The sequence below is a fragment of the Nipponia nippon genome, unplaced genomic scaffold (genome assembly GCF_047370975.1).
Source record: "Nipponia nippon isolate SJK-2023a ecotype South Korea unplaced genomic scaffold, ASM4737097v1 scaffold_34, whole genome shotgun sequence".
Taxonomy (NCBI): domain Eukaryota; kingdom Metazoa; phylum Chordata; class Aves; order Pelecaniformes; family Threskiornithidae; genus Nipponia; species Nipponia nippon.
The window spans coordinates 4,226,792-4,803,507 of NW_028262352.1; the positions used below are offsets into that span (position 1 = coordinate 4,226,792).

Below are 576,716 nucleotides of genomic sequence, written 5' to 3' on the forward strand. Positions count from 1 at the left end.
CGTACTGGAAGGCTTCCATAAGGTCTTCCCAGAGCCTTCTCTTCTCCAGGCTGTACAACCCCAGCTCTCTCAGCCTTTCCTCACAGGAGAGGTGTTCCAGCCCTCTGATCATCTTTGTGGCCCTCCTCTGGACCCGCTCCAACAGGTCCATGTCTTTCTTGTGCTGGGGGCCCCAGAGCTGAACACAGTACTCCAGGCGGGGTCTCACAAGAGCTGAGCAGAGGGGAAGAATCACCTCCCTCGACCTGCTGGCCATGCTTCTTTTGATGCAGCCCAGGATACGGTTGGCTTTCTGGGCTGCGAGCGCACACTGCTAGCTCATATTGTGTTTTTCATCCACCAGTACCCCCAGGTCCTTCTCCACAGGGCTGCTCTCAATCCACTCATTGCCCAGCCTTTAACCATGTTTGGGATTGCCCCGACCCATGTGCAGGACCTTGCACTTGGCCTTGTTGAACTCCATGAGGTTCATAGAGGCCCAACTCTCTAGCCTGTCAAGGTCCCTCTGGATGGCATCCCTTCCCTCTAGAGTATCAACCACACCACACAGCTTGGTGTCATCTGCAAACTTGCTGAGGATGCACTCGATCCCACTGGAACGAGTCCTCCTAGAAACTATCAGAAGCCAAATGAAGCAGGTGACTGGGAAAAGCCAGCACGGATTTACCAAGGGCAAATCATGCCTGACTAACCTGACCACCTTCTACAACAAAATAACATCTTCTGTCGACATGGGGAGAGCAGTGGATGTTGTTTGCCTGGACTTCAGCAAAGCATTCAACACTGTTTCCCACAGCCTTTTTTCTCCTGGACAAACTGGCAAGATACAGACTGGATCAGTGGTCTGCAAGATGGGTAGGAAACTGGCTAACAGGCTACACTCAGAGGGTGGTGGTCAATGGTTTTTACTCAGGCTGTCAGCCTGTCACAAGTGGGGTCCCCCAGGAAGCAATACTGGGCCCCATGCTGATCAACGTCTTCATAAATGACCTGAGTGATAGGATTGAAAGCACCCTCACCAAGTTTGCTGATGACACTAAACTACGTGGTGAGAACACTCCAGAAGGGTGAGCCATCTTACAGAGAGACCTGGACAGGTTGGAAGAGTGGGCTATCAAGAACAGCATGAAATTTCACAAAGGCAAGTGCAAAGTTGTCGTGGTTTAACTCCAGCCGGCAACTAAGCAGCACACAGCTGCTCGCTCACTCCCCCCTGGTGGGATGGGGGAGAGAATCAGAAGAGTAAAAGTGAGAAAACTCATGGGTTGAGATAAAGACAGTTTAATAGGGAAAGCAAAAGCTGCGCGCACAAGCAAAGCAAAGCAAGGAATTCATTCACTACTTCCCATCGGCAGGCAGGTGTTCAGCCACCCCCAGGAAAGCAGGGCTCCATCACGCATAACGGTTACTTGGGAAGACAAACACCATCACGTCAAACGTCCCCCCCTTCCTTCTTCTTCCCCCAGCTTATATACTGAGCATGACGTCATATGGTATGGAATAACCCCTTTGGCCAGTCTGGGTCAGCTGTCCTGGCTCTGCTCCCTCCCAGCTTCTTATGCACCTGGCAGAGCACGAGAAGCTGAAAAGTCCTTCACTAGTGTAAACTCTACTCAGCAAGAACCAAAACATCAGTGTGTTCTCAACATTATTCTCATCCTGACTCCAAAACACAGCACTCTACCAGCTACTAAGAAGAAAATTAACTCTATCCCAGCTGAAACTAGGACAAAAGTCCTGCACCTGGGTCAGAATAACCAAAATGCTCAGTACAGGCTAGGATCTGTGTGGCTGGGGAGCAGCCTTGCTGAAAGGGACATGGGGGTCCTGGTGGACAACAAGCTGAACATGAGTCAGCAGTGCGCCACTGCAGCAACAAAAGCAAATCATATCCTGGGCTGCATCCGCAGGGGCATTACTATCAGAGATAGATGTGATCATCCCACTCTACTCAGCCCTTGTCGGGTTGCACCTGGAGTACTGCGTCCAGCTCTGGTCCCCACAATTCAAGAAAATTCCACGCTTGGAGCGGCAGGCAAACTCCTTCCTTGCCCATCTCACTTTCCCCGGTGCCTCTGTACAACAGGTATGAGGCTCTGGATGTGGAAGGCCAGTCAATGGATGATGTGGATGACGGTCCATCTACACCAGAGGTGTCGTCAAGGTAAGAAAGGCCTACCCCCTGTATCATGACCACCTTCACAAGGAAGAAAAGACAGGTTATAGTTGTAGGCAACTCCCTTCTGAGGGGAACAGAGGGTCCGATATGCCAGACAGACCCTCCTCTTAGGGAAGTCTGCTGCCTCCCTGGGGCCCAGGGATAAGGACATCACCAGGAAACTTCCTAGCCTGGTACGGCCCTCGGATTATTACCCATTACTGCTCTTCCATGTGGGTGGTGATGAAGCCGCAATGCATAGTCCAAGGGCTAGAGACTTCAGGGCCTTGGGATGGTTGGTAAGGGAATCTGGAGCACAGGTTTTTTTTTCCTCTGTCCTTCCAGTTGCGGGCAGAGACATTGGAAGAAATAGAAGGACCCAGTCTGTTAATACATGGCTCCGTGGCTGGTGTCACCACCACAATTTTGGGTTTTTCGATAATGGGGTGGCCTACACGTCACCAGGCTTGCTGGCATTGGATGGGATTCACCTTTCTCAAAGGGGGAAGAGGGTCTTTGCTCACGAGCTAGTGGGGCTCATTGACAGAGCTTTAAATTAGACTTGAAGGGGGAGTGGGATGACGGGCTGTGGGATGACACGCCAAGGTTAGAGGGACGAGGTGCTAGCAAGGGCCCTCAGCCTATTGCTCTGAGATGTGCTGACTATACTGAAGCACACTTGAAGTCTTACGGAAATGAGCCAGGGACTCCTCAGGTAATAGGAGCCAACGGGGAAACACCAGTGAAATACCTCAAAGGAATTAAGGGGTGTTCCTCTAGGAAGGTGACATGGCCAACAGCCCAGCTGAAGTGCCTCTACACCAATGCACGCAGCGTGGGCAACAAACAGGAGGTGTTGGAAGCCACTGTGCTGCTAGAAAGCTACGACCTAGTTGCCATTACTGAAACTTGGTGGGATGAATCCCATGACTGGAGTGCGGCTATCGATGGCTACAGGCTGTTCAGAAGGGACAGGCGAGGAAGGAGGGGTTGGCCTCTAAACACTAAACTAAGGGGCAAGAAAGGGCAAGAAAGGGCAAGAAAGGGCAAGAAAGAAATGCACAGGCAGTGGAAGAAGGGACAGGAATCCTGGGAAGAGTATAGGGCCGCTGCCCAGTTGTGTAGGGATGGGATCAGGAAGGCCAAGACGCAGCTGGAGCTGAACTTGGCAAGGGATGCAAAGAATACTAAGAAGGGCTTCTATAGGTATGTCAGCCAGAAAAGGAAGGTCAAAGAAAGAGTACCCACCCCATGAACAAGACTGGCAAACTGGTAACAATGGATGAGAAGTCTGAGGTACTCAACCACTTCTTTGCCTCAGTCTTCACTGGCAACCTCTCTTCCCACACCTCTGAAGTGGACGGACATCAGGATGGGGACTGGGGGAGCAAAGTCCCTCCCACTGTAAGAGAAGATTAGGTTCAAGAACACCCGAGGAACCTGAACATACATAAGTCTATGGGACTTGATGAGATGCATCCCAGAGTCCTGAGGGAACTGGCTGATGTAGTTGCCAAGCCACTCACCATGATATTTGAAAAGTCATGGCAGTCAGGTGAGGTCCCCAGTGACTGGAAAAAGGGAAACATCACACCCATTTTTAGAAAGGGTAAAAAGGAGGACCCTGGGAACTACCGACCAGTCAGCCTCACCTCTGTGCCCGGTAAGATCATGGAAAAGATCCTCCTAGAAGCTATGCTAAGGCACATGGAGGACAGGGAGGTGATTCGAGACAACCAGCATGGCTTCACCAAGGGCAAATTGTGCCTGACTAATCTGGTGGTCTTCTACGATGGAGTAACTACATCAGTGGATGAGGGAAGAGCTATGGATGTCATCTACCTGGACTTCTGTAAGGCCTTTGATACAGTCCCCCACAACATTCTTGCCTCTAAACTGGAGAGATATGGGTTTGATAGATGGACTGTTAGACAGATAAGGAACTGGCTGGAGAGTTCCAGTCAATGGCTCAATGTCCAAGTGGAAACCAGTAATGAGTGGTGTCCCTCAAGGGTCCAAACTGGGACCAATACTGTTTAACATCTTCATCAATGACATCATAGACAGTGGGATTGAGTGATTTAGCATGATTTAGTGCACCCTCAGCAAGTTTGCAGATGACACCAAGCTGAGTGGTGTAGTTGATTCCCTAGAGGGAAGGGATGCCATCCAGAGGGACCTGGACAGGCTTGAGGAGTGGGCCCATGTGAACCTCATGAAGTTCAACAAGGCCAAGTGCAGGGTCCTGCACCTGGGTCAGGGCAATCCCCAATATCAGTACAGACTGGGGGATGAAGGCATTGAGAGCAGCCCTGCAGAGAAGGACTTGGGGATATACTGGTGGATGAAAAATTGGACATGAGCCGGCATTGTGCGCTTGCAGCCCAGAAGGCCAACCGTATCCTGGGCTGCATCAAAAGAAGCGCGGCCAGCAGGTCGAGGGAGGTGATTCTTCCCCTTTGCTCTGGTGAGACCCCACCTGGAGTATTGCGTCCAGCTCTGGGGTCCTCAGCACAGGAAAGACATGGACCTGTTATAGTGGGTCCAGAGGAGGGCCACAAAAATGATCAGAGGCATGGAACACCTCTCCTCTGAAGAAAGGCTGAGAGAGTTGGGGGTTGTTGAGCCTGGAGAAGAGAAGGCTCCGGGGAGACCTTATAGTGGCCTTTCAATACTTAAAGGGGGCTTATAAGAAAGATGGGGATAGTCTTTTTAGCAAGGCCTGTTTTAATAGGACAAGGGTTAATGGTTTTAAACTAAAAGAGGGTAAATTTAGGCTAGATATAAGGAAGAAATATTTTACAATGAGGGTGGTGAAACACTGGAACGGATTGCCCAGAGAGATGGCAGATGCCCCATCCCTGGAAAAATTCAGGGTCAGGTTGGACAGTGCTCTGAGCAACCTGATCTAGTTGTAGATGTCCCTGCTCATTGCAAGGGGGGTTGAACTAGATGACCTTTAAAGGTCCCTTCCAACCCAAACTATTCTATGATTCTATGAAAGACACAGACAGACTGGAGAGGGTCCAAAGGAGGGCCACGAAGACAATCAAGGGGCTGGAGAACCTGCCCTATGAGGAAAGACTGAAGGAGTTAGGTCTCTTCTCCCTGGAGAAGAGAAGACTCGAGGGGGCCTCATCACAATATTCCAGTACTTAAAGGGTGGCTACAAAGAAGATGGAGGTTCTCTCTTCACAAGGAGCCACATGGAGTAGACAAGGGACAACGCATCCAAGTTCTACTGGGAGAGGTTTCATCTTGATATAAGAAAGAAATTTTTTACAGTGAGATCAATCGATCACTGGAACAACCTCCCCAGGGATGTGGTAGAGTCCCCATCACTGGAGGTTTTCAAGATACGATAGGACTGGGTGCTAGATAATCTCATCTAGGCTCCCTTTCCCACAAAAGGATGGACCAGATGATCTTCTGAGGTCACTTCCAACCTGGGCTGTTCTATGATTCTATGATCGAACACTGTTGGCTTTTTCTCAGGTTTGTGGAACCTAGTTTCATCTTGGCATAAGAGGAGACAACTTGTTGCTGAGGTGACAAAGAAACATGCCTTAAGGCGGTCAGTCCCTGGGTAGCAGGGTGTATGGAAGGATTTGGGCAGGTGCCTAGGGCAGTTATCATCTCCAATAGCCTGGGATTTTGCGCCTGAACAGGCAATTAATCCTGGTAAATTGAAGGGTGCCTTGCCTACCCCCATGAAACCCAGCAGCTCCTAGCACCGTATTGGGGCTTTTTCTGTGCCTATTGAGCCTTCATTCAGCACCATCAGAGGAGCGTGGCTGAGACAGGGACCCAAACCATATATGAGGACATCATGGTTGAGATAGGGACCTAAATTCCAGCTACAGAAAATAAAAGGAATGCGAGAAGACTCATGGATCAAGATAATGACAGTTTAATAGGGAAAACAAAAGCTGCATGCGTGCAAGCAAAGCAAAAAGAGGAATTCATTCACTGCTCCCCATCGGCAGGCAGATGTCCAGCCACTTCTTGGAAAGCAGGGCTTCAGCACATGTAACTGTTGTTTGGGAAGACAAATGCCATAACCATAAATGTCCCCCCCTTCCTCCTCCTTTCCCTGAGCTTTTATTGTTGAGTGCAACATCATATGGTATGGAATATCTCTTTGGTCAGTTTGGGTCAGCTTTCCTCACAACGTCTGCTCCCAACCTTTTGCCTACCCCCACCCTACTGGCCTTTGGGTGAGGGGGTTGGAGAGAAAAGCCTTGATGCTGTGCAAGCACTGCTCAGCAATAGCCAAACCATTGGTGTGTTATCAACATTATTTTAGCCACAAATGCAAAGCACAGCACCATGTGTGCTCCACAAATGCAAAGCACAGGCTGATATGAAGAAAGTTAACTCCATCCCAACCATACCCAGAACAAACTGGTAGAGAACTAATGCATCGTGAGCCTAAAATCTGTTCAATATGCATGCTTCTTTCCATTACAGTGTGGTCAAATGTTAGTCTGTTCTTCTGAAGATTCAAAGCTAGTTAGTGGCTTGATTTTGCTCTTGCCTCACTTATGTTTGCAGATTATTAGAACATTGCAAGCTGTAGGAGCTAGGTTATTAGAAAACTACAGCACAATGTTTCTAATTATTCTGTACTCTCAACCGAGTTATTCTTTAGTCTGGATGCATTTCTGAAGGCTCTTTAGCAGCAGTGCTTTTAGTGTGTCAGACTTGTAAGGAATTGAGGGAGGTGGAGGAAGACTTGACTAATGATGAAACTGCATTAAAGGAGAGTTCTGTGGGTTGCAGGTTTAATGGTGTCTGCACATGACATAATTGATTTGCATTTTCTCTGTGGTTATCTGTATTTTATCCTTTGAGGTAAAAAGGGTACAGCTCTAATTTGGATCATATCAGTGATGTTGTGTTTTAACATTTCTTAGAACTAGAACATGACTTGAAGGAGGACTGCAATCTGGCTGCAGAGTAGCCTCGGTGAGTGTGTGTGATGGGGACCACACATCCCTTCCAAACTTTTTTACTATTAGTATCTTGTAATCCTTACACTTCTGAAACTTCACACCCACTGTCCTGCGATCATCCTGTCTCCTTTCTGCTTAAGTGTGACTTATTGCAGGTTTCCTTGGACCTACACTGTTTTGCAGGTAGATCTACCAAAGATCTTAAATATGAGAACATTTGGCTTTTGAGTACCCCATGGTCCTTGGCCTGAGTTAAGCCTCTGAGCTCCCTGAGCATAGAGGTGGTAGAAAGTTAGGGACGCAGGAGCAAGGTTCACAAGAAGTCAGCAAACTGAGTGGGCCACTAACTCAGCCAGTAAGTTGAATATGCTGGAGGGGAGAAATCCACACTTTAAAACAACCCACCCCCAATCTCTAATGTCAGACTGAATGCAGGCACATCTTTCTGCTTGGAGTCCTCAGCCATGAGCCCTTTCTGGGTGTCTGAGCAAGATTAACACCTCTCCCTCATTAACAAAAACAATATTTCTGCCAAACTTTGAGGAAGGTTTTGTACCCGAATCTCAAAACATCTTTTCAGGTGTACTATTAGGATCTAAAAGGGAAGGAGGTATGTCTGTCACTTGCAGAGAAAAAGAACTAACCTAGCTTTGACATGCAAAGTGTGGGTTTTGGATTGGATTGGAATAAAATTGGATGGATGCAAGCACTGCTATCCATTGCTAACACTTTTGTACCCAAATGTCTTCTATGTGGAGTTTCACCAGTTTTACAGTATCTGCTGGGTTAGGATACACAATTCAGATAGGTAGGAAAAGTCCCAAGCGGAAAATCTTGCTTAAACTGCAATACGAAATGAAGCTTTATGGCTGTGTTGGATTTAGGGCCTAGGTGCTCCAGTACAGGACCATTTTGACACTGCAGGCTGTCAGGTTTGTTAGGGGAAGACATGCCAGAGTGGTTAAATTGGACATCTCAAGAATATTGAAATGTTGGGATCTGCCATTTAAAGCAAAACTTTGCCTAATGTTCTTTGGGATCTTCTGAGAAGTCTTATGAACTTTATCTTTTAAACTGCAAGTCCTTTAAATCTACTTCTAAGCTGTACAAAAATTAGGACTGCACAAAGGCCCTGATCATTTGGAGGCTCCTTTCCTTTCTTTAGGTTAATTCCCAATTAACTACTGTGATGCTTCAAATCAGAAGATTTGATGACTCTGTGAGGCTCAGTGTTTGGCTGTAGCAGATTTTCAAGAATGTTTTTATTATTTGGAGACCAGGCATCAATGAGCAGAACAGATTTAGTTGCAGGAATGTTCTCTAAAATTATCTTGCTAATAATTTAGTGTCTCAGCAGAATTCTACATGCAACCCCATGCTGCATTGTCTTCTGTTTCAACATATATCAGTAAATTTGGATTTACATCTCCCTCATTTGTGATTCTTGGGAGACTGTGGGGAAAACTACCCAAGTTTATAAGAGTGAGCAGCAGTATTTTTTTCAGGGGAGGGGGGCATAATAGGCACCTTAGTCCCACTTGAAAGCCAGTGCGAGAACTTAGCTTCTTTGCTAACCCTTTCTTCAGTAGGGCACTGTATCTTGCAAATTCCAGTGTTGTGCCAGCACACAGTGCTTACCTAATGACGTGTAATGGCGAAAGTGCGCAAAAGCCTGTTTTTTCCACCTGTTGTTATGTGTTTAAACAAGGTGCATCTGCAGAAAAAGTTCTTTTAGTGGGGTGGGTATTCATACCTTACATTAACCATGAGATCTTGGAAGATTTCATTAAAACATTTTTAAATCACAATAGTTGTTCGGATTTTTTTTCTACCCAAGTCATAATTTTGGTATCTCAATCTTTATATTAATACTAAGAAGGGATTACGGAAATCAAAGAACTTGCATCAAAGCATGATGAAAATGGTAGTAATTACAGAGCTTGGTTTTGTTCTAAGTAAAGCATAAAGTGGCTTTAAAGAAACTGGTTTAAAACCAAACTAGCATTTAAAATATAAGTAATATGAATAAGATTATTTTTTTAATATAAAGTAAACAGAGCACTAGGTCATGGGTAAAAGAAACGATATAAAGCTCGTATACATCTTCAGATTTCTGCATTCCTCTTAACTGGAAATGCTTGTAGAAATGGGGAGGTTAGCTTCCTAACACAATTGTGGTTTGAGGAAAAAAACATACATGGTCTCACACCCTCAAAGCTGCAAGGTTCTAGCCCTAAAGTTCTGAACCTGTTTCGACATGTCCTTTCCCTTGTGCCAATTGGGTTACCCTTTCTTTCAATCCCTTATGAACTACAAAAGGTAGCCACAAGTGACAGCCAAACTGTGAGCAGGGATCACACAGGTATCAATTCCAGAAATTGCCAACAGAATTCACATAATTATTTTTTTCTTTGTGAAATGCAGAATGTTTTGGATTGTAGCATACCCAAGAGCAGTGTTACTAAAGTTGATCTTCCATTTGTCTACAGAAACAAATAAATAAATATATCCTGTAAATATCAAATTAAATTTGAGACAGCTTGATGCAAATATTATACATTTATTGGAAGGGAGCAGTAAAAAGGGGACTGCAGAAAAGACAAAGGACTATTCAAAAACAGTCTGCAGTTTACAAGAATACCGAAATTCTGTTTTGTAACAGCCTATGAAAATAAAAAGCTAGCTTAAGTTCAAAAGTGTAACTTGTATATAAAAAAATTGGCAAATAAATAAAGTTTAAATGCATATCTATTTAAAATTATAAAGGACAGACAACTAACAATTGTATTACATATAGTTATCATTTTCAGACTTGTTTAAAAGCCAGATGAATTCACAAATGTCATTTTAGTTTTTTACATGTGTACTTTTGGGAAGAAGCACTCATTTCCAGTGTTATGCATTATCGATCTGTTTCACAAATATATTATTTTTTAAACATCAAAGAGTATAAAAGGTGCTTTACCTGATATTAAACTTGATGATGCATACTTTGGCACAAACTTGAAAAAAAATTTAAACATATTTGAAAACTGTATCTGTACCCCACTCAAGGTTACAAGTGTCAAAACTCTTGTGTGTGCTAGTGGGTCAGTGAATCAACCTTCCCACCTTCCGCAACATCCCTCCTCCTTCTCCAGGTGCCTAAAACTATACAAAGGAAAATTAACACATGCAGTTGAAAAAAGCAGCAGTCCTACAACTATTAGTTCAAATTTTTATATCTGGAAGGCTTTTGAATATGCATATAACTACACAATTCTTTAACAGAAGGGATGGATAGGTGCTTGGTTTTGGCTTTCAGTCCTCAAGATGTCTTTGTCCGCCTGTCTTTTGTGTCCCATGTGATGAGCTTAAATTCTGAGTTTTTCCTGTTACATGTTAGTTTTAGTTAAAATTAGGTGGTAAGCTCAGTGGAAAAAATAAGTTGTCAGTTACAGGTAATGATAAAATTAACAATGGAAACAGATATTTTTCTTCTAGTTGGTAGGTCTACTGAAGAGTCTGAATCTGTGGCATGACCAAGCAGAAGGTGGAGGGAAAGAAAATAATGTTGTCACTCTCTCTCCTTAAGCACTACAACTTCAGGTGTTGTAAAGAATTGGCTACATTCAGAGATACAAGAAACTTCCAGTCTCCAGTGGATTTATTAGTGATTTGTAGTAAGCATAAGCATGCTATAAAAAGGTGCTATACAGAGTGCAAGACCTTCTCTATGACATCCTGGCTGCATCTATGCTACATACCAGAATGGCTGAAAGCACCTGAATTGGTTACTTTATTTCAGCAGTTCCTTTCATTGAAAAACTGGAGAAGAACAAAGGTACACGTTTACCTTTGTGTAGAATTCAAGTGAAATGTAAATGCTTCTATTGAAGAGATATTTTGTGGAAGCAATACTGCTGTTCAAAATATCAGTAATTGTTTCAATTAAAAATTTTATATATTTAAAATGCATTAAGCCATATCAACTTAGTCACCTAATGACTTAGTCACCTTATTGACTTAGTAATGCTTGTTGTTTGAAGTTGCAAGTCTCAGAATTTGGGAGGGATATATAATTACCTGCATAATTAAAGGTTATATGATGTAAAGAGGTCAGATTTCTAAAAGCAAAATGGATGACAATAGTGAAAATTAATACTGTTTGGAAATTTCTGATAAGTAGAAGGCATGTTTAAAGTGAAGCTCAAATGGAATTGAGGCACTGGTATTAATTTTAAAGATAGTGTTTTAGATCTGGTCTGACAGCAAGATCATTCCTTTGGAAAGGGGCATAACTGGCTTAATATTGTTCCATAAGAATAGGCAAAGGATGTTCTGTATTGTAAACTAGGCAGTGGGGAATGTTGTTGTTCTGATGTCTTTTATGATGTGGACAATTCATTATGTATTTAGGGTTTGTAACTTGATTAAACCATGATTTGAACTATGTGTTTCACCTTGGATTCACGGTTGCTTAAATTTTCATACAAACATTGCCACAGGTATAAAGGTATAACATCACTATGAAACTTTTGAGTCAAACAAAACCAGGGATATATCGGTACTTTTGCCTCACAAGAGTAACTTTCTTACTTACTTTCATGGAAGTAAATGAAAGGGGAGTATCTGTGGTAGATAGAGCTGTCAGAGTTAAGAAATGTTTGGGAGGTGCAAAGGGCCAGATTCTTCTGGTTTAGCAGTACAGTGCAGCTAGAGCTGTTAGCCTACTGCAGCCCTGTTTAAAGAGCAGAAAGATTCTTTAATAATTGAAGCACAAGTTCAGAGAGAACTAACTTACATATTAGCAATCCAAGGAGTTTGTGTTGCTATTGCATTTAATATTTGTGGAATTTTTTTATATGTTGAGAAAGACTGAAATGACTGAGCTGACTGTATAAAGACAGTACTGTAAATCTTTTAATTTTTTTTAGTGGTGGAAATGTCTTGCTCAATAGCCTCAACATGTGCAATCTAGAAGCAACCTCTATCAACCTGATTTTTCTTTTAAAAGCATAATTGCCTTAAATTAATGAAGGGTTTTAATGGAGAAGCATGTGCTGTCTCTCTTAACCCATTCACAAAATTTCAACTATGTAGGTGATCTATAAACTTTTGTAGTTCTAAAACTAGATGAGAGTTCCAAATAGTGGCACTTGGAAGACTTTTTTTTTTTCCCAAGCCTTCTTTGCTACTAGCAGTATGCATTCTATGTTGTCCTATTGGATAACAGTTCATATTTATCTATAAAACACCAAGCCAGTTGTTGCAAGTTTTACTTACAAAGCATTCAATTCTGGGAAGGCAGGGGAAGAAAGTATCAAGTTCACCTATTCTATGCTTTCACTCTGTGATCTTGGTCAACTGCATTTGAGAATTTTATTAATTCTTTTTTTTTTTTTAAGTACAGTTAACAGTTTTTGTTTTAGAGAAGGCCTTTATAAAGATGATCTGAGATCTATAAATGAGCTACGCTCTTATAGCTATAATCTGAGAGCTGCAAAATAATAATGCAACTAGCTAGTGATCTAATTAGTCCTTCACCTCTAAAAAAAAAACCCCAACACTCTGAAAATTCTAATTTAAGTCCTGCCTAAATGATATCTAAAAGCACGGTGTTCTGAAATGGCTAGTAATATACAACTTGATGAAAATGAAAGAACTCAGAATTAACACACAAATTCTACACCTGGACATATATTCCAGTTAGATTTTTTTTATGTAGAAGAGACAAGGGGACATTATAGTCCAAGTTGCAAAGAAAACCAAGAGTCATAGTAACAAACTTTGTGTCTTTCCTCCTCTGACTGTTGAGTGTTTATTCTTTCTGGAGGAATGTTATTTTTTATACAAACTTTTTCCTTCTTGGTGGCATTTACAGTCTTTTGAAATACCATTGTAATGATTTTAAAAAGTTAAAAGGTTAATGTTTCTACTCTGCCTTGTTCAGCCTGCTAGAGGCTTAACACATATTTCCTTATGGCATAGAGAAGCAGTGTTTTTATTTGGACATTATGCATGGAATGTACTTTTGTTTAGCTTTTGCAGGCTCCAGCTGCATACTGAGAATTACTGCAAACTGAAGGAAAAAGTCAGGATCAAAAGCAAATCTAGTAATTCACATTCTTTTACTCCTCTAAAACCAATCCTATGTTATCTATAACATGCTGCTATCCTTAGCAAATCTAATTCTTGTTGACCTTTTCTACATATGCACCTACTGCTTTTACTTATTTTTTGTAAGGCAGATGACTTACAGTATTTGTTAACAGCATACATGTAGTCAAGACTTGATATTGGCTTTTTTTGTTAAATGTAGTTCATTGCAAAGGAGACATATTACTGAATTTTGATGGCTTCATAGGAAAAAAGCAGTAGCTTAAGTAAATCACATCCAAAGTCAGAAGTATTTACTATAATGTGGTAAGAAATGCACATGTAGTTCAATTTTCTAGAAAAGAAAATTCTGGATTTCACTTTACATCCAGAATCTAACCTTCATCCTTAAACAAGGTATCATTTAAAAATATCAGTTGCATAAAGAATTTAAAAAATATAAAAGTGTCTCATTGATATACTTATCAAAAACTGTCTTCACTTTTAAGGCCATCATGTGTGACAGTCACCACATTACAGTGCCATAGTGTTGATGTCTGGAACAGGGATGGGAGAGTGAGAACACAGCATAACGTAGAAAACCTCTGAAAAATTTCACTAGCATTTACTTGCTGTAAAATAGATAGAAGCCACAGTCACTTAAATCTATAGTATGTGCTTTTCTATTTATGTGTATCCTAAATGACAATATTACTGTGACTGGATATATAGCATTTGGCAGAATATGTCTTTAATGCAGGTGTAGACATCATTGGTACACTCATATATAAAAAAATCCAGTTAATTTTAAAGTAATTAGAAGGATATTGCAAATAATGTTGTATAAAAGCAGTGTTTAAGGGGAAAATATTACTTCACTGGAAAATAAAGTCCTGCAGACTGAGTTTGGCACTAGGTTATCACTATGTCACTTTCTTTTTGATTGAAGACAGCTCTCTCTGAATCTCGCTGAATTTTGGCCGGTTTTCAGGTTTGTAGGCCCAGCATCTCTGCATTATTTTATATATTTCTTCTGGACATTTTTGCGGTGCTGACATTCGGTATCCTGGTACACAAAAAAGGGAAAAATATATAGCATTGACAAATGATACATATTGACAAATTTAAAAAGAAATGAGCAAAGTTCAATACCATTGCATTAAAAAAAATATTGAGGGTAAATTTTATATAACTTGTAATATCTTTCTCAGTGGGTTCATACAGAATTGTAGTACTTAAGTAGTAAGACTTGTTTTTTATAAACACTTCTCTGCTCTGAAAAACATCCGATTTTTTTCTTAGCTTTTTAAGGAAAAACTTCCGTGGACATCTACAGTGATTATAATTAACAACAGCATTCTATATCACTCAGCAAACTAGCTTTTTTATCATTTTGTAGTTTTACTAGCTAAGAACCCATTTATGGCAGACAGGACCCATGACACAGAAGATTCCCTAGCCTCTCTCCACCTGGCTGAACACAGTAACTTAAGGGATAGGGGGCAACAGTGACAAGTTCCTGCCTAGCGCAGCAGGCGTGTCTCATTTGTGACTGCCCCACCTTCCCAGGTGCTCTTGCATAATAGGTATGAGGCTCTGCAAGTGGAACCAAACAATGATGGGGACAGTGGTACATCCAGCTCAGAGGTGTCACCGAGGTTAAGTCGGCCTACACCCTGCGTCAAAACCGCTTCCACAAAGAAAAATAGATGGGTCGTTGTCATAGGAGACTCTCTCCTGAGGGGAACAGAAGGCCCGATATGCAGATCGGACCCACTTCTTAGGGAAGTCTACTGCCTCCCTAGGGCCCGGGTTAAGGATGTGAAGAGAAAGCTTCCTACCCTGGTACAGCCCTCTGATTACTATCCATTATTGGTTTTTCAGTTAGGCAGTGAGGAAGTTGCAACTAGAAGTCTGAGGGCAATCAAGAAAGACTTCAGGGCCTTGGAGCAACTGGTTAAGGGCTCAGGAGCACAAGTAGTGTTCTCTTCTACCCTTCCAGTTGCAGGGAATGATGAGGAAAGACACAGGAAGAGCCAGCAGATCAATACCTGGCTCTGAGCCTGGTGTCACTGGCAAGATTTTGGGTTTTTTGATCACTGGTCAGTTTACATGACACCAGGCCTGCTGGCAATAGAAAAGGTACACCTGTCTCAAAGGGGGAAAAGGATCCTAGCACAGGAGTTAGCAGGGCTCATTGAAAGAACTTTAAACTAGATTGGAAGGGGGAAAGGGGTAAAACCAGGCTTGCTAGAGATAAACCTGGGGGCAGCACACCAACATTTGAGGGACAGTGTGCTAGCGAGGTCCTTTGGTCTGCTGTCTCAGTGGAGGTAGGACATGGAGAGCCACGCGGCAGCAAAGACACAAGGGCTATGGATGTGTTAGAAATCACGGAAGCCCCTGAGACTGATCACGTAGGAACTAGGGCTTCTCCCCCCAAAAAGGTGGTGGGATCAATAGCCCAACTGAAGTGCATCTACGCCAATGCACACAGCATGGGCAACAAACAGGAGGAGCTGGAAGCCATTGTGCAGCAGGAAAACTATGACATAGTTGCCATCACAGAAACATGGTGGGATGACTCGCACAACTGGAGTGCTGCAATGGAAGGCTATGAACTCTTCAGAAGGGATAGGCAAGGAAGGAGAGGCGGTGGGGTAGCCCTGTACGTTAAGGAATCTTTTGACTGTCTAGAGCTTGATGATGGTGATTGTCCTGGTTTCAGCTGGGGTAGAGTTAGTTTTCTTCTTAGTAGCTGGTAGAGCGCTGTGTTTTGGATTTAGGATGAGAATAATGTTGATAACGCACTGATGTTTTGGTTCTTGCTGAGCAGAGTTTACACTAGTCAAGGACTTTTCAGCTTCTTGTGCTCTGCCAGGTGCACAAGAAGCTGGGAGGGAGCATAGCTAGGACAGCTGACCCAGACTGGCCAAAGGGCTATTCCATACCATATGACGTCATGCTCAGTATATAAGCTGGGGGAAGAAGAAGGAAGGGGGGGACATTGGGCGTGATGGCGTTTGTCTTCCCAAGTAACCGTTACGCGTGATGGAGCCCTGCTTTCCTGAGGATGGCTGAACACCTGCCTGCCGACGGGAAGTAGTGAATGAATTCCTTGCTTTGCTTTGCTTGTGCGCGTGGCTTTTGCTTTACCCATTAAACTGTCTTTATCTCAGCCCATGAGTTTTCTCACTTTTACTCTTCCGATTCTCTCCCCCATCCCACCGCGGGGGAGTGAGCGAGCGGCTGTGTGGTGCTTAGTTGCTGGCTGGGGTTAAACCACAACAGTCCATTTTGGCGCCCAACGTGGGGCTCGAAGGGTTCGAGATAACGACAGATTTAATTGGAATGTGCTAGATGGAAGTTATAGCAGGTATTGCTGTTTAGGTATTAATCGGCAGGCTTCTGTACTTGCCATGGGGCTTGCTTGCCTTACTGTATATTAGAGTCTAGTGCTCGTTAGTGGCTGCTTTTTGCTTTTGCTGCTTGCTGAACTGCTTATCATCTTACTCTGCTGTGCCTGGGAACATTTTGATAACAACAACAGCCATGCGCCTGGGCTGGCAGATGGCCAGGGCATCGCTGCTGTTTCTGTGCTGCTGTACTGGACAGGCTGGAACTCCAGTGTGAACTCGAGTCGAAGGGACTGTGACCTGTGGATGAGTCCATGCGGGAGCAGGACACCCCGAAGCGTCTGTGGACGTGGATATGCCCATGCCAGAGCAGGTATGTCTCGAAGCATCTGTGGCCATGGTTATGTCTGTGCCGCAGCAGATATACCTCTTGAAGGGATTGTGGCCCAAGGATAAGTCCACGCTGGAGAAGGTACACCTCGAAGCATCTGTGGCTGTGGATAAGTCCATGCTGCAGCAGGTACACCTTGAGGCATCAGTGGCTGTGCATGAGGTCATGCTGGAGCACCTCAAAGCGTGTGGCCATGGGTAAGGCCATGGTGGAACAAGCTTACTTCTGAAGAGACTGTGGCTGCGGGTAAGGCCACGGTGGAGCAAGTTTACTTCTGAAGAGACTGTGGCTGTGGGCAAGGCCACGCTGGAGCAGGTATATCTCTGAAAGCATTGTGGCCCATGGAGAAGGCCATGTGGGAACAGGTGCACCTCTAAGTGACTGTGGCTGTGGATAAATCCATGCCGCAGCAGGTATACCCCTGGAGAGACTGTGGCTCATAGACAAGGCTCCGCTTGGAGCAGGTAAACCCCTAAGGGACTGCAGTCTGTGGATAAGTCCAAGCCGGAGCAGGGGCAAGGGGAGGAGTCCATTGCAGTGTTAAGCCCAATGGTCTGGTCCAAAGGGGCCAGGGGTGGAGATTGTAATGGAAATACCTTTAAATTGTTGTAACCTGGGATTTGAGTTGCATGTTATGGGAATTACTATAGCAAGAACCCCTTATTGCTAGCCAGGCTAGGAGCAAGGGGAGGAGTTCCTTGCAATATTAATCCTGGCCCAAAGGGGCCAGGGGTGGAGATTGTAATGGAAATACCTTTAAATTGTTGTAACCCATGATCTGAGTTGCATGTTATAGGAATTACCATACCAGGAACCACCTGAACCAATGGAGAAGAAGCCTTACAAGAAGCAGTGCAAGTGCAGCAGTGACCCAACCTGAGCTGGCTTTGGTGCCCAATAACTCCACGTAACACACCACCTCTCCTGTCCTGAGTGACCACCATCACAGATGGAGCCCAAAGTCTCGGACTAAATGAATTCAATGGACATTATGTGGACATTTGTGGATGTTTATGGACATTTTACAGACATTTTACAGGGGTGGTCCATAAAATAAGTGGGGTGGTGGTTAATGAGGATGTATTGGATAATGTGGGACCTGAGCATGATGTAAATGGTATGGAATAAGGGGTGGATACTGTCCTGGTTTCAGCTGGGGTAGAGTTAGTTTTCTTCTTAGTAGCTGGTAGAGCGCTGTGTTTTGGATTTAGGATGAGAATAATGTTGATAACGCACTGATGTTTTGGTTCTTGCTGAGCAGAGTTTACACTAGTCAAGGACTTTTCAGCTTCTTGTGCTCTGCCAGGTGCACAAGAAGCTGGGAGGGAGCATAGCTAGGACAGCTGACCCAGACTGGCCAAAGGGCTATTCCATACCATATGACGTCATGCTCAGTATATAAGCTGGGGGAAGAAGAAGGAAGGGGGGGACATTGGGCGTGATGGCGTTTGTCTTCCCAAGTAACCGTTACGCGTGATGGAGCCCTGCTTTCCTGAGGATGGCTGAACACCTGCCTGCCGACGGGAAGTAGTGAATGAATTCCTTGCTTTGCTTTGCTTGTGCGCGTGGCTTTTGCTTTACCCATTAAACTGTCTTTATCTCAACCCATGAGTTTTCTCACTTTTACTCTTCCGATTCTCTCCCCCATCCCACCGCGGGGGAGTGAGCGAGCGGCTGTGTGGTGCTTAGTTGCTGGCTGGGGTTAAACCACAACAGTGATGAAAGGGTTGAGTGTTTCTGGGTAAGAATCAGGGGAAAGGCCAACAAGGCGGATATCATGGTGGGAGTCTGTTATAGACCACCCAACCAGGATGAAGAGGCAGACGAAGTATTCTATAAACAGCTGGGAGAAGTCTCACGATCTCTAGCCCTTGTTCTCGTGGGGGACTTCAACTTACCAGATGCCTGCTGGAAATAGAATACAGCAGAGAGGAGACAGTCTCGGAGGTTCCTGGAGCGTGTGGAAGATAACTTCCTGACGCAGCTGGTGAGGGAGCCAACTAGGGAAGGCTCCCCGCTGGACCTCTTGTTTGTGAACAGAGAAGGCCTGGTGGGTGATGTGACAGTTGGAGGCCGTCTTGGGCATAGCGATCATGAAATGACAGAGTTTTTGATTCTTGGAGAAGTAAGGAGGGGGGTCAGCAGAACCACTACCCTGGACTTTAGAAAGGCAGACTTTGGCCTGTTCAGGAGCCTGGTTGAGGGAGTCCCTTGGGAGGCAGTCCTGAAGGGCAAAGGAGTCCAGGAAGGCTGGACGTTCTTCACGAAGGAAATCTTACAGGCACAGGAGCAGGCCGTCCCCATGTGCCGAAAGATGAGCCGGCGGGGAAGAAGACCATCCTGGCTGAAGAGGGAGCTTTGGCTGTAACTCAGGAATAAAAAGAGATTTTATGACCTTTGGAAGAAGGGGCAGGCAACTCAGGAGGACTACAAGGATGTCGTGAGATCATTCAGGGAGAGGATTAGAAGGGCCAAAGCCCAGCTGGAGTTTAATCTGGCTACTGCTGTAAAAGGCAACAAAAAATGTTTCTACAAATACATTAGCAACAAAAGGAGGGCTAAGGAGAAATCTCCATCCTTTACTGGATGCGGGGGGAAACATAGTGACAGAGGATGAGGAAAAGGCTGAGGTACTTAATGCCTTCTTTGCCTCAGTCTTTAATAGTCAGACCAGTTGTTCTCAGGGTACCCAGCCCCGTGAGCTTGAAGACAGGGAGCAGAATGAAGCCCCCATAACCCAAGGGGAAACGGTTAGCGAGCTGTTACACCACTTAGACATGCACAATCTACAGGGCCAGATGGGATCCACCCAAGGGTACTGAGGGAGCTGGCGGAAGTGCTCACCAAGCCACTTTCCATCATCTATAAGCAGTCCTGGCTAACCAGAGAGGTCCCAGTTGACTGGAAGTTAGCTAATGTGCCACCCATCTACAAGAAGGGTCGGAAGGAGGATCCAGGGAACTAGAGGCCTGTCAGTCTGATCTCAGTGCCGGGGAAGGTTATGGAGGAGGTCATCCTGAGTGCAATCACACGGCACATCCAGGACAACCAGGTGATCAGGCCCAGTCAGCATGGGTTTATGAAAGGCAGGTCTTGCTTCACTAACCTGGTCTCCTTCTATGACAAGGTGACCCGCTTGGTGGATGAGGGGAAGGCTGTGGATGTTGTCTACCTGGACTTTAGTAAGGCCTTTGACACTGTCTCCCACAGCATTCTCCTGGAGAAGCTGGCTGCTCATGGCTTGGATTGGTGCACTCTATGCTGGGTAAAAAACTGGCTGGATGGCCAGGCCCAAAGAGTTGTGGTGAATGGAGTTAAGTTGGCGGCCGGTGACAAGTGGTGTTCCCCAGGGCTCAGTACTGGGGCCGGTCCTGTTCAATATCTTCATTGATGATCTGGATGAGGGGATTGAGCGCACCCTCAGTAAGTTTGCGGATGACACCAAGTTGGGTGGAAGTGTCGATCTGCTGGAGGGTAGGAAGGCCCTACAGAGGGATCTGGACAGGCTGGATTGTTGGGCCGAGGCCAACTGTATGAGTTTCAACAAGGCTAAGTGCCGGGTCCTGCACTTGGGTCACAACAACCCCAGGCAACGCTACAGGCTTGGGGAAGAGTGGCTGGAGAGCTGCCTGGCAGAAAACAACCTAGGGGTGTTGGTCGACAGCCACCTGAACATGAGCCAGCAGTGTGCCCAGGTGGCCAAGAAGGCCTATAGCATCCTGGCTTGTGTCAGAAATAGTGCGGCCAGCAGGACCAGGGCAGTGATTATCCCCCTGTACTCGGCACTGGTGAGGTCGCACCTTGAATATTGTGTTTAGTTTTGGGCCCCTCACTCCAAGAAGGACATGGAGGTGATGGAGTGTGTCCAAAGAAGGGCAACGAAGCTGGTGAAGGGTCTAGAGAACAAGTCTTATGAGGAGCGGCTGAGGGAGCTGGGGTTGTTTAGTCTGGAGAAGAGGAGGCTGAGGGGAGACCTTATTGCTCTCTACAACTACCTGAAAGGAGGCTCTAGCGAGGTGGGGGTCGGTCTCTTCTCCCTAGTAACAAGGGATAGGACGAGAGGAAATGGCCTCAAGCTGCGCCAGGGGAAGTTTAGGTTGGATATTAGGAAAAACTTCTTCACTGAAAGGGTAGTCAGGCACTGGAACAGGCTGCCCAGGGAAGTGGTTGAGTCCCATTCCCAGGAGGCATTTAAAAGATGTGTAGATGGGATATTTCCACTTACATTAGGATTATCTTAACTAATTCATTCTGGTCAAGCCTCTATTTTCACAGCAATCAATCCCTCCTCTCCATTTCACCTTTTAGTTCTGTAGCTACAAAAGTTAACATGATGTAAGTCTGTCCTCCTTTAAGTCACTAGTCATTATCTTCCTTTTTGCAAGAAGCCTATAAATCACACTACTTCTCCCAGAAAGCTAAACAGCAATTAAACAGTCTTATATTTTTGCTAAAGTTGCTAGATAACCCATATGTTATTTCTTTGCTATTTTTTATACTGTATGTACCTACATCCCTATGGATCTACACAGCATCTCTTTTGCTCCCTGCTACCTTTCTCCACTTGTTCTCGTGCTTGTTGGTTCGTCATTCCAGGGTACGGGCATACTCCTAAACTGAAGGTCTCCCACAAAAGGATTCCAAAGCTCCATACATCACTCTCAGATGTGTATCTCCCTAAGGAAAGGAAAGAAAAACAGTGGCTTAACTTACAGAATAATTCATGTTTTACATAATTATGGCCACATATTTTCTGCAGAGATAAGTTATTTTGGCAATCTTTAAGCCTAATAAAGCTGTAGCTCTTAATGGACATTCTTCGGATATCATGCTCTCCTGTATTTCAAATTATAAACATAAATTATCTTAAAGTTAATACCTAGAAATAATATAAGCTAACCTAAAGTTCTGTAATTTGATAGAGACTTGTTACACAAAGCACATGGCTGAGAAGATCTTACCATGTTGGTCATTTTAAGTTAAGAATTTATTTCCATTTACTGCCCAAATTTTTTTTTTATTTTCTTTTAATATAAAAGGACAGGAAAATGTCAGTTTCTTTTTTCCTTGTTTGTAATCACTTTCAACTCTGAAGATACTTTTTAAAACCTTACCTTTTCCAGTTCCCTAATATGGCATGGCAATGAGTCCTCCAATAGGAGCTAAAATCAATGTAGTTCTTAATTGCAAAGAGGACCTGGGTTTCTTACTCTGAGAAACTACTCTTGGAAATGAATCTACAGTTGCTTCAATTATTGTTTAATTTGGACCTTGAAGAAATGATGCATCCAATGAGGTTAAAAAAAAATAATCTGGCCTACTACTATCTTCAGCTATGCTTCAGACAGATGGCAAAATTAAGATAATTTAAATCCAAACCTCTTTGTGGAATGAAAGCTTTATATTATGGGAGAAGGACAGCTCTTGTGGGAGATATTTCTATTGTCCCTGATGAATTCACATCAAGATGCATGCAGAAAGTGTATCTCCTAGTGCATCAGAAAGTGTAGGCTCCTAGCCCTTTGTAGCAGGGCCTATGAAAATGTTACCTTAAAAATCCATTTATCATATTTCTGTCATCATTTTTCATGACTGTATTTCTTTGTTACATTCTGTGAGTGTCTTTATTCTTAAAAACATACACATGCTTGCAAATGTGTTTGTTCATCTCTGAGCATTAAACAAACCAAACTAACTCACTTCTCTTATTTCCCCCTCCTTCTGCTGCATTTCCAGAAAGGCCCTATAATCCCATCGTTTGTGTCAAATTTTCAGCTAAACATTTTAAATCCACTTACACTAGAAAAAAGGAAAATACATGTAAATTATAGTGACAGTTGGTGATATGATAACTGTTCTTATGTCAGAAAGTTCAGTTTACTCTTAAACTAAATATCACTTCCAGTTGACAAATCTATCTAAGTTTGTGTGCTTAGTAGACAGTAATTATGGACATTCACTTTACTCTTTGTAGTAAGATTAGTTTTCTTGTCTATATATCAACTCTCTTCAGAGTTTGGCATCCAGTAATTTGACATTTTTCATTAAAGTCATTCAGTAGATACAAGTGATAAATTTTTTTTTAAAGAAAGTACAGCTTCTACACAGTTAATTGTCTTTCCCACTATGATATTATCGGGGGAAAAAAAGGGCATGCTCTTTCATAAACAAATACAACAATTTATTAATATTACAAAGAACTGGAAAAGTTGTACTGGAAAAACATATGCATTAAAAGTGCATTTTAATTTTGAGAGAACTGGAAGCAAAAATACCCTACACCTTGGCCTAAATATGTAATTTTATTAGGTGTGTTTAAAGCAATTTTTCACTTGCTGGAAGCGATGGAAATCATATAGTCCCAAGTAAAAATAATGGTATGGAATGGCACTGAACAATACCCACTGAACTAAAGGTTAAATCTTCCATATGCTCCAGTAGGATCAAGATTTCATTCATGACTTCATATACAACACCCTAACAGTTCCATTTACCTTAATCCAGTTTCTAGACTTCCCAACCTGAATTTTGTAATATAAAATCTTTTTGTGACTGCTATTAATGTCATATAAAGTCAATCCAGAACTGTTTAAAAAAAGGCACTTTTATTTATTTTCTTAAGCACTGTATCATTCATGTAATGACCAAATGACCCTATTTCTCATTTTCTTCCAACCATTAAATTTTGCCATTAAGAACTGACATGCTCAATGGTTGTCATCTAGTTTTGAAATATTGCACATTTAATTCTGTTTCACTCTGGTATCCTTAACTACTTTCAGTGTTACCTACGCAAATTAATACAATACTTATGACCATATTATTAGAATGGCAAAACACAAAACAATTATTTTAAATTGCACTTTTCAAGGGAGTGGAAAAAATGATCCATCAAAAAAAAAAAACCAACACAGAAAGCTTCAACCATATTTTGAAAGATGAATATTAGACTGCTGAATACTTTAACAAATGTTTGAGACAGATTATTTTCCAAACACTGCAGAAAATCACTTAAAACTGGCTGGGTATTGATTCATTTTAGGAAACAGCAAATAAGTAAAGATGTTAATCAGCTATACGTTCTTCTCCTGTAAGGTGTGGAAAAAAGACTCAGAAGTACAATATGAAGGTGGTGTCATAAAAGCCAGTTTCCTGCTTAATGTAGTAGACTGGACTGGTATGGCTGTGGAGAAGGGGTTTCCATTATATATCAAATAAACGACAAGTACTTTTAAAACAATGAAAATAAAAATTCAAAACACCTTTTATAGTGGAATAAACACCCAAAATAGAAATAGTATTCCACAGTGAACATTAGCAACACTAGCACCTCTTAGAAAAATAGATAATAGAGGGTCAGTCACTCTAACTACATTTATTATTAGCTTTCCAAGGGGAAGATTTGCATTATTCTGTTATGGTATTAACTTCTGCAAAAGTGCTAATGAAAGGGATTCTTCTTCTAACGATCATAAGTCAGAAAATTATGATTTCCAGTGCATGATTTTAAACAAAAGCTCTAAAAGGTGGGAAAAGTATTTAGAGAAACTTAACAGGAAGATATAAAATGTTTAATTTCTTTTTCTAAGAACTCAAGTAAAGAATTGGTTGAGAGAAGTGAGTTCAAAATATGACCTCATTCATTTAATATGCTGCTGCTTTGTCACAGCTCACTTCACTTAGAAGAACTAATTTTTCTAGTTTTACCTACAAGCTAAAAAGCTAAATCCAGCAGTTTCTATTTTTGTTTTGAAACTATTACCCACATAGTATGGACCACTTCACTCAGAAATAATGGATTTTTCCCCCCCATAATTGCATAGCAATATATAAAAGTGCATATAAACAAAAGCTGCAGTTTAAAAAAAAAATAAAGCATTTTTTCTCCAGTGCAATGATTTATCTAATAATTTATCTGATAGAATGCTCTAGAATGGTAAAATCTTCTCCTTTTTATTTAAAAATGCCATAAATATGCAGAACTTCCCACTCACTGGAACGAGTTAGCAGCATAATCTCAGCACTATTTTACTGTTGAATAAGTAGCAATTTTGATGTTGCTGCCTTGTTCTTTTTGAAGGGAAAATAGTATCTTTACATAACTTAAATGAGGCTGAAATATTAAAAGTAAAATATTTTAAACATCTGTTGTCTGAACTGGGAAAAAGGAAAAATTATATATATATGTGCTCAAATACTGTCCATGATGTAGTCCCCTTGCACTTATACTGTATATTTTTTTATACGCAGAAGATAAAGATATATCCTTACCATAGTTGAGAGCTTCTGGTGCAGTCCACTTGATAGGAATCTGCTTTAAGCCTGATGATGAATAAATTCCATCATCCTCTTGACGAGACATTCCAAAATCACTTATTTTCAAAATGTTGTTTTCATCTACCAAGCAGTTCCTTGCAGCCAGGTCTCTAAGTTAGAACAAGAAATAACCCCCCCCCCATATTTTCACACATTTGAAACTACTAAAAGTCATTTAAAATGTGAAGAAAAATCTTAAGTAGTGTACTGGGTCTGGCTGGGACAGAGTCAACTTTCTTCATAGCAGCCCATATGGTACTGTGTTTTGGATTTGACTAAAACAATATTGATAACACACCAATGTTTTAGCTATTGCTGAACAGTGCTTGCATAGTGTCAAGGCCTTCTCTCTCTCTCATTCTGCCCCCATCAATAAGTAAGCTAGAGGTGGGCAAGAGGTTGGGAGGGGACACAGCTGGGACAGTTGACCTGAATTGACCAACTCCATGGCATATAATGTCATGCTCTGCAATAAGAGAGACTGGCTGGGCATTAGTCTGCTTGTGGGAGGTGGTGACTGACTGCCTTTGTAAAATTTTTTTTCTTTTTTCCTTCACTTATTAATCTCGACCCATGAGTTTTTCTCGCTTTTGCTCTTTTGATTCTTTCCCCCATCTCATTGCGGGGGAAGTGAGAAAGTGGCTGGTGGGTGTTTAGTTGCTGGTGGGGGTCAACCCACCACAAGTAGGTTCCTATATCTTTTCTATCATAGCTGAATTTATCAGTAAGAGTGAGTATGTCACAATGTAGACTAGGTTTCTAGAGACCAAATAGATACTCATTTCAGTGATGAAATAAGCAGATGTAAGGCAAAGAGCTGCCCGTTGAGGTCACAGAAATAAACCTGCAGATTAACAATTTTTACTTGATGCAAAATGAGACAGAACTCAAAGCAGCAGCCTGAAACATGTTCTCATAATTGTGAAAGACACTGAGAAGCCAGAGAATTGGCTCTGTCTTACCTCTATCATCATTACAGTTTCCATCAAAAATCAAAAGCTACTGAGCATTACAGGAAAAGGTATTTTGGTTCACTGTTGGATGAGAAGCTCAGAAAAATCAACATCATTCTTTTCCCTCCCTCCATCTCAAACATGCTTTTCAACAACAAGAAACCATAAATATATAGGGCAACAACAAGAAATATATAGGGCTTTTGATAGAAAACCACTGTGAAGAGTCAATATTACAGATAACTTTGCTGTTAAATATTTGTAGTAACTCATCACACTATCTAGATAGCCTTTTAAAAAAACCCACAAATATGTTCTGTTTGTTTTCTCTTCCTTCTCCATCTTTCCCCAAAGCAAACATCCCAAAGAAGTACAGATATAATTGCATGGATTTAGGTGCCCCTCTCTCTCTGGGGAACTGTTTTTCTTTTCATACAGCATTACTACTTGCTGCAGTAATTCCATAAAAATCAGCATTTAACTTAGAAAAGCAGCAAATATTCCTTATTTTCCATTGTGAAAGCTGTACAAATTGAGCACAAATTACACTGAGTTGCTACAGAACAAGTTAATTAGTAAAAGAATAACCATAACTTTCACTTTCTCATACCAAGATTATGGAAGTTCCTGGTGATTATTAAGAACAAAGGAAAAAGCCCCTTCCTCCAACTATCAAAGAGTAAAAATTAATATTTCATTTTCAAATTTCATTTTTAAACACTAATCTGAGGTTTCTATAAACATACACAGCACAGTGACCACATGTTGCTAATACAAGTTGAATATGCTGAAACTACAGCAGATACCTCCCAACATTTTTGCTAAAAATCCAACAGCAAGTTAAAGAGGAAGTGGAGGCAATTTCTTCATGCCGAGAATTGTCTGTTAGTGAAGACTTAAATCTCATAAACGTTTCTTTAAGAACACCCCTGGAAAGAACCAGGTAATACCTAGTATTTCAACTGAATTCCATTAGTCACAACCACAACCACAACCACAACCACAACCACGTTATTAAACCAGCAGGACAGACTGCCTCACTGAAGCAATTAGCCATTTTATACCTTCTCCCTGGGTCAGGTACTTAAAACACCCTCAGCTAATAAAAACAAGCAATTAATTAGTGAACAGAATCAGTATACCTCCACTGCACATTTAATTCAACCAAACTAGTCTATTATCTGCTCAAAAAAGAAGGGGTGGCAGGTCTACAAGTGAAACTTGTTTTTTTGTGGACTACAGACACTTCCTCTCTTCCAGCCACTTCAGGTAACTTCCAATGCTGGCTGGCTAACTAAATCAAAACATACCTGTTTGAAGTTTTTTGCTACTCATGTGCTGCTACTTTTGCTATATGTGGAGATCATATCAATAGTATGTGCCATATCAATTTGTCTGTGTCTAATAACAGATAGGAAAAATAAATATTAGAGGGTCAGAAGCAGATCCTTCCAAGTGCTCTGTGTTAGCCTCCTCCTTTATACTTTTTTTTTTTATTTGCTTATTTGTTCATATTGTTATAGTTATCACATAATGAACAATAATGGAGAATAATAACTGTAATACTGACTGTGATTACTCCTCTCTCAGTTCCTAATGTCATCCTCATTATCATAGATGAATAGTGCTAGGAAACTAGAGAAGATCCAAGTTAGATGCTGTAACGATTTCTCAATAATCTCAACTCCTACTTGCTATCCATATGGTTGGATATTGTTCAGTTTTCCCCAACTATAAAATGAGTAGATTTCCCCACTTCAGAGCAGAAGTGACATTCAGTTACTCCCTGTAAAGCATTTTGAGATTTTTCAGAAAAGGGATTTAAAGATTTTGCAAAAACAACTCAAAAGTATCACAGAATGGTTGAGGTTGGAAGGGACCTCCGGAGATCATAGAGTCACAGAGCCATAGAATCATAGAATCACTAAGGTTGGAAAAGACCCTTAAGATCATCGAGTCCAACTGTCAACCTATCACTGCCAAGTCCACCACTATACCATGTCCTCAAGCACCACATCTATCCGTTCTTTAAATACCTCCAGGGATGGAGACTCAACCACTTCCCTGGGCAGCCTGTTCCAATGCTTGACCACCCTTTCGGTGAAGAAGTTTTTCCTAATATCTAACCTAAACCTCCCGTGGCGCAGCTTGAGGCCGTTTCCTCTCATCCTATCACTTGTTACTAGGGAGAAGAGACTGACCCCCTCCTCGCTACAACCTCCTTTCAGGTAGTTGTAGAGAGCAATAAGGTCTCCCCTCAGCCTCCTCTTCTCCAGGCTAAACAACCCCAGCTCCCTCAGACGCTCCTCATAAGACTTGTTCTCCAGACCCTTCACCAGCTTCGTTGCCCTTCTCTGGACACACTCCAGCACCTCGATGTCCTTCTTGGAGTGAGGGGCCCAAAACTGAACACAGTATTCAAGGTGCGGCCTCACCAATGCCGAGTACAGGGGCGCTATCACCTCCCTGGTCCTGCTCATAGATCATATGGTCCAACCCCCCTGCTGGGAGACAGTGTCAAAGGCCTTACTCAAGTCCAGAAAACAATAGCCACTGCTCTCCCCTCTTCTACCAGGCCAGTCACTTCATCATAGAAGTTTATCAGATTGGTCAAGCATGACTTCCCCTTGGTGAAGCCATGATGACTACTCTTGATGACTTTCTTTCCTTCATGTGTGTCCTGGTTTCAGCTGGGATAGAGTTAATTTTCTTCTTAGTAGCTGGTAGAGTGCTGTGTTATGGATTTAGGATGAGAATAATGTTGATAACACACTGATGTTTTAGCTGTTGCTAAGTAGTGCTTACACTGGTCAGGGACTTTTCAGCTTCCCATGCTCTGCCCGGCGCACAGGAAGCTGGGAGGGGACACAGCCGGGACAGCTGACCCAGACTGGCCAAAGGGCTATTCCATACCATATGACGTCATGCTCAGCATATAAAGCTGGAGGAAGAAGAAGGAAGGGGGGGACGTTTGGAGTGATGGCATTTGTCTTCCCAAGTAACCGTTACGCGTGATGGAGCCCTGCTTTCCTGGAGATGGCTGAACACCTGCCTGCCAATGGGAAGTAGTGAATGAATTCCTTGCTTTGCTTTGCTTGTGCGCGCAGCTTTTGCTTTCCCTATTAAACTGTCTTTATCTCAACCCATGAGTTTTCTCACTTTTACTCTTCCGATTCTCTCCCCCATCCCATTGTGGGGGGAGTGAGCGAGCGACTGTGTGGTGCTTAGTTGCCGGCTGCGGTTAAACCACCACAGTCCTTTTTGGCGCCCAACGTGGGGCATGAAGGGTTCGAGATAATGACAGATTTAACTGGGAAGTGCTAGATTGAATTTATAGCTCTTATTGCTGTTTAGCTATTAATCGGCAGGCTTCTGTGCTTGCCACGGGGCTTGCTTGCCTTACTGTATATTAGAGTCTAGTGCTCGTTAGTGGCTGCTTTTTGCTTTTGCTGCTTGCTATGCTGCTGAACTGCTTATCATGTTACTCTGCTGTGCCTGGGAACATTTTGATAACAGCAACGGCCATGTGCCTGGGCTGGCAGATGGCCAGGGCATCGCTGCTGTTTCTGTACCGCTGTACTGGACAGGCTGGAACTCCAGTGTGAACTCGAGTCAAAGGGACTGTGACCTGTGGATGAGTCCACGCGGGAGCAGGACACCCCAAAGCGTCTGTGGATGTGGATAAGCCCATGCCAGAGCAGGTATGTCTCAAAGCGTCTGTGGCCACGGTTATGTCTGTGCCGCAGCAGGTATACCTCTTGAAGGGATTGTGGCCCAAGGATAAGTCCACGCTGGAGAAGGTACACCTCGAAGCATCTGTGGCTGTGGATAAGTCCGTGCTGCAGCAGGTACACCCTGAAGCATCAGTGGCTGTGCATGAGGTCATGCTGGAGCACCTCAAAGCGTGTGGCCATGGGTAAGGCCATGGTGGAGCAAGTTTACTTCTGAAGAGACTGTGGCTGCGGGCAAGGCCACGCTGGAGCAGGTATACCTCTGAAGGCATTGTGGCCCATGGAGAAGGCCACGCTGGAACAGGTGCACCTCTGACTGTGGCTGTGGATAAGTCCATGCCGCAGCAGGTATACCCCTGGAGAGACTGTGGCTCATCGATAAGGCTCCACTTGGAGCAGGTACTCCCCTAAGGGACTGCAGCCTGTGGATAAGTCCAAGCCGGAGCAGGGGCAAGGGGAGGCGTCCATTGCAGTGTTAAACCCAATGGTCTGGTCCAAAGGGGCCAGGGGTGGAGACTGTAATGGAAATACCTTTAAATTGTTGTAACCCATGATGTGAGTTGCATGTTATAGGAATTACCATAGCAGGAACCACCTGAACGAATGGAGGACAAGCCTTACAAGAAGCAGTGCAAGTGCAGCAGTGACCCGACCTGAGCTGGCTTTGGTGCCCAATAACTCCACACAACACACCACCTCTCCTGTCCTGAGCGACCACCATCACAGATGGAGCCCAAAGTCACGGACTAAATGAACTCAGTGGACATTATGTGGACATTTGTGGATGTTTATGGACATTTTACAGACATTTCACAGGTGTGGTCCATAGAATAAGGGAATGATACCTGTGTATTGTATCAAAGGATGGGAAAGGGGGTGGTGGTTAATGAGGATGTATTGGATAGTGTGGGACCTCAGCATGACGTAAATGGTATGGAATAAGAGGTGGATACTGTCCTGGTTTCAGCTGGGATAGAGTTAATTTTCTTCTTAGTAGCTGGTAGAGTGCCGTGTTTTGGATTTAGGATGAGAATAATGTTGATAACACACTGATGTTTTAGCTGTTGCTAAGTAGTGCTTACACTGGTCAGGGACTTTTCAGCTTCCCATGCTCGGCCTGGTGCATAAGAAGCTGGGAGGGGGCACAGCCAGGACAGCTGACCCAAACTGGCCAAAGGGCTATTCCATACCATATGACGTCATGCTCAGTATATAAGCTGGGGGAAGAAGAAGGAAGGGGGGGACGTTTGGTGTGATGGCATTTGTCTTCCCAAGTAACCGTTACGCGTGATGGAGCCCTGCTTTCCTGGGGATGGCTGAACACCTGCCTGCCAATGGGAAGTAGTGAATGAATTCCTTGTTTTGCTTTGCTTGCGCATGCAGCTTTTGCTTTCCCTATTAAACTGTCTTTATCTCAACCCATGAGTTTTCTCACTTTTACTCTTCTGATTCTCTCCCCCATCCCACCAGGGGGGAGTGAGCAAGCGGCTGTGTGGTGCTTAGTTGCTGGTTGGGGTTAAACCACAACAATGTGCATGGAAATGGTTCCCAGGATTAGCTGCTCCATCACCTTCCCAGGGATGGAGGTGAGGCTAACAGGCCTGTAGTTCCCTGGGTTCTATTTCTTGCCCTTCTTGAAAAAAGGAGTGACATTTGCCTTCCTCCAGTCTTCGGGCACTTCTTCTGGTCGCCATGATTGATCAAAGGTTATTGAGAGTGGCCTCGCAATGACATCTTCCAGCTCCCTCAGAACTCATGAAAAACAAAAGAAAAAAGCCTCGAACAACTGTCTTCAGTAACTGAACAGAACCATAAAACCCAGACATATCTAAAAACACATTCTTCCACAGAACCTTTATTTTCTCCACCTGTAAGACTAAAATGTATCCTATCTTACAGGAATAGTCTGCATTGCACTGCTCACTCTCACTGTAATCATAGTGAGAGCTATCATATAAAACAATTTATAGCATCTTGGTGAACACATCCCTGTGAACTAAGGTTACAAAGATAGTATTAATCAAAAGGCAAACGTTGGAAGTAATATAGGTCAAAGAAAACAGGAGAAAATAAAAACTACCAATAAAATGTAAGTATTTAAATTACTTTAGTGCACTATAATATGGTCTAACTAGAAATTGAAGTTGGTGAACAAATAGTCTATTAATAAATGTCAGATTTCTAGAAAATAACAACTATATTGGAATATAAAATGCATTCACTAGATATTGGAAGGAGGTGTTAAGTTTTTTTAAAAATGCTCTAAGTAAGGATAAATACTAAGATATATATATGTATACACACACACACTATTGAGTATAATAGTGTTCCTAATTCAGAATTGCAAATTTATGTACATTATTGTCATCATCCCCACCCTCTAAGAACATACTAGACAACCATTATGTACCTGATATTTTCTAAGTAAGTGCTTTGCTAAATATGTGATAGATTGTGGCATGGGTCATGGTAGTAGATGAGTTACAGCATGCCATGCAGAATTGCATAATGATGGGATGCATTTGGTTCACTAGGACAGAGCAAATTGCTGCTTCTACTGAGGACTGTGCAGCTCAATAAGGAAACCACTGCATGCAGTGAACTTCACCCTCAATCCCACCCTACACACCTTCATGCTATTTCCTTTTCTACTGCTAGTTTTTTCAAAGTGAAAGTTGTCCTGAACTCTGTAAACACAGTAACAAAAAACAATCTTAAGGAATTGTTGTACAGAAAACTATTCATATTTTCTCTACAGTGGTTATTGCAAATGCCTTCATATACACATATCTGAAACAAAATTAAGATATAAAGTTTACTTATTGTACAGTCATTTCTGATGAACAAGTGTAGTATGAGAATCAGATGATTATATTCATTTTTATAGTCTTCAAAATGGTCAGCTACTAATGAAAAAATATACAATTACAATAAGGTATACTTTGAGGTAAATACAAAAATATTGGGCATACTAAATTATATATATAATTCAATTATTTTTGTAGAAGGGGTGGCAGTAGGACTTTCAGAAGAATACCTTCCCCAATATGTTTATGTTTCAGAGACAAACTTTCTATTTTACTTCTTGATCATGATAAGAGATTACTCATATCTCAAAGGGCATAAACTGTCCCTTTAGAAGTACAAAAGTAAAGCACGAGCTCTATATAATGTTATCACCTCTTTTTTTTTTGTTCTAATCTCCTAATACTTGGTGTCTGATATGAAGACTCTAGTTCTACGAGTTGAATACTGTGTTAATTATAAATCTCAATTTTCATTAAAAGAGAAAAACTTTAGGCTAGATGACTGTGAAAAAGAGACTGAAAATTAATTCAGAGTTAAGAAGAGAGAAATAAAACAAAACCCAGGCTTCCTATTTTCTGAATGTTTTCCATTTTTAAGTGATGCAGTTTTTTTTTTTTTTTAAATAACAAGATTGGTAATTCTACATGGAAGAGAGTGGAGCTGATCCAGCCTCCTGCTGTGATGAGTGACAGGGTCACTCCTGCTTCTTGGAGTTTTCTTACCTTCCTGTTCCAGGTGCGTTTTTATTAGGAAGAAACCCAAGTTGCTACCACACATTATGTGGCACCTGTCACCTACAGAAGTAATAATGGAGGAAAATTAAACAACTGTAAACTCACTGCATGCAGCCCGGAGAAGGCTCCAGTGAGTATACAGATCTATTGATACACTGTAAAATTTTTACCTTCTTTGAGTTTTACTTAGGTAAGTTACCATGTATTCTCCATTTTCCTAGTAAAACAATATTTCTGTACCAGCTACTTTAAAAGAGGCAAAGATAGGCATGGTAGACAATGAGCAGTTCCTGAAGAGAAGCAAATATCATCATGGCAGACTGAGAACCTGGAAATGGAGCAATAAAACAATATATGATCAATTCCTCCCACCATTTCCCTATTTCTGTGGTTACCTTCATAATCACTGCATGTAGGACATCCACCACTTTTCCAGTCTTTTGAGATATATACACAGATATCATTCCCTTAGCCTATGGGCTATCCCTCTAAAATGCCTATTGAGCTCATCCAGTCCATGACTTTGGGCTTCATCCATCATAACAGTATTTCAGGGCAGGAGAGATGGTGTGCGGTGTTGGATTGTTGCATGCTGAAGCCAGTCCTGGTTCCATCACCGCTGCAATTTGCTTGGTTTCCTCAGAGTTCATTCTTCATTAATCTGGGTGATTCTTACTGCATACTGTTGATATGGCATATAGTAATCATAGAAGTGATGATATACAGTATCATATAGCAATTAGCATCATACAATTCAGTTCATTGGCTATTCTCACCCAAAATCAAATCCCCTTGAGGTACACATCAGACTTCCCCATCCTCCCTCATCATGTGCACCCAGGTCCTTGAGCAAAAGCAATCCCACAAATGGGTTTGCCTTTGCCTGAGGCAAGAATAACCCAGACTGTCTTCCCCAGCATATTTTTTACATGCACTACAGGGACTTTATCCCCCTCTGCAGTACATAAAAGTCTTGATGGGGGAGAGCCAGCTCGATTGGCAGATCCCCTAGTGTTGGCTAACCAGGTGGCCTTTGCTAAATGTGTATCCCAGTGTTTGAATGTCCCACCACCCATTGCTCTCAGTGTAGTCTTTAACAATCCATCGTATCGTGTGATTTTCCCGGAGGCTGGTGCATGATAGGGGATGTGATATACCCACTCAATGCCATGCTCTTTGGCCCAGGTGTCTATGAGGTTGTTTTGGAAATGAGTCCCGTTATCCGACTCGATTCTTTCTGGGGTGCCATGTCACCATAGGCCTTGCTTTTCAAGGCCCAGGATAATGTTCTGGGTGGTGGCATGGGGCACAGAATATGTTTCCAGCCATCCGGTGGTTGCTTCCACCATGGTGAGCACATGGCGCTTGCCTTGGCAGGTTTCTGGGAGTGTGATATAATCAATCTGCCAGGCCTCCCCATACTGATATTTCAGCCATCGTCCTCCATACCAGAAAGGCTTGAACCGCTTGGCTTGCTTGATTGCAGCGCATGATAGTCTACTGTTAGTCTCCACTCTCCATTAGACTTTCACACTGGCCATATGGGACTGTTAAAGGGTGAGCGAGTTTTGCTGATCACTCCTTGGCTCTCCAGTCGACAAATCAGCTTATGGATGGGAATCAGGGAGTCTCGGTTGGTGCAATATTGCTGCTGGTTCACTGTTATGGTAGCGATTGGCACCTGTTGTTCTTCAACCCTCAGCAACCCCACAACAGAAGGGTCCTTCGAGAGACCGGGCAGGGTAGACAGCTGTTTAATTTCCTCTGTCTCCAAGGCAGCTATACCAAAGACCCACCAGTACCCTTTTGGGTCCTTGAAATACCCTCTCCTGAGGTAGTCTATGCCAAAGATGTACGGAGCCTCTGGGCCAGTCACAATGGGGTGCTTCTGCCACTTGTTCCCAGTTAAGCTCACTTCAGCCTCCAATACAGTCAGCTGTTGGGATCCCCCTCTCACTCCAGAAATACAGATGGGTTCTGCCCCTTTGTAGCTTGATGGCATGAGGGTACACTGTGCACTGGTGTCCACTAGAGCCTTATACTCCTGTGGGTCTGATGTGCCAGGCCATCAAATCCGCACAGTCCAGTCAACCCGGTTGTCCCTTTCCTCCACCTGGCTGGAGGCAGGGCCCCCCTAGTCCTGGTCATCATATCCGTTACATGCCCGTCCCTGAGCAGTGATCGCTGCCCCCAGCCAACTCCCCCCAGTTTATATACTGAGCATGATGTCATATGGTATAGAATAGCCCTTTGGCCAGCCTGGGTCAGCTGTCCTGGCTGTGCCCCCTCCCAGATTCTTGCTGGCAGGGAATGGGAAGCTGAGAAGTCCTTGACTAGTGTAAGCACTGCTTAGCAACAACCAAAACATCAGTGTGTTCTCAACATTATTCTCATCCTAAATCCAAAACACAGCACTATAACAGCTACTAGGGAGAAAATTAACTCTATCCCAGCTGAAACCAGGACATCTATCGATAAACTTTATTAAAATGAAATGCAGCCATTCCTATGCTCTTGAAGTGCCTGAAACACTGCAGAACATAACAGGCACAAATATATATAAATTTGATAACCATAACATTTTTAATATTCATTAAAAATGTATTTGATATTCAACTAAATTTTAAGGAAAATTAAGTGTCCAGAAAGTGATTATCCAAGATGGACTCTGACCAGAATATAATAATCACAGAGGTCCCTGGCTTTTTTAAAATTTTACCCTTCTAGCCTTGTTTGCAATTTATAATCACATTACTGGTGAATAGATTGGCCTGCTCTCCTGGACCTCTGTTTCTCTGAAAAACATTAAGCTAGAGTGTATGGAATATTTAGGGAAAAGAAGGGTGAACAGCAGCTCTGATGGCTGTAATGTAAAATTCATGGAATAGTCATTGCAGTACAGACACACAGGACTGAAGTTCTGTAAGTCTCATTAGGAAATGCAAGTCAAATATAAGTCTGCTTAGCCTTAGTAGTTGGATTTAAAGATGAAAACAAATCCCAGGGTAGTAACTGGTCTCTAACTCACTACAAAGAGGAAAGTGTGAAAGAGATGAGGCTGGAACATTATGAAACTGCTAATGAAGTTGGAGTTGTGAGATAAATCTTCCTATATAAAAATAAGAAAGGAAAAAAAGTATTTTCCATACAGTTAAAAACAGTCAATGCCTGCTTCTTAACTATTTACTGTATCCACAGTGTGAAATCCTGGCTCTACTAAAGTTAAATAACTTAATGGAATCAGGAATTCAACCACTGTTTTTAAACTCAATTTGTTCAAGTATTTGACTATACTTTTCCCAGCTTTGTTTAGTTTTTCTAAAGAACACATAACTTCTTGAGAGGAAAGCATTCTGCAAACGAATTGATATAACACAGGAGAGTCACGCATAGAAAAGTGGGGCCTAAGAATTTACAAAACCAAAGCAATTACCTGGTGACAGGACAAACTAAATTCCCTTTTTAAAGTAAAGAATAAAAATACCAATTTCCTTTGGTAGCACATAGTATTTTTGGGAAGCAACTATGGCAACTAGTATAATAAAAAGAGAAAGACATTCTCCAAATCTAAATGCTAATTTTATATAACTTGGCTGAAGTTTACTTTAGACACACACACACAAAATTCACAATCTTGAGGGATATGGGCCAGGTGAAGGGTAGAGTCAGGACCCTGAATTTTAGGAGAGTAAACTTTCAGTTGTTTAAGGAACTAGTGGATGGGACCTTGTGGGAAACTGCCTTCAGGGACAAAGGAGCAGAAGAGAGCTGGCGGCTCTTTAAGGACATCTTTCTTAGAGTGCAAGAGCTCTTGATTCCCATGTGTAAGAAATCAGGCAAGGAAGGCAGGAGACCAGCATGGCTAAGGACCTCCTGGTCAAACTAAAGTGTAAGAAGGGAATGCACAGGCAGTGGAACCAGGGACATGTATCCTGGGAAGAATATAGGGACGCTGCCCGGATGCGTAGGTATGGGATCAGGAAAGCTAAGGCACAGTTAGAGCTGAATTTGTCAAGGGATGTGAAGAATAATAATAAGAGCTTCTACAGGTACGTTGAAGAAAGGCTATATGAATAAAGGCCTATGAAGAAAGGCTGAGAGATTTGGAGTTGTTCAGCCTGGAGAAGAGAAGGCTTCGTGGAGACCGTATTGCAGCCTTTCAATATATAAAGGGGGCTTATAAGAAAGCCAGAGAGAGACTTTTTACCAGGGCCTGTAGTGACAGGACAAGGGGCAAGGGTTTTAAACTGAAAGACAATAGATTTATATTGGACATAAGGAAGAAATTCTTTACAATGAGGGTGGTGAGACACTAGAACAGGTTGCTCAGAGAAGTTGTGGATGCCCCATCATTGGAAGTGTTCAAGGTCAGGTTGGATGGGGCTTTGAGCAACCTGATCTAGTGAAAGATGTCCCTGCCCATGGCAAGTGCTTGGACTAGATGATCTTTAAAGTTCATTTCCAACCCAAACCATTCTATGATTCTATGATATACATATACACTACAAGTGATAGAATTTCAGGTTCCATTTTTAAACTTTTTAAATTAGATTGCCCAATAATCAGACTTTTTCCTTTCTTACTTTTAATCACAATGCAGTTTGCTACATATATTGGATTATTTAAATCAAGTACTTTTTCTCCTTTGCAGTTTTATCACTGAGCTTTTTCTGTATGTGAATTTTGCCTATATTTTTGCTTTTTTCTGAATTACTAGCTTATTTACCACTTTTTAATATCAATGTCCAGAGCTGCATGTAGTATTCTGTTTAATGTGACTCACTGCTGCCTTACAGACTATTTCTAGTGTGTGGATACCTATTGTAATTCTTTATGATAACTCTGAAAAAGGGGATATGGATGATACGCTATGCTAGCTATGAAATGAATTTGTCATGAATATGCATATCAGAATATAAAAGAAGTTAAATGAAAGTGGTGTATATAGCCCAGAATTGTAGGGGAAATAAGTGAACAATATTGTCAAGGTTTTGTTTGCTTGTTTGTTTGTTTTTTAATATTAAATCAGTAGCTGCAACTAGTAAATTAGCTGAAGTGGATCTGAATTGTGTCCAATGGGTATGTTTACATTATCAAATAATTCAGTGCAAGAGAAGCAGATAAACAGACTGAAGTAGCTGGTGCTGAGGCTCCTCAGATTTCCATTATATGAAGTTAGAGGGGTTTACTTAGGATTAAATGTAGTCTGGTCTCCTGTGCCAAACATGGTCCCAAACCGTGTGCAGCAAAGCTATCATACAAATTTTGGCTTTCTAAACTGCAGGCTTCTCTAGGGAGCACCATTTTGTCCAGCATATCAGTGCCACATCAGAGCCCTTGCCATCATTGCTCACAAAAGACTCCATATTATTTCTGTTCCTCCTCATGGCATTTTGAGTTACATCATTGTGCCTGATGACTGCCCTTCCTTCCAGCTCAAAGTTTGGACAACATCTACTGCAAGGCATCAAAACACCAGTAGGAGTGAACTGTGTGAGTTTAAAGAATAGATTAAAACTATCAAAGAAAAATGCTGGCTCACTGTCAAATATAAAAGATTATCAGGCACTATAGCAGTTACTTATAGCAAGACTCCAAAAGGAAGCTGAAGCACTTCAATATAGTGGCTATTTCCTGGTTAAAAAAAAGCTGGAATTGTATGTTTAAGGATGAAAATATGTCTTTATATTTTACATTGGAAAATCTTCCATAACTTTTAAATTTTTCTGAGGGGTCTCTCTGCTTGACTCTTTCTGAAGCTTACAATGCTCTCTTGTGGTAGGAGAGAGATTTATTTGCTTACAAACATATAAACAGCTAATTTCAATTACAGTTGAAGTCCAGCTGTTTTATAGAAGAAAAACAATATACACTGAGAAGTTAAACAAACACTTGTAAATTAAAACAAATTAGTAAATAACCAAGATAAGTATATCTGTAACCACAGTAATATTATTCCACACTTTAATTCAACTAAGACAATAGCAGGCATGGGAGGTCCTGTCATCTCAATTTTGTCATTTGTTTTCATGAGACTCAATTTATGTTCAGGCACATGATACTTCCTCATCATTTCAAGCCAGAAAGATATTAAACCCTTATCTATTGCTAGTTTTTCATGTAAGCAGTTACTTCAGCTCCCATAAGGATTATTGGAAGTACAAAAGGGAGCAGAGGTACTTCCAGTAAAAGAAAATGAGGAGGGAGTGAGGGTTCATGATTCCATCCATGCCCTTACAAGCAGGATAAGCAAACTAGTCCAGATAATCATGTGCAGGAGAAGACAGTCTTCATAAGCAATAATAGGAAGGAAGGGCAGCTTCCTGGCAGTGAATGAGGAGTCAGGAAGGTCTATGATACCAAATAGGCAGAACAGTCAATTCAATCATTAGTAAAAGGGAATGCAGATTTTTAACCAACTAACTATGAAGAAGTGATATTCATATCAAGTAAGTTTAAAAACTCCTCTTTTGAACATTTATAAGCTTACTCATCATACTGATCTCCAAAATCCTGCCCAGAAATTACTCCAAAAGCAGGAAGCCTTTCTAATCAAGTAATGTTACTTATTCTGCCATCTTAATGCCGATGTAAAGTTTTTCAAAACTGGGACTTGGCCCTTGTTTCACTGATTTATTTTTATTTCCCAGAACCCATGAGATTTGATGAAGTATCTGATATCCAACTTTGCCAGGTTTCTGATCTTTTTCTGGCAGACTTGAGTGACTCAGCTTGAATCTGTGAACAACAAAATACCGTAACATTGATTCAACAATTCTTACAGCTCCATGTACCTTGATGATCTCTCTCAATCTTCCAAATCAGTTAACATGCCGATAAGACTTTCTTCACTGACTGCAGCCTTGCATAAGGGATTTTGAAATATCCTTTGACAAACAGTAAGTCCCTCTTTCAGTCAGTACTCACAGTGGAATAAAAATGTTTCATAAAAGTATGTCCTCACACTATAATTCTGCCAAAAAAGATAGAAAGAGGCTGAAAACTACAGAGCAATGACAAAAAGTGAAAGAAAATAACATGCACTTAGCTTACTGTATGTTTTATTTTATTAATTCTAAGTAACTGTGGTTCCTTTAAGATGTATGATCCAACTGGATTAAATTTCTGATGGATGCATTTTTTTTTTATCAATATCTATTGGAATTGAATCTAACTTTCAATAGAGCTGAAGATAAATAACCTCACCTAAGCTTCTCTCAGCTTTATGAGAAAAATATCTTGATGCTCTAAGAAAGATCAACAATAGGTTGGAAAACAATAATTACTTAGTTATTTGATATGTAGAACTATATGCCATCTATCGTCATGCAGAAGTAATATGCCCTCTAAAACATAACGCCTTTCAGTTGGATAAACTTAAAAATCAAATTTTTCATGGAGGCAAACTAAAACTCATTTTATGTTCTTCCTCCATCTTGCTATTTTTCACTGTGTACACAGCCACATACCTACACTGAATATATTTCATTGATAAAACTACAGCAATGTAAGGCCCTGAAGCACTTCTGAAAAACCTCTCAAGACACAGGGAACAACTACACTAGAGTAAGGTATATAATCATTGGTATTATCGGGGGGTGGTGGTGTGTCACACCAAACAAGCAAAAACACAACAGTGGACAAATTTATCAAATTCACAAAACAGCTATAACCTTGTATGCATATATGTGTGTGTACAAGCAAGTAGAAAAGGGAAATATGTCCATTTTCCTCATAAAAGCAATATAGGAATTTATTATTCATCATCACTGACATACAGCCTCAGAATTTTCAATTAAAATTAGTTTCCTGTCTGAGACACCTGCAAGATACACTCCTCTTCAGACTGTCAAGAATCAGTATCAGGAAGCCAATAAAATATCGAACCAATACGTTATATCTCAGTGCAGCATATATTTCCTTTTCTAGAAACAATAACTAGGATTCTCCATTATAAGGTAAAAATAGGAAACTACATTGGAAAAAAACCAGGAAACTACATTGGAAAAAAAAAGTACCATTGTACATTAAAGAGTGTTTTGGCTTTGCTTAGCAAATATTGATGCATATAATTACTTTTTGGTCAATGATCTATGCTCAGAGAAGAACTTACTTATAATTACTTTTTGGTCAATGATCTATGCTCAGAGAAGAATTCCATATCGCATTTCTGAGGTGACCTTCTTGACTGCCCTTCTTCCCCCCCCAACCCATCTACTTCTGTTTTTTTTTCTTATCTTATGATCTAATTGGTTGTTCATCATCTGTACTAATGCCTCCTTTACCCAGTGTAAAAATGAAAACCTGCAATCCATCTTTCTTTTTGCTACAAACTATTAAAAAAAAAGCTTAAAAAATCTGTGAAACTACCACCACTACCAATCAACCAGAACCATGCATTCTTACATTTCCTGGCTATGAAATGTTGGTATTTGATGGTATATACAAGAGGGCCTCTCAACTTTCTGAACAGATTTAATATGAAACTTTGAACTCCAAAATACAGTAAATAGGTAAAAATAAGTAATACTAGTGTAACTTCATGGCAACTTGTTAAATAATGCATCTGAAGTATAGCAAAAGCAATTATTACCATCTACGGATCTACTTCTTTTCCAGTTGAATTCAATGACAATTTTTTCTGTTGATTTCAGCATGGCAAGTTATATTTAATGCACTTATGTACACACAAAACACTGGTTTTGCAATGTCTCCTGCAATTAGACTTTGCTCTGTGGAATCAGTTCATTTTTCACTACAATTTAATAGCAAAATTCTTACTACAAAGATGGCAAGCAAACTACTATTTTTTTTAAATACAACCAGATAGCCGGTGTTAAAAGCAAATGAATTCACTTCTAATTCATGGAATGAAAGTTCATCTGGCTGTAAAAAGTCTGAGCTTTTTATTTTAGCTTTTCATTTTAGTTTTTTGGGTTTTTTTTAAGTTTCATTTAGCTTTTCATTTCCTACTCAAAGAATCCAGTTTGCACAAAATAACAAAATCTGGAAGAACACGTCTAATGGCATACTGGAACTTCATGTTCTCTCTCTTAAAAATTCAATGGCAAGCACAGGGAAATTAAAATTCCTGTTGAGAACAATGAAAGCTAAGAGTACATAGAACAGCTAAAATTTATTCTGTGTAATTAAAATGAAGATATGATGTAAAAATGTCTAAATGTTCTAGATGATAGTGGCATACTTAGTGTGTTACATACATGTCAAAAGTATAACATTTTCTTTTCTGTAGTTGCTCTTGGATAAAGTATATAGGTATGTCCTATGACAATAATTCCAGAACACATGCTTTTATTGATCTTGTATAACACAAGACAAATTCACATTCTATGAACTTAAGGCTTGTTATTTAAACAGTAGATGTCACTAAACTTTTGACATTCACCATACAAAGTAATTATATTTCCTCAACTGTTCTCCATTGTAGTAGGACCATGACAGTACAGAGAATATTATTTATACCATGTAGGAAAGCTATAAGATTTTATTGATCACCACAATAGCTTTCACAAACATTAGTTTTATATTATTTAAATCTTAGTTTCAATATCCTATACTCTCATTTCTTATTTTTCATTTCTTAACTAAGGACAGCCTCTTGTTCTCATGCAGTAATTTATTATTCTAAAAAGATGTTATTCAATTGAAATTACCTGAATAGTCCTTGTAAATTCCTAATATTTATAAACAAGGAAGTGGTATTGCAGTTAACAAAAACAACTCTAACATAATTCCATTACAAGCACTCACAATGCTACAGCTTGTTAAACAGAATGAGGGAGACTAAGAAAACTCATTTACATTTCTTTCAATCTTATTTAACTTATTTCTAGAAAAGCTTACTCTTTTTTTAGAGGGAATCTTCTGTATCAGGGATATCTCATGAGAAAAAGATATACTGACTCAACTCCACAAAGGCAAAAAAAAGTTTTTTCATAATATGCATATTTTATAACAAGAAAAAATCTAAATCTCATTTGAAATTTCTTATGAATTGTGTTGGCAACCTAAGAATTTCTTCTTATCTCTTATGATGACTCTTATCCTTTCTTTAACAGCTTTTGACATTTAACTTTACTTCCCATTGTATTAAGTCTATAAAACACAAAGTTTTTCAATGCAAGGATTTTATTGTATTTGTTCTTAAATGCAACAAGAACAGCCATTTCACTATAACAAAAAATAAATAAATACTGTTCTAGAAGAACAGATCACATAAATATATGTATTGTATACAATATTCTACTACAGTATCATACAGTATTCTAAACACATATTTTAAGTCGCCCTTTTGGACCTTCTCCTGAACCTTGGGATTCTAACATGAGTTCCACATAGCAGAAAGACCTGACCATTATCTGAGATTACCAGGAACATATTCATTGTTACTCACTCAAATATATAAAACCAGAAATACCATCTTACTAGTAAAACAGTTGTGTTTTACCTATGCTGTAACAAGAACAACTATTATAGTTCCTGATAAAGAGTTTTGTAAATTTCATTTTCTCATTCATTTCTTATCCAATTATGCAGTGAAACCTGGAAGGGTAGTGACAATGGAAAGGAAAGGTAAGAAATGTCAGAAGGAGAAACTCTGAACCATCAGAAAGTAACGGAACTTAAAAAGGAAGCTTTACGTTTATTTTTTGTAAAATTTTCTCCTAAAAATGGTGGATTTTCTTCTAAAATTTCATTTTATTTCTAACATTATACCTGGCATTCTGTTGCCAACCAGGAAGTATAACAAGTTGTATCTTCAAATAATTTATTTTTTATAGCTTATGACTTGCAAATTGTGAAAATGAATTATTTTAGTTCTGATACCCCACTTATCAACACTGTTGAAATCCACTATAAGTCTGCCAAAGCCTTGCCATAGGCCTACTTAGGCTAACACAGGCCTTAGCATGGGCCAACACAGACTTCCTCATCACTCACTACTATCCAGCATAAACACCTCATAGTTTGTCCATAGTTGCACCTATGGGGAATCTTTTGCTATTATGAAGGATTTTAAAGTAGGTATTATCAGCTTACTGAAACGAAACCTCTGCTGCAAAAAGTTTTGATATGAAATCAAGATGGGGTAACCTGAAACTACAATGACTTTACTGTCTTGCCAAATCTCTGTATTTTGACTGGGCCTATCATGCATTGATCATGTGCACATAGAAGCAAATGGCAATTATTGTATAGGTAACATAGTATTACAAGTATAAAAGACAGCAGCACCACTTCGAGAGAGATAGGAATCATAGACTCATAGACTCATAGAATTGTTAAGGTTGGAAAGGACCTCTGAGATCATCGAGTCCAACCTGTTAACCTAACTGCATGGTCCACCTCTAAACCACGTCCCTAAGCACCACATCCACACGGTTTTTGAATACTTCCAGGGACTGTGATTGTACCACTTCCCTGAGCAGCCTGTTCCAATGCCTAACCACTCTCTCAGTGAAGAAATTTCTCCTAATATCCAACCTAAATATCCCCTGGCACAGCTTGAGGCCATTTCCTCTCGTCCTATCACTTGTTACTTGGGAGAAGAGACCGACCCCCACCTCGCTACAACCTCCTTTCAGGTAGTTGTAGAGAGCAATAAGGTCTCCCCTCAGCCTCCTCTTCTCCAAACTAAACAACCTCAGCTCCCTCAGCCGCTCCTCATAAGACTTGTGCTCTAGACCCTTCACCAGCTTCTTTGCCCTTCTTTGGACACGCTCCAGCACCTCAGTGTCCTTCTTGGAGTGAGGGGCCCAAAAGTGAACACAGTACTCGAGGTGCGGCCTCGCCAGTGCCCAGTACAGGGGCACTATCACCTCCCTGGTCCTGCTGGCCACACTATTCCTGATACAAGCCAGGATGCTATAGGCCTTCTTGGCCACCTGGGCACATTGCTGGCTCATATTCAGCCAGCTGTCGACCAACACCCCCAGGTCCTTTTCTTGCAGGCAGCTCTCTAGCCACTCCTCCCCAAGCCTGTAGCGCTGCATGGGGTTGTTGTGATCCAAGTGCAGGACCTGGCACTGAGCCTTGTTGAACCTCATACAGTTGGCCTTGGCCTATTGATCCAGCCTGTCCAGATCCCTCTGTAGGGCCTTCCTACCCTCCAGCAGATCAACACTTCCACCCAACTTGGTGTCATCTGCAAACTGACTGAGGGTGCACTCAATCCCCTCATCCAGATCATCGGTGAAGATATTGAACAGGACCGGCCCCAATACTGAGCCCTGGGGAACACCACTCATGACCGGTCACCAACTGGATTTGACTCCATTCACCACCATTCTCTGCGCTCGGCCGTCCAGCCAGTTTTTTAACCCAGCGCAGAGTGCACCCATCCAAGCCATGAGCAGTCAGTTTCTCCAGGAGAATGCTGTGGGAGACAGTGTCAAAGGCCTTACTAAAGTCCAGGTAGACAACATCCACAGCCTTCCCCTCATCCACCAAGCAGGTCACCTTGTCATAGGAGATCAGGTTCGTCAAACAGGACTTTCCCTTCATGAACCCATGCTGGCTGGGCCTGATCCCCTGGTTGTCCGGGATGTGCTGCGTGATGGAACTCAGGATGATCTGCTCCATGACCTTCCCTGGCACCGAGGTCAGGCTGACAGGCCTGTAGTTCCCCCAGATCCTCCTTCTGACCTTTCTTGTAGATGGGTGGCACATTTGCTAACCTCCAGTCATCTGGGTCCCCCCTGGTTGACCAGGACTGCTGATAAATGATGGAAAGTGGCTTGGCAAGCTCCTCTGCCAGCTCCCTCAGTATCCTCGGGTGGATACCATCTGGCCCCATAGACTTGTGAGCATCTAGGTGGAGGAGCCGGTCGCTAACTGTTACCTCTTCGATAATTGGGGCTTCATTCTGCTTCCCATCTCCATCTCCCAGCTCAGGGGCCTGAATACCCTGAGGATAACCACTCTGACTATTAAAGACTGAGGCAAAGAAGGCATTAAGTACCTCAGCCTTCTCCTCATCCTTTGTGGCGATGTTTCCCTCCGCATCCAATAAAGGATGGAGATTCTCCTTGGCCCTCCTTTTGTTGCTGATATATTTGTAAAAACATTTTTTGTTATCCTTCACTGCAGTGGCCAGTTTAAGGTCTAGCTGGGCCTTTGCCTCGCTAATTTTCTCCCTGCATAACCTAACAATATCCTTGCCAGCTCGTCTTTCGGCACATGGGGACAGCCTGCTCCTGCGCCTTTAAGACTTCCTCCTTGAATAACATCCAGCCTTCCTGGACTCCTTTGCCCTTCAGGACTGCTTCCCAAGGGACTCTGCTAACCAGACTCCTAAACAATCCGAAGTCTGCCTTTCTAAAGTCCAGGGTAGTGGTTCTGCTGACCCCCCTTCCCTACTTCTCCAAGTATCAAAAACTTTATCATTTCATGGTCGCTGTGCCCAAGACAGCCTCCGACCACCACATCACCCACCAGGCCTTCTCTGTTTGTAAACAGCAGGTCCAGCAGGGCACCTCCCCTGGTTGGCTGGCTTACCAGCTGTGTCAGGAACTTATCTTCCACACACTCCAAGAACCTCCGAGACTGCTTCCTCTCTGCTGTGTTGTATTTCCAGCAGAGATCTGGTAAGTTGAAGTCTCCCACGAGAGCAAGGGCTAGCAATCGTGAGACTTCAGCCAGCCACTTGTAGAATGCTTTTTCATCTATCAGGACCCTCTGTCTCCCACTGAACAGAATAGCACTTGGCCAGTGATTTCATTTGGGTGAATCAGCAAGCTGAATGTGAGGTATCAAACTGCTTATAGGTTAGTATGGTTTGCTATATCTGTATACAACACATGCAGAATAGCAAGGATTTCTCATGTCCTTCCTTCTTGATCCCATCAAAGGCAGCAATGAATCATCTTTCCACTCAGTCTGCCCAGGAACCCAGCTTGATGCTCAGCCTAGCTTCTTCCCACACAAAAAATGGGCAAATACCTGGAGAGTTATCATCATCTGCCATCTGAAAAAAATACTCCTATAACTCCTTCTCCCCTGAATATTCTGATTATAGAGCTTATGTCAGTGATTCTCAGTCATGTTATCATTCAGGTATTGAGATCCTTGAATGATGAAGGCTGTCTATTCAATTAGTACAAGTACTTTAAAATGAGTTCATATTTACTGCAAAATATTTAATTTACAAATGAACTTGGATACTATGCTAATACTAGTGCTATTAATTCAATTTTATTATTTTTCATTTTGATTAATGAGAGTTATCTTTAAGAAAAAAAATGAAACATTAATCATAATGAGTTACACTGGGTAAACTTTGATCTGGTAGTTTGCCCATGAACAAACAGAATGGAAAAACCAAGCTGTGAAAGGACCCCCAAAAGATCAGAACCTGAGTTAGTACCATGATCTTTCAAGAAAATAAGAGTTTTTCTTGGTAGTGTAAAAATTTACTTATTTTCAGCTACAGATACTACCTCTAGAAGGTAATTTATTTCAATTCAGACCAGTTCAAAAAAGAGGCAAAATGATGTTCCCAGATAAGGGGTAATATAATAACTTCCATTCAGTATAATTTTTGTGAGTGTCATTTCCACTTCCCACATTGCAAACAATGTATTATGTTTTCAGAGGAAAAGTGACACACAGAAATCTCAGAGGTCAGAAATAATTTGAATGTTTTACCCATTTTTATGGGGAACATATACAGGATGACATTCAAACACAATCAACAATAGGGAAACATTATTGTAAAATGAAAATATGAACCTTGTTAAAACCTTTAATTTAACAGACACTTTAAAACATTAATATAAGGGACTATCTTTGGCTGATCAATCTGTATTACCCCAATGCCATTCAGCTAATATATAGACAGTGTATTCACTAGATATAGGATGAAAAATAAATGAAATTTCAATTAAATAAGATGAAACATTATAATTGTATTTATAATCACAAAAAGAAAAACTTTATTTCTTATTGTTTATTTTATATGTAGAAACTTCAGTTTGCTATTCTAAACTGAGAGACAGCAGAAACTAATGTCCTATACTAAACTGGCCTCTGGGAACTCGTCATTACTAATGTTAGCCACAGAATGATCATAGTTAAACCACAACTTTGCTTTGCAGTTTTATTAATAAATGTCTCGATAACTTAATATTTACTGAGAAGAGTAGCAAATGGCAAAGATTGTTATTACTGAAATTCCCAATAGCAAATAAAATCTGTCCTATTTGTTACAAACTCAGGTTGAAGAAAGGTTTGTTTACAAACAGCAGGTGAAGAAAGAAATGTGGCATTCTAAAAAAGACAACAGAACTTCAAGTTCAACCACTAATGTGACAAACATTATTTTAATATAATCATATATAATATATTGTTTATTTACATAACGCCAAAAAGCCGCAACTAAAATATATTGTTTTGGGTTTGCACGGCAAGGTTTTGGTAGCAGGGGGGCTGCAGGGGTGGTTTCTGCGAGAAGCTGCTAGAAGCTTCCCCTATGTCCAATAGAGCCAATGCCAGACGGCTCCAAGACAGGCCTGCTGCTGGCCAAGGCCGAGCCAATCAGTGATGGTGGTAATGCCTCTATGATAACATATTTAAGAAGGGGGAAAAAAGTTCTGTGCAACAGCAGCCGGAGAGAGGAGTGAGAATATGTGAGAGGAACAACCCTGCAGACACCAAGGTCAGTGAAGAAGGAGGGGGAGGAGGTGCTCCAGGCACCAGAGCAGAGATTCCCCTGCAGCCCATGGTGAAGATCATGGTGAAGCAGGCTGTCCCCCTGCAGCCCATGGAGGACCCACACTGGAGCAGGTGGATGCCTAAAGGAGGCTGTGATCCTGTGGAGAGCCCGCGGTGGAGCAGGCTTCTGGCAGGACCTGTGGACCCGTGGAGAGAGGAGCCCGCGCTGGAGCAGGTTTACTGGCAGGACTTGTGACCCCATGGGGGACCCACGCTGGAGCAGTCTGTTCCTGAAGGACTGCACCCTGTGGAAAGGACCCATACTGGAGCAGTTCGTGAAGAACTGCAGCCCATGGGAAGGACCCACATTGGAGAAGTTTGTGGAGGACTGTCTCCTGTGGAAGGGACCCCACACTGGAGCAGGGGAAGAATGTGAGGAGTCCTCCCCCTGAGGAGGAAGGAGTGGAAGAAACAATGTGTGATGAACTGACTGCAACCCCCATTCCTCATCCCCCCTGTGCTGCTCGGTGGGAGGAGTTAGAGAATTCAGGAGTAAAGTTAAGCCCAGGAAGAAGGGAGGGGTGGGGGGGAAAGGTGTTTTAAGATTTAGTTTTTATTTTCTCATTACCTTACTCCGATTTGATCAATAATAAATTAAGCTAATTTCCTCAAGTTGAGTCTGTTTTGCCTGTGATGGTAATTGGTGAATGATCTCTCCCTGTCTTTATCTCGACCCACGAGCTTTTTGTTATATTTTTCTCTCCCCTGTCCAGCTGAGGAGGGAGAGTGATAGAGCAGCTTTGGTGGGCACCTGTCATCCAGCCAGGGCCAACCCACCACATATATATTTCCTACACTCTGCAATCACTGACATCTCTGGTAACAGGACTGCAGCACTGAACATAATTCAAACATAAATATATTCAGATATTCCTTACATCATACTCTGATCATCCAAACCCATGCATCTGCTACTCAAATCAGAAGCCTTCCGAACTATTTCTGCAGCTGTGGCAAAGCTAAATCTGATATGTGGGACATAACTAATTTGCTTTTAAGCAAATGGGATGAATTTCAAACAAAGCACACAAGGGGAAGCAGTACCAACCCAAGCAACGAATACACATAGTCTTCATTGGAAAACTGTATTCTTCTCTCTCCCTTTTTAAATCTTTTCTTATTCAGCCATGTCAAAATTTGGAGGTTATTAATAACTATAGGGAAACTTGCAATACATTTGAAGGAAGTTCACTTTGTGTTCAGAAGCAGCTCTTCATCACAGGTCACATCTGCTTACATTATAATATATTTAGAATTCAATAATCTCTCTGATTTATTTTACTGAGTTTAGAGTATACAACATTTGCAATATTGAATTTAATGGGTTTGGATACTTACATTTCCTATTTTTTTCTCCTTAATACTTTCAGATCAGAATTTCACAAGCACATTAAAGAAAAAAAACAATTGTGTTGCTAAAATAACATTTCAGACAACCAGAACTACCAATTCAGAACTGATTCAACTTTAACTGTAAATGGATTACTCTAGGATCAAACCACATTTACTAATGTGGTAGTGGAGATGATTGTAAGTTGCAGAAAAAAACCCTTGAAAATATTTATCTCCAGCTGTCCATTCTTAGTCTGATCTCTGTAATTACCTCACTTTGTTTTTTAAGTTAAGATAAAACAGTAAAAGAATTAGTCAACTTTATACCTCTAATATATGTGAGCTCCGTAAAAAATCCCAAATCTAATTGTCAACAACCTATTTATATGAATTTCATTTTTGAAAAGCATTAGAAGATATTGTGTTTCATTGTTAACAAAAGATTTAGAAAATAAAAAGATATTACAATTAAGATAAGAAGCACTGCAACTATACTCTCCTCCTACCTGCTTCTTATTGCAACATAAGGCAGAGCAAACCCAGACTCCAAATTTTTAGTGTGCCTCCAATGTAATACTGTTTCTGTGCCATGCTCTGTAATTCTCAGTACTACTTCTGATTTGTTTACCAGGGTGCTAATTAAAGGCTCATGTAATGGTGTTTTTTTGTGAGGTAAACATCTACAGAGAAACTGAGAATGCAAGCTAAACTAGCTTTTTCATTGTATTATATGCCCCATACGAGCTATCAGATGGTAATGTTTTTCAGATTTCAAACTTTGGACAAACTTCAGGACTGTAGCCAATATTGCAATATAATACTTCAGTGAACGGCCACATTTCAAACTTGGGAATATTATTCATACAGACAAGTTGCAAAGTTGAACACTTAAAAGTTAGGAAATCATGAATTAGCACTATTAGTGCAAAAATACAGCTGTACCTTCACGCTCTGTACGGAATTGTTTTTTAAACTTAGCAATATCCGTATCAGTGGTGAGCCTCATTGCACTCTAATGTGCAATTCATGCAGTAATAGAAGGAACAAAGTATTCTTCTTCATCTAAATTTCTCTCAACCAAAGACTCCCAAGATTAGGGAGGACTGAAGAAGAAGAGTGGAATTAGAGTTGTGACTGCACATACAACCCAACAGAGCAGTCAGAAGTAAAGAAATAATTTCTCTCCTTTGAGTCCTTGTCTGTAAGTACAGTCAGACTGCAAGTGTTTCCCAGTTATACTCTACAACACAGTACCTAAAGGAAAATTCACATATTCCCTACCTGATAAAGACTGAAGGAAGATCTTTCCAAGACAAAATGACTCCTACAAGCCTTAGGAAAAATATAATTCTCAATGGAAGCATGACTGGAGCTTCAAGTGGCAATTCCACAGATATCAAGTAGCTAGGTGATGAGTATTCATAGTATGATGAGTATTCATAGTATGATGAGTATTCAACTGTTAGGAATAAGCTGAAATTAGACACTCTGAAGGTCCCAAAAAGAAAACCAAGTGGGGCAAACTAGATTGCCTTGATCCTTGGTCCTGCCTTATCAATGAAGGGATGGGGGAGGGAAGTGTGCATCAGTGCTTCTGACCATGGCATCAAGAATGCATTTGATATTGATCAAAGAGATATAGCCTCTGTTACAGCAGAATTTCAGGCACTTCTGTTCATCTTTGAGGAAAAAAGATTTGTGTCTGGGAAGACACAATTTTGAAAGATTTAGATTAAAACTTCATCTTGAACTTCCCTGCCTTTTGATGAAAAAAATATGGATAATGCCTTCTGTGATTATCTGAATATGCTGTCTCAAGATGAACAGAAGGAAGACGTGACAAGCTTGCCCAGCACCTCTGAGCTGTCAGAACTCTGAGCTCTGTGACACTGTTAACTTGAACGTGTTACTAGGTGACTCAGATCTTTGAGCCACAAGAGCAGTATCGGAGATTGCCATTCTGGACAGGGTTATGAAAATGAAAGGACATTCTTATGCAAATACAATACAGAATTAGCCACCAGTGCAGGGATATGGGGCAGAAACCTACATAAGCATTGTGTAGCAGACTTTCAGTCATTAGACCAAGAAAAAAGTCTGAATCCCTCTCATGTAGATACATGCAGCCAGATGCTGCAAAAGGGACAGATTCTTTTTTTTGTTTTTTAAACTTAAGACCAAAACTATTTTGTATGCATAATGAGCTTTGTTAGTGCAATGGGTTTACCTGGCAAGGTTTTAGTAGCGGGGGTGTGTGTGTGTGTGTGCGCGCTGCAAGGGTGGCTTCTGTGAGAAGAGACCAGGGACTGGCCCCATGTCAGACACAGCCAGTTCCAGCTGGTTCCAAAATGGACCTGCTGATGACCAAAGCTGAGCCAATCAGCGACACTAGTGGCACCTCTGTGATAATATATTTTTAAAAGTGTTAAAACCCCCTGCACAGCAGCTGTGAGAGAGAGGAGTGAGAAAAAAATGAGAGGAACAATCCTGCAGACACCAAGGTCAGTGAAGAAGGAGGGGGAGGAGGAGCTCCAGTCACCAGAGCAGAGATTCCCCTGCAGCCCATAGGGAAGACCATGGTGAGGCAGATTGCCCCTCTGCAGCCCGTGGAGGACCATGTCAGAGCAGATATCCACACTGCAGCCTGTGGAGGAGCCCACGCAGGAGCAGGTTTTCTGGCAGGAAATGTGGCCTATGGGGGACCCACGCAGGAGCAGTCTTATCCTGAGGGACTGCACTCCATGGAAAGAACCCATGCTGGAGCAGTTCATGAAGAACTGCAGCTCGTGGGAGGGACCCATGTTGGAGTAGGGGAAAAGAGGAAGGAGTGGCAGAGACAATGTGTGATGAACTGACCACAACCCCCATTCCCCATCCCCCTCAGGATGGGAGGAGGTAGAAGAGTCAGGAGTGAAGTTGAGCTTAGGAAGAAGGGAGGGGTGGGGGGAAGGTGTTTTAGTTTTGCTTTTGTTTCTCACTATCCTACTCTATTTTTAACTGGCAATAAATTAAATTAATCTTCTCCAGCTCAAGTCTGTTTTGCCTGTGCCAATAATGGCTAAACAATCTCCCTGTCCTTATCTTGACCCACAAGCTTTTTCATCTTATTTTCCCCCCCCGTCCTGCTGAGGAGGGGGAGTGAGAGAGCAACTTGGTGGGCACTTAGCAGCCAGCCAAGGTTAACCCACCACAGTTAGTCATGAGGACTATACTGAGAAAGGATTACCGGGATCCAACCTATTAACTTCATATGCAGCAGTAGGCATCGGGTGAAGTTTCTGAATATTCACTTTCAGATTTAAAGAATCCAGATAAATTACAATATCTTTATAAAGGCCCTCAATGACATTAAGAGACTAAAGGGCAACCCTGATAAAGGTAGTATTGAGCTGTGAAATAGACACTTTTGTTGTGAAGACCAGATAAATTTGTAGAAGAGGTGTTTTGCAGGTTGCAGAGCATGAACCACTGCAACTGAATAATCTCTAACAGAGATACCAACTTAAACTTTTAATAAAGGCATTCAAATTTCTTAAATTAAAAATAGGTCTTCAGCCTCTCTCTACCTAGAAAGCACTTGTTGAAAATTTTTTTCCTCTAAAGCATGGAGAGACCAACTTTATGGTCCTACAAGCAATGATGGAATTTTCTGTAGAAACAGGCTCCCATGAGAGGAGCCCCTGAAAAAGGATGGAAGGTTGTGTGAGCAGTACAGACTGACTTATACAGAAAGTAGGCAGACTGCAAAAAAATAGTTTCAGCCAATGATTATCTTCCTACATTTAAGCTAGTTAGACTATATATAAAAAATTATAAAAGTAAACTTTAATGCTAAAATGTGAAAATATTTAGAATGTTTTCCTGAATTTTAGATGCATATCAGACATAAACTGTTTTAGAAATTCACGTCACTACATAGTACATGAACTTTAAAATAAGATACTAACTTAGCATGCATGCTTTTGTTTAGACACAGATTACAATGCAGCATTGTGCTGCCAAAAGTTTAAATACTTCAGATAGTGCATGTTTAATTGTCTCTTCATGTTATTTGTAAAGGAAATAGGTTGAGCAAGAAAAATTTAGAAGATTAAAATGATTAATGAATGACGAGGAATTATACAACTCAGTAGTTTAAATGTTGAGGAAGTAAGCCAACTGGAACCGTATTAACAGAAGAACAACTTTTTCAATGTTATTTACATAAATGAAAGACACAGTAAATATAAGGAGAGCTCATAAAGGGAAGAGAAACCAAATGAAAGGTTAGCTTGCTGAGCTGATCCCTGAGCAGTACAGCAAAAGTTTATCAACAGCATCATTTCAAATCACCTGTTTAAAAGCAATAATTTCCAGTAAGATATTCTAAGTGCATCTATTTTTAAAACCTGAAACTTCGTCTATGATACTCCAGTCTACTGCTATATGGCAAACAGAATGAAATGGAACAGTGTTCATCTGCCTCTCTCTCTTCCTAGATGACAATAGTCAAAGAGCACCATGTTAATTATTACAGGGTTGGAATTAACATACTTCAAAGTGCACATAATAGTGTGAATACTACTAAAAATAATTTTCTGGAGCATTGCAAAGCACTGACATATTCACATTGTCCAACTCTGCTTAAAATAAATGTTAAGGTCCATAATGTAGTTTTAATAGCCACTGATGAATTAAGGTTCTTGTTCAGAAAGACTACCTCAATAGCATTGCTCCCTTGGAGCACAGAAACAGGTTGAAGACTCCAAATGCCTTGGTACAGCATTAGCAGAGCATCAGCACACACTGCACCTTTAGACAGGTGCAGTGTTCCTTGGTTGCACTAGAAGCAGAGTGCTAAGTGGTGTGGAGAGGGGAGCAGAACCATTGTTTTGGCAACAGTCAACACTTCCTTGTTTTGCTTAGCAACAACAAATTGTTGTGCCGAAAGGTGAGCAGGCGGGGGAGAAGACCGGCCTGGCTGAACAGAGAGCTTTGGCTGGAACTCAGGAAAAAAAGGAGAGTTTACCACCTTTGGAAGAAGGGGCAGGCGACTCAGGAGGACTACAAGGATGTTGTGAGGTTATGCAGGGAGAAGATTCGAAAGGCAAAGGCCCAGCTGGAACTTAAACTGGCCACCACAGTTAAAGATAACAAAAAAAGTTTTTACAAATATATCAGCAACAAAAGGAGGGCCAAGGAGAATCTCCATCCTTTATTGGATGCGGAGGGAAACATTGCCACCAAGGATGAGAAGGCTGAGGTACTTAATGCCTTCTTTGCCTCAGTCTTTAATAGTCAGAGTGGTTATCCTCAGGGTATTCAGGCCCCTGAGCTGGGAGATGGAGATGGGAAGCAGAATGAAGCCCCAATTATCGAAGAGGTAACAGTTAGCGACCGGCTCCTCCACCTAGATGCTCACAAGTCTATGGGGCCAGATGGTATCCACCTGAAGATACTGAGGGAGCTGGCAGAGGAGCTGGCCAAGCCACTTTCCATCATTTATCAGCAGTCCTGGTCAACAAGGGGGGACCCAGATGACTGGAGGTTAGCAAATGTGACACCCATCTACAAGAAGGGTCAGAAGGAGGATCCCGGGAACTACAGGCCTGTTGCCTGACCTCGGTCATGGAGCAGATCGTCTTGAGTGCCATCACGCAGCACGTGCGGGACAACCGGGGGATCGGGCTCAGCCAGCATGGGTGTATGAAAGGGAGGTCCTGCTTCACTAACCGAGTATCCCTCTATCACAAGGTGACCTGCTTGGTGGATGAGGGGAAGGCTGTGGATGTTGTCTACCTGGACTTTAGTAAGGCCTTTGACACTGTCTCCCACAGCATTCTCCTGGAGAAGCTGGCTGCTCATGGCTTGGATGGGTGCACTCTGCGCTGGGTTAAAAACTGGCTGGACGGCCGAGCCCAGAGAGTGGTGGTGAATGGAGTCAAATCCAGTTGGTGGCTGGTCACGAGTGGTGTTCCCCAGGGCTCAGTGTTGGGGCCGGTCCTGTTCAATATCTTCATTGATGATCTGGATGAGGGGATTGAGTGCACCCTCAGTCAGTTTGCAGATGACACCAAGTTGGGTGGAAGTGTCGATCTGCTGGAGGGTAGGAAGGCCCTACAGAGGGACCTGGACAGGCTGGATCGTTGGGCCGGGGCCAACTGTATGAGATTCAACAAGGCTCAGTGCCAGGTCCTGCACTTGGGGCACAACCACCCCATGCAACGCTACAGGCTGGGGGAGGAGTGGCTGGAGAGCTGCCTGGCGGAAAAGGACCTGGGGGTGTTGGTTGACAGCCGCCTGAACATGAGCCAGCAGTGGGCTCAGGTGGCCAAGAGGGCCAATGGCATCCTGGCTTGTATCAGGAATAGTGTGGCCAGCAGGACCAGGAAGGTGATAGCGCCCCTGTACTGGGCACTGGCGAGGCCGCACCTCGAGTACTGTGTTCACTTTTGGGCCCCTCACTCCAAGAAGGACATTGAGGTGCTGGAGTGTGTCCAAAGAAGGGGAATGAAGCTGGTGAAGGGTCTGGAGAACAAGTCTTATGAGGAGCAGCTGAGGGAGCTGGGGTTGTTTAGCCTGGAGAAGAGGAGGCTGAGGGGAGACCTTATTGCTCTCTACAACTACCTGAAAGGAGGTTGTAGTGAGGTGGGGGTTGGTCTCTTCTCCCAAGTAACAAGGGAAAGGATGAGAGGAAATGACCTCAAGCTGTGCCAGGGGAAGTTTAGTTTGTATATTAGGAAACACTTCTTCACCGAAAGGGTAGTCAGGCACTGGAACAGGCTGCTCAGGGAAGTGGTTGAGTCTCCATCCCTGGAGGTATTGAAAAGAATGATTGACGTGGTGCTTGAGGACATGGACTTTAGTGGTGGATAGGTTAACGGTTGGACTTGATGATCTTAAGGATTCCTTTCCAACCTTAATGATTCTATGATTCTATGAACTAGGAGTCCCAAGAGCTGCTTTCCAAATTTTTTTTTTAAAGAGTTATCACAGAGATCCTCAGCCACCCATAATAGGGCTAGGAGAAGGAGGGCTTCTCTGGCCTTCCTGTATACTTGCTGCAAGTCTGTATCATTTCTCCACATAAATGTAATGTCTTTGTAATAGTTCTTCCATTAATAGTTGTTATGATTAATAGACCAAATTGAAAATAATCAACAACCTATGTAAAAACTGCAATGTTATAACTGCATGGTATCTTTGGAATCTAATAAAGTCAGAGGAAATCCTGTTTTAGTGAAAAAAAAGTTATTAGGTAAAGATGATATAGAAGTTTTCATAAAGGATATGCATAGTAAGAAATGAAAGCTCAGTACATGGTACTGAAATGTGGCAATCAAATTAAAAATTTGACTAAAATTATTTTGTAGATATGAGAGTGAATAAATTTGGGTTTGTTTTTTTTTTAAACAACATACCTATATTAAGTGGCCAACAGAAAGTAACAGTTCTTTCATCAAAGTTCACATTTGCAGTTTTGACTTTAAACAGAAAGGAATTTTTTTTTAATGTTCAGATTGTAAAAAACATTATGCTTTGAAACATTGTTTTATAGAAAACAGAGACATCATCTTATGAATAATTAAAATTTAATCCTTATTTATTACATTTATGTGGTGTTTCAACCATACCACTGACAATAATTCTCTGAAAGAATTATTGGCTGAAGCATGATCAACTATTATTGTTAACCACCAACAGTATAGAATGTTTTGATTCAGTAATAAATGATTAAATGTTTTCTAGGTATGAAAAAAGTTATAGAAAAGGAACTTTGCATGATCATTTAATTTTTTTACATGCATTGCTGAAAGAATTGTAAAAAGCTAATTAATAATGACAATAACTGTACACAGAAGTATACAGACAGAAAAGACTAATAAATTTTCTGAGAATCTACAACTTAAGTTTGTATAATAGTTCTCCAAAGAAAAAAAATACATAAAATTAATCATAAATTTAATATTTCTTCCACTACTGCTTTCTTTTATAAAGTCCTTAATATTCCCTCAGGAAATTTTATGCATTATGGGAGTCGATATCATCTTTTAAGAAATTACAGCTTGCACAATAAACTTTAATGAGTTTATGTAGTTAATAGAAAGGCAAACTCATTCCATGGAAATGTAGTCTTTCTTCATAGTCATCACCAGCACAGAAAATCACAGAAACTACAATGAAGATCTTGGGTATTGCAATATCAACTTTTAAGCACTTTCTGCCCCAGGAGGAAATGTAGTATTCAAAGAAACATGTTGTGCTAGAGGACAATAAGGTACTTCAGAACAGAACTAAACCAGCCATTCTACTGAGAACTGAATTGCTTGGAGCCAGCCAAAATGAGGCACTAGGCACAGACATGTATTTAGCTCCTATCCTCTACAAGATTTAGGTACAGAAATCAAGCAGCGAAGGTCCTCCATTTCCTTAGGAAGGAGACCTGCTCAACTTTGGAGTTCAAACCATCGCCGCCTATTTCCCAAGAGTTAGATCCCTACCAATAAACTGAACAGGAACACATTCTTCATGTAGTAACTGAACCACTAACCCAGGGAAAAATAAAATATTCAGAGTAAGTAAAAAAGAAGAAGTAGTGATATGGATAATTGTGGGAATAAATGAGATTGTGTTTGACTTTGGCGAGATGCAGCTGTGCCCTTGAGGCTTGTTACAAACAGGTTTGAAGGGATGCAAGCTGTGCCCTTGAGGCTTGTTACAAACAAGTTTGTGAAACTTAGAGGCAGCAAAATAAGGATGTGATTAGATAAGTTTCTGAAAGAGAAAAGTCGCATGCACCAGCTTGAAGAACCAATAAGTAACGCGGAAGAGACGCGTGGACACAAGACAGTAACCAATGAAATAAGTTTTGCTTGCTCGTGAACACTAGATCATATTATAAAAGGGATAGATTGTAAAAATAAAGGGTCTTCGCTTGTCTTCGCCTGAACTCATATGCGGAGTCCGTGTCTCATTCCCTTCAAATGGTGACCCCGACATGATCCGGAGGAGGCAGCGCTGCAAGTAGCGTCCGGAGGGAACCCAGCTGAATGACTCAAGCTGACGGCTTTAATCCCAGGACATCACCTTAAGAAACAGGTGAGCAGCTGGGCAGTAATCATGGGAGCTCACATATCAGCTGAAGAAGAAGCTATAGTTAAACTTTTAATGCAGCTATTAGCAAAACGAGGAGTGAAGTATGACGCATATAAAATAAAATTATTACTGAAGTTCTTGCAAAAGCAAGGGGCTCCCTCTACAGTCTCTGCAGTATTTGATGTGAAAACTTGGGAACAGGCAGGGGAGACGATTTGGGAGGCGGTGTCCAGAGGGGACACCACTGCCACCGAAGTCATGACCACCTGGCGATTAGTGACAGAGACCTTGCGCTCATGGCAAGCTGAAAAAAAAAAGAAAAAGAAAAAGAGAAAAAAAAAGAAAAAAAGAAAAAAAAGAAAAAAGGTACAAAACGCAGTCGCTCAAGCGGCGCAGATAGGGAATGATGAACTGAGTGAAAGCAAGCCCCAAGACAAGGAAGCTCTTATAGACGGGGGAAAAAGAAAAGAATGAGAACTTGGGTGAAACAAACAAGGGAACAGGACTCAGACCGCCTCCCCCAAGTTCCATTCCAATGAAACCCACTCCGTCCTGTCCCCCGTGTGCCAATGCAGCTGCCCGCGCTGCAGGCTGTACCACAGCCTGAGCGAGCCTTCGACCCCCGGGATCGGTGGGAGCAGCTCCGTAGGGAAGCGTTGAAAGATGGAGAAACCGCGGGGTTCGCGTTTCCAGTGCGGGTACAAGATAATAGACCAAACGAATGGATCCCCTTTCAATGGGATCTGATTAAGGAATTAAGGAAAACCGTCACTGTGTACAGTTTAAATGCGCCGTTTTCTCCCTCACCTGCTCCTATGCTTTCAACACCTCTGCTAGACCTTCCGATCCCTGCAATCAGTACCCCTCCACTTCCCCGCCCGCCCGCCCGCCCCCGGCCCCTGCTACGTCGGCACTCTTACCGCCTTTCTCTACTGCTTCTAACGCCGATACTCCACAAACCCATAATCAATTGCCGCCCGAGGAATGGGGGGCGTCAGCCGCTGCTATGAGGTGGCAAAAGATTAGACACCAAGCATTGCAAGCGGGAGATACAGCTTTTTGTTCGGCGGTAGCGTGTCCCATCATATGCAGCAATGGAAATGTCCCCGATGAGCATGAACCTTTTGGCTATAATGTTTTAAAAGATCTACGACAAACAGTTGCCACGCATGGACTGGGTTCTCCTTTTACACAATCCCTGCTACGGGGAATATTTACAAATGAAATAGTACCATTTGATATATGCACACTTACTAATCTTATATTGACCCCAACGCAAAAGGTGATCTTTGAAAGCACCTGGCGTACCGCCTGCCAAAACGCCACAATTATCAGTATGCAGCGACAACAAGGCGACCCTTTACAAGGGGCAGGACTCCCACAACTTATGGGGGATCCGCTGCTAAATCACCCAATGTTACAGGCACGGTTACGACCAGAGAGATTAGCACAAGGCAGAGACCTTGCTTTACAGGCATTACTAAGAGTGCCGGATGCCAGAAGAGCGACAAAATCATTTACATTAATAAAGCAAGGGACAGGAGAGGGATATATCTCATTCTTAGATCGTCTTAAAGAGGCTTTGGAAAAACAAGTCGAAAATGCAGAAGCAAGAGAGGTCTTACTCTTAAAATTAGCCTTTGAAAACGCGAATACGGACTGTAAAAAAGTGCTTTTGCCTCTAAAAAATCCCTCCTTAATGGACATGATAGAAGCTACCCAAAAGGTGGGGTCAATGTCCCATCATATGGAAACATTAGCTACAGCTTTTGCCACCACAATGAAAGTACAGCAATCATGTTTCTCCTGTGGAAAAACTGGACATTTTAAAAGAGATTGCCCACAACTAAGAAAAAGAGATACGACGAGCTCTAAACAGATATGGATTTGAAATAGCCCCTGAAAAGGAGCAAAAAACTGAGCCTTGTAAATATCTGGGCTGGAAAAATCTTGCAACAAACAAACGAACCTGCAAAAACAAAAAGGGGGAATGCCAGGAGCCACTCCAGCAGACAGACTAAGTAAAGCCGTGTATGTGTTAAACTACCTGAATATGTCTGAAAATAACATTCCTGTTATTATCTCTCATTTTCTGTCTCTTCAATCAAAAGATTTAACAGCCACACCACAGAAGGCCCGAGTTTTTACAAAATCGCTACAAACAGGTAATTGGGAAGGTCCTTTTGATCTACTAACCTGGGGCAGAGGGTATGCTTGTGTCTCAACAGATGTAGGACCTAAGTGGGTACCTGCAAGGTGTGTAAGACCGGCTCTTGCATCGGATAACAAGAACGAACAGCAGAAGACACTGAACTCCGAGAAGACTGATGGGGAATGACTTATCAGATAACCCCGAATTAATCCATAAAGCAATCAAAGATTTGAAGTTAGCAAATTACAAGTCAGTGATGGATTTGATTGGCTGAATCACTTACTAACAAGTTGGGGAATTGGCGGGTGGATAATGTCTCTAATCAAAATGGGTCTTTTCTTCTTACTAATATTTTGCGCTATAATAATGATAGTTTCTTGACTAGTGTCTTGGGTACAGAAAATGCTATAGAATATGATTAAACAAGCTTTTGTGGTAGAAAAACAAAAAGGGGAAATTGTGGGAATAAATGAGGCTGTGTTTGACTTTGACGAGATGCAGCTGTGCCCTTGAGGCTTGTTACAAACAGGTTTGAAGGGATGCAGCTGTGCCCTTGAGGCTTGTTACAAACAGGTTTGTGAAACTTAGAGGCAGCAAAATAAGGATGTGATTAGATAAGTTTCTGAAAGAGAAAAGTCGCGTGCACCAACTTGAAGAACCAATAAGCAGCGCGGAAGAGACGTGTGGATGCAAGACAGTAGCCAATGAAATGGGTTTTGCTTGCTCGTGAACGCTAGATCATATTATAAAAGGGATAGATTGTAAAAATAAAGGGTCTTCGCTTGTCTTTCACCTGAACTCATATGTGGAGTCCGTGTCTCATTCCCTTCAGATAATAACATGGAAGAACTGGACCAAAGAGCCTGATCATCTCACCACAGAATACAAAAAAAGAAGCAGTAGTAATTTGAATAAATATATGGAAGTACTGGACCACAGAACTCAATCATCTCACTATTGAATGTCTTTTTTAATTCAAGATATGACAGACTTCCAGAACATTAACTCTAGTGACTGAAAGGAAAGCTTGAGTAAGGAATATACCTTGATTGCTGTTTGTACCCATCTTCTTACATGCATGGTGTGTATAAGGAAAATAAGTGATTTGAATATGATACCAACTTTATGCTTGGCACTGGGAATGTTTATTAATTTTTTACTTTTAAGATTTAAACTTCTATTATAGCATACTCCTATTAATTCATGTTGAATTTTTTTTACATTATTTTAAAAAATAAGCTGATTCTTAATTTGTTTGTAAACTACTTCAACAAGGGAAAAATCAATTTATTTCTCAAGTAAAGCAGTGAAACTGTGTACAAAACACTATCAGTGCTCAAAGTAATTAACAGATGTCCTGGTTTCAGCTGGAATAGAGTTAATTTTCTTCCTAGTAGCTGGTATAGTGCTGTGTTTTGGATTTAGGATGAGAATAATGTTGATAACACGCTGATGTTTTAGTTGTTGCTCAGTAGCGCTTACACTAGTCAAGGACTTTTCAGCTTCCCATGCTCGGCCTGGTTCACAAGAACCTGGGAGAGGGCACAGCCAGGACAGCCGACCCAGACTGGCCAAAGGGCTATTCCATACCGTATTCCATAAGTATTCCATACTTGAACATGAGCCAACAGTGTGCCCTGGAGGCCAAGAGGGCCAACCGTGTCCGGGGGTGCATCAAGCACTGTATTGCTAGCCGGTCAAGGAAGGTGATTGTCCCGCTCTACTCTGCACTGGTGCAGCCTCATCTTGAGTACTGTGTGCAGTTTTGGGCGCTACAGTACAAAAAGGATACGAAGCTACTAGAGAGTGTCCAGAGAGCCACAAAGATGGTGAAGGGTTTAGAGGGGAAGCCGTATGCGGAGTGGCTGAAGTCACTTGGTCTGTTCTCATCGCGGTCTACAGCTTCCTCACAAGGGGAAGAGGAGGGGCAGGCGCTGATCTCTTCTCCCTGGCGACCAATGATAGGACCCGAGGGAACGGCAGGAAGATATGCCAGGGGAGGTTTAGGCTGGACATTAGGAAAAGGTTCTTCACCCAGAGGGTGGTGGAGCACTGGAACAGGCTCCACCGGGAGGTAGTCACGGCGCCAAGCCTGACAACATTCAAGAAGCATTTGGACAACGCCCTCAGACATATGGTGTGAATTTTGGGGTTGTCCTATGCAGGGACAGGAGTTGGCCTAGATGATTCTTGTGGGTCCCTTCTAACTCAGGACATTCTATGATTCTATGATACTGTATGACATCATGCTCAGTATATAAACTGGGGGAGTTGGCTGGGGGGCAGTGATCGCTGCTTGGGGACGTGCTGGGCATTGTTCGGCAGCTGGTGAGCAATTGTATAGTGTATCACTTGCTTTGTATATTATTATTGTATATCATTATTATTATTATTATTATTATTATTATTATTATTATTATTATTATTATTATTATTATTTATACTGCTATTACTACTATTCTATTTTATTTTACTTCAGTTAATTAACTGTTCTTATCTCAACCCACGAGTTTTCTCACTTTCACCCTTCCATCTCCTCCCCATCCCACCGGGAGGGGGGAGTGAGTGAGCAGCTGTGTGGTGCTTAGTTGCTGGCTGGGGTTAAACTACGACAACAGAAAAAAGGAAAATATTTCTGCTAGTTTCAATTAGAATCATATATGTTTTAATTGTAGATACAGCTGAAACAAAATTTTCATACAGAAATAATATTTTCAAAACCTGTCCCTTTGATTTTAAGAGGTTTTACTGACTATCAAATGATAAAAACAGAGAAAAAACAAAAGGTAACTGCTTCTATCAATATTAAAATATTTTATCCAATAATAATTTGAATTATTTTCATTAAGAGAGGGGAAAATAAAACAAACAACAAATATATTCAAATTCTCTGAACCACATACCTGCATCTTTTTTCCTGTATTGCCACAGCGTTGGTTTGGAAACTAAAAATAAATTATGGACAAATGCATTCAACATATGCAATCACATACTGGAAAAGAAGATCAGTCATAAACGCTTATTGAACCATCACATCTATGCTAATCTTGTTGTACTAGGTCTGGTTGGGATAGAGCTAAGTTTCTTCATAATAGCCTGTAAGTTGCTGTGTTTTAGATTTGTGGCTAAAACAGTGTTGATAACAGACCAGAGTTTGGCTATTTCTGAACAGTGCTTGCACAGTGTCAAGGCCTTCTCTCTTTCTCACTCTGCCCCCTCAGGGAGTAGGCTGGGGTGAGCAAGAGATTGGGAGGGGACACAACTGGGACAGCTGACCCAAACTGACCAAAGAGATATTCCATAATATATAACGTCATGTTCAGCAATAAAAGCTGGGGGGGGGAAGTTTTTCAAGGTAGCTGTTGCTTGGAGATTGGGCATCGGTCTGCTGGTGGGAGGTGATGAATGACTGCCTTTGCATCACTTGCTTTTTTCTTTTTTTCCTTCACTTATTAAGCTGTCTTTATCTCAACCCATAAGTTTTTCTTGCTTTTGCCCTTCTGATTCTCTCCCCCATCCTGCTGTGAGGGAGTGACTGAGTGACTGGGCGGGGACTTAGCTGCTGGCAGGGCTTTAGAGGTTAAAGACAAATTTGATCAGAGTGCACTAGACTGAATTTATAGTTTTTAGACCTGTTTATCTGTTACTTGCTGTTGCTGTTTGCAGTGTTGACTTGTTTGTTCATGACGTTGGTTTATTTGTTCCCTCACCTGCTCTGTGGTGTGCTCCCACTCTTGCTGTGCATCAAAATCCAGGGCTTGTTAATGGCTGCTTTTGGCTTTTGCTGTTTGCTATGCAGTTTATCACTTTATTTTGCTTTGCCTGGGAGAGCTATGATAAAAGCACCTCCCCCTTCTTCTCAGGGGTAGATGTTTCCTGCCTTGTTACAATGGTCTTCAATTTCTTGAACATCCCAGAATGCTTGTATTGGTGTGTGTCGTGAATCTGATTTCGGCTTTTCCTAAGGTTAACCAACTAGTTGGGAATGCCACATGGGGATGTGCCCTGAGGTAGTCTGATCATGGGTGGCAAGGTGCGTGGGAGAATTTGAGCAGGTGCCTAGACCAGTTTTCACCTCCAATGGTGTGGGACTTCATGCCCCAACAGGCATGGAATCCTGTTGAAGTGGCAGAACACTTGAAGAAAGGATGCCTTGCCTATACCATAGAGATACAACTTCTTGCACTGTGCTGGGGCCAGGCCTACGCCTATCGAGCCTGTGTCTGTTTGGGCGAGAGGGTCTCTGGATCTGAGGCCTTACAAACAGAATCTGTGGCTAAGCCAGAGACCCAACCATCAACTATAACAGTTGCTCCTATATTCAAAAAGAAACAATGGAAGTGCAAGTCAACTTGGTTAATAAAGGAGGAAGAAGCTCCTCCTGAGAGGGAGCAGGAGGAAGAATCAGAAAAGGCAGCCTGTTCTGCAGCAAAACAGCCGCAAGAACAAGAGAGGGAAGAGACAGAAATCATAATTGAGTCAGAAACCACCCGGTCTCTATCCCTGAGTGATCTGCGAGATATATGGAAAGATTACAGCCATCATCCAGGCCAGAAAATTATCACCCGGTTGCTCCCATGCTGGGTTATTGGGGTCAGGAATTAGAGAGTAATGAAGCCTGGAAGCTGGGATCCCTCACTAGGCACTCGGGAATCGACAAAGGAATCGGAAGAGGGGCAACAATCCACAGCCTCTGGAGGCGGCTCCTGTCAAGCATGAAGGCAAGGTATTCCCTCAAGGAAGATCTTGTAAACTACAAAAGCAAGTACTCTATCGCAGAGGAAGGTGTCCAGTATCTGAGGGAATTAGCAGTGGTGGAGGCGATCTACAGCAACCTGGACAACAACCAGGCCTCCAAAGATCTGGATGATGTCCAGTGCATGCGGTCCATGTGGCAGAAGGTGTATGGAATGTACCACTGTCATATGCCAGCACCCTAGCAATAATAGATTGGACAGATTGAGGCACCAAATGTGGATAGACTGGCCTGCCAGCTCCAGCAATTCAAAGAGAATCTCTCTTCCTCACCAGCCCTATGGGCCTACGTCTCAGCTATCATCTCGACTGTCCCAACATGCAGTGTGAGGAAAAATAGTGGGCAAAAAGGATCCATTCGTGAAAATAACCCATGACTTGAGTTGTACAATGCCATAGTTGTATGATGCCATAGTTGTATGTCAGAAGTACTACAGCAGGAGCCTTCCGAACCAATGGAGGATGAACCTTGAAAGGAACCGAGCAAGTGCAGCAGTGATGCAACCTGAGCTGGTTTCAGCTCCCAACAATCCAACACAACACACCATCTTTCCTCTCCTGAATGACCATCACAACAGATGGAGCCCAAGTCATGGACTAAATGAACTGATGGCCCTATAGACTAGGGGTATGATATCTGTGCATATGTCAAAGGACAGGGAAGGGCGTGGTGGTGGTTGATGAGAATGTATTGAATACTGTAGGACCTGAACATGATGCAAATGGTATGGAATAAGGGGTGGAGATTGTACTGGGTGTGGCTGGGATGGAGTTAATTTTCTTCATAACAGCTTGTATGTTGCTGTGTTTTAGATTTGTGGCTAAAAACAATATTGATAACACACCAATGTTTTAGCTATTTCTGAACAGTGCTTGCACAGTGTCAAGGCCTTCTCTCTTTCTTACTCTGCCCCCTCAGGGAGTAGGCTGGGGTGGTCAAGAAGTTGGGAGGGGACACAGCAGGGACAGCTGACCTGAACTGACCAAAGAGATATTGCTCTTTAATCAGTACAAAGAGAGAGCAAAAAACTAGTGATTTCTGGAATCTAGATGAGATGAAAATGCAGATCAAAGAATCATTCATGTGCAAGCATTCCAACCTGAGAAATTTAAAATTTATATCTGCACCTACTAAAACACCATAGCACATATAAAAATAGAAAACAGAGGTAAATTAGTTGTTGCACTGCCTCAGATGCTGAAAGACTAAGCAAAAGCATGACTGAATTGGCAATTTAAAAAAGCCAGTTCAAATTTAAATATAACTTCAAAATATAAAAACTAAGTATAGCCAGTGCACTATAACTAAAAAGTGGCATTAAGTAATTTTAATAAGCTGCTGAGCAGTCTTTAGTTTCACATTAACAGCAAATCAAATGCACATGCTACTACAAATAAGTCACCTAATGTCTAAAAAAAACCCAGAAAACCCCAACAAAAAAAAAACCTACACAAGGGTTCCAAATAAATCTTTAAAACAACAAATAGGAGTACTGCATAGCATACTAGCAAAACAATTTCTTTTTCATTGCAACCTACACAACAGAAACCATTTCTAATTAAGTATTATTTAAGATCCTTTTTTCTTGGTCAAAATAGTAATCAAAGCCTTTTGACTTCTAATTAAAAAAAAAACCCGAAAAACTGCTGCTTAGTCTATTTTGTCTCTATTTAATTTTCTTACCTTTTTTGTTTTCTCTAAAAAAAATACTTTTAGTTGATGAATTTTCTGACAAACAAGTGTTTCTTGTTCTTTTAAACTGGTTTTGTTTTTTTTTTCATAATGCTAAATCTTCTTCCTACTATAAATCAAGTTGTTCTATTCTAATCTACACGGTCTCAGCATTAAATTTATCCATGACTAGATTGCATCCTTGTTTTACCTGATCCATAAAGGAGGGAACAAGGGTTCCCATATTCCTTGTACAGACCATACAGTCACACAGTTGCACCTTCATTGCTCAAGTAAGGAGGGGCTGAAACTCTAACGGGGTTGAGTCCTGTACACCTGAGAGCTTTCTTACAAAGCACTAGAGAGTTTGACTTTTCCCTGGTAGCCTGTCACTCTCTTCTTTAACATATTTGCAGCATAGCACCGGAGTGCTGCACCTGGTAGTGTGCAGTAGGTTCAAAGTACCCAGCAAGTAATAAACATTCTGTGCTTCTGTGGCAGACATATCCAAGTTTTCTAGACAACAGGATCTCCAACCATTCCCCAGGGTGCCCAGAAATCCTGGGCAAATGTTCAAGCTCCTCAACATTTCAAACAGAAAACATACCTAGAAATTTTTTATGTATGCTAATCCTAATAAAATGCAATTTAGTCTTTGGTAAAACATGTTTTAAAATTTCATGAGCTACTTTCCTAGAGTGAGCATTTGCCAATTAACCGGTGTTAGTAACTCAAAAAAGCCCCAATAATTATGTAGTGCCTGTAGTATTACTACTAAAAAATCATTAAACTTGGTTGGTTGTCATCCTGATTCAAATTTTTTCATTATATTTTCCTATCAAATTTAGAACCATTAGCTCATAAATATAAGCATACACTATGCCCAACCATAGAAGTCTGAAAAATCTTAAAGAACCCCAAAATAAGAAAGTTAATAAAAATAAAAAGTTAAAATAATACTGGAAATGCATATTTTGATTTATTATCCTGTGTGTTTCATAAAAGTAAGCAGTGTTCCTGAAGATATTATTTGACTACTTGAAACAGTTTTGAAACTGCAACTTTCTTCAGGGCATGTTTATTAAAAATTTTGATTCTGCCTTTATGGAAAGTGGCAGATATGATAAACTTCTGTGATAATCTGTGATAATAATAAACAATTTTTGTGATTCTGAAAGTTAAAAGGTAAACAGAACTGAAAGACCTTTTTCCCCCATGTGTACCACAGTATGTGTAACCCAGGCTCTGTGCACTGGCAAAATCTATGGTACTAAGAAAACAGAAAATTAGATTGCAGTTCTATTTCCTGGCTTTAGACCCACATGACATATTTGCATTCAGATTTCTAAACTTATCATAATGAAACCCGCATACGGTAAGACATTGCTACATACATGTCCTCTCTGAAATGTATTCTTTGAATCACAAATTATTATCTTTTCAAATATACCTTAAAAACAAACAAACAACAACAAAAAAAATTATGAAGACAGAAGTTAGGGGAAACTAGCAATTAAAAAGGGATATTAACCATTATCATAAGTTTTAGCTCAATCACTATACAGTTCATCCACAAGCCATCATGGATATAATAAAGTTATTTGAAAGACAGCACTTGATGTAATGAGTAGTAATGTAAATGAGTCTTTAAAGTTTACTCTAAATAGCAGAAAAATATCTGTTCCTATTCAATGCTAACTGTCAGTGTCTCTCTCACAGGTATGTTGAGGCCATATAGTAACTAGAACAGTACTAATTAAGGCAGACGAGCAACAAAATGCTTTTTACAGAGTTTAAAGGGGAGGGGAAACAGCACTTCTCAAAAAATAATTCTTTCTAAAATTGTTTATATTTTGCAGGTGTCACATTACCATTTAATGAATAGATACAGTAATCTTTTTCAGTAATCATAATTAAGACATTACACAATACACTTCCAATATAGTGTAGTTGTTTAGTTGTTTAGTTATTTAGTTATTTCTTTTCCCCTTGATTTTATTTTCTAAGAACACGAGATCTAAATAGGCCCTTCTCATCAAACGTTGATACAACAGTTAAAGAAATGAGTAAATACTACAACATTTATGAGGATAGTGAAAATCACTAATGCTATTAATTGCTTTGATTTGTATGCCATTATTTTCTTAACAAATAGAGTCAGGCTAAAATGCATTCTACCATGACAGAATGCTGGGACTTTAATTATACCTTTCCCCATGTTGTTTAAAATACTTTTCTGGGATTTCCCATAAGGAATATTCTACAGTTTTACATAGGAAGTATGGGTTTTTTGCTTCAGTCTTACTTATATATTATGATCTGACAGAAGTGTTTCAATTAATTTCTTCTTCAGAATAATTTATAAACAGCATAAGATAACTATTTTATTTAGGTATCCTTAAATCAAGTCAAACACAAAAAACCTAGTAAAAACATATAAATGATACTTACAATAATACTATAATATTTTATAAATAGGTTTTAAACTTATTCTTGTTGGAAGAATATGTTTAAAGATAAATCTACTTCTTGTCTGGCAGCATGTAGAACAATTAATTTTTGATAAAAACCTAAGAGAAATGCTGTTCAGTTCTCATTAGAACTGTGCTAAGTATGAAATGGGCTGATTTTGTAAGCTAAGTGGCCCAGAGTTTAGCTACAAATATTCAGAAAAGCAAACCAGAAATCATCAGTATCATAAATGAAAATGTTATTTTATAATTTCCTCTGGAAAGGGAATTATCATCATGTTTCTGTCTCATATTTCAGATTGATAGTAGCAGGTTTATAAACTGTGATATTTTGAGAGAATTTTTAATTTTTTTTTTTTTGAAAGAACAATTTACATTCCCTTTGATACACACTCAGTTAAGCAGTTCCATAACAGAGTCAAGCTGGAGAAGAAACAAAAAGGAAATAAGGTACCCCAAAAGCATAAGGCCTGATCATCTTCAGTATTGCAGAGAAAACAGTCAAGACAATTAATAATGTTTTAATATACAGAACTCCAGCTTCTCTCCCTTGATCATCTGCAATATCAGTGTATTTCCCTGAAACACACTGCAAACATACCTGAACTTCTGTTTTGGCTATACAAGTATCTTAAAATTTCAGGGAGGACTTAAGATGCATAGATTGCCATGATTCATTGACACTAAAATTAATTGCCATTATTAAACACCACTATACATTTAACCTGCTAACAGTTCAAGTGATCAAAATTACAATACTGAAAATAAATATCATCTTCCTTACCTGTGTATACAGTTTTTAGATTCAAGATATGCCATACCAGAAGCAGCATCTAATGAACATTTCACTAACTGTTTGGTTTTGAGCTCATCCTTCTTTTTTCTTAAAAAGGACAGGAAATCTCCTCCTAGAGAAACAGACAGACAGACAATGAGACAAGAGAGAGAAATGTCAGTATTGTATCTATTATTAGGGACGCAAGACTGAACAAAATGCAGCTATCGGCTATTCTCCTCAACCCATCAGTCTGAAGTTACTTTAAGAAAAAAGGAATGCACTATCACCAGATGTGGTTCCCCTAAGCTCCCTTAAATATTAAGTGCTTAAAAGTGATAACTGCACAAAGCGTGACAGAAGTTAAGCAAAACCTGTGTTTGTATATCAAAAATCTTCACTAGTATACACATTTATATGCAAAGTATTGACAAAAACAACTGATATTTTGTGATAAATTTGTGTCTCTAATTACAGAATGGTTGCTGGAAAGGTTACAAAGTGTTTTACTTCTTGGGCAATATTAACTGCCTATTTCACGCTGGCAATTAAAGGCAAACAGTTATTACTGGGACTTCAGAGCCTTCAAAGGATTTCCAAAAGAGAATCTGAATTTGCAAAAGAGTTTCAGAAACAGTGATTTAGGACAAAGATAAACACGGGAGACATTATATAAACACTGCAATGACAAAAAATCACAGTATAGCTTTCCATGTCACAATAATTACTTGCTAATTTATAGCCAGCCATTGCTCCAGTCTTTGTTTCTTTTCACTTTGCACTGAACTGACTACAGCAATTCTCTATCACAAGTAATACTCTATGACACAATCTGAGAAATTATTGACCCAGTCTGGTAACTGACAAAAAGCAGATATAGCTAGAGAGAAGGAAGATGACCACTCCATTGAAATAGGTGTAATTTCTTCCACATATAAACAGAATTATTCTGATTACAGCAGACAGTTAAAAATAATTTTTAAGCATCCCTCCTCCACACACACACAAGCAATATTGCATTCAGAGCTGACTAAAATTATTTTTTATATACTGAGCACTCACTGCTCAGTACATAGGAATCATCTTTTAATAAGTATTATTATACGTCTATATGAATGTGAAATTCTTCCAGTGTTGAAAAATTGTGGCATTGCTTGTATGGGAACAGTAAATCAAGGCAGCTTAAAAAAAACACCCTGTAAGTTTTTTTTCCTAAAAAAACAACTAACCAGAATCAACCAGTTTTAAATATTGAAAATCACAACACATAAGTGCATTAATCATATGCTGGAGGATGCCTGAATTTTGGTCCTATGAGACAGGGACACATCAGGGTCCTGTCAGAACCAGGCTCCAGGCCATCAGAGCAATAACTGCCTTGCAAGACTTGCCTTGCAAGGACTTTTAATTGAAAAATTGTATATAATCTTATAAGTTCCTTTCTAATATGCTTAAGCAAGCAGATGAAGATCCTAATTTTCATCAGCTCATTTTTGAACAGATGGAAAGGTTCTCATCTTCTTATATTACAATGTCAAATCGGCAGAGTATGAGCCTGTAACTTTCCAATACAAACATACCATCAGAAGGTGATTTAGACTTGCTAATTTATCTTCAGTGCTTGACATGCACTGCATGAATTTCTAGATTTTTGAGCAAAAATAGCACAGTATACTTCAGTTGTACACAGTATAATTTATGCTTATCATCAAAACATAGTTTAGTAATTCTAATATCTCAGAATCACAATAGGGAAAAAAGTCACCAAGGACATGTTTTTATTAGTAGTATTTTACTGGTATTTGTTACTGAATAAAGGTCATGAAAATGTCTTTTAGATACTCTGTTCAACCTTGATTTGAAAGCACTGTTAGTTACAGTCCCACACAGTCCCATATGGCCAGTGCAAAAGTCTAATGGAGAGTGGAGACTAACAGTACACTATCAGGGCCTGAATAAAGTCACACTGCCGCTGAGTGCTGCCATGCCAGACATGCTAGAACTTCAATATGAACTGGAGTCAAAGGCAGCCAAGTGGTATGCCACAAATGATATCGCTAATGCGTTTTTCTCAATCCCTTTGGCACCGGAGTACAGGCCACAGTTTGCTTTCACTTGGAGGGGCCTCCAGTACACCTGGAATCGACTGCCCCAGGGGTGGAAACACAGCCCCACCATTTGCCATGGACTGATCCAGACTGCACTGGAACAGGGTGGGGCTCCGGAACACCTGCAATACATTGATGACATCATCATATGCGGCAATACAGCAGAAGAGGTTTTTGAGAAAGGGAAGAACATAGTCCAAAATCCTTCTGGAGGCCGGCTTTGCCATAAAACAAAGTAAGGCCAAGGGACCTGCACAGGAGATCCAGTTCTTAGAAATAAAATGGCAAGATGGACGTCATCAGATCCCAATGGATGTGATCAACAAAATAACAGCCGTGTCTCCACCAACCAGCAAAAAGGAAACACAGGCTTTCTTGGGCGCTGTGGGTTTTTGGAGAATGCATATTCCAAATTACAGTCTGATCGTAAGCCCTCTCTGTGAAGTGACCCGGAAGAAGAACGATTGCAAATGGGGCCCTGAGCAAGGACAAGCCTTTGAACAAATTAAACAGGAGATAGATCATGCAGTAGCCCTTGGGCCAGTTGGGGCAGGGCAAGATGTAAAAAATGTGCTCTACACTGCAGCCGGGGAGAACGGCCCTACCTGGAGCCTCTGGCAGAAAGCACCAGGGGAGACTCGAGGTCGACCCTTAGGGTTTTGGAGTCGGGGATACAGAGGATCCGAGGCCCACTATACTCCAACTGAAAAAGAGATATCGGCAGCATATGAAGGGGTTCGAGCTGCTTCGGAAGTGGTTGGTACTGAAGCACAGCTCCTCCTGGCACCCCGACTGCCGGTGCTGGCCTGGATGTTCAAAGGGAGAGTCCCCTGTACACATCATGCAACTGATGCTACATGGAGTAAGTGGGTCGCACTGATCACACAACGGGCTCAAATAGGAAACCCCAGTCGCCCAGGAATCTTGGAAGTGATCATGGAGTGGCCAGAAGGCAAAGATTTCGGAATATCGCCAGAGGAGGAGGTGACGCCTGCTGAGGAGGCCCCACCGTATAATAAACTGCCAGAAAATGAGAAGCAATATGCCCTGTTCACTGATGGGTCCTGTCGCCTTGTGGGGAAGCATCGGAGGTGGAAGGCTGCTGTAATTGAGTCCTGTATGACAAGTCGCAGAAACTGCTGAAGGAGAAGGTGAATCGAGTCAGTTTGCAGAGGTGAAAGCCATCCAGCTGGCTTTGGATATTGCTGAAAGAGAAAAGTGGCCAATGCTCTATCTCTATACTGACTCATGGATGGTGGCAAATGCCCTGTGGGGGTGGTTACAGCAATGGAAGCAGAGCAACTGGCAGCGCAGAGGCAAACCCATCTGGGCCGCTGCATTGTGGCAAGATATTGCTGCCCGGATAGAGAACCTGGCTGTAAAAGTACATCACGTAGGTGCTCACGTACCCAAGAGTGGAGCAACTGAAGAACATCAAAACAATCAGCAGGTGGATCAGGCTGCTAAGACTGAAGTGGCTCAGGTGGATCTGGACTGGGCCCATGACACCTCAGGCCATCAAGGAAGAGATGCAACATATACATGGGCTCATCATCAAGGACTAGACTTGACCACGGACACTATTGCACAGGTTATCCATGAATGCGAAACATGCGCTGCAATCAAGCAAGCCAAGCGGTTCAAGCCTCTCTGGTATGGAGGACGGTGGCTGAAATATCAGTATGGGGAGGCCTGGCAGATTGATTATATCACACTCCCAGAAACCTGCCAAGGCAAGCGCCATGCGCTCACCATGGTTGAAGCAACCACCAGATGGCTGGAAACATACCCCGTGCCCCATGCCAACGCCCGGAACACTATCCTGGGCCTTGAAAAGCAAGGCCTATGGCGACATGGCACCCCAGAAAGAATCGAGTCAGACAACAGGACTCATTTCCAAAATAGCCTCATAGACACCTGGTCCAAAGAACATGGCATTGAGTGGGTATATCACATGCCCTATCACACACCAGCCTCCGGGAAAATCGAACGATACAATGGACTGTTAAAGACTACACTGAGAGCAATGGGTGGTGGGACATTCAAACACTGGGATACACATTTAGCAAAGGCCACCTGGTTAGCCAACACTAGGGGATCTGCCAATCGAGCTGGCTCTCCCCCATCAAGACTTTTATGTACTGCAGAGGGGGATAAAGTCCCTGTAGTGCATGTAAAAAATATGCTGGGGAAGACAGTCTGGGTTATTCTTGCCTCAGGCAAAGGCAAACCCATTTGTGGGATTGCTTTTGCTCAAGGACCTGGGTGCACATGATGAGGGAGGATGGGGAAGTCTGATGTGTACCTCAAGGGGATTTGATTTTGGGTGAAAATAGCCAATGAACTGAATTGTATGATGCTAATTGCTATATAATATTGTATATCATCACTTCTATGATTACTATATGCCATATCAACAGTATGCAGTAAGAATCACCCAGATTAATGAAGAATGAACTTTGAGGAAACCGAGCAAAGTGCAGCGGTGATGGAACCAGGACTGGCTTCAGCATGCAACAATCCAACACCGCACACCATCTCTCCTGCCCTGAAAGACTGTTATGATGGATGAAGCCCAAAGTCATGGACTGGATGAACTCAATAGGCATTTTAGAGGGATGGCCCATAGGCTAAGGGAATGATATCTGTGTATATATCTCAAAAGACTGGAAAAGTGGTGGTGATTAATTGGAATGTATTGGAAAGGGTAGGACCTGGGCATGACGTAGATGGTATAGAATAAGGGGTGGATATTGTTCTGGTTTCAGCTGGGATAGAGTTAATTTTCTTCTTAGTAGCTGGTACAGTGCTGTGTTCTGGATTTAGGATGAGAATAATGTTGATAACACACTGATGTGTTAGTTGTTGCTGAGCAGTGCTTACACTAGTCAAGGACTTCTCAGCTTCCCAAGCTCTGCCAGGTGCACAAGAAGCTGGGAGGGGGCACAGCCAGGACAGCTGATCCAGACTGGCCAAAGGGCTATGCCATACTGTATGACGGCATGCCCAGTATATAAACTGGGGGAGTTGGCTGGGAGGCAGTGATCGCTGCTCGTGGACTGGCTTGGCCTGTCAGTTGGCGGGTGGTGAGCAGGTGCATCACTTGTTTTTCCTGGGTTTTGTTTCTCTTTCTCTCTCTCTTGTTTTTTTCCTTTTCACTACATTATCATTATTATTATTATTATTATTATTATTATTATTATTATTATTATTATTATTATTATTATTATTATATTTTATTATTCATAAAATCATAGAATACCGGGGTGGAAGGGACCTCAAGGATCATCTGGTCCAACCTTTCTAGGCAAGAACACAGTCTAGACGAGATGGCCCAGCACCCTGTCCAGCTGTGTCTTAAACATGTTGTTGTTGTTGTTGTTGCTATTATTGTTGTTGCTGTTGTTGTTATTATTATTATTGTTATTATTATTATTATTATTATTAATAATAATAATTTCATTCATTAAACTGTTCTGATCTCGACCCATGAGTTTTCTCCCTTTTACCCTTCTGATTCTCTCCTCCATCCCACTGGGGTGGGAGGGTGCGCAAGCAGTTGTGTGGTGCTTAGTTGCCAGCTGGGGTTAAACCACGACATACATGTACTGAGGCTCTGCTTCCCAGGAAGTAGCTGGACATAGCCTGCTGATGGGAAATAGAGAATACATCTCCTTTGTTTTTGCTTTACTTCCCCACCCCCCCTTCTTCCCAGGCTCAACTTCACTCCTGACTCTTCTACCTCCTCCCCCACTGAGGAACTGGGGGGGAATGGGGATTTTGGTCACTTTGTCTCTGATGCTCTTTCCGCCTCACAGTATTCCCCTTCTCCAGCCTAGGGTCCCTCCCATGGGCTGCAGTTCTTCACGAACTTTTCCAGCATGGGTCCTTTCCTTGGGATACAGTCCTTCGGGAACAGACTGCTCCAGCATGGGTCCCACACAGGCTGCAGCTCCTGTCAGGAGCCTGCTCTAGCGTAGGCTCTCTGCTGGATGCAGCTTCCTTCAGAGCATATCCACCTGCTCCTGTGTGGGCTCCTCCATGTGCTTCAGTGAAGATATCTGCTCCATCATGGTCCTCCATGGGCTTCACTATGGTTTTCTCCACAGGCTGCAGGGGAAATCCCAGCTCCAGCACCTGGAGCATCTCTTCTCCCTCCTTCTTCACTGACCTTGGTGTCTGCAGGATTGTTTCTCTCACAGTTTTCCTCGCTCCTCTCTCTCACTGGTGCTGCACAGCATTTTTACCCTTTCTGAAATATGTTATTACAGAAGCGCCACCAGCATCGCTGATTGGCTCAGCTTTGGGCAGTGGCAGGTCCATTTTGGAGCCAGTTGAAACTGGCTCTGTCCATCATGGGGGCAGCTCCTGATGGGAAGCCACCCCTGCATCCTCCTGCTACCAAAACCTTGCCACATAAACACAATATATTTTTGTATATAACAATGGATGCACAGATGCTTAAGCATGCATTTTCCACTGTCTCTATTGTTTTCACTGATGACTTTATCCAAATGCATATTCTTTAATTCCATTTACATTTCGGACAATGGAAAAAAAACAAACAAAAAAGATTTCCTTTGCAGAGAGAGTTAATGACAGAGTAGCACTTGTCTACATAAAGTGCTAAGTTTCCAGAAAATTTTTAACACCTGAACAAAGTAAGAATCTGAATTGAAACCTGAAATGAAAAGCAGAGTAAGCCACTACTGAAACCCATGTCAAAGCAGGCTCAAAAAGACACAATAAGCACACAGTATACATGTATTTGGGAAATAAGAACTGTAGAAAAAGTGCAATTAAACAGAACAGTAAAAAAACTTAACACAGGGAATTCCACACTTTATGGAGCCGTTTCTAATGTTTTCTCAGAGAAGAAACTGTCATTTATTAATCACAAACTTTCACTGCTGTACACTTACAAAATACAATTCTAACTTAAACCATGCCATTTTTTGTCATGAAAAAGAATGTCAGAGTTAATCTGCTTAAACAGATTCAACTGTAAAGACATATAAGACAAAGCACAGATAAAGAAGATACTAAGAAAGCTGAGTGGTGAGTGAAAGTCAAAAAGGCCACCAACATTTTATTCTTCAAAGGGCAGCATTAAATATCATGCCAAAGCACTAATAATAATAATTTTAGATAATCTCATCCAAACTTGTCATTAGAGAACAGAAAGCTAGTATCAGAGTCACTGCTTTTCTGAACTGATCTGAGTGTTTTGTCTGTCTTTCCTCTGCCAACTTCTTCAGAGTTAACATCCTTATCTTTTCTAGCTGATTTGACCAGTCTCATGGTGTGCTAGCCAAGTTTTAACTGTCCAAAGAAGACAGAAAAGTGTGATGGTTTGAGCACAGTGTAATGTTACAGAGGGCAGGCAAGCATGGAAGTTATCTAGAGGACTTATAGCCCAGAAAAACATGATAGAATTAAGAAGTTACTTGCAAACCCAAAATCAGGAGACAGAAAATTTTTTGGATGGATTTGGACTGCAAACTGGGCATGAGAATCAGTGAAAGACTTCTGCTGATTCCTTCTCTAATTGTATTAGTATGTTTCAACAAGTTGCCCTAGACTATGAAAACCCTGAACCAGAATGATAAAGGTGTTAAAAGATGAGGTTTTATATTTATTAGCAGAGATGTCTAGAGAAGCTGATTACCAGTGTATGTCTTAAAACCTGTCTCAGGACAATGCTGTTAGTTTCCATTTTAATAGTCAATCACATGTACTAATATAGTAATCTAATATAATCTAATGGAATAAAGGCAGAAAATTCCAATAAGTCACAGATTTCATCAATGCACTTCTACTAAAGCTAGTTAGTACTCAGGAATTATAAACAGTCTAAATATTTACTAAGTGTTCATGAATTAAATGGTTCTTAAAACAGCTTGCAGTATAATTTTGAAGACAAATCTAGCAATATATAAAAGTGTTGCATATTATCCAATACCAGACGCTACCAAACCCACACATTTTCCAGCTTCTGAGAGAATCAGAGCAATAGTTGCCTGAATCCCATCAATTTGAAACTCTCTCCAATCGTTGATGAATAATATGAACTGAAGATTAAAAAATAAATCAGGAGCATCTGATTAACTGAATAATTTTGCTGAACAATGTCTTTTCATAAAGAGAAAACCCATATGAAAGATAATCCAAATTTGAGTTACTAAAATTGAAACACTACCCAGTCATTAAGTTTCTTTAAATACAAGTATAGCATTAACAATATCACCCTATTGTTAAAGGAAGTATTATTTAATATCTATTCAGGAGAAAAATGAAGATATGGCAGAGAGACATTGTAGCAAATTCTGCTCTTGAATGGTTACAGAAAAACTCACAACAGATTTGAATAGCTCACTCCACTCCTAAGCTGGTAGAAGCTAAGATCTCCAAAGATTTGCAACATGGGTGACTTTTTGAAATCAGTCATAAGAATGCAAATAAAGGCAAATAGAAAAAAAAATTTACACTATGGAAACAATACATAGGAACATATACTATGAGAAAAGAAAAAAAAATACCTGAAACAAGTTCCATAACAATATAAATAGGTTGTCGCTGTGTGCAAACTCCTATGAGTTTTACAATATTAGGATGATCATACTGTTTGAGTATTCTGCAAAACATACAGTAAATTTATTATATTAATAAACTTTATTGTATAAACTGATAAAGTACCATAGGAAAATATCTTAAACCCTTAATATTATTTTAATGGAACATATCATTACTGTTATCATTTAAAAAAATCAATATAACAGATCAATAGTCATTGTGTTTGAATGAGGGCACATCAACTCACTTATAAATCAAGACTGAATGCTATATTATTTTTATTATAATTCTACTATTTGTCTACATGACAAAAGAACTGAAAAATGGCCTGACAGATCTGTAGTTCCTCAAGAACCCTTGCAATTAAAGAACATTTCAGTGGTGGACCAATAACAGTTAGGTCAAAAAAGCCCGCACAGCACTTCCCTATACTTTCCTTCTGCACTATTCAAATGTATGCTCATTCCAATTTTACTTTAAGAGATTAATTTGTACAATAAATTTTAAAAGAATATAAAGACAACAATTTCAACTTTGGGAATTAAGCAAAAACATTTATGGCTTCTTACACAATGCTTTAATAAGAACATTTGCAATCTAAACCAGCATGCTATAATTTACAAGTATAATGAAAACCTAGGAAGAATTCTGGAGTGACATTACAATTTTTAAATGTTTCTTCTACTATTTGCTAACTTAAACCATGTCTTCTTTTTCTCTTTTTCATAAGAGAAAGAGTAAAATACTAACCTACTTGGTACATATATACTTAGACACAGCGCATTTATTTTTCTTTCATTATAAGACTGTTCTTCCAGTGGAAGGCTGCTTAGCAAATGAAGCATCTCTGCAGTAGCTGAGTTATGAGCCATTTAAAGATATTCAATAGCTATAATGGCTGATATTATTGATTTATATAATGTCTTATAGTTTTCCATATTGATTATACAAGTTTTTGAGTAAAAATGAAAATATATCAAGTTCCATAGCAAGAAGGGAGAAAGATAAACAATTTTAAAATTATCATCTCGATATACCTCTCTACCCTGAATGAAATTTATATACCCTGAAGATATTTATATACCCACATAATCAGCCTATATTCAGAATAATTAGCATATTGTGGTATGATTGTAATCTGAAAAATAGGTATGCAATCACATGCTGCCTGACACAGCACAGAATCTCTCTTCTGAAGTGACTTCTTCCCAAGAAAAAATTAGTAACTGAGGGTATATACTATAACCTGGCCAAATTTGATCAGGTCTATTAATCAAGCAGGTGAGAAGGCAGGATTTATGACTGGTATAATTCAACAGTTACAGTGCAACAGTGTAGTGCAACAAGGGGAAGTGCAAAGTCCTGCACCTGGGGAGGAACAACCTGTCCTGGTTTCAGCTGGGATAGAGATAATTTTCTTCCTAGTAGCTGGTATAGTGCTGTGTTTTGGATTTAGGATGAGAATAATGTTGATAACACACTGATGTGTTAGTTGCTGCTAAGTAGTGCTTACACTGGTCAAGGACTTTTCAGCTTCCCAGGCTCTGCCAGGTGCACAAGAAGCTGGGAGGGGGCACAGCCAGGACAGCTGACCCAGACTGGCCAAAGGGCTATTCCATATATTCTATATATATATTCCATATATTCCATATTCTATATAAACTGGGGGGAGTTGGCCGAGGGGCAGCGATCACTGCTCGGGAACTGGCTGGGCATTGGTCAGTGGGTGGTGAGCAACTGCATTGTGCATCACTTGTTTTGTAGATTCTTTTATCATTCTTATTCTTATTCTTATTATTTTCTCTTCCTCTGCTGTCCTATTAAACTGTCTTTATCTCAACCCATGGGTTTTACTTTTTTTTCCGATTCTCTCCGCCATCCCACTGGGGGAGGAGGGGGAGTGAGCGAGTGGCTGTGTGGTGCTTAGTTGCCAACTGGGGTTAAACCATGACACAACCCCATGCACTGATATATGCTGGGGGGTCACCCAGCTGGAAAGCAGCTCTGCAGAAAAGGAGGTGCCAGTTGGTGGACAAGTTCAACATGAGCCAGCAATCTGCCCTTGCAGCAATGAAGGCTAATGGTGTCCTGGGCTGAATTAGGCAAAGTACTGTCAGCAGGTTGAGGGAGGTGATCCTACCCCTCTACCCAGCACTGTTGAGGCCACACCTGGAGTCCTGTGTCCAGTTCTGGGCTCCCCAGTACAAGTGAGACATGGACATACTGGAGAGAGTCCAATAAAGGGCCACAAAGATGATTAAGGGACTGGAGCATCTCTCCTATGAGGAAAGACTGAGAGAGCTGGGACTGTTTAGCCTAGAGCAGAGAAGGCTCAGGGGGGAATCTCATCAGTGTATATAAATACATGAAGGGAGGATGCAAAGAGGACAGAGCCAAGCGCTTTTCAGTGGTGTCCAGTGACAGGACAAGTGGCAGTGGGCACTAACTGAAACACATGAGGTTCATCTGAACATCAGGAAACACTTTTTCACTGTGAGGGTGACTGAGCACTTTCCAGGGTTGTCCAGGGACATTGTGGAGTCTTCATCCTTGGAGATATTCAAAAGCCATCTGGACACAGTCCTGGGCAACCAGCTCTATGTGGCCCTGCTTGGACAAGATGAACCCCAGAGGACCCTTCCAACTGCAGCCATTCTGTTATTCTTTGATATAATCACATTTAAAGTAACAGTGTCTTTCAGTCTTTTTATCTGAATCCTTATGGCAAAACCCAGAAAAAGTTTTAAATTGAGGCATTTAAAATAAGAAAAATGTGTTTTATAGGCATAACTTGCTTTCTTGAAGAGTTGGTTTTGCCAAGTGCAGATGCTGCTGCATTCACACATTAAAAAAAAAAATGCTTATTTTTAGTTACTGGGACAACAGTTGTGGAACATATTGAGGGAGGAAAAAAAGTTTGAGAATGGCTTCTTCAAATTTTTTTGAAGGTCAGATTTTATAAATTCATCTAGTAATAAAACTTGAAAAAACACCACAGTGTAAATATATTTTTAAATTAAATTTAGAAAACCTACCTGGCTTCTGATAGAAATTTTATTTTCAGTTCCTGAGGAAGATCTTCTTTACAAGTTTTTACAGCCACAGGAGTCTTATCCTTTAATGTTCCTTTATATACCTCACCAAAATTACCCTGAAATCAGGAAAAAAAAATCATTCTAAGTAAACAAAGTCTTTGCCTTTTCATAAAAGAAAGCCAAAGTAAGGAGAATAGAATAATCTCCATCAGATGCATTTCTTACTTAAATTTCTTACTTAAATAAAAACAAAATGAAACTTATTTAGGACAGAAATTGAAGGAAGAAGGTGTCAGCCAAACCCTCCCCCCCAGAAAACAAAAACAAAACCTGAAGATCTCATTCTTTTAGATAAGCTTTGTATTTCCCAAAGAATAAATCAACTCCATTTTAAATTTGTCGGGTATATTTTCAGATGAAACCTCCTCCTGTTTGCTAGTATCTGGAGCTGCACGTGAGTTTAATAAACAGCAAAAATCTGCTGGAAATGTTTTCTTTTCTTTCCTCAGTAATGGAGATTTCTTTATACCATGCATTTGAATAATGTAGTGCCAAAGGAAGAAGATAGAGAAAAGGAGAAAAAAAAAATCATAGATGGAAAATAGCAATGCTATTTAGTTACAAGAATAGATATTCAGGTGCTTAAACACAAGCCTCTAGTAGTATCTGATAAACCTACATAGCTGGAAAGCACGGCAGAGGATCTTTAACAGCCATCTATCATTCTAGAATAGCACTTCTAGAGGCCAGGACACTACCTATGATATCTAAAATGGCACTAGATGCCCAAAGTTAAGTAGCTGAATCATTCCCCACATGCTTTTCCTCTAGCCTTCTGTTTAGAAGGACTTAATAGTGAAAACTGAAACTACCTTAAAGACCTTAAATACCTTAAAGTATTAAATACCTTAAAGTATTAAAAATTGGGTTTTCCCCCTTAATTTAAAATATTTAATTATCATTTTATATCTGCTCCTTTTATATAACTTTAATTTTGCAGGGCATTATAGAATTAAAGCAGAGTAAATAAATGGACCTGAGGTCTTTAGTAAAGCTTGCATCATCTTCTACATCAAACTTCCATGATTTTTATATTAATCTTTTCCAGGCTGCTCAAGATTTTATAATTCTTCAGATTTCTCATTTCTGGGGTAAATTATGACAGTTTATTTAACATTTTCTCATATAGAAGCTGATCATCCTGTCATACTTTGGTTTTGCTATTTTGTTTTCAAGATGGTTGCATAACAAGTTTATATAGAAGCCCAAGAAAGCTTTTTATTCTGTTTATTATTTTTTAAATACTTCTTAACCAGATTTCCTTTTATAATTACTTGTAAGCACTGAGTTTTCTTTATTGTTAAACATGCTTTGTGCCAAAAACATGCAATAAATACATAAATTCATTTTACTAAAGTAATCAATTTTCAGATAGATTACTTTAACTGTCTTTACTAATCAAGACATACATAGCTGTTTTTCGGAAGACAAACTTTTTTATTCCTGAATCATCTTTATTTTTGATACTTTTCTTGATAATTTTCTATTTAAGAATGTGAAACTGGCATAGTACCTGTATAGCATTTTACGTGGATACTCTCTAAAGGTAACTAATGCTTTTTGTCATCTTAAGCTGTTAAAGCGATTTTATCCTGGTAAACAGAATTTTATGACAGTATTTAATTGCCCATTTCTTGAACAGTTTATCGATTCTTATAGTGTGTCTCCTAATACTAAGCAACGAAGCTGGTGAAGGGTCTAGAGAACAAGTCTTATGAGGAGCGGCTGAGGGAGCTGGGATTGTTTAGTCTGGAGAAGAGGAGGCTCAGGAGAGACCTTATTGCTCTCTACAACTACCTGAAAGGAGGTTGTAGCAAGGTGGGGGTCGGTCTCTTCTCCCAGGTAACAAGTGATAGGACTAGAGGAAACGGCCTCAAGTTGTGCCAGGGCAGGTTTAGGTTAGATATTAGGAAAAACTTCTTCACTGAAAGGGTTGTCAGGCATTGGAACAGGCTGCCCAGGGAAGTGGTTGAGTCTCCATCCCTGGAGGTATTGAAAAGACGTGCAGATGTGGTGCTGAGGGACATGATTTAGTGGTGGACTGGCAGTGCTGGGTTAATGGTTGGACTTGATGATCTTAAAGGTCTTTTCCAGACTAAACGATTTTATGATTCCATGAACAAGTGTTGATTAAATCATCTTATTGCATCAGATTTTTTATTTATATAAAACTTTCCTATTTTGCAACAATATTATTCTTTTGTAAAATTGCACAAACAGCCACATAATGTTTTATAGAAACCCACTTTTCTTAAAAGCCTTCCAAATAAGAAAAATAAGTATGCTAGAGTTAAACATTTTCAGTACTCAGACACATTCCATCATTTCCCAGTAAATGTGATTTACATTTATTTAAAGCACAATGTTGTGTTTTGTATTAAATTAAAAGAATTGGTATAAAATTGCATGCCACAGTAATTTAATAGATAAGGCAAATAAATAGGAAATGTACAGACTTCATGATTACTATAGACCTATTTAAATGTTATTTAGCTCACTTGATAACTTACTTTGCCCAGTAATTCTCCCAGTGTGACATCTTCATGACTGAGAGCCCATTTCTTGTCCTAGGGAAAGGAAAGGAAAGAAAAATTTTCAGTATGGTACTTTCAATAAAATAAATTTCAGCCAGTAGAAACATACCTAAAGAAGGATTTTATTCAGATTACTCAATCAATAGCATGCTAGGAAGTTATAAATTCAAGAGTTTGCAAAACATGTTTTAGAAATCTCGCTATACAATAAGATATTGAAATATACTATACAATAAATTTCTATCAGAAGATTATGCCTACAACAGTATATGCTTTTTACACACAAGCTCTGGAAAGGGTATCTAGCACTCTGTTTAAAAAAAAGACAAGTAAAAATCAGCAAGGACAACTTCATTTTAGAATGCAAAATAACATATTGCTAGATTAAAAAAAAATTTTTGTCCTCAGTGTACTGAAAAAGCCCCCAATTTTCCTATTATGAATAAGACACATATTTGCATCTCTTAAACCTTCTGTGGTAGTCTGATATATTACAGGAAACTACTTGAAAAAGATAACATAACAAGAGATGATTACAGTATCTTTTTTGAGTGCTGATGACCAATACCACAAATATTCTACAACAACCCAAAGACACATTGAAAACAATTATAAGCTTTTTGCTACACAGACCTATTTAATAAATATTTAATAAAAAAGTTAGAGTAGGATATTTTAAATCTAACCCATATAATGAAACAACTGTTTAATATTGTACATTTTTAATAGTCTGTTATCACCTCATCTACTACCTACCTCGCAAGCATGATTATCACCTGTCATGTTATTGGTAAGGTCCTAATTATATTTCAAGCAATCTCTATTACTAATTGTGGTGCTATTAAACAGTTTTGTACCAGCATGAATTAAAAATATGAGAGACTTTTAGCAAATGGTAAGAGGAGATGGAAACATTTTATTTCAAGGAATAACCATTTTCCGAAGTGTTTATAGTTTTTTGGACTTTATTTTCCCATTTGCTTTCAGGGTGAAAAACAATAGTGAGCGAAATATTGCCACCATTTTACTTACTAGATACAAAGATATAAATATAAAAAAACAAATTTTGCAACTGAAAGACTGGAATAGGAGAATCTGTGTTAAGGCATTATATTGGTAAAAGTTTTTAGAATGATACAATATTTTTCAAGTGCTTTTTTTTTTTTTGCCTTACATTATTAAATACATTTAAGTTTATCCTGAACAAAGTCTGTTTCATTTTGATTTAGATATTTTCATTTCTACTAATATATTTATCAAACTTTTCCACTTAGGTATTAAAGCTAACAGCTGTTTGCGGTATTGCTAAGGTCACTGCCTTTGGAATCCTGTAATTGGTACTTGCTTTCCAAGTGAACCACAGTATGTGATAATCATTACATTAGACAACAACACATATATGGTTTTTATCATAGGTCAAATTTTAACTCACTATTGTTAATAAATTTACAGTGTGAAATGATCTCAAAAACAAAATAAAAAGCATGTGCTGCCCCATTACACTCTCCCTCAAGCATAATTTACCAGGTTGAATGAAACTGAAAAAATCATTGTGGATGAATACAAATACCTGTAACAAATACAGAATGTAAGTATATTTTCAGATACAGCAGGTAGGAAATATTCTACTCTATATACTTACAATATTTCTGAATAAGTGTAATGTATGAACTCTTCTGTTGAAATAAGAGACTCACTAGACATTACAGTAGAAGAAGAATGCAGACAGAATATCTATAATTTTAAAAAGTGCTAGAGAAAAATCACATTTAAAGTAACTTACTGTGGGCTACTAGAACATTTAAACTGTACTTGTGGGGAAAAACTAGAACTCAGTGATTTTTCCAGATTGTTTTTGTAAGGAGTGTGTCCTGACTTGAATCTGGCTGACCTGCAATCCTTTTCCCTGACAACTAAAACACACAAAGACTGAGTTGCTTCAGCAGTTTTAGGAGCCATTTTTAGTAGGCTGTCCCATTTACATTGCATATAAAGCCTACCAGCTGTGCATTGCTGTCCACTGGACCTGTTAGGTGCAAGTGTGCTTCAAACTCTCGATTTCTGTTTCTGGTCCCTGGTCTCCTATTCTGCTCTGATTTCCCTGCCTGACACCCTGATGTGAACAGCCATAAAGATGGCCTAGTTAGAAGGGGAAAATTACTGAGCAGAAGAAAATTGCTGAAAAATACTGATAGAGAAAATGCCTGCTAGCCTGGGAACTAGGCCTGTGAACCAGAAGCTTCCTTGAAAAGTGCAGCTGGCGTCTTTGAAGTGCAGCTGGGTACTTAGAAACTGGAGACATCCTGAGATACCATCGATAAGTACAAAACCAAGGAACTATAACAGTAACTTATCATCTGAAAAGGTGAAAAATAGTCTGGGAAAAGGGGAAAACATCCTAAGAAAGTAAGAATCAGTAACTGCCATAGGCTGTTCTAACTGCGAGAACAGGAAATGAGTCTGGAGAAATAAAAGTGGTTTGAAAGAGCAGAAAACATCTATTTGCTGTCCCAGGTGAAAAATAGAAATTAACAGCATCTATTGGCTGCTCGAAGTGGTGGTGTCCTATGCCCTCTTATGTCTCTATGTTATAAAAAGGACTTAATTTTTATCCAAAACAGAGCCTCTCCCTCTGAGAACTTTCCATGCTGCCCATACTTTTCCTAAACAGGTTGAATTTTGCACAAACTTTCTATGAGATCTTGGATCCTTACCAAGGATGCCTGGCTGATTCCAAGATCCATGATGCAGATCATCTTTGAAGTGAGACTGTCTTTTATCTTACTGGTCCCCCTCTGGGATCAGTTTGTCCTTCCCTCTGGAATGGCTTGGCCCCTTCTGAAATGTGTCTAATTCGCTTAATATATCCATGTAAGTAATCTGTCATAAGTATATCTGCTGTTATACTGTTGATAAGTTTGCTTCACTAATGATAAGTTTGTAGTAACCTGTAATAGTATATACCTACTTGGTTGCTGCTGTTATTGGTTGTTGCTATAATGGTGATTGTTGCTATACTATTGATTCTATTATTGATTGCTGCCATACTATTGATTGATACTATATTATTCATTGCTGACAGTAATTTATAATAGCTTGATATATATAGAGAGAGCACAAGTTTTATGAGGCTAGAGCATAAGTCTTATGAGGAGCGGCTGAGGGAGCTGGGGTTGTTTAGTCTGGAGAAAAGGAGGCTGAGGGGAGACCTTATCGCTCCCTACAACTACCTGAAAGGAGGTTGTGGCGAGGTGGGGGTCAGTCTCTTCTCCCAAGTAACAAGTGATAGGGCAAAAGGAAACGGCCTCAAGTTGCGCCAGGGCAGATTTAGGTTGGATATTAGGAAAAACTTCTTAACTGAAAGGGTAGTCAGGCACTGGAACAGGCTGCCCAGGGAAGTGGTTTAGTCCCCATCCCTGGAGGTATTTAAAAGACGTGTAGATGTGGTGCTTAGGGACATGGTTTAGTGGTGGACTGGCAGTGTTAGGTTAACAGTTGGACTTGATGACCTTAAGGGTCTTTTCCAACCTGAATGATTCTATGATTCTATGATTCTATATTAGCTTTATTAATCATAGGTATACTTGTAGTGGTGATTTTTGTGGTAGTATACTTGCTAGTGGGGAATTGTATGGTATTTGTGGTAATCTAATAAATTAGAGAAATTTAGAGGATAAAAGCCTCTGTGTCCTTGTGTATTATGGAATCTCACGAACCCACGGTCACGATCTCTACGCACACGCAGGCCAGGTAACCCTTTAGGTTGTGACACACCCTAGGTCTGATCGGTACCAATATAATCTGTCTTGTGATAGTCTCCTCTGTTTCCTCAAATCAGACTTGCCACTGATAACTACCACCTCTCTCACCCCATGGATGGAGCTTTTCCTGAACAACTATTTTTTTTCCCTGAATGCCAAAGAGGGGGGAGAAGTTTTAGAAGGAGAAACCTAGTTGCAATCCCTATAAGAAAGTATGATACATTTCATTATTAGTGATACTGCAGCCATTTTAGAAAAAGTTGCATCAATTCTATTTGTAACAGGTCTTTGAAAGAAAGCATGAATGAACATCCAATGATTTAAAATGATTTAAAATCAACATCAATCAATATCAAATGATTTAAAAAAAAGTAAGAATTGCGTTTATCCCACAATAAACTGTTCAGATAACTGTGATTATTTCAGATAAATTAAATACTGAAAATAAGAAATTCAACTTTGTCATTAGCATGCCACAGAAAGATTTTAGTAACATACAAAATTACACACGGACATAGTGCTCCCCATATACATAAACCAAATAAAGCTTCAGTAGCTCAAGCCCAGCCTGCAATTCTATGGAATTACTGAGGAAGTTCCCCTGATTCCTATGATGGGGACGAGAAGCTAGCCACTATTTTCACATCTACACCTTTGGCTCAGTGATTCACAACCTACTCCACTAAGAAAGCAATCTTTTTACTGCCAGTTACTGCAGTTAGTCCTTTAGCTCAAATAGGGGCAGCCTGGACTGCAAAGGAAAATTTCATGGAATCTCAAAGGGAACTGAACATTTAATATCTTGTACATCCTGTGCCAAGCAGCTCTGAGAGCTGAGCCCAAAATTCAGAAGTTGTTTTTTTTTTAATTTCCAAATGAAGCAACTCAAAAAACAGAACAGAGCATTCAGTATATGAGTTGATCTAGTACATGAATCAATTTATTTATTCTTCCACAAATAATAAATTTCACTGCTTTGTGGTATAGAGAAAGACATAGTTATTATACTGCTTGCAGATATCTAGGTAGTTGATGGAAAAATACTTGGTAGTCTTGAAAGTGGAATGTTAGCATGAGTTGTTACTTGTCTGACAGCCTGTATTCATTACACTGAAGGAACTGTGCTCTATTCCAAGAACCGTACACATGTATACAGCTGTATTGTGCTCACGCTGTGAGCTGTTGTAACTAATGGTTTTTCATTTCTGAGATGATTGGCAACAAAATCTTTTGCAAATGCCTGTTCAGTTACTTATATTTCAGAGAAATATATGTTCTCAAAACATCCAGTTTTCATTTAGGATTGTGCACTGATACACTAAACCCACTTTTTATTTTAGCATATGTTCAAACCATACTCATAATCATCTTGCTACAAATAAAGACGTGCTGGAGAAGGTCTTCAGTTTAGGCAAAATGCTACGTAATTTTAACATACAACACAGGGTTTTGGCAAAGTGCCTACAGAAACATGACCTTTACAAGACAGTAGAAATTTCACTTTTCAGTTTAACTACATAGACTTATTCACACATATTTTGTGCTGACCAGTTGTACATCTGACTAATCTGCATCAGAACTATTTATTACTACATTATTGCACTTACATTTTAAAGATGATCATTCTCTGTATAATTATCAAACTAATATATGAAAAAATCCCTTCATCTCTACTTCTCAAAGACAGAGAAAACCCTTTTGTATGTAATTAGACATTAATGCAGGAAATCACCTCTCTTGTTATGGGTGCAACCTGTCTGTAACTAATATGCTAGGTCAAGCCATATTATCTGCCAAGAACCAGATATTATGTAAATTATTTTTGCCAAAAGACTGAATCCTAACAGAAGACATTACAGCCATCATCACTGCTTTTAACACATCAATTTTCAAATTTAAAAGTAAATGCTGTAGAATAATTTTTTTTTTTTTTTTAGTTATTAGTGAGACACATGACCAAAAAGGGAAATGTTGAATCCCTAGGAAAGAAACTAATTTAAGAAAATACCCAAATACTTGTCTTGGCTGAATCCTAGGTAATCTAGGTAATTAGCACAGAGTACTGAATACAACCTGAGTATAGAGCCTAACCAATAACCTTTTTGCAATATAAAGCCTGAGACCATCTTAAAAGAAGCTGAAAGATGGCTGGTTTTTGTTTGTTGTTTTATTTTTTAACTCTAAAATTTCTCCTCTCCCTTCAGAAGAGAGGGGCTAAAATCTTTGACAGAATGTCCCCCACAATACCCTCCTTCATAGTGCTGCATATTTTCTTTGGGCTACGTGGCCAGTGAATTCTGTTGTCTAGTCATAAGGAAGGTGGAGGCTTGTATTGACTTATTTCTCTCTCTTTTTGAAAGGAGGAAACCATTCAGCAGGTAATCCAGAAGTGTTCCGGGTAACTAAAAGAACGGAAAGAGTGCAGAAGAAATATGCTGTGCAGTGCAATTTGATGGGAAGGTAGCTATTCATTACCTTCTTCCACATTTTTACATTTACATGAATTCAGCAGGAAAAAAACAGGAAAGGGCAGGGGGAGATAAGTTCTACTGCAATTTCTAAGACTTTTTTCTTACATACATGGCCACAAAAAATCACATAGATCATTTCTTTTTTAAGCCATGCTCAGTGCACATTCTAGAGACTCTTCGAATGCTTCTATTCATCCAAACTCCTGGCATGCCACTCTGTCAGGCCCCATCACATGAATTTTTGTACCACACCATCATGTCTGTGTGATGGGATCCGTGCATAGCCATTCCCCCTTCCTTGGGGCATTGGGAGATTTCCAAGGTAAGTCTCAATAACCATCAATTGATTTTTCACCTATAGACAAGATTCTTAATTGAAACTGCTGCCTCACTGACCAGATACCAGAAACAATGTTTCCTTCTTCTCCTCTTTTTGATTTTGCTAAAAATAAAAAAAATGTTCTGTTCACTAAACATGTAAGATATTTTCTGTTGATTGCATGCCTTATTCAGAATCCGTTACACTATAAACACATAGAAATGGACAAACTGAGTGCACACTTTCCTCTAGTGTAAGTTTAAAAAACTAGAAATAAAGCTTTTAAGAAAAAAAACCCAAAATGACTACTTGGAAGTATTAACACAATGGTTTTTAACATTAAAAGCAAAAGAATTCTAAAATGTTACTGGATTTTTTTTAACCTCTTAATTCCCAGGACTCAATACTTCAGTGAATGACTTTTTGAAAATACTGACAACATGACATTTCAAGTCTTGTTTATGAAGAAAAAATCTGATGCATAGTCCTTCAGAGGAACAGTTAAACAAAATGGCACTATAAACTACAGTCAAATGATCTATTGAAGGATTTGTTATCACTATATTAGTACATTAATCACTACCTGTAACCCACTCATTACATTCAGTATCTTGGTCCTGCCAGGTTTGTTCACAGTCAAAGGATTATTCAAAGTTTGATCAGCTTTGTTATTGAAGTTCTTTCTGTTGGTTTAGGAAAAAAAGTCTTTATTGATAAGGATACACAAATTGTGCTGCCTTGTTAGTATCAGTTTCACAAGGTATCAGTAAGTGAATATTAATTTAAATGGTACATAAATTAATGAGTTGCCTACTTTGAAGAGGTTTCTATGAATAGAAATCTTTAATTACTTTTGTCGGTATACAAACTATGTCCTAAACTTAAGAGCCTCATCACGTGTCACTCCTGTGGCTAGTTGTCTGAGCCAGCAGAATGAAAATAAGGCAGGTGCAGCTCCAAGAGACACTCAAATGATCCTTTTTGCTTCTGCTTAGAATTTCTTCAAAACTGTTCTTTTCTACTCATCAGGCACCATTTGCAGATCTCAAAATCAGACAGCTAAATAAAATGATGCAACCCTTAGCCTCTTGTGCTCCCTTTGATAGCACTTTTCATCGCTCAGTCTCTAACTTTTGTGTATTCATAATGGATTCTGACACAAGGATTATTTGACAGACCATTCATGAGAGATTAACATACATATTGTAACACAATCAACAGAACAGAAATTGTAACCCAGAACTACTCTCTCCAATCTAATTTCCCTCCCCTTACCTGTAAGATTTTCTGTTATGCTCCTCCCTTCCTGCCTTCTCTCTCTGGTTCAGTGAAAATCTTAAAGACTATGAAAAGAGCATTTTTTCCAAGCGGAAAATATCAAAATACAACTCTTTCCTCCTGACCCTTTATATAGTCTTCACTTTGTGTATTATCACTGAGCTTCTTGATAAAAAGATGGAAGTCTCACTACTTTGTCCTATTCCTCTATTCAAAAAACAAACTCACTCACTTGAGATTAGTTTTTGAAAGAGTAAAATAACATTTTAGGTGCTCCAGGACAGGTTTAGCACTGTAAGCCCTATGCAGAGAAGTGTCTAAGGTTTACCACTGGCTAAGCCTGTGAGTTTCTCTTAAGGTACATGATTTTTCATGCACTGAGAAGAGAAGCTAGAAACCTAATTCAGGGCTTTGTATTTTACGATGGTAGTGAAACACCTCAGTCGGTGGTCCCTAAGTCCACCTGTAAATTTAACTCTCAAACTGTAGATGGTCCCTCTGTCTTACAGCACTAGTCAACTTGAAGAAAATATTTTAAATAGAAATATTAAGTTGAAAAAGGCTGGAGCATCACATATATTCAAATTTTATTTAATATCATAGGTACTTGTAGAGGGATTTAACCCCTGTGCACTCTTCTGACCCCCAACAAGGCAGATTCTTCAGCAGACAGTGAGAAAATATCTAAGAGAAGAAGGGATGCTGTCAGCTACATCATATCAGTCTACAACTCTGGCATTAGAAAAAGAAACAAACCCAATTTTCTAATTTGCAATATGTTAAATATCCATTTAAATACTCTTTTGAAACAAAGTGTCACTGGTGCAAATTATTATCTTTAATTAATAAACTATAATATGAACAGTACTGCAAGGTGGAAAGTAACAAGGGCAAGACTATCCATTTTTACTGAAAGACACTATTGTCTCAGTAATTCTGTTCAAATTGCACTGAGCTGAATTTGTCGTCATTCAATATTTTTGCACAGCTGCCAACAATACATTCATTAAGCACACAACAGAATGGATGCATATTAGTATAACATAAACAAAAGTTAGAAATAGTCATGTCTTTTCTCTCTGATCATAAACTTCATAATTTTTTTACACGTGCTTGTTTCTGATTATAAACAGATGATAAGAATTTCTCCAGTTGTTAAACACCATTACTCTATAAATGAATCATGCAAAAGATAGCGAAAGATACAAAGGGAAAAAAGTGACAGAAAAATGGGACTTAAAAAAAATCTTTAATGTAAATATAGGTAGACAGAGAGTATAATGCTCATCAGTCTGAGTCATAAAAGTCTCCTTGAACCAACAATCCTTCCAAAATCACCTCTAAATTGTAGTGGTTAATGGGCAATACCTACCAAAGAGCTGCAGTTTCATATTACAACTTGTGCCATATTAATAATTTGTTGAAATCAAAAGTTTAAGATCCTCCATCCTATACCTTCCTAGGCACATGTGCTCATCTTGCACTGGCTTTTATAATCTTCAGATAATATGTTAAGATCACTAAAATGGAAAAAAAATAACCTGTCAAAACAGTTGAATTAGCTTAATATGTGATTGGAAAAGAACAGGAGAAAGGTAAAGTCATACAGAAAGGAAAAGGGAGCAAGGACACCACCCCACACCCCGCCTTTTTGGCAGCGGCAAACTGTTCATTTGAATCAGCGGTAATGTGAAACTGCAGCCTTAACTCATGCTTTTTTCAGTGTGCGTGTCAGTAAACTGCCTGCATTCCAAGCCAGACAGACGATGGTTTTGAACCTGAAGTCATACAACATTATAGAAATGCCAATAGTTTAAATGAAGCTTGTTGCATTAATTTCTTACATCAGATATGCCCTTCCACATTGTTCTTTAACAAGATATTGCTAGCTTCTCGCATACTGTTAACTTATTATTCAGGATAACAAAAGGATTGGGAAATCTCTTAACAGCAAAAAAAAAAATCCAGTTCATAAAGGACACACCAAGGGAAGTGGTACAGACACATCAATTGGCTCTGCTAAATATTAGTAGCTTCTATTATCATGCACTCACTCATTCTTCTGAATGCTGTATTAGGCAAACATTTTTTTCCTCCTGTATGACTGAATTTAGCTTGACAAAATTTTCCCATATGGTCTATAGCAATCCAGTCTTTGTTGTACCTTACTTTACCTTTAGTAGGATTTGAGCAGGTGCCTAGGACAGTTATCACCTCCCATAACCCGGGATTTTACACCTGAACAGGCAAGTAATCCTAGTCAATTGACGTACCACCTGATTGAAGGGTGCCTTGCCTACCCCAATGAAACCCAGCAGCTTCTAGCACTGGTTAGCATGGCCAATAGAGCCATGGTTCAGTATTATCAGAGGAGCATGGTTAAGACAGGGACCCAAACCACCTCTGAGGGTTCCATGATTGAGACAGAGATCCAAACCCCAACTACAGTAATTGCCCCAGTAGTGAAAAAGAAATAATTGATGCAGAGGTCCATGGGTCCATATCATCGATTAGTAAGGGAGGAGGAGGAGGAGGAAGGGTCTGATCAGGAAGCTGGTCCTTTGGCAAAGAAACAGGAGGAAGAAGTGAGAGAAATCACCCATCAGGCGGAAACTACTCAGTCCCTGACCTTGAGAGAACTTCAAGACATGCAGGAAGATTACAGCTGCCAGTGAGGTGAGCAGATCGCTCTGGGGGCTGAGGAACTGACAAAGAAAACAGAAAAAAGGCAACAATCTGCAGCCTCTGGAGGTGGATCCTGTCAAGCATGAAAGCAAGATATCCATTCAAGGAAGATCTTGCGAATTATCAAGGAAGGTATCCAGTACCTCAGAGAATTAGCGGTGCTGGAAGTCAGCTACAGTGACCTGGACGACAAACAGGTCTCCAAAGATCTGGATGATGTCCAGTGTACGTGGACCATGTGGAAGAAGGTGGTCCAAAATGCCCCAGCATCATATTCCTAACAGCTTGGCAAGAATGTATTGCCCAGATACAGATACACAAACTGTGGGGAGAGCATCTTCCTGGCTCTGAAATTCTGAAGAAAATCTCTCTCCCTTCACGTACCCACGGGCCAGCGCCTCGGCTATCAGGGGTTCCCCATGGAGTCAGTCCCCTCCTGCACCGGTCAGAGGGAAAGCCCTAGGCGCATGCCACGTGGCACTCTCGTTCTTTTTGTGTGACCAGGGGAAAGACATGAAGAAGACAGATGGTGAGCTCACCTTTAAGCTGGAAACCCATGTACGCAAACTGATGGGGAAGACGGCTGCTAAGAAGGGGTCGTCCAAGAAGGCTGTCAGTTCAATTGCTGTTGAGACCAAAGGCGGCAGTCAGCGATCCCCCAGATGTAGAAGAAGGACTGAGATCACCTCCCTTGATTATGGTGAAGGGACCTCTGGTCTGGCAGTGCAAGGGTCAGACAGTGAATACTCCATCTGGAAATAGAGGGTCCCTGCCTTCGGCCAGGAGGAGGAAAGGGGCAACAAGGTTTACTGGACTGTGTGTATTTGATTGCCTGGAACATCGGATCCACAGAAGTATAAAGCTCTGGTGGACACTGGTGCACAGTGTACCCTAATGCCATCAGGATATAAGGGTGTGGAACCCATTTGGATTTCTGGAGTGACAGGGTTATCCTAACAGTTGCCTATGTTGAAGGCTGAGGTGAGCCTAACGGAACAAGTGGCAAAAGCATCCTATTGTGACCGGCCCGGAGGCCTTGTGTATTCTTGGCATAGACTACCTCAGGAGAGGGTAATTCAAGGACCCAAAAGGGCATCGATGGGCTTTTGGTGTAGCTGCCATGGATACAGAGATCAAACAGCTGTCTACCCTGTCTGGTCTCTCGGAGGACCCCTCTGTTGTGGGGTTGCTGAGGGTCATAAACAGCAGGTGTTGATTGCTACCATGACGGTGCACCGGCAGCAATATCGCACCAACCCAGACTCCCTGGTTCCCATCCATGAGCTGATTCATCAATTGGAGAGCCAAGGAGTGATCACCAAGACTCACTCACCCCTTAATAGTCCCATATGGCCAGTCTGACACAGGGTTGAAGTTAACCATGGACTATTGCGGCCTGAATGAAGTCACGCCACCGCTGAGTGCTGCCGTGCCGGACATGCTAGAGCTGCAATATGATCTGGAGTCAAAGGCAGCCAAGCGGTATGCTGTCATTGACATTGCCAATGTGTTTTTCTCAATCCCTTTGGCAGCAGAATGCAGGCCACAGTTTACTTTCACGTGGAGGGGTGTCCAATACACCTGGAATCGATTGTCCCAGGGGTGGAAACACAGCCCTACTATTTGTCATGGACTGATCCAGACTGGAACAGGGTGAAACCCCTGAACACCTGCAATATATTGTTGACATCATTGTGTGGGGCAACAAAGTGGAAGAAGTGTTTGAGAAAGGAAAAAGAGTAATTCAGATCCTTCTGAAAGTCGGTTTTGCCATAAAAAAGAGCAAGGTCAAAGGACCCGCACAGGAGATCCGTTTCTTGGGCATAAAATTGCAGGATGGACATCGTCACATCCCTATGAATGTGATCAATAAGATAACTGTGTCCCCACCAGCTAACAGAAAAGAAACACAAGCTGTTCTAGGTGTTGTAGGTTTCTGGAGAATGCATATTCCTAATTACAGTCAGCTTGTGAGCCCTCTCTATTGAGTGACCTGAAAGAAGAAGTATTTTGAGTTGGGCCCTGAGCAACAGCAGACCTTTGAAGAGATCAACTAGGAGATAGCTCGTGCAGTAGCACTTGGGCCTGTCCGTACAGGACCAGTTGTGTAAAATGTGCTCTACACTGCAGCCAGGGAGCATGGCCTCACCTGGAGCCTCTGGCAGAAAACACCAGGAGAAACCTGAGGTTGACCTCTAGGGTTTTGGAGCTGGGACCTGAGCATGATGCAAATGGTATGGAATAAGGGGTGGAGATTGTATTGGGTCTGGCATGGGATGGAGTTAACTTTCCTCATAGCAACCTGTATGGTGTTCTGTTTTGGATTTGTGGCTAGAACAGTGTTGATAACACACCAATGTTTTGGCTACTGCTGAGCAGTGCTCCCACAGCATCAAGGCTGTCTCTCCAACTCCCCCTGACCCCAAAGGCCAGTAGGCCAGGGTGGGAGGGGACATAGCCAGGACAGCTGACTCAAACTGACCAAAGCAATATTCCATACAATATGATGTCATGCTCAGCAATAAAAGCTAAGAGAAAGGGGGTGTGTGGGATTTGTTATTAAGGCCTTCGTCTTCCGAAGCAACTGCTACACGTACTGAGGCCCTACTTCCCAGGAAGTGGCTGGACATTGCCTGCTCATGGGAAGTAGAGAATAAATCTTATTTTTGCTTTGCTTTGCTTCCATGAGCTGCCTTTGCTTGCTTTCATTAAACTGTCTTCATCTTGACCCACAAGTTTTTCATCTTATTTTCTCCCCCTGTCCTGCTGAGGAGGGTGAGTGAGTGGCTTGCTGGGCACCTGGTAGCCAGACAAGGTCAACCCACCACATGTGGTCACTGAATTACTTCTTAATCAACATTTCAATACTTCTCTCAGATTCAGCTTCTTGAGAATTCAGGCACTGCTAAATACATTTGATATTTGAAGCAAGAAAATAGCCCTGTCCTTGTAAGTTTGCAGCTTCTTCTGAGCTTATCTTTTGCTACTCCACAGCTGAAGTGTCAGAAGAGAGTAGACTTCACCAAAGAAGTTTAATTATTTTGTGGATTGATTTTGTAGAATAATATATCTCAGTGATGAACTGCCAAGAAAGTTAACTGCATTAGAGTGGAAGAAATCCTTAAAGAGGAATCGTAGTTTTGGCAACTGCAAGATAGCTCCTGGAGATCTGCACACATCTGTAACAAATGCTATGCTACTGTAAATACTTATGAAAGAACTTGTTTTGTTTGATCAGTAGTGGCTATTTATTTAGGAATCCAAGAGCTCTTTCTGACTGAACTGCTCCCTTTGAAATTATTCACAGTGCAATGGGTATACAAATAAGCACTATACAAATAAATACTTTTACTGGTAGATTTTTTGGGACTCTCCCATCTTTATACATACATTACTTCCAGCTTCCTTTCTCCTCTATTGGAGACTCTAGTAGATAAAGGATGGGAAAGAACATTAAAGAACAGAAAGTATACAAGCCCACTACACCCTGAGCAAAGAACATGGGGAGGGTCAGATGCACACACACTATATATAGAAGGCTAGGACAAAAAAAGCAAAAACAGTTCAGCCATTTGATGAACTTTTGCAGATACGATCGAACAAAAATATGGATAGCACACTGAGAAGAACCCCAGTTACTAATAAATAATTTCTCTTATGATCAGATACAATAACTTTTACCTTGCAAAACTCATTAAGGCTGAAAATTAAAAAGGAAAGCTCACAACACACTTTTTTCTTAATTTGGAAGTACATTTTTCCAACAATTCATATTGATCAGATGGGAGAACAAAAAAACATCATAAAAACATAAGTCAGAAAAAAAGTTGTTGCAAAGATCTAAGGCAGTTAAAACAATTTTTAAAAAACTGCTCTAAAACAATTAAAAACAGCAGCTCGCATGTCATCCATCAAGTTCCTGGAATGCGTAGAGGACTCTTTCCTCTTACAAATGTTAGATGTGTGAACCAGGAAGGAGGCACTGCTGGACCTGATATTCACAAACCAAGAAAACCTGCTTTGTAATATCTCGGTCAGTAACAACCTTGGCTGCAGTGATCACAATATTGTGGAGTTTGGGCTCCGGCTGAGCATGCTGAAGGTTAGCACCAAGACAAGAGTTCTAGATTTTAGAAGAGCAAACTTCAGCTTGCTCAGAGCTCAGCTGGGAGGGATTCCGTGGGAAGCTTCCACGGAGGATAAAGGAGCCAGCGAGTGCTGGGAGTTCTTCAAGAATGCTCTCTTGGAAGCACAAAACCAGTTTATCCCCTATAAAAGAAAGGGAAGTAAGCGGAGCAAGAGGCCCCCTTGGCTCAACCACGAGCTCCTGGGTCTGCTTAAAACAAAAGAGATGCGTACCAGAGATGGAGAACTGGAAGATTGTCCACTGAGAACTACAAGGGCATTGCCAGAGTGTGCAGAGATGCAGTTAGAAAAGCAAAAGCTCAGCTTGAACTGGAACTGGCCAGAGACGTCAAAAATAACAAGAAAGGGTTCTTCAGGTATGATGTAATTTGCAAGCAGAAACAGAAGGAAAACATAGGCCCACTGTTAAACAGTAGAGGTGAATCAGTCACTAACAATGCTGAAAAGGCAGAGGGTCTCAACACTTTCTTCACCTCTGTCTTTACCAACACTGTTGGGTCCCAGGCGTTGGGAACAAAAATCCAGGATGATCCAAACATAGACCCACCATCAGTGAAGAAGGAGTTAGTATGTGAATTATTACAGGAGCTTGACCCCTACAAATCGATGGGCCCTGATGCCATCCACCCGAGGGTGTTGAGAGAGCTGGCTGATGTCATTGCGGGGCCACTCTCTATAATCTTCGAGAAGTCATGGAGATCGGGGGATGTCCCAGAGGACTGGAGGAAGGCAAATGTTACCCCTATCTACAAGAAGGGCTCAAGGGAGGATCCGGGTAATTATAGCCCCATCAGTCTTTCTTCAATCCCTGGGAAAGTCATGGAACATATCCTCCTGGGGGCCATCATGAGTCAAATGAAGCACGTGATTGGGAAAAGCCAACACGGCTTCACAAAAGGCAGATCGTGCCTGACAAATCTGGTGGCCTTCTATGATAAAGTGACCTGCTCAGTTGACATGGGGCGAGCGGTTGACGTTGTCTACTTGGACTTCTCCAAGGCCTTCGATACGGTTCCCCACGGCCTCCTCCTGGAGAAACTGATGCGTTATGGCCTGGACAAATGGTCTGTGCAGTGGGTGAGGAATTGGCTGACGGGCCGCACTCAAAGGATGGTGGTAAATAGCTCTTTTTCAAACTGGCAACCCGTCACAAGTGGGGTCCCCCAGGGATCGATATTGGGCCCAACACTATTCAGTATCTTCATAAGTGATCTGGATAACGGGATCAAGTGTAGACCGATGAAGTTTGCAGATGACACCAAACTGAGTGGGGAAGTAGACACTCTGGAAGGGAGAGCCACCCTGCAGGAAGATCTGGATAGGCTGGAGAGTGGAACCTTATGAAGTTTAACAAAGACAAGTGTAAGGTCTTGCACCTGGGAAAACAGAATCCAGGAGTGCAGCACAGGCTGGGATCCACCTGGCTGGAGAACAGCTCTGTGGACAGGGACCTGGGGGTTTGGGTGGACAGGAAGCTCAATATGAGTGAACAGTGTGCTGCTGCAGCCAAGAAGGCAAACAGGAGGTTGGGTTGCATCAGAAAGGGCATCGCCAGCAGAGATAAAGAAGTCATTATTCCACTCTACTCGGCGCTTGTCAGGCCACACCTGGAATACTGTGTACAGTTCTGGTCCCCGTTATACAAAAAAGATGTGGACAGGCTGGAGGGGGTCCAGAGAAGGGCCACCAAGATGATCAAGGGTCTGGGAAGCCTGCTGTATGAGGATAGGCTGAGAGAGCTGGGCTTGTTCAGCCTTGAGAAAAGGAGGCTTAGAGGTGATCTCATCACCATGTACCAGTGCTTAAAGGGGAGCTACAAAGAAGATGGAGATTCCCTTTTTACAAGGAGTCACATGGTGAGGACTAGGGGTAATGGGTACAAGTTACTCCCAGGGAGATTCCGATTGGACACGAGAGGTAAATTTTTCACAATGAGAACAGTCAATCATTGGAATAATCTCCCCAGGGAAGTGGTTGACTCCGCTACGCTGAACACGTTTAAGACTCAGCTGGACATGGTGCCGGGCCATCTCGTCTAGATTGTGCTAGAAAGGTTGGACCAGATGATCCTCGAGGTCCCTTCCAACCTGGTATTCTATGATTCTGTTATTTAGCTAACACACTTTTCAATTACTTATTTGGTTCAAACTGCTGGTCATGAAGCATTTAAAGTGCATTATACATTGTTTTTAGTTTACACGTGGTATAAGTAGCTACTAGACACTCAAGATCATACTTCTTAATTTTTTAAAAGCAAACATACAATTTATATGATACACATACACTAAACCCAAAAAGTTTCCTAGCACCCAGTATTCTTTTTAGCACTAACCATCAATATTATCATAGACATATTTTCTGTTACTTCATGTAATCCGATGAAAGTTGAAAAATGCATGAACCCTAAAGCAAGGAAGGAGAGGTGGGGGGGTAGCCTAGTACGTTAGAGTGTTTTGACTGTCTAGAACTCAATGACAGTAATGATAAGGTTGAGTGCTTATGGGTTAAGATCAGGGGGAAGGCTAACAAGGCAGACATCCTGGTGGGAGTCTGTTATAGATCACCCAACCAAGATGAAGAAACAGACGAAGCATTCTACAAGCGGCTGGGAGAAGTCTCACAATCTCTAGCCCTTGTTCTCGTGGGAGACTTCAACTTACCAGATATCTGCTGGAAATACAACACAGCAGAGAGGAAGCAGTCTCAGAGGTTCCTGGAGTGTGTGGAAGATAAGTTCCTGACACAGCTGGTAAGCGAGCCAACCGGGGAGGTGCCCCGCTGGACCTGCTGTTCACGAACAGAGAGGGCCTGGTGGGCGACGTGGTGGTCGGAGGCTGTCTTGGGCTCAGCAACCATGACATGATAAAGTTTTCGATTCTTGGAGAGGTAAGGAAGGGGCTCAGCAAGACCGCTACCCTGAACTTTAGAAGGGCGGACTTTGGATTGTTTAGGAGTCTGGTTAGCAGAGTCCCTTGGGAGGCAGTCCTGAAGGGCAAAGGAGTCCAGGAAGGCTGGACGTTATTCAAGGAGGAAATCTCAAAGGCACAGGAGCAGGCCGTCCCCATGTGCCGCAAGTCGAGCAGGCGGGGGAGAAGACCGGCCTGGCTGGATGGAGAGCTTTGGCTAGAACTCAAGAAAAAAAGGAGAGCTTACCACCTTTGGAAGAAGGGGCAGGTGACTCAGGAGGACTACAAGGATGTTGTGAGGTTATGCAGGGAGAAGATTCGAAAGGCAAAGGCCCAGCTGGAACTTAAACTGGCCACACCCGTTAAAGATAACAAAAAATGTTTTTACAAGTATATCAGTGACAAAAGGAGGGCCAGGGAGAATCTCCCTCCTTTGTTGGATGCAGAAGGTAACCTGGCCACGAAGGATGAGGAGAAGGCTGAGGTACTTAATGCCTTCTTTGCCTCAGTCTTTAATAGTCAGACTGGTCATCCTCGGAGTTTTCAGGCCCCTGAGCTGGGAGATGGAGATAGGATGCAGAATGAAGTCCCAGTTATCAAAGAGGTGGCAGTCACCGACCTGCTCCTCCACCTGGATGCGCACAAGTCCATGGGGCCAGACGGAATCCACCCGAGGATACTGAGGGAACTGGCAGAGAAGCTTGCCAGTCCACTCTCCATCATTTATCAACAGTCCTGGTCAACCGGGGAGGTCCCAGATGACTGGAGGTTAGCAAATGTGACACCCATCTACAAGAAGGGTCGGAAGGAGGATCCAGGGAACTACAGGCCTGTCAGCCTGACCTCGGTGCCAGGAAAAGTCATGGAGCAGATCATCTTGAGTGCCATTACGCGGCACGTGTGGGACAATCTGGGGATCGGGCTCAGCCAGCATGGGTTTATGAAAGGGAGGTCCTGCTTCACTAACCCGGTCTCCTTCTATGACAAGGTGACCCACTTAGTGGAAGAGGGGAAGGCTGTGGATGTTGTCTACCTGGACTTTAGTAAGGCCTTTGACACTGTCTCCCACAGCATTCTCCTGGAGAAGCTGGCTGCTCACGGCTTGGATAAGTGCACTCTGCGCTGGGTTAAAAACTGGCTGGATGGCCAAGCCCAGAGAGTGGTGGTGAATGGAGTCAAATCCAGTTGGCGGCCGGTCACAAGTGGTGTTCCCCAGGGCTCAGTACTAGGGCCAGTCCTGTTCAATATCTTCATTGATGAGCTGGATGAGGGGATCGAGTGCACCCTCAGTCAGTTTGCAGACAACGCTAAGTTGGGTGGAAGTGTCGATCTGCTGGAGGGCAGGAAGGCCCTACAGAGGGACCTGGACAGGCTGGATCGTTGGGCCAGGGCCAACTGTATGAGATTCAACAAGGCTAAGTGCCGGGTCCTGCACTTGGGTCACAACAACCCCAGGCAACACTACAGGCTGGGGGAGGAGTGGCTGGAGAGCTGTCTGGCAGAAAAGGACCTGGGGGTGTTGGTTGACAGCCGCCTGAACATGAGCCAGCAGTGGGCTCAGGTGGCCAAGAGGGCCAATGGCATCCTGGCTTGTATCAGGAATAGTGTGGTGAGCAGGACCAGGGAGGTGATAGTGCCCCGTGTATTCGGCACTGGTGAGGCTGCACCTTGAATACTGTGTTCACTTTTGGGCCCTTCACTACAAGAAGGACATCGAGGTGCTGGAGCGTGTCCAGAGAAGGGCAATGAAGCTGGTGAAGGGTCTAGAGCACAAGTCTTATGAGGAGCAGCTGAGGGAGCTGGGGTTGTTTAGTCTGGAAAAGAGAAGGCTGAGGGGAGACCTTATTGCTCTCTACAACTACCTGAAAGGAGGTTGTAGCGAGGTGGGGGTTGGTCTCTTCTCCCTAGTAACAAGTGATAGGACGAGAGGAAACGGCCTCAAGCTGCGCCAGGGGAAGTTTAGGTTGGATATTAGGAAAAACTTCTTCACCGAAAGGGTAGTCAGGCATTGGAACAGGCTGCCCAGGGAAGTGGTTGAGTCTCCATCCCTGGAGGTATTGAAAAGACGGGTAGACATGGTGCTTGAGGACATCGTTTAGTGGTGGACTTGGCAGTGATAGGTTAATGGTTGGACTCGATGATCTTAAGGGTCTTTTCCAACCTTAATGATTCTATGATTCTATGACTCTTGACTTAACACTAAAGCACATCACCACAAAGGAAGTCATATCACCAAATATAGAACCTGTGTGATGGGATTTTATGGATGGATGATGATTATTTGCAGCACTTGGGAGAACCTGAGTAATGAAAGTACTTCATCACTAGAACTGCAAGCAATTACCACCTGGTTATAAGACAGAAGACTAGCATAATCCTCAGTACTAAAATTTGCTCTAGTTTAAGTTAATACTGAAACTAACTCAAATGAACGAGTCCAGAAGGGGAGTGGGCCTATAGAAAAATAAATAGAATTTTTCTGAAATAGAAAAACATAAAACTGATTTTGTACCCAGTGACAGTAGAAGAGAGAAAAAAAAAAAATCTGTTTTTGCAATGGCCCTCAATCCGTTTTTTAAGGAGGTTATGATATGACAGATGCATTTGTAGTGGTGTGGATTCAAGACATGAAAAGACCCACCACACAAAATCATACATGTCTGTACAGTTTCTATGTCATATAAGAATTTGTTATCACCAAGGGATTTTAAACTATTCATATGTGCATTTACACCTCAAAAGACACGATCTCAAGTAAAGTAATACAGAAATGATCAAGAAACTGATCTGGGACCATATTTAACCAACAGTGTACGTACTATAAAAATTCTTTGTGCATAGTTACATAGAACTATGTATAAATACAACCTAACTTTATAAAAAATGTTACCAAAATGAAACAAAATGTTAAGAATATGAAAGTTCCTTGCATTCCAAGTAAACAACAGAGAACAAAGAAATTATGTTTTCCAGGCCCGTTTAACAAACAGAGAATAACTAAGAATAAATTCTGTTATCATTTAGCATGTAGTAACATACTACATATTATCATTTTACATTAGTTAAAATAGGGCTGTTCTCACAGGCTTTTATACATTGAAAACTGCTTAAACTCTGCAGTAATATGTATATTATGCAAAGCCAGAAAAAAAGCCAGGAAACAAAGCATTAAATTTTTAAAATAATTATGGTATTACAAATATATATTGGGTCTGGCTGAGATGGAGTTAATTTTCCCCATAGCAGCCCTCATAGTGCTGTGCTGTGCTTTGTATTTTTAGCTAGAAAGGTGTTGATAACACACCAGTGTTTTGGCTACTGCTGAACAGTGCTCCCTCAGCATCAAGGCTGTCTCTCCAACACTCCCCCCTCACCAGTAGGCTGGGGGTGGGCAAGATCTTGGGAGGGGAAATAGCCAGGACAGCTGACTCAAACTGACCAAAAGGATATTCCATACCATATGACATCTGCTCAGCAATAAAAGCTAAGAGAAAGGAGGAGGGGGGGCATTCCCAGGCTGCCCAGGGAAGTGGTTGAGTCCCCATCCCTAGAGGTATTTAAAAGACGGGTAGATGTAATGCTTAGGGACATGGTTTACTGGTGGACTTGGCAGTGCTGGGTTAACGGTTGGACCTGATGATCTTAAAGGTCTTTTCCAACCTAAACGATTCTATGATTCTATGATTCCATGATTCGTTATTTACATCTGTCTTCCGGTGCAACCGCTACATGTACTGAAGCCCTACTTCCCAGGAAGTGGCTGGACATCACCTGCTGATGGGAAGCAAAGAATAAATCTTTTGTTTTCCTTTGCTTCTGTGCACAGCCTTTGCTTTTGCTTTATTAAACTGCCTTTATCTTGACCCACGAGTTTTTTTCCATCTTATTTTCTCCCCCCTGTCCTGCTGAGAAGGGGAGTGATAGAGCGGCTTAGTGAGCACCTGGCATCCAGCCAAGGTCAACCCACCACAACAACTCATGTAAGATGCAATAAATTTTCAATATCTTTATAATCAAAGCAGATAAAAAGCAAAGGTCATTCAAGTTTTAAGAGTTACCTAGAAGAAATAACTTTCATTTTTGATCTGATCAGAATTGTCCATATACATTTACCAAAGCTAGCAAGTGTCCATAAAAACATATGTTGAACATATATGCAATATAGAGAATAGGTATATAGATGTTAAAAGCTATAAAGAAAAAAAGGCTTTTACTTTAAAAGCTAACTATCGCTCTTTTTTTTTTTTTAAATTATTATTAAAGCAAGCACAGGTAATATGCTTTAATTTCTTAGGATTATTAGAAGAAAAGAACTAGGATTTTGGAGAAGGAAACTAACTCTGAATTATAATTTGTTATGCTTTCTAAAATTTTGTAGAATGTAGGTGTCTTAAGTGTACTTGAAACTAGTCAATTTTTTTATTAAGAACAAATGGCTAACTCATAGTTAAAATGGAAAGATTAAATTGAAAAGAGTTGGTTTATGAATGAAATATCAACTGAGTAAATACTAACCACAAAACTACTGGAAGAACGCAAGGAGACTGTTAAGCTTTCTAAATGGTGATATATTTTAATATCCCTTTTTGTTTCTATTCTGAAAGACATTCTGAAATGGCTTACAGATTAAAAAGTTTTATTTCAAATTTGCAATGATGCTGGCAGGTCAGTACCTGTTTCCATGTCTATATCAGTACCTTATATCTGAGATATAAAATAGGGATGAAGCTCTGATTTGTGAATTTCACCACTTAAAGAAAACCATTTTTATTCAGACAACTTCTTCATTACAATGTTATGGACAATGAACTCATAGTTTCAGTTTTCAGGAAAAAAAGAAGTCCATGGATGTTTTGGGAGACTCTGAATGTCATTCTTTCAGGATGGCAATTATTTATTATATAAATAATGGAGGAAAATAAAATAATTGGAGGAATGCATTGGGCAGAGTAGAGAAGGCTGAAAACATTCAGAAAAAGAATGGAAATTCACAGAACAGTGAGCAAGAACGAAAAAAATCTTCCAAGAATTTGCATGCTGAAATAAACACTAAAGAAAACTGCAGTGTCTTCTGTCTAGAAGCCAGCAACTAAGATAGTTCCAGTACTCAAATTATTGACTTAATAGCATATACAAATATTCTACAACCTACTTAATATTACCACTTGTCATCACAAGGAACATATGTTAAATGATAATACAAACCCCAAAATACTTTCAGTTTAATAGAATTCTTGGAATGCGTGCATTACCTTAACAACAGGATTCAGCAGAACAACACCTGATTTCTTTGTAATAATTTGCTTTGTTGTGTAATGATGGTCTATGAGCTGAGGAATAGTTGGAAACCCAGTTCCTTCAAAACGATACTGATTCTGTATGAAGGTAAAAGGAAATAATTGTTTCTGTACAAGCAAAATTTCAAAGAAACTGCAGAAGAACATTACCAAGCTTTCATCAATAGTAACAAAATAAAGATAAGTTTGCTTTTACAGAATTAAATCTCTATCCTAATCAATTTAATAACACTTCTACTGAAGTAAATGGAATGATGATCAGGAAGATAATAAATTAATAAATGCAAAATTACTGCATCACTCATTTAAAGCAACATAATAAAATAACTAGTTATTTAAACTATTATTTATTTATTTATTTAAAGGAAGCTCTTCTAATGTAAGAGGTGGGACAGTTTGGGATACTTAAGCTGTGACAGAATGAAATAAAAAGATTATAAACTGGAAGAAACAATACTAACTTCCAGAGTACCAAAGACTCTAAAAATAATAATAATAAAAACTACTAAAAAATAAACATCTGACAATCTAATAAACGAGATAAGTAACACTATCTCACCCAGATCTTACTGCGCTTAGAACATTTTATAAAATTAACAAATCCCTAGCACAGAATATGGACCCATGATTGGTCTTCAATAAGAAGTGTATATCAGAAGAGTCTACAAACAAAGGCAGGCCATGCGTGTAATTTATAGAGAAGCTGAGCAAGACAAAATTCCTTTCTTTTCCCCTTGTACACTTTTTATCAGTTTATATCATTTTAGATACATAATTCAACATAATGGCAACAAAACTGTGGGATCTCTTAATATTTTCTTAGAAGCACATAAAATTTTCTTAGCAAAGAATGCTATAAGGTACTTTCAGGTACTAAGGAAAATAAGAATATCTTCATTGCTTATGCCTGCCCTTACACTTGAGGGGGGGGAAAATGGTAAATTAGTATTTATTTCATCGTCTTAATTTCTACGTTACGGCTAAGTGATTGGGAAGCAGAATAAACTACCGTGTCTATATAAGGTCTCAATATCTACAGTTAGAGGACTCTTTCCACAAGAGAGGAACTACTGTAAGCCAGCCAGCAGAATTGGCAACAATAAACAAAGACTACAATAAAAAAAAGCATAGATGGTGATTCAGGTTCATTTACAAAACTGGGCAATGAAAACCTCTACCACTGCCATGCAGATTTTTTTTCTTTCTAACACCTACAATTAAATTCTTTGCAGAATGCATTATACCAAGTTTTTCTTCATTAGGAATAAAAACATCCATTTCCTGTAATGTTTTATCACTATTAGTAAATAGAGCTTGGTCATGTCACTTATTTTTATCTTATTACTGGTTCTCTATTGTAAACATGCTTTCATAGTTTAAAATACTTGTTATGGTTTATTCCCCTAACGTCATTCACTAATTAATACCGACTCAGCTTTGCTTGTCCAGTAACACTAGTCTCCATTCCTTTCAAATAACCTCCTTCAAATTTCTGTTCTGATGATCCAAAAAACCTTAGCATGGTTAGGGTACTGATGTCCTGAGAGTCTGCCTAGCACAATAACCAGTACTGCATAACATTTCCTCATACCAGACCCAGCCTTGCACTCATCTGCTGCCATTTAAGCTTACTTACCTTCAGAACAGACAATGTTCTTTTATTCTGTGTATTTATTTACATGGGATCCTGATTAAAATCACTAAGAAACAACAGTTTGAAAATAGCATAGCCTCAAAGAGGAACAGTGAAAAACAGAGTAGCCCTTAGTGACAGCAATGAATTTTGATGCTTAAAACTGAAGGATGAACTGATTTATCATGCAAATACTTTTATTTGGATTAGCACTTAAAAATATTTGCAAAACTAGAAAGAATACTTATGCAATTAAAGGACCACTGTTAAAACAGGTATATGTTGTACTTCTGCTCTGCAGTCTTTGATTCAGAAGAAAATTTAAGGCCAATGGAGACCAAATCTGTCAGTGATGCAAGAGTGTGATTTGACCAGTCATAGAGAGCTGATTCAACACTATACCAATGTGAAAAAAATTCTTACACTTTACTCTCAGCAAACTTCCCTACCAAGATGTTCATGAATCCAGTCACTCTTGTCATATGGCCATAACGCTCCCACCACTTATTAAATGCCTTTTAGGGTTAATAAGCTTTTTTAAAAAAAAATAAAGATTTTTTCACAATAAATGCAGATAATTCGACCTATAAGAGTGTATAAGGAGTCTTGCATTTCTTTAAGAAAAAAAAGATTTTATCTTCCATGATTGTCAAGAAAATCTCCCACAAATTAATCCCAAGAGCGGATGAACATAAGATGCTACTACTAAATGTACAAGCAGAGAGCTCTAGTGACCTGATAATGTTTGGATTATGCAATATTAAACAGTATGAATCTTACATTTCTAATATAATACCTAAGAGAAAGTAGTGAAATTATGGGAATTTATTTACAGTTCTGTAAATTTTTCTTGGAAAAGTGGATATTAAAAAGCATCAGATTACAGATAAGGGTAGCCTCAAAGTAATACTTATATAAAAAAATAAATCTCTATTTTATCTGACTTCAAAGCCTAGTCCCAGTCTACATTTTTGAAGCCCCACTGAAGTATGACACATACAATGATTTACACAAAATTATTTCAGCCACACTAAGCACATACCGTGCATTTAATTCTGCTGAGTAAGGATCAGAGCTCCAAGGTTCTTACAAGACTTTGTGTATCTACGTATAGGTAGTTTTATTGCTCTTATTTTCTCATTCAGCACTCTGATATACCAAAATACTTTAAGGTCATCAAAATAAAATAAACACTGACTTTTTGTCAATTGTTAAATCCTAAAAGGAAAGCTATGGGTGAAAATTAACAAAAACCCCGGACAGACCAGTGTCCATATTGATCCTATAAAAACCTTCCAACTTCTATGAAGTTTGAACAATACCACTACCCTTCATTAAAAAAAAAAAACAACCAGCAACACAATACTGACTTCCCTAGGTATGCTGCATCAGCTGGGGATTTAGACCGGGAAACATAGTGTAAATATAGTTATGCTACCAAATTTGTGCATTTGTCTGTATAGTTTGACTGAAGTTTGGGAGATTTTTATTGCATCAGACTGAAGTATGTTTTGTCAGTATTGCTGAATCAAAACTGAGATTGATTTGCTAGTATAGTGTACCTATATTCACAGAGTAAAGAGCTAGAAGCATTTTAGTGATGTTATGAGCACTGTCTTATTTTGAATGAGTTTGAAATTCTGAAAGATAAAAAGAAAAATACATATATAAATAAAAACAAGAAATGCATTAAAAATAAAAAGTAATACATTGGGTAAAAGCAAATAAATACTAATGTAGTTTAAAATGACCAGCTTTTCCTAAGTTAGAGAAACAAAGGGATCAATTTTGGTCTTTACTCAGCAGCATACATGCTATGTAATAATCACAAGCATTTGTGTTCTGCTGAACAAAATAAATAACATCCACAAGGCTAAAAAGAACACATGTATCCCCAAAGCAGCATGGACTTCAATTCCCAGCTATATACAAAACAGCACAGAATGTTTTCTCCTAAGTGAATGTTTCCATTTTTCAGGAAGATTCAATGGAATCATTACAATCTGAATTAAAAGTAGCCTAATAAGCACCAACTGTGAAAATAAGTTTAAAAAAAAAAATGTATATGCATAAATTAGTAGTAATAAGTTCTGGATTTCAAAACATTTACAGAAATATCTTGGTTTTTTCAACATAGGATAAAAGATGTAGAATAGCCTCATGTTTCATATGATGGAAATATTTCCAACAGCTTTCATATTTTCATATAAAGGCTAAAGCTATGTGTCATAGTAAATTATGTAGATACTAAATTGTTTAGCTGAAATAATTAACTTCTTGACATTAAATATTTAGTACTATATTAGAGACGTACATCAGCATATTGTATGATAAAGTGTCTCCGTTGTCCATCTGAAAACACAGAAAGGACATATTCACCAGGTTTCCCGTGGCTCTCTCGCACCAAGAAGTCTCCTTGCTGTTTTAACAGTTCCTGGGCTTCTATTCTTGGAATTGCACCATGATACCAGTCTTGCTCTGCCAATGGTTTCTCAGTGGTTGATATTACATCAAAGAACTTGGAAAAAATATCAAAGAAAAATGTTACTATAACAGTACATTTTTAGAGTTTAGTTTTCCATGAAAAGCATAATAAACAACAATAATTTCTATTTCTGTATCTAAATTGTGTATTTCTATTAACAATCAAAATTAAGGCTATTTATTTACACTAAAGGCATATTGATCAACTTTTTTTTATTACTTAAAAAAATACTGACCAAGCTATCACCCTTTCTCACACATTCTGACATGCTATTAACAACAGTTCAAAATTAAGCATGTCTTTATCCAGAGACAAATTTCTGCGACATAAGAACATAAGAAAGTAGGACATTAAGTTTTCAAAAGTATTTCTATTGGCTAAATTATTTTCATAGAACTTAAAAATCCCATTCCAAATCAATTAATAATTCTAAGAGCCATTTTCTTCCTAGCATTTACACTGTAACAGAGAATAGGAACTTGGGCATATTATGCTTATGATCTGACATACAGTTTCTGAAGGCACAAAGATTCTAAGATACTATTTTCATTGGTTATAAATGGAAGGTAATGAGTTTTAACCTATAACTTCACATATTAATTTTAAACAAGCTTACATTGTTTAAGAAAACATTTAGAAAAGCATTTTTTCAATGACTACTTCAGATTTATTTGTTATAGCTAGACTGAGAAGCCCTTACTTAGGCTGTACGTTATTCAAAATCATTAATGCCAGAGCTCATACAAATTCTCACTGCCAGAGTGATAAATCTCTGAATAAAATAATGGACTCTATTTGCATCATGAGTTGAACACATATCTGACCATGTCCCAGAAAAGCCTGTTGAATTGCATTTTAGATAACAGAATGAAAACTGAATCCTCAATAAAGCCCTATCAAACAGATACAAATTAAACCTACAATTCTGAATGAACCTCAGCTACTGATCTACCCAGATGAAACAAGGTTTTTCTTCTTCATATCATCAAGGATGATATGATATTTCTGCCATATAGGATTGGGAAAGAGAACAGAAACATCCCACTGATGCACACAAGAGAAAAATTTGACACAATGTAACTCTGGGCAGACTAGAGGCCACCTGCACATTTAAGGTCTCCCTGAGGAATCGTTCAGGTTAAGATGACTTATGTAACAAAAAATAACACTAAGAAGAACTTCAAACTCTCAGAGAAGAATCAAGTAGACCCCAGAAAGAAAGCCTATACAGGACTTCAGGGGGTTGTGATCAGTGGCACAAAGTGCAGTTGGAGGCAAGTCACTAGTGGTGTACCTCAGGGATCGATACTGAGTCCAACTGTTTAACTTCTTCATTAGTGACCTGTATGCAGGGACAGAGTGCACCCTCAGCAAGTTTCTAAACAATGCAAAGCTGGGAGGAGTGGCTGATACACCAAATGGTTGTGATGCCATCCAGAGGGACCTCAACAGGCTGGAGAAATGGACAGAGAAGAACCTCATGCAGTTCAACAAGGGGAAGTGCAAAGTCCTGCACCTGGGGAGGAATAACCCCAGGCACCAGTACAGGCTGGGGACTGACTGGCTGGAAAGCAGCTCTGCAGAGAAGGACCTTAATCCCAAGGAGAGGGTCCTGGTGGACACCAAGCTGACCACTAGCCAGTAATGCACCCTTGCAGCAAAGAAGGCCAACAGCCCCCTGGCCTGGATTAGGAAGAGCGTTACCAGCAGGTCGAGGGAGGTGATCCTTCCTGTCTACCCAGCACTGTTGAGGCCACACCTGGAGTCCTGTGTCCAGTTCTGGGCTCCCAAGTATAAGAGAGACATGGACATACTGGAGAGAGTCTGGCAAAGGGCCACAAAGATGATTAAGGATTGGAGCATCTTTCATATGGGAAGTGGCTGAGAGCTGCAACAGTTTAACTTAGAAAAGAAAAGGCTCAGGGGGGGACCTTATCACTGTGTATAAATACCTGATGGGAGGGAACGAAGAAGAGCTCTTCTCAGTAGTGCCCACTGACAGGACAAGAGGCAATGAGCACAAATTAAAACACATGAAATTCCATCTGAACACAAGAAAACACTTTACTGTGAGGGTGGTCAAATACTGGAAAAGGTTGCCAGAGAGGTTGTAGAAGCTCCATCTATGGAGGTATTCAAAGCCCGACTGAATGTGGTCCTAAGCAACCTGCTCTGGATGACCCTTACTGAGCAGGGGGGGTTGGACTAGATGATCCCAAGAGGTCCCTTCCAACCTCAACAATTCTGCAATTCTGTATAAAAAAATGCCTTTAAGTCTGTGGGTTCTTAGCTTGCTTTCTAAGTTATATCTCAAATGGGCTAATTTTGACCATGATCCTGATGGAAAACTGGAAAATATATTTAAGAGTCTGACAGAGACTCATAGTCTCAGACATCAACATTGGGATCTAGAGCCCTGGGTGTCTATTGTATCAGGGATATTTTTAGACATGAGATCTGAGACCAACACTATAACCAATAGACCCATCACTAGAAAGAGTGAGTATGCTCTATTACAGATTCAGAGAGAAGTGGGACTGTGTAAGAAATAATAACAGCTTGAACAAAAAGTACCCAGTCAGAGTTTTTTAGGATAGAAAAGGGATGTACTCCAGTGTAATGCATTTATTAGCATAATGAAGTACTAAAAGATCAGAATATTGTTCAGCCAAGAAGGCAGTCCTATTTTTCAATTTCATCAACAGTTAAATACTTCTCAGACTGGAGCTGTCTACCATTGTTAAAGTTAAATGACACAAAGCTATTCTCTTTCAGATATTCCTAAAACAAAAATAATCTTTCAAAATGGTATAAAAGATGTGACCGGTACCTCCTGCTCTTGACCCCTGGTAATAGTGTCGTCATCATTCTGCCAAGGATCCCAAACAGAACCTGTCCATCCCCTTAGTGTCAGGTGACAAGAGATTATTTATTTTGTTAAGCGATATTAGGAGTAGTCACCTCCTCCAGCATCCCCATCCCAGGACTTCCTCGTGCCTGGCCACTGGAGCCCAGTCCAGTGAGCCCAGGGACATGGGATCTCTGCCCAGGCTGAGGGACACAGCTACTACTTTCCCATTTGCAGATTCAACCAATAGCAAAGCTGACCATGTATACCAGAAACAGACAGACAGACAGGACACGACACTGACATGGCCAGTTACACAGACTGCCACAGACAAGGTGCTGTGTGGGAATAAATGAGATGATTGTGTTTGATGAGACGCAGCTGTGCCCTTGAGGCTTGTTACAAACAAGTTTGTGAAACTTAGAGGCAGAAAAATAAGGATGAGATTGGATACATGCCTGAAAGAGGAATTTGCGTGCACCAGCTTGAAGAACCAATAAGTAACGCGGAAGAGACGCGTGGACACAAGACAGTAACCAATGAAATAAGTTTTGCTTGCTCGTGAACACTAGATCATATTATAAAAGGGATAGATTGTAAAAATAAAGGGTCTTCGCTTGTCTTCGCCTGAACTCATATGCGGAGTCCGTGTCTCATTCCCTTCAAATGGTGACCCCGACATGATCCGGAGGAGGCAGCGCTGCAAGTAGCGTCCGGAGGGAACCCAGCTGAATGACTCAAGCTGACGGCTTTAATCCCAGGACATCACCTTAAGAAACAGGTGAGCAGCTGGGCAGTAATCATGGGAGCTCACATATCAGCTGAAGAAGAAGCTATAGTTAAACTTTTAATGCAGCTATTAGCAAAACGAGGAGTGAAGTATGACGCATATAAAATAAAATTATTACTGAAGTTCTTGCAAAAGCAAGGGGCTCCCTCTACAGTCTCTGCAGTATTTGATGTGAAAACTTGGGAACAGGCAGGGGAGACGATTTGGGAGGCGGTGTCCAGAGGGGACACCACTGCCACCGAAGTCATGACCACCTGGCGATTAGTGACAGAGACCTTGCGCTCATGGCAAGCTGAAAAAAAAAAAGAAAAAGAAAAAGAGAAAAAAAAAGAAAAAAAGAAAAAAAAAGAAAAAAGGTACAAAACGCAGTCGCTCAAGCGGCGCAGATAGGGAATGATGAACTGAGTGAAAGCAAGCCCCAAGACAAGGAAGCTCTTATAGACGGGGGAAAAAGAAAAGAATGAGAACTTGGGTGAAACAAACAAGGGAACAGGACTCAGACCGCCTCCCCCAAGTTCCATTCCAATGAAACCCACTCCGTCCTGTCCCCCGTGTGCCAATGCAGCTGCCCGCGCTGCAGGCTGTACCACAGCCTGAGCGAGCCTTCGACCCCCGGGATCGGTGGGAGCAGCTCCGTAGGGAAGCGTTGAAAGATGGAGAAACCGCGGGGTTCGCGTTTCCAGTGCGGGTACAAGATAATAGACCAAACGAATGGATCCCCTTTCAATGGGATCTGATTAAGGAATTAAGGAAAACCGTCACTGTGTACAGTTTAAATGCGCCGTTTTCTCCCTCACCTGCTCCTATGCTTTCAACACCTCTGCTAGACCTTCCGATCCCTGCAATCAGTACCCCTCCACTTCCCCGCCCGCCCGCCCGCCCCCGGCCCCTGCTACGTCGGCACTCTTACCGCCTTTCTCTACTGCTTCTCACGCCGATACACCCCAAACCCATAATCAATTGCCGCCCGAGGAATGGGGGCGTCAGCCGCTGCTATGAGGTGGCAAAAGATTAGACACCAAGCATTGCAAGCGGGAGATACAGCTTTTTGTTCGGCGGTAGCGTGTCCCATCATATGCAGCAATGGAAATGTCCCCGATGAGCATGAACCTTTTGGCTATAATGTTTTAAAAGATCTACGACAAACAGTTGCCACGCATGGACTGGGTTCTCCTTTTACACAATCCCTGCTACGGGGAATATTTACAAATGAAATAGTACCATTTGATATATGCACACTTACTAATCTTATATTGACCCCAACGCAAAAGGTGATCTTTGAAAGCACCTGGCGTACCGCCTGCCAAAACGCCACAATTATCAGTATGCAGCGACAACAAGGCGACCCTTTACAAGGGGCAGGACTCCCACAACTTATGGGGGATCCGCTGCTAAATCACCCAATGTTACAGGCACGGTTACGACCAGAGAGATTAGCACAAGGCAGAGACCTTGCTTTACAGGCATTACTAAGAGTGCCGGATGCCAGAAGAGCGACAAAATCATTTACATTAATAAAGCAAGGGACAGGAGAGGGATATATCTCATTCTTAGATCGTCTTAAAGAGGCTTTGGAAAAACAAGTCGAAAATGCAGAAGCAAGAGAGGTCTTACTCTTAAAATTAGCCTTTGAAAACGCGAATACGGACTGTAAAAAAGTGCTTTTGCCTCTAAAAAATCCCTCCTTAATGGACATGATAGAAGCTACCCAAAAGGTGGGGTCAATGTCCCATCATATGGAAACATTAGCTACAGCTTTTGCCACCACAATGAAAGTACAGCAATCATGTTTCTCCTGTGGAAAAACTGGACATTTTAAAAGAGATTGCCCACAACTAAGAAAAAGAGATACGACGAGCTCTAAACAGATATGGATTTGAAATAGCCCCTGAAAAGGAGCAAAAAACTGAGCCTTGTAAATATCTGGGCTGGAAAAATCTTGCAACAAACAAACGAACCTGCAAAAACAAAAAGGGGGAATGCCAGGAGCCACTCCAGCAGACAGACTAAGTAAAGCCGTGTATGTGTTAAACTACCTGAATATGTCTGAAAATAACATTCCTGTTATTATCTCTCATTTTCTGTCTCTTCAATCAAAAGATTTAACAGCCACACCACAGAAGGCCCGAGTTTTTACAAAATCGCTACAAACAGGTAATTGGGAAGGTCCTTTTGATCTACTAACCTGGGGCAGAGGGTATGCTTGTGTCTCAACAGATGTAGGACCTAAGTGGGTACCTGCAAGGTGTGTAAGACCGGCTCTTGCATCGGATAACAAGAACGAACAGCAGAAGACACTGAACTCCGAGAAGACTGATGGGGAATGACTTATCAGATAACCCCGAATTAATCCATAAAGCAATCAAAGATTTGAAGTTAGCAAATTACAAGTCAGTGATGGATTTGATTGGCTGAATCACTTACTAACAAGTTGGGGAATTGGCGGGTGGATAATGTCTCTAATCAAAATGGGTCTTTTCTTCTTACTAATATTTTGCGCTATAATAATGATAGTTTCTTGACTAGTGTCTTGGGTACAGAAAATGCTATAGAATATGATTAAACAAGCTTTTGTGGTAGAAAAACAAAAAGGGGAAATTGTGGGAATAAATGAGGCTGTGTTTGACTTTGACGAGATGCAGCTGTGCCCTTGAGGCTTGTTACAAACAGGTTTGAAGGGATGCAGCTGTGCCCTTGAGGCTTGTTACAAACAGGTTTGTGAAACTTAGAGGCAGCAAAATAAGGATGTGATTAGATAAGTTTCTGAAAGAGAAAAGTCGCGTGCACCAACTTGAAGAACCAATAAGCAGCGCGGAAGAGACGTGTGGATGCAAGACAGTAGCCAATGAAATGGGTTTTGCTTGCTCGTGAACGCTAGATCATATTATAAAAGGGATAGATTGTAAAAATAAAGGGTCTTCGCTTGTCTTTCACCTGAACTCATATGTGGAGTCCGTGTCTCATTCCCTTCAGATAATAACATGGAAGAACTGGACCAAAGAGCCTGATCATCTCACCACAGAATACAAAAAAAGAAGCAGTAGTAATTTGAATAAATATATGGAAGTACTGGACCACAGAACTCAATCATCTCACTATTGAATGTCTTTTTTAATTCAAGATATGACAGACTTCCAGAACATTAACTCTAGTGACTGAAAGGAAAGCTTGAGTAAGGAATATACCTTGATTGCTGTTTGTACCCATCTTCTTACATGCATGGTGTGTATAAGGAAAATAAGTGATTTGAATATGATACCAACTTTATGCTTGGCACTGGGAATGTTTATTAATTTTTTACTTTTAAGATTTAAACTTCTATTATAGCATACTCCTATTAATTCATGTTGAATTTTTTTTACATTATTTTAAAAAATAAGCTGATTCTTAATTTGTTTGTAAACTACTTCAACAAGGGAAAAATCAATTTATTTCTCAAGTAAAGCAGTGAAACTGTGTACAAAACACTATCAGTGCTCAAAGTAATTAACAGATGTCCTGGTTTCAGCTGGAATAGAGTTAATTTTCTTCCTAGTAGCTGGTATAGTGCTGTGTTTTGGATTTAGGATGAGAATAATGTTGATAACACGCTGATGTTTTAGTTGTTGCTCAGTAGCGCTTACACTAGTCAAGGACTTTTCAGCTTCCCATGCTCGGCCTGGTTCACAAGAACCTGGGAGAGGGCACAGCCAGGACAGCCGACCCAGACTGGCCAAAGGGCTATTCCATACCGTATTCCATAAGTATTCCATACTTGAACATGAGCCAACAGTGTGCCCTGGAGGCCAAGAGGGCCAACCGTGTCCGGGGGTGCATCAAGCACTGTATTGCTAGCCGGTCAAGGAAGGTGATTGTCCCGCTCTACTCTGCACTGGTGCAGCCTCATCTTGAGTACTGTGTGCAGTTTTGGGCGCTACAGTACAAAAAGGATACGAAGCTACTAGAGAGTGTCCAGAGAGCCACAAAGATGGTGAAGGGTTTAGAGGGGAAGCCGTATGCGGAGTGGCTGAAGTCACTTGGTCTGTTCTCATCGCGGTCTACAGCTTCCTCACAAGGGGAAGAGGAGGGGCAGGCGCTGATCTCTTCTCCCTGGCGACCAATGATAGGACCCGAGGGAACGGCAGGAAGATATGCCAGGGGAGGTTTAGGCTGGACATTAGGAAAAGGTTCTTCACCCAGAGGGTGGTGGAGCACTGGAACAGGCTCCACCGGGAGGTAGTCACGGCGCCAAGCCTGACAACATTCAAGAAGCATTTGGACAACGCCCTCAGACATATGGTGTGAATTTTGGGGTTGTCCTATGCAGGGACAGGAGTTGGCCTAGATGATTCTTGTGGGTCCCTTCTAACTCAGGACATTCTATGATTCTATGATACTGTATGACATCATGCTCAGTATATAAACTGGGGGAGTTGGCTGGGGGGCAGTGATCGCTGCTTGGGGACGTGCTGGGCATTGTTCGGCAGCTGGTGAGCAATTGTATAGTGTATCACTTGCTTTGTATATTATTATTGTATATCATTATTATTATTATTATTATTATTATTATTATTATTATTATTATTATTATTTATACTGCTATTACTACTATTCTATTTTATTTTACTTCAGTTAATTAACTGTTCTTATCTCAACCCACGAGTTTTCTCACTTTCACCCTTCCATCTCCTCCCCATCCCACCGGGAGGGGGGAGTGAGTGAGCAGCTGTGTGGTGCTTAGTTGCTGGCTGGGGTTAAACTACGACAACAGAAAAAAGGAAAATATTTCTGCTAGTTTCAATTAGAATCATATATGTTTTAATTGTAGATACAGCTGAAACAAAATTTTCATACAGAAATAATATTTTCAAAACCTGTCCCTTTGATTTTAAGAGGTTTTACTGACTATCAAATGATAAAAACAGAGAAAAAACAAAAGGTAACTGCTTCTATCAATATTAAAATATTTTATCCAATAATAATTTGAATTATTTTCATTAAGAGAGGGGAAAATAAAACAAACAACAAATATATTCAAATTCTCTGAACCACATACCTGCATCTTTTTTCCTGTATTGCCACAGCGTTGGTTTGGAAACTAAAAATAAATTATGGACAAATGCATTCAACATATGCAATCACATACTGGAAAAGAAGATCAGTCATAAACGCTTATTGAACCATCACATCTATGCTAATCTTGTTGTACTAGGTCTGGTTGGGATAGAGCTAAGTTTCTTCATAATAGCCTGTAAGTTGCTGTGTTTTAGATTTGTGGCTAAAACAGTGTTGATAACAGACCAGAGTTTGGCTATTTCTGAACAGTGCTTGCACAGTGTCAAGGCCTTCTCTCTTTCTCACTCTGCCCCCTCAGGGAGTAGGCTGGGGTGAGCAAGAGATTGGGAGGGGACACAACTGGGACAGCTGACCCAAACTGACCAAAGAGATATTCCATAATATATAACGTCATGTTCAGCAATAAAAGCTGCGGGGGGGAAGTTTTTCAAGGTAGCTGTTGCTTGGAGATTGGGCATCGGTCTGCTGGTGGGAGGTGATGAATGACTGCCTTTGCATCACTTGCTTTTTTCTTTTTTTCCTTCACTTATTAAGCTGTCTTTATCTCAACCCATAAGTTTTTCTTGCTTTTGCCCTTCTGATTCTCTCCCCCATCCTGCTGTGAGGGAGTGACTGAGTGACTGGGCGGGGACTTAGCTGCTGGCAGGGCTTTAGAGGTTAAAGACAAATTTGATCAGAGTGCACTAGACTGAATTTATAGTTTTTAGACCTGTTTATCTGTTACTTGCTGTTGCTGTTTGCAGTGTTGACTTGTTTGTTCATGACGTTGGTTTATTTGTTCCCTCACCTGCTCTGTGGTGTGCTCCCACTCTTGCTGTGCATCAAAATCCAGGGCTTGTTAATGGCTGCTTTTGGCTTTTGCTGTTTGCTATGCAGTTTATCACTTTATTTTGCTTTGCCTGGGAGAGCTATGATAAAAGCACCTCCCCCTTCTTCTCAGGGGTAGATGTTTCCTGCCTTGTTACAATGGTCTTCAATTTCTTGAACATCCCAGAATGCTTGTATTGGTGTGTGTCGTGAATCTGATTTCGGCTTTTCCTAAGGTTAACCAACTAGTTGGGAATGCCACATGGGGATGTGCCCTGAGGTAGTCTGATCATGGGTGGCAAGGTGCGTGGGAGAATTTGAGCAGGTGCCTAGACCAGTTTTCACCTCCAATGGTGTGGGACTTCATGCCCCAACAGGCATGGAATCCTGTTGAAGTGGCAGAACACTTGAAGAAAGGATGCCTTGCCTATACCATAGAGATACAACTTCTTGCACTGTGCTGGGGCCAGGCCTACGCCTATCGAGCCTGTGTCTGTTTGGGCGAGAGGGTCTCTGGATCTGAGGCCTTACAAACAGAATCTGTGGCTAAGCCAGAGACCCAACCATCAACTATAACAGTTGCTCCTATATTCAAAAAGAAACAATGGAAGTGCAAGTCAACTTGGTTAATAAAGGAGGAAGAAGCTCCTCCTGAGAGGGAGCAGGAGGAAGAATCAGAAAAGGCAGCCTGTTCTGCAGCAAAACAGCCGCAAGAACAAGAGAGGGAAGAGACAGAAATCATAATTGAGTCAGAAACCACCCGGTCTCTATCCCTGAGTGATCTGCGAGATATATGGAAAGATTACAGCCATCATCCAGGCCAGAAAATTATCACCCGGTTGCTCCCATGCTGGGTTATTGGGGTCAGGAATTAGAGAGTAATGAAGCCTGGAAGCTGGGATCCCTCACTAGGCACTCGGGAATCGACAAAGGAATCGGAAGAGGGGCAACAATCCACAGCCTCTGGAGGCGGCTCCTGTCAAGCATGAAGGCAAGGTATTCCCTCAAGGAAGATCTTGTAAACTACAAAAGCAAGTACTCTATCGCAGAGGAAGGTGTCCAGTATCTGAGGGAATTAGCAGTGGTGGAGGCGATCTACAGCAACCTGGACAACAACCAGGCCTCCAAAGATCTGGATGATGTCCAGTGCATGCGGTCCATGTGGCAGAAGGTGTATGGAATGTACCACTGTCATATGCCAGCACCCTAGCAATAATAGATTGGACAGATTGAGGCACCAAATGTGGATAGACTGGCCTGCCAGCTCCAGCAATTCAAAGAGAATCTCTCTTCCTCACCAGCCCTATGGGCCTACGTCTCAGCTATCATCTCGACTGTCCCAACATGCAGTGTGAGGAAAAATAGTGGGCAAAAAGGATCCATTCGTGAAAATAACCCATGACTTGAGTTGTACAATGCCATAGTTGTATGATGCCATGTAGTAAAGATAAGGGCTGGCGACCAGAAGATCACGTGCTGTACGGAAAGAGTTAAGGGTCGACCCTCCCTTGTCTCCGCCCCTTATAACATGACACACCTACTGCTGGGGGTATAAAGCCCGTGTTGGCTGGAGATCTGGCGGGATAACCTTGATGTGTAGTGTTTGCTACACAGTGGTGACCCCGACGTGATCAGGCAACAGCGATGGAGCTCGCGGAACTCATAAAGGTACTAAAGTCGGTAACGACAAGGGTGCTCAAGAGGGGGTTTGCGGCAAGGCGGCGCCGGCCTGCTGCACATGGTGTGCTGATGGGGCAGGAATCTCCTGGGAACGAAAAGCCAACAAGTTTAGTTTCGGAGGGGACACAGGCTGGCTGGGAAGGAGTGGCCTGTGGGACACAGACGGAACCGTTGTTACTGGGGGCTGAGCCAACGGAGGAAGGGGAGGTGCAGGGAGACTATGGTGCAGCGGGAACAAAGGAGTCGGGAAAGGTGTTCCCGATACAAGTGGGGAGTTTAGAGCGGCCGCCCACGGAACCTTCGGCACCTCCTGCACCGGCGGATCTGCCACTTCCTCAATACCCCTGGGGCGAGTTGCAACAATGTGTGGAAAGGGAGCTGACTGATAGGTTGCTGGATTGGGTCCCGGGGGCCGATGTGGGATCCCAGCAGTATCGTGAACTACGTGAAGGAAGATGGCGGGAAGGAGAAAAAGAAGGCAAAACACCTGAGGACGCCCCGTTGTATCCCAGTGATCGACGAGTGCTGGACACACAGAGAGCGGAGCGCAGGACATCGAAGGGGGGTGGTAGGGCTCCCCCGGCACTGTCAGTGATACCTGAGCCACCAGAGGGAACCCCTATCCCTAGGGCAATGGGAAATCAAACTGGTATTCCCTCACAGTGGAGGGAGCCTGTACACGATTACCCCATGAGCTCTGATAGCAGTGAGGGCGAAGGGGGTGACGAGGGATCCTCGATTGTTGCTCATCCGCCCCCGCTTCCAAGACGGACTAACGAGGTTTCAAGGGAACTCGAGGCATTGATCAGCCGATTGAGAGGGGTGGTGGCAAATGCGGAAAGTCTTATGCCAGGGGGAATGCCGAAAGAGAGGGCAAACGGGACGGATTGGCAGATGATTGCAAAAAATTGTGTCTTGGAAGGAGTGCGATTCCAGGCCCCTCCGATTCAAGCATTTCCTATCCGAGCAGCCCCAGGTGGAGGATATGAGTGGCAACCGTTAGATGCAAAGTTGGTGAAAGAATTGGTCACAACGGTGAAAAGTCATGGATTAAATTCCCCAGAAACCCAAGTCCTACTAGACTGTGTTTTTGCAACGCCGCTTGCACCTTTTGATATCATTCAGTTGATGCGGGCCGTATTGACCCCCTCGATGATGGTATTGTTTAGGGAGGAGTGGAGGAATCGGTGCACCCAAGTTGTTATCGAGGCGCAACAGGCCAACCATCCCATGGCAGGAGTGACTTTAGAGCAGCTGATGGGTGAAGGGCAGTTCGCAACTCCTCAGGCACAGGCTCAGCGAATGCGGGGGCGTGATTTTGCTGCATCTTCGAAAGCTGCCCAGGAAGCGATAAGCATCATCGCGGCTCTTGATAAAAGGGAGCCTCCATGGGTCCAAATACGGCAATCGTTAAGTGAGCCCTTCACAAAGTCTTTAGACTGGCTGCAAGCGGCGCTCCAGGTTGCTCGACTTCCTGAGCAGGCTAAGGAGGCGATATTGTTTGACTGTGCACGTACGCAAGCAAACCCACAAACTGCAGTGTTGCTAAGACAGTTACCCATAGGGACCACGCTTTCACAGATGATTCGTTACGTGCTGGAACAGGAACAGGCGCAAAGTATGCAACCGGTAGTGGCCGCAGTCCATGCGGCCTGCCGCGGCGCACGACTTACGTGCCCTAAGTGTGGGGGGCAAGGACACATGGCGCGACAATGCCCTTCAAAAATAAACACCCCCGGAACAGGGGAAGGAGAGAGAGACCTACGATGCTGGCGCTGCGGGCGACTAGGCCACAGAGCTCGACAGTGCAAATCGGGGAGTCAGCAAAGGAGACCGGGCTGGGGAAACGAGAAGAGGGGATGGCTGAGGGCCGTGCCATCCCCACCTGCCCCAGTGATCAGCTCAACAGGCCCGACGACAGCAGCGCAATGTATGGCACAGGGAGTCTCTCCTTCCCCGGGACCAGCACAGTCGCCTGCGGTCCCAATGATGCAATATCCAACTCAGCTGCCTTGGGGAGATGGGAGCGCGCAATAGAGGAGGTTGGGGATAGAGCCTCGCCGTATGTGGCACTCACCCTAAACATGACCACACGACCAGAAGTAGATATTATAGTTACCCCATGGCTCCCAGAGTTGGGGGGAACACCACGCCTCGTGTTAAGAGCCCTTTTAGATACAGGAGCGGATGTTACAGTAATCCCATCACATCTATGGCCAGATGATTGGCCACTCGAACCGAGAGGTTCGCTGCAAGGCGTGGGAGGCATGCAGACCTCGCATCAAAGCAGGAACCCAATGCAAATTATGTTGAAGGATCCGGAATCCGGACAAGCTAGGGTAGCATGGTGTAACCCCGTCATTGCTGAGTTACCCATTGTCATCTTGGGACGATGTTGCTTGCAGAAGATGAATATAGTGCTGCGTACAAATTTATCATAATGGCCACTGCCTGTGTCCGCCCATTAAAACTCACCTGGTTGACAGATAAACCAGTGTGGGTAGAGCAGTGGCCATTGACAGAGGAAAAGAGGGCAGCTGTTCGACAATTGGTACAACGAGAACTTGACACAGGACACATCGAACCCTCTACAAGTCCCTGGAACACCCCCATTTTCGTGATAAAGAAAAAATCGGGAGCGTGGCGACTGCTACATGATCTACGCGCAGTTAATGCATGCATACAAGACATGGGTCCGCTACAAGCGGGCCTCCCTTCTCCGGCCATGATTCCACCTGACTATCAAATAGTGGTTATAGATATTAGAGATTGCTTTTTTAGTGTTCCCTTGCATGAAGAAGATAGAGTACGCTTTGCCTTTACTGTTCCTGAGCCTAACAATCAACACCCGTGCGCCAGATATCAATGGAAGGTGTTACCCCAGGGCATGAAAAACTCACCAGTCTTGTGTCAAATTGCTGTAGCTGCTGCGATACGCCCTATTCGAGAAAATTTCCCTACGGTCATCATTTTCCATTACATGGATGACGTGTTATTGGCGTCCAACCAAGAGGAGTTACTGGAAAAGGCACGCGTGCAGCTGATAGTCAGTTTGGAGCGACATGGGTTACACATTGAGCCTCGGAAAACACAGGTAGGGCGTGCAGTAAAGTATTTAGGTACTCAACTGAGGCCACGAAGCGTGACAGCACAATCATTTGAAATTCGGACTACAGTGACAACACTTCATGAGGCACAAAAATTAATTGGACAACTATTGTGGCTTAGAAACTTTATTCCAATATCTGAGGCAGAAATGACTACCTTATATCAACTCCTGAAAGGAGGAGATTCCCCCTAGCTCCAAGGACTCTTTCAAGAAACCATCAGGAGATTCTTAGGACAATTATGGAGCGGGCCCAGCATTGGGGTCTCGCTCGATTTACACCTGAACAACCGGTCACTGCCCTGATTTACATGACCGATACCGCTGGCCATGGTTTACTAATTCAAAATAATGGTGAAAAAGGCTGGCCTTTTGCTTGGTTGTATCAAGGCAAACCAAAGACGGCTTTAATTTCTTGGCCAACATTATTATCCCAGCTTATTCTCCGCTGTCGGAGGCAAACTCAACACTTAACAGGGAAGGACCCGGAGGTCATCGCATTGCCCTGTTCTTTGGCACAGTGGGAGTTGGTACTTCCACAAGTGGGGCTCCTGCAAGCGGCGATAGCTGAATTTACGGGTCGTATTGAAGGTCTAAGACCACACCCCTGTGGGGAGATAATCCAGGTACTCCATTTTTTGCCAGCTAGTGCCATAGTTGAACAACCCACCGGAGGCCGCACGGTTTTTACCGACGCGTCATCGATTACTGGGAAAGCTGTCGTTACATGGCAGGAGGATGGTCAGTGGACCCACATTAGTTATCAAGATCAAGGGCAATCCGTGCAGTATCTTGAGGCCAAAGCGGTATGGATGGCTCTCACTCAATGGCCCGAAGAGGCCTTGGATCTAATCACAGACTCTTGCTATGTATATAAGTTACTGAAGAAGTGCCGATGGGCACTTGGGGCAACGTCAGAGATTGCCGGAATGTTGCTCACCGCACTGCAAATGAGAACCGCTCCTGTCTGTCCTATCCATGTTAATAGTCATAGTTCCATACCGAGTTTTCTTTCTGCTGGGAATGAAATAGCGGACAGCTTAGCAAAGAGCGTACTGGCGGTTGAAGAAACTTCTAACCTAAGGCGAGCTTTCCGCCTGCATGAGCTCCTCCACTGTGGAGCTCGCGGTTTAGCTAGGCTCGCTGGCATTACGTTGCAAGATGCTCGCTCTGTGATTGCTGCTTGTCCTGTGTGTTCCAAAGGTCCCCTCTGGGAGGCAGGGGTAAACCCTCGAGGGTTGCAGCCCAACCAAATATGGCAGTCTGATGTTACGATTTATGAACCCTTTAATCCACGTAAGTATCTGCATGTCACAGTTGATACCTGCAGTGGAGTTATTTTAGCCACTATGCATGCTAAACAAAATGCTCTCGCAGTTATTTTACATTGGCAGGACTGTATGGCGCAACTTGGCATCCCACAAAAAATTAAAACAGATAATGGAGCGGCATACGTCAGCAAGAAGACAAAGGACTTTTGCGCGCGCTGGGATATTCAGTTGAGTCATGGCATTCCCTATAACAGTACGGGCCAAAGCATTGTGGAACGCGCGCATCGCACATTAAAAGGGTTACTCGACCGACTTAGGGAGGGGGAAAAGATAAGCCCAGGAACAGGGGTTCCCCCTCCCCTTGACCCTCCCTTATTTCGGGCACAGCGTCTGTTGACGACGGCACTAATTACCTTAAATCATACCATTCGAGGGAACACCTATAAAACCCAGACTGCAACCCAGGCACATTTCCGGCTCGATGAGAACGAAGGGCCTTACCCTTTGGTTCAAGTACGGGACCTGCAAACCCGTGACTGGGGGGGGCCTTATTCCCTCCGTTGCTTGGGACGTGGGTATGCGTGTGTGCAAACCGAGAAAGGGATGCTAGAATGGGTACCCAGTCGAAATATTCGACCGTATAGACATTAATCAATCTATTGAGTCTTATCTTGACAGGTTACCATTTCCCTATGCATCCTGATGGTGTGGGGGAGTAATGAGGGAGCCGCAACGAACTACTGGCTGGACTGAGCAAAATCTATGAACGTAACGGATGCGTGTCTGTATAAGTCTTACCATATATCGATTATTTTACACGCAGCTTCCCCAGCAAGATCCAGAACTACTGGAGCTAAGGGAGGGGGAAATGTAGTAAAGATAAGGGCTGGCGACCGGAAGATCACGTGCTGTACGGAAAGAGTTAAGGGTCGACCCTCCCTTGTCTCCGCCCCTTATAACATGACACACCTACTGCTGGGGGTATAAAGCCCGTGTTGGCTGGAGATCTGGGGGGATAACCTTGATGTGTAGTGTTTGCTACAATGCCATAGTTGTGTGTCAGAAGTACTACAGCAGGAGCCTTCCGAACCAATGGAGGATGAACCTTGAAAGGAACCGAGCAAGTGCAGCAGTGATGCAACCTGAGCTGGTTTCAGCTCCCAACAATCCAACACAACACACCATCTTTCCTCTCCTGAATGACCATCACAACAGATGGAGCCCAAGTCATGGACTAAATGAACTGATGGCCCTATAGACTAGGGGTATGATATCTGTGCATATGTCAAAGGACAGGGAAGGGCGTGGTGGTGGTTGATGAGAATGTATTGAATACTGTAGGACCTGAACATGATGCAAATGGTATGGAATAAGGGGTGGAGATTGTACTGGGTGTGGCTGGGATGGAGTTAATTTTCTTCATAACAGCTTGTATGTTGCTGTGTTTTAGATTTGTGGCTAAAAACAATATTGATAACACACCAATGTTTTAGCTATTTCTGAACAGTGCTTGCACAGTGTCAAGGCCTTCTCTCTTTCTTACTCTGCCCCCTCAGGGAGTAGGCTGGGGTGGTCAAGAAGTTGGGAGGGGACACAGCAGGGACAGCTGACCTGAACTGACCAAAGAGATATTCGGTACCATATAACCAATGAAATAAGTTTTGCTTGCTCATGAACACTAGATCATATTATAGAAGGGATAGATTGTAAAAATAACGTGTCTTCGCTTGTCTTTCGCCTGAACTCATATGTGGAGTCCGTGTCTCATTCCCTTCAGTGCTGCCTTCAACAGCACCTACATATAGGACTCATAAAACATAACTATAGGCAGCCAAGTTCCCTTCCTCCTCTTTGGCTGGTAGAGATAGGTCACTAGTGAAGGCACACACATGGCATTCTCTAGATTCACAAGCCCACACATATTCATGGATCCCCTGAGTATCAGCACGGCCCCTAAGTCTGTCCAATACCACTGCCTGGATCTCAGGCCCTCTTAACCACTCCACAGGTCTCCTACTTACCAGCTAGTCCAGCTCGATGCTTGTTAGCAGACACATGTGCTCACACACTCGTCCCACAGGCACTCTACACTCACAAGTCCCCCTGGGTATACCAGCAGGGACCCTTGCCCGCCTGATATCCTTGCCCAGACCCAGGGCCTCCTACTTGCCAGCTAGTCCAGCTTGAAGTTTGCTAGCAAATTCCACACACACACTTCCCTAGACACCAGGTTTGGAGAAGATACAGACAATTGGACATCCCCTCCTCCCAGCAGCCAGCACCAAGCATGTGGGTTGTGACACGCTGTCCTGCTCCGGTTGCTGACACGGAGCCCCTCACTTGCCTCACTCATGACAGTCCCTTCCAGTAGCTGGTTTTTGGGACACACACTATTCCCACCGCAGTGGCTGGAGGCAAGAGACCCCCACTCAGTCCAGTAGCTGACACTACAGGCCAGAGGCACCTACACCCCTGGTCTGACACTAGTAGCTGACACCAAATCCACTCACACTGGTCCCATCAGTAGCTGGCATTCCAGGCACAAAGTCGGTAGGACCCTACCTAGATTGAGAGCTATGGCCCCTACAACTACTGATGCTAGCACCCTCACTTGCTCCAGTAGCTGACACCACAGGCCCCCTCCCCGCCCCTGACTCCAGCAACTGGAACCAAATCCACTGATATAGCACACAGGTCTCACCAGTAGCTGGTGCTTAGTCCTTGCAGCGCACACACACGAGACAGAGTGAGATTCCACAGAGAGACAGTTAAGAAAATATTTAATAAGAAGATATAAGAAGATAGGATAGACTGTGGTCAGGCGCAGGGCTCAGCCAGACAAGCATACTGACTGGCCCCCGTTCTACCTGCGACCAGCCCCTTTGATAGTCTTTTCTGTCTACCCTCTTTGTTCATCCCTGCTCCCCCTTCTCCTGCACACTGTCTCATCAATTGGCATAGCTCCACCTACCCCTCTCAAACATCCTGGACCCTCAGGTTTGCATCCTTATCAGTTGCAAAGTCCCTGTTTGCCTGCAGTTTCTTGATAGCCCCTCAATTAGTGTGACTGACCAGGTTTGTTTCTGATTATTGTCTTTGTTAAGGCTAATTGGTAAGGTTTTCTGTCTCTGTGTATTTGTCTCCCTCCCTTTCCTTGCCCTATCAGCTGAAGAAATAAATACTCTCACACTCCACATATCCTAACCAGTGTGACTGGCCAGGTTTGTTCTCATCACAACCTCCCTTATCATTCATCCCTCAGGTTTGTCTCTGTCTGTTTTTGTTTATGACTCCTTTGACCAGATACCCTGTCCTGATTTCAGCTGGAATAGAGTTAATTTTCTTCCTAGTAGCTGGTATAGTGCTGTGTTTTGGATTTAGGATGAGAATAATGTTGATAACACACTGAAGTTTTAGTTGTTGCTAAATAGAGTTTATACTAGTCAAGGACTTTTCAGCTTCCCATGCTCTGCCAGGTGCACAAGAAGCTGGGAGGGGGCACAGCCAGGACAGCTGACCCAGACTGGCCAAAGGGCTATTCCATACTGTATGGCGTCATGCTCAGTATATAAACTGGGGGGGGGGTGATCGCTGGATCGCTGCTTGGGGACAGGCTGGGCATCGTTCAGCAGGTGGTGAGCAATTGCATTATGCATCACTTTTTTTGTTGTTGTTGATGATGATGATGATTATTATTTCCTCTTCCTCTGCTGTCCTATTAAACTGTCTTTATCTCAACCCACGGGTTTTACTTTATTTTCCTGATTCTCTCCCCCATCCCACTGGGGGGGAGGTGAGCGAGCAGCTGTGTGGTGCTTAGTTGCCAACTGGGGTTAAACCACAACATTCCATTAAAGAAGCAGACAGTCTCCTTCCAAATACCCTTACATATTTGACCATTTATTGTTCAAAGATGCTGCATTTCACTGACCTTTGCTACATGATCAAGAAATGTTATGGGGTTCAAAGTAATAAAATCTTTCCCACAGAAACACTTCTAAGGATAAAAAAGAGTTCAATGTCAACAAGCTTGTTCATCAACTTCACAAAAGAAGTTTAAAAAAACTCACGTCTGACAATTGTGACAGCTCCTATAAAATGGATATTATGCAGTATGATCACGGAACTCATTTTATAGCTTACAAAAGAGGCAACCACCAGATAAGAACACCTGCTTATGTTCAAACTGGGTCAAGTCTGAGTCACTTATGAGATTATCATGTTCACATCCCAGAAAAAAAATAAAAATCATTATTACACAGAAAAAAAGGGAACATTTTTGACATTGCTAATTATGGTATTATTTATAACACTAACACTGACATGCCTGAGGGATGGGATGCCATCCAGAGGGATCTGGACAAGCTGGAGAGGTGGGCCTGTGTGAACCTCATGAGGTTCAACAAGGACAAGTGCAAGGTCCTGTACCTGGGTCAGGGCAGTCCCCGGTATCAGTACAGGCTGGGGGATGAAGGGATTGAAAGCAGCCCTGAGGAGAAGGACTTGGGGGTACTGATAGACAAAAAGCTGGACATGAGCCGGCAATGTGCTCTTGCAGCCCAGAAAGCCAACCGTATCCTGGGCTGCATCAAAAGAAGAATGGCCAGCAGGGCGAGGGAGGTGATTCTGACTCTCTACTCTGATCTGGTGAGACCCCACCTGGAGTACTGCATCCAGCTCTGAGGTCCTCAGTACAGGAAGGACATGGACCTGTTGGAGCGGGTCCAGAGGAGGGCCACAAAAATGGTCAGAGGCATGGAACACCTCTGCTATGAGGAAAGGCTGAAAGAGCTGGGGTTGTTCAGCCTGGAGAAGAGAAGGCTGCGGGGAGACCTTATTGCGGCCTTTCAGTACTTAAAGGGGGCTTATAAGAAAGATGGGGACAGACTTTTTAGCAGGGCCGGTAGCGATAGGACAAGGGGTAATGGTTTTAAACTAAAAGAGGGTAGATTTAGACTAGATATAAGGAAAAAATTTTTCACGATGAGGTTGGTGAGACACTGGAACGGGTTGCCCAGAGAGGTGGTAGATGCCCCATCCTTGGAAACATTCAAGGCCAGGCTGGATGGGGCTCTGAGCAACCTGATCTGGTTGTAGATGTCCCTTCCCATTGCAGGGGGGATGGACTAGATGACCTTTAAAGGTCCCTTCCATCCCAAAGCATTCTATGATTCTAACATCAACCTTCCCCCTTCTTTTATATTTGTTTAAACATATATTTATTTCTTTAGAAGAAAGCAATGAATATTCCACAAGGTATCCTATGCTTGTTGTCTCCTACCTAACATTACCTTTAATTTTGGTCATATACTATTGGTTAATCATAACTGAGGTAAAAATCGCTTTATTTTTTTTCTGATGAAACAATCAGTAATTGGTCATGTTTTGTACGTTATTGAAATTGTATTATTTTTTATGAAAAAGTCTTCCTACTCCAACATATTTTCTGTATGATACAATATTCACCCTGACTGCTTATTAAAGAAAACAAGGCTGAAAGCCCAGAAAGATCAGTACAAATGCAAGATGTATAATCATTTTAATACTGATTTCAATTCAATTTATCACTTAGCACTAACATTTCTACTGCATTTTATAGTTAGAATAAAATGGTGTAAATACAAGAAAGGTTAGTCTCTAAAGAAGATATATAGAAGAAAGAATGTTATGGGCACAAAAGTAGTTTACAATTCCCACCTATTTTCTTAGCAAGTTTAAAGAATAGTAAGCTGCTTGAAATTACTAACTAGATATCTGAAAGAAAAAGTTTACATTCTAGGCCTCAGTGTTTTACAGTTTCACTGATGAAAAGATCTTTTGCCCATTTTTATGTACACACTCACAGGAGCATTTTCAAATAAGTAACTGAACAGCTTACATGGAGAAAATTTTTTTCTAAGATTTTTGCTGTTATTTTTATCTTCCAGTCAAATAACAATTAACATAAAATCATATAAAAGGAGAACTCACACTGAAGAACTGCTACTTCTACCTCCAGTCCTTTTTTCCCTTTTCTTTTTTCTTTAAAATTTCCATTTGTTCCCACACTTTGCTCATGAGATAGTTCTCTTTCTGTGGGGAGGGAAATGCCCTCATATACTTCTTCATGCTCTTCATGTACCCATTAGTGTCTTTTTTGCTTATTATTAATCTCCTTTCCTTCCCCTACTGAACAATCCATTGAAACAGTAGTTACTCTCCAACAACAGTAAACGAAGCAGTCTCAAGCTGCTTTTTCAAAGCCTTTTTCAAAGCTGCTTTTTTGAGTGAAAAACTGAGCACAGTATTGTATTACTTCTAACTTTAAAAAGAGAGAATATTCTTGCACTTGCACTGTCAATGAAAAGACAAAAAAAAATGGAAATTATATGTTAATAACTAAAAGGTTACTTAATACTTCATTTTCAAATATATTCTGAACTCAGACTTTATGTACTACTTTGTTTTCCACCTTTAAACGAAGAAAACATTTTTTCAAGACATTTTTTCCATCCCCATGTAAAAGAGAGGCAGAGACATGGATTAGAAAGTAAAGCAACACATTTTAGTCGATATTTTGAGAGTATGGAGTATCTCTCAGCCCTGCCACTAGGCTCAGTGAAAACTGATTTATTCCTACATTTTATTGGTTTTGCATGGCAAGGTTTTGGTAGCAGGGGGTGCTACAGGGGTGGCTTCTATGAGAAGCTGCTAGAAGCTTCCCCAGTGTCCAATAGAGCCAATGCCAGACGGCTCCAAGACGGACCTGCCGCTGGCCAAGGCTGAGCCAATCAGCGATGGTTGTAGCACCTCTGTGATAACATATTTAAGAAGGGGGAAAAAAGTTCTGTGCAACGGCAATTGCAGCCGGAGAGAAGAGTGAGAACATGTGAGAGGAACAACTATGCAGACACCAAGGTCAGTGAAGGAGGGGGAGGAGGTGCTCCAGGCGCCAGAGCAGAGATTCCCCTGCAGCCTGTGGTGAAGACCGTGCTGAAGACCATGGTGAAGCAGGCTGTCCCCGTACAGCCTATGGAGGTTAATGGTGGAGCAGATATCCACTTGCAGCCTGTGGAGCAGGTGGATACATCCTGAAGGAGGCTGTGACACTGTGTAGAGCCTGCGGTGGAGCAGGCTCCTAGCAGGACCTGTGGACCCATGGAGAGAGGAGCACACGCTGGAGCAGGTTTGCTGGCAGGACTTGTTATCCCACAGGGAACCCACGCTGGAGCAGTCTGTTCCTGAAGGACTGCATATTGTGGAAAGGACCCATGCTGGAGAAGTTCGTGAAGAACTGCAGCCCGTGGGAAGGACTCACGCTGGAGCAGTTTGTGGAGAACTTTCTCATGTGGGAGGGACCCCATGCTGCAGCAGGGGAAGACAGTGAGGAGGAAGGAGTGGAAAAGATAATGTCTGATGAACTGACTGCAACCCCCATTCCCTGTCCCCCTGTGCTGCTTGGGGAGAGGAGGCAGAGAATTCGGGAGTGAACTAGAGCCTTGGAAGAAGGGAGGAGTGGGGGGAAGGTGCTTTAAGTTTTGGTTTTATTTCTCATTACCCTACTCTAATTTGATTGGTAATAAATTGCCAAGCCACACTCCATCATTTATCAGCAGTCCTGGTCAACCGGGGAGGTCCCTGATGACTGGAAGTTAGCAAATGTGATGCCCCTCTACAAGAAGGGTCGGAAGGAGGATCCGGGGAACTACAGGCCTGTCAGCCTGACCTCGGTGCCGGGAAAAGTCATGGAGCAGATCATCTTGAGTGCCATTATGCGGCATGTGTGGGACAATCAGGGGATCAGGCCCAGCCAGCATGGGTTTAAGAAAGGGAGGTCCTGCTTCACTAACCCGGTCTCCTTCTATGACAAGGTGACCCACTTAGTGGATGAGGGGAAGGCTGTGGATGTTGTCTACCTGGACTTTAGTAAGGCCTTTGACACTGTCTCCCACAGCATTCTCCTGGAGAAGCTGGCTGCTCACAGCTTGGATAAGTGCACTCTGCGCTGGGTTAAAAACTGGCTGGACGGCCGAGCCCAGAGAGTGGTGGTGAATGGAGTCCAATCCAGTTGGCGGCTGGTCACGAGTGGTGTTCCCTAGGGCTCAGTGTTGGGGCCAGTTCTGTTCAATATCTTCATTGATGATCTGGATGAGGGGATCGAGTGCACCCTCAGTAAGTTTGCAGACGACACCAAGTTGGGTGGAAGTGTCGATCTGCTGGAGGGTAAGAAGGCCCTACAGAGGGACCTGGACAGGCTGGATCATTGGGCCGGGGCCAACTGTATGAAATTCAACAAGGCTAAGTGCCGAGTCCTGCACTTGGGTCACAACCACCCCATGCAATGCTACAGACTAGGGGAGGAGTGGCTGGTGAGCTGCCTGGCGGAAAAGGACCTGGGGGTGTTGGTTGACAGCCACCTGAACATGAGCCAGCAGTGTGCCCAGGTGGCCAAGAGGGCCAATGGCATCCTGGCTTGTATCAGGAATAGTGTGGCCAGCAGGACCAGGGAGGTGATAGTGCCCCTGTACTCGGCACTGGCGAGGCCACACCTTGAGTACTGTGTTCACTTTTGGGCCCCTCACTCCAAGAAGGACATTGAGGTGCTGGAGTGTGTCCAAAGAAGGGCAACGAAGTTGGTGAAGGGTCTAGAGCGTAAGTCTTATGAGGAGCAGCTGAGGGAGCTGGGGTTGTTTAGTCTGGAAAAGATGAGGCTGAGAGGAGCCCTTATTGCTCTCTACAACTACCTGAAAGGAGGTTGTAGCGAGGCGGGGGTCAGTCTCTTCTCCCTAGTAACAAGTGATAGGACGAGAGAAACGGCCTCAAGCTGCACCAGGGGAGGTTTAGGTTGGATATTAGGAAAAACTTCTTCACTGAAAGGGTAGTCAGGCATTAGAACAGGCTGCCCAGGGAAGTGGTTGAGTCTCATCCCTGGAGGTATTTAAAAGAAGGGTAGACGTGGTGGTGAGGGACATGGTTTAGTGGTGGACTTGGCAGTGATAGGTTAACGGTTGGACTCAATGATCTTAAGGGTCTTTTCCAACCTTAACGATTCTATGATTCTATGAAATTAAACTAATTTCCCCAAGTCGAGTCGGCTTTGCCCGTGATGGTAATTGGTGAGTGATCTCTCCCTGTCCTTATCTCGACCCACGAGCCTTTTGTTATATTTTCTCTCCCCTGTCCTGCTGAGGAGGTGGAGTGATAGAGCGGCTTGGTGGGCACCTGGTATCCAGCCAAGGTCAACGCACTACACACATATACCATATGAAACCAAAATCAGCTTCACTTATAGAAATGAAAAGTCTTGAGTATTCCATCCAAAACCAGCCCTATAAAAGTAAAAATGCACAGACCCTAAAATTATAAGATAAAAGCAATCATATTGTGAAAAAAACCCCTCTTTTAGAAACAACATCCCTCTGTACTAAAGGTCATCATTATTAAACATAAAAAAAAAAAAAATTTAAAATAAAGGAAATTATGCATGCAGTTATCCCATAAACAGTAACAGATGTCTGTGACAGGCTGAAATTCCCCCATTGGCAAAAAAAAGACTAATTGTATCTGAAGGGAAAAAGCTGGTATTCAAGATGCAATTCATTCAGTCTCTTCATTCAATTCATGCATAGCACAGTATCAGAAGTACATGAAAGTTGTCCCTTTTTTTTGTTTTCTCTCCTCAGCTGATTAAACTTATATCTTTCGCTGGTACAGACAACTGACGTATTTTGTCTGATAAAAGCCACCTGAATCCCTAACCTCACTGTATTTTCTCCTGTATTACCTTTTACCTTCTTATTCTGAGAACCTGTAAATAGTTTAAGTACTAACACATAATTAACAATTAACCTCATCTTTGCTAAACTCCTGGTTGCTTGAGAAAGTACAGGGTTTCTCTGCTACTTTCTTTAGGTGACGCTAAAAAAAAAATTAGTTTTCTCTAAACATGAAATTAATTAAACTTCTCTCACCAATTAATTATGGGACAAAATTTTTGGAATAATACTACATTTAAACCAAGATAAGGTTTCCCACTAAAATTTTCAATATGTTTAAAATATATAATATGAAACCAGGTAGTTAACATTATGATTTTATTTAGACTACATTCTATAAAAGAATCAGTACTGGTCCTTTTTCTACTCTTCTTCTAGATTCTATTTTGCATTGCTGTATTTAAAACAAACAAACAAACAAATTGTTTTATGTATATTTTTTTAATAATACACCTTCCAGAATCAAGTTGTATACTTTGTTGATGGATATTAAGTTTGAAGTACCAGTTTATACATTTAGCAATCAGCAGTTATGTAATTGTCAACAGGAAAAAGCTGAGCAGCTAACCACATTAAGAGCTAAGTACTAATTTATGAAGCAAATTTTATCTGTATATGCATGGTTAGCTTTTATAATACACAAGAAATCACTAAATCGCAACACACAAAAACAAAACAAAAAACTGATTGGTTTATATACTCTGATGTTGAAGCTCATTTAAATAAAAGCTAATCTAGAGTACATTCGTTAATTAGATTTGACTTTCTGCCTCAATTGACCCAATTCTGATCCCATTTCTCCCAAACATATTCCAAAGCTTCAGTAATCCCACCTACCATATATTTATACCCAGATTTACACCAACTACAAATAGTGATATGAATTGGCATGAAAATCAGAACGAAGCACAGAAATTATTTATTTAAAGTGATACTTTAATGAAAACTGATGACAATTTTGACAGACTTCCTCTGTTTTCATCCTAATTTTTTTATCTTTATCCTCTTGTTTAAAATTTGTTCTCTCTCCCATTTTTTGTCTGAAGTGGTTTTAGACAGATTTTTTTACATTTAAAAAAAAATCCTAACAAGTTGTTTAATGCATCAAAACAGAAAGTTGAAGGCTATGTCTCACCAACACAAAGAAGAGGTCATAGCAACCTGCTCTAGGTGAACCTGCTTTAGCAGAGGGGTTGGACTAGATGATCTCCAGAGTTCCCTTCCAACCCCAACCATTCTGTGATTCAGTGATTTTCAGTGAGGATTGAAACAAGATGTATAATATCTAATTCCATAAATAGCACCAGTTCTTGATGCTTGTATTGGGTTTACATTACAAGGCTTTGGTAGCAGGGGGCTGCAGGGGTGACCTCTTTGAGAAGAGACCAGGGGCTACCCCTGTGATAGACAGAGCCAGTTTCAGCTGGCTCCAAAACAGACCCACCACTAGCCAAAGATGAGCCAGAGACGCTGGTGGCGCCTCTGTGATAACATATTTAATAAAGGGTAAAAAACGCTGTGCAGTATCTATGAGAGAGAGGAGTGAGGAAAGATGTGAGATAAACAACCCTGCAGACACCGAGGTCAGTGAATAAGGAGGGGAAAGAGATGCTTCAGGTGCTGAAGCAGAGATTCCCCTGCAGCCCATGGTGAATACCATGGTGAAGCAGATTGTCGCCCTGCAGCCCATGGAGGACCATGATGGAGCAGATATCCACACTGCAACCCGTGGAGGACCCCATGCCACAGCAGGTCGATATGCCCTGAAGGAAACTGCAGCCTGTGGAGAGGAACAGGTTTTCTGGCAGGAGCTGTGGCCTGTGGGGGACCTACACTGGAGCAGTCTGATGTTCCTGAAGGACTGCATCCCATGGAAAGGACCCATACTGGGGAAGTTCTTGAAGAACTGCAGCCCATGGGAAGGACCCCACACTGGAGCAGGGGAAAAGTGTGAGGAGGAAGGTGTGGCAGAAATGAAGTGTTATGAACTGACTACAACCACCATTTCCCATCCCCTCTGTGCCGCTCGGGGTGGGAGAAGGTAGAAGAGTCAGGAATGAAGGAATGAAGTTGAGCCTGGGAAGAAGAGGGGAGTGGGGGAAGGTGTTTTTAGTTTTGTCTTTGTTTTTCACCATCCAACTCTATTTTTAATTGGTATTAAATTAAATTTATCTTCTCCAATTCGAGTCTGTTTTGTCCAACTGGTAAGCAATCTCCCTGTCTCTATCTCAATCCACGAGGTTTTTAATCTTATTTTCTCCCCCTGTTCTGTTGAGGAGGTGGGGGTGAGAGAATGCCTTAGTGGGCATCTGGCAGCCAGCCAACGTTAACCCACCACAAGTAGTAGTAGTAGTAATAATAATAATAATAATTCATATGATGGTGCCTCTATAATAAATATAGGAAATATAATTATTGCAGTGATGGGTAAAACATGCCTGATCATCTAACCTACTGCAGAATATCATAATATACACCATTACTAGTAAATCTACCACACAGGAAATGGTAATCTTTCAAGTACAGCACCAATCTGGGAGCGGCAAAGAATACAAATTCTTTTTTCTGAAGTACAATAAAGTTGTTCTGACATACTATTATGTCACAATATTATATCCACTGATCAGTCAGAACTGTGCTGTTTAAGTCATTTTAATATAATTTTTTCCTGTGTAAATAGAAATGTGTTATAATTCAGAAAAAAATCCTACTTAAGCTGTAAAAATAAGAGAATTCTACATTGTTGATACTACTTACTGATGATGAGCCCAACATGGATTTTGGAGATCTTATAATTCCGGCTATGGAGTGACGTATAGTGTCCAACTTTGAGACTTTGTCCTTCTTGTCCTAGGAGAAAAAGTAATATCTCCAGTAAAACCAAGCAAATCAATATGGATTTACCTCTGTGCATTAATAATTGAATTACTGGAGAACATGGAATGTAGTCTCATGGATTTGGTTTGAATAAAAGATAGGGACTGATCTGCTACTGATACAAACCAACAAGCTTGTGTCATCATCAGTGGGATTATGCTAATGCATACCAATTGAAGAGCTGAAAGATTCTGTGATTCCTTAAATAGTTAGTGCAATTTTTTTAAATATCACTACTGTTAACTATAAGAGATCTGAAATTCTTTTGTACCCTAAAGACAGAGGACCTAATTCTCAGCTGTCCTGAAATACCTATTTTTTAAAAAGGCTATTGGTTTGTCACCATATAATAAAACCCATACATACATACTTGCATTATTCTTACTTAATAAGTAAGATGACAGGGAGATCACTCAGCAATTACCATCAGGGGCAAAATAGACTCTACTTGGGGAAATTAATTTAACTTATTGCCTTGCCCCACTCCTCCCTTCTTCCTGGGCTCAACTTCACTCCTAATTCTCTGCCTCCTCCCACTGAGCGGCACAGGGGGAACAGGAAATGGGGGTTGTGATCAGTTCATCGCACATTGTCTCTGCCGCTCCTTCCTCCTCAGGGGGAGGACTCCTCACACTCTTCCCCTGCTCCAGCGTAGGGTCCCACCCACAGCAGACAGACCTCCATGAACTTCTCCAATGCAGGTCCTTCCCATGGGCTGCAGTTCTTCACGAACTCCTCCAGCATGGGTCCTTTCCATGGGGTGCAGTCCTTCAGAAACAGACTGCTCCAGTGTGGGTCACCCACGGGGCCAAAGGTCCTGCCAGGAGCCTGCTCCAGCATGGGCTCCCCACAGGGTCACAGCCTCCTTCGGGCGCATCCACCTGCTCCAGCGTGGGGTCCTCCACAGGCTGCAGGTGGATATCTGCTCCACCATGGACCTCCATGGGCTGCAGGGGGACAACCTGCTTCACCATGATCTTTATCATGGGCTGCAGGGGAATCTCTGCTCCGGCTCCTGGAGCACCTCCTCCCCCTCCTTCTTCACTGACCTTGGTGTCTGCAGAGTTGTTTCTCTCACATATTCTCACTCCTCTCTTCTGGCTGCTGTGTCGCAGCAGTTTTTTTTTCCCCTTCTTAAACATGTTATCACAGAGGCGTTACCACTGTCACTGACTGGCTCAGCTTTGGCCAGCGGCAGGTCCATCTTGGAGCTGGCTGGCACTGGCTCTATCGGACATGGGGGAAGCTTCTGGAATCTTCTCACAGAAGCCACCCCTCCTGCTATCAAAACCTTGCCATGCAAAACCAACACAGGATCTTACCTATGAGGATGTTATGGGAGACAGTGTCAAAGGCCTTGCTGAAGTCAAGGTAGACAATATCCACTGCTCTCCCCTCATCCACCAGGCCAGTCATTTCATCACAGAAGGTTATCAAGTTGGTCAAGCATGACTTCCCCTTGGTGAATCCATGATGACTACTCCTGATGATTTTCTTGTCCTCCATGTGCCTGGAAATGATTTCCAGGATTAGCTACTCCATCACTTTCCCAGGCATCAAGGTGAGGCTGACCGACCTGTAGTTCCCTGGGTCCTCCTTCCTGCCCTTCTTGAACATAGGAGTAATATTTGCTTTCCTCCAGTCCTTGGGCACTTCTCCCAATTGCCATGATCAATCAAAGATTATCAAGAGTGGCCTTGCAATGACATCTGCCAGCTCCCTCAGCCCTCGTGGGTGCATCCCATCAGGGATCATGGACTTATGCATGTGCAGTTTGTTTAAGTATTCCCTGACCTGATCCTCTTCCACCAAGGGTACGTCTTCCTTGCTCCAGCCTTTCCCCTTTGTCTCTGGGACCTGGGATTCCTGAAGGCTGGTCTTGCTAGTAAAGACTGAGGTAAAGAAGGCATTCAGTACCTCAGCCTTTTCCATTTTCTATGTAACCAGGTCCTCTGCCTCATTCAGCAATGATCCCGCATTTTCCCTAGTCCCTTTTTTCACCTATGTACTTAGTGAAGCCCTTCTATTTGTCTTTGATATCCCTGGCCAGATTAAATTCCATTTGGGCTTTGGCTTTCCTAAATGCTTGGACAACATCTCTGTATTCCTCCCAGGTTACCCGTCCTTGCTTCCACCCTCTGCAGGCTTCCTTTTTGCGCTTGAGTTTGGCCAGGTGCTCCTTGTTCATCCATGCAGGCCTCCTGGCATTTTTGCCTGACTTCCTGCTCATTGAGATGGACTGCTCTTGAGCTTGAAGGAGGTGATCCTTGAATATCAAACAGCTTTCTTGGGCCCCACTTCCCTTCAGGGTCTTATGCCATGGGACTCTTCCAAGCAGATCTTTGAAGATGCCAAAGCCTGCTCTTCTGAAGTCCAGGGTTGTGATCTTGCTTTTTGCCCTGCTCCCTCCCCTCAGGATCCTGAACTCTGCCATCTCATGGTCACTGCAGCCAAGGCTGCCTTTGACCTTCACATCCCCAACAAGCCCCTCCTTGTTGGTGAGTATGAGGTCCAGCAGAGCACCTCTCCTCATTGGCTCTTCTATCACTCAGAGGAGGAAGTTATCATCAATGCACTCCAGGAACCTCCTGGATTGCTTGTGCCCTGCTGTGTTGTCCCTCCAGCAGATATTGGGGTGGTTGAAGTCCCTCATGAGGACCAGGGCCTGATAATGTGAGGCTGCTCCTAGCTGTCTGTAGAGGGCCTCATCTGCTCGTTCTTCCTGGTCAGGTGGCCTATAGCAGACACCCACTAAAATGTCACCTTTACCTGTCCTCTCTTTAATCCTAACCCAGAAGATCTCTGTCAGCTCCTCATCCATCCCCAGGCAGAGCTCCATGCATTCCAGCTGCTCTCCGACATAAAGGGCAACTCCCCCTCCTCATCTTCCCAGCCTTCTTCCTGAAGAGCCTGTACACATCCATTGCAACACTCCAGTCATGGGAGCCATCCCATCACATCTCCGTGATCCCAACATGATCGTAGCCCTGCAACTGCACACAGACTTCTAACTCCTCATGTTTATTCCTCATGCTGCATGCGTTAGTGTACAGGCACTTCAGAGAGGCACTGAAAGGGTTAAAGCCAAGATAGATAGACAAAGCCACTGCATCAAAATGCCTCCTGGAAGAATTAAAGCCTAGGGGAAAGGAGGATATTGTAAATATCTTACTCACTTAACTAAACAAAAGAAAGGCCTTTGTGACTTAGGGAGTAGTTAGAATGGTTGTAAGATAAGGGGGCTCTGGGATAATCCCATCTCAGACAACTTGGGAGAACAAATGCACAGAAGATAGGAAGTCACAAAAGAATGACAACAGCCTTGAAGGACACCATTTACGTGATCCTAGGACTGAGTTTGCCAAGAAGCAAAGGTCAACCAGTGAACACAGTGAAGAAGACTAGGAGCCTTCATCTGAAGACCCCCAAGGACCACCTGAAGACCACCATGGGAGACGACTGCGCATGCGGAACGGACATTTGCATATGTTAATAAGTTCCAGGAAATCTCATGTTTATGTAAATGATTTCTCAGAAATCCTGTGAATATGTAGGACTTTATAGTATATAATCTCTGAAAGTCTACCAAATCGGTGGAGCACTTATGGTGGAGAATCCCCAGTGCTGCCCAGCGCTGCAATAAAGGATACCTGCTTAATAGTAACTTCGTTGCTATTGAGTTTCATTTCCGGGACTCTCTGAATACTCCGTTTCTCCCTTGGGGAGATTCGGACTGTGAGGAGAAGCATCCGTGAATTTTTGTATCAGGAGGACCCCAGCATGTTGAGTTCCTGGAGAGAGTTTGGGGGATTTCTCCATAATGGTACCTCGTAGGCAAGGTGCCTTGTCCCCTCCTTCTTACACCAAGATGAAACCAGGTTCCACAAATCCACAAAAAGCCAACAGTCTTAGATACTAGGATCAAACAGCTTACATAAGGATGTGCAAGAACCTCAGGAGCCTGCGCAACAAAATTATGCACATCAGTCCCAGAGGAGAAATGGGAGGTGTAATCCCTCATTCTCTCCACAGCACAGCCCAGCCAGCACAGGAATGGCATCAATGCCAGGGCCAAGCACATGGTCATTGTTTTTATCAAATTGTTCCCAGGCACAGCAAAATAGAGAGATAAGCAGTGCAGCAAATGGCAAGAGCTAAAAGCAGCCACTAACAAGCCCTAGACTCTATTATGCAGCAAAGCAAGCAAGCTCTGTGACCTGCACAAAAGCCTGCCAATTAACAACTACGACAGCTATAGCACACTCAGATCAAAACTGACGTTATCTTGAGCCCCACACTGGGTGCCAAAAAGGGCTGTAGTGGGTTGACCCCATCCGTCAGCCAAACACCCACCCTGCCTCTCGCCCACTCTACTCTCCTACGGGATGGGGAGAAAATAGAAGGAAGGTGAGAAGACCCATGAATCTAGATGATGACAGTTTAATAGGGAATGCAAAAGCTTCATGCACCAGTAAAGCAAAAAGAGGAATTCATCCACTACTTCCCATTGGCAGGCCTGGAAAACAGGGCCTCAGCACACGTAATGGTTGCTTGGGAAGACAAATGCCATAACCATGAACGTCCCCCCTTCCTCCTCCTTTCCCTGAGCTTTTACTGCTGAGCACAACATCATATGGTATGGAATATCCCTTTGGTCAGTTTGGGTCAGCTGTCTTGGCTATGTCCCCTCCCAACCTTTTGCCCACCTCCAGCCTACTGACTTTTTGGGAGGGAAGAGAGACAGAAAGCGTTGACACTGTGCAAGCCCAGTTCAGCAGTAGCCAAAATACTGGTGTGTTATCAACACTGTTTTAGGTACAAATGCACAGCACAGCATCATATCAGCTACTATGAGGAAAGTTAACTCCATCCTAGCGAGAATGAGGACACAATGCAAGGTCAAAGGGCCTGCACAGGAGGTCCAGTTTTTGGGAACAAAATGGCAGGATGAACATTGGCACATCCCTATGGATATGATCAACAAGATAACAGCCATGTCCCCACCAGTTCATAAAAAAGAATCACAAGATTTCCTAGGCATTGTGGCTTTCTGGAAATAGGCATTGTGAGCCCTCTCTATCAAGGGACCCGAAAGAAGAACTGTTTCAACTGAGGCCCTCAACAGATCAAACAGGGGATAGCTCATGCGGTAGCCCTTGAGCTGGTCCAGTAAGGAACAGCTGTGAGAAACACGTTCTACACAGTAGCCATGGAGCATGGCCTCACCTGGAGCCTCTGGCAGAAAACACCAGGAGAAACCTGAGGTCGACCTCTAGGGTTTTGGAGCTGGGGTTATTGAGGAGCTGAGGCCCACTACACCCTGACTGGCCTCTGACCCCAGGACTAAAGTACAATAGCAAGGCTGCATGATATAGTTAAAAAAAAGGAAAGCTTACCATAGAAGTGACTGATCTGTCATCTTCTTCATAATTCACTACAGGTGGTGGGTCTTTCCCATCATTTTCTTGAACCTTTTGTTCCAGTAATTCTTTCTGGGCTGCAAATTTTGCCTCAGAGCATCTTAATTGCTGAACTGTTTGTTTGAGTTCTTCCAGTGCATGCTTTTGGCTCAGCAAGAGTACAATACTGCAGAGAAAAATAACAAACAATTTTAAAACACATGATTTAAAATACATATTTTGCTTCATGAAAGCTACATAAAATAGAGCATTTTCAATATTGGAAGTTGGTTTTTTTCACTTTATCCATCCATGTAATGAAGGAAATTATTAACCTTTTATAAGTAAGTGTGAGAAGTCCTCAGAATTATTTGTTCAAAGGCATAAACACATGAAGAAAATATTAGAAAATTCTTAAAGCTACAGGATAATGAAAGCAGACACCTACTTAGCTATTCCAAAAAAAAAAAATCATGTTGTAGTAAATACAGAAGGAATTATTATTTTCATCCACTTCGGTTGAGTTTACAACCGTTAGGGTTCCCTGTCCTTTTGGGAAGAAATACACTTTTAGATTATGATTTCCAGTGATGAGGAATCCACTGCAATCCACATAGCCGTTATAATTATTTTCACTATTAAACTCACCTTATATCCAGTATAAATTGGTCTGGCTCCGTGTTAGAGATACCTGTTGTCTCCATCTTCTGGACTGAAAGGTCCTCTACTGCATAAGTATTTCTGGACTGCAGTCAGAACACTCTTTAACATTCTTTTTTTTTTAAGCTAAACAAATTGAACTTCATAAGGGGCTAAAAGAAGTTATTTCTCATCTTCTACATGCTTTTATGGCTTTTTGCTGACACACGTCTCCCCCCCATTTTTCAACATCTATCAGAACTGGACCCTGTATTCTATTAGCAGTCTCACCTATATCACAGTCTTCTGATATAGTACTTCACCATTTAGAGATTTAGAGATTGCAAGAGCATTTTCAAATTTCCCCCATTAACTCCAACACCTTCCCAAAGACAGACCAACAGCCACTCTCAACCCCTATAAGCTTTCTTTTTTGTGTATATAAGTTTACATTTGGAAAAAGACAATTAGCCAAGCACAATACATAATGCAATCTGAATTTACTAGTGTCTCATCTCAACGTTTCAGACAGTTTTCTTCCAGGTCACTGATTTTAAAAAAAATAAATCAGTAATTCAGAGTAAGAAGATTTAGTTACAGTTATATTTCATGTCCACTAGCCAGTTTTTAGTCTATTTATTGATTCTTCTTTCTTTGAGAGAGACTTCATACCTACATTCTTACACTGTTAAACTTCAAACTGTTACCCTATAAATAGTGCCTTGTAGAAGACCTGAGATTTTCCTTTCTAAAACAACAGTTGTAGCACAGCCTACTTAAGGCTCTATCATCAGCTTTAAATGCTTCAGGGACATGATAGTGCTTAAAACAGATCTGGGAGGGGGGAGGGGACATGACCCACAACCCTGCAAGTGGCCTCACAGCAGACAGCCATGTAAAAAGACTGTACCAATCTCCTATGCTGCAATCATTAAGATTTCCACCTTTGTTGCATGCAAATGGAGAGCCATTTGAAGAGATTCTGCACTGAGGGGAAAAAAAAAAAAACAAACTCAAAAAAACCCCAAAAGTTCCAGAGTGCTCAGTCCTCCCAGAAATTAATAAAGTTAAATCTGAGGGACTTTCAGAAGGATCTAGACCTGTGTCAATAAAAGGAAAGAGTCCTCCTTACACTGAGAGTATCAAGTATAAATTCAGTTCTAGAAGCATGAACCTTCAGGAATAAGGAAATACTGAAAATCTAACTTCTTCGCTAAGAAAGAACAGAGATTAATTAAAGATGGCCATAAGACAGACTTTCACATAAAGATATCGAAGAACATCCACGTTCAACTCCAAGAGTTATTCCAAAACAGACATAATCAAGCAGTAGTGAAGGACAAGCAGATTACTTAGAGTATATACAAGTACCTAGAGGACACTTTCATATTACCCCCAGGAACTGCCAAAACCAAAGATGGACAGAAGCTGTCTAACACAGAGAACCATCTACCATCCATGGTGCAATATAGACAACCTTAAAAGCACTCAACTGGAACCCAGAGACATGTAGTCTAGAAAGAGGTGCAGAGTTTTCACGATCTGAAAGGACAGATGAAGCAGGTTGAGGGAGCAGAACTACCAAGAATGAGGACAGTGTAGAGAAAAATCATAGTATTCTGTCACTCTACACCTTGAGAATAACCCCTGGAAAACAAACCCTCTTGCCAGCTCTCCAATTCTTAGGGGAAAAAAAGGAAATTTAGAAGTTATCCCTGACAACAACCCACTCCTGAGCAGAAATTAAAGTATTTCTCCTTTGCCCTAGCAACAAACAAATCTGGCTCATGTAATTCCTCTCTCATGAATGATGTTGGTTGTTGTACTCATGAACGAGATTCACGCAGCTCTGCTGACACTGCCCACAAGAGAGCTGGAAAATCCAGAAAAAACAATTCAAATATCAACCTCATCAACAATTCCACACATCCACAGCTTCAGTCCTCTCCAACAAAGCAGGGGAGACCTGATTCAACCTTGTTTGTTAATGCAGCAAGAAGTTGCTCTGTCATAACCTGTACATATAAAAACTGAACATGAAATAGACGTATTCTGAATGCACTACAGGCCAAACGTCATGGATGTCAAGATATTGTTTCTTCACAAAGTGATCCTGAGCCAGATGATTATTCAAGTAAGTTCCAAAATAATAAGGGAACACTGTCATAAAATCCTTGCTGGCAAGAAAAGATAAAAAGTCACATCCCTAAATATGTGCATTGAACTAAGTCACAAAAAAAAAATTCTGATAATCAGCAGAATGATCATTCATGGGGAAAGGATCAGTATGATGTATGAAGACACAATTGAAGATCCTGGAAGTGAAGTTTGGCATGAGACTGCAGAAGTTTAAAAGTATCACACAAAGAAGTGAACAATCTCTACTCAAGATAATGTTCTGTCGTCTGGTCTTCATTATGAGAGAGAAAAAAGAAAAAAGATCTCCCTTTGAAAATGATGGCTTTCCACTATCAGCAAGGCTTTGGTGAATACACAACATCAGCTAAAATGAAAACATCCCAAACTCTGAATGGTTACAGCTCATCATGATCCAGAGATAATAAGATGGATCCTGCAGGTTAAAAGACATGAACTGTTCTCTTTCCTGAACTGTGGCAAGATGTGCACCAGGTCATCTGCTGAAAAGTATCTGAAACACTAAATATTTTCAGTTTGCCAAAATCACATGTAGAATGCTCCCTGTTCCATCTATGCATGGAGAAGTAGCCCCTATAAAATTCTTTAGCTGTGGCTTCCATCAATGCAAACTTTATGGTCCTTGTGGCTAACAAGAGCTACTATCAGTCTCACAGAGTAAGCTCTTGTGTGAAGAGTCCTTGTGAGACCAGATCAGGGCAACAGACTGGAAAGTGGTATTGGGTTTATATGGCAAGGTTTTGGTAGCTGGGAGGCTGCAGGTGTGACCTCTGTGAGAGGACCAACATGAGGCACCAAAAAAACACTGTCGTGGGTTGACCCCATCCGTCAGCCAAACACCCACCCTGCCTCTCGCCCACTCTACTCTCCTACGGGATGGGGAGAAAATAGAAGGAAGGTGAGAAGACCCATGAATCTAGATGATGACAGTTTAATAGGGAATGCAAAAGCTTCATGCACCAGTAAAGCAAAAAGAGGAATTCATCCACTACTTCCCATTGGCAGGCCTGGAAAACAGGGCCTCAGCACACGTAATGGTTGCTTGGGAAGACAAATGCCATAACCATGAACGTCCCCCCTTCCTCCTCCTTTCCCTGAGCTTTTACTGCTGAGCACAACATCATATGGTATGGAATATCCCTTTGGTCAGTTTGGGTCAGCTGTCTTGGCTATGTCCCCTCCCAACCTCTTTCCCACCCCCAGCCATCTGGGCTTTGTGGCGGGGGGGGTGGGGGGGGGTGGGGGTTGGAGAGAAAGCCTTGATGCTGTGCAAGTGCTGTTCAGCAATAGCCAAAACATTGGTCTGTTATGAACACTGTTCTAGCCATAAATGCAAAGCACAGCACCATATGGGCTGCTATGAGGAAAGTTAACTCCATCCCAGTCAGACCTAGTATACACTGCAAAGTCACTCAATAGCTCAGAACTGGTGGTGCTGAGGCTGTGTCAGAAAGAAGTGAGCTTAAGTCCAGATTGGTTCAATTGAAGAGACAGAAAACATAATTTTGCACACTTGACCTTCATTTTGCCCAGATAAAGCAGAAGCAGGGAAGATTTCCTTCGCACTGAAGGGCTAACCTCAGCATCTTGTATGAGACTCAACAATAATAGACTCTAAAGCTCTTGAATTTGGAGGTGACCTCCTCTCTTTCATGAAGAGAGGCTTGCATTAAAGCTCTTTGAAGGTGCCAAACTCACAGCCAAGCAATCTGACTTGACCAGCCCATCCCCAGAAGGATGACCACTGGCTCAAGAGGCAAGCTTTCATTCATTGCTCAACTGCCCTTGCCTTTGACCTTGCTTTGCAGTGCTGAGGCTGGTGCTATATCATGTGACAGCAGTCAAGAATATGCAACAGTTGATTGAGACCTTCTAGGGACCATAAGCACTTGTGTAAGAAGAGCTAAACAATCAAAAACGTCCTGGTTATTCTTCAGTGCAGTTAAAAATGAAAATGGTGTCTGTTGGTGAAAGACAATGCCAAAACAGAATGCATGATTTCAGGGAAGCTTATGTCTTACATCTAGAAATCTAAGCCAGATCCCATTCTTTTTAAAAAGACCCACAGATACAGCTGGAGTCTACACTGAGATCATCTCCTCAACAATACAAACATCTGCTACAGGATCAAAGGAGCCTACCTACAGCAGGAAAGGCAGGGAGAGAAAATCACTTTCAGAGAGATATAATGGACAACAAGACAATACTGAAGAAACATTCCTAAGGAAAAAGCAGCATGAGGGAGAAACAAAGTCATAATGCTTAAAAAAAACCCACAAAACTCTCATATTTCAAAGTGTTTATCCTTTAAGCTATATGCAGCAAAGAAGGTAGGTCAAGAATTGAAAAATGGGAAAATATACATACTGTGAGTATATGTGTAGACTATCAAAGAAAGAACAGGAAATCATCGAATCAGAACAATTACACATATATATAAAGTTTCATATATGAATAAAATACTACACAATGTATCAAGTTACAAGATGCCTTCAACAGAGAGCTTAGAAGTCTTTTTCAATGAAGACAATTATCTGAGGACTTGCATTGCATTCCACTTCACTGGTATTGCAAACCAATATTTATGACCAAGTTAGCAAGATTCTGACTGATCACAACAAGAATTGGTAAAACATCACTACAGACAGAAGTTATTTATCTGTTGTTATAACTTCAGTTTAGACTGTGATGTGAAACTTAATCAGTTAGAAAAAAGACCTATGATCTTGATCAAAAATGATTATTTATAATGAATGTGGCACTGTAAAACATCAATTAATGCCTCACCTTCATTATTTATTATTCAGTATTACAGGGTACTGGTTCTACATTATTGCATAAGAAAGTTTACATATCTTGCATATGGCTCTGAAAAGTCTTTCATAAAATCATATCTATACAATGAACTGTCAGAGAGACAATCTGAATTGACTCCTTTTGTTCCATCAAGCTGAAGTTACACTGCTAACCAAAGGTCCAGTTCTTGAGCCGTCCCAATAGTATGACAATTAAACTAAATTAAAGGAGCTGCTCAGTTCTCTAATTAATTAGGATCTGGAGTGGGGAAGGTTTATTTAAGACATGGGAAACTAACTTTTTGTTGTCATCTATAATAATAATTTCTCACTAAAGCAAAACAATGTTAGTGCAGGTTATTTCATATTTAAGTCTTAGGAACTGCATTATACACAAATTTATCTCAAATTATTATATTTTGATATTTTAGTTATACTTACTCCGATGTTTTTTCACAAGTCTTAGAGGACTCTTCTAATTTTTTCTCTAGTTCCAACACCAGTTTCTCTTTGCTCAAAAGTGTCTGCTGTGTCTGAATCAATTCTTCTATTACTGTTTTTAACCTGTAATACATACATTTCAGAAATCTATGGTATGCATACACAAACTGAACATATTTGGAATTTTTTTCCTAAAGATGAAAAGGAGCATTAGTCTTCAAAATATGTTATTTGCTGGTCATTGGCCTTTTTTGTGGCTATACCTTTATATTATATTATTAACCTATGTTATTACAGAATCCATACTAGATTGTGGATACATACAAAGTTACAGAATGATCTGCTGCCTGCATTCTCTAGAACACATAATGCGTTATGTGGATTAATGCCTTCCTAATATACTGCTAATTCATGAGAAGTTATATGAAAAATGTAAGCCTTCAGACTGCTGAAGTACACATTAGATAAATATGTACAATCAGTAGTTGTGATGTATTCATCTCTAGAAATAATAAAACTAGAATCAGTAGGCTTTGCATTGCAAGTTAAAACAATACTTTTTAGTATGAGTGATCTGTATATTCTTCTCTATACGATTAACTTTTTTAAAGCCCTACAGTTTTTGGTAATGGTAAATCCAAAATAAAGGTAAAATTTGTACAAGAATACTCAACATCATTAACTGAGAAGCTATTCTTGCACATTAAAACTATTACTGACGCTTTGCAATTATACTGGCAAACATTCCAATACCAAAAAAAGTCAACAAAGGTAAAATGAGACTTTGCGATATAATTTTCAGTCAACTCTACAGAAAGCAAATAAAAGGCTGGCATATCAAAAAATATACTTTGACTTCAAGCAATTGCTAAGCCAGGAGAATAATTTTAAAATATCCTTTCCTTCTTGGCATTCTATCCATCTTCAAGTATCTTACTCTGTTTCCCCTGTATTTTCAAGCACAATTTCAATAAAAAGGTATTATAGAAAAGAGTGGAGCAAAGGCAGAATACATATAGTACTTGATACTGCACAGATTGATTGCCCAAAACTGTTCCAGTTTGGGGAGTGTCAGAGGAGGTTTATTCTGTTATTCTTTTTGGAATATCTCTATATTAGTCTATGATAGTCATCAGTATTTATCAGGAGACACCACATCTCACAGAATCACAGAATCACTGAATCACAGAATGGTTGGGGTTGGAAGGGACCTCTGGAGATCATCTAGTCCAACCCCCCTGCTAAAGCAGGTTCACCTAGAGCAGGTTGCACAGGATCATGTCCAGGTGGGTTTTGAATAACTTCAGAGAAGGAGACTCTGCAACCTCTCTGGGCAGCCTGTTCCAGTGCTCTGTCACCCTCAAAGTAAAGAAGTTTTTCCTCATATTCAGATGGAACTTCCTGTGTTTCAGTTTGTGCCTGTTGCCCCTTATCCTGTCGCTGGGCACCACTGAAAAGAGTCTGGCCCCATCCTCCTAACATCTGCCCTTAAGATATTTGTAAGCATTGATAAGATCCCCTCTCAGTCTCCTCTTCTCCAGGCTAAACAGACCCAGCTCTCTCAGCCTTTCCTCATAGGAGAGATGATCCAGATCCCTAATCATCTTCGTAGTCCTCCGCTGGAGTCTCTCCAGTAGTTCCTTGTCTTTCTTGAACTGGGGAGTCCAGAACTGGACACAGTACTCCAGATGTGGCCTCACCAGGGCAGAGTAGAGGGGGAGGATAACCTCCCTCGACCTGCTGGCCACACTCTTCCTAATGCCCCCAGGACACCATTGGCCTTCTTGGCCGCAAGGGCACATTGCTGGCTCATGGTTAACTTCTTGTCCACCAGGACTCCCAGGTCCTTCTCCGCAAAGCTGCTTTCCAGCAGGTCAACCCCTAACCTGTACTGGTGCATGGGGTTATTCCTCCCTAGGTGCAGGACCCTACACTTGCCTTTGTTGAACTTCATTAGGTTCCTCTCTGCCCAACTCTCTTGCCTGTCCAGGTCTCGCTGAACGGCAGCACAGCCTTCTGGTGTATCAGCCACTCCTCCCAGTTTTGTATCATCAGCAAACTTGCTGAGGGTATACTCTGTCCCTTCATCCAGGTCACTGATGAATAAGTTGAACAAGACTGGACCCAGTACTGACCCCTGGGGAATGCCGCTAGCTACAGGCCTCCAACTAGATTCTGAGCTGTTGATCACAACCCTCTGAGCTCTGCCATTCAGCCAGTTCTCAATCCATCTCACTGTCCACTCATCTAACCCACACTTCCTGAGCTTACCTATGAGGATGCTATGGGAGACAGTGTCAAAAGCCTTGCTGAAGTCAAGGTAGACAACATCCACTGCTCTCCCCTCATCTACCCAGCCAGACATGCCATCATAGAAGGCTATCAGATTGGTCAAGCATGATTTCCCCTTGGTGACTCCATGTTGACTACTCCTGATAACCTTCTTTTCCTCCACATGCTTAGAGATGACACCCAGAATGAGCTGTTCCATCACCTTTCCAGGGATGGAGGTGAGGTTGACTAGCCTGTAGTTTCCTGGGTCCTCCTTGACCTTTTTGAAGATTGGAGTGACATTGGCTTTCCTCCAGTCCTCAGGCACCTCTCCTGTTCTCCATGACCTTTCAAAGATGATGGAGAGTGGCTTAGCAATAACATCTGCTAGCTCCCTCAGCACTTGTGGGTGCATCCCATCGGGGCCCATGGATTTGTGGGTGTCCAGTTTACCTAAATGATCTCTACCATGATCCTCCTCTACCAAGGGAAAGTCTTCCTTTCTCCAGACTTTCTCTCCTACCTCCAGGGTCTGGGATTCCTGAGGGCTGGCCTTAGCAGTAAAGACTGAAGCAAAGGCGGCATTCAGTAACTCTGCCTTTTCTGTATCCTCCGTCACCAGGGCACCCACCTCATTCAGCAGTGGGCCCACATTTTCCCTAGTCTTCTGTTTGCTACTGATGTACTTGAAGAAGCCCTTCTTGTTGTCCTTGACATCCCTTGTCAGATTTAATTCCACGTGGACCTTAGCCTTCCTCACCGCATCCCTGCATACTCTGACAATGTTCCCATATTCCCACATTCCGTAAACTTCCTTCTTCCATTTGAGTTTTGCCAGAAACTCCTTGCTCATCCATGCAGGTCTCCTGCCCCCTTTTCTTGATTTCTTACTCATAGGGATGCATCGATCTTGAGCTTGGAGGAAGTGATGCTTGAATATTAACCAGCTCACTTGGACTCCCCTACCTTCTAGAGCCCTAACCCATGGGATTCCTCCAAGTAGGTCCTTGAAGAGGCCAAAGTTAGCTCTCTTGAAGTCCAGGGCTGTAATCCTACTTATTGCCCTGCTTCCTCCATGCAGGATCCCGAACTCCACCATCTCATGGTCACTGCAGCCAAGGCTGCCCCCAACCTTCACATCCCCAACCAGTCCTTCTTTGTTTGTTAGTACAAAAGTGCAATTCCTTGACCTAAGATACTGTGGACAATAGATTCTTACACATATTGAAACTGACTGGACAAATTCATGAAAGAAAAATACATCTAAGGCTATTACAAACAAATATTACTTCTGGCTCAAAAAAATTCTAATCTGCAAATTATGGGAGGTTGAGAGAACGTTCTGGTGAATGCATGCGCATCCTGTTCTTGTTCTCCTCCCTAAACTTTCTGTTTGGGCTAATGTCAGAGAGAAGAAAGTTGGCTAGGTCAGTCTTTGGTCTGACCTAATACAGTCAGACTCATTTTCTCAGAGGCCCTAATATAATCCGTACCAGAAAGTGGACATACAGCAACACTTCAAAGAGCTATTTGATTCCTGTTCCAAAAATAAAATCACACCATAAAATTTCTCTCAAATGTATCAAAGAATTTAAAGTGCATGAATATAAGCTTTGTAACAGGACACACTGGAAGTTGTATTAAAAAAAATTATATTTATGCAAATATGAAGATACTTATTTACAAACACAAGTTTCATCAAAATAATTTGCTAAAAAAGCAGCATTTAAGCTGTTTTGCTTAGACATGCTGATAGTTTATTTCTAAACACTGGGATACAGAAGACAAGTCAAACAAGTTATTTCTATTTTTGAGCTGTGGAAGGTAGAATTTTATAAAAATTGTAAGACCTTTCAAAAGGGAGATTTAGTATATATTTTTTCCTTGTAACTGTGCTGAAGTACAGCTAGCTGTACAACATATACATAGTTTATGCAGGAATAATCTCAATTTAGTAATGATGCAGAATCTATTATAAACAGAAAAATGTTTAAAGAGGAGGGAGGGGCTTTATTCATTAATGGACCTTTTCATAAGAAAGATGAAGCTGTTTTGGGACTGAGGAGGAGTCTGACAAAGAAAGCTGAGACATTATATAAAAGAGGTTATTTCAATACCTATTTAAAAATAAATTTATGAAAAATAATTAGATTGCACAAGAAAAACAGAGGACAACTAATGACCTTGAAAAAGAATGAACAAAATCCAGAGAATCTCAGTAGTGTTGAGGAAACATAGGGCTTAGAATAATTTACAGAAGACACACTGTAATGTATTTACATTTGAAATGTCTCACTTCTATACATTCTCACTATTATTTTGGTTTTAATAAAAATCTGCATGAAACAAAGGTCATAGTTTGAATAAGCAGACAAGTTAAAAATTTCTTATTTGGATCAGTTATACATTGTAAAGAAAAACCTGAAATAAGTCAGACTGAAATATATTACAGACAAAAAAACATCATCTACCAATGAATTATTGAATTTACCATTTTATATTGCTTATAATCAATAAAAAAATTAAATATACAATTAATTTTTGCAATCTCAAAAGTGACTGCATCAGAACATTTTATGGCAAAAGATGAGACTGACAAGATAATAATCTCAGCAGGAGATTTGTTCCCCAGTAACAACTGATTAAAGTTGGGGAAATTAATAAAAAGATAAAACTACAGAATAGATTAACAAAATATGTAGAGAGGTAGTTTATCACCCTGAATAGCTAAAAGTTCCATGAAATGTAATACAACAGCTACATCTATGTTAGTAAATTAATACATATTAAAGGTTATAACAGTGAATAAGAATTTTCTTTGGAAAACAAAAGCAGAACAACTACAAAATAGGTAAACCAAATGTATTTATGAACATTTCCTGGTTGGCAATTTACATCACTGACTACATCACTATACTCAGTGGCTTCATAGACAAATTTCAGTATTATTTTAGAATACTGAATGTGGAAGCACCTTTGAGAAAATTATTAAGTTCCCAAGGAGAATTCACGATGGATTTGGGGCACTGTAAAAATTAACTGGGGAGGCGAAGAGACTAGATCAAAATTCAGGCAAGTGCTGCTTTTTTGGGTTGAGGGGGAATATTTTGTGCAAAGGAACAATAAAAAGTGCAATGGGCAAGAGTCTATAGCTTAAAAATATTATTTCAGAAACTGGACCTTAAAAGTCAGGACACAGCTATGCAATGAGCTGATTGAGCCTAGACATTGTGTATGACAGAATTTCTAAAGGATTAAAGTTTTTAAAGAAAACTTACGTGACTTGTAAACTTTCTGCTGTTAGATTATTCCACATGATCTCATTAGCTTGAAGGTTTTCATTTTCTTCTAGTAAAGACGTATCAAACTCTATTGCTTGTTCAACAACTTCTGATGACCTAATTTAGCAAATAAAAGTTATATTTGCAAAATTAACATGCATCTTTAAGTCGATCATAAAGAAAATTGTTTTGGTTTGAATTATTAATAACTAGAATGTAGTTAAAATTACATATGAAATAAAATTAAAAACAATAGGATATATATTCTTTTTCATTTAAATAAAGGACAGAGTCTTAAAAACATACCAGACAACAAAATAGAATATAATTCTATGAATTAAGATCACAACATAATCAAGGTTTTCCAGGGGTATCTATTTGTATGAACCCACTCTTAGCTGATCCAGCTATAAATTTGCACATGACAACTATCAATTTGCACATTAATAACAAGGGATAATACAAGAAGTCTTAGGACTATCCACTTATGTACCAATATGCAATATCAGTTCAATAAACAGCAAATAAAGTTTACTTTTTAAATTAAAAACTTTCTTGCATTACCTGCATATTTGTTCTTTCAGGCACTACTTACTCTGCAATAACTGCAGTGTATACGGGGGGACCTAGAGTTCACTTTAAACTATCTAGAATATGGGCAATGAGAGAAATATAGCAGAGAAACTTAACTTAGCCCAGGATGCAAAATGCATCCAAATACACACGAAATTAGCTCATGCTGAATCTGGGTTGTCATATGTCCAAAGAAGAGCAATGAAGCTGGTGAAAGGTCTAGAGCACAAGTCTTATGAGGAGCAGCTGAGGGAACAGGGGTTGTTTAGTCTAGAGAAAAGGAGGCTCAGGGGAGACCTTATTGCTCTCTACAACTACCTGAAAGGAGGTTGTAGCGAGGTGGGGGTCGGTCTTTTCTCCCAAGTAACAAGAGATAGGACGAGAGGAAACGGCCTCAAGCTGCACCAGGGGAGGTTTAGGTTGGATATTAGGAAAAATTTCTTCACTGAAAGGGTTATCAAGCATTGGAACAGGCTGCCCAGGGAGGTGGTTGAGTCCCCATCTCTGGAGGTATTTAAAAGACGGGTAGACGTGGTGCTAAGGGACCTGGTTTAGTAGTGGACTTGGCAGTGTTATGTTAACGGTTGGACTTGATAATCTTAAAGGTCTTTGCCAACCTAAATGATTCTATGATTCTATGTATAGTCTGCTGCCAGTACCAAAGTTATGGCTCTTCACATGTGATAACAGTAACTGAAATTCTGGTTTTCTAGAGACAGCCAAAGAGATGAATGTTTGAAGAAACAGTCAGGTTAAAAATCTGACATTCAGACAACTTTTTGTACATGCAAGTGGAACAGCTTTTTAAATTAGAATAATGCTTTACAAATAACAATCTAAAAGAAACCGAACAGAAACAAATACAACTCTGATCAGTGTTGTAGTTTAATACAAGTTTTTCTTCGAGAAGAAACATGGACATGTACACCAAGATGAAAACTTATACCTATGCGTATCTATGAAGTCATTATACTCAGAGTTAGGGTCTATCTGTTCAACGGAGGTCTGGATCTCTTTATGGACATTCGCAATCTCTTCTGTTACAAGACTGGTGATCTGGCTATATTCGTCCAAGATTCCTTTTCTAGAGAGAAAAAAAAACTACTATAGTGTATAACATGGCACTGAAGGCATAGATGGCATTGATGATTCTTCAAACCTTCAATTTTCTGTTACTACAAGCTCTTGTTTCAACTGGCTAAAAAGGGAGAAAAAAAAAAAAAAAAGACCATATATTACTCAAAGAAATAACAGATCAGTAGTGACCTCTTCTTTACAGATTGGCTATGAGTAGAGAAGTCTCCAAGACCATGCTCCTTATACTAATTACAGTGCATCTACATATAGCGTAGCTAAATTAAAGCTGTAGAGATTACAGGGAAAAGGAATGCATACAGCTCATTGATGACACCCTTCTTTATGACCAGAAAACTTATGCTAGTTATCATTTATACTGAAGCTTTTCATGTTCCCTTGACTGACAAAATAAGTATATTCTGACACATGGTAAAACCAGTCAAAAAATAGTCAGCGTGCATTTCTTTTAAGACCTGGCTTTCTCCATTGCTTTAACGGTTCTCTTTCATATCTTCATTTTATTATTTGGTCATTAGGGCAAAAATAAGCATAAATCACAAGTTCGCATATATTTACAAGAAGAAAAAAAATCAAACAAAAAGTTGACATGAGAAAGTATGAGCCATCTAGCCTAATGACCTGCCCGCAAAAGTGGGCAAAAGCAAGTGATTAGGGAATCGTAAAAGAATAAGTGATATTTTACCACTACATTTAATAGCATCCAGTGATATTTCCCCAGAATACCTTCCTGCTCTCTTTAAGTTTTAGCTTTCCATAAATAGCCCTTCATAATCATTTCCTATTTAATTTTTATTTTTGACAAACTTCTTGGCTTGCCAGGTTCTGAAGCATGGTGAGGTTTTTTTTTAAATACTGATGAATTTTGACCAATCCAGAGGAACGTGCAGAAAAAAAAATTATCAGCAGATTTTTCCTGGATAAGATCTGAAGTTATGTTTATTTTATAAAAAACATTATTTGCTTGTATTTCTTCAGTACATTTTCTAAGGAGAAAACAGACAAGAGAATTCATTAATGTCAACTACAGCAATGCTAGATCTAAGACAAATAGAATCTATGTTAATTACTAAAAAAAAAAAAAATTAGTGATGTTAATATACACTTCAAGTTTACCAAACTAATTGATTTGCAAAACCAAGATTATTAACAAAGTATATTTCACACAGATAGCCATGCCAACCCCTACACTTGAAACCACCATCTCCTTTTGTAGAATTAAGCCCAAAGATATTAGACAGAAGTATTTTTCCAATAAATTCAGATCTCATTGAAAATGTTTATTTAGTGACAAGAATATTTTTACAGGTTTTTATTTCAAAGATGACAAAGAAAATTGGGTTCAATAGGTTATTGTTCAATGATAAAGCCCTTCAGTGAATTATTATAATTCACAATTATGAAAAATCACATTAATTATAGCACACAAATTTAACTGAAGTCTCTTGCTGTGATTTTACATACAAAAATAAGATTAAAAGGACTGTGCAGAGACTACTACAGAGGTCTATTTCATTTACATACCTGCAGCAGAATCAAAGGCAGCAATGATACTTCATGAGACAGTTAATACTGGCCGCATAACCTAAGCATATAAAGCATGAAACCCCCAACTCCACTTCCTATGTGCTGAAGTCAAGATGAATGTAGACTTCGGAAAAGGTAAGAAAATGAAATATAGAAGAGTGCCTCCCATCTAAATGAACAATACTTAAAAAAAAGAGGTAACTACTTTTTCTTTTAGAGTAAGTGATTTACAAGCAATATTTTTTAATTGCAGTCCTCGGAATGTCTTAGAGAAAGACCTACAGAACAATCTCCCAAACCAACTCATATCTTCAGGAAAGTCAAAGAGGCAGCATGGTGGTTACAAATCAGAAAAGATAGCTTAGAGTCTTCATTGACAATTCTCTGAGATATCAGTTTGCACATCTTCATCAGTAATGTGGAGAATGATCTTTCAGAAAAAGCTAATTGTATTTTTAAGGCTGGATTCCTTACAATTAAATTAGGTTTATATGATCCTGCTATTTGCATGCACATGAGTAACCATGCATCTGTCTGGCCCTCCTCCCAAATGACTTTCAAGACTGTTGGCCATTTTAAACCAAATTGGTTCCCGGCAGAATTTCATAAAAATAAGGCTACTGGAGAGGCAACTAACTTTAGAATAGAATAGAATAGAATAGAATAGAATAGAATAGAATAGAATAGAATAGAATAGAATAGAAGACTAGACTATTTCAGTTGGAAGGGACCTACAACGATCATCTAGTCCAACTGTCTGACCAATTCAGGGCTGACTAAGTTAAAGCATAACTTGCCATAGTATTCCAGCTGAAGGAAAGGATAAAGCATGAGCTTAACTATAAACACTGCAGTTAATCTCTAAGATTTTAAAAGTTTTATGAGAAAACAGTGTCTCATGAAAATGCTCATGTAACCCCTTAAAACTACTATCTGCATTTATTTGAATAGACTTTTCTACGCATAATTGTTGTCAACGGAAAGATGAAAACAGCTTTTTCATTACTCCTTGATATACAAATAATTGATGAAGTTTTATTATTTTCTGATAATACTATGAATTAATTAGGATATTACACAAAAAGTGTGGAAATTAGAAATATATAAGAAAATACATCTTACAGGGCTTTAATCATTTCTTCTTCCATCTTCTGTAGTGAATCAAGTAACAGAGGAAGTGTAGTGTCATAATATTGGTGCTGATGTAACTGTGCTCCTTTCAGTGCCAATACATATTGATTATGCAACATATGAAGTTTCATAGTGGCTTTATCACACCGATCTTTGGCTTTCTCAGTCTCCTTTCCTGAGAAGAAAGAAAAAAAGAAAATGCATATGGTGATTTTAAAGTATACAAACATCAATACTTGTGGTTGACATAAATCTAATAGATTTATGATGTTTGCACTTTGTTCCACAATAATACGTTTAGCTATTTCTCTGAAGAAGCTAAAATTTGACAATTCTCAGGTCACTAGTAAGAGCAAATGTCTTAGTGTTCTTATTCAAGAATAAGAAAAAAATGCTGCATTTTCTTCGAGCAGAAATGTGAGAATACTTTATCTGAAAGTATACAAAAACCATCATCTGCATAAGTATAAAAATAATATAATCATTAAGAATGAAATAAAAGCCACTCAAACACATGACTATCACAAACGCTAATCTTTTATTTGTCTCAGAGTAAATAAACATTTTTTAATGAAAAAAATAAGAAATGTCCTACTAGGTCAGACCCATGATCCATTTAGATCAGTACTAAGTCTCCAGCAGTGACAGCAGGAACTCCTTTTAGGGAAAGCATGTGTATTGGGTTTGCATGGCAAGGTTTGGGGGGGGGGGGGGGGCTACAAGGGGGGGTTCTGTGAGAAGATGCCAGAAGCTTCCCTTATGTCCAATAGGGTCAATGCCAGCCGGCTCCAAGACGGACCCGCTGCTGGCCAAGGCCGAGCCAATCAGTGATGGTTGTAGCGCCTCTGTGATAACATATTTAAGAAAGGGGAAAAACCTGCTGCGCAACAGCAGCTGGGAGAGAGGAGTGAGAATATGTGAGAGGAACAACTCTGCAGACACCAAGGTCAGTGAAGAAGGAGGGGGAGGAGGTGCTCCAGGAGCCGGAGCAGAGATTCCCCTGCAGCCTGTGGTGAAGACCATGGTGAGGCAGGCTGTCCCTGTGCAGCCCATGGAGGTCCATGGTGGAGCAGATATCCACCTGCAGCCCGTGGAGGACCCCACGCCGGAGCAGGGGGATGCGCCCAGAGGAGGCTGTGACCCCGTGAAGAGCCCACGCTGGAGCAGGCCCCTGGCAGGACCTGTGACCCCGTGGAGAGACAAGCCCACACTGGAGCAGGTTTGCTGGCAGGACTTGTGACCCTGTGGGGGACACACACTGGAGCAGTCTGTTCCTGAAGGACTGCACCCCATGGAAAGGACCCACGCTGGAGCAGTTTGTGAAGAACTGCAGCCCATGGGAAGGACCCACGTTGGAGAAGTTCATGGAGGACTGTCTCCCAAGGGAGGGACCCCATGCTGGAGCAGGGGAAGAGTATGAAGAGGAAGGAGTGGCAGAGACAATGTGTGATGAACTGACTGCAACTCCCGCTCCCCGTACCCCTGCACTGCTCGGGGGCAGGCATGCAGCAGCATGGTGACCACCCGGCAAAAAGCAGTATCCCTTGCTTCTCCTGAGCTTCTAGCACCTGGTAGAACCAATGCAGCCACACAGACAGAGCTCCTGTTCAAGCATGCAACCACCCAGGTTTCCAGCTGTGGGAAGTGTGAAGGGATATTCCTAGAGGCGGAAAGTGATTGCAAGCAAGACTGTGGGAGGTGTGACAAGATTGATGAACTGCTCTGCTTGGTGGCTGAGCCGCAGGAGGAGGTGAGCAGACTGAGGAGTATTCAAGAGTCTGAGAGGGAGATTGATTAATGGAGCCATACTCTGCCATATATGATGCATAGAAGCCAACTCAGAGTGGCCACTACGGAGGCAGGTCCTGGATCTGCTTTGTGCCAGGAGGAAGGCAGTGTCATAAGGGATAAGGAGGGGTGGAAGAAGGTTACAGCATGGAGTGGTAAGAGAAACCCCTCCTTACCCTCTAAGATACCCTTACAGAACAGGTACGAGGCCCTGGGTATGGTAGATGAAGCGCATAATGAGAAAGAGGAGGAACCTGTGCAAGCAGTCTTGCCAAGATCAGAGAGACCAACCCCTCGCAACAAGACCTGCATTAAGACCAGCGCCAAGAAGAAACAACAGCGAGTTATGGTCGTTGGTGATTCCCTCTTGCGAGGAATGGAAGCACCCATTTGAAGACCGGACTATCTTTTCAGGGAAGTTTACTGCCTTCCTGGGGCCTGAATTAGGGACGTCACCACAAGACTGAAGACCCTAGTTCAACCTTCAGACTACTATCCATTCCTGCTCTTTCACATGGGTACAAATGATGTCACAACAAAAAGTCTGAGGTCAATCAAAAGAGACTTCAGAGCACAGGTAGTATTTTCCTCAATCCTACCAGTAATGGCGGGAGACTTCAGAAGAAACAGGCGAGCCCAGGATATCAATACCTGGCTCCAGGACTGGTGCCTCCGCCGAAAGTTTGGGTTTTTAAACCATGGAAGAGCCTTTGAGGTATAAGGTATGCTGGGGCCTGATGGGATCCACCTGTCCCGATGGGGAAAACGGGTCTTTGGGTGTAAGCTGGCAGGGCTGATTGAGAGAGCTTTTAAACTAGAATCGATGGGGCAAGGGGATACCAACAGGATTGCAGTAGGTAAGCCAAGGGTTGGCATGGTATTGCCTGAGAGTGGCAATGCTAGTGGGAATATTTACACTGCTCCTGAGAGCACAGAGGGCTCAGGAGCACATCTGAAATGCTTGTACACCAACACACACAGTATGAGAAACAAGCAGGATGAACCGGAAGGCAGTGGTCAGTTCCCAGAGCTATGATGTCATTGGTATTAGTGAGACTTGGTGGAATGAGTCCCACGACTGGAGTGCTGGGATGGAGGGCTATAGGCTGTTCAGGAAGGATAGGCAGGGCAGGCGAGGCAGAGGAGTTGCACTGTATGCAAGGGAGAGGTTTGATTGTACAGCCCTTACAGTTAGCGGTGATGTGGTGGAGAGCCTCTGGGTGAGGATTAGGGGGATGGAAAACAAAGGAGATGTTGCAGTGGGTGTCTACTGCCCAGCCAGGATGATAGCACTGATGAGTTACTCTATAGGCAATTAGGAGAAATCTCTGGATCGGTAGCCCTTGTCCTTATGGGAGATTCCAACTTCCCAGACATCAACTGGGAATATCATACTGTGATGAGCAAGTCTGGGAAATTCCTGAAGTTTGTAGGAGACAACTTCTTGTCACAAGTACTCTGTGAGCCAACTAGGAAAGATGCCCTCCTAGGCTTGTTGTTTGTGAATAGAGAAGGACTCGTGGGAGATGTGATGGTAGGTGGCTGTCTTGGCCACAATGATCACAAAATGGTTGAGTTTAAAATTTTCAGTGTAATGAGAAAAAAGGACAGCAGAGTTGCTACCCTGGACATCAAGAGAGCAAACTTTAAGCTAAGTTTTAAGCTCTCAGGGAGCTACTTAGCAGAGTCCCCTGGGAATCTGCCTTTGAGGGCTTAAGAGTCCACGAGTGCTGGTCAGTCTTTAAGAACCACCTTTTAGAAGCACAGGAGCAGGCAATTCCAGTGTGTCGAAAGTCAAGCAAGTGGGGCAGAAGACCAGCTTGGCTGAAGAGGGAACTCCTCGAGGAGCTCAAGAGGAAAAAGAAATTGTACAATTGTACAAGCAAGGTCAGGCTTTGCAGGAAGATTACAGAGCTGTGGTTCATTTATGCAGGGAGAAAACATAAAAGGCCAAAGTTAAATTAGAGCTGAAACTGGACAGTGTTGTTTCAGACAACAAGGGCTTTTTTAAGTACGTTAATAGCAAGAGGGGGTCTAAAGAAAACATTGGATTGATACTTGTTGAAGATGGTCACCAGACTAATAGGGATGAAGAAAAAGCAGAGGCATTCAATGCGTTTTTTGCCTCAGTCTTTAATAATACTCATAGACCTTGGGCTGCCCGGTCCCCTGAGTCGGAGGACCATGAGTGCAGGAACAGTGACTTTCCATTTGTGGACACTGAAACTGCAAAGGACCAGTTGTATCAGCTGAATGTTCACAAGTCCATGAGGCCTGATGGGATTCATCCCAGAGTACTGAAGGAGCTAGAGGATGTTATGGCAGGACCCCTCTCGATCATCTACCAAAGGTCTTGGGAGTTTGGGGAGGTCCCCGCTGACTGGAAGCTAGCCAAAGCTATTCCACTTTACAAGAAGGATGTGAGGGAAGATCCAGGAAACTATAGACATGTTAGTCTAACCTCAGTACCTGGAAAAATTATGGAGAAGATCATCCTGGGTGCTATTGAAAGGCATTTAAAGAACAATGCAATCATCAGGCACGGTCAACATGGGTTCATGAAGGGGAAGTCCTGTCTAACTAATTTGATATCCTTCTATGATATGAGGTCACCCACCTAGTGGATGAAGGGAAGGCAGTGGACGTGGTTTTTCTGAATTTTAGTAAGGCTTTTGATACTGTCCCTCACAGCATCCTTCTGGACCAGTTGTCCAACTGTGAGGTGAGCAGGTTCATGGTGCGCTGGGTGAAGAACTGGCTGAAGGGCAGAGCTCGAAGGGCAGAGCTCAAAGGGTTGTAGTGAATGGGGCTACATCTGGCTGGCGACCAGTCACCAGCGGTGTTCCTCAGGACTCAATGCTAGGGCCAGTTCTGTTCAATATATTTATCAACAATCTGGATGCAGGAGTTGAATGCACCATTAGCAAGTTTGCTGATGATACTAAACTGGGAGGTGCTGTTGACTCTCTTGAGGGACAGGAGGCCTTGCAGAGGGATCTAGGTAGATTGGAGCATTGGGCTATGATTAATGGGATGAAATTTAACAAGTCCAAATGACAGATTCTGCACCTGGGATGGAGTAATGCTGGGCACAAGCATAAATTGGGAGAGGAGTGGCTAGAGAGCAGCCCTGCAGAAAAAGGGATCTGGGGGTGCTGGTTGACAGCCGGCTCAATAGGAGTCAGCAGTGTGCCCTGGCAGCCAAGAGGGCAAACCGCATTCTGGGGTGCATCAAACACAGTATAACCAGCTGGTCAAAAGAGGTGATTATCCCACTATAATTCAGCATTGGTGCGGCCTCACCTTGAGTACTGTGTGCAGTTCAGGGCCCCACAATTTAAAAAGGATGTGAAGGTCCTTGAATGCATCCAGAGGAAGGCAACAAAGCTGGTGAAAGGGCTGGAAGATATGTCCTATGAGGAGCAGCTAAGGACACTGGCTTTGTCTAGTTTGGAGAAAAGGAGGCTGCGGGGCGACCTCGTTGCTCTCTGCAGCTTCCTGAGGAGGGGAAGTGGAGAGGGAGGTGCTGATCTCTTCTCCCTGGTATCCAGTGATAGGACGTGTGGGAATGGCTCAAAGCTGCACCAGGGGAGGTTCAGACTGGACATTAGGAAGCATTTCTTTACCAAGACGGTGGTCAAACACTGGAAGAGGCTTCCTAGAGAGGTGGTCTGTGCCCCATGCCTGTCAGTGTTTAAGAGGCATTTGGACAATGCCCTTAATAACATGCTTTAACTTTTGGTCAGCCCTGAATTGGTCAGGCAGTTGGACTAGATGATCATTGTAGGTCCCTTCCAACTGAAATAGTCTAGTCTAACCTATTCTATAAATTAAATTAATTTCCCCAAGTTGAGTCTGTTTTGCCCATGACGGTAATTGCTGAGTGATCTCCCTGTCCTTATCTCAACCCATGAGCCTTTCATCATATTTTTCTTCTCTATCCAGTTGAGGAGGGGAAGTGATAGAGCAGCTTGGTGCGCATCTGGCATCCAGCCAAGGTTAACCCACCACAGCATGCAAAACTGGCTGCAATTTGTGGCCCTTTTCCCTTGCATTTTCTCATCATCCATTGTCACTGGATTAGGGATGTTAGAGGATATATCCCTGCTTATTCCCTGTATTATCTCTTCTGAACCAGTTTTCCATTAATATAACTAATCCATTTTTTAATCTATTGATACCTGTCTGCCTCCACAATTTCCTGCAACAGCAAGTTCCAGAAGTTCACTGCCTGCTTTGCACAGCACTTTCCTTTTATCTGTTTTAAAACAGTCTCCTGCTGGTTTCAACTAGTGCCACCTAGTTCTAGTACTGCAAGATTTGGAGAATAACAGTTTTGCGTTCATCAGGTCATTGACTCCCTTGCTAAGTCACTGATGGAAACGTTGAATAAAAGCCAGTCACAGCACTAATTCCATTAGTTACTGAGTCTGTTCCATTCTGGAAAAAATACTGTTAAGCCCTACCCTTTGCTTCCTACCCTTTGACCATTTATCTATAAGGGCCTTTCCTCCCATCCTATGGCAAGTTATTTGCTTTAATAGCCTTTGGCAAAGAAAGAGCCTTATCAGATGTTCTTTGGAAAAAAAAAAAATATTTTGTTCACTGCAACCTTTTTATCCACATGCTTAATGACATCTTCCTAGAACTCCACCAAGTTAGCAAATGTCTTTACAGAAATAATACTGACTGTTTCCTAACAGACCATGGTTATTCACACCCTCAGCTGCTCACGGCTTAGATAAGTGCACTCTGCGCTGGGTTAAAAACTGGCTGGATGGCCAAGCCCAGAGAGTGGTGGTGAATGGAGTCAATTCCAGTTGGCAGATGGTCACGAGTGGTGTTCCCCAGGGCTCAGTGTTGGGGCTGGTCCTGTTCAATATCTTCATTGATGATCTGGATGAGGGGATTGAGCGCACCCTCAGTAAGTTTGCAGATGACACCAAGTTGGGTGGAAGTGTCGATCTGCTGGAGGGTAGGAAGGCCCTATAGAGGGACCGGGACAGGCTGGATCGTTGGGCCAGGGCCAACTGTATGAGATTCAACAAGGCTAAGTGCCGGGTCCTGCACTTGGGTCACAACAACCCCATGCAACGCTACAGGCTTGGGGAAGAGTGGCTGGAGAGCTGCCTGGTAGAAAAGGACCTGGGGGTGTTGGTTGACAGCCACCTGAACATGAGCCAGCAGTATGCCCAGGTGGCCAAGAGGGCTAATTGCATCCTGGCTTGTATCAGGAATAGTGTGGCCAGCAGGACCAGGGAGGTGATAGCGCCCCTGTACTGGGCACTGGCGAGGCTGCACCTTGAATACTGTGTTCACTTTTGGGCCCCTCACTCCAAGAAGGACATCGAGGTGCTGGAGCATGTCCAAAGAAGGGCAATGAAGCTGGTGAAGGGTCTAGAGCACAAGTCTTATGAGGAGCGCCTGAGGGAGCTGGGGTTGTTTAGTCTGGAAAAGAGAAGGCTGAGGGGAGACCTTATTGCTCTCTACAACTACCTGAAAGGAGGCTGTAGCGAGGTGGGGTGTCTTCTCCCAAGTAACAAGCGATAGGACGAGAGGAAACGGCCTCAAGCTGCGCCAGGGGAAGTTTAGGTTGGGTATTAGGAAAAACTTCTTCACCGAAAGGGTAGTCAGGCATTGGAACAGGCTGCCCAGGGAAGTGGTTGAGTCTCCATCCCTGGAGGTATTTAAAAGAAGGGTAGATGTGGTGCTTAGGGACATGGTTTAGTGGTGGACTTGGCAGTGCTAGGTTAATGGTTGGACTCGATGATCTTAAGGGTCTTTTCCAACCTTAACAATTCTATGATTCTATGAAATCTTATTTCTTGTAGTCTCTACAGTCTTGCCAAGGATGGAAGTCATCTCTGTAGCTCCCAGGATCTTTTCTAGACCCTTGATAATCCAGCAGGTCCCTGGCACAGTGGTAGGTTACACACCTGAACCGCCAGTTCAATAATTTGATATCTGAGCTCCTTCAGAGCTCCCAGGTGAAGGCCATCTGGTGCTGGTGACTTATTAACAATTAATCACTATATATCTGGTCCAGTGGTTCCTCATATTATCCTTATATTGAGCTAGTTCCTTCAGATTCCCCACTACAAATAATGCATCAGGTAGGCAACCTTCCCAACATCTTCAGCAGGAAAAGCTGATGCAAAGAATACATTGAGCTGTGCTGCCTTGGCTTAGTCATTCCTGTGTGTCCTCTTATACCTTTCTCTTCAAGAAAACCTAAAAGTTTTCTCATTGGCTTTCGACATTTGATGCGTTTAAAGAACTTTCTACTATTGGCTCAAGCATCCTTTTTTTGACACAGTCCCACACGATATACTTATTTCTAAATTAGAGAGATATGGATTTGAAGGGTGGACTATTTGATGGATAAGAAATTGGCTGGATGGATGCATCTAGAGAGTTGCGGTCAATGGCTCTATGTCCAGGTGGAGACTGGTGACAAGTGGTGTCCCTCAGGGCTCTGTCTTGGGACCGGTGCTTTTCAATATCTTTATCAATGACATAGACAGTGGGATAGAGTGCACCCTCAGCAAGTTTGCGGATGACACGAAGCTGAGTGGTGCGGTTGACACACCTGAAGGACGGGATGCCATCCAGGGGGACCTGGACAAGCTTGAGAAGTGGGCCCATATGAACCGAATGAGGTTCAACAAGTCCAAGTGTAAGGTCCTGCACCTGGGTCGAGGGAATCCCAGACATGAGTACAGACTGGGAGAAGAATTCATTGAGAGCAGCCACACAGAGAAGGACTTGGGGGTCCTGGTGGACGAAAAGCTGGATAGGAGCGAGCAATGTGCACTAGCAGCCCAGAAAGCCAACCGTATCCTGGGCTGCATCAGAAGAGGTGTGGCCAGCAGGTCGAGGGAGGGGATTCTGCCCCTCTTCTCTGTCCTCGTGAGACCCCACCTGGAGTACTGCATCCAGCTCTGGAGCCCTCAGCACAAGAAAGATGTGGACCTTTTAGAACGGATCCAGAGGAGGGCCACAAAGGTGATCAGAGGGCTGGAGCACCTCTGCTATGAAGACAGGCTGAGAGAGTTGGGGTTGTTCAGCCTGGAGAAGAGAAGGCTCTGGGGAGACCTTATAGTGGCCTTCCAGTACTTAAAGGGGGCTTACATAAAAGAGGGGGAGAGACTCTTTATAAGGGCAGATAGCGATAGGACAAGGGGGAACGGTTTTAAACTGAAAGAGGGGAGATTTAGATTAGATGTTAGGAAAAAATTCTTTACTCAGAGGGTGGTGAGGCACTGGAACAGGTTGCCCAGAGAGGTTGTGGACCCCCCGTCCCTAGCAGTGTTCAAGGCCAGGTTGGACGGGGCCCTGAGCAACCTGGTCTAGTGGGTGGCGTCCCTGCCCATGGCAGGGGGGCTGGAGTTAGATGATCTTTAAGGTCCCTTCCAGCCCAAGCCATTCTATGATTCTATGATCCTTTACAAGATGCTCTTCAAATTCTTACACACTCTTAATCTCCTATTTACCTAACATGTTTTATGGATTTTCCTGTTTTCCTTTATTTTCTTAAATGCCAGCCTTCTGTCTATGCTGGCCTCCTTACTTTTTATAGAGCTATGGCATGGTTTTTTGATCACTGTTTCTTTTTGAATTACAGCACACAGCTTACCTGGCCTTCTAACACAGTATTTCTGAAAAGCCTTCAGATTACTTGGTTTATGAATTAATCTTTTTATGGTTTTCATTTGGGTATTTGTTTTTAGTTTTTTACTTTTTTGCCCTTTTTCTTGTCTTGTTTTGTTTTTTTTAAAGAATTATCTGCCTCAAGCTTACTTAACTAAATCCCTTTCTTGAAATTGAATTTCTGTATGATGGATTTATTTGGTTTGTCCTCTACCATTACAGTGTTGAAACTAACTGTATGCTGGTTGCTATTTCATACTGGCTATCCCACTAACACCTCTACATCATTTGAGTGCACATCACTTAAGATGAAACCCAAAATAGCACCTTCTCCTCTGGGTTCTAAGACTCATTGTTCTAGGAAGCTGTCATTTATTGTGAGCAAAAATTCCATTGCTACATATCATCCTGAAGCACTGATTCAGTCCACAGTTGAGTAGCTGAAGTCTCCCACTATTATTCCTGTCCAAAGCTCACAGCTTCTCTAGTACAACTGTCCTGGTTTCAGCTGGGATAGAGTTAATTTTCTTCCTAGTAGCTGGTATAGTGCTGTGTTTTAGGTTCAGGATGAGAATAATGTTGAGAACACACTGATGTTTTGGTTCTTGCTAAGTAGTGCTTACACTGGTCCAGGACTTTTCAGCTTCCCATGCTCTGCCAGGTACACATGAAGCTGGGAGGGGGCACAGCCAGGACAGCTGACCCAGACTGGCCAAAGCGTTATTCCATACCATATGATGTATGAGGGTGATGAAACACTGGAACGGGTTGCCCAGAGAGGTGGTAGATGCCCCATCCTTGGAAACATTCAAGGCCAGGCTGGATGGGGCTCTGAGCAACCTGATCTAGTTGTAGATGTCCCTGCCAATTGCAGGGGGGATGGACTAGATGACCTTTAAAGATCCCTTCCATCCCAAAGCATTCTATGATTCTATGATTCTATGACGTCCTGCTCAGTATATAAGCTCGGGGAAGAAGAAGGAAGGGGGGGACATTCGGCGTGATGGTGTTTGTCTTCCCAAGTAACCATTACGCGTGATGGAGCCCTGCTTTCCTGGAGATGGCTGCACACCTGCCTGTCAATGGGAAGTAGTGAATGAATTCCTTGTTTTGCTTTGCTTGTGCGTGCAGCTTTTGCCTTACCTATTAAACTGTTCTATCTTTTTCATTTTACTTCAATTATTAAACTGTTCTTATCTCAACCCACGAGTTTTCTCACTTTTACCCTTCCGATTCTCTCCCCCATCCCACCGGGGGGGAGTGAGTGAGCGGCTGTGTGGTGCTTAGTTGCTAGCTGGGGTTAAACCATGACAGTCCTTTTTGGCGCCCAACGTGGGGCACAAAGGGTTCGAGATAATGACAGAATTGACTGGAATGTGCTAGATCGAATTTATAGCTGTTATTGCTGTTTAGCTATTAATTGGCAGGCTTCTGTGCTTGCCATGGGGCTTGCTTGCCTTACTGTATATTAGAGTCTACTGCTCACTAGTGGCTGCTTTTTTGCTTTTGCTGCTTGCTGTACTGCTCATCATCTTACTCTGCTGTGCCTGGGAACATTTTGAATGGGAACATTACTCTGTGCCTGGGAACATTTTGATAACAGCAACGGCCATGCGCCTGGGCTGGCAGATGGCCAGGGCATCGCTGCTGTTTCTGTGCTGCTGTGCTGGACAGGCTGGAACTCCAGTGTGAACTCGAGTCGAAGGGACTGTGATCTGTGGATGAGTCCACGCGGGAGCAGGACACCCCGAAGTGTCTGTGGACGTGGATAAGCCCATGCCAGAGCAGCCCATGGAAGTTAAGGGTGGAGCAGATATCCACCTGCAGCCCCTGGAGTGAAAGGGTTAAAGCCAAGACAGACAAAGCCACTGCATCAAAATGCCTCCTGGAAGAATTAAAGCCTAGGGGAAAGGAGGATATTTAAATATCTTAGTCACTTAACTAAACAAAAGAAAGGCCTTTGTGATTTAGAGAGTAGTTAGAATGGTTGTAAGATAAGGGGGCTCCAGGATAATCTCATCCTTGAAGGACACCATTTATGTGATCCTAGGACTGAGTTTGCCCAGAAGCAAAGGTCAATCAGCGAACAGCGTGAAGAAGACTAGGAGCCTTCATCTGAAGACCCCCAAGGACCACCTGAAGACCACCATGGGAGATGACTGCGCATGCGGAACGGACATTTGCATATGTTAATAAGTTCCAGGAAATCTCATGTTTATGTAAATGATTTCTCGGAAATCCTGTGAATATGTAGGACTTTATAGTATATAATCTCTGAAAGTCCCCCAAATCGGTGGAGCACTTATGGTGGAGAATCCCCAGTGCTGCCCAGCGCTGCAATAAAGGATACCTGCTTAATAGTAACTTCGTTGCTATTGAGTTTCATTTCCGGGACTCTCTGAATACTCCGTTTCTCCCTTGGGGAGATTCGGACTGTGAGGAGAAGCATCCGTGAATTTTTGTATCAGGAGGACCCCACCCCAGAGCAGGTGGATGCCCGAAGGAGGCTGTGACCCCGTGGGAAGCCCGTGCTGGAGCAGGCTCCTGGCAGGACCTGTGGATCCGTGAAGAGAGGAGCCCACACTGGAGCAGGTTTGCTGGCAGGACTGTGACCCCGCGGGGGACCCATGCTGGAGCAGTCTGTTCCTGAAGGACCGCACCCCGTGGAAGGGACCCATGCTGGAGCAGTTTGTGAAGAACTGCAGCCTGGGGGAAGGACTCACGCTGGAGAAGTTCATGGATGACTGTCTCCTGTGGGAGGGACCTCAAGCTGGAGCAGGGGCAAGGGGAGGCGTCCATTGCAGTGTTAAACCCAATGGTTCTGGTCCAAAGGGGCCAGGGGTGGGGACTGTAATGGAAATACCTTTAAATTGTTGTAACTCGGGATTTGAGTTGCGTGTTATGGGAGTTACTATAGCAGGAACCCCTTGTTGCTAGCCAGGCTAGGAGCAAGGGGAGGAGTTCATTGCAATGTTAATTGCAACGCGTTACACTGGTCAAGGACTTTTCAGCTTCCCATGCTCTGCCAGGTGCACAAGAAGCTGGGAGGGGGCACAGCCAGGACAGCTGACCCAGACTGGCCAAAGGGCTATTCCATACTGTATGACGTCATGCTTAGTATATAAGCTGGGGGAAGAAGAAGGAAGGGGGGGACATTTGATGTGATGGTGTTTGTCTTCCCAAGTAACCGTTACGCGTGATGGAGCCCTGCTTTCCTGGGGATGGCTGAACACCTGCCTGCCGATGGGAAGGAGTGAATGAATTCCTTGCTTTGCTTTGTTTGCGTGCGCAGCTTTTGCTTTACCTATTAAACTGTTCTATCTTTTTTATTTTACTTCAATTATTAAACTGTCTTTATCTCAACCCACGAGTTTTCTCCCTTTTGCCCTTCCGATTCTCTCCCCCATCCCACTGGGGTGGGGGGAGTGAGCGAGCGGCTGTGTGGTGCTTAGTTGCCGGCTGCGGTTAAACCACGACAACAACATAACATTTCCTCATCAGTGTCAGTAGCCTGATCAGGAGGTCAGCATCACAATCACAGTACTACAGTATCAGAGTCTAGAAATCCTCAAGTCCACGCTGACAAGACCAGTTCAGTGTTGAACCAGAGAGCTATAAGGTACTTCAAGAGGCCACCTATTCTATTCTTTGTCAGGAAGATTAATTGCAGAACTCTGTGGCAGATGTTTTTATGATCTTCCTAAGACATCCAATGATGGATAACTTTGCAACTTGTCAACACAATTCAGGTCTAGTGCTGTGCTAGCTGAAAACATTCTCCCCCTTCACACTCCAACCTAAATATTTCTTGACACTTCTACAAGTTACGCTCATTTAAAAAAAAAATTAAAAATTCACGCCTTTCTGGAAACATGGCATTACTGATTACTTTTGCTATGGCATCTGTTCCTGATGAGTAACACTATTTTTTTCAGACCATTTCTCCAGTTTCTCAAATGATATTTAACTCTACAACTGCCCTCCAGAGCACTTTCAATCCTTCAGGCATAGTGATGCCTAAGAATTTAATAAGCAGACTCTGAACCCGTCATCCTGAGAGGGAGGATTACAAACAAAAACACTGAAAAACTATCCAAAATTAATCTCAACATATATCCTGTAATGTCCCTGTCCTGGTTTCAGCTGGGATAGAGTTAATTTTCTTCTTAGCAGCTGGTGTAGTGCTGTGTTTTGGGTTTAGGATGAAAACAATGTCATAACACACTGATGTTTTGGTTCTTGCTAAGTAGTGCTAAGTTGTTGCTAAAAGTATTGCTTACACCACTCAAGGACTTTTCAGCTTCCCAGGCTCTGCCAGGTGCACAAGAAGCTGGGAGGGGGCACAGCCAGGACAGCTGACCCAGACTGGCCAAAGGGCTATTCCATACCGTATGATGTCATGCTCAGTATATAAACTGGGGGGAGTTGGCTGGGGGCAGTGATAGCTGCTCGGGGATGGGATGGGCATCAGTCAGTGGGTGGTGAGCAACTGTATTGTGCATCACTTGCTTTGTATATTATTATTATTATTTTATTACTACTACTACTACTACTACTACTACTACTACTACTATTACTACTACTACTACTACTTTATTTTACTTCAATTATTAAACTGTTCTAATCTCAACCCACAAGTTTTCTGACTTTCACCCTTCCGATTCTCTCCCCCATCCCACCGGGGGGAGTGAGCGAGCGGCTGTGTGGTGCTTAGTTGCTGGCTGGGGTTAAACCACGACAGTCATTTTTGGCGCCCAGTGTGGGGCATGAAGGGTTTGAGATAATAACAGATTAACCAGAGCTTGTTAAGGAATTTGTATCTGTTAACAGTTGCCGGTCATAATATTGATTCATCTGTTCTCAGTATTAGTCTACTTGATCTGCACCATGCTCTTGTTTTTGCAGTACGTGTTAAAGACTGGTGTTGGGTTTTGCAGGTTGCTGTGCTCTGCAGTGATTAGTGATGTTTTGCCTGGGAGGCTTGTTATTAAAACACTGACCTTGAGCATTACCTGGTATTTGGGTTCTGTAGTGAAGCCATTACTGTACTTCGGGTACCACCTCATGGAGACAATTAGCAATTATACCTCTTCCTCTGAGAGGTTTTTTATGGAGGAAATACAGAATGGCACCTTCACTGCCTTCTTCTATGATATTTCCTCCTTCATTACAAGAACTTTTCAGTATCTTGAACATCCTTGGGTAGTTAAGATACATCTACTGCTATTTCTTGGGAATATTGTTTCAGTTTTGTCTAAGGTTAATAAGCAATTTAAGAATATCATCCAGAGATCTGCCCCAAGGCTGGATAGTTATGAGTGGCAGGGTATGTGGGATAGTATGGGCAAGTACCTAGGACAGTGGGCACCTCCAATGTTCTGGAACTTCACCCCTGAACTGATACCTGCAAATATAGATAGAAGCTCTTTAATACTCCCCTTTACCAAACAAAAGCAAATCTTTGTGAATAGTTAAGACACTTGTAAGATAAGAAGCTCCTGAACACTCCCCTTTAGACAGCTAGGCCTTGGGAGAGCAGATATGTGGAGCCATGAGGATAAGAAAGTTGCAAGATGACCGTTAGACCAGAACAAACCGACGTTGAAGGACATAGTATACATTATCCCAGAACTGAGTTTGCGCAGAAGTAAAGGTCAGTCAGCGAACACAGTGAAGAAGACTACGAGCCTTCATCTGAAGACCCCCAAAGACCACATGTCCTGGTTTCAGCTGGGATGGAGTTAATTTTCTTCTTAGTAGCTGGTATAGTGCTGTGTTTTGGATTTAGGATGAGAATAATGTTGATAACACACCGATGTTTTAGTTGTTGCTGAGCAGTGCTTACACTAGTCAAGGACTTTTCAGCTTCCCATGCTCTGCCAGGTGCACAAGAAGCTGGGAGAGAGCACAGCCAGGACAGCTGACCCAGACTGGCCAAAGGGCTATGCCATACAGTATGATGTCATGCTCAGTAAATAACTGGGGCGAGTTGACCGGGGGGGGGCGAGCAATCGCTGCTCAGGAACGGGCTGGGCATCGGTCAGTGGGTGGTGAGCAATTGTGTCATGTATCACTTGTTTTGTATATTATTATTGTATTATTATTATTATTATTATTATTATTATTATTATTATTATTACTACTACTACTACTACTACTACTACTACTACTACTACTACTACTACTACTACTACTACTACTACTACTACTACCACCATTCTATTTCATTTTACTTCAATTATTAAACTGTTCTTATCTCAACCCAGGAGTTTTCTGACTTTCACCCTTCCAATTCTCTCCCCCACCCCACTGGGGGGGAGTGAGCGAGCGGCTGTGTGGTGCATAGTTCCTGGCTGGGGTTAAACCATGACACCAACTGAAGACCACCACGGAAGATGATTGTGCATCCGGATCGGACATTTACATATTGTTAATAAGTTCCAGGAAATCTCATATTTATGTAGATGAATTCTCGGAAATCCTATGAATATGTATATTTTCACAGTATATAATTACTGAATGTCTATCAAGCCTTCGGAGCACTTATGGTGGAATTATCCCCAGTGCTGCCCGGCACTGCAATAAAGAATGCGTGCTTTCTAAAACTCCAAAATTAAGTTTTAGAGAGTGAATTATTTTGCCACATTCCGGTAACAGAACAAGTGCAGAATCCTGAAAAACTAGTAAAGTATTTGGAAAAAGTATGTTGTCACCCTGGCAACTCCAGAGAGACACAAATCACTGCAACGTGCTGGGGCCTGGCCCATGCCTACTGAGCCGTATTAAACACTATTCAGAACCCTCAAGGGGAAGAGAAGGTGTCTGGATCTGACAACAAAATGACAGGCGCTGCGGCTACGAAAGCCTCTATGACAGGCGCTGTGGCTAAACCAGAGAACCAAACCCTGCCAGTATCAGTCACCCCCATACACAAGAAAAACTACACAAGGAAATCAGCTCGTTTAGTAAGGGATGAAGATAAACCAGGGCCATCGTGAGAACAGGAGGAGGAAGAGGCAGAACCCACAAATGAGATGTTAACCACCCGATCCCTGTCCCTGAGTGAGCTGCGAGATATGCGAAAAGATTTCAGTCGTCGTCCAGGCGAGCACACTGTCACCTGGCTGCTCCGATGCTGGGATAACGGGGCCAGTAGCCTGGAATTAGAGGGTAGGGAAGCCGAGCAGCCGGGATCCCTTTCTAGGGAAGGGAGCATTGACAAAGCAATTGGAAAAGGGGCACAAGTCCTCAGCCTCTGGAGGCAACGCCTGTCAGGCGTAAAGGAAAGGTATCCCTTCAAGGAAGATGTTACATGTCACCCAGGCAAGTGGACCACCATGGAGAGAGGTATGCAGTACCTGAGGGAATTAGCTGTGCTGGAGGTGATTTACAGCGACCTAGACAACGAGCAGTTATCCAAAGATCCAGGTGAAGTCCAGTACACCTGGAATCGACTGCCCCAGGGGTGGAAACACAGCCCCACCATTTGCCATGGACTGATCCAGACTGCACTGGAACAGGGTGGGGCTCCGGAACACCTGCAATACATTGATGACATCATCATATGCGGCAATACAGCAGAAGAGGTTTTTGAGAAAGGGAAGAACATAGTCCAAATCCTTCTGGAGGCCGGCTTTGCCGTAAAACAAAGTAAGGTCAAGGGACCTGCACAGGAGATCCAGTTCTTAGAAATAAAATGGCAAGATGGACGTCGTCAGATCCCAATGGATGTGATCAACAAAATAACAGCCATGTCTCCACCAACCAGCAAAAAGGAAACACAGGCTTTCTTGGGCGTTGTGAGTTTTTGGAGAATGCATATTCCAAATTACAGTCTGATCGTAAGCCCTCTCTATGAAGTGACCCGCAAGAAGAACGATTTCAAATGGGGCCCTGAGCAACAACAAGCCTTTGAACAAATTAAACAGAAGATAGTTCGTGCAGTAGCCCTTGGGCCAGTTGGGGCAGGGCAAGATGTAAAAAACATACTCTTCAGCACAGCTGGGGAGAACAGCTCTACCTGGAGCCTCTGGCAGAAAGCACCAGGGGAGACTCGAGGTCGACCCTTAGGGTTTTGGAGTCGGGGACACAGAGGATCCGAGGCCCACTATACTCCAACTGAAAAAGAGATATCGGCAGCATATGAAGGAGTTTGAGCCGCTTTGGAAGTGGTTGGTACTGAAGCACAGCTCCTCCTGGCACCCCGACTGCCGGTGCTGGCCTGGATGTTCAAAGGGAGAGTCCCCTGTACACATCATGCAACTGATGCTACATGGAGTAAGTGGGTCGCACTGATCACACAACGGGCTCGAATAGGAAACCCCAGTCGCCCAGGAATCTTGGAAGTGATCATGGAGTGGCCAGAAGGCAAAGATTTCGGAATATCGCCAGAGGAGGAGGTGACGCCTGCTGAGGAGGCCCCACCGTATAATAAACTGCCAGAAAATGAGAAGCAATATGCCCTGCTCACTGATGGGTCCTGTCGCCTTGTGGGGAAGCATCGGAGGTGGAAGGCTGCTGTAATTGAGTCCTGTATGACAAGTTGCAGAAACTGCTGAAGGAGAAGGTGAATCGAGTCAGTTTGCAGAGGTGAAAGCCATCCAGCTGGCTTTAGACATTGCTGAACGAGAAAAGTGGCCAATGCTCTATCTCTATACTGACTCACGGATGGTGGCAAATGCCCTGTGGGGGTGGTTGCAGCAATGGAAGCAGAGCAACTGGCAGCACAGAGGCAAACCCATCTGGGCTGCCGCATTGTGGCAAGATATTGCTGCCCCGATAGAGAACCTGGCTGTACAAGTACGTCATGTAGATGCTCACGTACCCAAGAGTGGGGCCACTGAAGAACATCAAAAGAATCAGCAGGTGGATCAGGTTGCTAAGATTGAAGTGGCTCAGGTGGATCTGGACTGGCACCATAAGGGTGAATTATTTCTAGCTCAGTGGGCCCATGACACCTCAGGCCATCAAGGAAGAGATGCAACATATAGCTGGGCTCATCATCAAGGACTAGACTTGACCATGGACACTATTGCACAGGTTATCCATGAATGCGAAACATGCGCTGCAATCAAGCAAGCCAAGCAGTTAAAGCCTCTCTGGTATGGAGGACGATGGCTGAAATATCAGTATGGGGAGCCCTGGCAGATTGATTATATCACACTCCCAGAAACCCGCCAAGGCAAGCACCATGTGCTCACCATGGTGGAAGCAACCACCAGATGGCTGGAAACATATTCTGTGCCCCATGCCACCACCCAGAACATTATCCTGGGCCTTGAAAAGCAAGGCCTATGGCGACATGGCACCCCAGAAAGAATCGAGTCGGATAACGGGACTCATTTCCGAAACAACCTCATAGACACCTGGGCCAAAGAGCATGGCATTGAGTGGGTATATCACATCCCCTATCATGCACCAGCCTCCGGGAAAATCGAACCATAAGATGGACTGTTAAAGACTACACTGAGAGCAATGGGTGGTGGGACATTCAAACACTGGGATACACATTTAGCAAAGGCCACCTGGTTAGTCAACACTAGGGGATCTGCAAATCCAGCTGGCCCTGCCCCATCAAGACTTTTACGTACTGTAGAGGGGGATAAAGTCCCTGTAGTGCATGTAAAAAATATGCTGGGGAAGACAGTCCGGGTTACTCTTGCCTCGGGCAAAGGCAAGCCCAGTCGTGGGATTACTTTTGCTCAAGGACCTGGGTGCACATGATGCAGGGAGATGGGGAAGTCCGATGTGTACCTCAAGGGGATTTGCTTTTGGGTGAAAAGAGCCAATGAACTGAATTGTATGATGCTAATTGCTATATGATACTGTATGTCATCACTTCTATGGTTGCTATATGCCATATCAACAGTATGCAGTAAGAATCACCCAGATTAATGAAGAATGAACTTTGAGGAAACCGAGCAAAGTGCAGCCAGGACTGGCTTCAGCATGCAACAATCCAACACCGCACACCATCTCTCCTGCCCTGAAAGACTGTTATGAAAGATGGAGCCCAAAGTCATGGACTGGATGAACTCAATAGGCATTTTAGAGGGATGGCCCATAGGCTAAGGGAATGATATCTCTGTGTATATATCAAAAGACTGGAAAAGTGGTGGTGATTAATTGGAATGTATTGGAAAGGGTAGGACCTGGGCATGACGTAGATGGTATGGAATAAGGGGTGGATATTGTTCTGGTTTCAGCTGGGATGGAGTTAATTTTCTTCCTAGTAGCTGGTATAGTGCTGTGTTTTGGATTTAGGATGAGAATAATGTTGATAACACACTGATGTTTTAGTTGTTGCTGAGCAGTGCTTACACTAGTCAAGGACTTTTCTGCTTCCCTGCCCTGCCAGCGAGAAGCTGGGAGGGGGCACAGCCAGGACAGCTGACCCAGGCTGGCCAAAGGGCTATTCCATACCTTATGACGTCATGCTCAGTATATAAACGGGGGGGAGTTGGCCGGGGGGGAGTGATTGTTCCTCGGGGACAGGCTGGGCATTGGTCGGCGGGTGGTGAGCAACTATATTGTGCATCACTTGCTTTGTATATTATTATTATCATTATTATCATTATTACTACTACTACTACTACTACAACTACTACAGTAGTAGTAGTAGAAAGTAGACCTTGAAGAGATGAACTTGTGTGAAATGAGGAATACACAAAGGATTGTGAACTCTTATAAATTAAAACACGGAAAAATGTTAAGGCAGGTCATAAAAGAGTTGAGGGAACAGCTAGTAAAATAGAATCATCGAATCATAGAATCATTAAGGTTGGAAAAGACCTCTGAGATCATCAAGTCCAACCGTTAAACTAACTGCCTCGTCTGCCTCTAAACCATGTCCCTAAGCACCACATCCACACGTTTTTTGAATACTTCCAGGGACTTCACGTCACAGGGACCCCACTTCACAGGGACCCCACTTCCCTGGGCAGTCTGTTCCAATGCCTAACCACTCTCTCAGGGAAGAAATTTCTCCTAATATCCAACCTAAATCTCCCCTGGCACAGCTTGAGGCCATTTCCTCTCGTCCTGTTGCTTGCTACCTGGTAGAAGAGACGAACCCCCACCTCACTACAACCTCCTTTCAGGTAGTTGTAGAGGGCAATAAGGTCTCCCCTCAGCCTCCTCTTCTCCAGGCTAAACAACCCCAGCTCCCTCAGCCGCTCCTCATAAGACATGTGCTCTAGACCCTTCACCAGCTTCGTTGCCCTTCTCTGGACATGCTCCAGCACCTCGATGTCCTTCTTGTAGTGAAGGGCCCAAAAGTGAACACAGTACTTGAGGTGCAGCCTCACCAGTGCCGAATACATGGGGACGATCACCTCCCTGGTCCTGCTGGCCACACTATTCCTGATACAAGCCAGGATGCCATTGGCCCTCTTGGCCACCTGAGCCCACTGCCGGCTCATGTTCAGGCAGCTGTCAACCAGCACCCCCAGGTCCTTTTCTTCCAGGCAGTTTTCCAGCCACTCCTCCCCAAGCCTGTAGCATTGCATGGGGTTGTTGTGACCCAAGTGCAGGACCCGGCACTTAGCCTTGTTGAATCTCATACAGTTGGCCTCGGCCCATCAATCCAGCCTGTCCAGATCCCTCTGTAGGGCCTTCCTACCCTCCAGCAGATCGACACTTCCACCCAACTTAGCGTTGTCTGCAAACTGACTGAGGGTGCACTCAATCCCCTCATCCAGATCATCGATAAAGATATTGAACAGGACCAGCCCCAACACTGAGCCCTGGGGAACACCACTGGTGACCGGCCGCCAACTGGATTTGACTCCATTCACCACCACTCTCTGGGCTCGGCCGTCCAGCCAGTTTATTACCCAGCACTGAGTGCACTTATCCAAGCCATGAGCAGCCAGCTACTCCAGGAGAATGCTGTGGGAGACAGTGTCAAAGGCCTTACTAAAGTCCAAGTAGACAACATCCACAGCCTTCCCCTCATCCACCAAGCGGGTCACCTTGTCATAGAAGGAGATCAGGTTGGTCAAACAGGACTTTCACTTCATGAACCTATGCTGACTGGGCCTGATCTCCTGGTTGTCCGGGATGTGCTGCGTGATGGCACTCAGGATGATCTGCTCCATGACCTTCCCCGGCACCGAGGTCAGGCTGACAGGCCTGTAGTTCCCCCAGATCCTCCTTCCGACCCTTCTTGTAGATGGGTGTCACATTTGCTAACCTCCAGTCATCTGGGACCTCCCCGGTTGACCAGGACTGCTGATAAATGATGGAAAGTGGCTTGGCGAGCTCCTCCGCCAGCTCCCTCAGTATCCTCGGGTGGATCTCATCTGGCCCCATAGACTTGTGGGCATCTAGGTGGAGGAGCAGGTCGCTAACTGTTACCTCTTCGATAATTGGGGCTTCATTCTGCTTCCCATCTCCATCTCCCAGCTCAGGGGCCTGAATACCCTGAGGATAACCACTCTGACTATTAAAGACTGAGGCAAAGAAGGCATTATTAAGTACCTCAGCCTTCTCCTCATCCTTTGTGGTGATGTTTCCCTCCACATCCAATAAAGGATGGAGATTCTCCTTGGCCCTCCTTTTGTTGCTGATATATTTGTAAAAACATTTTTTGTTATCCTTCACTGCAGTGGCCAGTTTAAGGTCTAGCTGGGCCTTCGCCTCGCTAATTTTCTCCCTGCATAACCTAACAATATCCTTGCCAGCTCGTCTTTTGGCACATGGGGACAGCCTGCTCCTGCGCCTTTAAGACTTCCTTCTTGAATAACATCCAGCCTTCCTGGACTCCTTTGCCCTTCAGGACTGCTTCCCAAGGGACTCTGCTAACCAGACTCCTAAACAATCCAAAGTCTGCCTTTCTAAAGTCCAGGGTAGTGGTTCTGCAGACCCCCCTTCCCTACTTCTCCAAGTATCAAAAACTCTATCATTTCATGGTCGCTGTGCCCAAGACAGCCTCCGACCACCACATCACCCACCAAGCCCTCTCTGTTTGTAAACAGCAGGTCCAGCAGGGCACCTCCCCTGCTTGGCTCGCTTACCAGCTGCGTCAGGAACTTATCTTCCACACACTCCAGGAACCTCCGAGACTGCTTCCTCTCTGCTGTGTTGTATTTCCAGCAGAGATCTGGTAGGTTGAAGTCTCCCACGAGAACAAGGGCTAGAGATTGTGAGACTTCTCCCAGCTGCTTGTAGAATGCTTCATCTGTTTCTTTGTCTTGGTTGGGTGGTCTATAACAGACTCCCACCAGGATATCTGCCTTGTTGGCCTTCCCCCCGATCTTTACCCATAAGCACTCAACCTTATCATTACTATCATTGAGCTCTATACAATCAAAACACTCTCTAACATATAGAGCTACCCCACCACCTCTCCTTCTTTGCCTATCCATTCTGAAGAGCTTAAAGGCATCCATTGTGGCACTCCAGTTATGAGAGTTATCCCACCATGTTTCCATGATGAAATAGTAACAAAACTGATAATAAATCCTATTTCAAATACACTGGAATTAGGAAGCTTGTGAGAAAATTTAAAGAACCTGTCGATGATCATTGTATAAAAGGAACTGGTAGGAAAAAACCTGAAAGATTTTTTTGGCATCTGTGTTCATTATGAAAGACCTTCAGAGATTTCCTTGCTGAAAAGACTATGAAGGAATCAAACGATCTGTCTCTGCTGAGGTGTCAGAAAAAGAGGTTACAGAACAAATGTAAGAAGAAATTACCAGGACTCTACAGTGCTAAGCTTTAGAATTTTAAAGGAACTTGAGAATGTTATAGCTGGAATATTATTGTCAGTTTTTTCAGTAGAAGGTAGACACTTAATGGAGTGCATCAGTTGGGGCCTGTGTTTCTTAACATATTGATAAATGATTTAGAAGAGGTCGAAAGATGAGGAGATAAAGATACTGAAGAAGATCCTGACTGAAGGAAATGAAAATGAGAGCCAAATGCAAAGAAATGGAAAAGAACTTTAAGACGCAATGATTGAACTACAAAATGTTAAATGTGAATTTACCATTTTACTACTTACTGAAAAGTAAGTGTGAGTACTTATAGAGAGATGCATATGGGGAAAAACTATCCAAGCTTAATAATCAGTTCTAAGCTTACTAAATGCACTCAGGAATGAGACCTTGGGGTTAGTATAGACAGTTTGATGGAAATATTAGCTCAGTGCTCAGCAGCTGTCTGAAAAGGTGTTATTAATAAAGGACTAGACAGCATTATTACACCACTGAGTAAATCCACATAACATGATAAGCAGTTCTTTCACCTCAAGGACATATTTGAAATGAAAAAGGTTTAGAGAAGGGCATCAAACATCAGAAAGGTAGGAAACAGGGAATGCCCAAGGAATGACTAAGATGAGGACTCTTGAAGCTAGAGGAGAGAAGACAGAGGAGCAACATGCAAGAGGGAACAGACAGTAAATAGACGTTCCCAATCTCTTTTAACATAACAACTAAAAGGCATCATATGAAAATAGTAGTTTGTTCCAAATAAATATGTATTGGGTCTGGCTGAGATGGAGTTAATTTTCCCCATAGCAGCCTTCATAGTGCTGTGCTTTGTATTGGTAGCTAGAAAGGTGTTTATAACACATCAGTGTTTTGGCTACTGCTGAGCAGCGCTCCCACAGCATCAAGGCTGTCTCTCCAACATTCCACCCTCACCAGTAGGCTGGGAGTGGGCAAGATCTTAGAATATAGAATCATAGAATATCCTGAGTTGGAAGGGACCCACAAGGGTCATCGAGGCCAACTCCTGACCCTGCATAGGACAACCCCAAAATTCACACCATATGTCTGAGGGCATTGTCCAAATGCTTCTTGAATGTTGTCAGGCTTGGCTCCATGACTACCTCCCAGGGGAGCCTGTTCCAGTGCTCCACCACCCTCTGGGCGAAGAACCTTTTCCTAATGTCCAGCCTAAACCTCCCCTGGCATATCTTCCTGCCGTTCCCTCGGGTCCTATCATTGGTCGCCAGGGAGAAGAGATCAGCGCCTGCCCCTCCTCTTCCCCTTGTGAGGAAGCTGTAGACCGCGATGAGGTCTCCCCTCAGTCTCCTCTTCTCCAGGCTGAACAGACCAAGTGACTTCAGCCACTCCTCATACGGCTTCCCCTCTAAACCCTTCACCATCTTCATAGCTCTCCTCTGGACACTCTCTAGTAGCTTCGTATCCTTTTTGTACTGTGGGGCCCAAAACTGCACACAGTACTCAAGGTGAGGCTGCACCAGTGCAGAGTAGAGTGGGACAATCACCTCACTCAACCGGCTAGCAATACAGTGTTTGATGCACCCCTGGACACGGTTGGCCCTCTTGGCTGCCAGGGCACACTGTTGGCTCATGTTCAACTATCTTGGGAGAGGACATAGGCAGGACATAGCCAGGACAGCTGCCCCAAACTGACCAAAGGGATATTCCATACCATATGACATCTGCTCATCAATAAAAGCTAAGAGAAAGGAGGAGGCATTCGTTATTTATGTTTGTCTTCGGGAGCAACCGCTACGTGTACTGAAGCCCTACTTCCTGGGAAGTGGTTAGACATCGCCTGCTGACGGGAAATAGAGAATAAATCTTTTGTTTTCCTTTGCTTCCGCGCGTGGCCTTTACTTTTGCTTTATTAAACTGCCTTTATCTTGACCCACGAGGTTTTTTCCATCTTATTTTCTCCCCCCTGTCCTGCTGAGGAGGGGAGTGATAGAGCTGCTTGGTGGGCACCTGGCATCCAGAAAGGACATTCTTCACTTAGCATGTAGCTAAGGTGTAAATTCCTTTGTCCAAGGTTATTGTGAACATGAAAACCTTGTGGTTTAAAAAAAAAATCTTTGAAGGGATATGTGCTGTGTTGATCTTGGCCAGCTGCTCTCTCACTCCCCCTCCTCAACAGGACAGGGGGAGAAAACAAGATTAAAACCCTCATGGATTGAGATAAAGATGGGGAGATTGTATACCAGTTACTGTCACAGGCAAAACAGACTCGAATTCGAGAAGATTAATTTAATTTAATACCACTTAAAAATAGAGTAGGATGGTGAGAAACAAAGACAAAAACTAAAATACCTTCCCTCCACCCCCTTTTTCCCAAGCTCAACTTCACTCCTTCATTCCTGACTTTTCTACTTCTTCCCTGCCACCTTGAGTGGTGCAGGGGGGATGGGGAACGGAGGGTTGCAGTCATTTTGTAATAGTTCCTCTCTGCTGCTCTTTCCTCCTCACACTTTTCCCCTGCTCCAGCATGGGTCCTTCCCACAGGCTGCAGTCTTTCAAGATAAGACTGCTCCAGCATGGGTCCTCCATGGGCTGCAGTTCCTGTCAGGAGAACCTGCTCCAGAGTGGACTCTCCATGGGGCACAGTTCTTTCAGGGAATATCTACCTGCTCTGGCATGGGGTCCTCCACAGGCTGCAGTGTTGTAGTAAAGATAAGGGCTGGCGACCGGAAGATCACGTGCTGTACGGAAAGAGTTAAGGGTCGACCCTCCCTTGTCTCCGCCCCTTATAACATGACACGCCTACTGCTGGGGGTATAAAGCCCGGGTCGGCTGGAGATCTGGTGGGATAACCTTGATGTGTAGTGTTTGCTACACAGTGGTGACCCCGACGTGATCAGGCAACAGCGATGGAGCTCGCGGAACTCATAAAGGTACTAAAGTCGGTAACGACAAGGGTGCTCAAGAGGGGGTTTGCGGCAAGGCGGCGCCGGCCTGCTGCACGTGGCGTGCTGATGGGGCATGAATCTCCTGGGAACGAAAAGCCAACAAGTTTAGTTTCGGAGGGGACACAGGCTGGCTGGGAAGGAGTGGCCTGTGGGACACAGACGGAACCGTTGTTACTGGGGGCTGAGCCAACAGAGGAAGGGGAGGTGCAGGGAGACTATGGCGCAGCGGGAACAAAGGAGCTGGGAAAGGTGTTCCCGATACAAGTGGGGAGTTTAGAGCGGCCACCTCCTGCACCGGCGGATCTGCCACTTCCTCAATACCCCTGGGGCGAGTTGCAACAATGTGTGGAAAGGGAGCTGACTGATAGGTTGCTGGATTGGGTCCCGGGGGCCGATGTGGGATCCCAGCGGTATCGCGAACTACGTGAAGGAAGATGGCGGGAAGGAGAAAAGGAAGGCAAAACACCTGAGGATGCCCCATTGTATCCCAGTGATCGACGAGTGCTGGACACACAGAGAGCGGAGCGCAGGACATCGGGGGTGGGTGGGTGGTAGGGCTCCCCTGGCACTGCCAGTGATACCTGAGCCACCAGAGGGAACCCCTATCCCTGGGGCAATGGGAAATCAAACTGGTATTCCCTCACAGTGGAGGGAGCCTGTACACGATTACCCCATGAGCTCTGATAGCAGTGAGGGCGAAGGGGGTGACGAGGGATCCTCGATTGTTGCTCATCCACCCCCACTTCCGAGACGGACTAACGAGGTTTCAAGGGAACTCGAGGCATTGATCAGCCGTTTGAGAGGGGTGGTGGCAAATGCGGAAAGTCTTATGCCAGGGGGAATGCCGAAAGAGAGAGCAAACGGGACGGATTGGCAGATGATTGCAAAAAATTGTGTCTTGGAAGGAGTGCGATTCCAGGCCCCTCCGATTCAAGCATTTCCTATCCGAGCAGCCCCAGGTGGAGGATATGAGTGGCAACCGTTAGATGCAAAGTTGGTGAAAGAATTGGTCACAACGGTGAAAAGTCATGGATTAAATTCCCCAGAAACCCAAGTCCTACTAGACTGTGTTTTTGCAACGCCGCTTGCACCTTTTGATATCATTCAGTTGATGCGGGCCGTATTGACCCCCTCGAAGATGGTATTGTTTAGGGAGGAGTGGAGGAATCGGTGCACCCAAGTTGTTATCGAGGCGCAACAGGCCAACCATCCCATGGCAGGAGTGACTTTAGAGCAGCTGATGGGTGAAGGGCAGTTCGCAACTCCTCAGGCACAGGCTCAGCGAATGCGGGGGCGTGATTTTGCTGCATCTTCGAAAGCTGCCCAGGAAGCGATACGCATCATCGCGGCTCTTGATAAAAGGGAGCCTCCATGGGTCCAAATACGGCAATCGTTAAGTGAGCCCTTCACAAAGTTTTTAGACCGGCTGCAAGCGGCGCTCCAGGTTGCTCGACTTCCTGAGCAGGCTAAGGAGGCGATATTGCTTGACTGTGCACATACGCAAGCAAACCCACAAACTGCAGTGTTGCTAAGACAGTTACCCATAGGGACCACGCTTTCACAGATGATTCGTTACGTGCTGGAACAGGAACAGGCGCAAAGTATGCAACCGGTAGTGGCTGCGGTCCATGCGGCCTGCCGCGGCGCACGACTTACGTGCCCTAAGTGTGGGGGGCAAGGACACATGGCGCGACAATGCCCTTCAAAAATAAACACCCCTGGAACAGGGGAAGGAGAGAGAGACCTACGATGCTGGCGCTGCGGGCGACTAGGCCACAGAGCTCGACAGTGCAAATCGGGGAGTCAGCAAAGGAGACCGGGCTGGGGAAACGAGAAGAGGGGATGGCTGAGGGCCGTGCCATCCCCACCTGCCCCAGTGATCAGCTCAACAGGCCCGACGACAGCAGCGCAATGTATGGCACAGGGAGTCTCTCCTTCCCCGGGACCAGCACAGTCGCCTGCGGTTCCAATGATGCAATATCCAACTCAGCTGCCTTGGGGAGATGGGAGCGCGCAATAGAGGAGGCTGGGGATAGAGCCTCGCCGTATGTGGCACTCACCCTAAACATGACCACATGACCAGAAGTAGATATTATAGTTACCCCATGGCTCCCAGAGTTGGGGGGAACACCACGCCTCGTATTAAGAGCCCTTTTAGATACAGGAGCGGATGTTACAGTAATCCCATCACATCTATGGCCAGATGATTGGCCACTCGAACCGAGAGGTTCGCTGCAAGGCGTGGGAGGCATGCAGACCTCGCATCAAAGCAGGAACCCAATGCAAATTATGTTGAAGGATCCGGAATCCGGACAAGCTAGGGTAGCATGGTGTAACCCCGTCACTGCTGAGTTACCCATTGTCATCTTGGGACGATGTTGCTTGCAGAAGATGAATATAGTGCTGCGTACAAATTTATCATAATGGCCACTGCCTGTGTCCGCCCATTAAAACTCACCTGGTTGACAGATAAACCAGTGTGGGTAGAGCAGTGGCCATTGACAGAGGAAAAGAGGGCAGCTGTTCGACAATTGGTACAACGAGAACTTGACACAGGACACATCGAACCCTCTACAAGTCCCTGGAACACCCCCATTTTCGTGATAAAGAAAAAATCGGGAGCGTGGCGACTGCTACATGATCTACGCGCAGTTAATGCATGTATACAAGACATGGGTCCGCTACAAGCGGGCCTCCCTTCTCCGGCCATGATTCCACCTGACTATCAAATAGTGGTTATAGATATTAGAGATGATTGCTTTTTTAGTGTTCCCTTGCATGAAGAAGATAGAGTACGCTTTGCCTTTACTGTTCCTGAGCCTAACAATCAACACCCGTGCGCCAGATATCAATGGAAGGTGTTACCCCAGGGCATGAAAAACTCACCAGTCTTGTGTCAAATTGCTGTAGCTGCTGCGATACGCCCTATTCGAGAAAATTTCCCTACGGTCATCATTTTCCATTACATGGATGACGTGTTATTGGCGTCCAACCAAGAGGAGTTACTGGAAAAGGCACGCGTGCAGCTGATAGTCAATTTGGAGCGACATGGGTTACACATTGAGCCTCGGAAAACACAGGTAGGGCGTGCAGTAAAGTATTTAGGTACTCAACTGAGGCCACGAAGCGTGACAGCACAATCATTTGAAATTCGGACTACAGTGACAACACTTCATGAGGCACAAAAATTAATTGGACAACTATTGTGGCTTAGAAACTTTATTCCAATATCTGAGGCAGAAATGACTACCTTATATCAACTCCTGAAAGGAGGAGATTCCCCCCTAGCTCCAAGGACTCTTTCAAGAAACCATCAGGAGATTCTTAGGACAATTATGGAGCGGGCCCAGCATTGGGGTCTCGCTCGATTTACACCTGAACAACCGGTCACTGCCCTGATTTACATGACCGATACCGCTGGCCATGGTTTACTAATTCAAAATAATGGTGAAAAAGGCTGGCCTTTTGCTTGGTTGTATCAAGGCAAACCAAAGACGGCTTTAATTTCTTGGCCAACATTATTATCCCAGCTTATTCTCCGCTGTCGGAGGCAAACTCAACACTTAACAGGGAAGGACCCGGAGGTCATCGCATTGCCCTGTTCTTTGGCACAGTGGGAGTTGGTACTTCCACAAGTGGGGCTCCTGCAAGCGGCGATAGCTGAATTTACGGGTCGTATTGAAGGTCTAAGACCACACCCCTGTGGGGAGATAATCCAGGTACTCCATTTTTTGCCAGCTAGTGCCATAGTTGAACAACCCACCGGAGGCCGCACGGTTTTTACCGACGCGTCATCGATTACTGGGAAAGCTGTCGTTACATGGCAGGAGGATGGTCAGTGGACCCACATTAGTTATCAAGATCAAGGGCAATCCGTGCAGTATCTTGAGGCCAAAGCGGTATGGATGGCTCTCACTCAATGGCCCGAAGAGGCCTTGGATCTAATCACAGACTCTTGCTATGTATATAAGTTACTGAAGAAGTGCCGATGGGCACTTGGGGCAACGTCGGAGATTGCCGGAATGTTGCTCACCGCACTGCAAATGAGAACCGCTCCTGTCTGTCCTATCCATGTTAATAGTCATAGTTCCATACCGAGTTTTCTTTCTGCTGGGAATGAAGTAGCGGACAGCTTAGCAAAGAGCGTACTGGCGGTTGAAGAAACTTCTAACCTAAGGCGAGCTTTCCGCCTGCATGAGCTCCTCCACTGTGGAGCTCGCGGTTTAGCTAGGCTCGCTGGCATTACGTTGCAAGATGCTCGCTCTGTGATTGCTGCTTGTCCTGTGTGTTCCAAAGGTCCCCTCTGGGAGGCAGGGGTAAACCCTCGAGGGTTGCAGCCCAACCAAATATGGCAGTCTGATGTTACGATTTATGAACCCTTTAATCCACGTAAGTATCTGCATGTCACAGTTGATACCTGCAGTGGAGTTATTTTAGCCACTATGCATGCTAAACAAAATGCTCTCGCAGTTATTTTACATTGGCAGGACTGTATGGCGCAACTTGGCGTCCCACAAAAAATTAAAACGGATAATGGAGCGGCATACGTCAGCAAGAAGACAAAGGACTTTTGCGCGCGCTGGGATATTCAGTTGAGTCATGGCATTCCCTACAACAGTACGGGCCAAAGCATTGTAGAACGCGCGCACCGCACATTAAAAGGGTTACTCGACCGACTTAGGGAGGGGGAAAAGATAAGCCCAGGAACAGGGGTTCCCCCTCCCCTTGACCCTCCCTTATTTCGGGCACAGCGTCTGTTGACGACGGCACTAATTACCTTAAATCATACCATTCGAGGGAACACCTATAAAACCCAGACTGCAACCCAGGCACATTTCCGGCTCGATGAGAACGAAGGGCCTTACCCTTTGGTTCAAGTACGGGACCTGCAAACCTGTGACTGGGGGGGGCCTTATTCCCTCCGTTGCCTGGGACGTGGGTATGCGTGTGTGCAAACCGAGAAAGGGACGCTAGAATGGGTACCCAGTCGAAATATTCGACCGTATAGACATTAATCAATCTATTGAGTCTTATCTTGACAGGTTACCATTTCCCTATGCATCCTGATGGTGTGGGGGAGTAATGAGGGAGCCGCGACGAACTACTGGCTGGACTGGGCAAAATCCATGAACGTAACGGATGCGTGTCTGTATAAGTCTTACCATATATCGATTATTTTACACGCAGCTTCCCCAGCAAGATCCAGAACTATTGGAGCTAAGGGAGGGGGAAATGTAGTAAAGATAAGGGCTGGCGACCGGAAGATCACGTGCTGTACGGAAAGAGTTAAGGGTCGACCCTCCCTTGTCTCCGCCCCTTATAACATGACACGCCTACTGCTGGGGGTATAAAGCCCGGGTCGGCTGGAGATCTGGCGGGATAATCTTTATGTGTAGTGTTTGCTACACAGTGTGGATATCTGCTCCACCGTGGTCTCTTCCACAGGCTGCAGGGGAATCTCTGCTCCATTGCCTGAAGCACCTCCTCCCCCTCCTTCTTCTCTGACCCTGATGTTGGCAAGATTGTTTCTCACACTTTTATTTTCCTCACTCCTCACACTGCCATGCAGTGTTTTCTATACCCTTTCTTAAATATCAGCTTAAAAAAAATCAGCTTTGCTGATTGGCTCAGCTTTGGCCTGCAGTGGGTCCATTGCAGAGCCAGCTGGAACTGGCTGTCCCTGGCACAGGGCAGCCCCTGACCTCTTCTCACAGAGGCCACCCCTGCAGCCCCCACCCCCCAGTTCCAAAACCTTGCCATGAAAACCCAATACAGGCTATTAAGAACAAAGCCAGCATTTTGAGTCAGGAATTCTCTAAGTAACAAATGAGTATGAAGTTGAGACTACTGTCTATCTGCTTGTCCCTTCTCATACGGTCTCTAGAAATTTGCTACTGGCCAGTGTCAGCTACGTTTTTAACACAGAGTAAGAAAAATTATTTTAGAAGGATATTTTGTCTGTCATTTAACTGAAAACATTATAATTACTGAGCTAATTTTATATGTGGAAGGAACAGATTTCTCATACTGTAGTTTAGCTAGATGAAAACGTTTACTCTGTACAACCAATAGAAAACACATATATCTCCAGAGCTGTCATCAGAGAAGTATTTTTCATCTAGGTATGTCCTTAGATAAAACACTTCAAAATTTCTGTAAAACTATTTTGGAGAGACAACAACATCAACTTCCTCTAAAACTTTTCTCAGGGGTAACATCCATAGTTTCGTTTTTGACAAACAATCAAAACTCATGTTTCATATGGAGATGGTAATTTTTTTAATTCCTCAAAACATAAGAGCATCATGCTATTTATTTCTAAATTAAGCATACATCATTTGGAGGGAGAAAAAAAAAGTGCATCATGCCCAAAATAACATCCCAGAAGTTAGAAGTCACTGAACACATGCATATCTGGCACCAGTGTACCAAGAGGAAAGTAGGATATGGTGTCATCCTGGTCATCTGGAGACAAGGACATATATACTATAAGGTCATTCTGTAGAATAAAAGGCTTGTGAAAATGGAGAGATAATGGAAAATGAAGAGAGGAAGAGGTCAAGTAGTAGTTACAGTATAGGCACTGCATTAAACACGAGAGGATGAGACAGCTGGAATACAGAGCAGGAAGCATGGGAATTGAGTTTTGTTTGTCCTGACCCAGTTCCTTCAGACATGCGCTTCATTGAGCACTCCTTGAGAAACAGGGAAAAGTGGACAAGGTCGTAGCAGAGGGAGAAATACTGGATGGTTACTTTGTTTTTATAATATATTTGGCCACTCCTACTCTTTGGCCAGCATGCCATAGATTATATAATCTGAATTATCTTCAAATGTCATAGTTTAAGAGTTTAAAAACTTATACTGGGACTGAGTTACCTTTCTTCATAGCAGCTCGTAGGGTGCTGTTGCTTTGCATTTGTAGCTACAACACTGTTGATAACATACCAATGTTTTGGCTATTGCTGAACAGTGCTTGCACAGCATCAAGGCTTTCTCTCCAACTTCACCCCCATCCAAAGGCCAGTAGGCTGGGGGTGGAAGGATTTGAGCAGGTGCCTAGGGTGGTTATCACCTCCCATAACCTGGGATTTTATGCCTGAACAGGCAATTAATCCTGGTAAATTGACATGCCATCTGATATAAGGGTGCCTTGCCTACCCCAATGAAAACCAGTAGCTCCTAGCACTGTATTGCTGCTTGCTTGCGTCTACTGAGCCTCTGTTCAGTACCATCAGAGGAGCATAGCTGAGACAGGGACTACAGTAATCACCCCAGTAGTCAAAAAGAAACACTGGACTTGGAGGTCGATTGGTCCATATCATTGATTAGTACGGGAGGAGGAGGAGGAAGGGTCTGATCAGGAAGCTGGTCCTTTGGCAAAGAAACAGGAGGAAGAAGTGAGAGAAGTGAGAGTGCAGGACATCATTAATTTTCCAATTAGCAAAACTACTAACCACCTGTGCCTTGGGAAAGGAATTTGGGAGGGAGCTAAAAGATTTAGAAGTGTTTGTGTAAGTAACGAACCATGGAAAATTAACGGCTCTAACCTTGAAGAAGAGCTAACAAGCTGATAGAAGGGAACATCTTGGCGCCAAAGACTGGACAATGGCCAGAGAAGCATGAAGTCTGATAAAACTGCAGAAACTGGGTGAAAGGTAAACGCGGCGAGGGGAGATCGCAACCACTGACTCAATTCAGGACCAAAAAGACTTGCCCTCCACACCTGAAAGGAGCACGCGTGCTGATTTACATAGCAAGCGAGACTCATTTAAATATAGTTAACCAATAGTGTGTGAAATGTTAATCACTAGCCAATAAGTGTAGACTTAGGCGTGTTTATACTAATCATTTAACCTGATAAATATGTTGTGGTTTTGTATGACGGTGTGCTTGATTTGTGGAATTTCCACTGAGCACCCTGCGCAGAATAAAGCAACGTCGGCTCTCTAAACGGGACTCTGTCATTCGTTTGGAGGGTTTTCTCAATTACGAGCAACAGTTTTGGCGACCCAGATGGGACCCTGAATTCAGACTGCAACTTGACTAGGACACCACTGCCGCTGGAGGGAATCGCAGATCGGACTCCAGCTGGCACCAGAGGACTTTCCTCGGGGACTCCCGTCTTGCAGTCCCCTGGTGGGTGGTGAGTACCTAGGGGACATCCAAAACTAAGCATTGCTAATTTATTTTGGGTTCATTTGGTATTTTGGGTTCATTCCACGAGTAACTCGTATCTGCTCGAGGTATGGATCGGTGGAGTATTTACGTAAAGGTCTTGTGAATTCGAATATCCCGGGTTATCCCCGTGTGATATTACAGTGACAACTGGAGCACGAGGATTTGATTGCGGAGTACTCCTAGGTGTTTTTGTGATCATAAAGGTTATCTTGTTCTTGTTGTGTGGGTGTTATAAAATGGGTAACTTGTCATCTACCGAAGGGGGAATCACCAAGAATTCACCGTTAGGATGTATTTTAAATCACTGAAATAGTTATGGGGGTGACCCCCTAACTAAAAGAAAATTAATTATGTATTGTAATCAATGGTGGCCTGTATATATTTTGGAAGATCAGGAGAAATGGCCTAAAAATGGAACTCTGAATTATAATACCATCTTGCAACTTATGGTGTTCTGTAGACGGGAAGGAAAATGGGATGGAATACTGTATGCTGACATGTTTTTTGGGTTGAGAGATGATTATGACAGTAGAAAGGATTGTGGTTTGATGATTGCTAAAGATGCTAATGTGTTGGCATTGGAGAAAGAAAGAGATGGAAAAGTACCAAAACGATGTTGTTCGGCTTGTAGTATCAGAAAAATATGTAAGAAGTTGAGAGAACCTCTGGAGGAGGAGGATGATGTGGAATTGTTAATAACTCCTAGGAGAAGGGCAGCACAAGTAGAAAGAGAGGAAGAGAGAGTTGAAGCCTCCGACTTCCCCCTCCCCCCCCCGCCACCGGTGGAGGAGGAAATTGAAAACAGAGAGGAAGATTTGTCCAGCCCTGTAGCTAGTTGAACAAGGCGGGTGGGAGCAGTGTTGCAGGCACCTTTGAGACAAGCAATAGGGCCAGATGGAAATCCAGTATACATGAATGTCCTGTTTTCAACGGCAGATTTGAGAGCATGGAAGGAAATGGCAGGGACTTTCAGGGAGGATCCAGATAAAATGGTTAAGGTTTTGGAAACTATAATGGAGAATCATGATCTGGATTGGCAGAATATACAGGTAGTTTTGGGAAAATTAATGTCTTATGAAGAACGTAGGCTTGTATTAGTGAAGGCAAAAGAAGAGGCAGAGAGGGTTCATGTTCAGGATGCCCAAGCTGGGAGGGTTAGAAGATCATTTTCCTTTGACCAACCTGGAATGGAATCCAAATAATCTGGTACAGAGGTTGTCGATTACTAAATATCAGAGGCTCGTGTTGTTTGGAGCTAAATATGCTATACCTAAACAGAAGAGTCTCTCTAAATTGTATCAGATAGTTCAGGGAAAAAATGAAGATCCTTCATCATTCTATGGACGATTGTGTGAGACAGCCAGGAAATTCACTGACCTGGACACAGAACGAGAAACCAATAGTTTCACTTTTATAACCTTGTTTGTGGGGCAGTCTAATCCAGATATCAGAAGAAAGTTGCAGAAAATAGAAGGGGAGAATGCGACGTCACTAAGTAAGTTGTTGGAAGCAGCTTGGAAAGTGTATAATAATCGAGAGGAGGTAGAAAAGAAAAGACAGGAACAGGAACAAGTTCAGAAGGAAGCTCGGAAGGCCCGGCTGTTAGCGGCAGCAATAGCTGAAGGGAATCAGAATAGAGAAAGAAGGGTTCAAGCCTCGGGAAGAAGTACGTTCAATTCAAATCAAGGGTTTAGGCCCCCTTTGGGAAAAGACCAATGTGCATATTGTAAACAAAAGGGACATTGGAAAAGGGAATGCCCTCAAATTCTGAACCGAGAATTACCCCCCTGAAGTAGGGAGGATCCACAGGTAGCAAGTGTATTAACTATAGAATCATAGAATCATAGATCAAGATTCAGACTGAAGGGGACAGGGGGTGAATTCGGAAGAATACCCAACAGAACCCCTGGTTACCCTGAAGTTGGGGAATGAAAAGATAAAGTTTTTAATAGATACGGGAGCAATTTATTCAGTATTAAATACTTGCAAAGGGAAATTAAGTAAACAAGTTATGCCTGTTGTCAGGGCCACAGGGAAACAGGAAGTACGGCCTTTCTTTCAACCTCTTAAATGTGGAATTGGTAAGAGGAGTTTTACTCACAAATTTTTATATATTCCCGATTGCCCAATGCCCTTGTTGGGGAGAGATTTATTGAGTAAATTAAATGCACAAATAAGCTTTGAGCAAGGAACCATTCATGTACAAATACCAGAAGAAAAAGCCTTGGAGGTGCAGGTCTTTGTCTTACAGGAAATAGGAGAGAATGAAGAAGAGAATAAGGACGAAATTCCTGAAGAAGTGCTGGATGCAGTAAACCCGCTGGTTTGGGCAGCTGAGATCCCAGGGAGATCAAGAAAAGCGGAACCGGTAATCATGTCGTAAAAACATGGAGCAAGACTGGTAAGACGGAAACAATATCCTATTAAATTAGAAGCCAGGAAAGGTTTGGAACCTTTAATTACAAAATTTTTAACTTATGGACTGTTAAGAGAATGCCAATCAGAATATAATAACCCTATATTGCTGGTATAGAAACCGCATTCTAATGAATATCAGTTGGTGCAGGATTTAAGAATTATAAATCAGATTACACAGGATGTACACCCTGTGGTTGCTAACCCGTATACCCTTTTGACTACCATAAAGGACACAGACCGGTGGTTCACAGTATTAGATCTAAAAGATGCCTTCTTTTGTATTCCATCGGACACTAAGAGTCAAGAACTGTTTGCCTTTGAGTGGGAAAATCCACAGACTGGTCAAAAGGCACAATTGTGTTGGACCGTTTTACCACAAGAATTTAAAAATAGCCCAACTGTCTTTGGAAATCAGAACTAGAAGAATGGCAACAGGAAAATCCGGAAGCTACCTTGCTTCAATATGTGGATGATATCCTTTTGGGAGCAGAGACTCAAGAGAAATCTGTGTTATTAACAATCAATCTTTTGAACTTTCTAGGTGCCGCCGGATACCGAGTGTCTAAAAAGAAAGCAGATATTGCTTTACAGGTTGTAACCTACCTGGGATTCACTATTGCCCAGGGGCAGAGGAGCCTTGGCGCCGAAAGGAAGGAGGCTATTTGCCAAATTCCTGAACCAAGGTCTAAACATGAGCTTCGCGCATTCCTTGGAATGGCCGGGTGGTGTCGCCTGTGGATTGTAAATTTTGGGCTTGTAGCCAAACCATTATATGAAGCCATCAACGGCCCAGGAAACCTATTAGAATGGACACCAGAATGTCAGGATGCTTTCATCTGCCTGAAACAGACCCTGATGTCTGCACCTGCCTTAGGGTTGCCAAACTTAGAAAAACCTTTTGAACTGTGTGTTCATGAAAGGCTTCATGTGGCCTTAGGAGTTTTGACCCAAAAGGTGGGGTCATGGAAGCGGCCAGTAGGATATTGCTCAAACAATTGGACAAAGTCAGCCAAAGATGTCCATCGTGTTTAAGAGCAGTTGCGGCCACTGTTCTTCCTATTTAGGAGGCATGAAAACTGACTCTGGGTCAAAAGATGATAGTGTTCGTGCCCCATGCAGTTACCACAGTTTTGGAACAAAAGGGGGGTACTCTTAACATCACAGGGTTCTCCCGTTAAGTACAGAGAACTCATTCAGAAACTACTTAAGGTAATTTTGCTACCAAAACAAGTGTCCATAATGCACTGTAAAGCGCATCAACAAGGACATACTCCGGAGATTTTGGGAAATCGATGAGCCAAACAGGCCACAAGGTGGGCTGCAGAAGGACAAATTTTACTAATGCTACCCAACAAATATCGGGAATTAAAAGGAATTCCTGAATATAACAAGGAAGAAAAGCACTTGGCGGAACTGTTAAAAGCTACAGAGAATGATTCAGGGTGGTGGATCACAGAAGACAATAGGGTAATAGTCCCGAACCCTGTACTAAGGGAAACAATGGAACAGGAACATAGAAGTACCCATTGGGGACCAGAAACTCTCGTATCTAATATGAAATTACAGATACTGGGTGTTGGAATGAGAGTAGTGGCTAAAAGCACTGTGAAGAAATGTGAAATATGTCAGAAGAATAATCCACAAATCCAACCACGACCACCCCCAGGACAAATAAAAAAAGGAAACACTCCCGTAGATTATTGGCAAATAGATGTTTCAGAGCTCCCCCAACAAAATGGGTATCGGTATTTTACTAAATGGAGACAAATCCAGTTGGTGGCTGGTCATGAGTGGTGTTCCCCAGGGCTCAGTACTGGGGCCGGTTCTGTTCAACATCTTCATTGATGATCTGGATGAGGGGATTGAGTACACCCTCAGTAAGTTTGCAGATGACACCAAGTTGGGTGGAAGTGTCGATCTGCTGGAGGGTAGGAAGGCCCTACAGAGGGACCTGGACAGGCTGGATCGATGGGCCGGGGCCAACTGCATGAGATTCAACAAGGCTAAGTGCCAGGTCCTGCACTTGGATCACAACAACCCCATGCAATGCTACAGGCTTGGGGAGGAGTGGCTGGAGAGCTGCCTGGCGGAAAAGGACCTGGGGGTGTTGGTTGACAGCCACCTGAACATGAGCCAGCAGTGGGCTCAGGTGGCCAAGAAGGCCAATGGCATCCTGGCTTGTATCAGGAATAGTGTGGCCAGCAGGACCAGGGAGGTGATAGTGCCCCTGTACTGGGCACTGGTGAGGCCACACCTTGAGTACTGTGTTCACTTTTGGGCCCCTCACTCCAAGAAGGACATCGAGGTGCTGGAGCATGTCCAGAGAAGGGCAACGAAGTTGGTGAAGGGTCTAGAGCACAAGTCTTATGAGGAGCGGCTGAGGGAACTGGGGTTGTTTAGCCTGGAGAAGAGGAGGCTGAGGGGAGCCCTTATTGCTCTCTACAACTACCTGAAAGGAGGCTGTAGTGAGGTGGGGGTCGGTCTCTTCTCCCTAGTAACAAGTGATAGGACGAGAGGAAACGGCCTCAAGCTGCACCAGGGGAAGTTTAGGTTGGGTATTAGGAAAAACTTCTTCACCGAAAGGGTAGTCAGGCATTGGAACAGGCTGCCCAGGGAAGTGGTTGAGTCTCCATCCCTGGAGGTATTTAAAAGAAGGGTAGACGTGGTGCTGAGGGACATGGTTTAGTGGTGGACTTGGCAGTGACAGGTTAACGGTTGGACTCGATGATCTTAAGGGTCTTTTCCTACCTTAACGATTCTATGATTCTAAAGGAAATCATACCTAGATTCGGTATTCCTGTAGGTTTGTCATCAGATAGGGGACCACATTTTGTTGCTAAGGTGATTCAGGAATTAGCTAGAGTTTTAGATATTGGGTGGGATTTACATACTCCCTGAAGACCTCAGTCGAGTGGACAGGTAGAAAGGATGAAACAATCCCTGAAGAGACAGCTGAGCAAGATTTGTCAGGAGACTCAATTGAAATGGACGGGGGGATTGCCATTAGCTCTCCTGAGAATTAGAATCACTCCAAAATCAAGGGAAAAGCTTAGTCCTTTTGAAATATTGTATGGTAGACCATATCGAGTTACTAATCAAAAACCAGGATCTGTAACAATCTTAGGAGAAGGGTACTTGAAGAACTATATGATTTCTCTAGGGAAAGTATTGTTTTCTGTCAACAGATATTTGCAGCTAAGAGCTCCTCTTAGATTGGACACGCCCGTGCAACACCTTCAAACCACGGGACTGGGTCTATCTTCGAACCTGGAGCGACGAACCGTTGAAAGAACGGTGGAAGGGACCGCTCCAGGTATTACTGACAACATATACTGCAGCAAAACTACAAGGAGTTGGACCTTGGATTCATTATTCCAGGTTGAAGAAAGCAGAGGAACCAGATAAATGGGAGGTTACCCCTGTTATGGGCAAACCATTAGGACTTAAGTTTAAAAAGATAAGGTCATGAATTGTACTTGGAAATAAAGGTCAGCATACACTGAATTAGAGTGCCCACAAGGACTGACAGTTTTTGTAATAACTATCATATTATTCTTTCTTTTGATTGTAGTATGGAAACCAAAGTTTCCTTAATCTGTATGATCTTGCTTGCAATTTGGGAGAGAAATGGAGGAATAGAGGATAATACAGTTTTAAGACTGATACAAGGGTTTGGTAGACTTCAGAATGTAACCAGTATTACTGCCTGTTTGCCACTGCCAACATCAGCCAAAGAACCAATTGAGTGGGGAGTAATAACTAACTCAAGTGCCACTCATCTAGCCATGCTGAGCAATTGGACCAGAGAACAAGCTATCAAAGGCCTTCCCCTTTCAAAGTGGAAAAGACCATTAGGAGATAAATGGAAATACATAAATCATAATTCTTGGTGTTTTGAATGGAAAGGAGAAATAGGATCGCCAGAGGCAAGCAACTACCAAGGAGCAATTACTCACCCTAAACCAGGAAATTTCACCTCTAAATGGAATTGTTCTTGGGTATATAATTGTACTTATTTAGGTGTGTTACAGGATATACCAGAAGTATATGATGCGGTTGCAATTGGCTGCGCATGCAGAAATTTAAGATGTGATGTGGGATTCGCAGGAAAAGTCCAGTGCCACACAGTTACTTTACCCGCACCAGGATACAATGTATGGGTCGTGAGTGATGGAATGCGGACTAATCGATTACCAATGAATATACCAGATCACCAAATCACTTTAGGGGCACCTACCTTATGTCCTTTATGGAGAAATAGCCCTTTAAGTTCCAGATGGTGGGGAAAGGTAAAGAGGGAAATAGATGAGCCATGGCAGCCGAGAACCACAACCAGAGTAGGATGGAGTTTCCAGGCATTCTTTGTTCCGGGTACAATGGCCTACAAGAATCATATGATGTTAGCCAATCTAACATGCCAAGTTGAAACCTTAGCGAATGATATGGAGCACAGGCTATTGGCAGTGAATAAGCAAATACAAGCCAACTCGGAAACAGCGATGCAAAATAGATTAGCTTTAGATTTACTGTTAGCTCGAGAACATGGAATGTGTGGATATCTTAAACTGGATTCGGAACATTGTTGTGTACATATCCCTAATATAACTGAAGATCTACAGACTCAAAAATAAGGAATGTGGCAAGAAGTAGTAGGGAACTACAGGAATCTGCAGAAAACAATTGGATAAATAAAATTTTAAAAACATCTGGGAGGATGGTCTTTAATGGGATGGCTGGCAAGTCTGGTACAAAGCTTTATAATTATGATCGTGATCATTGTTACACTTTTGATGATAATTGGATGTTTAAAACAGGCAATAATACGAACTTTGTTTGCGAGAAGAATAATGACACTTCAGGAATATGGAAGTATCAAATAATGATATTTGAAACTTCCAAAGGGGGGAAATGTTGTCCTGCAGGACATCATTAATTTTCCAATTAGCAAAACTACTAACCACCTGTGCCTTGGGAAAGGAATTTGGGAGGGAGCTAAAAGATTTAGAAGTGTTTGTGTAAGTAACGAACCATGGAAAATTAACGGCTCTAACCTTGAAGAAGAGCTAACAAGCTGATAGAAGGGAACATCTTGGCGCCAAAGACTGGACAATGGCCAGAGAAGCATGAAGTCTGATAAAACTGCAGAAACTGGGTGAAAGGTAAACGCGGCGAGGGGAGATCGCAACCACTGACTCAATTCAGGACCAAAAAGACTTGCCCTCCACACCTGAAAGGAGCACGCGTGCTGATTTACATAGCAAGCGAGACTCATTTAAATATAGTTAACCAATAGTGTGTGAAATGTTAATCACTAGCCAATAAGTGTAGACTTAGGCGTGTTTATACTAATCATTTAACCTGATAAATATGTTGTGGTTTTGTATGACGGTGTGCTTGATTTGTGGAATTTCCACTGAGCACCCTGCGCAGAATAAAGCAACGTCGGCTCTCTAAACGGGACTCTGTCATTCGTTTGGAGGGTTTTCTCAATTACGAGCAACAAAATCACCTAACAGGTGGAAACTACCTGGTCCCTGACCTCGAGAGAACTTTGAGACATGCGGAAATATTACAGCCGCCAGCCAGGGGAGTGGATTGCTGCCTGGCTCCTCTGATGCTGGGACAGCACAGCCAACAGTCAGGAATTAGAAGGTAAGGAAGCCCAACAGCTGGGATCCTTGCCAGGGACCAGCAAACTGACAAAGAAATCGGAAAAGAGAAAACAATCCACAGCCTCTGCAGGCGTCTCCTGTTAAGCATGAAGGCAAGATATCCCCTCAAGGAAGATCTTGTGAATTACTGAAGGAAGTGGACTACTGCTGAGGAAGGTATCCAATACCTGAGAGAATTAGTGGTGCTGGAAGTCAATTACAGTGACGTGGATGAAAACCAGGTCTCCAAAGATCCAGATGATGTCCAATGTACACAGGCCATGTGGACGAGGTTTGTCCAAAATGCACTGGCATCATATTCCAATAGCCAAGCAACAATGGACTTGCCAGGCTTTGATATACCAGCTGTGTAGAGAATGTTCTGCTAACATTTTGAAGAAAATCTCTCTCCCTCCTCGTCCCCACGGGCCAGCGTCTTGGCTGTCAGGGGCACCCCATGGAGCCAGACGCCCCTGGCTGGAGGGAAAGGGAGCCCCAGACACATGCCACATGGCGCTCTGCTTTTTCCTGCATGTCAAGGGAGAGGACATGAGGAAGTGGGATGGTGAGCCTGTGTATGCAAACCAAAGGGGAAGACAGCTGCTAAGAAAGGGCCATCCAAGAAGGCTGTCAGTTCATTTGCTGTTGAGATGGTAGAAAGCAACAAGCAGTCACTCAGATGTAGAAGAAGGACTGAGAGCACCTCCTTTGATCTTGGTGAAGGGACCTCTGGTCTGGCAGTGCAAGGATCAGACAGTGAATACTCTAACCATGAATAAAGGGTCCCTGACTCTGGCCAGGAAGAGGAAACTGATGACCAGGTTTAATGGACTGTGTGGATTAGATTGCCTGGCACATCAGATCCACAGGAGTATAAACCTTTGGTTGACACCAGTGCACAGTGTACCCTAATGCCATCAGGGTACAAGGGGGCAGAACCCATCTGGATGTCTGGAGTGACAGGGGGATCCCAAGAGTTGTCTCTGTTGGAGGTTGAGCTGAGCCTAGCAGGGAACAAGTGGCAAAAGCATCCTACTGTGACTGGCCCAGAGACTCCGGGTATCCTTGGCATAGACTACCTCAGAAGAGGGTAATTCAGTAACCAAAAAAAGTTATTGGTGGGCTTTTGGTGTAACCCCTGTGGATACAGAGAAGATTAAACAGCTATCTGCCCTGTATCTACCCTGTATGCTATTGGAGAATCCCTCTGTTCTGGGGTTGCTGCAGGTCAAAGAACAGCAGTTGCCAATTGCTAACATGACGTCGCACAGATGGCAATATCACACCAACCAATACACCCTAGGTCCCATCCATGAGCTGATTTATCAGTCAGAGAGCCTTGAATATTTTCATAAGGCCAGTAACAGTGGACTATCATGGCATGAATGATGTCACGCCACCGCTGAGTGCTGCTACAGCGGACATGCTATAACTCCAATATGAAGTGGAGTCAAAGGCAGCTAATTGGTATTCTGATTCTCTCCCCCATCCTACCGGGGGGGAGTGAGCGAGCGGCTGTGTGGTGCTTAGTTGCTGGCTGGGGTTAAACCATGACAGTCGTTTTTGGTGCCCAACGTGGGGCACGAAGGGTTCGAGATAACGACAGATTTAATTGGAAGCTGTTATTGCTGTTTAACTATTAATCGGCAGGCTTCTGTGCTTGCCACGGGGCTTGCTTGCCTTACTGTATATTAGAGTCTAGTGCTCGTTAGTGGCTGCTTTTTGCTTTTGCTGCTTGCTATGCTGCTGAACTGCTTATCATGTTACTCTGCTGTGCCTGGGAACATTTTGATAACAGCAACGGCCATGCGCCTGGGCTGGCAGATGGCCAGGGCATCGCTGCTGTTTCTGTACCGCTGTACTGGACAGGCTGGAACTCCAGTGTGAACTCGAGCCGAAGGGACTGTGACCTGTGGATGAGTCCACGCTGGAGCAGGACACCCCGAAGCGTCTGTGGCCGTGGATAAGCCCATGCCAGAGCAGGTATGTCTCGAAGCATCTGTGGCCACGGTTATGTCTGTGCCGCAGCAGGTATACCTCTTGAAGGGATTGTGGCCCAAGGATAAGTCCACGCTGGAGAAGGTACACCTCGAAGCATCTGTGGCTGTGGATAAGTCCGTGCTGCAGCAGGTACACCCTGAAGCATCAGTGGCTGTGCATGAGGTCATGCTGGAGCACCTCAAAGCGTGTGGCCATGGGTAAGGCCATGGTGGAGCAAGTTTACTTCTGAAGAGACTGTGGCTGCGGGCAAGGCCACGCTGGAGCAGGTATACCTCTGAAGGCATTGCGGCCCATGGAGAAGGCCACGCTGGAACAGGTGCACCTCTAAGTGACTGTGGCTGTGGATAAGTCCATGCCGCAGCAGGTATACCCCTGGAGAGATTGTGGCTCATCGATAAGGCTCCACTTGGAGCAGGTACTCCCCTAAGGGACTGCAGCCTGTGGATAAGTCCAAGCTGGAGCAGGGGCAAGGGGAGGCAGTGTTAAACCCAATGGTCTGGTCCAAAGGGGCCAGGGGTGGAGACTGTAATGGAAATACCTTTAAACTGTTGTAACCCGGGATTTGAGTTGCATGTTATGGGAATGACTATAGCAGGAACCCCTTGTTGCTAGCCAGGCTAGCAATGTTCATTGCAATGTTAATCCCTATAACCTGGCCCAAAGGGACCAGGGGTGGAGACTGTAATGGAAATACCTTTAAATTGTTGTAACCCATGATGTGAGTTGCATGTTACAGGAATTACCATAGCAGGAACCACCTGAACCAATGGAGGACAAGCCTTACAAGAAGCAGTGCAAGTGCAGCAGTGGCCTGACCTGAGCTGGCTTTGGTGCCTGTTGTGGTTTAACCCCAGCTGACAACTAAGCACCACACAGCCGCTCGCTCACTCCCCCCCGGTGGGATGGGGGAGAGAATCGGAAGAGTAAAAGTGAGAAAACTCATGGGTTGAGATAAAGACAGTTTAATGGGTAAAGCAAAAGCCGTGCACGCAAGCAAAGCAAAGCAAAGCAAGGAATTCATTCACTACTTCCCACCGGCAGGCAGGTGTTCAGCCATCCCCAGGAAAGCAGGGCTCCATCACGCGTAACGGTTACTTGGGAAGACAAACGCCATCACTCCGAACGTCCCCCCCTTCCTTCTTCTTCCCCCAGCTTATATACTGAGCATGACGTCATACAGTATGGAATAGCCCTTTGGCCAGTCTGGGTCAGCTGTCCTGGCTGTGCCCCCTCCCAGCTTCTTGTGCACCTGGCAGAGCATGGGAAGCTGAGAATTCCTTGACCAGTGTAAGCACTGCTCAGCAACCACTAAAACATCAGTGTGTTCTCAACATTATTCTCATCCTAACTCCAAAACACAGCACTCTACCAGCTACTAAGAAGAAAAATCAACTCTATCCCAGCTGAAACCATGACAGTGCCCAATAACTCCACACAACACACCACCTCTCCTGTCCTGAGCAACCACCATCACAGATGGAGCCCAAAGTCATGGACTAAATGAACTCAATAGACATTTGGTAGACATTTGTGGATGTTTATGGACATTTTAAAGACATTTCACAGGGGTCGTCCATAGACTAAGGGAATGATACCTATGTATTGTATCAAACGATGGGAAGGGGGGATGGTGGTTAATGAGGATGTATTGGATAGTGTGGGACCTGAGCATGACGTAAATGGTATGGAATAAGGGGTGAATACTGTCCTGGTTTCAGCTGGGATAGAGTTAATTTTCTTCCTAATAGCTGGTACAGTGCTGTGTTTTGGATTTAGGATGAGAATAATGTTGAGAACACACTGATGTTTTGGTTCTTGCTGAGTAGTGTTCATACTAGTCAAGGACTTTTCAGCTTCCCCTGCTCTGCCAGGTGCACAAGAAGCTGGGAGGGGGCACAGCCAGGACAGCTGACCCAGACTGGCCAAAGGGCTATTCCATACCATATGACACCATGCTCAGCATATAAGCTGGGGGAAGAAGAAGGAAGGGGGTACGTTTGGCGTGATGGTCTTTGTCTTCCGAAATAACCGTTACACGTGATGGAGCCTTGCTTTCCTGGGGATGGCTGAACACCTGCCTGCCGGTGGGACACAGTGAATGAATTCCTTGTTTTGCTTTGATTGCATGCGCGGCTTTTGCTTTGCCTATTAAACTGTCTTTATCTCAACCCACGAGTTTTCTCACTTTTACTCTTCCGATTCTTTCCCCCATCACATTGTGGGGGAGTGAATGAGCGGCTGTGTGGTGCTTAGTTTCTGGCTGGGGTTAAACCACGACACACAATTAATATTGAAAATACATTCTTCTCAGTTACTTTGGCAGCAGAGTGCAGGCCACAGTTTCTTTCACATGGAGGGGTGTTCAGTACACCTGGAATCAATTCTCCCAGGGGTGGAAGCACAGCCCTGGAGCCGAGCATATGAAGGATATGAAGCCCACTACACCCTCACTGAAAAAGAGATACTAGTAGCATATGAGGGGGTTCGAGCTGCTTCAGAAGTTGTTGGTACAGAAGCATATCTCCTCTTGGCACCACGATTGCCCGTGCTACACTGGATGTTCAAAGGGAGGGTCCCCTCTACACATCATGCAACCAGCACTACATGGAGTAAGTGGGTAGCGTTGATCACGCAACGAGCTCGACTGGGGAACCCCAACTGCCCAGGCATCCTGGAAGAGATCATGGACTGGCCAGAAGGCAAAGATTTTGGAGCATCGCCTAGGAGGTGACTCGTGCCCAAGAGACACCACCATATAATGAGTTATCAGAAGGTGAAAGGCACTATCATAGAATCATAGAATGTCCTGAGTTGGAAGGGACCCACAAGGATCATCGAGTCCAACTCCTGACCCTGCATAGGACAACCCCAAATATCACACCATATGTCTGAGGGTGTTGTCCAAATGCTTCTTGAATGTTGTCAGGCTTGGCGCCATGACTAGCTCCCAGGGGAGCCTGTTCCAGTGCTCCACCACCCTCTGGGCGAAGAACCTTTTCCTAATGTCCAGCCTAAACCTCCCCTGGCATATCTTCCTGCCATTCCCTCAGGTCCTATCATTGGTCGCCAGGGAGAAGAGATCAGCACCTGCCCCTCCTCTTCCCCTTGTGAGGAAGCTGTAGACCGCAATGAGGTCTCCCCTCAGTCTCCTCTTCTCCAGGCTGAACAGACCAAGTGACTTCAGCCGCTCCTCATACGGCTTCCCCTCTAAACCCTTCACCATCTTCGTGGCTCTCCTCTGGACACTCTCTAGTAGCTTCGTATCCTTTTTGTACTGTGGGGCCCAAAACTGCACACAGTACTCAAGGTGAGGCCGCACCAGTGCAGAGTACAGCGGGACAATCACCTCCCTTGATCGGCTGGCAACACAGTGCTTGATGCACCCCCAGGACACAGTTGGCCCTCCTGGCTGCCAGGGCACACTGTTGGCTCATGTTCAACTTGCCGTCGACCAGAACCCCCAGATCCCTCTCCGTGGGGCTGCTCTCCAGCCTCTCGTTCCCCAGTCTGTATGTACATCCAGGGCTGCCATGTCCCAGGTGCAAAATCCGGCACTTGCCCTTGTTAAACTTCATACGGTTGGTGATTGCCCAGCTCTCTAATTTGTCCAGATCTCTCTGCAGGGCCTCTCTGCCCTCGAGAGTGTCAACGGCTCCTCCCAGTTTTGTGTCATTGGCAAACTTAGATAACAAACCTTCAAGTCTATGATCTGTTTACTTCCGGAACCTGTTGTGTTATAGGAAACCATCGGAAGTGGAAAGCTGCTGTGTGTATTCTCACACGAAAAGTTGCAGAAGCTGTCGAAGGAAAAGGCGAGTCAAGTCAGTTTGCAGAAGTGAAAGCCATCCAACTGGCCCTAGAGACTGCTGAATGAGAAAAGTGGCCAGTACTTTATCTCTGTACTGACTCATGGATGGTGGCTAATGCCCTGTGGGGGTGGCTACAGCAGTGGAAGCAGACCAACTGGCAGCACAGAAGTAAATCCATCTGGGCTGCTGCATTATGGCAAGGCATCACTGCCCAGGTAGAAAACATTGCTGTAAAGGTACGTCATGTAGATGCTCACATGTCCAAAAGCCACGCCACTGAAGAACATCAAAACAACAAGCAGGTAGACCAAGCTGCCAGAACTGAAGTGGCTCAGGTGGACTTAGACTAGGAGCATAAGGGTGAGCTATTTATAGCTCAATAGGCACACAAGACATCAGGATATCTAGCGAGAGATGCGACATACAGATGGGCTTGTGATCAAGGGGTGGACCTGACCATGGAGGCCATCATGCAGGTCACCCATGAATGTGAAACATGCGCCACAATCAAGGAAGCCACATGAGTAAAGTCTCCCTGAAAGAGAGGGCAGTGGCTGGGATATCAATATGGCAAACCGTAGTAGATTGACTATATTGGACTATATTGGACCACTGCAACACACCCTCCAAGGCAAGCGCTACATACTCACCATGGTGGAAGCAACTACCAGGTGGCTGGAAACATACCCTGTAAATCATGCTGCCACCCAAAACACCATCCTGGGCCTTTAAAGGCAAGTTCTATGGCAACACAGCACCCCAGAAAGAATTGAGTCGGACAATGGGACTCATTTCCGAAATAACCTCATAGACTCCTGGGCCAAGAAACATGGCATTGATTGGGTGTATCACATCCTCTATCACCCACAAGCCTCCAGAAAGATCGAACGATACAATGGACTGTTAAAGACTATGCTGAGAGCTCTGGGCACTGGGATATACAAGCACTGGGATAGAAATTTAGCAGAAGCCACTGGGCTGGTTAACACCAGAGGATCTGCTAACCATCCTGGTCCTGCCCAGACACAGCCCCTACATACTGTGGGAGGAGATAAGGTCCCCATAGTGCACATAGGGAAGTGGCTGGGGAAGGCAGTGTGGGTTGCTCCTCCCTTGGGAAAAGGCAAGTCCATTTGTGGGATTGTCTTTGCTCAAGGATTTGGGTGTACTTGGTGGGTAATGCATAAAGATGGGGAGATCTAGTGCATACCTCAAGGAGATTTAACCCTGGGGGAAAATAATCCATGATTTAAGTTGTATGTTGTAGGAAGTAATGCAGCAGGAACCACATGGAGTTAACTTTCCTTATAGCAACCGGTATGGTGCTGTGTTTTGGATTTGTGACTATAACAGTCATAACAACACACCAGTGTTTTTTCTATTGCTGAACAGTGCTTGCACAGCATCAAGGCTTTCTCTCTCCCCCTGCCCAAAAGCCAGTAGGCTGGGGGTGGGCAAAAGGTTGGGAGGGGACATAGCCAGGCCAGCTGACCCAAACTGACCAAAGGCATACTACATTGCATTATAGATGATGATGTTTTATTCAAACAGCAAAATTTTGAATCTGTGGAATTCAGTGTAAAGCTCACTAATCATGTGGGACAAGGATCCACATACTGATGGGTATCTGTAGTGTAAAGTTTAAGACTCAAGTCAAGCTGTGGTACAGGTTTAGCTGTTCAAATTTCAAATTCAGCTTCATGATAAAGTAGGTTAAACTAATGACTGTGCCTCCAATCTATTGTTTCTGCAATAGGAAATTCCAATTAAGCTGCTTCAGTTATGAGCCCTGGGCTAACTGCTATGTTATATCTTGCAACATAAGTGGATGCCATAAAAATAAAACAATTTTATTAAAAATGTATTCTTTTTATAGAGAACCTGCATACAGAGAAAATCTCAAGGTTTGACTAACATGAAATAAAAAGCATACCCCTCAAAATCAAAAGCTCAAACTGAAACATTTTGCATAGGTTAAATACAGAAAGACGTCATGAAGAATTCCAAAACTGAATGCAATAAGAAATGATTTCTTTATGTCTATATTGTAGGCAAGCTGCTAGAAAAAAAAAACATAACACTGTACTTTAATGGATATACCCTACCATAGGCCCTGAACTTTTGTTTCATTGAAAATATAACAAATTAGTCCTTCAGCTCACAGAAAGACTTCTAGCAAAGATATCCCACTCCACAGAAAAATTATACTAAGAAGAGCTCCTGGAAGTATCAGTTATTAAGCTGTCTGGTCTTAAGTTTGCCTTTTTTTTTTTTTTTCTTCACTTGTTTCTTTGTGTCCTTGTTTTGAGGAAGGGTAAGGAGTGAGATGTTTGCAACAATAAAAAGTTGACAAGACAGAAAGCTAAATATTTGTCAACATCTAAGCATGCCTTCATACCTGTGATGCTATCTCAGACTCTTACATCTTTAAATGCAAACTATGCTCTTAAAAAACAATAAATATCATAATTGCTTTTTGAGGAACGATAATTAAAATACTAAATAGTTTGCCAAAATGCATAAATCTGAAAGAGTTAGGCCCATTTTACAATGTCTATAATTAGAAAGAAATGTCTATAGCAACTTCTTCCATAGTTTTATAACTCCCGGAAAATGTCTGTCTGCAGTCCAGTGCTATGATATTTCAAAGACTGCCCCTTGCCTCTCACTCATGAGAGCATTAATGATGCTGACAGGTATGACCCTTCAACCACTCAAAAAGTGATGACAATGTTAATAGAAGAGGCAAGAGAGACCACTGTAAATGCTTATCTCACAAAAGATGAATTCACTTCCTGAATTTATAGCTCCTGGCATTGAGACAAGACCTTTGGCTGCACTGAACAGAGAAAACTGTCCCATGCAGAAACACTAATGAAGATAACATTCATCTGACAAAGGAGAAAATAATTTTATTACCCAAGTCCAGCTTTTGATAATGACTTTAATTTAAGTTCAAAAGAAGGCAGAGACATACCTGACATGAAAATACAGGGTTAGGTCCCCCAACAGAAACACAGTTAGAAGCCTTAAATATGTTAGAATACCAGAGACAGAAAAGCAACAGAATTACAGGACAGACCAAATGAAAACTAGAAGGGCAAACTGAAGATCTTAAAAGCCCATACAGTAGTAACAGTGGAGAAGAAAATCTTTATATATAAATAAAATTATGATTAACAATCTCACAGAATCACAAAATGGTTGAGGTTGGAAGGGACCTCTGGAGGTCATCTTGACCAACCCACGGAAACTGAGAGTACAAGAACATTATGTCAAAAATTCATATAACTATCTCTGTAGTCCAGGAAGTCCAAGAAGCAAATTCACTCAAAATTTCAGGTAAGGGTAAAAACAGGAAAAAGAACAGAGGCAATGTTATAATACTGGTGTCCTGGTTTCAGCTGGGATAGAGTTAATTTTCTTCCTAGTAGCTGGTATAGTGCTGTGTTTTGAATTTAGGATGAGAATAATGTTGATAACACACTGATGGTTTAGTTGTTGCTAAGTAGTGCTTACACTGGTCAAGGACTTTTCAGCTTCCCAGGCTCTGCCAGGTGCACAAGAAGCTGGGAGGGGGCACAGCCAGGACAGCTGACCCAGACTGGCCAAAGGGCTATGCCATACCGTATGATGTCATGCCCAGTATATAAGCTGGGGGAGTTGCCTGGGGGGCAGCGATCGCTGCTCGGGGACGTGCTGGGCATTGGTCGGCGGGTGGTGAGCAATTGTATAGTGTATCACTTGCTTTGTATATTATTATTATATTATTATTACTACTATTATTACTACTATTCTATTTTATTTTACTTCAGTTATTAAACTGTTCTTATCTTAACCCATGAGTTTTCTGACTTTCACCCTTCCAATTCTCTCCCCCATCCCACTGGGGTGGGGGAAGCGAGCGAGCGACCGTGTGGTGCTTAGTTGCTGGCTGGGGTTAAACCACGACAGGAGCACAAGTTGATAACACAACCTTTGGCTATTTCACTACTGGAGAAAGAAGAGAGCATAGCACAAGATCAAAAGAGCTGCTTCGGGAGTAGAGAATACCTTACTAATGAGAGGTGGTGGATAACTTGTTTTTCAAACAATTAGAAAAGCATTTAAGTGAACTCGTGGCAGCAAGGAACTCCATCTACTCACTTGTGTGTTGGCAACGCCATAAAGAAATACACAAATGGTCTTGCTAATGCTTTAGAACGCAGGAGCAAGGAGAGCATTTTCTATATGACAGAGAAAGCAATTTAGAAATAAGCTTTTATTTAAAATTTAATTCTCGCTGATATGTTGAAAAATGGTTACTCGTGAATATGGAAGGCGATTCTGACAAAAACAAATAATGAACTATGATCAGCAAAATACATAATGCATTTCAAAAACCTGCAGATATATCTTTGCAGGATCACTTGGGAAGAGCTCTACTGGAGCTCAGCAATATAAGGGTGATAAATTATCCTGAGAAGGATGAACAGCCAGCATAAGGTGAATATTATTACTTCCTGAACTTCTTAATGAGTAGGAAAAGAAGAAAATATGTTGAATTAGAAGTGGAAAGAGAAAGACACTTTTAGATCTGAATATACATAGAAAAATCAGGATTAAAATCAGAGATGTTAGAGTACTGTATTGGGTGTATGTGGCAAGGTTTTGATAGCAGGGGGGCTGCAGTGATGGCCACTGTGGGAAGAGGTCAGGGACTGCCCTGTGTCAGACACACCTGGTTCCAGCTGGCTCCGCAACAGCTGCACCACTGGCCAAAGTGAAGTCGATGGCATCTATGTGAAAACATATTTAAGGAAGGGCAGAAAATGTCGGGGTGGGGACACGCACAACAAAAGAGTGAGAAACAACAGAGGGAACACCAAGGTTAAAGGAGTATGATGTACTCCATAGCAGACCAGATATTCCTGAAGGGACTGCAGCCCATGAAGGATCCACGCCAGAATAGAGGAAGAGCAAGAAGGAAGGAGTGACAGAGAGAAACCGCTATATCCTGACAGCACAGCCCCTCCCCCCTCCGCAATCCCTTCCACTGAAGGGACTGAGTATAGCCAGTAGCGACAACAAGTGAGGAGTCTGGAATGAAGGACTGAAGATGAGCCTGAGAATGGGGGAGGAAAGGTGTTTTCTTTAAGTGTCTTTGTTTCCCAATACCCAAATCAATACTCAAATATTTATATTAATTAGAATCATAGAATCATTTAGGTTGGAAAAGATCTTTAAGATCATCAAGTCCAACCGTTAACCTATCACTACCAAGTCCACCACTATACCATGTCCTCGAGCACCACATCTACACGTCTTTTAAATACCTCCAGGGACGGGGACTCAACCACTTCCCTGGGCAGCCTGTTCCAATGATTGACAACCCTTTCAGTGAAGAAGTTTTTCCTAATATCCAACCTAAACTTCCCCTGGCACAACTTGAGGCCATTTCCTCTTGTCCTGTCGCTTGTTACTTGGGAGAAGAGACCAACCCCCACCTCACTACAACCTCCTTTCAGGCAGTTGTAGAGAGCGATGAGGTCTCCCCTCAGCCTCCTCTTCTCCAGACTAAACAGCCCCAGCTCCCTCAGCTGCTCCTCATAAGACTTGTGCTCTAGCCCCTTCACCAGCTTCATTCCCTTCTTTGGACACGCTCCAGCACCTCAATGTCCTTGTAGTGAGGGGCCCAAAACTGAACACAGTACTCAAGGTGTGGCCTCACCAACGCCTAGTACAAGGGGACAATCACTTACCTAGTCTATTTCTGATGCAAGCCAGGATGCTATTGGCCTTCTTGGCCACCTGCGCACACTGCTGGCTCATATTCAGCCAGCTGTCGACCAACACCCCCAGGTCCTTTTCTGCCAGACAGCTCTCCAGCCACTCTTCCCCAAGCCTGTAGCGTTGCCTGGGGTTGTTGTGACCCAAGTGCAGGACCCATGTTGTGGTTTAACCCCAGCCAGCAACTGTGCACCACACAGCCGCTCGCTCACTCCCCCCCGGTGGGATGGGGGAGAGAATCGGAAGAGTAAAAGTGAGAAAACTCATGGGTTGAGATAAAGACAGTTTAATGGGTAAAGCAAAAGCTGCGCACGCAAGCAAAGCAAAGCAAGGAATTCATTCACTACTTCCCATCGGCAGGCAGGTGCTCAGCCATCCCCAGGAAAGCAGGGCTCCATCACGCGTAACGGTTACTTGGGAAGACAAACGCCATCACTCCGAATGTCCCCCCCTTCCTTCTTCTTCCCCCAGCTTATATACTGACCATGACACCATATGGTATGGCATAGCCCTTTGGCCAGTTGGGGTCAGCCGTCCTGGCTGTGCCCCCTCCCAGCTTCTTGTGCACCTGGCAGAACACGAGAAGCTGAAAAGTCCTTCACTAGTGTAAACTCTGCTCAGCAAGAACCAAAACATCAGTGTGTTATCAACATTATTCTCATCCTAAATCCAAAACACAGCACTATACCAGCTACTAAGAAGAAAATTAACTCCATCCCAGCTGAAACCAGGACAACCCGGCAAGGGGTGTGAGCGAGCAAGCGGTTGTGTGGGTGCTTGGCTGCGAGCTGTGGTCAACCCACTACAGGATACAAAATATTTGCAACTACTGAAGGACACAAACGCAGAAAGACACAATTCTCTAAATACATTAGAAATAAGAGCTGAAGAATACAAGAGATTAATTTCTTAATTGAATTAAAACAATTAATGCACAACAGAGAAGGCTGAAAGGTTTTTGAGAAAGGGAAGAACATGGTCCAAATCCTCCTGAAAGCCGGTTTTGCCATAAAACAAAGTAAGGCCAAGGGACCTGCACAGGAGATCCAGTTCTTAGAAATAAAATGGCAAGATGGACGTCGTCAGATCCCAATGGATGTGATCAACAAAATAACAGCCATGTCTCCACCAACCAGCAAAAAGGAAACACAGGCTTTCTTGGGCGCTGTGGGTTTTTGGAGAATGCATATTCCAAATTACAGTCTGATCGTAAGCCCTCTCTGTGAAGTGACCCGGAAGAAGAACGATTGCAAATGGGGCCCTGAGCAAGGACAAGCCTTTGAACAAATTAAACAGGAGATAGATCATGCAGTAGCCCTTGGGCCAGTTGGGGCAGGGCAAGATGTAAAAAATGTGCTCTACACTGCAGCCGGGGAGAACGGCCCTACCTGGAGCCTCTGGCAGAAAGCACCAGGGGAGACTCGAGGTCGACCCTTAGGGTTTTGCAGTCGGGGATACAGAGGATCCGAGGCCCACTATACTCCAACTGAAAAAGAGATATCGGCAGCATATGAAGGGGTTCGAGCTGCTTCGGAAGTGGTTGGTACTGAAGCACAGCTCCTCCTGGCACCCCGACTGCCGGTGCTGGCCTGGATGTTCAAAGGGAGAGTCCCCTGTACACATCAGGCAACTGATGCTACATGGAGTAAGTGGGTCGCACTGATCACACAACGGGCTCAAATAGGAAACCCCAGTCGCCCAGGAATCTTGGAAGTGATCACGGAGTGGCCAGAAGGCAAAGATTTCGGAATATCGCCAGAGGAGGAGGTGACGCCTGCTGAGGAGGCCCCACCGTATAATAAACTGCCAGAAAATGAGAAGCAATATGCCCTGTTCACTGATGGGTCCTGTCGCCTTGTGGGGAAGCATCGGAGGTGGAAGGCTGCTGTAATTGAGTCCTGTATGACAAGTTGCAGAAACTGCTGAAGGAGAAGGTGAATCGAGTCAGTTTGCAGAGGTGAAAGCCATCCAGCTGGCTTTAGATATTGCTGACCGAGAAAAGTGGCCAATGCTCTGTCTCTAATACTGACTCACGGATGGTGGCAAATGCCCTGTGGGGGTGGTTGCAGCAATGGAAGCAGAGCAACTGGCAGCGCAGAGGCAAACCCATCTGGGCTGCCGCATTGTGGCAAGATATTGCTGCCCCGATAGAGAACCTGGCTGTACAAGTACATCACGTAGGTGCTCACGTACCCAAGAGTGGGGCCACTGAAGAACATCAAAAGAATCAGCAGGTGGATCAGGTTGCTAAGATTGAAGTGGCTCAGGTGGATCTGGACTGGCACCATAAGGGTGAATTATTTCTAGCTCAGTGGGCCCATGACACCTCAGGCCATCAAGGAAGAGATGCAACATATAGCTGGGCTCATGATCGAGGGGTGGACTTGACCATGCACACTATTGCACAGGCTATCCATGAACGCGAAACGTGCGCTGCAATCAAGCACCCTATCATGCACCAGCCTCCGGGAAAATCACACGATACAATGGACTGTTAAAGACTACACTGAGAGCAATGGGTGGTGGGACATTCAAACACTGGGATACACATTTAGCAAAGGCCACCTGGTTAGCCAACACTAGGGGATCTGCCAATCGAGCTGGCCCTGGCCCATCAGGGCTTTTACGTACTGTAGAGGGGGATAAAGTCCCTGTAGTGCATGTAAAAAATATGCTCGGGAAGACAGTCTGGGTTACTCTTGCCTCGGGCAAAGGCAAGCCCATTTGTGGGATTGCTTTTGCTCGAGGACCTGGGTGCACTTGGTGGGTGATGCAGGGGGATGGGGAAGTCCGATCTGTACCTCAAGGGGATTTGATTTTGGGTGAGAATAGCCAATGGACTGAATTGTATGATGCTAATTGCTATATGATACTGGATGTCATCACTTCTATGGTTGCTATATGCCATATCAATGGTATTACAGTAAGAAACACCCAGATTAATGAAGAATGAACTTTGAGGAAACCGAGCAAAGTGCAGCGGTGATGGAACCAGGACTGGCTTCAGCATGCAACAATCCAACACCACACACCCTCTCTCCTGCCCTGAAATACTGTTATGATGGATGAAGCCCAAAGTCATGGACTAAACGAACTCAACAAATGTTTTAGAGGGATAGCCCATAGACTAAGGAAATGATATCTCTGTGTGTGTGTATCTCTGTCTCAAGAAACCGGCAAAGTGGTGGTGATTAATTGGAATGTATTGGAAAGTGTAAGACCTGGGCATGACGTAGATGGTATAAGGGGTGGATATTGTCCTAGTTTCAGCTGGGATAGCATTGCTTTTTCTTCCTAGTAGCTGGTATAGTGCTGTGTTTTGGATTTAGGATGAGAATAATGTTGATAACACACTGATGTTTTAGTTGTTGCTAAGTAGTGCTTACACTGGTCAAGGACTTTTCAGCTTCCCAGGCTCTGCCAGGTGCACAAGAAGCTGGGAGGGGGCATAGCCAGGACAGCTGACCCAGAGTGGCCAAAGGGCTATGCCATACCGTATGACGTCATGCTCAGTATATAAACTGGGGGGAGCTGGCTGGGAGGCAGCGATCGCTGCTCAGGGATGTGCTGGGCATTGGTCAGTGGGTGGTGAGGCAATTGTGTCGTGTATCACTTGCTTTGTATATTATATTATTATTACTATTATTACTGTTCTATTTCATTTTACTTCAATTATTAAACTGTTCTTATCTCAACCCACGAGTTTTCCGACTTTCACCCTTCCAATTCTCTCCCCCATCCCACTGGGGTGGGGGAGTGAGCAAGTGGCTGTGCGGTGCTTAGTTGCTGGCTGGGGTTAAACCACGACACCATGGGCTGCAATTACTTCAGTAAGCATCCAACTGCTTCAGCATGGAGTCCTCCTCAGGCTAACTCCTGTGCCGGACACATCCAGTTCCAGACAGCTCCGTAATGGACCTACCACATGTCAAAGTTGAGCCCATCAAGTTGGTGGCACCTCTGTGAAAACATATTTAAGAAAGGGCAAAAATGCTGGACAGGCAGAGAATTGGGGGAGGGGGGAAAGTAGCAGTGAGAAACAGCAGTGCTAACACCAAGGTCAGAGAAGGAGCAGGAGGAGGTGATCCAGGCACCAGAGCAGATATTCCCCTGTAGCCTGTGGAAGAATGCATGGCAGAGCAGATATTCACACTGCAGGCCCTGGAAGACCCCACACCGGGCTGACCCCATGCCAAATTTCACTATCATTACACTTGCAAAACAGAGAAATTTCTAAATTGTTCCTTTGTGTGATTTGCATAACTTCTTATGTTGACCAGCTTGTAAAGATATTGTGCAAATTTACAAGTAATTGAGCATGCTCTAGCCTGGGGACAGAAGACTAAGTCAGATTGTCTATGCGGTAATTGCCCACCTCTACTCTAGACAGATGAAGCCAGATACCATAACAGAGACTGTCTACCAGAGGAAAGGAGTCTATCAAGAGTACTATTTTACAGAAGTGGAACTGGACTGCCTAGGAGAGAGACTAGAATTCACTGGTAAGGAAATCAAAGGAAAAATGATAGTTTCAAGTTGAACATTGCTTTGGAGAACTAAATTCTATCCCAGTCTCCATTAATAGCTTTATATCTTAGGTAAGTTACTCAAACTAAGTTTTTAGAAAACATTCATTTATTTTATAGGACATTCCTTATTTTTGAGGAGTAATTTGGTACTCCAGGTCTGATTTGCAGAAGTGCTGGATGCTCACAGATAGTATGAGGCCAATGGAAGTTGTGCTTCAAATTTAAGATGACCTTTGATAGTACTGGATGCCAGCTACCCAAAACCTAAGGATATTATTTTGTGCTACACATTAGAGAAGTCTAATGATATGTTATATAAATATAATCTTTATCATCCAAACTTGTAAGGCACTGAAGGACACATTCACTGTCAGCACACTATCCAATATCATGGAAGGGAAAAATTAGACCAGATTACAAGAAACTATAAATCTACTAAATACTAAAGAATATTAAATATTCACCCAAGCATTGCTTTTCAAAGGCACAATTTAATTAATCTTGGAAAAGTAGCAACAAACAGGATTAAAATACCTTACCAAATATAAAAAAATTCTAGGTATTTCAAACCCAGTTTTCTAATCAATACACCATTTGGAATATAAAAGCAAATAATACTAGGAAACTGAACAGCAGCTGATAATCAAATGCTCTCTTTCCTACCTTCTTTTGTTAACTCCCAGTTCTGAGTTTATCCAGAAGACTTTTTAAGAACACAAAGGGACACAGCATAGATACTTTCCCTCACCCCCACCCCTTTAAAAAAAGAAGATACTTGTGAATGATACATAGTAGCAATCACCTTTTTTGTTTTCATTAATTTCAGCTGTAAATTTTAATGAGAGGTAGTAGAATTTTCTTTAACCTGTCTAAAAAAATTTATCTATTCTATTGAACCTCACAATCCTAAAGGGCATGCTGCTGTTCTGCAGTTCTTTTCAAAAAGGGGTTTGTTGGGGTTTTTTTTGTTGGTTTTTTTTTTTTCCTTTTTTCTTTCCTGTGGTATTTTATGAGGAAAGAAAAAGAAAAGTCAACTCTGATCTCTCCAAAATTGTTATCTTATACAGCAGAACGTAAAATGTAGTAATAATTCTTCCCAGGATAAATGTTTTTATTGCTGCTTCCTTTAACATTTACCATAAACCTCAGATACTCCAACACTTTTACCTCTTCAGTAGCTTATGCAACCACCAAAAATCATCTTAAATTACATTTATTAATAATTGCTATAATCCTTTCCTTCCTATTCATTAGCAGAAAGTCTTTCTGGGCCTGAACTCCTTCCACATTACTTAACAGTACTTCCCCCACTCTGACACAGAACTTATGTAAAGAAGCTCAAGTGACAGCATACACCCATGACAAAAACCCTTCCAAATCCTAAAGCATTTGTCAAATCCTCTGTTGTTTTTTTACCGCTGTCTGTTGGCTATCAAGGAACTTTCTAGACAGCTTCAGTACATGCCTCATATTAATGTTTCATTTCTCTGTTAGCTCTCTTAAACTGTAACTACCCTGCTAGAAGATGAGCTCTGTGGCACATCCTTTATTTCTAGATCTCTGATTGTTCAGATAAGGGTGTGGGCCATGATATGACACTGGGCCTGGAAGATGTTCCCAAATATTACAATCTAGCCCTGGCCTTATTAGCATTAAAAGCATTACTTCTTTAGGTCATTCTTCATATACCTCTTTACCAATAAAGATTTATTCCATTTCAAGTTCTTTCTTATCTATAATGAAGAACTTGGACTGTTTACCCTAACCGCTAAGTCCTTTTTGTGATCTTTTAAGACACATTTCTTGTAAGAGTTGATGCATGTCTCTCTCTGTTTTAACAAAATCTTTTTCATCTTATTTTCAATACTTGGTTATGCCCTCCCAATCTTCTGGTAGGCACTGTACCTTCCCTTCTTTTCAACGATTCCTAAAATCCTGAAAAACTGAACCAGTTTGCATAGTAAGAAAAAGCATCTCTCTTAATAGCACATAATTTGTAAAAAAAGCAATAGTTACTCAGACCTCCATGACTTGTTCACCTCACAAACCAGCTTGACAATTCAAGGGCTCAGAAACCCTATGAAAATACCATGGCTTAAAAAAAATTACAACAGCTCAGTTGACCTGCAACTGATTTACTGATTTATTATCTACACCACTACAACTACAAAAATATTTGTAATCAAGAACACAGCTGGGGAGGAGGGTAAGAGAAGCTGTAAGACATTTAATTTTGCAATTCTTGGCAAAAAAGCTACAACATTTTTCCGAGGATCAGTTTGTTAACTGAGATTTACACTAAGATAGTAGGGAAAGTGAAATTAAGCATGAAATATAATAATGGAAGACATACTAAATGGAAGAAGGAATAAGAAGGTTAAGGAAAACCACAATAGAATTAAGTGTCTTAAAAACAGTGCTCTTTTGGTTTTGTCATGATTTAACCCCAGCCAGCAACTAAGCACCACACAGCCGCTCACTCACTCCCCTTCCTGGTGGGATGGGGGAGAAATGAAAGAGTAGAAGTGAGAAGGAAACTCGTGGGTTGAGATAAAAACAGTTTAATAATTAAATAATACTTTTAAAAATTGTAAGAAAGAGAAAAAAAATAACAAAGAGGAAAATAAAACCCAAGACAGACAAGTAATGCAAATGAAAACAATTGTTCACCACCAACCAACCGATGTCCAGCCAGTCCCTGAGCAGCTGCCCCCCTGCCAACCTCCCCCCTAGTTTTATTGCTGAGCATGATGTCATATGGTATGGAATATCCCTTTGGTCAGTTGGGGTCAGCTGTCCTAACTGTGTCCCCTCATAACTTTTTGTGCACCTCCAACCTACTCACTGTCAGGGCAGTGTGAGGAGCAGAAAAGGCCTTGACTCTGTGTAAGCACTGCTCAGCAGTAACTAAAACATCAGTGTGTTGTCAACACTGTTTTCAGCACAAATCCAAAACATAGCCACATACAAGCTACTAGGAAGAAATTTAACTCTATCCCAGCCAAAACCAGTACAGTTTTTTATTTAAAAAAAATATTAATTCAGTTATATTGGGTTTACATGGCAAGGTTTTGGTAGCAGGGGGGCTGCAGGGGTGGCTTCTGTGAAAAGACACCAGGAGCTGCCCCCATGCTGGACAGACCCAGTTCCAGATGGCTCCAAAACAGACCCACCACTGGCCAAAGCTGCGCCAATCAACAATGCTGGTGGCACCTCTGTGCTAACATATTTAAGAAAGGGTGTAAAAAAAAAAAAAACCCACACAACACTGCACAGCAGCTGAGAGAGAGGAGTGAGGGGAGGGAAAAAAAAAAAAAAAACCTCAAACACAATCCTGCAGACACCAAGGTCAGTGAAGAAGGAAAGGGAATGTGACAAATGAACTCGACTCCTTGACCAAACTAGTGGTAGTTTGGCTCAGGCTCCAAAGGAAGTAAGGGCCTAGGCCGTAACTGGGCCATGAACTTCTCTAGTTCCAATCTGTTCTTTGAAAACCCACACAGGAACAGGGTGACATGGTGAGCATTGATGCATATGAGCTTGGAAACTGGAACACTGATCATGTGATTAATACATGAATACCAGATGGTTCTTCCAAGACTAATTTGTCAAAGAACAAAAAGTTGTGGGTACAAGGAGTCTCATGCTTACCTTTTTCCATTACATGCAATTTGACTACGAGCCAACCACTTTATTCCATAAATATGACAGTCTGAGTGAGCTTTTTTCTGAGCTCTCCCTGCTAAGCAGTTGACTGCACAGCAGTGATCTCCCCTTGAGCTGGGACACCTCTCAAGATTACTCTTCAAGGTTGAGACACCCCTTACCAACTGCAGATATTTGGTAAGTGACCAACATCGCGCATAACCTTGTATTATAGTGCACTAAGATTTTGTATTGGTAACTTTGAATTATTATTATATCCTCTGTGCAGTAAGTAAAAGAGTGAACCTTGTCATCAGACTTTGTTAAGTCTCACTTTTACATCATCTTACTTCAGTAAAACCACTTTTGCTGATACCTTTGGCAGTAGTTCTTTAAGCAGCCTAAAATCTTCCCCATGACAGGGAATAGGTGTATTGGGGCAAGAGCAGAGATTCCCCTGCAGGCCGTGGTGAAGACCATGGTGAAGCAGGTTGTCCCCTTGCAGCCCATGGAGGATGACATTGGAGCAGATATCCACCCTGCAGCCTGTGGAAGACCCTACGCTGGAGCAGGTGGATATGCCCTGAAGGAAGCTGCAGCCCATGGAGGGCCCACACCGGAGCAGGCTCCTGGCAGGAGCTGCAGCCCGTAGAGAGTAGCCCATTCTGAAGCAGGTTTTCTGGCAGGAACTGTGGCCTGTGGAGGACCCACACTGGAGCAGTCTGTTCCTGAAGGACTGTACCCTGTGGAAAGGGCCCATGCTGGAGAAGTTCCTGAAGAACTGCAGCCCATAGGAAGGACCCACATTGGAGCAGTTCATGAAGGACTGTATCCCATGGGAGGGACTCCATGCTGGAGCAGGGGAAGAGCATGAGGAGGAAGGAGTGGCAAACTTAGGGACTGACCACAACCCTCATTCCCCATCCACCCTGCACTGCTCAGGGGAGAGCAGAAGAGTTGGGAACAAAGAAGTGAAGTTGAGCCTGGGAAAAAGAAGTATGTGGGGGGAAGGCATTTTTAGTTTTGTCTTTGCTTCTCACTATCCTACTCTGTTATTAATTGGCAATACATTAATCATCCCCAAGGCGAGTCTGTTTTGCCTGTGACTGTAATTGGTAAGGGATCTCCCTGTCCTTTTCTCAACCCACAAGCTTTTTTCATCTTATTTTCTTCCCCTGTCCTACTGAGGAGGGGGAGTGAGAGCAGCTTAGTGGAAACCTGGCAACCATCTAAGGTTAACCCACCACATCAGTAAATCAGGAAAACATCAAAACATTGCAGTTCCTGAATAGCCAAAACACTCTTTGATTTCAATGGGAAAGTTTGGTGCATAAGGAATGAAGAACAATTACCAGAAGGAATAAAAAGAACATATTAGATCACAACACCCTGTTATAATTTTATGTACTATAAGTTCCCATGTTATGTAGTTACTTGGGGATAAACTTCAAATTAAAGCAACATAGAGGACAGATAGGGAACTAGATGAAATTAACAACTGAGTATATATTTACATTTTTAAATGAATGTGAACACCAGTTAAAATAAGCTAAACAGCACTAAGTATAATTTCTCTTATCCAATGCCATTGTGTCTTTACATGCTGTAAAGGTATATGGAAGGAGAGTATCTGCTCCTTTAAGGGTATCTGGTCAAAGGAGCCATAAACAAAAAGAGAAACAAACCTGAGGGACAAATGATAAGGGAAGTCATGATAAGAACAAACCTGGCCAGTCACACTAATTGAGGGGCTATCAAGAAACTGCAGGCAAACTATCAAAGGAGCTGGTCGCAGGTAGAATGGGGCCAGTCAGTATGCTTGTCTGGCTGAGCCCTGCACCTGATCACCGCAGTCTATCCTATCTTCTTATATCTTCTTATTAAGTATTTTCTTAACTATCTCTCTGTGTAATCTCACTCCGTCTCACGTGTGTGTGCTGCAAGGACTAAGCACCAGCTACTGGTGAGACCTCTGTGTGTGAGTGGAGTTTGGTGCTAGCTACTGGAATCAGACAGGGGGTGTAGGTGACCTGCAGCCTGTGCTGTCAGCTACTAGAGTGAGCAAGGGTCCTAGCGTCAGTAGTTGGAGGGGGCCATAGATCTCTAAATCTAGGTAGTGTCTGACAGATTTTGTGCCTGGAATGCCAGCTACTGGGTAGGATCAGCATGAGTGGATTTGGTGCCAGCTACCAGAGTCAGACCAGGATGTAGGCACCCCATGGCCTCTGGTATCAGCTACTGGATAGAGTGGGGGTCTTTAAACTCCAACCACTGGGGTGGGAACAGTGTTCGCCCTGAAAACCAGCTACTGGGAGGGACCAGTGTGAGTGAGGGGCTCAGTGCCAGCAGCTGGAGTGGGACTGCACATCACAGCCCATGTGCCTGGTGCCAGCTGCTGGTGGGGGCCAAGTGTGTGTATCTTCCCCAAACCTAGTGTGTACATGTATTCACTAACAAACTTCAAGCTGGACTAGCTGGCAAGTAGGAGGCCCTGGGCCTGGGCAGGGGTATCAGACAGGCAAGGGTCTATGCTGGTATACCTAGGGGGACTTGCGAGTGTAGAGTGCCTGTGGGACGAGTGTGTGCATGCTTGCTAGTGAGTATCAAACTGGACTAGCTAGCAAGTAGGGGACCCATGAAGCAGGTAAGAGGGCTCAGGATCTGGGCAGGGGTACCTGACAGACAAAGGGGCTGTGCCAGTACTTGAGAGATCTGCAAACGTGCGTGTGCTTGTGAATCTGAAGTGTTGTGTGTGGTGTGTGTACTTTCGCTAGTGAACTTCTATCTCTACCAGCTGCAGAGGAGGAAGGGGCCTTGTCTGTCTATATGTTTCATGAGAGTCCTATACATAGGAGCTGTTGAAGGCAATGCCTTATCCGTGTCAGTCTGTGTAACTGGTCATGTCAGTTTCCACTGCCTGTGTGTGTGCCTGTGTCCGAGATACATGCTCAGCTTCACTACTGGTTTAACCTGCAAATGGGAAAGCGGCAGTCGCATCCCTCAGCCTGGGCAGAGACCCCAGGTCCCTGGGCACACTGGGCTGGGCTCCAGAAGCCAGGCAGGAGGGAGTCCTGGGCCAGAACAGCTGGAGGAGAAAGCCATGCTCTTAACATCCCTCAACACATTCGTTTATCAGTTTTCACCCAGAATTTTGGACAAATTTGGAAAGAAATAATCTTTCTCTCGGCACCGATAACTACTATACTGCACTATGAATTATAGTACAACAGAACCAAGGACAATAAGTATCATTTTAGGCAGTCATACAAAAAGTAAAGACGGATCTTGGAATTATATTTACACACTGCCATCAAATTAATTTTCTTTAAATACAAAAAAAAAATCTTAAAGGCATGTAAAAAACCACTAATCATTAACAACATATTTCAACAAACAATAGAACAAAGGTTCTCATTTACCTAATCATTAGTACAAATCAACAGGAATGAAAACCACATGCAATTTCGACACACCATTCCCTTAAAAGCTTTAAAACATGCCAGCATAACAATGAATTCTTTTCCCCCTTTTGCTTAAGGTTAAACAATTTGTATCCATTCTACTAAGTGTCAGGAATTGATGTCGCTGCCACTGCAGCAACCATAAAAGATCACAGGACACAAATAGGCTGCAGCTACAATGTAGATGAGACAGAGCTGCAACCTGCTTACCACTATTACAGTTGATTTGAGTAATTTTACACTCCAAATATATCTGCTGAAGGAATGATGAGTTTAAAAGAACAGAACTACCATTTATTTTAAATTAGAGCTATCATTTGTTTTGATTTTCAACAACAGTACCATCAAGTATATATGATGACAATTAGCCTGTCTTCAGACACTTTTTTAAATATTGCAATCCAGGTGCTTAAAATAAAAACATTATCTTGTTTCACTGAAAGTTTTAGTACATTCTAAAACCACAATAATAAATAAAATTAAAACAAGTCAGTCATACCTTTAGCCACAGCTTCTTTATACTTTTCTTTGGCAGAATTTACTTCTTTCATTAGTTGTCTATAGCTAGATTTTAGTTTCTCCAAATCTGTCTTTGTGACCTTTAAGAAAACAGAAATATAAAGTTTATTAGAAATACTCAACTTCAACATTACAAACAATCTTGCCATTTGTCGTGGTTTAACCCCAGCCAGCAACTAAGCACCACACAGCCACTCACTCACTCCCCCCACCCCAGTGGGATGGGGGAGAGAATCGGAAGGGTGAAAGTAAGAAAACTCATGGGTTGAGATAAGAACAGTTTAATAATTGAAGTAAAATGAAATAGAATAGTAGTAATAGTAGTAGTAGTACTAATAATAACAGTATAATAATACAATAATAATACACAAAGCAAGTGATACACTATACAATTGCTCACCACCTGCCAACCAATGCCCCAAGCAGCAATCGCTGCCCCCAGCCAACTCCTCCCAGCTTATATACTGAGCATGACATCATACAGTATGGCATAGCCCTTTGGCCAGTCTGGGTCAGCTGTCCTGGCTATGCCCCCTCCCAGCTTCTTGTGCACCTGGCAGAGCAGGGGAAGCTGAAAAGTCCTTGACCAGTGTAAGCACTACTTAGCAACAACTAAAACATCAGTGTGTTCTCAACATTATTCTCATCCTAAATCCAAAACACAGCACCTATACCAGCTACTGGGAAGAAAATTAACTCTATCCCAGCCAAAACCGGGTTACCATTAGTGAAAAAGAAGTACAGGATTTATTTTCCAAAATAAGCATATTTTTCATTAGCTTGAGGTTATCTTAAAAGGCTATTACTTGCTGTACAATAAACTTAAGGGATGAAATTGAGGCCTGAAACAGTTTCCCTATTTGCATCAGTGCAGTACAGTGTAAAAACTGTTTCCTAACATTTGTTGATCATAAACATTAGTACATTTTAATCAAGTGGAAAAAAGTACCAAAAAGATGCTTATTAAAATCACACTAGATGAAAAAGTTCTATACACTACTCTAAATCTCCACCTCAACACCAACCACATTTCTGGAAGAAAGAAGAAACAGTGCTTTTCAATCTCTCAGTAGAGCTTTCAGACTGATTTTTTTCAGACCTGATTTTTGACAGTTGCAACTAACCTTTCCCCAGAGCACCTGAATGAAACCAATTCCTGTCAGCTTCACTGCGTAGACACAACACTCTCAACATCAGCAGGACGACTGACATCAGTTTTTATTCCACCACTAACACTAAAAGTAACAGAAAAGGCCCTGAACAGCTCTACCTGCAAACTCAATATTTGGTTTACACTTGATTTATATTTTAGAATAGGGACTAGAATCCCACTTCTACCCAAAACATTCTGGACAGTAAGGAGCACTCATTAACAAAAGTTTTTAAAGCTCTGATCCCAAGGATGTTAAGGGATGTTATAAGTGGCCACCACCTCCAGCAGCTTCAGAGCCCAGGGATTCCTTCTGCCGAGCCACTGGAGCCCAGCCCAGAGACCTGGGGATCTCCATCCCAGGCCAATGGATGTGGCTGCTGCTTTCCCATTTGCAGGTGCAACCAGTAGCAAGGCTGAGTGTGCATCCCAGACACACACAGAGAGGACAGAGGGCTACACAGACTGCCACAGACAAGACACTGCCTTTAACAGCCAGGACTTAAATAAAACATAAGCATAGATAACCAAGTCCCCTTCCTCCTCTGCAGCTGGTAAGGACTGAAGGTCACCAGTGAAAGCACACACACCACACAATTCACAAGCTCATTCACAAATCCCTTGATGAGCAGCACAGCCCCTCTGTCCCTCCATGTATTGGGTTTACATGGCATGGGTAGCTTCTGCGAGAAGAGACCAGGGGCTGCCTCCAAGACAGAGCCAGATCCAGCTGGCTCCAAAAGAGACCCATTGCTAACCAAAGCTGAGCCAATCCGCAACGCAGGTGGCACCTGTGATAACATATTTAAGAAAGGGTAAAAAACAACTGCGTGGCAGCTGAGGAGTGAGAAAAAAAAATGTGAGAGAAAAACCTGCAGATGACAAGGTCAGTGAAGAAGGGGGAGGAGGTGCTCCAGGCACCGGAGCACAGATTTCCCTGCAGCCTCTGGTGAAGACCATGGTGACACAGGCTGTCCCCCTGCAGCCCATGGAGGACCATGTCAGAGCATATATCCACACTACACCCTGTGGAGGACCCCATGCCACAGCAGATAGATATACCCTGAAGGAAGCTGCAGCCTGCAGAGAGGAACCCACACTGGAGCAGGCTCCTAGCAAGAACCGTGGCCTGTGGGGGACCCACACTGGAGCATTCCATTCCTGAAGGACTGTACCCCACGGTATGGACCCATACTGCAGCAGTTCTTGAAGAACTGCAGCCTGTGGGAAGGACCCACATCGGAGCAATTAGTGAAGGACTGTATCTCATGGGAGGGACCCCATGCCAGAACAGGGGAAGTGCATGAGGAGGAAGGAAGAGCAGAGGCAGTGTTATGAACTGACCACAACCCCCACTCCCCATTCCCCTGCACTGTTGGACAACTCAGGGGAAAAGGCAGAAGAGTCAGGAGCAAAGTTGAGCCTGGAAAGAAAAAATGGGGGGGGGGGGCTGTTTTTAGTTTTGTCTTTGTTTTCTCACCATCCTACTGTTTTTAATTGGCAATAATTTACTCCTCCCCAAGTAGAGTCTGTTTTGCCCATGACGATAACTGGTAAGCATTCTCCCTGTCTTTATCTCGACCCACAAGTTTTTCCATCTTAGTTTCTCCCCACATTCTGTTGAGGAGGGGGAGTAAGAGAGTGGCTGGGTGGGCATCTGGCAGCCAGCCAAGTTCAACCCACCACACTCTAATACCTGGCCTCTATCCTGAGCCCTCCTACCCACTCCACAGGTCTCCTACTCACTGGCTAGTCCAGCTTGGTGCTCATTAACAGAAACACACACTCCTACACTCATCTCGGAGGTGCTTCACGCTCACAGGTCATCCCAAATACCAGCACTGCCCCTCTGCCTACTTGATACCCCCTGTGACTAGAAGTGCTGTTAATACACCAGTGTTTTAGCTATTGCTAAACAGTGCTTACACAGCATCAAGGCCTTCTCTGTTTCTCACTCTGCCCCACCAATGAGTAGGCTGGGGGTGGGCAAGAAGTTGGGAGGAGACACAACCAGGACAGCTGACCCAACTGACCAGAGGGATATTACATGCCATATAACATGATGCTCAGCAATGAAAACTGAAGGGAGGGGTATTTGGGGGAGGTAGCCAATGCTCAGAGACTGGCTGGGCATCAGTCTACTCATGGGAGGTAGTGAATGATTGCCTTTGCATTACTTGTTTCTTCCCCACCACCACCACTTAAGCTGCCTTTATCTTGACCTACAAGTCTTCCCACTTTTGCTTTTCCTATTCTCTCCCCCATCCCACTAGGGGCAGGGGGAATGAGCGGCTGCATGGTGCTTAGCTGCTGGCTGGAGTCAACCCACCATATCTGTCCAAATAAATTCATATAGAAGAACATTGTAAACTCTGCCTTGTCAGCTAGCAGGGCAGAGAAAATGTGGAGGAAATATCGAAAATTGAAACTAGGCACAGTCTACCTATCACAGATCATCACTTGTACCATAGCACAAAAATAGAAGAACTAAAAAAAAAATTCACCCTTAATTTTCTAAACAAAATTATAATAAATATATAAAAAGACAGTTGAATAAAATACCTTGTACATCTCTGCTTCAATTTGTTGATGAACACCTACATAACTCTTCTTCACTTGCTGCTTATCTTTGATCATCATTGTAAGCCTATGCAAAGGCCCAGAATTAAGATCCTCTGCATGTGTCTTCATTATTTTACTCAGCTGTTCTGTTTGCTGCACCATGAGCAACCAAGACTATTAAAAAAAAAAAAAAAAATGCAGAAAAGCAGTTACTTATTCTGGCTTACAAATAACCAAACGATGAACAGGTACTGTGGGGAAAACGCATCACTGTTTAAAACAATTCAGTAATTTTATTTTTTCTTTTTAAATTACCCGAACCTTGAGAACTTCTAAAAAAGTTCTTCCTGGTACAGCAAAACCATCCCTTGAACTTATTCATAAAAAAAAAAGTATCAGAGACAAAAACATAATATTGCATGGTCACATTTCAGCAGTGTTTTACTATTTCTGAACATCCATGAAAGCTGTACAGCCTTTTCTGGATTACATCCATTACTTTCTGGATTACATCCTCATCCTACGTTCTCTTGTTTCCTTATCACAGGTCCTGTCTTCAAGCTGACTTTTCTGCCTTTATCTAAATATTTCACAGTAATATGCATTTGAGTTGTAATTGTTTAAGAGGATACTATTCATCAGCTGCTCCATATTAATTAATATCATCAGTGTTCAGTCCATCAGTGGTAAAACATAAGGTGCTAACAGATTACTCATTTGTCACAGTAACTGAAAATCTTTCTGTACCCTTATTTTAATAACTTTCTTGGCCATTCTGCCAGTCAGTTTTCAGGACAGCAAAATATACTGCTGCTTTGAACCTTGCATAAAGAACAAACTGCAATGTGAACAAAGATTTCCAATGTACAACAGATATGGACCTGAAATTAAAAAGTTCAGATGAAATAAAAGTATTTTATACCCTAAAGAATCCTGTTACACTTTCTTGATGGGAACAGTATTGGATTCCTAAGAGGTAATTCATTACCAGACTACTATGCTACATTTGAAATTGCAGAATGGCTATTTGCAATACAATTACCAGTTTTTGAAGGCAGCTGATAGGCTGTTTTTAAAATCTTGTTCTTGCTAAAGATACAAATTAACCTTAAATCATCAAACCTTTGAAAATATATGTTTGGTAGGTTTAGGATTTTCTTACATCTCATTATAAACACGTATTATACCGGGTCTGACTGGGATGGAGTTAACTTTCTTCATAGCAGCCCATATGGTGCTGTGTTTTAGATTTGTGACCAGAACAGTGTTGATAACACACCAATGTTTTAGCTATTGCTGAACAGTGCTTGCACAGTATCAAGGCCTTCTCTCTTTTGCACTCTGTCCCCCCACAGTGAGTAGGTCGGGAGTATGCAAGAAGTTGGGAGGGTACACAACCAGAACAGCTGACCCAAACTGACCAAGAGAGATATTCCATACCATATAACATCATGCTCTGCAATAAAACTGAGGGGAGGGGGATTTTTGGGAAGGTAGTTATTGCTCAGAGACTGGCTGGGCATCAGTCTGCTTGTGGGAGGTGGTGAGTGATTGCCTTTGCATCACTTGCCTATCTTTACCTCGACCCATGAGTTTTCTTCTTGTTCTCTTCCCGATCCCTGGGGGGCGGGGGGAGGAAGTGAGCAGCTTTGTGGCACTTTGCTGCCAATTGAGGTCAACCCATCACATATTTTTCCATCTCTACATGACTATGCTAAAAGTCACATGGGATTTTAGAGAATATAATGAAAAACAGATAATCCCTGTATACTTATTAAACTATCTTTAACATTTCCTTTAGCTCATACACATTCCACGGACTGGCACAGCAGTGCAGTCTCAGACTGCTTAAAAAGTAATGTTCTAAAAGGTCAGGGCCTAAAGTTTCCTGGCTTTATCTGAAAACTGTTTAATCCTTTCACTACAGAACACTTTCCAAATGACATCAGAAAACATATTTCAAAGTTGTGTATGATAAAAACAACATTAAACATCTTTATTACAGGAACGAGTCTTGTGGTTATAGAAGAGTTCATGAGAGAGCTCCTAGAGGTAGGACTGTAAGAGTTCTGCATTTACTCTTTCACTGATTTATTACTGATTAAGCAAATTGTTTCAACGAATCCTGAAAAGCCCAGCAAATGCATTTTTCAACAGAAAAGGTACTCTAAAGAAATACTTAGCTTACAATTAGCTAAAGCAGCCCAAATAAGTCATATAATGTAGTGAAAAAATGTCTTTCCAATTAAAAAAATAATCTGCACGTTCTCCATTCTTTACTTCTCTTTCCACACTGAGAAAATATTAGTTAAAACAAGATTTCAGTGTTTTGTATTATTACATTTTATTATTTTTAAATAGCAAAAGCTATTTAAAAAAAGAGCTAAGGGACAGATAGCAAAAAAGGCAAAGCATTACCTTTCAAAAAAAACCAAAAAAACCCATGCAATCTGTCAAAAGCAACAAAATAAAATATTGTTCAGTTTAACAGGTGAGGTTTTTAGACATACATACACATAAGCTTTTTTTTAGAAAAAGATACTGCTCTTCTGGCATTAGTAGATGCTGCCACTGTGCCTTCCAACAAGTTTGCTATCTCTTCATTAAAAAAAAAAAAGACATTTTCAAAAAACCCGTCTCCAATTACTCATTCTTGCTGTACACTTAAAAAGTAAAAGCATAAAAGATTAGAGATCGTGGTATTTATTTTTGATGTCACGTAACACCAAAAATCAGATATATATATGTACAGTTTTTCAAATGTTAGGAAACGTAAGATACTAGACTTACGCCACAAAATATTTGGACAGATTTTGGTTCTGTAAAACCTCTCTTCTCAGGAAAAGGTGTCATGAAATAGCAAAGTAAATTAGAATTATGTCAGTAAAGTAATCAAAATAATAATTCAGACATTTTAATAGCCAGAAATTGCCAAAAATAAGTAAGACAATGTATTGCTACACAACCTTAAAATCTAAGTTGACAATGAAATTTCAAGGCAAGCCCATGCAAAAGATTTGCCAGCAGCATATGAATATTTTTGCTATTGTGCAAAGATGTACAGAGATCAAGGGTGCAGTTTGAGGAACATGGTACCTCCTCAGAAGATGGGGGAAGGGGGCTAAAATAACTCCTGAAAGAACAACTTAGGTGCCAATGTCCAAAACAAGTTTTCAAAATATGACACAGATGCCTCTCTGCAAACCCAAGGAGAAAATGTCTTAAGATGATACATCTTCAGCTTTTTTTTTTTTTTAATATTGTTTGCTCACAAAAAAAAGACACCCATATTACTGGCATAAGTTGTGCTAGACTGAGCTAGCCACAAAGCTTAAAGACTGCAATGCTGAATACTCTAATATCTATGCTCCTTTATTGTTCTAGCCTTAAGTCACTCTCAGTTTCACTGCCTAAAATAACTGCAAGACAGTTTTGCTAGCACATAAGAGCAATTCTACTGGGGCAGCAGTAGCAAGAATTATTAATATCATCAATAAATCTATATGAAACTTTGAGTTTTCTATACCATATATTTTATACTGACGGATCCCAAAGAAGATATCTGACTTCTGCCATTAAGCAGAAAATGTTTGAATCAGTTTACCAAAATTATCACAGCTTAGATAACAAAACCTATAACAAACTGTGTGTGAAAAACATAACTGAGTGAAAAGCACTCCAAATACACCAAAATACACCATTAAAACCCACATATGAAAAAAGGCAGAGCATCAATTTAAAAATACAATAATTACTGGGGAGGGATGGAATTTAAACTAAACGCTATGAGGTTATACTTTCGAGACAGCTGAAACAGGCTAGCTATACCGGTGTAGCTTTCAAATCACACAAATCACCACTTCAATCCAGTATAAATCTAGACTGATGCACAAGGAGTATTTATGTTCCTACTCCTATGAACATGATATGTCACACTCATACATAAGAGGCTAGCATTCAAGCAGCAACTCCATAAGCCAGCTAAGAACTGCTTTGTCTAAAACTTAATCTGACAGAAAAAGATGTTTTCCTGCAGAGGAAATCAGGATTTATGCCACACTGAAGTGACTGTGTAACCACTGCTACAGCAAAAGGGCCAAGAATTGAATAAGCCATTAAACCAGAATTTTTTTCTCTAGTCAGGAAGGAATCCAAGTCAGGAGTGAAGCTTACCAACAAGTGAAATAGGGAAGTTTAAGTCCTCTTTACCTTCATTGTACTTCCTTCTAAATGTGATGATTAATCATTTAGGGGGAGGACAGCCTTACCTTCATAAAAAGTCAAGACAGTTATTTTAAATTGGGTATGAAATTATGTTTAAACAAATCTACAATTATGAGAAACATCCTGAATGAATGCTTTGTTTTCAAAAAATATACCATGGTATGAATAACAGTTGGAATGCTAGGCTTAGCCTTGGTTTCCTGGCATTTTTCTATTTCTGTCACAAATTCTCCAACATAAGCAATAGTTCCTATTTAAATGTTTTAAAATAAAAGCTTACTATAATGTTTTGAAAACAGAGTATGCTAAACAAAATAGCAGACAACCCAGGAACCTAAAATACTGAAGTTCAAAATTCAGGATCCTGGTTTAGTCTATTGTTCTTAAAGCAAGACTGGAGCTTGACTTTTGCATATTCCACTTAGGGACAAAAAGGAGCTTATTTTAAACACTTCGGCAACAGTAATTCTCAAGAGGTTGAATCAATAGGAATCAAACAGAAACATTATTTTGAGCTGAGCCAGTTATCATTCCATATACTATCTTTCCCATTTTCCTCTAAATAAATTAGACAGAATATAAGACAGAGTCACTTCACAAAGCAGCCAGGAGAGTAGTATTTATTGTGACACATTTTAGTAGGTCATTGGAAAATAAAAAAAATTGCTGGACTTTGTTACTTACAAAAAACAGACAAAAACCCCAAACTAACAAAAAACCCAACCCTGTTGACTTGTAACGATTTTCTTACCTTGGACACATTGCTGATATAATTCAGTTGACAAGTACTCTCTTTATCTATTTGATTACAAAGATTTTGTAAAGTGGAAGCATACTCCTTATCACTTTTTACTCGCATAACCATAAATTTCTTCACTGTTTCCAGCAGTCGTAGTTCCCAGTCTTGCAGTTTTAATAAAGCATCATGAGAATACTTCAGGTCACTTCCAAACCCCATTTTTTAAGGCACTCTATACCACACAGGTGACAAGACAGATTCTTCACCACATCTGAAAGTAGAACAAGATTAATGAGAAACATATCAAAAGAAAAACTTGTGTTACAAAGGGCAACTATTAATGCCTAAACTCTGAAATAACATAATCATAAGATTAAACATTACCTTATATATACCACTTGGAAACCAACTGAAAGGAAGGTCAAAACAGTTTCAAACACCAACCTATGACTTGAAGAGATCTCAGGTGCTCCATGTTACTTTGAACTGTCAGCTTAATCTCAGTTTGTAGCCTCCAGTTTCCCATCTGTAAAATATAGTAGTATAACAGTACCTACCTGTACTGGGTCTGGCTGGGATAGAGTTAATTTTCTTCATAGCAGCCTGTATGGTGCTATGTTTTGGATTTGTGCTGGAAACAGTGTTGATAATACAGGGATGTTTTTGTTATTGCTGAGCAGTGCTTGCACAGAGTCAAGGCCTTTTCTGCTCCTCACACTGCCTTGCCAGTGAGTAAGCTGGGGATGGGCAAGAAGTTGGGAGGGGACACAGCTGGGGTAGCTGACCCAAACTGACCAAAGGGATATATTCCATGCCACATAATGTCATGTTCAGCAATAAAAATGGGGGGTAGTCTTTCCACAGTAGCTGTTGCTCAGAAACTGGCTGGACATCGGTCTGCTTTTGAGAGGTAGCGATTGACTTTGCATCACTTGTTCCCCCCCTTTCACTTATTAAACTGTATTTATCTAAACCCACAAGTTTTTCTTCTTTTGCTCTTCCAATTCTTTCCCCATCTCACTGCAGGGAAAATGAGTGAGCGACTGGTGGGTGCCTGGTTGCTGGCTGGGGCCAACTCATCACACTCCCTAACTTTAAGTGACTAGTCCTAGTGACTCAAAATATTTTATTCCAGTGTTAAGTCCTAAGAGCACTGTATCTCTGAGAAATAGATAACTGGAAGATGACTAGGTAGTTTGTTCCTAAATACTGTGGTAAAAGTTTCAGATTCAACCTCCCAAAAGTTAGAAGATATCTCAAAATCAGGTTCCCTGTGCAACCTTACATTGATCCCCGAGATACACACCTCATAACAGAGTCCTTAATTTCATACCATTTCCCCCTAAAACAGCTCTGTCTCATTGCACAAAATGAACATCATTTGATAATCAGATAAGAAATATTGAACATTACTGTATGAAATCCTACAGCACAACTACAGGTCAAAGACGTCTGAGCTAGCTTTAAAACACCTGCTTCTGATACTGATATGCATGCAGCCACATCACAGAAGATTTGAGTCCACATATACGAGCAATTTCCAAAGACTTACATAGGTTTTGTCCTGTGGGCTGAACCCCATTTTCTGTGTATCCATCTAAAAACTTATCCCCATACTAATCAGCCTCAAACTTGGTCAAATAAACTTAAACTACAATTACATCTCTAGACTACAGCACAAACATACTCTGCTCATTGCTTTTTCACCAATTCTTGCACTCCAGACAAGCCTTAGTTCTTTTGAACACAGAAGTATTAATTTCTTCATAGGCTTTTCATTGCCACTTAAATTAGCTGAGTGCTTTACAAACATTAAGAGATTTATCTTCCTAACAGTCCAAGAGGTGAAGCAGGACTAACACTCTTATTTTATGCAGATAACTAAGACACAGAAATTCATGTCAACATTGTACCAGCTAATACTGGATACCTAATTTGCAAGGCTTAAAGACAGACTTTTCAGAGTGCCTAGCATTTCTATCATATTAAACATCTAGAACAAAGATGTAATAGGCTTCAGTTACCACACAGAATTTCTGCAAATCAGAATCTACAACTTGAAAGCTGGCTATCAGATACTGAAGAACAGTCATCACAGACAAATTTTGATGTATATGATTTGTCCAATATGATATGTCATGGTAATAGCAGCATAATCACTTTATCTCCAGAGTAGACTTACTCCCAAAACCATTCCTTCTCTTCCTGCAGTTTCCTGCCTCAGTTAGCTCTTCCAGAAAGTTACTGAAATAAGCCTCATTCACTACATATTTATTCTCAGAACACAAGCTATGGTATGTAACTAAAGAAACCATGATCCTATAAAGAAAATAAAAATAGCATTGTGTTGTTATACATGTACACAACAGAGACAAATGAAGGTTATATGAGTAACCTTAGATCTTGCTATCACAAGCTATTATATGCTCTTAACTTCAAAAGCATCATACTATATTCAGAATTCTTAGTGATGGTTAAGAGCTCTGTCATAAAGAGCAACACTAAATTTATATTGGCTCTATTTATAAAGGATGGTCTCTGTTATTAGCTGTATTAATGCTAATAGTTTTTACAGTTAAAGTTTAGGAACAATCTTGCAAAAAAATTAGTAAGATGAATTAAAGAAAAAAAATGTAAGACACTTATTAACATGACTGGTGCTTCATTTGTGATTTTTGACACCGTTAAGATTTATATCTACTTTTGCGACTAAGCTAATTTTTCCTCCTACCACACCTTCAGAGCTATAAGCTACTTTCTTACATTTTAGAACCAGAAAAGAATGGAACTGAATCTCAGGGTAAACTCTGGCCCTGTGCTATTAGTAAAGTGCTGACTTCCATCTTTTACTGAATGACAGGAGAACAACTGAGGGAGGAAATGTTCTCAGCATATGATTTTTCATTCAGCTTTTACTGACTCACAGTGAATCAATAGAACAACAGATCCAATAATATCTCACTTCAGCCTGCTAAGTGTCCCTTCATTAAGTAAGGCTGTTTTCAGATTACACTATTAGATGCCTGGATACATTGACAAAAAAACACATACATACTGGATTCTGATGTTTGTTTTAAATCATTCCATTCACCACAACAGAAGCAGCATAAGAAAAATTAGTTTTACAGGAGAGATACAATTCTAATTTAAGACTAACAAGGATAAAGTTTCAAAGCTGATGATTCTCAACTGGGCAAGGCAGCCTTAGTACTCCTCCCGTGTAAACTGAGACAATGTTATATCCAGAAATTACGATCACAGAATCATTTACATTGGAAAAGACCTCTAAGATCATAGAGTTCAATCCTAAACCTAACACTATCAAGTCCACCACTATACCATGTCCCTAAGCAACACGTCTACATGTCTTTTAAATACCTCCTGGGATGGAGCAGCCTGTTCCAATGCTTGACTACCCTTTCAGTGAAGAAGTTTTTCCTAATACCCAAACTAAACCTCCCGTGGCGCAACTTGAGGCCATTTCCTCTCGTCCTATCTCTTGTTACTTGGGAGAAGAGACCAACCCCCACCTCACTACAGCCTCCTTTCAGGTAGTTGTAGAGAGCAATAAGGTCTCCCCTCAGCCTCCTCTTCTCCAGGCTAAACAACCCCAGCTCCCTCAGCTGCTCCTCATAAGACTTGTTCTCTAGACCCTTCACCAGCTTTGTTGCCCTCCTCTGGACACGCTCCAGCACCTCGATGTCCTTCTTGGAGTGAGGGGCCCAAAAGTGAACACAGTACTCGAGGTGTGGCCTCACCAGTGCCCAGTACAGGGGCACTATCACCTCCCTGGTCCTGCTGGCCACACTATTCCTGATACAAGCCAGGATGCCATTGGCCCTCTTGGCCACCTGAAAACACTGCTGGCTCATGTTCAGCTGGCTGTCAACCAACACCCCCAGGTCCTTTTCTGCCAGGCAGCTCACCAGCCACTCCTCCCCTAGTCTGTAGCATTGCAAGGGGTTGTTGTGACCCAAGTGCAGGACCTGGCAGTTAGCCTTGTTGAATCTCATACAATTGGCCTCGGCCTATTGATCCAGCCTGTCCAGGTCCCTCTGCACAACCTTCCTACCCTCAGAGTACACACGTCCAAGCCACGAGCAGTCAGTTTCTCCAGGAGAATGCTGTGGGAAATGGTATCAAAGGCTTTACTAAAGTCCAGGTAGACAACATCCACAGCCTTCCCCTCATCCACTAAGCGGGTCACCTTATCATACAAGGAGACCAGGTTAGTCAAGCAGGACCTTCCTTTCATAAACCCATGCTGGCTGGGCCTGATCCCCTGGTTGTCCTGGATGTGCCATGTGATTACACTCAGAATGACCTGCTCCATAACCTTCCCCAGCACTGAGATCAGACTGACAGGCCTCTAGTTCCCTGGATCCTCCTTCTGACCCTTCTTGTAGATGGGCGTCACATTTGCTAACTTCCAGTCAACTGGGACCTCTCTGGTTAGCCAGGACTGCTGATAGATGATTGAAAGTGGCTTGGTGAGCACTTCCGCCAGCTCCCTCAGTATCCTCGGGTGGATCCCATCTGGCCCGATAGACTTGTGTGTGTCTACGTGGTGTAGCAGGTCACTAACCATTTTCCCTTGGATTATGGGGGCTTCATTCTGCTCTCTGTCTTCCAGCTCAGGGGGCTGGGTACCCTGAGAACAACTGGTCTGACTATTAAAGACTGAGGCAATGGTGGCATTAAGTACCTCAGCCTTTTCCTCATCCTCTGTCACTATGTTTCCCCCCGCATCCAATAAAGGATGGAGATTCTCCTTAGCCCTCCTTTTGTTGCTAATGTATTTGTAGAAACATTTTTTATTGTCTTTTACCACAGTAGTCAAATTAAGCTAATATCAAATACTTCAATATTGCAGAGGCAAAGAAGTGGTAAACAAGTATCAAGATCTAACCCACTTAACTGTCTATAGCCTAAAAATCAATTCTTTTAATTATTTAGAGAAATCAAGTGAAACCAATACAGATCGCACTGTCACTTACTTGAAGGCAAAACTGTAAGAAGAATTACCAAATAGATTAATAGACATGGTCTATGCAATCTGTAGTTAGAATACTCTTAAAAAGCACAAGTGCATTTCAAAAGGCCAGCATTCAAAGAAACAATATCTGGCATCAATACATATGGATATTTTCTCAGGTTTGATATTCCCCTGCTTGGTGTACACAGATGGCTTGATAGCTGCCCTACTGGGTCAGACTATTTAGTCTAGTGCTCTGTTTCCAGCCATGGCAACAGGATATGTTGTTTCAATATAGTGAACAAGCCTGGCTATTATTTGTGGCTCGTTCATTCTTGCTTTTCCCCACATTCAGTTACTGGATAAGGGAAGAAATATTAGTACCCTTTTTTGCTTCCCCACACAACATTATAATGGCAGCACTGAACATGCAAGACAGATTCCCAGACAGATTTTACAACCACAGACTAGTGGTAAAATTGAGAAGTCCAAAGCAAAATCTAAATCCAGAAAAGATTTTCTGTAGAACCAGTACAAGATATGGGAAGTTTGAGACACAAAGATATTTTCTTCACTGGAGTAGAAAGTACAAAAAGAAAGTGTGAAAGATATTACAAATAAAATCTTCCTCAAAAAGAGGCAGAAGAATATTTTATCTTAAAGGAAAAAAAAAGTAAAGATGGCATCATACTTTAAAGTAGCTAGATAAAGAACTGATGACAATGGCACACACAAAATGACAAATTAATACAGAAAGACCTTTTAAAAATGCTTACCCTTACTGTGAAGGGATCCTTCCTACTTCTGGCAGATACCCATGAGCTTTATCTCTTTTTCCACACATGAACAATGCTTGCATAATTTGACATGTGAAATCCGAAATTGAAGTCTAGCATGTTTTGTAAAGGTAATAAAATTCCAGTGGCACCAAATAGAACAAATGAGTTTCAACTAGTTTAACCTTTATTTTAAGATGAGATATATATCTCACTATAAAAACTACCAGGTATGCCAATTAGTCAATCAATATTTGGTAAGTATTAACAGTTAAAATATGTCCCAGAGTCAATTTTTTTTAGAATCACTCCCAAAATAACAAACTAATCAATGATGAGAAATAAATTCTCAATATACATTTAATAATATATTGTAAATTCCTTGAACAGTTCTGAATTTCAGTATAGTTACCAAACATGGTTTGTAACTTGTCTCACCACCAAGAACAGCGATGCTGTAAGATTCTAAACTAAGCAATGATAAATTTTGTCAGCATGTCAACGAAAAAACTTCAGTGACGGCCACATAATTCTTCAATACTGTTACACTGCCTTCAGCAAATAGAGCTGATATTCCAGCATTAGTAGTCTTCCTGGATTCCAGCAACAGCTCTGAAAACAGTACTTTTCACATCCAGTATACACCTAAAGATTGCAATCTATCCATGACACATGATAATGGCCATACTGGGTCAGATCAAAGGTCCATGCAGTCCACAGTCCTGTATCCTGTGTCTCATTTGCTTTTGGACATTGGCAGAGTAGGGAAGAACAAAGCATGTATATAGCAATACTTTCCCAGGATACTCTTCTACCCTTGTAATAACTTCTGGCTCAGGAATTTTGTTATATATTGACATGAAATACATCTGGGAATGCGACTGTTAATCTTCAAATAACGATGGATCCATAAGCACCAGTTAAAACTTGTGGTTTATAATGTGAATGACAGCCCACGTATTTAGAACTTTCCAGGCCAAGATAGGCAACTGATAAACCACAAACCAGAAGCAAGCCTGGTCTCCAGTTAAATTCAGAACAGGGAAGCACAGCACATATGTAAACCCTCAAGAAGGCGGCATACGGAATGGGAATCATATGCCAAGAGGCTCATACTTGCTCTTGATCTGCTATCAATTCCCATGCTACATGGGCTCCAAATTGCTTAGCATGGCACATATTTTGCAGCCCTACTCTAAACAAAGAATACTGTAAAAACAGAAGACAACTTAGATTCAGGAGAAACAAATGCTCAAATTCAAGGCTTTAGTAATGATTTAAAGACTATTTTACAACAGGTGATCAATTTACTAGACAGTCCATCTCAGTTTCTGAATGTGAGGCTTATAATAGTCATATTCCATTAAAGCAAGGAACTCATTCTTACCCCTCCATCCACACCCCAAGTAAAAATTAGACTATTAAATAATTGAAATTTCTCTTGGTATAGGATCTACTACTAGAACGTACAAAAAAGATCATGAAACATAAAATATATGCTTTACCTATCATTTGTTTACACTAATCACATATTCAGAATATTATCTATACATGCATTTGAGACTAATTGTATGGAATATAAACTAGCCTTCACTGACTTAATGTTTCCATAGAGCTACCACTATTAATGGGCACCCACAGTGGTAATCTAAAGCTAGCCTGATCATTTCAAAACTGGTCTGAAATATCAGTCCACTCAAGAAAAAATAATCAGCTTATTTTCAGGAAGGTTTTCCTGCAAAACATAGCTTATATAACTTAAAAAGTTTTCCCCAAGAAATTATCCTTAGTGTACTTCTCTCTATACCTGCAGCTACTTCTTCTGACTTCCACTTCCTAAAATATACTTTTATTTTCTAGGAACTCTGTGAAAGAAAAACAGATCAAATACATTGTTTTTATTTTATTTCAGCATGTATTGTAAAATACATCACAAAAAATAAATTTGGATAAGTTATTTTGCATTTTCAAATTATTACCAGAAGATATATTTAAAAGAAAAAAAAAACAAAGAAAAAGAGATTTGAAAGAAATAGAAAAAGCAAAGATTTCTCAATTACTGCAAGTAGTATTATGCTATGACTTCATACACACAATTTTGAGGGGAGAAATAATTGTCTATACACATGCAACCAAAGATAACTTTTTTTTTAAGCTCTTAGAATTTCTTTTCTTATGAAACAGTACATTATATTAGGAAAATTAGATAAATTAATTTATTTGTGAAATTTACACTTGATAAAACATAAAGGAAGCCCATTAATAAGGAGAAGCATGGGAGAACAAAAGATATTATATGTGAAAGACAAATGAAATAACAGTATTTTCAATAGATTGTAAGGAAACAAGTGGCTACTTGAGAAAGCAACTGACCAAGACACTGAAATTTCTCAAAACATTCAAAATTCAAGCTGCAACTCTGACTATAGTCTAGGTGAAGTAAACTGAGAAAGAAGACCAGATCTTTGAAGCTGTGTGGGTTTTGTTGTGGTTTTGGGTTTTGGTTTTTTTTTTTTTTAATATATTTTTACGCCTGTGTGCACTTGTGAGAAAAATGGGCTTTGCATATAGCTTGTAATTACAAGCTAATCTATATAAGCTACATCCGGACCAATATAAGCATTCACATACAATCTCATACCAGTTTAAAATTAAATCTTTAGACAAGGCATCCTATATTTGTTTGGCCATATGCCCTTGTAAAAAAAAGACACAAATTAAACAAAATTTAAAGAGAGACAGACAGACTATGTAAGGGTAAAGAAAAGAGAACTGTTTTGCAGATCTCCATTATTTAAAACAAAGCACTTACAATGGGTCATAAAATTTTTAGAAATCTTATGATGGGATAATTTTAGTTCATATTCAAGCAGACATTATTTAACATTCCTTTCTGGTGACTTAGTGACAGTCTAGAAACTAACTGCTGCTTAATACAAATACAAAGTTTCCACTCTTCATAACCAATAGCAGGAAAGACTAAGTGGTGCTTACATTCAGTCAACCGTAAAGAAACAGCAGCTACGCAAGCAAATACAAAAGGAGGGGAAAAAAACAAAAAAGCAGGCTAGAAGCATTACATAAAGCACTACATTTTTAATAGCAGATACAAAAAAAAAAATCTTATGAGAAGTTCCAAAGACCAAGATTCAATTATGTAAGAGAAAGCCCACACTAGCAGAAAATTACAAGAGGAAAACATTATGGTAAATTTGGCTCCAGTCCTCCTACCACAAATACAAACTGGGTAGAAACACCAGAACACCACCGGACAGAAACACTTTCTTCCCCCTTTTCAGGTTCAGACTCATGAAAGTGAAAGGCATGTTACCACTAACACCCAAAGACGTTCAAGTTTTAAGCAAATGTTAAAGAATTGCATGTGGTAAGATGCCCCTGTCTGAAAATTCCATTTATTAAATCAAATTACTGATTGAAGCCACTTAACACAGACAAACTGTATCTTCCTGCTCTCTGCACACAGACAACACATACACCATTCTTGACTAAAAACTATACTATCACATATTTAAAAAGGGATAGTTTTTGTTTGTTGATGTCTCCCATTTTCTCAACAGGCAATTTCAGGGGAAAAAAGGACTCATGATTAATGCGGTTTAATACTATTCTGAATTGTATTTCTGCTTCTGCCAGAGAACTCTTATATAATGCTAAACAAATCACAAACTTTTCACAGGTTGTCCCTACTTGAAAGGTAATTGAGTTTTCATTAGGTCTTAATTATGGTCATTTATTTTGATGCTTAATCTTAATTTCTTAACATTTCAGCTCCTCATGTTAACATAAATAGCTTCCAAAACCATAATATGAAAAAAATTTTGAAGTCATAGCCTCAAATATGATTTTATGATGACAGATGACAAGAATCCAAATTCCCCATCACATTAAGTCAATTAAAAAACCCAACCCCCGCCCCAAAAGACATTTTCGAAGCACACTTGCTGCTTTCTAAGAACTACTTCCAAAACTTTCTATACACCGTGTACCATCACACACATGAAGTTCTTAAAAAGAAAGTTAACTGTCTTTTCTCAAACCCTGGAAACAAAGCTAAGAATTCCATTGCTTCACTATTAACAAAAGTTTCCAAAAGAAATCTTTCTGCAGAAATGCTGCAGTGACCTAACGCAAACATTACAGAGCAGTAACTTGCAGCATATTTACATACACAGTATTTTAGATCTTTTTATTCCTTAACAAATTGGTGAATACTCAACAATTCCCATGTCTCTCCTGCATAAAAAACCTCCCTTCTTAAGTTTTCTAAACCCATGTTTTATAATGTAAATAAATCAACACTATAATTAAGACAGCATTAAGTGGAAAGTCTTTTCTCTTAAGATAAAAGCACATAGCAGTTTACTTTCTGCTGGAATGAGCATAAACTCTCTTGCTGCCGCCACTCCTCCTCCTCCTCCCCCCCCCCCCCCCCCCCCCCAACAAAAGAATTCCCCTTCCTTTTCCTAGACCCACTTCCCACACACTGAAAAAGACTCCTCCCTATGAAGTGATGACCTCATGCAGCTAATCCATCCTTGTATGGAGCAACTCCAGGCTTGCTGCCTTCAGGCAGAGAAAGCAACATACCTTCTTTCACCCTGCTGATAGACAGCCCAAAAAACATCAATAAGTGGCAGCTGATCGCTTTATACATTGAGAATCGAATATCAACTGAAGAACCACCTTCTTTTGAAAGATTCAGTTGTGACAAGAAGTTATAGTTGTAGGAAAGCAGGGAAGGGTCTTGGTGATAATTAACAAAGCTTTTGCCCAGTTTAAAAGTAACCTTGTATATATAAGACAGTCTTTTCCTTCAAAGAAGTATCTTCTGTGAAAGCTCAACTCTTTTGGGGTCAACATTCCACAAAGGTTTACTCTAAACTTTTAACAGGACTGATAATCTGCTACAAACACATTAAAAAGGAATTTATAAAAGGAGAAATGAACAACACACATCTTGCCACCAATAACCATTACGGTAACTCAACCTATGGTATATCTGTTAATTACAATTTGCTTTAACTGTGAGCTGTTTAGAAGTATGAACTTTCCACCTTCTTGAGTCTTCCAAAGGCTAATACACATATAGCAAAATGTAACAGTCATTTCTTTTCTGGACAATATACCTTTATTATATATAACTTATTATGTGCAATAATTAAAATAATATCCAGTAAATTCTTTTGACCTTAAATCAAAAAGTTTCAGATGTTGCCCAGGTTTTTCTTACATTGCAACTTGTTAAAAGAAAATACATTAAGATATAGCAGAATATCCAAGTCACTTTGCATAGGTTTGTTACAAAGTGGGGAAAAGTTATGTCAAGTATTTGGAAAATATTCTTTCTCACTGCATTTAGAAAGTCAGAAAACAGGCTAACTTGTATCAAAATTAAAAAAAAAAAAAAAAACAAAAAACACCACCACACACATGTTCATATGGGATGAGTCACTTCCAAGTGTGTACATTCACATAAGTTTAAACAAAACAGAAACATATTCCAACACAAAAAGGTATCTTCAATGTCTTTCTATATCTTTTGCCCTCACATACCAAACGTGTGAGCATTTGGTATTCTTAAATACCAAACCCATGAACAGAAAAAAACATGTTTACTTATAGCAGATTCAGAAAAGGCACATGAATAAGAAAGCCGACACAGTAACACCAAAAAGTCCGTATCTACACAGCCTCCAAATCTATATTCAAAGTCAAGAAAGTCTCTAAGCTGTACAGCATTGCTAGAGAAAAAACAGGGGCTTATTTCCCCATTTATTTGAGGGGAGCCACGCATCATAAAGCTTCAAGTGGTGACTGAGGCGCTTCCCCTCCCCCTCCTTCCCCCCCCCCCCCCCCCGCAGCAGTTATAGCCCAGCCCAGCGTGCCTTGGTACACAAGGGAGCTGCAGCTCTGAGGCCAGGCACCCCCGCCAGGGGCAGGCGCAGCAGGAACTGAACTGACTTGGCCCTTTCTCTCCCTTCATCCCCAAGGATGCCACCAAGCCCAGGCCTCCCATGCCCGGGGGCCCACTCAACCCAACGCAGGGCTCCGGGCCTGGACCCGACAGCAGCCCCTCGGACGGGTGCGGAGTCCCGCACCCACCGCACTACCAGCTACGCCAAGGCGGAGCCGCCACTAAGCAAGAAGCACCCCCGACTATTTCCGGCACCGCTGCCGCCACCACACCCTCAGAAGAAAGCGCGAGCTGCATCGAGTGCGCCTGGCCTCCAGGTAAATCAACTCGCGGGGCCTACCTGTCGTCGCGCCCCGCCCCCCCCCCCCCCATACCCCGGCTCCCTCGCGGGTAGGCAAGACGCTGCGGAGTGTAACCACATCCCACCCTAGCGACGACGTTCCTAGGGTGTAATCACCACCAACTGCACCGCACCATACACAGAACCGACCAACCGACCTACCTGACAAACCGAGCCCCTCCACCACGGCAGGGATGACGACCCCACCAGCATCACATGAGCGGAGCCAGCGAATCAACGCCAGACTCACTTCTCCCCGTCAACCAATCTGGGCCCTCACCGTCCCTTGGTGACGCTCTGTGACTGGCGGCTAGTAAGTGAGGGAAGAGGCGCTGCTGCTCCCTTTCCCCGGCTAGGAGGGAGAACGCGATTAGCTTCCGGGGGGGAGGGAGGGTGAAGTCGCGGGCGGTGGGTGCTGTGGGGCCCCGCAGGGGGCTGAGACTGTTGAGGGGAGGCGAGGATAGACACCCCCCGCTCGCGCCTGTGGACTGTGTCCCCAGGGCCATCGCCCTGCCCTCGGCTTCTCGCCACTGAACTCCGGTGCCTATTGCTCTTGCTTGTTAAAGAGCAAAGTAACCAAAGGGCGACGACGGTGCGGGTGGTTGGGGGCCCGGCCTGTTAGGCTCTGCGGAAGGCAGGCAGCGCAGCACAGGCGGTTTGTCCACTCAAAGTGCAGCCCCTCGGCCGGGGCGCTAGCGGGGCAGTGTGGTCAGGCTACAGATGGTGTGGCAAAGCCACCAACGGTATTGCTACAGATACTTGTAAGGGAGAAAGAGCCTAATACCCGTTCACGGTTGTTTCTGGCATAATTTACTATGCACGATTAAACTGTTGTGACTTTCTGTGCCCATCAAGCACTCTAACGAGAGGTAGATATTGGAATTATATATATGCAATACCTATTATGTCAGAACCTGTGGTAGACCACCAACTGCCAGCTTATGACTGACTTGGAAATATAGTGAAACCTGTTGATGTTGCTGGTGTGCCCCAGCAGCACAAGGTAACCTGCTTGTATACCACTCCCTCCCATAAAGCTGCAATGAGAAGTAAACAGTGCTACAGAAAAAAAGGTCTTCTTTTCAAAGGGTGTAATAAAGTCCACATACATTACTTTCCACCACCAAATTTTCCCCAACCTTTTTGTTTTAATAGATGCAATTAGAAATAACTTAGACTTAAAAAAAAAATACCCCAATCATTCCTTCATCCTTTGTACCATATTTTTTTCTCTATTGGGCAATCACAGCCTGTTTTCCTCTGCTGTTATATTCAGCAGCTAGTGCTGACAAGAGTCCAGATGTACAAGTGTAACACAAAAGCTTTGGAATGATATATAGTTAAAACATTATTTTATTGACTAAGTACATTGGAATAGTATATAGAAAACACTATTTTCCAGTATAATAAAATTGGCTTGTGGTCTTCTGTATTCTTCCTGACCTTATAAGCCACATAAAATCTTCACATAGCCAAGAGCCACAAAACACCACATGCCTCAGACTGCTGCAAAAGGGGGAAACTTCAAGAGCAGTTCACAGGACTAGTGATGACAGTAGCTCCCAACACTGCAGTGTCAGATGAGAATACATATGTAGCTGGGTGCCAGGGTGACCTGACAATGTCAACCTCAGCAACCACTTCTGGTTCTCTTCTTTCTGTAGGCAGAAATGCAGAATTTCCAGCAACTACCATACCACCAGAGGCTGATTGCCCTTGTACAACAGGTCAAGCATAGGAGTGACCTTTGAGATGCTTAAAAGCCACATGAGATGAAAAGTCAAGTCTGCCATGCTCACTGTAATCAGAGTCAGATTCGTATGGACAAACATTCCTAAAATTTCCCAGAAAAATGTGTGAAAAATCACTGCTGAATATAAAGTCACCTGTGCATTGAAAAGTACTCTTAAAATCTACCACTGCTGGAAAACAGTACATCACTTTTTTTTTTACTAAATGTTTTTAACTATCTTTTTAATCTCTTTAATCACTTTTGACTTTTCCAAACAGTCTCAAAAATATTTTTTGTATCCTTCTTTTGAGTATCACCCATTTACAAGCAGATGTTACCACCTTCAAAAGTTAGTGGAGAATGGAAACAGAAGATTTGATTCAAACTTTAAAAACTGGTGAGGAATATTTACATAATTACAACACTAAGATATAATGTACACCAAGTTTAATATATTTGTATAATTTTTTTTTCTGCTATTTAGTACTTGATCATGGAAATGTAGTAAGAACATAAAAGAAATGTAGGAGACTAAAATATGGCAAAGCCTGAGAAAATAACTCATGGACATTGCAGCTTATGGAGAGAGAAAAAAGTCTGATGTTTTGTTATCTAGAGAATTTAGTATCAGGAACAGGTAACAAGAAGCAGCAAAAAAGCTGAGCTATTATTGTGACACTAACTTAAGAGGTTGGGGAAACATTGCATGAATATTAGTGTTCTATATTCTCTTTTTAACATGCTCTGTTTTAAGCAAAGCATTCAATTTAATTAAGAAGTAGTAACAAGGTCTGATATTGCAATGCATTCCATGCATAAGAAACACCATAACAGGTTAGATTAGAGTTACAGACAAGTATCCTGTTTCAAGTAGCGGCCAGTAGCTGGTATTTCAGAAGTCGTCTAAAAAACAGGACACGGGCAGAGCAATCCTATTCCAATCCAGGACTTAAGCTACAATTTGTTTCTAGACCATCGTGTTTAAAAAACACTAGTGAAACTATGCTATGTGCACTCATCTGACTGTGTTTTTTAAGCCAGTGTGCTTTTTTCTTCCTTATGGAAGTCTTATGGAAACCATTTCCTTTATTTACTTATCAGGTGAAAAAAAAGCTTCCTTCTGTACTTCAGCCATATGCACCTCATTGCAAGATTGGGACCTAAAATTAGAAGCAAATTTGCATAAGATTAAATACACAATGGAGACAAATAACCAAAAGCTGTTATTTGATTTGCAGTAAAAAGTGTTTTTTTAAGATGTAATTTACCGTTGGATACTTTTCAATAATGTTATATTTGGGATAAAAATATTAATTTAGATGCAAATACCAAATTCAACATAAGAAATCATCAGTGATAACGTTTTATGACAAATGTAGGTGCAGACAGCCTTATTCTTTATGACACACAGCCTTCTTCTTATGAACTTTAGAAGGGCAGACTTTGGATTGCAGTCCTGAAGGGCAAAGGAGTCCAGGAAGGCTGGATGTTATTCAAGGAGGAAGTCTCAAAGGAGCAGGAGCAGACCGTCACCATGTGCCGTAAGTTGAGCAGGCGGGGGAGAAGACCAGACTGGCTGACAGGAGAGCTTTGGCTAGAACTCAAGAAAAAAAGGAGAGCCTACCGCCTTTGGAAGAAGGGGCAGGTGACTCAGGAGGATTACAAGGATGTTGTGAGGATATGCAGGGAGAAGATTAGAAAGGCAAAGGCCCAGCTGGAACTTAAACTGGCCACCGCCGTTAAAGACAACAAAAGAAGTTTTTATAAATATGTTAGTGACAAAAGGAGGGCCAGGGAGAATCTCCCTCCTTTGTTGGATGCAGAAGGTAACCTGGCCACGAAGGATGAGGAGAAGGCTGAGGTACTTAATGCCTTCTTTGCCTCAGTCTTTAGTAGTCAAACTGGTCATCCTCAGGGTTTTCAGGCCCCTGAGCTGGGAGATGGAGATAGGATGCAGAATGAAGTCCCAGTTGTTGAAAAGGTGGCAGTCACCGACCTGCTTCTCCACCTGGATGCGCACAAGTCCATGGGCCCAGATGAGATCCACCCGAGGATACTGAGGGAGCTGGCAGAGGAGCTTGCTAAGCCACTCTCCATTATTTATCAGCAGTCCTGGTCAATCAGGGAGGTCCCAGATGACTGGAAGTTAGCAAATGTGATGCCCCTCTACAAGAAGGGTCGGAAGGAGGATCCCGGGAACTACAGGCCTGTCAGCCTGACCTCGGTGCCGGGGAAGGTCATGGAGCAGGTCATCTTGAGTGCCATTATGCAGCACGTGTGGGAAAACAGGGGATCAGGCTCAGCCAGCATGGGTTTATGAAAGGGACGTCCTGTTTCACTAACCTGGTCTCCTTCTATGACAAGGTGACCCGCTTGGTGGATGAGGGGAAGGCTGTGGATGTTGTCTACCTGGACTTTAGTAAGGCCTTTGACACTGTCTCCCACAGCATTCTCCTGGAGAAGCTGGCTGCTCACGGCTTGGATAAGTGCACTCTGCGCTGGGTTAAAAACTGGCTGGAGGCCGAGCCCAGAGAGTGGTGGTTAATGGATCGTTCGGCTGGGGCCAACTGTATGAGATTCAACAAGGCTCAGGGCCAGGTCCTGCACTTGGGTCACAACAACCCCATGCAATTCTACAGGCTTGGGGAGGAGTGGCTGGAGAGCTGCCTGGCAGAAAAGGACCTAGGGGTGTTGGTCGACAGCCAGCTGAACGCGAGCCAGGAATGTGCTCAGGTGGCCAAGAAGGCCAATGGCATCCTGGTTTGTATCAGGAATAGAGTGGCCAGCAGGACCAGGGAGGTGATAGTGCCCCTGTACTGGGCACTGGTGAGGCCGGACCTCGAGTACTGTGTTCACTTTTGGGCCCCTCACTACAAGAAGGACATCGAGGTGCTGGAGCATGTCCAGAGAAGGGCAACGAAGTTGGTGAAGGGTCTAGAGCACATGTCTTATGAGGAGTGGCTGAGGGAACTGGGGTTGTTTAGCCTAGAGAAGAGGAGGCTGAGGGGAGACCTTATCGCTCTCTACAACTACCTGAAAGGAGGTTGTAGCGAGGCGGGGGTTGGTCTCTTCTCCCAAGTAACAAGTGATAGGACGAGAGGAAACGGCCTCCAGCTGCGCCAGGGGAAGTTTAGGTTGGGTATTAGGAAAAACTTCTTCACCGAAAGGGTAGTCAGGCATTGGAACAGGCTGCTCAGGGAAGTGGTTGAGTCTCCATCCCTGGAGGTATTTAAAAGAGGGGTAGACGTGGTGCTCGAGGACATGGTATAGTGGTGGACTTGGTAGTGATAGGTTAACGTTTGGACTTGATGATCTTAAGGGTCTTTTCCAACCTTAACGATTCTATGATTCTATGATTCAGTCCTGTTTCAGCTATACTCAAAGATTATATCCTATTGTATTGGGCAGATAACTTGTCAGTCAAGTTGTACGCATGACTAAAGAAGATCTTGTATGATTATGTCTATGGTTTGGTAGTTTGATAGTATTGAACCTGATGAGAACCAATAGAGGCTGCTGTGAGGTTAGAAGAATCTCTCTCCTTTATTATTCCAATTAGGGTTTAAAAAAATGTACCAAAGAACAAGCTTGACTTTTTAGGAAGAAAGGATTCCTTGTTTCTTTTTGTAATTAGTTGTTTTCGAACCCTTTGTATATTTATTAAATGAAGGAGGGAAAAAAAAGGGTAGGCCTATGCTGTAGTCACTGCAGTATCACATAGAAATATGCAAGCTAGTCTGAAAATGAAATTAATTTCATTTAGAAATTGCAACCAATAATTGAATAGGAAAAACATTAAAAGTGTAGTAGCACTTGAAATTAAAAGCCTAAAGTAACAACTTTATTCCTGACAGGTTGCAGATGCTAATCCTCTCCTCTGTTCCCCACCCCAGTCTTGCTCTGAACACGTTCCTTTCACACTCAGACCCATACATGATTTCCTCTGCCCCAGTCCTATGTGGTCTGAGACAGGGCCCATAAGCTCATTAACATCAGCACCTTAAATCAGCTAGTTTGGACAACTGTAGCAGTCAAGCATTGCTTCAGACGTCATTGCAAAATACAAAATCTGCCTGAGAAACTTGGTAAGCATATGAACACATGCTGAGTTCTGGGGTGCAACACCTCAACACCTACCAGGCAGAATGCTTCATGGCTGAACTAGTTGAAATAATAGCAACTGTCTAGTAGAAATACCAGAAGAATTAAATTTATTATTCTGGTTCTGTCTTCTCTTCTCACATGACTCATCTTCTGTAAAATTTCATGCTTTCATTTTTGCAAGCTTCCTACTTACCGAAGAATCTTCAGTCTTTCTATCATATTCTATTCTCCCACCACTGTGACCCTAGAAATTCCAAGGGATTTGCTCCTTATAGCAAGAGTATTGTCCTATTCAGCTAAGCTCTAGGTTTCAAGAATCCTTTCTTTTTTGTTGCCAGTCTATAATTTAGTCAGCACATTTTCATGATTTTCAATGGTTTTTTTCCTACCTTCATCTAATTTCTTTTTGTTTATGGTTCATTGCCTTAGATTCCTGAATGCAAGATGCAAGTATCTGTTTTATACTGCCAATACTCATGTTAAAAAAACCTTAAAGTTATTCTTAGAGGACAGATACTTTAGCATTATATTACTTGAAGAATGCTAACAACTTTAAATGAAGTTACATGCATGGAAGGGAAATAAAAATGTAAGTGTTCCTCACGATCGCTCCTTCAAATTGCTAAAGTAAAAGGCAAGTCATTGCAAAAATTCAACATCAAAAAATCTCTTGGATATACTGAAGTGAGGGATACAAATAAGTTAATAAATTCCCTAATAATTTCAGACCAACAATGAGATTCCTTGATCCCCAACAAGGGCATATCAATTCTTTCCTACACAAAAGTTTTAAATAACTACACAAAGTGTGTATAAAAGCATTGGAGCTTTTGTGCCAGATATAGGATACAATTACTACTATTATTATTATGTATGAAAATTAATCTGATTCTTCTATTACATATCTAGAGAATAACATCATAAAACCCAGGCATGTTGAAGCAATAAAACCAAGAACATGTGAATACAGAGCAGAGCAAATACCTGAAGGTTTTCATAGAATCATAGAATACCAGGTTGGAAGGGTCCTCAAGGACCATCTGGTCCAACCTTTCTAGGCAAGAGCACAGTCTAGACGAGATGGCCCAGCACCCTGTCCAGCTGAGTCTTAAACGTGTTCAGTGTAGCGCTGTAGTGTTTTCTTTTCAATTTTTCCATAGACGTTCTATTAGACTTGAGAAAAAACTCTCTCTGCCTCAGTATCTCTATCTATAAATAGCAACATTAATACTTTCCTTGAGGAATGTTAGAAAGAGTAATTCTTAATGTTTATAAAACATTTTCAAGTTGTATAGAAAAAGCTAAACAAATGCAAATAACATGCAGAATAAACATTTTATTTCTATCATCAGTCATTAAAGTAATTTTTTAAAACAGTTTTTCATGATTATTTGATATTTTTCAGTTTTCTATGTAATTTTCTCCCATGCCCATTTTGTACTTCATATTTTAAATTTCAATGTCTGGTGCTACGACAGCACCACAATCTGACTATCATTTCCTTCAGACTCTTTTCAACTCTATGTCATGCTATTTAAAACTACACATTTTGTGATTAAGGTGCCTGGAGAATTCCTCAGAATAACCTGACAGGGTTTTCCCTATCAGAAGCTATGGCACAGATATGCATTCCTAAATCCCAGTACGTGCTATTGCTTTTGTATCCTCGTATACATTACTTTGAATAATTACCTCTCTAGGGCATGGTGACCAAATAGAAGATGGTGGAATTAGCAGTGGGAAACATTTGTCATTCCTTCCATATATATATATGTATGTATGTATGTATACACATATGCAAGCACACATGTATGTGCACATACACACATGCACAATTTATTTCTCAGTCATATGCAAACTGGAATCTGCCACTGAACTTTTCAGAGAGAATCCATACTTGGAAACTTAGCCACATCAACACCAGAAAAATAAAAGAAGCCAGCAAGTTCTCTTTGATTTCAAAGACACAAAGAAAAATTCAGCAGACACAGACAGAATCATAGAATAGTTTACGTTGGAAAAGACCCTTAAGATCATCGAGTCCAACCATAAACCTATCACTGCCAAGTCCACCACTAAACCATGTCCTCAAGCACCACATCTCCCCGGCTTTTAAATACTTCTAGGGATGGGGATGCAACCACCTCCCTGGGCAGCCTGTTCCAATGATTGACAACCCTTGCGGTACAGAAATTTTTCCTAGTATCTGAACTGAACCTCCACTGGCGAAACTTGAAGCCATTTCCTCTTGTCCTATCACTTGTTACTTGGGAGAAGAGACCAACCCCCACCTCACTACAGCCTCCTTGCAGGTAGTTGTAGAGAGCGATAAGGTCTCCCCTCAGCCTCCTCTTCTCCAGGCTAAACAACCCCAGTTCCCTCAGCCGCTCCTCATAAGAATTGTGCTCCAGACCCTTCACCAGCTTCGTTGCCCTTCTCTGGACACGCTCCAGCACCTCCATGTCCTTCTTGTAGTGAGGGGCCCAAAAGTGAACACAGTATTCAAGGTGCAATTGCACCAGTGCCGAGTACAGGGGCACTATCACCTCCCTGGTCCTGCTGGCCACACTATTCCTGATACAGGCCAGGATGCCATTGGCCCTCTTGGCCACCCGAGCCCACTGCTGGCTCATGTTCAGGTGGCTGTCAACCAACACCCCCAGGTCCTTTTCTGCCAGACAGCTCTCCAGCCACTCCTCCCCCAGCCCGTAGCGTTGCATGGGGTTGTTGTGACCCAAGTGCAGGACCCGGCACTGAGCCTTGTTGAACCTCATACAGTTGGCCCCGGCCCATCGATCCAGCCTGTCCAGGTCCCTCTGTAGGGCCTTCCTACCCTCCAGCAGATCGACACTTCCACCCAACTTAGCGTCGTCTGTAAACTTACTGAGGGTGCACTCAATCCCCACATCCAGATCATCAGTGAAGATATTGAACAGAACCGGCCCCAATACTGAGCCCTGGGGAACACCACTCATGACCGGTCACCAACTGGATTTGGCTCCATTCACCACCACTCTCTGGGCTCGGCCATCCAGCCAGTTTTTAACCCAGCGCAGAGTGCACTTATCCAAGCTGTGAGCAGCCAGCTTCTCCAGGAGAATGCTGTGGGAGACAGTGTCAAAGGCCTTACTAAAGTCCAGGTAGACAACATCCACAGCCTTCCCCTCATCCACCAAGCGGGTCACCTTGACGCAGAAGGAGATCAGGTTGGTCAAGCAGGACCTGCCCTTTATGAACCCATGCTGGCTGGGCCTGATCCCCTGATTGTCCCATACATGCCGCGTGATGGCACTCAAGATGATCTGCTCCATGACCTTCCCTGGCACCGAGGTCAGGCTGACAGGCCTGTAGTTCCCCAGATCCTCCTTCCGACCCTTCTTGTAGATGGGTGTCACATTTGCTAACCTCCAGTCATCTGGGACCTCCCCGGTTGACCAGGACTGCTGATAAATGATGGAAAGTGGCTTGGCGAGCTCCTCCGCCAGCTCCCTCAGTATCCTCGGGTGGATCCCATCTGGCCCCATAGACTTGTGGGCATCTAGGTGGAGAAGCAGGTCGCTAACTGTTACCTCTTGGATTATTGGGGCTTCATTCTGCTTCCCATCTCCGTCTCCCAGCTCAGGGGCCTGAATACCTCAGCCTTCTCCTCATCCTTGGTGGCGATGTTTCCCTCCGCATCCAACAAAGGAGGGAGATTCTCCCTGGCCCTCCTTTTGTTGCTGATATATTTGTAAAAACATTTTTTGTTATCCTTAACTGCAGTGGCCAGTTTAAGTTCTAGCTGGGCCTTCGCCTCGCTAATTTTCTCCCTGCATAACCTAACAATATCCTTGTAGTCTTCCTGAGTTGCCTGCCCCTTCTTCCAAAGGTCATAAACTCTCTTTTTTTTCCTGAGTCCCAGAAAAGCTCCCTGTTCAGCCAGGACGGTTTTCTTCCCCGCCTGCTTGACTTACGGCACATGGGGACAGCCTGCTCCTGCGCCTTTAAGACTTCCTTCTTGAATAACATCCAGCCTTCCTGGACTCCTTTGCCCTTCAGGGCTGCCTCCCAAGGGACTCCCTCAACCAGACTCCTAAACAATCCAAAGTCTGCCTTTCTAAAGTCCAGGGTAGTGGTTCTGCGGACCCCCCCCCCCCCTTCCCTACTTCTCCAAGAATCGAAAACTCTATCATGTCATGGTCGCTGTGCCCAAGACAGCCTCCGACCACCACATCACCCACCAAGCCCTCTCTGTTTGTAAACAGCAGGTCCAGCAGGGCACCTCCCCTGGTTGGCTGGCTTACCAGCTGTGTCAGGAACTTATCTTCCACACACTCCAGGAACCTCCGAGACTGCTTTCTCTCTGCTGTGTTGTATTTCCAGCAGAGATCTGGTAGGTTGAAGTCTCCCACGAGAACAAGGGCTAGAGATTGTGAGACTTCTCCCAGCCGCTTGTAGAATGCTTCATCTGTTTCTTCGTCTTGGTTGGGTGGTCTATAACAGACTCCCACCAGGATATCTGCCTTGTTGGCCCCATAGACTTGTGTGTATCTAAGTGGTGTAGCAGGTTGCTAACCATTTCCCCTTGGATTATGGGGGCTTCATTCTGCTCCTCGTCCCTGTCTTCCAGCTCAGGGGGCTGGGTACCCCGAGAACAACTGGTCTGACTGTTAAAGACTGAGGCAAAGAAGGCATTAAGTACCTCAGCCTTCTCCTCATCCTCTGTCACTATGTTTCCCCCCGCATCCAATAAAGGATGGAGATTTCTCCTTAGCCCTCCTTTTGTTGCTAATGTATTTGTAGAAACATTTTTTGTTGCCTTTTACAGCAGTAGCCAGATTAAACTCCAGCTGAGCTTTGGCCCTTCTAATCCTCTCCCTGCATGATCTCACGACATCCTTGTCGTCCTCCTGAGTTGCCTGCCCCTTCTTCCAAAGGTCATAAAATCTCTTTTTATTCCTGAGTTACAGCCAAAGCTCCCTCTTCAGCCAGGATGGTCTTCTTCCCCGCCGGCTCATCTTTCGGCACATGGGGACGGCCTGCTCCTGTGCCTGTAAGATTTCCTTCGTGAAGAACGTCCAGCCTTCCTGGACTCCTTTGCCCTTCAGGACTGCCTCCCAAAGGACTCCCTCAACCAGGCTCCTGAACAGGCCGAAGTCTGCCCTCCGAAAGTCCAAGGTAGCAGCTCTGCTGACCCCCCTTCCCTACTTCTCCAAGAATCGAAAACTATCATTTCATGATCACTGTGCCCAAGACGGCCTCCAACTGTCACATCACCCACCAGGCCTTCTCTGTTCACAAACAAGAGGTCCAGCAGGGCGCCTTCCCTAGTTGGCTCCCTCACCAGCTCTGTCAGGAACTTATCTCCCACACACTCCAGGAACCTCCGAGACTGTCTCCTCTCTGCTCTATTCTATTTCCAGCAGGCATCTGGTAAGTTGAAGTCCCCCATGAGAACAAGGGCTAGCAATCATGAGACTTCTCCCAGCTGTTTATAGAATACTTCGTCCGCCTCTTTATCCTGGTTGGGTGGTCTATAACAGACTCCCACCATGATATCCGCCTTGTTGGCCTTTCCCCTGATTCTTACCCAGAAACACTCAACCCTTTCATCACCATCATCAAGCTCTAGACAATCAAAAGTTTCCCTAACATGCAAGGCTACCCCACCACCTCTCCTTCCTTGCCTATCCCTTCTGAAGAGTTTATAGCCGTCCGTTGCAGCAGTCCAGTTGTGCGAGTCATCCCACCATGTTTCTGTGATAGCAGCTATCACAGAAGGCTAACGAGGCAGAAATCATGGTGGGAGTCTGTTACAGACCACCCAACCAGGATGAGGAAACAGATGAAGCATTCTACAAGCGGTTGGCTGAAGTCTCACAATCTCTAGCCCTTGTTCTCGTGGGAGACTTCAACTTACCAGATATCTGCTGGAAATACAACACAGCGGAGAGGAAGCAGTCTCGGAGGTTCCTGGAGTGTGGGGGAGATAACTTCCTGGCGCAGCTGGTAAGCGAGCCAACCAGGGGAGGTGCCCCGCTGGACCTGCTGTTCACGAACAGAGAGGGCCTGGTGGGCGACGTGGTGGTCGGAGGCTGTCTTGGGCTCAGCGCCCATGAAATGATAGAGTTTTCAATTCTAGGAGAGGTAAGGAAGGGGGTCAGCAAGACCGCTACCCTGAACTTTAGAAGGGCGGACTTCGGGCTGTTCGGGAGTCTGGTTAACAGAGTCACTTGGGAGGCAGTCCTGAAGGGCAAAGGAGTCCAGGAAGGCTGGACGTTATTCAAGGAGGAAATCTCAAAGGCACAGGAGCAGGCCGTCCCCATGTGCCGCAAGTCGAGCAGGCGGGGGAGAAGACCGGCCTGGCTGGGACAGAGAGATTTGGCTAGAACTCAGAAAAAAAAAGGAGAGCCTACCGCCTTTGGAAGAAGGGGCAGGCGACTCAGGGGGACTACAAGGATGTTGTGAGGATATGCAGGGAGAAGATCAGAAAGGCGAAGGCCCAGCTGGAACTTAAACTGGCCACCGCCGTTAAAGACAACAAAAGAAGTTTTTATAAATATGTTAGTGACAAAAGGAGGGCCAGGGAGAATCTCCCTCCTTTGTTGGATGCAGAAGGTAACCTGGCCACGAAGGATGAGGAGAAGGCTGAGGTACTTAATGCCTTCTTTGCCTCAGTCTTTAATAGTCAAGCTAGTCATCCTTGGGTTTTTCAGGCCCCTGAGCTGGGAGATGGAGATAGGGTGCAGAATGAAGCCCCAGTTGTCGAAGAGGTGGCAATCACTGACCTGCTCCTCCACCTGGATGCGCACAAGTCCATGGGGCCAGATGGGATCCACCCGAGGATACTGAGGGAGCTGGCAGAGGAGCTGGCCAGGCCACTCTCCATTATTTATCAGCAGTCCTGGTCAACCAGGGAGGTCTTAGATGACTGGAAGCTAGCAAATGTGAGGCCCCTCTACAAGAAGGGTCGGAAGGAGGATCCCGGGAACTACAGGCCTGTCAGCCTGACCTCGGTGCCGGGGAAGGTCATGGAGCAGGTCATCTTGAGTGCCATTATGCAGCAAGCGCGGGACAACCGAGGGATCAGGCCCAGCCAGCATGGGTTTATGAAAGGCAGGTCCTGTTTCACTAACCTGGTCTCCTTCTATGACAAGGTGACCCGCTTGGTGGATGAGAGGAAGGCTGTGGATGTTGTCTACTTGGACGTTAGTAAGGCCTTTGACACTGTCTCCCACAGCATTCTCGTGGAGAAGCTGGCTGCTCACGGCTTGGATAAGTGCACTCTGCGCTGGGTTAAAAACTGGCTGGACGGCCGAGCCCAGAGAGTGGTGGTGAATGGAGCCAAATCCAGTTGGCGGCCGGTCACGAGTGGTGTTCCCCAGGGCTCAGTACTGGGGCCAGTCCTGTTCAATATCTTCATTGATGATCTGGATGAGGGGATCGAGTGCACCCTCAGTAAGTTTGCAGACAACGCTAAGTTGGGTGGAAGTGTCGATCTGCTGGAGGGCAGGAAGGGCCTACAGAGGGACCTGGACAGGCTGGATCGTTGGGCCAGGGCCAACTGTATGAGGTTCAACAAGGCTAAGTGCCGGGTCCTGCACTTGGGTCACAACCACCCCAGGCAACGCAACGGGCTGGGGGAGGAGTGGCTGGAGAGCTGCTTGGTGGAAAAAGGACCTGGGGGTGTTGGTTGACAGCCACCTGAACATGAGCCAGCAGTGTGCCCAGGTGGCCAAGAGGGCCAATGGCATCCTGGCCCGTATCAGGAATAGTGTGGCCAGCAGGACCAGGGAGGTGATAGTGCCCCTGTACTCGGCACTGGTGAGGCCACACCTTGAGTACTGTGTTCACTTTTGGGCCCCTCACTCCAAGAAGGACATCGAGGTGCTGGAGCGTGTCCAGAGGAGGGCAACGAAGTTGGTGAAGGGTCTAGAGCACATGTCTTATGAGGAGCGGCTGAGGGAGCTGGGGTTGTTTAGCCTGGAGAAGAGGAGGCTGAGGGGAGACCTTATTGCTCTCTACAACTACCTGAAAGGAGGCTGTAGTGAGGTGGGGGTTGGTCTCTTCTCCCAAGTAACAAGTGATAGGACGAGAGGAAACAGCCTCAAGCTGCGCCAGGGGAGGTTTAGGTTAGACATTAGGAAAAACTTCTTCACCGAGAGGGTGGTCAAGCATTGGAACAGGCTGCCCTGGGAAGTGGTTGAGTCTCCATCCCTGGAGGTATTTAAAGAACGGATAGATACGGTGCTTGAAGACATGGTATAGATGGACTTGGCAGTGCTAGGTTGACAGTTGGACTCGATGATCTTAAGGGTCTTTTCCAACCTTGACGATTCTATGATTCTATATCATAGCTTTCCTGCTGCACAATGGCTTCCAGCTCCTCCTGTTTGTTGCCCATGCTGCGTGCATTGGCGTAGATGCGCTTCAGTTGGGCTATTGATCCTGCCACCTTTTGGGGGGGAAAAGCCCTAGTTCCCATGTGTCCATTCTCAGGTGCTCCCATGGTTTCTAACACATCCATAGCCCTTGCATCTTTGCTGCCGCATGGATCTCCATCCCCTACCTCCACTGAGACGGCAGACCAAAGGACCTCGCTAGCACACTGTCCCTCAAATGTTGGTGTGCCGCCCCCAGGCTTATCTCTAGCAAGCCTGGTTTTACCCCTTTCCCCCTTCCAATCTAGTTTAAAGTTCTTTCAATGAGCCCTGCTAACTCCTGTGCTAGGATCCTTTTCCCCCTTTGAGACAGGTGTACCCTGTCTGTCACCAGCAGGCCTGGTGTCATGTAAACTGACCAGTGATCAAAAAACCCGAAATCTTGCCAGTGACACCAGGCTCAGAGCCAGGTATTGATCTGCTGGCTCTTCCTGTGTCTTTCCTCATCATTCCCTGCAACTGGAAGGGTAGAAGAGAACACTACTTGTGCTCCTGAGCCCTTAACCAGTTGCTCCAAGGCCCTGAAATCTTTCTTGATTGCCCTCAGACTTCTAGTTGCAACTTCCTCACTGCCTAACTGAAAAACCAATAATGGATAGTAATCAGAGGGCTGTACCAGGGTAGGAAGCTTTCTCTTCACATCCTTAACCCGGGTCCCAGGGAGGCAGCAAACTTCCCCAAGAAGTGGGTCCGGTCTGCATATTAGGCCTTCTGTTCCCCTCAGGAGAGAGTCTCCTATGAAAGTGACCCGTCTTTTTTTCTTTGTGGAAGCGGTTTTGACACAGGGTGTAGGCCGACTTAACCTCGGTGACACCTCTGAGCTGGATGTACCACTGTCCCCATCATTGTTTGATTCCACTTGCAGAGCTTTATACCTGTTTTGTAAAGGGCACCTGGGAAGGTGGGGCAGTCACAAATGAGACACGCCTGCTGCGCTAGGCAGGAACTTGTCACCATTGCCCCCTATCCCTTAAGTCACTATGTTCAGCTGGGTGGAGAGAGCACAGGGAATCTTCTCTGTCATGGGTCCTGTCTCAGGTTGCTGGAATCACACCCTACCTTCCCTATCTCTTGCACTCCCTGATACCCCTCTGATACAAAAATTCACGGATGCTTCTCCTCACAGTCTGAATCTCCCCAAGGGAGAAACGGAGTATTCAGAGAGTCCCGGAAATGAAACTCAATAGCAACGAAGTTACTATTAAGCAGGTATCCTTTATTGCAGCGCTGGGGATTCTCCACCATAAGTGCTCCACCGATTTGGTAGACTTACAGAGATTATATACTATAAAGTCCTACACATTCACAGGATTTCTGAGAAATCATTTACATAAACATGAGATTTCCTGGAACTTATTAACATATGCAAATGTCCAATCCGCATGTGCGGTCGTCTCCCGTGGTGGTCTTCAGGTGGTCCTTAGGAGTCTTCAGATGAAGGCTCATAGCCTTCTTCACTGTGTTCGCTGATTGACCTTTGCAGAAGCAAACTCAGTCCTAGGACCACGTAAATGGTGTCCTTCAAGGCTGTTGTCATTCTTTTGTGACTTCCTATCTTCCATGTATTTGTTCTCCCAAGGCCCAGTTGTCTGAGATGGGATTATCCCGGAGCCCCCTTATCTTACAACCATTCTAACTACTCCCTAAGTCACAAAGGCCTTTCTTTTGTTTAGTTAAGTGACCAAGATATTTACAATATCCTCCTTGCCCCTAGGCTTTTCAGGAGGCATTTTGATGCAGTGGCTTTGCCTATCTTGGCTTTAACCCTTTCACCTCAGCCTACTCACCTCCTCCCGGAGCTCTGTCACTAACCAGAGTAGCTTCTCTACCAGGGCGCGTCTCCCACAGGTGTGCTCACTGCTGCCATCTGGTACTAGCATAAACGTAGGGCATACCGTGCAGCCTGACACCTGGGTGGCAGCGTGTTCCCACTGGAGCTCAGTCTGGGAAGCTGCACTAGTCGTGGTGGGTACAGAGCTCAGCGAGGCCATGGCTTTTTGCCGGGTGGAGACCATCGCTCCCTGGTCGACCTTCAGCACCCTTCCTGCATGCCCTTCCACGCAAACTGTCGCGTCGCGGCGCGTCAGTAAGGACGCGACGCACCCTGTTCGCAGCGCTCCCTAAGGGCTTCCTTTATGCGTGTGGGGGGGGTTGGCCGCCGTTGCTCCTGGCCCCGCCCAGGTCTCGTCAGCCGCTCTCGCGCGAGCTGCGGGCTCCTGGCGGCTCTCTCGGCTCCCCTGAGGCTCCCTGGGATCGGGAAATCCTGCTGTGCACCGCGCTAGAGCGCTCCGCTGCCGGTCCTGCCGGCTCCAAAGTTGCTCGCCTCGGCAACAACAATAAGTTTTCAAGCACTGACTGGACAAAGCCCTGAGTAACCTGGTCTGGGCTCACAGATGGTCCTGCTCTGAGCAGGGGGACTAGAGACCTCTTGAGGTCCCTTCCAGCCTGAATTATCTTACGATCCTACCCTAATTATACTGGATACTAGTAAGTAGTTTATGGAAAATTTAAGACCTGTCAGTTACAATCTTAAAATGCCAACAAATGCAGAACTCACCACTTTTCTTTGTAATTAATTCAAAGAATTAAGTATTAATTATTTAAAATGTATTTAATTTCAGATTTCAATATCTAATTTCTACTTCCAAATACAAGTTCTTCCATTCCTATTTATACATTTAAAACCTTCACCCACTGATATTTTATCTTAAAACAATACTTCTACACCTGTTTTGCAAGCAAATCACCTTTGAATCTTCTTTCTGAAATGTAAGTGGACCAAATTCCTTCATTTAAAAAAAATATTAGTACCAGAACTGTTTGTCACATTGTGGTATCACCCTTATTAAGAGTGTATGCAGAGATGAAATAAGCTTTTGTCCACTAGCCCCTTTCAGCAAATGCTGTTTTGTAGCTAGTAGCTTGAGTTCAGTTTAGCCTTCATAAGCCCTAAATCCTTTTCAGAATCATTACATACTACTATTACATACTACTTCCCTCACGCTTGCATCATCCACAGATTTTACTGGCTGCAATTTTATATATACCTAGAAGATATACATAAAAATGTTGAATGACTCTGGATCTATTACCAACCTCTCTCAATATATGATACCAGCCAAGATTCAAATTAAGAAGGCAAAATACATGGAAAAAAATAATAATAAGACTCTGAAATGAATGATAGATCATATTAGCTTCATTCTGAAGGGTATAAAAATTGGATTTATAAGCTGAGTTTGACTAGCCTTCAAATTTATTAATAGATAAATATTTGACAGTCCCTTTTCTATTGCCTATGAAAGAAATAAATGTGATAAGACTACACAGAAAGAAGAAAGAACAAGCTTCCCAACAAGTGTTATGCCCCTTGCAAGGGAGTACTACAACTACAAATCGCAACTTGTGTTAAGTATTAGAGCATTCACACTACTGCAGCAGCAAGTAAAACATTCTAAACTCTTGCAGTAAGTGTTCAATAGATTCTTATTCCTTTTTTTTTCAAAGCTCAACACAAGTGAAAGATGCATACACTAAATCTCTAAGCTATAAGCTCTCTAAGCTACTGTCTCAGCTGGACAGGGGAGAGAAAATATAACAAAAGGCTTGTGGGTTGAGATAAGGACAGGGAGATCGCTCACCAATTACCGTCATGGGCAAAACAGACTCGACTCGGGGAAATTAATTTAATTTATTGCAAACCAAATCAGAGTAGGATAATGAGAAAGAAAACCAAATCTTAAAACACCTTCCCCTCACCCCTCCCTTCTTCCTGGGCTCAACTTCACTCCCAGTTTCTCTACCTCCTTCCCCCCAGTCAGTTCATCACACGTTGTCTCTGCTGCTTCTTCCTCCTCATTCTCATCCCCTGCTCCAGCATGGGGTCCCTCCCACGGGAGACAGTTCTCCATGAACCTCTCCAACGTGAGTCCTTCCCACGGGCTGCAGTTCTTCACAAACTGCTCCAGCGTGGGTCCCTTCCATGGGGTGCAGTCCTTCAGGAACAGACTGCTCCAGCATGGGTCCCCCACCTCCATGGGCTGCAGGGGGACAGCCTCCCTCACCATGGTCTTCAACACGGGCTGCAGGGGAATCTCTGCTCCGGTGCCTGGAGCACCTCCTCCCCCTCCTTCTTCACTGACCTTGGTGTCTGCAGAGTTGTTTCTCTCACACATTCTCACTCCTCTCTTCTGGCTGCTGTTCCGCAGCAGATTTTTTTTTCCCTTCTTAAATATGTTGTCACAGAGGTGCTACCACTGTCGCTGATTGGCTTGGCCTTGGCCAGCAGCGGGTCTGTCTTGGAGCCGGCTGGCATTGGCTCTATTGGACATGGGGGAAGCTTCTAGCAGCTGCCACCAGGCAGAAGAAAGAGACCCAGGTGACGGGCAAGAATGGAAGCAGGTTACTGCTCGGGGCGGCAGGCGAATCCACTCTCAGCCTGCCTCGCCTTCCCAGGTGCCCGTACACAACAGGTACGAGGCCCTGGAATCGGATGGGCAGACAAGTGATGATGTGGACGTAGGTCCTTCTGGGATGGAGGGGTCGTCTAGGCAACCTACCCCCCACATCACAGCCACTCATGTCAAGAAAAAAAGAAGGGTACTTGTCATAGGTGACTCCCTTCTGAGGGGAACGGAGGGTCCCATATGCCGACCGGACCCAACCCACAGGGAAGTCTGCTGCCTCCCCGGGGCAAGGATAAGAGATGTCACTAGAAAACTCCCCAGTCTGGTAAGGTCCTCAGACTATTACCCACTATTAGTTCTCCATGTCAGCAACAAAGAGATAACAAGGAAAAGTCCTAAGTCAATCAAAAGGGATTTCAGAGCCTTGGGGCAGTTAGTTGAAGGACCAGGTGTTCAGGTGGTGTTCTCTTCGATCCTTCCAGTAGCAGGGAAGAACAGTGAAGGGAACAGGCAGACCCAGATAATCAACACGTGGCTCTGAGGCTGGTGTCATTGGCAGAACTTTGGGTTTTTCGATCACGGGATGGTCTATTCATCACCAGGTCTACTGACATCTGATGGGATGCACCTTTCTCAGAAGGGGAAAGGGGTTTTTGCCCAGGAGCTAGCAGGGCTGATTGACAGAGCTTTAAACTAGATTGGAAGGGGGAAAGGGACAATACCAGGCTAGTCAGCGATGAGCAATGGGAAGGCACGCCAAAGTTTGAGGAGCTGCGTGCTAGTGAGATTCCTCAGGCTGCTCCACGAGGCAACAGGCACAATGAACCGCACTTGAAGCGTTTCCACACAAATGCACGCAGCCTGAGGAACAAGCAAGAGGAGCTAGATGCCTTGGCCCAGTCCCAGAGATACGACATCATAGGCATAAGTGAAACCTGGTGGGATGAGTCCTGTGACTGGTGTGCCATGATGGATGGTTACAGGCTCTTCAGGAGGGGTAGGCAGGGCAGGCAAGGTGGCGGGGTGGCATTGTATGTAGTGGAGGGGCTGCAATGCATGGAGCTAGCATTTGGCAATGGCCCAGTTGAGAGCCTCTGGGTAAGGATTAAGGGACAGACAAATAAAGCGGATGTCATTGTGGGAGTCTACTATAGGCCACCCAGCCAGGATGACGACACGGATGAGTTATTCTTTAAGGAACTAAGGGATGCTTCTAAGTCATCTGCCCTTGTCCTTCTGGGGGACTTCAACTTGCCAGATGTCAACTGGGAATACCACGCAGCCAGTACAAGCAGGTCCAGAAGATTCCTAAACCATCTGGATGATACCTTCTTGGTACAAGTACTAAGGGAACCGACCAGGAAAGGTGCCTTCCTCGACTTGCTGCTTACTAACAGAGAGGGTCTTGTGGGTGATGTGGTGACTGGTGGCTGCCTTGGCCACAGCGACCACGAAGCAGTCAAGTTTAAAATCTGTGGTAACAGGAGGAAAACTGCCAGCAGGACCTCAACTCTGGATATGAGGAGAGCTGACTTCAGGCTTCATTCAGAGATGCTGTTCGCCACTGTATGGAGGAAATACGCGTGGCCAAAGCTCAACTAGAGCTGAAGCTGGCCAGTACTGTGAAGGACAATAAAAAGGGCTTTTTAAAATATGTAAATAGCAAAAGGCAGGCGAGAAATAACATTGGCCCATTACTTAACGAGCATGGTCACCTCACAAACAGGGACATAGACAAAGCAGAGACGTTTAATGCTTTCTTCGCCTCGGTCTTCAACACCGATGATGGGCTCTGGGGGTCCCAGAGCTAGAGAACCATGACTGTGAGAACGACAAACTCCCAGCCAACCCCGAACTTATGTGGGATTTGCTGCTCCAGCTGGATCCCTATAAGTCAATGGGGCCCGATGGGATTCATCCGAGGGTACTTAAAGAGCTGGCTGATGTCATAGCGAGACCTCTCTCAATGATTTTCCAATGCTCTTGGGAATCTGGGGAGGTCCCAGCTGACTGGAAGCTGGCAAACGTTGTCCCAATCTTCAAGAAGGGCAGCAGGGATGACCCTGGTAACTGCAGGCCTGTCAGTCTCACCTCTGTGCCTGGCAAAATCATGGAGAAGATTATTCTGGGAGTTATTGAAAAACACCTGAAAGACAGTGCAGTCATTGGTCCCAGCCGGCACGGGTTCACGAGGGGAAAGTCCTGCTTGACCAACTTGATTTCCTTCTATGACAAGGTTACCCACCTAGTTGACCAAGGGAAGCCAGTCGATATAATCTTTTTGGACTTCAGTAAAGCCTTCGATACTGTCTCTCACAGTGTCCTCCTGGACAAAATGTCCAGCATACAGCTGGATAAACACATATTGCAATGGGTGAGCAATTGGCTGACGGGTCGAGCTCAAAGGCCTATAGTAAATGGGGTTACATCGGGCTGGTGACCAGTCACTAGCAGGGTTCCGCAGGGATCCATCTTGGGGCCAGAGCTCTTTAATGTCTTCATAAATTACTTGGATGCAGGACTTGAAGGTTTGCTGATGACACAAAACTGGGAGGAGCCATTGACACTCCTGAGGGCAGAGAGGCCCTGCAGAGAGATCTGGACAAATTAGAGAGCGGGGCAATCACCAACTGTATGAAGTTTAACAAGGGCAAGTGCCGGATTTTGCACCTGGGACATGGCAACCCTGGATGTACATACAGACTGGGGAACGAGAGGCTGGAGAGCAGCCCCACGGAGAGGGATCTGGGGGTTCTGGTCGACGGCAAGTTGAACATGAGCCAACAGTGTGCCCTGGCAGCCAAGAGGGCCAACCGTGTCCAGGGGTGCATCAAGCGCTGTATTGCTAGCTGGTCGAGGGAGGTGATTGTCCCGCTCTACTCTGCACTGGTGCGGCCTCGTCCTGAGTACTGTGTGCAGTTTTGGGCCCCACAGTACAAAAAGGATACGAAGCTACTAGAGAGTGTCCAGAGGAGAGCCACGAAGATGGTGAAGGGTTTAGAGGGGAAGCCGTATGCGGAGCGGCTGAAGTCACTTGGTCTGTTCAGCCTGGAGAAGAGGAGACTGAGGGGAGACCTCATTGCGGTCTACAGCTTCCTCACAAGGGGAAGAGGAGGGGCAGGCGCTGATCTCTTCTCCCTGGTGACCAATGATAGGACCCGAGGGAACGGCAGGAAGATATGCCAGGGGAGGTTTAGGCTGGACATTAGGAAAAGGTTCTTCACCCAGAGGGTGATGTGGCACTGGAACAGGCTCCACCGGGAGGTAGTCACGGCACCAAGCCTGACAACATTTAAGAAGCATTTGGACAACGCCCTCAGACATATGGTGTGATTTTTGGGGTGGTCCTATGCAGGGACAGGAGTTGGCCTTGATGATCCTTGTGGGTCCCTTCCAACTCAGGACATTCTATGATTCTATGAAATTACTTTAAAACTTTTACATTAAGATTCAGCCAGTCTCTCATAACTTGTGAATATACATTATTTCACCAATAACATTTAGAAGCAGGTGTGGGCCAAACTTGAACTACTGAATATTATATCTAATTCTGTTTCAGCTTGTTAATGTGAGTGTCTCAGTCCACTGATCCCTCCCAAAAGTTTGGTATCCTGCTCTGTGAACTCAATGCAAGCACTGCAGGTGTCCAGGGTCTACTTGTCAGTAGATCCTCAGAAATACACTTATAAGTAACAGAAGATGATTACTTTGCAAGGGTGTGGTGGGTTGGCCCCAGCTAGCAGCCAAGAACCCACACAGCCACTTGCTCACTTCCCCCACCCCCCGCCAGCAGGACAGGGGAGAAAATAGGAAGAATAAGAGCAAAAAACCTCCGATTTTAAGCATGAGATTTTAGAATTGAATTTGTAGCCCCTCCTTCAGTATAGGCACCTACTTCCAAAATCTGTGGATCTCAGTAGCAGATTTCTATAGCATTACGAATGTAATGTTTAGTGGAAAATAAATGTGATATACTTAGTTCTGGTATGTTCTGAATCTCACTTATACATGTATACATGCCTTATGCTACCCTGGTCTTTATCAAGGATCCTTTCATAGTTGAAGAAATTCCTTGCACAAGCATTGGAGATGACTGTACAATGCAGTAATGTTTTTCTCTTTTGGATTGCTGAAAACTGTTAACAAGAAAGTTCAAATATTTTTGCTTATGAATTTAGTACCTAAATAATCTTCTTTAGGTTACTAAATACTGCTATGCACTCAAGGGAGTGCAATTCTTACCCTAAAATAATAATATTGAGGAAATAATATATTAGTTTCGCCCAGGACGATGATTTGACAACAGAGCTAGCTTATGCTATGGTAATGGTCATGGTGGTGCTTTTCATGAAAGGAACGTGTATTTATCAGAAGTTTGACCGAGAAAACTGAAATGGTTCAATTAGGCAGTTAAGATACCATCAGAAGATAAGTGTAATAAGTCATCAGAATATTGAACAAAATGAAACAGTGTATTTGATATGTGAAAATGAAAACTTTCTTGGGATAAAGCAAAAGGAAATAGCCTAACAGCATTTAGTAGTTCTCAGGTGTAATGACCTGAGTAGTTGAAGGGTTGTGTGTGAACAATGCCTTCTGTCTTTCTGAACATAACAATGCTCTTCTCGGTCTGTTTTAGAAGAAGAGTGCAAAGCAGTTGTTATTTTAACGCGTACTATAAAATAATCTTCCAACGCCCTTGGAAGCCTTGAAGTTGTGACAGAGTAATCAAACAGAAAAATGTGCCAGAGTCCATCATTTTAATGGGAATGTCTAAAAACAAATTGCAGGGGGAAAGTGAAAACAAAAGATAATTTCTTTAGGAAAAAATTTTAGGTGGGAACGGGATCTGTTCTGTTAGGATGAACAATAAAGATGTTGAATAATCTGAGGGTTTTTGTGTGGTTGTTCTACTCATAATACAGAATAGGAAATATGGCTAATATGGCTGTGGTGGCATAAAAAGAGAAGATAGTGCAAATTCATTTTCTGTCACAAAAAGGATGAATATTTGACTCAGATGAGTTTCCAGTCATTTCATTTTCTCCTAACGATTAATAACTGATTTGGAAGACTAGCTGACATTTGAGAATTGCTTTAACGTTACTTTGTGTTTGAAAGTAACAAAGTTTCAACGTAAAGTTTTGAAGGTACTGTGGTGGTGCATATCCCCCCCCCCCCCGCCTCCTCTGGACCGCTTTACGATCACAGGGACTCCTGTCAAGGCTTGGCCTTTGAGCAATGAGTCTGGCGGTTAAGCACCCCTTGGTCGTACCAGGCACTCTTGCATGGCCGAGCTGGGGAACAAGAATGCCTTGATCCCACCTGGCATAATCAGTCACCCCTTGACAGCTTGGGAACATATCATTGTGGATCATAACTCGGGTGGATCAGTATGGGAGGATCGTACCTGCCTTGCTGAGATTGATGAGAACTCAGCAATTACCGACCGGAGCTGTGGCCAGAATGAAAATTTACTGATGCCTAAAGTCAATCATCTCACAACCCTATAAACAGCGGTACCAAGGGAAACCCTTTGAGCTCTCCTGGACCGCAGCGGGCTGCGCCAGTATCTCCCTCTGAGTGGGACACCTCTCAGAGCTGCAAACTCTTAAGTTTGCATACGGAGGCCTGGCAACAGGACCTGGGCTGATCTCCGGCGCCCTTCGCTCCTTGAGGCTTGACTTTCACCTGTTGAGACAATCGTTTGAAGCGAGTATTTCACTGAACTTGAGGGTAATTTTTACCTGCACATATTGCGTTTTCAATAAACCCTAGGGAATTTTAATAGGTACCTTTATTAGGCCTATTGTGTGATTGTGTGTATCGATACAAATATTGTAGTAAACCTCATTTAATCACTTTGTAGATGCTAGAGTAACCAATGATTAGTTACTACTAAATTCTTGTGACTCTCCCCTTACTGTGAATAAACCTAAGTTGCTGCTAAATACATATAATCCTTAGCCATAAACCGTTGACCAAGTCTGAGACTAGGACTGGATCCAGCCGCACCTAGGCTCCTCTCTGAGAAGGAGTTTAGAAAGCAAGGGGGTCCATTCCGAACCTCGTGACTCAACGGGAGGGCCTCCTTTACCCCTCCTTGTATTTCCTTCTGTCTCAGTCTTCCTTTCTCTCTCTCTTTATGCATATATTCCATTCATTTAATAAGTAATAGAGTGAACCTTGCCATGGAACTTTGTTAAATCACCCCTTTATAAATATTTATTAAAATCACTATTTGCAAATATCTTTGACGGTGATTATTTAAGTGACCTAACCGCTCATTTTGCGACAGGCACATGAACATTCCTTTCCCAAGGAGGAAAGATTAAGTGGACAGGCCAATAAGCCAAGGCACTATTTTGCAGTTACATGGAAATATTTTCACCCTTCGTATTCAGAATAATACTGAATGAAAATTTGTTTGAAGTGTATTTCTTAACATGTGAACACCTCTGTCTTTTTGATGCAATATTATGAATAAAAAAGGATGGTCAGGATATTATTTTAAATTCTTAGAAATTCTTTGTGAATATACAATATTCCTGATGTGTGGTTGTGTGGTTCTCATTAGCCCCTTTGTAATACAATGGCAATATCTGTCTGCAGGTAAATAAGTAAAGAATGTTTTGGGTTTTTTTCTGAAATTCTAATGGTTAGCAGATTTTGTATAATTGCTGTCTGAGGAAAGATGAAGAGTTTTGTTTTGGAAGTGGTATTTTTCCAATCCGGAGTAAACACATCTTGATAATAATTTTTGTCTTTTGGTATGAAGGTAATATTTTATAAGCTAAAGAATTGTTTTTACAGTTTTGTTTGGGTTTTCAACAAAGAAATTAGGGTAGCCTTGTTCAATACAAGGGCATTCAAACTGTACTTTGTGAGTTACTTAATGTGGAATTGGAGATAATTTATACTGAGAATTGAGATTTGTTTTCTAATCCAGACATTTAAACCAGTTGGAAGATAGATAGCAGCTGTCTAGAGTTATTTATTACTTCAGACTTAATATATACCAAATATGTTGGGGTTTTTTAGCAATAATTAGTTTTGGGGGAAAAATCGATCAAAATAGGAAGAGGAACTCATCTGTTTTGGTGGCTGTCATCAGTAAGGAGAAGAGAATAAGAGTAAGCAGAGTTTCTCTGTGCCACAGAAATGGAAGGAATACTTTATACTCCCCTTAACTGAGCTAATTGGAGTTCTGTATCTAAAAATTCTGTTAGATGAGTTAGGAAGAATTTGTGTATAGGCTTCCACTATCATCAAGATAAAACAGGAACACTATTATTTGTAGCCAGTTGTTCAATCCTCTTAAAAATGAGGAAGAAACATTAAATTCAAATACATTCTAAAAGGATACCTGATAAAAGTATGATTTGCTCAAGTTAATTATTCAACCGATTATATTGCCAAAGTGTTTGGGTTTTTTTGACATTCATGGTATTTTAAAATAGTTGATATTTGAATGTAGTTGATGAGGCCAGCTGGTAAATACAGAACAACCCCCCCCCCCCCAACTGAAAAATAAAAGTACCAATATGAAAGTACTATTCTTGCTCCTTTCATTTCTTTACATTAGTCCTTATACTGTTGCCTCTGTTTTCCTCTTTTTTCTTATAGTAGTTCTTTATGTTCCCAGGCCAACGTTCCCTGCCCCCCTTTATGCAAGATACTTTTATTTGCTTCTTCAAAATCTACTTTTTCCAACAATGTTTTTCATTTTACTTCAATGTTCCTTTTTACTATGCTTGTTAAAATGCTAGAATGCGTAAGATCTGCCTACTCCATAGTGATCCGTTTGGGGGGGGGGGGGGTGTCTGTCTTTTAAGCTGTTAATTACTTGCTACTTATATTTTTGGAACTGGCCTGCTTTTAAACTTGACTTACTGTGAAGAGTTAAGGCACTGCATAAATGTTCAATAAATAGTTAGTGTTTCTAAATCTTTATAGAAGAATCCCTGAAAATAAAAGTTATTTTATCTGCGAATTAATCAAAGTGCAACAAAAGCGTAAGCACATGATAACTGTTAATAGTTAAAAATCATTTGCTTTTCTTGGAACATGTCTCACTTTTCTCAGATGTACTTTCTAAAATACAGTATGTGCTATATAGTATGTGTCATGGTTTAACCTGGCAGGCAGCTAAACACCACACAGCCATTTGCTCACTTCCCCCCCCAGTGGGGTGGGGGAGAGAATCAGAAAAAAGGTAAAACTCGTGGGTTGAGATAAAGAAAATTTAATAGGACAGAAAAGGAAGGGAAAATAATAATAATAATGATAAAAGAATATACAAAACAAGTGATGCACAATGCAACTGCTCACCACCCGCTGACTGATGCCCAGCCTGTCCCTGAGCAGCGATCGCTGCCCCCAGACAACTCCCCATGTTCAATATACTGAGCATGGTGTCATACGGTATGGAATAGCCCTTTGGCCAGCCTGGGTCAGCTGTCCTGGCTGTGCCCCCTCCCAGCTTCTCGCTGGCAGGGCAGGGGAAGCAGAAGAGTCCTTGACTAGTGTAAGCACTGCTCAGCAACAACTAAAACATCAGTGTGTTATCAACATTATTCTCATCCTAAATCCAAAACACAGCACTATACCAGCTACTAGGAAGAAAATTAACTCTATCCCAGCCGAAACCAGAACAATATCCACCCCTTATTCTATACCATCTATGTCATGCCCAGGTCCTACCCTTTCCAATACATTCCAATTAATCACCACCACTTTTCCAGTCTTTTGATATATACACACAGATATCATTCCCTTAGCCTATGGGCCATCCCTCTAAAATGCCTATTGAGTTCATCCAGTCCATGACTTTGGGCTCCATCTGTCATAACAGTCTTTCAGGGCAGGAGAGAGGGTGTGTGGTGTTGGATTGTTGCATGCTGAAGCCAGTCCTGGTTCCATCACCGCTGCACTTTGCTCGGTTTCCTCAAAGTTCATTCTTCATTAATCTGGGTGATTCTTACTGTAATACCATTGATATGGCATATAGCAACCATAGAAGTGATGACATACAGTATCATATAGCAATTAGCATCATACAATTCAGTTCATTGGCTCTTTTCACCCAAAAGCAAATCCCCTTGAGGTACAGATCGGACTTCCCCATCCCCCACTAAGTGCACCCAGGTCCTCGAGCAAAAGCAATCCCACAAATGGGTTTGCCTTTGCCCGAGGCAAGAGTAACCCGGACTGTCTTCCCCAGCATATTTTTTACATGCACTACAGGGACTTTATCCCCCTCTACAGTACGTAACAGGTTTGATGGGGCAGGGCCAGCTCGATTGGCAGATCCCCTAGTGTTGGCTAACCAGGTGGCCTTTGCTAAATGTGTATCCCAGTGTTTGAATGTCCCACCACCCATTGCTCTCAGTGTAGTCTTTAACAGTCCATCGTATGGTTCGATTTTCCCGGAGGCTGGTGCGTGATAGGGGATGTGATATACCCACTCAATGCCATGCTCTTTGGCCCAGGTGTCTATGAGGTTGTTTCGGAAATGAGTCCCGTTATCCGACTCGATTCTTTCTGGGGTGCCATGTCGCCATAGGCCTTGCTTTTCAAGGCCCAGGATAGTGTTCCGGGCGGTGACATGGGGCACGGGATATGTTTCCAGCCATCCGGTGGTTGCTTCCACCATGGTGAGCGCATGGCGCTTGCCTTGGCAGGTTTCTGGGAGTGTGATATAATCAATCTGCCAGGCCTCCCCATACTGATATTTCAGCCACCGTCCTCCATACCAGAGAGGCTTGAACCGCTTGGCTTGCTTGATTGCATGCTCTGCTTCCATTGCTGTAACCACCCCCACAGGGCATTTGCTACCATCCATGAGTCAGTATAGAGATAGAGCATTGGCCATTTTTCTCGGTCAGCAATGTCTAAAGCCAGCTGGATGGCTTTCACCTCTGCAAACTGACTCGATTCACCTTCTCCTTCAGCAGTTTCTGCAACTTGTCATACAGGACTCAATTACAGCGGCCTTCCACCTCCGATGCTTCCCCACAAGGCGACAGGACCCATCAGTGAACAGGGCATATTGCTTCTCATTTTCTGGCAGTTTATTATACGGTGGGGCCTCCTCAGCAGGCGTCACCTCCTCCTCTGGCGATATTCCGAAATCTTTGCCTTCTGGCCACTCCATGATCACTTCCAAGATTCCTGGGCGACTGGGGTTTCCTATTCGAGCCCGTTGTGTGATCAGTGCGACCCACTTACTCCATGTAGCATCAGTTGCCTGATGTGTACAGGGGACTCTCCCTTTGAACATCCAGGCCAGCACCGGCAGTCGGGGTGCCAGGAGGAGCTGTGCTTCAGTACCAACCACTTCCGAAGCGGCTCAAACTCCTTCATATGCTGCCGATATCTCTTTTTCAGTTGGAGTATAGTGGGCCTCGGATCCTCTGTATCCCCGACTCCAAAACCCTAAGGGTCGACCTCGAGTCTCCCCTGGTGCTTTCTGCCAGAGGCTCCAGGTAGGGCCGTTCTCCCCGGCTGCAGTGTAGAGCACATTTTTTACATCTTGCCCTGCCCCAACTGGCCCAAGGGCTACTGCATGATCTATCTCCTGTTTAATTTGTTCAAAGGCTTGTCCTTGCTCAGGGCCCCATTTGCAATCGTTCTTCTTCCGGGTCACTTCACAGAGAGGGCTTACGATCAGACTGTAATTTGGAATATGCATTCTCCAAAAACCCACAGCGCCCAAGAAAGCCTGTGTTTCCTTTTTGCTGGTTGGTGGAGACATGGCTGTTATTTTGTTGATCACATCCATTGGGATCTGACGACGTCCATCTTGCCATTTTATTTCTAAGAACTGGATCTCCTGTGCAGGTCCCTTGGCCTTACTTTGTTTTATGGCAAAGCCGGCCTCCAGAAGGATTTGGACCATGTTCTTCCCTTTCTCAAAAACCTCTTCTGCTGTGTTGCCGCATATGATGATGTCACCAATGTATTGCAGGTGTTCCGGAGCCCCACCCTGTTCCAGTGCAGTCTGGATCAGTCCATGGCAAATGGTGGGGCTGTGTTTCCACCCCTGGGGCAGTCGATTCCAGGTGTACTGGAGGCCCCTCCAAGTGAAAGCAAACTGTGGCCTGCACTCCGCTGCCAAAGAGATTGAGAAAAACACATTCGCGATATCAGTCGTGGCATGCCGCTTGGCTGCCTTTGACTCCAGTTCTAGCATGTCCGGCACGGCAGCACTCAGCGGCGGCGTGGCTTTGTTTAGGCCCCGATAGTGTACTGTTAGTCTCCACTCTCCATTAGACTTTCGCACTGGCCATATGGGACTGTTAAAGGGTGAGCGAGTCTTGCTGATCACTCCTTGGCTCTCCAGTCGACGAATCAATTTATGGATGGGAATCAGGGAGTCTCGGTTGGTGCGATAGTGCCACCGGTGCACCGTTGTGGTAGCGACTGGTACCTGTTGTTCTTTGACCCTCAGCAACCCCACAACAGAAGGGTCCTTCGAGAGACCGGGCAGGGTAGACAGCTGTTTAATTTTCTCTGTCTCCAAGGCAGCTATACCAAAGGCCCACCAGTACCCTTTTGGGTCCTTGAAATACCCTCTCCTGAGGTAGTCTATGCCAAGGATGCACGGGGCCTCTGGGCCAGTCACAATGGGGTGCTTCTGCCACTTGTTCCCAGTTAAGCTCACTTCAGCCTCCAATACAGTCAGCTGTTGGGATCCCCCTCTCACTCCAGAAATACAGATGGGTTCTGCCCCTTCATAGCTTGATGGCATGAGGGTACACTGTGCACCGGTGTCCACTAGAGCCTTATACTCCTGTGGGTCTGATGTGCCAGGCCATCGAATCCACACAGTCCAGTACACCCGGTTGTCCCTTTCCTCCACCTGGCTGGAGGCAGGGCCCCTCTAGTCCTGGTCATAGCATTCGTTACTCACTTCTTGTAAATGCGAATCAAAAGTCCCTTTGTTAAGACCGGAAGCAAAATCAGCCCTTCTACTCTGTCTGGGGAACTGCTCACTGGAAACTGGAACAGCAATTTTCCTGGGAGAACCCCCTTGTGTCATTGTTTTTCCTTGCAACTCACGTACCCATGCCTCTAGGGTCGAGGTAGGTTTTCCATCCCACTTCCTCATGTCCTCTCCGTGGTCATGCAGGTAAAACCTGTCCTGGTTTCAGCTGGGATAGAGTTAATTTTCTTCTTAGTAGCTGGTAGAGTGCTGTGTTTTGGAGTTAGGATGAGAATAATGTTGATAACACACTGATGTTTTGGTTCTTGCTGAGCAGAGTTTACACTAGTGAAGGACTTTTCAGCTTCTCGTGCTCTGCCAGGTGCATAAGAAGCTGGGAGGGAGCAGAGCCAGGACAGCTGACCCAGACTGGCCAAAGGGCTATTCCATACCATATGACATCATGCTCAGCATATAAGCTGGGGGAAGAAGAAGGAAGGGGGGGGACGTTTGGCGTGATGGCGCTTGTCTTCCCAAGTAACCATTACGCGTGATGGAGCCCTGCTTTCCTGAGGACGGCTGAACACCTGCCTGCCGATGGGAAGTAGTGAATGAATTCCTTGCTTTGCTTTGCTTTGCTTGCGTGCGGGGCTTTTGCTTTACCTATTAAACTGTCTTTATCTCAACCCATGAGTTTTCTCACTTTTACTCTTCCGATTCTCTCCCCCATCCCACCGGGGGGGAGTGAGCGAGCGGCTGTGTGGTGCTTAGTTGCCGGCTGCGGTTAAACCACCACAGTCCTTTTTGGCGCCCAACGTGGGGCACGAAGGGTTCGAGATAATGACAGATTTAACTGGGAAGTGCTAGATTGAATTTATAGCTCTTATTGCTGTTTAGCTATTAATCGGCAGGCTTCTGTGCTTGCCACGGGGCTTGCTTGCCTTACTGTATATTAGAGTCTAGTGCTCGTTAGTGGCTGCTTTTTGCTTTTGCTGCTTGCTATGCTGCTGAACTGCTTATCATGTTACTCTGCTGTACCTGGGAACATTTTGATAACAGCAACGGCCATGCGCCTGGGCTGGCAGATGGCCAGGGCATCGCTGCTGTTTCTGTACCGCTGTACTGGACAGGCTGGAACTCCAGTGTGAACTCGAGCCGAAGGGACTGTGACCTGTGGATGAGTCCACGCTGGAGCAGGACACCCCGAAGCGTCTGTGGCCGTGGATAAGCCCATGCCAGAGCAGGTATGTCTCGAAGCATCTGTGGCCACGGTTATGTCTGTGCCGCAGCAGGTATACCTCTTGAAGGGATTGTGGCCCAAGGATAAGTCCACGCTGGAGAAGGTACACCTCGAAGCATCTGTGGCTGTGGATAAGTCCGTGCTGCAGCAGGTACACCCTGAAGCATCAGTGGCTGTGCATGAGGTCATGCTGGAGCACCTCAAAGCGTGTGGCCATGGGTAAGGCCATGGTGGAGCAAGTTTACTTCTGAAGAGACTGTGGCTGCGGGCAAGGCCACGCTGGAGCAGGTATACCTCTGAAGGCATTGTGGCCCATGGAGAAGGCCACGTTGGAACAGGTGCACCTCTAAGTGACTGTGGCTGTGGATAAGTCCATGCCGCAGCAGGTATACCCCTGGAGAGATTGTGGCTCATCGATAAGGCTCCACTTGGAGCAGGTACTCCCCTAAGGGACTGCAGCCTGTGGATAAGTCCAAGCCGGAGCAGGGGCAAGGGGAGGCGTCCATTGCAGTGTTAAACCCAATGGTCTGGTCCAAAGGGGCCAGGGGTGGAGACTGTAATGGAAATACCTTTAAATTGTTGTAACCCGGGATTTGAGTTGCGTGTTATGGGAATGACTATAGCAGGAACCCCTTGTTGCCAGCCAGGCTAGGAGCAAGGGGAGGAGTTCATTGCAATGTTAAGCCCTATAACCTGGCCCAAAGGGTCCAGGGGTGGAGATTGTAATGGAAATACCTTTAAATTGTTGTAACCCATGATCTGAGTTGCATGTTATAGGAATTACCATACCAGGAACCACCTGAACCAATGGAGGACAAGCCTTACAAGAAGCAGTGCAAGTGCAGCAGTGACCCGACCTCAGCTGGCTTTGGTTCCCAATAACTCCACACAACACATCACCTCTCCTGTCCTGAGCGACCACCATCACAGATGGAGCCCAAAGTCACGGACTAAATGAACTCAATGGACATTATGTGGACATTTGTGGATGTTTATGGACATTTTACAGACATTTCACAAGGGTGATCCATAGACTAAGTGGGGGGGTGGTTAATGAGGATGTATTGGATAATGTGGGACCTGAGCATGACATAAATGGTATGGAATAAGGGGTGGATATTGTCCTGGTTTCAGCTGGGATAGAGTTAATTTTCTTCCTAGTAGCTGCTATAGTGCTGTGTTTTGGATTTAGGATGAGAATAATGTTGAGAACACACTGATGTTTTGGTTCTTGCTGAGTAGAGTTTACACTAGTGAAGGACTTTTCAGCTTCTCGTGTTCTGCCAGGTGCATTGTTGTGGTTTAACCCCAGCCAGCAACTATATGCACCACACAGCCACTCACTCACTGCCCCCCCCCAGTGGGGTAGGGGAGAGATTGGAAGGGTGAATGTCAGAAAACTCCTGGGTTGAGATAAGAACAGTTTAATAATTGGAGCAAAATGAAATAGAATGGTGGTAGTAGTAGTAGTAGTAATAATAAGAATAATATAATACAATAATAATATACAAAACAAGTGATACACGACACAATTGCTCACCACCCACTGACTGATGCCCAGCCCGTTCCCGAGCAGCAATCCCTTCCCCCCCGCCCGGCCAACTCGCCCCAGTTATATACTGAGCATGACGCCATACGGTATGGAATAGCCCTTTGGCCAGTCTGGGTCAGCTGTCCTGGCTGTGCCCCCTCCCAGCTTTTTGTGCGCCGGGCAGAGCATGGGATGCTGAAAAGTCCTTGCCCGGTGTAAGCACTACTTAGCAACAACTAACACATCAGTGTGTTATCAACATTATTCTCATACTAAATCCAAAACACAGCACTATACCAGCTACTAAGAAGAAAATTAACTCTATCCCAGCTGAAACCAGGACATGCATAAGAAGCTGGGAGGGAGCAGAGCCAGGACAGCTGACCCAGACTGGCCAAAGGGCTATTCCATACCATATGACATCATGCTCACTATATAAGCTGGGGGGAAGAAGAAGGAAGGGGGGGACGTTTGGCGTGATGGCGCTTGTCTTCCCAAGTAACCGTTACGTGTGATGGAGCCCTGCTTTCCTGAGGACGGCTGAACACCTGCCTGCCGATGGGAAGTAGTGAATGAATTCCTTGTTTTGCTTTGCTTGCATGCGGGGCTTTTGCTTTACCTATTAAACTGTCTTTATCTCAACCCATGAGTTTTCTCACTTTTACTCTTCTGATTCTCTCTCCCATCCCATTGTGGGGGAGTGAGCGAGCGGCTGTGTGGTGCTTAGTTGCCGGCTGAGGTTAAACCACGACAAACCACAGGGTGGCCCGTGGTGTGTATCCACTATATCCTCTCTCTTGAGCAGAGGGACGCTTACTCCTAATGGCTGAGATACTGGTCCATACAGGTGGGGAGTAGGACATATCCTCTTTGAGTTGCTGGAGCTCCCGGGACAGGTTTTCCACAGCCGAGACGCAGGCCCATAGGGAGGAAGAGAGACTTCCTTCGTATTGTCGGAGTTGGCCAGCCAATTCATCCACCGTCTGTTCCTCTCCATCTTTTCACGTCATTACTGCCAATGAGTTTGTGTACGATGATGGTGCGCTCCGTACCAACTTCCGCCACATGGGCTGTGTGCACCGGACTTCTTCTGGATCTTTGGATAACTGCTCGTTGTCCAGGTCACTATAAATCACCTCCAGCACAGCTAATTCCCTCAGGTACTGGATACCTCTCTCCATGGTGGTCCACTTGCCTGGGTGACATATAACATCTTCCTTGAAGGGATACCTTTCCTTCACACCTGACAGGTGTTGCCTCCAGAGGCTGAGGGCTTGTGCCCCTTTTCCAATTGCTTTGTCAATGCTCCCTTCCCTAGAAAGGGATCCCAGCTGCTTGGCTTCCCTACCCTCTAATTCCAGGCTACTGGCCCCGTTATCCCAGCATCAGAGCAGCCAGGTGACAATGTGCTCACCTGGACGACGACTGAAATCTTTTCACATATCTCGCAGCTCACTCAGGGACAGGGATCGGGTGGTTACCATCTCATTTGTGGGTTCTGCCTCTTCCTCCTCCTGTTCTCACGATGGCCCTGGTTCATCTTCATCCCTTACTAAATGAGCTAATTTCCTTGTGTAGTTTTTCTTCTGTATAGGGGCGACTGATACTGGCAGGGTTTGGTTCTCTGGTTTAGCCACAGTACCTGTTGTGGGGGTTGGAGTAGCCACAGCGTCTGTTGTGGGGGTTGGAGTAGCCGCAGTGCCTGTCACGGGGGCTGGCGTAGCCACAGTTCCTGTCGCCGGGGCTGGCGTAGCCGCAGCGCCTGTCGTTTTGTCGTCAGATCCAGAGACCACCTCTTCCCCTTGAGGGTTCTGAATAGTGTTGAATAGGGCTCGGTAGGCATGGGCCAGGCCCCAGCACGTTGCAGTGATTTGTGTCTCTCTGGAGTTGCCAGGGTGACAGCATGCTTTTTCCAAATACTTTACTAGTGTTTCAGGATTCTGCACTTGTTCAGGGGTGAAGTTCCAAAACATTGGAGGTGCCCGCTGCCCTAAGTACTTGCCCATACCATCCCACATACCCTGCCACTGCCCTATCCAGCCTTGGGGCAGATCTCTGGATGATATTCTTAAATTGCTTATTAACCTTAGACAAAACTGAAACAATATTCCCAAGAAATAGCAGTAGATGTATCTTAACTACCCAAGGATGTTCAAGATACTGAAAAGTTCTTGTAATGAAGGAGGAAACATCATAGAAGAAGGCAATGAAGGTGCCATTCTGTATTTCCTCCATAAAAAACCTCTCAGAGGAAGAGGTATAATTGCTAATTGTCTCCACGAGGTGGTACCCGAAGTACAGTAATGGCTTCAGTACAAAACCCAAATACCAGGTAACGCTCAAGGCCAGTGTTTTAATAACAAGCCTCCCAGGCAAAACATCACTAATCACTGACCATGTGCAAATTAAGAGGAGATTGATCCTATGCTATCGTGTCAGTTACCAAAGAGCAGGAATGGCTTACGTTTAGGCCAATTAACATTTAAAGGAACAAGGAAGCTATCCTTAACAGCAATCCACACGTTCAAGGACAGAACAGCCAGCAAGTCAATCCAGAATCTTACATCTTTACAAAAAGTGTTTGCAAGCAGATGAATGTTCCCTCTCTTTCTAAAAGCATTTGAGTTCAGATGTAGCTGTATTTCTAGTTATGAACAGCAACAAAAGACAGGAGCAGTTTAAATTTAAGAACTGGCAAGATCTCAGTATCACTTTGTACTGGTTTTGGCTGGGACAGAGTCAACTCAGTAAGGGAGGAAGAAGCTTCTCCTAAGCAGGAGCAGGAGGGAGAATCAGAAGAGGCAGCCTGTTCTGCAGCAGAGCAGTCACAAGAACAGGAGGAGGAAGGGACTGAAATCATAAACGAGTCAGAAACCAGCTGCAGCTCCTGTCGAGTGTGAAGGAAAGGTATCCCCTGAAGGAAAATCTTGCAAATTTCCAAAGTAAATGGACCACCATTGAGGGATGTATGCAGTATCTGAGGGAATTAGCGGTGGTGGAGGTGATCTACAGCAACCTGGACAACAACCAGGCATCCAGAGACGCAGATGAAATCCGGTGCATCCGGTCCATGTGGCGAAAGTTTTTATGAAGTACACCAATGTCATACACCAACACCCTGGTGATGATGATCTGGACAGACACAGAGGCACCAACTGTGGATGCATTGTCCAGCCAACTCCAATAATTCAAAGAGAATCTCACTTCCTCCCTATGGACCTGCATCTTGGATGTGGAGAAACTGTCCCAACAGTTCCAGCAATTCAAAAAGGATATGTCTTCTTCCTTGCTCATACCGACCAATATCTCAGTGTCGTGGTTTAACCCCAGCCAGCAACTAAGCACCACGCAGCCGCTCGCTCACTCCCCACCAGTGGGATGGGGGAGAGAATCAGAAGGGTAAAACAGAGAAAACTCGTGGGTTGAGATAAAAACAGTTTAATAATTGAAGTAAAATAATTTAGGTATTTCCATTACAGTCTCCACCCCTGGCCCCTTTGGACCAGACCATTGGGTTTAACACTGCAATGGACGCCTCCCCTTGCCCCTGCTCTGGCTTGGACTTATCCACAGGCTGCAGTCCCTTAGGGGAGTACCTGCTCCAAGTGGAGCCTTATCGATGAGCCACAATCTCTCCAGGGGTATACCTGCTGCGGCATGGACTTATCCACAGCCACAGTCACTTAGAGGTGCACCTGTTCCAACGTGGCCTTCTCCATGGGCCACAATGCCTTCAGAGGTATACCTGCTCCAGCGTGGCCTTGCCCGCAGCCACAGTCTCTTCAGAAGTAAACTTGCTCCACCATGGCCTTACCCATGGCCACACGCTTTGAGGTGCTCCAGCATGACCTCATGCACAGCCACTGATGCTTCAGGGTGTACCTGCTGCAGCACGGACTTATCCACAGCCACAGATGCTTCGAGGTGTACCTTCTCCAGCGTGGACTTATCCTTGGGCCACAATCCCTTCAAGAGGTATACCTGCTGCGGCACAGACATAACCGTGGCCACAGATGCTTCGAGACATACCTGCTCTGGCATGGGCTTATCCACGGCCACAGACGCTTCGGGGTGTCCTGCTCCAGCGTGGACTCATCCACAGGTCACAGTCCCTTCGGCTCGAGTTCACACTGGAGTTCCAGCCTGTCCAGTACAGCGGTACAGAAACAGCAGCGATGCCCTGGCCATCTGCCAGCCCAGGCGCATGGCCGTTGCTGTTATCAAAATGTTCCCAGGCACAGCAGAGTAACATGATAAGCAGTTCAGCAGCATAGCAAGCAGCAAAAGCAAAAAGCAGCCACTAACGAGCACTAGACTCTAATATACAGTAAGGCAAGCAAGCCCCGTGGCAAGCACAGAAGCCTGCCGATTAATAGCTAAACAGCAATAAGAGCTATAAATTCAATCTAGCACTTCCCAGTTAAATCTGTCATTATCTCGAACCCTTCGTGCCCCACGTTGGGCGCCAAAAAGGACTGTGGTGGTTTAACCGCAGCCGGCAACTAAGCACCACACAGCCGCTCGCTCACTCCCCCCCGGTGGGATGGGGGAGAGAATCGGAAGAGTAAAAGTGAGAAAACTCATGGGTTGAGATAAAGACAGTTTAATAGGTAAAGCAAAAGCCCCGCACGCAAGCAAAGCAAAGCAAAGCAAGGAATTCATTCACTACTTCCCATCGGCAGGCAGGTGTTCAGCCGTCCTCAGGAAAGCAGGGCTCCATCACGCGTAATGGTTACTTGGGAAGACAAGCGCCATCACGCCAAACGTCCCCCCCCTTCCTTCTTCTTCCCCCAGCTTATATGCTGAGCATGATGTCATATGGTATGGAATAGCCCTTTGGCCAGTCTGGGTCAGCTGTCCTGGCTCTGCTCCCTCCCAGCTTCTTATGCACCTGGCAGAGCACGAGAAGCTGAAAAGTCCTTCACTAGTGTAAACTCTGCTCAGCAAGAACCAAAACATCAGTGTGTTATCAACATTATTCTCATCCTAACTCCAAAACACAGCACTCTACCAGCTACTAAGAAGAAAATTAACTCTATCCCAGCTGAAACCAGGACAGGTTTTACCTGCATGACCACGGAGAGGACATGAGGAAGTGGGATGGAAAACCTACCTCGACCCTAGAGGCATGGGTACGTGAGTTGCAAGGAAAAACAATGACACAAGGGGGTTCTCCCAGGAAAATTGCTGTTCCAGTTTCCAGTGAGCAGTTCCCCAGACAGAGTAGAAGGGCTGATTTTGCTTCCGGTCTTAACAAAGGGACTTTTGATTCGCATTTACAAGAAGTGAGTAACGAATGCTATGACCAGGACTAGAGGGGCCCTGCCTCCAGCCAGGTGGAGGAAAGGGACAACCGGGTGTACTGGACTGTGTGGATTCGATGGCCTGGCACATCAGACCCACAGGAGTATAAGGCTCTAGTGGACACCGGTGCACAGTGTACCCTCATGCCATCAAGCTATGAAGGGGCAGAACCCATCTGTATTTCTGGAGTGAGAGGGGGATCCCAACAGCTGACTGTATTGGAGGCTGAAGTGAGCTTAACTGGGAACAAGTGGCAGAAGCACCCCATTGTGACTGGCCCAGAGGCCCCGTGCATCCTTGGCATAGACTACCTCAGGAGAGGGTATTTCAAGGACCCAAAAGGGTACTGGTGGGCCTTTGGTATAGCTGCCTTGGAGACAGAGAAAATTAAACAGCTGTCTACCCTGCCCGGTCTCTCGAAGGACCCTTCTGTTGTGGGGTTGCTGAGGGTCAAAGAACAACAGGTACCAGTCGCTACCACAACGGTGCACCGGTGGCACTATCGCACCAACCGAGACTCCCTGATTCCCATCCATAAATTGATTCGTCGACTGGAGAGCCAAGGAGTGATCAGCAAGACTCGCTCACCCTTTAACAGTCCCATATGGCCAGTGCGAAAGTCTAATGGAGAGTGGAGACTAACAGTACACTATCGGGGCCTAAACAAAGCCACGCCGCCGCTGAGTGCTGCCGTGCCGGACATGCTAGAACTGGAGTCAAAGGCAGCCAAGCGGCATGCCACGACTGATATCGCGAATGTGTTTTTCTCAATCTCTTTGGCAGCGGAGTGCAGGCCACAGTTTGCTTTCACTTGGAGGGGCCTCCAGTACACCTGGAATCGACTGCCCCAGGGGTGGAAACACAGCCCCACCATTTGCCATGGACTGATCCAGACTGCACTGGAACAGGGTGGGGCTCCGGAACACCTGCAATACATTGGTGACATCATCATATGCGGCAACACAGCAGAAGAGGTTTTTGAGAAAGGGAAGAACATGGTCCAAATCCTTCTGGAGGCCGGCTTTGCCATAAAACAAAGTAAGGCCAAGGGACCTGCACAGGAGATCCAGTTCTTAGAAATAAAATGGCAAGATGGACGTCGTCAGATCCCAATGGATGTGATCAACAAAATAACAGCCATGTCTCCACCAACCAGCAAAAAGGAAACACAGGCTTTCTTGGGCGCTGTGGGTTTTTGGAGAATGCATATTCCAAATTACAGTCTGATCGTAAGCCCTCTCTGTGAAGTGACCCGGAAGAAGAACGATTGCAAATGGGGCCCTGAGCAAGGACAAGCCTTTGAACAAATTAAACAGGAGATAGATCATGCAGTAGCCCTTGGGCCAGTTGGGGCAGGGCAAGATGTAAAAAATGTGCTCTACACTGCAGCCGGGGAGAACGGCCCTACCTGGAGCCTCTGGCAGAAAGCACCAGGGGAGACTCGAGGTCGACCCTTAGGGTTTTGGAGTCGGGGATACAGAGGATCCGAGGCCCACTATACTCCAACTGAAAAAGAGATATCGGCAGCATATGAAGGAGTTTGAGCCGCTTCGGAAGTGGTTGGTACTGAAGCACAGCTCCTCCTGGCACCCCGACTGCCGGTGCTGGCCTGGATGTTCAAAGGGAGAGTCCCCTGTACACATCAGGCAACTGATGCTACATGGAGTAAGTGGGTCGCACTGATCACACAACGGGCTCGAATAGGAAACCCCAGTCGCCCAGGAATCTTGGAAGTGATCATGGAGTGGCCAGAAGGCAAAGATTTCGGAATATCGCCAGAGGAGGAGGTGACGCCTGCTGAGGAGGCCCCACCGTATAATAAACTGCCAGAAAATGAGAAGCAATATGCCCTGTTCACTGATGGGTCCTGTCGCCTTGTGGGGAAGCATCGGAGGTGGAAGGCTGCTGTAATTGAGTCCTGTATGACAAGTTGCAGAAACTGCTGAAGGAGAAGGTGAATCGAGTCAGTTTGCAGAGGTGAAAGCCATCCAGCTGGCTTTAGACATTGCTGACCGAGAAAAATGGCCAATGCTCTATCTCTATACTGACTCATGGATGGTAGCAAATGCCCTGTGGGGGTGGTTACAGCAATGGAAGCAGAGCATGCAATCAAGCAAGCCAAGCGGTTCAAGCCTCTCTGGTATGGAGGACGGTGGCTGAAATATCAGTATGGGGAGGCCTGGCAGATTGATTATATCACACTCCCAGAAACCTGCCAAGGCAAGCGCCATGCGCTCACCATGGTGGAAGCAACCACCGGATGGCTGGAAACATATCCCGTGCCCCATGTCACCGCCCGGAACACTATCCTGGGCCTTGAAAAGCAAGGCCTATGGCGACATGGCACCCCAGAAAGAATCGAGTCGGATAACGGGACTCATTTCCGAAACAACCTCATAGACACCTGGGCCAAAGAGCATGGCATTGAGTGGGTATATCACATCCCCTATCACGCACCAGCCTCCGGGAAAATCGAACCATACGATGGACTGTTAAAGACTACACTGAGAGCAATGGGTGGTGGGACATTCAAACACTGGGATACACATTTAGCAAAGGCCACCTGGTTAGCCAACACTAGGGGATCTGCCAATCGAGCTGGCCCTGCCCCATCAAACCTGTTACGTACTGTAGAGGGGGATAAAGTCCCTGTAGTGCATGTAAAAAATATGCTGGGGAAGACAGTCCGGGTTACTCTTGCCTCGGGCAAAGGCAAACCCATTTGTGGGATTGCTTTTGCTCGAGGACCTGGGTGCACTTAGTGGGGGATGGGGAAGTCCGATCTGTACCTCAAGGGGATTTGCTTTTGGGTGAAAAGAGCCAATGAACTGAATTGTATGATGCTAATTGCTATATGATACTGTATGTCATCACTTCTATGGTTGCTATATGCCATATCAATGGTATTACAGTAAGAATCACCCAGATTAATGAAGAATGAACTTTGAGGAAACCGAGCAAAGTGCAGCGGTGATGGAACCAGGACTGGCTTCAGCATGCAACAATCCAACACCACACACCCTCTCTCCTGCCCTGAAAGACTGTTATGACAGATGGAGCCCAAAGTCATGGACTGGATGAACTCAATAGGCATTTTAGAGGGATGGCCCATAGGCTAAGGGAATGATATCTGTGTGTATATATCAAAAGACTGGAAAAGTGGTGGTGATTAATTGGAATGTATTGGAAAGGGTAGGACCTGGGCATGACATAGATGGTATAGAATAAGGGGTGGATATTGTTCTGGTTTCGGCTGGGATAGAGTTAATTTTCTTCCTAGTAGCTGGTATAGTGCTGTGTTTTGGATTTAGGATGAGAATAATGTTGATAACACACTGATGTTTTAGTTGTTGCTGAGCAGTGCTTACACTAGTCAAGGACTCTTCTGCTTCCCCTGCCCTGCCAGCGAGAAGCTGGGAGGGGGCACAGCCAGGACAGCTGACCCAGGCTGGCCAAAGGGCTATTCCATACCGTATGACACCATGCTCAGTATATTGAACATGGGGAGTTGTCTGGGGGGCAGCGATCGCTGCTCAGGGACAGGCTGGGCATCAGTCAGCGGGTGGTGAGCAGTTGCATTGTGCATCACTTGTTTTGTATATTCTTTTATCATTATTATTATTATTTTCCCTTCCTTTTCTGTCCTATTAAATTTTCTTTATCTCAACCCACGAGTTTTACCTTTTTTCTGATTCTCTCCCCCACCCCACTGGGGGGGGAAGTGAGCAAATGGCTGTGTGGTGTTTAGCTGCCTGCCAGGTTAAACCATGACACATACTATATAGCACATACTGTATTTTAGAAAGTACATCTGAGAAAAGTGAGACATGTTCCAAGAAAAGCAAATGATTTTTAACTATTAACAGTTATCATGTGCTTACGCTTTTGTTGCACTTTGATTAATTCGCAGATAAAATAACTTTTATTTTCAGGGATTCTTCTATAAAGATTTAGAAACACTAACTATTTATTGAACATTTATGCAGTGCCTTAACTCTTCACAGTAAGTCAAGTTTAAAAGCAGGCCAGTTCCAAAAATATAAGTAGCAAGTAATTAACAGCTTAAAAGACAGACACCCCCCCCCCCCCCAAACGGATCACTATGGAGTAGGCAGATCTTACGCATTCTAGCATTTTAACAAGCATAGTAAAAAGGAACATTGAAGTAAAATGAAAAACATTGTTGGAAAAAGTAGATTTTGAAGAAGCAAATAAAAGTATCTTGCATAAAGGGGGGCAGGGAACGTTGGCCTGGGAACATAAAGAACTACTATAAGAAAAAAAGAGGAAAACAGAGGCAACAGTATAAGGACTAATGTAAAGAAATGAAAGGAGCAAGAATAGTACTTTCATATTGGTACTTTTATTTTTCAGTTGGGGGGGGGGGGGTTGTTCTGTATTTACCAGCTGGCCTCATCAACTACATTCAAATATCAACTATTTTAAAATACCATGAATGTCAAAAAAACCCAAACACTTTGGCAATATAATCGGTTGAATAATTAACTTGAGCAAATCATACTTTTATCAGGTATCCTTTTAGAATGTATTTGAATTTAATGTTTCTTCCTCATTTTTAAGAGGATTGAACAACTGGCTACAAATAATAGTGTTCCTGTTTTATCTTGATGATAGTGGAAGCCTATACACAAATTCTTCCTAACTCATCTAACAGAATTTTTAGATACAGAACTCCAATTAGCTCAGTTAAGGGGAGTATAAAGTATTCCTTCCATTTCTGTGGCACAGAGAAACTCTGCTTACTCTTATTCTCTTCTCCTTACTGATGACAGCCACCAAAACAGATGAGTTCCTCTTCCTATTTTGATCGATTTTTCCCCCAAAACTAATTATTGCTAAAAAACCCCAACATATTTGGTATATATTAAGTCTGAAGTAATAAATAACTCTAGACAGCTGCTATCTATCTTCCAACTGGTTTAAATGTCTGGATTAGAAAACAAATCTCAATTCTCAGTATAAATTATCTCCAATTCCACATTAAGTAACTCACAAAGTACAGTTTGAATGCCCTTGTATTGAACAAGGCTACCCTAATTTCTTTGTTGAAAACCCAAACAAAACTGTAAAAACAATTCTTTAGCTTATAAAATATTACCTTCATACCAAAAGACAAAAATTATTATCAAGATGTGTTTACTCCGGATTGGAAAAATACCACTTCCAAAACAAAACTCTTCATCTTTCCTCAGACAGCAATTATACAAAATCTGCTAACCATTAGAATTTCAGAAAAAAACCCAAAACATTCTTTACTTATTTACCTGCAGACAGATATTGCCATTGTATTACAAAGGGGCTAATGAGAACCACACAACCACACATCAGGAATATTGTATATTCACAAAGAATTTCTAAGAATTTAAAATAATATCCTGACCATCCTTTTTTATTCATAATATTGCATCAAAAAGACAGAGGTGTTCACATGTTAAGAAATACACTTCAAACAAATTTTCATTCAGTATTATTCTGAATACGAAGGGTGAAAATATTTCCATGTAACTGCAAAATAGTGCCTTGGCTTATTGGCCTGTCCACTTAATCTTTCCTCCTTGGGAAAGGAATGTTCATGTGCCTGTCGCAAAATGAGCGGTTAGGTCACTTAAATAATCACCGTCAAAGATATTTGCAAATAGTGATTTTAATAAATATTTATAAAGGGGTGATTTAACAAAGTTCCATGGCAAGGTTCACTCTATTACTTATTAAATGAATGGAATATATGCATAAAGAGAGAGAGAGAAAGGAAGACTGAGACAGAAGGAAATACAAGGAGGGGTAAAGGAGGCCCTCCCGTTGAGTCACGAGGTTCGGAATGGACCCCCTTGCTTTCTAAACTCCTTCTCAGAGAGGAGCCTAGGTGCGGCTGGATCCAGTCCTAGTCTCAGACTTGGTCAACGGTTTATGGCTAAGGATTATATGTATTTAGCAGCAACTTAGGTTTATTCACAGTAAGGGGAGAGTCACAAGAATTTAGTAGTAACTAATCATTGGTTACTCTAGCATCTACAAAGTGATTAAATGAGGTTTACTACAATATTTGTATCGATACACACAATCACACAATAGGCCTAATAAAGGTACCTATTAAAATTCCCTAGGGTTTATTGAAAACGCAATATGTGCAGGTAAAAATTACCCTCAAGTTCAGTGAAATACTCGCTTCAAACGATTGTCTCAACAGGTGAAAGTCAAGCCTCAAGGAGCGAAGGGCGCCGGAGATCAGCCCAGGTCCTGTTGCCAGGCCTCCGTATGCAAACTTAAGAGTTTGCAGCTCTGAGAGGTGTCCCACTCAGAGGGAGATACTGGCGCAGCCCGCTGCGGTCCAGGAGAGCTCAAAGGGTTTCCCTTGGTACCGCTGTTTATAGGGTTGTGAGATGATTGACTTTAGGCATCAGTAAATTTTCATTCTGGCCACAGCTCCGGTCGGTAATTGCTGAGTTCTCATCAATCTCAGCAAGGCAGGTACGATCCTCCCATACTGATCCACCCGAGTTATGATCCACAATGATATGTTCCCAAGCTGTCAAGGGGTGACTGATTATGCCAGGTGGGATCAAGGCATTCTTGTTCCCCAGCTCGGCCATGCAAGAGTGCCTGGTACGACCAAGGGGTGCTTAACCGCCAGACTCATTGCTCAAAGGCCAAGCCTTGACAGGAGTCCCTGTGATCGTAAAGCGGTCCAGAGGAGGCGGGGGGGGGGGGGGGGGGGATATGCACCACCACAGTACCTTCAAAACTTTACGTTGAAACTTTGTTACTTTCAAACACAAAGTAACGTTAAAGCAATTCTCAAATGTCAGCTAGTCTTCCAAATCAGTTATTAATCGTTAGGAGAAAATGAAATGACTGGAAACTCATCTGAGTCAAATATTCATCCTTTTTGTGACAGAAAATGAATTTGCACTATCTTCTCTTTTTATGCCACCACAGCCATATTAGCCATATTTCCTATTCTGTATTATGAGTAGAACAACCACACAAAAACCCTCAGATTATTCAACATCTTTATTGTTCATCCTAACAGAACAGATCCCGTTCCCACCTAAAATTTTTTCCTAAAGAAATTATCTTTTGTTTTCACTTTCCCCCTGCAATTTGTTTTTAGACATTCCCATTAAAATGATGGACTCTGGCACATTTTTCTGTTTGATTACTCTGTCACAACTTCAAGGCTTCCAAGGGCGTTGGAAGATTATTTTATAGTACGCGTTAAAATAACAACTGCTTTGCACTCTTCTTCTAAAACAGACCGAGAAGAGCATTGTTATGTTCAGAAAGACAGAAGGCATTGTTCACACACAACCCTTCAACTACTCAGGTCATTACACCTGAGAACTACTAAATGCTGTTAGGCTATTTCCTTTTGCTTTATCCCAAGAAAGTTTTCATTTTCACATATCAAATACACTGTTTCATTTTGTTCAATATTCTGATGACTTATTACACTTATCTTCTGATGGTATCTTAACTGCCTAATTGAACCATTTCAGTTTTCTCGGTCAAACTTCTGATAAATACACGTTCCTTTCATGAAAAGCACCACCATGACCATTACCATAGCATAAGCTAGCTCTGTTGTCAAATCATCGTCCTGGGCGAAACTAATATATTATTTCCTCAATATTATTATTTTAGGGTAAGAATTGCACTCCCTTGAGTGCATAGCAGTATTTAGTAACCTAAAGAAGATTATTTAGGTACTAAATTCATAAGCAAAAATATTTGAACTTTCTTGTTAACAGTTTTCAGCAATCCAAAAGAGAAAAAACATTACTGCATTGTACAGTCATCTCCAATGCTTGTGCAAGGAATTTCTTCAACTATGAAAGGATCCTTGATAAAGACCAGGGTAGCATAAGGCATGTATACATGTATAAGTGAGATTCAGAACATACCAGAACTAAGTATATCACATTTATTTTCCACTAAACATTACATTCGTAATGCTATAGAAATCTGCTACTGAGATCCACAGATTTTGGAAGTAGGTGCCTATACTGAAGGAGGGGCTACAAATTCAATTCTAAAATCTCATGCTTAAAATCGGAGGTTTTTTGCTCTTATTCTTCCTATTTTCTCCCCTGTCCTGCTGGCGGGGGGTGGGGGAAGTGAGCAAGTGGCTGTGTGGGTTCTTGGCTGCTAGCTGGGGCCAACCCACCACACCCTTGCAAAGTAATCATCTTCTGTTACTTATAAGTGTATTTCTGAGGATCTACTGACAAGTAGACCCTGGACACCTGCAGTGCTTGCATTGAGTTCACAGAGCAGGATACCAAACTTTTGGGAGGGATCAGTGGACTGAGACACTCACATTAACAAGCTGAAACAGAATTAGATATAATATTCAGTAGTTCAAGTTTGGCCCACACCTGCTTCTAAATGTTATTGGTGAAATAATGTATATTCACAAGTTATGAGAGACTGGCTGAATCTTAATGTAAAAGTTTTAAAGTAATTTCATAGAATCATAGAATGTCCTGAGTTGGAAGGGACCCACAAGGATCATCAAGGCCAACTCCTGTCCCTGCATAGGACCACCCCAAAAATCACACCATATGTCTGAGGGCGTTGTCCAAATGCTTCTTAAACGTTGTCAGGCTTGGTGCCGTGACTACCTCCCGGTGGAGCCTGTTCCAGTGCCACATCACCCTCTGGGTGAAGAACCTTTTCCTAATGTCCAACCTAAACCTCCCCTGGCATATCTTCCTGCCGTTCCCTCGGGTCCTATCATTGGTCACCAGGGAGAAGAGATCAGCGCCTGCCCCTCCTCTTCCCCTTGTGAGGAAGCTGTAGACCGCAATGAGGTCTCCCCTCAGTCTCCTCTTCTCCAGGCTGAACAGACCAAGTGACTTCAGCCGCTCCGCATACGGCTTCCCCTCTAAACCCTTCACCATCTTCGTGGCTCTCCTCTGGACACTCTCTAGTAGCTTCGTATCCTTTTTGTACTGTGGGGCCCAAAACTGCACACAGTACTCAGGACGAGGCCGCACCAGTGCAGAGTAGAGCGGGACAATCACCTCCCTCGACCAGCTAGCAATACAGCGCTTGATGCACCCCTGGACACGGTTGGCCCTCTTGGCTGCCAGGGCACACTGTTGGCTCATGTTCAACTTGCCGTCGACCAGAACCCCCAGATCCCTCTCCGTGGGGCTGCTCTCCAGCCTCTCGTTCCCCAGTCTGTATGTACATCCAGGGTTGCCATGTCCCAGGTGCAAAATCCGGCACTTGCCCTTGTTAAACTTCATACAGTTGGTGATTGCCCCGCTCTCTAATTTGTCCAGATCTCTCTGCAGGGCCTCTCTGCCCTCAGGAGTGTCAATGGCTCCTCCCAGTTTTGTGTCATCAGCAAACCTTCAAGTCCTGCATCCAAGCAATTTATGAAGACATTAAAGAGCTCTGGCCCCAAGATGGATCCCTGCGGAACCCTGCTAGTGACTGGTCACCAGCCCGATGTAACCCCATTTACTATAGGCCTTTGAGCTCGACCCGTCAGCCAATTGCTCACCCATTGCAATATGTGTTTATCCAGCTGTATGCTGGACATTTTGTCCAGGAGGACACTGTGAGAGACAGTATCGAAGGCTTTACTGAAGTCCAAAAAGATTATATCGACTGGCTTCCCTTGGTCAACTAGGTGGGTAACCTTGTCATAGAAGGAAATCAAGTTGGTCAAGCAGGACTTTCCCCTCGTGAACCCGTGCCGGCTGGGACCAATGACTGCACTGTCTTTCAGGTGTTTTTCAATAACTCCCAGAATAATCTTCTCCATGATTTTGCCAGGCACAGAGGTGAGACTGACAGGCCTGCAGTTACCAGGGTCATCCCTGCTGCCCTTCTTGAAGATTGGGACAACGTTTGCCAGCTTCCAGTCAGCTGGGACCTCCCCAGATTCCCAAGAGCATTGGAAAATCATTGAGAGAGGTCTCGCTATGACATCAGCCAGCTCTTTAAGTACCCTCGGATGAATCCCATCGGGCCCCATTGACTTATAGGGATCCAGCTGGAGCAGCAAATCCCACATAAGTTCGGGGTTGGCTGGGAGTTTGTCGTTCTCACAGTCATGGTTCTCTAGCTCTGGGACCCCCAGAGCCCATCATCGGTGTTGAAGACCGAGGCGAAGAAAGCATTAAACGTCTCTGCTTTGTCTATGTCCCTGTTTGTGAGGTGACCATGCTCGTTAAGTAATGGGCCAATGTTATTTCTCGCCTGCCTTTTGCTATTTACATATTTTAAAAAGCCCTTTTTATTGTCCTTCACAGTACTGGCCAGCTTCAGCTCTAGTTGAGCTTTGGCCACGCGTATTTCCTCCATACAGTGGCGAACAGCATCTCTGAATGAAGCCTGAAGTCAGCTCTCCTCATATCCAGAGTTGAGGTCCTGCTGGCAGTTTTCCTCCTGTTACCACAGATTTTAAACTTGACTGCTTCGTGGTCGCTGTGGCCAAGGCAGCCACCAGTCACCACATCACCCACAAGACCCTCTCTGTTAGTAAGCAGCAAGTCGAGGAAGGCACCTTTCCTGGTCGGTTCCCTTAGTACTTGTACCAAGAAGGTATCATCCAGATGGTTTAGGAATCTTCTGGACCTGCTTGTACTGGCTGCGTGGTATTCCCAGTTGACATCTGGCAAGTTGAAGTCCCCCAGAAGGACAAGGGCAGATGACTTAGAAGCATCCCTTAGTTCCTTAAAGAATAACTCATCCGTGTCGTCATCCTGGCTGGGTGGCCTATAGTAGACTCCCACAATGACATCCGCTTTATTTGTCTGTCCCTTAATCCTTACCCAGAGGCTCTCAACTGGGCCATTGCCAAATGCTAGCTCCATGCATTGCAGCCCCTCCACTACATACAATGCCACCCCGCCACCTTGCCTGCCCTGCCTACCCCTCCTGAAGAGCCTGTAACCATCCATCATGGCACACCAGTCACAGGACTCATCCCACCAGGTTTCACTTATGCCTATGATGTCGTATCTCTGGGACTGGGCCAAGGCATCTAGCTCCTCTTGCTTGTTCCTCAGGCTGCGTGCATTTGTGTGGAAACGCTTCAAGTGCGGTTCATTGTGCCTGTTGCCTCGTGGAGCAGCCTGAGGAATCTCACTAGCACGCAGCTCCTCAAACTTTGGCGTGCCTTCCCATTGCTCATCGCTGACTAGCCTGGTATTGTCCCTTTCCCCCCTTCCAATCTAGTTTAAAGCTCTGTCAATCAGCCCTGCTAGCTCCTGGGCAAAAACCCCTTTCCCCTTCTGAGAAAGGTGCATCCCATCAGATGTCAGTAGACCTGGTGATGAATAGACCATCCCGTGATCGAAAAACCCAAAGTTCTGCCAATGACACCAGCCTCAGAGCCACGTGTTGATTATCTGGGTCTGCCTGTTCCCTTCACTGTTCTTCCCTGCTACTGGAAGGATCGAAGAGAACACCACCTGAACACCTGGTCCTTCAACTAACTGCCCCAAGGCTCTGAAATCCCTTTTGATTGACTTAGGACTTTTCCTTGTTATCTCTTTGTTGCTGACATGGAGAACTAATAGTGGGTAATAGTCTGAGGACCTTACCAGACTGGGGAGTTTTCTAGTGACATCTCTTATCCTTGCCCCGGGGAGGCAGCAGACTTCCCTGTGGGTTGGGTCCGGTCGGCATATGGGACCCTCCGTTCCCCTCAGAAGGGAGTCACCTATGACAAGTACCCTTCTTTTTTTCTTGACATGAGTGGCTGTGATGTGGGGGGTAGGTTGCCTAGACGACCCCTCCATCCCAGAAGGACCTACGTCCACATCATCACTTGTCTGCCCATCCGATTCCAGGGCCTCGTACCTGTTGTGTACGGGCACCTGGGAAGGCGAGGCAGGCTGAGAGTGGATTCGCCTGCCGCCCCGAGCAGTAACCTGCTTCCATTCTTGCCCGTCACCTGGGTCTCTTTCTTCTGCCTGGTGGCAGCTGCTAGAAGCTTCCCCCATGTCCAATAGAGCCAATGCCAGCCGGCTCCAAGACAGACCCGCTGCTGGCCAAGGCCAAGCCAATCAGCGACAGTGGTAGCACCTCTGTGACAACATATTTAAGAAGGGAAAAAAATCTGCTGCGGAACAGCAGCCAGAAGAGAGGAGTGAGAATGTGTGAGAGAAACAACTCTGCAGACACCAAGGTCAGTGAAGAAGGAGGGGGAGGAGGTGCTCCAGGCACCGGAGCAGAGATTCCCCTGCAGCCCGTGTTGAAGACCATGGTGAGGGAGGCTGTCCCCCTGCAGCCCATGGAGGTGGGGGACCCATGCTGGAGCAGTCTGTTCCTGAAGGACTGCACCCCATGGAAGGGACCCACGCTGGAGCAGTTTGTGAAGAACTGCAGCCCGTGGGAAGGACTCACGTTGGAGAGGTTCATGGAGAACTGTCTCCCGTGGGAGGGACCCCATGCTGGAGCAGGGGATGAGAATGAGGAGGAAGAAGCAGCAGAGACAACGTGTGATGAACTGACTGGGGGGAAGGAGGTAGAGAAACTGGGAGTGAAGTTGAGCCCAGGAAGAAGGGAGGGGTGAGGGGAAGGTGTTTTAAGATTTGGTTTTCTTTCTCATTATCCTACTCTGATTTGGTTTGCAATAAATTAAATTAATTTCCCCGAGTCGAGTCTGTTTTGCCCATGACGGTAATTGGTGAGCGATCTCCCTGTCCTTATCTCAACCCACAAGCCTTTTGTTATATTTTCTCTCCCCTGTCCAGCTGAGACAGTAGCTTAGAGAGCTTATAGCTTAGAGATTTAGTGTATGCATCTTTCACTTGTGTTGAGCTTTGAAAAAAAAAGGAATAAGAATCTATTGAACACTTACTGCAAGAGTTTAGAATGTTTTACTTGCTGCTGCAGTAGTGTGAATGCTCTAATACTTAACACAAGTTGCGATTTGTAGTTGTAGTACTCCCTTGCAAGGGGCATAACACTTGTTGGGAAGCTTGTTCTTTCTTCTTTCTGTGTAGTCTTATCACATTTATTTCTTTCATAGGCAATAGAAAAGGGACTGTCAAATATTTATCTATTAATAAATTTGAAGGCTAGTCAAACTCAGCTTATAAATCCAATTTTTATACCCTTCAGAATGAAGCTAATATGATCTATCATTCATTTCAGAGTCTTATTATTATTTTTTTCCATGTATTTTGCCTTCTTAATTTGAATCTTGGCTGGTATCATATATTGAGAGAGGTTGGTAATAGATCCAGAGTCATTCAACATTTTTATGTATATCTTCTAGGTATATATAAAATTGCAGCCAGTAAAATCTGTGGATGATGCAAGCGTGAGGGAAGTAGTATGTAATAGTAGTATGTAATGATTCTGAAAAGGATTTAGGGCTTATGAAGGCTAAACTGAACTCAAGCTACTAGCTACAAAACAGCATTTGCTGAAAGGGGCTAGTGGACAAAAGCTTATTTCATCTCTGCATACACTCTTAATAAGGGTGATACCACAATGTGACAAACAGTTCTGGTACTAATATTTTTTTTAAATGAAGGAATTTGGTCCACTTACATTTCAGAAAGAAGATTCAAAGGTGATTTGCTTGCAAAACAGGTGTAGAAGTATTGTTTTAAGATAAAATATCAGTGGGTGAAGGTTTTAAATGTATAAATAGGAATGGAAGAACTTGTATTTGGAAGTAGAAATTAGATATTGAAATCTGAAATTAAATACATTTTAAATAATTAATACTTAATTCTTTGAATTAATTACAAAGAAAAGTGGTGAGTTCTGCATTTGTTGGCATTTTAAGATTGTAACTGACAGGTCTTAAATTTTCCATAAACTACTTACTAGTATCCAGTATAATTAGGGTAGGATCGTAAGATAATTCAGGCTGGAAGGGACCTCAAGAGGTCTCTAGTCCCCCTGCTCAGAGCAGGACCATCTGTGAGCCCAGACCAGGTTACTCAGGGCTTTGTCCAGTCAGTGCTTGAAAACTTATTGTTGTTGCCGAGGCGAGCAACTTTGGAGCCGGCAGGACCGGCAGCGGAGCGCTCTAGCGCGGTGCACAGCAGGATTTCCCGATCCCAGGGAGCCTCAGGGGAGCCGAGAGAGCCGCCAGGAGCCCGCAGCTCGCGCGAGAGCGGCTGACGAGACCTGGGCGGGGCCAGGAGCAACGGCGGCCAACAGCCCCACACGCATAAAGGAAGCCCTTAGGGAGCGCTGCGAACAGGGTGCGTCGCGTCCTTACTGACGCGCCGCGACGCGACAGTTTGCGTGGAAGGGCATGCAGGAAGGGTGCTGAAGGTCGACCAGGGAGCGATGGTCTCCACCCGGCAAAAAGCCATGGCCTCGCTGAGCTCTGTACCCACCACGACTAGTGCAGCTTCCCAGACTGAGCTCCAGTGGGAACACGCTGCCACCCAGGTGTCAGGCTGCACGGTATGCCCTACGTTTATGCTAGTACCAGATGGCAGCAGTGAGCACACCTGTGGGAGACGCGCCCTGGTAGAGAAGCTACTCTGGTTAGTGACAGAGCTCCGGGAGGAGGTGAGTAGGCTGAGGTGAAAGGGTTAAAGCCAAGATAGGCAAAGCCACTGCATCAAAATGCCTCCTGAAAAGCCTAGGGGCAAGGAGGATATTGTAAATATCTTGGTCACTTAACTAAACAAAAGAAAGGCCTTTGTGACTTAGGGAGTAGTTAGAATGGTTGTAAGATAAGGGGGCTCCGGGATAATCCCATCTCAGACAACTGGGCCTTGGGAGAACAAATACATGGAAGATAGGAAGTCACAAAAGAATGACAACAGCCTTGAAGGACACCATTTACGTGGTCCTAGGACTGAGTTTGCTTCTGCAAAGGTCAATCAGCGAACACAGTGAAGAAGGCTATGAGCCTTCATCTGAAGACTCCTAAGGACCACCTGAAGACCACCACGGGAGACGACCGCACATGCGGATTGGACATTTGCATATGTTAATAAGTTCCAGGAAATCTCATGTTTATGTAAATGATTTCTCAGAAATCCTGTGAATGTGTAGGACTTTATAGTATATAATCTCTGTAAGTCTACCAAATCGGTGGAGCACTTATGGTGGAGAATCCCCAGCGCTGCAATAAAGGATACCTGCTTAATAGTAACTTCGTTGCTATTGAGTTTCATTTCCGGGACTCTCTGAATACTCCGTTTCTCCCTTGGGGAGATTCAGACTGTGAGGAGAAGCATCCGTGAATTTTTGTATCAGAGGGGTATCAGGGAGTGCAAGAGATAGGGAAGGTAGGGTGTGATTCCAGCAACCTGAGACAGGACCCATGACAGAGAAGATTCCCTGTGCTCTCTCCACCCAGCTGAACATAGTGACTTAAGGGATAGGGGGCAATGGTGACAAGTTCCTGCCTAGCGCAGCAGGCGTGTCTCATTTGTGACTGCCCCACCTTCCCAGGTGCCCTTTACAAAACAGGTATAAAGCTCTGCAAGTGGAATCAAACAATGATGGGGACAGTGGTACATCCAGCTCAGAGGTGTCACCGAGGTTAAGTCGGCCTACACCCTGTGTCAAAACCGCTTCCACAAAGAAAAAAAGACGGGTCACTTTCATAGGAGACTCTCTCCTGAGGGGAACAGAAGGCCTAATATGCAGACCGGACCCACTTCTTGGGGAAGTTTGCTGCCTCCCTGGGACCCGGGTTAAGGATGTGAAGAGAAAGCTTCCTACCCTGGTACAGCCCTCTGATTACTATCCATTATTGGTTTTTCAGTTAGGCAGTGAGGAAGTTGCAACTAGAAGTCTGAGGGCAATCAAGAAAGATTTCAGGGCCTTGGAGCAACTGGTTAAGGGCTCAGGAGCACAAGTAGTGTTCTCTTCTACCCTTCCAGTTGCAGGGAATGATGAGGAAAGACACAGGAAGAGCCAGCAGATCAATACCTGGCTCTGAGCCTGGTGTCACTGGCAAGATTTCGGGTTTTTTGATCACTGGTCAGTTTACATGACACCAGGCCTGCTGGTGACAGACAGGGTACACCTGTCTCAAAGGGGGAAAAGGATCCTAGCACAGGAGTTAGCAGGGCTCATTGAAAGAACTTTAAACTAGATTGGAAGGGGGAAAGGGGTAAAACCAGGCTTGCTAGAGATAAGCCTGGGGGCGGCACACCAACATTTGAGGGACAGTGTGCTAGCGAGGTCCTTTGGTCTGCCGTCTCAGTGGAGGTAGGGGATGGAGATCCATGCGGCAGCAAAGATGCAAGGGCTATGGATGTGTTAGAAACCATGGGAGCACCTGAGAATGGACACATGGGAACTAGGGCTTTTCCCCCCCAAAAGGTGGCAGGATCAATAGCCCAACTGAAGCGCATCTACGCCAATGCACGCAGCATGGGCAACAAACAGGAGGAGCTGGAAGCCATTGTGCAGCAGGAAAGCTATGATATAGAATCATAGAATCGTCAAGGTTGGAAAAGACCCTTAAGATCATCGAGTCCAACTGTCAACCTAGCACTGCCAAGTCCATCTATACCATGTCTTCAAGCACCGTATCTATCCGTTCTTTAAATACCTCCAGGGATGGAGACTCAACCACTTCCCAGGGCAGCCTGTTCCAATGCTTGACCACCCTCTCGGTGAAGAAGTTTTTCCTAATGTCTAACCTAAACCTCCCCTGGCGCAGCTTGAGGCTGTTTCCTCTCGTCCTATCACTTGTTACTTGGGAGAAGAGACCAACCCCCACCTCACTACAGCCTCCTTTCAGGTAGTTGTAGAGAGCAATAAGGTCTCCCCTCAGCCTCCTCTTCTCCAGGCTAAACAACCCCAGCTCCCTCAGCCGCTCCTCATAAGACATGTGCTCTAGACCCTTCACCAACTTCGTTGCCCTCCTCTGGACACGCTCCAGCACCTCGATGTCCTTCTTGGAGTGAGGGGCCCAAAAGTGAACACAGTACTCAAGGTGTGGCCTCACCAGTGCCGAGTACAGGGGCACTATCACCTCCCTGGTCCTGCTGGCCACACTATTCCTGATACGGGCCAGGATGCCATTGGCCCTCTTGGCCACCTGGGCACACTGCTGGCTCATGTTCAGGTGGCTGTCAACCAACACCCCCAGGTCCTTTTTCCACCAAGCAGCTCTCCAGCCACTCCTCCCCCAGCCCGTTGCGTTGCCTGGGGTGGTTGTGACCCAAGTGCAGGACCCGGCACTTAGCCTTGTTGAACCTCATACAGTTGGCCCTGGCCCAACGATCCAGCCTGTCCAGGTCCCTCTGTAGGCCCTTCCTGCCCTCCAGCAGATCGACACTTCCACCCAACTTAGCGTTGTCTGCAAACTTACTGAGGGTGCACTCGATCCCCTCATCCAGATCATCAATGAAGATATTGAACAGGACTGGCCCCAGTACTGAGCCCTGGGGAACACCACTCGTGACCGGCCGCCAACTGGATTTGGCTCCATTCACCACCACTCTCTGGGCTCGGCCGTCCAGCCAGTTTTTAACCCAGCGCAGAGTGCACTTATCCAAGCCGTGAGCAGCCAGCTTCTCCACGAGAATGCTGTGGGAGACAGTGTCAAAGGCCTTACTAACGTCCAAGTAGACAACATCCACAGCCTTCCTCTCATCCACCAAGCGGGTCACCTTGTCATAGAAGGAGACCAGGTTAGTGAAACAGGACCTGCCTTTCATAAACCCATGCTGGCTGGGCCTGATCCCTCGGTTGTCCCGCGCTTGCTGCATAATGGCACTCAAGATGACCTGCTCCATGACCTTCCCCGGCACCGAGGTCAGGCTGACAGGCCTGTAGTTCCCGGGATCCTCCTTCCGACCCTTCTTGTAGAGGGGCCTCACATTTGCTAGCTTCCAGTCATCTAAGACCTCCCTGGTTGACCAGGACTGCTGATAAATAATGGAGAGTGGCCTGGCCAGCTCCTCTGCCAGCTCCCTCAGTATCCTCGGGTGGATCCCATCTGGCCCCATGGACTTGTGCGCATCCAGGTGGAGGAGCAGGTCAGTGATTGCCACCTCTTCGACAACTGGGGCTTCATTCTGCACCCTATCTCCATCTCCCAGCTCAGGGGCCTGAAAAACCCAAGGATGACTAGCTTGACTATTAAAGACTGAGGCAAAGAAGGCATTAAGTACCTCAGCCTTCTCCTCATCCTTCGTGGCCAGGTTACCTTCTGCATCCAACAAAGGAGGGAGATTCTCCCTGGCCCTCCTTTTGTCACTAACATATTTATAAAAACTTCTTTTGTTGTCTTTAACGGCGGTGGCCAGTTTAAGTTCCAGCTGGGCCTTCGCCTTTCTGATCTTCTCCCTGCATATCCTCACAACATCCTTGTAGTCCCCCTGAGTCGCCTGCCCCTTCTTCCAAAGGCGGTAGGCTCTCCTTTCTTTTTCTGAGTTCTAGCCAAATCTCTCTGTCCCAGCCAGGCCGGTCTTCTCCCCCGCCTGCTCGACTTGCGGCACATGGGGACGGCCTGCTCCTGTGCCTTTGAGATTTCCTCCTTGAATAACGTCCAGCCTTCCTGGACTCCTTTGCCCTTCAGGACTGCCTCCCAAGTGACTCTGTTAACCAGACTCCCGAACAGCCCGAAGTCCGCCCTTCTAAAGTTCAGGGTAGCGGTCTTGCTGACCCCCTTCCTTACCTCTCCTAGAATTGAAAACTCTATCATTTCATGGGCGCTGAGCCCAAGACAGCCTCCGACCACCACGTCGCCCACCAGGCCCTCTCTGTTCGTGAACAGCAGGTCCAGCGGGGCACCTCCCCTGGTTGGCTCGCTTACCAGCTGCGCCAGGAAGTTATCTCCCCCACACTCCAGGAACCTCCGAGACTGCTTCCTCTCCGCTGTGTTGTATTTCCAGCAGATATCTGGTAAGTTGAAGTCTCCCACGAGAACAAGGGCTAGAGATTGTGAGACTTCAGCCAACCGCTTGTAGAATGCTTCATCTGTTTCCTCATCCTGGTTGGGTGGTCTGTAACAGACTCCCACCATGATTTCTGCCTCGTTAGCCTTCTGTGATAGCTGCTATCACAGAAACATGGTGGGATGACTCGCACAACTGGACTGCTGCAACGGACGGCTATAAACTCTTCAGAAGGGATAGGCAAGGAAGGAGAGGTGGTGGGGTAGCCTTGCATGTTAGGGAAACTTTTGATTGTCTAGAGCTTGATGATGGTGATGAAAGGGTTGAGTGTTTCTGGGTAAGAATCAGGGGAAAGGCCAACAAGGCGGATATCATGGTGGGAGTCTGTTATAGACCACCCAACCAGGATAAAGAGGCGGACGAAGTATTCTATAAACAGCTGGGAGAAGTCTCATGATTGCTAGCCCTTGTTCTCATGGGGGACTTCAACTTACCAGATGCCTGCTGGAAATAGAATAGAGCAGAGAGGAGACAGTCTCGGAGGTTCCTGGAGTGTGTGGGAGATAAGTTCCTGACAGAGCTGGTGAGGGAGCCAACTAGGGAAGGCGCCCTGCTGGACCTCTTGTTTGTGAACAGAGAAGGCCTGGTGGGTGATGTGACAGTTGGAGGCCGTCTTGGGCACAGTGATCATGAAATGATAGTTTTCGATTCTTGGAGAAGTAGGGAAGGGGGGTCAGCAGAGCTGCTACCTTGGACTTTCGGAGGGCAGACTTCGGCCTGTTCAGGAGCCTGGTTGAGGGAGTCCTTTGGGAGGCAGTCCTGAAGGGCAAAGGAGTCCAGGAAGGCTGGACGTTCTTCACGAAGGAAATCTTACAGGCACAGGAGCAGGCCGTCCCCATGTGCCGAAAGATGAGCCGGCGGGGAAGAAGACCATCCTGGCTGAAGAGGGAGCTTTGGCTGTAACTCAGGAATAAAAAGAGATTTTATGACCTTTGGAAGAAGGGGCAGGCAACTCAGGAGGACGACAAGGATGTCGTGAGATCATGCAGGGAGAGGATTAGAAGGGCCAAAGCTCAGCTGGAGTTTAATCTGGCTACTGCTGTAAAAGGCAACAAAAAATGTTTCTACAAATACATTAGCAACAAAAGGAGGGCTAAGGAGAAATCTCCATCCTTTATTGGATGCGGGGGGAAACATAGTGACAGAGGATGAGGAGAAGGCTGAGGTACTTAATGCCTTCTTTGCCTCAGTCTTTAACAGTCAGACCAGTTGTTCTCGGGGTACCCAGCCCCCTGAGCTGGAAGACAGGGACGAGGAGCAGAATGAAGCCCCCATAATCCAAGGGGAAATGGTTAGCAACCTGCTACACCACTTAGATACACACAAGTCTATGGGGCCAACAAGGCAGATATCCTGGTGGGAGTCTGTTATAGACCACCCAACCAAGACGAAGAAACAGATGAAGCATTCTACAAGCGGCTGGGAGAAGTCTCACAATCTCTAGCCCTTGTTCTCGTGGGAGACTTCAACCTACCAGATCTCTGCTGGAAATACAACACAGCAGAGAGAAAGCAGTCTCGGAGGTTCCTGGAGTGTGTGGAAGATAAGTTCCTGACACAGCTGGTAAGCCAGCCAACCAGGGGAGGTGCCCTGCTGGACCTGCTGTTTACAAACAGAGAGGGCTTGGTGGGTGATGTGGTGGTCGGAGGCTGTCTTGGGCACAGCGACCATGACATGATAGAGTTTTCGATTCTTGGAGAAGTAGGGAAGGGGGGGGGGGTCCGCAGAACCACTACCCTGGACTTTAGAAAGGCAGACTTTGGATTGTTTAGGAGTCTGGTTGAGGGAGTCCCTTGGGAGGCAGTCCTGAAGGGCAAAGGAGTCCAGGAAGGCTGGATGTTATTCAAGAAGGAAGTCTTAAAGGCGCAGGAGCAGGCTGTCCCCATGTGCCGTAAGTCAAGCAGGCGGGGAAGAAAACCGTCCTGGCTGAACAGGGAGCTTTTCTGGGACTCAGGAAAAAAAAGAGAGTTTATGACCTTTGGAAGAAGGGGCAGGCAACTCAGGAAGACTACAAGGATATTGTTAGGTTATGCAGGGAGAAAATTAGCGAGGCGAAGGCCCAGCTAGAACTTAAACTGGCCACTGCAGTTAAGGATAACAAAAAATGTTTTTACAAATATATCAGCAACAAAAGGAGGGCCAGGGAGAATCTCCCTCCTTTGTTGGATGCGGAGGGAAACATCGCCACCAAGGATGAGGAGAAGGCTGAGGTATTCAGGCCCCTGAGCTGGGAGACGGAGATGGGAAGCAGAATGAAGCCCCAATAATCCAAGAGGTAACAGTTAGCGACCTGCTTCTCCACCTAGATGCCCACAAGTCTATGGGGCCAGATGGGATCCACCCGAGGATACTGAGGGAGCTGGCGGAGGAGCTCGCCAAGCCACTTTCCATCATTTATCAGCAGTCCTGGTCAACCGGGGAGGTCCCAGATGACTGGAGGTTAGCAAATGTGACACCCATCTACAAGAAGGGTCGGAAGGAGGATCTGGGGAACTACAGGCCTGTCAGCCTGACCTCGGTGCCAGGGAAGGTCATGGAGCAGATCATCTTGAGTGCCATCACGCGGCATGTATGGGACAATCAGGGGATCAGGCCCAGCCAGCATGGGTTCATAAAGGGCAGGTCCTGCTTGACCAACCTGATCTCCTTCTGCGTCAAGGTGACCCGCTTGGTGGATGAGGGGAAGGCTGTGGATGTTGTCTACCTGGACTTTAGTAAGGCCTTTGACACTGTCTCCCACAGCATTCTCCTGGAGAAGCTGGCTGCTCACAGCTTGGATAAGTGCACTCTGCGCTGGGTTAAAAACTGGCTGGACGGCCGAGCCCAGAGAGTGGTGGTGAATGGAGCCAAATCCAGTTGGTGACCGGTCATGACTGGTGTTCCCCAGGGCTCAGTATTGGGGCTAGGCCTGTTCAATATCTTTATCGATGATGTGGATGAGGGGATTGAGTGCACCCTCAGTAAGTTTGCAGACAACGCTAAGTTGGGTGGAAGTGTCGATCTGCTGGAGGGCAGGAAGGCCCTACAGAGGGATCCGGACAGGCTGGATTGATGGGCCGGGGCCAACTGTATGAGATTCAACAAGTCTAAGTGCCGGGTCCTGCACTTGGGTCACAACAACCCCTTGCAATGCTACAGGCTTGGGGAGGAGTGGCTGGAGAGCTGCTTGGTGGAAAAAGGACCTGGGGGTGTTGGTTGACAGCCACCTGAACATGAGCCAGCAGTGTGCCCAGGTGGCCAAGAGGGCCAATGGCATCCTGGCTTGTATCAGGAATAGTGTGGCCAGCAGGACCAGGGAAGTGATCATCCCTCTGTACTGGGCACTGGTGAGGCCGCACCTCGAGTACTGTGTTCACTTTTGGGCCCCTCACTCCAAGAAGGACATGGAGGTGCTGGAGCATGTCCAAAGAAGGGCAATGAAGCTGGTGAAGGGTCTAGAGAACAATTCTTATGAGGAGTAGCTGAGGGAGCTGGGGTTGTTTAGTCTGGAGAAGAGGAGGCTGAGGGGAGACCTTATTGCTCTCTACAACTACCTGAAAGGAGGTTGTAGTGAGGTGGGGGTTGGTCTCTTCTCCCAGGTAACAAGTGATAGGACAAGAGGAAACGGCCTCAAGCTGCACCAGGGGAGGTTTAGGTTAGACATTAGGAAAAACTTCTTCACTGAAAGGGTAGTCAGGCATTGGAACAGGCTGCCCAGGGACGTCGTTGAGTCCCCATCCCTGGAGGTATTTAAAAGACGTGTAGATGTGGTGCTTAGGGACATGGTATAGTGGTGGACTTGGCAGTGCTAGGTTGACAGTTGGACTCGATGATCTTAAAGGTCTTTTCCAACCTAAATGATTCTATGATTCTATGATAATCACGATGAAGTGGAAGAAATAGAAAACCAAAAAAAGACAAAACTACAGGCTTCCCTGTTAGCCGCTTTGCCAGAAGGATAAGGGAGGGTTATAGGAAGAGGTAGAGGAAATTCACCAAGTGGATTTACAGGCTGAGGAATAAGCCATGGAAATTTGAGGGGGTATTGGTGTGATACCCCTTTAGGACCTAATCAGTGTGCTTATTGTAAGCAGGATGGTCATTGGAAAAAAAATTGTCTGCATCGGTCGAATAGTCAGGAAAAAGGGACGGAGGCAGCCGCTGAGGTACTGGCAGAAATAGGATTAGGTTGAAGGGGACCGGAGGAATCTGTTAAACTTTCCCCAGCCAATCCTCTGGTTCCAGTGAAGCTGGGGAATGAAACAATAGATTTTTTTAATAGATAGTGGGGCAACGCATTCCCTATTTACAGACTGTAAGGGACCATTAAGTAAAATCAAATCAATTGTAATTGGTGCCACTGGGAAAAGGGCTCTAAAATCATTTTTGCAACCAATGGAGTGCACGATTGGAAATACTACGGTAACGCCTTCCTTTTTCTATATGCCAGAGTGTCCCTTGCCACTGCTGGGGCGAGATTTATTAATGTAAATTGAATGCGCAAATAACTTTCTCTGAAAATTCTGTACAGTTACATATTCCCCCAGAAAATGCTTGGAAGGCACAGATATGTTTGCTGACTCAAGGCGAGAACGATGAAGATGCAAATATTGTGGAAGAGATTTAATGCAGTAATACTATTGGTGTGGGCATTGGGAAAACCAGGACGAGCAAAGAATAAGACTCCAATTAGAAATGAATTGAAGCCTGGAGCACAACTGGTAAGAAAAAAACAATATCCTATAAAATTGGAAGCAAGGAGAAAGCTAGAACCACTTATCAGCTCCTTCTTAGAATATGGACTGTTACAAGAATGCCAATCGGAATTTAATACCCCCATCTTACTGGCAAGAAAACCTATATAGAATATAGATCAGTGCAAGACTTGCGAGAAATTAACATTCAGACAGTTGATGTCCACTCTGTGGTACCAAACCCGTATACGCTGCTTTCATAGCAGAAGTAGTACAGGGAGTACCTAAATTTCTCACGAAGCCCATTTTAAATGGGTAGAGGCCCTACCTTTAGCCCTATTAAGGGTCAGGATAACTCCAAGAATTAAAGAAAAAGTAAGTCCCTTTGAAATACTATATGGAAAACCATATCCTGCTAATACAATCACAATAAGAGGGGATCAAATGCGTATTAAAGGACAAGAGACAGTCAAAGAGTATTTTATCTCTCTTTCGCAGATTTTATCTTCTTTACATAGATGCTTAAACCAGAGGACATTGTTACCGTTGGATACCCCTGTTCATCCCTTTCAGCTGAGAGACCTAGTCTACATATGGACTTGGAAGGATGAACCATTAAAGGAAAAGTGGAAAGGACCATATACTGTGTTGTTAAGAACTTACACCCCAGTAAAGGTAGAAGGAGTGGATTCTTGGATTCATTATACAAGAGTGAAGAAGGCGCCAATTCCTGAGCAGAAACAGTGGACTTTGGAGTCCACGGGAGAGTTGAAATTAAAAATTTAAAGGAAAAGTTAACGGTTCTTTTTATATTTGGACAATTACTTCTATGTTTGAGTTATAAGTTTATGAATTTTATTTGGCACATTGAAAATTCTTCATTAATAATAATTATAGTAGTGTGTTTAGTTTTACCATTTGTTGTAAAATATATATATATATATAAAATTCATATCGGGTTTTGTAAGGGAAAATCCAAACATGATAAGATTGAAGATAACATTAGTATTACTGATTCATCAGTGTATGAACGTTTGCCACAGCAATTTCTTTTTACAACTCGGTCAGTCTTTTGGTAGAATCCACAATGTTAGCCAGATTACCGCATGTTTACCATTACCAAAATCTGCTGCTTCCCCCTTAGATTGGGGAATTCTGACTATTGACCTAAATTGACCTTTTGATACCATGTTAACTAATGGGACAGGAATATTACAATTTAACTTAAAGAAAGAAAATATTTGGATTAGGAAGATGGAAAATTTTGGGAAACAAATCAAAAAACTTATGTTGGCATATCAATGAAACACATCAGCCAGGAATAATTAAATAAGCTGAACCCTGTGACTGATTCCCTTGTGGAATGCAGTTTCCCTCTGTTTGGAAAACTGCTGAAAAAGGAGAATGGCATTATATGCAGCCAACTCCTTGGTGTATTGACTGGACAGGAGACCAATCGAAAGAAAAGATATGGAAGTTAATTCTACCTTCAAATTTAACTGAAGATAGAATAGAAATCCCTAAAGCTTACAATTGGAATTGCACTCGAGTCTTTAATTGTTTGGCTAACATATTGGACATTCAGAGAATAGGACCATTGGCCAGAGCTTTAAGATTAGGATGATTATGTTGAAATTATTCAACATCCCTAAAGGACAGGCGGACAGGAACAATGATCAAGGATAAGGTAATTAATTGTGAATAGGAAACCATTCTCCCCATTGGACATACTGTCTGGGTAAGTAGTGATGGATCTTGGTCAACACAATTGGCTCTAAAAGGACCCAGAAAACAGGTGACATTGGGAATGCTAACTTTGTGTCCTTTGTGGAGAAAACGACCCCTAACCTCCAAATTATGGGGAAGAGTTAAGAGATCCAATGTAGATCCATGGCAACACCCATCAACTGGAACAATAGTAGGGTGGATGTTAGAGTCCATATTTAGCCCTCAGATAACTTCTTTTAAAAATCATGTATGGTTACAGAATTTGACGGGACAAACTGAGGCATTAGCAAATGCTACGAAAATTGGCCTACATGATCTAAATGTACAATTACAAACCACCTCAAAAATGACCCTCCAAAATCATCTAGCTTTAGATCTGTTGCTTCTACATGAATACGGTGTCTGGAGATGATAGTGCCCCTGTATTCGGCACTGGTGAGGCTGCACCTCGAGTACTGTGTTCAGTTTTGGGCCCCTCACTCCAAGAAGGACATCGAGGTGCTGGAGCATGTCCAGAGGAGGGCAACGAAGTTGGTGAAGGGTCTAGAGAACAAGTCTTATGAGGAGCGGCTGAGGGAGCTGGGGTTGTTTAGTTTGGAGAAAGGGAGGCTGAGGGGAGACCTTATTGCTCTCTACAACTACCTGAAAGGAGGTTGTAGCGAGGTGGGGGTCAGTCTCTTCTCCCTAGTAACGAGTGATAGGACAAGAGGAAATGGCCTCAAGCTGCGCCAGGGGAAGTTTAGGTTGGCTATTAGAAAAAACTTCTTCACTGAAAGGGTAGTCAGGCATTGGAACAGGCTGCCCAGGGACGTGGTTGAGTCCCCATCCCTGGAGGTATTTAAAAGACGGGTAGACGTGGTGCTCGAGGACATGGTATAGTGGTGGACTTGGCAGTGCTAGGTTGACAGTTGGACTCGATGATCTTAAAGGTCTTTTCCAACCTTAACGATTCTATGATTCTATGAGGGAGGTGATTCTCCCCCTCTACTCTGTCCTCGTGAGACCCCACCTAGAGCACTGCATCCAGCTCTGGAGCCCTCAGCACAAGAAAGATGTGGACCTTTTAGAACGGATCCAGAGGAGGGCCACAAAGATGATCAGACAGCTGGAGCACCTCTGCTATAAAGACAGGCTGAGAGAGTTGGGGTTGTTCAGCCCGGAGAAGAGAAGGCTCCGGGGAGACCTTATAGCGGCCTTCCAGTACTTAAAGGGGGCTTATATAAAAGAGGGGGAGAGACTCTTTATAAGGGCAGATAGCGATAGGACAAGGGGGAACGGTTTCAAACTGAAAGAGGGGAGATTTAGATTAAATGTTAGGAAAAAATTCTTTACTCAGAGGGTGGTGAGGCACTGGAACAGGTTGCCCAGAGAGGTTGTGGACCCCCCGTCCCTAGCAGTGTTCAAGGCCAGGTTGGACGGGGCCCTGAGCAACCTGGTCTAGTGGGTGGCGTCCCTGCCCATGGCAGGGGGGCTGGAGTTAGATGATCTTTAAGGTCCCTTCCAGCCCAAGCCATTCTATGATTCTATGATTCTATGATTAATTAGATAAGGAGTCTGCACAAGCTTACCATTGTACAATGGATATTATCACTGCCTAGATTCATATAATCCTGCCACTTTCTAGCTTTATACCCTCTCCTATCCTACTTGATTTTCCACCATCAGAGGTGGAAATCGAGACAACATCCTATTGTTTCCACTATACTTATGCTACATGAATGCCTCCTGGGGAGCATTGGCCGATGACAGTAGCAAATTTTATATCTTCAGAAGATGTTCCTGGTAGTCAGACTCAGTTCAGGGAGAACTATGTTATCCCACAGCTATAGCTGTTCAAATGTTTTTGAAGTGCTGCACATTATCTACTAAGAGCTGTAGGTCTTTAGAGAGACTTTCTAAATAAAATAGCCATGTTAATGTTAGTTCCATTGTCATGGTTTAACCTCAGCCGGCAACTAAGCACCACACAGCCGCTCGCTCACTCCCCCACAATGGGATGGGAGAGAATCAGAAGAGTAAAAGTGAGAAAACTCATGGGTTGAGATAAAGACAGTTTAATAGGTAAAGCAAAAGCCCCGCACGCAAGCAAAGCAAAACAAGGAATTCATTCACTATTTCCCATCGGCAGGCAGATGTTCAGCCGTTTCCAGGAAAGCAGGGCTCCATCACGTGTAACAGCTACTTGGGAAGACAAATGCCATAACTCCGAATGTCCCCCCCCTTCCTTCTTCTTCCCTTAGCTTATATACTGAGCATGATGTCATATGGTATGGAATATCCCTTTGGTCAGTTGGGGTCAGCTGTCACAGCTATGTCCCCTCCCAACTTCTCATGCACCCCCAGCCTATTCGCTGGTGGGGTGGTGTGAGAAGCAGAAAAGGCCTTGACTCTGTGTAAGCACTGCTCAGGAGTAACTAAAACGTCCCTGTATTATCAACACTGCTTTCAGCACAAATCCAAAACATAGCCTCATACTAGTGTCTATGAAGAAAATTAATTCTATCCCAGCCAAAACCAGCACATTCATAAAGAAAAATTCATTGTGTATGCAAGAAGGTGATGCCAGTATACAAAGATGTTGTTTTTTTTTTCCCCAGGTAAATAAGGTAGAAATCCAAAATAAAAATAAAAGCAATAAACAGTTGAAAAATCAGTGATGGTGCATTTGAATTGCATTGTCTGAATCCTGCATTTTAGACTTCTTTTTTAATGCTGTGGAAATGTCATAATAGTATCTCAGTCACATAACTAGGTAATGTCTATTATTGATGCTGTTTGTTAGATTACTTTTCTAATATTTGCCTAAGCATTCCTTTAATGCATTTTAGACGAATTCTGGCTTTTCTACCATCATCTGAAGCTAAATAATTTCTTCTTTCTGGACTTCTCGAACCTCCTCTTTTTAAAATAGTGGTTTTCAAACTGTGGTCCTCAAGACTATGTGAAACACTATTATACACACAGTTCTCTTGTAGACAAATTTGATAATAAGGCTGCATGACGGCATATGGAATATGTTGAAGCTTGGCAATGAAGTGGTTGGTTTGTTCAAATTTTTTTAGCAGCTCACAATACAGACAAGTCTTAGATCTGCGTGGGGCAAGCAAAATACAATGTCTTGATTCCAGGACTTTTTCAAAGTCCTGCTCTGCTCTGCTGCAAACCATAGTGGTCTTAATAGCTCTTGTTAAAAAACACAAACAAACAAACAAACAAAACAAGCAAACAAAAAATAAACAAAAGATCCCAAAACTAGTTATAGTGGGAAGCATAATAAAGATGATATGTCAGGGAATGCTACTCCAAGGCTATGAATAGTTTTAAATTTTTAATATTTTATGTTATCATATATTTATGGGTTTATGTGTGTGTATAGGGCTATACAGATATATGTGTAATTATATATATGTAGGGAATCTCGTTTTGCTTTTTTCATTTCTCCTCTGCTCTGCTCTTCTTTCAAAATGCGTTGTATTACATACAGATGGTCAGTCATCTTCTATTCTGCCTAGCCCTTTCACACAGCTACCTGCCTTTTCATAACATAATCCAGAGTGTCTTGAAGTCCACAGAAATCTTTTCATTCTGTTCAGTGCTGTTCTGTCAAGCCCATATTCTTATTTCCTAGGCCTACGACTTTATAGTATTAAGTAACGGATCTAACCTTATTGCATGAATCTCATTTTCCAGTCTTCACTTATCATTTTACAAGAAGATCAAGAAGGACAGTGAATATGAACTGGTTGAAATAAAAAAAATAAATATGCAATATTTAGTGAAAAATAACCTCTGCTCTGATGTTGTATCAATATCTTAAAGAAGCATTGGATATGTTTCCAGGAATTATAAACCACTTAGCCCACAGATGTTTGTTGAAGTGCACAAACTGTATGCAAACTGTAGTAGATCTGTTGCTGACTTCTGCCTAAGAGCATCAGGCCAAAGAAGCTTAGGGGAACCATGCACAACCCCTCTTCATCAAAAGCCCTGAGGATTTTACTGTAGAATATAGTCCTCTACAAATGTGTTATAAAAGGTGATATATAGTGCTTGTTGATTATTAGATATTCTTTCCCAAAACATTTGCAGTGTTATTTTAGGCTCAAGCATTTTATCTGTAAGAGACATAAAAGTAATTAATAGACAGCTACCTGGTCTGTCTCTTTTTTCCTCTTAGTGGCCTTTCAGTTCCTTGAGACTTTTCTTGTCTCTGAGAATTTTCTGAAGGCTGCTTTAGGCAATCAGTGCTTTAAATAATGAAATTTTATTTTCAAAAGGGAAACCAGAAATATGTTGTTTTAAAATGTATGTTATCTCAAACAGATTTTTAGTCAAAATTACTGTAGCATCACTAGTTGAGTGGTTTTCCACCGAGTTTCCAGGTAAAGGTCAAAATATGCATTCAAATAGAGAGGATTTAACCAGATTTACTAAACTCTTGAAGAAAATGGGCTTGCTCAAGGGATATAGTCTGACTCCTTTTCATTTCCTTGAGACATCTTATTAGATTGGTTTCCCAGTGTGATCATGCCCCTCTATCTTTCTGCGTTTTATTGCAGTCCCATACTTAATTCTCAAGAAATGTTGCCCATAGCCACATATGCACAAAGGTATACTATGGGAAAAAGGACTTAATTATTTTCTTTTTTGCTTGTTTTAGTTATTATTACATGGATGTAAGTACTGGAAGAGAAACTAGTTAAGGAATTAAGATGATTGTCATTTGATTACAAGAGCTGGGAACTTCACGGTTATCTCCTATATTTACATATTTACTTTTATTTCAAGGGAACTGCTTGTACAGTTAAGATAAAAAGTGTATTTAAGTGCTTGATTATAAATGGGATTGGTTGATTTCCTTGGTAGGAAACTAATTCTTATACAAATTCTGTCTCTCTCACTTTACTATTTCATGGTGGCATGAATATAGCTGTTAAGTGAGGTCATGATTATACAAGAAGAAAACCTGTCATATTGTTTGTCAGCTGGAGCACCAAAAGACTGAGCAGAACTGAACTCTTCATCATGAAACCAGTACAGAGTGAAATTTTGGAGTGATATACCCATGATAGCCTTTATTTCTTAGCTGATGGGCTACAGTGTTTGATGCATAATCAGTATATCAGTATATGATCAGTTTATCAGTATATGATAAACAAACATTTATTTAGTCATAGACATACCCTTACACAAGTAAACAGGAGTGAAATGTTTATTGTAAAAAATATCATACAGTGAGTTTTATGCATATATTTTTCATTTAAGGCAGAAGCAACGTGAATTGTGAGCTATGATTCTTCTGTGCTAGATGACCAAAGTAGTAAACAACTCTAGCAGTGGTTCCTTAAATCACTGCTCTGCAGTTACAGCAGCAAAAGATTTTTTGACACATGGAAATGGGATTAGGCATGTACCCTATGTGTCTATGCACAGAACGAATTAGCCATGTTTCCAGACCTCATGTGATTTACATGGCAGATAGCCATCACCCTCATTCATTCAGGGGACGACCACAAATCCTGTTCCAAGTACACCAACCTCTTAGTATTGTATGGGCAAACTCTTGCTTACGGCATCAAGGTTTGCTCTGAAGAATCAAATTCTGTTGCCCTCTCTTTCAAGGAAAAGAAATTTTTTTTTGAAGAGAAGATTTTATGGGTATGATGCACTCACTTTTTATACCTTAAAATGCACAGCATAAAATGAATGACATTCATGAATAGGTAATTGTAAATGAAAACATTTTTGCATGTATAAACAATTTTTATGTTAACTAAACATTCAATATTTAATCTATTGTATAGCATAGTGGCTATTGGTAACATATATAAGTTGATGTTTTAATTTCAATTCTTAAATATAGTAATACATTAAAATTAACTGGCAGTACTTTATATGCAACTGTATTTCACAATTGACTAGGCTAATTTATGAATGCTTTTCCACAAATTATTGGAAACAGAACATCAGACTAATTTTATGCCTACTGTAGCTTTATTGCATTCAAATGTTTATAACTTACCTGCATCATTTGCATATTTATCTTTTTTCCTAATTTAATAGAATAATATAAATGAAAGATGGACAAGATCTTTTCAGTCTTTCTTGTACATTTTTTGTAGTGCCTTCGGAGCTTTGTTCACTCATATTTTAAATAACTAAAGCAGAGGACCTTCCACCAACAGAAGGAGAATATTTCACAGTCCACTAGGTTGAACTGTTAAAGCATTTTCTTAATATCTAGATGTGTAGTTTTCCATGTTAATTTTCTTTTTATTACATCTGCTTATTTCCATTTTAATTCTCCCATAAACTTCCTCACTGCTTTGTACATTAGGCTCTTCAGTAGCTGGTAGATGGCTATCATTGCCATCTTAATAGCTTTTAGCTATACAATAAATAAAAGGTAATGGCAAGTTCCATAAGAAAACTATTACTTGGTAATACTTGGTGGACTGACTGATTTCTACTCAATGTGTAAAACCTGTAGAGAGTTTAGAAATTTTAAGTTCTATTTCTTGCACATTTAAATACTTTTGTCATTAACGATAAAAAAACCTTAATAAAGAAATACTAGATTGTTTTTTGAATGAATGCATATATATTTATTATGCCATGGTGTCTGGGTAATGTCAATCATAATCAATTTATAAAACTTTTCTATCCAATCCCCATTAAAGGCTGACAAAATGCAGTGCCTTTTGCATATGCAGTGTGTTAGGTAACAGGAGACAAAGAGCAATGCAATTCAATCTCACAGAGGTTTATTTTCAGTTAAATTGAACTAGGTTTTACTGATTTAGGAAGTACTCTATTGTGTAGTAGGTACATGTCAGTAAAAATATGTTTACCTGGATGCAATTCTGCTTAATATACTAGACTTCCAAAGAACTTTGTTTTGTAAAAGTTATGCGAAACCTGGAGGTTTTTTTTTTTCCAGATTTAAAAATACATTAACATTAAATTAAGATTGGTCCAAAAGTATAAATGTTATATTTTCAATTTTAGTGACCTCATACTTGGGAATGGCTATGACTTGGTCAAATTATAAATGTCAGATTACTAAATTTTTTTTAATATCTTAGTGTAATATTTGTTTCTGTTTTTTTTTAATAACTATGCAAAATCAAGGAGGAAAGCCTCAAGACAATACACTACCAAATATAGTTTTCCAAAATGATCCTGCAAAATAAATATAAGTCTAATCCCACTGGTTTTGTTAGATGTGAGAACTCAGTGCCCATCCAGATCAGGTCCTGAAGTAGTTAACCATGATGATATCTACATTACAACCATTGGTTTCACAGTTTACATACAGTTAAATGGAGACCCTTCCCCTTCGACCAAGCCTTCATTTCTGACTGTAGTAGATGCATTTACCTATGTCAGTTTAACTAAATCAGATTTTTAAAAAAGTCAGGTTAAACAAGTACTTGTTTCCAATGGTGATCCAAGGATAAAAATTGTCTGATTTTTCCAACTATACCAGTTGGTCATCTAAAAGATACTACATCTGCCTATAAACCTTGTCCTGCATATGCCCTTTAGCCATCTCAGCTACAACAAAGCACTAAAACTAGAAAACATTTTTGCTTAATTCAGCTGAAGGATGTGAAGATGATTTTCCAATTTCAGTGATAGCCATTACACTTTATCTTCTGCTATATAGGAGTTGTACATCAGTTGATTTCCATTCCACACAACCTAGCTTTGGAAAAAGAAATCTGAAAACTTGTTTTTGCCAAAATAAATGAGAGTATAAAAAAAGAGGCAAAAGAATTGGATGTACTGTTAAACATTCACATACAGAGACGTTCATATGTCGAAGCTAGCGTCTTTAAACTACATGGTAGATTCTTGTGAGCCCATCTATGTTTTCAGTGTGTGGTGTTTTTCTATTTTATCCATCACTATGTTTAGAGCCCAGTTTTTCTTTAGTAATGAAACACACTTTTGACTCTTCTTTACTCCTGATTGATTGTGCTACAAGTTCCTAAGACATAGAATACAAACTTACTTTGTAAGGCTTTTACCATATGTTTCCTTCTTAAATTACTGCCTGGCTTTCAGAGAATAGCAATGTATTCTGTTTATTGTGGGCAAATACAGACAGACAGGGGAAAAAAGCTGTTGAGCAATGCAAACATTTTCCTTGCTGAAACATGCGGCTTAAAGTATTTGGTCCATACAAGTGGAAGAACTGTGTGTACCCAAGACTTCTAAAAGACCTCAAGGATGAACTAGTCAAACTCCTAACTGTGGTGTATAGTCCTTCACCTAAAACTGCTTTGATACCACAGAATTGGTTGGCAAAGGTATTTCAAAAAATGTTCCAGGGAAGATCAGGAAAATATTAACCAATAAACCTGACATCTGTATAAGGGAAATTAGCATAATAATCAATTGATTAGTGGACACATGGATAGATATGACATACTGGGGAAGAGTTGACACAGCTTTTGTTAAGGGATGTTGTGCTTCACAATCATATTGAAGTATTTTGAAGAAGTCATCAAGGAATAAGGAAGACCTGATTGATACAGTCTATTAGGATTTCCATAAAGCATTTGAAAAGGAACTAAGCAGTCATAAAAGGGGAAGTCTTGGATCAAGTTTTAGGACAGGTTCAAAACAAACAAGCAAAGGTGGTTTTCAAAACAGAAAATAGTTGAACTGAGGCACTCCTTGCTGCAGGGTGTCCTGGAGCATAAAAGATTTTCTGGATTATAAGACTGATTGAATGGACTCATGGAAGTACAGAGACGACAACCCTGGTTCAGAAAGTCCCTGATTGTAATTTTTTTCATGTGGGGAAAGTGTTCTGGGAAAGTATCATTATATTTTCACCTGTTCTCATCTTCTCTCTTTGGCATTCACTGCTGGGTTCTGTCAGAGACTGAATAGTGGATCTTTTCTCTGACCATGTATGGCTGTTCTCATGAGGGTGCAGTCACACACATTGAGAATTTCTGAAAACACAGTCAAAGGAGTTTTAAAATGGCATATTCTCCAGAAATACATTTGTTAAATGAATTGTTGTAATATATGACTACAGTGTAATATCATAATGTTTTGAATACAGTCTTGCCAAAATATTTGGTTTTCCAGAAAGATGACTGCTAATCTGAGGACAAAGTTGCAAAGTACAGAATAAACCTGTCATTTTCTACTAAGACACGGCAGAATATTCTAACAGTCTTCAGCCATCTGTAATATGGCAAATGATTTTTAGCATCATTTATAATTAAATTAGAAAAACTTTGGCAAGTGTTCTTATGTGTTATGTTGGGTTGACCTTGGCTTGCTACCAGATGCCCATCCACCTGCTCTCTCATTCTCCCTCCTTGACAGGACAGGGGGAGAAAACAAGATGGAAATCTTGTGGGTTAAGACAAAGACAGGGAGATCCCTTACCAGTTACTGTCACAGGCAAAACAGACTGTGCTTGGGGAAAATTAATTTAGTTTATTGCCAATTAAAAATAGAGTAGGATAATGAGAAACAAAGACAAAACTAAAAACACTTTCCCGCCACCTCCCCCCACCTTCTTCCCAAGCTCAACTTCACTCCATTCCCAGCTCCTCTACCTCCTCCCCTTCACCTGAGTGGCACAAAGGGAATGGGGAATGGGGGGTGTGGTCAGTTAAGTCTCTGCCACTCATTCCTCACATTTTTCCCCTGCTCCAGTCCTTCACAAACTGCTCTAACATGGGTACTTCCCACAGGCTGCAATTCTTCACGAACTGCTCCAGCATGGGTCCTCTCCACGGGCTACAGTCCTTCAGGAGAAGACTGCTTCTGTGGGTTCCCCACGGGCCAGAATTCCTGCCAGAAAACCTGCTCCTGCATGGGCTACTCTCCACAGGACACAGTTCCTGCCAGGAGCCTGCTCCAGCATGGGCTCTCTATGGGCTGCAGCTTCCTTCAGGGCACATCCACCTGCTCCAGTGTGAGGTCCTCCATGGGCTGCAGTGTGGAATCTGCTGTGGCACCTGGAGCACCTCCTCCCCCTCCTTCTTCACTGACCTTGGTGTCTGCATAGTTGTTTCTCTCACATTTTTCTCAGTCCTCTCACAACTGCTGCGCAGCATTTTTTACCCTTTCTTAAATATGTTATCACAGAAGCACCACCAGCTTCACTGACTGGCTCAGCTTTGGCCAGCAGCAGGTCCATTTTGGAGGCAGTTGGAACTGCCTGTGTCCAGTATGGGGGCAGCCCCTCGTCTCTTGTCACAAAAGCCACCCCTGCAGCCTCCCCACTACCAAAACCTTGCCATATAAACCCAATACATTTATCAAAGAATAGCCAGGTATTTAGCATTGCTGAACAGAAAATCAAATGTATGCGTATATCTGGGGGCTCTGTATCAACAGTTAGAATAGAGAGACAGTGGTGTACAATGCTGTTGGGGAAAGGCCAGAAAAAAAACCGTACTATCTATTCAGCAGTCCCTAATCTAAAATATACCCCATGCATGATTAGTCTAAGAAATAGCTGAGATTAGACACATAGATTGATTAAAGCATGACATTTTATTCAATTATTTTCACATACACTTATGTGAAACACAGGTGAAGACATCAGATCATCAATTGTCTAGAAATCAAGTAGAACTTGTGAACTGTAAAATGCATTCACTTAAAAAACCCAAAATCTCACAGTTGGATTTTTTTTTGTTTTACATTCCATTTTTTAAATGTATCATATTGATTTGTAATATCCTGGGGTGTTTTTTATTCCATTGTGTATTGTTCCTGTAAATATTGGTACTTGTACCAAAAATGTGGTGGTTGTCTCATAAAATCATTGAAGTAAATTATGTGTTCTGCCTTACCTGATAATAGACAGAATATAATAATGACAATGTAGTCTAGAAATCATACATATACACTTTGATTTATGGAAACTTACTTATGCTTTCCAAATCCCAGTGATTATCATCTCCTTTTTCATGCTTTTAATAATTTAGAGAAATAAAGCTATTAACAATTTGTTGGTTAAAGTACAGATTTTCAGAGAACAAGCAGTGAAGGCCAGTTTTGTACAGTCTTCATGTTCTGTTATTCGATAATTATTCTGTAATTCTTTCAATAAATCTTAAGCCCCTTTTCCATTGTGCAAAAGGGGGAAATGTTTTTATCTTTCAGTAAAAAAAATCCATAAAACTTAACAGAGATTTAATTAGTCCCACTCTAGTAATTATATGTTTTACTCCAGAAATGCCAAAATACAAATAATAGTACCAAATGATAAACAACACATTTAAAATTATTTTTATCATTATAAAATGACTTTGTTCTATCTGAATAAGAAAGATAATCTTTTATTTTTCCAGTTTGTTTTATATGTGTATATGAAAATACCTGCATGAGATTTCATGCTTTAAGCCATCTTTTTGCCTGATTCCAGGAGGCTTCTTGGACTAATGATGCTCAGTTTATATTTTAGATTTGGGGATTCTGCACACAGTATATCATCCTTTTTTTCTCCTTTAACAGTAGCATTCCCTACTTTCCTCTCTTATTTAAGTGCCATGAGGGAGCTCTCAGAAGTTATGTCTAATTTCCTATAATGCCTGTACTAGAATTCTTCACCAGTGAAATATGATGACCCTTTATGTCACTCCAGTAAAAGTATTCTCTGCTGATTTTCTTCCATTTATTCATTTTCCACGAAACAGCAAAAAAGGGGCTTTTTTTCTAATTAACAAAATATGATTGTAACTTTACAAAAACTAGCAAAAATATTTGAAGATAAACAGTACTTGAAATTATGTTTAATTGACAATATTCTAATTTAATGGTGGGCTTTCAGTATTCCTGTACTACTTTAGACAAGTCTATAACATTTTGCATGGAGCTATAATAAACTGTAATTGCTACAGCTTTTCTTATTGCAAAATATATGCAGAAAGTTTCTGACTCTTTTTCCATAATTTTTATTAAAGTGATATATTAAAAGGGCTCTAAGGAAAAAAGTACAAAGTTTATGTTCTCTTATATATATATTTATATATTTACAAAATAAGTATTTGTTTTCTAGGGATGAGAACAAGGAGTTGGCATTGTCCTACAAAAATCAGTGAAACCATAATGAAAAGACATAGATGATAACATCATAAGTTCATTGTGTCAGTTAAAAATTTACATTATTGTTGACCTTTTTTCATTAACTGCTGCAAGAAAAAATTTATGTTCCACTGCACCTTTGCTTCTGCAAATGTATTTGGCCTCTTTTGGCTGATTTTGATTGCAAATCAAGTTCACCTGAATTAACATATTATCCCCACTGCTGTTAGACAGCAATTTACATTATTGTTGACCTGTACAGGTCTCTGCAGAACCACTGCAAGGTCTGATGGGTTCTTTTCTTTCTCTCTGCTTCTAGCTCTTAGTTATACACTGACTAGGCTAAGACTGACATCTGGCATATCAAGAGCTGGTATCAGCTCTTCATAACTCCTTTTTCCTGACAGTAGGTCCTATAGTACAAACAGAACTGGTCCACAGCTGCTGAAAAATCTTCTTTAAAGACAGCAGATATTGCATTATTTGGAATAAGGCACTACTTCATCTTCCTTTTAAGCAACTGCATTATAACTAGAGTAAAACCTGTAAACCTCCTACCCCTTGGCTGACTTCCACACTGAAAGTCTTGGACTTTCTTCTTAAGCTGAGTTTTTAGCTACTGAAGTCTGCTGTTCATTTCTGTTAATAAATCCCAACTTGACTAAAGGTTTCCTGGCCTGTATTTCCTGAAAAGTGTTCTAGTCTGTGGTGACCAGGGTACTAGTGATCTCAGTCCATTCTGTCATTTCAGACTAGCCATGTCATGACAAAGCCTTCCCAGGTTGTTCAGATGCATTGTGGTTTCTCCTAGTTACCACTTTTCAGTCCTTTAAGGGAACTTCCAGATGCTGTTTCTGTTCCTTTTATGAAGGTTCCAGTTTTTATTTTAATTCCTCCTGACATTTTTTTTTTTTTTTATTTTTAACTGGAAAAGTATTCCTGAAGAAAGCATGGAAGTGAGGCATATGGTTGTTATTACATCATCAATATGAACAATGGGAAACAAATGCATTTTAGAATATAGTTATAAAATACATGACATAAGATACTTGCAGGGTTTTCTAATACCACTTGTTTTATTGACATAGAAAATGCCCTGTTATTCTTTGTGCTGTCTTTGCAATACTCCTTTGCTGGAAAAAAGTGTTAGTAGTATAAAATCAGTTATTTTCTCTGAAAAGTGAGATAGAATTCTTTTTATTCTATAATTAATTCATCAATGGATTGATCCTTCTGAAAAAAAGTAATTAAAAGAATACATATAGAATATGCCTCCTAACTGAAGGGGTTTGCATCTATTTATCTTGATTGATAGATAAATATATAGAAAGATCTGTTTATATGTTTGTGTGTGTTTGCACATGTGTATTCCTAATTTGAAAAGACAGAGCTATTCTATAGTAATAAAATGCTGAAATATAAGACATTTTACAAGGTACAGGTTCATTTATCAGAAAGATAAACTACTCAGACTAAACTGCTCTTCCAGGAAATTTATGAAAACTGCTACTCAGAATTTCATTTCGACATCATTTAGCGTATACATTTAACTCAGCTTACTATCTCCAATATTGATGTCTATAGCGCATATCTTTAATATTTTTACAGCTCTGATAGCCATTGGACGATACAGCATGACAATAGAGACAGTGGATGTTGGATGCTGCAAAGAAATCACAGACCATGGAGCCATCCAAATTGCACAAAGCAGCAAATCTTTCAGATATTTAGGGCTGATGAGATGCAACCAGGTAAGCAGCTTTTGCATGAATTGGTGTCTGCTTCTGAATGAGTGTGAGAGCGTGTGTGGGGAGAGAGAGAGGGAGGGAGGGAGGGAGGGAGAGAGAGAGATTTTGGTGCACAAATAGGTATGGTATTGTACTGGGTCTGGCTGGGATGGAGTTAACTTTCTTCATAGCAGCTCATATGGTGCTGTGTTTTGGATTTGTGGCTAAAAATAAGAGTCGGCGAGGAGCACAGTGGCGACAACGTTAAGTTCCGCGGCTGAGCGCGAGGTGATGAGGCTAAGGGAGGGGTCCTGGAGCCCGGGAAACCCGCGGACGCGCCGAGAGACGCGCCGGGAGCCGCCAGCTCTCGCGAGCGAGGCTGACGCGGCAGGGGGCGTAGCCAGGAGCAACTGCGGGAGATTTAAACGGCCCCTAGGGAGCGCGAGCGACTGGGAGAGTCAGTCAGGGTGTGTCGTGTCGTGTCGTGTCGTGTCGTGTCGTGTCGTGTCGTGTCGTGTCGTGTCGTGTCGTGTCGTGTCGGTTTGTGCTGAAGCTCTGACAGCTCAAAAGGTAAGTTCAGCCGGTGGTCGTCACCCTCTTGAAGGGAGCTCAGCTATGGTCTCCACCCAGCAGAAGGCCATGTCCTCTACAACCACCAGAATGGATGTGGCAACCTAAACTGTGCTCCCAACAAACCATGCAGCCGTCCAGGTCTCAGGCTGCAGAGAGTGCCAGAGCCTTTCACTGGTAACGGTTGGCAGTAGTGAGAACAGCTGTGTGAGGTGTGAACAGGTGGATGATCTGCTCAGCTTGGTGGCAGAGCTATGAGAGGAAGTAGAAAGATTGAGCATCACGGAGGCTGAGCAAGAGATTGACTGTTGGAGCCAAGCTCTGCCCTCCCTGGAACAGAAACAGGAGCACCAAATAGGAAATACTCAGGATCAAGGGGACCCTGTATCTGCCAGGCTGAAGGCAGCAGCCTAAAGGAAAGAAGTGAATGGAGGCAAGGCCATGCTCAGAGCAGAAAGCGAGCTCCCTCCTTGCCCACTACACCCTCGCAGGTGCCTCTGTACAACAGGTATGAGGCTCTGGAAGTGGAAGGCCAGTCAAGGGAGGATGTGGATGATAGTCCTTCTACACCAGAGGTGTCTCCAAGGTTAGAAAGGCCTACCTGCAGTATCACAACCACCTCCACAAGGAAGGAAAGAAGGGTTATAGTTGTAGGTGACTCCCTTCTGAAGGGGACAGAGGGTCCAATATGCCAGGCAAACCCTCCTCAAAGGGAAGTCTGCTGCCTCCCTGGGGCCCGGGTTAAGGACATCACCAGGAAACTTCCCAGCCTGGTACAGCCCTCGGACTACTAGCCATTATTGATCTTCCATGTAGGGGGAGAGGAAGCTGCAACCCGTAGTCCAAAAGCAATCAAGAGAGACTTCAGGGCCTTGGGACGGTTGGTGAGGGAATCGGGAGCACAGGTTATTTTTTCCTCCCTCCTTCCAGTTGCAGGCAGGAACACTGAGAGGAACAAATGGATCCAGTCCATTAATACATGGCTCCGTGGCTGGTGTCATTGTCACAATTTTGGGTTTTTCAACAATGGGATGGCCTACATGGCACCAGGCTTGCTGGCATCCAATAGGATTCACCTTTCTCAAAGGGGGAAGAGGGTCTTTGCACAGGAGCTTGCAGGGCTCATCGACAGGGCTTTAAACTAGATTTGAAGGGGGAGGGGGTCGATATCAGGCTTGCCTATGATAAGGGATGGGATGGCATGCCATGGTTAGAGGGATGGGGTACTAGTGGGGGATGGGGTGCTAGCGGGGGCCCTCAGCCTGTTGATCTGAGGCATGCTGGAGACACTGCAGCACAGTTGAAGTCTTACGGGGATGAGCAGGGGGCTCTTGAGGTAATAGGAGCCAACAGGGAAATATTGGAGAAATTCCTCAAGGGAACCAAGGGGTGTTCCTCTAAGAAGGTGACACGGACGACAGCCCAGCTGAAGTGCCTCTACACCAATGCATGCAGCATGGGCAACAAACAGGAGGAGCTGGAAGCTACCATGCTGCTAGAAAGTTATGACCTAGTTGCCATTACTGAAACTTGGTAGGACGAATCCCATGACTGGAGTTCAGCTATCGAAGGCTACAGGCTGTTCAGAAGGGACAGGCGAGGTAGGAGGGGTGGAGGCGTTGCCCTCTACGTCAAGAAATGGATAGAACGTGAAGAACTGTCCCTGAAGAATAGCCATGAGCAGGTTGAAAGCATATGGGTAAGAATTGGAGACCGAGGCAACAAAGGGAACCTCGTGGTTGGTGTCTACTACAGGGGGCCTGATCAAGGGGAGCCTATTGATGAAGCCTTTTTTCTCCAGCTACAGGAAGCTTCGCACTCACAGGCTCTTGTCCTGCTGGGGGATTTCAACCACACCGACATCTGCTGGGAAAGTAACATGGCAGGCGGTAGGCAATCTAGGAGACCCCTGGAGTGCATGGAAGACAACTTCTTAGGCCAGGTAATAGATAGCCCTACCAGAGGGGATGCAATACTGGACCTGGTGGTCACCAACGCAAGTGAGCTAATCAGTGACATCAAGATTGGAGGCAACCTCGGCTGCAGTGATCATGCATTGGTGGAGTTTGCAGTCCTGAGGGATATGGGACAGGTGAAGAGTATAGTCAGGACCCTGAATTTTAGGAAAGCAAACTTCCAGCTCTTCAAGGAGTTAATCAACAGGACCCCCTGGGAAATGGCCCTCAGGGACAAGGGAGCAGAACAGATCTGGCAGATCCTTTAAGGATGCTTTCCATAGAGCACAAGAGCTCTCGATCCCCAGGTGCAAGAAATCAGGCAAGAGGCCGGCATGGCTGAGCCATGACCTGTTGGTCAAAATAAAGGGCAAGAAGAGAATGCACAGGCAGTGGAAGCAGGGACTGGTATCCTGGGAAGAGTACAGGGACACTGCCCGGTTCTGTAAGGATGGGATCAGGAAGGCCAAAGCTCAGCTGGAGCTGAACCTGGCAAGGGATGCAAAGAATAATAAGAAGGGCTTCTATAGGTATGTCAACCAGAAAAGAAAGGTTAAAGGAAGCGTACCCTCTCTGATGAGCAAAACTGGCAAGCTGGTAACAACAGATGAGGAGAAGGCTGAGGTACTCAACAACTTCTTTGCCTCAGTCTTCACTGGCAACCTCTCTCCTCACACCTCCTGAGTCAATGGACCGTTTGAATGGGATCAGGGGGGCAAAGATCCTCCCACTGTAAGTGAAGATCAGGTTTGTGAACACCTGAGGAACCTGAACATACATAAGTCTATGGGTCCTGATGAGATGCATCCCAGAGTCCTGAGGGAAGTGGCTGATGTAGTTGCCAAGCCACTCTCCATGATATTTGAAAAGTCATGGCAGTCAGGTGAAGTCCCTGGGGACTGGAAAAAGGGAAATATTGCAGCCATTTTTAAAAAGGGTAAAAAGGAGGACCCTGGGAACCACCGACCTGTCAGGCTCCCCTCTGTGCCTGGGAAGATCATGGAACAGATCCTCCTAGAAGCTATGCTAAGGCACATGGAGGACAGGGAGGTGATTTGAGACAGCCAGCATGGCTTCACCAAAGGCAAGTCCTGCCTGACCAATCTAGCGGCCTTCTATGATGGAGTAACTACATCAGTGGACAAGGGAAGAGCTATGGATGTCATCTGTCTGGACTTCTGTAAGGCCTTTGACAGGGTCCCCCACAATATCCTTCTCTCTAAATTGGAAGGATATGGATTTGATGGGTGGACTGTTCAGTGGATAGCAAACTGGCTGGACGGTCACATCCAGAGGGTAGTGGTCAATGGCTCGATGTCCAGATGGAGACCAGTGACGAGTGGTGTCCCTCAGGGGTCCGTGCTGGGACCAATACTATTTAATATCTTCATCAATGACATAGCGGGATTGAGTGCACCCTCAGCAAGTTTGCAGATGACACCAAGCTGAGTGGTGCAGTCGACACGCCTGAGGGATGGGATGCCATCCAGAAGGACCTGGACAGGCTGGAGAAATGGGCCTGTGTGAACCTCATGAGGTTCAACAAGGACAAGTGCAGGGTCCTGCACCTGGGTCGGGGCAATCCCTGGTATCCATACAGGCTGGGGGATGAAGGGATTGAGAGCAGCCCTGCCGAGAAGGACTTGGGTGTACTGGTAGACGAAAAGCTGGACATGAGCCGGCAATGTGCTCTCGCAGCCCAGAAAGCCAACTGTATCCTGGGCTGCATCAAAAGAAATGTGGCCAGCAGGTCGAGGGAGGTGATTCTGCCCCTCTACTCTGCTCTGGCGAGACCCCACCGAGAGATATGGAATTAGCTCATGTTAGAGCTAATGAGTTTCACATCAAGAAGTCCTTACTCAAAGTGTCATTTTGCTGGGATGGATGGCCTGAAAAATAGAAGCATTGATCAGAGCAAGGATAGACAAGAACTAACACATTTATGTCTTACTTACTTTCAGAGTCCCAATTAAAATATTTGTTCCTTATTTGTATTAATGTATTTATAGTAATGTTCAACTACATTGAATTCATATTTTTAAACTGAAGATTTCCCCTCCCATTTTAGCATCAATAAAATCCCTTGAGTAATGTAAAGAATGATAGAAGTGGTTTTTACTCTCCCCCAAAATTCTCACAGCCTTTTTCTTTTGCCTTTTTAGTGTTCTATCATTATTCATCGCTGAATGAATATGCAAAAAATTTTATTCTGGTTTAATTAAATCCTGAAATATATTGATATTTATATTGATATATGTTTATTTAGTCTTATGCCTCAATACTCAGAAATAATGAATATCTGGGAAATTCCTGAAGTATGTTGAAGATAATTTCTTATCACAAGTCCTCAGAGAACTAGGAAAGATGCCCTCCTAGACTTGCGATTTGTGAATACAGAAGGACTCGTGGGAGATGTGATGGCAGGTGGCCGTTTTGGCTACAGTGATCATGAAGTGGTTGAGTTTAAAATTTTCAGTGTAATGAGAAAAAAAGGACAGCAGAGTTGCTACCCTGGATATGCTACTCAAAGAGCTAGTTAGCAGTGTCCCCTGGGAATCTGCTTTTGAGGGCTTAGGAGTCCATGAGAGCTGGTTAGTTTTTAAGAACCACCTTTTAAAAGCACAGGAGCAGGCAATTCCATTGTATTGTAAGTCAAACAAGCAGGGCAGAAGACCAGCTTGGCTGAACAGGGAACTCCTCGTGGAGCTCAAGAGGAAAAAGAAATTGTAGAAATTGTACAGTCTCTGGAAGCAAGGTCAGGCTTCGCAGGAAGATTACAGAGCTGTGGTTCATATATGCAGGGAGAAAACACGAAAGGCCAAAGCTCAATTAGAGTTGAAACTGGCCAGTGTTGTGTCAGACAACAAGAAGGGCTTTTTTAAGTATGTTAATAGCAAGAGGAGGTCTAAGGAAAACATTGGACCAATACCTGCTGAAGATGATCACCTGACAAATAGGAATGAAGAAAAAGCGGAGGCATTCAATGCTTTTTTTGCCTCAGTCTTTAATAATACTGATAGATCTTGAGCTGCCCAGTCCCCTGAGTCAGAGGACCACGAGTGCAGGAGCAGTGACTTTCCATTTGTGGACACTGAAATTGTAAAGGACCAGTTGTAGCAGTTCAATGTTCATATGTCCATGGGGCCATATGGGATTCATCCCAGAATACTGAAGGAGCTAGCGGATGTTATGTCAGGACCCCTCTCAATCATCTACCAAAGGTCTTGGGAGTCTGGGGAGGTCCCTGCTGACTGGAAGGACACTTCTGATGGAGTCTGCAACTTTTCTCACACAGTTCAGGATCCTTTCACTATAGATGTGGTGTTATTTGAAATGTTTTTCAGCAGTGCTACCACTTAAATGTGGGAGACATTTTTTTTAAATATACAGAAAAATGACATTGAATTTTGTAGATCTTTGTTTTTCAATTTTCCCCAGGTATGAGTTAATGAAATGAAGTGAGTTTGATGAAGTTTCCTGTGAACAGCTACTCTAACTTCAGTTAATAAATCATCATGGTCTTTCTTCCTTGCTTATTTTGTTTGAGAAATTCAGGTAGCTTTTCAGGAAAATATTGTTATAGTTATTCCAGAGAACATTTTTAGATCAACTGTAGCATGTATTTCCTATTATACTTTTATTGAGATAAGTGTTTTATTGAGATAAAAGTATAAAAAATTGTCAAAAAAAGACAAACTTTTATATTACCACAAAGAAGAAAGAAGATAGATGACCTCCAAAAATAAAAATGGTCAATTAAGAAATCATTTCCATCTCAAGTAAGAGTAAGATTTTTAGAAAATCAGTAGATTTGTTTGTAATTTATCACTTTATCCTTCTATAAAATGTTTTAGAAACATTTGTAAATATATATCCAGTTTGAAATGCAAATCATTCATCTGACTGGAATGCAGCTACTGTTGTGTATGAGGAAATGCCAGCTTGTGAAAACTTAATAACATGAGGCAAAAAGAGTTTTCTGCTTTTTATATATATATATATATAAATATATATATATAAAAATATATAAGTCAGCATGACTGGAAAATTTTTTACCCTTCATCCACAATCTGTTTTAATTTACATAGTTTGTGAGTGAAATAAATTAAGTGAAGAGAGATAAGATCTTAATCTCTAGAGGTATGTCTTTAAATTTCAAATACTTTTTTGAGATAAATTATTGTTTATCAACAAAATTTACCACAAATTTAAAGAGACTTTTGACTTTTTGAATAGGCATAAAGTAACAAATACTGTTTAGAGGATTCTCCCTTCTGCAGCCCCTGCAGCAGGATGGGGGAGAGAATTGGAAGGGCAAAAGCAAGAAAAACTCATGGGTCGAGACAGACAGTTTAATAAATGAAGAAAATAAGAAAAAAGCAAGTGATGCAAAAGCAATCACTACCTTCCACAAGCAGACCAATGTCCAGCCAGTTTCCGAGCAATAGCTATTTTTTAAAAACTCCCCCCCCCCCCCCCCCCGCCCGTTTTATTGCTGAGCATGATGTTATATGGAATGGAATATCCCTTTGGCCAATTTGGGTCAGCTGTCCCAGCTGTGTCCCCTCCCAATCTCTTGCCCACCCTCAGCCTACTCACTGGGGAGGCAGAGCGGGGAAAAAGAGAAAGCCTTGATGCTGTGCAAGCACTGTTCAGCAAATTAGTGTGTTATAAACACTGTTTTAGCCACAAATCCAAAACACAGCACCATATGAGCTGCTATGAAAAAAAATTAGCTCCATCCCAAGCAGACCCAGTACACCTTCCCAGCAATATTTCTATGAAGTGTTGCTGATAGATGGAAAGTACGTATTCAGCTATAACTATCAAATATTTTGCAGGACTTGTGCTTTCTCTGATTTCATTTTGTTATATGAAAAGTCACTTCTTGTTTTTCGTAGAATCATAGAATCGTTAAGGTTGGAAAAGACCCTTAAGGTCATCGAGTCCAACCATTAACCTATCAATCACTGCCAAGTCCACCACTAAACCATGTCCTCAAGCACCACATCTTCCCATCTTTTAAATACCTCCAGGGATGGAGACTCAACCACTTCCCTGGGCAGCCTGTTCCTGTTTCAGCACTGGAAGATGTTGCTGTAATATAATTATTTGCCAAAAGAGTACAGCGTGTGCTGTGAATGGAAGTTAAACCAGTTTTCTATCCTACTCAGTCTCAGCTGGATGAAACTTCCAATAAGATTGAGTGTTTCTATTATTAAAGTAGAAGAACTGGATATACAGTAGAACAGCATAGAATAGAATAGTTCAGTTGGAAGGGACCTACAACAATCATTTAGTCCAACTGCCTCATCATATTAAACCTTTAATTTATCCCTGTCATATTCTTGATATTTTTTAAGGACAAAAATATTATTAGATATTGTGGTCACTGTGCTTTAAATTATTATTCCCAAGATGGATCTTTGTAATGGTAGTAAACAGTTTAGTTTTTTTACTTGAATATGGAACACCGGGGGGAAAAAAAGCAAATTATGATATCAGTCATATATCCTACCAATCTAGGCTGTTCAGTATTTAAATGTAACAGTAATGCATTTAACAATGTCCAAGTGTTCAGCAAAAATTTGAAATACAGCTAGCTAAAAATTATGCTGCTTAGGTTAATCTTTTATTTATCTAAAGGATGAAGGAAGCTGTCTACTTCTGTGATACAAACTGCAATCAGATTAAAAATAATTGATAAATGAATCCCCTCACAGCACTGCAATTGTAAAGGTATTAGGTTTAATTAGGTTTATCTAATTGCCTTGTCTAATAGAGAATAGGGGTGCTACCTTTCATATCTAATATTTAGGAGGGACATCCCTGACCTGACAAGCTTGCATGTTTTCATTATTGATCCCATCATTTCTCCCACAAATCCCTTGTACAGTATTAGCCTCACACCAAAAAGCTAAAATAAAAGCTTCTACCAGTAACGTATGTGAAGACGTGTGACTTTTAAACTTTGGAAAAGTTGATCTGTACTACCAATTGATCTACCTGCAATATAGAATTGTTTGCATTCTTTTCTCCTTACGTAATCATATTATCTCTTTTTTATCATTGCAGCCACATTGATAGGTACCTGTCAACAAAACATCAGTGTGTTATCAACATTATTCTCATCCTAAATCCAAAGCACAGCACTATACGAGCTACTAAGAAGAAAATTAACTCTATCCCAGCTGAAACCAGGACAGTATCCACCGCTTATTCCATACCATACACGTCATGCTCAGGTCCCACGCTATCCAATACATCCTCATTAACCACCATCCCCCCTTCCCATCCTTTGATACAATACACAGGTATCATTCCCTTATTCTATGGACCACCCCTGTGAAATGTCTGTAAAATGTCCATAAACATCCACAAATGTCCACATAATGTCCATTGAGTTCATTTAATCCATGACTTTGGGCTACAACAATTTAAAGGTATTTCCATTACAGTCTCCAACCCTGGCCCCTTTGGACCAGACCATTGGGTTTAACACTGCAATGGACTCCTCCCCTTGCCCCTGCTCTGGCTTGGACTTTTCCACAGGCTGCAGTCCCTTAGGGGTGTACCTGCTCCAAGTGGAGCCTTATCGATGAGCCACAGTCTCTCCAGGGGTATACCTGCTGCGGCATGGACTTATCCACAGCCACAGTCACTTAGAGGTGCACCTGTTCCAGTGTGGCCTTCTCCATGGGCCACAATGCCTTCAGAGATATATCTGCTCCAGCGTGGCCTTGCCCGCAGCCACAGTCTCTTCAGAAGTAAACCTGCTCCAACGTGGCCTTACCCATGGCTGCAGTCCCTCCAGGGGTGTAGCTGCTCTGTCATGGGCTTATCCATGGCCACACGCTTTGAGGTGCTCCAGCATGACCTCATGCACAGCCACTGATGCTTCAGGGTGTACCTGCTGCAGCACGGACTTATCCACAGCCACAGATGCTTCGAGGTGTACCTTCTCCAAGCGTGAACTTATCCTTGGGCCACAATCCCTTCAAGAGGTATACCTGCTGCGGCACAGACATAACCATGGCCACAGACACTTCGAGACATACGTGCTCTGGCATGGGCTTATCCACGTCCACAGATGCTTCGGGGTGTCCTACTCCTGTGTGGACTCATCCACAGGTCACAGTCCCTTCAGCTCGAGTTCACACTGGAGTTCCAGCCTGTCCAGTACAGCGGTACAGAAACAGCAGCAGGCCAGCCCAGGCGCATGGCCGTTGCTGTTATCAAAATGTTCCCAGGCACAGCAGAGTAAGATAAGCAGTACAGCAAGCAGCAAAAGCAAAAAGCAGCCACTAACGAGCACTAGACTCTAATATACAGTAAGGCAAGCAAGCCTCATGGCAAGTACAGGAGCCTGCCAATTAATAGGTAAACAGCAATAACAGCTATAAATTCAATCTAGCACGTAACCATTACTTGGGAAGACAAACGCCATCACGCTGAACGTCCCCCCCTTCCTCCTTCTTCACAGAATCACAGAAACATAGAATGCTTTGGGATGGAAGGGACCTTTAAGGGTCATCTAGTCCAGCCCCCCTGCAATGGGCAGGGACATCTACAACTAAATCAGGTTGCTCAGAGCCCCATCCAGCCTGGCCTTGAATGTTTCCAAGGATGGGGCATCTACCACCTCTCTGGGCGACCCGTTCCAGTGTTTCACCACCCTCATTGTAAAAAATTTCTTCCTTATATCTAGTCTGAATCTACCCTCTTTTAGGTTAAAACCATCACCCCTTGTCCTATTGCAACAGGCCCTGCTAAAAAGTCTGTCCCCATCTTTCTTGTACACCCCTTTAGGTACTGGAAGGCTGCAATAAGGTCTCCCTGCAGCCTTCTCCAGGCTGAACAACCCCAGCTCTTTCAGCCTGTCCTCATAGCAGAGGTGCTCCATCCCTCTGATCATTTTTGTGGCCCTCCTCTGGACCCGCTCCAACAGGTCCATGTCCTTCCTGTACTGAGGACCCCAGAGCTGGATGCAGTACTCCAGGTGGGGTCTCACCAGAGCAGAGCTTTATATGCTGAGCATGATGTCATATGGTATGGAATAGCCCTTTGGCCAGTCTGGGTCAGCTGTCCTGGCTGTGGCCCCTCCCAGGTTCTTGTGCACCTGGCAGAGCATGGGAAGCTGAAAAGTCCTTGACCAGTGTAAGCACTACTTAGCAAGAACCAAAACATCAGTGTGTAATCAACATTGTTCTCATCCTGAACCCGAAACACAGCACTATACCAGCTTCTAGGAAGAAAATTTACTCTATCTGAGCTGAAACCAGGACAGTACCATACTATATATTAATATTAAATTGTCATTCTAAAAACCTGCAGGTCCCCAAAGATAAAGAAGGTTCACAGCCTTTAATTTGATGCAATATAATTGTGAGTTTACACAGGTTACAGTAAAATGGAAACAGCTATTCACTGACTTTGATGTACTATACAACTATGTAGTAATATTGAAGCAAAACTTTATAAATGCATCATATCTTTTTTGTTTGCATAAAATATATAAAAGGCTTTGGTAGATTTCTTGAAATGGATTTCTACCAGTTCTGTGGATAGCTTGTGTTATAGAAGATATTAAGCGTGTTTAAATACCTTATTGAAAAAACTACTTTGTTGCATTTTTCTAAAATGATCTTGTCTCCTCTGACTACACTGTTACGTTGCCAAATTGTGAAATTCAGATGAATGGGTAGAAGCCAATAGGAGGGTTCCTCTCATTTCATGTGTGGTTGCTATTTTAGAACAGATCTTACAATGCAAGGAGTGCTCACCTGGAAAATGCCATCTAAACATGAGCACAATCATGGGTATCATTTCGTAGGATCAGGGGCTTACTCTGGAAGTAATTGCTCAGGATGAAGTGTACTTCTTATATCCTCTAAATTATGTATATATATATACATGCATTTTTGCTTTTTAAAGGTTACAGTGTTTTAATCCAAAATATGAAATATGCTCAAGCTTCAGCTGAAGAGTTGCCATTATTATCAAAATGTTTTGCTAAACCAGAATGTCTGATGCAGCATAACCTGGAAAATGTTTAGTGTGCTTGTATAAATCTACTGGACTGTATGTTGATATTCATAGCATAATTCTTGACAACAGAAACATCAGCTCACAGTAATTCCAGTGACAGTGTTGAATGTTTTCTTATTAGAATTTTCAAAATGAGGATGAACAAATTTCTCTGGAAAAAATATATGGTAAAGTTGCTTGAAATACCGTAAATATATGTGAACATGTACAATGGTGGGCTTTTTATCTACTCCAAAATGGCAATAATATTTTCAGAATAAAGCCAATGGATTATATTGCAGCTATAGTACAGAATCTTAGTCATTTTTCATTTAATGTCTTTTTATGAGTGCATTAAAACAATTCACACAATTTGTAAGTTTCTGTTTTTCTGTGAAACCTTTGACCTTGCAATGGGTTGCAATAAAAGAAAGAAGAAAAATGTGGTGTCTTCTGTTTATCTGTGCTGCTAACTGTACTTAAGCTCTGGTAACAGAGACTGTGAAATATCCATCCTTGAAGATGCAGAGCTCATCTGGACAAGGCCCTGAGCAACCTGATCCAAGCTGGTCCTGTTTTGAGTAAGGGAGGTGGACCAGATGACCTCCAAAGATCCTTTCCAACCTAAAATACTCTATGACTCTATTTTTTTACAGATCTAGTAGGTCATCTCTTTTCACTTCTGACGTTAGGTCCCTGCCAGTAGTTTTGCATAAAGTATACTTACAAATACATTTTCCTGTCAGTGTCTTCCTTGTCTCAAGCAAAATTTTACCAGCTATACATCTCTTTCCTATTTTTATGAACACATTGATCTTTATAGATCTCAGCATGGCTAATTAAATGATTTCTGTGGATTTTGGCATTTACATCTCTTGGAAGTTTACATGGTATAAGAATTCTAGACTGAAACATGTTCTTCTAACTGCACTGGTTCCACAGATAGCTCTTTAATTTCCTTATAAAAAATCAACGTTCCCTAAATAGTTTCATAGGTCTAAAGGACAATGTTGCATGCTTTTTAATTTTCAAAATATCATTTAGGGGAAGTATCATTTAGGGAAAAAGAAAAGCTATTGCCCCTTGTAAAAGGAAAAAAATAACCCTATTTTCTCTCATTCAAAACTTACAGAGGATTCAAAAACTCACAAGCAACTTACAAACTGGAGTTCCTAGGTTCCATCCTTAACCTTAACCTAAACATTTTTTGCTTTGTGTTGTTTATGAAGGCTTTTTATTGCAGAAGGGGGTGCAGTACCTAAAAGCCTCACAAGACTACTTAACATTTATTGGTGAAAATGTAGCATTTCAGTGAACTTCAATATTTTCTTTTATCAAAGGCAGGGAGCCTCAACCCACATGTTAACAGTAATGTAACAAGCCTACTGTATGTGCTACAACCAAAGATCCTTTTCCAATTAGAATTCATTTATGTTGGAGGAGGGGTGGGAGCAAAGAGGTGCCTCTGGAATTTATCTAACATTTTACTGTCAAAATTTAGCTATTTTCAAAATTTAGCTACTGAAGCACAACTCCCAGAGGCAGCCAAGAGACGCAGCTGTTTGCGCAGGAGTCTCTGGGTTCTGCTTTGGGAGCTTCTGGACCTTCTGGGGACACAGTCCAAGATCATCAGGGAACACCTGGGAACCCTCCGAGAAACTTAAGGGTGCCTGCTGCTAAACAAAGCCCTCGCTCTTTCCCTGTGATGCTTCTCACAAAACATAATGAAGGGGAAATTCAAATTGTAACTGCTCAGCAGTGGTAATTTGTGACCAAGGAATGATCTGGCATGGAGGGCAAGAAGGCCCAACTGCAGAAAGGGTTAAACTGGCTGGAAGCAGGAATGCCAAAGACAGAAGGATTCCCCTAAGGGAGTGAAGTTTCCCTTGGTGATGAGATAAAAAACAGCCTCAGCATTGTCTCCTAGCCATCCTGGAAGGCCAGAGCTCAGGGGCCACCTTTGGGCAGCAGAGCTGGTGCTGGGGGATGGACCCAACGCTGGGCTAAGGCGCCCCATGCCCACGCTCTCAGGATTGCTGCTGGTGCAAGTGTATATAAGGAATCATCTCCTTGTAGAACCGCTTATGGAGGTAGGACTCTGTCCAATGCATTGTTCACGTTCTTGTGCAAGGCAGCACAAGAAACACTCTGATGTCTTAGTAATTCAATTAGGTTTTGAGAAGGTGGGGCTGGGTTGTTTTTTTTTTGCATGGAGGAGGAGAAGCTTAGGATGAGACACCTCCTTTCTTGTGTTGCAAGCCAATTAAGTCGAGGTGTTAAAACAACAAAACAAACAAAAAAAACCCCCCACAACAACAAAAATAAGCAATAGCCCCCTTTCCCAAGTAAACTGCCTGCACCTCCTCCTCATCCCCATCCCTCACATACACCAGCGCCAGATCCCACCTCGAACACACACATTGTGCATGTATGTATGCATGTGTACCTCTATATACCATATACATCTCTACAGCTGCCTATTGCAATCACACATGCAAGGAAGGAAGACACAAATAAGACACAAACTTTGTGCTTTCAGGTCTGCTGGTACTTCTCGCCCTTATCCCAGCCAGCTGCCTTTAATATACTGCCAGGATCTCCTTTCCCACTATCGCCCTTAATTTCCCTCCTCGTTCCCCCATCCTCGTGTCCCCCAATCTCCCTGAGTCGTGGGGCCGTGCTCTGGGACGCGCCGCTAGCAGAGGGCGGCAGAGCAGTGCCCCTCACCTGCCAGCCCGCTGCGCACAGGGAGGCGGTATATGTCTTGCCATGGGCTCTTCACGGGACTCCTAGTTAAATGAGCACCCCCTGCCACTGCAGCCCATCTCTCCTCACACCTCCCGAGTCAATGGACCATTTGACGGGGATCGGGGGGAAAGATCCTCCCACTGTAAGTGAAGATCAGGTTCGTGAACACCTGAGGAACCTGAACATACATAAGTCTATGGGTCCTGATGAGATGCATCCCAGAGTCCTGAGGGAAGTGGCTGATGTAGTTGCCAAGCCACTCTCCATGATATTTGAAAAGTCATGGCAGTCAGGTGAAGTCCCTGGGGACTGGAAAAAGGGAAATATTGCAGCCATTTTTAAAAAGGGTAAAAAGGAGGACCCTGGGAACCACCGACCTGTCAGGCTCCCCTCTGTGCCTGGGAAGATCATGGAACAGATCCTCCTAGAAGCTATGCTAAGGCACATGGAGGACAGGGAGGTGATTTGAGACAGCCAGCATGGCTTCACCAAAGGCAAGTCCTGCCTGACCAATCTAGCGGCCTTCTATGATGGAGTAACTACATCAGTGGACAAGGGAAGAGCTATGGATGTCATCTGTCTGGACTTCTGTAAGGCCTTTGACAGGGTCCCCCACAATATCCTTCTCTCTAAATTGGAAGGATATGGATTTGATGGGTGGACTGTTCAGTGGATAGCAAACTGGCTGGATGGTCACATCCAGAGGGTAGTGGCCAATGGCTCGATGTCCAGATGGAGACCAGTGACGAGTGGTGTCCCTCAGGGGTCCGTGCTGGGACCAATACTATTTAATATCTTCATCAATGACATAGCGGGATTGAGTGCACCCTCAGCAAGTTTGCAGATGACACCAAGCTGAGTGGTGCAGTCGACACGCCTGAGGGATGGGATGCCATCCAGAAGGACCTGGACAGGCTGGAGAAATGGGCCTGTGTGAACCTCATGAGGTTCAACAAGGACAAGTGCAGGGTCCTGCACCTGGGTCGGGGCAATCCCTGGTATCCATACAGGCTGGGGGATGAAGGGATTGAGAGCAGCCCTGCCGAGAAGGACTTGGGTGTACTGGTAGATGAAAAGCTGGACATGAGCCAGCAATGTGCTCTCGCAGCCCAGAAAGCCAACTGTATCCTGGGCTGCATCAAAAGAAATGTGGCCAGCAGGTCGAGGGAGGTGATTCTGCCCCTCTGCTTTGCTCTCGCGAGACCCCACCTGGAGTACTGTGTCCAGCTCTGGGGCCCTCAGTACAGGAAGGACATGGACCTGTTGGAGCGGGTCCGGAGGAGGGCCACAAAAATGATCAGAGGGATGGAGCATCTCTGCTATGAGGAAAGGCTGAGAGAGCTGGGATTGTTCAGCCTGGAGAAGAGAAGGCTGCAGGGAGACCTCATTGCAGCCTTTCAATACTTAAAGGGGGCCTACAAGATGGGGATAGTCTTTTTAGCAGGGCCTGTAGCGATAGGACAAAGGGTAATGGTTTTAAACTGAAAGAGGGTAGATTCAGACTAGATATAAGGAAGAACTTTATTTACAATGAGGGTAGTGAAACACTGGAACAGGTTGCCCAGAGACGTGGTAGATGCCCCATCCTTGGAAACATTCAAGGACAGGCTAGATAGGGCTCTGAGCAACCTGATCTAGTTGTAGATGTCCCTGCCAATTGCAGGGGGGTTGGACTAGATGACCCTTAAAGGTCCCTTCCATCCCAAAGCATTCTGTGATTCTATGCCAGGGTGAGGCTCCTTGAGGGACCCGCAGATCGCGCCTCCTTGCCGGCTCCCTGTCTACAGCGACAGGCGCCTTCTGCTCACTGCAACACAGAATGAGCCAGTAGTCCTCCCCCTCATTATCGCCTTCCGCGTCATCTCTGTGTCTATTTATTTATTTTTAACACCCTGTCCCCCCACCCCCTCAATCCCTTCTGCCCTCATGGCCACCATCCCCGCGCTTCTGGCTGGGCATGATGCCACACGTGGCGATGCTCCTCATGGCTTCTGTGGCGCTGTGGGTGTGCATGCGCGGTCAGGACCCCTGCGCCAAGGAGGTAGCTCACCGCTACGTCGTCTACTGGAGCAGCACCAACCCCAGGTACCACGGGTGGCGGGCTGCTCTCAGGGGTGGGAGATGGAGTCTTGGCGGGGGCAGGGGGAGGAAGTTGGGGAGCGGCTCCCCAAGTGCTGTTGGCTCTTGCCCAGTGCTTGCAGAAACTACTCTGTATGCAACATGGGATGAGAAACTTTTGTTTGGTTGGTTTTTCGAGGATTAGGGCTACAGGCAGTAGGGGGCTCTTATTTTTTGTCTCCTGCCTTCCCAACCCAATATTGCACTAGGCTAGCCAGTTCCTAGGGCTCGGCTGCGGCTGGTACCCACGGGGAGCCAGGCAGTGGTACCTCCATGCGAAGCATTGGTACTACTAGCAGCTAGGGTTAACCATGTGGCGGATCGTATTTCCAGGAGTTTCAGTGGGATTGCGGGGCACAGATAACGGCGAAGCACCTGTGGGTGGCGGAGTGCGGCCCCAAGCCGCCACGGCGGTAGCGGGGAGCCGGCCCCGGGACAGTGACGCGGGATATCTTTCTCCCCCGAGGGACGGAGAGCGACTGGGGCCGGCTTCCCTGCACCTTCCTTCTCTGTCGCGGCGCCGCGGCAGAGGGGGTGCTTTCCCACCGCTCCTCGGCTCCCTCCCTGCCCTGCCCGCCCGGTGGGGGACTCTCCCCGCGGGGTAGGCCGTGGCGGTCCCGGACCGCCCTTCTGCCGGGGAGAGGGAAAGGCTGCTGGCCCGCGGTTTCCTGCCGGAGCGGGGTGGCCCCGGCTGCGGGCGGAGCGGGGACACCGCCGCGGGGGAACGTGGGGTGGACCGCAGTTTGGTGTCGGTCGGGTGGGGAGAGCTCGGGCGGCTTTGAGGTAACTGTGAAGAAGCGAGGTAGACACGCTGTCCTGGGCAGTGAGATGCCAGGTACCATTGCTGACAGGAGGGCTCATCACCAGTTTCCCCGTTGGGGTTGTATGGAAAGTAATCTTTATATAGCTTTCCACGTTCCCCTTGCACTGGAGGTACATTAGAGGAATTTTGAAACCTAGACTTTGCGTATTGTTAAATTAACCTTCTTTGAAAAAGCAAGTTTCAGTTAATTTTTTTGGAGCTTTTTATGTTCAGTAACAGCAAATTTCAGTCCTGTTCCAAATGGTATCCATGGTTTTGGGTAAAAAGTCACCTGGTATTGTATTTTTGCCTTGTTAAAGTATATGTGAGCAGACTTTTTTTTAAATTGTCAATCTAGTCTAAGTAATTTTGAGGATATTTTATCTTAAGTTCTCTCTAGTTTATGCTTCTGATACTGCTGTTTGGTTTGAGATTAGCACATTGATTTTTGTCATGAGTCATGTTTTCAGTGGATTTGTGTTGCCTGCAGAAAACATCTTGGTATGCTAGAGTGGCTTCAAAATAGGTGATACCGAAGTTAGTTAGGCAGAATTTTCAAGTGCTCAGTTAGCTAGTCTGTCCAGCACTTTAATCCTGTGATCCTGATAACAGTGCTTAAGTGATACCTAGTTGGCACAAAAAGCTTGAAACAAAAATGATTTATCCAAAATAACAAAGCATCTTGGGAATGATAAGCATCTATAATTTTAAACGCCCATCTCTACATTTTCCTCTCATTACATATATGTTACCTGAAAAAAAATTGCTCAGAATAAATAAGAGGAAAAGTTACATCTCACATCACATGTCAGAGAACATACATCTCAAAAATTGCTTGTCTCTCTGAACAGATTTTGTTGTTAGACATAATGAAATATAACAGCTGGAAAAAAAAAAAGTAATATTTGCAAATCCCACTGTGCAGAAGGACTGTTGAAATTAATAGGTTTGACTAAATGATCTGCATATGTTGCTAGCATAGCGGTTAAAATAGCTTGAAAAATAACCTTACATTCAAGATTTTAACTTCTGCTCTTTTATGTGATGAGATTATGCATTGACTGCACATAGGTAAAGATAGTTGAAGGTATAAGCAATGTGTACCTAGTCAGTAAGTATTATGCATTGAATGGATTTGTAAGGATTTTAATGAGTTTAATAGTATTTTATTACTGTTAATGAAACCTTTTCTTAGTGAAACATTAAAACACCAGCAGACTGCAAAGAAAATTTAGATAGAGGAAGAGTTAATTACAAGACTTCTCTTTTAAAACAAGCATTTTCTCGCTGTCTTAAAATAGGCACTGTGATCTCACAATAAAAGTATGTATTTGGATGTCATGTTTATTCGTAAGTCAAAAATAAGAGAAAGAGCAGAGTGCAGATATATTTCTCCTTTGTTTTATACAATGTGCCAGTTTTTGTGCGCCTTTCAAGTTACATGATCAATATAGAAAAAAAAGAAAACACCTAATTGATTGGTTAGATGTAAGACACACCAAAAAAAAAAACCAACCCAAAACTTGTTTTGAATTCCTTTTGTCAGGATTTAAGTTGAAGGCACAATTCGCTTTGGTTATGAAAATGTTTAGATTGTTTAATAGTACTGTAGGAATAACTTTGCAGTGATTTATCTGCTTTCAGAGACAGGCTCAGGTGATGGACTATGTGTTTTTATACACATAAAAGTAAGTAGGGATGCTTACTTGGTGATAACAATTTGACATTAGAAGACAAAATATACTGATATTCTTTAATCACTAATGTGGCTATTGTGCTTTAACTTATTTCCTTATTGTATTTATTCAAATTTAACAAACCAATACAGTACTAATTAGCTCAGATAAAAAAATGAAATGTTGATAATTTTGACAGTGATTAAAGGCAATCTAAAATTAAGTGTCTTCAAAACTTTGTCTGAAGAATCAAACAATAATTATATTTCTTTCAGATGCGATGATGTGTAGGTTTTTAGTAGGAAACTCCAGCAACTTGTTGAAATAAGTATTCTCACTGATTCTTTCCCATTGGGGTAATATATCAGATAGGAGCCACTGATTAGTTCCCAATGCCAATAGAGAAGATTGTAATGGTTGGTCTAATTTGTATAAATTACTTGTTGCTAAGCTTATTTTGTTCGCTAAAACTTCAGTGTCTATGCTGTTTAGTACTCCTAATCCTGTTCCTAAGACACCAGCCACATCTCCTCTTGATCGTTTTGGAGAGGTGAGGGTTCGTCCATGCAACCATGCTAGCCATCCTGTATAAGATGTATCCAGGAATGGTGAACAGGTAGGTTTAATTGCAGAGATATTAACCTGCATTGACAGTTCTACTTGTCTGAGAGACCATGATGGGTTAAATAACACTCGTTGTTGGCCTATATTTTTGATCACATATGATCCAATTTCAGAAATTTGTGGAGATAGGGTTTTCTTATCCTTTACAATCGGGGCAGATGTTATTGTACTAGGCTCAATAATGTCTATTAAATTTAAAGGATAGTCCCACGCTATGGTGAGCCCAGAAGCAGACTACGAAAACAGGTTGTACTAAGGTAAAATTGTACCAACAGTCCAATTTTTTAGAGGTGCAAAGTTTCATATCTTTTGCTATTGGATTTGATGTAATGTTGTACACAGAAATCTGAGATGCCTTCTCATTGGTAGACCCGTTGATCATCCAGCATCCTATTTTAAAATTTTTCCCCTGCCGTTCCCTGAAGTTGGGGAACTTTATCACCAGCTTCATCCCAGATCCATTCATTTTCCGAGTATACCTCAGTTCCGTGCATGACCACGGTGGAAAGATGTAAATCTCCCTTACTAGAGTATATTCCCATACTCCCGGTATACTTAAAATGAGCTTGAGACCATGGCCACTCTAGGGTTCCTTGATCACAGGTTGAGAGGAGCAGCATTGTTAGGGTTTGGAATAGTAACATGAACACAGCATTTGTTTGCCATCCTGCTGGGTGCTGTAAGAGAAAAAAGAGATTTGTTTCGTCAGGGAGAGTCCAAACAGGTTACCCCATTAGAAAGAAGGAAAAATCCATCATGCACTAATTCTGTGTTTTGCATCATTGTTGTCAATAGCCTCCCAGGCAAGTGGGCCACGAGGTTTAATTAGAGTCATGGGTACAGTGCCAATTTGTGGTAAATTTACCATGACAGGTTTTCCTGGTTGCAATGTTACCAGCTGTTTTCTTTCACCTGGAGATGGAGGTAGAATATCAAGTCTATCTTTTGAAAAGAATGCTTGGCTCACAGGGCTCCTGGTGGGCCCATATCGATTGTTCAGTTGATGAAGTACTTTGGAGAGTCGAGTATCTCACAGGGCTTAAGGCTTCCTTTTAATAAGCCATTAGCTCTTTCTACCATCCCATTTGATTGAGGATAGTAGGGGGTATGAAATACTCACTGTATTTCCTTCTGTTTTGCCCATTCTTGTACTTCCTTGCTGGAAAACTGCGAGCCATTGTCACTTTGGATGAAATCGGGGGTTGGTAAGCTTGAAAACCAAGAGGATCATCCTCTAATGGTGTTCTGACCATTAGCCTTCCGACATTTAGTTGCCATCATTAGACCTGAGACAACCTATACTCCTGTGAAAATGTATCAATATCCCGAGGAGGGTTTAAAGGGTCCAATGTAATCAATTTGCCATGTTGACCATAGAGTTTTTCCCTCATTAATGTGTAGGGGTGGTAATTTAGCAGGGTGATCTGTTTGCAACTTCAGTCTACATTGGGGACATTCTATAAGAATAATCTCACAAGTTTTCCTGGTTAGAGGCCAACCTCGGCTTTGGGCTGCAAAGAAAAGTGCTTCTCAGCCTGTGTGACTTAATTTCTGATGTAACCGTTTCCCTAACCAATACCATTCGGAGTCTAATGTATTCTCTTTTTTTATGCCCCTAATTCTGGCTAGTTCATCTACCTTTTGGTTTCAGTCTGTGGTTGGTTTGTTGTCTTTGGCATGTGCTTTCACCCATCCTATCTTAAATGATGTTTTCCTAGCTATGTTTAGCTATAGTTGCCAATCTTCAGTTCTCCAAATTGGGGATTTATTTATTTCCAAGTTTAGGGCTTCCCGTTGACAGAGCCATTGAGTGGCACCTGCCCATACAGCATAGGAATCAACACAGATAATTTTTGCTCCATTTTGTGCTGCTAGAACAACTGCCCTTAATTCTCCTACTTGTCCACTGCCTTCCCCCTCTTCTAATACTTGTTTGTCAGTCTTAATTCAATTAATTGTGAACACACTAGGTGCAACCCAAATTAATGTCTCTCTCGCTCTTAGCTGTACTGAAGCTCAACTGTGGGTACAATCTACTGTGGCAGCAATTATAAGAGAAGGTGAAGAAGGCACCTTACCCACTGAAATTCGAAAAATAATTTGGGATAATGCAACTAAATTTGAAAGGGAATTCCAATCATGGTGGCAACTAGTTAATTTCACCTACAATCCCACTACCAGTAAAACCACAGCTTTTGTTTTGACAATATGCAATGCTTCGGTATACACCATATACCCAATCATTGCGCTGGGGTTAAATCACCATGGAACTGTACTCTATCTGTTAGAACATAGAGTATGGGCCCAAAAAAAAAGGGAACAAATGGCAAACTATTGATGTTGATGCATGTGTTGTGTGGGAACAACAGGGATTTATTTGTGAAAGTAATAAGGCCCAAGACATTTGTCTTGACACTGAACAAAATATTTGTCATTTTGAGATACATCCTAACAAAACTCCTGAAACTATACTCATATATGTTGGAAATTGATGTGTTTGCATGAGAATCCTCTATGATTCTCTATCTATAGACAACACCATCATAGATATATATAATCACTCAAATACCTGTGTTCGTAATTTTACCAAAATCATAGGATGTGACCTTAACTATTCTGCTCCTGTCAAAACTTACCAACTGTTACAATCTAACTATACATCATACCAAGATCTATTGCCTACCCCCATTGGAATGAATCTTACACTGGCGAAGAAACCATTACAACACGATGATCTGTGTCAACTGCAAGAAGACCAGCCTGGCTGAACAGAGAGCTTTGGCTAGAACTCAAGAAAAAAAGGAGAGCTTACTCCCTTTGGAAGATGGGGCAGGTGACTCAGGAGGACTACAAGGATGTTGTGAGGTTATGCAGGGAAAAGATAAGAAAGGCGAAGGCCCAGCTAGAACTTAAACTGGCCACCGCCGTTAAAGACAACAAAAAAAGTTTTTACAAATATATCAATGACAAAAGGAGGGCCAGGGAGAATCTCCCTCCTTTGTTGGATGCAGAAGGTAACCTGGCCACGAAGGATGAGGAGAAGGCTGAGGTACTTAATGCCTTCTTTGCCTCAGTCTTTAATAGTCAAGCTAGTCATCCTTGGGGTTCTCAGGCCCCTGAGCTGGGAGATGGAGATAGGATGCAGAATGAAGCCCCAGTTGTCGAAGAGCTGGCAGTCACTGAGCTGCTCCTCCACCTGGATGTTCACAAGTCCATGGGGCCAGACGGAATCCACCCGAGGATACTGAGGGAGCTGGCAGAGGAGCTTGCCAAGCCACTCTCCATCATCTATCAGCAGTCCTGGTCAACCAGGGAGGTCCCAGATGACTGGAAGTTAGCAAATGTGATGCCCCTCTACAAGAAGGGTCGGAAGGAGGATCTGGGGAACTACAGGCCTGTCAGCCTGACCTCGATGCCGGGGAAGGTTATGGAACAAATCATCCTGAGTGCCATTACATGGCACGTGTGGTACAACCGAGGGATCAGGCTCAGCCAGCATGGGTTTATGAAAGGCAGGTCCTGTTTCACTAACCTGGTCTCCTTCTATGACAAGGCGACCCGCTTAGTGGACAAGGGAAAGTTTGTGGATGTTGTCTACTTGGACTTTAGTAAGGCCTTTGACACTGTCTCCCACAGCATTCTCGTGGAGAAGCTGGCTGCTCACGGCTTGGATAAGTGCACTCTGCGCTGGGTTAAAAACTGGCTGGACGGCCGAGCCCAGAGAGTGGTGGTGAATGGAGTCAAATCCAGTTGGTGGCCGGTCACGAGTGGTGTTCCCCAGGGCTCAGTGTTGGGGCCGGTCCTGTTCAATATCTTCACCGATGATCTGGATGAGGGGATCGAGTGCACCCTCAGTAAGTTTGCAGACGACACCAAGTTGGGTGGAAGTGTCGATCTGCTGGAGGGTAGGAAGGGCCTACAGAGGGACCTGGACAGGCTGGATCGATGGGCCGGGGCCAACTGCATGAGATTCAACAAGGCTAAGTGCCGAGTCCTGCACTTGGGTCACAACCACCCCAGGCAACGCTACAGGCTGGGGGAGGAGTGGCTGGAGAGCTGTCTGGCGGAAAAGGACCTGGGGGTGTTGGTTGACAGCTGCCTGAACACAAGCCAGCAGTGTGCTCAGGTGGCCAAGAGGGCCAATGGCATCCTGGCCTGTATCAGGAATAGTGTGGCCAGCAGGACCAGGGAGGTGGTAGTGCCCCTGTACTGGGCACTGGTGAGGCCGCACCTCGAGTACTGTGTTCACTTTTGGGCCCCTCACTCCAAGAAGGACATGGAGGTGCTGGAGCATGTCCAGAGAAGGGCAACGAAGTTGGTGAAGGGTCTAGAGAACAAGTCTTATGAGGAGCGGCTGAGGGAGCTGGGGTTGTTTAGCCTGGAGAAGAGGAGGCTGAGGGGAGACCTTATTGCTCTCTACAACTGCCTGAAAGGAGGCTGTAGTGAGGTGGGGGTTGGTCTCTTCTCCCTAGTAACGAGTGATAGGACGAGAGGAAACGGCCTCAAGCTGTGCCAGGGGAGGTTTAGGTTAGACATTAGGAAAAACTTCTTCACCGAGAGGGTGGTCAGGCATTGGAACAGGCTGCCCAGGGAAGTGGTTGAGTCCACATCCCTGGAGGTATTTAAAAGACGGGTAGACGTGGTGCTCGAGGACATGGTATAGTGGTGGACTTGGTAGTGCTAGGTTAACGGTTGGACTCGATGATCTGAAGGATCTTTTCCAACCTTAACGATTCTATGATTCTATGATTCTATGATTCTAATTGTGTGTTGTTGTTGTTGTAAAAGCTTGGTTTAAATTGTTTTGTGCCTTGTTTTTAAAATGGGAACTGGAACTTCTAAAGGGGAAGAGGATCTTAAAGAAATCTCCTCCTGGGTGCATTTTACACAATTGGAAGCAAATAGCAGGACCCCCGGGAGGAGCTGATCTAATCAAATATTGTAATCAGTGGTGGCCATTGTATAAGCTGGAGGATGGAGAAAAGTGGCCGGTTAATGGAACTTTGAATTATGATACTTTGTTGCAATTGATGTTACTTTTAAGACGGGAAGGAAAGTGGGATGAAGTATTGTATGCGGATATGTTTTTCACTTTGCGTTCACACCCCGAATGGCAGAAGAAGTGCGGGATAAATTTGGCTCCCTCAGATCCTTTGGTGCTAGCATTGGAAAAAGAGTAAGAGCAATGGAAAAGGGAAAGGTTTGAAAAGATGTTGTGCTACTTGTAGTATTGGACAGAGGTGTTTAAAATTAGTTCAGGATGAGCCAGAGGATGACCCAGAAATGTTGGCTGCTCCCGGGTTGAGACAGAGATTGCAGAACGATAAACCTGAGCCCCTTGAAGCGGGCAACTCCGAGAACAGAAAGACAGAAGCGACTCCGGTAGCTGAGAGAACTCGTAGTCGGCAGGGAGCAGTGCTGCAAGCTCCATTGAGACAGGCTGTTGGAAATGAAGGACCGGTGATTGTGAGGGTGCCGTTTTCACAGGGATCAGGTGAAAGAAAAATATGATGCTCGGTTGATAGCGGCTTTAGAAGGATTGCAAGTAAGTAGAGGAGGATTTTGAGGAGGTAGAAATGGAGTCTGAGGAAGAGGACGAGTTAGAGGACTTCCTAATCCTACAGTGGGGAGAAATCAATGTGCTTATTGTAGACAGGAGGGACACTGGAAAGCGAACTGCCCTTCCTGACAGGGAATGGAAGGAACAGGTTCCGTTTTGAGAACAATAAATGCAGTTAACAATGAGGAATGAAGGGGACCGGAGGTATCTTCCCCAGCAGAACCTCTGGTCCAAGATTTAAGAGCTATTAACCAAATTGCTCAGGATATTCATCCAGTAGTTGCAAACCCATACACTTTACTGACAACGATAAATGAAAACCAAGAATGGTTCACAGTTACAGATTTGAAAGATGCCTTTTTCTGCATACCTCTCGATCAAGAAAGTCAAAATATATTTGCCTTCGAGTGGGAAAATCCGGAAACTGGTCGTAAATCACAGTACACTTGGACAGTGTTGCCACAGGGATTCAAAAATAGTCCTACAATATTTGGAAATCAATTAGCCAAAGAATTGGAAACCTGGAAAAGAGGATACAAGACAGGGACTGTGTTGCAGTATGTCGATGATATTCTAATTGCAGCTGTAACCCGAGAAGAATGCTTACAATTAACAATTGATCTTTTGAATTTTCTGGGAATGAATGGTTACCGAGTTTCAAAAGAAAAGGCTCAAGTCGTTCGAGAATCTGTCATGTATCTGGGATTTGAACTTTTGAAAGGACAAAGAAGACTGAGCACAGAAAGGAAGGAAGCTGTCTGTCAACTTCCGGAGCCCCAGAATGCACGTGAGCTGCGGACCTTCCTGGGAATGGTGGGGTGGTGCAGGCTGTGGATTGCAGACTATGGACTTATTGTGAAACCTTTATATGAGCTACTGAAAACTTCACCGCCTGGATGTTTGGAATGGGACGACAGCACCAGAAATGCTTTCAAACGAATAAAAAGAACTCTGATGAAAGCACCAGCTTTAGGACTTCCTGATCCAACTAAAACTTTTGAATTGTTCGTTCACGAGCGACAAGCTATAGCTCTGGGAGTGCTCTCTCAGATGCTAGGAGGCAACAGACGCGCTGTGGCCTATTTCTCCAAGCAATTGGACCATACCAGCAAAGGATGGCCAGGTTGTCTGAGAGCTGTAGCCGCTACTGTGCTGTTAATTCAAGAAGCCCGGAAACTGACACTGGGACAGAAAATGACTGTTTTTGTACCACACATGGTACTCACTGTCCTGGACCAAAAAGGTGGGCACTGGTTGTCTCCGAGCCGGATGTTGAAGTACCAGATAGCACTTCTTGAACAAGATGATGCAGTAGTAAACCCAGCAGTTTTCCTGTCATCTCGACAACTGGAAGAAGAAGAACCCACGCATGATTGTTTACAGACCATCGAGGAAGTGTATTCCAGCCGACCTGACCTGAAAGACACCCCTCTGGAAAACCCAGACTGGGAGCTATATTCGGACGGGAGCAGCTTTGTGAAAGAAGGGATCCGGATGTCGGGATATGCCGTGACCACAGTGGATACTGTTGTAGAAGCAGAAGCTCTCCAATCAAAAACGTCAGCCCAGAAAGCAGAACGGATTGCACTAACCAGAGCTTTAGAATTAAGTGAAGGAAAGCGAGTGAATGTATGGACCGATTCCAAATATGCATTTGGAGTATTACACGCACACGGAGCGATTTGGAAAGAAAGGGGACTATTGTCATCTCAAGGGACCGGAATTAAACATGGGGAGCAGATTCTAAAGTTACTCGAAAGTGTACAGAAACCAAAAGAAGTGGCTGTTATGCACTGCAAAGCTCACCAAACCAGCCGCACCCCACAAGAAAGAGGCAATCAATTGGCCAATTTGACCGCTCATAAGGCTGCGGAAAAGGGTAAAGGAATATTGGCAATAATACCTGAAAAGAAAATAGAATTAGGAGAATCTCCTAACTATGACAGTCAGGACAGAAACTTAATTGAACCATTAAGAGCTGAGATACAGAAAAATGGATGGGCTGTTACTCCTGCGGGGCAGGTAATTCTAACCCCAATTTTGATGCATGAAATAGTAAAGAAAGAACATAATAGTGTTCATTGGGGAACCGAGAATTTACTGAAACATCTACAAAAGTCAGCGGTGAGTCGTAATATGGTAGAAATTATAAGGTCCGTAGTTGAAAGGTGTGAAACATGTCTTAGAAGTAATCCAAAGACACAGAATAAAATTCAGTTTGGATCCACAAAAACAGGAACTACTCCAGGAGAGCACTGGCAGATAGATTTCACTGAACTGCCAAGAAAAGGAGGGTTAAAATACCTGTTAGTATTGGTGGATACTTTTACAGGATAGCCTGAAGCCTTCCCGTGTCGCACCAACAAGGCCAGGGAAGTTGTCAAAATCTTACTTAAAGAAATAATACCGCGATTTGGTGTTCCTTTAGGGATTTCCTCTGATAGGGGGCCACATTTTGTTGCAGACATCGTCCAACTAGTAAGTAGAGTATTACAAATAACATGGGAGCTGCGTGCCCCCTATCGCCCACAATCTAGTGGACGGGTTGAGCGCATGAATCAGACCTTAAAACTGCAATTGAGTAAAATTTGCCAAGAAACCTCAATGACTTGGATACAAGCACTTCCACTTGCTCTACTGAGAATTAGAGTTCAGCCTAAGGGAAAACATCGGTTAAGCCCTTATGAGCTGTTGTATGGGAGACCGTACCAAATTCCTAAATTACCAGAAGAATTAAACATCAGAGGTGAAACAGATTTACAAAAATATCTAATATCCCTAGGGACAGTGATACAAGAAATGAAAAAGAATGTGACGATTGTAAACAAATCTCTGAATCTTGATTCCCCAGTACATCCGTTCCAGCCCAGAGATTGGGTATACCTGAAGTCATGGACCGGAGAACCCCTGCAAGAAAAGTGGAAAGGACCATTTCAGGTTTTACTGACAACATACACAGCCGTAAAACGAGATAAGAAAGGGCCCTGGATTCATTACTCAAGAGTCAAAAAGGCTCCTGAACCATGGACTTCCGAGGAGACAGCTCCTCTCAAGCTCGTTTTCAAACGACAACTTTAGTTTCTGTGTTATTGATAAGTTCAGAAGTGTTTGGGCAGAAACTAGGAAGTCCACGGCACGAGAATGTTCATGCGCAATTAGTAGCGGAAGTAGCTTCAGCTATTAATGCAAGCAAATGTTGGATTTGTGCTAGATTCCCAAAGCATAGTACTCAGTCCGATGTAACACTAATTGGCCTACCAATTCCTTTCAATACCACTTGGAATAATGTTTGGGACAGTTCAAAAGTTTATTTTAAAGCTCGGAATAATAATCCACAAGTTTGGAAAATCCAAACTCCCCAATTGACAGACAAGGTTAAGTGCATTACTGACCGGAATTCAGAACAAAAAGGAAACTACTCCGTAGGGAATTTTTCGCAATGATGTGATTGGTACACGCAATTACAATTGCGGAAAAACCAACAGAAATATCGAGGAAAATTTTGTGAAGTGCCCAAAGGAACGGGATGGTATTGGCTGTGTGGAGAGCAAGCCCTTAAAGTACTACCTCCCTGGTGGACAGGTTCTTGTACGTTAGGGGTAGTGTCCCCATCTCCATGGAATGGGGGAATTAAATCCCCAATTGGAAAACAAAAAGAGCAATGGATAATCCATTGATTACTCGGTCTACTACCTTTCACTCATTTGTAAGATGGTTAATCCCAGCGTTAGGAGTCAGTGAATTGGAAAAAGCAATAGTAAACATATCAGGAGTCATTGAGAAAATCGGGAATGCCACATCCGATGCTATAAAAGCTTTACAAGAAGAAACTACCAGGCTTTCGAAAGTTGCATTACAAAACAGGATGGCTTTAGACATGATGTTGGCTTCCCATGGAGGAGTATGTGCGGTAGTAAATTCAAGCTGCTGTACATACGTTGATGAAAGTGGAAGGATATCAGAAGATTTAAAAATCATACATGACCAAACAACAATCTTACATGAAGTAACTAAAGGTAATACCTCTCTTGGGTTTGAAGAGATTTGGAATACTCTCACTTCTTGGTTACCTAATTGGTTATGGCTGAAGAGATTATTTTTATTAATGATTTTTATTATTGTAGTTTGTATCCCTGCCTGCATAATGATCCAATGTTGTAATTGCTGTACAAGATAGAAGGAGTTTGTATAGTGAGGACTGTAGCATATAAGCTACAAGCCCTCAAAAGAAAAGGAGGGATTGATACCTGCGAATATAGATAGAAGCTCCCGAATACTCCCCTTTACCAAACAAAAGCAAATCTTTGTGAATAGTTAAGACACTTGTAAGATAAGAAGCTCCTGAATACTCCCCTTTAGACAGCTAGGCCTTGGGAGAGCAGATATGCGGAGCCATGAGGATAAGAAAGTTGCAAGATCATCTTCCATGGTGGTCTTTGGGGGTCTTCAGATGAAGGCTCGTAGTCTGACTGACCTTTACTTCTGCGCAAACTCAGTTATGGGATCATGTATACTATGTCCTTCAAGGTCGGTTTGTTCTGGTCTAATGGTCATCTTGCAACTTTCCAATGCCTGACTACCCTTTCAGTGAAGAAGTTTTTCCTAATATCCAACCTAAACTTCCCCTGGCGCAGCTTGAGGCTGTTTCCTCTTGTCCTATCACTCGTTACTAGGGAGAAGAGACCGACCCCCCACCTCACTACAACCTCCTTTCAGGCAGCTGTAGAGAGCAATAAGGTCTCCCCTCAGCCTTCTCTTCTCCAGGCTAAACAACCCCAGCTCCCTCAGCTGCTCCTCATAAGACTTGTGCTCTAGACCCTTCACCAACTTCTTTGGACACGCTCCAGCACCTCGATATCCTTCTTGTAGTGAGGGGCCCAAAAGTGAACACAGTACTCGAGGTGCGGCCTCGCCAGTGCCGAATACAGGGGCACTATCACCTCCCTGGTCCTGCTGGCCCCACTATTCCTGATACAAGCCAGGATGCCATTGGCCCTCTTAGCCACCTGGGCACACTGCTGGCTCATGTTCAGGCGTCTGTCAACCAACACCCCCAGGTCCTTTTCCGCCAGGCAGCTCTCCAGCCACTCCTCCCCCAGCCTGTAGCGTTGCCTGGGGTGGTTGTGCCCCAAGTGCAGGACCTGGCACTGAGCCTTGTTGAATCTCATACAGTTGGCCCCGGCCCATCGATCCAGCCCGTCCAGGTCCCTCTGTAGGGCCTTCCTACCCTCCAGCAGATCAACACTTCCACCCAACTTGGTGTCATCTGCAAACTTACTGAGGGTGCACTCGATCCCCTCATCCAGATCATCAATGAAGACATTAAACAGAACTGGCCCCAATACTGAGCCCTGGGGAACACCACTCGTGACCAGCCACCAACTGGATTTGACTCCATTCACCACCACTCTCTGGGCTCGGCCGTCCAGCCAGTTTTTAACCCAGCGCAGAGTGCACTTATCCAAGCCATGAGCAGCCAGCTTCTCCAGGAGAATGCTGTGGGAGACAGTGTCAAAGGCCTTACTAAAGTCCAAGTAGACAACATCCACAGCCTTCCCCTCATCCACCAAGCGGGTCACCTTGTCACGGAAGGAGATCAGGTTGGTCAAGCAGGACCTGCCTTTCATGAACCCATGCTGGCTGGGCCTGATCCCCTGATTGTCCCGTACGTGCTGCGTGATGGCACTCAGGATGATCTGCTCCATGGCTTTTCCCGGCACCGAGGTCCTTACAAAGGAGAGCAAAATATTTTTGTCATAGCCATGCTGCTGAATCAGCACTTACAGCAGTTTTGAGAGTTTGTTTGATAAGGCAGTATATGCATTTGGTCTTCATTATTAGTATCCTTATAATCAGAATTCAGCCAAAATATCACCTATCCAGGCCAAATTTTGAAGTGATTCACTTGTTTTAGCACTTGCTACTGTTTGCAATCTTGTCAAAGTTCAACTTGAAATATTCATGGTAACTATTACTACATGTTACTGCTTGCAGGATTGTGCTTCAAGACTGCAGTTTATATTTAGGTATCTCAGAATCACAGAATGGTTAAAGCTGGAAGGGTCGTCTGGAGATCATCTTGTCCAACCACCCTGCTTGATCAGGGTCACCTAGAGCCAACTGCCCAGGACTATGTCCAAATGGCCTTTGAACATCTCCAAGGATGATTCCACAACCTCTCTGGGCAACCTGTTCCAGTGCTCAGGCACCCTCACAGTAAAAAAGTGTTTCCTGATTCTCAAACAGAACCTCCTGTGTTTCAGTTTGTGCCTGTTGCCTCTTGTCCTGTCACTGGGCACTAATGAATAGAGCCTGGCACTGTCATCTTTGCACCCTCCCTTCAGGTATTTGTATACATTGATAAGATGACACAGGACCCTTCTCTAGGCTAAACAATCCCAGCTCTCTCAGCCTTTCCTCATAGGAGAGATGCTCTGGTCCCTTAATCACCTTCGTGGACCTTTTCTGGACTCTCTCCAGTAGCTCCATGTCTCTCTTCTTGTACTAAGGAGCCCAGAACTAGACACAGGACTCCAGGTGTGGCCTCACCAGTGCTGAATAGAAGGGAAGCATCACCTCCCTTGACCTGCTGGCAATACTTTGTCTAATGCCCTCCAGGATACTGTTAGCCGCCTTTGCTGCAGGGGCACATTGCTGGCTCATGCTCAACTTGGCGTCTACCAGGACCCCCAAATCATTTTCTGCCAAGTTGCTTTCCAGCTGGGCGGCCCTCAGTGTATATTGGTGCATGGGGTTGTTCCTCCCCAGGTGCAGGGCTTTGCCCTTCCCCTTGTTGAACTTCATGAAGTTCCTGTCAGCCCATTTCTCCAGCCTGTTAAGGTCCCTCTGGATGGCAGCACAACCCTCTGGCATATCAGCCACTCCTCCCAGTTTTGTGTCATCTGCAAACTTGCTGAGGGTACACTCTGCCCCATCATACAGATCATTAATGAAGATGCTGAACAGAACTGGACCCAGTATTGATCCCTGGGGTACACCACTAGTTACTGGCCTCCAACTAGACTTAGTGCCACTGATCACCACCCTCTGGGTCCAGCTGTTCAGCCAGTTTTCAATCCACCTAATTCTCTGCTCATCCAGCCCATACTTCATCAGCTTCTCTATGAGGATGTTATGGGAGACAGTGTCAAAGGCCTTGCTCAAGTCCAGGTAGCCAATATCCACTGCTCTCCCTTTGTCTACCAAGCCACTTATTTCATTGTAGGAGGTTGTCAGGTTGGTCAAGCATGACTTCCCCTTGGTGAATCCATGCTGACTATTCCTGATCACCTTCTTGTCATTCATGTGCCTGGAAATGGTTCCCAGGATTAGTTGTTCCATTTCCTGTCCAGAGATCAAGGTGAAGCTGACCGTCCTGTAGTTCCCTGGGTCCTCCTTAGAATCATAGAATGGTTTGGATTGCAAGGGATCTTTAAAGATCATCTAGTCCATACCCCCTGCTGTGGGCAGGGACATCTTTCACTAGATCAGGTTGCTCAAAGCCCTGTCCAACCTGACCTTGAACACTTCCAATGATCAAGCATCCACAACTTCTCTGGGCAACCTACTCCACTGTCTCACCACCCTCATCGTAAAGAATTTCTTCCTTATATCTAATCTAAACCTACCCTCTTTCAGTTTAAAACCATTGCCCCCTGTCCTGGCACTACAGGCCTTGGTAAAAAGTCTTTCTCCGCCTCTCTTATAAGCCCCCTTTCTATATTGAAAGGCCACAATAAGGTCTCCCCGGAACCTTCTCTTCTCCAGGCTGAATAACCCCAACTCTCTCAGCCTTTCCTCACAGGAGAGGTGTTCCAGCCCTCTGAACATTTTTGTGGCCCTCCTCTGGACCCACTCTAACAGGTCCATGTCTTTCCTGTGCTGAGGACTCCAGAGCTGGACGCCATACTCCAGGTGGGGCCTCATGAGAGCAGAGTAGAGGGGGAGTGATTCTCCCTCGATGTGCTGGCCATACTTTTTTTTATGCAGCCTAGGATATGATTGGCTTTCTGGGCTGCAAGCACACAGTGCCGGCTCATGTCCAGTTTTTCATCCACCGGTACCCCCAAGTCCTTGTCCTCAGGGCTGCTCTCAATTCATTTATTTCCCAGCCTGTATTGATAGACTGACCCAGGTGCAGGACCTTGCACTTGCCCTTGCTGAACTTTATGAGGTTCAGATGGGCCCACTCAAACCTGTCAAGGTCCCTCTGGATGGCATCCCTTCCCTCTAGGGAATCAACTGCACTACTCAGCTTGGTGTCATCTGCAAACTTGCTGAGGGTGCACTCAGTCCTGCTATCTACGTCATTAATTAAGGTATTGAACAGTACTGGTCCCAATACAGACCCCTAAGGGGCATCACTTCATATTGATTTCCATTTGGTCATTGAGCCATTGACCACAACTGTTCAGATGCGGCCCTTCAGCCAATTCTTTTCCATTGAATCTACCAAATCCATATCTCTCCAATTTAGAGAGAAGGATGTTGTGGGGGACCCTGTCAAAGGCCTTACAGAAGTCCAGACAGATGACATCCGTAGCTCTTCCCTTGTCTACTGATGCAGTCACTCCATCATAGAAGGCCACCATATTAGTCAGGCATGATTTGCCCTTGGTGAAGCCATGTTGTCTGTCTTGAATCACCTCCCTGTCTTCCATGTGCCTTAGCACAGCTTCTAGGAGGATCTGTTCCATGATCTTCCCAGGCACAGAGGGGAGGCTGACAGGTCGGTAGTTCCCAGGGTCCTCCTTTTTACCCTTTTTAAAAATGGCTGCAATATTTCCCTTTTTCCAGTCCCCAGGGACTTCACCTGACTGCCATGACTTTTCAAATATCATGATGAGTGGCTTGGCAACTGCATCAGCCAATTCCCTCAGGATGCATCTTGTTGGGTCCTATGGACTTATGTATGTTCAGGTTCCTCAGGTGGTCTTGAACCTGATGTTCTCCTACAATGGTGTACTGGTTTTGGCTCAGATAATTTTCTTCATAGTAGCTAGTATGGGGCTATGTTTTGGATTTGTGCTAGAAACAGTGCTGATAACACAGGGATGTTTTAGTTATTGGTGAACAGTGCTTACACAGAGTCAAGGCCTTTTCTGTTTCTCAGGCTGCCCCGCCAGCAAGTAGGTTGGGTGTGCACAAGAAGTTGGGAGGGGACACAGCTGGGACAGCTGACCCCAACTGACCAAAGGGATATTCTATACCATATGATGTTGTGCTCAGCAATAAAACTGGGAGGATGGAGGTTGGCGGGGGCTGCCATTGCTCAGGGACTAGCTGGGCATTGGTTGGTTCATGGTTAGCAATTGTTTTCTTTTGCATCACTTGTTTTTCTTGGTTTTGCTTTTTTCCCCTCTCTGTTTTTTTGTTTGCTTTGTTTTTTCCTCCTTTTTTAATTATTAAATTGTCTTTATCTCAATCCACGAGTTTTTGCACTTTTACCCTTCTGATTCTCTCCTTCTCCTCCCTGTCCCACTGCTGGGGGAGTGGTGCTTAGCTGCCGGCCAGGGTTAAAACATAACAGATGGGAGGGACTTCATCACTCTGGTCCCTGTCTTGAGATTCAGAGACTCGAGAGATATGGAAAGAGCAATTGCCAGTGAAAACTGAGGGAAAAATGTTGTTGAGTACCTCAGCCTTCTCCATGTCAGTTGTTACCTGATCCCTGTCTCATTTATCAGGGCATGGGGGGGGTACATTTTATTCAGTTTTCCTTTTCTGGCTAACATACATACCTGTAGAAGCCCTTCTTATTATTTTGCACATCCCTTGCCAAATTTAGGTCCATCTGTTCCTTAGCTTTCCTGATGCCATCCCTATACTCCCAGGTCGTATCCCTATATTCTTCCCAGGATGCATGTCCCTGCTTTCACTGCCTGTGCATTTCCCTCTTGTGTTTTCTTTTGACCAGGAGGTCCTTACTCAGCCATGCTGGTCTCCTGCCTTCCTTGCCCAATTTCTTGAACATGGGAATTGATAGTTCTTGTGATCTAAGAAAAACGTCTTTAAATAGCTGCCAGCTCTGTTCAGCTCCTTTATCCCTAAGGGCAGTTTCCCAGGTGGTCCCATTCACTAATTTCTTAAACAACTGAAAGTTCGCTTTCCTAAGGTTTAGGGTCTTGACCATACTTTTCGCATGGCCTATATTCCTTGAGATCATGAATTCCAAGAGGGCCCTTCTTGAAGACAGGAAGGACATTTGCTTTCCTCCAGTCCTCAGGCACCTCTCCCAATTGCTGTGATCACTCCAAGATTATTGAGTGGCATCGCAATGACATCTGCCAGCTCCCTCAGCATTCACGGGTGCATCCCATCAGGGCCCATGGACATATGTATGTCCAGTTTGCTTAAGTATTCCCTGACCTGATCCTCTTCCACCAAGGGTATGTCTTCCTTGCTCCAGCCTTTCCCCCTGGTCTCTGGGACCTGGGATTCCTGAAGGATGGTCTTTCTAGTAAAGACTGAGGCGAAGAAGGCATTCAGTACCTCAGCCTTTTCCATGTCCTGTGTCAACAGGTCCCCTGCCCCATTCATCAGCGGGGCCACATTTTCCCTAGTCTTCCTTTTGTCACCTAAGTACTTATACAAGCCCTTCTTGTTGACTTCGACATCCCTTGCCAGATTCAATTCCAGCTGCGGTATGGCTTTCCTGACTGCATCTCTGCATGCTCAGACAGTGTCTCTGTATTCCCTCTTATCTCCCTATAAGTTATTGCAGTGGCAGGTTATATAGCTTTATAAGTTGTTGCTGGTTTTAAGAATGTTAAAAATATTTGCATTTCCAGTTTAATTTTTGATCATTTATATAGGCCAAACCTTGTAGCCTCACTAAGGCAAGTATTTTTTATTAAGAGTATCTTATACAAGAAAAAATGTGTATAAAATTACACCCAGAATCACGATAAAGACATAAGATGCTGATATATTTTCTCTGTGTGTATTTATGTGAATGCCCTGGTTTCAGCTGGGATAGAGTTAATTTTCTTCCTAGTAGCTGGTATAGTGCTGTGTTTTGGATTTAGGATGAGAATAATGTTGATAACACACTGATGGTTTAGTTGTTGCTCAGTAGTGTTTACACTGGTCAAGGACTTTTCAGCTTCCCATGCTCTGCCAGGTGCACAAAAAGCTGGGAGAGGGCACAGCCAGGACAGCTGACCCAGGCTGGCCAAAGGGCTATTCCATACTGTATGACGTCATGCTGAACAAAAAACTGGGGGGAGTTGGCCGGGGGCAGTGATCACTGCTCGGGGACTGGCTGGGCATCAGTTGGCGGCTGGTGAGCGGTTGCATCACTTGTTTTTCACGGGTTTTGTTCCTTTTTTTTGTTGTTTTCCTTTTCACTATTGCTGTTGTTATTATTATCATTATTATTATTATTATTATCATTATTATTATTTTATTTCAATTATTAAACTGTCTTTATCTCAACCCATGAGTTTTCTGACTTTCACCCTTCCAATTCTCTCCCCCATCCCACTGGGAGGGTGAGCAAGCGGCTGTGTGGTGCTTAGTTGCCAGCTGGGGTTAAACCATGACAGTGAATAATAGCATCAAGAAAGTAGCTGATGATTTAATACAGCAAAATAATTTTAAGTTCAACTGGTTAATTACCATTATTAAGTTGGATACCATAATTTGCTCAAAATTACTAGAGTTCTTTTTAAGATAGACACTTGAGATGGGAGCAGCAAGTAGAAAAATGAATAGATGCTGCTGAAAATTTTGTACATAGACCAGAATTTTGCAATTTAGTTGTCTAAACTTAGGAGAATTTTGTAGCTGAGTATTTAGGCACTAATTCAGAAAAGCATCTATCTTCAGTGAAGTGCATCTTGAAATTCTTAAGTTCTGTTTTAGTTGTGTGGATGAATGCATGTTTACTTTAAGTGCTTTCCCATACCAACCAAGACATAATTTTCAGAAGCTCTGATCATGGCTGCTCATGCATGCTTAGCACTTCTCAGGAGTAAGCTGGATGGATGGACGTCTGAGTATCCTCCCATAACTTTATATGCGTTTGTGGATTTCACCATGGCATGTTGATTGATTGTATATGCTTGGTTCATGTGGTCATTTTTTGTTTGCTTTTGTTCGTTTTCCATCCTTAAATAGTTCTGCCTATGGACAGAGATTGGGGAAGTCATGTAGAAATGGTTGGAATGGGAAGAATGCAGTTGCTTATGTTAAGAACAACTAAGGAGTTGAAATCAGTTAGGGACAGAGTGGCCCAGCTGGAACTTAAACTGGCTACTGCTGTAAAAGGCAACAAAAAAATGTTTCTACAAATACATTAGCAACAGAAGGAGAGCTAAGGAGAATATCCATCTTTATTGGATGCGGGGGGAAACATAGTGACAGAGGATGAGGAAAAGGCTGAGGTACTTAATGCCTTCTTTGCCTCAGTCTTTAATAGTCAGACCAGTTCAGTCTTTAATAGTCAGACCAGTTGTTCTCAGGGTACCCAGCCCCCTGAGCTGGAAGGCAGGAATGGGGAGCAGAATGAAGCCCCCATAATCCAAGGGGAAATGGTTAGTGACCTGCTACACCACTTAGACACGGACAAGTCTATGGGGCCAGATGGGATCCACCCAAGGGTACTGAGGGAGCTGGTGGAGGTGCTCACCAAGCCACTCTCCATCATCTATCAGCAGTCCTGGCTAACCAGAGAGGTCCCAGTTGACTGGAGGTTAGCAAATGTGACACCCATCTACAAGAAGGGTCGGAAGGAGGATCCAGGGAACTACAGGCCTGTCAGCCTGACCTCGGTGCCGGGGAAGGTTATGGAGCAGATCATCTTGAGTGCCATCACGCAGCACGTACGGGACAATCAGGGGATCAGGCCCAGCCAGCATGGGTTCATGAAAGGTGGGTCCTGCTTGACCAACCTGATCTCCTTCTGCGTCAAGGTGACCCGCTTGGTGGATGAGGGGAAGTTTGTGGATGTTGTCTACCTGGACTTTAGTAAGGCCTTTGACACTGTCTCCCACAGCATTCTCCTGGAGAAGCTGGACACTCATGGCTTGGATGAGTATACTCTTCGCTGGGTAAAAAACTGGCTGAATGTCCGGGCCCAGAGAGTGGTGGTGAATGGAGTCAAATCCAGTTGGCAGCCGGTGACAAGTGGTGTTCCTCAGGGCTCAGTATTGGGGCCAGTTCTGTTTAATGTCTTCATTGATGATCTGGATGAGGGGATAGAGTGCACCCTCAGTAAGTTTGCAGATGACACCAAGTTGGGTGGAAGTGTCGATCTGTTGGAGGGTAGGAAGGCCCTATAGAGGGATCTGGACAGGCTAGATCATTGGGCCGAGGCCAACTGTATGGATTCAACAAGGCTCAGTGCCGGGTCCTGCACTTGGGGCACAACCACCCCATGCAATGCTACAGGCTTGGGGAGGAGTGGCTGGAGAGCTGCCTGGCGGAAAAGGACCTGGGGGTGTTGGTCGACAGCCAGCTGAACGTGAGCCAGCGATGTGCTCAGGTGGCCAAGAGGGCCAATGGCATCCTGGCCTGTATCAGGAATAGCGTGGCCAGCAGGACCAGGGAGGTGATAGTGCCCCTGTACTCGGCACTGGTGAGGCTGTACCTCGAATACTGTGTTCAGTGTTGGGCCCCTCGCTTCAAGAAGGACATTGAGGTGCTGGAGCGTGTCCAGAGAAGGGCAACGAAGCTGGTGAAGGGTCTAGAGCACAAGTCTTATGAGGAGCGGCTGAGGGAACTGGGGTTGTTTAGCCTGGAGAAAAGGAGGCTCAGGGGAGACCTTATTGCTCTCTACAGCTATCTGAAAGGAGGTTGTAGCAAGGCGGGGGTCGATCTCTTCTCCCATGTAACAAGCGATAGGACTAGAGGAAAAGGCCTCAAGTTGTGCCAGGGGAGGTTTAGGTTGGATATTAGAAAAAACTTCTTCACCAAAAGGGCTGTCAGGCACTGGCACAGGCTGCCCAGGGAAGTGGTTGAGTCCCCATCCCTGGATGTGTCTAAAAGACGTGTAGATTTAACGCTTAGGGCCATGGTTTAGTGGTGGGTTTAGCAGTGCTAGGTTAACAGTTGGACTTGATGATCTTAAAGGTCTTTTCCAGCCTAAACAATTCTATGATTCTATGATTCTAAAATCAAGGCATTTGGTTTGCTTCTGGTATTCCAGATAATTTTTAAATGTCAAGGGAAGCATTATGACTTAAATAGTTGGGACATATTTATTTATTTATTTATTTATTTTTTTATTTTATTTGTTTCCAAAAGAATATTGGTGTGTATTTGAAAAGTGGGTTTTTGAAGCAGTTTGAAACATACTGTGGAAAAACAACACAAAGAACAATAGTTTCATGCACATCTTCTGTGGGATAATAATGGAAGATTGGCGATGACGATTATAAACACGCTCAAGTGACTTGCAACTAGGGTGTAGAAAAATACATATGTTGTACTAATTGTTCTTTATCCTCGTGCGCTTGACAAGTGTAACATCTGTGCTTAGATAACATAGGCCTGTGATAGACTTAGAGGCCCCCTATCGGATACGCCTGAAATTCCTGCCCTGCTACGGGAAAGATCAAAGCACAGTGGTAAATTACGCCTGCACGAATCCCTGATAAAAAAGCGAAAACAGCAGGGTCGTCGATCCTCTAGCATGGACTGAGCTTCGCGGTGCCTGTATCCCTGCTTATATGCCTCTGCCCAGATGCTGCTTCAGGGATCCCCCGGTTGGTGAGGTAACAAAAATAAATATATTCTTTGCATTTCATCCGTGGTTTTGTGGTTGTTTCTGCGCCCTGCCTGTGCTGAACCGCACACCTTCATATGAAAGGCACCTTCTTAAGTAGTAAATGATCTTCTGTACATTCTTCTTCTTAAATCTTTTCCAAATGCACATAGTGAAGACACTTCAGTGCATTCTTCCCACTAGCCCTATATCCTTTTGGAGAGGGAGAGATAAAGATGAGCTTTCTTTTCTCTCTTGTTGCTATGATCCCAGCAATTTACCAGCTTCATCCTGGGCTGAGAAAATGAAGGAATGCAATTAGTCCTTCAGGAGTCATGGTCTTTGCAGTCTTACAGGGAGGTATATGTAATATACATACATTCATATATGTGTCATTAGAAGGTGGTGTGGTGTAGAGTAAATGACTGTTGTGTAAAAAAAATCTCAAGAAATTAAATTTTGTAATTAATGAACTTTTATAAATTTATAAAATGAATAGCTTTGCAAACTAATTCCCAACTCTCATCTTCCAGCAAAGTTCTCTTTAAAAAAAAAAAAGAAAAAAAATATTTATAGAATCTGTTTTAGTTCTTGGTGGTCTTCCCATTGTGCTGTTTCTTTGCACACTAGTAGTCCCCAGGTAGCTAGGTAGATACACAAGCACACAGGCACACAAATGTGAAATGAAACAGAGATTACAGGCATGTGTTTTGAGAACTCTCAGTGCTTAATAAAGTACCTTGTTACTGCTTCATCCTAAAACAGTCTGTCACTGTGCAGTATTGTTGAAATATTAGACTTTAAGAAAGTGGGTAAAGAAGGCTGATCATTTGAATCACCTTAGAGAAAATGCTAACAAAGCATTTTTTGGCAAAAGTATGAGTAGACAATAGTTCTACATGGTTGTGAGATGTACCCCTTTTGCTTTAGCTCACTGTTTATCTTTTATGTTTTTTAACACAAAGAGAAATATTTTTGTAACTGGGGTTTTCTTCATATAATCACTCTTTGCTCTGTTATCCAGTTTTGAGCATTGTTTTGAAAAAAGTTTTTAGTCTCATGATTAATCTAATCTCCCAGTCTTTCTGATTGGTGTAATTCACTGTTGAGAATAAAGGGGTCTGTTTGTTTAATTTTTGATTGCACTTGTGCTTAAAATGTAGTCAGTCAGCAGCACACTGACATAATGAAATGGAAATATTTGGTTTAAAATCAAAAGGCATGTTAGTGAAACTGTTTTATGGTGGTATTACAGCTATTGTGAGTAAACCCTACTGTAATGTACTTCAGCATAGCTGAATGGAAGAATAGGATCCTTCATGTCTTAGAAGTCTTCCTGGTGTTTTTGCATTCTCCCTATTCATTTTACTCTCTACAGGCTAGATTATAGTTGAGCTCACTTTAAATGGTGGGTAGCATTTTATAGTGTACAAACATGTATAGATGTCCAAACCCCTCATTTTTAAGAAACTGAGTATAGATTATTACATTGCAAAACCACAAATCCTCTCTCCAACACAAGCTAAAAAATAATTTGTGTTAAAATCAAGTATTTGAAAATAAAGAAAGGATGCTGTTCCATGAAGATTGAGGTTGCATTTTGCTCCTATATAATGCTGTGGTTTCCAATAAAAGAAAAATAACCTCCCCCCCCCCTTTTTTTTTTTTGTCTGGAGAAGCATCCTTCATATTTTACTGTTGACAGGTTGATGAAAATAATGAGTTTGTTTATTTTTTACTACTGCAAAATGTAGAGAAATTTTTCAATACCCACGTTCTGTTAACTGGCATGCTGAGTTTTACAGTTCTCTGTTTAAATGAATGACCAGTAAAAATGTTATTAAAAGAGAAATCAACTAATGAGAAGATATGCAAGAGTTCTGTTAATTAGCAAGATCTACTTGAATTGCTAATACCAACTTCTTATAGCAAGGTCGTCATATTTGGCAATTTTCTCTTGAAAAGCCTTGAAGATTATAATTCCTATTCTGTCACTTGTGCTATAATCTGGTGGAAGAATTTACCTATCCATGCTGGTATATGGTGTGGAAAAAAAGCTTTTAGATTGACAAAACCCATAAGTACAGTGTTAGTTAAATTTAATGTTTTACATTTTCTTTTCCATCTGTAGTGAGAGACTAATTTGTGCCAGAGCTTAGCACTAGTGACTAAAGTAAATGAAGCCTTAGGCCTCATGAATTGTACTTTAACCTTTGGTTTTATCGATGGAAATGTAACTGACAGATAAGGAAGTGTAAGTAAAACTTTAACTACAGGATATGCTGTAACAAAAGATAAGGAAATGTCTCAAGACACAGACAAAAAGGGTGCCTGGAGGCTGCGAGAGCAAATCAGAAGAAGGTAAGACCCCAGACTCCACGAACAGGATTGAATAAGCAGAAGTGCCATCAGGAAATCAAATGACCTATAGAGACTATAAAATCCGGTAACAATCGACAGGTGGGGTCCCTCTTCAGAAGCACCCAGCTTGAGCTGTAACTACTATTGCATATTAAACATAGTAGAAGAAGGAACTCTGATTCTTTTATTAAAGCGGAACCTAGGGACGAGCCCTGTTGAGGTAGCATCTGCATAATTCCTACCATGGTCTAGGTAGCAGTGGCATAATTTCTACCATGGTCTAGGTGGCAGCTGTATAATTCCTACACCACCATCATTAAATCAGCATATTAATCTAATAAGGGACTGTTCAATAATAATAACTGCAGTAAAAAATCTGAATAATGACTATTTTTTTTTGTTTTCATCGGACTTCTAAAGAACTATTTTATTTAATAGGCACCATTTTTAGTTTTTGACAGTAATGAAATGGTGCTTGAGTGCAGAGAAGGAACGATTTGCTTGTGAATCATCTGATGAGGTAAAAAAACCCAGTGTGAGATATGTCTGCTGTGACTCTGATCACTGTATACTAAAACATCCTTTTGCTCCATTCTCACAGTTAATATTTGGGTTCACGGCTTGTAAAAATCTGCATATTTTAATAGAATGTATTTTTGTGTCATAATTAGTCTTTCTTGTGTAGCATTGACATTATTAATTAAAAGAATATAAATTTTCTCCCCAAAATTATTTCTTTTTCTTGCTTGTGGGTGGATGCTAACCAGTGGCAGGCATATTCACATTATGTGCAAGTTTGTTCATCAGTACTTAGTGAGCACCATGGCCTTTCCCTAGTGCGTAGCAATGAAACTGCATTTTTGTTTTTGTGGACTTCAAAGAAGTATTTTTCATATTCAGTTTATAGTTTAGAAGAACTTCTTCCTTCCCTCTAACACACATTCCTTATACTGCAAAATCCTATCCTCTAATCACACAGGGAATTATTAAGAACCATATATTACTTTTTATTATAATACTGTTATTGTATATGTAGATTTTATTTTAGTTTTTAGTTTCCATTTGTGTTTAAATTTATATATATTAGAATATCTTATCTCAGACTTTACCTTTGAAACTGGAGCTGAATACATTCTAAATCATTTCATCAAAACTAAACAAAAAGAATCCCTAATTTCTCTATGGTTAGCATTTTGCAGTTTTTGTAGTGCTGTGTAAATAAAATATAGATGTATCTTCTGTCAGGATCCAGAAGAAATAAGTATTTCACCTACGTGTAATAAAGAGATACTCTAGAATTTGAAAGTATTGACCTTCTGACATGTACACACAGCATGGTCATTGCAGTGGGAGATAAAATGCCTTAAGCCACCATAATGGTGAACCATTTTTGAAGTTACTGATATGAGCCAGTGGCATGAGGGATGGAGAGCCAACATTGAGTCTGCAGCTATTTGCAAGTTTTCACTTTAGAGCCAGACAGCTTCATCTTTAAATTCCCAAACTTACCACTTAGAAATAATGTTACTTTGTTCGGTTTAGCCAGGGATTTGTGACTGCTACATAGACTTAGCACTGTTTGGGACAGAATTCTGTGGTCCTTTTTTCAGAGATCTACTTCACAGAATAATTTCATTCCTCTGGTGGGGGAGGGGTGAGAAACAGTGAAGGGACATTCAAATATAGCATTCTTGTTCAAGGAAAATGCACATACACGAACATTATCTAGTCACTAAAGCTTTTTTAAAAGATGAAGGCAGAGATTTGGATCAAGTAGTCAAAAGCCAATTCAGACCACTGTCTTCAGACACGTGATCTCCTGGATAGGCTCTCCATGCATAATCTGGAAAAGACCTCATATTTTATGTACTGCAACAGCTCTTTTTCTCCCTTTTTGTATTTGTTTACAGTTATTGCTTCAATAAGCTTATACATCTTTTCATAGTTCTCTTGGGGCTTAGTTTATTAAAAATTAGTGATTCATCACTAAGTGGGGAACAGTACAAATAGTGCTGCTCCCAAAAGAGAGTTTTTTGTGCCAAACCAGAAGAAATAATAGGGATACAAAAGCTACCAAAAAACATGTCTCCTAATTGCTAATTAATCAAGTAAAAAGCACCTCAGCTACTATAGCTGAATATAAGACTGTTTATTGTAAATATCAAATAAAGATATGTTACGGGGACATGCTATCTTTTTGTTTGTACCTATGTATAATTTTTTGGAAAAGAAATCAAATAAAAATTTCAACTATGTGCCTGAGATGGTGGGCATTTCTTTTATGTTGATGGCATTGTCAGTGGATAGAGCTCTTTCAAAAACCTCATGCTACTTTTGAGCAAAAAAACCCCTAAACTATTTTGTCTATTTATTATTCCTGTCAATTTTTAAGGTGGTGGTTATTAATAATAATATCTGTTATCAATAAACAAAGCTTTAGAAAAAAATACTTTAAAAAACTCACATCTTCAGTAATCTGGGTTACAAGGTATGGAAGAAAAAAACATTGCTGTGAATATCTGGTATCCAAAGCTGCCACTCACCTTTAGCACAGCTTCCATCAAGGTTGCTGTTCCCATAATTAAATGCTTGTCATTAGTGCATTTTTCCATAACATTTACATAAGGCAAGGGGTCCTTGCAGAGCTATGCAGAGCTCCTTGCAAAGCTCTGGCTGTCAGGGGAACAATAAAAACTAATCATACACTCTGTCACTGTTGTCAGCTCTGCTTTTGGGGGCTGTCCTGGTTTCAGCTGGGATAGAGTTGATTTTCTTCTTAGTAGCTGGTAGAGTGCTGTGTTTTGGAGTTAGGATGAGAAAAATGTTGAGAACACACTGATGTTTTGGTTCTTGCTGAGCAGAGTTTACACTAGTGAAGGACTTTTCAGCTTCTGGTGCCCTGCCAGGTGCATAAGAAGCTGGGAGGGAGCATAGCTAGGACAGCTGACCCAGACTGGCCAAAGGGCTATTCCATACCATATGACATCATGCTCAGCATATAAGCTGGGGGAAGAAGGAGGAAGGGGGGGACATTGGGCGTGATGGCGTTTGTCTTCCTAAGTAACCATTACGCGTGATGGAGCCCTGCTTTCCTGAGGACGGCTGAACACCTGCCTGCCGATGGGAAGTGGTGAATGAATTTCCTGCTTTGCTTTGCTTGTGTGCGCAGCTTTTGCTTTCCCTATTAAACTGTCTTTATCTCAACCCATGAGTTTTCTCACTTTTACTCTTCCAATTCTCTCCCCCCTCCCACCGGGGGGGAGTGAGCGAGCGGCTGTGTGGTGCTTAGTTGCTGGCTGGGGTTAAACCACGACAGGGGGAAAGAACATGGAAAGTACATGCCTAATAATTATATATATAAAAATTATATATATACAATACCCAATCAGGGAAACTCAGTCACAGTGAAGTAGCGTTTACTTGGAAGTTTATTATTCCTGCCTTCAAAAAACCTTAATTCTAGGGTTGTATTTTTCCCTTCACTTATGCCTAAGTTGCATACATTTTTCCCTTTGCATGTCACTCACTTTTCCCTTTCTCTCCCTTTTTCCTTTTCCATATCCTATTAGGTAGCTTTAACTCAGTCTTCATGAATTGTTTTCTTTCATATTGGAAAAGCTGTACCCCTAAGACAAGAATGCCCTCTGCTTCCCTTACCCCAATCAAAATGCCAGAGACAAAGCAAGTCTTGGTAGCATCTTAGTCCCAAAAGTATGATGAGGTACCTGGGTGGAAAAGTTCTGTGGTTTTCAGTCAAATGTGCTAGAGATTAGTACTATTACTCAGGTTTTGGTCTGAGAAACATTCCCATCTTTGAGAAGGAAAATCCTTTTTCCTGTTATTTTTATTTTTTAAGATAAATTAATCGGTTTGAGTGATAACCCTTCCTGCACTATCTACTTATTCGTCCATATCACTGCAGTAATATTCTTATTTAAATAATATATCAGAAGCAAAAATAGTATTTATACAAATATGTCCTTTCAAATGAGAAAGTATCTGAGTAATACAGAATATCCTGATTTGGAATAACACAGGATTAATAATTATCTTTTTCTGTAGTATGTCATAGTAAGTGATTGTGAATAGACTGTAAGAAGTATTCTGCAATATTTATCTAAAACACAGAGGTTAAAAGAAATAGTGTGTTAGCACCTGCTTAGAATATCTGTTGTGGTATATTTAATGAAATTCCCACTGAGTTTACTGAATCATTGAGGAGGTCCTAATTTTTAATTCTGAGGTTCAGGCAGTAATAGAAGAGAAAAAAGTAAGAATCAACTATTAGAGTGGATAGTATTTCACTGTACCTGATTCTCTTCTCTTCCTCTCTGAACTTCAAAAAAATTTTTAGTAATGCTAAGCTATTTTAAAAATAGAACATAATTAAAGCTGTCTAAAGAGATTTACCACGTACTTTTCATTTACCACTTTGCAAAGTCCATTTTCATAGAATCACAGAATCGTTAAGGTTGGAAAAGACCCTTAAGATCATCGAATCCAACTGTTAACCTAACACTGCCAAGTCCACCACTAAAATCTCTTTCCATTGTTGTTTACTGCATGTTTTTTCCTCTTTAAAACTTTGGTTCCATCTTAGCTATGCTTTGGGCATGGTTAAATATTTATTTTGTATTTATTAAAGTTTATCCGTTTATTTATTAAGGTTTGATGTAACACTCCCTTAAAATTCTCACACTGGATATGGACTTGGGAGACTGTGCTATGAAAAGTGGGTAAGAGAAATTTGTTACAAACTGGTTCTGTTATAAAGGAACTTCTTTCTTTAGGACTGGGGAGCCCTGCACTGCTTGGGTGGGAGGAGGTAGAAAAGTTGGGAATAAAGGAATGAAGTTGAATCTGGAAAGGGGGGGTGGAGGAAAGGTGTTTTAGTTTTTTGGTTTTGTTTCTCACCATCCTACTCTATTTTTAATTGGCAATAAATTAAATTAATCTTCCTCAAGTTGATTCTGTTTTGCCTGTGACAGTAATTGATAAGAGATCTCCCTGTCTTCATTTCTACCCACAAGCTTTTCCATCTTATTTTCTCCCCCTGTCCTGTTGAGGAGGGGGAGTGAGAGAGTGGCTGGGTGGGGATCTGGCAGCCAGCCAAGGTCAACACATCAGAAAATCAGTTTCAGTTTGAACAGGTAAATGATGATCGTCAGTCTGGTTGTACTTCACCCTCAGAAATGTTTTTTTGTATATGTGGATGTTTATGGGGAAGAAGGGAAGAAATGGAAGAAGGGGCAGGTTCTGCAAATGACAATCCCAATTTTCCACTGGGATGTTTCATTTGTTTTTGTTGTTTGTTGCAATTCTGCGAGCTTCTGCAAATGGATGAATTCTTCTGTAGAAGAATGATTGTAATGAAAAAAAAATCCTCAAACTGTACCTACAAAAATGCTTATTTAAAGATATTTAATTGTACTTATGTTATGTTTGAATTCATACAATTGTTTTGTGCTAGTAATTACTTCTTTCATATGACTTAGGTCCTTAACATGAAAAATGTCAATTCTTCACCCTTCTTCTATCTTTGTTCTCTTGATAAGCTGGAAGTCTGTTTTTTTACTTGTGTTTTTTAAACATCAGAAAGTTGTGTCTATTTGTCCAAAAAGGTGCATTGCTATAGTCTTTGTGTGGTCATGTTGTAACCTAGGTGTTCAAAGAGAAGAACACGAGCTTTAGATAACTAATGAGGTGAGTGTCCTTGCATATTTCATTTGCTTGGGTCGCTTCAAGTGGATTTGCATATAGTAGCAGCCTGATACGTGATTTTCAAACTTTGTTAACCAGCTTTAGGGGAAAGATGACTTTCCTAGTTATAAATTGCTAATTACTCTTGAAACCTAAGTTGTGGCATTCATTGTTTGGTGTCTTCTATACCTTTCTTGTCCCCCTTCCCTTTCCCTCCTCCTTTTTTTTTTTCTTTTTTTTTGTTCTTTCTCTCACTGTGATTATTTCCATGAAAAACTGGTTTGGATGTAATCTGTTTACCTCCTCATTTTTTTCCTTGTTAAAATAATATCGGGTGACCTCTCAGGGTTCTTGACTGGTGAGTTCCAATTGGAAGGAGCTGTAAAACAGTGGCTCGAAACTGCAGTAAATATTGACTGGATCTCTGAGCTAAGTCTTGCTCAAAGCTAACTGATGACTCAAAAAGCTCTTATTATTCCTCAGTCAGCACTCCATAGCCAAGGCTAAAGTATGCATGTGTTAGGAAAAGAAGAAAGGCAGTGGGGGAAATTAAACAGTAAACACAGCAGAGGAAAGGGAAACCTTCAACAAAAAAGGGGTAAGACCTTGCTGTGAGTTACAGAAAACTTTACATAAGTGGAGTGTCCAATATCATCTGCCCTCTCTTTGTGTGGAGTGCTAGATACACATAGCTGATAGCTTTAGCATTATTTAGGTAGGACTTGGGGAAGGCCATGAGACAGGATACAAACTTTTTCCTTCTGGGGATGGCTCCTGCTAACAATTCTGTAATACTTTATGAACAGGTAAGCAATGAATGTGGGTTCTTGAGCAGCTCTCTTTCCCTCACTGGTTGAGGCTCTAATAAGAGCAGCAATGTATGAAGTATTTTGGAAAGTGTAACCACTGCTATTCTGTTCCATGTAGCTATTGTCTTGGCTGTTGAGGAAGGAGGGCAAGATGCAGGGGATGTAGTTTAATTAGGTCACTGCTTTTTATTTTTTAATAAATTTTTAATTAATTTAGGAATGCTGGCAATAAAACACAAGCCTGCAGATTGTTGTGCTTTCCCTGGCCAGTCTATCCTTGTTGGAGAAGCTTCTGCCAGCCAGTGCCAGGTAGGGGATAGAGCCCCACTCTAAGGCAGGATGGGGAACTGTCTCAACTGTTAGGACCCTCCTGCCCCCTTCCTGTTTTCCTTAGGAGTGCTTTTCCATAAGTTCCTTTCAAATTCTCATTTGCCAGGATATTTCAGTTCTTCATAGGATGACTACCTGTGTTGGATGGGTAGGTAATACTACCTACTACATTACATTCACCTGAACCAAATCTCTCTATGCATATAGATACCCAACTTGCTGTGATGAAAGTAAAATTAATCTCATCAGGCTTCCTAGCTTCCTCCCAGCCCAAAAAAGGCCTTCAAAGAAAAATAGGATTAGCTTTGTACCTGCTGCCATTCTTAAAAAAAAAAAAAAAAAATCCTGCTGATTAATTTTTGCTTTTAGATAGGTCCTTCTTGAATGTGATGAGAGATGTGTCTCACACATTTCATAATGGTCAGCTGTTCTCATCCCTTTCTATATTGTCTTAGTTATGTTCTTTGTTCTCTCTTGTCCTTCAGTCCAGATGATATAAGCAAACTTGAAAGAGCCCATGAGCGCCTTTTCTTCCTATTGGCAAGTCAAAACCTTACCCTCTGTGTTTAAGATTAGGGAAATGACAGCGTATCTATCTCATTATTGTAAAGCACACTGGGATATTTTGAATATGAAAGGAGCTATATAAAAGCGAATTCTATTTACTCTCCTCAGATGGGAATAGGATTCATCTTCTTACTGCATTGGTCCTTTATCTAGGAAGAAGAAGTGCTTGACACCACATTAGTAAAAATGAGTTTTCACTGTGCTTTGCTTGCACTCTCTAGCAGCACTATAGCAGGTAGGAACCCAATCTTCAAGGGTGGGATGAGAGAAGTAAAACAGTGATGGGAAATACCTAAAATATGAAAGTACAGATGATAAGAAACTTCAAATATAGTGCCGTAAAGCTAGAAAAAGCATTATTTTTCAAGCTCATACAGAACAGTACTATTTCAAAGCCAGAAAAATTGACTTTTGGTAAGTAAGTAGATATCGCATTATTTTAAATTGCTGTGGAAGAATATGATTGAATTTTAGTTAACCAGGATTGTCATTTCACTAGAGATCAGCTAACACGGTGTGTAGAATACTTAAATATATAAAATCTGTGGAAATTTTGAGACTGATTTCAGCAGAACATGCAGGTCCTGCTCAGTTCACAGTGAAGTAAATGTGCACCTGCTATTCAGTTTGAAAAATGGTTGATGTTTAGAATAGAAAACAATATATTGTCATACAAATTGTCATTGTTTTCCTTTATTCCTCCTTTACTTTTTAAGCTAGTGTAAAGTTGTTTCTTTGAACTTGCAAAATTAACTGTTATGAATGACACCCATTTGAGAGTTGACTGGCTGTCTTTTATTAAAAAAGAATGACCAATCAAAATCATAATGTATTTATGAGCTCTTTTTTCCTTCACTCCCATAGTAAAGAACCAAAAAAATTGTTTCTTTACTACTATAGCTAATATTTCAACCATAACAATAAGTTTTGTTTTTTTAGAAAGCTTATAAATCTTGTTAGAAATTTGGTCTCATTTTTTGTCTCTATTTATAATGTTATGTTTCTTGTCTGAAAGCTCCATAATACAGCTTTCTTTTGTACACTAACATTCTAACCAGCTGTTTTCCTTTTTTTAGCAGAAGCAAGTTTGAAAAACAGATAGTTGTTGGTACTTACCATCGTGTACTGAGTTGCATCTGTTTTCTTCAAATTTTTCTGACCCTTTTATTCTGTGAACATCCAAATTCCAAATGAGTACAATCACTATACCATATTATCCAAAAATATCCTTCTTCATACCTGATCACACCTGCTGTTTCTCTTAGAAGTTCTATATTTATCTTTCCTGTTTTATTAATAACAGAATTTTAAGATGGGCAAATATTATCCCAAAACTGAATGGGCTTATTGCAATCTTAGGATTTTTTTTTTTTTAAATCTAATTTTACCTGTGTTTTCTTAAAAGAATGTGAAGAATTAAAAAGTTGGAAAAGCTGGGAGAAATTTCATTTCTCCAAGAGGAGTGTTTTATTATACAGTAGGAGTTCACAAAGAACAAAATAAAATCATCTGGAGACCTGTTAGGCATGTCTTCATGAAGACTGAAGTAATTTACACAGGAACAGGCTGCAACATAAAGTTATGTTGCCTAGTGCACCTGTTAACCATTTACACCTTTCACATTGAAAAAGAACTGCTTAAGAACAAAAGGAAAACCTCATCATCCATGCCTGTACTGATTTTCAGTTCAGTTTCATTTTCAGCTTCATCAGTTTCCTGGTTTGTTTGGAATTGGTACAGATCATTTCCTATGCTAGTGTGGCCTTTTGATGAATTAAGTGAAATCACAAAACATCACGAAGAGCTGTTCTCCTAGAGCACAGGGTTTGTTCCCAGCCAATCCTTTGCTTTAGGTAGATTAATCAAGGACATAAGCAACCTCCTAATTGCATGCAGTTCATACACCATGTGGTGGATTGACCCTGGCAAGCTGCCAGGTGCCCACCAAGCTGCTCTATCACTCCCCCTCCTCAACAGGACAGGGGGAGAGAAAATATGAGGAAAGGCTCGTGGGTCGAGATAAGAACAGGGAGATCACTCAGCAATTACCATCACAGGCAAAACAGACTCAACTTGGGGAAATTAATTTATTACCAATTAACACCAGAGTAGGATAATGAGAAATAAGAACAAGTCTTAAAACACCTTCCCCCACCCCTCCCTTCTTCCCGGGCTCAACTTCACTCCCAATTTCTCTACCTCCTCCCCCTGAGTGGCACAGGGAATGGGGGTTGTGGTCGGTTCGTTATGCGTTGTCTCTGCTACTCCTTCCTCCTCACGCTCTTCCCCTGCTCCAGTGTGGGGTCCTCCACGGGCTGCAGGTGGATCTCTGCTCCACCGTGGACCTCCATGGACTGCAGGGGGACAGCCTGCCTCACCATGGTCTTCACCATGGGCTGCAGGGGAATCTCTGCTCTGGTGCCTGGAGCACCTCCTCCTCCTTCTTCTTCTTCACTGACCTTGGTGTCTGCAGATTTGTTTCTCTCACATATTCTCACTCCTCTCTCCCGGCTGCAGCAGTTTTTACCCTTTCTTAAATATGTTATCACAGAGGTGCTACCACTGTCGCTGATTGGCACAGCTTTGGCTGGCAGCGGTCTGTCTTTGAGCCGGCTGGAACTGGCTCTGTCGGACATGGGGGCAGCTTCTGGCATCTTCTCACAGAAGCCACCCCTGTAGTCCCCCCACTACCTAAACCTTGCCACGTAAATCCAATACACACCAATATAATAAAAGCAGTTCTTATCCAAGGTTTTCAGTCTAAGCCAGTTTTCTTCTATTTTTTCATACCCTTCTCATTTGTGTGTATGCCTTGTTTTCTTGTTTCTCACCTAACAACAATTTTAACATTGATATTTTACAGACAGGAAAATTCAGGATGCATCAATAAAAGTTCTTTTTAAAGGATTAAAATTTACTTCTTTATAATATAGAGACCATAAAATGCATGTGGGGTTTTTTTTTCCCATGCCATTATGTAGTATTAGAATGGCTTTACGTAATAGGGCATGAAAAAGTATGAACCCAACTGGTTCATGAAGATCCATTATAGTCTATAGTTTCTTATCTGAACTACAAGTTCAGAAAATTATAACTTTATGTAATTTTTGTAAACAGAATATGAAAACGTATCTAACATCCACAAAGATCAAGTGAGCAAGTCCAAATCATCATTAAAAACCAAATGTGTAGAGTAGAATAGTCACTGATTTGATGCAAGTATTCTCACTAAATGCTGTAATAATTCTGTCTCATATAATATCAGAATTGGGCCAGTCTTACAGTTAGATTTTCTGATGTGGTGCTCTGTAGAATTTTCAGCAGGTATGATTCATGAGATCCAATCCAGCACTCTGCCTTAATGGAGAAAAAGGAAAATGATAGACTCAAATATTTACATTTATATATGAGAGCTACTATTATTGGTCACATAAAAAAAAAGTCCTGAATATTGTCTTAATATTTGTAAAAATACTCAGAACATGTCAGATAAGTGCCTATCTGTTCAGGCACCTTTCTAAAGTACACAGACATTGTAGCGTTTTAGAAAAGTGTGAAATGGTAGAGGGCTGGTTTTATTTGTATTATTTAAATATTGTGATGTTGGTGCTTAAAATAGTTTTAAAGAACTTACTTATTCATAATAGGCTCTGTCATATTGTCAGGAAATAAGTAAAAGTGATCTGATTTTTCCTACCTGAGCTTTTACTTGAGCAGTCAACTTCTGACATATTGAAAAAACCACACATTTTTATTTTCAAATACGGATTTTGAAAATATAAAACAAAACCTCCAAATAAAAAAAATATATAATTTCCAGCTAGAGAACAGGTATATTGTTTTATCTTTAGGGCATTAGGTGGTGAGTTAACATTCATAGTAGTTAAAAGTTGTTGTTGTTGTTGTTGTTATTATTATTATTATTATATTTTATTGATGCAGAATTTTAAACTTCTGACCTCTAGATTTTTTTGCAAACCCTGTGTAAGTTCTTGTAGTTTTTTAAGATATGCAAATTGCACATTCAATTTCAGTTTTGAGTGCATTTTTATACTAAAATACAGCAATTCGCCAGCTTAAATTCTTCAATTTTCACAGCCTCTGTTTTTCAGATAGATAGGTGTTCAATAGTGTCTTTTCAACAGCTTGTCTAACTGTTGAAATAAGACAAAGCTTTCACTTTGTGAATTATGAAACACACACACACACAAATCCCTGCACTTTAGAAAGGTTAAAGCTTTTCATGAATATAAATAGAAAATAAAGAATTGTAGCAATGTAGTGTTTGTCTGAAGAATTTGAGCCAAGCTGTCTATTTAATGGAGGATGACAATGAAGGATTTAAGAAGTCATCTCACTTACTGCCTTCAACACAAAAACTTTCTGCCTGCATCTTTCAACTTGCTTCACCACTTCTGAAGGAGCCATGGGCAAACTGCTGAGTTTTTATTAATCAGCTTAACCTAATGAAATGAAAAGACCTTTTCAGAATTAGACACACACACGCACATACAGAGAAAAGTGTTTTTGAATGCTTTCACATCTAGGAATTTTCTCCATACAGGTTAGGAAAAGGCAGACCTCAGTTCTGCTTCTGGCTCCCTCACCTGCCTTCCTCCTTTCTCTTTCTTATATAATTTTAGACTTTCTGTAAGCATGTGTCCATGAGGTGTGTCCCCCTCTTCAGGAACAAGTGAAAGGAAGACTTAATGAGAGTTTGGAGTGGAAATACCTTCAGCAACTTTCTTGGAAGGCAAGAAAGACTAATCTGATAAAAAATGACTCTTCTGATGGGGATCCTGTTTGGATAACTTGTATCTTCTAAATTCTTCTTCCTTTTCCCCCCTCCCCCCCCCCCCCCCCCCCCACTTTATAAATGGTAGCAGCTGGGGATCTTTTTTGCAGCATTCAGGGATTAGTGCCCTTCAGGATTTTAATAAGCCCCACTGTCCAAATGCCTGTAAGGGTGTTCTCTGAGGCAATTACCATTCAGGCCTGGGATTGAGGGCTCTTCGTGACCTGGATGGTTAAGGGTCTGCACATGGGCAGATTGCTTCAGTAATCTGTTGTTTGAGGAATGCTAAAAGAGGATTTTTTTGTTGTTGTTTTTGTTGTTGGTTAGGATGAAGAGTGAGGAGAGGGAGAAAAGGAAGGGAAGGGGGGTGTTTTATCACTTTCCAGCTAATCAAAGCTAAGTTTGCTCATCCTCCTATACAAAAATGGATTTAAACTGTCACCCCTTAAGAACTACAATTTGAGGCTACATATTTCTATTCACTGTAAAGCAGCTGCAGTTTGTAATTTAAAAACACAATACTCCTGATTATGAGGAGCATTTCTTAGCTGCCCCCACAGGAGGAAATAACCTGCAAAGGCCTAGAATGAGGTCCCTTCTTACTTTAGCACTGGGAACAGAGGACAAAAATTGCAGTCAGAAGTGATGGGTAGCTATGGATGTTGAGAGGTAACGTCTGGAAAATACAGCTTATTCACACAGGGCAAACATTTAGCCAGGAGGAACTGATCGTTTCCATTTGCTTTTACCTGCAGCATGACATGGTTTCTAGACAAAATGGGAATAAAGTGGTGGATTTCTGAAAAGACTTCTTTCTTGGATGAATGTTTAGACCCTGAAATAAGGGGAATGGCAGGGTTTACAGGAGAAAATTTGGAGTTGTTTCTGTGGTGAGCATTCTTTTGTGACTTAAGTGAAACTTGCAGAGCTAATTTCACTACACCCAGAGCTTTTTGGTCTTGCAGTCCTGTGCAAAGGGTAAGAAATGTTGGCTTATTAGCTGAACAGCTGTTCTCGGTCTGGATGGACAGGCATAAATTTTTTAATCCTTAGTCCTCCTGATGGCAGAAAAACCTCTTTGTGCCTCTTCAGATTAAGATTAATATTTGTGATACAGAGCTCCATTGCTGCCCATTTGCTTTTGACTTATACAATGAATACTTTAATCTTTTAAATCATATTTATTAAGAAATAAAATGCATCCTGTCATAAAAGAGATAAATTGACTTAAATAAAAAGCATAGAGCTGGACTGTTTTATGGCTGAATAGTTTAGATGAATAGGACTAATTCTTTAGTTATTGATCTTGAGACTACTTCTCCCATACCCCAGTAAGCTGTAGCAAATTAATTTGTTGAAGAGCTGAAACTCCAATTCAAAGTTTAAAAAGATTAGTTGATTGCTCTCATAGAAAAATAATAAATATGAATTGGTGGTAACATTTTGCAGGCTGACAGTGCATATGTAAATAGCTCTACTTCTTAAATGGTTAATTTAAAAGAATTACTCCAAAAGGGAAAGTAGGATGCTAATTTCCTACTCTTGAAGGTGTGAAGATGGCTAATGTGAAAGGCAAGATTCTAACTGCAATACAACTTGCTTAGAAAAATGAACACTACCTGAGACTATGAGCTATTACTTCAGGGTCAATGTGCCCTGAAGACCCAACCTAAGCCAGCTCTTACTGGCTGAGAACACCTCATACCAACGATAAAAAAATAGATTTAGCTTTCAAAAAAACCCAGGCATATAACCATGGCCAGAACCACAATCAACCAGAATCCAGTATAAAAGTACTCCACCTGCATGGGACATCGGTTTAGAACAATGAAGATGAACATACCGCTGACCATATGTCCAGACCACCTGCATGGGTCAAGCATGTACTGATTCTGCATGGCACAAGTACATACTGATTATGCGAGCAATAGTAACTGATTAGCCCACCCCTTAACATGAGTAATTTGATTGGTCTACACAACTGTATTGTAACATATATAAGCCCTGCTTTCCTCTGTATCAGGGTCCTCCATGCATTAGGCTGGGGCACCACTATGCATATAGCTAAAAATATAAAAGAATAAATTCCCTTGGTGTTGTCCCAAAAGCGGGGTCATTCGCCCGGTGTGCAGATACCAATTAACACACAGAGCAGAGGTATTTTATTTCATGTCTGAGCAGAGATGGGTGCTAGGTGGTAAATCCACAAAGCTAGCACACCTTTGTACAAAACTACAGAATATTTATTTTACTACATGATTAGTATAATCCCACCTAATTTTACACTTATTGGTTAGTGATTAACATTTCGTACACTATTGGTTTACTATATTAAAATTAGCCTCGCTTGCTATGCAAATTAGCACGCATGCTCCTTTCAGGTGTGGGAGGGCAAGTCTTTTCGGACCTGAATTGAGTCGGTGGTCGCAATCTCCCCTCGCCACATTTACCTTTCACCCAGTTACTGCACTTTTATCAGACTTCATGTTTTTCTGGCCACCATCCAGTCTTTGGTGCCAAGATGTTCCCTTTTATCAGTCCAGTAGCTCTTCTTCAAGGTATAGCTGTTAGTTTTCCACGGTTCATTAATTACACAAATACTCTTATATCTTTTAGCTCCCTCCCAAATTCCTTTCCCAGAGCATAGCTGGTTCATAGTTTTGCTCAGTGGAAAATTTTCACTTTCTGCAGGATATCATTGGTACTTATAGAATCGTAGAATCATAGAATCATTTAGGTTAGAAAAGACCCTTAAGATCGAGTCCAACCATAAACCTAACACTGCCAAGTCCACCACTAAACCATGTCCCTAAGTGCCACATCTACACGTCTTTTAAATACCTCCAGGGATGGGGACTCAACCACTTCCCTGGGCAGCCTGTTCCAATGCTTGATAACCCTTTCGGTGAAGACATTTTTCCTAATATCCAACCTAAACCTCCCCTGGCACAACTTGAGGCCATTTCCTCTTGTCCTATCTCTTGTTATTTGGGAGAAGAGACCGACCCCCACCTCACTACAACCTCCTTGCAGGTAGTTGTAGAGAGCGATAAGGTCTCCCCTCAGCCTCCTCTTCTCCAGGCTAAACAACCCCAGTTCCCTCAGCCGCTCCTCACAAGACTTGTTCTCTAGACCCTTCACCAGCCTCATTGCCCTTCTTTGGAAATGCTCCAGCACCTCAATGTCCTTCTTGTAGTGGGGGCCCAAAACAATCAGGCGCTTTCTTAATGAGTTTGGGAAAGTAACTAAAAATTTCCTTTCCTTCTCAAGATGATTACTTGCCTCATCTTTGTCACTTCTGTTTAGGGTAAAACTTTTCTTCTGCATAGAGTTGTGTCCGCAAAGCTGCTAGTTTAATTTTGTTCTTTGCTAACTTAGAGTGAGGAAGAGAGAAAGAGAGAGGGGACTGTATTTAGCACTGCAGTGTAACAAAACCAGCTGTGTAACGTGGCAAAAGTAGGTTATTAGATATGACAATGTGTAGTGTTTCTATCATGGCATATATGTCAGAGCTTGTGGTGGGTTGACCCTGGCTGGACACCAGGTGCCCATTAAGCCGCTATATCACTCCCCCTCCTCAGCTGGACAGGGGAGAGAAAATATGATGAAAGACTCGTGAGTTGAGATAAGGACAGGGAGAGATCACTCACCAGTTACCGTCATGGGCAAAACAGACTCAACTTGGGGAAATTAGTTTAATTTATTACCAATCAAATCAGAGTAGGATAATGAGAAATAAAAACTAAATCTGAAAACACCTTCCCCCCACCCCTCCCTTCTTCCTGGGCTCAACTTCACTTCTGAATTCTCTACCTCCTCCCCTCGAACGACAAAGGGGGATGGGGAATGGGGGTTGCAGTCAGTTCATCACACATTGCCTCTGCCGCTCCTTCCTCCTCACTCTCTTCCCCTGCTCCAGCATGGGGTCCCTCCCTTGGGAGACAGTCCTCCATGAACTTCTCCATCGTGAGTCCTTCCCACGGGCTGCAGTTCTTCACGAACTGCTCCAGCATGGGTCCTTTCCACAATATGCAGTCCTTCAGGAACGGACTGCTCCAGCGTGGGTCCCCCATGGGGTCACAAATCCTGCCAGCAAACCTGCTCCAGCATGGGCTGCTCTCTCCACAGGCCCACAGGTCCTGCCAGGAGCCTGCTCCAGCGTGGGCTCTCCACGGGGTCACAGCCTCCTTCGGGCTCATCCACCTGCTCTGGTGTGGGGTCCTCCATGGGCTGCGGGTGGATATCTGCTCCATTGTTAACCTCCATGGGCTGCAGGGGGACAGCCTGCCTCACCATGGGCTTCACCATGGGCTGCAGGGGAATCTCTGCTCTGGCGCCTGGAGCACCTCCTCCCCCTCCTTCACTGACCTTGGTGTCTGCAGATTTGTTTCTCTCACATATTCTCACTCCTCTCTTCTGGCTTGTTGAGGTTTAACCCTAGTTGGCAACCAAGCACCACACAGCCGCTCACTCACCCTCCTCCCCCCGGTGGGTTGGGGGAAAGAATCTGAAGAGCAAAAGTAAGAAAACTCATGGGTTGAGATAAGAACAGTTTCATAATTGAAATATAAAATAATAATAATAATAATAATAGTAATAATAATAATAATAATAATAATAATAATAATAATAATAATAATAATAAATTGTAATGAAAAAGAAAACAACGAGAGAGAGAGAGAGAGAAACAAAACCCAGGAAAAACAAGTGATGCAACCACTCACCACCCACCGACCGATACCCAGCCAGTCCCCGAGCAGCGATCACTGCCCTCCAGCCAACTCCCCCCAGTTTATATACTGAGCATGATGTCATATGGTATGGAATATCCCTTTGGCCAGTTTGGGTCCGCTGTCCCGGCTATGCTCCCTCCTAGCTTCTTGTGCACCACCTGGCAGAGCATGGGAAGCTGAAAAGTCCTTGACTTAGTATAATCACTGCTCAGCAACAGCTAACACATCAGTGTGTTATCAACATTATTCTCATCCTAAATCCAAAACACAGCACTATGCCAGCTACTAGGAAGAAAATTAACTCTATCCCAGCTGAAACCAGGACACAGCTGCTCTTGTGCAGCATTTTTTTTCCCCTTCTTAAATACGTTATCACAGAGCCGCTACCACCAAGGCTGATGATTGGCTCAGCCTTGGCCAGCAGCAGGTCCGTCTTGGAGCCAGCTGGCATTGGCTCTATTGGACATAGGGGAAGCTTCTAGTAGCTTCTCACAGAAACCACCCCTGTAGCCTCTCCGCTACCAAAATCTTGCCAGGCAAACCCAATACAGAGCTTTTGTCTGGCATTTTTTTGAGTTTGAAATCCATGTATTTTTCGTGTGTATCATTTAAAATGTCCAGAAATCCTTCTGCAACCAATCAGTTTTGCTTCCTCTAAATAGCTGCCTTTGACTGATGGCTTGTTAAACTGATTTAGGAAGTCATGGGGAGCTCAGCCTACACTGTGTGGACACAGCCATAACTTGACACATAAAGTATTGATTTGGAAAGGTTTAGGCAACACAGCTATATCTAGATAATGTTCTCATGATTAGAAATCTGTGTAATTGAAAACCTGATGGATTTTTAATTTCTCTTTTGGTCAGGAATACATCCTGTACCTATGTGCTTTGAAAATGTTACGTATGCATACTTTATAATTACTGTTAAAGAAACATTAGCAACAGTTCCTCTTTTGCAGTTACACAGGCACTTGGTTTTAAAAGCATCTGAAACACCCAGCAGTCTGTGGTGGTGTGGAATAAAAGAGGTTTTCATTCCATAGGGAACACTGTATTTTTTGCCCAACAGAAGTACAAAAAAAAAACCCTCCAAGAAATCTGTTTCTACTTCTGCATATTTTTGCTTTAAGTCTGTATACCAGCAAGTTTCTTGTATAATTACCTTGTTAAGTCACATATTGATATCTTGTTGATTTATGCATTTCTGCATTGGTATATGATGCATACATTCCAGACCAGCAAAAAAAAAAAAAAAAAAAATGATGATGATTCCATTTCAGCACAGGTTATTGGATGTCTTCCTGGGACATAGCTTATATGTAACAGAACATTAAAGGAGTGTTCAGATACTAAGGTCCATCTTGACTTCCTGCCAGGAAATTTAGGGCCACACACTCCAAATTTGCATAAACTGGCCAGATTTTACCAGTACAGATTGTTGATGGTGTTGCTTAGATGAAAATGAAACACTGGAAGTCTTTGCATTCTTCTCATCCACTCTGAAGTTTTGTGTTGCTGCAGGCTGAATTCTATAACATCCACACTTGTAATTATCAGTAACCAAAGTAGGTAAATCTTTGCACTCTTGCATTATTAGCTCCCTAGCTTTACCAAGCACTAATGTGGTTCCTTCCAGCTGTTATTTCATGCAGCTCTTTATATTGCTCTTACATGCTGAGAGCTTTCCTTTCATAAAAAAGCTCTTCTGTAAAATATATACATGTAAAAATCTGATAATTAGTTGTTTAACTACCACAATTATAAATTGTTCCTTGGCCATGTGATAACACAAACCTCTCTAAATCTTCAAGTGGTTAAGCAGAAGAGGTAGGGCTTGAAAGAAAAAAGAGCAGTGTGAGGAATAAGGACAAATGGAATAAAGAAGAGCTGGGACTTCCTTGCGCTTTGGAACAGAGGACTGTGGAGTGGAACTGCTGGGCATCAGCAGAAAGGAGGAAGAACACAGTCAGCAAGCAGGTGTTCCTCTGGAATTAATGTTCTTTTAACAAAAATATTTAGGGAAAATTAATATTTCTAAGACATGACCTTCAACAAAAGTAGCTGTGATGATTTTAGGTCTTACTGCCCCCATCTGACCATCATACCTTGCTGCCAACGTTGCTGCAGTAGCAGAGATGACAGAAGATAATGTCAAGGCCCATGCCCTAGGCCTTTGACTTACTTGTTTAGGCAGCCTGTGAAGTCTGTTTGTGCTAAGATCAGCCATGGCCTTAGTGTGGGCCTACTGTTTCATAGGCAGATATTCCCCTACAGGCACACTATGCCACCTCTCCCATAATAACAGGCAGCTTGTGAGTGCTGAGGTGTGCTGAAAAGGGGAACAGTCACATAAACAGTTGCAAGTGTTTGCTTAGGGAATATGTTCTAGGGACCCAAGAATCTGCAATGTATCCAATTACAATTAAGTAGAGAATGAGTGCTTCAGAAAATACCTGCTACACATTGCTTACAGATTTATATATTGATCATGTGATTTGCTTATGCAATTCATAGAATCATAGAATTATAGAATCATAGAATGCTTTGGGATGGAAGGGACATTTAAAGGTCATCTAGTCCATCCCCCCTGCAATGGGCAGGGACATCTACAACCAGATCAGGTTGCTCAGAGCCCCATCCAGCCTGGCCTTGAATGTTTCCAAGGATGGGGCATCTACCACCTCTCTGGGCAACCTGTGCCAGTGTTTCACCACCCTCATCGTGAAATTTTTTTCCTTATATCTAGTCTAAATCTACCCTCTTTTAGTTTAAAACCATTACCCTTTGTCCTGTTACAGCAGGCCTTGCTAAAAAGACTATCCCCATCTTTCTTGTAGGCCCCTTTAAGTACTGAAAGGCCGCAATAAGGTCTCCCCGCAGCCTTCTCTTCTCCAGGCTGAACAGCCCCAGCTCTTTCAGCCTTTCCTCATAGCAGAGGTGCTCCATCCCTCTGATCATTTTTGTGGCCCTCCTCTGGACCCGCTCCAACAGGTCCATGTCCTTCCTGTACTGAGGGCCCCAGAGCTGGACGCAGTACTCCAGGTGGGGTCTCGCCAGAGCAGAGTAGAGGGGCAGAATCACCTCCCTCGACCTGCTGGCCATTCTTCTTTTGATGCAACCCAGGATACGGTTGGCTTTCTGGGCTGCGAGAGTACATTGCCGGCTCATGTCCAGCTTTTCATCTACCAGTACCCCCAAGTCCTTCTCGGCAGGGCTGCACTCAATCCCTTCATCCCCCAGACTGTATTGATACCAGGGATTGCCCCGGCCCATGTGCAGGACCTTGCACTTGTCCTTGTTGAACCTCATGAGGTTCACACAGGCCCATTTCTCAAGCTTGTCCAGGTCCTTCTGGATGGCATCCTGTCCCTCAGGCATGTCAACTGCACTGCTCAGCTTGGTGTCATCTGCAAACTTGCTGAGGGTGCACTCAATCCCGCTATGTCATTGATGAAGATATTGAACAGCACTGGCCCCAGTACGGACCCCTAAGGGACACCAATTCTTCATGTTCACTTTGAGAACTCTGCATCCTGTGTCTCTTTAATCTCTTTAATCATGTATCTTACAGATTAGATAAAAAATGATTCTTGATATTGCATTTTGTTTCTTTGACAAGTGTTTGATATGCCCAAGCATGCAAGGACTTTGTACTGTTGAAAAGAGTGACGATCAGCCTAAACATTTGCAGCTATCCTCTATTGAAAGCTCTAATTTCTAATGTAGATGTAGGAGGACAGACTTGTATAAATGCAAAGTTCTCTGAATAGTTCAGTGTTGTATTTGTGCACATATACACCTCTATCAAATTTTCTTCAAGCCAGAAAATTATTTTCACCATTTGAATTTCTTGAATTCTGTTGGCTATATATTATTCCATCATTTAGCTCCAAATTGTAGCACACTGGGCTGGGTAGACTGAAAGATCTGTGGTTTTGGAATGGGAGAAATAAAAATTCTAGTTCCATTTGTAACAGATTTTTCCAAAAGTGTATCTGGTTTTGGGAGGAAGGAGAGAATTCACAGTTAAAAGGATTTGCTTACCATAAACTGTAGCAGCATGAACTGTGATTAACCAAATTAGTATTTTTTAGCTAGCTCTCAGTAAAAATATAAGGTGAAGGCAATATAGTTTAGTTTTCAGAGGAACATATAAAGCAGCCTAAGCCATAATATCTAAACAGATGAATGGCATTTTGCATGTGGTTTGAGATTTGTTCTCACTGTATAGATTTCAGTAAACAATTTTGCCAGTGTTGCATTGTCTTGGGTCTGGCAGGGATGGAGTTAACTTTGCCCAGAGCAGCCCTCATAGTGCTGTGCTTTGTATTGGTAGCTAGAAAGGTGTTGATAACACACCAGTGTTTTGGCTACTGCTGAGCAGTGCTCCCACAGCATCAAGGCTGTCTCTACAAGCCCCTGACCCCAGAGGTCAGTAGGCTGGGAGAGGGCAAGAGGTTGGGAGGGGCCATAACCAGGACAGCTGACCCCAGCTGACCAAAGGGCTATTCCATATGACATCGTGCTCAGCAATAAAAGCTAAGAGAAAGGAGAAGGAGAAGGGGTGGATTCGTTATTAAGGCGTTTGTCTTCTGAAGCAACCACTACACATACTGAGGCCCTACTTCCCAGGAAGTGGCTGGGCATCGCCTGCTGATGGGAAGTAGAGAATAAATCTTTTGTTTTCCTTTGCTTCCATGTGCAGCCTTTGCTTTTCTTTATTAAACTGCATTTATCTCGACCCATGAGTTTTTCATCTTATTTTCTCCCCCTATCCTGCTGAGGAGGGGGAGTGATAGAGCGGCTTGGTGGGCACCTGGTGGCCAGCCAAGATCAACTCACCACACCAACAGATATCGTCCTTCAGTCAGGGGGACACAGGCCACCATGAAATGCCATCCCATCCCTGTTAAACAAAAGAGCTTGAAATGAGCAGCAGTAAACTGTTCTCCGTTTTACAGTCTCTTTTTTGTGTGTGAAATAATTACCCATCATATACAATATTTGATTTAATCCCAGGTTCTGCTGTAGCAAGTAATATTTGGGTTACTGAGGACTGAAGTTTATTTCAGCTGCTGAGTGAGTTTGGTTCTGTTGTTGTTCATCTGTTAACTGCAGTATCTTTCGCTCTGAGTTTAGGACAGCTGAGAGTGTGGTGGAAGCCTGAGTTGTAATGGCTTGCTATAATAGTCTCAGTCAAGAAATGGAATTATGTGCCAGGCAGGGGATGGAAAGCTAGAACATTTTAGGCATGAATATAGGGCCAAAATACTTTATGGAAACTTGCTCCAGTGGAAGAGTGCCTCTTATTTGTCTCTCAACAAAATTGCATGTAATAATTTTCCTACTGATGCTATATCAGCAAGTAATTACTTTTACTGTATCTTATAAGCTTTTCATACTTTAAGTTCTTTGGTACTCTTTAAATTTTATATATTGCTTTGAATAACTTTCCTTCACACTTAAAACCCCTCCTGCTTTCAACCTTACTAAAAGTGGACCTTGCATAAAAAAATTACTGCTGTGCTTAGAAGAGGCCTGCCAGCTAAACACTTCATTCCCAGATATGTAGTTTAATAACTACATCCTTATTCCTTCAAAAGAGATCACGAGTCATGTAAAATTGTAGCTATTTAGGATGGAAAAGTCTCTCCCCTCCCTTTTTTCTCCATGTTCCTTCCCTCTGCCTTCCTCAAAAGAAAAGAGAAAATAGTATGTGAGAAGGTTTGCAGATTTATTTAAAACTTTATAAAATATAATATTCAGCCACTATATGGGGAAACATATCCAGCTATATAATTCATAAATCAATTATGGCAAGAGTTTTCTCAACCAAGTACCCTAGATCTAGCCATTCCATTGGTTACAGTTCAATTTTATAGCAGTATTATATTCTTACTCTGCAGTATTGAGCCCAAGTGATATTATTTCTGGACACTTTGTTAAAAAATATATTTTTAGCTTAATCTATTTCCTTGCTATATAGTAATTTAAGAGGTATTTAATACTACTCAGGGGAGGAGGTAGAGGAGTCGGGAATGAAGGAGTGAAGTTGAGCCTGGGAAGAAGGTGGGGGAAAGGTGTTTTTAGTTTTGTTCTTATTTCTCACTATTCTACTCTGTTATGAACTGGCAATAAATTAATCTTCCCCAAGTCAAGTCTGTTTTGCCTGTGACAGTAATTGGTAAGTGATTCTGTCTTTATCTCGACCCACGAGCTTTTCCATCTTATTTTCTCCCCCTGTCCTGCTGAGGAGGGGGAATGAGAGAGCGGCTTGGTAGGCATCTGGCTAGCAGCCAGCCAAGGTTAACCCACCACATTGTCACAGGGGAGTGGTTAAGCCGCTTAAAAAATCACCATCAAAGATATTTGCAAATAGTGATCTTAATAGAAATCTGTAAAGGTGTGATTTTACAGAGTTTGATGGCAAGGTTCACTCTATTACTTACTAAATTAATGGAACGTGTATATATATATATATAAAAAGAGAAAGAAAGAGGAAATCGAGCCCGAAGAAAATACACGGAGGAAAAGGGGAGCCCTCCTGTTGAGTCACGAGGTTCAGGATGGACCCCCTTGCTTTCTAAACTCCTTCTCAGAGAGGAGCCTAGGTGCGGCTGGATCCATTCCTAGTCTCAGACTTGGTCAACGGTTTATGTCTAAGGATTATACATGTCTAGCAGCAGTTTAAGGTTTGTTTGCAGCAAGGAGAGAATCACAAAAGTCTAGTAATAACTAATCATTAATTAATTTAGCATGTACAAAGGGATTAAATGAGGTTTACTACAATATTTATATCACACACACACACAATAGGCCTAAGTACTCATTATATGTGCAGTTAAAGGTACCAATAAAAATTCCCCCGGGTTTAGCGAAATACTCACTTTAAATGACTGTCTCAATAGGAGAGGGTCGAACCTCGAGGAGCAAGGATCGCCGAAGATCAGGCAAGGGTCGAATCTTGAGAAGCAAGGAGCGCCAGAGATCAGCTTGAGTTCGCTGCTCTGAGAGGTGTCCCACTCAGAGGGAGATTCTGGTGCAGCCCGCTGCAGTCCAGGAGAGCTCAAAGGGTCTCAACTTGGCACCGCTGTTTACACGGTCATGAGATGATTGACTTTAGGCATCAGCAAATTTCCCTTCTACTTTCACAGCCCGTGTTGAAGATTACTGAAGTTCTCAAAAATTCCAGTGATGCTGGTACAAGATCCTCCTGAGTTACAGCCTAGATAAGATAGGCCCCAAGGCTGTCAGGAGGCGACTAGTACAGATGAAAAATATAGTTCCAAGGTTGTCAGGGCTGCCTCCCTAGTACAGACAGTGCTGTTCCCACCTCAGCCATGTAAGTTTTGATACAGTCAAGGGACGCTTAACTGCCAAACTTGTTACACAAAGGCCAAGTTTTGATGGGAGTTACTGAGATTGTAAAGCAGCTTCACTTCCCATGCTCTGCCAGGTGCACCAGAAGAAAGGGGGGGTGGGAATGCACCACCACACACATCCTTCTTCTCTGACCTTGGTGTTCATACTGCCGTTTCTCACTTTTCTGTTTTTTTCTTCTCCCTCCTCTGCCTGTGTGGTGGTTTTTTGCCCTTTCTTAAATATGTTTTTACAGAGATGCCATTAACTTCGCTGATGGGCTCAGCTTTGGCCTGCGGTGGGTCCATTGCAGAGCCAGCTGGAACCGGCTGTGTCTGGCACAGGGCAGCCCCTGACCTCTTCTCACAGATACCACCCCTGCAGCCCTCTACTACCAAAACCTTGCCACTTACACCAAGTACACCTTGTCTAAGTTTAGAAATAGCTGTGAAGGATCTAGATGACTGGAAAAGAGACCGAAGATTTTTAGACAGAGCTGCTGCTTTTTCTGGAGCATTTTATACCAATGAACAAGTTTTTTCAGTAGAACTTGAGTTTAGCAGGTAATGAAGACTACCTGGGCAAAATGGTCTCAGTTTTCTTTCAGGAGTTATCAGTGTTAATTATAAGGGGAATATGATCCAGGGTAACTTTAAATAATTTTTTCCAGCAATCAATTTCTTAAAAATACAAAGGAAATTTATATCAAGAATAGATGTTATTTTTTTATATTTTTCCTTTGATGAATTATATGATAGTCAACTTTTCAAAAATCATTTACATCAATATACTTTGATTGTGACAGACTGCAACTGGACCTCATTATTTATACATGTCTGTGTGATGTTACTGAATCAATTTGTGCTGTATCCATTTTGTACTTATGGATAGTTCAGGCTCCCTTATGAGCAGAAATATTCAACTGGTAATAGTGGAAGACAGAGCAAAAATGGATGGAGCCCACAACCTTTTTTGTGGCAGTAGGTCCTTCTTTCATCCGCTTTCATTTTTTTTCCTTGCCTCATCAATGTGCAGAAGCTAAGTCAAAAAGCAGATACCCTCTTAGCTCTTTACAAATCAATCCTTTTACATTGTAACAGGCAGAGAGCTAAATGATGGTAGGGAAATGTCTCTATATTGTCTGATTGGCAGAAAAGGGCCATGCCTGGCTGTAAATGCTTATTGGATGTAATTCTGTTCAAAGACATTGACTTGACAGGCCAGTTTTGCCAGAGCTCAGGCTAGTGTAAACCAAAATGCAGCATCTCTCGTGCTACTGAGATGAAGTTCATAGCATGAATGAAGGAGCAACAAGTGAGTATGTTGTTACAAGTTGAGTAAATCAGGAAAATCAAGATCTATTGAGTGTTACTTGCTGTTATATTCTACGTGTTTTGGGAATTGGGTATCTGAGAATGTTTGCACTGTGATAATTTCATGTTCTTACTATTCAGTCCTATTCCCTTATTTCTCTCAGATATGGCTTTTTCACAAGATGGAAGTAAAATGGCAAGTTGAAAGGATAGGATGTGAAATCAAACACAAAAGGAAGTCAAAATGACTTGTGCAGTTATATGAATGCAGTTAGATGTAGTGCAATTATTATTCCTCACTGGCTTGCCCCTTGTTTTTTTTCCTTGTAAAATACACAGGATCACTCATTGGCAGCTGATGCTATAAATGTAACCACTGAGTACAAATTCCAGTATCATCCTTCACTACCACTTGTTATCCATCTCTCCAATGCTTGGAACTAATGCATTCCCTCTCTGGAGTGGGTTCCACTGTCTCCCATTAAAAAGAGAAAAAGTTTCTTCTTTCCTTCCCTCGCTGCCTGATGAAACTTGCTCTCTGAAACTTACTTCAACTTTATTTCGAATTCTCACCTGTGCTAAGTGCACTGGGAATTAATTATAAAGCCAGTGTTACCTCAGGCTCCACAAACTAGCTCCCTGAAGCATTTCATCACTGTGCACACTTGAGACTTTACAGTGTTGCAGCAGGGCTGTGAAGTGCTTAAACAAAATATTATGCAGTTATTAAAACCAAACCAAATAAACAAAAAAAAACCCCAACAGCCCAATAGTTTAAAAGGGAGAGAAAGTCTTTCAGACATGTTTCTAAGTAGAACTGCCAAGTGCCATGTATCCCTTGTGACATGCATTTGGCAAGCGCATTCTAGATTCCTGCTGTGGTCTGTAGGGAGGCAGCAAGGATTACCCTGTGATTCATTCTTCCCACCAAGTAGTGCTATTCTTTCTGCTGGATCCCAGTCATTGTAATAAAGCCACAGGCAGGGCGAGGAGGGAGTAGAACAGGGGCATATGCTGCTGCTGTGTGGAGGAGTCCCTAGTCAAGGATCAGGAAAGCAGTTGGAGTGGAGGTTAGTCCCAAGCACCACTGCTGGGGGTGAAACAGTGCAGAAGTAGGCATGGAGGAAGAGGTTACTTCAGATTCCTTTCAACCATTGAGCCCTTGCCCAGCTGAAACTCTGATTTCTGTGGCAGCAAGTTCTAGTCCTCTGTTAAATCTTATGCTCATCGCTCCTTTTATGTATTATGATCATCCACTAGCCTGATTTTTTTTTAATTGTTGTGTTAAATTCTTACCCATATTCACCACTTGTATGAGGGGAATTCTGCATGTTGTGAAAGGCACTAGCTTTTGTTATGTTTGGTTCCTGATGCATCTGTTTAGAATTTATTGCGAGGGAAAAAAGCAAATTGTGTGTTTCACAGAGTTGAGTTCTGCTTTTCAGCTCTTTTTTTTTTCTTCTTTGCATGAAAATAATCATTAAAAAGTCAGATTCAGGTTGACTAAAGCAATTCATAGATTTATGTTCAGTTCATTGAATGGTTTTAGGGGAAACAATTGCAAAAGGGGAAACAATAATTTCAACACGGAAAAAGAAAATTTCTTTTTAAAAAGGTGCCAATTAAATTATAAGAAAATAGTTTAGTTTTCCCCATGTCCCAAAAAGATGTTACTTGCACAGCAGTAGTGCTTACATGTTTATCCATTCCACATGCTACAGCTAGTTCCTTCCAACTGATTCCTGACTGCTTCAGCAAAGAAATAGTACTGTGAAAGCCCCTATATCTTTTTACTATATGAAGAGATTTGGGTGAAGGTCCAGTGGCAGAAGCTACTCCTGGTGTTTGTAGATCTCCTGTCTGCAGAGCTGCTCAGAATTCACCATAGAAAACAAAACTGGATGTTAAAATAACAGGAGTAGCAGATAAATCTGAAAGTTGGCTGTACTGCACATCTCATCTTCCTAATTAGATATTTATGTGGCCTCATAGTATCCAAGTGACTCAGTCATTACTGAGTTATTTTCCCACAGCAGTGAAATACTGCTGTTATTACCAAGGAAAACCTGAGGTACAGCAACATACAGGAAATCTGTTATTAGGCCAACACTGAACCACATAGTTCAGGTCCCTACCCTACTGCTCTGTGCCTTGTTTTATCTCTTGGAGACTCTCTACCCACCTCTTTATTGCAGGCCATAATAGAGAAAAATCAGTCATATTAAGGAAATAATGTGGATAGTCATAGTAGGGTCTTAACTTTATGCATTTATTAATGCACCCCTCTGTTCCATTGTCTCAAAATCTTTTTATGAGCACCTCTTTTTGCATAATAACATTTTGCAGAAATTTGCTTCTTTGCAATGGCAAGAAAACAGGGTTTTAAGTAGCTGTGAGGTACACTCCTTAGTGCATTCAGGTTCCTGATAAAAAAAAAAAAGTAGATGTAGGGGAAGATTGCTTTGGACTTTTTTCAGCTGGTAGGTCAGAGGGGCTGAGCCTTATAAGCTGTTTTCTGTCACTTTTCCTGGTGTGGGAACTCTGTGTTTAAGTCAAATGAGCTCTGCTCTGAAGAACACAACCTGGATGGAAAAATAAAACATACTTAAGATGTCAAAGCTTGAGATCAAAACAGAGAACAGTGTTGAAATATTTTTTCCATCCTAAAATTAGAAAAGAGCATTTTAAAGCGCCCCCCTCCCCAGGACTGCAAATACATAAAATAAGCTGGATTGTACACAGGTATTTTGCTGATTGTCAACTGCAATGTTTGATGCTGACCTACAAAGTCCTTCAGAGTAGACTGGAAACAAAAATTAAAGCATGTCTGTAGATGCTGGATGTAACCCTGCCTGTGCAACTGTACTGTTTTTTGGCTGGGAGAGAATTAATTTTCTTCATAGCAGCTTGTATGGTGCTATGTTTTGGATTTATGATGAAAACAGTGTTGATAACACACCAGTGTTTTAGTTATTGCTGAACAGTGCTTGCACAGTGTTGAGGCCTTTTCATCTTCTCACACTGCCCCACCAGCTGAAGGGTGCACAAGAAGTTAGGAGGGGACACAACTGGGACACCTGGCCCCAACTGACCAAAGGGATATTCCACATCAGTACTGGGTTTGCGTCGCAAGGTTTCGGTAGCAGGGGGTTCTACAGGGGTGGCTTCTGTAAGAATCTGTTAGAAGCTTCCCCTATGTCCAATAGAGCCAATGCCAGCTGACTCCAAGACGGATCCACCACTGGCCAAGGCTGAGCCAATCAGCAACAATGGTAGTGCCTCTGTGCTAACATATTTAAGAAGGGGAAAAAAAACCCCGCGCAACAGCAACTGCAGCTGGAAGAGAGGAGTGAGAATATGTGAGAGAAACAACTCTGCAGACACCAAGGTCAGTGAAGAAGGAGGGGGAGGAGGTGCTCCAGGCACCATAGCAGAGATTCCCCTGCAGCCCATGGTGAAGCCCATGGTGAGGCAGGCTGTCCCCCTGCAGCCCATGGAGGTTAACGGTGGAGCAGATATCCACTTGCAGCCTGTGGAGGACGGTGGATGCCCAAAGGAGACTGTGACCCTGTGGGAAGCCCATGCTGGAGCGGGCTCCTGGCAGGACCTGTGAATCTGTGGAGAGAGGAGCCCATGCTGGAGCAGGTTTGCTGGCAGGACTGTGACCCCATGGGGGACCCACGCTGGAGCAGTCTGTTCCTGAAGGACTGCACCCCACGAAAAAGACCCACGCTGGAGTAGTTCATGAAGAACTGCAGCCTGTGGGAAGCACCCACATTGGAGAAGTTCGTGGAGGACTGTCTCTCATGGGAGGGACCCCATGCTGGAGCAGGGGAAGAGTGTGAGGAGTCCTCCCCCTGAGGAGGAAGGAGCGGCAGAGACAATTATTTCTCATTATCCTACTCTGATTTGATTGGTAATAAATTAAACTAATTTCCCCAAGTTGAGTCTGTTTTGCCCATGACGGTAATTGGTGAGTGATCTGTCCCTGTCCTTATCTCAACTCATGAGTCTTTCATTATATTTTCTCTCCCCTGTCCAGCTGAGGAGGGAGAGTGATAGAGTGGCTTTGGTCTGCACCTGGCATCCAGCCAGGGTCAACCCACCACAATATGATGTCATGCTCAGCAATAAAACTGGGTGGGGGGGAAGTTTTGCTGGGGCTGCCATTGCTCGGGGACTGGCTAGGCATTGGACAGCTGGTGGTGAGCAATTGTGGGGGATTTTTGCATCACGTTTTTCTTGGTTCTGTTTTTCTTTGTTGGGTTTTTTCTTTTTTTTTTTTTTTTTTTTTTTTTCTTTTTAAACTATCTTTATATTCAACCAGAGGTTTTCACACTTTTACCCTTCTGATTCTCTTCCCCATCCCACTGCAGGGGGTGTGAGCGAGTGGCTGTGTGGGGCTTAGATGCCTACTGGAGTTAATCCACAACACCAACCAAACCCATCTCTGCAGAACATATATTGGTGATGTAAATCCCAGGCTCATTGGCAAGGGGGATTTACAGTGCAAAAGATTAAGTTATTTCCTGGAGTTATAATAAGTCAGTGATGAAAGCAGCTCTTCTGTACTCACCCTGATATGAGCCTGCTTTCAGGTCATCAGTGGTTTGGTTAAGCATGTATTAATATTTTTTGTTTAAACTAATATTTGTACTATTTGTTTCAAGAGGATATTTAAATATTCTGCAGTCTTGTTGTGTACTGAAAGGTCTGGGATGTGTCTTTTAGCTGAAGCAGACATTGCATGGTTCTACCTTTATGAACGTTGAAAATAGTGTGAGCTGGTGCTCTGCTTCTTCAAAGAAGCCCTTCTTGGCTACATGGCAGTTGTGAGAGCAGTTGGCTCCTCTGCTGTCTGTAGCATTGGTCTGTCTTCCTATTACTCAAACTATTGAACAGTGCTTTTGGAGGGAGGGGAAACCTTTAGCCCATAGACAAATTTTTGGAGTAGAGAAAAGGGCTACAAATACTTTCATGGGAGAGTTCCACCAGCGTCTCTATGGAGGTTGGTAATCAGGTGATAAATAGAGGAACAGATCTTGAGCTGCCCCAGATCCTGATGATGGCTGGGCTTTGTAGGAGGGTAGGCAGTGTCTTTGACTGCTGCTGTCAATCACATCAGTGTAAAACAGAAGGCATCAACAAAGTTCATAAATGGAATGGGCATTGCAATCAAAAGTTGATTTAATGAGATATTGGTTCTAGTTACAGTGTTGTTGAGTGCCTTACTGGATTTCATATTAAAAGATTGAACTCCTATAATATACCTATATATATATTTACCAAGGTAAGGTATATATGTATATGAGGTGCATATGTGTGTGTGTGTATATATATATTTTTAAAAAGGACTAAAAATCTTGCAAGCAAAACAAAATTATGCAGGTGAAATTTATATGCCGAAGACTCCAAACCAGAGGTTCTGCTTCACTAAGTTTGTGTGGTCATCTTTTATGGGGGTTGTGATGCTGATGTTAACTGAACCACAATTATGGTTTTACACTTCATTCAGTCTTGGTGAACAGAGCACACTGAGGCATCCGTAAGATTCTGTTTCTAGAATAATATGAACCCTAACTACAAAGTTAGAGAGAGACAGCTGATCTTTTTTCAGTCCATATTTGTCTGAATTGAGGGAGTAAGGGTTAAAAACAAAGTATTTTCTCTTTAAGTACTTGCACAGCATTCTGAGGGAAGGAGACTCCTCTTGTTTGAAGAAAATCTGGCAATGACGCATGGTCTCCTGACATGTAAAGGATCTATACATGAGGTCTGCAATAAGCTCATTCACACACTTACTCATTCCTTCTTTGGTTAAATGATTTCTGGCAATACACTTGACAGCTGTGAATGTTAAGGTCCCCCGGGTCTCTCCCTGGACTAGACCCATTAGCAGCATGAGAGAATGTGGGCACAGACCCACAGTTAGCTGATTCTTGTTTGTCCTGACAAGAATAATTTTTAAAATGTGGCAGCTTTCAAGGGTCAGTGGCTAAAATATGGATGTGATTATTGCATATTTTGGTTGTCCCTTTAACAGACAGTTTGACACATTCTTTCAGTGAACTTTCTGAACAACAAATAGCTCAAAATGGACAAAGGAGAAATGTTTCTTGTCAGGATTCCCATATGTGTAATTACCTTCAGGTGTCAAGTACTCTGTGTCAAGTGACTGTTGCTTTTTATTTATTTATGTATCTATTTATTTTCCTGTTAAGACATTTATACCTTGTTGTCAGCATGGTGAGTACTCAATTTTGTCAATGTGGACATTCTTAAAGGGAGGACTTAGAAGATCAGTTGTTTGAGACTTCACTTTCCCTTATGAAATTACTAGTATCACACTATAGATAATTCTTTTGAAGTCATGCTTTTGGTCCATTTTTTCAGTCAGCCATATGGAAGGATACATAAATCTCCTTACATGACTTAAGCACTGAAAGCTGCTCTTAGGCCTTTCTTTCTATGTGTATGATAGCTAGATTATGAAAAAAATAGCTATTTTGAGCTCCTTTGTGCTTTTGCTTTTAAGCTTTTTGCATGTGATTCACTTAACAGTTTTGGAACATATTAAATAGTCTACTACGGTGCAAAAAGCACTTACGAGATGTGCTTCTTTAAATTCCTAGTCTGGAAATGTAATTGTTAATTCACAGTACTGTGCTTTCAGAGGAATGCTCAGTATATTTTCCAATAGCAAACAACTAATGGAAGGATGAAATTATTGTATTTATAAACCAAAAGCGGCAGAGTACAGAAGAACAGTACAAAGAAAATGTGATGTGAAGTCTGTTTTGAATATCTCTGGCTTGAAGTTTTCCTGCTGACTGGAAATGTAAATCCTGTACTGAAAAAAAAGTGGGAGAGATGATGTAATCAATTACAGAAAGGAAAATGGAGGTTTTATTGTGGATGGAGACATTTAGATAAAATTGGTCAAAATCATAGAATCATAGAATCATAGAATCATTTAGGTTGGAAAAGACCTTTAAGATCATCAAGTCCAACCGTTAACCTAACACTGCCAAGTCCACCACTAAACCACGTCCCTAAGCACCACATCTACATGTTTTTTAAATACTTCCAGGGATGAGGACTCAACCACTTCCCTGGACAGCCTGTTCCAATGCTTGACAACCCTTCTGGTGAAGAAATTTTTCCTAATATCCAATCTAAACCTCCCCTGGTGCAACTTGAGGCCATTTCCTCTTGTCCTATTGCTTGTTACTTGGGAGAAGAGACTGACCCCCACCTCTCTACAGCCTCCTTTCAGGTAGTTGTAGAGAGCGATAAGGTCTCCCCTCAGCCTCCTCTTCTCCAGACTAAACAACCCCAGCTCCCTCAGCCGCTCCTCATAAGACTTGTGCTCTAGACCCTTCACCAGCTTCGTTGCCCTTCTTTGGACACGTTCCAGCATCTCAATGTCTTTCTTGTAGTGAGGGCCCCAGACAATGAAATGTTTCCTAATACTTAGTATAGGTATTTTGGATTTAAAATGCTGTAGCTAACACGCAAGCCTTGCAAAGCAGTTTACAGACCCTTTCCAAATTTCATGTCATCAATTAGGTATCTGCAAAACTGTTCTCTTAAATTGTGGGTGGCTAAATAGTAATTTGCAGAGAAGCCACTTAAGTAAGTTGAAGAATGGAAAAGAGAACTCAAGAGCTCCTGTTTTCCAGTTCTTTCATCTGTCTCCCAGTATCACAATAAGAAATATTAAAGGCAATCAGAAAAAAAGTATTCTAAGCATTACAAGAACCTATAGCTTAAGCTCAATGGTGAAAACATCTATAAAGTATAACAATTTCAGTGGTAAAGCTGAATGTATAATAGTCTATCAAAACAGATGGAGTTTTATAGATGCTACTTTTTAAATGATAAAGAGAAGCAGCCATTGAAGCCTCTTTCTTTAGATTCAGCATTTCCATTACAAATCAATTTTTTATATATCATTAATACTTCAGTGTGTAACTTGGCAACGTTGGTGCATAGATTTTTTTTCCAATTAGTACACTCTGTAGTACAAAAGACCGTACAAAACAAAAGCATTTTGTAACAATATACAAATACTCTTAACACAATCTTCCTGGTATGTTAGCTGTACTGAAAGAATTCATGCATTGAATGAACAACAGAGGTTGTTCTCAACTGGGGGTTAATTACACTGTGTATGAGGCCTGAGGAACCTGAAGTACGAAAAGCCAACATCATCATTAGAATTACTACACACCTACTGAATATAAAGTTACACATTTTCAGTGAACACAGTGAGTTTCAGAGCTTATCAAGTTTTCAATTTTCTCAGTGATACTGAGAGACCTTCACATAGTCAAGTTTAATGCAACCAGATGAATTAGAAGTACATAGAACAATTGCTTAATATTTGCAAATATTTGAACTTCTCCTACTAGAACATATTTAAACTGCTTTTAGTTTAGTCTGCTTTTCAGGTGTGGACTGATTTTTTGGGTGTGGATGCTTCAGGGAATGTCAAGTGTCTTCGTAAGAATGATGCTTTTCTTGTTGTGCTTGATTCTTTTGTTTGTTAAGTTGTCTTTAAAGCAGTACTGGCAGGTGAATACATTCTTCGGCCCTAACCCAGAAAAGACTTAGGAACACAGTTAGGTTTATGTAGGGTGAGTGGCCTCATTGACTGGTGATTTAGTGCAATGTTTCACAGACTTTTTTTTACTTAAGTCCCTTGAAAGGATGTAATAATACAAAACTGGCTTACCATAAAATACTGCTAAAAAGAATTCAAAGTAATTTGTACTGTATGCAGTTAGCTCATAATTTAATTTAATCTTGGATTATTCATTGGTTTAACATTAGATAACCCTTTGCTGATTCAGGGAGTGTCTGGAATTTTATAGTTCTTGTTTTTCAGTGACAAAGTGTGATTGGTTCTCAATTTCCAAGAAAAGCTGGAGATCCGCATTTGCTTTACTCTATATGAAAGCAATCTCAAAATGACAGAAGAAGAATGTTCAGTGACTTCACTAAAGCATTCCATTGTTCTTATCCCATTTCAAAATAATGTTAAGAATAGACAAATAACTGAAAAACATGTGCACAAGAAAAATTTGGGGCAAACCAATCCTGTCATATAGCTGCAATTATCCTCTTTTTGCTGGTGTGGGCCACTGAATAGGCCACATGAGGAAGGGCAGGTATATCTGTTATTCTTCTTGCTGTACTCCCAAAGCTGTTTTGCTTGCAATTTGCAGGGAGCTGTAAATCACTCTGGCCAGGCTCACTGCGGGGTATTTCCTGCCTCTTGGGTGCTTGTGGTACAGTTAGTGTGATCCAGTGAACTATAGCCTGAAACCAGGGTGGGAGAGAAGTTTTTCAAGCAATAGTGATGTCCGTAAAGATTAACCTTGCTCATTTTACCCTAACAATACTATGGCATCATGAAACAGGATATATGTCTCAGAACAAAGAACTCTAAAGTGATTGATAGTTTGCTTTGCTAACGGTCTGTAAAGGACTGCTTAGTGTTGCCAAAGTTAAGTAAGAAAGGTAAGAAAGGTAATTCCGGCAGGGGGAGATCACGACCACGACTCAAGGACCACCCACTCAAGAAACCCACCGACCCAAAAGATTAAGGAAGTAAAGGTCTCGAGGATCATAGTGAGGATGCATAGTAATTTACGTGGCAGGCAAAGAATTTTAACAAATCTTTTAAAAAAGTGACAATGAATATGTATTAGATGATTGTATAAATAACTGTTAGTTTACATCAACGGTGTGCCGGTTTGTACCATGCACCCGTATTTGCGCATTTACGTAATAAAGGAAAATACCTCGACTCTGTGTGTGAATTGGGCGATGCACACTGGGTAATCATAGAATCATATAATCGTCAAGGTTGGAAAAGACCCTTAAGACCATCGAGTCCAACCGTCAACCTAGCACTGCCAAGTCCATCTATACCATGTCCTCGAGCACCACGTCTATCCATTCTTTAAATACCTCCAGGGATGGAGACTCAACCACTTCCCAGGGCAGCCTGTTCCAATGCTTGACCACCCTCTCGGTGAAGAAGTTTTTCCTAATGTCTAACCTAAACTTCCCCTGGCACAGCTTGAGGCCGTTTCCTCTCGTCCTATCACTTGTTACTAGGGAGAAGAGACTGACCCCCACCTCACTACAGCCTCCTTTCAGGTAGTTGTAGAGAGCAATAAGGTCTCCCCTCAGCCTCCTCTTCTCCAGGCTAAACAACCCCAGCTCCCTCAGCCGCTCCTCATAAGACTTGTTCTCTAGACCCTTCACCAACTTCGTTGCCCTCCTCTGGACACACTCCAGCACCTCAATGTCCTTCTTGGAGTGAGGGGCCCAAAAGTGAACACAGGATTCAAGGTGCGGCCTCACCAGTGCCGAGTACAGGGGCACTATCACCTCCCTGGTCCTGCTGGCCACGCTATTCCTGATACAGGCCAGGATGCCATTGGCCCTCTTGGCCACCTGAAAACACTACTGGCTCATGTTCAGGTGGCTGTCAACCAACACCCCCAGGTCCTTTTCCGCCAGGCAGCTCTCCAGCCACTCCTCCCCCAGCCTGTAGCATTGCATGGGGTTGTTGTGACCCAAGTGCAGGACCCGGCACATAGCCTTGTTGAATCTCATACAGTTGGCCCCGGCCCAACGATCCAGCCTGTCCAGGTCCCTCTGTAGGGCCTTCCTACCCTCCAGCAGATCAACACTTCCACCCAACTTGGTGTCGTCTGCAAACTTACTGAGGGTGCACTCAATCCCCTCATCCAGATCATCGATGAAGATGTTGAACAGGACTGGCCCCAGTACTGAGCCCTGGGGAACACCACTCGTGACCGGCCGCCAACTGGATTTGGCTCCATTCACCACCACTCTCTGGGCTCGGCCGTCCAGCCAGTTTTTAACCCAGCGCAGAGTGCACTTATCCAAGCCGTGAGCAGCCAGCTTCTCCAGGAGAATGCTGTGGGAGACAGTGTCAAAGGCCTTACTAACGTCCAAGTAGACAACATCCACAGCCTTCCCCTCATCCACCAAGCAGGTCTCCTTGTCATAGAAGGAGATCAGGTTGGTCAAGCAGGACCTTCCCTTCGTGAACCCATGCTGGCTGGGCCTGATCCCTCGGTTGTCCCGCGCTTGCTGCATAATGGCACTCAAGATGACCTGCTCCATGACCTTCCCCGGCACCGAGGTCAGGCTGACAGGCCTGTAGTTCCCGGGATCCTCCTTCCGACCCTTCTTGTAGAGGGGCCTCACATTTGCTAGCTTCCAGTCATCTAAGACCTCCCTGGTTGACCAGGACTGCTGATAAATAATGGAGAGTGGCCTGGCCAGCTCCTCTGCCAGCTCCCTCAGTATCCTCGGGTGGATCCCATCTGGCCCCATGGACTTGTGCGCATCCAGGTGGAGGAGCAGGTCAGTGACTGCCACCTCTTCGACAACTGGGGCTTCATTCTGCACCCTATCTCCATCTCCCAGCTCAGGGGCCTGAAAAACCCAAGGATGACTAGCTTGACTATTAAAGACTGAGGCAAAGAAGGCATTAAGTACCTCAGCCTTCTCCTCATCCTTCGTGGCCAGGTTACCTTCTGCATCCAACAAAGGAGGGAGATTCTCCCTGGCCCTCCTTTTGTCACTAACATATTTATAAAAACTTCTTTTGTTGTCTTTAACGGCGGTGGCCAGTTTAAGTTCCAGCTGGGCCTTCGCCTTTCTGATCTTCTCCCTGCATATCCTCACAACATCCTTGTAGTCCCCCTGAGTAGCCTGCCCCTTCTTCCAAAGGCAGTAAGCTCTCTTTTTTTTTCTGAGTTCTAGCCAAATCTCTCTGTCCCAGCCAGGCCGGTCTTCTCCCCCGCCTGCTCGACTTGCGGCACATGGGGACAGCCTGCTCCTGCGCCTTTAAGATTTCCTCCTTGAATAACGTCCAGCCTTCCTGGACTCCTTTGCCCTTCAGGACTGCCTCCCAAGGGACTCTGTTAACCAGACTCCCGAACAGCCCGAAGTCCGCCCTTCTAAAGTTCAGGGTAGCGGTCTTGCTGACGCCCTTCCTTACCTCTCCTAGAATTGAAAACTCTATCATTTCATGGGCGCTGAGCCCAAGACAGCCTCCGACCACCACGTCGCCCACCAGGCCCTCTCTGTTCGTGAACAGCAGGTCCAGCGGGGCACCTCCCCTGGTTGGCTCGCTTACCAGCTGCGCCAGGAAGTTATCTCCCCCACACTCCAGGAACCTCCTAGACTGCTTCCTCTCTGCTGTGTTGTATTTCCAGCAGATATCTGGTAAGTTGAAGTCTCCCACGAGAACAAGGGCTAGAGATTGTGAGACTTCAGCCAACCACTTGTAGAATGCTTCATCTGTTTCCTCATCCTGGTTGGGTGGTCTATAACAGACTCCCACCAGGATATCTGCCTTCTTAGCCTTCCCCCTGATCTTTACCCATAAGCACTCAACCTTACCATTACTGTTGTCAAGCTCCAGACAGTCAAAACACTCCCTAACATACAGGGCTACCCCTCCCCCTCTCCTTCCTTGCCTGTCCCTTCTAAAGAGTTTGTAGCCATCCATTGCAGCACTCCAGTTGTGTGAGTCATCCCACCATGTTTCCGTGATGGCGACCACATCATAGTTTTCCTGCCGCACAGTGGCTTCCAGCTCCTCCTGCTTATTGCCCATGCTGCGTGCATTGGTGTAAATGCACTTCAGCTGGGCTGTTGATCTCTTCTTCAATACAGGCATGCCACCCCTAGGCTCATCCCAAGCAAGCCAGGTTTTATCCCCTTCCCCCTTCACATCTAGTTTAAAGCCCTCTCAACTAGGCCAGCTAACTCCTGGGCCAGGATCCTTTTCCCCCTTTGCGACAAGTGAATCCCATCTGTCTCCAGCAGGCCTGGTGCCATGTAAACCGCCCCATGGTCGAAAAACCCAAAATTCCGCCGCTGGCACCAGCCCCTGAGCCACGTGTTGATGAGGTGGGTCTTCCTGTTCCTTTCCATATGCCTCCCGGCTACTGATGGGATGCAGGAAAACACCACCTGTGCTCCTGATCCTTCAAGCAATTGCCCTAGCTCTCTAAAGTCCCTTTTGATTGTCTTGATGCCACTATCAGCTACCTCATCACTGCCGACTTGAACAACCACTAGTGGATAATAATCGGAAGCTTTCACCAGCCTGGGGAGCTTCCTGGTAACGTTTCTTATCCTTGCCCCAGGGAGGCAGCGACTTCCCTATGGGATGGGTCCGGTCGGCAGATAGGGCCCTCGGTTCCCCTTAGAAGGGAGTCACCTATGAAAATTACCCTTCTTTTTTTCTTGCCGATGGCCGTTGTAATGCGCGGGGCTGACTGGTTCCCCCCAGTCAACCCTTTGGATGGATCCCTGTCTGTATCTTCATCCTCCTGGCCCTCAGGTTCCAGAGCCTCATACCTGTTGTGTAAGGGCACCTGGAGGGGTGAGGTGGGCCGGGAGAGGATTCGCCTGCTGCGCTGAGCTGGGATCCGCATCCATCCTTCTCCTTCTCTTGGGTCCCCTCCCTCTGCCTGACTGTACAAGGGCAGCGGAGCCTCTCCCTCACTTGATGCTTCCATCTGGCATGGTCATCTCAGGGATGGTAGGGAGTGGCTCCACCAGTCTATCTCCCTCTCGCACTCCCTGATACTCCTCAGTCTTGCAACTTCTTCTTTCAGCTCTGCCACCATGCTAAGCAGATCCTCCACCTGGTCACACCTCATGCAGGTGTTGTCTCGGCTGCCCTCCATTACCAGAGCAAGGCTCTGGCACTCCCTGCAGCCAGAGACCTGGGTGGCTGCGTGTTTGAGTGGGAGCTCCGTCTGCGTCGCCACATCCCTTCTGGTGACGGCTCTTGTCCGAGCGGAAACCATGGCTAGGCCTCTTCTGGGAGGGCGTAGACCACAAGTTTTTGGGACAACAATAGAAGAGTCTTCTTATCACTCCTTTACTATCTTCTCAGGAATATCTCCTAAGGAGAAATCCCAGGGCACATCACAGGAGCCTAAACAACCCCATCTATCCAACAGCTGTATAGGGACATGTCTCAATTATAGTTCATTGTCCCCCACCTTCTTCATCCTTAAATACCTAATCTCAGTCAGTGGTGGTTAGTAGTTAGAGTGTAATCAATATGAATTGAAACATTTAAAGAAAAGTTCTTGCTGCTTTGGTGAATGAGTCTGATATCTGATACATCTGGCTGACTGTCAGGGGAGAGTCTGAATGTTATCTCAGCCCCTTACCCTGTGGTGCCCCCTGCTTCACCACTGAATGCTGCTGCCACTGCTGCCTTTAGTGCTTATATTCATGGGGGGGGGGGGGGGGTGTCCTGCAAGATGCCACTGAAACTGTTACCTCACCCATCCTCTGTGCTTGAATTGTTGTCGTTCTTAAGGACAGAACCTTTCAAGGATCCCTAGAAGGGTTCCAGCTCCTTAGGGAAGGAAAAAGTAAAAAATCATATATCTCCTGGGATCAGGGAATCATCTGAGCATCCTTGGACATAAGGATCTCTTGTGCCACTGACAATCATACTGGCTGACACCTTGGGTTGTCCCATCCAGTCACCTCTTGTTTATAAGCAGGATGGTATGTGCTTGTCTAAGCAGATTTAAATTTCCACTAGGTACATTATTTGTAGAGTTAAGTGATGTTTGTTCCCCTATAATTCACTGATTTCCTCTGTAATACTTAGTTCCACTACTCAGCTCTATCAGGTTTAAATCTCTGTAAGTTGAGGTTCTTCCTTTGCAACTGTGCATTTCCCTTTTCTACCTGATTCTTCACAAATTTGTAAATTCCATTTGTAGAGAGCTCAGCCTTAGCCTGATCCTCTCAGGTTTCCTCCTGCTTTATAGCCAATATCATTATTGATTTGATAGGTGGAAGTGATTTGTTACTTACAGGAGGTCTTGTACATGCTTTGGTAAACCTCTCTTTTCATCCCCCAATCTACAAATTCCAGTCACTAGGCTTGCAGTTTGAGCCATTTACAACTCCTATTGACCTTCTAATGTTCTGTAAACATCTTTTCAATCCAATTATTCCAATTAACCCAAGGATTTACCAGCACAGGTCCTGTTTGGGTGTTGGCATAAAGCTCAAAAGGTTGGTCTCAAATTTAACACTGTAGGCACGTTAGAAAAGGATCAGTCCCCCCTCATTTAAGGATTATATACATGTAATCTCAGGAGTACTCACAACTTGACCAGATCCTGTTGGCTATGAAACTGTGAAGGGATGTTAGAAGCATGGCTGCCTCCTCCAGCAGCCCCAGCTAGGACCCTCCTGCCTAGCTGCTGGAGCCCAGCCTGGTGCCCCGGGGACCTAGGGTCTCTGCCCAGGCTGAGTGTTGCAGCTGCCACTTTCCCGGGTGCAGGTTCAACCAGCAGCAGCAAAGCTGAGCACGTATCCCAGAGACACACACACAGGATATACACAGGACATTGACACGGTCAGCCTCATGGACTGCCACAGACAAGGCGCTGCCCTCAACAGCACCCACGTATAGGATTCACATAAAACATAAACACAGACAGCCAAGACTCCTTCCTCCTCTTTGGCTGGTAGGGATATAAATTCACGAGTGAAAGCACACGCACACACACATACACTACTCCTTAGATTTACAAGCATGCACACGTTTGCAGATCCCCTGAGTACCAGCCTGGTCCCTATGTCCATCTAAGATCCTGCTTGGATCACAGACCCTCTTACTGGCTTCACACATCTCCTGCTCACCGTCTGGTCCATCTTGATGCTCACTAGCAAACATGCATGCACTCGCACACTCATCCCACAGGCACTCCACACTTGCAAGTGATAGTCCACTTCAATGTACATTTCTCCTGGAAGGATCTTCCCACCTTTATGATTCTGTTTTTCTTTTGGAGGCCTCCTCGTACCAATCAAAAAATGCATCCCACTAAAACTGGGGTACCTTAGGTCCTCTGGACTCCAAGGCACTCCTTAAGTGCACTGTTTTGTCTAATTTAAAGGTACCTTCTGTAGGAAACAGAGTGATTATACTTGATCCAGGAATTCCATTTATCTAAATACCTGCAGGATTTAGGAGAGTAATGTGTATACAAATAATATCCTGGAGTCCCTTTTGGGGGGTATTGGGACTTCCCCTTGTTGTCCGGTTCCCATTTTCACTCATTCAGGAAGACAAAGGAAAGCCATAGGGGACCCATGCCACCTGGATATCAGCCCGAGGCGTCCACTGCTGAGGTGACTCTCCAGCCTGACAATAACCAGAGACATAAAGGAAAAGAGACAGGACGCACAAGGGGTTGTCCTGGTCACAATATCTAGCCTGAGTCCACCATGTTGGTCGAGGTCAGGGTTGTTAACAATGGAACCCGAGGAGGCTAATGTTGGAATTGGAGACCAGGAAGGAAAGGCAATCAAGGCAATCAAAGCAAACTGGCAATCAAGGACTAAACCTCCAACGCATGCCCTTGCATTCAAGTTATGCCAGTCATTGCTAGTGTGGCTCATGAGTGGGTTGGGGCAGCTGTGTATGGTTTCATAGAATCATAGAATCGCTTAGGTTGGAAAAGACCCTTAAGATCATCAAGTCCAACCATAAACCTAACACTGCCAAGTCCACCACTAAACCATGTCCCTAAGCACCACATCTACACGTCTTTTAAATACCTCCAGGGATGGGGACTCAAGCACTTCCCTGGGCAGCCTGTTCCAATGCTTGACAGCCCTTTCAGTGAAGACATTTTTCTTAATATCCAGTCTAAACCTCCCCTGGTGCAACTTGAGGCCATTTCCTCTCATCTTATCATTTGTTACTTGGGAGAAGAGACTGACCCCACCTCCCTACAACCTCCTTTCAGGTAGTTGTAAGAGTGATAAGGTCTCCCCTGAGCCTCCTTTTCTCCAGGCTAAACAACCCCAGTTCCCTCATCTGCTCCTCATAGGACTTGTTCTCTCGACCCTTCAAGAGCTTTGTTGCTCTTCTTTGGACGCGCTCCAGCACCTCAATGTCTTCAGAGTTTTCCTGAACCCAGTTCTTTCATTCTACAGTCATACCATATTAATAATGACTTTCCTGACCTATATCTTCTAAATTTTACCAGAAATACCATTATCTTTACCAGAATTACAATTACCTTTCCCTCTCTTAGACGGCAATTCATTTCTGGACTGACGTGTATTAAAAGTTCAGATTCAGCATTCCAAGCATGCCGCAGAAGCCTACAGATGACCCTCGGCCAAAGCCCCAATCGGGATTTCAAAAGGTCCCATACTTTTCTGACTAGCGCCAAGGGATTTCAGCAGCAAGCAGTCTGCGGTGCTCCCAGGCAAAGCAGGACATGCGAATCCAACTCACAGCACCACATTCTGTCACAGAAATAACCAGAATGCAATTTTGATCAGGTCAGAACAGAAGCAGTTTATTACTATAGCTATAGGAGAGAACATGGAGAAGCAGAGTGACAGCCTGCCCAAATGGGGCAGTTAGAGAGTTTACATACCTTTAGGTTATGCGACTAGGTCTTCACCAAACCATCAGATAAGCAGGACTTTAGTAAATTGCAACAAATAGAGGTAACATGTGGATTACATCATATAGGGAGTCTCTGGACAGTCAGATAAGGAAGCTCTAGACAGTACCTCTTTTTTACAAATAATTCACTCCTTTTTGTTAATTAAATCATGCTGACTTGGTGAGGCCATTAGATCATGCTGACATGTATTTCCTAAGTAGTGAGGCCTGCAAAGGCCTATGAAATGTTAACTATTTTACTTCCACACAAAGAACCATGCTTAAAATGTTAATCCTGGGAAGACTTTTTTTCTTTTGTGCTATAAAAGGTGTCTGCTCATTAAAGTAAAAGCTTTTTAACCCTTTCTCTTTGTGGATCAAGAGTCAAGTACTGAGCATTAAGATATCTGTAGTTCAGTTTCCTGAAATAGAATAATTAAATAAAAGTCATAAGAGGAATTACTGTAATAATATTGATAACGAATGATTCTCAGTATGAAGTAATTTGTTATTTTTTATATAATAAAATGCTATGTTCACACATTTTTTTTTTGGTTGAGGTAGTTTTCCTCCGATATCAGCATAATAATGAATAATTTCAGAACACCATGCAGGTTCAGTGTTTTAATGCTCTGTTAAATGCTTTCTGCAAAGTTAGGCCCCAATTCAGGAAAACATTTAACCATTTACCTAAATCCTTTGGCTTAATATGTGATTAATATTAAATATCAGCTTAATTGCTGTCTTGAACAGAGCTACTTATAAGAATGGAGGATCTTAATAGTTACATATCTGTACTAAATATGGCTGAGATGGAGTTAACTTTCTTCACAGTGCCCCATATGGTGCTGTATTTTAGATTTTATAACTTATACAGCGTCGATAACACACCAATGTTTTAGCTATTGCTGAACAGTGCTTGTACAGTGTCAAGGCTTTCTCTTTTTCCCACTCTGCCCTCACAGCAAGTAGGCTAGGGGTGGGCAAGAAATTGGGAAGGGACACAGCTGGGACAGCTGACCCGAATTGGCCAAAGGGATATTCTATACTGCCATGCTCAGCAATAAAAATTGGTGTAGAGAAGGAAGAAGGGTGGATGGGAGGGTTGTCTTCCAAAGTAGCTGTTGTTTGGAGACTGTCCGCTTGTGGGAGGTGGTGAGTGACTGACTTGGCATCACTTGTTTCTTTTCCTCTTTCCTTCACTTATAACATGTCTTTATCTCAACCCACGAATTTTCTTGCTTTTGCTCTTCCTAGTCTCTCCCATCCAGTTGGAGAGGAAACAAGAAGCTGGGTAGGTGTTTGGCTGCTGGCCGAGGTCAACCCAAAACAATATCTGTAAACCTTTTTGGAACTTTAGAGCTAATGTGTCAAAATGTATTTGTATTTTTACATCAATTATAACTATGATTTAAATAGAATCACAGAATCATAGAATGTCCTGAGTTGGAAGGGACCCACAAGGATCATCGAGGCCAACTCCTGTCCCTGCATAGGACAACCCCAAAATTCACCCCATATGTCTGAGGGCATTGTCCAAATGCTTCTTGAACATTGTCAGGCTTGGCGCCGTGGCTACCTCCCAGGAGAGCTTGTTCCAGTGCTCCACTACCCTCTGGGTGAAGAAGCTTTTCCTAATGTCCAGCCTAAACCTCCCCTGGCATATCTTCCTGCCGTTCCCTCCGGTCCTATCATTGGTCGCCTGGGAGAAGAGATCAGCACCTGCCCCTCCTCCTTCCCTTGTGAGGAAGCTGTAGACCGCAATGAGGTCTCCCCTCAGTCTCCTCTTCTCCAGGCTGAACAGACCAAGTGACTTCAGCCGCTCCTCGTACGGCTTCCCCTCTAAACCCTTCACCATCTTTGTGGCTCTCCTCTGGACACTCTCTAGTAGCTTCGTATCCTTTTTGTACTGTGGGGCCCAAAACTGCAGACAGTACTCAAGATGAGGCCGCACCAGTGCGGAGTAGAGCAGGACAATCGCCTCCCTCGACCGGCTAGCAATACAGCGCTTGATGCACCCCCGGACACGGTTGGCCCTCTTGGCTGCCAGGGCACACTGTTGGCTCATGTTCAACTTGCCGTCGACCAGAACCCCCAGATCCCTCTCCGTGGGGCTGCTCTCCAGCCTCTCGTTCCCCAGTTTGTATGTACATCCAGGGCTGCCATGTCCCAGGTTCAAAATCCGGCACTTGCCCTTGTTAAACTTCATACGGTTGGTGACTGCCCAGCTCTCTAATTTGTCCAGATCTCTCTGCAGGGCCTCTCTGCCCTCAAGAGTGTCAACGGCTCCTCCCAATTTTGTGTCATCAGGAAACTTTGATAACAAACCATCCAGTCCTGCATCCAAGTCGTTTATGAAGATATTGAAGAGCACTGGCCCCAAGATGGACCCCTGCGGAACCCCGCTAGTGACTGGTCGCCAGCCCGATGTAACCCCATTTACTATAGGCCTTTGAGCTCGACCCGTCAGTCAATTGCCCAGTCTCTCTCTAGTGGAAATAAGAAATTGTGACAAATTAAAACAGAGATAGGAAAATAGAAACCTAAAAGGAGAGGAACAGAATGTTCTTTGGCATTGTTTCTTATATCATCCTCATATATTCACTTGCCTGAATTTCATAACTGTGGAGGATGAAACAGAAGTATTTTTCTCTGTATGCCCTCAGCTCACTGAATAGGACTTTTTATAAAAATAATTCAGAGACCAAACATCAGAAAAAGGAATAAACTAAGATATAGCCACAAGAGGACAGTGAATCTTGCTGTCTTGCTTGCTCTCTTGCTCTGGATGTTTTCTGTATGCAGATGAAGGACTTTGCTTATATTTATATTTTAATACTAAATGTAAACACCTCTCTCAAGGTGTTCAGACAATTGCCCATACATCTTCATTTGTATTACGCTCATGTCTGTGAGCACTAACTGTATTAGAAGGAAGCATTTAACCTCCTCTAAGAGGAGATTATTAAAATGGCAGAAAATTGCATTTTAGAACAGCTGCTTATACCAGCAAAGAAATTCTTCTGATCTTTGGACAGTTTTCCAATAACAGACTGCTGCTCCTTTAATCTTCTAGATCTGAAAATGGCAAGACCCCCCAAAAAGCTTTATTATCTAAACAAACCAGATGGCCAGAATAAAGTAACAACTTTGTGTTTAAAAAGGCATCAATATAACTATTCACACACCTTTAACCATTGCAGTTTGCCTATCAACTCATTCATGGTTTTACCCATCATTACTGGAAAGTTTAAGTTTAGCTTCTGCTCAACTATGTATGCTGCCAATTTTGCACTGATAGTTACAGCATTACTGCAAGTCGAAGCGCTAGTGGTAGTCCCTACTGTCGACTACAAATCCATGTCCTGCGCTTGTTGACACTACTGCATTTTATTCTACCTGCCATAAATTTTGCCTTAAACCCGATGGCATTTTATCATTTCCTGTCTAGCATTTAATCCCTGATTTTTCCGCATGGGCTTCTCCTGACCAGGAACGCCTAATCACCAGGCTCCTGGGCTTGTGCTGCCAACTGCCACTACCTCAACACTAGAGATGAAAACCAGGGGGATCCCTAAGAGAAAACCCTTATGCCCCACAGCCTGCCACCTATTACACTTCTCTTCTTCTAACAGTCATTGCTGCCCTGGCTAACTTGAGTAGCATGATGAACCTGAGGGGCACTGAATGCTGTCAAAGGCACATTCCCACTTAGCTCACAGGACAGGGGCACACCCTTGCATTGCTCCTTGAGCGTTTCTGAGCTTGTCTAGGACTCCTCACAATGTAAAGTCTCAGTATAGAGGAGGGAAGTGGACCTAAAAGAAAGATGAAGACCTAGAACTTGGCAATAAAATCATACCTGAAGCAAATTAAGTTGAAGAGCAACTACAGAAAAGGAAATTATATAAACAGGTTTATATAAAAGAGCTGGGATCATAAAGAAAGATGGGAAACACATCTGAGGAAAGGAGGCATACCTCTGGCGTAGGAGGAGAGTATTCAAACACGAAAAACTAACAAAGTAATCCTACAAATAGTATGAGCCTACCCATATGTTCCCAGGAATAATGAAACAACAAAGCAGGCTTCTGCTTCCTGCAATTGTAGCTTTCTCTGAACTTGTTTAATGGCATTAGTGAATACTGTAGCTCCAGCTCATTCTTAATGAGTATTTGAAAGGAAATTTGACCCCCCTTCTTAATTTGATGCTGTTAAAGCTCTGCAGTGCTGTTTGGAGTGGATACAACAACTTGAGTCACAGTATTCACAGGAACTAGGACCATTGCTGGGTGAGATATGAGAGTAGACTCAAGCCTCGATAAAGCAGCTCTGTCATTGTGGGAAGGCTCTAGAAAGGGCAGGCTCTGCTTCACTTCCCTGTTCTCCCTCTACTACTGTTCATTTGCATGGTGGGGTTTCTCCCCCTATGTCTGCTTGTTCCCTCCCTCCCTGTTTTACTGGGGATACAGATCTTTCTCTTTTTGCATTTCTTATGGAAGTCGTCTTGGAGGGTTGGTATAGTGCTTTTCCCAGTGATCACGCTAAGGTTAGCTTTCTTTTGTCCCATTTGGGGAGGCAAGGCTTTGCAGTGGGCTCAGTCTTTGCATGCTCAAGGAGATGGGGTTTTGGATGATTCTACCTCCTTGCTTGCAAAGTTGCTGGATTTCCTTGAGGGAACTTGTGCTTCAGCCATGTGTTTTAACCCTCTGCTCAGTCTGCACCAGAGGGGACAGAGGGTGGCAGAGTACACCTGGATGTCCTGCACATGTCGTCAGAGCTGAACTGGGGGGATGACCTTTTATAACCCCTCTATATCCATGGCCTGGCTGGCGATGGTCATAGGGAGGTAGCCTGGGGGTTGGTGCTGGCGGATTTGCAGGCTGCCATTAAACGTGTGTCTGAAGCGGCACAGATCCTGCACTTGCCTGGTTCTGATTTGGCTTCTGGCCCCTGCTCTCCGCCAGTGGTACCCCCTGCAGCGAGGCAGGTACCATGCTGGTGGTGCCAGGGATTGGTCCCCTCCCCGAATCCAAGTCTGCTTGCCCCAGTCTGCTGCTCACAGCAGGGAGGAACCGATGCAAATCGGGGCAGGGTTGACCCGGTCCCCTTCTCCCCCTGCTGAGGACTCTGAAGAGGAGACAGTTGGTTTGACTACTTTGGGGATGGTTGGGATTTTCCACCGTTTTCTGAATTGTTCCTTTCAGTGCCCTCTATTGTGAAGTCTGGAAATGGCTCTGGCCTGCGCAGGAAGGGAGACCACCACCGGTGTTAGATGAGGCAAGCCCCGGCACCCCTTCTCCTTCCCCTCTACTCACGGTGTCAGTCTTGCTTCTGCTCCCAAGGGCAGAGTGGTCACTGCTGAAGCACTGGTGGACTCTGACTCTTGTAGGAATTTGATTTCTGAAGAGTTTGTAAAAAAGGCTTTTGTGCCAGCACAGCACCTATCTGTCCCTGGTCCTATTTTTGCCATTGATTTGAAATCTGCTGGTGGGATCCCACTGAGTGGCAGACCCTGCTCCTGCAGCTTTCTGTCACCCCAGGATTTTGGGAGTTTATTTTTTTTTCTGTCCTCTCATCCTGGGCATGCCTTGGTTAGTCTGACATGTTCTGGTGGTTCATTGGGCACAGAGATGAATTTATCTTGAGGTGGGAGGTGCTTCTGCCTCCCCACTTCCCTCTGCAGTCTGTGGGTTACAGCAATCTCTCCCAGTGCTGGCAGCAGTGGCTGGCCCCGGGTGCTGGGCAGGCACTAGTGCCTGCTGGGCGTCCTGTGCCAGCAGCAGCAGCAACTCCCCCTGAGCCATCTGCTGGCCTATTGGGGGTGCTGCCACCAAAATTTAGGGATTTTTTTGGACGTCTTCAAGCAAAAGGAATCAGAGACCTTGCCTCCCCCCCATCAGGCGTATGATTGTTCCATCGAGCTGTTCCCAGATGCTCCTCTCTCCTCGGGTTGTATCTATTCTGTGTCATGGCCAGAGATGGTGGCCTTGAAGGCTTATACTGAGGATGGTTTAGACTCCACTTTCCCCCTTGGTGCCCCTATATTTTTTGTAAATAAGAAGGATGGAGTCTTGAGGCCATGTGTGTACTATCAGGGACTAAATAATGTTACCATCCAGAAACGGTACCCCCTGCCCCTCATTCCTGAGTTGTTGGAGCATTTGCAGGGGACGCTCTGGTTTAGTAAACTGGATTTGAGAGGGGCGTATAATCTTAGTGTTCGTCAGGGTGATGAGTGGAAAACTACCTTTTTTTTGCAAGTATGGCCATTTTGAGTACCGTGAGATGCCCTTTGGACTGTGTAATGCCCCTGCCACCTTTCAGCACTTTGGGAACGATGTCTTCCATCACTTGTTGGACAATTATGTCATCACATATCTGGATGACATTTTACTTTACTCAACTGCATGGAAGGAATATGTTGTTCATGTTCAGGAGGTTCTTTCCTGCCTCCCTCTGCCATCATCTTTATGCAAAGATGGAGAAGTGTGCCTTCCTCCATGTATTGGGTTTATGTGGCAAAGTTGTGGCAGCGGGGGAGTGGGCTGCAGGGGTGCTGCCAGTTCCAGCCGGCTCCAAGACAGACCTGCTACTGGCCAAAGCTGAGCCAATCAATGACCCTGGTGGAGCCTCTGTGATAACATATATAAGAAAGGGTAAAAAAATGCTGCACAGCAGCTGTGAAAGAGAGGAGTGAGAAAAATGTGAGAGAAACAACCCTGCAGACACCAAGGTCAGTAAAGAAGGAGGGGGAGGAGGTGCTCCAGGCACCTGAGCAGAGATTCCCCTGCAGCCCATGGAAAAGACCATGGTGAAGCAGGTTGTCCCCCTGCAGCCCATGGAGGACCACGCTGGAGCAGATATCTACATGGCATCCTGTGGGGAGCCCACATGCCGGAGCAGGTGGATATGCCCTGAAGGAAGCTGCAGCCCTTGGAGAGCCCACACTGGAGCAGGCCTTCTGGCAGGAACTGTGGCCCGTGGGGGACCCACGCTGGAGCAGTCTATTCCTGAAGGACTGCACCCCGTGGAAAGGACCCACGTTGGGGCAGTTCTTGAAGAACTGCAGCCTGTGGGAGGGCCCCCACGCTGGAGCAGGGGAACAGTGGGAGGAGAAAGGAGTGGCAGAGACAAAGTGTTCTGAACTGACCACAACTGGCATTCCCCATCCCCCAAGCGGTCACTGCTGAAGCACTGGTGGACTCTGGCTCTTGTAGGAATTTGATTTCTGCAGATTGAGAGTGAGTGACTGGTTGAGGGTCTGGCAGTCAGCCAAGATCAATCCACCACAAAATGGAACAAAATATTTTTCCTTATTTATTTTGGTTCCCATTGTGGTGGGTTGACCTTGGCTGCCTGCCAGATGCCAACCCAACCGCTCTCTCACTCCCCCTCCTCAACAGGACAGGGGGATAATATAAGATGAAAAGCTTGTGCATCTAGATAAAGACAGGGAGATCACTTACCAATTACTATCACGGGCAAAACAGACTTGACTTGGGGAAAATTAATTTAGTTTATTGCCAATTAAAATAGTTTGAAGGTGAGAAATAAAGACAAAAGCTAAAACTCCTTACCACCCCACCTTTTTCCCATTAACTCCATCCCAGTCAGACCCAATATAATCTCCACTGCTTATTCCATGCCATTTGGAATAATGGCGCCCTTCCGCGTGAACCATCACGAGCCCATATGTATGTTACATCTCTTCCTAGATGTCTTGATGCTTCTGGGCCCACCGAACTAAAAATTACTCACCTTTATGGTCCCAGTACAGTTTCTCCTGAGCCACTTCAATTTTGACAGCCTGGTCTACCTGCTCATTTGTTTCAATGTTCTTCAGTGGCGTGCCTCTTGGGCATGTGAGCATCTGCATGACATACAGCAATGTTCTCTACCTGGCAGCGATGTCTCGCCACAGTGCAGCAGCCCAGATAGGTTTGCCTCTGCGCTGCCAATTGATCTGCTTCCACTGCTGTAGCCACCCCCATAGGGCATTTGCAACCATCCAGGAGTCAGTATAGAGAGAGTACTGGCCACTTTTCTCGTTCGGCAATCTCTAGGGCCAGCTGGATGGCTTTCACTTTTGCAAACTGATGAGATTGTCTTTCTCCATCAATGCCTTCAACAAATTGTTGTGTGGTACTGATGGGAGCAGCCATAAAGGTGACCTGCTTATAATGAGAAAAATACTGACAGAAGAAGATGTCTGTTAAAATACTGACAGAGGAAAATGTCTGCTAGCCTGGGAACCTGGAGCATCCTTGAAGTGGAGCTGAGTACCTGAGAACTTGAGATGTCCTGAGATACCCTCAATAAGTGCGAAACCAAGAAACTGCAACAACTTATCATCTTGCAAGGTGAAAAATAGCGTGGAAAAGTAGATAATAGCCTGAGAAAATAGAAAAAAGCATCATCTTTAGCTGCTCAAAGTGGTGTTGTCCTATGCCCCCTTATGTCTCTAATGATATAAAAATAATTCACTTTCTACCCAAAATGGAACTTCTCTCTGTGAACTCCCCTTACAAGCTTTCCACTTCCGATGGTCTCCTACAACATGACTGAATTTTTCAGTAAACAGAATACAGCCTTTGATTTTCTGCTGGCTCATTATATGCTGGATCCTCTTGGGCACAGGTCACCTCCTTCAGCGATGCTCCGAAATGTCTCCTTTCTGGCCAGTCCGTCATCTCTTCCAGGATTCCTGAGCGGTTGGGTTTCCCCATTCAGACCCCTTGCGTGATCAGTGCTACCCACCTACTCCACGTAGTGTTGGTTGCCTGATGTGTAGAGAGGACCCTTCCTTTGAACATCCAGGGCAGCAAAGGCAATTGTGACAAGAGGAGCTGTGCTTCTGTGTCAACAACTTCTGAAGTGGCTTCTGGCTATAACCTGGAATATGCATTCTCCAGAATACCACAAGCCTAGGAAAGCTTGTGGTTTTTTGTTGTTATCTGGTGAGGACATGGTTGTTATCTTATTGATCACATCCATTGGGTTGTGACAATGTCCATCCTGCCATTTTATTCCCAAGAACTGGATCTCCTGTGCAGGTTGCATGACCTTACTTCTTTTTATGGTGAAACCAGCTTTCAGAAGAATCTGAATTACTCTTTTTCCCTTCTCAAACCCTTCTTCTGCTTTGTTGCTCCACACGATGATGTCGTCCATGTACTGCAGATGGTCAAGGGCATCACCCTGTTCCAGTGCAGTTTGGATCAGTCCATGACAAATAGTAGGGCTATGCTTCCACCTCTGGGGCAGTCGATTCCGGGTGTATTGGATACCCCGCCTCATGAAAGCAAACTGTGGCCTGCACTCTGCTGCCAAAGAAAAACACATTGGCAGTATGAATTGTGGCATACCACTTGGCTGCCTCTGACTCCAGTTCGTATTGGAGCTCTAGCATGTCTGGTACAGAAGCACTCAATGGTGGCATGACTTCGTTCAGGCCACGGTAGTTCACCATTAACCTCCACCCTCCATCAGACTTTTGCACTGGCCATATGGGACTATTAAAGGGTGAGCAAGACTTGCTGATCACTCCTTGGCTCTCCAAGTGATGAATCAGCTCATGAATGAGAACCAGGGAGTCTTGGTTGGTACGATATTGCCACCTGTGTGCAGTCATGGCAGCAATCGGCACTTGCTATTCTTCAACACACAGCAGCCACGCGACAGAAGGATCCTCTGAGAGGCCAGAAAAGGTATACAGCTGTTTAATCTTCTCTGTATTCATGGTGGCTACACCAAAAGTCCATCAATACCCTTTTGTACCCTCTCCTGAGGTAGTCTATGCCAAGGATACATGGGGCCTCCGGGCCGGTCACAACAGGATGCTGTACTGGTTTTGGCTGGGATAGAATTAAATTTCTTCATAGTAGCTTGTATGGTGCTATGGTTTTGGATTTGTGCTGGAAACAGTTATGATAACACAGGGATATTTTAGCTATTGTTCAACAGTGCTTAGACAGTGTCAAGGCCTTTTCTGCTTCTCACACCACCCCACCAGTGAGCAGGCTGGGGGTGCACAAGAAGTTGGGAGGGGACACAGCTGGGACAGCTGACCCCAACTGACCAAAGGGATATTCCATACCATACGACGTCATGCTCAGCAATAAAAGCTGGGGGAAGAAGGAGGAAGCAGGGGATGTTCGGAGTTATGGCGTTACCATTATGTGTGCTGAAGCCCTGCTTTCCTGGATGTATTGGGTTTGGCTGGGACGGAGTTAACTTTTCCCATAGCAGCCCTCATAGTGCTGTGCTTTGTGTTTGTAGCTAGAAAGGTGTTGATAACACACCAGTGTTCTGGCTACTGCTGAGCAGTGCTCCACAGCATCAAGGCTGTCTCTCCAACATTCCCCCCTCACCAGTAGGCTGGGGGTGGGCAAGATCTTGGGAGGGGACATAGCCAGGAGAGCTGATCCAATCTGACCAAAAGGATATTCCATACCATATGAAGTTGTGCTCAGCAATAAAAGCTAAGAGAAAGGAGGAGGAGGGGAGGGCATTTGTTATTATGACGTTTGTCTTCCAGAGCAACCGCTACAAGTTCTGAGGCCCTACTTCCCATGAAGTGGCTGGACATCACCTGCTGATGGGAAGTAGAGAATAAATCTTTTGTTTTCCTTTGCTTCCGCATGAGGCTTTTACTTTTTCTTTATTCTTTATTTCTTAAAGCAGGCATTTATGACAGCCCCAGTTTTGGCCCACCTGGATACTAGTTGTTCTTTTCTATTGGTGTTGAGGGTTAACTAGAAATTCATTATTGTTACCCTAGAAGAAGAAATAGAAGCAAGACCACTGCCAGTGAATACATCTGCTCAGAAGGCTGAATTAATCGCTTTAACTCAAGCCCTGGAATTATCCGAAGGAAAGCGGGCTAATATCTATACTGATTCAAAATATGCTTTTGGAGTAATACATGCTCATCGTGCAATTTGGGAAGAAAGAGGACTGTTATCATCTCAAGGAAACCCTATAAAATACAGCAAAGAGAATATGAAATTACTTGAGGCAGTTAACAAACCGAGAGAAATAGCAGTAATATACTGCAAAGCACATCAATCCGGACAAACTGATGTAATTAAAGGAAACTGAAAAGCAGACGAGGCTGCGAAAAGAATTGCCCTATCAGCAACAGTGGCAACCTTAGTTCCAGAAAGAATCTTAAAAATTTATACTCCTAAATATACAGAAAAAGAAAACAAGTTGGCTGAATTATTGAAGTGCATAAAGACTGCTGAAGGACGGTGGGTAACTCCAATTGGACAATGTGTCATAACTCCACAGATAATGAAGGAACTAATGGAGCGAATGCATAAGAGTACACATATGGGAACTGAAGCCCTAGTTGAAACAGTGAGGATATACGCTGTAGGAATTAACATGGTGCCGATTGCTAAAAGTGTTACACAGCGATGTGAGATCTGTGCCAGAAATAACCCTAAAATTCAAAGGAGACCCCCTCCCGGAGAGGTAAAAAGAGGTTTTACGCCCGGGGAATATTGGCAAATTGATTTTTCTGAATTACCTAATTGTAAAGGATATAAGTATTTGTTAGTAACTGTTGATACTTTTTCAGGTTGGCCTGAGGCTTTTCCGTGTCGCACCAATAAGGCAAGAGAAGCGGTGAAAATTTTTTTAAAAGAAATTATACCAAGGTTTGGGGTACCGGAAGGATTTTCTTCAGATCGAGGACCCCATTTTGTTGCAGAAATAGTTCAAGGGGTGTCAAAATTTTTACAAATCAAATGGAATTTGCATACTCCATGGAGACCCCAGTTCAGTGGAAAAGTGGAGAGGATGAATCAGACTATAAAGAGGCAAATTGGAAAACTATGTCAGGAGACTCAAATGAAATGGGTGGGAGTTTTGCCTCTAGCATTATTAAGGATTAGAATAACTCCTAGAGTTAGAGAAGGAATTAGTCCATTTGAAATTCTGTATGGGAAACCCTACACTGTAAATTTAACAGGGAAAGAAGTTCAAATGCACCTTAAGGGTAATCAGATTTTGAGTGATTATCTTTTGTCTATGTCAAGAGTTCTTGCTTCTCTCCATAGGTATGTTATGTTCAGCTAAGAACCCCTGTGCCTCTGGATTCACCTGTACACCCATTTAAACCAGGGGACCAAGTGTATCTACGGACTTGGAAAGAAGACCCATTGACAGAAAAGTGGAAGGACCTTTTACCTTGTACTGTTAACCACAAACACTGCTGTGAAACTCCAGGGGATTGATTCCTTGATCCACTACACCTGAGTAAAGGTGGCACCCCCAGAAATGTGGAAAGTGGAGCAGAGAAATGCTGATTCCATATGGCACTCTTGATAGCTGAGATGCCGGCACGTATGAGTGAAGAAGAAGACATACTCTCTTTGAATTGCCTGACCTGTTGGGACAGTTCCTCCACAGAAGGCCTGTAGGGTCAGGGAGAAATAGAGATTTTCTTAGAATTGCCAGATCTGCTAGGCCAGTTTATCCACAGTTGGTGCCTCAATGTCTGTCCAGTCCATTATCGCCTGGGTGCTGGCATATGAGTCAGTGCATTTCAGACCAGCCTCCTCCACATGGCCTGTGTACTCTGGATGTCATCCAAATCTCTGGAGATCTGGTTTTTGTCCAGGTCACTGTAGAGGACTTCCAGCACAGCTAATTCTCTCAGATACTTAATACCTTCCTCAGCAGCTGTCCACTTCCCTCAGTAATTTTCAGGATCATCCTTAAGGGGATACCTCTCCTTCACACTCGACAGGAGATGCCTTCAGAAGCTGCAGATTGTCACCTTTCTTCCGATTTCTTTGTTAATTCCCCCATCCGTAGCTAGGGATCCCAGCTGCTGGGCTTCCTTACCCTCTAATTCCTGACTGCGTGCCTTTGTATCCCAGCATCAGAGCAACCAGGCAGCAATCCGCTCACCTGGCTGGTGGCCATAATCGTCCGCATATCCTGAAGCTTGCTCAGGGTTATGGATCGGGTGGTTTCTGCCTCTTGGGTGATTTCTCTCACTTCCTTCTGTTTCCTTGGCAAAGAACCATCTTCCTGATCAGACCTTTCCTCCTCCTCCCTTACAAAGCAATGGTATGGACCCATCAGCCTCCACGTCCAGTGTTTCCTTTTGACTACTGGGGTGACTACTTTAGTTGGGGTTTGGGTCCCTATCTCAGCCATGGTGTCCTCAGATACAGAGACACTATTTCCACTGCTCCCCTGATGGTGATGGACAGAGGCTTGATAGGCACAGGCCAAGCCCCAAAACAGTGCTAGGAGCTGCTGGTTCTCATTGGGTTAGGCAAGACACCCTTTTGTCAAGTGGTGGGCCAATTTTATGGGATTACATGCCTGTTCAGGCCTAAAATACCAGGCTAATGGGAGGTGAAAACCACCCTAAGCACCTGCCCAAATTCTCCCACACACCCTTCCACGAGGGATTGACCGCCTTGGAGCATGTTTCTCTGTTGCCTCACGAAGTTGTTTACTATTAAGCCAGGATCAAACCAGGTTCCACACACACAGCAACAAGCCAGCTATGTGTGGTCCGAATAGTAATGGAGTCTGACAACCAAACTTTATTGAGGCAGTAAGAAAGATGAGCAACAATACACCCACACAACAACTCACCCGATCACTGATAGCAAACACAGGATCATAAACGATACCATTGCTCCGGCGGACTGCCAGAGACACTTAGTGTCTGGGTCATCTGACAGCAACAGCCAACCATGCAAATGCCTTTTGAATGTGGGTAAGAGTCACGCCACCCCTTGGCTCCACCAATGGTCATGTGATTTGAGAGAATCATACCTTACATGGCAGTAGCGTGCCCTACACATCATCTTGGATGATGTGGGTGGCATTCTGCCTATGTGATGATGTTGGTCAAGGGGCAGGGTGTCAGGGGGCAGGGTGTCACCATGTTAGATAATAGGATCAATCAGCTTATATAAGGACATACAAAAACCTTGAAAACCCATGCAACAAATCTGGATACGTGAATCCCAGAGGAGAAGAGGGAGGTGTAATCCATCATTCTTTCTGCAAGATAGTTCTCACAGAACAGGATCAGCCATGTGCCAGCCCAAGCGCATTGCCATTGCTTTTATCAAAATGCTCCCAGACACAGCAAAATAGAGGAATAAGCAGTGCAGCAAACTGCAAGAGCTGAAAGCAGCTACTAACAAGCTCTAGACTCTAATATACAGTAAAGTAAGCAAGTTCCACGAGCAGCACAGAAGCCTGTCAATTAACAACTACAGCAGCTATAGCACACTCAGATCAAAACTTTCATTATCTTAGGCCCCACGTTGGGCACAAAAAGGACTGTGGTGGGTTGACCCTGGCCGGCAGCCAAACACCCACCCTGCCTCTCACTCACTCCCCTCTCCTCCAGAATGGGGAGAAAATACAAGGAAGAAGAGAAGACTTGTGGATCAAGACAATGACAGTTTAATAGGGAAAGCAAAAGCTGCACGGGAAAGCAAAGAAAAAAGAGGAATTCATTCATTACTTCCCATTGGCAGGCAGATGTTTAGCCATTTCCAAAAAGCATAGTGGTTACTTGGGAAGACAAACGCCATATCCACAAATGTCCCCCTTCCTCCTCCTTTCCCTGAGCTTTTATTGCTGAGCACAACATCATATGGTATGGAAAATCCCTTTGGTCACTTTGAGACAGCCATCTTGGCTGTGTCCCCTCCCAACCTCTTGCCCACCTCCAGCCTACTCACTTTGGGCAGGGCAGGAGCAGAGTGGGAAAGAGAGAAAGCCTTGATGCTGTGCAGCACTGTTCAGCAGTAGCCAAAGCACTGATGTGTTATCAACACTGGTTTAGCCACAAATGCAAAGCAGAGCACTATATGAGCTGCTATGAGGAAAGTTAACTCCATCCCAGCCAGACCCAGTACAGAACACTACATTGGAAGTCTTAGTCTTCAAGATATGTTTCAGATGACAAATTTAGCTTTAAATGCATACTGTTTCAACGATTCCAATCATTGCGATTTGCACTATGACAGTTTAGGTGAAAAGTGAGATGGCAAGGCTTCAAAATGTTCAAAATGAACCTAGGATTTCAAGACTGATTTTGTATATACTGCCATAAGACTTCACAACAGTTTACAGACCAGTAAGCAGAATTGCTGCTGTCTTGAAAGAGCTTACTATCCACAGTCTTAAACCTAGAATGAGGCTGAGTGTATGCAGAGACATATTTAGCATGCTTTCCTTACATAGTAACAGGTTCCTAAAAATACATGCTGCTCAACCCCTTCCAGGTCAGGGTTCACATAAACAGTAGCAGTCCACTTCAGTAGTTTTATTAAGATGTACATCTTCCATTCATAAAATATATTCATTTTTTCTTACTTAAAAAAGCATAAATGGGATGAGCCTAATAACTAGCTTAGAAAGGGATATAGTTCATATAAAACAAGCTCACAAAATTATATTTTCTTTTTGTATGCATTTCTATACAGAAGATCATGTTAATTCCACTGCAGGATTTGTATTTCCTGGATTTTTTTAAGACTTTGTTTTCTGTTAGATTGTACACCTGAGTAAATGTGGCACCCCCAGAAATGTGGAAAGTGGAGCAAGTTCAACCCTTGAAGTTAAAGATACGAAGGGACAAATGAACTGCACTTGGACTGATCTAGAATCAGTTGTACACATAGAATGTGTACAGGGAGAAATTTTCTTGTACTTTTTGTCATCTCCCTAGGCAAATTAGTTAAGGGGAACCAAGAAGGGCAACTTAATTTGTGGAGCTCTAATCTCCATTTGGAAATGGTCGAGAAAGCTATGAAGGTGGCTAATCGAACTGATTGTTGGGTATGTAACGTCATTAGTGGGCATACCCATCCCTTTTAATATGTCCTGGAATAATCTATGGATAAAGCCAAAATTTATGAGAAAAAATGAAACAGATCTTAGAACTTGGAATGTGTGGAATCCCAGTCTTTCAAATGTTATATGTATAACTTCAAACAAAACACTGACTCCTGGGAATGTATCAGTGGGGCACTATCCATATTGTGATTGGTCAATGCAATTACAGAGAAGAGGTTCCCAAAGAGGTTATTGGAATGTTCCAAACGGAAGTAGGTAGTATTGGTTATGCGGAAATAAAGTGCAAAAAGCACTACCACCTAATTGGTCGGGAACTTGCACTCTTGGTGCTATTGTTCCAAATGTCACCGTGACCAATAAATTGGACACTGGAATATGGGTACGAACCTACATGAAAAGATATCAAAGGAGACATAATCCATTAATTGACCGACCCACTAGTTTCCATTCATTCGTAAGATGGTTCCTTCCATGGTTAGGAGTTAGTGAATTATAAAAGGCCATAGTGAATGTGTCAGCAATTGTAGAAAATCAGAAAATAGCTACTCAAAATAGAATGGCATTGGATATGTTATTAGCATCTCAAGGAGGGGTATGTACTGTCATCAACACTATTTGTTGCATGTATGTAGATCAAAGTGGAAGAATATCTACGGATCTGAATGAGATTTGGCAACAAACCAAGATTTTACATGAGGTTCAAAAGGATGATACCTCATTTGGGTTTCAGGAGACATGGAATTGGCTGACTTCCTGGTTCCCCAATTTGAGTTCATGGCTAAGAAAATTGTTGATGTTAGTGGTTATCATTTTGTTAGCTTTTGTTTGTATGTGTGTAATTATACAGTGTATCGTACAATGTTGTTCAACTCTGATAAAGAAATTATCCTTTGAGTGAGGCTTGTCGACTATTGGGAATTGTATGGAGGGTTAACTACAAATTCATTATTAGGAAACAGGATGTACTTAATAGATAGACAGGTAGATTGTAGGAGTGTAGCCTGATAGATGTTGTTCATATATTAAAAGTTTAAATACAACCAGGATGTCCTTTGAAATGTCAGTAATAATTGATTTTGGATTCTTTGATGTAAACCAACCAAGGATACTATGGAAACAGTGGACAACATACCTGTCCTTTCTATGAACTATCCTCATTATAATATTAAAAATCACACCCCCTACTGTGGGACCCTCCTCTGATTAAGAGGACCCCCACTCTCTGAGCATGCTCTGTAAAGATGTACTGACCTTGTTACCACATTAGGAATGTATATTAACATATACCAATCAGGTAGCAAAAAGGCTATGTAATGGATTACGTATGTTATGGTTGTACTGTATAAAAAGGGCTGTTGGTAGAAATCTCGTGTGCTTGATTTGTGGGAAACCACTGAGCACCCAGGCTTGTGCAAACCTGAAATAAATAATGTCTCTCCTGAGTGTGTGATTATTGGCCTATTGCACACCGGGCAAAGAATCTGCTTTTCGGACAACATTGGAGGCAGACACATCTGCCCATGACATCAGGGTGGTACTTTCACAATGTGTTCCACTGGATGGACAGCTTCATCCTTGTGCTTATTTGTCCCAACAGTTGACTGTTGCAGAGAGGAATTATGATGTCTGGGATCGAGACTTATTGGCCATTGGGGAGGCATTTGCTGAGTGGAGGCACCTTCTGACTAACCACTGACAGCTGAACCAAACTGACCAAAGGGAAACTCCAAACCAAATGATGTCGTGTTCAGCAATAAATCTCCCCTGCTGGCTTGTCTTTCGGCACATGGGGATGGCCTGCTCCTGCACCTTTAAAGTAAGATAAGTTAATCTTTATCAATAACACTAATATTTCTCTTCAAATCTGAATTTGGGAACATATGCCATTAACATGAAAGTAAAATTTTAAGTCTCAGGTTTTATCTATCATTTTGGAATGTTTTAAGGTGAATAAATAAAATTACTGTTTAGGCTAAAAGAAATCAAGGTGACTTTCTTTAATTAACATTTAATTAACATTGCAAATTTTTTTACATGAAAAGATTGATTCAAATATACTGAAGGGGAAATTCAAATTGTAAATGCTCAGCAGTGGTAATTTATGACCAAGCAATAATCTGGCATGGAGGGCAAGAAGGCCTAACTGCAGAATGGGTTAAAGTAGCTGATGAGATAAGAAATGCCATAAGAAATGCCATTCCTCCTTTTGTAACAATGGAGGAATGCAAGTTGTCAGGGGCTACTTTTGGTAAACAGAACTGGCCCTGGGGGATGAATCAAACATGGGTTAAGGCACCTGATGCAAAGCTTACAGGATTGGTGCTGGTGTAAGTGTATATAAGGAATTGGCTCATGTTGCATCTTTGCAGACTCCTTGTAGAACCGCTTATGGCGGTAGGACTCTGTCCAATGCATTGTTCATTTATTATTTTTTAAAATATATTTAAGCACAAACGTGTGTTCAATTCACCTCAAGGGGTAGAATAAAAATTTCACAACAGTTTGGTGTCAGAAGTGGGATTGCTGCACACTGGCAGAAGAAACCAGACTGGAACCAGAGGGAAGACCCAACACGGCGCCACCACAAGAGGTAAGAGATCCTCATTTCAAAATCTCACTTACGTGTGGTCTTCTCCCCTACCGTGTCTCCTGGCTGGCTGTCACATCAGCAGTTGAGCAAACCCTATGTTATTTTAGTTTGTGCTTATAGTATAAAGATCAGGGGAAAAATAAGGGGATGAACGTTTGAAAAAGCCTTTTTTTAGCTGAATGAGAGTAGGCTAAGTTTGAGACTGCTGAAAGCTTGGATTGAGTTCCAGAGTCATCTCTGTGGGTGACAAGTCGTCTCTTGTGTGGGCCCAGGTTTTGAGGGGATAAACTCGAAGCTCTGTCTTCTCAGGGACACCGAAATCTTTCCTATCCCTTTGCCATGTACAGGCTTTAACTTTGTACTACTGTTGGAGACATGGGAGAAACAAAACAAAGGATATTACTCAACCTCTGTAGATAGTTAATAAGACATGGCCCTGGGAGAAGGAAGAGGATGGCACCATAGAACAGCTAGACTAGGAAATACCAAGAAAAGTGCAAAGGGGACAAAACCGCTGATAAAACCAAGGAGAATAACTTGAATTACGAGTGAACTATCCTAATTAACATAGTAAAAAACTCGCCCTCGGGTAAGGAAAGCCCCCTACCAACAAAGCCCCTTACTCAAATGGAGGATGCTGTAACTTTAGGTGGAGACAAGGCATCAAGGCATTGCAAGAACCAATGGGAACAAGGGTGACTAAACCATAAGTGTAAAAGTACTGATAACTGTTGCTTGGAATGTATAAATGTTAACCATGTGTTAGCCAAGGTGTGGAGTTACCACCTAGCACTCATCTCTGCACAGACCTGAAATAAACAAATATCTCGACTCTGTGTGTTATTTGGCTCTTTGCACACCGGGTGAAGAACCCTGCTTTGGGACAACACTACCTCTGTTTTTTTAAGGGGCCAGGAGCCTAATCAGAGTAGGCTCTGAAAGTGTTTTGCTTTTGATACAAAAATTCACGGATGCTTCTCCTCACAGTCCGAATCTCCCCAAGGGAGAAACGGAGCATTCAGAGAGTCCCTGAAATGAAACCCAATAGCGACGAAGTTACTATTAAGCAGGTATCCTTTATTGCAGCGCTGGGGATTCTCCACCATAAGTGCTCTACCGATTTGGTAGACTATATATTATACTTAATACCTCACCTTGTTCCGCAGCTTGTCTTGCCTCGTGATCAGCCAATTTATTTCCCACTTCCCTGTCAGTGTTACCTTTCTGATGCCCTTTCAGTGCATAATTGCCACTGCTGACAGAAGTTGTACAGCATCTAAAAGTCACAAAATTATATCAGCATGTTTTATACCTTTCCCTTGAGCAGTTAAGAGTCCTCATTCTTTCCAAATTGCTCCATGGGCATGGACTACACCAAAGGCATACTTTGAATCTGTTCACAGTCCTTTGGCAAGCTCCAACTCCCTCACTAGAGCAATTATTTCGGCTCCTTTTGCAGATGTGCCCTTAGGGAGTGACTTTGCTTCCACTAGTTGGTCTGTGGCGGTCACAGAGTATCCTGCCATTCGAATTCCATTCCTTACAAAACTGCTCCCATCAGTATACCACGTGTGGTCGGCTTCCTCCAGCGGCTCCTCCTTCAAGTCTGGTCTGCTTGCATCTTTTACTGTGGTTGGTTCTGGGGTCCTGCAGATGGTTTCCTTTTGGTCATTCCCGAGTTGTCTTTGTCCCTTAGAAATCATGAATCCCAGGTATATTTCTTCTTTTTTCAAGATCTGGACTTTCTGTAATGAGACTCGGTAACCACTTAGTCTGAGAAAATTTAACAAACTCACAGTCCATTCTTTGCATTCTTCATCCTTTTCTGTGGCTATTAAAATATCATCCACATATTGCAAAAGAATCCCATTTCCTGGGGGCCTCCCCCAGGTCTCTAATTCCTTAGCTAATTGATTTCCAAAAACGGTAGGGCTGTTTTTAAATCCTTGGGGTAACACTGTCCAGGTCAGTTGGGTTTTTCGTCATGTATCAGGGTTTTCCCATTCAAAGGCAAATAAATTGCAGCTTTCTGGAGCCAAGGTAAGGCAAAAGAATGCATCCTTTAAATCTAATACAGTAAACCATTCATAGCTTTCCTGTAAACTAGTCAGCAGAGTATATGGGTTTGCCACTACTGGATACAAATCTTCAACTATTTGATTTATTGCGTGCAAATCTTGCACCAATCGATAAGTTTTGCCATCAGGCTTTTTGACAGGCAGAATGGGAGTGTTATATTCTGAAGAGCATTCAATTAATAGTCCAAATTTTATAAACTCTTCTATAATACTTTTTACCCCTCGCCTATCCTCCAATTTCAAGGGGTATTGCTTTATCTTAACAGGTCGTGCCCCTTCTTTGAGTTTAACAACAACCAATTCAGCATTTTTAGCCTTTCCAGGTATTCCTGAGGCCCACGCTCCTGGGTATACCCGGTCTTTTATTTCTTATATAATTTCTTCTTCTCTAATTTGGGGTTCAGTAAGAACCAAACTTAAAATTTCAATGTGATTTTTGTCTGGTATTTTAAACTCAATTTCCCCATTTCTAAATTTTATTTCGGGATTTAGTTGTTCTAATAGGTCCCTTCCCAGTAATGGTCTAGGAGCTTCAGGCAGGTAGAGAAATTTGTGAATCCCCACACTCTTCCCAATTCTAAATTTTAATGGTTTCAAGAAAAAAGCTTTTTCAACCTGCCCAGTGGCTCCCACAACATTAACATTTTGTTTACTTATAGGTAACAAGGTTTGATTCAATACAGAGAATGTAGCACCTGTGTCTATCAAAAATTCTACAGGTTTCTCTTCTTTCCCTAGCTGAACTTTTACCAAGGGTTCTGCTAGGGAGGATTCCCCTGGTCCCCGTCAATCATTCTCTTGTATTTCTGCCACAGTCTTCAAATTACGTGTCTGCTGTGGGCATTCCTTTTTCCAGTGTCCAAGCTCTTTACAATAAGCACGTTGATTATATCTCAAACTACCCCTTCCTCTACTATCCATTCCTTTCCCTATTTGCCCAGCTCCTCCTGTTTGCATTCTTTCCAAATTTTGCTGAGCTAACGCAGCCACTATCTCCTTTCCCAGTTTCCTTCTGTCCTCTCCCTCCCTATTCCGATATACTCTCCACGCTTCCCCCAGCAGCTTTTCTAAATTCCTTATATCTGGTTAATAATCCACTCAAACCTTTTCGCAACCCCACTTGGGTCCTCCCTGTACCCCTTGACTGCATCCTTCCACTTATCCATATCATCCACCTGGAAAGGCACCCTTATTACTGTGGGTCCCCCAGGGCCCTTTGCCTGCCTTAAAGGCGCCTCTATAATAGGTCTCATTTTACTGCGGGTCCTGGTCGTAATTGGGTATGTCTCGGGGAAATAGAGGGTCCTATGTCTCCTTCCGAAACCTCCTCCTCACTGTCTGGCACCATTGGAGAGGTTGAAGTTGAAGCTGGTCCCGGACCCGAGGGCGCCACATAGTCCTCTGTCCTTTCTTCCACCTTTCTGGGTTTCTCTTTCACCTTCAAACACCTCTGTCCAATACTACATGCTGAACAACATCGCTTCAACTTCCCTAACTCTTTCTGATTTTCCTTTTCCAAAGCCAACACCATGGGATCTTGGGGAGCAAAATTAAAACTGCAATCTCTCTGCCACTCAGGGTGATTTCGGAGGGTGAAAAACATATCTGCATACATAGCTTCGTCCCATTTTCCCTCCCTCCTTAAAAATAACAGGAGTTGCAACAAGGCATTATACTTCAGAGTCCCATTCAAAGGCCACTTTTCTTCATCATCTAATTTATACAATGGCCATCACTGATTACAATACTTAATTAGAGTTTTCTTGCTCACATTTCCCCCAGGAGAACCCCCTACGTCCTTACAGTGATATAAAATACAACCTAAGGGGCTTTTCTTTGGTATCTCTTTACTGTGTTGTGACCCTCGCATTTTATTGGTCCCAGTTCTCTCCTGTATTACTGCAGTATCTTAACTGTTAGTTCCACGGTCCACAATTTACCACTTAGAGGGTTACAGAATTACTGTTTTACATCCATACAACCTTTTTCTTTCGCTTCGTCTGTCTCCGGCCATTTCCCTCGCGGGACAATGAAACCGCGAGTCAGGACTCCGTACTCACTTCGTACTAAGAGTACGTCTCATTCACACACGTGCAGGACAGTATAGACACTTTTGACAACAAAAACGCTCACATACCAATACAATGAACAAAAATCCTAAAAGCAAACACAGAGCAACTACTTGTCCTTATAACATGCCAAACACAATCCCAAAATCAAATAACCGAGTTCCAAAGCCAAGATCCAATATACCCAAATGCAAGAGTTCCAAATGAGCACCAAAGTGCTCCCAAGTGTATACCTTTAAGGCGCTAGCAGCCCGGTATACTCCACCAAGCGTGAACCACTCATGGCTTACAGGGGTTTCCAACAAATGACTAGTCCCAAACCAAACTTAAGAAAGAATACCTTTTTCCGAAGATGGTCCTTGTCTGCTCCCGCAGCGATCCAATTGAGGCAAGGAGTCCCTCCGGAAATTTTCCGGGGGTACCTTAGGGAGTCCTGTTCTCAACGGGTCCTGCAGCCGAGCAGAAAGGGTCCCATCTGGGGTGCCAAAACTGATACAAAAATTCACGGATGCTTCTCCTCACAGTCCAAATCTCCCCAAGGGAGAAACGGAGTATTCAGAGAGTCCCTGAAATGAAACTCAATAGCGACGAAGTTACTATTAAGCAGGTATCCTTTATTGCAGCGCTGGGCAGCACTGGGGATTCTCCACCATAAGTGCTCCACCGATTTGGTAGACTTTCAGAGATTATATACTATAAAGTCCTACATATTCACAGGATTTCCGAGAATTCATTTACATAAACATGAGATTTCCTGGAACTTATTATCATATGCAAATGTACGATCTGCATGCCCAGTCGTCTTCCTTGTTGGTCTTTGGGTGGTCGTCGGGGTCTTCAGATGAAGGCTCGTAGTCTTCTTCACTGTGTTTACTGACTGACCTTTGCTTCAGTTCTGGGACCACGTCCTTCAAGGCTGTTGTTGTCATCCCCTTGCAACTTTCTTATCTTCAGTGCATTTGTTCTCCCAAGGCCCAGTTGTCTGAGATGAGATTATCCTGGAGCCCCCTTATCTTACAACCATTCTAACTACTCTCTAAATCACAAAGGCCTTTCTTTTGTTTAGTTAAGTGACTAAGATATTTACAATATCCTCCTTGCCCTTAGGCTTTAATTCTTCCAGGAACAATTTTGATGCTGTGGCTTTGTCTATATTGGCTTTAACCCTTTCACTTTGAGGGGATCAATTCAAAGCTCTGTCTTCTCGGGGAGTCCCGAACTTCTCTTTCTATCCCTTTGCCATGAATAGACCTTAGCTTTGTACTCCCTCATTGAGAAAAGTTAAAAACAAATTGGGAAAATGGGTTGAGGTTCTCCCTGTCCTGATCCTAAAAGCCCCTTGGGGTCCATGTGACACAATTATGGTGCACAATTGGGAAAAAAAAATAATGGGGGCAAGCGATTGGTCTAACTTGCCCATCAATGGAATGGTGGTGTTTATGTTAAACCAGAACTACAATTTCCAGAGGAGGGAACCTTTGACATGGATAAATTAACTTACCTCAAGGATAATAAACTGAAATAAATGGATGCTTGAATTTTGTGGGACAAGGAGGCGAACCAATACCTTCAGAAATCTTGCAGGGTAATAAAGCAAAAATGAAAGAACAAATTGAAAAGAAGTAATTAGGTGAAAATGAAAGTAAAACTTCAACTGCAGTACCTAAATCTCTCCCTAAACCTTTTCCACTGGTCAGGCACCCTCACAGTAAAAAAAGGATTTCCTGATGTTCAGATGGAACCTCCTGTGTTTCAGTTTGTGCCTATTGCTTCTTGTCCTGTAACTGAGCACCACTGAAAAGAGCCTGGCTCTGTCTTCTTTGCACCCTCCCTTCAGGTCTTTGTATACATTGATAAGATCCCCCCTGAACCTTCTCTTCTCTAGGCTAAACGGTCCCAACTCTCTCAGCCTTTCCTCATATGTGAGATACTCCAGTCCCTTAATCATCTTCATGGCTCTTTGTTGGACTCTCTCCAGTATGTCCATATCTCTCCTGTACTGAGGAGCCCAGAACTGGATATAGTACTCCAGAGGGGAAGGATCACCTCCCTTGACCTGCTGGCAATGCTTTGCCTAATGCAGCCCAGGATATCATTAGCCGTCTTTGCAACAAGGGCACATAGAATCGTAGAATCACAGAATATCTCAAGTTGGAAGGGACCCATAAGGATCATCAAGTCCAACTCCCTGCTCCTCACAGGACTACCTAAAACTAAATCATATGACTAAGAGCATCATCCAGATGCTCCTTGAACTCTGACAGGCTTGGGGCCGTGACCACTTCCCTGGGGAGCCTGTTCCAGTGACCGACCACCCTCTCAGTGAAGAACCTTTTCCTGATGTCCAATCTGAACTTCCCCTGGCGCAGCTTCATTCCATTTCCACATGTCCTATCGCTAGTCACCAGAGAGAGGAGATCAGCACCTCCTCCTCCGCTGCCCCTCTTGAGGAAGTTGTAGACTGCAATGAGGTCACCCCTCAGCCTTCTCTTCTCCAAGCTGAACAAGCCAAGTGACCTCAGCTGCTCCTCCTAAGTCTTGCCCTTGAGACCTTTCACCATCTTGGTCGCCCTCCTCTGGACACACTCTAATAGTTTGATGTCCTTCTTATATTGAGGCGCCCAAAACTGCACACAGTGCTCGAGGTGGGGCCACAACAGTGCAGTGTAGAGTGGGACAATCGCCTTTCTCGACCAGCTAGCTATGCTGTGCTTGATGCACCCCAGGACACAGTTGGCCCTTTTGGCTGCCAGGGCACACTGTTGACTCATATTCAACTTGCTATCACCCCAGACCCCCAGATCTCTTTCTGTGGGGCTGCTCTCCAGCCTCTCGCCTCCCCAATTTGTATGTATAACCAGGATTACCCCATCCCAGGTGGAGAATCTGGCACTTGCTCTTGTTAAATTTCATACGGTTGGTGATTGCCCGGTTCTCTGGTCTATCCAGATCTCTTTGTAAGGCCTCTCTACCCTCGAGGGAGTCCACAGCTCCTCCTAGTTTAGTATCATTGGCAAACTTACTTAATGTACATTTAACTCCTGTGCCCGGATCATTTATAAAAGCATTGAAGAGCACTGGCCCTAAAATTAAGCCCTGGGGAACCCCACTGGTGACTGGCTGCCAGCCTGATAACCCTATAACACTATAAGTCTTTGAGCCCAACCCGTCAGCCAATTGCTCACCCAACATATTATGGACTTGCCTAGCTGTGTGCTGGACATTTTGTTCAGAAGGATACTGTGAAAGACAGTATCAAAAGCTTTGCTAAAATCCAAAACCACCACATCTACTGGCTTCCCTTGGTCAACTAGATGGGTGATCTTGTCATAAAAGAAAATTAAGTTAGTTAAACAGGACTTTCCCCTCATGAGCCCGTGTTGGCTATGACCAATGACTGCATTGTCTCTCAAGTGTTTTTCAGTAAGTCCCAGAATAAACTTCTCCACAATTTTACTAGGCACTGAAGTGAGACTGACAGGCCTGTAATTACCATGGTCTTCCTTCTTGCCCTTCTTGGAAACTGGGACAACATTTGTCAGCTTCCAGTCAACTGGGACCTCTCCAGATTCCCAAGACTGTTGAAAAATAATGGAGAGAAGTCCCACGATAACATCGGCCAGCTCTTTTAGTACCCTGGGTGAATCCCATCGGTCCCCATAAATTTATGCGCATCCAGTTGGAGCAGCGAGTCTCGAACAAGTTCAGGGTCAGCTGGGAGTTTATCACCCCCCCACTCATGGTTTTCCAACACAGGGCTCCGGGGGTCCCAGGGCCCATCATTGGTGTTAAAGACAGAGGCAAAGAAGGCATTAAATGCCTCTGCTTTGTCTACGTTCCTATTTGTGAGGTGATGGACCTCATAAAGTAATGGACCAATGTTATCTCTGATCCTCCTTTTGCTATTAACATATTTTAAAAAGCCCTTTTTGTTGTCCTTCACAGTGAAGCTTGAACTCTAATCAAGCTTTGCCCGCACGAATTTTCTCCCTACAGTGGCAAACAGCATCTCTGTAGTCCTTTCGTGTTGCCTGTCCTTGCTTCCAATGTCCATACACTTTCTTTTTCCACCTGGAAGAAGATCCCTGCTCAGCCAAGCCGGCCTCCTGCCCCGCTTGCTTGACTTCTGACACTTTGGAATTGCCTGCTCCTGCGCTCTTAAAAGATGGCTCTTAAAAAGCAGATTCCCGGGGACCTTACTAACTAGCTCCTTCAGCAGCCCGAAGTCTGCTCTCCCCATATCCAGGGTCAAAGTTTTGCTGGCAGTTTTTCTCCTATCGCCAACTATTTGAAAATCAACTACTTCATGGTCACTGTGACCAAGACAGACACCAATCACCACTTCACCCACGAGTCCCTCTCCGTTTACAAACAATAAATCTAGGAGGGCATCTTTCCTAGTTGGCTCCCTTAGTATCTGCACCAAGAAGTTATCTTCAACGTGCTTCAGGCATTTCCTGGACCTGTTTGTGTCTGCTGTATGATATTACCAGCTGACGTCTGGGAAGTTAAAATCACCCATAAGGACAAAGGAAGCTGATCTAGAGACATCCCTTAATCCCTTATAGAATAATTCATTGGTGTCGTCGTCCTGGATGGGTGGTCAATAGTAGACTCCCACAACAACATTCGCTTTATTTGCTTTCCCCTTAATCCTTACCCAGAGGCTCTCAACCATGTCATCGCCAACTGCAAGCGTCATACAATCCAATCCCTCCCTTACATACAGCACCACCCCCCTGCCTCGCCTGCTCTGCCTATCCCTCCTGAAGAGCCTATAATTGTCCATCACAGCACACCAGTCACAGGACTCATCCCACCAGATTTTGCTTATGCCAATGATGTTGTAGCTCTGTGACTGGGCCAAAGCTTCTAGCTCCTCTTGTTTATTCCTCATGCTGCGCACATTAGTTTAAAGACATTTCAAATGCGCTCCAGTGTACTCAGCACATCGTGGAGCAGACTGAAGGACCTCGCTAGCATGCTGTCCCTCAAACATTGGGGTGCTGCCCTATAGCTTATCTCTAGCGAGCCTGGTTTTATCCCTTTGCCCCTTCAAATCTAGCTTAAAGCTCTTTCAATTTCAAACATTGCTGACTCATGTTCAACTTGGTGCCCACGAGAAGCCCTAGGTCCTTTTCTGCCAAGTGGCTTTCCAGCTGGGTGGCCTCCAGCCAAAACAGAAAAAATGACTGCAAATAAAGAACTCTGTCCCAGCCATAATCAGTGTTTCAGAAAACATGCAAAATCCCCTCCCTTCTAATATCCCAATTTGAAAATGCTATGAACTATATCCAGTTGAGAACAGAGGTGGTAGTCCTCAAAGTTCAGTTACAGAGTTCCCACTTCAGTAGTCTTGCTGGAACAATAAAGTAGTTTGAATGCAAGTTTCTTTGTTCAAGTCAAGCTTGCCTCACCTCCTGAGATATCTTTGATTAATAATAGTTCTCTCACTGAAAAACATGTGAGGGTTCTGGTTAGAAACCACTAAGAGACAAGCTTATGATCAGCAGCCAGACATTTTGAGACCAATAATATTATTTTTTTCAGATTACTTTATTGCCCCTTATGTAAGAGAGCAGTTGGAGTGCATGGAGCTCTGCGTGCAGAGATGGACGAGGAGCTTACCGAGAGCTTATGGGTTAGGATTATAAAAGAAGGTGGGTAAGGGTGAAATTCCAGTGGGTGTCTGCTACAGGCCACCTGACCAGGAAGACTGTGTGGATGAGGCCCTCTACAGACAGATAGAAGCAGCCTCATGTTTGCAGGCCCTGGTACTCATGGGGGACTTCAACCACCCCAATATATGCTGGGGGGACAACACAGCAGGGCACAAGCAATCCAGGAGGTTCCTGGAGAGCATTTATGACAACTTCCTGACCCAAGTGATAGAGGAGCCAAGGAGGAGAGGTACTCTGCTGTACCTCATGCTCACTGACAAGGAGGGGCTTGTTGGGGATGTGAAGGTCAAAGGCAGCCTTGGCTGTAGTGACCATGAGATGGTGGAGTTCAGGATTCTGAGGGCAGGGAGAAGGGTGAAAAGCAAGCTCATAACCCTGGACTTTGGCCTCTTCAAAGATCTTCTTGGAAGAGTCTCTTGGGATAAGGCCCTGGAGGGAAGAGGGGCCCAAGAAAGCTGGTTAATATTCAAGGATTACCTCCTCCAAGCTCAAGAGCAGTCCATCCCAAGTCAGGCAAAAACTCCAGGAGGCCTCCATGGATGAACAAGGAGCTCCTGGCCAAACTCAAAAACAAAAAAGGAAGTATACAGAAGGTGGAAGCAAGGACAGGTAACCTGGGAGGAATACAGAGACATCGTCTGACCATCCAGGGATGAGGTTAGGAAAGCTAAAGCCCAAATAGAATTGAATCTGGCCAGGGATGTCAAAGGCAACAAGAAGGTCTACACTAAGTACTTAGGCAACAAAAGGAAGACTAGGGAAAATGTGGGCCTGCTGCTGAATGAGATGGGGGACCTGGTGACACAGGACATGGAAAAGGCTGAGGTACTGAATGCCGCCTTTGCCTCAGTCTTTACTAGAAAGACCATCCTTCAGGAATCCCAGGTCCCAGAGACCAGGGGGAAAGGCTGGAGCAAGGAAGACATACCCTTGGTGAAAGAGGCTCAGGTCAGTGAATACTTAAGCAAACTGGACATACATATGTCCACGGGCCCTGATGGGATGGACCCACGAGGGAGCTGGCTGATGTCATCACGAGGCCACTCTTGATAATCTTTGAATGATCATGGTGATGGATAGACGTGCCCGAAGACTGGAGGAAAGCAAGTGTCCCTCCTATCTTCAAGAAGGTTAAGAAGGAGGACCCAGGGAACTGCAGGCTGATCAGCCTCACCTTGATCCCTGGGAAGGTGGTGAAGCAGCTAATTCTGGAAACTATTTCCAGGCACGTCAAGGGTAAGGAAATCATCAGGAAGAGTCAGCATGGCTTCACCAAGGGGAAGTCATGCTTGACCAACTTGATAACCTTCTATGATGAAATGATTGGCCTGGTAGATGAGAGGAGGTCATTGGCTATTGTCTACCTGGACTTGAGTAAGGCCTCGTGCAGTTCAACAAGGAGAAGTGCTAAGTCCTGCACCTGGGGTCGAACAACCCCAGGCACCAGTACATGTTGGGGGCTACTCAGCTGGAAAGCAGCTCAGCAGAGAAGGACCTGGTGTCCTGGTGGACACCAAGTTGAACATGAGCCAGCAATGTGCCCTTGCTGCAAAGGCGGCTAATACTATCCACGTCTGCATTAGACAAAGTATTGCCAGCAGGTCAAGGGAGATGATCCTTCCCCTCAGCACTGGTGAGGGCACACCTGGAGTCCTGTGTCTAGTTCTGGGCTCCTCAGTACAAGAGAGACATGGACATACTGAAGAGAGTCCAGCAAAGGGCCATGAAGATGATTAAGGGACTGGAGCATCTCTCCTATGAGGAAAGGCTGAGAGAGCGGGGACTGTTTGTTTAGCCTAGAGAAGAGAAGGCTCAGTGCTTCTAATGACCCCCACAGTGTTGAGGGTTGCAGAAAAGAGAACCAGGATCCAGGCAGGGGTACTGAAAGCACAGCAGGGTTCATGGCAGTACTTGGATCCACAAATGTGCATGTGCTTGTGAATCTAGAGAGTAGTGTGTGCACATGTGTGCTTCAACTAGTGAACTGATATACCTACCAGACTAAGAGGAGGAAGGGGACTTGGTTGTCTGTGTTTACATTTTAAGTGAATCCTATATGTGGGTTCTGTTAAGGGCAGCGCCTTGTCTGTGGCAGTCCATGAGACCAACTGTGTCAATGTCCTGTGTATATCCTGTGTGTGTGTCTCTGGGATACGTGCTCAGCTTCGCTACTGGTTGAGCCTGCACCTGGGAAAGCAGCAGTTGGGTCCCTCAGCCTGTGCAGAGACCCTGGAGCACCAGGCTGGGCTCCAGCAGCCAGCCACCCAGGAGAAATCTTCAGCTGGAGTTCCTGGAACAGGTGGCCCCGCTCCTAGCATCAATTCACAGTTTCATAGCCAACAGGATCTGGTCAAGTTGTGAGTACTCCTGAGATTACATGTATATAATTTGTATGTGATGAGGGGAACTGGTCCTTTCCTAATGTGCCTACAGTGTTAGAATTGGTTCAAATAGGTTAAAAACTTTTAGAGCTTTATGCGTACACAAAAATGGGACCTCTGCTAGGAAATCCTTGGGTTAATTGGAATAATTGGATTGAAAAGATGTTTACAGAACATTAGAAGGTCAATAGGAGTTGTAAATGGCTCAAACTGCAAGCCTAGTGACTGGAATTTGTAGATTGGGGGATGAAAAGAGAGGTTTACCAAAGCATGTACAAGACCTCCTGTAAGTAACAAATCACTTCCACCTATCAAATCAATAATGATATTGGCTATAAAGCAGGAGGAAACCTGAGAGGATCAGGCTAAGGCTGAGCTCTCTACAAATGGAATTTACAAATTTGTGAAGAATCAGGTAGAAAAGGGAAATGCACAGTTGCAAAGGAAGAACCTCAACTTACAGAGATTTAAACCTGATAGAGCTGAGTAGTGGAACTAAGTATTACAGAGGAAATCAGTGAATTATAGGGGAACAAACATCACTTAACTCTACAAATAATGTACCTAGTGGAAATTTAAATCTGCTTAGACAAGCACATACCATCCTGCTTATAAACAAGAGGTGACTGGATGGGACAACCCAGGGTGTCAGCCAGTATGATTGTCAGTGGCACAAGAGATCCTTATGTCCAAGGATGCCCTGATCCAAGGAGATATATCATAGAATCATAGAATGTCCTGAGTTGGAAGGGATCCACAAGGATCATCAAGGCCAACTCCTGTCCCTGCATAGGACAACCCCAAAATTCACCCCATATGTCTGAGGGCGTTGTCCAAATGCTTCTTGAATGTTGTCAGGCTTGGTGCCATGACTACCTCCCAGGAGAGCCTGTTCCAGTGCTCCACCACCCTCTGGGTGAAGAACCTTTTCCTAATGTCCAGCCTAAACCTTCCCTGGCATATCTTCCTGCCTTTCCCATGGGTCCTATCATTGGTCGCCAGGGAGAAGAGATCAGAGCCTGCCCCTCCTCTTCCCTTGTGAGGAAGCTGTAGACTGTGATGAGGTCTCCCTTCAGTCTCCTCTTCTCCAGGCTGAACAGACCAAGTGACTTCAGCCGCTCCGCATACGGCTTCCCCTCTAAACCCTTCACCATCTTCGTGGCTCTCCTCTGGACGCTCTCTAGTAGCTTCGTATCCTTTTTGTACTGTGGAGCCCAAAACTGCACACAGCACTCAAGGTGAGGCCGCACCAGTGCAGAGTAGAGCAGGACAATCACCTCCCTCGACCGGCTAGCAATACAGTGCTTGATGCACCCCCAGGACACAGTTGGCCCTCTTGGCTGCCAGGGCACACTGTTGGCTCATGTTCAACTTGCCGTCGACCAGAACCCCCAGATCCCTCTCCATGGGGCTGCTCTCCAGCCTCTCGTTCCCCAGTCTGTATGTACATCCAGGGCTGCCATGTCCCAGGTGCAAAATCCGGCACTTGCCCTTGTTAAACTTCATACGGTTGGTGATTGCCCAGCTCTCTAATTCGTCCAGATCTCTCTGCAGGGCCTCTCTGCCCTCGAGAGTGTCAACAGCTCCTCCCAATTTGGTGTCATCGGCAAACTTTCCTATCTAAGTAAATGTAATATGATAGTAAATGTAATATGATTTTTTTTTTTTTTTACTTTTTACTTCCCTAAGGAGCTGAAACCCTGTAGGACTTCCCCCACAGAATTTAAGCACCAAGAAAGCAATGGCAACAGCACTCAGTTGTAGTTGTGAAGGGAGGTCAGCTGTAAAGGGGAGTCAGTGCGGGTGAAGGGCCTGAGATAACATTCAGACTTGCTGGCGGGGCACTGTGAGAAACAGAAAAGGCCTTGACACTGTGTATGGACTGCTCAGCAATAACTAAACCATCCCTGTATTATCATCAAAACTGTTTCCAGCACAAATCCAAAACATAGCTCCATACAAGCTACTATGAAGAAATTTAACTCTCCCAGCCAAAACCAGTTCACCTGCTCAACTGGATCCATGCTTCCCAGTGTATCATAGAATCATATGAATCATAGAATGCTTTGGGATGGAAGGGACCTTTAAAGATCATCTAGTCCATCCCCCCTGCAATTGGCAGGGACATCTACAACTATATCAGGTTGCTCAGAGCCCCATCCAGCCTGGCCTTGAATGTTTCCAAGGATGGGGCATCTACCACCTCTCTGGGCAACCCATTCCAGTGTTTCACCACCCTCATTGTAAAAAATTTCTTCCTTATATCTAGTCTGAATCTACCCTCCTTTAGGTTAAAACCATTACCCCTTGTCCTATTGCAATAGGCCCTACTAAAAAGTCTGTCCTCATCTTTCTTATAAGCCCCCTTTAAGTATTGAAAGGCTGCAATACGGTCTCCCTGGAGCCTTCTCTTCTTCAGGCTGAACAACCCCAGCTCTTTCAGCCTTTCCTCATAGCAGAGGTGTTCCATCCCTCTGATCATTTTTGTGGCCTCCTCTGGACCTGTTCCAACAGGTCTATGTCCTTCTTGTACTGAGGACCCCAGAGCTGTAAAAGGGTCATAAAACCTTCAGACACAACGCAGAGTGTATCACCTGTTACAGCAGAGCTGGGTGATCTGGATGAATTTCCTTTGATCAAATGTCAACAGAAGTACAATATATGCCCCTGCAAATAGAGTTTGATGGGACTGTTGTTATCACCTGAACCTGTTATTATTTCCTGGAGACTGTAGCTTTGTTTGCTCTGGGATTTCGCATTTGGGTTTATATTATTATTGGTCATATACTAACCTGTAAGAATTGTTATATGGTAAGACCTTAGGGAATGAAGGATTTTGCTAGGTATGTGGCTCTAAGGCCCATAAGATACTGCCTGTTAGTTGGACTGGCATTAGGACGGGTTTTTTTCTCTGGCACCTCAATACATCCAGACCTCTTTTGGAATGACAGGCACAACTTACCCCAATATACCAAACGAAGTACAAAACGCTCTGTGCAAAATCCACTTGTTATTTGACAAACTGGCTTCCACCAGTTTGCACGAACATTCCTCCCTTGCCTAGGAGTATCAGAATTAGAAAGGGCTATCACAAATATATCTACTGTAACAGAAGAGATGGGTAATGCTATTTCAGCCTTACAGTTAGAGGTAGAAGAAGCATCTCAGGCAGCCCTTCAAAACAGAATGGCATTAGATTATGTGCTCATCCCTCAAGAAAGGTACACGTGTATTAGTGAACACCACTTGCTATACATATGCAGACCAAGATTAGAGACTAGAAATGGATGTACATAAAACTTGAGGTAAACTTCAGATACTGCATGAAATACCTGGAAAAAAAAACCCCTTTTTGACTGGTGTGGATGGCTCCCAGACATGGAAGGATGGTTAGGAAAAGCTGCTTAAGACAGCATTGAAGTATATTTTGTTGGGAATATTGACTTTGGTGGTTGTGTCTGTATTGGTTCAGCTGATCTTATGCTGCAGCCAATTGGTATGTAAAAGGATAGAACAAGGCATAACGCAAGCAGAGTCCAGAACAATGATGCTGAATATATTAAAGGATAAGGAAGAAGGAAAGGAAGAAGTACTTGGACTAAGGACTATAAATGATTAGAAAACCTAGAGGCAAGAACAGATGATGGGACAGCACGGCCCACGCAGTGATCTATCTTGGGCTCCCAGGAGCTGTAAGCAGAGTGTCTGTGGCCCCTCTACTTTACTCTAGATCTTTAAGAAAAAGATGGTGTGAGACTATTAAGTCTCAAAAAGTCTCATAGGCCTTTGCAGGCCTCACTAGTTAAGAAACATTTGTAGCTAATGGTTTTGTCAGTCAGCACAATTTGCTTAAAAAAGGAGTAGATTATTTGTAAGAGGATGTACTGTGTAGAGCCTCCTTACTGAAGGTGCCTGAAAATGGGCTGTAAACAAATAAAGAAGAGAGCAAAAGGAATAACTGGAAGTGAGGTAAAACAAATGTTTTGGAAATGGAAATAGATAAGAAGGATTTTTAAACACTTGCAATGATGAACGTATGTGAGAAATAACTACTCACAAAAGCGGGGAAGGAAAGGGAAATTCAAATTGTAACTGCTCAGCAGTGGTAATTTGTGACCAAGGAATGATCTGGCATGGAGGGCAAGAAGGCCTAATGCGGAAGGGGTTAAACTGGCTGATGCAATAAGAAATGCCGCAGCATTGTTTTGTAACAATGGAGGAATGCTCATAATCTCCAATAATCATCACCATAATCTCACTCCTGCGTGATCTGCAGGCCTCCCTCAAAATTTTTACATCTTGTTTGCAACAGTAACTCAGTTCCTTTTGCAAGTCAAAAATCTTCTCCTGATTAGCTAAAAACTGATTTTTCTCTTCAAGCATCATGCTGTCCACTCCATAATATTCCAGTGGTGGAAGAGGGCCCACATAAATTTGATTTTCAGCGGTGTTAAATAAATGGGGGAAATAACCTTTGCAGCCCTCAATACCCAAAGCTTGGGGAAAGCTGCTTAATTTCATGGGTGTCCTGGTTTCAGCTTGGGATATAGAGTTAATTTTCTTCTTAGTAGCTGGTATAGTGCTGTGTTTTGGGTTTAGGATGAGAATAATGTTGAGAACACACTGATGTTTTGGTTCTTGCTAAGTAGTGCTAAGCTGTTGCTAAATAGTCGTTAAGTAGTGCTTACACTGGTCAAGGACTTTTCAGCTTCCCATGCTCTGCCGGGTGCACAAGAAGATGGGAGGGAGCAGAGCCAGGACAGCTGACGCAGACTGGCCAAAGGGCTATTCCATACTGTATGATGTCATGCTCAGTATATAAACTGGGGGAAGAAGAAGGAAGAGGGGGGACATTCAGCGTGATGGTGTTTGTCTTCCCAAGTAACCGTTACACGTGATGGAGCCCTGCTTTCCTGGAGATGGCCGAACACCTGCCTGCCAATGGGAAGTAGCGAATTCATTCTTTGTTTTGCTTTGTTTGCATGCGCAGCTTTTGCTTTACCTATTAAACTCTTCTATCTTTTTTATTTTGCTTCAATTATTAAAGTGCTCTTATCTCAACCCACAAGTTTTCTCCCTTTTACCCTTCTGATTCTCTCCCCCATCCCACTGGGGTGGGACGAGTGAGTGAGCGGCTGTGTGGTGCTTAGTTGCTAGTTAAACCACGACAATGGGTAAAAAATGTAAAGAGTCTATGAAACATAGAAACATACCCCTCAAGCTGGGTACTTCTATGCAGATGAGCTTACCAACATGGGTGATTAACTTCACATCCATTTTTTCCTTCAGAAGCTGATTAACAACAAAGTAGCCATCATAGCTTTTGGTGTTACAGGCTAGGAATGTGTAACCCTGAAACTTTGTGTCCATAAACAACTGAATAAAGTCTGTGAGACATTTGTCCCCTTTAAATTCCCATTGTCATTCAGTTTTTCTTTCTGCCTCTTCTTCATCCAAAGGGAACTGAGAGCTAAAAAATATAGTTCAGGATATGTGTCCTAGTGTCCTGTATACATTCCATGTCATAAATAATATAGAATCATAGAATCATAGAATTGTTAAGGTTGGAAAGGACCTCTGAGATCATCGAGTCCAACCTGTTAACCTAACTGCATGGTCCACCTCTAAACCATGTCCCTAAGGAACACATCCACATGTTTTTTGAATACTTCCAGGGACTGTGATTGCACCACTTCCCTGGGCAGTCTGTTCCAATGCCTAACCACTCTCTCCATGAAGAAATTTTTCCTAATATCAAATTTAAAGCTCCCCTGGCACAACTTGAGGCCATTTCCTCTTGTCCTATTACTTGTTACTTGGGAGAAGAGACCGACCTCCACCTCACTACAGCCTCCTTTCAAGTAGTTGTAGAGAGCAATAAGGTCTCCCCTCAGCCTCCTCTTCTCCAGACTAAACAACCCCAGCTCCCTCAGCCGTTCCTCATAAGACTTGTTCTCTAGACCCTTCACCAACTTCGTTGCCCTCCTCTGGACACGCTCCAGCACCTCGATGTCCTTCTTGGAGTGAGGGGCCCAAAAGTGAACACAGGATTCAAGGTGCGGCCTCACCAGTGCTGAGTACAGGGGCACTACCACCTCCCTGGTCCTGCTGGCCACACTATTCCTGATACAAGCCAGGATGCCATTGGCCCTCTTGGCCACCTGAGCACACTGCTGGCTCATGTTCAGGCGGCTGTCAACCAACACCCCCAGGTACTTTCCTGCCAGGCAGCTCTCCAGCCACTCCTCCCCAAGCCTGTAGCGTTGCATGGGGTTGTTGTGATCCAAGTGCAGGACCCAGCACTTAGCCTTGTTGAACCTCATACAGTTGGCCCCGGCCCAAGGATCTAGCCTGTCCAGATCCCTCTATAGGGCCTTCCTACCGTCCAGCAGATCAACGCTTCCACCCAACTTGGTATCGTCTGCAGTCTTGCTGAGGGTGCACTCAATTCCCTCATCCAGATCATCAATGAAGATGTTGAACAGGACCGGCCCCAACACTGAGCCCTGGGGAACACCACTCGTGACCGGCCGCCAACTGGATTTGACTCCATTCACCACCACTCTCTGGGCTCGGCCGTCCAGCCAGTTTTTAACCCAGCGCAGAGCGCACTTATCCAAGCCGTGAGCAGCCAGCTTCTCCACGAGAATGCTGTGGGAGACAGTGTCAAAGGCCTTACTAAAGTCCAGGTAGACAACATCCACAGCCTTTCCCTCATCCACCAAGCGGGTCACCTTGACGCAGAAGGACATCAGGTTGGTCAAGCAGGACCTTCCCTTCGTGAACCCATGCTGGCTGAGCCTGATCCCCCGGTTGTCCCACACGTGCCGCATAATGGAACTCAAGATGATCTGCTCCATGACTTTTCCTGGCACCGAGGTCAGGCTGACAGGCCTGTAGTTCCCCGGATCCTCCTTCCGACCCTTCTTGTAGATGGGTGTCACATTTGCTAACTTCCAGTCATCTGGGACCTCCCATGGTACTCTACCAAGCAGATCCCTGAAGAGGCCAAAGTCTGCTCTCCTGCAGTGAGCTTGCTGTGCAACCTCCTTGGTGCCCTAAGGATCTTAAACTCCACCATTTCATGGTCACTGCAGCCAAGACTGCCCTTGAGTTTCACATTCCCCACCAGCCCCTCCTTGTTGGTGAGAACAAGGTCCAGCATAGCACCTCTCCTCGTTGGCTCCTCTATCACTTGGAGAAGGAAGTTATCATCAGTGCATTCCAGGAACCTCCTGGATTGCTTATGCCCCGCTGTGTTGTCCCTCCAACAGATGTCGGGGTGGTTGAAGTCCCCCATGAGGACCAGGGCTTGTGAACGTGAGGCTGCTCCTATCTGTCTGTAGAGGGCCTCATCCGCACGGTCTTCCTGGTCAGGTGGCCTGTAGCAGACCCCCACTATAATGTCACCTGTCCCTGCCCTCCCTTTAATCCTGACCCATAAGCTCTCTGTCAGCTCCTCATCCATCCCCAGGCAGAGCTCCATGCACTCCAGCTGGTCATTGACATAGAGGGTGACACTCCCCTCTCATCTCCCCTGCCTGTCCTTCCTATGGAGCCTGTACCTTTCCATTCCAACACTCCAGTCGTAGGAGCCATCCCACCACGTCTCTGTGATGCCGATAAGGTCATAGCCCTGCAGGCATGCACACATCTCTAACTCCTCTTTTTTATTCCCCATGCTGCGTGCATTTGCATAGAGGCATTTAAGTTGGGCCCCTGATGAAGCCAACTTCCTGGCTGGGATTCCTTTGTGCTGCTCTTCAGGTGCACTCCTGCTGACCTGTGATCCTTCTCCAGGCTCTGGGCATCTATTCCTGGCACTGGCATCCAACTGGTAGGAGTGGGATGGATCGAGGTTCCCTTCCCCTGGCAACTTTAGTTTAAAGCCCTCTTCACCAGCTTGGCAAGCCTATGACTGAAAATGCTCTTCCCCTTCTCTGACAGATGGACCCCATCAGCCCCCAGTAGACTAGGTTTCTCAAAGCGAGTCCCACAGTCTAAGTAGCTGAACCCCTGGCTGTGGCACCAGTCCTGTAACCACTTGTTGATTTGCCAGATTCGACTGGCCCTTTCAAACCCCTTCCCTTTGACCGGGAGGACTGATGAAAAAACTACCTGCACTCCAGAGTCCCTTACTGCCACTCCCAGGGCTCTGTAATCCTTCTTGATACTCCTCAAACTGCTCCTGGCTGTATCATTGGTGCCCACATGAAACAACAGCAGCGGATAATAATCAGTGGACTGTATGAGGCTTGGTAGTCTGTCAGTGACATCCCTGATACGAGCCACCGGTAAGCAGCACACCTCTCTAGGGAGTGCATCAGGTTGGCAAATGGGTGCTTCCGTACCTCTCAGAAGAGAGTTGCCTACTACTATCACCCGTTGCCTTTTCTTAATTGCGCTGGATGTTATACGGGGAGCAGATCAGGCTGCCTTACTGAGCTCCAGCGTCTTTCCTGATGTATCGAGTCTTTCCTTTTCAGTCTGCAGAGCGGTGAAGCGGTTCTGCAAGGGCACCTCAGGCTTTGGGAGAAGTCTCTTCCTCCTGATGGTCCTTGCCGTTGCAAGCTTCCATTCTTCTGCATTATTGGCCCCCCCTTCCTTCTGTGTGTGCTGGTGGGGGAGTTTTTGGCTGTTTGGCCATGGGCTGTGGGTCCACTGCAGACTGCACTTGGAACCAGCTATCTAATTCCTTCTCAGCCTCCCTGATGTTACGCAGCCTTCTCACTGCCTCCTGCAGCTCAGCCACCTGCTGCAGAAGGTCCTCCACCTGGGCACACCTTTTGCAGGCAGGTCTGCCTCCTGCCCCTGCCCCAGGAGAAAGGTCTTGGCACTTCCTGCAGTCTGAGGTCTGCACTGCGGCCTCTCCCTTCAGCAGTTCCGTCTGCGTGGAGCATTCATCACCGCTGGGGTAGATGGTGCAGACCCCCCCAGCCAGAGCTGTAGCCTTTGCTCTCAGACGAGTGCCCACCATTCTGCCTTGAAGATCAGGTAGGATGAGTGCCCTTGACCTGTGCAGATGGTCACAGAATGGTGCCCAGTTGCTGGGTTGTGTGTGCTTCAAGTCTCCCCTCCTTTGAAGAGGCTCCCTCCCTGCACACCCTTCCTAACTGCTACACAAACTGCCACGCCACGCCCTGGCTGATGCAACACTCTGTTTGCCTGCTCTGTTTGCAGTGCTCCTGGTCGCTAGCGCTCCCTAGGCTGCTTTTTATTAACGTGGGGGTGGTCCCCGTTGCTCGGGCAACACCCAGGCTTCATCAGCATTTCTCGCGAGAGTGTTCACGTTTTGGTTTGGTTTCCCATTTTCTCAGACAGCATTGCCTGTTTCTTGCAGCACCATGCAAAACTGAAAGTCTACCCCAGTAATCATAGAATCATAGAATCGTTAAGGTTGGAAAAGACCCTTAAGATCATCGAGTCCAACCATTAACCTAGCACTGCCAAGTCCACCACTAAAATATGTCCTTGAGCACCATGTCTACCCTTCTTTTAAATACCTCCAGGGATGGAGACTCAACCACTTCCCTGGGCAGCCTGTTCCAATGCCTGACTACCCTTTCGGTGAAGAAGATTTTCCTAATATTCAACCTAAACTTCCCCTGGCGCAGCTTGAGGCTGTTTCCTCTCGTCCTATCGCTTGTTACTAGGGACCAGGTTAGTGAAGCAGGATCTCCCTTTCATAAACCCATGCTGGCTGAGCCTGGTCCCCCCGTTGTCCCGCATGTGCCACGTAATGGCGCTCAAGATGATTTGTTCCATGACCTTTCCCAGCACCGAGGTCAGGCTGACAGGCCTGTAGTTCCCCAGATCCTCCTTCCGAACCTTCTTGTAGAGGGGCGTCACATTTGGTAACTTCCAGTCATCTGGGACCTCCCCGGTTGACCAGGACTGCTGATAAATGATGGAGAGTGGCTTGGCAAGCTCCTCTGCCAGCTCCCTCAGCATCCTGCATGGTCATTCTGTTGGGCTGGGCCTGGATGCGGGGGCCTCTCAGTCTGGCTCACATGACTGGTCTCTTCTTTGCATGTGACAGGGTTTGTGCCGGGGCCCCTTGGTGGTCCTCCTAGTAGGGGTCCATAGCCCTCAGGTATGTTCCGACTTGTCTGTGCCCTCTGACCCTTTCTGAACCTGTCCACCCTTTTGAAGTTCTCCCCCACCCCAGGCATGTCAGGAATTGTTCTGCAGTCTTGTAACGTAGGAGACCTCAAACCTGTATTTTACTTTTGCTGAATTTCTTTCTATTAACTTTAGACTTTAATTATTTTAAGACTTTTTACTTTAATACTGTAATACTTTAATTATTTTATTTAGACTTTAATTATTCATTCCATTAGCTTTTATCCATTTTATACTTATGCTTTTACAGATATTTATATTTTTTTCTTTATAAATATATATAGAATCATAGAATCATAGAATCATAGAATCATAGAATCATAGAATCATAGAATCATAGAATGGTTTGTGTTGGAAAGGACCTTTAAAGATCATCTCGTCCAACCCCCCTGCAATGAGCAGGGACATCTACAACTAGATCAGGTTGCTCAGAGCCCCGTCCAGCCTGTCCTTGAATGTTTCCAAGGATGGGGCATCTACCACGTCTCTGGGCAACCTGTGCCAGGGTTTCACCACCCTCATCATACAAAAGGTCCTGCAGCTGGGTTGGAGCAATCCCCAATATCAATACAGACTAGGGGATGAATCGATTGAGAGCAGCCCTGTGGAGATGGACTTGGGGATACTGGTGGATGAAAAACTGGACATGACCCAGCAATGTGCGCTTGCAGCCCAGAAAGTCAATCATATCCTGGGCTGCATCAGAAGAAGAATGGCCAGTGGGTCAAGGGAGGTGATTCTCCCTCACTCTCATGAGACCCCACCTGGAGTACTGCGTCCAGCTCTGGGGTCCTCAGCACAGGAAGGACATGGACCTGTTGGAGCGGGTCCAGAGGAGGGCCACAAAAATGATCAGAGGGATGGAATGCCTCTCCTATGAGGACAGGCTGAAAGAGCTGGGGTTATTCAGCCTGGAGAAGAGAAGGCTGTGGGGAGACCTTATTGCGGCCTTTCAATACTTAAAGGGGGCCTACAAGAAAGATGGGGACAGTCTTTTTAGCAGGGCCTGTAGTGATAAGACAAGGGGTAATGGTTTTAAACTAAAAGTGGGTAGATTCAGACTAGATATAAGGAAGAAATTTCCCAGTGACTGGAAAAATGGAAACATCACAGCAATTTTTAAAAAGGGTAATAAGGAGGACCCTGGGAACTACCGACCAGTCACATTCCTGACTTTTTACCAGGGCTTGTAGGGACAGGACAAGGGGCAATGGTTGTAAACTGAAAGAGGGTAGATTTAGATGGAACACAAGGAAGAAATTTTTTATGCTGAGGATGGTGAGACACTCAAACAGGTTTCCCAGAGAAGTTGTGGATGCCCCATCCCTGGAAGTGTTCAAGGTCACCTTGAACTAGGACTGCTGATAAATGATGGAGAGTGGCTTGGCAAGCTCCTCTGCCAGCTCCCTCAGTATCCTCGGGTAGATATGTTTTGGATTTGTGCTGAAAACAGTTATGATAACACATAGATGTTTTAGTTATTGCTGAACAGTGCTTACACAGGATCAAGGCCTTCTCTGCTTCTCACACTACCCTGCCAGTGAGTAGGCTGGGGGTGCACAAGAAGTTGAGAGGGGACACAGCTGAGACAGCTGACCCCAACTGACCAAAGGGATATTCCATACCATATGACATCATGCTCAGCAATAAAACTGAGTAAACATCTGTCTGCCAATGGGAAGGAGTGAATTAATTCCTTATTTTTCTTTGCTTGTGTGCATAGGTTTTGCTTTACCTGTTAAACTGTCTTTATCTCAAAAGTCCAGTGTTCAAGGTCAGGTTGTAGGGGATTTTGAGACAGTGGAGTAGATTACCCAGAGAAGTTGTGGATGCCCCATCCCTGGAAGTGTTCAAGGTCAGGTTGAACAGGGCTTTGAGCAACCTGATCTAGTGAAAGATGTCCCTGCCCATGGCAGGGGGGGTTGGAACTAGATGATCTTTAAAGGTCCCTTCCAACCCAAGCCATTCTATGATTCTATGATTAGAAAGTCTAATTGCACTATGTATCAGAAACAATCTAACAGAAAACAAAGTCTTAAAAAAATCCAGGAAATACAAATCCTGCAGTGGAATTAACATGATCTTCTGTATAGAAATGCATACAAAAAGAAAATATAATTTTGTGAGCTTGTTTTATATGAACTATATCCCTTTCTAAGCTAGTTATTAGGCTCATCCCATTTATGCTTTTTTAAGTAAGAAAAAATGAATATATTTTATGAATGGAAGATGTACATCTTAATAAAACTACTGAAGTGGACTGCTACTGTTTATGTGAACCCTGACCTGGAAGGGGTTGAGCAGCATGTATTTTTAGGAACCTGTTACTATGTAAGGAAAGCATGCTAAATATGTCTCTGCATACACTCAGCCTCATTCTAGGTTTAAGACTGTGGATAGTAAGCTCTTTCAAGACAGCAGCATTTCTGCTTACTGGTCTGTAAACTGTTGTGAAGTCTTATGGCAGTATATACAAAATCAGTCTTGAAATCCTAGGTTCATTTTGAACATTTTGAAGCCTTGCCATCTCACTTTTCACCTAAACTGTCATAGTGCAAATCGCAATGATTGGAATCGTTGAAACAGTATGCATTTAAAGCTAAATTTGTCATCTGAAACATATCTTGAAGACTAAGACTTCCAATGTAGTGTTCTGTACTGGGTCTGGCTGGGATGGAGTTAACTTTCCTCATAGCAGCTCATATAGTGCTCTGCTTTGCATTTGTGGCTAAACCAGTGTTGATAACACATCAGTGCTTTGGCTACTGCTGAACAGTGCTGCACAGCATCAAGGCTTTCTCTCTTTCCCACTCTGCTCCTGCCCTGCCCAAAGTGAGTAGGCTGGAGGTGGGCAAGAGGTTGGGAGGGGACACAGCCAAGATGGCTGTCTCAAAGTGACCAAAGGGATTTTCCATACCATATGATGTTGTGCTCAGCAATAAAAGCTCAGGGAAAGGAGGAGGAAGGGGGGACATTTGTGGATATGGCGTTTGTCTTCCCAAGTAACCACTATGCTTTTTGGAAATGGCTAAACATCTGCCTGCCAATGGGAAGTAATGAATGAATTCCTCTTTTTTCTTTGCTTTCCCGTGCAGCTTTTGCTTTCCCTATTAAACTGTCATTGTCTTGATCCACAAGTCTTCTCTTCTTCCTTGTATTTTCTCCCCATTCTGGAGGAGAGGGGAGTGAGTGAGAGGCAGGGTGGGTGTTTGGCTGCCGGCCAGGGTCAACCCACCACAGTCCTTTTTTTGTGCCCAACGTGGGGCCTAAGATAATGAAAGTTTTGATCTGAGTGTGCTATAGCTGCTGTAGTTGTTAATTGACAGGCTTCTGTGCTGCTCGTGGAACTTGCTTACTTTACTGTATATTAGAGTCTAGAGCTTGTTAGTAGCTGCTTTCAGCTCTTGCAGTTTGCTGCACTGCTTATTCCTCTATTTTGCTGTGTCTGGGAGCATTTTGATAAAAGCAATGGCAATGCGCTTGGGCTGGCACATGGCTGATCCTGTTCTGTGAGAACTATCTTGCAGAAAGAATGATGGATTACACCTCCCTCTTCTCCTCTGGGATTCACGTATCCAGATTTGTTGCATGGGTTTTCAAGGTTTTTGTATGTCCTTATATAAGCTGATTGATCCTATTATCTAACATGGTGACACCCTGCCCCCTGACACCCTGCCCCTTGACCAACATCATCACATAGGCAGAATGCCACCCACATCATCCAAGATGATGTGTAGGGCACGCTACTGCCATGTAAGGTATGATTCTCTCAAATCACATGACCATTGGTGGAGCCAAGGGGTGGCGTGACTCTTACCCACATTCAAAAGGCATTTGCATGGTTGGCTGTTGCTGTCAGATGACCCAGACACTAAGTGTCTCTGGCAGTCCGCCGGAGCAATGGTATCGTTTATGATCCTGTGTTTGCTATCAGTGATCGGGTGAGTTGTTGTGTGGGTGTATTGTTGCTCATCTTTCTTACTGCCTCAATAAAGTTTGGTTGTCAGACTCCATTACTATTCGGACCACACATAGCTGGCTTGTTGCTGTGTGTGTGGAACCTGGTTTGATCCTGGCTTAATAGTAAACAACTTCGTGAGGCAACAGAGAAACATGCTCCAAGGCGGTCAATCCCTCGTGGAAGGGTGTGTGGGAGAATTTGGGCAGGTGCTTAGGGTGGTTTTCACCTCCCATTAGCCTGGTATTTTAGGCCTGAACAGGCATGTAATCCCATAAAATTGGCCCACCACTTGACAAAAGGGTGTCTTGCCTAACCCAATGAGAACCAGCAGCTCCTAGCACTGTTTTGGGGCTTGGCCTGTGCCTATCAAGCCTCTGTCCATCACCATCAGGGGAGCAGTGGAAATAGTGTCTCTGTATCTGAGGACACCATGGCTGAGATAGGGACCCAAACCCCAACTAAAGTAGTCACCCCAGTAGTCAAAAGGAAACACTGGACGTGGAGGCTGATGGGTCCATACCATTGCTTTGTAAGGGAGGAGGAGGAAAGGTCTGATCAGGAAGATGGTTCTTTGCCAAGGAAACAGAAGGAAGTGAGAGAAATCACCCAAGAGGCAGAAACCACCCGATCCATAACCCTGAGCAAGCTTCAGGATATGCGGACGATTATGGCCACCAGCCAGGTGAGCGGATTGCTGCCTGGTTGCTCTGATGCTGGGATACAAAGGCACGCAGTCAGGAATTAGAGGGTAAGGAAGCCCAGCAGCTGGGATCCCTAGCTACGGATGGGGGAATTAACAAAGAAATCGGAAGAAAGGTGACAATCTGCAGCTTCTGAAGGCATCTCCTGTCGAGTGTGAAGGAGAGGTATCCCCTTAAGGATGATCCTGAAAATTACTGAGGGAAGTGGACAGCTGCTGAGGAAGGTATTAAGTATCTGAGAGAATTAGCTGTGCTGGAAGTCCTCTACAGTGACCTGGACAAAAACCAGATCTCCAGAGATTTGGATGACATCCAGAGTACACAGGCCATGTGGAGGAGGCTGGTCTGAAATGCACTGACTCATATGCCAGCACCCAGGCGATAATGGACTGGACAGACATTGAGGCACCAACTGTGGATAAACTGGCCTAGCAGATCTGGCAATTCTAAGAAAATCTCTATTTCTCCCTGACCCTACAGGCCTTCTGTGGAGGAACTGTCCCAACAGGTCAGGCAATTCAAAGAGAGTATGTCTTCTTCTTCACTCATACGTGCCGGCATCTCAGCTATCAAGAGTGCCATATGGAATCAGCATTTCTCTGCTCCACTTTCCACATTTCTGGGGGTGCCACCTTTACTCAGGTGTAGTGGATCAAGGAATCAATCCCCTGGAGTTTCACAGCAGTGTTTGTGGTTAACAGTACAAGGTAAAAGGTCCTTCCACTTTTCTGTCAATGGGTCTTCTTTCCAAGTCCGTAGATACACTTGGTCCCCTGGTTTAAATGGGTGTACAGGTGAATCCAGAGGCACAGGGGTTCTTAGCTGAACATAACATACCTATGGAGAGAAGCAAGAACTCTTGACATAGACAAAAGATAATCACTCAAAATCTGATTACCCTTAAGGTGCATTTGAACTTCTTTCCCTGTTAAATTTACAGTGTAGGGTTTCCCATACAGAATTTCAAATGGACTAATTCCTTCTCTAACTCTAGGAGTTATTCTAATCCTTAATAATGCTAGAGGCAAAACTCCCACCCATTTCATTTGAGTCTCCTGACATAGTTTTCCAATTTGCCTCTTTATAGTCTGATTCATCCTCTCCACTTTTCCACTGAACTGGGGTCTCCATGGAGTATGCAAATTCCATTTGATTTGTAAAAATTTTGACACCCCTTGAACTATTTCTGCAACAAAATGGGGTCCTCGATCTGAAGAAAATCCTTCCGGTACCCCAAACCTTGGTATAATTTCTTTTAAAAAAATTTTCACCGCTTCTCTTGCCTTATTGGTGCGACACGGAAAAGCCTCAGGCCAACCTGAAAAAGTATCAACAGTTACTAACAAATACTTATATCCTTTACAATTAGGTAATTCAGAAAAATCAATTTGCCAATATTCCCCGGGCGTAAAACCTCTTTTTACCTCTCCGGGAGGGGGTCTCCTTTGAATTTTAGGGTTATTTCTGGCACAGATCTCACATCGCTGTGTAACACTTTTAGCAATCGGCACCATGTTAATTCCTACAGCGTATATCCTCACTGTTTCAACTAGGGCTTCAGTTCCCATATGTGTACTCTTATGCATTCGCTCCATTAGTTCCTTCATTATCTGTGGAGTTATGACACATTGTCCAATTGGAGTTACCCACCGTCCTTCAGCAGTCTTTATGCACTTCAATAATTCAGCCAACTTGTTTTCTTTTTCTGTATATTTAGGAGTATAAATTTTTAAGATTCTTTCTGGAACTAAGGTTGCCACTGTTGCTGATAGGGCAATTCTTTTCGCAGCCTCGTCTGCTTTTCAGTTTCCTTTAATTACATCAGTTTGTCCGGATTGATGTGCTTTGCAGTATATTACTGCTATTTCTCTCGGTTTGTTAACTGCCTCAAGTAATTTCATATTCTCTTTGCTGTATTTTATAGGGTTTCCTTGAGATGATAACAGTCCTCTTTCTTCCCAAATTGCACGATGAGCATGTATTACTCCAAAAGCATATTTTGAATCAGTATAGATATTAGCCCGCTTTCCTTCGGATAATTCCAGGGCTTGAGTTAAAGCGATTAATTCAGCCTTCTGAGCAGATGTATTCACTGGCAGTGGTCTTGCTTCTATTTCTTCTTCTAGGGTAACAATAATGAATTTCTAGTTAACCCTCAACACCAATAGAAAAGAACAACTAGTATCCAGGTGGGCCAAAACTGGGGCTGTCATAAATGCCTGCTTTAAGAAATAAAGAATAAAGAAAAAGTAAAAGCCTCATGCGGAAGCAAAGGAAAACAAAAGATTTATTCTCTACTTCCCATCAGCAGGTGATGTCCAGCCACTTCATGGGAAGTAGGGCCTCAGAACTTGTAGCGGTTGCTCTGGAAGACAAACGTCATAATAACAAATGCCCTCCCCTCCTCCTCCTTTCTCTTAGCTTTTATTGCTGAGCACAACTTCATATGGTATGGAATATCCTTTTGGTCAGATTGGATCAGCTCTCCTGGCTATGTCCCCTCCCAAGATCTTGCCCACCCCCAGCCTACTGGTGAGGGGGGAATGTTGGAGAGACAGCCTTGATGCTGTGGAGCACTGCTCAGCAGTAGCCAGAACACTGGTGTGTTATCAACACCTTTCTAGCTACAAACACAAAGCACAGCACTATGAGGGCTGCTATGGGAAAAGTTAACTCCGTCCCAGCCAAACCCAATACATCCAGGAAAGCAGGGCTTCAGCACACATAATGGTAACGCCATAACTCCGAACATCCCCTGCTTCCTCCTTCTTCCCCCAGCTTTTATTGCTGAGCATGACGTCGTATGGTATGGAATATCCCTTTGGTCAGTTGGGGTCAGCTGTCCCAGCTGTGTCCCCTCCCAACTTCTTGTGCACCCCCAGCCTGCTCACTGGTGGGGTGGTGTGAGAAGCAGAAAAGGCCTTGACACTGTCTAAGCACTGTTGAACAATAGCTAAAATATCCCTGTGTTATCATAACTGTTTCCAGCACAAATCCAAAACCATAGCACCATACAAGCTACTATGAAGAAATTTAATTCTATCCCAGCCAAAACCAGTACAGCATCCTGTTGTGACCGGCCCGGAGGCCCCATGTATCCTTGGCATAGACTACCTCAGGAGAGGGTACAAAAGGGTATTGATGGACTTTTGGTGTAGCCACCATGAATACAGAGAAGATTAAACAGCTGTATACCTTTTCTGGCCTCTCAGAGGATCCTTCTGTCGCGTGGCTGCTGTGTGTTGAAGAATAGCAAGTGCCGATTGCTGCCATGACTGCACACAGGTGGCAATATCGTACCAACCAAGACTCCCTGGTTCTCATTCATGAGCTGATTCATCACTTGGAGAGCCAAGGAGTGATCAGCAAGTCTTGCTCACCCTTTAATAGTCCCATATGGCCAGTGCAAAAGTCTGATGGAGGGTGGAGGTTAATGGTGAACTACCGTGGCCTGAACGAAGTCATGCCACCATTGAGTGCTTCTGTACCAGACATGCTAGAGCTCCAATACGAACTGGAGTCAGAGGCAGCCAAGTGGTATGCCACAATTCATACTGCCAATGTGTTTTTCTTTGGCAGCAGAGTGCAGGCCACAGTTTGCTTTCATGAGGCGGGGTATCCAATACACCCGGAATCGACTGCCCCAGAGGTGGAAGCATAGCCCTACTATTTGTCATGGACTGATCCAAACTGCACTGGAACAGGGTGATGCCCTTGACCATCTGCAGTACATGGACGACATCATCGTGTGGAGCAACAAAGCAGAAGAAGGGTTTGAGAAGGGAAAAAGAGTAATTCAGATTCTTCTGAAAGCTGGTTTCACCATAAAAAGAAGTAAGGTCATGCAACCTGCACAGGAGATCCAGTTCTTGGGAATAAAATGGCAGGATGGACATTGTCACAACCCAATGGATGTGATCAATAAGATAACAACCATGTCCTCACCAGATAACAACAAAAAACCACAAGCTTTCCTAGGCTTGTGGTATTCTGGAGAATGCATATTCCAGGTTATAGCCAGAAGCCACTTCAGAAGTTGTTGACACAGAAGCACAGCTCCTCTTGTCACAATTGCCTTTGCTGCCCTGGATGTTCAAAGGAAGGGTCCTCTCTACACATCAGGCAACCAACACTACGTGGAGTAGGTGGGTAGCACTGATCACGCAAGGGGTCTGAATGGGGAAACCCAACCGCTCAGGAATCCTGGAAGAGATGACGGACTGGCCAGAAAGGAGACATTTCGGAGCATCGCTGAAGGAGGTGACCTGTGCCCAAGAGGATCCAGCATATAATGAGCCAGCAGAAAATCAAAGGCTGTATTCTGTTTACTGAAAAATTCAGTCATGTTGTAGGAGACCATCGGAAGTGGAAAGCTTGTAAGGGGAGTTCACAGAGAGAAGTTCCATTTTGGGTAGAAAGTGAATTATTTTTATATCATTAGAGACATAAGGGGGCATAGGACAACACCACTTTGAGCAGCTAAAGATGATGCTTTTTTCTATTTTCTCAGGCTATTATCTACTTTTCCACGCTATTTTTCACCTTGCAAGATGATAAGTTGTTGCAGTTTCTTGGTTTCGCACTTATTGAGGGTATCTCAGGACATCTCAAGTTCTCAGGTACTCAGCTCCACTTCAAGGATGCTCCAGGTTCCCAGGCTAGCAGACATTTTCCTCTGTCAGTATTTTAACAGACATCTTCTTCTGTCAGTATTTTTCTCATTATAAGCAGGTCGCCTTTATGGCTGCTCCCATCAGTACCACACAACAATTTGTTGAAGGCATTGATGGAGAAAGACAAGTCTCATCAGTTTGCAAAAGTGAAAGCCATCCAGCTGGCCCTAGAGATTGCCGAACGAGAAAAGTGGCCAGTACTCTCTCTATACTGACTCCTGGATGGTTGCAAATGCCCTATGGGGGTGGCTACAGCAGTGGAAGCAGATCAATTGGCAGCGCAGAGGCAAACCTATCTGGGCTGCTGCACTGTGGCGAGACATCGCTGCCAGGTAGAGAACATTGCTGTATGTCATGCAGATGCTCACATGCCCAAGAGGCACGCCACTGAAGAACATTGAAACAAATGAGCAGGTAGACCAGGCTGTCAAAATTGAAGTGGCTCAGGAGAAACTGTACTGGGACCATAAAGGTGAGTAATTTTTAGTTCGGTGGGCCCAGAAGCATCAAGACATCTAGGAAGAGATGTAACATACATATGGGCTCGTGATGGTTCACGCGGAAGGGCGCCATTATTCCAAATGGCATGGAATAAGCAGTGGAGATTATATTGGGTCTGACTGGGATGGAGTTAATGGGAAAAAGGTGGGGTGGTAAGGAGTTTTAGCTTTTGTCTTTATTTCTCACCTTCAAACTATTTTAATTGGCAATAAACTAAATTAATTTTCCCCAAGTCAAGTCTGTTTTGCCCGTGATAGTAATTGGTAAGTGATCTCCCTGTCTTTATCTAGATGCACAAGCTTTTCATCTTATATTATCCCCCTGTCCTGTTGAGGAGGGGGAGTGAGAGAGCGGTTGGGTTGGCATCTGGCAGGCAGCCAAGGTCAACCCACCACAATGGGAACCAAAATAAATAAGGAAAAATATTTTGTTCCATTTTGTGGTGGATTGATCTTGGCTGACTGCCAGACCCTCAACCAGTCACTCACTCTCAATCTGCAGAAATCAAATTCCTACAAGAGCCAGAGTCCACCAGTGCTTCAGCAGTGACCGCTTGGGGGATGGGGAATGCCAGTTGTGGTCAGTTCAGAACACTTTGTCTCTGCCACTCCTTTCTCCTCCCACTGTTCCCCTGCTCCAGCGTGGGGGCCCTCCCACAGGCTGCAGTTCTTCAAGAACTGCCCCAACGTGGGTCCTTTCCACGGGGTGCAGTCCTTCAGGAATAGACTGCTCCAGCGTGGGTCCCCCACGGGCCACAGTTCCTGCCAGAAGGCCTGCTCCAGTGTGGGCTCTCCAAGGGCTGCAGCTTCCTTCAGGGCATATCCACCTGCTCCGGCATGTGGGCTCCCCACAGGATGCCATGTAGATATCTGCTCCAGCGTGGTCCTCCATGGGCTGCAGGGGGACAACCTGCTTCACCATGGTCTTTTCCATGGGCTGCAGGGGAATCTCTGCTCAGGTGCCTGGAGCACCTCCTCCCCCTCCTTCTTTACTGACCTTGGTGTCTGCAGGGTTGTTTCTCTCACATTTTTCTCACTCCTCTCTTTCACAGCTGCTGTGCAGCATTTTTTACCCTTTCTTATATATGTTATCACAGAGGCTCCACCAGGGTCATTGATTGGCTCAGCTTTGGCCAGTAGCAGGTCTGTCTTGGAGCCGGCTGGAACTGGCAGCACCCCTGCAGCCCACTCCCCCGCTGCCACAACTTTGCCACATAAACCCAATACATGGAGGAAGGCACACTTCTCCATCTTTGCATAAAGATGATGGCAGAGGGAGGCAGGAAAGAACCTCCTGAACATGAACAACATATTCCTTCCATGCAGTTGAGTAAAGTAAAATGTCATCCAGATATGTGATGACATAATTGTCCAACAAGTGATGGAAGACATCGTTCCCAAAGTGCTGAAAGGTGGCAGGGGCATTACACAGTCCAAAGGGCATCTCACGGTACTCAAAATGGCCATACTTGCAAAAAAAAGGTAGTTTTCCACTCATCACCCTGACGAACACTAAGATTATACGCCCCTCTCAAATCCAGTTTACTAAACCAGAGCGTCCCCTGCAAATGCTCCAACAACTCAGGAATGAGGGGCAGGGGGTACCGTTTCTGGATGGTAACATTATTTAGTCCCTGATAGTACACACATGGCCTCAAGACTCCATCCTTCTTATTTACAAAAAATATAGGGGCACCAAGGGGGAAAGTGGAGTGTTGAATAAAACCCTAGTCTAAACCATCCTCAGTATAAGCCTTCAAGGCCACCATCTCTGGCCATGACACAGAATAGATACAACCCGAGGAGAGAGGAGCATCTGGGAACAGCTCGATGGAACAATCATACGCCTGATGGGGGGGAGGCAAGGTCTCTGATTCCTTTTGCTTGAAGACGTCCAAAAAAATCCCTAAATTTTGGTGGCAGCACCCCCAATAGGCCAGCAGATGGCTCAGGGGGAGTTGCTGCTGCTGCTGGCACAGGACGCCCAGCAGGCACTAGTGCCTGCCCAGCACCCGGGGCCAGCCACTGCTGCCAGCACTGGGAGAGATTGCTGTAACCCACAGACTGCAGAGGGAAGTGGGGAGGCAGAAGCACCTCCCACCTCAAGATAAATTCATCTCTGTGCCCAATGAACCACCAGAACATGTCAGACTAACCAAGGCATGCCCAGGATGAGAGGACAGAAAAAAAAATAAACTCCCAAAATCCTGGGGTGACAGAAAGCTGCAGGAGCAGGGTCTGCCACTCAGTGGGATCCCACCAGCAGATTTCAAATCAATGGCAAAAATAGGACCAGGGACAGATAGGTGCTGTGCTGGCACAAAAGCCTTTTTTACAAACTCTTCAGAAATCAAATTCCTACAAGAGTCAGAGTCCACCAGTGCTTCAGCAGTGACCACTCTGCCCTTGGGAGCAGAAGCAAGACTGACACCGTGAGTAGAGGGGAAGGAGAAGGGGTGCCGGGGCTTGCCTCATCTAACACCGGTGGTGGTCTCCCTTCCTGCGCAGGCCAGAGCCATTTCCAGACTTCACAATAGAGGGCACTGAAAGGAACAATTCAGAAAACGGTGGAAAATCCCAACCATCCCCAAAGTAGTCAAACCAACTGTCTCCTCTTCAGAGTCCTCAGCAGGGGGAGAAGGGGACCGGGTCAACCCTGCCCCGATTTGCATCGGTTCCTCCCTGCTGTGAGCAGCAGACTGGGGCAAGCAGACTTGGATTCGGGGAGGGGACCAATCCCTGGCACCACCAGCATGGTACCTGCCTCGCTGCAGGGGGTACCACTGGCGGAGAGCAGGGGCCAGAAGCCAAATCAGAACCAGGCAAGTGCAGGATCTGTGCCGCTTCAGACACACGTTTAATGGCAGCCTGCAAATCCGCCAGCACCAACCCCCAGGCTACCTCCCTATGACCATCGCCAGCCAGGCCATGGATATAGAGGGGTTATAAAAGGTCATCCCCCCAGTTCAGCTCTGACGACATGTGCAGGACATCCAGGTGTACTCTGCCACCCTCTGTCCCCTCTGGTGCAGACTGAGCAGAGGGTTAAAACACATGGCTGAAGCACAAGTTCCCTCAAGGAAATCCAGCAACTTTGCAAGCAAGGAGGTAGAATCATCCAAAACCCCATCTCCTTGAGCATGCAAAGACTGAGCCCACTGCAAAGCCTTGCCTCCCCAAATGGGACAAAAGAAAGCTAACCTTAGCGTGATCACTGGGAAAAGCACTATACCAACCCTCCAAGACGACTTCCATAAGAAATGCAAAAAGAGAAAGATCTGTATCCCCAGTAAAACAGGGAGGGAGGGAACAAGCAGACATAGGGGGAGAAACCCCACCATGCAAATGAACAGTAGTAGAGGGAGAACAGGGAAGTGAAGCAGAGCCTGCCCTTTCTAGAGCCTTCCCACAATGACAGAGCTGCTTTATCGAGGCTTGAGTCTACTCTCATATCTCACCCAGCAATGGTCCTAGTTCCTGTGAATACTGTGACTCAAGTTGTTGTATCCACTCCAAACAGCACTGCAGAGCTTTAACAGCATCAAATTAAGAAGGGGGGTCAAATTTCCTTTCAAATACTCATTAAGAATGAGCTGGAGCTACAGTATTCACTAATGCCATTAAACAAGTTCAGAGAAAGCTACAATTGCAGGAAGCAGAAGCCTGCTTTGTTGTTTCATTATTCCTGGGAACATATGGGTAGGCTCATACTATTTGTAGGATTACTTTGTTAGTTTTTCGTGTTTGAATACTCTCCTCCTACGCCAGAGGTATGCCTCCTTTCCTCAGATGTGTTTCCCATCTTTCTTTATGATCCCAGCTCTTTTATATAAACCTGTTTATATAATTTCCTTTTCTGTAGTTGCTCTTCAACTTAATTTGCTTCAGGTATGATTTTATTGCCAAGTTCTAGGTCTTCATCTTTCTTTTAGGTCCACTTCCCTCCTCTATACTGAGACTTTACATTGTGAGGAGTCCTAGACAAGCTCAGAAACGCTCAAGGAGCAATGCAAGGGTGTGCCCCTGTCCTGTGAGCTAAGTGGGAATGTGCCTTTGACAGCATTCAGTGCCCCTCAGGTTCATCATGCTACTCAAGTTAGCCAGGGCAGCAATGACTGTTAGAAGAAGAGAAGTGTAATAGGTGGCAGGCTGTGGGGCATAAGGGTTTTCTCTTAGGGATCCCCCTGGTTTTCATCTCTAGTGTTGAGGTAGTGGCAGTTGGCAGCACAAGCCCAGGAGCCTGGTGATTAGGCGTTCCTGGTCAGGAGAAGCCCATGCGGAAAAATCAGGGATTAAATGCTAGACAGGAAATGATAAAATGCCATCGGGTTTAAGGCAAAATTTATGGCAGGTAGAATAAAATGCAGTAGTGTCAACAAGCGCAGGACATGGATTTGTAGTCGACAGTAGGGACTACCACTAGCGCTTCGACTTGCAGTAATGCTGTAACTATCAGTGCAAAATTGGCAGCATACATAGTTGAGCAGAAGCTAAACTTAAACTTTCCAGTAATGATGGGTAAAACCATGAATGAGTTGATAGGCAAACTGCAATGGTTAAAGGTGTGTGAATAGTTATATTGATGCCTTTTTAAACACAAAGTTGTTACTTTATTCTGGCCATCTGGTTTGTTTAGATAATAAAGCTTTTTGGGGGGGTCTTGCCATTTTCAGATCTAGAAGATTAAAGGAGCAGCAGTCTGTTATTGGAAAACTGTCCAAAGATCAGAAGAATTTCTTTGCTGGTATAAGCAGCTGTTCTAAAATGCAATTTTCTGCCATTTTAATAATCTCCTCTTAGAGGAGGTTAAATGCTTCCTTCTAATACAGTTAGTGCTCACAGACATGAGCGTAATACAAATGAAGATGTATGGGCAATTGTCTGAACACCTTGAGAGAGGTGTTTACATTTAGTATTAAAATATAAATATAAGCAAAGTCCTTCATCTGCATACAGAAAACATCCAGAGCAAGAGAGCAAGCAAGACAGCAAGATTCACTGTCCTCTTGTGGCTATATCTTAGTTTATTCCTTTTTCTGATGTTTGGTCTCTGAATTATTTTTATAAAAAGTCCTATTCAGTGAGCTGAGGGCATACAGAGAAAAATACTTCTGTTTCATCCTCCACAGTTATGAAATTCAGGCAAGTGAATATATGAGGATGATATAAGAAACAATGCCAAAGAACATTCTGTTCCTCTCCTTTTAGGTTTCTATTTTCCTATCTCTGTTTTAATTTGTCACAATTTCTTATTTCCACTAGAGAGAGACTGGGCAATTGACTGACGGGTCGAGCTCAAAGGCCTATAGTAAATGGGGTTACATCGGGCTGGCGACCAGTCACTAGCGGGGTTCCGCAGGGGTCCATCTTGGGGCCAGTGCTCTTCAATATCTTCATAAACGACTTGGATGCAGGACTGGATGGTTTGTTATCAAAGTTTCCTGATGACACAAAATTGGGAGGAGCCGTTGACACTCTTGAGGGCAGAGAGGCCCTGCAGAGAGATCTGGACAAATTAGAGAGCTGGGCAGTCACCAACCGTATGAAGTTTAACAAGGGCAAGTGCCGGATTTTGAACCTGGGACATGGCAGCCCTGGATGTACATACAAACTGGGGAACGAGAGGCTGGAGAGCAGCCCCACGGAGAGGGATCTGGGGGTTCTGGTCGACGGCAAGTTGAACATGAGCCAACAGTGTGCCCTGGCAGCCAAGAGGGCCAACCGTGTCCGGGGGTGCATCAAGCGCTGTATTGCTAGCCGGTCGAGGGAGGCGATTGTCCTGCTCTACTCCGCACTGGTGCGGCCTCATCTTGAGTACTGTCTGCAGTTTTGGGCCCCACAGTACAAAAAGGATACGAAGCTACTAGAGAGTGTCCAGAGGAGAGCCACAAAGATGGTGAAGGGTTTAGAGGGGAAGCCGTACGAGGAGCGGCTGAAGTCACTTGGTCTGTTCAGCCTGGAGAAGAGGAGACTGAGGGGAGACCTCATTGCGGTCTACAGCTTCCTCACAAGGGAAGGAGGAGGGGCAGGTGCTGATCTCTTCTCCCAGGCGACCAATGATAGGACCGGAGGGAACGGCAGGAAGATATGCCAGGGGAGGTTTAGGTTGGACATTAGGAAAAGCTTCTTCACCCAGAGGGTAGTGGAGCACTGGAACAAGCTCTCCTGGGAGGTAGCCACGGCGCCAAGCCTGACAATGTTCAAGAAGCATTTGGACAATGCCCTCAGACATATGGGGTGAATTTTGGGGTTGTCCTATGCAGGGACAGGAGTTGGCCTCGATGATCCTTGTGGGTCCCTTCCAACTCAGGACATTCTATGATTCTATGTATTAAATAATAAAATTTACTGAAGAACCTAAGTAAATGGATGATGTATGCCCAGTTTAATTCTGCAGGGGAAAGTGGGAATGTGTTGAATAAGGGGTACAGGTGGGCAGGAGGCTAGTCAGAACCCAAGACAACAGAGGCCAGTCACCAACAGATTAATCAGTTGCTGATTCCTGGATGTTTATTGGTGGTGGGGTTTTTTTGTTTGCGTCTGTGTTCTCTTTCCAGTAAATGTGCTTTTTTAGTATGGGATATTTGATGGGAATCTGTATTTGTAGATCTGAAAGTTTGCATTTCTGTATATCTGTAGTGGGTTAACTTTGGCCAGTATCCAGTCACCCACCCAGCTACTCACTCACTTCCCCTCCTCAACAGGAAAAGGGAGAAATAAGATGAAAAAGTTCATGGGTTGAGATAAAGACAGGGAGATCGCTTACCATTTTTACCAGGACGTTTTCATAGAGGTGTCACCAACTTCGCTGATTGTCTCAGCTTTGGCCTGCAGTGGTTCCATTGTCAAGCCATCTGGAACCACCCATGTCCACAGAGCCCAGGGCAGGCCCTGACCTCTTCTCACAGAGGCCACACCTGCAGCCCCCTCACTACCAAAATCTTGCCACGTACACCTGTTGTGGTTTAACCCCAGCCAGCAACTATGCACCACACAGCCGCTCACTCACTCCCCCCCAGCGGGGTGGGGGAGAGAATTGGAAGGGTGAAAGTCAGACAACTCCTAGGTTGAGATAAGAACAGTTTAATAATTGAAGTAAAATAAAATAGAATGATAGTAGTAGTAGTAGTAATAATAATAATATAATACAATAATAATGTACAAAGCAAGTGATATACGACACAATTGCTCACCACCCCCTGACTGATGCCCAGCCTGTTCCCGAGCAGCAATCCCTTCTCCCCCGGCCAACTCGCCCCAGTTATATACTGAGCATGACGTCATACGGTGTGGAATAGCCCTGTGGCCAATCTGGGTCAGCCCCCCTGGCTGTGCCCCCTCCCAGCTTCTTGTATGCCATGCAGAGCATGGGAAGCTGAGAAGTCCTTGACTGGTGTAAGCACTACTTAGCAACAACTAAAACATCAGTGTGTTATCAACATTATTCCCATACTAAATCCAAAACACAGCATTATACCAGCTACTAAGAAGAAAATTAACTCTATCCCAGCTGAAACCAGGACAACACCCAATAATTTCATCACACATTCTTAACAAACTGCACTTAAATTAACAACAAAATTCCCCACACAAAAATCAAAGTAACATCAACACAACACCAAAAAGATGGACAATATGCACAAACAATAAAACTCCACCCCTCATCCCTTAACTACTTTACAACAACAAAAGATTCCCCACAATTTTTCCACTCCCTGGCAATGTCCGGTTGAAGTTCTACCCATTAACTCTCCCAATTACTGTCCCTATCTCGAATTCCTCAAACCAGACAAACCCCACTTTGGGTATCAAAAATGACTGTGGTGGGTTGAACTTGGCCACCTACCAGGCCCCCCACCCAGCCACTCTCTCACTCCCCCTCCTCAAGCAGGACAAGGAAGGAAAATAAGATTAAAAGCTCGTACGTCGAGATAAGGACAGGGAGATCGCTTACCATTTACCGTCACAGGCAAAACAGACTCGACTTAGGAAAAATTAATTAAATTTATTGCCAATTAAAAATAGATTTGGATGGCGAGAAATGAAGACAAATTAAAACAACACTTTCCCCTCCATCTCTCCTTTTTCCCAGGCTCAACTTCATTCCTTCATTCCTTCATTCCCGATGCCTCTACCTCCCACATGAGTGGTGCAGGGAAGATGGGGGATGGGGAGGGAGTTATGGTCAGTACATAACAGTTCCTCTCTGTTCCTCCTTCTTCCTCACACTTTTTAGAATCATAGAATCATAGAATCGTTAAGGTTGGAAAAGATCCTTAAGATCATCGAGTCCAACCGTTAACCTAGCACTGCCAAGTCCACCACTAAACTATGTCCTTGAGCACCACATCTACCCTTCTTTTAAATACTTCCAGGGATGGGGACTCAACTACTTCCCTGGGCAGCCTGTTCCAATGCCTGACTACCCTTTTGGTGAAGAAGATTTTCCTAATATCCAACCTAAACCTCCCCTGGCGCAGCTTGAGGCCATTTCCTCTCATCCTATCACTTGTTACTTGGGAGAAGAGACCGACCCCCACTTCACTACAGCCTCCTTTCAGGCAGTTGTAGAGAGCAATAATGTCTCCCCTCAGCCTCCTCTTCTCCAGTTTTCCCTGCTCCAGCGTGAGTCCTCTCCACAGGCAACAGTTCCTGCCAGAAAATCTGCTCCAGCATGGGCTCTCCAAGAGCTGTGTCTTCCTTCAGGGCATATCTGCCTGTTCCAGCACAGGGTCCTGCATGGATTGCAGTGTGGATATCTACTCTGTGGTCTCATCCACAGGCTGCATGGGAATCCCCGATCCAGCACCTGGAGCACCTCCTCCCCCTTCTTTTTCTCTGACCTTGGTGTTCACACTGGTTTTTCCTCACACATTTTTTCTTCGTTCTTTACTCTGCCATGCAGTGTTTTGCTGTTTCTTAAACATGTTTTCACAGATGTGTGTCCTGGTTTCGGCTGGGATAGAGTTAATTTTCTTCCTAGTAGCTGGTATAGTGCTGTGTTTTGGATTTAGCATGAGAATAATGTGATAACACACTGATGGTTTAGTTGTTGCTAAGCAGTACTTATACTAAGTCAAGGTCTTTTCAGCTTCCCATACTCTGCCAAGCGAGGAGGTGCACAAGAAGCTGGGAGGGAGCGTAGCCAGGACAGCTGACCTAAACTGACCAAAGGGATATTCCATACCAGCCCTGCCTTGGGCTGCTACCCTGGCTTCATCTCAGAATGCTCCCCCAGCCCTGACCCTGTCTCAGGATGCTGCCAAGGCCCTGTCCCTGACCTCAGCTCAGGCTCCTGTCCAGGCCCCAGCCCTGGATCAGAACCCTGTCAAAGCCATGGCTCTGGCCCCATCTCAGACTGCTGCCCTGACCTGGGCTGCTGCTCCAGTCCTGGCTCAGGCCACTGCCCCAGCCCAGGCCCCAACCCCAGCTTTGGCTTGGGATGCTGCCCCAGCCCTGGCCTTGGCTCAAGCCGCTGTCCCAGCACTGTCTAGGTCTGGGCCCCTTCCCCAGCTTGGGCCATGGCTCTGACCCCAGTCCTGGCTTGCTCCCCTGTCCAAGCACTGTATAGCACCCCTGTCTGATCCGGGCTGCTGCCCCAGCCTTGGCTCAGGCCCTCACTTGCGCTGCTGCCCCTGCATCAGCCCCAGCTCTCGCTGCTTCCCTGACTTGGGCTGCTACCCCAGCCCTGGTCTTGGCCCCAGTTTGGGCTACTGCCTCAGCCCAGGCACCTGCCCTGGCCCAGGCCACTGACCAGCGCCAGCTCAGGTTGCTGCCCCAACCCAGACTGCTGACTGGCCCCAACCCCAGCTTGGGTCACAGCTGCCCCAGCCCAATCTCAGTCCACTGCTCTTGCCCTGGCCACAGCCCCAGCTTGAGCCACTGCCCCTGCCCCAACTCCAGCTCAGGTCACAACTTCAGTCCCAGCCCTGGCTTGGGCCCCTCTCCAAGCCCTGGTCCCAGCCTCGGCTTAGGCCTCTGCCTTGGCACTGGCCACGGCTCGAAACTCTGCCCTGTCCCGGGCCCCGGCTGCAGCTCCATCCACTGTCCTGTCCCCAACCCTGGCTAACTCTGTGTCTCCAACCTGAGCCGCTGTCCTGGCCCCAGCTCAGGTCCCAGCCTTGGCTCAGGCCTCTATCCAAGCCCTGGCCCTGGCTCTAGCTTAGGCTGCTGCTGCTGCACTGTCCTCGGCTTGGACCACTTCTATGACCCGGGCCACTGACATGAGCCCTGCCTGAGCCCCAGCTCGAGCCACTGCCCCGTCTCAGGCCCCTGTCCAAGCCACAGTCCTGGCCACAGCCTGACCCTCTGTCCCAGACCCAAACCCAGCTTGGTCTGCGGTCCCAGCTCCTGGCCAGGCACTGGTTTGAGTCGCAGCCCCAGCCTGGGATGCTTCCCTGGCACAGGTCCCAGCCCCAGCCCCGGCTCCAGCTGCTGCCCTGGCCTCAGCTCGAGCCACTGCCCCATCTCAGGCCCCTGTCCAAGCCCTGGCCTTGACCCCAGCTCAGGCTGTTCCCCCAGCCTTGGCTTGGGCCACTGCCCAGGCCCTGGTGCAATCGCTGGCTCAGGCCCTTGTTCAAACTCTGGCCCTGGCCTTGGCTTGGGCAGCTGCCCCTACGCTGTCCCTGGCTGGGGCTGCTGCCCTGACCTGAGCCTCTGTCCCAGCCCCGGCTTCTGCCCCAGCCCCAGCCCTGGCTCTGTTTTGGGCCACTACTCGGCCTCAGCCAGTTCAGGCTGCTGGCATAGCCTGGGTCCTGCTTTGGGCTGCTGCCAGGGCCCCGGCCCCAGCCTCAGTCCTGGCCTCAGCCTGGGCCACTTCCCCAGCCTGGGCCACAGTCCCGGCTCAGGCTCCGGCCACTGACCCATCTCTGGCTCCAAACCCGGCTCAGTCTGTGGCCACGACCCTGGCCCCAGCACCAACCTTGGCTCTGGCCCCAACTCTGGCTGCGGTTTGAGCCACTGCCACAGTCCCAGACTCAGCCTAGGAAGCTGTCCCAGCCCCAGCCCACATCCCCAGCTTAGGCTGCTGCCCCAACTCAGGCTCAGGTCACTGACCAGGCTGTGGTCCCAGCTGAGGCCAGTGCCCTGGCCCCAGCCCCAGTCCAGACCACAGCTCTAGCCAATTCCCCAACCCCAGCCCCAATCCCAGCTCTGGCTGCTTCCACAGCCCAGTCTGCTGCCCCAGTTCAGGCTGCTGCCCTGGCTCCAGCCCTGGCCTGGGCTTGGACCACAGCCCCAGCCCCAACTCAGGCTTCCGCCCCAGTCCAGGCTCTGTCTGTGGCCCTGGCCTTGGCTACAGTACCCGCCGCTGTCCTGTCTCTGCCCTGGTCTTGTCTTGGGCCACTGCCCCAGCCTTGGCTTTGGCTGCTGCCAGAAATAAATGGCAAAGCACTCTAACCACAGGAATACAGTTGCTGAGCCTTTAACAAGTTTTTGAAGTGCCCTCTCTGGCTGCTTACTCCAATTCTTCCTAGTCAGTTGGGTTATTTATTTATTTATTTATTTATGCCTGTAACAATACTTGTTATCGAGGGCAGCAGGCCCAGCAGAAAACCTGTAAATAATAAATGTCCTTCCACACTGACAGAACTCCTCTCAAAAATAAATAAATATAATTGCTGACTGATGAACATGCATTTATTCTCTCCCTTTTCAGATATCTGCCCCTGGCTTTGATTTGCTTGGTTTTGTCTCTTAATGCTTTTTCCTACACTCAGAATAAAATAAGCCTGCTCATTGTCCTTCTGTTTGAGTGTACCATGTATGGCTAGTACTACATGGGAAAAAGACTGTTTAAATTTTAATGCTTTTAAGTGCTTTTGATACTCGGTTTGGTTTTAATTTTCTACTCATGGACATATTATCCCTGTTTCTAGTGTGTAAACAAATAATAGTACATACCCTTTCTTCTGGTTTCCATACTTCTGTGTTATAATGGAGGGCTGAGATGAAAGAAACACCTACTTAAATTTAAAGCCCAGGTTAATGTCCATACAAAGGAGAAAAAGATAGATATAAGGTGCTCCTCTGCTCCCCTACATGGCAAACCCCACAGGCAGGAATGACAAAAGCACCTCCAGGCTGATACTCCTATTTAAATGCAGATGAAGGGAGAGTGGTCACTTTGAAAATGAAGAAACATTGTCAAATTTCCACTTTGGTTGTATGAAGAGCACCACAGCCAATGAGTGGTTTCTATATCAAAGGAGGCTCATGTGCCATCTCTTCTTAGTAGCAAAAACTGAAGCTAAAACAAATAAGAAAAATCAAGGCTCTGATCTCTAAGTAAATGAACATCTGCATTTGAATTACAATATGGAAACATATAAGCCCGACTACTCTCTTAAAACTGGTTTTTAAAAGTTTTCCTCCAGATAATTAATTCAAATGGTACACTGAAGATATATGTTGAGCCAGGAATCTAATACAATGCACCAATTTCCTACTCCTTACCATATTCAAATTATGTCCCCAGAGTTACCAATGTCTGTGGGCCTCAGAGGAGGCTGATCACAGGAGAGCTTGTCAGACCTTGTGTCTGAGTGTAACATCAGATATGTTCCCATGAACTGGGAATTCTTATTGGTAACTAAAGAATTCAGTGGAATGGTTACTCAGTATGAAGTGATTCAGGGTCATGGTTAAAGCCCCTCACAGGCAAAGAAAGGTCACTCTGGGGCTGCTATGCCCCTCCATGCCACTGCAAAAAGCCGAGCCCCAAGAGAGAGCAGCCTAATCCCAACAGTGACTGTGTTTCATGAACTCAAATATCAGGCTGCATCTTGAGATTTAATTCAATAAACTCAGCTCCAAAGGGTTCAGTCAGCTTGTACTGTACTATACTATATTGTACTTGTACTATATTTCCCCACTGTTAGTTTTCCAGTGTTTCAGCCTGCTTCTTTGAAATGGGAGTGTAATACAGCTTAGTAATTGCTATGCTCAAATACTAAGTGGTGTAAGCCTATTGTGGAAATAAAACCTAGACTTTATGCAAAACGTTTCCACATTGTAGCAATCCAAGTTTTGTTTCCTGAACACTACTCACACAATCAGCCCAACAAGAATTTTAAAAAGGAACAGTTCCATTTTATTACAAGTTCTCATATAGCTCTCCCTGTCTGTATTGGGATTGCATGGCAAGGTTTTGGTAGCAGGGGGGCTACAGGGGTGGCTTCTGTGAGAAGCTGCTTGAAGCTTCCCCTATGTCCAATAGAGCAAATGTCAGCCCACTCCAAGACAGACCCACTGCTGGCCAAGGCCGAGCCCATCAGCGACAGTGGTAGCACCTCTGTGATAACATAAAGGGATTTTTCCCCATAAAGGAAAAAAAAAAAACAAACCTGCGCAACTGCAGCAGGAGAGAGGAGTGAGAATATGTGAGAGGAACAACTCTGCAGATACCAAGGTCAGTGAAGAAGGAGGAGGAGGAGGTGCTCCAGGCACCAAAGCAGAGATTCCCATGCAGCCCGTGGTGAAGACCATGGTGAGGCAGGCTGTCCCCCTGCAGCCCATGGAGGTTAACGGTGGAGCAGATATCCACCTGCAGCCCGTGGAGGACCCCGTGCTGGAGCAGGTGGATGTGCCTGAAGGAGGCTGTGACCCTGTGTAGAGCCCGCGCTGGAGCAGGCTCCTGGCAGGACCTGTGGACCCATGGAGAGAGGAGCCCACGCTGGAGCAGGTTTGCTGGCCTTTCATTATATTTTCTTTCCCCTGTCCATATGACGTCATGCTCAGTATATAAGCTGGGGGCATCTGGCCAGGGGGCAGTGATTGCTGCTCAAGGACTGGCTGGGCGTCGGTCGGTGGGTGGTGAGCAGTTGCATCACTTGTTTATCCTGAGTTTTATTTGTTTCTTTTTTTTAATTTTCCTTTTCATTACAATGTTGTTTTTATTATTATTATATTTTATTTAAATTATTAAACTGTTCTTATCTCAATTCATAAGTGTTTTCACTTTTACTCTTCCAATTCTCTCCCCATCCCACTGGGGGGGAGAGAGCGAGTGGCTGTGTGGTGCTTAGTTGCTAGCTGGAGTTAAACCATGACAAGGTGCCACCAGCTTCGCTGATTAGCTCAGCTTTGACCTGCAGTGGGTCCCTTGCAGAGTTGACTGATACTGGCTGTCTGGCACAGAACAGCCTCTGACCTTTTCTTGCAGAGTCCATGTCACGTCCCACCTGGGGAGGAGGGGGGAGGAGTGACAAAGATTCGCAAATCCTCTTGGTGTGGATTAAGGTGGGCCAACACTCAAGGCCCATACACAAACACCAGCTTTAATAGAAAGCTTCTATAGAGACAAATATTGAGTACAAATATTTGATACCCGCCAACCCTCTCACGGTTATATTCACCCCAGCTATGCGGTTTTACGGAAAGTCAAGGTAGGCTATGCAGTACTTGACTTCAATTTAACAACTCTAACAACTTAATCGCCTTAGGAAAAGTGATACAAAAAAGAGAGAGAGAGAGAGAGAGAGAGAGAATCACCAGTCCTGGATCCAGCGTTGGTCCTGCCAACAAGGGTATTCGGTGAGGGAAGAAGAAGAGTGAGGAGAAGTGAAGGTTCTCATAGAGATGTTGATTCTGCGCAGGGTGCTCAGTGAGAATAATTCCACAAATCACGCACGCACGAACATGAGCACGAACGTAAACACGAGTACCGGCACACGCATGAGCACACAACACACACAAACTACAGCACATTTATCAGGCTACATGATTAGTATAAACCCGCCTAAATTTACACTTATTGGTTAGTGATTAACATTTCGTACACTATTGGTTTACTGTATTTAAATTAGCCTCGCTTGCTGTGTAAATTAGCACGCATGCTCCTTTCGGGTGTGGGGGGGCAAGTCTTTTCGGTCCCGAATTGAGTCGGTGGTCGTGATCTCCCCTCGCCACATTTACCTTTCACCTACTTTCTGCAGTTTTATCTTCTCTGGCCACCGTCCAGTCTTTGGTGCCAAGATGTTCACTTTTGTCGGCTTGTTAGCTCTTCTTCAAGGTTAGAGCCGTTAGTTTTCCACAGTTTGTTATCTTTTAGCTCCCTCCCAAATTCCTTTCCCAAGGCACAAGTGGTTAGTAGTTTTGCTAATTGGAAAATTACATCAGTGACCAGTCAAACCAAGAGGAGTGATACCAGGACTGTCCCCCAGGCAGTAGGGGTGTGTGGGGGGGAATAAGAGCTTCACAGACCACGGGGGATGGGGCCGAGGCAAGGCCGTCCTGTCTCCACAGGACTCCCTCCCTCACCCTCACTCCAGGGTACTGCCCGGTCCTGGGTCCTAGCGACCGTCGCTCTGCATTGTGGTTTTAGCACCCAGGCTGCTTGTTGTTTTGCACTAGCAGTTCTCTAAAGTCCATCCCCGCAGCTCGCCCCCCCCCCCCCCCCCGCCCTGCTACCAGAACCTTTCCATGTATACACAATACAATATCCATTTGTACAGTTGCAGTGAGGAAAATTGCAGGAATGTAGGACCTAGAAAAAAGTATGCATTCAACCATGCATCCTTATACTAATTGAAGGAAAATACGTTGCTTCCAGTGATTTATTCTAAACAAGTTTTTGATTTAGATCTATGTGATACCTTTGATTTTACTAATAATTTCATAGGACACCCCAGCTATCTGTAGATTGTGGAAGTCTGGGAACTTTGACAGTGAGTTCTTGTGAGTTGTACTGGTGTTTTTAATAATTTTTGTTCTTGTTGCAAGAAAATTTGTTTTCATTAAATAAGCAATTCATATCTTCTGCTCTATAAAGACTTCAAAACTCAAGAAAAAATAATAATGTGGCTTTGACTAAAGAAAGTTATAAATCTTTGACTTCTTGTATTCTGAAATGTTTGAATGGGTTCAGGTTTTAGCTACTATATGTTGTGAGTTAACACCAGCATGCAGCTAAGCACCACGCAGCTGCTTGCTCACTCCCCCAGCAGTGGAATGGGGGAGAGAATCGGAAGGGAAAAGGTGAGACAACTCATGGGTTGAGATAAAGACAGTTTAATAGGTAAAGCAAAAGCTGCGTGCGCAAGTAACGCAAAATAAAGAATTCATTCACTCCTTCCCATCGGCAGGCAGGTGTTCAGCCATTTACAGGAAAGCAGGGCTTCATAATGCGTAATGGTTACTTGGGAAGACAAATGCCATAATTCTGAACGTCCTCCCCTTCCTCCTTCTTTCCCCAGCTTTTTATTGCTGAGCATGATGTCACATGGTATGGAATATCCCTTTAGTCAGTTGGGGTCAGCTGTCCTGGCTATGTCCTCTCCCAGCTTCTTGTGCACCCCCAGCCTACTCGCTGGCGGGGCAGCATGAGAAGCAGAAAAGGCCTTGATGCTGTGTAAGCACTATTCAGCAATAGCTAAAACATCAGTGTGTTATCAACACTGTTTTCATCACAAATCCAAAACATAGCTCCATGCAAGCTACTATGAAGAAAATAAACTCTATCCTAGCCAAAACCAGTACATATATTATTATAAGTGAAGGAAATATTTTGGACCCTAAAGAACGAAGTTTTTTTTATGCTAGAACTGGCTGAAGTTCCTGTTTGAGGGGACTGAGATCAGAGGGAGAGAACTGAGATTTATCTTGGGTCAAAACTTTTTGTACAATAGAGATGTGATGCTGAGCAATCAACAGGAGACTGTCCTTTAGACATACGGGTTTATTTGAATGATATTATCCACTTTGTTGGTAATTTTTCTGGTCATAAGTATGTATTTATTTCCTCACTACAGTGACATTTTCTTTATGATGGAAAGGTCTGAGGTAATTCACCAGATGTCAGAAATGTATGCCATTTTCACTCTTGAATGTTGGACAGAAACTTTGCTTTTAATTTATTTCTTTGACATTTCTTTCATAATTATTTTTAAACTCTTTTCTTCTGTTTCATAGATTTAAATCTGAATATCCTGCTGCTAGAACATTTCCAAAACAATTGAAGGTTTTATACCATTGCACCCATGCTCATGGGATACAAACACTTTTTAAAGTGTTGTAAAGAGTACAAAAAGGATACAGAGCTACTAGAGAGTGTCCAGAGGAGAGCCACGAAGATGGTGAAGGGTTTAGAGGGGAAGCCGCATGAGGAGTGGCTGAAGTCACTTGGTCTGTTCAGCCTGGAGAAGAGGAGACTGAGGGGAGACCTCATCGCAGTCTACAGCTTCCTCACAAGGGAAGGAGGAGGGGCAGGCGGTGATCTCTTCTCCCTGGCGACCAATCATAGGACCTGAGGGAACGGCAGGAAGATATGCCAGGGGAGGTTTAGGCTGGACATTAGGAAAAGGTTCTTCACCCAGAGGGTGGTGGAGCACTGGAACAAGCTCCCCCGGGAGGTAGCCACAGCGCCAAGCCTGACAACATTCAAGAAGCATTTGGACAATGCCTTCAGACATATGGGGTGAATTTTGGGGTTGTTCTATGCAGGGACAGGAGTTGGCCTCGATGATCCTTGTGGGTCCCTTCCAACTCAGGATATTCTATGATTCTATGATAATAAGGAAACTAGAATTAAATATTTTAAATTTTGAATGACCTTGCTTTCATATAACTTGATTAATTGAAGGGGTTTTCACCTCTTTTAATCTTTCTGTCCATGTTCCCTCCTCCCCCATCAAGGGTTGTTCTCAGGAGTTTCTTCTGCTTCCTTTCCCCTTTCCAAGGAAGTGCTTACTACCTTTTAACATATAATAAGAAAAAAAGAACCAGAAAAAGCAAAGTAATTAGTAGATTCCAAAGAACAATGTCAGTGCACTGTTATTACTTTTTGACAGTGAGGTATTTAATTTTCCTATTCAATTTTCTGATATTGGCAGGTAACTAAAGTTAAATGACTGTGACAATACACATAATTAAATTTTCATTCTTATTTTCATGACCGTGTTCTCTAGATCCATACTCTGCTCACAGACTGAATTTCTTTCCTGATGCTGCTGGTCAAAAGTACTCTATACTCTGTGCAACTTCTTCATTCTCTTATAGAGCATATACTGTTGGTCAGAGCTGAAGGTTTAAGTATTATAAATATTAAATGAAAAAACTGAAATATTATAATCCTCCTACTGATAGTGTATTTACTGATTTTTAATGATATATTTAAATTATTTATTCATTTATAAACCATATGAGTGTAGTGCTCAAAATGTTGTGAAAGAGTCAGTCCAGAATTTTTTTCATTACACTGAGAAACAGTATTTGTATGAATTTGTACTGGGTTTACATGGCAAGGTTTTGGTAGTAGGGAGGCTGCCAGGGCGGCCTCTGTGAGAAGAGACCAGGGGCTGCCCCAGTGTCGAAAAGAGCCAGTTCCAGATGGAGTAGATTCTCTGGCAGGAACTGTGGCCCATGGATAGGACCCATGCTGGAGTAGGGGAAAAGTGTGAGGAGGAAGGAGTGGCAGAGACAAAGTGTTATGAACTGACTACAACCCCCCCATTCCCCCTGTGCCACTCGGAGTGGGGGGAGGAGGTAGAAGAGTCAGGAACGAAGGAATGAAGTTGAGCCTAGGAAAAAGGAGAGGTGCAGTGGGGGGAAATTTTTTGGTTTTTTTTCTTTATCTCTCACCATCCAAATCTATTTTTAATTGGCAATAAATTAAAGTAATTTTCCCCAAGTCAGGTCTGTTTTGCCCATAATGGTAACTGTTAATTGATCTCCCTGCCTTTATCTTGACTCACGTGCTTTTTCATCTTATTTTCTCCCCTTGTCCTTTTGAGGAGGGTGAGTGAGAAAGTGGCTGGGTGGGGGTCTGGTAGCTAGCCAAGGTCAACTCACCACAGAATTTTTTTTAACCTAGTAGGCCATAGATCTAGAGCTCAACTGAAAAGAAGGTTTGTTCTAAGCAACAATGCATGCAGTATACAGATGCAATATACATAAGTTTCCCTGAATTTTATAGGAATTTATTATGAACAAAGATCATTGTTTATGATATATAATGTTTAAACAGAGCTTGAACAAAAGACTGCCAGAAGTTTAAAAATAAATCAACTGTATAACATTTAATGTAGGTTGCCAACACATATCCAGTAGCATTCACTAATGTTAATATTTCCATGACTACTGATCAGTCTCTGCAACTAATTAAATGAAAAGTTTTTGTAATGGTTAAAACAAGTTCATGTGTTTTTGTGGTTTTCCTTGACTTTATTGTTCCCTTTTTCTTGTTCCATACAATAAATATTAACTGTGGTCAAATTTTGCTAGCTCTTCTCATACAGCATTTTGTCAGCTAAGCTTTTCTATGGGTTCAGATAGTGCCCTCTTACTCTCAGTTGGTGATGATTGTACAGTGAGGGCCCAAGTAAGGTATCCCTCACCCATTGCAAGCAGCCTGCAGACTCTGTGGTGATCTGTTAAATTCTCAAAGCCTTCTTTAACTATCTTCCTTTGGATATGATGAATTTTAATCTGCTTCCATTTCTGGATAATCATTGAATGAGACCCCTTACTGAACTGTCTTCTTTGTTTTTGCCAAACTGCAACAACCTGTATGACTTTTTAAAGAGAGAAGTGCATAGGTCAGTTGGAAAGTGTGAATTGCTGGAAAGAAGCAAAAACATCTACAACATTCAAGGCTATTTGTATTGGGTGTACGTAGCAAGGTTTTGGTAGTGGAAGGAGGAGAGGGCAGCGCTGTAGGGAAGAGGGCAGGATCACAGCCAGTTCCAGCCAGCTCTGCAACAGCCCTACCACAAGCCAAAGATGAGCCCATCAGCAAAGCTGGTGACACCACTGAGAAACATATTTAAGAAAGGGAAAAAAGACCAGACAGGCAGGGGAGGAAAGAAAAAAAAAGTTGAGAAACAGCAGTGCGAGCACCAAGGTCAGAAGAAGGAGGGAGAGGAGGTGCTCCAGGCACTGGAGCAGATATTCCCTTGCAGCCTGTGGAGGAGCCCACGTTGGAGCAATTGGATATTTTCTGAAGGAATTGCAGCCTGTGGAAAGCCCATGCTGGAGCAATTTTTCCTGATGGGACTGCAGCCCATGAAGAAGCCCACGCAGGAGCAGGGGAAAATGGTGAGGAGGAAGGAGCAGCAGAGAGGAACTGTTATGGACTAACCATAACCCCCTCATCCCCTCTGCGTGGCTCGGGGAGGGGGGAGGTAGAGGAGTCAGGAATGAAAGGACTGAAGTTGAGCCTGGGGAAAAAAAAAGAGGCGGGGTGAGGTGCTGTTTTAATTTTTATTTCTCACTATCCAATTTATTTTAAGTGGCAATAAATTAAATTAATTTTCCCCGAGTTGAGTCTGTTTTGCCCATGACAGTAACTGATAAGTGATCTCTCTGTCTTTATCTTGACCCACAAGCTTTTACATCTTATTTTCTTCCCCTGTCCTGCTTGAGGAGGGGGAGTGAGTGAGCAGTTGGGTGGGCATCTGGATACTGGCCAAGGTTAACCCACCATACTATCCTAATAGTGAGAAAACACCTAAAATGTTACTAGCTTATTGCCTCCACAATGCCCAAAGGCTTAATATAACCCTCATCTTTATAGAGATGAGGGAGGGGGGTATTTCTTTGCCAAATTGCTCCGTGTTGGGTACAGAAAAGCTTGTAAATACCTCCGTTAATTACCTGAGAATCAATTAGCTTTGCTTCAGTCTTATGTCCGACTAAACATATCAAAATTTTCTCAGCTACCAAAAAACCCTAAGAGAGAGGTCTAGAATTTCCCACTTTCTGGCTCAGACATAGCCCACTCACCTCTCACGCCAGCATATGAGAGTGAATTATTGAGTAAGGTACATATAAAAAATTGCAGAAGACAACTTTAAACAATCTATATATGCAAACATATTTTTAAAAACTTAGGTACAGCAAGCTGTGGGCCGTGTCTGACTGCTTTACATAAAGTGCAAGAAAATGACTACATCTTAATTCACTGTATACAGTGAATTCACTGTCGAAAATGTTACTTTTGCAACAGGCTTGTTCCTATTTGTCTGCTTTAGGAAAGGTAGGGATGCATGAGACAAGAAAGACAGATAAAACAAAGAAAAATAACATAGGTCAGTGGCCATGCCCTGAGTCTCAGAGGTCATTACTGATGCTAAATGGTCATGAGCAGAACCAAGTCAAAGTGCTGCCTGATCTACCATAAGTAATACCTGTAACATCACCAGTTTTATTCTGCTTTGGGGGACAGCTTCTGACCTGACATATTTCTTGAACTTTATGTGACCTGTTTTGCTATCTACAAATTACTGCAACTGACAGAAAGCTCCACTGTAAACCTGTAACACCTCTGGGCTGGGGTTTACCCTTGCTCCTCATCCTCCATCTCATATATATGATGGTGGAACAACAGCTCTGTGGGTTTTTTAAATTTTCTTAAAAGATAGTTAAATAGGATAAAGGAAAAATCTTATCTGTTATTGAATTCTGGCATATTTGAGTATTTTCTTTAGTTGCTATCTTGCCTAGTCTAGTGCAATCTATTAATTTTTTATGGCAGGAGAGACAGCCCTGCATAAAGCTGACATAAGAAGCAAAGTGGAGAGATTGATTCAGCTTCTCTCTTCCTCTGGAAGGAATGATAATGTTAAAGGCAAGTTATTTTCCTCTACAGAATTAAAAAATTAAGACAGATAAAGGAAAAAAAATTCAAATCTATTTGGAAATACAGTTCATATTTATACTATGAAAACTATCTTTATAATTTTAAAGAACAAAATCAGGACTTTAAAGCAAAATTGATAAAAATTAATTTAGAACTGAAGTTGTAGCACTCATCACAGTTTTATTGATTTAAAAAAAGACTTTTTTTTCAAAAGTTTTTTCACTACAATTTCTTGTTTTGAAATCAAAAGTTGCCACTGTAAGCATAATGAATATTTAAAAATAAGTGTTTTGCTGTCTAATGAATTACATTATTAACATTTTAGTACTACTACTTCCATTTTAAAACTTCCCTGGATTCAGACTATGCTAGCTGGATGCCTTTCTACGAAGCTTGTAGCCATAGTGGCGCAGTGTGCATATGTGAAATTTTGAAACGTTGTCCAGAGGTAGATCTGCTCAGTCAAGTGGACAGGATGATTCCTTTGTGTGATGCACTATCAAATGGACATGTAAATATTGACAAGCTGCTACTTTAGCATGAGGGTGAGTACATTTATGCTACAGTGGTTTAGGGAAATTATCCACTATCTTGAGTCCATATGAAGTTTGTAGTGTTTTTCTTAATAGTTGCTTTAAATACAATGTCATTATAAATATTTATTTTAAAAGATTTTAAAGTTATTTTGGTCAAAATAAAAATATTACAGTTTTCACAATTATCTTGATCAGCTGAATATGAAATTAACCAAGAATTTCACATTTTTTCCCAAAATATGTTAATGTTTTTATTCTGCATTTTACACCATATGCATTGTAACTATATTCTCCAAACTCGTTAATGAAAATAAAGATTACCTTAGTCTCTGTATTGGGTTTATGTGGCAAGGTTTTGGTAGCAGGGGGGGCTGCAGGAGTGGCTTTTGTGAGAAGATGCCAGAAGATGCCCCCATGTCGGACGGAGCCAGTTCCAGACAGCTTCAAGACGGACCCACTGCTGGCCGTAGCTGAGCCAATGTCGTGGTTTAATCCCAGCCGGCAACTGAGCACCACAGAGCTGCTCGCTCACTCCCCCCCACGGTGGGATGGGGGAGAGAATCAGAAGGGTAAAAATGAGAAGAAAAAACTCGTGGGTTGAGATAAGAACAGTTTAATAATTGAAATGAAATAAAATAGTTAAATATTATAATAATAATAATAATGATGATGATGATGATGATGATGATGATGATGATGAGAAAAGAATATACAAAACAAGTGATGCACAATGCAATTGCTCACCACCCGATGACTGATGCCCAGCCAGTCCCCAAGCAGTGGCCCCCTGGCCAGCTTTCCCCCAGTTTATATACTGAGCATGACGTCATACGGTATGGAATAGCCCTTTGGCCAGTCTGGGTCAGCTGTCCTGGCTGTGCCCCCTCCCAGCTTCTTGTGCATCTCCAGCCTTCTCAGTTGGTAGAGCACGGGAAGCTGAAAAGTCCTTGACTAAGCACTACTTAGCAACAACTAAAACATCAGTGTGTTATCAACATTATTCTCATCCTAAATCCAAAACACAGCACTATAGCAGCTACTAGGAAGAAAATTAACTCTATCCCAGCTGAAACCAGGACAGCCAATCAGCACCACTGGCAGTGCTAAGGATTTTCCTTTTTTTTTTTTTGGATCTTTTTTTTTACCATAGCTTGTAAAAATAGATCAGTAAATCTCTATATAATCATATATTTCAGCATTAAGTTTCATAAATACTGAACAAATTTATGTGATGGTCTTTGAAGAATACAATTATCTTGGTCATTAGCTTAAGAAAGGACCATATCATAATTGTGATAACTGCTATTTAGGAATAATAGTGTGAGCGGTGACAGGAAAATACATCCTACTTATTTATTTAAAATAATTTCAAGTACAATGAACAGGAAACCAGGCAAAAATACCAGGAGGCCTGTGTGGATTTACAAGGAGCTCCTGGCCAAACTCAAGCACAAAAAGAAAGCATACAGAGGGTGGAAGCAAGGACGGGTAACCTGGGAGGAATACTGAAACATTGTCCAAGCATCCAGGGATGAGGTTAGAAAAACTAAAGCCCGGTTGGAATTTAATCTGGCCCAGGATGTCAAAGACAATGAGAAGGCCTTCTATAAGTACATAGGCAACAAAAGGAAGGCTTCCCAGTTCACAAGAGACATGGACATACTGGGGAGTTCAGTGAAGGGCCACAAGGATGATTAAGGGACTGGAGCATCTCTCCTATGAGGAAAGGCTGAGAGAGCTGGGGCTGTAGCCTAGACAAGATCTTATCAAGGTGTATAAATACCTGAAGGGAGAGTACAAAGAGGACAGAGACAGGCTCTTTTCAGTAGTGCCCAGTGACAGTACAAAAGGCAATGGGAACAAATGGAAAGACAGGAGGTTCCATCTGAACATCAGGAAACACTGATGTCAAAAGTCAGCAAGCGTCAGAATTAATATTCCCCATGCACTTCAGAGAGGCACCCCAGTATGCTGATTTCCCAGAAGGGGTTTTGGGGATTTCTCCTTAATGGCGCCTTGTAGGCACTTCCTTACTTACATGCAAATGCAGGACCCTGCTTAAGCCCTGTTTTGTCAATTTTGTGATCCCTTCCTGTCACAATACTCCAGGCCCTTTGCTTGTCAACCCTGTCTGTCACTCCCTCACAGGACTGCTGATTACTCTCTCCCTCCCCCATCTTAGTTTAAAGCCCTCCCTACCAGGTCAGCCATCCTGCTGGCAAAGATACCTTTGCCATGCTTAGCAAGGTGAATCCCATCTCTCCCAAGGAGATGCTGACGTGCAAATAGCATCCCATGATTGTAGAACCCAAATCCCTGTTGCCAACACCAGTTCCGCAGCCAATTATTGACCTGCATTGTCAGCACCCTCCTCCTCACACCCTTTCCCCTCACTGGCATAATTGAGGAGAACACCACCTAGGCCCCCATGACCCTGACTACTGCCCCCAGAGCTCTGTAGTAAATTTTGATACTGTCCAGGTTGCCCCTAGCAGTATTATTGGTGCCCACATGGAAGAACAGCAAGGGGTAGAAGTCAGCAGATCAGACAAGCTTCAACAATCCCTCCACAGCATCCCGGTCTCGGGCCCCCGGCAAGCAGCAAGCCTTTTCAGAGGACTGTGGTGGGTTGACCCTGGCTGGATGCCAGGTGCCCACCAAGCCGCTCTATCACTCCACCTCCTCAACTGGACAGGGGGAGAGAAAATATAACAAAATGCTCTTGGATCGAGATAAGGACAGGGAGATCACTCACCAATTAACTCAACTTGGGGAAATTAATTTAATTTATTACCAATCAAATCAGAGTAGGGTAATGAGAAATAAAACCAATTCTTAAAACACCTTCCCCCCACCCTTCCCTTCTTCCTGGGCTTAACTTTATTCCTGATTTCTCTACCTTCTCCCCCCAAGCAGTGCAAGGGGATGGCGAATGAGGGTTGCAGTCAGTTCATCACACATCTCTGCTGCTCCTTCCTCCTCACTCTCTTCCCCTGCTCCAGTGTGGGGTCCCTCCCACAGGATACAGTCCTCCATGAACTGCTCCAACATGGGTCCTTTCCACGGGGTGCAGTCCTTCAGGAACAGACTGCTCCAGTGTGGACTTCTCTCCATGGGGTCACAGGTCCTGCCAGGAGCCTGCTCCAGCGCAGGCTCTCCACAGGTTCACAGCCTCCTTCGGGCACATCCACCTGTTCCACTGTGGACCTCCATGGGCTGCAGGGGGACAACCTGCCTCACCATGGTCTTCATCACAGGCTTCGGGGGAATCTCTTCTCTGGTGCCTGGAGAACCTTCTCCCCCTCCTTCTTCACTGACCTTGGTGTCTGCATAGTTGTTTCTCTCACATATTCTCACTCCTCTCTCCTGGCTGCTGTTGTGCAGCAGGTTTTTTCCCCCTTCTTAAATATGTTATCACAGAGGCGCTACCACCGTTGCTGATTGGCTCAGTTTTGGCCAGTGGCGGGTCCATCATGGAGTCAGGTGGTACTGGCTCTATCTGACATGGGGGCAGCTTCTGGCATCTTCTCACAGAAGCCACCCCTGTAGCCCCCCACTACCAAAACCTTGCCATGCAAACCAAATACAAGGATAGTTCAGGTCAGCAGATGGGTGCCTGTGCCCCACAGCAGGGAGTCACCCATTATGATCATTTGCCACTTCTTCCTGGTGGTCTTGCACGGTTTTGGGTTGGTGGACCAGGTTCTTTGCTTGAAGGCACCTCTAGCTCCTCTTCAACTTAGAGGGTGGGTGAACCTAGTTTGTAGTTATTAGCCCTTAGGTGGGTCAGGAGCCTTCCTCTTGGTGCCAGAAACCACCAGCTTCCACCCTTCCCCTTCTCCAGAGGTTGCATTTATCTTAATATTAGGGGTGGACACTGCCTGGGTCTCTACTGCAGTTGGCATCCGGGGTTCTTCAAACTGTTGAGTCTCAGAGACGATCCTGTCTATCTCCCTTTCATCTTCTCTGATGCTGCACAGCCTGCTCACTTCTTCCTGTAACTCCTCCACTTGATGACACAGCTCCTCCAGGACATCACACCTCCTGCAGGAGAGAAGACCATCTCTCCTGGTGTCAGAGGGAGGCCCCAGGCACTCCCTGCAGCCTGGGACTTGGAGGGCTGCATCCACCATCCAAAGCTCAGCCTGAGTTGAAGTCTCTACCCTAGAAGGGGCAGCTGCTCCAGCACCTGCTAGGGAAATTGCCCTGTGGCATGTCACTCCCATATCCAAGACTGTTTATGCTGGTACGAATTCAGCTGAGGTCCCCTTTATTGCATCCTTCTGCACAAACTTCTGTATTTGTTGGCTACATCTAGGAACTGTGCTCTGGGTCTGGCTTTTATATAGGCCTCTCTGGCACCAGCTAAAAGGGTGCTTGACCTTCCCTAATCAGGGGGCAGCTGCAACAAAGGCTCCAGGCATCCTAGGTCAAGGGCAGCTGATCATGCTTGTTAGAAGCTACTAGAGCTTCCTCTGGCCCACACCATTGTGGCTTCCTTTGTCCTTACCTGGCAGCTGCAAGCACACTCAAGTTTCTCAGAGGGTTCCCAGGAGTTCCCCGATAACCCTGGACCTTGTCCCCAGAAAAATCCAGAAGCTCCCAAAGCAGAACCCAGACACTGCTGCATCTGTTGGCTGCCTGTGTTAGCTGTGCTCATTTAAAAGACAAGAAGTCAAATACATTTCACTGCTCAACTTAAGGACTGAGAAATTATTTTAGAAACAAATTATTTGGAAATAATACAGGGATTTTCATGTTTCTCATAATTGAATTTAGGCACTAGATGAGAGAATTTGAGATGCATCTTTTTTCCTTGTTACATGGATATAAAATGTAAGGGAAAAGATTATTGTTCAACAGCAGAGCTGAATGTTCACTCTGTAGGGGTCTGTCCAAATGAACTAAAATAAATTATCAGTATACTAACTGATATTTCTAAAAGCTCAGAACTTGTCAAATAGTTACAGTGGCATATATCACATTTCCTCAACTGTGTATTGAAAGCAAAAAGAGGGTTTAACATTCAGGCTGAGACAGAGAAATCCCAGGAAATTCAAAATTAAGGCTGAGAGTTCATATAGTTGCTATTTTCCATTTTTAAATTGGTCATTTAAATTAATGCTCACAAAAAGCAATGAACTAATGCACCAGTTTGAGACAGGGTAGCAGAGCAGATGTTATATAAACCTCTTCACATAAATATAAGTGTACCTTATGCCTCATTTGTAATAACTCTGATCTTTTCATCTTGATTACTGTCAATTGTACAGAGCTTCTGTGGCTACAGGGCTAGTAAAAATCAAGGTCACAATTCTCTGTATCCTCAATAATATATGAGCCCAGTTTCTGACCAATGACAGGTTGGTGCAAACTCACTGCATGACTCTGGATCCTCTCTTCACCTCTCCCTTTGCTCTGTCATAACTTAAATCAAAAGATAAAAAAAACCCTTGGCTTTAAACTTCCTGGTATTTGACATTTTTGGCATTAGTTATAAGTGTCAACTACCTAAAAAATTTTTTAAAAAATGAAAAAAAGAAAAGAAAGTGCCACTGTTTGGTCTGGAGAGTGTCTGGTCAAAGTGCAGCCTCTACATTACCCTGTAGAGAAAGAAGCCAAACTACAAAAATCATAGCACTTTCATTATAAACCATAGAACTTAAAGAAAAACAAACTGCACAATGAAAACCAGTTTTCCATGATAGAGGATTCATTAGAGAAATCCTTTACTTCAAATGACCCATATTTTACTGCAATTGCCTGCTTGAAACATAACTCCTGTCACAAACTACAGGTTTTCTGTTTTGTTATAGCTTTCTGATAATTTTTTTCACAATAAAATACTGATTATAATGTTATTCTAGTCATAAAGAAGTACAAATCTTTTAATTGGAGTAGAGCAAAACTCATATTTCAGAATCAAGTAAAAGACAGTAAGATGCACATATATTACAGAAATGGTTATACAACTGATGTGAGCAGCCATAAAGGTGCCTGGTTTGTAGAGAACTGCTAATGTAAAACAACAAGATGTCTCAAACAGCCTGGTGCTAAAACCACAATGCAGAGCGACGGTCGCTAGGACCCAGGACCGGGCAGTACCCTGGAGTGAGGGTGAGGGAGGGAGTCCTGTGGAGACAGGACGGCCTTGCCTCGGCCCCATCCCCCGTGGTCTGTGAAGCTCTTATTCCCCCCCACACACCCCTACTGCCTGGGGGACAGTCCTGGTATCACTCCTCTTGGTTTGACTGGTCACTGATGTAATTTTCCAATTAGCAAAACTACTAACCACTTGTGCCTTGGGAAAGGAATTTGGGAGGGAGCTAAAAGATAACAAACTGTGGAAAACTAACGGCTCTAACCTTGAAGAAGAGCTAACAAGCCGACAAAAGTGAACATCTTGGCACCAAAGACTGGACGGTGGCCAGAGAAGATAAAACTGCAGAAAGTAGGTGAAAGGTAAATGTGGCGAGGGGAGATCACGACCACCGACTCAATTCGGGACCGAAAAGACTTGCCCCCCACACCCGAAAGGAGCATGCGTGCTAATTTACACAGCAAGCGAGGCTAATTTAAATACAGTAAACCAATAGTGTACGAAATGTTAATCACTAACCAATAAGTGTAAATTTAGGCGGGTTTATACTAATCATGTAGCCTGATAAATGTGCTGTAGTTTGTGTGTGTTGTGTGCTCATGCGTGTGCCGGTACTCGTGTTTACGTTCGTGCTCATGTTCGTGCGTGCGTGATTTGTGGAATTATTCTCACTGAGCACCCTGCGCAGAATCAACATCTCTATGAGAACCTTCACTTCTCCTCACTCTTCTTCTTCCCTCACCGAATACCCTTGTTGGCAGGACCAACGCTGGATCCAGGACTGGTGATTCTCTCTCTCTCTCTCTCTCTCTCTCTTTTTTGTATCACTTTTCCTAAGGCGATTAAGTTGTTAGAGTTGTTAAATTGAAGTCAAGTACTGCATAGCCTACCTTGACTTTCCGTAAAACCGCATAGCTGGGGTGAATATAACTGTGAGAGGGTTGGCGGGTATCAAATATTTGTACTCAATATTTGTCTCTATAGAAGCTTTCTATTAAAGCTGGTGTTTGTGTATGGGCCTTGAGTGTTGGCCCACCTTAATCCACACCGAAAGGATTTGCGAATCTTTGTCACTCCTTCCCCCTCCTCCCCAGGTGGGACGTGACATGGTTAGAAGGGGAAAATTACTGAACAGAAGAATGTCTGCTAAAAAATACTGACAGAGAAAGGCCTGCCAGCCTTGGAACTGCTAGCCTGGGAACTAGGCCTGTGAACCATAAGCATCCCTGGAAAGTGCAGCTGGCATGTTTGAAGTACGGCTGGGTACCTAGAAACTGGAGACATTCTGAGATACCATCGATAAGCACAAAAACAAGGGACTGTAACAACAACTTATCATCTGAAAAGGTGGAAAACAGCCTGGGAAAATAAAATAATTAAAATAAAATTTTTCTGAAAGAACAGAAAACGTCATCTATTGGCTGTTACAGGTGAAAATAACAGCATCTATTGACTGCTAGAAGTAGTATGTCCTACGCCCTCTGATGTCTCTATGATATAAAAGGGGCTTAATTTTTATTCAAAATGGAGCTTCTCTATATGAGAACTTCCTGTGCTGCATGTACTTTTCTTTTTCCTAAACAGGCTGAATTCTGCACGAACTTTCTATGAGATCTTTGACTCTCACCAGGGAAGCCTGGCTGACTCCAGACTCTGTAACACAGATCATCTTTGAAATGAGACTCTGTCTGTTATCTTAATGGTCCCCCCTTTTGGCCCCTTCTCCCCCTTTGGGGTCAGTTCAGTTTGTCCTCCCACCTCTGGGATGTTTGGGTCCCCTTCTGGGATCAGTTTGTCCTCCCCTTTGGGATGGTTTGGCCCCTTCTGAAATCACTTGATACCAGTATTATATATCCATATAAGTAATCTACCTTAAATATATCTGCTGTTATACTGTCGATAAGTTGCTTCACTAATGATAAGTTTCTACTAACCTGTAATAGTATATACCTGCTTGGTTGTTGCTGTTATTGGTTGTTGCTATACAACTGATCACTGCCATACTACTGATTGATACTATATTATTGATTATTGATAGTAATTTGTAATAACTTGATATATATATTTGCTTTATTAATCATAGGTATACTTGCTAGTGGTAATTTTTGTGGTATTTGTAGTAATCTGTAATAAAGTAGAGAATTTAGAGCATAAAGCCTCCATGTCCTTGTGTATTACGGAATCCTACAAACCCATGGTAACGATCTCTACTCACCTGTAGGCCAGGTAACCTTTTAGGTTGTGACAACAACTTCCAGAGAAGGATTTCCTTCCCTTTATTCCTCAAATGTGGATTTTCATTTCTTGCATTTTTCATTTCTGGATCAATGTCGTGGTTTAACCCCAGCCAGCAACTAAGCACCACACAGCCACTCGCTCACTCCCCCACCCCGGTGCCACCCGCCCTGGTGCCATGTAAACTGCCCCAAGATTGAGATAAAAGCAGTTCAATAACTGAAGTAAAATAAAATAGAATAGTAGTAATAGTAGTAATAATAATAACAATATAATAATACAATAATAATATACAAAGCAAGTGATACACTATACAATTGCTCACCACCCGCCAACAGATGCCCAGCCAGTCCCTGAGAAGCAATCGCTACCCCCCAGCCAACTCCCCCCAGTTTATATACTGAGCATGACATCATACGGTATGGAATAGCCCTTTGGCCAGTCTGGGTCAGCTGTCCTGGCTGTGCCTCCTCCCAGCTTCTTGTGCACCGGGCAGAGCCTGGGAAGCTGAAAAGTCCTTGACTAGTGTAAGCACTACTTAGCAACAACTAAACCATCAGTGTGTTATCAACATTATTCTCATCCTAAATCCAAAACACAGCACTATACCAGCTACTAGGAAGAAAATCAACTCTATCCCAGCTGAAACCAGGACAGTATCCACCTCTTATTCTGTACCATACACATCATGCCCAGGTCTTACACTTTCCAATACATTCCAATTAGTCACCACCACATTTCCAGTCCTTTAATATATATATACACACACATAGATATCATTCCCTTAGCCTATGGGCCATCCCTCTAAAATGCCTATTGAGTTCATCCAGTCCATGACTTTGGGCTCCATCTGTCATAACAGTCTTTCAGGGCAGGAGAGAGGGTGTGTGGTGTTGGATTGTTGCATGCTGAAGCCAGTTCTGGTTCCATCACCACTGCACTTTGCTTGGTTTCTTCAAAGTTCATTCTTCATTAATCTGGGTGATTCTTACTGTAATACCATTGATATGGCATATAGCCACCATAGAAGTTATGACATCCAGTATTATATAGCAATTAACATCATACCATTCAGTTCATTGGCTATTCTCACCCAAAATCAAACCCCCTTGAGGTACACATCGGACTTCCCCATCCTTTCGCATCACCCACCAAGTGCACCCAGGTCCTTGAGCAAAAGCAATCCCACAAATGAGTTTGCCTTTGCCCGAGGCAAGAGTAACCCAGACCGTCTTCCCCAGCATATTTTTTACATGCACTACAGGGACTTTATCCCCCTCTGCAGTACGTAAAAGGTTTGATGGGCCAGGGCCAGCTCGATTGGCAGATCCCCTAGTGTTGACTAACCAGGTGGCCTTTGCTAAATGTGTATCCCAGTGTTTGAATGTCCCACCACCCATTGCTCTCAGTGTAGTCTTTAACAGTCCATTGTATCATGCGATTTTCCCGGAGGCTGGTGTGTGATAGGGGATGTGATATACCCACTCAATGCCATGTTCTTTGGCCCAGGTGTCTATGAGGTTGTTTCAGAAATGAGTCCCGTTGTCTGACTCAATTCTTTCTGGGGTGCCATGTCGCCATAGGCCTTGCTTTTCAAGGCCCAGGATAGTGTTCCGGGTGGTGGCATGGGGCACGGGATATGTTTCCAACCATCCAGTAGTCACTTCCACCATTGTAAGCACATGGTGCTTGCCATGGCGGGTTCGTGGGAGTGTGATATAATCAATCTGCCAGGCTTCCCCATATTGATATTTCAGCCATCGTCCTCCATACCAGAGAGGCTTGAACCGCTTGGCTTGCTTGATTGCAGCGCGTTTCACGTTCATGGATAGCCTGTGCAATAGTGTGCATGGTCAAGTCCACCCCTCGATGATGAGCCCAGCTATATGTTGCATCTCTTCCTTGATGGCCTGAGGTGTCATGGGCCCACTGAGCTAGAAATAATCCACCCTTATGGTGCCAGTCCAGATCCACCTGAGCCACTTCAATCTTAGCAGCCTCATCCACCTGCTGACTGTTTTGATGTTCTTCACTGGCCCCGCTCTTGGGTACGTGAGCACCTACGTGATGTACTTTTACAGCCAGGTTCTCTATCGGGGCAGCAATATCTTGCCACAATGCAGCAGCCCAGATGGGTTTGCCTCTGCGCTGCCAGTTGCTCTGCTTCCATTGCTGCAACCACCCCCACAGGGCATTTGCCACCATCCATGAGTCAGTATAGAGATAGAGCACTGGCCACTTTTCTTGGTCAGCAATATCCAAAGCCAGCTGGATGGCTTTCACCTCTGCAAACTGACTTGATTCACCTTCTCCTTCAGCAGTTTCTGCAACTTGTCGTACAGGACTCCATACAGCAGCCTTCCACCTCCGATGCTTCCCCACAAGGCGACAGGACCCATCAGTGAACAGGGCATATTGCTTCTCATTTTCTGGCAGTTTATTATACCGTGGGGCCTCCTCAGCAGGCGTCACCTCCTCCTCTGGCGATATTCCGAAATCTTTGCCTTCTGGCCACTCCATGATCACTTCCAAGATTCCTGGGTGACTGGGGTTTCCTATTTGAACCCGTTGTGTGATCAGTGCGACCCACTTACTCCACGTAGCATCAGTTGCATGATGTGTACAGGGGACTCTCCCTTTGAACATCCAGCCCAGCACTAGCAGTCGGGGTGCCAGGAGGAGCTGTGCTTCAGTACCAACCACTTCCAAAGAGGCTCAAGACCCTTCATATGCTGCCAATAGCTCTTTCTCAGTGGGAGTATAGCAGGCCTCGGATCCTCTGTATCCCCGACTCCAAAACCCTAGGGGTCGACCTTGAATCTCCCCTGGTGCTTTCTGCCAGAGGCTCCAGGTAGGGTCGTTCTCCCCAGCTGCGGTGTGGAGCACATTTTTGACATCTTGCCCTGCCCAGACTGGCCCAAGGGCTACTGCACAAACTATCTCCTGTTTAATTTCTTCAAAGGCTTGTTGTTGCTCAGGGCCCCATTTGAAATCATTCTTCTTCCAGGTCACTTGATAGAGAGGGCTTATGATCAGACTGTAATTCGGAATATGCATTCTCCAAAAATCCACAATGCCCAAGAAACCTTGTGTTTCCTTTTGCTGGTTGGTGGAGACATCTTTCCAGGTCATTATTGCCAAAGAGTTTGCATATGATGATGGTGCGCTCCGTACAAACTTCCGCCACGTGGGTCGTGTGCACCGGACTTCACCTGGATCTTTGGATAACTGCTCGTTGTCCAGGTCACCATAAATCACCTCCAGCACAGCTAATTCCCTCAGGTACTGGATACCTCTCTCCATGGTGGTCCACTTGCCTGGGTGACATATAACATCTTCCTTGAAGGGATACCTTTCCTTCACGCCTGACAGGAGTTAACTCCAGAGGCTGAGGGCTTGTGCCCCTTTTCCAATTGCTTTGTCAATGCTCCCTTCCCTAGAAAGGGATCCCAGCTGTTTGGCTTCCCTACCCTCTAATTCCAGGCTACTGGCCCCGTTATCCCAGCATCAGAGCAGCCAGGTGACAATGTGCTCGCCTGGACAACGACTGAAATCTTTTCGCATATCTCGCAGCTCACTCAGGGACAGGGATCGGGTGGTTACCATCTCATTTGTGGGTTCTGCCTCTTCCTCCTCCTGTTCTCACGATGGCCCTGGTTCATCTTCATCTCTTACTAAATGAGCTGATCTTGTGTATTTTTTCTTCTGTATAGGGGCGACTGATACTGGCACGGGTTGGTTCTCTGGATTAGCCGCAGCACCTGTTGTGGGGGCTGGCATAGCCGCAGCGCAAGTCTCCGGGGCTGGCATAGCTGCAGCACCTGTCGTTTTGTCGTCAGATCCAGAGACCTTCTCTTCCCCTTGAGGGTTCTGAATAGCGTTGAACAGGGCTCAGTAGGCATGGGCCAGGCCCCAGCACATTGCGGTGATTTGTGTCTCCCTAGAATTGCCAGGGTGACAGCATACTTTTTCCAAATATTCTACTAATTTTTCAGGATTCTGCACTTGTTTAGGGGTGAAGTTCCAAAATACTGGAGGGGTCCACCATCCTAGGCATTTGCCCATGCTCTCCCACACACCCTGCCACTCATAACTATCCAGCCTTGGGGCAGATCTCTGGATGACATTCTTAAACTGCTTATTAACCTTAGACAAAACCAAAACAATATTCCCAAGAACTACCAATAGATATATCTTAACTACCCAAGGATGTTCAAGATATTGAAAAGTTGTTGTAGTGAAGAACATCATTAACTTTATCCCAGCTGAAACCAGGACAACCCCCTGGGAAACTGACCTCAGGGATAAGGGAGCAGAACAGAGCAGGCAGCTCTTTAAGGACATTTTTCTTGAACCGCAAGAGCTCTTGATTCCCATGTGCAGGAAATCAGGCAAGGAAGGCAGGAGACCAGCATGGCTGAGTAAGGACCTCCTGGTCAAACTAAAGTGTAAGAAGGAAATGCATTAGCAGTTGAACCAGGGACATGTATCCTGGGAAGAATATAAGGGATGCTGCCTGGGTGTGTAGGGATGGGATCAGGAAAGCTAAGGCACAGCTGGAGCTCAATTTGGCAAGAGATGTGAAGAATAATAAGAAGGGCTTAATTACTCTTCCCACATCTCTCAAGCCCCTGAACCTCAAGGCAGGGACTGGGGGAATGAAGTCCCTCCTATCGTAGGAGAAAGTCAGGTTCGAGACCACCGGAGGAACCTGAACATATACAAGTCCACGGGACCTGACAAGATGCATCCCAGGGTCCTGAGGGAGTTGGCTGATATACTTGCCAAGCCACTCTCCATGATATTTGAAAAGTCATGGCAGTCAGGCAAAGTCCCCAGTGACTGGAAAAAGGGGAACATCACACCCATTTTTAAAAAGGGTAAAAAGGAAGACTCTGGAAACTACTGACCAGTCAGGTTCCTGACTTTTTACCAGGGCCTGTAGTGACAGCACAAGAAGCAATGGTTTTAAACTGAAAGAGGATAGATTTAGATTAGATAAGGAAGAAATTTTTTACAGTGGGGGTGGTGAGACACTGGAACAGGTTGCCTGGAGAAGTTGTGGATGCCTCATCATTGGAAGTGATCAAGGTCAGGTTGGACAGGGCTTTAAGCAACCTGATCTAGTGAAAGATGTCCCTGCCCATGGTAGGGGGTATGGACTAGTTGATCTTTAAAGGTCCCTTCCAGCCCAAACCATTCTATGATTCTATGACATTGAAAATGAAACTTGAAAATAGTTAAATGAATTTAAGTAATGGTGCAATTAAATCTTCCATTATCTTCCTATATACAATTAAGGACAGAAAAATTTTCCTTGATAAATTGGTATCTTGATATGTCATACAGAAAGTATAGCTTCATTCCTAGTCAAAGTCTCAGCCCTGTTAGAACTAAGCGTTGGGAGCTTCAAGGTATCAGTTATTACCAATACCATAGGCTTTCCATAAGCAAATACCTTATCTTTTTGTCTAGGTTCAGAATGCTGAAGGGCTGAATCTAGAAGAAATCTATGGAGAAAGATATGTGAATGCCATCTTTAAAATTAAAATCTTCATTTTTGTAGGTTACCTTTTCCAAAGGGTCACAGAATTAGATAAAGCAGTATCTAATCCCTTACCAGGACATGGCTATGCCTCAGTTTTTACCATATTCGGATGCATGTCACCATCTAGTACAAGAGATCATCTTATCCACATTCTGCTTAAACCCAAACCTCTCTTAGAAATTCCTTTCTTGACTGTAGAATACCGTGAGCCTGTCTAGACAGGATAGGGATCTTGAGGGAATTGCAGTGCTTGCTTATTCTGTATTTAAGCTTAGCAAAGGGGTCAGGCAGTGACTGAAAGAAAAGTTTAGAAGTGCGGATAGAGGAACTGTCCAGAAGAAATCAAGTTTCAATGGAGAAAGGTGCTCTAGAGACCTTCAGGCAAAGTTATCTCAATCAATATGATTTTCTTGGGCTGAGAGAGGAGAAATGTCTTTACTAGAAATTTGCAGGTGGTAATCTGGGCATCCTTCCAGGCCTCTGCCAAATGTTAGAGTTGACATACAGTTTTTCTCAGATGTAGCCTTTGGCAGAAGGATATCTCTGGCAGCTGTCAAATGATAATCTTTCCTATACTAAAACAGGTGAATGGCTCTGGGAAATCCCAAGCATCTGAGCTAGAATAGAATATATAAGGCAGAACAATGAATTTTCCTTGTCTGTTGTTTTTCTTGTTTTTCATTGATCTCCCTTGAAAGTTTGTGTTCTGAGTAGTTTAGCACCATTATTTCTACATTAGATCCTACTGAAAAATTTGAGATCTTGTCATGGTCATCATTGTATATTAGTGCTGTCCTAAAAAAATCATTATCATTGTACTATCTGTGGAACTGCTGCTGATATAGTCCCACAGTGTCTGAGGAGGTCTGGAAGTCTGTATGTGGAAAGAGTATGTAACTATGAGAAGATCATGTGTTTGCCAGTTCCACAGTTGATTGGAGTGGCATAAAGGATCTTGAATAGAAGGGGGAAATCTTCCCCTTTTCCTTGTAGTAGAAGACTAATAGTACAATAAGAGTTTTAAGTGGATTATTTTGCTTAATAACAAATAGGAAATACTTGGAATCTCCAAATAGATGTTATTTGTATTAAATCTCAGGTTTCTCATACATACTGCAGTATTTGGAAAACAAATTTTTTTGGTTACTCTCAGACATAGGATCTTAGGTCTAAAATATGGACAATATTTAGGCAGTCTGAATCTCTTTCGTGCTTCCTTCACATTCAAACTCTCATGATTCTCAACTAAATTCACAATAAGTAACCAACCTCCTTATTACCTCTGACTTTTCCATATGTTGAATCTAAAGCTTGTAATAGATTTGTCTGCCTTGAGATCAAAATTCTTTTCTACATCCAGATCTTCTAATGTTTCTTTCCTATTTTCCAAGCATGTCTTTCATGGCACTGATCGTTTTTTCCCCTATTAATTTGATGTAGAATGTTTGTTCATCTAAAATGTCTTTATTAGATAAGAAATATGTTCTTTAACAAATAAAATGTCTTTAGGTAATGATCAAGTATTTCAAAGGTATAATTAAACTCTTCTCATCTCAAAATTGATACTAGTTTGTTTAAAAACCAAACATCTGTTAAGTACTGTGGCAAAATGCTTCTGAGTGGCTTCTTGAGTGAGTTTAGATGCAAAAAAACATTAATTGAGATTGAGATTAAATTGGGATTTTTCAAATGAAGCAGAGATTCTTCACAGGGAACCATTTCTGTTACATGGTAAAATATTGAGGGATAGGTTTAGTTCTTAGATGTTTAAGCTCTTTGTGGGGCAAGGTTTGCCAGGAAAAGGGGTATTTTTTATTGGATCAATAAATGTCTGGAAAAGCAGACACATTTCTGAGCACACAAACATTTTTTTCCGTGTCACATTCTCCCACATTTGTTTTCTTCCAAAGTAGTTTCATTAATTTCATTAGAATTACTTCTGACTTATGGTGCTGTGAATGAGATTAGAATGAGGTCTTCTAGGGTCATTTTTACTTTATAACTCCATAAAGGAAGGGCAAAAAGATACAAAATGTTAATTTTCAAATATGATTTTAGAAGCTTACATTGCATCAGAAAGACAAGCTTTGATGAGCAGAACTTAATTTCAGTGTGTAAAATAAAATGCCCGAGTAGCTGAAGGAACTGAGTAAGTGAAGAGCAGTCCATCCCAATCTGAGCAACTGAAGTACCTGAGTAACTGATGAGCAGTTCATCTGAATGAGTAGGAAGTCAGGCAAAAGTGCCAGGAGGCCTCCATGGATGAACAAGGAGCTCCTGGCCAAACTCAAAAACAAAAAAGGAAGTATACAGAAGGTGGAAGCAAGGACAGGTAACCTGGGAGGAATACAGAGACATCGTCTGACCATCCAGGGATGAGGTTAGGAAAGCTAAAGCCCAAATAGAATTGAATCTGGCCAGGGATGTCAAAGGCAACAAGAAGGTCTACACTAAGTACTTAGGCAACAAAAGGAAGACTAGGGAAAATGTGGGCCTGCTGCTGAATGAGATGGGGGACCTGGTGACACAGGACATGGAAAAGGCTGAGGTACTGAATGCCGCCTTTGCCTCAGTCTTTACTAGAAAGACCATCCTTCAGGAATCCCAGGTCCCAGAGACCAGGGGGAAAGGCTGGAGCAAGGAAGACATACCCTTGGTGAAAGAGGCTCAGGTCAGTGAATACTTAAGCAAACTGGACATACATATGTCCACGGGCCCTGATGGGATGGACCCACGAGGGAGCTGGCTGATGTCATCACGAGGCCACTCTTGATAATCTTTGAATGATCATGGTGATGGATAGACGTGCCCGAAGACTGGAGGAAAGCAAGTGTCCCTCCTATCTTCAAGAAGGTTAAGAAGGAGGACCCAGGGAACTGCAGGCTGATCAGCCTCACCTTGATCCCTGGGAAGGTGGTGAAGCAGCTAATTCTGGAAAGCCAGAATTAAAGAAAAAAAAATCCGTTGTGAATTTTTTCTATAGTATTTTCTATAGCATTATTCTATAGTATTTTAAGTATAATGTTAAACTGAAATCTGTTGCTCAGATTCACCATACCTGTCTTGCAAACCCTTGATTTTTTTTTCTGCAAAAATAGAATGTACTTTAGTATACAGTTTTTATAAGGCTTCAGCATACCAATTCTTCATATATCATATGATTATGAAGAATCTACTTTCCTTATTTCAATTTTTGTATCAAAGTTCTGAAAACACTTGGTCTTCGTGGTTTAATCAATTATATTATTTTGTCATTACTGTCTGAATGTTCATTTTTTTTAACTCTTGAATTTCAAGATGATGGCAGCTTGGACTATGTTTCATATATTCTAAATAATAATTTATGCATCTTGGACATGGAAACACTTCTACTACATTTTGGTTTTTTACGATAATTGAATTTAGTTTTATTTTGCAGACAATTTGATACTCTAAAGCTTATTGTAATTGATGATATGACAAACCTAGAACAAGAGCATATATTGGTAGTGGCTTTTGAATTAAAAAATGGAATGGAGGAGCTGGAAATCTGGGCTCAGTCCTTGGCATCAAGGGATTTCAAAGGATTTTTCGTGTCCTTTGAACAAATTAAAATTTTGTCACTCTGTAGAAGCTTGTAAAGTAGTTTGAGATTGTTAGATGAGGAAAAATGTGAGTTTGAAGTATTATTATCCAGATAATTTAGAATGGGCATTGTCATGTAAGTTATTTTAGTGAGGTGCCATTATTTGCAATAATTTTTAGAGGTTTCCAATTCAACTAATTGTCTCCATGCTAACTTTAGCACTAACTTGAGATAGGCATTCTAATGTTCAGCTCTGTCAAGACAAGGAGTTTCTGGATATATATAAAAGAGATCTTAAAGTGTCTGGGGAATATTAATGTTGAAAAGTAAGAGACCTATTGTGTTTATTCAGCTTCAGGAGTAGGCAGTATCTGAATCAACAGATTCAGATTTATACCTTGGCCTTTAGTCATCTGATGATGCAATTATAGACTTTTTTGTGTATGGAAAAACTTATTTAAGAGGTTTCCGTCTCTTTGCAGCCCTTAACAGCTTGTTTTCATCCTCTGTTCTCAGTTCAACATTTCCTCAGTAGCATTGATGCAAGTCTCAAGTAGACCTGATGCAAGCTCTCAGTAGAGCTGATGCAGAGCAAGAGCTGCTCTGTAAACTGGGAACCAAGTTAAAAATTTTAGGGTGGATTTTTTTATTAAGAACTTGATTATTCCATTGATGTGGTTTACAGCTCAGCTCCACAAAGACTTGGAACAGCACAATTAAGATGACAGTTATCTACAACAGAGGAGAGGAAAAAGTAGTTGAAGCAGGTGTATGGGAAACTGAAAATGTCTTTGATTCCATAGAAAGGTGCAATAAACCACATCCACAGGCACCTCCAAATGGGATCCATAAAATGGTGCACTGACCTAGCCAGGAGCTGTATAAAGACAGCTAACAAGCATTTCAACAATATATTCTCAGCATTTTCCTCTTTCAGTGCTAAAAGGTGTGACCCACCCATCACAGTCCTGAACTCTGATCATTGTCTCTGATTGTCTTTCTTTAAGAAATGGAGCAGAGCTGACTTAAACAGAAAACAGAGGCAAAACTGGTGAGGGAGGCTTCTTTTTTACAATTAGTGGCTAGAACACAGGTTTGATTCCTTCTTCAGCCTGAGGGGTTTCACATATACATCTGCCTTCTTCCTGTAAAGATTGGCATCAGGTCAGAGATTGTTCTGGGTTGCAGAAGGTTCTACTTTGCAGGAAAGAATTCAAGATTAATTGTTCATTATTTGCTTGGATGATGCTTCTTCCTTGTGCTATTGTAGTGAACATATTAACTTTTTACTGTTTCTTTGTGTTTCTAGTGTTTCTTTTTATTCTAAGCTCTGAAACAAGGTAGCCGTTAGACAGAATGGAGGCTCCTTGCCTTCATTTTCCTTCAATTCTTATAGAAGTGTATTAGGACTAGATTCAAACAAGGATGAACATCTGAAACCAGATACTGGAAATGTTTTGCACTGCACAATTGATTTCCATGTACACAGCATGTTCTTCATGCGCGTGTTAAATCAAATCTCAATGTATGTCCTGTTTACCATTGTCTGTGCATAAAAAGCTAAGAGAAAGGAGGAGGGGAGGGGGCATTCGTTATTAAGGTGTTTGTCTTCCAAAGCAACCGCTATGCGTACTGAGGGTCTACTTCCCAGGAAGTGGCTGGACATCACCTGCTGATGGGAAGTAAAGAATAAATCTTTTGTTTTCCTTTGCTTCCATGTGAGGCCTTTGCTTTTCTTCATTAAACTGTCTTTATCCTGACCCACGAGTTTTTTTTCATCTTATTTTCTCCCTCCTGTCCTGGTGAGGAGGGGGAGTGATAGAGTGTCTTAGTGGGTACCTGGTAGCCAGCCAAGGTCAACCCACCACAGTCCTTTGTGGTGCCCAAAGTGGGGCACGAGACAACGGCAGTTTTGTATTAAGCGTGCTATTGCTATAGTAGTTATTAAGTGGAAAGCTCCTGTGGGGATCATGGAGTTTGTTGGCTGCGCTGCTTACCTCTTTATTTGGCTGAGCTTGGGAACATGCTAGTACAAACAATGGGTATGTGCTTTGCCCTGGCATTGATGCCTTTACTGTGCTGGGGGAGCTATCTTGTGGAGAGGATGAGGGAATACATCTCCCTCTTCCTATCCGGGATTGATGTGGATGGTTTTATTATGCAGGCTCCCAAGGTCCTTGTTCACCCTTACATGAGCTGTTTAATACTACTAATTAACACTGTTGGCATATTGTGGGGTTTTTGGAATCTGGTGTTGTCCTGGCGTAAGAAAAGACAATTTTTGGGTGAGGCGATACTGAAACGTGCCCTGAGGTGGCCAGTCCCTGGGTGGCAAAGTGTGTGGAAGGATCTGGGCAGGTTCCTAGGGTGGTTATCACCTCCCATAGCCTGAACAGGCAAGTAACCCTGGTAAACTAACACACCACCTGATAGAAAGGTGCCTTGCCTACCCCAATGAAAACCAGCAGCTTCTAGCATTGTACTGGGGCTTGGCCTGCACCTACCAAGTCACAGTTCAGTACTATCAGAGGACTGTGGTTAAGGCAGGGACCCAAACCACCTCTGAGAATACTGTGGGATAATAACAGAAGATTGGCGACGAAGACTGCAAACGTGCTCAAGTGACTTGCAGCTGGGGTGTAGAAAAACATATATATATCATACTAATTGTTTAGCCTTGTGTATTGGACAAGTAGAACATCTGTGCTTAGATGGCACCCTATCAAACATGCTTGAGATTCCTGCCCTGCTGCGGGAAAGATCAAAGCACAGTGGTAAACTACGCCTGCGCGAAACAGGTGAAAACAGCAGATTCGGTGATCCTCTAGCATGGACCGAGCTCTGCAGTGCCTGCATCCCCGCTTGTGTGCCTCTGCCCAGATGCTGCTTCAGAGATCCCCCGGTTGGCGAGGTAACGAAAATAAATTTACTTTTTGCATTTCATCCGTAGTTTTGTGGTTGGTCCTGCATCCTGCCTGTGCCGGCTCATCTCATCACTGAGACTGAGATACAAACTATATCTGAAGACATGATAGTAGAGACAGGGACCCAAACTGCATCTGAGGACACCATGGTTGAGATAGGGACCCAAACAACAACAGTTACAGTACTTGCCCCAATAGTGAAAAAGAAACAGTGGACGAGGTGGTCAACAGGTCCATATCATTGATTACTAAGGGAGGAGGAGGAAGGGTCTGATCAGGAAGCTGGTCCTTCAGCAAAGAAACAGGAGGAAGAAGTGAAAAAGGACACTAGAAAAGGGACATAGACCAAGTATACTAGTAAAAATGCAATTCTGGGAACAAACTAAGAGGTTGGGTTGCACCCTAGGGTTATAGGGTATGTGGGGAATAAATGAAATTCCAAGACAGGAAAAGGCACTAAGCTCATACACTTGCTTCTTTTATTTCTATAGATTTTTTTTTGTTGTCAAATCCTGCTTATTGTTCCTTCTCCATTTTGTATATTTTGTTACATTTATTTGTAAAGACTGTAAGAATATTACTAATACTGACTGATATATAAAAGATATACTGTTCAAAGTCAGTTCAGTGTTTTTATGTTGTCTCTTGAGTTTGATTTTTTTTGCAAAGACATGATTATTATTCTCTTTTTCAGAAAGAAAATCTAGACGCAGATTTAACTGAGGCAGTTCACAGGTTTACACTACTGAATAAGGGCATAGCTGCTTGTGATGTAGGACTATTAAAAATGTGCAAATGAAAACTTAGAGCATTATTTACAACAGATGTGCTAATGGTAGCTGTTTAAAATCAGTATAAAGAATAAATATAAGTATAACTAGTAAGAGCTTAACTTGATCACAGTCCTCCCTCATTCCCCCCCCCTCCAGTTTCTGTTCATTATCAAATGGCCAAATACTATATATACATTTCTGTCAGACTAAAGGTAACCCTTTAAACAGGTTTCTTGTTGCTATGTTTACATATGCTTTCACAACATAAAGTACTGCAGTAAAAATGCATATTGTTCTAAATGCAGTATATAGATTGGAATGTCTCTGTATATAAGTGGTGAAAATGAATCAGAGTAATATCTAAACAAAGCTACAGTTTGATATATGAAGAGTCCTCATGGCTACATGTTTATAGTATGATGAAGTCTAGAATGCCAGCCAAGAAAAATGCATTTTGTAGGTGGGCCTAAATCTTTACTCACTTGTGATTTTTAACTAACCTGTCTGTTTCCATCATGGAGCAGCTTCGTGACCATAAACACAGAAAAGTACTGACAATATAAGTTATCCCTTAAAAGCAATAGTTAGAATATCAGTGTGTTATCAGTATTGTCTTGGTCACAAATCTAAAACATAGCACCATATGAGCTGCTATGAAGAAAATTAACTCCATCCCAGCCAGACCCAGTACAGTTGTAAAGAACAGTAGTAATTGTGTAAAAACTTTTCTGACTGTAGCAAAGGTGCCATGTATCTATCAGTTAAGTTTCAAAATTGCGCGTGCTACAGATGTATCTAAAAGTCATTGGAAAATATTGGCATTCAGAAATTGTTTTCTTGTCCTTTAAACAGTGCATATTGAGAATAAATACAGTTTAGTCTACATATTTATCACCACACAATTTTATTTGTCATTGCATTAGTTTCTAAATATATATTTCAATAATTCAGTTCTCTGGTTTGTAATCATGTTGAAGGTGCCAACTTCATATGTTGTGTGCTCTTTCAAGCGATAAGAGCAGTTTTTCAACTTCTGAGTTGATGTAGGCACCAAGAAGATAAATACTCCTTTGGAAGCATTGAGAGTAAGAAACTAGAAACACTTCAGCTCCTATACACAAGATTCCCTTTGGCTTGCTAGACATCTATTTGAGATTTCTGCCTTCCCTAACCTTTCAGCCTACCTTGGGCCAGAACACAAGGATGAAACAGGAAATGCCAAATTAACTCATCTGAACATGATATGAAGTGCTGCTCTTCTGCTTAACACGGACCATCGGAGGCATTTCATTTAGCTTAGAAAAAGATATATTCATATTTAGCTGTTCAGAGAGGCTGGAGAGCAGCCCCACAGAAAGAGATCTGGGGGTCTGGGGTGATAGCAAGTTGAATATGAGTCAACAGTGTGCCCTGGCAGCCCAAAGGGCCAACCCTGTCCGTGCAACCGGGGTGCATCAAGCACAGCATAGCTAGCCGGTCGAGAAAGGCGATTGTCCCACTCTACACTGCACTGTTGTGGCCCCACCTCGAGCACTGTGTGCAGTTTTGGGCGCCTCAATATAAGAAGGACATCAAACTATTAGAGTGTGTCCAGAGGAGGGCGACCAAGATGGTGAAAGGTCTCAAGGGCAAGACTTAGGAGGAGCGGCTGAGGTGGTCACTTGGCTTGTTCAGCTTGGAGAAGAGAAGGCTGAGGGGTGACCTCATTGCAGCCTACAACTTCCTCAAGAGGGGCAGCGGAGGAGGAGGTGCTGATCTCCTCTCTCTGGTGACTAGCGATAGGACATGTGGAAATGGAATGAAGCTGCGCCAGGGGAAGTTCAGATTGGACATCAGGAAAAGGTTATTCACTGAGAGGGTGGTCGGTCACTGGAACAGGCTCCCCAGGGAAGTGGTCACGGCCCCAAGCCTGTCAGAGTTCAAGGAGCATCTGGATGATGCTTTTAGTCATATGATTTAGTTTTAGGTAGTCCTGTGAGGAGCAGGGAGTTGGACTTGATGATCCTTATGGGTCCCTTCCAACTTGAGATATTCTGTGATTCTATGATTCTGTGTATTGGGTCTGGCTGGGATGGAGTTAACTTTCCCCATAGCAGCCCTCATAGTGCTGTGCTTTGTATTTGTAGCTAGAAAGGTGTTGATAACACACCAATGCTTTGGATACTGCTGAGCAGTGCTTGCACAGCATCAAGGCTGTCTCTCCAACCACCCCAGCCCCCAAAGGCCAGCATGCTGGAGGTGGACAAGAGGTTGGGAGGAGACATAGCCAGGACAGCTGACCCAATCTGACCAAAGGGATATTCCACACCATATGACATCGTGCTCAGCAATAAAAGCTAAAAGAAAGGAGGAGAGGAGGGGGCATTCGTTATTACGATGTTTGTCTTCCAAAGCAACCGCTATGCATACTGAGTCCCTACTTCCCATGAAGTGGCTGGACATTGCCTGCTGATGGGAAGTAGAAAATAAATCTTTTTGTTTTCCTTTGCTTCCGTGCATGGCCTTTGCTTTTCTTTATTAAACTGCCTTTATCTTGACCCACGAGGTTGGGTTTTTTTTCATCTTATTTTCTCCCCCTGTCCCACTGAGTGGACAAAGAGGTCAACGGATTCATACTATTTATTACTAAGGGAGGAAAGAGGAAGAGGAAGGGTCTGATCAGGAAGCCAGTCCTTCAGCAAAGAAACAGGAGGAAGAAGTATGACAAATCAGACAGGACACGGAAACTACCCAGTCCCTGACTTAGTCAGATCTTTGAGACATGCGGAAAGATTACAGCCGCCAGCCAGGTGAGCGGATTGCTGCCTGGCTGCTCCAATGCTGGGATAGTGGGGCCAACAGTCAGCAACTGGAAGGTAAGGAACCTGGGATCCCTTGCTAGAAACCAGGGAATTGAGAGAGGAATTGGAAAAGAGGCAGCAATTTGCAGTCTCTGGAGACGGCTCCTCTCAAGTGTGAGGGCAAGATATCCTTTCAAGGAAGATCTTGTGAATTACCAAGGGAAGTGGACTACTGCTGAGGAAGGCATCCAGTACCTGAGAGAATTAGCAGTGCTGGAAGTCTTCTATGGTGACCTAGACAACGACGAGGTCTCCAAAGATCCAGATGACAGCCTGTGTATATGGGCCATGTGGAGGAAGGTGGTCCAAAACACCCCAGCATCATATTCTAACAGCTTGGCAACAATGTATTGCACAGAAACGGATACACTAACTGTGGAGAGAGCATGGAGATGATATCTGTGAAAGGAAATACCGGTATTGTTTGAAAAAATGGATTATTAGGAACCTTGATTCACTCAAGGTGGCTCATACGTTGTATTTGTTAACACAGCATCTTGCTGAAAGAAAATAAGTGCAGCTTTTCCCTAGCCAAGTTTATTTTCTCCACAAATCTTTGGAGCAGGAAATAAAAACAGTTAATAATTTGTGGTGTATGTGGAATTGGTTTAGGCAAAGCCGAACCCTGATCCTTATAACCACCTCCTCTTTCCTCTGCTTTTTGTCTATGCCTGCTTCAGAACATGTAAACAAATTTCCTTTAAGCTGAGAAGGTGCAGGGGGACTGGAAACAGTGTTTCTTTCTCTCTCTCTCTCTTGTTTTTCTCTCTCTTTTGTTGTGGGTTTTTTTTTAAGGGAATGATTTAAAACAGATGTATTTTCAAAAAAAGGTACAACTTTGTCTTGTAAAATATTTGTAAAGAAAAAGAGTCTCACGACGTCTTAAAGTAATCCCTGTTGCATTTTGGAGATGTCACAAAGGGTACTGTTTTTGTTACATTGACATAATTCTTTTCTTGCACAATTTAACTATAAATCAAGATAGCTTTACAGAAAGGGCAAAGTCTGCGAATCTAAACTGATGTGACAAAAATTATATGTACTTCAAAATCAGAAAAACAGCTGCAATTTCTGTATGGCTTATTGCTCGCTTCTAATATATTAAAAACAGATTATTTCCATGTCTGTCCAATACTGGAAGCATGTATTTTAGATGAATGAATAGAGCAGATGTCTCTTTCCTGATGATAAATGAAACACGCTGGTTGTACACTGTACCTCCTAAGAAGCTGCATATATGAGGACAATAATGCTTTCATTGCCAAGGCTTCAAGAATGAAATAAATATTAAGGAAATAACTTCAAAAATTGCTATAACTAAATTCTTTTAATATCTTCAGAAGTAATCTTGACAACATAGTTGCAGAACCAGTGTCGCTAGAATAACTATGGTTGATTAAATGTTAAATGATATTTTCCTCATCCAAGCTGGTTTATATAGAAAGCAAAATTGAAAATAAAATAAGTGAACCAATATACTATCTGATAATAAAATATCAGGAGAAGAAAAGAAAAATGAAATGCAACTTTATGCCAATTTCTTAGGTACTAGGGTTTGGGGTCAATTACAGAGACTATTGTTGTATGTGGCTTTTGATAGCAAAATGTTAAAAAAATTTTAAATCAAATATTTAGCTGCTCTTTGCTAATCTTGAAATATTTGTCTTTCTGTTTCTTATTTTAGGAAAACACTATTCAAATTGAAACTAAATAGGAAAATATGGCATCAATCCATTGGAAATGTTGAGTATAAACTTTTGACTTGCATGTAGTCTGAGAGAAATTAAGAGAAATTGTCATTTTTTTGTCTGTGGTGACACCTGATTCATCAAATTCAGCATTTTTATGAGTGCCCTGTTGTTGCCACATGGATTTGCTGCTACAGCCTGATTGGATTAAGAGATAGAAAGTTTTCAGGAAAAGAGAACAGACTGACAGAGTAGAACAGGGCCCAGTTGAGGAACAGTCCATATATGTACCTGGCCAGCATGTTGTTGCTTTCATCTACTCCACCAACAGATGGTTCTTCCAGGAGGCAAAGTCTGCTGCAGTTGGCAGAAAGGAAGACAAAATTTGCTCTTAAAAAAAATCTATCAAAGACCCCTGAAAAGGTCTGAATGAGGGTGATAGACAGTTATTTTTCAGGGACAAATGCTCACTCCATTTTTGAAAAACATTTTTTAAAGTGAACAAAGGATCCTGGTATTTATCAAAAATTAAATTATGGTTATACATTAACACTTGTACATTAACAAAATTAAAGCCTTTGTGAATAAAAGTCCAAACAGCATATAGAAACTTGAGTTAATTAAACTTAGAATCATAGAACCATTAAGGTTATAAAGGACCTCTGAGATCATCGAGTCCAACCGTTAACCTAACTGCCAGGTCCACCTCTAAACCATGTCCCTAAGCAACACATCCACACGTTTTTTGAATACTTCCAGGGACTGTGATTGCACCACTTCCCTGGGCAGTCTGTTCCAATGCCTAACCACTCTCTCCATGAAGAAATTTTTCCTAATATCTAATCTAAATCTCCCCTGGCACAACTTGAGGCCGTTTCCTCTCGTCCTATCACTTGTTACTTGGGAGAAGAGACCAACCCCCACCTCACTACAACCTCCTTTCAGGTAGTTGTAGAGAGCGATAAGGTCTCCCCTCAGCCTCCTCTTCTCCAGACTAAACAACCCCAGCTCCCTCAGCCGCTCCTCATAAGACTTGTGCTCCAGACCCTTCACCAGCTTCATTGCCCTTCTCTGGACACGCTCCAGCACCTCGATGTCCTTCTTGGAGTGAGGGGCCCAAAAGTGAACACAGTACTCGAGGTGCGGCCTCACCAGTGCTGAGTACAGGGGCACTATCACCTCCCTGGTCCTGCTGGCCACACTATTCCTGATACAAGCCAGGATGCCATTGGCCCTCTTGGCCACCTGAGCACACTGCTGGCTCATGTTCAGGCGGCTGTCAACCAACACCCCCAGGTACTTTCCCGCCAGGCAGCTCTCCAGCCACTCCTCCCCCAGCCTGTAGCATTGCCTGGGGTTGTTGTGACCCAAGTGCAGGACCCAGCACTTAGCCTTGTTGAACCTCATACAGCTGGCCTCGGCCCAACGATCTAGCCTGTCCAGATCCCTCTATAGGGCCTTCCTACCGTCCAGCAGATCAACGCTTCCACCCAACTTGGTATCGTCTGCAGTCTTGCTGAGGGTGCACTCAATCCCCTCATCAAGATCATTGATAAAGATGTTGAACAGAACCAGCCCCAATACTGAACCATGGGGAGTTAATTAAACTACTTCATACAATGACATGTCTCTTGCATCTTTCAGTTCTTCTGTGGCTGGCATTTTATAAGCTTTTAGAACCACAGACTGCTCTAACTATGTGCAAGAGGTTGGGAGGGGACACAACAAGGCAGATGACCTCCCTAACCAAAGAGACATTCCATGCCGTATAACATCATGCTCAGCAATAAAATGGAGAGGAGTGGGTTTAGAGAGATTAGCCATCTTTTTCTCGGAAACTGGCTGGACATTGGTCTACCCGTGGGAGGTGGTGAGTAACTGCCTTTGCATCACTTGGGGTTTTTTCGTTCTCGCTTCTTCCAATCAGCTGAGAGTTCACATATTTATAAAGGGTAAAAAGGAGGACCCTGGGAACTACCGACCCGTCAGGCTCACCTCTGTGCCTGGGAAGACCATGGAACAGATCCTCATAGAAGCTGTGCTAAGGCACATGGAGGACAGGGAGGGGATTCGAGACAGCCAATACGGCTTCACCAAGGGCAAGTCCTGCCTGACCAACCTAGTGGCCTTCTATGATGGACTGACTACGTCAGTGGGCAAGGGAAGAGTTACGGATGTATGTCATCTACCTGGACTTCTGTAAGGCCTTTGACACGGTCCCCCACAATATCCTCCACTCTAAATTGGAAGGATATGGATTTGATGGGCGGACTGTTCGGTGGATAGCAAACTGGCTGGATGGTCGCATTCAGAGAGTAATGGTCAATGGCTCGATGTCCAGATGGAGATAAGTGACGAGTGGTGTCCCTCAGGGGTCCGTACTGGGGCCAGCGCTGTTCAGTATCTTCATCAATGACATAGCGGGATCGAGTGCACCCTCAGCAAGTTTGCAGATGACACCAAGCTGAGCGGTGCAGGTGACATGCCTGAGGGACGTGATGCCATCCAGAGGGACCTGGATAGGCTGGAGAAGTGGGCCTGTGTGAACCTCGTGAGGTTCAACAAGAACAAGTGCAAGGTCCTGTACCTGGGTCGGGGCAGTCCCCGGTATCAGTACAGGCTGGGGGATGAAGGGATTGAGAGCAGCCCTGCTGAGAAGGACTTGGGGGTACTGGTAGACGAAAAGCTGGACATGAGCCGGCAATGTGCTCTCGCAGCCCAGAAAGCCAACCGCATCAAGCACCAGCTGTATGCACGCCCTGCTCTCCTTCCCCCAGCTACAGTATGGGTCTCTGGATGCTATGCAGGCCCTTAAGAAAGAAGAGCACAAGGAGGTATTCTTGAGTTCTCTAGCATTATGTATGCCTGGCACGAGGGCTTCTGACACCAGGGCAAGTGCTACCACAAAACACATACTTTTTACATTTGCCATGATGTTTACAATGTCCCAGGGGAACCTTTATGACAAAGGTAAAGAAGGCAACATAAAGGGCACTACTTTGTCAAGCTGCATACCCATAACCCTCTTGTTTTCCATTCCGTCATAACTGCACCTGATTTGACAAAGTGAGATAATATTATAAAAGAGTTCCACTGGGAAACCAGATGACAATGTTAAGATTCCTTAATCTGAAAAATAACTGAGAAAAGGAGAACTGATCAAGTCGAGGAAAAAGAATACGCGATAGCCATTACAACACTGATAGAAAGATATATAAGCAAGTATTAAAAATGCATGGGATAGGGGAATGAGAAGCATAGAGGGAATTGCACACCAGAGAAGCTCTCTGATGACCATTCAGTTTTTGTGTTTATGCAATCAAAGCAATCAAAGTAGCTGAAATTTCTGCATGTTTATGACACACTTCAGAGCTTCCTTAGGCATATTTGAGGAAGGCTGAAATGTAGGACATTTCTCTTGGAGAGTGGCTTGCTGGTTGGTGAGTTAGTTGAAGAGGAATCAATTTTTGTATAGGATTAGGAAATTAATCTTTTCTTTGCTGAATTTCACTTTTAATTATCTATCAACTGCTGCATAGGATGGGCTATTTTCTACATATATTGAATGAAAAATATTTTATTTCAATGTAGAGACTCATCACCAGACATACCCTCAAATAATTTAAAATTACTCAGAAAAATTGGCTGCTGTAGCTATTTCCCTTTTAATGGGACAATGTGCTCTCTGGGAAATCGGAAGTGTCAAAGCTGCCCGTACATGAGTACAAAGAAACAGATACAAACTTTTCGAGACTGTAAACATTCATCTCCTCCAGGAAAAGTCTGTCATTTAAGAAATCATTGTTTCCTTTCCAGGCCAAGAACTTCAAGATGATTCCCTTCTCTGATCCCAAGAAAACCAGAGTGTAGTTCTGATATGGCCCAGCAGCAGAGTCTACAGTAATGTTGGTCAAGTGGTATCTAGAATACCAATACAGCAATTTTTAACTACTTTGGTCAGGTTGTAATTTATTTTACCACTTTTTTTTTCACTTCTAATAATTGAGTGGTAGCCTTCTAGCAACCATATAACATAGGGGTGTTGGACGACAGCCAGATGAATATGAGCCAGCAGTGTGCCCAGGTGGCCAAGAAGGCCAATGGCATCCTGGCTTGTATCAGGAAAAGCGTGGCCAGCAGGACCAGGGAGGTGATAGCGCCCCTGTACTCGACACTGGTGAGGTCGCACCTCGAATCCTGGCCAAGAAGGACATCGAGGTGCTGGAGCGTGTCCAAAGAAGGGCAACGAAGCTGGCGAAGGGTCTGGAGCACAAGTCTTATGAGGAGCGGCCGAGGGAACTGGGGTTGTTTAGCCTGGAGAAAAGGAGGCTCAGGGGAGACCTTATCACTCTCTACAACTGCCTGAAAGGAGGCTGTAGCGAGGTGGGGAGTCAGTCTCTTCTCCCAAATAACAAGCAATAGGGCAAGAGGAAACAGCCTCAAGTTGAGCCAGGGGAGGTTTAGGTTGGATATTAGGAAAAACTTCTTCACCGAAAGGGCTGTCAGGCACTGGCACAGGCTGCCCAGGGAAGTGCTTGAGTCCCCATCCCTGGAGGATGTGTGCATGTGGTGCTTAGGGACATGGTTTAGTGGTGGACTTGGCAGTGTTAGGTTAACGGTTGGACTTGATGATCTTAAAGGTCTTTTTCATCCTTAATGATTCTATGATTCTATATTTAAGCGCTTTTTCTAGCTGGATAACACTGCAAGTCAACACAGACTGTACCAGCTGGGCTCCCCAAATGGCAGGAAATTTCCATGTGTTTGTGTGCATGTCCATATGTCAAATAGCTAACAGATGCATTTGCAGCAGTAAACCTCAAGCAGAATGTTGAAGGGGTGCTAAGTCTGAATCCACTTAGAAATTATCCTTCTAATCAAAAGCAAAGTACTAGCCTGACGGCTTCTATAGTGTTGTGGTTTAACTCCGGTAGGCAACTAAGCCCCACAAAGCTGCTCCCTTGCTCCCCCACCCAGTGGGATGCGGGAGAGAATCGGAAGGGTAAAAGTGAGAAAACTCGTGGGTTGAGATAAAGACAGTTTAATAGGGAAAGCAAAAGCTGCGCGCACAAGCAAAGCAAAACAAGGAATTCATTCGTTACTTCCCATCGTCAGGCAAATGTTTAGTCATCTCCAGGAGAGCAGGGCTCCATCACGCGTAATGGTTACTTGGGAAGACAAATGCCATCACTTCGAATGTCCCCCCCTTCCTTCTTCTTCCCTCAGCTTTATATGCTGAGCATGACATCATATGGTATGGAATATCCCTTTGGTCAGCTGGGGTCAGCTGTCCCAGCTGTGTCCCCTCCCAGCTTCTTGCACACCCCCAGCCTACTCGCTGGCAGGGCAGCGTGAGAAGCAGAAAAGGCCTTGATGCTGTATAAGCACTATTCAGCAATAGCTAAAACATCAGTGTGTTATCAACACTGTTTTCATCACAAATCCAAAACATAGCTCCATGCAAGCTACTATGAAGAAAAGTAACTCTGTCCCAGCCAAAACCAGTACATATAGGCAGGGAAAGAAAATCAGCACAGTGAAATTTTTTTCATTTCAAGCTCTGTCATCTTAAAAGCAGCAATAGTGATAACAGATCCATATTCAACTTTTTGGCAGGAAAAGCTGTGCCAGTGCAGTACTGAGGAACTAAATGCTATTTTATCTGACTAATAATAATTGCACAACAGCCACTGAGTTCAGTACTGAGATGATATTGAATCTTGAGATCTCATAACTAATTGAAAATGAGTACTGGTTATGTGGTACCAGTTATCTGGTACTGGCGATCAAAGGAAAGTGCTCTGTAGAGCTTGCTGCTCTCTCCCTTGGTTGGAGGTACATAACTAGAATACAGCAAGACAATAGTCCCGGGCTTTAAACCATCGGCCTTTTGGATACTCCACTTATTACAGTCTTCGAGCACATCTCCTCAGCAGCATGGTTTACTGTGACCTAATGACAACTCACTTCTCCTCTCTGTACCAGCTGTCCGCAGAGCACAGAATTAAGTTTAGAGTCTCTGCTTTAATCTCAAGGCACCCCAGTTCTGGGCCATCTGCTCCCAAGTGAGGTCTTTGACATAATGCCACTGGAAGTTAAAGATGACCCATGTGGGAAGCAGCTTTTACAGGACTAGCCTATGATCCTAGAACCAATTTCCATAAGAGCAAGGGACCATCAGATGACACCATTTTTTGCCCTAAGTCAACAGTGAGTTTCTTTGACCTGACATAATCACCTAACAGAATGTACATTATTAAAACTAAGTCAAACCCTCCCAAAGCTAAACACTGCCTGGCACAAAACTCTGTCCTTGTACAGAGGGAGAGAGGGAAAAAATGACAGAAGTTAGCCACATCATTTCATTCACAACTGGAGGGTAGACAAATAGTATAGTGACCATAGGATTATACAAGAGTGGGAATGTATTTTCAGAGGAAGGGGATGGTGTATTCAAGGGTTGTTATTATTTTCCTCTTGTTGTCATAGAACAGATATGAATTATGTGATTACTTCTGCTTTATGCTTGTGTAAACAGTGAAACATACTAGTACATATCCCAACAGACGACTTTATATCCTGTGAACATATCCTGGCAGACATGTTTGTATCCTGTGTACATATCCCTGGGCTATCTGTTGATCTTTGCCCAAAATTTTCTGCAGAGCTGTCTCAAACAGTAATCTATAAGCCAACAGACAGGGCAACTTACTCTTAATTTCCTCCAAGATCCAGTTTCAGCACAGCATGGTCAGAAATGACTCAGTTTTTTTCCAATCTTGAAAGCTGCTCAGGGAGTTCCGTGGCATCTACTTAGCACTGTCATCATGCCTAGTTGGATTCATGCCCAGCACACCAGGGATGTTTACAGAATTTAAAAGTATTCTAAGCATGGTTATGTCCTGATTTCAGCTGGGATAGAGTTGATTTTTCTTCCTAGTAGCTGGCATAGTGCTGTGGTTTGGATTTAGGATGAGAATAATGTTGATAACACACTGATGTGTTAGTTGTTGCTAAGTAGTGCTTACACTGGTCAAGGACTTCTCAGCTTCCCAGGCTCTGCCAGGTGCTGGGAGGGGGCACAGCCAGGACAGCTGACCCAGACTGGCCAAAGGGCTATTCCATACCGTATGATGTCATGCTCAGTATATAAACTGGGGGGAGTTGGCTGGGGGGCAGCGATCGCTGCTCGGGGACGTGCTGGGCATTGGTCGGCGGGTGGCGAGCAATTGTATACTGTATCACTTGCTTTGTATATTATTATTGTATTATTATATTGTTATTATTATTACTACTATTCTATTTCATTTTACTTCAATTATTAAACTGTTCTTATCTCAACCCACGAGTTTTCTGACTTTCACCCTTCCAATTCTCTCCCCCATCCCACCGGGGTGGGGGAGTGAGCGAGCGGCTGTGCAGTGCTCAGTTGCTGGCTGGGGTTAAACCACGACAGTTATTAGCACAACTTGACAGCATGCTAAATTGAGGAAAAGAGTCCATTTGGAGGTATTTACCTGACCATCGTTCTCAGGAACCAAGGTCAATTGATGATGGAAGGTACAGCCTCATCCATCAGCGGATGTGTTTCGATGAAGTTGAGAGTATCATCCGGGAACTCATTAGAGGTTACATATTTTTCTAATGATATAGAGCCAGCACAGCAACCTGGCCTAAATAAAATAAGAGGGGGAAGCCAGGACACTGATTTGATGCCTAAATGAAAAATCTCTTTTCTGTAACATCTGTGACGCGGCTGGGACAGGTACACTCCGCCCCGCCCCGCCCAAGATCGGGGCTTTTAACATGGTAATCACCGGCTTTTCGCGCCTCATTTTCGCGCCTTTTATGCTCTACTGTGCCTGCCGGCACGTGCACACCTTGGTCAAGTGCCGACCATCACGCACCCACCAGGGTGCCGTGCCCTCAGGCCCGTACACCCGTCGGTAGGGGGAGCAGGAGGAGCGGGGCCCCTCGGTCAACAGGCAGGGTCCACAGCCAATGAGGCGCCTTGGCTCGGAGAAGCTTCTGGATCATGACCAATTATGACCACAGCTCAGATCCGACCCAGGGTATAAATGGGGTGCCGCCAGAGACCCTCCTTTGAGTGGTCTTCTCAGAGCAGTAGGTCTGTGTTTGAAAGCTCTCCCCTCGGGTTGGGATGCCACCTGAGGAAATTTCCCGGGACTGAGTGCCCTCACCTCCTTTGGGTGAGTGAGCCCTCACACCACCCCCCCTCCGGTGAGCAGTTATATCTTCTGGGTACCCACGAGAGAGTTCTCCCCTCCCCCCGTGAGTGAGTGAGTGTATGTGCACGCTTTGGATCATCATTCTTGTGTGTATTGATGTGTAGTAACAATACTCTGACTGACACCCTCGAACCTGTTATGTGTTAAATGTTATCGGAGTGTTGATTGATTTCAGTTTACCCCCGTTTCTCATTGTTTTCTGTCGTGTGGTTTTTGGCTGTTTTGTGAAATAAAGTCGTTTGAGCTTGTCCTTTGTTTGGGTTTAAAACTCTGTGACAGAGGCCCTCAGTGAAATCTGAAGTACATTAAAAGAGTTTAAATGAAAGACTCATGTCTGTTGGATTTGCTCAGTCCTTCAGGGGAGCCTAAAATCCTGCTCTGTCCTCCACTCAGAAGAACTTCCATGTGTTGTCACCTAAAAGCACAAAGATATTTCTTTAGCATGTTTGACGCACAGAGTTTGTAGCTCATCCACTCACGTAGAACCTAATTATTGTATATATGTATTTGGCTTGATACTGTTCATTGGCGCAGATGCTTTCTGATTTTTAACTTGCCTGCCTTACTGCTGTTTCCTGGAATAAAAGCAGGTGAAATAATGCTGCTTCCAGTACTGTCTGGTAGAAAGAGGAATACTGGAGAAGACAATCCATCAACATCCATGTAAACATTGGTTTTACCCTTCCCATTTGGATAGGAAAACTTCAGTATTGTAGCACATAGAGGACTTTCACTGCGATGTTATCTAATTGTTCTTGGACAATTTCAATGCAAATCTGCCCACTGCATTCCTAAAAACTGCCCTGCTCCTCTAAAGCAACCTAACCTTCCTGCCTGGACAGGTCATCTTTAAACAGGAAGCAGCAAAATTCTTTGGCCATGGATATAACTGAGTTAACAAATGGCTGTCAGTAGGAACTTGTAGGAAATATGAAGAGAGTGTAATAAAGGAGCCAAATACAAACAGGAGGGAAGTGGAAGCAGGAAAAACAACTTGTAAGAGAAATTAGGTAAAACAAATCTCCATTTTGATAGAATGCTGATTTTTTTCCCCCATGTTGCATCCTTTGTGGCACATAAACTGCATGTTAACCCTAGAAGAGCAAATCAATCAAGAGAAGAGAAGAAGAGCTATCAATCAGATACATCCATTACTGAACCAATTTCTAACAGGTGTGTAACTCATACCACTCTTAAATTAACAATTATTTTGTGACCAAGTGGATCTGATCCTTTACTGATTTATATCTGGCTTAAATGAAAAAAAACAAAAACAAAACCACAACATCTTACTTCCACCAATACCTTAGATCCAAATGAAACTCAGTTCCTACTTCACTGTTACAATATATATCTTCAGTTGCATCTGTACTTTACAAGGCTGTTCAAATTGTCAAAAGCCCAGTGCAGGAACAGAACAATCTATCACTGCAATCTGGGGTTGTTTAGTTTGGAGAAGAGGAGGCTGAGGGGAGACCTTATTGCTCTCTACAGCTGCCTGAAAGGAGGTTGTAGCGAGGTGGGGGTCAGTCTCTTCTCCCAGGTAGCAAGCGATAGGACGAGAGGAAACGGCCTCAAGTTGTGCCAGGGGAGATTTAGATTAGATATTAGGAAAAATTTATTCACGGAGAGAGTGGTTAGGCATTGGAACAGACTGCCCAGGGAAGTGGTGCAATCACAGTCCCTGGAAGCGTTCAAAAAACATGTGGATGTGGTGCTTAGGGACATGGTTTAGAGGTGGACCTGGCAGTTAGGTTAACGGTTGGACTCGATGATCTCAGAGGTCTTTTCCAACCTGAATGATTCTATGATTCTATATGAACCATGCCTGGGCTTGAGCACTTGTTCATCAGGAACTGGTGTCCATGTAGAATCTGGAGACTTTTGTTCTTTGAATCTCACACTAAATACATTGCCAATGTCAAGCATGTCATAGGCACAGACTGCAGAGCCAGGGATACTGCAAAATAACATTTCCTGGAAATTGTTACTCATTCTGCAGTTATGCATAAAATCTTGAGTGAAAAACATGCTGTATCGAAGTCTTCCTGTCACAGGCTACTCAGTCCTGAACTTTGTAACCTCTGAGTATTGACAGGAAAAGCCAGCCCTGTGGAAAAAGACTGAAATGTACCAATCAGCAGACAGCTCCTGACAGCACAATTTGTTTCAAGGCTTCTGTAGAAAGACAATTGCAGTAATCTTGAAGAAGGGAACGAATCTGGGAAACACTGCATACTATTGGTGATGCATGAGGAGTAATAGCCAATCATCTAATTTAGAGCCCATTACTTGGAAATTTAAGTTCTTGTAAATCTCAACATTCTCGCAGTATTAATCCTCACAGTCGCTGCTGTGCCTCAAAAATTCACTCTGCAGACAGTTCAGGAGTTGAGGCCAATCAAACTGGGAGCATGCTGCAATGTGCCATTAGCCTGGGATTTGCACATTATTACCCCATCCTCCCAGAGCCTCATCTCCATCAGGTTTTCCCAAAGGAAATGCGTTAACTATGCTCAAGAATTTGCTTAACTCAATGAGGCTTAAAGAGCTTATAGAAGCAAATTTAATTTTATATTTAGATGCTAAAAATGTAAATTGCAACTTTTTGGTTATTTGCATGCAACTGTATGGTAGCATTGTCTAAACATAATTATACTGTTGCCTACATACTTTCTGAAAGGCTTAGGGTTTTCCCATGGTCAGTAACTTGGAAGCATGAATTATTCATTTATCCACCTTTTTTTTTACATACACATGATCTACTGTATTCATGTCTGACTTTCAACACTTGATTTTATCAGATAAATTGCATGAACCTTGCTAGCTGAGGCTTTCAGTCATGCTTTTACCTAGTACACTATTATACACCAAAGAAAAAAAATGTAGGAACAATAATACCATTAGAGAACAAAACTAAACCCATAAGGGGATATAAATTGATAGGAAAACAATTGTATAAATATTAAAAGGTTTCAAAATTATGATTACTGAAAGAAACAACAAGTAGGGAGACGGTATTATTCTTGCTTCAGTCTCCACAGGCTGGGTTTTTATGTGGAAGGAAACTCAGTTCAAAGCTCTATATTAATGTGATACTACACAGCAAGAGTAGTAAATGGAGGCAGCTAAATGTATTTTGAGGTAAGATTTGGTCAGGAATATATTTTGCTGTTAATATCTAACTGAGAGACAGCTTGGAGAAACAAGACCTAATCCTGAAAGACGCTGCAAGTCCCATTCCAGATAGATAGAAGATTTTGTACTTTGCCGAAATAAGCCATAAATAAAAAAGAACCCTACAAACTTGAGGCTTACCATATAGGACTAAAAGCACTGAGAGCTGTACTCAACACATCTCCACAGTGATGGAGGAATCACTGCAAGAAGACTGCAAAAGATTTGACTACTGAGGATGGCAATGTGTGGGTCCACAGTGTCATAAACCAATACAGATGGAGAACTGTGGGTTACATCCAAGAAAATCTATCAGCCACTGGAGTACAGTCCATCACCAGATCCTACCCTAGGTGACCTCAGGTTAGACTGAGGAACCTTTTCCATCTCACTCAAGTAGGAACTTCTTGTTCCATAGATCAAATATATTTTTCTAAGCTTTTCCTCAGTGAAGGAGGAATTAGAGAGATCTGTCCATGCCAGGGGGAGATCTGTTAATGAGATGTCTCCAAGTCTATGCACCTTCCTCTCATCTCCAATACTTTGCAAAAAATGGGGCCTATAAAAGAGCACCTCGATTTTAAAATCGAGTACTTAAATTTTTAAAATGCAGGGTTTAAGGAAAAGGATTACTCATGACACATCACAGGAAATACTAGCAGAGCAGGAGGAAAATCTCAATTTAGAGATAATCTCAACATATAGCCTATTTTCGGATGCTGATTCTTTGCTTGCTTGCTTTTATTAAACCAATTTGCATAAAAATAGGTAATATTTTTAAAACTGTATTCCCTATTGGTGGCATAATTGTTCCAATACAGTTCCTCTTGTTTTGATGTCGAAAGCAGTGATTATATAGCACAGGCCTGGGCTTACTCTGTATTGGGTTTACATGGCAAGGTTTTGGTAGTTGGGGGGCTGCAGGGGTGGCTTCTGTGAGAAGACGCCAGAAGCTTCCCCCATGTCCAACGGAGCCAGTTCCAGCTGGCTCCAAGAGGAACCTGCTGCTGGCCAAAGTTGAGCCAATCAGTGATATTGGTTAGGGCCTCTATGATAACATATTTAAGAAGGGGGAAAAAACCTGCTGCGCAACAGCAGCCAGAAGAGAGGAGTGAGAATGTGTGAGAGAAACAACTCTGCAGACACCAAGGTCAGTGAAGGAGGAGGTGCTCCAGGCGCTGGAGCAGAGATTCCCCTGCAGCCCGTAGTGAAGACATGGTGACGCCACGCCAGAGCAGGTAGATGTGCCCGAAGGAGGCTGTGACCCTGTGGAGAGCCCACTCTGGAGCAGTCTGTTCCTGAAGGACTGCACCCCATGGAAAGGACCCATGCTGGAGCAGTTCATGAAGAACTGCAGCCCATGGGAAGGACCCACGTTGGAGAAGTTCGTGGAGGACTGTCTCCTGTGGATGGGACCCCACACTGGAGCAGGGGAAGAGTGTGAGGAGGAAGGAGCAGCAGTGACAACGTGTGATGAACTGACCACAACCCCCATTCCCCATTCCCCTGTGCTGCTTGGGGGGGGGAGGGGGGAGGAGGTAGAGAAGTCGGTAGTGAAGTTGAGCCTGGGAAGAAGGGAGGGGTGGGGGGAAGGTGTTTTCAGATTTAGTTTTATTTCTCATTATCCTACTCTGACCTTTGACTGGCAATAAATTAAATTAATTTCCCCGAGTCGAGCCTGTTTTGCCTGTGACGGTAATTGGTGAGTGATGTCCCTGTCCTTATCTCGACCCAGGAGCCTTTTGTTGTATTTTTCTCCCCCTGTCCGGTTGAGGAGGGGGAGTGATAGAGGGGCTTGGTGGGCACCTGGCATCTAGGCAGAGTGAACCTACCACAGACAATAAATGAACAAAGCAGGAACTCACAGACTGTGAAACTCTTCAGTTCCAGTGCTTCCCTCTTCATGCTCTTGAGCCCTGTTCTCTAGAGCCAGCACGAAACCTTAGGATCTTGGCTCCTTCAGGAGAAAGGATAAGAGTCAGTAGGGATATGTGAAATACAGGGAAGGAGTTTTGAAGTAGTTCTTGGGGGTCCTGACATAAATGGGACACACCCAGTCCTTTCTCTGTGAGAAAGGAAAATCATATTTTCTCTTTGGAATAACATTCTGCAAGTTACACACTGCAAAGCTGCTTGGTGTCCTGTCTAAATTATTCCCACACAAAGAAAAATATGTCCAAGGAACATGTCCAGATAGTAAATGGTTGAAGGCTGTTCTAAATTATCAAATATAAAATGCAGTAAGCAATGCCAGGGTATCTTAAAATGATACACCAAGTATCCATAAGTGCATGATACATAATGATTACATTGTATGAGCAATCACTTGTAGTTCCATAAAGTAAAAAGAAACTACAATGAAAGGCAAAACATAAGGGAAACAGAAAGTAAAAGGTTACTGTGCCTATTACCTATTAGACAGAGTGGAGAAGGTTGCTAAAACAACATCCTGGCCACTGAAATGGATAACATCTGCAACTGCCTGCAGTATGTTAAAGTCGAAGTGTGAATTGCCAGGAACCGAGCAGTTCAAATGAGCCTTGAGATAGGAAGTCCACTTGTTTTTCCAGCATTCTCTGAGATTCTCCTATGTCATTTTTGCAAACTTGAGCCACCCTTGGAAAAACTACCTGGAAGAAGTAGAGCAAAAATAATGGAGAACATTAAGTGTTTGTTTGACGTGAAAGACTTTATTGGAATTCTGCCTTTATGACATTTGAAATGACACAGCAAGGTGCTTAATTTAATCCCATGTTTCCATAATCTGTGACAAATAAGAAACAGAAAAATTCAGCTTTGGAACAGTGTGCTATAAAAGATAAGGCTGTGACATGCAATAGCCATAAATCCTTCAGGAGATCTGTTCTTAACCCATATAAAACCTCATTTCCATGCAGACTACTTAGCTTCCTATCTCCCCAAACAAAAGCACATTTTATATTCACAATCCCTGTAACCCATGCTGCCTGCTCCGAGTCTTGTATTTTCAGCAATTAAAATTATGCAAATCTTGCTGGGCTTTTATTCCTGCCCTCCATCTTTGTGACCTTGGTCAGGTTTTCTGACTGCTTAGTCAGAAAACTATTGTGAAATTAACAAAAAATGCAGAAAATGTTTAATTATTCTTTGCAAAATGCCAGAGAACAAAATTCCTGCCTCTGCTTATTCAGCACTCCAATTAAGATTTCCTAACTTCTTAGCTTTAAAATTAATTTTTAAAGATTATCTGATACACTGAATTAAGTACATTTGTCTTGTGCTTTTTATGGTTGAGAAAAGAGTTTCCAGCATACATCACCACCATAACAAGCCACCTTGTTTCCTCTCAAGACAGTGCAATGTTTAATTCCAAACAACCTTTTTGGCTCAAGCGATAGTAATCTTCTAAAAATTATGACCTTATCATCATGATTTATGGTTCTCATTTCAAGGTCATTCCTAAACAGCATTGGTCCAAGAATAGCATGTGTTTTTTCCTCCTGAATGTCACAATGCAATATTTCCCCCCCCTTACCTTTTCCATGCTCTTGTACTCCACTGCTATTTCCTGGAAGAATGTAGCGTTCGTTACATATCAAGGTTATACCGGCGGATCTCCAGCCGACCCGGGCTGGGGAAGAAACAGTCAACACACGCAGTGTGGGTGTTCAGCTTCAATGTTTACTGCGCAGTAGTTTACCTTTATACTCCCAGCAGTAGGCGTGTCATGTTATAAGGGGCGGAGACAAGGGAGGGTCGACCCTTAACTCTTTCTGTACAGCGCGTGATCTTCCGGTCGCCAGCCCTTATCTTTACTACATTTCCCCCTCCCTTAGCTCCAGTAGCTCTGGATGTCGCTGGGGAAGCTGCGCGTAAAATAATCGATATGTGGTAAGACTTCTTAATATACGACTCATAGAACGCATAATTAAGCGTAACAGACAGGGTAATAGCACAACAAGGTCAAGAACAAGTAACAAGACTATGAGCCCGGTTATTAAAAGTTTGGGCGTTATTAACATTCCAGTTTTTTAAGCCTGGGATAGTGGAGCTCTGGTTTGACTTGTGGCAGCAACTGTCCTCCTTATCACTAGTGAAGTAGGGGGTGAACAATAGACAGGTAGAGGCTTGTCCAATAGCCGGCATATACAGACACGCATCCGTTACGTTCATGGATTTTGCCCAGTCCAGCCAGTAGTTCATCGCGGCTCCCTCATTGCTCCCCCACACCATCAGGATGCATAGGGAAATGGTAACCTGTCAAGATAAGACTCAATAAATTGATTAATGTTTATACGGTCGAATATTTCGACTGGGTACCCATTCTAGCGTCCCTTTCTCGGTTTGCACACACGCATACCCACGTCCCAGGCAACGGAGGGAATAAGGCCCCCCCCAGTCACGGGTTTGCAGGTCCCGTACTTGAACCAAAGGGTAAGGCCCTTCGTTCTCGTCGAGCCGGAAATGTGCCTGGGTTGCAGTCTGGGTTTTATAGGTGTTCCCTCAAATGGTATGGTTTAAGGTAATTAGTGCCGTCGTCAACAGACGCTGTGCCCGAAACAAGGGAGGGTCAAGGGGAGGGGGAACCCCTGTTCCTGGGCTTATATTTTCCCCCTCCCTAAGTCAGTCGAGTAACCCTTTTAATGTGCGATGCGCGCGTTCCACAATGCTTTGGCCCGTACTGTTGTAGGGAATGCCATGACTCAACTGAATATCCCAGCGCGCGCAAAAGTCCTTTGTCTTCTTGCTGACATATGCTGCTCCATTATCTGTTTTAATTTTTTGTGGGATGCCAAGTTGCGCCATACAGTCCTGCCAATGTAAAATAACTGCGAGAGCATTTTGTTTAGCATGCATAGTGGCTAAAATAACTCCACTGCAGGTATCAACTGTGACATGCAGATACTTACGTGGATTAAAGGGTTCATAAATCGTAACATCAGACTGCCATATTTGGTTGGGCTGCAACCCTCGAGGGTTTACCCCTGCCTCCCAGAGGGGACCTTTGGAACACACAGGATAAGCAGCAATCTCAGAGCGAGCATCTTGCAAAGTAATACCAGTTCGCTTTCCCACTGCCCCAGGGGTAAGGGGTCCCTCTGGTAGCTCAGGTATCACTGGCAGTGCCGGGGGAGCCCTACCACCCCCCCTAGATGTCGTCAGCCGTGACGCCGGTTCTCCTTGTTCCTCAGATCTTTTCCTGCGCTCTGCACTCTGTGTGTCCAGCACCCGTCGATCACTGGGATGCAACGGGGCGTCCTCAGAAGGTGATGGTGTCTTGCCCTCCTTTTCTCCTTCCCGCCATCTTCCTTCACGTAGTTCGCAATACCGCTGGGATCCCACATTGGCCCCCGGGACCCAATCCAGCAACCTATCAGTCAGCTCCCTTTCCACACATTGTTGCAACTCGCCCCAGGGGTATTGAGTAGGTGGCGGATCCGCTGGTGCAGAAGGTGCCGAAGGTTCCGTGGGTGGCTGCTCTAGACTCCCCACTCGTAACGGGAACACCTTTCCCGACTCCTTTGTTCCCGCTGCGCCATAGCCTCCCTGCGCCTCCCCTTCCTCCGTTGGCTCAGTCCCCAGTAACGACGGCCCCGTCTGTGCCCCACAGGCCACCCCTTCAACTCGAGTTCACACTGGAGTTCCAGCCTGTCCAGTACAGCAGTACAGAAAAACAGCAGAGATGCCCTGGCCATCTGCCAGCCCAGGCACATAGCCATTGCTGTTATCAAAACGTTCCCAGGCACAGCGGAGTAAGATGATAAGCAGTTCAGCAGTACAGCAAGCAGCAAAAGCAAAAAGCAGCCACTAACGAGCATTAGACTCTAATATACAGTAAGGCAAGCAAGCCCCGTGGCAAGCACAGAAACCTGCCGATTAATAGCTAAACAGCAATACCAGCTATAACTTCGATCTAGCACGTTCCAATTAAATCTGTCGTTATCTCGAACCCTTTGTATCCTATATTGGGCGCCAAAAAAAACTGTCGTGGTTTAACCCCAGCTAGCAACTAAGCACCACACAGCCGCTTGCTCACTCCCCCCCGGTGGGATGGGGGAGAGAATCGGAAGAGTAAAAGTGAGAAAACTCATGGGTTGAGATAAAGACAGTTTAATGGGTAAAGCAGAAGCCGCGCGCGCAAGCAAAGCAAAGCAAGGAATTCATTCACTACTTCCCATAGGCAAGCAGGTGTTCAGCCATCCTCAGGAAAGCAGGGCTCCATCATGCGTAACGGTTACTTCGGAAGACAAACGCCATCACTCCAAACGTCCCCCCCTTCCTTCTTCTTCCTCCAGCTTTATATGCTGAGCATGATGTCATATGGTCTGGCATAGCCCTTTGGCCAGTCTGGGTCAGCCCCCCCTGGCTGTGCTCCCTCCCAGCCAGCCTGTGTCCCCTCCGAGACTAAACCCGTTGGCTTTTCGTTCCCAGGAACTTCAGCGCGCTACGTGCGGCAAGCCAGCACCGCTTTGCCGCAAACCCCTTCTTGAGCACCCTTTCTACTGTTCCCGAGGCGCGAAGCCGGTCACTGGCTCCTCCAACATTGCTTATGATCACTTCTGTCAGCTCGTTGCATATTTTCCCCCAATTTGGGGTGTCCAAAAACTTCTGTGGGAGCGCCGAGCACTCCCCGGCGTAGCATCCATTGGATGCAGTCGCCCGTGGGCCTTTTCCTTATCACCCTATCCTCGCCCACCTCTGTTGCTACCAACTTTAATACCTTTACGAGTTCTGCGAGCTCCATCGCTGCTACCTGCAGCCGATCACGTCGGGGTCACCACTATGTAGCGTTCGTTACATATCAAGGTTATACCGGTGGATCTCCAGCCGACCCGGGCTGGGGAAGGAACAGTCAGCACACACAGTGTGGGTGTTCAGCCTCAATGTTTACTGCGCAGTAGTTTACCTTTATACTCCCAGCAGTAGGCGTGTCATGTTATAAGGGGCGGAGACAAGGGAGGGTCGACCCTTAACTCCTTCCGTACAGCGCGTGATCTTCCGGTCGCCAGCCCTTATCTTTACTACAGAAGAAGAAGTAAATATAGTTGCCATTGTCCATTGCCTGGACAAAATATGGTTCTAGAAAAAAGAGAAGACCTCCTATTGTTGTAGAAGTCATTTTTAGCTCAAATAAGGATCCAAAGGCCTGTTGAAGCCTTAGGCTGCAAGCTGTGAACTTTCACCTAGATACGCTGACCATATGCTGAACTCTTACCTAGCTACATGAAGGAAGGCCCTGAAACCGGTGCAAACCAGGAAGATAAGGTAGCCAAAACCATCAGCAGAAGCTGCAACTATTCAAGATAAGAAAAGGAATGTCCTGCCCGGAGACTGGGAAAGGATCCAATGAGGAACAAGAAGACCCCAGACCCAAATATTACTATTGGACCGAATCGTCGCATGAGGGGAGGGGAACTTAGACTGTAAGGGTATAATTGCCCAGGGATTTCTTTGTTCGGGGTCCCTCTCCAGAGGCACCCAGCTCGAGCTGCTCTTCACTGCTGTACCACTCAATAAATTCACCTGGCGTACATCATGTCAGAGACTCTGCTTCGGGGAAACCTAGGGTCGAGCCTGAGGGGAGAGGAAGCGCCCGAGGGTGAGTGTGTGTGTGAGCAAGGAGTCGAAAAGGGGCGCCCGTCAGCTCAATGGAGCTGCCCGCTGCGAAGGGACTCCGGTCCTAGCAGTTAAAGTCTCGGGTGGTGTGCGTGCAACTCCCTGAATGGTGTGTGAATGCTCGGGCAGCTGCTGCTCCCTTAACACTATTTAGGCACCATGTACAGGATATAGCATGCAAGCACACTAAGGCTGTAAAGAGAAGCCAAATAGATTCACACTAAACATCCAAAGGTTACACTTCCACATTAGGCAAACTTGTTCAGTTTTCAAAACAGGTAACATCACCACCACAGAAAATATCAATGTCTGGGATGTTCAGGATAGCTGGGGCCGAATCTGTGGAGAATCCATGCAAGGTAATTACTTGCCACTAAAATGTCTGCCCTGCACAGTGGACAAGGAAAGGTAAAGAGGCAATATATAATGGTGTTTTTGAAGGGTCCCAATAAGGCTCTTTATGGCCTGAAGTCTGTGTGTGGAGGGAATAACAAACCATATAATTTTATCTGCCCATATATGTCTGTAGCAACAAGCAAAGTAGGACAGCTAAAGTTGACACCTCACAAAACATTTCTGCAAGCAGAAAAAGCCTTCAAACTATGGCTTTGCTCACTGTTTAGAATTGCTCCAAATGTTAATTATTCATAAAACCTATGTGACTAGAGCAACCTGGTCTAGTGGAAGGTGTCTCTGACCACGGCAGGGGGGTTGGAACCAGATGATCTTTAAGGTCCCTTCCAACCCAAACCATTCTATGATTCTATGAAAGTAAACAGCACTGTTCTTAAGAATGAGGGTATTTAGAGCACATGAATTGTCTAATTCAATGGCAACTGTACAGTACCTAAGAACTATAAAATGAAGGCTTTGTGCAATATTTCCATAATTTCATTCTTACTGATGAATCTTAACGTTGCAGGACAAATTCTCCATACTTTATAAAGCCTTAACTGTTACCTAACACGGTCCTAGAAAAGGAATTGTTTCAAGCACAGCCTGCTAAGTACACTAAACTCTGCAAATTCCCACCTTTTCACCCAAGAGCTGTAAATTGACGGTTTACAGCTTGGAAAGCTGTCTGGATTATATTTTGCTCTAATATGCTCACATTTTCTGTCAAGTCAGGAGAAGAGGAAAAGAGAGAAATAAATCAGTATAAGTAAAAGATGTAATTTAGTTCCTTCTTTTTTTGCCAGGAAGCTTTGCTGAAATGAAAAGGCAGAGGGGTCTGTCAGGAAAACAATTTGAGTCATGTTTAACTGTCCGCAGAGCTGGGGTGTCTCCAAGGCTTCGGTATATGATGGCATCTATTGCAAGGAAGTCGGTCACTGTGGCAGAAAACAGCTTTCCCTCTGGGGAAGAAGGAAAGAAGGAACAAAAGGGCAGAAGTGATAGAAATAATATAATTACTTTCTCTCATCAGTCAAATGAGATGGGACAAACAAAATCTTCAGAATCTCCTTAGGAACACTGAAGTGAAAAAATACAGTTATGGGATGGAAAAATAAACAAAAGTCACCAATTTTCAAAATTATAATTTCAAAGGATGTTGTGGGATGGTCAGTATTTGGTCAGTCTCATCTATTTAAAATCAGCCAAGCAGGGATGGCAGTGCTTGTGGACAGGGCACTTGGTTTGCTTACAAGTTAACAGGAAATTCAATTGTTTCTAATTAAATGCAAACAACTGTGTGAGGATAGCAAGAAGGAACTGTCTTAAAGTCATAGAACTGAGGGAATTCAGAGATAAACTCAGCTTATCTCTGGGAATTGTACCCCCAACTGCTCAGAGCCAAATTTAGCCCTGGAGACTGAAGAATCATAGAATCATAGAATGATTTGGGTCAAAAAGGGACCTTTAAAGATCATCTAGTTCCAACCCCCCTGCCATGGGCAGGGACATCTTTCACTAGACCAGGTTGCTCAAAGCCCTGTCCAACCCGACCTTGAACACTTCCAGGGATGGGGCATCCACAGCTTCTCTGGGCAACCTGTTCCAGTGCCTCACCACCCTCATCGTAAAGAATTTCTTCCTTATATCTAATCTAAATCTATCCTTTCTCAGTTTAAAAACATTGCCCCCTGTCCTGTCACTACAGGCCTTGGTAAAAAGTCTCTCTCTGTCTTTCTTATAAGCCCCCTTTCTATACTGAAAGGCTGCAATAAGGTGTCCCCGGAGCCTTCTCTTCTCCAGGCTGGACAACCCCAACTCAGGCTTTCTTCAGAGGAGAGGTGTTCCAGCCCTCTGATCATCTCCGCGGCCCTCGTCTGGACCCGCTCTAACGGGTCCGTGTCCTTCTTATGTTGGGGCCCCCAGAGCTGAACGCAGTACTCCAGGTGGGGCCTCACGAGAGCGGAGTAAAGGGGGAGAATCACCTCCCTCGACCTGCTGGCCATGCTTCTTTTGATGCAGCCCAGGATACTATTGGCTTTCTGGGCTGCAAGCACACGTTGCCAGCTCATGTCCAATTTTTCATCGACCAGTATATCCCCAAGTCTTTCTCTGCAGGGCTGCTCTCCATCCCTTCATCCCCCAGCCTGTACTGATATTGGGGATTGCCCTGACCCATGTGCAGGACCTTACACTTGGCCTTGTTGAACCTCATGAGGTTCACATGGGCCCATTCCTCAAGCCTGTCAAGGTCCCTCTGGATGGCATCCCATCCCTCAGGCGTGTCAACCACACCACTCAGCTTGGTGTCATCTGCAAACTTGCTGAGAGTGCTCTCAATCCCACTGTCTATGTCATTGATGAAGATATTAAATAGTATTGGTCCCAGCACGGACCCTTGAGGGACACCACTCGTTATTGGCTTCCACTTGGACATTGAGCCATTGCCTATAACTCTTTGGACACGGCCATCCAGCCAATTCCTTATCCAAGGATAATCCAATGTCTTATTTTAGTCATTATTCACTCCCTTTGCCACCTTTTAGATTTTTGTATTCTGGATTCAAGAGATACGGTGCTATGGTAAGCCTGGGCTGTGGGACAGAAAGCAAAAAAATTATCTGTCATCCTTCTTTACCTGCAAACAGTGGAACATTGGCATGCTTTGCATCATAGGGGCACCTGGCCATGTCACTGAATTAATCTCCCAGCAACTCCAGCGTATCCATCTGAAAAAGGAAACGGAGCTCTTCAGACAACTAAACAGAACTTATTAACCAGGATGTGACTTATGATAGTGTTTGTTCATTTCTGGGCAGGGAGAATGGTCCTTTTTGTAACTGTGTTCCTGACTATGAATTAAAAACCTAACAAAAATCACAGCATTAAATAAAATCAATCTGAAAAAGTGTGTCCAATAAGTCAGGCATCCTTTCAGAGTTACTCACTCTTACCCCAATACATTTTACAAAAGTATTCAGCTGATATTTTATCTGTATGCGAAATTTGTGTTGAACTGCAGCAGGCTATGTGGTTCTGTAGCAGGTCTGTGGTTCTGGCAAGGAATTAAATTTATCCTCGACAGTGATCCAACAGAAGCGCTCTAATACACAGCAAAAGACTGCAAGCCATAGGAGTCAGAAGAAACAACACTAGGACAATTATCTGTGTTTTCATTTTTCTCCCTAAAGTCCGGAGATCCTTCTGCTCTAGTCACAACAGTGGTGCTCTCTTCCTTGATTTGCATACTCAGAAGGATGCTTTCCAAATGTTACTGTATCAGTTGAGTCTATGTCATGGAGAAATCCTCTTACCATCAGGCAAGAATTAATCTGTGCAGAAATTGTAAAATCTCAGGCTTAAGTGTAACTCCTGGGAACCCTAGGTACTGATAATTATACAAGTATACAGATCAACTTTACACTAAGTTCAAGAGGGTTTAGTGAGCTACAGGGGAAAGGTACAGCTCTTATCTGTTTAAGATTCTTATATTACAGTATTTTGGGGATAAGAATCTTTCTAGCATATTCAAGCAACTTGAGCAGCTCATACTGTATAAATCACATACAGTACAGGATCACAGAGCATGAAAAATAACTCATCTGGCACCATCAACTACTCCAATCAACATTTAGCTCATATGTTACAGCACCTAAGTCATTCAGTGGATGATTTGTCATCATTTGTTTTCTCTCATGCATCTTTTCTGTCAAGACCCACTTAAGGGAATTAGCTGCGTTTACTCTAGAATGGAAAAGCATTTCCAATGATGGTGAGAGGAAATGAGTTACAGTCCTGAGCAACTTTCCCTGTACCGAGCCCAACATTCCAGGCTAATCTGCACTTACACTTTACAGTGCTGAGGGACAGACATATCTTCTGTTTAACATGTGTTTAGTGCCCTATTTCTAATGCCAGAAAGACAGTGAGGAAAAGTCAGGGCAGGTGTCTGAGTGACCTTCTGCAGACTCCCAGAGGTATTACTACCCAGGCTCCAGCAGAAAGAGGTGAGGCACAAGCTACATATATATATATATATATATATATATATACATACATACACACACACACCATGAGGAATGGCACATTTGCAGTAAGGGTAAGGAGTACCATTTATATCCCTCACATTAGGTTGCCAAGGAAATCTGTATTTTTATATAAAAGACAGCTTTCTAGCAAGGGGACTGGTTGGGATTTGTTAGCGGCATTAATTGTATTGAGTGCTAAGCAATGACAGTGCTGAAATACTAAATACAGCACTGGAACCAGGAAACCTCGCTGCATGCTAGCAGTGGGATGGGAGGAAAAGAAGAAGAGAAGAGATGGCTGTTAACAGAACACCAGGAACCTACACCAAATGATCATCATGATGCAAGCTTGTACTTGAATAAATTCTATTCTTCCTTTACAGACTGAAAGAATCATAGAATCATAGAATCGTTAAGGTTGGAAAAGACCCTTAAGATCATCAAGACCAACCGTTAACCTAGCACTGCCAAGTCCACCACTATACCATGTCCTCGAGCACCACGTCTACCCGTCTTTTAAATACCTCCAGGGATGGAGACTCAACCACTTCCCTGGGCAGCCTGTTCTAATGCCTGACTACCCTTTCGGTGAAGAAGATTTTTCTAATATCTAACCTAAACTTCCCCTGGCGCAGCTTGAGGCCGTTTCCTCTCGTCCTATCGCTTGTTACTTGGGAGAAAAGACCGACCCCCACCTCGCTACAGCCTCCTTTCAGGCAGTTGTAGAGAGCAATAAGGTCTCCCCTCAGCCTCCTCTTCTCCAAACTAAACCACCCCAGCTCCCTCAGCCGCTCCTCATAAGACTTGTGCTCCAGACCCTTCACCAACTTCATTGCCCTTCTCTGGACACGCTCCAGAGAAGAACAGACTATGTTGAACTTCTCTAATGTGTTTCATAGGCTACCAGCCATTACAATGCGTAAACGAGGTAAACCGGCATGTCAGAAAAAGGAAGAGCAGCAGTCACAGGGAATACCACTAATGAAGTTGTTTTCCTGGATGTTAATGTCTTTATGCTGTTTCTTATAACTCTGACACTACTGAAGTCAATGGGAATTGTGCCATGACTTTACTAGCAATAGCATTAGCGAAGCTGAATTTTCTTCTACCTGAAGAAGGATAAGAAATGACCTTTGGAACACAGCAGTATCTGGAAAAGCAGAGTCTGCATATCAAATGCCTAACTGAATTAATTTCAAAGCTACTCCAAAGACATCCATTGATGGGGGTTATATGAGATTATATGGGTGCAAGCCTGAGAAAATGGAAAATATTTGAATAAATGGGCTCTGTTAATATGCAGATGCAGTGGACACGCTAGGTCTAAGGAAGAAATCAGGGTCAGTGAATTAATGGTGAGTATCCATGGACCAGCGTAATTTTCTACACTGCTCAGGATAATGCTTTGGCTTTGTAGATCCCCAACTAGTGAGGAATATATTCATTTGTCCCTCCTGCTGTGCCTTTCCTTGTGGAGCTCTGCTTTCAATCACTTTTACAGTGTGCAGTGCCATACGATCTTCATAGGTTCCCCGTCTCCTGGGTCCCAAACACTAATTTTTCTGGGTTCTACTGTGCTAAATCCTTAAGTGTCTTCAGAACTCGCTTTGGGATTGAGAACAATACAATGGAGAGTTTTAAAATGCATTGCCCCAGTGATAACACTCAGCATCAGCCTATGTCTTAATGTGTGTGTCAGTGACAAGCTTAGGGACTTTCTGAGGAGCAACCCCATGCCCATGTTGGGATCTAAAGATTTTTGCAATTATGGAGAGCAATGCAAAGTGGCAATAAACTCTTACGTGCAGGAGTTGCAAAGAAGTAGGCAATCAGTCTAAGCAACCCTCAGAAATTCAATCAACACTGAGTTCTGCAGCATTGAAACAAATGAGGATGAATGCTATAGAGTCGAATTAAGCACTGTCGAATGACACACATCATGCTGTTGCCAGCATAGTCACAATAAAACCAGCAGAAAGAAAGGGCATGAATGAAATCTGACAGATAGCTCACATACATTGTAGTTCCTGCAAGAAGGGTTGAACGCATTTGTTCCACAGATAAACAATGTATCCTCATTTCTTTTTAGGAGAACCTTAATAAAACTATGACACTCATACTGAAGAAAAATAATAAAAAATATTTCAGCTACTGCATTCTGTGTGTCTGGCTTAATTTTTATGCTATGATCTTTCATTGTCAGGTCTGAAATGAAATTTGCTGGTAGCCACTGTGATATTCTGGGCTTTATTTCAACTGTATTTTATCTGAAAGTGAACAAGATGAAATTAATTCCCATTGTATTGGTTTAAAAAATGGTTGCAAAGAACTGAGGATGTGATATTCACATTATAGCTCAGATTGTGCTGTTGTTCACATAGATGGATTCTGTTTGAACACTGTTGCTTTCCTCAAGAGCAAAAAGACCTGATTTCCTTCTCATCTATGTTGCTGTAAGAGAGTGTACTGGTTTTGGCTGGGATAAAGTTAATTTTCTTCATAGTAGCTTGTATGGTGCTATGTTTTGGATTGGTGATGAAAACAGTGCTGATAACACACTGGTATTTTAGCTGTTGCTGAATAGTGCTTACACAGCATCAAGGCCTTTCCTGCTTCTCACACTGCCCCGCCAGCGAGTAGGCTGGGGGTGCACAAGAAGCTGGGAGAGGACATAGCCAGGACAGATGACCCCAACTGACTAAACGGATATTCCATACCAAATGACGTCACGCTCAGCAATAAAATCTGGGGAAAGAAGGAGGAAGGGGGGATGTTCAGAGTTATGGCATTTGTCTTCCCAAGTAACCATTACGCATGATGAAGCCCTGCTTTCCTGGAAATGGCTAAACATCTGCCTGCCAATGGGAAGGAGTGAATGAATTCCTTATTCTGCTTTGCTTACGCACGCAGCTTTTGCTTTACCTATTAAACTGTCTTTATCTCAACCCACACGTTTTCTCACTTTTGCCCTTCTGATTTTCTTCCCCATCCCACTTGAGGGGAGCGAGCGAGCAGCTTTGTGGGGCTTAGCTGCCTGCCGGGGTTAAACCGCAGCAGAGAGTAACATCACCAATTAAGTTAATGTAATGTAATGCATCGACATAAAGCATCTGTAACTAGAAGGGGAAGTGGTGTAATGTAAAGCTCCCAGCTTGTGCCCAGGCAATCTACTGGCTCACAGCTATGCTGGCTGAAGCAGAAGGTCAGATCTGAAGCTGCAAGGGTTCAACAGTAGGGTTTGCCCAGACATGTCTAAGGGTGAGTCAGCATGATCTGTTAGCAATAAAGAAGAATAGATGGGCTTGATCGGCACCAGTGAATCTCAAATGCTTCTGAATCAATTGGACACTCTCCCCTGACAGCTCAGGGATCACAATACCTATCATGGACATGGGATGGGATTGCACATTCATGCAATTTTCCTTCCAGGTATGATAATGCAGTCTCCTTCTGTGGACAACTCCCAGTACCCAGAGAGAACTAGGAAGAGCTATTAGCTCTTGATGATCCTGCTCTGGGTGGGATTTCCAAGGGAATGGCTCTTTGGAACCTCTCTCTTGTTCCCCAGAGAAGCAGCAATCTACCACTCCCCTGACTCAGCCCAGGATTAACAGCAATCTTTTATTCTCTGCCTGCTGACCCAAACAGAGCTTTTAACTTAACACATGTAAACCTAAAAAGACTCCATAAGAATCCATGTAACTTTTTTGTATAAGTATGGGGTCTGCACATAGCAAAAGTAGAGAGAAAGAGAAAAGAAAAGAAGAAAGGAAGGAAAGCTAGCAGGTCCAAACCTGATACCAGGGACCTTGACCCCACTCAATACAAAACTTAAGGACAGATATAATTCTCCTCACTTTACTCATATGAGAAAGTGAAGCTCTTTCCCTCTCACACACTCTCTCACACTCTTTCTTTTTCTTTTCCTGAGGCTCTCAGAGACTTCTGTCTTTAGTCAGCCATCCTTGCTGTAAGTTTCTTTACATTGTAATTGGATAATCTTCCAGATTCTGAGGATTCCAGATTCTTTGTCAGAAGAGTTCCTGGGGATATAGTCCCTATTTGATGAAACTGAGAGTTGCTAAATTAACAAAGCACTGACTAAAGATATGATTCTTAGTTCGTCTTAGAAATCCTGTTTTACCAGAAACTACTTTTAAGGAACCCTGTAACAAAATATGTATGCTTGCACATTCATGCTCCTGTATTTTAGTTTCTGTCAAATAAGACTCTGAATTTATGAATATTGGGGGGGTGGGGTGGGGAGTGGGGGTGTATCTCACTGGGAATTTGTATCTTAGCCTGTGCACGTGCTACCCTTGACCTTAAGAGATCCCAAATGTGTAGGCACCGTTTGTACTAATTTCCCAAAATCATTTTCATTTTTGCACTCTCTCTGAGTGTACATGTGGCTCTTAGTCACATGTAAAAGCCCTACACGCAACAGCAGGTATAAAGAGTCTGCATCTAATTATATTTGTGCTAGTCATAGTTTACACTAGGGGAAAATTGGTGTGAGAAACAGTCCTTCTATGTCTGCAAACACTCATGCTTTCTGATGCTTTATACAAACGTCTCAGTAAATTCCCATGGGAAGATGGACAGCTGCATTTAGCTTGCGAGGCAATGTTAAGCAAAAGCAGTACACCTAACATTATGCCCAAAATCCCCAGTGCTCTAAGTATTTCAGGATGTTGCTGTGGCTCCTGTCATAATGTTTTATCACATTAAAAGCAAACTATTTTTGCAAATTAAAGCCTTCAATAAGTTGATGGAAAAAGCAATTGCTAGCAAAGAAATGAATGCCACGATCCATTCCACAGCACAAACGGCAGCCTGAGATAATAGTCAAGCAACTAAAGTGGCATATGCAGAAGAAATGAAAATTGCCTACCTTATGTTTTCCCTTAACTTTGCATGTGTCTATATCAGGTTGTCTAGATTTCCATGTCAGTTTCTGCAAGGATCAAGAAAGAAATCAATTAGAGCCCAGAGGCTGTTGCATTTGATTTCAGAAGTAAAAGTCCCCTAGGGTAGACTAGCTGCTGAACATAGCTTTCTGCACCCTTTCTCCATGATTAATTCACCATAACAATGAAAGATCAGCAATGCAGAAAATTCACTTAATTTTGTGTTGCTATCTATTCATTAGACTAGAAACCTATCCCATTTTTTTAAATCCTACAACAACTGAATTTAGCAATAGGTCAACTTTTAAAAATATATGCACTTTTCTTAAAGTATTACATTCTCCTTTTAATTTGATATTATTTTGCAAATCAAAATAAACATTTATGGACTACAAACCCTAACCGGAATCCAAACAGAATGTATATTCTGGAAGAGGACAGTATAAACGAGCCAAGAAATCAAATTCAGGTAATTCTTATCACTTCAAGTCAGCTAACAGGTTCAGAGAGCCCTCTACCTATCAAAATACTGCTGATTTTATCTGCTAACATTGTTCCTCTGGGACACTTGCAGGTGAATCCCAGTCTGGATTTTTTTGTGGTAAGTTTCAGAAGTGGTCAAATGTCATAGGCTGATTAATTATAATAAAACTTGATTTAAAAACATGTGGCCTAAGATAGGAACACCTTAGACACTATAAACAGGATTTTCATCCTGATGGTGTGGCCCATCAGTAAACTGAGGCAATATGCATTCACTAAGGGCCCTTAGCTGAAAAGATTTATCATGAATGTAATGACACTGATTTTATTTCCATTACAAGCCTGTGACCTCACTTTTTTGAAGAGTAACAAGGCATAAGCTCATCATAGCTATAATGAAACACTCTCCCCTCCTATGGTAGAATCCATTCAATGTCCAAATTCATAGGATGTTCCACTGGACCAAGCTGTGGTCCACCCACATGTTGTTACACACTGTGAATGCAATGTGAAGGAGCTGAAGGAAGACTATTTCTAGTATGTTTATGTTAATATACCATATAGCAATGCAAAGCTCTTCTTAGTTGAATGTAACTTCTCATGGAAATAATGTGAATATATCTAGAAAGTGATGCCATAATAAGATTTTATTTCGTGAGTACTTGCATAAGTGAATAAAATTTGTGTGCATGAAAATATGCAAATAGCACTTGCTTTTTATGATTAAAGTTTCAGTACACTTAATTCGGATAGTATAGCAGTTATAGAAAGATGCAGAATATAAATGATTGATAGATATTTGATGGATGTTCCACCAGGAACCTCACTGCATTTCAGTATGGATTGCTTCTCGGTTCAGCTAAGTCACTTATCAGAAATTCACAGAGGACGTGATTGCTATTCTAGCTTTCCCCAAATAGGATTAGCAATGCCATCATACTTCATTATTACAGTTTTTACAGCAGTTGTTTGAAACAATGTCATCTTCCTATTTATTTGAAGCTTATCCTAGTGTCCTTGGTTTCTGGATGATAATAAAAGTTGCTTACTTTGCTAAAATAAATTTCTTTTCTGTATGTGATGTGTCCATATCAACAGTATAAATATGGTCCCTGTAAACAAAGGAAAATGAATACAAAGTCAAATGGAGTAGTCAGTCAGTTAATTTTCTATGAGGAGAGCTATCACAAGATAATCTATAATCCATTCAAAAAAGATCACAGGTCTTACCAGGGAATATTACTGACAGCATCGCTTGCTTCTCCCAGTAAAGAACTTCCATATATAAACTATCTTCCTTCCCATTGTCATGGTTTAACCCCAGCTGGCAACTAAGCACCACACAGCCGCTCGCTCACTCCCCCCCAGCGGGATGGGGGGAAGAGAATTGGAAGGGTAAAAGTGAGAAAACTCATGGGTTGAGATAAAGACAGTTTAATGGGTAAAGCAGAAGCCGCGCGCGCAAGCAAAGCAAAGCAAGGAATTCATTCACTACTTCCCATTGGCAGGCAGGTGTTCAGCCATCTCCAGGAAAGCAGGGTTCCATCATGCGTAACGGTTACTTGGGAAGACAAATGCCATCACGCCAAACGTCCCCCCCTTCCTCCTCCTTCCCCCAGCTTATATGCTGAGCATGATGTCATATGGTATGGAATAGCCCTTTGGCCAGTCTGGGTCAGCCGTCCTAGCTATGCTCCCTCCCAGCTTCTTATGCACCTGGTAGAGCACGAGAAGCTGAAAAGTCCTTGACCAGTGTAAACTCTGTTCAGCAAGAACCAAAACATCAGTGTGTTATCAACATTATTCTCATCCTAAATCCAAAACACAGCGCTCTACCAGCTACTAAGAAGAAAACTAACTCTATCCCAGCTGAAACCAGGACAGTATCCACCCCTTATTCCATACCATTTACGTCATGCTCAGGTCCCACATTATCCAATACATCGTCATTAACCACCACCCCACTTATTCTATGGACAACCCCTGTAAAATGTCTGTAAAATGTCCATAAACATCCACAAATGTCCACATAATGTCCATTGAGTTCATTTAGTCCGTGACTTTGGGCTCCATCAGTGATGGTGATCACTCAGGACAGGAGAGGTGGTGTGTTGCGTGGAGTTATTGGGCACCAAAGCCAGCTCAGGTTGGGTCACCGCTGCACTTGCACTGCTTCTTGTAAGGCTTCTTCTCCATTGGTTCAGGTGGTTCCTGGTATGGTAATTCCTATAACATGCAACTCAGATCATGGGTTACAACAATTTAAAGGTATTTCCATCACAATCTCCACCCCTGGCCCCTTTGGGTCAGGATTAACATTGCAAATAACTCCTCCCCTTGCTCCTAGCCTGGCTAGCAACAAGGGGTTCCTGCTATAGTAATTCCCATAACATGCAACTCAAATCCCAGGTTACAACAATTTAAAGGTATTTCCATTACAATCACCACCCCTGGCCCCTTTGGACCAGACCATTGGGCTTAACACTGCAATGGACTCCTCCCCTTGCCCCTGCTCCAGCTTGGACTTATCCACAGACTGCAGTCACTTAGGGGTTTACCTGCTCCAAGTGGAGCCTTGTCGATGAGCCACAGTCTCTCCAGGGGTATACCTGCTGCGGCATGGATTTATCCACAGCCACAGTCACTTTGAGGTGCACCTGTTCCCGCATGGCCTTCTCCATGGGCCACAATGCTTTCAGAGATATATCTGCTCCAGCGTGGCCTTGCCCGCAGCCACAGTCTCTTCAGAAGTAAACTTGCTCCACCATGGCCTTACCCATGGCCACACGCTTTGAGGTGCTCCAGCATGACCTCATGCACAGCCACTGATGCCTCAAGGTGTACCTGCTGCAGCATAGACTTATCCACAGGTCACAGTCCCTTCGACTCGAGTTCACACTGGAGTTCCAGCCTGTCCAGTACAGCAGCACAGAAACAGCAGCAATGACCTGGCCATCTGCCAGCCCAGGCACAGGGCTGTTGTTATCAAAATGTTCCCAGGCACAGCGGAGTAAGATGATAAGCAGGTCAGCAAGCAGCAAAAGCAAAAAGCAGCCACTAACGAGCACTAGACTCTAATATACAGTAAGGCAAGCAAGCCCCGTGGCAAATACAGAAGCCTGCCGATTAATACCTAAACAGCACTAAGAGCTATAAAATCAATCTAGCACATTCCAATTAAATCTGTGATTATCTCGAACCCTTCGAGCCCCACGTTGGGCGCCAAAAAGGACTGTTGTGTGTAGCAAACACTACACATCAAGGTTATCCCGCCAGATCTCCAGCCAACCCGGGCTTTATACCCCCAGCAGTAGGCGTGTCATGTTATAAGGGGCGGAGACAAGGGAGGGTCGACCCTTAACTCTTTCCGTACAGCACGTGATCTTCCGGTCGCCAGCCCTTATCTTTACTACATTTCCCCCTCCCTTAGCTCCAATAGTTCTGGATCTTGCTGGGGAAGCTGCGTGTAAAATAATCGATATATGGTAAGACTTATACAGACACGCATCCGTTACGTTCATGGATTTTGCCCAGTCCAGCCAGTAGTTCGTCGCGGCTCCCTCATTACTCCCCCACACCATCAGGATGCATAGGGAAATGGTAACCTGTCAAGATAAGACTCAATAGATTGATTAATGTCTATACGGTCGAATATTTCGACTGGGTACCCATTCTAGCGTCCCTTTCTCGGTTTGCACACACGCATACCCACGTCCCAGGCAACGGAGGGAATAAGGCCCCCCCCAGTCACGGGTTTGCAGGTCCCGTACTTGAACCAAAGGGTAAGGCCCTTCGTTCTCATCGAGCCGGAAATGTGCCTGGGTTGCAGTCTGGGTTTTATAGGTGTTCCCTCGAATGGTATGATTTAAGGTAATTAGTGCCGTCGTCAACAGACGCTGTGCCCGAAATAAGGGAGGGCCAAGGGGAGGGGGAACCCCTGTTCCTGGGCTTATCTTTTCCCCCTCCCTAAGTCGGTCGAGTAACCCTTTTAATGCGCGGTGCGCGCGTTCTACAATGCTTTGGCCCGTACTGTTATAGGGAATGCCATGACTCAACTGAATATCCCAGCGCGCGCAAAAGTCCTTTGTCTTCTTGCTGACATATGCCGCTCCATTATCCGTTTTAATTTTTTGTGGGATGCCAAGTTGCGCCATACAGTCCTGCCAATGTAAAATAACTGCGAGAGCATTTTGTTTAGCATGCATAGTGGCTAAAATAACTCCACTGCAGGTATCAACTGTGACATGCAGATACGTGGATTAAAGGGTTCATAAATCGTAACATCAGACTGCCATATTTGGTTGGGCTGCAACCCTCGAGGGTTTACCCCTGCCTCCCAGAGGGGACCTTTGGAACACACAGGACAAGCAGCAATCACAGAGCGAGCATCTTGCAACGTAATGCCAGCGAGCCTAGCTAAACCGCGAGCTCCACAGTGGAGGAGCTCATGCAGGCGGAAAGCTCGCCTTAGGTTAGAAGTTTCTTCAACCGCCAGTACGCTCTTTGCTAAGCTGTCCGCTATTTCATTCCCAGCAGAAAGAAAACTCGGTATGGAACTATGACTATTAACATGGATAGGACAGACAGGAGCGGTTCTCATTTGCAGTGCGGTGAGCAACATTCCGGCAATCTCCGACGTTGCCCCAAGTGCCCATCGGCACTTCTTCAGTAACTTATATACATAGCAAGAGTCTGTGATTAGATCCAAGGCCTCTTCGGGCCATTGAGTGAGAGCCATCCATACCGCTTTGGCCTCAAGATACTGCACGGATTGCCCTTGATCTTGATAACTAATGTGGGTCCACTGACCATCCTCCTGCCATGTAACGACAGCTTTCCCAGTAATCGATGACGCGTCGGTAAAAACCGTGCGGCCTCCGGTGGGTTGTTCAACTATGGCACTAGCTGGCAAAAAATGGAGTACCTGGATTATCTCCCCACAGGGGTGTGGTCTTAGACCTTCAATACGACCCGTAAATTCAGCTATCGCCGCTTGCAGGAGCCCCACTTGTGGAAGTACCAACTCCCACTGTGCCAAAGAACAGGGCAATGCGATGACCTCCGGGTCCTTCCCTGTTAAGTGTTGAGTTTGCCTCCGACAGCGGAGAATAAGCTGGGATAATAATGTTGGCCAAGAAATTAAAGCCGTCTTTGGTTTGCCTTGATACAACCAAGCAAAAGGCCAGCCTTTTTCACCATTATTTTGAATTAGTAAACCATGGCCAGCGGTATCGGTCATGTAAATCAGGGCAGTGACCGGTTGTTCAGGTGTAAATCGAGCGAGACCCCAATGCTGGGCCCGCTCCATAATTGTCCTAAGAATCTCCTGATGGTTTCTTGAAAGAGTCCTTGGAGCTAGGGGGAATCTCCTCCTTTCAGGAGTTGATATAAGGTAGTCATTTCTGCCTCAGATATTGGAATAAAGTTTCTAAGCCACAATAGTTGTCCAATTAATTTTTGTGCCTCATGAAGTGTTGTCACTGTAGTCCGAATTTCAAATGATTGTGCTGTCACGCTTCGTGGCCTCAGTTGAGTACCTAAATACTTTACTGCACGCCCTACCTGTGTTTTCCGAGGCTCAATGTGTAACCCATGTCGCTCCAAACTGACTATCAGCTGCACGCGTGCCTTTTCCAGTAACTCCTCTTGGTTGGACGCCAATAACACGTCATCCATGTAATGGAAAATGATGACCGTAGGGAAATTTTCTCGAATAGGGCGTATCGCAGCAGCTACAGCAATTTGACACAAGACTGGTGAGTTTTTCATGCCCTGGGGTAACACCTTCCATTGATATCTGGCGCACGGGTGTTGATTGTTAGGCTCAGGAACAGTAAAGGCAAAGCGTACTCTATCTTCTTCATGCAAGGGAACACTAAAAAAGCAATCATCTCTAATATCTATAACCACTATTTGATAGTCAGGTGGAATCATGGCCGGAGAAGGGAGGCCCGCTTGTAGCGGACCCATGTCTTGTATGCATGCATTAACTGCGCGTAGATCATGTAGCAGTCGCCACGCTCCCGATTTTTTCTTTATCACGAAAATGGGGGTGTTCCAGGGACTTGTAGAGGGTTCGATGTGTCCTGTGTCAAGTTCTCGTTGTACCAATTGTCGAACAGCTGCCCTCTTTTCCTCTGTCAATGGCCACTGCTCTACCCACACTGGTTTATCTGTCAACCAGGTGAGTTTTAATGGGCGGACACAGGCAGTGGCCATTATGATAAATTTGTACGCAGCACTATATTCATCTTCTGCAAGCAACATCGTCCCAAGATGACAATGGGTAACTCAGCAGTGACGGGGTTACACCATGCTACCCTAGCTTGTCCGGATTCTGGATCCTTCAACATAATTTGCATTGGGTTCCTGCTTTGATGCGAGGTCTGCATGCCTCCCACGCCTTGCAGCGAACCTCTCGGTTCGAGTGGCCAATCATCTGGCCATAGATGTGATGGGATTACTGTAACGTCCGCTCCTGTATCTAAAAGGGCTCTTAATACGAGGCGTGGTGTTCCCCCCAACTCTGGGAGCCATGGGGTAACTATAATATCTACTTCTGGTCATGTGGTCATGTTTAGGGTGAGTGCCACATACGGCGAGGCTCTATCCCCAGCCTCCTCTATTGCGCGCTCCCATCTCCCCAAGGCAGCTGAGTTGGATATTGCATCATTGGGACCGCAGGCGACTGTGCTGGTCCCGGGGAAGGAGAGACTCCCTGTGCCATACATTGCGCTGCTGTCGTTGGGCCTGTTGAGCTGATCACTGGGGCAGGTGGGGATGGCACGGCCCTCAGCCATCCCCTCTTCTCGTTTCCCCAGCCCGGTCTCCTTTGCTGACTCCCCGATTTGCACTGTCGAGCTCCGTGGCCTAGTCGCCCGCAGCGCCAGCATCGTAGGTCTCTCTCTCCTTCCCCTGTTCCGGGGGTGTTTATTTTTGAAGGGCATTGTCGCGCCATGTGTCCTTGCCCCCCACACTTAGGGCACGTAAGTCGTGCGCCGCGGCAGGCCGCATGGACCGCAGCCACTACCGGTTGCATACTTTGCGCCTGTTCCTGTTCCAGCACGTAACGAATCATCTGTGAAAGCGTGGTCCCTATGGGTAACTGTCTTAGCAACACTGCAGTTTGTGGGTTTGCTTGCGTACGTGCACAGTCAAGCAATATCGCCTCCTTAGCCTGCTCAGGAAGTCGAGCAACCTGGAGCGCCGCTTGCAGCCAGTCTAAAAACTTTGTGAAGGGCTCACTTAACGATTGCCGTATTTGGACCCATGGAGGCTCCCTTTTATCAAGAGCCGCGATGATGCGTATCGCTTCCTGGGCAGCTTTCGAAGATGCAGCAAAATCACGCCCCCGCATTCGCTGAGCCTGTGCCTGAGGAGTTGCGAACTGCCCTTCACCCATCAACTGCTCTAAAGTCACTCCTGCCATGGGATGGTTGGCCTGTTGCGCCTCGATAACAACTTGGGTGCACCGATTCCTCCACTCCTCCCTAAACAATACCATCTTCGAGGGGGTCAATACGGCCCGCATCAACTGAATGATATCAAAAGGTGCAAGCGGCGTTGCAAAAACACAGTCTAGTAGGACTTGGGTTTCTGGGGAATTTAATCCATGACTTTTCACCGTTGTGACCAATTCTTTCACCAACTTTGCATCTAACGGTTGCCACTCATATCCTCCACCTGGGGCTGCTCGGATAGGAAATGCTTGAATCGGAGGGGCCTGGAATCGCACTCCTTCCAAGACACAATTTTTTGCAATCATCTGCCAATCCGTCCCGTTTGCCCTCTCTTTCGGCATTCCCCCTGGCATAAGACTTTCCGCATTTGCCACCACCCCTCTCAATCGGCTGATCAATGCCTCGAGTTCCCTTGAAACCTCGTTAGTCCGTCTTGGAAGCGGGGGCGGATGAGCAACAATCGAGGATCCCTCGTCACCCCCTTCGCCCTCACTGCTATCAGAGCTCATGGGGTAATCGTGTACAGGCTCCCTCCACTGTGAGGGAATACCAGTTTGATTTCCCATTGCCCTAGGGATAGGGGTTCCCTCTGGTGGCTCAGGTATCACTGGCAGTGCCGGGGGAGCCCTACCACCCCCCCCCGATGTCCTGCGCTCCGCTCTCTGTGTGTCCAGCACTCGTCGATCACTGGGATACAATGGGGCATCCTCAGGTGTTTTGCCTTCCTTTTCTCCTTCCCGCCATCTTCCTTCACGTAGTTCGCGATACCGCTGGGATACCACATCGGCCCCCGGGACCCAATCCAGCAACCTATCAGTCAGCTCCCTTTCCACACATTGTTGCAACTCGCCCCAGGGGTATTGAGGAAGTGGCAGATCCGCCGGTGCAGAAGGTGCCGAAGGTTCCGTGGGCGGCCGCTCTAAACTCCCCACTTGTATCTGTATCGGGAACACCTTTCCCGACTCCTTTGTTCCCGCTGCGCCATAGTCTCCCTGCACCTCCCCTTCCTCCGTTGGCTCAGCCCCAGTAACAACGGTTCCGTCTGTGTCCCACAGGCCACTCCTTCCCAGCCAGCCTGTGTCCCCTCCGAAACTAAACTTGTTGGCTTTTCGTTCCCAGGAGATTCATGCCCCATCAGCACACCATGTGCAGCAGGCCGGCGCCACCTTGCCGCAAACCCCCTCTTGAGCACCCTTGTCGTTACCGACTTTAGTACCTTTATGAGTTCCGCGAGCTCCATCACTGTTGCCTGATCACATCGGGGTCACCACTGTGTAGCAAACACTACACATCAAGGTTATCCCGCCAGATCTCCAGCCGACCCGGGCTTTATACCCCCAGCAGTAGGCGTGTCATGTTATAAGGGGCGGAGACAAGGGAGGGTCAACCCTTAACTCTTTCCGTACAGCACGTGATCTTCCGGTCGCCAGCCCTTATCTTTACTACAGTCGTGGTTTAACCCCAGCCAGCAACTAAGCACCACACAGCCGCTCGCTCACTCCCCCCCGGTGGGATGGGGGAGAGAATCGGAAGAGTAAAAGTGAGAAAACTCACGGGTTGAGATAAAGACAGTTTAATGGGTAAAGCAAAAGCCGCGTGCACAAGCAAAGCAAAGCAAGGAATTCATTCACTACTTCCCGTCGGCAGGCAGGTGTTCAGCCATCCTCAGGAAAGCAGGGCTCCATCATGTGTAATGGTTACTTGGGAAGACAAACGCCATCACGCCAAACGTCCCCCCCTTCCTCCTTCTTCCCCCAGCTTATATACTGAGCATGATGTCATATGGTATGGAATAGCCCTTTGGCCAGTCTGGGTCAGCTGTCCTAGCTATGCTCCCTCCCAGCTTCTTATGCACCTGGCAGAGCACGAGAAGCTGAAAAGTCCTTGACTAGTGTAAACTCTGTTCAGCAAGAACCAAAACATCAGTGTGTTATCAACATTATTCTCATCCTAAATCCAAAACACAGCACTCTACCAGCTACTAAGAAGAAAACTAACTCTATCCCAGCTGAAACCAGGACAATGATAAAGAACAAGAAGTTGCAGATAAAATGAAGGAGAGTGAACCTTGGAGGATAACAGATAATGAGCTTTACAGAACAAAGGTGCTGTATTCTTTAAACAGTTATGTTAAATGTTGTTGATTTTTTCCCCCTCCTCCTACTGGAATTTGTGGCTATAATTAATGAGCTGATTCTTGTTATTCTCTTCCATGGATGCTTTTATGAATAACTGGTGGAAAGCAGCATCTTTATAGTTAATGAACTAGTTAATTCCTTACTGTTCCCAATGTTCACAAACAACCCCAAATCTTTTCAGTGAGATACTTGCAGGAATTCATTCTTTTGTCTGCTGATAGCTTGTTTCTGCAGATGCTAGCCAGCAGGCTAACAAGACTTCAGCTGACCTGAGAACAACAGAACTATAAGAAATGGCTAACTCCAAATGTTTTCTGCAACAAGCACTATAGGTGATGTGAAAGAGAAAACTGAAAATGACTGTATGAATACAAGTTTAAGAAAGAAGTCATCAGTAGCAGAATGGTGGGGAGCTGCTTAAGATGCTAAGCAAGGATACAGTAGTATAAAAAGGAGGTCCATTATGGAGAGAGGATTCCCAAACAAAGGTGGGGCTTCTGTAACACTGGCTTGCTACTAGCTTACAGGAAACAGCTAAACAAACCTTGAAGAGAGTTTAGGGGGCTCTTGCTTCCAGCAACTGTGAAGGATGATATCATTAGTAGCGGGACTATCTTAAAATTAGCTTTTGTAGTACTTGGCTTATTTGCATGTTTCTAAGCTTACCAATTTTTATGAGAGTATATGCTTTCTATAAATGACACATACCAATTGATCACAACTGTTTTTTGTTTCTTGATTAATTTTTTTTTCTAGTTTATATATAAAAATAAAAGATCTTCCTGAACAAGTTTCATTTTAAATATAGACTTATCGTCAGATTAGGCTAAATGAGTTGCTGAAAGAACATTCAAGTACAGCTAACATAATTGTTATGTAAGTAAATAATTTTTATGGTTATTCTAATTGATATAGTACTGTAATTTGAACTATAAATATATGTAAATACAGGTTAGGAAGAAGACTGTGCCTTGGCATTAAAGCATAGAAATACTCGAGCAAGTTTCAGTACTGGAAGTAATTATTGATGCATAAAAAAATGGCCTATGTAGTTTCATGCTTTTGATATGTTACTTCAGATGACTACCTCCACATCTGCAGTGCGGCTTGAGATTCTCACATTCATTCCCGTCTTGCATGCCAACTATTCCCTCCTCTTTCACATTCTTCCTTTCAACTCTTTTTTTTGGGGAAATCTCACTAGATAAAGGTACTTTTGATCAACATTATTTGCATGGAATTACTTTTGTTGTAAACAATCAGAATGCAGATTGTAGCTTCTTCACCATGTTTTTCTTTAGGAGCCTGCTTCAGAGCTCCATGAAGTAGTACCACAAATGGAGTTTGAGCTAGCAAACATGACGCCCCTCTACAAGAAGGGTCAGAAGGAGGATCCAGGGAACTAGAGGCCTGTCAGCCTGACCTCGGTGCCGGGAAAGGTCATGGAGCAGATCATCTTGAGTGCCATTATGCAGCAAGTGCGGGATAACTGAGGGATCAGGCCCAGCCAGCATGGATTTATGAAAGGGAGGTCCTGTTTCACTAACCTGGTCTCCTTCTATGGCAAGGTGACCCGCTTAGTGGATGAGAGGAAGGCTGTGGATGTTGTCTACTTGGACTTTAGTAAGGCCTTTGACACTGTCTCCCACAGCATTCTCGTGGAGAAGCTGGCTGCTCACGGCTTGGATAAGTGCACTCTGCGCTGGGTTAAAAACTGGCTGGACGGCCAAGCCCAGAGAGGGGTGGTGAATGCAGTCAAATCCAGTTGGCGGCCGGTCACAAGTGGTGTTCCCCAGGGCTCAGTACTGGGGCCAGTCCTGTTCAATATCTTCATTGATGATCTGGATGAGGGGATTGAGTGCACCCTCAGTAAGTTTGCAGACGACACCAAGTTGGGTGGAAGTGTCAATCTGCTGGAGGGCAGGAAGGGCCTACAGAGGGACTTGGACAGGCTGGATCTTTGGGCTGAAGCCAACTGTATGAGGTTCAACAAGGCTAAGTGCCAGGTCCTGCACTTGGGTCACAACAACCCCATGCAACGCTACAGGCTTGGGGAGGAGTGGCTGGAGAGCTGCCTGGCTGAAAAGGACCTGGGGGTGTTGGTTGACAGCTGGCTGAACATGAGCCAGCAGTGTGCTCAGGTGGCCAAGAGGGCCAATGGCATCCTGGCTTGTATCAGGAATAGTGTGGCCAGCAGGACCAGGGAGGTGATGGTGCCCCTGTACTCAGCACTGGTGAGGCCGCACCTCGAGTACTGTGTTCACTTTTGGGCCCCTCACTCCAAGAAGGACATCGAGGTGCTGGAGCATGTCCAGAGGAGGGCAACGAAGTTGGTGAAGGGTCTGGAGCACAAGTCTTATGAGGAATGGCTGAGGGAGCTGGGGTTGTTTAGTCTGGAGAAGAGGAAGCTGAGGGGAGACCTTATTGCTCTCTACAACTGCCTGAAAGGAGGCTGTAGTGAGGTGGGAGTCGGTCTCTTCTCCCTAGTAACAAGCGATAGGACGAGAGGAAAAGGCCTCAAGCTGCGCCAGGGGAGGTTTAGGTTAGATATTAGGAAAAACTTCTTCACCGAGAGGGCGGTCAAGCATTGGAACAGGCTGCCCAGGGAAGTGGCTGAGTCTCCATCCCTAGAGGTATTTACAGAACGGATTGATGTGATGGTCGAGGACATGGTTTAGCGGTGGACTTGGCAGTGCTGGGTTAACGGTTGGACTCGATGATCTTAAGGGTCTTTTCCAACCTTGACGATTCTATGATTCTATGATTCTATAAGTAGACTTCCAGTAGTTTTTCAAAAGACAACAATATGGTGTTTTTTGGAAGGATTGTGAGAAAGATAGACTGCCACAACTTAGCACCATAAGTAAAAGTTCTATTTTAAAGACTTGAAGAGTCTTTGAAGAAAATTTCTCCAACTGAGGAGAACTCATTGTGAAGCTGCCTGAATATAAAATGGTGATAAAAGGCCAAAAGTGAGGTGTAAGTAGATGTAAAGGCCTGTGGTACTTAAGATATGAACTCTTTACTTTTTGTCAGAATTTATTTAATGAGTTAAACCTGAAAAGTATAGGAAATTGGACTTAATATCTACCTCTTTGCAGAATTATATTTTCATCTTTATAGGATATGACTTGTACTCCACAAGTTTTTTCTCTTTATTGCTTTTTTTTTTTCTTTCTTGTGACTTGTAGGAGTTTGCCAGTTGCAAGAAAAGGTGCGGTTTCTAGTGCACTATACATGGCCTGGTTAGAAGCTCTTTCTAAAGATCTCCACCAATTCTCCTTGTTCGTGGGAATCATCAGAGTGTTCTTACCTTCTATTCTTAAAAGTACTGCACATGGGAGAGCTATGACAAAATGGTACTTCAGTGCCCAGAGGAAAGTGACTGAGATGGTCTATAAATTATTAACATCATAGAGGCAAAAAGTGACTCTTTCACTATTTCACTGATTTGAAACCACACAAGGAAAGTCACTGTATTTATAAAGTTGTGACATCTTCAGTTTTATTCTATATTTTCCCTAAATTAATCTTGCTTAATGAGGGAGGATTCCTTAGACTGAGGAACAAAACAAGCTTTTTCTTTGTGATTTGAATAGCAGCAATAGAAGTGATTTATTTTTGAAAGGATTATAAATTTATGAAAGCCTTTTAGCCTTGAGGTGCCTTCTGAAATTAAACAAAACTCATCCATATATTTTATTATTTAATTTTATATAGAATGTCAAAATCTGCCTTCAACTAAGTTTAGATCAAACTTCCTTTAGTTTCTAGTATCTTCTATATTGCAATAAAAATGAATGCTGCTTTTCAGTCTTCCGCTGAGCTATTAGTTCTTAGTACTGTATGTTTTCTATTGTTCAGAAAGTTTGTGGGCTTTTTTTTTTGTTGTTATTCATTAGATTTAAAATAAAGGTGAGGATTGGGGCAGGTTGGTTGGAGTAAGACACATGCCTGATGTTATTGTCAAGACTTTGTACTACTAAATTTTGTAACAGTTAAAACTAATTGTACTAGCTGAGAGGATCCTTTTCAAAAATTTGACATTGTGTACTACTTTGGCTTTAGTTTGAGATATACCGATAACATTAGCTACCTTTGGTGAAGGGTAGTGTGTCAGTCTTCAGTCTGTAGTTCTAATATGAAACTGAATTCGTGTTATAGGCTGAAGAGAAAAAGGCCTGTCCTAGTTCTTGGCCTTTTACATTTTGATGTCACTTGCAATTTATTTTGAAACAAAACTCGACTTAAGGCCTGAATAAGGATAATATGAGCAATATGATGTCATCTAACAGAAAACAGTAAACGACATGTAGAATCTTGCTAGGTCATGCAACATGAAATGTAAAAGGTAAAATTCTCTTGCATTTTTTCAACAAACTGTTAAAAGGGCCACTAGTTAGTAGGGGAGATGTTTTTACGTCAGTTCATTCAGTTGTCAGAAAATATATTTAGTCTTATTAAATAATACTCAGGTTTGATTATCTAGCAATTTAGATTTATTCCATACATCCTACTTTATAGGTTTTCCATATTTAATAAAGAAACTGCCAATTTTGTGTCCTTTCATTGTATGTTTTGACACCTTCATAGAATCATAGAATAGTTTGGGTTGGAAGGGACCTTTAAAGGCCATCTAGTCCAACACCCTGCAATGAGCAGGGACATCTTCAACAAGATCAGGTTGCTCAGAGCCCCATCCAACCTGACCTTGAATGTTTCCAGGGATGGGGCATCTACCACCTCTCTGGGCAACCTGATAATTTAGTCTACTATGAACACCTACACAAGAAATTTCACTTGAGCCTTTATACTAAGGTTAATAATGTGAAATGTTTTTTAAATTCACATATTTTGGATAAAAAGGATTGCCTAAAAAAATTTCACAACCTTTTGATATTAGTATTGGACATGTTACTGGATCGGTTTAACAGTGCTTCAGTGACTTTCATTTAAGGATGCACAGAAAAGGTGTATTTTTATGCTAAATACAAGAGCAAATTGAAATGTAACAGTTCCTTTTGAAGGACAAAGCAATTAGTCATTGTGTGGCAAGGTATAGCTTCAAATCATTGTGATTCAAGATAAAAATGTTTTACACATTGCAAGAGACACTAGTCAGGTTGTTGGTAAACTGCATTCTTTAGATAGATATATAATTTGTTTTGCCTCTGAATATAGTGAAGGACTGACTAACGCCTCTTCCCCTCAAACTGGTAGCCCATTGGGATACAAGGAAATATACTGGGAAAATAAATTTCAGACCTTCAGTGTCAAAGCCACTAGTAAGCAAGGCAAATTCAGCCTTAACTTCATTATTGTACGTTAAGCTATGATAAGAAACTAGTTGAAGCATTTAAGAAATGGCAAGTTGTCTTGTATAAAATGATGCTTGAAATCACTTGAGAACTTCTTACATCAATTTTGGGGTTTCCTAGTATGGCTGGATGAGAGAATTTTTATTTGAAAATTAACCCTGATAACTTTATGTCCTTAACTTAATAAATGCTTCTTGAATAAGTGTTTCCATTTATTTAAATTTAGGATTTGACAAAGTGAGATTTGGAGGCTAATGGAAAGGGAACACTTGTTAAAAGCACACTGCAAATTTCTATGTCTTTGGCTCTTATCTGGTTTTAGTGTGTAAAGGGATAGGAAGAGGTATGCAATGTTTTTTCTAGATCCTTAAATTTGCTAGAGAACCTGTTGATTTAAATAGTCATACAGTTCCATTAGCTTAATTCACAAATAATTGATTTCCCTTCACATATACTTTCCAAGCTAAAAAAACAGAAACTGAATTGAAGATTATTGTTATCACTTTAAATTGTCAAGGGTTTGTTGAATTTAATTTTTTTTTATTTACCACCCCCACCTCAAAGAGCCCCTGACAGCCCTCTGCCCAGCCAGATCAGGTGCAGGCCACTAATACCCTACACACTGACACTACCCCTCACAGCAGCCCCATGCTCCTGTCGGCTGCAGGCATCTCATACTCTTATTAGCTGTTGTGGGGAGGTTGTTCTGTCATGTCCTGTGGCTGTTAAACTGTTGGCCTGGGTGGGGATAAGCAGTGGCCTAGCAGCCCATTTCTTAGGCCTACTGTATTCCTGGGGTGTGGTGCCCATCAGTGGCTCAGTGGCACCTGCGCTTCGTTGGCCTGCCACTCTCCCCTGCACGGGGTTAAGCCCAATGGGAACTCAGCTGGAAGCAGCAGAGGTAAGCAGGGTGGTGTGGCATGGCAGGTGTGTGGAGTTGGAGGTTCCTCCATGTGCTTTACTCTGGGGTGGGTTGGGGAAACGTGAGAGTAGTGAGGGGTACCCCTGCAACACAGACCACAGGGGCAAGTGGGGTGGGGGCTGGGGGAGCCTTGTGTCATCCCCCTGTGTGCTGGTTTTGGCTGGGATAGAGTTAATTTTCTTCATAGTAGCTAGTATGGGGCTGTTTTGGATTTGTGCTGGAAACAGTGTTGATAACACAGGGATGTTTTAGTTACTGTTGAGCAGTGCTTACACAGAGTCAAGGCCTTTTCTGCTTCTCACCCCACCCCACCAGCGAGCAGGCTGGGGGTGCACAAGGAGTTGGGAGGGGACACAGCTGGGACAATTGACCCCCAACTGACCAAAGGGGTATTCCATACCATATGACATCATGCTCAGCAATAAAAAAGCTTTTTTATTTTTATTTTTATTTTTATTTTTATTTTATTATTATTTTTATAAAATACAAAAGGACAAGGGAAGAGCTATGGATGTCATCTATGTGGATTTCTATAAAGCCTTTGGCATGGTCTCCCACAACATCCTTCTCTCTAATTTGGAGAGATATGGATTTGATGGGTGGACTCTTTGGTGGATGAGGAATGGGTTGGATGGTTGCATTCAGAGGGTAGTGGTCAATGGCTCGATGTCCAGATGGAGATAAGTGACGAGTGGTGTCCCTTAGGGGTCCGTACTGGGGCCAGCGCTGTTCAATGTCTTCATCAATGACATAGCAGGATCGAGTGCACCCTCAGCAAGTTTGCAGATAACACCAAGCTGAGTAGTGCAGTTGATATGTCTGAGGGGTGGGATGCCATCCAGAGGGACCTGGATAGGCTGGAGAAGTGGGCCTGTGTGAACCTCATGAGGTTCAACAAGGCCAAGTGCAAGGTCCTGCACCTGGGTCAGGGCAATCCCCAATATCAGTACAGGCTGGGGGATGAAGGGATTGAGAGCAGCCCTGCTGAGAAGGACTTGGGGGGGCTGGAGGATGAAAAACTGGACATGAGCCGACAATGTGCACTCGCAGCCCAGAAAGCCAATAGTATCCTGGGCTGCATCAAAAGAAGCATGGCCAGCAGGGCGAGGGAGGGGATTCTGCCCCTCTACTCTGCTCTGGTGAGACCCCACCTGGAGTACTGCGTCCGGCTCTGAGGTCCTCAGTACAGGAAAGACATGGACCTGTTGGAGTGGGTCCAGAGGAGGCCACAAAAATGATCAGAGGAATGGAATACCTCTGCTATGAGGACAGGCTGAGAGAGTTGGGATTGTTCAGCCTGGAGAAGAGAAGGCTCCAGGGAGACCTTATTGCGGCCTTTCAATACTTAAAGGGGATTTATAAGAAAGATGGGGACAAACTTTTTAGTAGGGCCTATTGGAATAGGACAAGGGGTAATGGTTTTAAGCTAAAAGAGGGTAGATTCAGACTAGATATAAGGAAGAAATTTTTCACGATGAGGGTGGTGAAACACTGGCACAGGTTGCCCAGAGAGGTGGTAGATGCCCCATCCTTGGAAACATTCAAGGCCAGGCTGGATGAGGCTCTGAGCAACCTGATCTGGTTGAAGATGTCCCTGCCCATGGCAGGGGGGTTGGACTAGATGGCCTTTAAAGGTTCCTTCCATCTCAAAGCATTCGATGATTCTATGATCGTCTTACTCTGTGCCTGGGAACATTTTGATAACAGCAATGACCATGCGCCTGGGCTGGCAGATGGCCAGGGCATCGCTGCTGTTCCTGTGCTGCTGTACTGGACAGGCTGGAACTCCAGTGTGAACTCAAGCTGAAGGGACTGTGACCTGTATATGAATCCACATGAGAGCAGGACGCCTTGAAGCATCTGTGGCCGTGATTATGTCCATGCTGCAGCAGGTATACCTCTGAAGGGATTGTGGCCCAAGGATAAGTGCACGCTGGAAAAAGTACACCTCAGAGCATCTGCATGAGGTCATGCTGGAACACCTCAAAGTCTGTGGCCATGGATAAGCCCACAACACAGCAGGTACACCCCTGGAGGGACTGCAGCCATGGGTAAGGCCATGTTGGAGCCAGTTCACTCCTGAAGGGACTGTGGCTGTGGGCAAGGCCACGCTGGAGCAGGTATACCTCTGAAGGCATTGTGGCCCATAGATAAGGCCACACTGGAACAGGTGCACCTCAAAGTGACTGTGGCTGTGGATAAGTCTATGCCACAGCAGGTATACCCCTGGAGAGACTGTGGCTCATAGATAAGGCTTCACTTGGAGCAGGTACTTCCCTAAGGGACTGCGGTCCATGGATAAATCCAAGATGGAGTAGGGTCAAGGGGACGAGTTCATTGCCATGTTAAACCCTATAACTTGGTCCAAAGGGGCCAGGGGTGGAGATTGTAATGGATATACCTTTAAATTGTTGTAACCCATGATTTCAGTTGCATGTTATAGGAATTACCATACCAGGAACCACCTGAACCAATGGAGGAGAAGCCTTACAAGAAGCAGTGCAAGTGCAGCGGTGACCTGACCTGGGTTTGGTGCCCATTAACTCCATGCAACACACCACCTCTCCTGTCCTGAGCGACCACCATCACAGATGGAGCCCAAAGTCATGGACTAAATGAACTCAGTGGGCATTTTGTGGACATTTATGGACATTTTACAGTGTGCTGGTTTTGGCTGGGATAGAGTTAATTTTCTTCACAGTAGCTAGTATGAAGCTATGTTTTGGATTTGTGCTGAAAACAGTGTTGATAATGCAGAGATGTTTTCGTTGTTGCTGAGCAGTGCTTACACAGAGTCAAGGCCTTTTCTGCTTATTACACCACCCTGCCAGCGAGTAGGCTGGGGGTGCACAAGAAGTTGGGAGGAGACACAGCTGGGACAGCTGAACCCAACTGACCAAAGGGATATTCCATACCATATGACGTCATGCTCAGCAATAAAAAGGTGGGGGAAGAAGAAGGAAGGGGGTACGTTCGGAGTGATGGCGTTTGTCTTCCCAAGTAACCATTACACGTGATGGAGCCCTGCTTTCTTGGAAATGGCTAAATTTCTGCCTGCCGATGGGAAGTAGTGAATGAATTCCTTGTTTTGCTTTGCTTGTGTGTGCAGCTTTTGCTTTACCCATTAAACTGTCTTTATCTCAACCCATGAGTTTTCTCACTTTTACTCTTCCGATTCTCTCCCCCATCCCACTGCAGGGGGAGTGAGCGAACGGCTGTGTGGTGCTTTAGTTGCTGGCTGGGGTTAAACCATGACACCCTGTGCTTCGCCCTGCCCTGCAGCAACCCTGGCAGTGGTGTGGGGAGAATTTGTCCTTGTTGAATTGCAATGCAAATCCCCCTTCTGACTTCAGGCCTCTAGACACTCCGTTTGAACAGCTACTTTCATATGTGTGTTCCTTTGTGTTTAGCCTGCATTCCCTGCTAATAGAGGGAATAGGTTGTAAACAGCTATGGAAAGGTAAAGCCTAGATTTCTGAGGAAGGTAACGCTTAAATCTTCCCTAACACACTAGATTCTCTATCGACTGGATAAACTTTAATATTAGTTCTAAAAATTTAGAGATGGGACTGTTTGCAAACTTTGAGCAACTTGCAGCTAACACCAATAATTCTCTGTAAAAGTATTCATTTCATCCAGCTGTCTGAGGTTTGCTTATGCATGGTGTTTTGTGTTGTAAATGCATTTTTGTTGTGGTTCAGTGAACTCTCATAAAATATTCTATTAACAGGAATCTAATAGCAATAATATCTGTACGTAAGTGAAGAAAGGCCTCTCAACTCTCTTCCCACCCCTTGGGGATGGGGGGGAGGGTAATAGAACCTGATAATCTGTAGAAAATAAAATTCTAGTGTCTAAGCTTTTGGGAACAGGTACCTCATCTTCTTAGTCCCTCAGTCCCCGTATGTAATAACTACAAAATTCTGCTAATAAAATTTGATTTTTAATGAAGGAACTAGGAAATATTTTCTCCAGATAATTTTTCAGGAATTCAGACTATAATAGCAACACCAGGAGGCAGTGTTGCCTTGCAGTATTTCAGGTAGCAAATGAAACTGCATTGTCAGACAAATTCTCTGTATTTCCTGCACTGGTCCTTCTGTGTCATGTGCTAAACAACTTAGTGCTCTGAATAAACTTAAAGCATACTGTCCTGGTTTCAGCTGGGATAGAGTTAATTTTCTTCCTAGTAGCTGGTATAGTGCTGTGGTTTGGATTTAGGATGAGAATAATGTTGATAACACACTGATGTGTTAGTTGTTGCTAAGTAGTGCTTACACTGGTCAAGGACTTTTCAGCTTCCCATGCTCTGCCAGGTGCACAAGAAGCTGGGAGGGGGCACAGCCAGGACGGCTGACCCAGACTGGCCAAAGGGCTATGCCATACCGTATGATGTCATGCTCAGTATATAAACTGGGGGAGTTGGCCAGGGGGCAGCAATCGCTGCTTGGGGACATGCTGGGCATTGGTTGGCAGGTGGTGAGCAATTGCATCACTTGGGTTTTTTGGGTTTTGTTCCTCTCTCTCTTTTTTGTTGTTTTTCTTTTCATTACAATTTATTATTATTATATTTTATTGTATTTCAATTACTAAACTATTCTTATCTCAACCCACGAGTTTTCTTACTTTTGCTCTTCAGATTCCCTCCCCATCCAACCGGGGGGAGGGTGAGCAAGCATCTGTGTGGTGCTTGGTTGCTGACTGGGGCTAAACCACGAGAGCATATCAACATACTAGTATTCCTTTGCATTACATTTTTTCTTTTACAGTTTTGACTGTGAATTGCAGAATTTAAAATATTTGTTTTCCTCCTTTTGGGGAGGTGGGGGGGGAATACAGTATTTTTGTCCTAAAGGATGCAGCTATCTCTGTGGAAATGTTGCCTGTTGAGTTCAAATAGCCTCTTGGAGGTAGCCACTGGGTGGGGCCTGTTCCTCTTAGTGGCAATTTCCAGCTGTCTTTAACATTAGAGAACCAAAAGGCTAAAAGCCCCAGGCAGAGAAAAGAGACCTTTTAAACAGAAAATAGTCTGACTAACATGTCCTATGTAGTTTCAGAGTGATCTGTAGTATTACTCAAGATATTCTTGTTTCATAAGTAACAACTAAGAAAAATATCATAGAATCATTTAGGTTGGAAAAGACCCTTAAAATCATCAAGTGCAACCATTAACCTAGCACTGCTAAGTCGACCACTAAACCACGTCCCTAAGCGCCATGTCTACACATCTTTTAAATATCTCCAGGCATGGGGACACAACCACTTCCCTGGGCAGCCTGTTCCAGTGCCTGACAACCCTTTCAGTGAAGAAATGTTTCCTAATATCCAATCTAAACTTCCCCTGGTGCAACTTGAGGCCATTTCCTCTCATCCTATCACTTGTTACTTGGGAAAAGAGACTGACCCCCACCTGGCTACAGCCTCCTTTCAGGTAGTTGTAGAGAACAATAAGGTCTCCCCTCAGCATCCTCTTCTTGTGCTCCAGACCCTTCACCAGCTTCCTTGCCCTTCTCTGGACACGCTCCAGCACCTCGATGTCCTTCTTGGAGTGAGGGGCCCAAAAATGAACACAGTACTCGAGGTGTGGCCTCACCAGTGCCGAGTACAGGGGCACTATCACCTCCCTGGTCCTGCTGGCCACACTATTCCTGATACAAGCCAGGATGCCATTGGCCCTCTTGGCCACCTGAGCACACTGCTGGCTCATATTCAGCCAGCTGTCGACCAAGACCCCCAGGTCCTTTTCCGCCAGGCAGCTCTCCAGCCACTCCTCCCCAAGCCTGTAGCGTTGCATGGGGTTGTTGTGACCCAAGTGCAGGACCCGGCACTGAGCCTTGTTGAATCTCATACAGTTGGCCTCGGCCCATCGATCCAGCCTGTCCAGGTCCCTCTGCAGGGCCTTCCTACCCTCCAGCAGATCAACACTTCCACCCAACTTGGTGTCATCTGCAAACTGACTGAGGGTGCACTCGATCCCCTCGTCCAGATCATTGATAAAGAATGTCCACCACCTTCTACCTATACAGAAGTAGGAGCAAGAAGATAAAAGGTTTGTCTGATCATCCCCAAATATTCAGGTTCTGGCTATTTAAAGTATTGGATTAGATTGGATAGGGTAGCATTTGACTTTCTCAAGCCTAGTAAGTTCAACAATAACTTTTTAACTCTGTTTAAGTGTTTTACAACTAATAACTAAATCTTGGAACATCTCTGCAGTAAAACTTTTCTGCTAAACAGATTGTAAAATGGAGTCAGAAATGAAGGATTTCCCCAGGCTTTCACTAAAAATTTGAGAGCTGTGCTTAGCATCAAAATATCCCCCCTCCCAACCCTATGTGGTCATTCTTTTAGACCAATCTGTCTAGTCTGATGCTTTAACCACAGTTTTGTGAATTATACAGTCCCTTGAACAATTCCTTTGTACTACTGCTACTGATTACATAGATTAATGTACTGGTTTTGTCTGGGATAGAGTTAAATTTCTTTATTGTAGCTTGTTTGGGGCTATGTTTTGGATATGTGCTGAAAACAGTGTTGATAACACAGGAATGTTTTAGTTACTGCTGAGCAGTGCTTAAACAGAGTCAAGGCCTTTTCTGCTTCTCACCCCACCCCACCAGCGAGTAGGCTGGGGGTGCACAAGAAGTTGGGAGGGGACACAGCTGGGACAGCTGAGCCCAGCTGACCAAAGGGGTATTCCATACTGTATGATGCCATGCTCAGCAATAAAACTGAGGAGGTGGAGGTTGGCAGGGCTGCCATTGCTTGAGGACTGTCTGAGCATTGGTCAGTTTGTGGTAAGCAATTGTTTTCTTTTGCATCACTTATTTTTCTTGCTTTTTTTTTTTCTTCTTTGTTGTTTTTTTCTTACAAGTTTTTTTTTTTTTTAATTATTATTAAACTGTCTTTATCTCAACCTATAAGTTTTCTCACTTTTACCCTTCTGATTCTCCCCCATCCCACTGTAGGAGAGAGAGAGAGCGGCTGTGGGGTGCTTAGCTGCCGGCTGGGGTTAAACCATGAGAATTAAATTTTAGAACTGTATTTTAAAAATATACGTGAAGTAGGGAAGAGGTTGTATTTACAAAGGAATGTGCCTGATAATCCAGTGTTAGCCTATGAGTTTTATAAATATGTTTTTTTTTTTTAATGTAACTCATGTCTGATGAGCAGTGGGGGTAAAATAAAAATCAAACCATAGATGTGCAGAAATATAAGCACAAAAATAAAGCATTGTTGCCTGTAGTAAAACATAGTAATTTAAGCACCAGTAATCTAGAAATCATACCAGGTCAAAACACAGTTCCTGCCAACAGAAGACTGCACTTCAAAGGAAATTACTTTTTTATGGAGTCAACCAACAATAGCTGTTCACAGTAATAACATATGAACTCAAGCCTAACCACAGACTCAAGTGTGGGCTTTGCCATGGGATTTTGATTAACCGTGTCTAGAATTACATTCTAATTCTAATTGCACAATTGAATGTTGTTAATTTTAAGAGTCTTTATTCTTATTAAAATCTTTGTGTACCCTTCAACTAGCAATAGTAATATTTCAGATATAGTAGGGTTTATTAGGGAAAAAAAATCAAGTTTTGGCCAATACATGCCAAACCCTGCTAAGCACTCTTTATCTGTGGTATCTTAATTTTAATTGGATTGCAAGGTCTTGAGGTAGCTACTTTCTTGCCATGTATGTAGCACCTAGCAAAATGAGGCTTGGCTTGATTTTTTTTTTCCCCTTTAATAAGAGAGCTGAGATCTTAAAGAATAAATGGTATGTGCATTGTTTGTCCTTGCATATTTTTTTTTTATAAAGAACTGTTTATAAACAAAGCTCTATGTTCTCTTCCAGGAGTAAGTGACACGTAGAAGGTTTTAATATACCCGAGTCTTCTTTTTTGTGAGTTTTCAGACTTATAGAATAAATTGGTTTGGAAGATGTTTTGCACCAGGAGGTGCCAGTCCATTATGATCCCAGTAAGAAAGGCACTCAGACTCTGTAAGGTATCATTCAAAATGCTATTTATTAGAGCTAACATGATAAGGAGAGAATAATATAAATAATTTTACATCCCTTTAGATGGTGGGAACCCCAGGTGGTGTGGCATCCAACGGGCCTCTGATCTACACACAGGGCTCTGGGCAGACCCTGTCCATAGAAGAGATTCTCCCATTTCGGTCATTTAAGCTACTAGAGGATTTTTCTTACATGGAAACAACTCTATTCATAATTTGTATTGTCAAACAGAAATTATGTTCTCATGCAAATTTCTTGCTGCACTTCTAGATAAAGGCAAGGCCACACAGGTGGCTAATCACCAAGTGGGAGCTGCCCGCAGGCTCCTCTGTTACAATGAGCTGGCTGATTTTATCCTGCAACTAAAGGATTTGTGCAGCACAACACAGGCCTGAAGCCTAAGCTATATGTGCAGCACAGCAAAGACTTGGGCCTGTTATGTGGATCTCTAACTCCAAAATGTATAATGGTCTTCCTGTCAGGATCACTACAGAAGACACCTGTGGAGGTCATTGTGGTGGGTTGACCTTGGCTAGTCACCAGGTGCCCACCAAGCCGCTCTCTCACTCCCCCTCCTCAGCAGGACAGGGGGAGAAAATAAGATTAAAATCTTGTGGGTTGAGATAAAGGCAATTTAATGAAGAAAAGCAAAGGCTGCACATGGAAGCAAGGCAAAAAGATGTATTCTCTACTTCCCATCAGCAGGCGATGTCCAGCCGTTTCCTGGGAAGCAGGGTGTAGTGGTTGCTTTGGAAGACAAGCGCCTTAATAACGAATGCCCCCCCTGCACCCCCCACCCCCCCTTCTCCTTTCTCTTAGCTTTTATTGCTGAGCTTGACATCATATGGTATGGAATAGCCCTTTGGTCAGTTTGGGTCAGCTGTCCCATGTCCCGGCTTGCCCACACCCAGCCTACTGGCCTTTGGGGAAGTTGGGGGCATTGGAGAGACAGCCTTGATGCTGTGCGCAGTAGCCAAAACATCGGTGTGTTATCAACACCTTTCTAACTACAAATACAAAGCACAACAATATATGAGTTTTGAATCTCTTCAAGAATGTAGATTCAACAAAGTCTCTGGGTCTCTGTTCTAGTGTTTGACTACAGGAAGAACACACTCCTTGAAGACAAGAAAAAGATTTTCCCATGGCCTTTTCTTCTTAAAGGCTGAACAAACCTGGTTCTCTAAACCTTCTCTTTTACACTCTGTGCTCCAGCCCTCTAGTCATCTTGGTGACTCTGCTGGACTTACTTATTTCCTTAGTCCTTTGCTGCAAGTGTACTTAAGCCCATTTTATTATTCTTCGCATCCCTCACTAATTTTAATTCCAACTGAGCTTTGGCTTTCCTAACTTCATCCCTGTACACTTGGTCAATGTACTGGTATTCCTCTGGGGTAGCCTGTCCTACATCCACCTCCTGTGTCCTTGTGTTTGATTTCAGCCAGGAGCTTCTTGTTCACCCATGCTGGCCTTATGCCATGCTTGCTCAATGTGGTTGTTGTTGAAGATCAACTGACTTTTCAGGGTCCCTTTGCTCTGCAGGGCAGTCTCCCATGGAAACCTGTCAAACAGAGCTTCAAAGAAGCCAAAGTTTGCTCTCCTGAAGTCATAGAATCATAGAATGCTTTGGGATGGAAGGGACCTTTAAAGGTCATCTAGTCCAACCCCCCTGCAATTGGCAGGGACATCTACAACTAGATCAGGTTGCTCAGAGCCCTATCTTACTGTTTTTAATCTTTTTTTTCCTTCATAATCATTTAGTTGTGGAATACTTGACATTCCTTGCATCACTGAAAGTGCTGTTGTGGGTTTTGACGGATTATGTGGACCGTATTCTGGAGTATGCTTCCTCTTGCTTTTTAATGAAAATATTATTTGTTATGAGAAGCTTGGTCACTTGAGAATAGTTGTTCTTCGTTGCTTTCATTATCAGCTTTCCTCCATGTATGCTCGTATGATGTAGAGTCCATTTTATGTCTGAGTGCATAGTTCTTTGATATGCTACTATAGTAGCATCTGGCAGAGTCTCCATGTATTTATGAGATTGGGTGATGGGTGGAATGCTTTTGGAGATGAAACTTCTGGATATTATGGGGAAAATTATGGGAAAAGTCCTGACACTAGGAAACGGAGAGACTTTTCTTTTTTTTAAACTTGATGGCTGAAAACATAACAGAAGTGAAATACCAAGCAAACCTGAATGGTTAATTAGGTCATGGTAGCAAAACTAAGTAGTCACTTTCCTAAAAGGCTCATGGCTGTTTCACAAAAATTTATCTTATATTAATTGATGGTTTTGTTAGTCTGAGGAGAAACTAAGGACTGAAAGAACTGAGTGGTTCCTTCTCATGTCTGGAAGACATTTCTTTTGGTTTAGTTTTGGGAATTATTGTTGGAGCAATATGGAGGGTAAAACTGGCACTGTAACTGACATTTTTCCGTGTTCTGAGGTTAAATTGTTATGACCTAATATACTGTGGATGTCAGTCTTGAAACTTCAAGAATATTATTTTAGAAAAAGATACTGCTTCCCACAATTTTATATTTTTTTTTATTAACCACAGCAAATTATGTACATATTTGGGGTCTATTTTATGTTCTTTCTTATTGGCTTTTTGTCTCACAAGCAGCAATGTTTTGGTGGATTTTTAATGTAAGTTTATGGGAATGAAACCTTTTCAATTATTTGGTTTGTTTGTGCTCAATTCAAGCATTGGTTACTGTGGTTTGTTTTTCTTGGACATTTCCTCTGGACTGTGCCTTCTTTAAGAGAATATATCCTGATGAAGAGTAGCTTAGTTTTCCTTTCGCTGAAAGAATTTGAAGAACATCTAGAGACAGACAGGATATTAAATAGAAATACACATACACAAGAGCCAGTTCAGTCCATTTTAAAAGAAAGGGATAGGGAGGGAAGGCAATGAAGTGCCTTACAGCATGTTGGATTCACATCAATAATGTGATTGTGAGTAATGCTATCATATTCTGTTCAGTGTTCCATGAAGCAAGTGTTGCTTCCCTTCTTAGGAGAGGTGGCTAGACTGAGGGAGTGGTGGATGTAACTCACTCCATTCAGAAGGAAACAAGAGTAATCTGTGGTTAGCTCCATATTCCCCAAACTCTTGTATTTTGAAGTAGGCGTATGTATAAAATTTACATCTGTGTTCTCACCAGTAGAAAAATGACTTATAACTATCAAATTTCCTTTCAAATGCTTCTCTTCTGCTTTCATCCTGAATTTAAAACTGGATTCCAGGACAGCTACTGTTTAGCCAAAAATAATCTGTTTTAAGATTGAATGAATCTTGTTATTCTGTGAGATACTTAGAAATAGCATTTCTTTGCATCATATAGTAAGCAGGAAAAGGAATTTTAATCCATTTTGTTAGCAGGATGTCTGGTATACTTGATATTTGCCATGGAGTAACACTAATATATGTGCTACATTAGAAGCTATTCCAAGGAAGCTCAGCTTTAATTCAAGAGCATCTATTTATTACTATCTGTGTACTTGATCAGTGTAACAATAGCACACATTGTGGGCATTTCATAGAGTTATAGGGATGTGGAAATCAAACACTTAAAATATTGTGCATTATGCATCCTGGAATTCTGTGGATGATTCGGAAAAGTGCTTTCCTACAAGGTTCAGAAGCCTGTTGAGCAACACATTCTGCTTTCCAGAGATAGGGCTACTTTTGACTAAACTGTCTGGTGATGTTAGTCTTACGGATCAAGAGTAAGAGATACAGAGCTAGGGTAGTGAGCTTATCCTTAAGAATGCTGTAGTTGTTTGTTCGTGTTTTTGTTTTTAATTTGTCTTACCTTAACTGTGTGGATTATGCTGCAATTGATAAATCTAATGACAGGTACTTCAAACTGGATCTTGATCCTTAACTGAATTTTCAGTCTCACAGCTAACATCAGATCTTCTCAGGTTTTAGATCTTCTCAGGTCTCTCATAAGAGAAAATAAAAGTTGTTTTACACCTAAGTTGAATTCAATTACTTTTCAATTCAATTCTTTTAGTGGGATCATGCATTACTGACTTTGTAGATGGCCGTGCATTTACATTAGATCAGTATCCAAAATTATTTTTGAAGATTAGTTGGAAAAATGTTCATTGATCCAGAAAGAGATTCTTTCTGGCCATTTTAAAAATACCTTTTCTAAAACTTGCTTTAAAAAGGGAATTGGATTAATTGTGTTATCATCTAGTTTGGTTTCTTTATAAATTGATCTGTGTCTGAATGTATTATTCTTAAGCAGACTATTTTATTTTTGTTTGCAGTCAATGGGTTCAGTCAATGGGTATTTGATGAACTTTGGGAGTAAAAAAGGGAAAACACACATAGACTTCCACATCGGCCTTATGCACTCATTTTGGAGCATTATTACATCTTTGTAACAAGACTGAGTATAGGATTTTATTTGGGAAATGCTGACAGGGACTTGATTATTGTGGTAGGAATGATGCCACTGTAATTATGCTCTGTTCTCATCACTGATTGTATAGACACAAAGGCAATAAAAGCTGATGCCAGGAGTGATGCATATGAGCTGGTAAATTTTAAAATAATAGCTTTATTAACCCTCCCCTCCAATGTGGGGATGACTGTATAAGTTTAAGTAATCATAGATGATGTAAACCCTAGTTATTACTTTCATTCTAAAGAAAATACTAAGAGACAGGGACATGCATGGAAATCATAGTGGGAACCAGTTCAAAACAGATGCCAAAAATAATGATTTTTACAGAGAAGAAAAATGTTGAACAGCTCAGCACACACAATGATACTAATGTACTTAAGGTTATTGTAAAATCAATTAGCTGAAATTGTGGGAGCTAGCATTGTGGGAGGTGTGACTATCTACTAAAATGCAAGTTCTGAGGGAAGGTGATTTATTTTTAACTTCCCCTTTCCTTTCTTCCGCTCCTTTTGGGGGATTTTATAAAAGGCTTTTGCACTAGATAGTAAATGTGGGTCATAGGGCAGATTGTTTTATTCAGTTAATGTGGTAAAATGGACAAACACGTTGTTAACGTGCAAGGTATTAAAATCATTGTGTTTAAATTTATTAGCTATATTTTAGATTCACCATCACATAGGTTGTTAAGTATTCTTCCTTTGAGTCACAAATACGAAGCCCAACACTGAAACAGGACACATGGTGTGAAGCCCCCAGAACCTCTTCTAAGCTTTTGGGGTGCTTGTCCAGTTGAACATATTGTAAGCTCTGTGGCAGCTGAGAGTTTGTCTCACCACTGTGCCCACATTTTTTGTGAAGAAGTGGAAACGTCATGGCTTTTGTAGGCTTATTTAAAGAAAAGAAAAATCTTCAAGGAAGATGGGCACAAATAATTTAACTGAAGATTATATGAGCATGCATTTGACATAAAGTTGTCAGGATGATGCTATTAGTAGAGCTGGAATTTTCCTGTAGATCTATTAGTTGATTTGCTATCGTAGTTTGACTATCCAGGTGAACAATTTTTTATCCACAAGAAGTCTTCCTTGAAATAAGTCATTTCAATGTGTGCAGTGGCCTAATCTATTGGAGATTTTATCTCAACCTTAAAAAGGGATTTTCCCAAGATGAGAAGACATACTGAAAGAAAATAAAGCCCAGACTTGTGAATGAATATATTAGGTTCTTCAACTATGCATTATTTGAATCAATGCCTTGAAGCTAAGGCATTCAGTCATATTGTACCAGTGGCAGCCATTTTACAGTATAATGGCCTCCAAAAACATGTCCCCAAAATTGTTAGGTTAGCATTTGCATAATTTATGAGCAATTGAGATAGGAAAAGAGAGGAACTCTGTGACTGCCAGATGGTATGGGACTACAGAGTTAACTCCAGTTCTGAAGCTGAAGACTGTGGTTGCCCATAGAACTAGGACCTGGAAACAAGTACAGAAACATGTTGAGGATGCATGAGCAGGCTGGGAGTATGCATTAGGCAGCGTCAGTCAGTAAGGTTGAGAGGGAGATTGGTGGCATTTTAGTCTTGGTTTTGAAAGCTTAAGTATATAATACTATGGTGGGTTGACCCTGGCCAACAGCCAAACACTCACCCAGACTATCACTCACTTCCCTCTCCTGCAAGATGGAGCAAAAGTGAGAAGACTCGTGGATCAAGATAATGATAGTTTAATAGAAAAAGCAAAAGCTGTGCGCTTTCAAGCAAAGCAAAAAGAGGAATCATTCACTACTTCCTGTTGGCAGGCAGATGTCCAGCCACTTCCTGGGAAGAAGGGCCTCATCATGCATAATGGTTGCTTGGGAAGACAAACACCATAACCACGAACGTTCCTCATTCTTCCTTCATTCCCTGAGCTTGTATTGCTGATCATGACATCATACTGTATGGAATATTACTTTGGTCAGTTGGGGTCAGCTGTCATGGCTGTGTCCCCTCCCAACTTCTTGTGCACACTCAGCCTAGTTGCTTGGGGGTGGGGGGCAGGGCAGAGTCGGAAAGAGAGAAAGCCTTGATGCTGTGCAAGGTCAGTTCAGCAATAGCCAAAATATTGGTGTGTTATCAACACTGTATTAGCCAGAAATACAAAACACAGCACCATATGGGATCCTATGAAGAAAATAAAGAAATAAAGAATAAAGAAAACTCCATCCTAGCCAGACCCAGTACAAATATGAAGGTTTATGATATAAAAAGCCAGTTTGGAAGATATAGGAAGTGTTGGGTTTTGCCACAGCTCATCTCAAATTTCCCAAGTCTGACCACTTCACAATCAATTGTTTGGGGATGATTTGTCAATGATTTATCTTTTTAAAAACTGTATTAGTGTCTCCAATTTTGGGAAATTTCTTTCATTGCCTTTTACAGTCTATGATCTGAGGGGAGGTCTCAGGAAAGAACAGTGATGTCTTGGTGATACTCTTAACTCTGATCTTTTGGTAAAATATTGTTATTATTGTGTCATGATGCAAGTTTTCCAAATTAGAATATGTAAATAAGATGCTGTGCTAGTTTTAAATGATGGTATTTGAATTTTAACTTCCGTATTATAGTTGTAACAGTGTTTAAAAAATTCTGATCAGTTCAAATAGTTTACATATAGTTTGTGTTTATATCATTAGGATGTTCTCGCTGTAAGAAACAGGAAACTGGAAGCTTTCTACAGGTGAACACAGCAGTAGTCTTCTGTTTTTCAGTTGCATATACTAGTTTATATTCTGGAGCTTGATGAGAGCATCAAGGAGAAAGGAAGATCACTCACCAATTATCGTCATGGGCAAAACAGACTCAACTTGGGGAAGATTAATTTAATTTATTGCCAATAAATAACAGAGTAGGATAATGAGAAATGAGAACAAATCTAAAAACACCTTCACCCCACTCCCACCTTCTTCCCAGGCTCAACTTCACTCCTGACTTCTCTACCTCCTCCCACCCTGAGCGGCACAGGTGGATGGGGAATGGGGATTGCAGTCAGTTCATAACTCTTTGTCTCTGCCGCTCCTTCTTCCTTACACTCTTCCCCTGCTCTAGCGTGGGGTCCCTCCCACGGGATACAGTCCTTCACGAACTTCTCCAACATGGATCCTTCCCACTGGGTTGCAGTTCTTCATGAACTGCTCCAGCATGGGTCTTTCCATGGAGTACAGTCCTTCAGGAATGGACTGCTCCAGTGTGGGTCCACCATGGGGTCACAGGTCCTGCCTGAAAACATGCTGCTGTGTGGGCTACTCTCCACGGGACACAGTTCCTGCCAGGAGCCTGCTCCAGCATGGGCTCTCCATGGGCTGCAGCTTCCTTCAGGGCACATCCACCTGCTCTGGTGTGGGGTCCTCCATGGGCTACAGGGGGACAGCCTGCCTCACCATGGGCTTCCCCACGGGCCGCAGGGGAATCTCTGCTCCCGTGCCTGGAGCACCTCCTCCCCCTCCTTCTTGGTGTCTGCAGGGTTGTTCCTCTCGCATATTCTCAGTCCTCTCTCCCAGCTGCTGTTGTGCAGAGTTTTTTTACCCTTTCTTAAATATGTTATCAGAGGTGCTACCACTGTTGCTGATTGGCTCAGCTTTGACCAGCGATGGGTCCGTCATGGAGCTGGCTGGAACTGGCTCTGTCTGACATGGGGGCAGCTCCTGGTGTCTTCTCATAGAAGCCTCCCCTGCAGCCCCTGCACCGCTACCAAAAACTTGCCACGTGAACTCAGTACATTGGCTTATAAGAAAGATGGAAAGAGACTTTTTTACCAAGGCCTGCAGTGACAGGACAAGGGGTAACGGTTTTAAACTGAAAGAGGGTAGATTTAGACTAGATATATAAGGAAGAAATTCTTTACGATGAAGGTGGTGAGACACTGGAACAGGTTGCCCTAAATACTTGTGGATGCCCCATCCCTGGAAGTGTTCAAGGTCAGGTTGGCTGGGGCTTTGAGCAACCTGGTCTGGTGGAAGGTGTCCCTGCCCATGGCAGGGGGGAGGGACTAGATGATCTTTAAAGGTCACTTCAAACCCAAGCCATTCTATGATTCTATGGCAGATATCTTACTAACCTAGCATCTGGATGCATTCTTTTGACTCAGAACATCTGACAGAGGTTTGGAAAATATACTGTATACCTCCCCATTTATGCTGTTTCTTAGACTTTTTTTCTCAAAACTCATGGTAGTCAGAGACAGAGTACAATAAAACAGTTCATACAGAATCATAGAATCATTTAGGTTGGAAAAGACCCTTAAGATCATCGAGTCCAACCGTTAACCCAGCACTGCCAAGTCCACCACTAAACCACGTCCCTAAGCACCATGTCTACACATCTTTTAAATATCTCCAGGCATGGGGACACAACCACTTCCCTGGGCAGCCTGTTCCAGTGCCTGACAACCCTTTCAGTGAAGAAATGTTTCCTAATATCCAATCTAAACTTCCCCTGGTGCAACTTGAGGCCATTTCCTCTCATCCTATCACTTGTTACTTGGGAAAAGAGACTGACCCCCACCTGGCTACAGCCTCCTTTCAGGTAGTTGTAGAGAACAATAAGGTCTCCCCTCAGCATCCTCTTCTTGTGCTCCAGACCCTTCACCAGCTTCCTTGCCCTTCTCTGGACACGCTCCAGCACCTCGATGTCCTTCTTGGAGTGAGGGGCCCAAAAATGAACACAGTACTCGAGGTGTGGCCTCACCAGTGCCGAGTACAGGGGCACTATCACCTCCCTGGTCCTGCTGGCCACACTATTCCTGATACAAGCCAGGATGCCATTGGCCCTCTTGGCCACCTGAGCACACTGCTGGCTCATATTCAGCCAGCTGTCGACCAAGACCCCCAGGTCCTTTTCCGCCAGGCAGCTCTCCAGCCACTCCTCCCCAAGCCTGTAGCGTTGCATGGGGTTGTTGTGACCCAAGTGCAGGACCCGGCACTGAGCCTTGTTGAATCTCATACAGTTGGCCTCGGCCCATCGATCCAGCCTGTCCAGATCGTTGATAAAGATATTAAACAGAACTGGCCCCAACATTGAGCCCTGGGGAACACCACTTGTGACCGGCTGCCAACTGGATTTGACTCCATTCACCACAGCTCCTTGGGCCCAGCCAGCCAGCCAGTTTTTTATCCAGCAAAGAATATACCCATCCAAGCCATGAGCAGCCAGCTTCTCCAGGAGAATGCTGTGGGAGACAGTGTCAAAGGCCTTACTAAAGTCCAGGTAGACAACATCCACAGCTTTTCCCCCATCCACTAAGTGGGTCACCTTGTCATAGAAGGAGATCAGGTTGGTCAAGCAGGACCTGCCTTTCATAAACCCATGCTGACTAGGCGTGATCCCCTGGTTGTCCTGGATGTGCTGCGTGATGGCACTCAAGATGATCTGTTCCATAACCTTTCCCGGCACCAAGGTCAGGCTAACAGGCCTGTAGTTCCCCGGAGCCTCCTTATGTCCCTTCTTGTAGATGGGTGTCACATTTGCTGACCATTTGTTAGCCAGGACTGCTGATAGATGATGAGAAGTGGCTTGGTGAGCACCTCCACCAGCTCCCTCAGTACCCTTGTGTGGATCCCATCTGGCCCCATAGACTTGTGTGTGTCTAAGTAGTGTAGCCAGGCCGGTCTTCTTCCCTGCCAGCTCGTCTTTCGGCAAATGGGGATGGCCTGCTCCTGCGCCTTTGAGATTTCTTTCTTGAAGACTGTCCAGCCTTCCTGAACTCCTTTGCCCTTCAGGACTGCCTCCCAAGGGACTCTCTCAACCAGGCTCCTGAACAAGCCAAAATTTGCCCTCCAAAAGTCCAAGGCAGCAGTTCTGCTGACCCCCCTCTTCCTTACTTCTCCAAGGATCAAAAACTCTGTCATTTCGTGATCACTGTGCCCAAGATGGCCTCCAACTGTCACATCACCCACCAGGCCCTCTCTGTTCACAAACAAGAGGTCCAGCGGGGCGCCTTCCCTAGTTGGCTCCCTCACCAGCTCTGTCAGGAACTTATCTCCCACACACTCCAGGAACCTCCGAGACTGTCTCCTCTCTGCTCTATTCTATTTCCAGCAGGCATCTGGTAAGTTGAAGTCCCCCACGAGAACAAGGGCTAGCGATCGTGAGACTTCTCCCAGCTGCTTACAGAATACTTTGTCCGTCTCTTCATCCTGGTTGGGTGGTCTATAACAGACTCCCACCATGCTATCTGCCTTGTTGGCCTTTCCCCTGATTCTTACCCAGAAACACTCAACCCTTTCATCACCATCGTCAAGCTCTAGACAATCAAAACACTCCCTAACATACAGGGCTACCCCACTGCCTCTCCTTCCTTGCCTATCCCTTCTGAAGAGCTTAGAGCCATTCGTTGCAGCACTCCAGTTGTGCGAGTCATCCCACCATGTTTCTGTGATGGCAAAACCCTGGTGATAGCAGGTAGTGACCCCAGCCACGTAGCCAAGTGTTGATTTGCATGATGCATCTGTTCCTGCCTGCACCCTTTCCTCTAACTGGTAAAACAGAGGAAAAGATAACTTGAACACCAATCCCTTTCAATCGCACCCCCAGAGCTTTGTAGTCTTGCTTGATTCTGCCCAGGTTCCAGCTTGCCATATCATTTGTGCCCACATGAAAGAGTAGCAGTGGATAATAGTCCGTGTTTCTAACAAGTTGTTGCATCCTCTCAGTGACATCCCAGACCTTAGCACCTGGAAAGCAGCAAACTTCACAGGATTCCCTGTTGGGCTGACAAATGGGTGCCCCTTAGCAGAGAGTCACCCACTACGAGCACTCATCATTTCTTTTTGTGGTTTCTAGTGTGTGCTGCTGGTAGGGTTTCTCCCTGTGGATCTTGCTCATAGGTGCCTTCAGCTCTTAAGACATCATATCTGTTCCTGGTTGTTATGCAGGAAGGTGGAGAGTGAAGCAGAGTCCTGCTATTGTGGGTCACCAGGGTCCATAGTGCCTCATTCTGAGTAGCATCAACCATAAGAGACTGGTTGTGAACCCACTCATCTATCTCTTCTTCAGCCCCTCTAATACTACGCAGTCTTCTCACTAGCTCCTCTAACTCAGCCACCTGGTGTAACAGATCCTTGACCTGTTTGCATCTTTTGCAGGTACTTGCTTGTGCCTCAGGAGGAAGGTCTAGACACTCATCACGACCTGAGGTCTGTGCCACAATCTCCTTCCTTAGCAGTTCTGTCTGGGTGGAAGCATCGGACCTCCTGGGGCTTGTTGCTGTAGAAACCCCAGCTTTCACTCTGAGACAAGTACCCACCATTCTACTAAGAGGGGCAGATGGAACTGACCAATAACAGAAAGAGAGGGTGCCCCTCTCCGCGCAAACTGCCGTGCCCTGTTTACCCACCCTGGTCGCAGCACTCCTCCCTAGGGCTGCCTTTTATACTGTGGGGTTGGCCGCAGTTGCTCTGTCCCCGCCTAGGTGTCATCAGCCTCGCTCGCGAGAGCTGGCGGTTGCTGGAGGCTTGCTCCACTCACCTGGCGTTTCCCTGGCTGAGGAAACCCTCCTATATGCTGTGATCAGCTGCTCTGCTGTGGACCAAGTCGGCACCGGAGCTCATCGCCTCAGCGAGGTATATGTCCCTGTTCACAATATCTCCTGAACTGTTTTTCCTCACATACAGAAGTGGGAAATTCAGTATTATCTTCACAGTCAAGAGAAGGCCATGTACCACATAATCAGCCCACTCTTTTCTTTTTTTAAGGGCCTCTGCCCTTCCACTCATCCATTGCTGTTATATTCTGGTGTTTTATTTGGTATAATAAAGTTACATGTGGTAATATATGGCTAAGAACTCAGACAGCAACAACAGAAATAAGGAGGAAAAACTATTCAGATTTGAAACATCATAATTTGTATTTGAAAGACTGTATGAGAACTTGAAATGGCTAGAACGTTAGCAAGGATTTCATTTTTGCATTCCTTGTAATTAAGTTGTGTGTGTGGGAAAGCTATTTACTTGTTATCTCTGATAAAGAGCTTGCTAAAGGCAGCTGCTTAAGATTCAATTCCAAACATTTTCATTTAAAGTTGAAGCGAATACTTAAGCAGCTATTTGATGGCAAATCTTGTTTCAGTGCTTGCCTGGGAGTGTGCAATGCTATGATATAAGCTATATTTCTGAGACCTACTTCCCACTTAAATATGCCGAAGAGGACGCTTGCAAGACTTTTCCATTATGTCACTTAAGATACATTAAAGTAAAAAGTCATAGGAGCCAGGATGTTATCAGATTTCTGTAATTAAATGGCTATGAATTTTCTTACAAACACTTCTCTTTTAACTCATCTTTCCAAATTCCAGTGTGATCTACTTTAAAGACTACTGTATATGCAATTTCTAGTTGGTTGTTTAAAATACAGCATGCCAGCATTGTTTGTTTAATTTATATACATTCCTACAAGGCTTTCCAAGGAAAACATTGGTGAGTTACAATATGAATTTGTTAAATTTCAAGCAAACACTTGTATACTAAAGCAAGCATATTAAAGCAAGGATATTAAAGCAAGGATTCTCCAACAGCAAACACACTGTGGTATTTAGGATATTGTCATGTTTTTTTTAATTCTTGAGAGGTATTGTGCTGGGTTTAGCTGGGATAGAGTTAAATTTCTTCATAGCAGCTTGTATGGGGCTATGTTTTGGATTGGTGATGAAAACAGTGTTGATAACACAGGGATGTTTTAGTTACTGCAGAGCAGTGCTTACACAGAGTCAAGGCCTTTTCTGCTTCTCACCCCACCCCAACAGCGAGTAGGCTGGGGGTGCACAAGGAGTTGGGAGGGGACACAGCCGGGACAGCTGACCCCAGCTGACCAAAGGGCTATTCCATGCCATATGACGTCATGATCAGCAATAAAAAGCTGGGAGGAAGAAGGAGGAAGGGGGGATGTTTGGAGTTTTGATGTTTGTCTTTCCAAGTAACTGTTACGCATGATGGAGCCCTGCTTTCCTGGAGATGGCCGAACACCTGCCTGCCAATGGGAAGTAGTGAATGAATTCCTTGCTTTGCTTTGCTTCCACGCACAGCTTTTGCTTTACCCATTAAACTGTCTTTATCTCAACCCACGAGTTTTCTCACTTCTACCCTTCTGATTCTCTCCCCCATCCCACTGGAGAGGAGTGAGCGAGTGGCTGTGTGGTGCTTAGTTGCCAGCTGGGG

General features: G+C 43.6%; 3 protein-coding genes, 2 long non-coding RNA genes and 2 pseudogenes across 15 annotated transcripts; 4 read left to right on the top strand and 3 right to left on the bottom strand.

Annotated features, from left to right (window-relative positions):
- Positions 1-9,657: 9,657 nt before the first annotated feature.
- On the bottom strand, positions 9,658-249,300 carry LOC148054119 (tyrosine-protein kinase Fer-like). 7 transcript variants are annotated; one of them, XM_087770962.1, is made up of 20 exons: positions 249,160-249,299; positions 236,984-237,242; positions 232,009-232,182; positions 228,277-228,376; positions 162,225-162,408; positions 159,427-159,564; positions 157,905-158,024; positions 152,356-152,478; positions 146,321-146,510; positions 140,805-140,897; positions 121,409-121,450; positions 112,565-112,768; positions 108,573-108,695; positions 85,731-85,787; positions 83,161-83,276; positions 80,092-80,186; positions 71,454-71,577; positions 25,210-25,364; positions 21,493-21,615; positions 9,658-14,257 (listed from the first exon to the last, which is right to left on the bottom strand). In XM_087770962.1, the coding sequence occupies exons 2-20, from the start codon at positions 237,188-237,190 to the stop codon at positions 14,115-14,117; spliced, it is 2,511 nt and encodes an 836-aa protein (XP_087627088.1). In that variant the 5' UTR covers positions 237,191-237,242; positions 249,160-249,299; the 3' UTR covers positions 9,658-14,114. The 7 variants fall into 7 exon arrangements, 5 of the variants coding, with proteins under 5 accessions (XP_087627088.1, XP_087627089.1, XP_087627091.1 ...); XM_087770963.1 differs by lacking the exon at positions 121,409-121,450 and adding an exon at positions 64,675-64,716 and having other exon boundaries at positions 249,160-249,298; XR_015707719.1 differs by lacking the exons at positions 9,658-14,257; positions 21,493-21,615 and adding exons at positions 33,469-34,162; positions 64,675-64,716 and having other exon boundaries at positions 25,295-25,362; positions 249,160-249,300.
- Positions 163,747-164,742, top strand: LOC148054120 (uncharacterized; annotated as a pseudogene).
- Positions 201,766-204,851, top strand: LOC148054121 (uncharacterized; annotated as a pseudogene).
- Positions 248,642-335,643, top strand: LOC148054122 (uncharacterized). Its single transcript, XM_087770971.1, has 3 exons — positions 248,642-248,974; positions 326,623-326,765; positions 335,342-335,643. The coding sequence occupies exons 1-3, from the start codon at positions 248,758-248,760 to the stop codon at positions 335,348-335,350; spliced, it is 369 nt and encodes a 122-aa protein (XP_087627097.1). The 5' UTR covers positions 248,642-248,757; the 3' UTR covers positions 335,351-335,643.
- Positions 249,174-256,861, top strand: LOC148054123 (uncharacterized). Of its 4 annotated transcripts, none has more exons than XR_015707720.1 (3): positions 249,174-249,310; positions 250,662-256,606; positions 256,718-256,861. XR_015707720.1 is itself a non-coding variant. In XM_087770967.1 (3 exons), exon 3 carries the CDS (start codon positions 253,046-253,048, stop codon positions 253,997-253,999), a length of 954 nt encoding a protein of 317 aa, XP_087627093.1. In that variant the 5' UTR covers positions 249,174-249,310; positions 250,662-251,126; positions 251,831-253,045; the 3' UTR covers positions 254,000-256,861. The 4 variants fall into 4 exon arrangements, 3 of the variants coding, with proteins under 3 accessions (XP_087627093.1, XP_087627095.1, XP_087627096.1); XM_087770967.1 differs by having other exon boundaries at positions 250,662-251,126; positions 251,831-256,861; XM_087770969.1 differs by having other exon boundaries at positions 250,662-251,126; positions 252,162-256,861.
- Positions 335,644-453,141: 117,498 nt separating the features above from the next.
- On the bottom strand, positions 453,142-477,932 carry LOC148054124 (uncharacterized). The gene is made up of 3 exons (XR_015707695.1): positions 477,108-477,932; positions 458,869-459,566; positions 453,142-458,281 (listed from the first exon to the last, which is right to left on the bottom strand). It is a non-coding gene; the product is annotated as an uncharacterized LOC148054124 (long non-coding RNA).
- Positions 477,933-496,385: 18,453 nt separating this feature from the next.
- Positions 496,386-542,605, bottom strand: LOC104016006 (uncharacterized). 2 transcript variants are annotated; one of them, XR_015707694.1, is made up of 11 exons: positions 540,286-542,605; positions 538,738-538,800; positions 532,454-532,544; positions 528,527-528,885; positions 525,341-526,062; positions 524,238-524,456; positions 523,692-523,783; positions 517,918-519,064; positions 510,692-510,757; positions 508,908-509,111; positions 496,386-503,320 (listed from the first exon to the last, which is right to left on the bottom strand). It is a non-coding gene; the product is annotated as an uncharacterized LOC104016006 (long non-coding RNA). The 2 variants fall into 2 exon arrangements; XR_015707693.1 differs by lacking the exons at positions 508,908-509,111; positions 528,527-528,885; positions 532,454-532,544; positions 538,738-538,800; positions 540,286-542,605 and adding exons at positions 526,514-526,634; positions 526,716-526,854 and having other exon boundaries at positions 496,386-497,002; positions 497,360-497,503.
- Between the last annotated feature and the right edge of the window lie 34,111 nt (positions 542,606-576,716).

Excerpts from the sequence above, each read along its gene's own strand:
- LOC148054119 (XM_087770962.1), bottom strand. The coding sequence starts at position 237,190 with ATGGGGTTTGGAAGTGACCTGAAGTATTCTCATGATGCTTTATTAAAA. Across the intron at positions 152,479-157,904 it reads GCAGAAAGTTTACAAGTCAC|GTTAAAAACAGTAATAGAAG; the intron begins GTAAGTTTTCTT and ends TATGTATTACAG. Across the intron at positions 108,696-112,564 it reads TTATCATACAATATGCTGAT|AATCAGTATCGTTTTGAAGG; the intron begins GTACGTCTCTAA and ends ACCTTCATACAG.
- LOC148054122 (XM_087770971.1), top strand. The coding sequence starts at position 248,758 with ATGCCCGGGGGCCCACTCAACCCAACGCAGGGCTCCGGGCCTGGACCC. Across the intron at positions 248,975-326,622 it reads CGAGTGCGCCTGGCCTCCAG|CTCTGATAGCCATTGGACGA; the intron begins GTAAATCAACTC and ends ATATTTTTACAG.
- LOC148054123 (XM_087770967.1), top strand. The coding sequence starts at position 253,046 with ATGAAAGGGACGTCCTGTTTCACTAACCTGGTCTCCTTCTATGACAAG.